The sequence below is a fragment of the Anticarsia gemmatalis genome, chromosome 22 (genome assembly GCF_050436995.1).
Source record: "Anticarsia gemmatalis isolate Benzon Research Colony breed Stoneville strain chromosome 22, ilAntGemm2 primary, whole genome shotgun sequence".
In the NCBI taxonomy this organism is placed as follows: domain Eukaryota; kingdom Metazoa; phylum Arthropoda; class Insecta; order Lepidoptera; family Erebidae; genus Anticarsia; species Anticarsia gemmatalis.
The window spans coordinates 854,235-1,286,294 of record NC_134766.1 but is presented as its reverse complement, the minus strand read 5'-3'; the positions used below and the strand labels follow the sequence as shown (position 1 = coordinate 1,286,294).

The 432,060-nt window shown below is 35.4% G+C and overlaps 15 protein-coding genes and 1 long non-coding RNA gene across 23 annotated transcripts; 8 read left to right on the top strand and 8 right to left on the bottom strand.

Annotated features, from left to right (window-relative positions):
• Nucleotides 1–14,242: 14,242 nt before the first annotated feature.
• Nucleotides 14,243–21,212, bottom strand: LOC142982771 (cathepsin S-like). The gene is made up of 12 exons (XM_076129455.1): nucleotides 21,087–21,212; nucleotides 19,934–20,030; nucleotides 19,648–19,738; nucleotides 19,458–19,569; nucleotides 18,785–18,944; nucleotides 18,204–18,316; nucleotides 17,581–17,737; nucleotides 16,896–17,125; nucleotides 16,071–16,200; nucleotides 15,671–15,776; nucleotides 15,051–15,238; nucleotides 14,243–14,482 (listed from the first exon to the last, which is right to left on the bottom strand). Exons 1-12 carry the CDS (start codon nucleotides 21,139–21,141, stop codon nucleotides 14,284–14,286), a joined length of 1,638 nt encoding a protein of 545 aa, XP_075985570.1. The 5' UTR covers nucleotides 21,142–21,212; the 3' UTR covers nucleotides 14,243–14,283.
• Nucleotides 21,213–21,847: 635 nt separating this feature from the next.
• On the bottom strand, nucleotides 21,848–28,647 carry LOC142982871 (cathepsin L-like peptidase). The gene is made up of 12 exons (XM_076129578.1): nucleotides 28,510–28,647; nucleotides 28,079–28,175; nucleotides 27,446–27,536; nucleotides 26,739–26,853; nucleotides 25,866–25,995; nucleotides 25,298–25,407; nucleotides 24,788–24,968; nucleotides 24,264–24,493; nucleotides 23,552–23,678; nucleotides 23,056–23,161; nucleotides 22,546–22,730; nucleotides 21,848–22,061 (listed from the first exon to the last, which is right to left on the bottom strand). Exons 1-12 carry the CDS (start codon nucleotides 28,577–28,579, stop codon nucleotides 21,881–21,883), a joined length of 1,623 nt encoding a protein of 540 aa, XP_075985693.1. The 5' UTR covers nucleotides 28,580–28,647; the 3' UTR covers nucleotides 21,848–21,880.
• A 4,397-nt stretch (nucleotides 28,648–33,044) lies between these two features.
• On the top strand, nucleotides 33,045–155,541 carry Hasp (Hig-anchoring scaffold protein). Its single transcript, XM_076128984.1, has 31 exons — nucleotides 33,045–33,168; nucleotides 92,924–93,087; nucleotides 93,604–93,706; nucleotides 133,954–134,026; nucleotides 134,892–134,998; nucleotides 135,456–135,647; nucleotides 136,219–136,395; nucleotides 137,558–137,740; nucleotides 138,017–138,196; nucleotides 138,508–138,630; nucleotides 138,876–138,987; nucleotides 139,367–139,536; nucleotides 139,733–139,824; nucleotides 139,917–140,029; nucleotides 140,291–141,304; nucleotides 141,877–142,100; nucleotides 142,445–142,558; nucleotides 142,857–143,028; nucleotides 143,333–143,412; nucleotides 143,493–143,675; nucleotides 144,088–144,214; nucleotides 147,667–147,845; nucleotides 148,162–148,306; nucleotides 148,565–148,683; nucleotides 149,106–149,268; nucleotides 149,665–149,825; nucleotides 150,452–150,625; nucleotides 151,083–151,277; nucleotides 151,632–151,802; nucleotides 152,220–152,364; nucleotides 153,236–155,541. The coding sequence occupies exons 1-31, from the start codon at nucleotides 33,114–33,116 to the stop codon at nucleotides 153,516–153,518; spliced, it is 5,493 nt and encodes a 1,830-aa protein (XP_075985099.1). The 5' UTR covers nucleotides 33,045–33,113; the 3' UTR covers nucleotides 153,519–155,541.
• A 953-nt stretch (nucleotides 155,542–156,494) lies between these two features.
• Nucleotides 156,495–282,505, top strand: Rhp (GTP-Rho-binding protein rhophilin). Of its 3 annotated transcripts, none has more exons than XM_076129086.1 (16): nucleotides 156,495–156,714; nucleotides 185,756–186,063; nucleotides 257,597–257,713; nucleotides 264,317–264,444; nucleotides 274,714–274,867; nucleotides 275,281–275,422; nucleotides 275,881–275,972; nucleotides 276,239–276,388; nucleotides 276,801–276,947; nucleotides 277,116–277,194; nucleotides 277,361–277,474; nucleotides 277,792–277,912; nucleotides 278,456–278,589; nucleotides 278,878–279,473; nucleotides 279,772–279,924; nucleotides 280,264–282,505. In XM_076129086.1, the coding sequence occupies exons 2-16, from the start codon at nucleotides 185,950–185,952 to the stop codon at nucleotides 280,468–280,470; spliced, it is 2,448 nt and encodes an 815-aa protein (XP_075985201.1). In that variant the 5' UTR covers nucleotides 156,495–156,714; nucleotides 185,756–185,949; the 3' UTR covers nucleotides 280,471–282,505. The 3 variants fall into 3 exon arrangements, with proteins under 3 accessions (XP_075985201.1, XP_075985200.1, XP_075985202.1); XM_076129085.1 differs by having other exon boundaries at nucleotides 274,711–274,867; XM_076129087.1 differs by lacking the exons at nucleotides 156,495–156,714; nucleotides 185,756–186,063 and adding an exon at nucleotides 206,548–206,732 and having other exon boundaries at nucleotides 274,711–274,867.
• Nucleotides 282,506–283,254: 749 nt separating this feature from the next.
• Nucleotides 283,255–291,323, bottom strand: LOC142982725 (S-adenosylmethionine mitochondrial carrier protein homolog). The gene is made up of 6 exons (XM_076129398.1): nucleotides 291,047–291,323; nucleotides 290,757–290,877; nucleotides 289,957–290,102; nucleotides 289,202–289,300; nucleotides 286,643–286,798; nucleotides 283,255–286,123 (listed from the first exon to the last, which is right to left on the bottom strand). The coding sequence occupies exons 1-6, from the start codon at nucleotides 291,101–291,103 to the stop codon at nucleotides 285,839–285,841; spliced, it is 864 nt and encodes a 287-aa protein (XP_075985513.1). The 5' UTR covers nucleotides 291,104–291,323; the 3' UTR covers nucleotides 283,255–285,838.
• A 653-nt stretch (nucleotides 291,324–291,976) lies between these two features.
• LOC142982726 (mitochondrial S-adenosylmethionine carrier protein-like) lies at nucleotides 291,977–300,487 on the top strand. The gene is made up of 6 exons (XM_076129399.1): nucleotides 291,977–292,279; nucleotides 292,555–292,675; nucleotides 293,115–293,260; nucleotides 297,186–297,284; nucleotides 298,326–298,481; nucleotides 298,859–300,487. The coding sequence occupies exons 1-6, from the start codon at nucleotides 292,226–292,228 to the stop codon at nucleotides 299,129–299,131; spliced, it is 849 nt and encodes a 282-aa protein (XP_075985514.1). The 5' UTR covers nucleotides 291,977–292,225; the 3' UTR covers nucleotides 299,132–300,487.
• On the bottom strand, nucleotides 294,006–297,968 carry LOC142982727 (uncharacterized). The gene is made up of 4 exons (XR_012960017.1): nucleotides 297,559–297,968; nucleotides 296,460–296,641; nucleotides 294,676–294,747; nucleotides 294,006–294,158 (listed from the first exon to the last, which is right to left on the bottom strand). It is a non-coding gene; the product is annotated as an uncharacterized LOC142982727 (long non-coding RNA).
• Nucleotides 300,488–301,134: 647 nt separating the features above from the next.
• On the top strand, nucleotides 301,135–310,950 carry LOC142982734 (cilia- and flagella-associated protein 45-like). Its single transcript, XM_076129408.1, has 12 exons — nucleotides 301,135–301,273; nucleotides 302,785–302,977; nucleotides 303,470–303,671; nucleotides 304,121–304,256; nucleotides 304,564–304,699; nucleotides 304,982–305,117; nucleotides 305,579–305,757; nucleotides 308,814–308,963; nucleotides 309,226–309,330; nucleotides 309,666–309,745; nucleotides 309,975–310,071; nucleotides 310,427–310,950. Exons 1-12 carry the CDS (start codon nucleotides 301,185–301,187, stop codon nucleotides 310,511–310,513), a joined length of 1,590 nt encoding a protein of 529 aa, XP_075985523.1. The 5' UTR covers nucleotides 301,135–301,184; the 3' UTR covers nucleotides 310,514–310,950.
• An 82-nt stretch (nucleotides 310,951–311,032) lies between these two features.
• On the bottom strand, nucleotides 311,033–315,058 carry LOC142982735 (uncharacterized). Of its 2 annotated transcripts, XM_076129409.1 has the most exons (7): nucleotides 314,784–315,057; nucleotides 314,442–314,566; nucleotides 314,028–314,106; nucleotides 313,176–313,235; nucleotides 312,541–312,722; nucleotides 312,030–312,130; nucleotides 311,033–311,650 (listed from the first exon to the last, which is right to left on the bottom strand). In XM_076129409.1, exons 1-7 carry the CDS (start codon nucleotides 314,863–314,865, stop codon nucleotides 311,452–311,454), a joined length of 828 nt encoding a protein of 275 aa, XP_075985524.1. In that variant the 5' UTR covers nucleotides 314,866–315,057; the 3' UTR covers nucleotides 311,033–311,451. The 2 variants fall into 2 exon arrangements, with proteins under 2 accessions (XP_075985524.1, XP_075985525.1); XM_076129410.1 differs by lacking the exon at nucleotides 313,176–313,235 and having other exon boundaries at nucleotides 314,784–315,058.
• A 243-nt stretch (nucleotides 315,059–315,301) lies between these two features.
• Nucleotides 315,302–316,686, top strand: LOC142982809 (uncharacterized). The gene is made up of 4 exons (XM_076129493.1): nucleotides 315,302–315,434; nucleotides 315,583–315,658; nucleotides 315,946–316,125; nucleotides 316,471–316,686. The coding sequence occupies exons 1-4, from the start codon at nucleotides 315,374–315,376 to the stop codon at nucleotides 316,679–316,681; spliced, it is 528 nt and encodes a 175-aa protein (XP_075985608.1). The 5' UTR covers nucleotides 315,302–315,373; the 3' UTR covers nucleotides 316,682–316,686.
• Nucleotides 316,687–317,287: 601 nt separating this feature from the next.
• Nucleotides 317,288–335,924, top strand: LOC142982608 (activin receptor type-1-like). 4 transcript variants are annotated; one of them, XM_076129188.1, is made up of 12 exons: nucleotides 317,288–317,551; nucleotides 318,207–318,324; nucleotides 318,647–318,667; nucleotides 319,364–319,546; nucleotides 320,061–320,273; nucleotides 320,555–320,655; nucleotides 321,170–321,339; nucleotides 321,754–321,939; nucleotides 322,424–322,570; nucleotides 324,173–324,354; nucleotides 331,079–331,775; nucleotides 332,179–335,924. In XM_076129188.1, the coding sequence occupies exons 1-12, from the start codon at nucleotides 317,491–317,493 to the stop codon at nucleotides 332,329–332,331; spliced, it is 2,232 nt and encodes a 743-aa protein (XP_075985303.1). In that variant the 5' UTR covers nucleotides 317,288–317,490; the 3' UTR covers nucleotides 332,332–335,924. The 4 variants fall into 4 exon arrangements, with proteins under 4 accessions (XP_075985303.1, XP_075985302.1, XP_075985306.1 ...); XM_076129187.1 differs by having other exon boundaries at nucleotides 317,289–317,551; nucleotides 318,204–318,324; XM_076129191.1 differs by lacking the exon at nucleotides 318,647–318,667 and having other exon boundaries at nucleotides 317,291–317,551.
• Nucleotides 335,925–336,527: 603 nt separating this feature from the next.
• LOC142982931 (uncharacterized) lies at nucleotides 336,528–341,187 on the top strand. The gene is made up of 7 exons (XM_076129673.1): nucleotides 336,528–336,832; nucleotides 336,968–337,077; nucleotides 337,463–337,610; nucleotides 337,937–338,060; nucleotides 338,415–338,484; nucleotides 340,087–340,282; nucleotides 341,060–341,187. The coding sequence occupies exons 1-6, from the start codon at nucleotides 336,773–336,775 to the stop codon at nucleotides 340,259–340,261; spliced, it is 687 nt and encodes a 228-aa protein (XP_075985788.1). The 5' UTR covers nucleotides 336,528–336,772; the 3' UTR covers nucleotides 340,262–340,282; nucleotides 341,060–341,187.
• A 142-nt stretch (nucleotides 341,188–341,329) lies between these two features.
• On the bottom strand, nucleotides 341,330–373,079 carry LOC142982930 (tubulin beta-1 chain-like). Its single transcript, XM_076129672.1, has 3 exons — nucleotides 372,900–373,079; nucleotides 347,033–347,141; nucleotides 341,330–343,045 (listed from the first exon to the last, which is right to left on the bottom strand). The coding sequence occupies exons 1-3, from the start codon at nucleotides 372,954–372,956 to the stop codon at nucleotides 341,838–341,840; spliced, it is 1,374 nt and encodes a 457-aa protein (XP_075985787.1). The 5' UTR covers nucleotides 372,957–373,079; the 3' UTR covers nucleotides 341,330–341,837.
• A 19,942-nt stretch (nucleotides 373,080–393,021) lies between these two features.
• On the top strand, nucleotides 393,022–400,226 carry LOC142982508 (uridine 5'-monophosphate synthase-like). Of its 2 annotated transcripts, none has more exons than XM_076128986.1 (3): nucleotides 393,022–393,247; nucleotides 398,645–398,785; nucleotides 399,346–400,226. In XM_076128986.1, the coding sequence occupies exons 1-3, from the start codon at nucleotides 393,233–393,235 to the stop codon at nucleotides 399,841–399,843; spliced, it is 654 nt and encodes a 217-aa protein (XP_075985101.1). In that variant the 5' UTR covers nucleotides 393,022–393,232; the 3' UTR covers nucleotides 399,844–400,226. The 2 variants fall into 2 exon arrangements, with proteins under 2 accessions (XP_075985101.1, XP_075985102.1); XM_076128987.1 differs by lacking the exon at nucleotides 393,022–393,247 and adding an exon at nucleotides 393,356–393,513.
• Nucleotides 400,227–404,074: 3,848 nt separating this feature from the next.
• LOC142982507 (tubulin beta-1 chain) lies at nucleotides 404,075–411,413 on the bottom strand. Its single transcript, XM_076128985.1, has 2 exons — nucleotides 411,253–411,413; nucleotides 404,075–405,878 (listed from the first exon to the last, which is right to left on the bottom strand). Exons 1-2 carry the CDS (start codon nucleotides 411,307–411,309, stop codon nucleotides 404,592–404,594), a joined length of 1,344 nt encoding a protein of 447 aa, XP_075985100.1. The 5' UTR covers nucleotides 411,310–411,413; the 3' UTR covers nucleotides 404,075–404,591.
• A 13,554-nt stretch (nucleotides 411,414–424,967) lies between these two features.
• On the bottom strand, nucleotides 424,968–431,547 carry LOC142982845 (tubulin beta-1 chain-like). Its single transcript, XM_076129539.1, has 2 exons — nucleotides 431,387–431,547; nucleotides 424,968–426,689 (listed from the first exon to the last, which is right to left on the bottom strand). Exons 1-2 carry the CDS (start codon nucleotides 431,441–431,443, stop codon nucleotides 425,403–425,405), a joined length of 1,344 nt encoding a protein of 447 aa, XP_075985654.1. The 5' UTR covers nucleotides 431,444–431,547; the 3' UTR covers nucleotides 424,968–425,402.
• Nucleotides 431,548–432,060: the final 513 nt, after the last annotated feature.

The window sequence follows — 432,060 nt, the reverse complement described above, 5'->3', positions numbered from 1 at the left end:
TTAATCTACATCAAAGTATTAATAAATATTTTTAGATTTTTAACGCAATTATTCACACACAAATCATATTATACTTACGAGTAAATGAAAATTGGAAACAGCAGAGGAAGTATAGAAGTAAATAATCTGTATATCTATACTAATATTATAAAGTTGAAGAGTTTGTTTGTTTGTTTGTTTGAACGCGCTCAGGAACGACTGGTCCGATTTGAAAAATTCTTTCAGTGTTAGATAGTCCATTTATCGAGGAAGGCTATAGGCTAAATATCATCGCGCTACGACCAATAGCATTAGAGTAGCAATAAAAAATGTAACAAAAACGGGGAAAATCTTGACCCATTCTCTCTTATGTGATGCAAGCGAAGTTGCGCGGGTCAGCTAGTAAATAATATGTTTAGTGTCTAATCTAAATCACGGCAATATTGCCCGTTGTCAACAACACATTGATCGATTGACTACTATCTACAGAATATATAAATGAAAGAATACAACATTGTTCTTGTTCTAAAATACGTGCTTTGCATGTTTTCTATTTCCATTCTTTGTATTATAGTTTCCTTATGTACTAAAGCAGTGTCACAGCTTTTATTGTGCCTATACTTGTATTAATAGAAAAGGTAATAGAATAAAGTTTAATGGTAGAAAATATGATAGGTATATTTCCGTGCCCTCGATATTTCCGGTGAGTTTTATTTCAAGATCAATTATATCTATTTGTTAGACTAACGGATAGATATTCAGAAGTTTTAAATTTGGTATAATACTTACCCAATTAGTTTAAATAGTTTCAAAAGTTGTTTGCATTCATTTGTATTTAAGAAATGGGTTGGCTTAGGTACAGTCAGCTCCAAAAGTAGCTGATCATACTCAATCTTTTAAAACCCTATATACTGAAGTGTGCACATTATTCCATGGAAAAAACATTTGTCATTGAATGAAATGTTTAATTTTAACTCATTCTACCTGATTTTGATCAGTTATTTATTAAAGTTATGAAACACGAGGTTTTGAAAATATGAAGTTGTTCAGCTACTTCTGGAGCTGACTTTAGAAAGTGCCATTTTGACAATCATATGCATACCTCTCCTATCATTTTCTCTATCAGATAGGCTATTCGACACTTGTCCTTAAGCTGTGAAAGCCTTACAAATATTAGGTCGGGGAAAAAGTCTTTTCGCATTATAGTATGTATGAACTAGTAAGTAATAAAATCTCTTTGGCTTCAAGAATGACAAATGAGTACACGGTTCATTAGGTTTATTTCAGTGGGCTCGTGAGGTACCCAAATATCGAGCTTTTTTTGTATAGAGAAAAGATTTTATTACAAGTTCGTACATACTATAATGCGAAAAGATTTTTCCCCGACCTAATATAAAAAAAAATTGAAACCTGAAAAACCTAGTTATGAGTTATCATTCCATAAAGTTCATAAGTTAACCTCCTTTGTTCAATAAATAGACCGTTCATTAAACCAACAAAGAAATAATAAAAAATGTTAATAATATATAATTACAATAGTTTGTGAAATAAATAGCACATTAAACATAATAAGATGGCGTGTCATAAATAACGGTGGAACGTTACACTTATCACGCGAACATCTCGTTTGTTTTACTTTGTGTTTCGACAATCTATATACATACATACAAACATATATAATATCAAGCCTGCTATACCCGAAGATGTAGGCAGAGGTGTATGGAATTTTTGCGAATGGAACATTTCGCCACTATAAATTTTAGCCCTAGGTAATAGAGGTCTATATTACCGTCTTTGGCCACAAACTGGGCATGTTATCAATCTTCCGAAAAAGACAATATTAATTAGAAAAACTAACAGCATTTTGCCCGATCTGGAAATTGAACCTGAAACTTCGTGGTCAGTAGTTGATTACACTACCAACCGCGCCACCACGTACAGAGGCAGTTACAATACTTATATATGTATAATACTGTGAGTATATAAATCTATAATGAATAAAGTAAAGATAGAACTTTGTACTTATTAGACAGTGAATGAATCAAATAAGGCCTAATCCCTCCTTCACTCTAGGAGGAGAGGGCAGTAGACTCTTGTAAAGCAGTGGGATAGTTATCAATAAATAAAAAAGATACAAATCCAATAAATAGTTTAATTAAGTATAGTCAGATATCATTACAATCAGCCGAGTAAGCTTGGGACCACGGCCAGCGTCACTTGTGACGAAATACCAACTAAAATAAGGCTCTTGTTAAAAGTGTTCGGTTGTTCCTTCCTTTCTTTCATAATGAGTAAACCGATTTAGGTAGAATTTATTAAGGTGATAGACGATATACACATACTAGGGACATGTATCTCAGTTGACAACTATTCGAAAGCCACTAAGTCGTAGAATTTATCTAGGTGATAGAAGATATACCAGGAGAACTATCACTTATTTCAGTTGACAACAATTTGAAAGTCACTATGCAGTACATTGCTTTCTCACTTAGATTATAGTGATTAACACGTTACGTCAAAGCAGCAATGTACTGTCAATTTGACGTAGACTAATTGTCAACTGAGATACGTGATACGCATACTGTGCTTTATAAACTTGCTTCTTTTTACATAGGTATAAATAGACTCTATCCTAGGAGAATACAATCAAATCCTTTTTTCGCGTATAATTTAATAAATAAATAATCATTGATCTTAGTTTAACTCTATCAGAATTTCAAAGGTTTTGGATACTGGCAATCTTCGCAACCAACAGGCGGTGATTTACAAATCTGTCCGTTACATAGATACTCTCCTTTACGAGGGTACTTGGAAGGTTTCTCGGGAGTAAACCAGGGTTTGTGGAGCTTGTTCAACATGGCCAGTTCTAAGTGGTGGTAGTCTGTCGGCGCTGGTGACGACTGGTGGATAGCCAGCGTGATGATTAAGAAAACAATCTGGAAAGAGAGAAAAAGAGAAATTAAATAAGCCTCCAACCTGCTCTTGGCCAGCGTGGTGGTCTTGAGGTCTAACCCCCCTTTTGTAGGGAAGAGATCTATTCTTAACAGTGGGTTGGTAATGGGTTAAACAAAATTAAAGGTGCTTCTTATAAATAAATATCTTTGGATATTTCAAACTAAGCTAAGCTTGTACACGTATCATAATTGCAGTAGGCATATATATTCCTCAAAAATACTGAAAATTTGTTATTAACTTATTTTAACATAGACGTAATGTAATAAAAACTTAATTTGCCACCAGGAGATAATATAGGCACTATCACTTAAATATTGTTTTGACCTAAGTGGGAATCAAACCCACGACACTTTTGGTGTGGAGTCGATACTGAACACCTCACCTCACTTATCCCAGTTGATAAATCGCTTGACGCGACCTGGGTTAACCCATACTACAAACAGTTTTGAAACAACTTTTTATCAACATGGATAAATAAATGCAGGGGCGTTATTGGATTTACCCACAAATATTTTATCAGTAAATTATCATAAATTGCACGGTAATTTTGATCATATGGCACATCTGCAGTTAGGTACAAACAATGATAAATGATGAGATATTCTCACTAAACCATGATTGTACTATTTTTTAAGCATTGTCTGTAATTAATGAATGATTGGTAAAAACTATGACAATGTGAAGACTTAATTATTCTTCTTAGTAAGGCTAGTGTTTATTGGTTTTTTAGGCGCATGTAATTTTTGGCGGCGTTCGTAGCGCAGTGGTGAAAGTACAAGGGACGTTTGGAATCGTTCGATTCTCATATAGAAGTTGTATACGTTTGACTACCTCTGTGAAGCGGTCGGTAATGTATGCGACTGCTGCGCACAGGTTCGAATCCCAGTCGGGCCAAAAATTTTTTTTTTTTTTAGAATTTCTTTAAGGGGTTTCCCAGGGATTGACACTCGCTCAGTTGTTTTCAATGAGGCAGCCATAGCCTAATATCGGCTAGGAAATCTAGGAATACATTTTTTTTTGTTAGGGATAATTTAGAAACTTTTTTCGTTTGAAAGTTACAGTAAGATATAGACTGTTGGTAGTATTTTTGCTGAAGAAGACGTATAGCAGGTTTTAAAATCAAATAACGGCGATTTTAAGCTATCATTGTCCGTGGGAGTTCTTTCTAGACTACTGCAATAGGTCATTACCGCAAGACTTGCACACTACAGAGTGATAATGACCCAATCTCATCAGAGCACTTACTAGTTGAGTCATGTTGTTACATGTTGAAGACTTAATACACAAATAATTGGGGTATTTCAAGAACATGAGGTAAAGGTGTGACATTGACTGAACGCAGGTTAACAAACTGACTTTGACGCAGTTGTAGAGAGTGCTGTGTAAAGTCCCGGGTTCGAACTCCGACCGGGAAAGGAGTTTCGGGGATTTTTCTTAATTTACTTTTAAAGTCATTAAGTGAAGGTAAAGGTGTTAAAAATACCAGTTACACCCTTTAAAATGTAAATCCTTTTATTTGGAAGGCGAGATTATTGTCCTATATCGGGCACGAGATCCAACACTATATTAATATATTAAGAATTAATACAATAAAATAATTCTTAATATATATTAATATATTAAGAATTAATATATTAATATAGAAAGAATAAGAACCAACAGAATCGGAAACATACGGAAATCATACACAAGATTAATAGACCAGCTGTCGCATACCAGTCAGACCACTGGAGAAATTTGCCAAGAAAAATATAGACTGAGAGTATTAAGCATTGTAAATTACTTGAAAGCACTTAATTTAGTTCAAGAGCACTAAATACGTCATCTCAAGCGAATGTTATACCACTCGGCTATCATTGCTTTAAGAATAAACAAGAATAAACACTGCTTTAAAATACACAGGTGCCTTATCATTACTACATAGAATAAAGCAATGTCTGTATGTATGATTAGATCTTTAAAACTACGCAACAGATTTTTATGCGGTTTTTTATAGATGGGTTGATTCAAGAATAAGGTGTATGTATAAAAGTTATAAAAGCTATTTTCTTCATTTAGTTATTTAAAAATTCTATTTAAATCGGCCGAAGATGGGGCTCTAGGAAGTATTTGTTAGACTAAACAAAGGCAAGGCTGGGTTGTCAATTAAAAAAATACAATAATATGGGTTAATGTATAAATTAATAAATCAACGAAAATAAATAATTAAAGGTAAAAGATCATGCACTTAATAAGACGAAAGTCATGGCCACCTAGTTTAAATATAAACATTTTATGTAAAAAAAGGTTCAGAATTTACAAAAAATTGAGGCGAATCAGTTAATTAAATATCTAAAAATAGTTTATAATTAACGATCTGATAAGTACGTAAATACATAACATTGTTAATGTAAATAGTATCCACACTTATACGAAATGAAATAGTCTGTCTGCCTGTTTGTTAAATTTTTGTGACTGAACTGCTAAACCAATTTTAGATAATATTTGGCATTAACACAGTTAAAGACCCCGAATCATACGGTTATACTTTTACAACTTACTCCTTTATTAGCACAATAAAGAGCGTATTAGATTGCACGCGAGCAAAAGAAAGATAAATAAATAATAAATAATAAATTGAACCCATTACTGTCCCACTGCTGGGCAAGGGTCTCCTCCCGTAATGAGGGAGGAGTTAGGCTTTAAGTCCACCACGCTGGCTAAGTGCGGGTTGGGGACTTTGCATGCCCTCAATAAATGTTTTAAACAAATTTTTAGGCATGCAAGGTTTCTTCACGATGTTTTCCTTCACCGTTGGAGCATGTGATAATTATTTATAATACACACATAACTTCGAAAAGTCATTGGTGTGTTGCCTCGGGTTCGAACCTGCGACCACTTGTGTGGGTGTGTGGAGTGTCAACTTATACCACTCGGCTATCACTGCTTTTTATAGCTAATATGCTTTTTAAATAAAGATAGCAACAATTTAATTCACTATAATAGCGAGATGCCGTTCTTAAAGAATAAAACGAAAAATCATAATTAATTTAACAAATTATAATGTAAACTTACCAAAATATTCATGGCTGGTGTCACTGTATAGTTTAATCACTAGAACAATGTTATTTGTGCTTAAATACCGGTAGAGTACCGCACACTGGCCCAGATAATACGTTTATACGATGATGATGCGGCTGCCGTTATGTGCTTCGTATCAACTGATTAGTAAAGCTACGATATACAAACGTTAGTAAAGATACTATTTTATATATAGAGCCTTTAAGTGCACAATTTTTATAGATTATAATTATCTATGTGTATAAAACTCTTCCGTTACTGAGTGACTGACTAATGGACAACGCATAGCCGAAACTTCTGAGAGTAGAAATTTGAAATTTTCATATGAAAATTCCTTAGGAAGTGTAAAGAAGTACTAAAAGTTTAAATTAAAAGAACATAAAGTTTCAGCGCTGGCCAAGCGGGGTTTTGGGAATTTTAGAGCACCGTTAGAGCAACATACAATTATTTCTAACACACACAGAACTTCGAAAAGCCATTGCTTAATATTCAAGATAATATATTATCTTAATTTGATAAAAAGTCGTAAGATTTTTTCTTTCATTATGTACTAACCTTTATTAGAACGTAAACACATAAATGATTCACGTACAAAGTATAAACAAAGAGTGGTCGGAAGTCAATGCCTTCATCATATTTGGTGTTAACATACATAATAAAATATGTAGATGCATACATCTACTATATAAAAATAAGTCGGGTTTTCCTTCCTGACGCTATAACTCCAGAACGCACGAACCGATTTCCACGGTTTTGGATTCGTTGGAAAGGTCTCGAGCTCCGCGAGGTTTATAGCAAAGAAAATTCAGGAAAAAATTCAACAGAAAGGCGAAAAAACAGAGAAAATCATTTTTCTCATACAGCGCCATCTCTGATACATAGCATGTACTACATACCAATATTTGTATCGTATTTCTTTTAATATTTTTATTTGACAGCTACTCATTGTAGATGGTGCCGGTGCGTGATATATTGTTTGACAGAGAATTTCATGTGAAAAAACGGTATTGTGTTCAAAAAAGTAAAAAATATAAGTTATTCGTTTCCTAACATTTTAATTGGAAACCAACAAATCAATTACGTGTATTGTGCAGATTTTTATTCGATTTCAACAGCAGGCATTTTGTCTTTAAGGTGGTAAGTTAAACTGTGTAAATTATGTGGATCGTGCATTTGAGGTTAAATTCACTACTCTGTCCATAGTCCAAAATGCCTAGAGGACGACGTGCGAACATCGGCCGCCGCACAAGACATGCAAGCCAGCAACAAGTGTATTCACAGAACTTAAGCGAAGTAAGACAAAATATAATAAGAGAAAATGCCCGATTAAGACAGCGCGTGAGCACACGAAGATCATTGGCATCATACAATCGCTTGGCATTCCAATATGATCCCACTGCGAACTACAGTAATGATGAAAATTTAGATATTGGACCAATGACGACTGTATGCCGATATTGTAATGCGTTAAAGTTTAAAAGAGAAACGGCTGGATTGTGTTGCGCAAGTGGAAAAGTCAAACTGGATCCATTACTTACACCACCACAGCCACTGAAACAATTGTTCGATGGAAGTGATCACGATTCCTACCATTTTCTTCAACACATCCTTGAATACAATAACTGCTTTCGCATGACTTCCTTTGGAGCTAATATCATTCGAGAAGGCGGCTTTATGCCGACTTGCAAGGTAAAAGATACAACACACAGAACCAATCACTCACACTAACAAAATGAATTGCAACAATAAAAACTACATATACACCAAACACTACACCATCACACGATCAGAAGTTACACCGTATTCTTCAACAAATGATTGTTTGCAATTACAGATACAAGGACAAATATATCATTTGCATGGTTCAATGGTGCCATCACCGGATGAGCCGCATCAATTTCTGCAAATATATTTTATTTCGTCGATGGTGGATCAGCTGAATGTGCGTTGCAATATACAGGGAACACAACAGTTAAAGAGACGAATTATAGAACAGTTGCAAGCATTTTTTCACGCTAATAACGCTGTGGTTAATATGTTCAAAACAGCATTGGAACAAATGCCATCGGATACGCACAAATTTGTCATAAGAGCGGATTGTACCCCAACAGGTGAACACGTGCGAAGATTCAATGCACCCACCGTTAATGATGTTGCTGCAATTATTGTTGGCGATCCAACTAAATCGCGAGACATTGTCGTTCAGCGAAGAAGCAATATCATGCATCGTGTAAACGAGACACATCGTTTGTACGATGCGTTACAATATCCAATCATTTCAACAGCAGGCATTTTGTCTTTAAGGTGGTAAGTTAAACTGTGTAAATTATGTGGATCGTGCATTTGAGGTTAAATTCACTACTCTGTCCATAGTCCAAAATGCCTAGAGGACGACGTGCGAACATCGGCCGCCGCACAAGACATGCAAGCCAGCAACAAGTGTATTCACAGAACTTAAGCGAAGTAAGACAAAATATAATAAGAGAAAATGCCCGATTAAGACAGCGCGTGAGCACACGAAGATCATTGGCATCATACAATCGCTTGGCATTCCAATATGATCCCACTGCGAACTACAGTAATGATGAAAATTTAGATATTGGACCAATGACGACTGTATGCCGATATTGTAATGCGTTAAAGTTTAAAAGAGAAACGGCTGGATTGTGTTGCGCAAGTGGAAAAGTCAAACTGGATCCATTACTTACACCACCACAGCCACTGAAACAATTGTTCGATGGAAGTGATCACGATTCCTACCATTTTCTTCAACACATCCTTGAATACAATAACTGCTTTCGCATGACTTCCTTTGGAGCTAATATCATTCGAGAAGGCGGCTTTATGCCGACTTGCAAGGTAAAAGATACAACACACAGAACCAATCACTCACACTAACAAAATGAATTGCAACAATAAAAACTACATATACACCAAACACTACACCATCACACGATCAGAAGTTACACCGTATTCTTCAACAAATGATTGTTTGCAATTACAGATACAAGGACAAATATATCATTTGCATGGTTCAATGGTGCCATCACCGGATGAGCCGCATCAATTTCTGCAAATATATTTTATTTCGTCGATGGTGGATCAGCTGAATGTGCGTTGCAATATACAGGGAACACAACAGTTAAAGAGACGAATTATAGAACAGTTGCAAGCATTTTTTCACGCTAATAACGCTGTGGTTAATATGTTCAAAACAGCATTGGAACAAATGCCATCGGATACGCACAAATTTGTCATAAGAGCGGATTGTACCCCAACAGGTGAACACGTGCGAAGATTCAATGCACCCACCGTTAATGATGTTGCTGCAATTATTGTTGGCGATCCAACTAAATCGCGAGACATTGTCGTTCAGCGAAGAAGCAATATCATGCATCGTGTAAACGAGACACATCGTTTGTACGATGCGTTACAATATCCAATCATTTATTGGCAAGGGCAAGACGGATACGACATCACGTTGAAGATGGTCGATCCAATTACAGGTAAAATATTCACACACTAATTATATTGCTATTATTGGTTTCTATTAACAATTCATTTAATTTTGCATTTTCAGGTGTATCAACGAATAAAAATCTAAGCGCAATGAATTACTATGCGTATCGTTTGATGATTCGTACACATGAGGAGAATGTCATTCTGAAGTGCCGTCGGCTATTCCAGCAATTCGCTGTCGACATGTATGTCAAAGTCGAGACCGAACGTTTAGCGTTCATCCGATACAATCAGGCAAAGCTACGATCTGAGGACTATATACACTTGCGTGATGCTATTCATTCAGATGGCGATGTTCAGAATGTTGGACGTCTGACGATTCTTCCATCATCATATATCGGAAGCCCACGCCACATGCACGAATACGCTCAAGACGCTATGACGTACGTGCGAAATTATGGAACTCCGGATTTGTTTATTACGTTCACTTGCAATCCGAAGTGGATGGAAATTGAACGTGAGATGGAACCGGGACAAAAACCGCAAGATCGCCATGACATAATCGCCAGAGTATTTCAGCAAAAACTCAAGGTTATGATGGATGTGCTTACTAAGTATCGAGTTTTTGGTGACACACGTTGTTATATGTACTCGGTGGAATGGCAGAAGCGTGGACTACCGCATGCTCATATCCTAATTTGGTTGCTGAACAAATTACATTCAAATGAAGTGGATGACATCATATCAGCTGAAATTCCTGATCCAGTCACTGATCCCCATCTACACGACATTGTGACGACGCAGATGGTGCATGGACCGTGCGGTGCTTTGAATCCATTATCGCCTTGCATGGCTGATGGAAAGTGCACAAAACGATATCCGCGACCGTTAGTTGCTGAAACAGTCACAGGGCACGATGGATATCCAGTTTATCGTCGGCGTTCAAAAGAAGATAATGGTCGAACTATTAAAGTCAAAGTTCAAAATCAAGAGATTGAGATCGGAAATGAATTCATTGTACCATATTGCCCGCTGCTATCACGAATTTTCGAAACACATGCAAACGTTGAGAGTTGTCATTCGGCCAAATCAATCAAATATTTGTGCAAGTACGTCACAAAAGGCAGCGACATGGCTGTGTTTGGTATTGCGTCGGAAAATGCGAATGACGAAATCAGCAACTTCCAAATGGGCAGATACGTCAGTACTAATGAAGCACTGTGGCGATTATTGTCATTTCAAATTCATGAAAGATATCCCACAGTTGTACATTTAGCAGTGCATTTGGAAAATGGCCAAAGAGTTTACTTCACTGAGGCTAATGCCGCACAACGAGCTGAGAGACCACCATCGACAACATTGACTAGCTTCTTTTCAATGTGTGAAACAGATCCATTCGCAGCGACGCTGATGTACGTTGAAATGCCCAAGTATTACACTTGGAATCAATCAACAAAGAAATTCCAACGTCGCAAACAAGGCACCCCAGTTCCAGATTGGCCACAGGTGTTTTCCTCTGATGCACTAGGTCGTATGTATACTGTTCATCCTAGAAATGATGAATGTTTTTATTTGCGACTGCTGTTGGTAAATGTACGTGGACCAAAATCATTTGCGCATTTGAAAACTGTGAATGGCCACCAATGCCAAACATATCGAGAAGCATGTCAACTATTGGGTTTGCTGGAGAACGATTCTCATTGGGATTTAACACTTGCCGATTCAGTTGTTTCATCAAATGCGTACCAAATACGAACGCTGTTCGCAATTATCATCACCACATGTTTTCCTTCACAACCAATGCAGTTATGGAACAAATACAAAGACGACATATGTGAAGATATCTTGCATCGTTTGCGCATTCAAACGAATAATCCTGACATGCAAATAACCGATGAAATCTACAATGAAGGATTGATTCTGATTGAGGATCAATGCTTGACTATTGCAAACAAGCTACTGATTGAAGTAGGAATGATTGCGCCAAATCGATCGATGCACGATGCATTCAACCAAGAATTAAATCGAGAGCTGCAATACAATGTTGATACATTTCAGGAATTTGTTCAAAATAATGTGCCGTTACTGAATGAACAGCAAAAACAAGTATACGAAACATTAATACAAGCGGTGGACAATAATACTGGTGGTCTATTCTTCCTGGACGCACCTGGAGGGACAGGGAAAACATTTGTCATTTCATTGATTTTGGCCACTATTCGATCAAGATGTGACATAGCTTTGGCGTTAGCATCATCTGGAATTGCGGCGACTCTTCTAGATGGCGGTCGTACTGCACATTCTGCGCTTAAGTTGCCACTCAATTTAAACACAATTGATACTCCAACATGCAATATTTCCCGATCCAGTGCAATGGCAAAATTGTTGATGCAATGCAAGCTCATTGTTTGGGATGAGTGCACAATGGCACATAAGAAATCACTTGAAGCACTTAACTTGACACTGAAGGATCTTCGGCGAAATAACAACATCTTTGGCGGCTTGATGATATTGTTGGCAGGCGATTTCAGGCAGACTTTGCCAGTAATTCCCCGTGGAACGCCTGCAGATGAATTGAATGCTTGCCTGAAGGCATCACCTTTATGGAATAACGTAAAAACATTATCGCTAACCATTAATATGAGAGTTCAACTTCAAAATGATCAAAGTGCTGCACAATTTTCCAAACAATTGTTAGCTGTTGGAAATGGAAAAGTCCCAGTTGATGCGACATCTGGATTAATTACTCTTACCAACGACTTTTGTCGATTTGTAGACTCTCAATTAGCTCTTATTGAAAATGTTTTTCCAAACATTAGTGAGAATTATCAGAATTATGCTTGGTTAAGTGAACGAGCAATTCTTGCCGCAAAGAATAATGATGTACACGCACTGAATTTCACCATTCAATCAAAAATAGCAGGCGATTTGGTGACATACAAATCCGTTGATTCTATAACAAATCTCGATGAAGTAGTAAATTATCCGACGGAGTTTTTGAACTCTCTGGAGTTACCAGGATTTCCACCACATAACTTGCAACTCAAAGTTGGTACAGTTATTATGATATTGCGTAATTTGAATCCACCGCGACTTTGCAACGGTACTCGACTTGCGGTAAAAAGACTTATGTCGAATTTGATTGAGGCAACCATCATTAACGGAAAGTACGCAGGTGAAAATGTATGTATTCCTCGAATACCAATGATTCCGACCGATCTTCCGTTTGACTTCAAACGATTACAATTTCCAGTTCGCCTTGCGTTCGCAATGACAATTAACAAGTCGCAAGGCCAATCGCTTAGTGTTTGCGGGATAAATTTAGAGAATCATTGTTTTTCACATGGACAGTTATACGTTGCGTGTTCACGAGTTGGTAAACCATCCGCTTTGTTTGTGTTAACGTCAGACCAAAAAACAAAAAATGTGGTTTACCAAAGAGCACTTCAATGAATCTTCGAATAATTTGCGGACACGTATAACGCTTCGATTCAGTATTTACTTTGGATTCACTTTCATATACTTAGAGAAGTTCAACTAAATGACACTTCATTTTTGTATTCAAAATGAATTCATTACTGTTGTGAAATGCAATATTTTTTTCCTTTTCAAATATAAAACATAAAAAAATGTTTCTTCATCTCTTAATCACAAAACGAAATGTTACATAAAACGAAGCCATTTGGTGGCGAAACGGAGTTCGCCGGGTTTGCTAGTACATACATAAAAATATTACTCATTTTAACGGATGTGTGTCAGCACTCTTACAAGTGAATTAAATATTTGAGACTAGTTGATTCACATGGCTTCACTCGCCAAGTTTCATCCCCTATTTCAGCAGCTAAAAACTTGTTTTGTTAAGTGGGTTGTATAAACAGACTTTCGCAATAATATTAATTTGTGAGATATTCTTGTATTGATCACACTTGGATATATGTACATGTTTATATTAGGTCGGGGAAAAAGTATTTTCGCATAATAATCTAAATCTTTTCTCTACACAAAAAAGCTCGATATTTGGGTACCTCACGAACTCACTGAAAGAAACCTAATGGACCGTGTACTCATTTGTGATTCTTGAAGCCAAAGAGATTTTATTACAAATCCATACATACTATAATGCGAAAACACTTTTTCCCCGACCTAATATTATTTATACTCTTTTTTAATCTATCTAAAGTTATAACAGTTTACAAGATCTTGAGCGATCAAAAAATGCGTCATATTTTACGACTACTATACAACCATCACGTTTAGATGATTGTCAGTCGCACGACAGTTGGGCAACAGTTGCGATACGATCGGGCGATATTTAGTGGCGCAACACTCTTATTATATACAAGGTTACATTTAATCTGCTTGTAATTTTTTCTAGTTATACTAGAGGGGTTTTGTTAGTTTATGTATTAAGTAAATAGTTTCTAGTTATGGGTTCCCCGTTTTTTTTTACTTTTTACATGCATTCATACTTATATTATTATTAGATATAAATGCGAAGTATGGATGGATGGATGTATGTATGTATTTATACATATACGCATGTATGTTTGTATATGTGTATATGTATGTATGCTTGTTACTCTTTCACGAAAAAACTACTGGACGGATACATTTTGAATACTGATAGCTTATAAATTGGATTATCACATAAGATTTTTATTTTCTTTTGACACCACACGAATTACCTGTACTATAAACAACAAAGTCATGGACACTAAGTTTGTTACAATAAAACACCGCTATGATCGATTTATTGTCGGTTTGACAAACATCCTAAAAAATAAATAGTTACTTTGCCACAATGTCATTCATTTATTTCATTATATGTTATCAATCATGGCGAGCAATAGGATAAAAAGCTTTATTCAGTAAAAAGCAGTTGTTATTCTTAGCTGAGATGAAGTAGAAGCCGTCCTGCCCCCACTTGGACCCCCAGGAGTTCTTCGCAAGCCAGTAGAACTCTCCTTTCAAGAAGCCATAGCCGATCAGCGCCACCGCGTGGTTTAGTTCAAATGAAATCTTTTGATCACTGTAAACATAAGAATGGTATTAAATCTATTACGTCTTAACTTATTATTTTTTTATACGTTTATAACTCACGGGTTTGTATGGGCCAATCCGCTAGTTTAATAATATTTGCCTGTGTAGACGGCAGGTTTACGATTGCTGGTCTTAGATTCGACTCCCGGATTGAGCCAAGTGCTAATGAGCTTTGTTAATTAATTGTAGCCCGAAGTACGGCAACATGTTCGACATAATAATATGATAATAGGCTTATTCCTTACATACGTAACACTACTACGCGTCATGTACCCGAAGGTGAAGGCAGATGTGTATGAAATACACCCACGTTATGCCACTTACAATGTTAGTACCATGTAATAGAGGGCGAACCTATTGCCCTAAACTAGGCACGTAACCCAACTCCGGGCTACTATTGAAAAATAGAATATTTTTAGCGGCTGCTAGTTGGACATATAAGTGAGAAAAGACAACATTTCGCCCGACTTCAAACCGAACCCCAGACTTCATTATCAACAGTCAGATAAACTACCGACTGCGCCACAGAGGCTTAAAAATAGCGTCAAAACACTCACCAAGTAGGATCATAATAAATGCCGCTCTTATACTGCATAGCGAAGGTCACGTTGGTGTACAGCGTGGCTGCAACGGAACCATACTTGAATATGGCTATCTTCATCGCGTTGATGTTGTTGGGGATGACCTGGCCGAAGTCCTTGATTTTGTAGAGGATTAGTACTTCTGGGAAACGACAGTCATTGTCCTGAAGAAAGAGGAACATTAAAATTTTGGGTTGTAATGGAGCTGTATCGGATGTGAATCGGAGTATTAGGCATTATTTTGATATATAAAAAACTATTAAAACTGTAATTGACAAGCTGACCCGCGCAACTTCGCTTGCGTCACATAGGAGAGAATGGGTCATATTTTTCTCCTGTTGGTCGCAGCGTGTTATATAGCCTATAGCCTTCCTTAATAAATAGGCTATCCAACTGTAATATTTCAATTCGCAATTCGCAGTTCCACCGTGTTAAGTTTTGTGGATACAGAGGCTTAAACAAAGTCTTTTAATTCGAATGTTTTATCGGAAGCGTATGTGAACTTTTTTGACATTTAAGGAGACTGTTACAGTTCCCATAAGTCCCTGGCTTTCATTTAATTTAGAACTAACTGTTAGAGAATCTAAAGATCTTACCAATTCATTATACAGGCCGTATTCCGATTCAGCAGGTAGTCCGTACTCCATAGCAAATCTCATAGCATCATCTATGTTGCCGCCCTCACATGCTCTTAGACCGTAACTAAAACAAAAACAATTTGTATTTATGACTGATATTTATTAATTCATTCTAATCTAAAATTATAATATTATTTGAATCTTATGGTAAGTGGTCTACCGAGTGTTAAAATTATTCAATTGATGTCTTAATTGACAGCAATCAATACCGATTTTTTATTGCCATCAGAAGCACGAAGACGCCGTGCCATCTGTGGAATGTTCGCCCTAAACATTGTTTAAGCTACAGATCGATTACCGACCGGTGAGTGTAACTAGCTAAGAATACTTCTTATTACAATAGTAACTTTAATCTTACTTCCATCCACAATCAATTAGAACCTGTTCACTGAGGCTGATGGCCGGTTCCTTATACGCGTATGAGAGAGCACCCTCAAGCGCTCCGATCGCAGCAAACGCGTAACATGCGTGACAAATGAAACCTTGGTCTGTGAAACAAACAATAATAATAAAATAGTTGACTTTAATATTTATTTTTGTTTATGTTAATGTTTTTCCTAAAAATCTCATAATAATATTTAAAAAAAAATATTAATATTATTATTGAAAAATTAAAGCAGTAAAAAGGGCCTCTACGTGTTGGCTTCGGCCCCACGCACGCCTTCCAAATATCCGGGACTCTGTAATCCCGTGATATGATACAGACGAACATAATAATATGACCATAATTATTCAAGACAGGAATCGGTGATGTTGGTAAAAAAGCTACCTTACTAAAATGGGCTATGTTGTTTCGATTTCTGCCAATAAAGTGGGCAAGTATCGTCACACAATGGATGCCTGAAGGTCGATGACGACGTCGAGGCGAGGAAATGTTGGCGTGACGATCTGGACAGTTACTTGTAAGGGTGCAGGACATGGCTGAGGACTGAGGATAGACACCGGTGGAGGAGTTTGGGGGAGACCTTGCCCGATAATGGGACAGTATAAGTTGAAAAAAAAAGAGGACAATCTACAAAGACATATACAGATATTGGTGATGTCGTCAAAAAGGACAGCTGCGCAGTACTCGTAAGTAAGTTTTGAAGGGTCATACCAAGTGGTAGTGTGGTCTCTGTCTATATCTATTAGAAAAAAGCGTAATTTTATATATGTAAATGTGGATTCAAATATTCATACATACGTCTAATCCGTGTAACACCATGTTTTTCTCTTAAATCGAAACGTCGTGGTAATTCATTCGCCACTTTGTCGATCTCGTCCCTCGAATAAGGGAAGTCCGCTTTCCTGGTCGTATGGTTGGAGTAGACCATGTTGCTGGTTAAGTACTTCAGCTCTTCGGGAGTCATGTCTGAGAAGTCGTTCACTTGCATCTTAAAGCTGAGTTTCTTCTGATTGTGCTCGTGAGCCATTCTGGTGAAATAATGGGTCTTTAAATAAGCAGACTAGTTTAGGCCCTATATTTGTCTGTCCCAGAAAAATTGTGTGTTACTCCGGAAAAAATTGTGAAAAAAATTCCAAGGGATTATTTGTTTGATTTTCAGAAAAAGAATAGTCATCTTCATAATCATTCTTAAACCTTATTTTACGTTATCTCACCACTGTATAACTGAGACACAATTGGAACAAATGATTATTTAAAAAAATGATTCAGAGTGGAATTTATGATTCACCTAAGGAGCTTTGCAACATCAAGTTTGGTCAGTTTGGTGCAATTTGGGTTATTTAGGTTGAGGTGTATGCGTGATTTCAAGAATTGTTGTACAGCTTGCAATAATTTATTTTATTTAGTATAAAATACTGTCCTCTTGCTGATTTTCTGTCAGAGCTTGCAATAGCAACAGTTTAAACAAAATCGTTCAACTTACTTCTTATTCTTTTCAAAGATAAGTTTTCTGATGTGCCACTCATCTTCATGGTATTCTTTGCCGTGAGTTTTGGCGTAGTCTTCAAACTCAAGGTCCAGCTCTGGGGTTTCATCTGCTCGTGGCTGCGATTTCGTTTCACGAGTAGTGCATTTGTGTTCTGAAATAGAAGAAATTGGCAAACGTGGCTATTACAGTAGCGTGATTGTTTACAGTCGGTAGGTACTAACGAGTATCGAGAGCTTGATATTTTAAATGTTCTGTAAAAATAATCTTACGACGCCCGCTAAAGGCGCTAATAAATCATCCAAAATTTTCCGATAGCTAGCCGGTTTTTTGATAGTCGACGTGTTTTTTCGGTTTTCGTAGTCATTTTTTTATGAAAACTGATCCGCAGGACTATTTTTTTAAAGTTGATGAAATCAAGTATAAATTACAAATTGGATAATATGGATTTAATAATGTATGTAATCTCTTAATAACTCATTTATTGAGGGCACGCAAAGTCCCCAACCCGCTCTTGGTCAGCGTGGACTCAAGGCTTAACCTCTCCCTCGTTCGGAAGGAGAACCTTGCCCAGCAGTGAGACAATAATGGGTTAAAAATGTAAATAATCTTTTACTTACTGTTTGTAATTATCAAGTCTTTCTCCAGCACTTTATCTTTGAAGTTATAATAGTTCGTGACGTTGTGCGACAACAACTTGCTTGTGCTTTTGTCAAAGATCTTTATTATATAACTAAAAATAAAAGCTTGACTTAAAAAAAATACACATAATTTTACAAGAGCGAGGCTATTCGCCTATCCTTAATGAATTATTAACTTTTTGATAAAGCTTAGGACATACTTAATAAAATAAATGTCATTATACACCCTCTGGTTAATTCGTTGTCTTGACGTCATTACACTCTTAAGCGAGGTAAAAGATATGTCTTACTCCCCATAGAATGACTAAGGACGTATTTAAGAATAACTAATTCGAAAAGGCCGCTGATAGAGCGATTTGCAAAGAAAAGAAAGTCTTTTATTTGGTTACCATAGTACAAGCTCTGCTTAGATTAGAACTAAATTACCAAGTGTGAGTTGTCCCAACAAATTTAAAATATATATTTTGCCACCCAGTGGGACAACTAAAAAGGCCAACAAAAAGGTTCTACATGTTATACATCCTTGTTTTAAAAATTTTCTGCATTTACTTGAAACTTACCGTACAGGAATATCCACACTATAGTCAGTTTTGAACGTATACAAAGTGATCTCCTTGATCAGCTGTTTTGCCATGGGTGATGGTTTAATATGAGAAACCTGCTGGCCCGTCCATATGTCTACTACCACACTGCTATCGAACAAAGTCGTGGTTTTTTGACCTGAAAAGAACTTTTTATATTTGGTAACCCATTTTAATTAACTATTTTTTTATGATGTACGGCGTTTCGACAACTAAACGGCGAATAGATATATAAATGAAGTTTTATGCCAGCACTTGTAAACGTCTCAATTATTATAATGTCTAAGCTCTGACACTGACTGCTTCTGACTTGTTTTGTTAAAACAAGTCAGAAGCAGTCACGGTAAAGTGAATTTACGTTATAAAAATAGTTTTGGAAATGGATATATGATACTTTATTTACTGTCTATTATAAGAATACAATAAAATGAAAATTCCTCTTGAGGTCGCCATCACCAGTGACCCCATGGCTTTAAACATGTTAACATTTTAAACGTCAAAGCATTTTGCCATGAGAATCGAATTGGATACAAGTTTGAAGATAATAATAACAAACTTGTATCCAATTCGATTACTTACAGTTCTACAGTCATAATAATTTAATATTTTGTGTAACAAAACCTAGCAGTCCTACAGAAAAATATTTATGAACCTGTAAAACCGAGAGCTGTCGCGTTAGGCATGAAGTCTTTAGCTGCACTGTTCCAGCGAAACTTCCTGCATTTGATCTGACTTGAGAACGCCTCACTGGTAGCCGGGGATACCTGTACCAATCAATTTGAATTATTATTACTTCCTGAATTACATAGTGGAATTGAATTGAAAAATGGAGGCATTTTTACCGTGTACAAACGCTTCGCGTCTCCGTAATAGAACTTCTTGATGAGGCCACCGTTGTAATTGATCCGGGAACGTTTAAGTTCTGCTTTGTACCTGATAAAAATAGTAATTAACACGGAATAATTAAGTTATTATAAAGAAATGCAGAAAAATCTGACATTTTGGTCAAGTTAAAGCATGAAGCGAAGCTTCAATAGTTGTTTTATAAGTAGTGTTTTATTAACATAATTTTCTGAAAAGTCTCTGAGAAGATGTGAGGAGGAACACGTAAGGAGACTAAGGACTTACCATATTTCAAAACGTTCCTTTATATTTGTATTATAGTTGATATTCTCACCAATGATGTGGTATTCCGTCGGCCATTTAATTTTGTGTTCGGTTCTATCTGAAAGTCAATTTTATTTATTGCCTAATTCTAGAAAGTATTATTTATGTGTGTTTTGAGTTAACCATGTTACGTGTGGTAAATCTTTTCTCAAAGGGAATTTATACATGTGTGTATATTTCTAGTGTAATATCTACCCATCTTTATTTACCAAATATTTTAAACAGAGCGCCTACTATCATTGGATTCCTTTATGATCTTTCAGTATTCTATTTGAATGTGGAGTACTTATAAGAGACAAAGTTAAGTTGGCACTTCCCACGCAAGTGGTCGCAGTTTTGAATCCGAGGCAACATACCAATGACTTTTGAAGTTGTGTGTGTATTAGAAATAATTATCTCTTGCTATAATGGTGAAGGAAAACATCGTGAGGGTATGCAAAGTCCCCAACCTGCACTTGGCCAGCGTGGTGGACTCGAGGCCTAACCCCTCTCCTTCGTTTGGGAGGAGACCCTTGCCCTGCAGTGGGACAGTAATGGGTTAAAAAAAAGAGACAAACGAAATTATAATGAATATTCGTTTTTTGTTGATTAATAGTTAGGCCTCAGGCTTAAAAACATCGTTGGTAATCAACATTTTCATCTGAGTGTGTCGAAGTGGATAAATTCTACCATGAAATCCATTTCACACTTGTCTATAGAACAGATAGAAGTAATAATCTTGGTTATCTGACAAACAACTTAAGAATGTCTTAAAAATTAATAATAAATGGTGAAATGTGTACATACGTTTGTGTAATAAATTGTTTTTAATATCTTTGCCACATTTCTGGCAAATAAACGATTATGATTATAAAAACTTTTACAAAATTTGGCGTGCCAGAGTTTCTTTGAGTTAGTTTTTCATATAATAGTTGGTTAGCGTGGTGTATGAAACCGATTCCCTGAGATCTATTATTTTGAAAGGCACACTTGACCATCAGTGACTTAGAAAAGAGTTTTCTTACTGACAGCAATGCATTTACTATCTATATTTATGGTCTTAAGTGTGAAAAAGATAGTTTATAGAATCGGAAAAAAGTTAAAAAATAATTATTTATTTAATTATTCTACTTACTAGTAGCTAAAGTAATGGAGATTATGGTAGCAAAAATTACATTTAATCCAATCATATTTGCGACATTAGAGGAACAGCCTCATAGTATCATGACTTCTTTGCTTGGCGTTCTGATATCGACTGAATACCTTTTAACGTCGTGAAACATAATTTGTCGCGCTTTTGAAACGCTAGGAAATGAGAGTTAGGTTGGCTACACACATATTCGATTCAGCAATATTTGTCAAATAACAAAACCGACTCGACTCACTTGTTCGGCTATTGACGATCGGGTTCATCTGTCTACACATATTCCTCATAATTAATGCCGAATAAGTATGTAACAACAATAACAATGCATAAATATAAGTCAGATATTAGAAACTTTGTCAGGAGGTTGGTACTTTTGAGCAGCTAAAAATATCTCTAGCATGAATTGAATAGAAAAAAGCTACTTTAAAACGGCTTTTCTTGTGTGTCAGTAATTTGTCTGGAAACAAGTTATGTAGGGAGAGCCTAACACACCAGTCACTGACCATGTGACTATGTGGGGGTTGACTGGCCAATCAAAACTTTTCAGTAAAGCTGGATTTGATAGAGTTTTCAAAGTTACGTATTGTATGTATTCTTGTACTTTACTGACCAAGTGAGCATGTGCGAGTTGACTAGTCAATTAAGAATTTACAGTAAAACTGTATTTGACAGTTTCTCTGAGTATTGGCAGTCTTATGGTCATATAGCCAAGACATTATACAAGGAGCATAAAATAAAACACCAAGATTATTCTAAAGCACGTGGAATTTACTACAAACTATTTACACGATGGGGTAGTAGGGGGAGTCGAGGACATAGCAGTTGTTGTTCCTGGAGGACATGAGGATGTAGCCGTCTTCGCCCCACGCCTCGCCCCAGGAGTTCTTCACGATCCAGTAGTCCTCACCGTCGCGGACGCCGTAGCCGACTACTGTCACTCCGTGGTTGGGGTACGTACTGTCACTAAAATGGAGAAATAATAAAGTTTAATAAGCCATTAGATGCTGAAACCTTTGCTTCTGTAAACAAGTTTTCGCGCTATTAACCTACCAGGAGGCTCTAAAGCTCGTAGATCTACCATTTTATTTAAGAGCCTTTTAAAACAATTTTCGCGTACAACGTATTTATTAAATGCTAAGCAAAATAAGCTTTACATTTCTGGTATTATACTTATGTTTCACGTTAAAATTTGACTGTTAGCCAATTTCCATTACCAATTGGCCGAGCCTAATCTGCCCGAACTGGGGGCTAACCTAGCGGCGTAGAACCCAGGGGCGTCGGGTTTCCATTGAACCCACTAGTGTGACTATCCGCTGGGTCTACTAGTACTTAATAGTTATATATGCCCCCAGCACGACACTGTCCCCGCAAGTCGAGCAAAAAAAAGCGGCACGGCCGTACCATAACAGGTTACGTGTAAAACGAGGGTAAGGTGAAAAGAACTTACCAAGAGAAGTCATAGAAGAGCCCACTGGAGTAGTGCACCATCTGATCGCTCGCGTGTATCGCGATGGTGACGGGTCCGTACTTGTACAGAGCCACCTTCAGCGCGTTGGGGTTGCGCGGGGTGACTTGAGCGAAGCCCTTGATGTCGTACTTGGATGTCATGTTGTTGATCTCACAGAAACCGTCCTAATGGAAAAAAAATATGTTGATGGCTTCCGTTGCACAGTGGTTAAGATGGTCGCCACGCCACTACCACTGTGTCGGGTCGTGGGTTCGATATATAAAAAAAATGCATAATCCATAGTATGGTTATATTTGAGAAAGAAAAGAAAGAAAGAAAAAGTAAACTAAACTGTGGTAAAGTAAGTAATAGTTTATTTCTTGTCTATTGTTTGTATGATTTAAAATTTGTCGTGAACACTCTGAAACGTAAGAGATATTTTTTTTACCCATGATTTTAGTTTTTAAGAAAATACTGTATAAAGCTTTCATGTAGTGACAGTGAACTCACATGTTCGGTGTAGATGCCATAGTCACGTTCAGTTGGGATGCCATGTTCGTAAACATACTTCAGTGCGCCATCTAGTGTGCCACCGTGACAACCCATACTGCCGTAACTAAAACAAAGTACTTAAGTTTAGTTTTAAAATAAAATATTTTTTCCCTTTACTTTTGGGGGTTTTTAATTTTCAGTTCATTAACAACAAATAAACAACGTACAAAAGATATCTGAAAAGCGGTGTATTATTGTTGTTTCCTACTCAATTATAAAAAATGTCTCCTCACAAAAAAATTCTATGATTTCTAAAATCGTCATTTAAGTAAAGTGATTAGTTCGCCTTTGAAAAGAGTGGCCGTGAGTTTCTTGCTAGCTCTTCTCATAATATACCCTCTTTCCGTGTTAGTAAAGATTCAGTAATTGTAACGACTATCGTAAGTGTCAATAATTGACCTCAATGAATAAATAAAGTCGAGTTAAACACCAAACAAAATGAATCAGCTCTTACTCCCAAGCACAATCAACGAGTGACTGTTCGCTGAGGTCCAGAAGCCTGTCTCCATTGACCCTGGCGACGGCACCTTCAACTGCAGCAGTGGTGCAGAACGCCCAGCAAGATCCACACCCACCCTGGTCTGAGAAGAACAACGAAACATAACTTAAGTCATCGGAATATTATATTATTATTAGGTCGGAGAAAAAGTCTTATCGCATTATAGTATCTATGAACTTGTAATAAAATCTCTTTGGCTTTAAGAATCACAAATGAGTACACGGTTCATTAGGTTTCTTTCAGTCAGCTCGTGAGGTACCCAAATATCGAGCTTTTTTGTGTAGAGAAAATATTTTATTACAAGTTCATACATAGTATAATGCGAAAATACTTTTTCCCCGACGTAATAATACATTTGAATATTTTACTGGTTTACTGACAACTTTTTGAATGTTACTGCTGATGAACCTTTTATAAACAAATAATCCTTACTCAATTGGTACTACCAAATAGTATCAAAATCGGTTCAGAAGTCTGGTTACAATCGCGTGAAAACATCAGTTTGTGGGAGTTATAGTCTTTTCTTAATTTCTTTTGCAAGGTTTTCAAAGAAAAAAATGAAAATTATACGATAGCACTTTTGAAAACATGCTTTAAAAAGAGAGTTAAAATATCTAGTATGAATATGGAAGCAATTGCAATGCTGTAGTTGTATTCTAAAACTTACTTTTGATAGGAGTGACCGCGCCTTCCAGTCTCAGGTCAAAACTCTCAGGCAGTTCGGCCACAATATCTTCAATTTCACTCACAGTGTGAGGGAATGGCTGGACTCCTGCCACCGGCTGCTTCGACACTATGGTACCAGCCAGGACCTTCAGTTCTTCGGCCGTTTTGTCTGAGAAGCCGTTTATTTCTAGCCTGTAGCCCAGGTTCTGACGATTGTGTTCGTGGACCATCCTGAGAGTAAAATATAAATGTTTAAAGAATTTATATTTGTTTTCCTATAAAAACTTGGGAAGGGTTTCAAGGACAACAAAGTCGCTGACACATGCAGGACTTGAAGTCGGCGACTCTTGGGGATAAATCATCATGACTTTGGCTTGTAGACAGTCTTTGAAAGAATTCCGTTAAAATTAAGCCATCGGCATGACTCGGCAAGCCAGTGATTATACAATAGTATGTAGACTTGCCATTAAATAAACATAACCCCTAAAAACCTATTTCCACGAACATTATATCGACTTTATATACCTCCAGTTCTTTTCAAAGATGTTCTTCCTCATCTTAATTTCCTTCTCCCGGTAGACCTTGTCGTGATGGTTCAGGAAGCTCTCGAACGCGATGTCCACCTCCTGAGGGATGTCTGGGTGGAGCATGGCCAGGTCTTTCTTGAAGTTCTCTCCTAACCTCCCTTCGTCGAAGCACGTGTCCTCTATAAATGAGAAAAGTGTTTTCGGAATTTCTTTACGTTCTTTGGAGAGAGCCAGTAGGAAAATAGGTGTTTTATTTTTTTATAAACTGACTATTAAAGTGCCGAATTGACCCACGCTAGGTGGGGTCAGCACAACATGTTTTCCTCTTCCACTCATCCCTTTCAGCCGTCAACTCTGTATTCACCCCTTGCTTGTTCATATCCTCTTTCACACAATCCATCCATCTCTTTTTTGGACTTCCTCTACTCACATGTCCGCTTACATTTATATTCATCACTCGCCTCGTAACATAGTAGTAGGTACGCTACAAATAATGTTGCTCTCTCACCATCAACAGTTAACTCCTCCTCCGTGACGGCGTCTCTGAAGTTGTAGTAGTTGACCACAACGTGGCCGGTCAGGTCGCCTAACTCCATGTTAAAAGTCTTCATAGTTTGTCTGCAACATTTATTTATTACTTAGAGAAAGCTTCGGTTAGAAACTGGTTTGATCTAGATATAATTACGTTTACTGGCACCTTTTAATTAATAATTAATAAAAAAAAATTTAACACTCGAGTCGCCTAGTCTTCTATAATGAATCGCCATATTATTATGTGTTACTAAATGCAAAATCCAAGAACGTCTCAACCAGTCCAATCTATTGTTTTTGTAAAATTGTTTTTAAGACACGGGAAAGGTTTTAGTTGGGAGAAGAAAAAAAAAAAGAAAAGAAAATGCGCAATTCTGCGCGGGTCAGCTAGTATAAAAGGCTATCTGTTTTATATATTCTGGCGACTTAGCAGCATACAGTAAAAGGTCCGGGAAGGTTTACTAGCTAGCTACTATTATAGTCATCATTCCTCCGTCGCGTTTGAACCATTTTGACATAAACACGAATAAAAAAAATATACTTACTGAATAGGAATGTCGTAGCCATGGTCAGTTTTGTACACATATAAGGTCTTTTCCCTGATCATGTTTTCTTCGTACTCCTCCTGGCCGGTCCAGATGTCCACTATCTTGTCGAATAGGGTCATTGTTTGACCTGTAATCAGAATATAAAGCTTCGGGTATAACAGGCGTGATATTATTTATGTATGTATGTTTGTATGGATGGATGGATGGATGAATTGAAGTATTTATAGATGTATGTACATATGTCTGTATATGCAACACAATGCTGTAATAACGATTCTTATAAAAGTGCGACCGCAAATCACAAAGCCTTGAGAGTTCTGATTCCGGAGTCCAGAGCATGCTCGATTAGGTTTTTGTCAATAGCCCCCTTTACACTAACATTCTATCGCGCATGAAACAACAATCGCGCGTGTAAGGGGAAAGAAAAGACCACGCGCCACGCTCATCTGTCAAGCCCGTTAAGAAAATCGCGAGCGAAGAGCGCGCTGCTTTCCCGCGCGTAATCCTGTACGCTCCTAAGAACGTGCGATAGAGTGTGTGTGTAAAGGCGGCTTATATTGTTAAAATGTTCTCAATTTTCCGGGTGTTAATAGACATGTCTAACGATTTAGGTCAGGGAAAAAGTCTTTTCGCATTATAGTATGTATGAACTTCTAATAAAATCTTTTCTCTACACAAAAACACTTGATATTTGAGCACCTCACGAGCTCACTGAACGGAACCTAGTGAGCCCTGTACTCATTTGTGATTCTCGAAGCCAAAAGGATTTTATTACAAGTTCATGCATACTATCATGCGAAAAGACTTTTTCCCCGACCAAATATTTATCGGTGGGAGAGTTATCATAATCGTCATAATTTCGGTACATACCAGTGAATGTGAGGTCAGACACGTCAGGCAAGAAGTCCACCTGTTCATCTTGGAAGGACATGCTCATGCAGACCTGTTCACTTGTCATGTTACTAGACATCACCACTGGGAACAGCTGTAAAGAAAGAAAATAAATAATGAAATACCATGTACCTACTATACGAAAAAATTAGTTTATTGATACAATGATCTGCAGCTTCCAGTATGATAGACGTGATGTAGTAATATATATAGAGGCGCTCATAGCCAGTTGCGCTCACCGGTCGGTAAAATATCTGTGGGTTAAGCAACCGTGTTGGCGCGATCATTGTACAGATGGGTGACCGCATAGTGGTATTTGAACTGAGCGTCTCCGTGCGTCGGAGGGCACGTAAAATGTCGCTCCCGGCTGTTGTCAATTAATATAACAGTTGTTAAGCCATGTCAAAGGTCTTAGGGCGGCTTTAACAACTCTGACACTAGGTTAACAACTAACCATACGATGAGAGAATGAGAGAAGTATACACATATATCACTCTAGCCTTTCTTCCAAACTATATTGGAGGCGGCTTCCAGTCTCACCAGATGCAGCTGAATACCAGTATTTTGCATGGAACGATTGCCGACAGAGGTTAAACCTTTTGTCTTAACTTAGATTCGTTAAGGAAGTGTAAGAGAGTATTGATACAGAGTTTTTTTATATGTAAGTAAATAGAAGCAATTCATACCGTGTACATGGTTCCCTCGTCTCCATAGAAGTACTTCTTGTTGGTGCCTCCATAGAAGTCAACGCGGGACCGGTTCAGCTCAGCACTGTACCTGTTGACACATACAATTATATTTAACAAAGTAATTATTGTATTTGAAGTGGTAAGTACCTTAGTGTCAAACTGTAAGGTTATATTGTTTTCAATAAATAAGTAAATAAATTAAGTTTTTCCACTGCTGGGAAAAGATTTTGATTGATATTTTTGTTATAATGATTTTGCTATTTTTATGGTAATTTTGAATGGATGCCCGCAAAACAAGCCTAGATGATCATGTAAATTTTCTTTACTATATATTTAACTGGCTAACGTTGTTTTGCCACATAAATAGTTGCCATATAATAGTGTCGCTTAGGGAAAAAATAGATGGTGGCCGATTTTCAGACCTACTCAATATGCTCACAAAATTTCATGAGAATCGGTCAAGCCGTTTCGGAGGAGTACGGTAACTATCATTGTGACATGGAAATTTTATATTAGGTCGGGGAAAAAGTCTTTTCGCATTATAGTGTGTATGAACTGAATATAATAAAAGATAGTTTTTGTTTTACCTTTACCTTTGGTCATAAACTTCATACAACAAAGAAAACTTACCACATTTCGATGGGAGTCTTCAAAGTAGTTTCGAAATTCAGTTTTTCAGCGTCGAAGTGATATTCAGTGGGCCAGACTATTTCATTGTCATCATCACCTGAGAAAATAACGAAATGTTAGATTTAAAACGATTTCTTTAAAATCGATTCAACTTTTTTGTAAATGCGTATTTTATTAAATGTAAAATAGATTGCAGAGTACCAAACTCTTTATCTCATGGAAAGGATTTTATGGAAAGAAAATAACAAAAAAATGCAGGGAAAATTCGTGAGCCAGTTTCGTCCGCTATTTATAAAAAGAAGATGGATTAATATAAAAAATTAAAAGCAAAAAAGTATTATTAATTATTAAATATGATTGATAAAGTACCTAAAAAACAATAACGCCGCTTTTAAATAAAATTATCTTTAAATATTGTTAAATCAACTTACCAACTAACACATATCCGGATATAAAAGTGGCTGATAGTAATAAAAGTAAACTGGCGGGAAACGCCGCCATGTTGCTGGACTAGGTACACGGGATTGACAGGCATGTACAGCCGTACTGCCTTATATACTGAGGCTTATCTGATAAGGGACCGTTTATAGTGAAATATTGTTTTTAGTGATGTAGAGCTTTATATATTATTGTATCAATTATTTAGGTTTATTAAATCAATTATCAGTGATAGCCTAGTGGTTTAAGCAGGCACCTCTGACAAAAGTGGTCGAGGGTTTGAACCTGAGGCAACACGGCGACTTTTCGAAGTTATGTGTGTATTAGAAATAATTATCACATGCTCCAACGGTGAAGGAAAACATCGTGAGGAAACCTTGCATGCCTAAAAAATTGTTTAAAGCATTTATTGAGGGCATGCAAAGTTCCAACCCGCACTTGGCCAGCGTGGTGCTCATTACGGGAGGAGACCCTTGCCCAGCAGTGCCATATAGATAGTACCATATTTTGAATTTGCCGACTGACCGCTGCCGGGCCAAACCACTAGTCTTTAATAAAAATTGATTTTGGAAAATATCCAAATACGTAGTTATATAGTTTAATGCAACGTAGAAATTATTTTTTTCTATACATGCAAAAATCGAGAGTCAAAAACTATAAATTTACAAGGCTATCCATGAAAACATATCTATATCGTATATTTTTTATATTAATAAAGTTAATTAGATAAAAGTTATAATTAACAAAACGCCATCTAAATTAGTTTGTGCCATTTTCAGACGTAATCAGTTTTCAGTGATTATTTTAATGAGAGCCCTGTAACTATGTGTTTAACTGATAAGCTTGTTTTACAGGATTATCATGTTTTACATACATGTAGCCTGAAAGTGGGAGATTTTTAAAACTTTGAGATGCAAACCATATAATATGTAGTTTGAACTCGTTATATTTTTATTGTCATGTCGACCTCTATGGCGCAGCGGTTAAAGTGGTCGCCACGCCACTACCAGTTACGGGAAGTCGTTTGATTCCCACACGGCATAAATATCTATGTGATCCACAAATAGTTGTTTCGGCTCTAGTTGTTCTTTGTGTCTGTTGTTTGTATGTTTGTCAAAGTTCCCGCGATGCAAGTGCAATTCTGAGTGAAAAGTAGTCTTACAAAAAAAAATGTCTTGCGGTTATCAGAATTTTAATTTATTTGTAATGATCGTTCGACATTTCACATAAATAATTATGCCTATTTCTCTGTTTATACAGCAAAACTTTTGTAAACGAACAAATATAATCTCCCGAATCTTTTTATGTAGTTACAGACATAATTATTATAAATAACATTATATTATCACTTATTATACACACATATGATAATATGTAAATGCATATCACGCCTTCTACCCATAAGGGTAGGCAAAGACCATAGAATGCTACTTGGTACGATCCTTACAAACTTCCTTTGCTTCATTCACATGCATACATCGTGTCAGACAGGACCGCTGGACATCACCGATATGATCCTTGTATGGTTTTCTATGATAATAAAACCAAAATCCTTTGATAATATTGAATAAAGTTTTTGTTGTCATCCTGTTGAAATTCTATTATTTGAGAAAGTAAAACCATAAAGAACAATGAGAAAAATTTTTGCTTCTATAATTTTTACCATTAACAGTCATAGTAGCGACATCTATTAGAATTTTCATGAACTAACTAACTATGCAGAACACAACTCTGATGTAATTAACGTGTAAGTTTGTGTTTTATAACATTTTTTGTTACTAATATTGAAGACAATTTTATTTACATAAAAATGTTTCCATCATCGTTAAAACTCATAATATAAAATGTATTGCAATTTTCTAATGTCGACGTCAATTTGTAGTTCAGCGCCATCTATTGGCATTTTCCTGAACTACGGTGCTCGATACAGTTGTAAGCGACGAAGATCAGATACAAACTTAAAAATAAAATTTTAAAACACGATATTTCATACTATAATATTAAATGCTATCACGCTTTAGCTATACTTTAAATTGAGTAAGATATTATTGCGAAGAGTTAGATGGTTCATTTAATGATCGTAATATGGTTAGTGGTCAACATAATGTCCAAGTTGTCAAACCGCCCGAAGGCTTTTGACATGGCTTAATGACTGTTATCTGAATCAAATTACAATAACCGGGACCGACTTTTTACGTGCCCTTTCAAAGCTCAAACATGCTCAGTGCTCAGACCTCCTGTGGAATATAATTATGCGCTAAGGATTTTTAACCCGTTGAAGAGCAAAAATTGATATTTTAAACGGTAAATACCTACAAGACACAAAAAAACGGCTTTATGAATATTTATAAAAAAACTAGCGGACTTGCTTGTATAGTGCCATTATATCCCGTTGATTACATTCCCGTGGGAATTCTGATCCCATAGATCCTATACAAACCTTGGCCCGTTACAATCATATTACAAAAATAATTATTCAATTTAGTATTGTTCTTCAAAAGTTATACGCGTGAATACAATTTGGTGATACATTTTTATTTATACAGATTTATTTGTTTAAATAAAAAAGAGAGATACCACCCGCATTAAAAATTGCTCTTGTGTCATATATACAAACAACGGTCAAAAAGTACTTCCAGACCGGAAATAACTATTTGTGGAGCGCACAGATCGCTCAAATAATTGCTTCGTGTGGAAATCGAACCCAAGACCATAAATATACAGACTTGATTTGAGTGAAAAAAAAAGAGTGGCCAGGAGTTTCTTGCCAGCTCTTCTCATTGGCCCTACTTTCCGTACTGGCGGTAAATTCACTCTCTGTATCATTGACTATCATAAGCGTCAGCATTTGACCTAAATGAATAAGTGATTTGATTTTGATTTTGAGTGAAAAAAACTCAAGTCAATGCAGACGAAGTCGCGGGCGGCCACTAGTTAAAAAATCGTTTCCAATTTATTGCGGACTCAACTCAAACCAAAACAGTTAAGATCAACAAAAAACCTGTTGTTGACGTTCAAACAAATGTTTTTGAAAGAAAATGTTTGAATGTAAACCGTCTTTATTGGAAAGTTCTCGAACATCTGTAGCGGTAGATAAAGGGAGGTTTACTGAAAAAAGGTTTTTAATCTTTAATCACTGCGCCAAACATTTATCCCCTATTTTAACACTTTTTTGCGGTAAAAAGCGTAGAGAAGCCTATGTTCTTTCACAAGGTTAGCTTTACCTCTGTACCTACCAACTTTCATTGAAATTCAGTAATGGCTTGTGGTAAAGTAACAACAGACGCGCGGATAGATCTCTGAAGTTAAGCTACGCTTGCCAAGGTGTTTCTGTGGATGGGTGACCTTATTATATGTAACGATTTCCTCCGTGTTTTGTACAGCAGGTTTAAATGGAGTCTTTTTCAAAGATCTTTAACTGTCGTTATCAGGAGCCAGAAGCTTGAAAGTTTTATTACCAGTTGTACCGGATGGTATCGTGCTATAACCCAGGTAACTGGGTTGTGGAGGTCCGATAGCCAGTCGCTCCATGTAAAATAGTGGTATCCAGCTGCACCCGATGAGCTACCGGTATGCAACTTTCCTTCCAATTTCGTTGGAGTTGGCTTCCAATCTCATCGGATGACAGTTGTCCCGGCAATTCAACATGCCTTCCGAAACACAAACGAACTCGGAATGTATTAAATGGTCACCCATCCACAGAATAAAATTACCAAACGTAGCTTAACCTCCGAGATCGGTCTGTATGTCTGTTACAAAACGAGCTCCTTCCAAATGTAATCAAAGTTAGAACAAAGATTTGTGAAAGTTACGTCTTAATCTTAGCTGTATTACATGGGACTCAATTAATACGAAGCCCCGAACATCTTGCACGTACACCTCTGCTTACTACGTGATGGGTTAGCGAGATGATACACACGGGTGTGAAGGAATGGCCAGCGAAGTAGACAATTGAGGAGTTTACTTTCTCTAGTTTTGGTTGTGTCAAGGCATCGCGGTTTCAGATTAAGTACCGATTAGCTTATCAATAGGCCTTTTTCTTTCACTTGATCTATCAAATAGTTTATCAATATAAAAAATCGTAAATATAAAAATATTATGAGTTTAAAAATTTGCATGAGAAGAAAGGTAAATTGATGAAGTAAAAAAAGTTTGTAGAGTTCACAATAATTTTGCTAAAAATCATGGAATCAATCACGCTTTTAAAACAGCCAAAAATGTTTTACATATCAATCTTAAAAAGCAATCGGCCGAGGGATCGAAAACAAAGAGTGTTTATGAAATAACCAAGAATCACCCGTAAAAGGTGAAAGAAAACATCGAGAGAAAGCTAAATTCTACATCTACACATTGCATTTCTTGCATTCCACGCAAAAAAAAACAATATTTTTCACATTGCTTAACAGTGCACCAAAATAGTTTCAAACAATATATCAGACACAAACATAGACATGTCCAGCAAGTTGTCCAACTTGCATGCCAGTGTGTCCGTCAGTCCCGGGGCTGTAGTCAACCCCTCACTCCGCAGATCGCGAGAGACCGCCGCGCGGGTCGGTCGTCATGTCCCGAGTGTAACGTGAACAACAGTGCCGAAACGATGGTCAAATACAACGTCCTTTTTGCCGTCACTGTCGCCATTTCTTTGGCCGTCGGTAAGTCTATATTTTTATCTATAAATCTATAGTAAAATATAAAAATTTGACGTTTGTTTACTCTGGTTTAAGCTGTCAAAAAGATTCGACTCGTAGAGGCTTTGTGGTCGTAATAGAGATGTTTTCAGAGACAATTATTATCTGTGTTGTCATTTTTTTGGAGTGGGTAGTTATTTAAAAAATACCTTTTATAAATGTATTTTCTTTTGTGATTAATATAATTAAAAAAATCTTTTCGGTGGGTTAGTCGAGAGAATCGTGTTTTGAAAAAGGTATGCAAGTGATTTTCGTTATTCAAATTTCACAAAATACGTCTACGAATATAGTGAATTTATTTACTGTGTATATTTTTTAAAGTGACACAAAAGATCGAAAATGTACTACTGATAAAGTCGGTAGGATATTTTCAGTAAAAAAAACCTCTAAAGTAAATGTTGTTATTTTCTTCATTGCAAAGCATTTATGTTGGGTAGAACTGTTTTTTATGACATAAATAACAGTAAAATTTATTGTAGAACACTAGGTTTTTTTAGAAACTTCAAACTTTTTTTACGATTACTCTTTAATTACACATTTTTACTTAAGAACAACCAGGCTTTGGCATTTAATCTTTATGCTGTTTTTAAAAAGAACCTATGGAGACTGTTAAAGTAAATTAGAAAACAATGACAGCTATTAAAATATCGTTACGTATATTTATGCCTTTTGAATATAAATGTACGAAGACTGTTTCAGTTTTCACAAATTTATATAATAATGTAAATAAAAATGTATCACTGATATGTACATAATATGTACACGCACTTTTGAACTACAAAATTAAATTTGATATTTCTTTTTTAATGTTTGTCGAGATAAATTTGTATGGGATCGATGGGATCAAAATTCCCATGAGAATGGAATCAACAGGATAAAATTGTAGTATATCCGGATGAAGTCGGGCCAATCCGCTAGTTGTACAATAAATAGGAACTTATGAAATCAAAAGTATTAGGAATGAAAGAATTATAAAGAAATATGATCGATATACAATATTATGTACTTATGTGTGAAAAGAAAATTTTATATGAATTTTCGTGTTTATAAATTATTAATTATTATTATGTTCGAATAGCGTGTTATTACGTACCTATTTTGTGTTATTACGTTCAAAATATTATAACATTTACAATAGTTCCCGTTTTATTCACACGCTAAAAAGGAAAGTGTTTTCTGGCTGTTCTTATTTAACACAAGTATAAGATTGAAACTGTCTCCATGGAAATTGGTTTAGCGTTTTTCCGAGAAAGCGCAACAGACGGGCAGATTTCTGCACAAGTTGACCAGTGCGACTCCGCTTAAAAAATTAGCCTATTTGGTATTCTGATGTTGAATTTAGATATTGTTACTTTACAGTTATATAAGTTACTACTCGGTTCAGTTGTTTCGTTCAGCGTTAAAGAGTTACAAACATACTTATAAACTTCAACTTTTTCTTATAAAAGTCGGATGCATTTTGTACCACCGGTCGGCAGATTAACCCGAGGTAGCGTTTTTTTACAGGTAATCTTAACGAACTACCAAAACTTTCCTCGGGAATGTATCTATTTATGGGTGAAAACTGTAAGAAAATCTGCCCAGTAGGTTTTGAGCTTATTGTGGACAGATAGACAGAACTTGCGAGAGGACTATACTTTATAATTAGGTTGATTTATGGATGATATTCTTTTGGTACATAAAGTTAGATAAAAAACAGAATATTTATACACCATTTTCTAAAAAGGAAAGTAGTAAATACAAGTTCAAAGTTATTTTTATTTATACATAGATTTTCCGTGTTCCACTTTGGTGAGTGTTTCAAAAATAGTGAACCGTGAAATATTGATAAAACAATACGAAACAGAGATTTAACAAGCACTACGTGTGTTTCAAATATTTTTATTGTTATTCTTTTTCGAAGTTACGGTCTAGTGGGTACAGTATGCAGTTGAAATAAAATATGTTTTATGTTCATATTTGGGTAGGAAATAATGGTTTAGATACATAATATCCAGCTTATATACGTGAGATATATGTGAAACACACACGATTCGCTATTTTAAAAAATCCTATATGTTAAACAATAGTGCAACCACTTAGTAAAGAGAACATATTTTCTGAGTTTTTCTAACATTGCCCGGAGTTAGGAAGTTGAGATCGTAGAACTCCCTGCCTTGCAGAGCACATAAAGCCGTCGGTCCTGCGCCTGATCTCTCACTGGTCGTGTTTAGCCGTTCCACCGGGATTTGAGAGTAAAGGAATAGAGAGTGTACCTGTGTATCGTGCACACACTTGAAAAGTTGTCTGGTTTTAATGAAACTGGCCGTCGTAACCGAATGTCGACCAGGAAGACATTATTATTGAACCTAAGACTTCGTGATTGGCCACATCCCACTACAACAAGTCACAATGTTTTCCAATCTTGTATACAACTTATTAGTTTTATAGAAGTAAACATATAATATATTTAGTTCAGTGTATTGCCTTCGTCGATGTATCGAGTACTCTCGAGGGAAATGAACCGAGACTTTGCGTGATCGAGTCTTGAGTCTCGAGTTATTTGCTATTGGTACTATTGGGACTTTGATGATGTTTGTGGTATATACATGAAACTTTACTTAGAAAAATATACTTGGTACTTTGTGGCGCGGTCGATCGTGGAGCCGACTGTTGACTAATACTGACCTCGAGGTACCGGGTTCGATTACCAGGCCAAGTAGAGTGCTATTGGTATTTTTCTCAAATATGTTAGATTAGATTTTATGTTCACGTATGTATATGTAGGTATGTATAATACCTACTCCGAAACATAAAATCTTCTCCCCATAGGGGTATATGTATGTCTACCCTACTATATAGATTATTCTCAATATTAATCCGGAGTTTGGTAACGTGCCCGGTAAATTGAAATAGGCTTGCCTTTAATTACATGGGACTAACATTGTTAACTACATAACAAAGAGTTAAATATTTCACCGCTGATTACACTTTCGGGAATAATAGTTGCAAGAACAGAAATAAGAACAAGATAACAATATCTTATTGCTACTTATTTATCCAATTTAATCACTACAATTTTCATAATGAAAAGGAAATTCAAAGTAAGTTCTACGAAACTCAATCCATTTAAAACATCTGTCATTTATTTCTTAATAAATCATGTCAAAATGAAGCACAAAGAAATAAGTAACAATAGATACAATGGTAAAGAACGACATTACTTAGTTATATAAGTTACTTAGGTAAGCATACTGCCGTTTTCAATATTCTATCTTTTGTAATCTTTAGTATGAGATAGGCTTATCTTGGTTATACTTAGTTTAGTTTATATAATACGACTAGTTCATGTTATTGGTCCGAAAATAATGTTATGTTTTAATAGAGGATAATAATCTTATTACTTAATGGCTATTGGTCTTTATTTGATTTAGGTATATTTATATAGATTAATCTTAATAGTAGTCCGGAGTTAGGTAACGTGTCCGATGTATGGCAAAACGTGGGTGTATTTTAACAGCTCTGCCTACTCCTGCGTATAACAGGCGTGATGGTGATGAGGATATCAACCTCCTAAGTTTGACTGAAATTGATTTGATCGAATTTATGTTAACTTTGTATATTATTATAATGCTTCTTCATGTATATTATATTTTTTCTGTATTTTACTTTATTCTCTCTCTTTAAGCTTGATCTTAAAAAAATTTCGTTTTCATTTCGCAATATTATTCTTATTCAAAAATAAACATGAGCAAAAACCGTGCTGGAAATAAAAAGCAACGACATCCTAACCTAAATAAAAAAAACACCTTTTAAAAAAGAAACGAGAGTTGAACAAAGGAAAAAAAACAATTCTATGCTTCATTAAAATTCATTTATGATAGAAAATGAAATCAAAAAGTTGAATTAACGAACGACGAAAAGCTAAATATAATATGCGCAGTTGTAAAATGAGAACTCAAAAGGTAAGTATACATAGGAACACTTGTAACAAAACGTTCTGGCGAATGCTCGGATCATGTTCGGGAAAATGTTCGCGAGATGTGAATTATTTTTGTTACTTTATCTTAGCTTCTTATACATATTATTATAATGTAAAAACATAGCCTATGTTCGTCTGGTAAAATGTAACTATCAAATGCTGAAGTTTTTTTGGAATACTGTTAGTGGTTTCAATAAAAATCCCCTACTTACTAGGATGATAGAGATAGTTGCTATGCATTGCCAGATTTCAGAAATCGTCTTTTCGTTTAGTACCTCCCGCAAGACAAGGGCTTTCTCATTTAAATATTCCTTATTAATCTGGTTACTAGTTTAATGTTTTAAAAATAATTTTTACCTCAATATTTATTCAGCAATTCGCTCGTTTATGAAACAAAATACACCCCACAAAAGATCGTTGCTTTATTACAAGCAAAAGTTCTAATGTATCTTCACCCTAACATGCACACTCCGTACGAAATGATATTTTAATCTGGTTATTAGTGGGGCAAAGATAATATTTTAAAAAAAGTTTTTAGCTCAATATTTTTTCAGCAATTTGCTCGTTTATTAAAACAAAACAAGACCACAAATGCTCGTTGCTCTGTTACAAGCAAAAGTTCAAATGTATCTTCACCCTAACATGCACAGACCGTACGAAATGAAAACTCATATATCTGTGTAACAAAACCTCATTAGAATAAAACCTCCTCGCGCGGGATTTCAAAATTAAATTCAGTATAACATACGTCATATTTGTATGTTTGTATGAATTCCACACTTGTGTGTTGCACTTGAGATATTTGTTTGTTGAAAGCTCTTGTTTGTTCGTGTAAATTAAAGAGCTTCTTTGTTAAAGACTAGTGTTTTCTGCCGTATTATAAATATTATTTAACCGTTTTGTACAAAAGGGAGTGTGTCTTATATCGTAGTAGTTATAAATAGATAGAAATAGATTTTGGATTGTGAAGTTTGAAATGTAAGCAATTATAATTGCTGGTTAGATAATTATAATGTCCCATTGCAGGGCAACGGTCTCCTCCCGGAATTAAAGAGGAATTGAGACAACCACGTTAGACAAGTACTTTAAAAAATATTAAACTATAAAACAAACCTTAAATTACTGAAAAATTACACAATAATATTCATGCGACATTTAAGCCAATGTTTTCAGTGAAATGTAGAGTAATGTAGAGCAAGCTCTACGTAGAGCAGCTGAAAGCTTTCAGTGAGTAACAATGGTTTTGACCTTGCGCGCTCGGATGCATCTAAATGGCTCTATCAAACGACGTAACGTTACGACTCTACTACAAACACCTACGCTTTTGTGTAGACTATTTATGACACGAATTTTAAATAGAAACTGTTTTAAAACCGCTCGAATAAACTTTTTGTCCTAGTTTATTTTTCATATATAGAATATATACATAAACGCCGGTTTTACCAAAAGGTGTAGGCAAAATTATATGATTTACAGCTGTGTTTTGATGTTAACATTGTCCCATGTAATAGAGGGTGAACCTATAATATTGCCATTTCACGGGAAAGTTACCAAACTCCGTGCTGTTGAGAAATATTCTAATGCAATTTAGAAGAGACTAAGCACGACCCGAGACCAAATAATCAGGAGTCGATTACTATCGACTTCTCCACAGAGCCAGTATAAATAAATAAATAAATACATACAAATAAATAAATATCATTGGACAACTCACACACGTATTAATAAAACTTTTAAAATAACGACCCGGCCCGGAAATCGAACCAGATAAACTATCGACCACGCCACAGAAATAGTATATAGCAAATATTTAAAAATTACAACAAAAAATCTTACCATTTGTGTGTTTCAGGTTTCAGAATTGTACACGTGTACAATATTTTTTATTGATCCACACTCTGCAGTTGAGGTCATATTCGATGATATTTCGTAGCTTTACACGTTCAAAGAGACAAAAATGCTTTGACCTGTCTATTTCAAACGGATTTGCTCGGTTCTTATCAAATAGTTTTAGACTAGGCTTATGAAGAAGGGTTTTTTGATGGATTCAGCAATATCTTGTTTGTATATAGGATGAAAGCTGTTTCGAAATTGCTGCTTTGTGGCTTATTTTATTAGTTAAATATAAAATGGTTAAAAAAGGTGGGGTTTAAAATAAGGCATTTATATTTTTATATAAGTTTTAGCTATTTAATTTTTAAAGACCTTAACAACAGTTTCACTAGTGCTGAATAATCATTTCATTTTTTTATGAAATATCTAATTTGTTACATGAAAATATTTTGAAAAACTTATCCTCGGTTTCAAAGACTAATAAAATTTTGGTATACTATTTGCTGTTAAAATATGATAACTCATCATCTCTATAAACTATATTAATTGGAGGCTGTATACTAATTACATCCCTAATTAAAGTTTAAGGGCACGTAAAGAGCACCTTTGTCAAACTCAACGACGATATACGAGCCTTACATAAAGTTATTTTAATATAAATAGTAATTATAGTGTCTCGTTATATAAATAAACTTTACTTTTGAATAACTTCTATTTTCATTTACTAAAATGAATTTTTAAATTTATTTTTTTTCACTTATTTGGAGTCACAAAAAATTTTACGTTTTTTTACATATAGAGTTAAGGAGGGATTTTTTTTTAAAACGAATATCATTGTAAATAACATTAACCGATTTAATTTAACATACTAAGGAGGTTTTAGTATTATGCAGCATGAATTAAAAATATCTTTAATCATATTGTACTATCATGTAATCATATCATTATCAGCTCATTATATGAAATTTAACCCCAATTTACACCAACCATCCCCACTCTACACCACAATCAATCAACAATCCCTAAAAAACACCTCTCAATAGCCTTCAATACATTAAAATCCTCTAAATATTACCACTTATTCCATATAACTACAACCACACTGGTATCCAGTCAGTAAGCCAATACGTATAATTTATAGTCGTATTCCGATACTGACTGATATTGACAGTGTTCGACTACAAGCTACGTATTGCCATCGATAGAACCGAATATTTGTTCGTATTTTGAAGAAAATTTTCTGGGTTTTCGTATTGCTTCTGGTTTTGGTTTGTTACTTAGCCTTATTCTTGGGAATTCTCTCGCGAAGGGGATAAAAGGAGGAAAAACCACAAAACAGCAAATTCGATATATATTAAATAGTAGTACTAAGTAAAAAAAAAAAATTAATGTGAAAGAGGGAAAACTAAAGTCCAAGACGAAGTCGCGGGCGGCCACTAGCACAGATTATAAATGTCTAATCATATTCTAATGGACTCAAGGCGTAACTTCTCCCTCGTTCGACCCTTGCCCAGCAGTAGGACAGAAAAGGGTTAAAAAGAACACTTTACATCACCTGATATGAACAAGAAACCACGTGATCACCAGTCCTGTACTTTACCGCCCGGACCACAAGAACAATCAATAGGTATAATTTATAGTATTCCGAGCGAATGACGGACATCGACAGTGTTCCGCTACAACCTGGCTATTTCTATCTCTTGTGTATTTGGCGATACTATACCGAAATATTGGCTGGTATTGCGACGAAATATTGTTGGCGTTTCTAATTTATTGTCGGAGTCATGTCTGTGTCACTTTTATTTAACGCAAACGTACTTAAAAGCAAAAGAAACTATTCTAAACCAGCGAACTGATTTTCGTAAAATTCAACATTAAAATAGTTGGACACACGCGGACGAACATTGAATACTATTCTTCAAATTAATCCGTATTTTTCTCGCCCTAAATCATATACGGATGGGTTCAACCTAAACCTAGAATCATCTAATCAATAAAGATCGGAACTCCAAGGTCTAGTTTACAGCAAAAGCATAAAGTCCACGCCTGGAAAATAACTTCAAAAACAATAAAATAGAACATCAGAAACCGCACATCGACGAACCCAACATTCTCTATCAAACCGTCCTAAATCACAGACAATACTTACACCACAGATAACATAGACAAACCCTCTATAGACCGGCAGACGTGTCTATGGCACTAACCGCAGAATTTTCGGTCCACTCTTTACTACCACATTTAGGGGGATGGTCGTTTATTTTACGACTACTTTGCACCCCTATTAAAGGGTGTTAGAGTTATGGACGCTGCTTATAGGCCGATTTTAGACCAGGCCAGAATATTTTTGGTAGATATGATTTTTAGTGGAATTGAAGAGGAGAAATAGGACTGCTTTAATTTGTGAATATTAAATGACTCTTAAAATTATATTGGTTATATTCTAGTTTAGTGTTTTTGTAAAATTTAGTTTTGAAGTTTATATTGTAGCACCGATTGTAATCAAAAGAGTACTTTTATAAAATATAAAAAAAACACAACCAATAAAATATATTACTAATGAAAAGATACCTACTAACCCATTGCAGTCTCAATTTTCCGATTCACACTTCTCAATTTCTCTTAATGGGTAAAATCTGTCATATCTGAATAATCGAAATAAAAAAGAACTTAAATATTATTTACAGCACGAGTTTTATCGTGTTCTCAATACATAATTATATCGTAACGATTTTGCACCAATTAATCATTATAATAAGACCATTAAAATCCATTCAACCCCGAAATGTCAATAATGAACCCATTTACCTATCAACCAAAACGATAATCAACATCATTCAACAAATAACCCGGTTATAATTACCCGGGTAAGCTGTAAATTCGTCGAAATATCAAAAAAATCAGTAACGCGTATTAATTGAAAGTAATTAATAACCCGGGACACGTCCAGTGGGGCGCACACGTTTACCCGGGTGGGCACGTATGCCCGGGTCGCGGTGTGTCCGGTTATCCGCATGCACAGTGACACGGTGAATATAATTGATGTGTTTGCCAGAATTGTGTTGTGGTTTTTTTGTTGATAGATTTTTATTCGTTTTGACGAATGATAGTGTTATATTTCTGATTGTGAGGTGTCAATTTGATACCCGGTTTGAGCAGAACATATTTGGTTTTAACCGGTTTGGAAAAAGAGTTGACAAAATGTGTATGACTTAAAACTTATTGTTACCCATCCGCAGGTAGTGATTCTAGTGATGCGCTAGATATAACAGTCAGAAGCTGTGCTGCCATTTTTCGAAAAGTTTTGGTAAACGAATGAAATTGTTTGACTACGATCTTGCTCTGTTTTATTTTTGCACGTGTATACGGGCGATAAAGGCAGGTGGTATCGGATGAGCATACTTTTTACTCTTGTACTATGGTTTGAACTAAACTCCGGGTTGCGTTGCGTTGCTTGTAGCAAAGGTACATAGCGTCGAGTATAATTGTACATATGTATGTTGTTTGATTGCGTCTATGGTCTAGGCGCTAAGGTACACAACTGCCGACCACAACCCCTCGAGTTCAATTCCCAGGCCGAGTGTTTTTAATCTTTTCTAATCTATACTTCCATACTTAATATTATAAATGCGAAAGTAACTCTGTCTGTCTGTTACTCAATCACGCCTAAACTACTGATCCAATTTGCATGAAATTTGGTAAGGAGATATTATGATACCCGAGAAAGGACATAGGCTACTTTTTACCTCGGGAAAATGACGCTTATTAGGAAAATTAAGGTGGCAGACGAAGTAGCGGGTAAAAGCTAGTTTATATATAAGAAAATGAATACTGCTCAATCAATAGTATTCCAAAGATTGGTAACGTACCCGGTTTATAGGATTAGGCATACCCTGATTCTTTTTATACATTACTGCTTATTTTACAGGCTTGAATGTATTCTTTTTCTTCACATTAGTGTTTCCTAATTTTAGATAATGTATTTTCAATGCCAAATACAACACGACAACATTAAATTATTGATCTAGTCTGCACGTTAGAATCTCCATTGAATCGCAACTGAAACGTAATTGAATTGTAATTGTATGTAAATGCAATTACGCCTTCTACGTATACATGTTCATCCACCTGGGTTTACACGTCTTCGCCTATTAATTGAGTTAATTACATTGTGGTAATTAATCGTGTAGACTGACAGGCCTTCTGTTAATACCCATGGGAAGGGGTTTAGTTGTTCCTGAAGATTATTTCACATATGTCAAAATATAGATTAGTAATGTTTCCTAATACAGGCATTACTTGCTTAAAAGAAGATTTCAATGACAAACATTGTTATTTTGAACTTGTTTTGCCAATAAAAGTACTTTACGTAAAAAAATTGATTAGTTGAATGTTTTATACATAGATGCAGGATGTCGCAGCTGTAGTTATATTATATTTGAATAATAAATACATTTAACCCACTAATGTCCCGCTGCTGGGCAATGGTCACCTCTTAGAATGAGAAAAGAGTTCGGCTTTGAGTCCACCACGCTGACTTAGTGCGGGTTAGGGACTTTGCATACCTTTAAGAACTGTTCTAAATAACTCTCAGGCAAGCAAAGTTGCATCACAATGTTTTCCTTCACCTTTTTTTCTTAGAAAAAATGATATGAACACATAACTTCGAAAAGTCATAGTGTTTTGTCTCGGATATGAACCCTGGACCACTTGAGTGAAAGGCGCCACTTAAACCATTCAGCTTTCAATGCTCTAACAATTATTTACTGTAAATTATAACACAGTCCATGTATCTATAATTTTTAAACCTGCCCCATCTTCGAACATAGTCACATGACCCTCTTAGGTAGATAGTTACTATCAGAATATAACTGAAAAAACAGGGATATAATAAAAAAAAGCTTTTTACTACAAACTTGTAACAATATACCGAAGAAAAAACAGCTAAAAAACATGGCCGCCCATATTCTGATGGTCTTGTAAACGTTTTGCTTCATTTTCTTATAGCGTTTATTAATATTGATGACTCTCAAGTTTTAGGCATACATTTTTCATGGCGGCTGAATATTTTATTTCTGAAACGTTGACTTGTTATTACAGTGAAATTCTGATGAGGCGATTTGAAAATACCTAAAATGTTTATAGTAGAACCAGTTTTCTGGATAGATTTTTACATCTAATACTAAATAACTAAACGCGTCTTTAACGCGATAACAATTCAAATTACGTTACCTAATTTGTTCTCCAATCACCGTATTTTAAAACACTTTATATTCCAGTTGGAGGTCTTTTAAGTGACTCTCTCGTAAAAATTTTAGAACCATTTGGTTCTGAGATTTTTATTAAGTAAGGTAAGATGCTTATAAATACTTCGAAAACCGAAATCCCGGGATGCTTAATTAAACTTATTTATAGGAATATGAACCCAAGGCATCGTGATCAAATATCACCTATACAACTGCTGGAATCTCCTATTATATGAGACTAACATTGTTAGTGACAAAACATGACCATTTACCAGATAATATATGAAAAGACCTATCAAAAACACCACAACAATTCATCAAACAAACTTATCTGACGGTAAAATAATCTCTTAAACGAATAAAGTATAAAGTAGTGGGCACTTTGGTGCAATAAATAAGCGTTATTCATCACATGCCGGCATTATCGCGAGCAATACGCTTCAGGTTCACGAAGAACGATAACGTAATGAGCGGTGAGAGAGTTGGAGGCTCAACGAAATTATCATACGATATTTTTATTACTGAATTCAATAATAGTAAAGGTTATGAGAAAAACTTTTAATGACAAATCTAATTTAAAGTATATAGCTTATGTTATTCTAGTTAAATATGTAGTTTTCGAAGTGGACTGCCTCTGTGGCGCTGCCGTTAGTGTATTCGACTGTAGACCATGAGGTTCCAGATTCGTAGTGGAGAAAGGACTATTAGTCTTTTTCTGATTTATACAAAAATTATCTCAGTAGACGTTTGAAGTTTAGAATCATGCCTGGTATAAGGTAAGAAATTCGTCCTCTGACTTAAATACTTATCTGCCGGTTAAATAATCTCTTAAACGAATAAAGGATAAAGTAGTGGGCACTTTTGTGCAATAAATAAGCGTTATTTATCACCGGCATTATCGCGAGCAATACGCTTCAGCTTAACGAAGAACGATAACGTAATGAGCGATGAGAGAGTTGGAGGCTCAACGAAATAATCATACGATATTTTTATTACTGAATACAATAATAGTTAAGGTAATGAGAAAGACAATTAATTTACAAATCCAATTTAAAGTATGTAGCTTATGTTATTCCAGTTAAAAAGTAGTTTTCGAAGTGGACTGCCTCTCTGGCGCTGTCGTTAGTGTATTCGACTGCAGATCATGAGGTTCCAGATTCGTAGTGAAGTAAAGTGCTATTGGTCTTTATCTGACTTATACAAAAATTATCTCAGTAGACGTTTGAAGTTTAGAAACGTGCCAGGTATAAGGTAAGAAATTCGTCCTCTATTAAATGGGACTAATATAAATTACGCATTATAGGCGATTGTGAATACACCTCTGCCTACACTTTCGAGTAAAACAAGTGTAATATTATGTATGTAAAAGGTTATTTATGAAAAGACCTATCAAAAAACACCACAACAATTCATCAAACAAACTTATCTGACGGTGAAATAATCTCTTAAACGAATAAAGGATAAAGTAGTGGGCACTCTTGTGCAATAAATAAGCGTTATTTATTACATGCCGGCATTATCGCGAGCAATACGCTTCAGGTTCACGAAGAACGATAACGTAATGAGCGATGAGACAGTTGGAGGCTCGACGAAATTATAATACGATATTTTTATTACTCAATACAATAATCTATACTAATATTATAAAGCTGAAGAGTTTGTTTGTTTGTTTGAACGCGCTAATCTCAGGAACTACTGGTCTGATTTGAAAAAATATTTCAGTGTTACATAGCCCATTTATCGAGAAAGGCTATAGGCTATATGTCATCACGCTACGACCAATAAGAGCAGAGTACCAGTAAAAAATGTTACAAAAACGGGGCAAATTTTGACCCATTCTCTCTTATGTGACGCAGGCGAAGTTGCGCGGGTCAGCTAATAGTTAAGATAATCAGAAAGAATATATGATATCTAATGAAAGATAGCTGTTTAAAAGCTTTTTTAGTTGATTGCCACTTTGGCGCGGTTGTTAGTGTATCCAACTGCTGATTTCAAAGACTGGTCGGTCCCGAGTGGTGCAAAGTACTATTGTTCTTTTCTAGTTTTAAACTAGGATATTTTCAATAGTAACTCAGATTGTGGTTCATGGCGTGAAACAGGGGGTGAGCCTAATGCCATTAACGTTACCAAACCACGGGCTACTATTGAGAAAAACTCTAATATAAATTAGAAAAGACTGCTATAACATTGACCGACCCAAGAATCAAACCCACAATTGTCGTGATCACCACATAGACCACAAAGGCGGTCTGCTTATTTAGTTATGTTATTTTTATTTTAAAATTTCCTTTTTCTCCGTCATATAAAAATAGTATGAAATAATACAGAATAATTAAGTTTTATATAAACACTGGGCAATTAAACTCCGACATCATTTATGTGAACTCTCAAACGGTTAACTAACTGCCGATATTGGTGACCAAAGTTTGTTCAAATGTTTTTCTTTTAGATTGGCCAATATTGGTCAAAGTTTCACATTAAACTGTTTGTATTGAAACTGAGTTATGAAGTAAATGACTGGAAAGCTTTTCAATCATATTTTTTTTGCAATGTGATTTTTGTCATACTTATATTATAATTAATGCCAAAGTTTTAAGTAATTATGTATGTATCGTTGTTACTATTTCATGTAAAAACGATGTATTAAATATTGCAGAATGGCAATAAAATTAAATGAGGTTTTATAATAATAATCAGGCCAAAAAGACAGAATTTCAAAAAGTAGGGTTAGTAATTATTCCAGACTTATTATGTTTGCAAAAATCCATACGAGCAGAGTGTGTATTTAATAGCGGTTTATTGTATAAATCTAGCAAGGTAACACACAATTAATTTTCAAATACGTTTTATTAATCCACGCCATCCATCTTACCTTGACCAAACAAAATCCGTACTAACCACAAAATATTTCATCCGAAAAATGTCACCTTCGTAATTAAAGGCAATTAATAAACCGGACACACACCCAATATCCGTGCATAGCCGGATGTGCGCGGATATGCGCGGATATAACCGTCCGGTTATCCGCGTCGGCTAGTGATCGATGTTGTTGGATTACAGCCAACGCCGTATTTATGCGGTGCCAATATCCGAGACAGATTGCCGGATAAACGGCGGCATACCGGGCCGGCATACCCGGGTAGGCATAACCGTATTTCACTTGAAAGACTTTTTTATTTTAATTGGACTGTGCAATTGAAGTGTTTTAATTTTAATGTCAATCAATTTGAAGTCGGTATCGTAAAACGCAGTACGCTCGGATTTCAATGCAGATAAAATGCCGACTGTTTATTAATTAAAATAAATCTGTTGAATTATTTTTTGGCGTTTATACGTTTAGTTATTTGTTTATAAAATACAAAATGGGATTATGCATTAATAATAATATATATTATAGACTGAAAATTTAGAAAAAACTCACGCGGTTTAACACGTTAAGCCTATGATTGACTCTCGGCATTCAACTATATCCATACTTAAATTTTATGTAAACTATTTTAATATAAGTAAATATTAATAGGCTCGCCCCCTTTTACATGGGACTACCAATGTAAATAGTGAAACGAAACTTCTGCCCACATATTCAGGTTTAATAGGCGTCAGGTGTATTTCATACGCTTCTGCCTACACTTTACGGTATAACAAGCGGGATATTATGTACGTTTATGTACTCTTCAATGTAAACCATAGAAGCGTGACAAACAGTCCGATTTTCGGATATATATAATACTAGCTGACCCGCGCAACTTCGCTTGCGTCACATAAGAGAGAATGGGTCAGAATTTTCCATGTTATTGTAACACTTTTTACTGTTACCTACTCTGCTCCTATTGGTCGTAGCGTGATGATATAAAATATGCTTTTTTTCATGAAAAATATTCTCAAAATTATTTATATCTCTTAGTATAACGAAGTCGCGCTAAGGCATATCCGCCATTAAAACAGTTGCCATGGCAACGGAATTTTGTTGATTCAATGTCATTATAATGTTGATTTTTCGCGACTTCGTTGAATTTTCTGAATTTTCCCGGGAAATGCGTCATTTTCCCGGGGTAAAAAGTAGCCTATGTCCTTTCTCGGGTATCAAAATATCTCCATACCAAATTTCATGCAAATTGGTTCAGTAGTTTAGACGTGATTGAGTAGCAGACAGACAGACAGACAGACAGACAGAGTTACTTTCGCATTTATAATATTAGTATGGATTAGTATTTACACTGCGAACCTTTTTATCTATACATTTGTATGGGATTCAACAGTATATTTACTTAGGTCTCGAGGCAACTTCCCGCGGGATCCGCATACGGCCTTTTAGTTGGAAAATGTAGCTAAACGAGTTTTATATTAAGAGTTTGTTTGATCATTTATACGTGTGACTAAATAAGGGTTTTATAGGGTTATCGTGGGTGGAGAGTGGGGTTTGGAAGGTTTTTTGTTTTGAGACAAACTATAAACTATTTTATTATGTGTTTTATAGACTGTAAGTTCCGTGGTTATCTCGCTGTTACGTTTTACTGAAACTGTTCAATAGTGCTAGAATTTTTTGTGTTTATTTGTGTGCACATTACACATATGCAATACAAATAAATTTTGGCTTTCAATCCCAGCGAAAGGTAGAAGAAGACAATCAAGACTTAGGCAGTACTCAGGAAATTACTGTCCAGATTTGTGTCAATGAAATGAAGAATAATATTTTCGCACGACCCGAGACTTGAACCTTTGCGCAGTGTCAATCACAACCACTGTCCCACAGCAGTATTTAAAAGACAATACAAAATAATAGGGGGCAAGCCTAGAACTCTACAACCAAGCACATAACCGGAGTCTTGGCTGTTACTTTAAATATGCTAATATACCTAATTTACAGAAGACCAATAGCACTTTGCCCAATTCGAGAATCGAACTCAAGACCTTATGATCTACAGTCGGATACACTATCGATCGTACCACAGAGAAATCAAGCACTAATCAAATAAAACAGCTGTAATATGAAAGCCTACGTCCAATCAGTGTGTTAATCTGAAACACCGGCCGACTGTTCAAACATTCATAGCGCATTGCCGTAACAAAACGATTATTCGATACCTGATGAATATCACACAGCCGATAACGGAGGGAAACCCTCAAATGGTTAAGGCTAAGTTGAGATGAGCAAGTTATATTTTTACTAGCTGACCCGCGCAACTTCGCTTGCGTCACTTAAGACAGAATGGTTCAATTTTTTCCCCGTTTTTGTAATATTTTTGATTGCTGCTCTGCTCCTATTGGTCGTAGCGTGATGATATATAGTCTATAGCCTTCCTCGATAAATGGACTATCTAACATCAAAAGAATTTTTCAGATCGGACCCGTAGTTTCTGAGATTAGCGCGTTCAAACAAACAAACAAACAAACAAACTCTTCAGCTTTATAATATTAGTATAGATAGTTTTTTTGGATTAGTGCTTTTTGACCTGACGAATGAGATTATTTTTCTAAATAAGATATAAATTGGATACTTATGTCTGGGTACTTCTATGGTCTCTGCCTACCCTTATGGAAAGAAAGCGTAATTTTTAGTAAGTATGTATGTATAATTGGGTTCTTCTGAACATAATATCAAAAATTGATATCTCATACTAATTAAAGAAGAATGCAAATGTAAGAACGTATCAAGTATAACGGAATTGACTGAGATCGGTTTCATTCAATTCTTGCAATTTCACAATGGCAAAACTTATTGCCATAATGGCTTTCAAAGTTTGTGCTATTTAAAAAGATTTTCAGAAAATCTGTTACTAACTACAATGTGATGGATTTAAATGCTGAATTTTGCCTTACTGCTAGTTTCCAATCAAGATTATCTCACGTCACTTATTAAACTGGAAATACTTTTCACATGCTGGAAATCACTGCAAAAAACTAATACCTACCCAATACTAAGCAACGAATCTTATTATACAACGGCCAAATAACTATTCTTAAAGAAAAACGCTAAGCAAACAGCTTTATCTTTCGTAAAAAACCTTTTACTGAACAAAAAGCACTCAATATTTGCCCCAAGCCAACGGACGTGTTCGCACAAAACTATTCAATTAACAATTTCTTTCTTCAAAAGGAAAATTGTACAATTTTATAGAAAAATAGTTGAAGTAATTGATTCTGTAGTCCAATGACTTGGTAGAGAGAATTTTATGCAAGATTTGAGGCTGACAAAGTTGTAGATACAGAGTTATGACGGTGTTTTGTTTGATACAACTACTTTGTTTTATAAATACACAACTTTAAAAAAATGTTATTATCAATAGAAATATCTGGAGATTAAAAAGAGTGTCCAGGAGTTTCTTGCCAGCTCTTCTAATGAGAAGAACCTCCGGCCTGGATTATTAAAATATAAATATAAAATTTACCGCCATTTTGGAAGGTTCGTTAGGAATGGGCCCTACCTTCCAAAATGGTAAATTCGCTCTCTGTATCATTATGCTATCATACGTGTCAGCATTTCAGATAAATTAATAAACGATTTGATTTTTTTATTACTAATATTGTACTGAACATTTCATAGAAGTTATTTAAAGAAATAAATATTAGGTTAAGACCAGAGAATGCTATTAAATAAACTTTTTAAAAAAACAATTACTTATAATCAAGAAAAACCGCCCACGCAACTACTCTCGACGAAGTGGTCGGACTATTACCGTGGTTTGAATACAAATCCGCCAGAGGGCAGCTCGTTACAAGCAGTAGCAGTGAATTATTGTGAATAACTTTGCTTTTTGTTGATTCAGTATTGAAAACTTCAAGAAAGGTTCCGTTCAATTTTAATTTGTAAATAGTTTGTATTGATTTTGGGATTATTTTGTTAAAGCTGGGTTCTTGAATAAGTTATTCAGATAAAATGAGTGCTTGTGTTTAAATAAGTATTCTTACTTTTTCGTTTAATGTTTATTCTATTAGTTTTAAAGCCAAATTGTATTGTGATGAATGTGATGATGTAATGAATAATTAAAAATTGCACTTAAAAGTATTAACTAGTATCTACCGCGATTTTGTCCACGTGAAAATATAAAGAATCTTATGTAGGTTTTATTCCAGGTTATAGACCAACTGTGTACTAATACTGTATCGAAATTATTTTCTTGTAACTAACTTTCAGCTTAACATCCAAACTTTTGCATTGTATGAAAAATATGAAGCCTGTACAGTGCCCACAGCCAGTGTACCACGAGCCAAAACGTCAAGTAAACTAAATAGGAATACGACAGCATTAATTCCATTACATAGCAAAATTTCAAACTTAATATTACGTACGAAATCCTGAAGAAAATACAAAAAACTCCCTAAACAAAGAATATTCCAAAAGACACATTTAATTCTATTCCCACTCCGTAAATCTGCGACCATTATTACACGAGCACAATCCATTGCCCCACGGGCCTCTAAAACCGTGCAATTTGTCCAAAGTATTCGCGAATTGAATGCAAAACTCCGCTGCACGGTCATTACAGTCGAACTTGCAAATTATTGTTGAAACTTTGGAGCCGTGCGGCCTCAGTGGACGCGGGAACATTTGTTAAACCAAGGAAACTATTAGAGTTGAAAAACTTTATTGTAAAAGTTGTGTTTAATTGATTTTGTTAAGTACGTAGGTATTACTTCTTACGCTGGCGTCGGTGGGGAATGTCGGTAAAGCGTTTCATCGACCTGCGGCTTCCGCTGTGTATACCTAAGTTTCCCCAATTTCTTTTATTGCTACTCAACTCTAGTTCTGTAACACTAATATGATTTAACGCTGTGAGCTACACATTTGTTAAAACCTATTGTTATTTCTAGTATATAAGGATATTGTGTAACTGTTTGTTTTACCTAAATAAATAAATAAATAAACTCCTATTTGTCATAAAGCGATGTTGCCAATAAATTGTCTTGCTGAATAAATGGACTATTTAACACATAACAGCATTTTCTACAATTTGAATTCTCAGTTTCTGATATTAGCCCTTCAAACAAATAAACTCTTCAGCTTTATTTTATTATGAAGATGGGATTTCTAGCTTATAAGTTACGAATAAATATATCTAGGTTCGTTTTGATTATTTTAAATAATCATCATGGCAGTTAGTTCTAATTAGATAACATCTAAAACAAAAGAAAACAAAATAAGTTATAATGATAGTACATAGAAACTAAAAAAAATGTTTACACAATTTTCTTATATACAGTCAATCAAAAGTATATACAAAGTTGTCCCTCGCGACTAAGCCGAACTTAACTCAGAATTTTGTGACAACCACTTAAATATAAACATGGAATTTGTGCTCTAACATTAACTTACAAAATAGAAATAATAAAGTAAATTGTAACATCGTTCTTAACAAAATGACTTTTTATTTTTCCATTTGGCTTATCTCTGAAGTAGGACACAATATGATATAACGTGGCTCCGAGCGTACAGTTACCAGCCAAAATATAAAGTATATTTGATTGAATACAATATAATATGTATTTGTATTTTTAAAAAATCAAATTTTACGGCAGAATATTTTTATAATTTCTTACCGAGGGGTATCGTGTTTTAACTCACGTTATATGGTTGTAGAGGTCCGATAGTCGCTCCATGTAAAATACTGGTATTCAGATGCATCTGTTGAGACTGGAATCCGACTCCAATACAGTTGCACGAAAGCCTAGCACGAGTTTTCTGAAAGAAATTTTAGATTTTCTGAGAGATGTTTACCATTCGAGTTTGGGAGAAACCATATCGACTGTTTGTTTATTTGTTCCTAAATAAATGATTCACAAAGGCAAACAAACCATCTAGGAGATGAGGGTTTATAATACAATTCATCATGGCCCTTAAAAGTATTAGTATGGTCAATATTATTATTAAAGTTTTACATTGGTCTGCTGAAAAGCTTAAGTTACAGCTTTATATAATTTGATAGTAAACAAACCACTTTAACAGACGACTGTTTCATCAGTAAAAATAGAAGATGTGACAAGAACCGTAGTAATTTTGTCTCGTTGACAAAAATAAAACAGAAAATATAAAATTGTGTACATATTCTTGCTCATGTGTATACTCTAAATCAAATTACGAGTTAGTCTGAAACTGCGACGTACACAAGTTTCTGACGACTCAACTATGAAATAGACTTATGTTATATTGCTAACAACTTGAAATATTTTTGTGACGACTTGCTATCGAAATGATGCTTGAAATTAGTTATTTTATTACAATTTCTTATACCTGGAATTATCGTGCGGCACGTTAAAGATCTATCGAAATAATTTTGCTCGAATTGGTATACAATTTTTTTTGACAACTAATCGTTGGGATTTTATTGAAACGACTACTGATTGTTTGCTATAAAGAGAATAGAAAATATATTAATTGTTCCCATTGACCAATGCTATTCCAGAGTCTTATACGTCAAACAGTCACAACACAACCAGGCTGTAAATGTATTATTTTGTAAGGGTAGCAAAGTAATCTTCAAGTGCTTTATTCAATCTGAATTATAGAAATGTAAGTTCACAAATTAATTTTATAGTGTCAGTAATAATTAAAGTTGTTGTCGCATCGTTATTTATCACACAATATCGAGACTTATTACTAGACTGTCTGTACAATTGAATTCTAGAATTTTGTTCTACGAACTCTAAATATTAATTTATTGTTTTCAATTTATAAGTTTGTTTAATTTAACAAAATTTGTTTAATACATTTATTGAGGGCATGCAAAGTCCCCAATCCGCACTTGGCCAGCGTGGTGGACTCAAGGCCTAACCCCTCCCCCTCGTTTGGGAGGAGACCCTTGCCCTGCAGTGGGACAGATATGGGTTATTAAAAAAAAAAAAAAAAAAAAAAAATTATAAGTTTAGGACTTGAAAACAACACCATCTTGCGCTGTCTGACTGGTAAAGATTTTGTTTACATAACAGCAAATAATAACTATTGTACTAGATTTAATTATAGTCTAACCATGTAAAATACTGGTATTCAGCTGCATCTGGTGAGAGTGGAAGCCGACTCCAACATATTTAAAAGAAAGACTAAACTGATGATGATGATTGTAACATTTATGTATAAGTGTACCAGTATATATGTGAGAGAAAACATTTTGGCAATACTTTGCCCTGTTTTCCTGCTTACGAAATAATGTTAGGAGAAGGAAAAGCTTTTTTTTGGCAGAAAATATAGCTATATCTATCTATGAGATATCGCGTTTTCCACGTGACAACACTCAATAGAATTCGATTCAGCTATTTAGACATAAAAAAGAAACAAACAAACGCAAATTCATCTTAATAATGATAAATATTAAGTATTAGTACGGAAACCATTGCTTTGCTTTACCCCGTAATAAATAAAAAGGACGAAGCAATATAAAAAATGTTCTCAACTATATCAAAATTCATAACTTTAAACCTTCACATGTTCATTATGTAACAAAATTCAGGAATTAACGCAAAAATTGCATTTCAGCGCAGGTTACACTAGCCAAAAAGTCACTATACAAAAAAGTACCAATCGTCCTTAAGAAAAGCTTTTGAAAGTCGCAAATCAATTGCTTGTAAACCCCGCTATCACTACAGCCCCGCATCATTAAGGTCCGTCGCAGTTCACTCCCAATATCCAACCACTCCACTGATCGCCAACATCCAATCTGTTTGAAGCGTCTCCGTTTAATTCTGTATAACTTTCAGATTGCACGATAAATGGACAACTTGCAGATTGGGCTCGATGGAGATTGCACTCAATTTGCTTGTCTTGGCTAATTTCTGATGAGGTCCAAGTTCTATTCCCTTGCTGGCCGAAATATTTTCGATGCTGAGATTTTTGGAAGATTATTCGATTTGGTTTGATTTTTTTTGTCGTCATGATAGAGTTCTGGCCTCAATATGGTTACCAACCAATATTATTGTTAGCTAAGTCAGTTTAAATATATTTATTAAATAAATCTATTTTTTTTATCCTAGTTTTTCTTCCAACTAGGCTTCCAGTCTCAACGGAAGCAGCTGAATAACAGTACTTTACGTAGAGTGTTCGCCTATCGGACCTCCACAACCCAGTTACCTGGGTAATAACATGTCCTATTACTTATTCTACTCATGAAATAAGAAAGGGGCTAGGCTAGCGACTTCAAAATTGCATCTTGCAAAAATAAGTTGCGATCATTCTAGCTAATTTTTGAAGCAAAAGATCAAAAATTTGCCCAACATCACTGCCACTGCTACATATCACTGGCAAGAACAGTCAAATATTCACCATGTAATTACGTTAAGCTTAAAGTTTAGAGCATAAGTACTTACAAGAGATTTGGGTCAGGCAATAATCAGATTGCAAGCCAGATCTTGTTGGTTTTGTGCCAGTATGTTACTTGTCAAGTTTGGCGAGTTAGTACTAATAGTTTGTTTTGTTATTTGATTTTGTGAATCTGTTGTGTAAAACGTCTGGCGAGAGTCTTGCGCAGTTACTTATTAGGATCGAGAAGCTGTCTAGTTAGCTGTCGAGTAGCTATCGAGTAGCAATTGAGAAGCTATCGGCTAGCTGTTGAGCAAACTATCGAGTACGCAATTTAAAATAAATATATTTTATTTTAAAATGATTTAAAATGTTGTTTATTAGAATTGTTTTATTCGATTTATGGTAAAAGGCGACTTTGTAAGGTTCACTTTACCATCAATCGAAATTGAACAATTTTCTTCTCTTAAATCTATACTAATATTATAAAGCTGAAGAGTTTGTTTGTTTGTTTGTTTGAACGCGCTAATCTCGGGAACTACTGGTCCGATTTGAAAAATTCTTTCAGTGTTAGATAGCCCATTTATCGAGGAAGGCTATAGGCTATATATCATCACGCTACGACCAATAGGAGCAGAGTAACAGTGAAATATGTTACAAAAACGGGGAAAATTATGATTATCTTTAGTGACGCAAGCGAAGTTGCGCGGGTCAGCTAGTTATTTATATATATATAATCCTTTTCAAAGTTCCTATGATGGAACGACGTATATTCCTTTAATACCCCTTCATATTTATTTATCTGTAGCAGTAAACCTAAAACGCTTTCGTTATCCACTAACCCTATGAAATAGTAATCAATTTCATGATAAGTCACCGTAAATAAGAGAGCGAAACACCCAAAATAATTCTTATTTTGTACACATTGAAGATTTGTCTAGGTCGACTTATCTAACCGGATATCCGGGCGCACTGGCCCGGATAATAAGCAACGAAGTGCATTGGATTATCCGGAATACCCGGCTGGCGATAGTCCAAAACTCTGTATTTGTAGTTACATTTATTTAATTTCGGAAAATTGTCTTGAAATTGTTTTTCGGTCCGGTTAACTATATTCTGCCAGCGGTTACAGCCAGTTGGTAAATTTGTAATTTTGATGATGTAAAATGTTTCTAATATAATAGTATACTAATGTAAGAAATATAATAAGGTACAAGTTTTTTTTGTCTCGAAAGGAGTAAAACGGAACTTGTGGATAGCGAAACATTCATAGATATTTTTTGTAACCCATAATTGAAACTGTTTTATAACAACTTGTTCAGTAAGATACGCTGTTCGAACTGTGTGACATTCATGGCTTAAGTTAAATGTAATATTTGAATAAACACACATGTAACCCATTACCGTCCCACTGCTGGGCAAAGATCGCATTAGATAATAAGGAAGATTTGAAGCCTTTCAGATCTGAATACTGTACTAAAAGCGGATATTACATTTTTGTCTATATCAACAATGAAGGCACCGGATAAATCTCGGCAATTTCAAACTGCACTCAGCCTTCCAATTTTTAATTTTTCAGTCTATAATTCTTCCTTGTACGCCTAAAACTAAAGAAGTGAAGCCTGAAAAGTTTACGAAGAGCGAATATTAATTTTTTGTCTTAGATATCAACAATGAAGGTATTTGGATTAATGCAGCAATTTTTAACTGCACTAAAACTTGAAAAATTGATAGACTCACCCCGGGTTTCTGAGGTACATTTAGCGGTAGTTTATCTATTACTCATATATCATATATCATAAAGCTCATATATCAAAAACGCTATTGAAAAGATAAACCACCACAAAATGTACCTCAGGAACCGGGGGTTAATCAACCAATTTTTCAATTTTCAGTCTACAATTCTTGTACACCTAACACTAAAAAGCCATTTACTTTAGTCTATAAATCACAGCACTGCAGCACACCCGGGTGATAGATGCACCCGTCAAACGGTTATAACAGGGTATATTTACTAGCACATCCGGTCGTGTGTCTTTGTCACCCGGATATTAGGGTTGTACAATATTGTCTATTACTGCATTGTGATAAATTGGTTAGTTTAATTGTTTACTTAGAGGAAATGAGATTTAGTTAGAAGGGGTGTTGACAACTTTAGTACAAGTTGCTGAAGTTGGAAGCAAATAGAACAAAGTCGAGATGCAGGGTACTTATACAACTGATCTAGGCAATTGTATATGTCTTTGTCGTCGTGTCTGACCCTTTTTTCTGAACATTTTCTGAAAATCTTTATAGCGTTCTAGCGTCATTGTGTCAAGCAGTTTGGCGATACCAATAATTAAGGTAATGTACACTATTGAATTACGAGTAATTGAAAAGAGTGTTTAGTTTCCGATATAAGCTTTCTCTTTCTTCTTTTGATAGTTCTTAGACATACCAAGATAAACATACAAGGCCTGTTATACCCAAAGGTAAAAGCAGGTAGTAATTTAAATACGCGTACGTTTCCCCATTTAGTGTGTTAGTCCCATGTAATATAGTGAGAACCTTTTGTCATATACCGGGCTCATAATCAAACTTCGAACTACTATCGAAAATAGTCTAATATTAATTAGAAAATAACACATTTTACGATTCGGGAATCGAACCCAAAACCTCTTGACTAACAATCTATACATTACCAACCGCGCCTTAGAGGCAGTCAAGTAAACTTTATCCTCCAATCAATATTATCGTACCTTTTTCTATCTCGGTCAGCCAACCTAAAGGACAATGAAAAGATATAGCCATAATATTGTGGCCACATGTGGACCAAATGGCCGGTTCACTCTTATACGACTTTGAGTTTTAGTGGCCATAAACTGACCGACGTAACACATTTAAATCAGTTTCGCTTTCGTGTATGTATTTATGTACATTTATAGTCTTTGGTAACAATTATTATTATTAGAAAATTGTGTTAGTATGAAAAGGCAAATAAATGTACTAATTATTAGATACTTTCAAAATACGCCAGTTTCAGTTATAATTTTAGTACCTATCTACCGCGGAAGGGAGGCCCATGTCCAACAGTGGGACAGTTGTGATTTTTATTTAATTCATTACATCGTGTTTAGTGAAAAATTTTGCCTTTTCTAGCATGGTTCCCGGCCGACCGGGCCTTAAAGTAATGAGTGCCATCCATAGGCTTTTAGCTCAAGTTAGGAGTGACTTTCAATAATACAGAAATACATAGTATAACGCATAGTAGGACGTACATAAAACACTATATGTAGTTTAAGTGTGTTGTAAAATCAAGCATAACTTTTCGAAAAATGTAACCAAAAACATACTCTGTAAAAAATACATCCTCCAATCACAAAAGTTATTTCAGTAAAATTTACCGCTGAAGCGTGCATCTGACAATGAAAACAGCGGCAAACATGAACGAAACGATTTCACCTCAAAATCTGCATATTAATATAATCTCTCCATTATTCGCCACAACATTATATTTCGTTGTCACGTGAAACCATTTGCAGTTGTAGCGGTTTAACAAAATGGCCTGTTGTTTCAATTAAATTTAAATGGCTGTATTACAATGGACTCATGAACACGCATTCATCGGTAAATCAGCGATGGTAAAATTGCGGTAGTAAAACAGCGCGGTAAAACAGCGTGGTAAAACTGCATTTAGTGTGGTCGTTTGTGGTACGAATTTGGCTAATGTGTGCAAAAAATATTGTTCAATATTGTCTAATTAATTAATTGAATATCGGAGTCCGAAAAAAATATTTCAGAGAGCGTTTTGAGGTCTTTAAAGACTACTTGTGAAAATCATATAATAGTAGAGACCACCGCTTTGTTTGCAGAAATAGGTAAATTAGGTATATTTTTCAAACCGTTTGAAAAATTTATGTGTAAAGAAAATTGCAACAAAATAATAGAGTCGCGACGCGTCAAGCCTTATTACTCTCTCTTTAAAAAGTAGGCCCATGTTGAACTATGAGACATTGTTCAGAAATCTGTAAAATTACCAGTAAATAAACTATCTACCTATGATATGCACGTAGCTAGCTTTAACAAAAAATAAATTATAAAGTTAATAAGTCCCAAATAAAGAATCTAAACGTTTTTCAGAATTCAAACATTTTCAAGTCAAAACCACATGAAAAGCAAGCAAATCCTCCCATTAGGAGATTAAAGGGGCAATCCTTTGAAGAAGTGCTCTCATGGCGCACGGCGTGACGTCATAAGCACTTGGTCGACTTTTCATCTAGGACACCATGTAAATTCACCCTGCTACGTAATACTGCCAATTTCATTTTACTGGCTCTGTAGGGTTGGCAGACTAGTTGAAAATAATTTTAATGTATAGACAAAATATGTGTGAAAGTTAGCAGGATTCTTGAATCTACAAATATTGTCAAATATTGAAAGCCCTTTTTCAAATTGCGTGGCTGTAATTAGTTTTTGAGTGACCTAACGATAAATCTAGGTAAAACTAAGTCTGTATTTAGAATACGTTAGAGTAGACAATACCTATTTAATTAGCTTAGTATTTTCCAAAATTACAAGGGATAAGAATTCTTCCTGCTATTTTTTATATCTTTCTTTTCTTTAGGACTGTTATTACTTTTATATCCGAAATTCTTAGGACAAATGAGCGTAGCAACACACTTACGTAAAGTTTCGCGGCTAAACTTTCAATCACTTTTTATTTGTTATCACTCACCAAACACGCCGAACAGACAGAACTCTACAAAAATTTGATCAAACAAATAAAACAAAACATCAATATCACGTGAACGCAAAAGTAAAAAGAAATCATAAATACCTCACACTTTGAAACCTCTATTCGTTGCAACACCCCTAAACCTCGTCTTATTTCGTCCCGTGAATTGGACGTGCCGGGGCGAATACCGGACGACTCAGGGACGAGTCCGGGACGGGGACGGGACGGGAGAGGACGGGAGATTCACTCGTCCGGCAAACGAATCGGTCAGTGAATAAAATCCTATTTCACTGAGTTTTATCGTTTCATTTCGTAGGAAAGTCAGGTGTAACGGGCAGGGGAGACAAAGTTAAATAAAGGTTTTTATTGGGGATGAACAGTTATGTTCTATTTGTTCCTGGTTTGTTGTTTAAGTAAATAAATATGGGGTATATTGTCTTATATGTAGCTGATTCCAGTTTGGGTTTCAGTGTCTTTAAGATGAGGATCAATATAGCAAACTGCACTTGCTTAACAAACAAAATCTGAAACGATAAATGCGATCTGAAATTGAGAGGTACAAATTTTTTATCTGTTACTAATACGAGTATATATAGGTAAAGTGATAAACTTCAGTAATGTTACATCAACGGATATTTTCCTTACTAATTATAATACGGTATCACTTGCATACAAACCTTTAACGCCATTTTATCCCCCTTTTTTTAGAAAAGTAAACTCTATTTATTTAATACAAAAAAGTACCACATTGCCTACGCTTTACTGTTGCAGTATACTTTACATTCAGTATAATAATATAAGTCGAGTACCCCAGTCTATTCACATAACATTGAAAATGATACACGTTTATATATCCGGCCTAAATTTTACTAAAGTGCACTAGAAACTCGGCCACCATGAATTTTTATGAAATACGCTCCAAGCTTCGAGCCGGTTTCAATCATGAATATTATATTACTCAAATATCCTCACAAAAAATACTCAGCGATATTTCAATCTCAATATTGCAGGTTTTAATTTATGTATTTTTATATGGGAAAGCTTTTTCTTAATTAAAAATGGTTTTGAGATTTGAGATTGTATTATTGGAGCGCAGCAATTGTAAAATATTGGAGTGAAATGAGAGAGAATTTTAAAATAATTTGACTCTATGTTTCTGATGCTTTCGAATATTATTTTGAACTTTACTATGCTGCAATGTTAAGCAAAGCAACGTACAATGTATAGTAGTTTTATTGCAATACATAGCTGTTGTAATTGAAAAAGACATTTTTGTTGCGCTTTTATTTTTGATTAAAATGTGCTTAGTTCTTGGCATATGATATATTATGGACGGATATAATATGTTTTCCCAAAAAAAAATTGAGGTTTAACAGTGAAAGCGTAACAGATTTTCATATTCATTACACCTATTAATTTACAATAAACAATACCATATCAATTAACAACATATCTCAAGGACCACTACACTAAAAATCAATTTTACTATAGTCCTACAACTTAGTAGAGAGCCTTGGCATGCACTATTTATCAAGATTATACATGTCACAATTTATATGTATGTCTAAAATAAAGTAGATATATCAAACCGCCGATCATCAGCTGTACAAGACTGCGGGTCGAAAATCAAATTCTTAATTTGGTACCAGCCATATAAGCCTCTCCACTAAGTTGTCGGGCTATAATATTAATTATGAATAGCTAAAAATCCAATTAAAATTATAATCTACTACAACACTGAACACGTACAACGTTGAACAATCAAATTATCTGTTGAAAAACCATTTGCACAGCGTTATAAATATTCATAGAACACGAGCGGTGACGCGAGGCGAGCGCTCGGCTATCTGTCATTACGACGTACAATCATCGTCATAGTGTTCTACATAAATGTACAAGGGACGCTAATATTTGCTTTTTATGAAAAGCTAAATATCAGGGGTGGAATTAAGGTTTTTGCGTCTGCAGGTAAAATCTGGGGTTTTGTTTTGGAATGGAGTAATATTCTATTGAAATTTTAAATTCTTCTTTGAAATGTTCTCGATCGTTACCTGGAGATCGGTTAGGTGCCATTAAGCTCGCCTCCTACTGCGCTAGGCAAAATATAATGGTCAAAAGAGGGTGTACTTAAGGCACCTCTATCTGTAGATACTCGTCTTACAAGACGGTGTACCGTCTTGTAAGAAAGTCATGTTGTTATAAGAAACAAATATTCATAGAACACGAGCGGCGACGCGAGGCGAGCGCTCGGCTATCTGTCATTACGACGTACAATCATCGTCATAGTGTTCAACATAAATGTACAAGGGACGCTAATATTTGCTTTTTATGAAAAGCTAAAGTTAGGAGTTGGGTTTTTGTAATAAATTTTCTTTATGCATCTGCAGATGAGGACTGGGGTTTAGTTTTCTAGTCTGTTAAGATTCTATTGGGGTTTTCAAATTTCTTTTTTTTGGTTGGCTAGAGTTTGGTTTAGTAACCAATGTTTAGCTATAGGCCGACATATTTTGGTTCCTATCAGGAGTTGGGACAAGCCTGGGCATGAATTTTCTGATATAACAGTCATAATAATCCTGAAATTTAAATCTTAACACAAGACTAACTTGATTTTACATACAGTACAAGCAGCGTGCAGCTTTGCTCGCTTACAAACTTTCGTTCCCAATTTAACCCTTTAAGTTTAGAAAAAGTAACCTATATTCCAGCCCCTGTACACAACTTAACAAAATTTCACTTAGGTTTCACTATTGGTTTTTAAAAGGATATGCTTATATTCATGATATTACTAATGCATTAATCCGTTCTTATCTTCCAAAGTACAAGCGTAGTACAATCAATATTAATAGAATAGTTCAAGAAACAATAGCCACCGATATCGAACAATATCGTAACGGTAGACAATATGCATTGATCGCAGTTCTCTAAGAGGATTACGAGTACAATTGCTATTAGCAAAGGTCCTTTGTAACGACAGTCTTATGGAAACTAATACATTATTAATATTTCAGGGCAAGAATATAGCTTTTACATAGTTTTAACATTGTTTGAGGAATATTCTGCTAAGGTTTTGTCATGGAGAAACTGACGTATATTTTTAAATGTCGGGATAAAAATACTATTTCGAAATCAGTAAAAAACTATTTTATAATTTCAAGGTGTTTTAGAGATTATGATACGATACATTTCTGTTAAAATTGATTTTTTTAATATACTACGATACCTTTATTAATCAAATATTCTTAGTTTAATTTTAATCGCATTTTAATAGTGTACAAAAAATAGCAGTACTAAAAAGAGATATTTATTCAATCAACCCCTCGAGTGTAAAAAAGACTACAGAACTAAGCAAAATATAATCTTGAAAACTTAATGAAGGTCTAATAACTTAACTTTCAAATAAAAAATACCTATCTTCAATCCCAGATTCAACCCTTTGGGTAACTAGTCCATAGCAGAGCAAAAGTCAACATTAATTAATACCACTCAATTCCTACGCAAAAACGATTCAAAATCAGCATATTACACCGGACCCTTATAATACCGATAGTTTTGAACGTCAGCGGTAATCCCACGCCCAACGTTGGGCACGAATACTCGTTATATATGGGGAAACGGACACTATTACTATGGAAATTTCTGGAAGGGTGCTAGTTACATGGACTGGGGAGGCGATTAACCTGTGTCGAAACACTGATCAGTGGGTATCGTGTGTTTTGTGTTTGGTATGACAGCATATAGGGGTTGAAAGGGTTGAAAATCAGCAATTGAATGGCTAGTTCATTTTTATATTAAAAATTATTAAACGAATTTAGAAATATTATATTTTGGCATGTAATTATATATGTATATTATTATAGATCGGTGTCACAATAGAAGATCGGAGGTTCCAATAAAAAACATTGTAAAAACCATCGTGTTGCATTCCTTTTAGTGTGTGTGCATGCAGCTTATTGAAGCTCTGTTCTGTTATTTCAAGGTTTTAATGTTTTATGTTTACTGGCTAACATTATGTCAATTGCATTAAGAAACTATCAGTTTCTTAATAAATTTAGTGAGAATAATCTTCTGTTTTACTATTCTAGCCTTTTTGTAAATAACTATTCTAAGATAGACTTTATTGTAAATAAATGTGATTTATTATTCAAAGAGAGCAGATCATTTACACAGTGTCAATGTTCTGGAACGTGAAAGGGTTTATAAACAGTTCACGCGTCACATTTGTCTTATTTCGATCAATATTCTTGTGATATAGCGCAATTATAAATCTTCTTCGTCTCCTTCATACGGACTGACATTTTTAAATACTCTTTATTAATATGCATTGTGTTCAGTTAATGTGGTACTATTTTATTTTCCCTAAGCTGCCTCTGTAGTCCAAATTATCGGATATCTGTGCTGATAAGGAGTTTCCACGATAAAACGGGAGTATATATTATATTGATCTAGGGTCTCAAGTTCGATTCTCAAGTCGGTCAAATCGTATTGAGATTTTCATTTAGGATAATCGATAAACATACTTTTATAGTTAAATTGATAGTAGAATTTAGTTATTTTAATAGAAAAGACAGAACCCAAGATCGCGAAAAAATATTTTCTATAAATAACCTGGATTATGGTTATTATGATAGAAGTCTGTTACAAAGAAGAAAAGCCAGAAGACCACGGAATACCACGCCATCAAAATTTTCAATCAAATAAAATTGCAAGTTATAAAACACTACAAAATTCTAGCCAATAAAATAGCAACTTCAATTCTCAATATTGTCTCTTCTCTTTGTCTAAATAACGCGACCCCTAGTTTGATCTACAACCTTAATATTAAGGCTCTCCATCACTTTAATGGTTTTGTAATGGAACAGAGAGGTTATATAATAAAGATTGAAAATATAGCTTACGACGAACGTTTAAGAATTGATAGGTGGCTTTTTCCACGCTATTGAACTATTTTATAACTTGTTTGTTTGTCGTATGGTTAGTGGTCAACCTAGTGTCAAAGTTGTTCAAGCCGCCCGAAGGCCTTTGAAAAGGCTTAACGACTGTTATGTTAGCAGACAACAACCGGGACCGACTTTTTGCGTGCCCTCCGAAGCAGGGAGACGCCCAGCTCTACCTACCATACCACTATGCGGTCACCCATCTATGGAATGACCGCACCAAGGGTTGCTTAACCCACTGATCGTTTACCGACCAGTGAGCGCTTCTGACTATGAGCTATGACTATTTTATAACTGTGCAGTACTTTTATACGTTTCTTTTTGACTTGATGAAATAGCTTTCCCACCCACCGGGATATGAGAGTGAGAAAATATAGAGTGTACCTGTGTATTGTGTATTTAATTGGACACTATTAACTATCTCCAACACCGTTGGCTGGTTTACGTCGGGAGGTTGTGGGTTTGATTCCCGTGCGGAACAATTATTATTTGTGCGATCCACAAATAATTATTTCGGGTGCGGTGTACTTTGTGTCCATTGTCTATATGTTTGTCACCACGACACAAGAGCAATTCTTAGTGCGGGAGTTGGCTTGAACAAAAAAAGTTTTTTTTTCTGTTAAAGCAAACTCCCGCAAATTCAAACTAGATTTAGTTTGAATTTGCGCTATCAATCAGTAATTTCTTTCTCTAGCTAACGCGTAAAGATAGTTTAGAACCTTTGATAACACATAGGATACTTTTTACTACAGGAAATATTTTCACGTGTACAAAATCGCGGGTGAAAGCTAGTTAAAACAAATAATCACAAATTGGTTGCAATCCCGTTGAATTAATGAACAGGGCTACATTAATCGCAATCAGCTGAATCAGCTCATATCAGCTTATAGTCAATGATCTGAACCAACACGTAATAGTCGATACAAAAGATGATTAACGATTGTTGTGATTAATGCTGTTAGTTCGTGTATTACTTTTTCTCGTTTTTCGCTTTGAGGGTTTTTGCTGTTTCAGTTTCAGGCTGTGTTTGGTTGAACTTATTAAATATTAATTTGTAAAAAAATAGTGTAGTAATTAATTATGTAATGTAAATGTGTACAATTAATGAAATGACTAGGGTGCCACGTATTCGATATAGAGGTGGATGAAAAATGAAAAACTTTGTTCTTGATAGATATGTTTTGTGTTTTTCAATATTACGCTTTTTGGTTAATGTAGACAGAAGAGTGTTTACAATTCTTGGTTGAGGGCGAGCCTACTTTTTATACCGGACTTGTTAATCTCTGCGCCAGTATTCAGGGTCTCAGCTATTAAGAATCCCAATAAAACTTTGATCTGGCTTGAAATTCACACCTTATACCTACAACTACACCACGAAGGCAACCATATAATATACATTTCTATATACCTAATTAGATAAAATCTAGTACTATGTAGCCCGTATTATTTGGGGACATTGTCAAACATCGTAAATCGATTAGCCACACTAGAGATATAAGAGGCTCTTAGCTAAATGTATCGTGGGACCTAACTGTACGGCTTATATAGACGAGAGTGGCTGGGAATTTGATTAGAATGAATATAACCTTGGATCTTTTTGTATGGGTTCATTGTTTGTAAGACTAGTTAGATTGTGAGGGTATTACATATACATTATGTGTTTTAAATAATATGGTAGGTAGTAGTGAGAGGCGCTCGTAGCTTAGTTAACTACAGCCGCGCGGATCGATCTCTGAGGTTCAGGTACGCTTACCGAGGTTATTCTGTGGATGGGTCTGATACATATTGAGTTCCTCCGTGTTTTGGAAGGTACGTTAAATTGTGGGTCCCGGCTGTCATTTTCAAAGATCTTGGGCTGTCGTTAACAGTGCTCAGAAGCTTGAAAGTCTGACAATCAGTCTTACCGAAGGGTATCGTATTATAACCTAGGTAACTGGGTTGTGGAGGTACTGATATTCAGTTGTATCTTGTGAGGCTGGAAGCCGACTTCAACATAGTTTGAAAGAAAGGCTAAGGTGATATACTAGGTAGTAGTAACAGCCCAGTGTCGATAGATGTCTCGAACCAAGAAAGGGCACAAACGACTTTTCCTATCAAAAGTCTTCGTACTCAAGGCATCGTCATACAAATCCATATTTTTTGGAAAAATACAAAGATTTTATTGTGTACAAAGCGGTCACCCACAATTTTTTCCATCAAATTTTCTCGTTAAATAATTCAAATCTCCTACCCACTATAAAAATTTAATCCCCTTAAATATTATACTACCAACACGTCAGTACAATGTTGTCAAACAATATGTCAAACAAATCGGCCATCATCTCCCCTACGCTGGTGACGTCACACAAAGTGTTACAGCGTTATTCATGATCGTTACACATTACGAACTGATGACTTGCAATCTTACTTGACAAGAATTATACTCTTGGCAAGGAAAAATTCTGCTTGAAGGTAAAGGGTAATTTTTGAAGATTTGAAATAGATTTTTAAACGAAAAATATTGTTAAATTCATAAGTAAATTTTCTTATATACAACTATATGCTTAGCTACATAGTGGTTAACTTTCAAGACTTTAATTCTTGTTCAAATTATGTAACACTTTCAAAAGACCGTTATTTTTAGAAAGTTTTCCCTAGTATCTCGATTATAATATATAATTATTCTGTATATGTCCAAAATTTATTTCTTCCTTTTTTCTTTCTTTCTTTTAAAAATACATCACCCGTACTAAGAATTGTTCTTGTGTCGCGAGGACAAACATACAAACAAACGGACACAAAGTACAACCAGATCCGAAACAACTATTTGTGGATCGCACAAATAATTGTTCCGTTGGGAATCGAACCCACGAGCTCCCGACACAGGTCGTGTAGTAGTGTCGTGGCGACCACCTTAACCACTGCGCCTCGGATGCCGTCTAAATAAAGCAGCTGTAGCAAATAGGCAATTGTCTGTTGTATAAGCCTGATAGTCACTCATGTTCAAATCCTTTATGCAGATCTCCGCCAGACGAACCTTGTACATAAGGCTATCTACTAAGTTGTTCGACTTTAGATAGTCATCAGTTAATTATCTCATAAGAATATCCTATAAATCAAATAACTTCGGTTACATACGTTTTGCTAGTATAAAGAGATTGTTAATTCGATTAACAAGTCTGTATTATCACCAATAAAAAGTTTATATCACAACTAAATATGTTACAATGGCTTTTGGTTTACACGAATAAATTGTCGTTCATTTTCGAAAGGATTTATAGGCATTTATCAATTCATTTGCAAGTATAATTGAGTTAGGCAGATAGCAGATTATTCTAAAAACGACTGATATCAGACTAGCATATTGTTATCACGGATTGAGATAAATTCGAAACAGATATATAGACTATCTCTGTGGCACAGTCGGTAGTGTCCTACTGCTAATCATGAAGCCTTGGGTTCGATTTCCGAGTCGGGCAAAGGACTATTAGTCTGTTTTCTTTTACACTCGAATATTTTTCTAGAGTAGCCTGGAGTTTTATAACGTGCCCGGTGAATGGCAATAGGCTCGCTATTACATGGGATTAATATTGTTAATAGCGAAACGTGGGTGTTACCTCTGCCTAAACCATCGGGTATAACAGAAGCGATATAATGTATGCATGTATAACATACAATCACTCTTTTTTCTTTTTTGGGAGCAGTAGGCAGATATCGAAAAACATCACTGGATACGAGCCCTACAAACTTTTTTAACTCTTTTTACATAAATCTTGTCATTCATACTTATGTATTTCTAAATAGCTTTTTGCTAAAGATGCTGATTTCAAACCCGAGACTTGCCAGTTAAATCTCCGTGCACCTTTTACATATAAATTGCATTTTGCTCGGGTTTCAGTCAAAATTCTATTACCAACGAGAATTTATCCCGCGTTTTAGCTTCCAACGAAATTTACAAATGGTTTTAGAAAAAACGCTTTGAGCATTAAAATTGTGTGTGTTAGAATATTTCTATGTGGCAATACTAACTGCAGTTATTTTGTTAGGAAGATTTACAGCGAATTTTAACGGGAATACCGAAAGAGCTTTGCATTGGTATATTTTTCGTATTTTTCAGTTAATTCACTGACTTTTCAGTTCGTGTATTAAATTTGAACTTTAGTTGTGGTTCAGATTTCTTTGAATCTACTACACTAGCTACAATGTCGGTATATTTTTGACATTTTTAAATTGAAAATTAGTTATTGATGTACCGCAGAACGCCTGCTCTTTTAGCGCACGAAACAGGTCATCAAACACTGTTCTACCCTTGCATTCCTTCAAGAACTGTCGACATTTCTTCACGATTACTATTAAGTTTGCCGTTGTAGCAGAGCGATGGTGATTTCAAATACACACATAACTTTGAGAATGCAGAGGTATAACGAACGAAATTAACCTCAACCTTCCACCTTTAAAGATAAACGACGCATTAATACAAGAAAATGGTAGTCGAAACCAGTCTAACCTTTCTTCAAACTACGTTAGAGTCGGCTTCCAGACTCACCGGATGCAGCTGGATACCAGTATTTAACATGGAGCGACTGACTATGTGTTAACAATTCTACTTATTCTTCTGTAACAATAAAACCATAGTTTTTTCTTTACAGATCGTCTAACGGTCAGTGTCTGTTCTCGATGCAAATAGCCTAACATTTTAAACTTAACTTTAAAAAATCCTCGTAGAATCCTAGTTAAGGGAAGTTTTAAAGCCTTTCGAAGCACGCTACTTTTACAAACAGGTTGTTCTGTCGTTTGAATATAAAAGTTTACTAGTGATTGCTAGAAGTTATTATTTTTGAGAAAATCTAGGGTATGAACTGATAGGTTATTAGTATCACAAAATCTGCATTTCCTTTTATTAAAAGTGATAGATTTGGTTGGTGTTATTTTTTTTTTATCGTATAGTGCAGTGGCGAAGGCTCCATACAACTCGATTCCTATCGGCTTCCCTTTCAGGACAGACTTATATTAGTGTTAAATTAATTGTTTACTATTGCCAAATAAAACACAATTAATTAATAATCACCAATATTTAAACCGAAATCTTTAACTAAAATCATTAATCTAATCGAAACAGTACGAAAACGCCTACCCTTCAAAAATTACGCTCCGCTAAAAACGCAACGTGAAGTAATAATAATGAAATAAGCCGGAGACGCTGATCGAGAATCGCGTACAATAAAAACTATGGCGGCGATGTCGCTTACGTCCTTTTGGATCGCGCTTCGCACCGCGCTGCATAGTGGCGAGCAAGCCGGAGGAAGAGCGGGTTGCCTCGCGCTACAGCGCTCGCGCCGCGGCGGACACATAATCTTACGCATGTTTCTGTCGCGGCGCGAGCCGCGTGCAAGAGCGAGATGGAAAATATAAGCTAAGCATCCTGCATTTTGTCCAGTTTGACATTAGGTCATATTTGTTTATTGTTTACATCTTTCGCGCGCTCTATATAACAAATTAGAATATTTGTGTTTATTACAACAATATTCCTTAATAATTGTGTTTGTGCATAATCGTGAATGTATCAGTATATTAAACAGTAATTGTTTTGCATGTTTCTATTAGAGTAAATTATAATTTTGTCAGATTTATAGGTTAAACTCATTACAATAAAAGTGTTCTGCGTTTATCCATAATGTGTTTGATATTTTATTGTTGATGAATACATTCTAAATTGCTTGTTTAATAAGTTATTAAACAACCAGTGCGAGACAATCATCAATCGTTCGATATACGTTATCTTAAATATGTGCTGTTGTGTTACCTACGTGTTACTACTGAAGTTATAGTAGTTAACTTAATACAAAACAGGCATGATTAGGTAGCACATGGTAAGTACCTATGTATTATTAGTCTGTAGAGAGAGAAATAAGATACTGTAGTCGAATGTAGATAATACTCTCATATTGTTATTATGCAGTAATACGCTACTTTTACGTCAGCATTCTTACGATGTAGGTACATAATATGTAGGTACCTACTATACCTAGACAATGACTTATAGCTCCGGCTTACCTTTTGTAAAAAATTACCCTTCGCCACTGGTATAGTGATTAACCTAATGTCAAATTTGTTTAAGCCACCCCAAAGACCTTGGATATGGCTTAACAACTGTTGTCAAACTGACAATCGGGTCTGACTTTATACGTACCCTTCGAAGCACGAAGGGTACGTAAAATGTCGGTGTCGTGTCCTTGTACAATTCTGTATTTGTGTCTTCGTCATGATGCCATTTACTCGTTAAACCAATTACAGAGATTTAAAAAAATATTCTAATACCAATCTAGGAGCTCTTGGATTAGTTAAAAACAGCCGCGCGGTTCGATCTCTGAGGTTAAGCAACGCTTGCCGAGGGTGATCTGAGGATGGGTGACCATCTTACACATATCAAGATCTTTATTTAAAAATACTCTACCAGTTAGTACACCGCTTTGCAATTTTTATTGCAATTTATGTAACTGAAAACGCAGTACCAAATACAAACAAAATCAAATCTAACGGCCGTATATTTCAATTTTTATAAAAAAACACTATTCGTAGAATTTCACACTTTTTTGCGAATTTGTTTCACTTTTTCCGACGCATCAAATATTTTTGATGAATATCTGATGCAAGTCAATGTGGCTATAGTTTTTCAAACGCAAATTCTATGTAAAGTTTTAAAAGCTTTCCGGATCAGTGGTGTGTGACCGATATTTTCTATAGTAACATTTAAATTGCCTCTAAAACCTAGAAATTCCACAAAAAAATACATTATGCACTAAATTTTTAGCCAACAGTGTAGTGTGTAGTATGTCCGTACTTTTATTCTACATTGTTATCAATGATAAAAGTTGATCTAGAATTACCAATAGTTTACCTTTTGATTTATTTATCTCTACCGTGCGTTTTAAAAACGACCCATCCGCCGCCATACCTAAACTGTCTTGCTTACTTTTTTACAAACTACAAAGGAGGTCACTGCCCTTAAATTGTTGCATTATAGAAACACATTTTGCCCACCCATCTCTTTCCCAACCTCGCCTACGTTGCTTTCCAAACATAACGGTCTTACATCACAGCACTACATGTACAATGCACAGTCCCACGGTACGCGTGCGGTTCGTAACGCGGGTATTGTTCGTTTACACTCACTTCCTTTACATTACGACACTATGGACTTTACTGTACATATACATTATATGTTGATAAAAACATAGAACAAATGCAGGTAAATGATCGATTCAGTTCATTTTTGTGGCTTTTAGACTTGAATTATATATGTTACTGTAAAAGCCCGAACTGTGGTAAATCCTAAGATTTTCCGGTAAAACCTAAGATTTACCAACTCTCAATGGTAAAAGTCCGAACAAGCCGGAGTTTAAAAACTATGTTACGGCATATAAAAAAAATCTCCTTCATAACTATGTTTATAACTATTTCACGGTATAATTATATACTGTGACATAGTTATAAAGAAAGAGTTTTGGGCACAGCGACATGGGTAGGTTAGGTTAGAAGGCTAAGGTGGGAGCGAGCGAAGCGAAGCTCCCACCTTAGCCTTCGTGGTTATTTTTTTTTAACCACCCAGAAGGAGGAGCCCCGCGAAGCGGGGCTCCGGCGACATCTCGATATCATCAAGTGAATATAGGTAAAAGTTCGAAATAAAAGAATTGTTCGGACTTTTACCATTGCGAGTTGGTAAATCTTAGGTTATACCGGAAAATCTCAGGATTTACCACCGTTCGGGCTTTTACAGTAACATATATATGACAAACGTTAAAGTGAGTTTGTATATGCTCCGCCATAATTGCTGCACCGATTTCGATGACAGATTCTTTAAAGAAAAAGGAAAAAGCTGCTTTACAAAATATATAATGCGGACGGAGCCGCGGGCTATAAGCTAGAAATACATATTATAAATGGGCAATTTATGCGTCCGCTGATTTTGAACTTCAGGGTTTTTTTGCCAGATCGGGCAAAATCGCGATCGGCTTGTCCTTTAATTTCTTTTACAATATTTTCAATATCGGTTAAATGGAACTACCATTACAGGGAACCGATATCATGGATCATGAAACTCTCATGGATCATGAAAGGCTCTGGTTCCCCTACTTCTGCATACTTCTTTACATATATAACAGACGTAACGTTATTACATAACTACAATAATATTCTTTCTAAATAAAAGCATATTTATCCCTACCAACTAAACCCAAAAAGTGGTCCAAACACGAACAATTAGTACAAATTAAGCACAAAAGAAATAATCCCACAAAAACGGAACTATATAGGACAAAACGTCCAAAGTATCAAAACCACTGAGTCCGAAAAACGTCAAGGATCAAAAAAATAACACTTGAAGCCATTAACATTACACCGACAATTTCTGCCCCAATAATCAATATTTAATACTACTATAATGAAAATACAACCTTATTTCATTACCTTAAGGTCCATTTTCGTATAAAAAGTTATTAATAAAACCAATTTATCATTTGGAGCACATAATTCAGGGGTGTGATATCTAAAGGGAGATAAGGGGGGTAAAGTGGGGGAGGGGGGTTAATTTTATAACGCATCTTAAAGGTTTATGGGACGAATCCGTAATTTGTGACTTTTAGAGGTATAGAGGTTTATGAAGGACATAATAGGCTGTGTTTAAATTATTGTAGAGAATTTAAACTGGGGTGATATTTTACATTATGACATTTTTGGTGTAGATAGATATTTGCGGTTGAAGTTATGTGACTGCTGAATACAGGGTTTGGTTTCTAGGTCGAGTATAATTATAGATTTTACCGTAATGATCTATTTACCATTATATATTATGTGTATGTGTTTATTGTAAAGATACATAGCAACTTTTTATGTATGTGTGCTAAAACTTATTTTTTTAGCTTTTTTATTATTAAAAAAGGACAACAAACCCTAATGGGACCATATTCGACCCAGGTACCTTAAATGATAAAAAAATATTAAGATTCCACAGTCAGAATGTGTTTATTTATTAAAACTAAAGATTCCAGTTAACTACGACCACAGGGGCATACAAAGTAAAAATCTTCACGCTAGTCGTAACAACGTCTGATTCACGTTCAGGATTCGAACCCTAGTCTTCCCACTCACAACTTACATACAAACATTAAACATTATTGATTTACATAACCGGTAATCAAACCCATTACCGCAGACAAAGCCGGCAAACGTCTTTGATAAGTTAGTTTAATTAAAGTTAGTGTGAGCAGCGATTGTTACTGTAACTAGGTTTCACAACTTACGTGGCCGGTAACGTGTGGAGAGTGTGCTGAACTAGGGTACAAACTGATTAATATAATGTAAGGTTTAATAGGTATTGAGAAAGTAGGAGAATTATTGTTCACTAGCTGACTCGCTCAACTTCGCTTGCGTCACATAAGAGGGATTGGGTCAAAATTTCCCCCGTTTTTGTAACATTTTTTACTAGTACTCTGCTCCTATTGGTCGTAGCGTGATAATAGCCTATAGCCTTCAAAATGTTATGATGATATGAATATGATGAAAATGTTCTACATATTGTACACAAAACAATAACATACCCAATAAAAATAAAATCAAAACCGTTTTCATTTTCACCCACACAAATTTCAAAATGCCTACAATAAATCTATTTTTATCATCAACTTTGGCAAAAATCCTTAAATTCTTGTGCCAATATCTTTGAAATAGCAACATCATTTAGATACCGTGATACACCCTTTTACGATAAAACCCTTATATTTCCACATTTTACAAATATGTTTGGAAAGGTACTGTGTGGTGCTTCTTTGTGGTAAAGAGATTGGTATGCTACGATGTGTGTAGGTATCGTTTTGTGGGCTTAGAATTTTTATGAGGATATTTAAATATTGCAAGAAATTAAAAATTATGTTTTATTAAATAAATTTAACCTATTAAATTCCCACTGCTGGGAAAGGGTCTCCTCCCGGAATGAGAGAAGGGTTGAGCCTTGAGTCCACCACGTTGGCTGGCTGGTTGGGGACTATTATCACAGTTTTATATATTTTGTTGAAGAAGCAATTTGTTTAATGCCAAAAATATTGAGTTTTCTTTTTTTTGCTGTCAAGAAATTGTGCATGGATAATGGAATTTGCGTAGTATAATTTGTGATTCAGAACTCGTAATAGAAATATTGTAATTATTTGCAATTAATGGTGGCAGTACCAATAAAATTTGGATTCAATCATTTTCATTTATTCACGGTTAACTTACGACGAACGCTAGTTCATTATCGAAAAGCGTATATCATTATATTAATGAACGAAAATAAGCATCCCCGATATAATAAAAACGGAACACTATAAGTACTATAGTATTAGTTTCCTAAAACAATAGAAAGACATTCGAGGACCAATCGAAATCTCAGAATTATTATATTACCCACCACATCGAATAAAAAATAACATAATACATAGGAATAGCACTCAAGTGTCAATAAATAGAAGACAATATAATAATATGTACTTATAAAGGAGAGATTCTCAATAGGATGACGTTTTCTGCAAACGGCAACGGTCGCTGTAGTTTATGAAGGTATTTATAGTCACTGTGTATAGGAAAAATATAGTTCTGCCCATTGTTACTTACACTCATGGCGCTCTTCTTTCTATGGGCTATTTTCCCATGGATTTATGACAGTATAGGTGAGGGCATCATTAAGTCAAACGTTTTATTACTCGCAAAAAATATTATACATAGGTACTAATATCGCTCCTTGAATACAAAAGGGCCACAAATCGAAATCTATAAATTTTACAGGAGAGCCAAAACAAATTTTTGAAACTGTTTTTTTATAACATTTCATATATTTATTTATTAAATATAAGATGTTAATATATCATTAGATGCGTATTTTTTAGCTCTATCTTTCTACAAAATAAACTTTGTAATAGCTGTTACCTATTAAGAGAAAAAAGCATATAAGTCCCTTTTGCATTCAAAATTTGAACCAATATTATGAGAAAAATGTCAAAAATTAAACACAGTTTTACAAATAAAAATGGTTAATTGTACTTTTTTGGTAAAAAAACCGTATCAAAAAGTTTAATAATAATTACTAAGTAAAACCATAACTGAATAGACCAGGAAAACATTGTATTAAACAATCTAAATAAAAAAATCTTAACTTTTTATTAAGTAAGTAAAATTATTGAGATCAACTTTGTGCGTAACTTTCATTATTTAGTAAAATTAAACATCAACCATCATCATCAATCAATGGGTAACGTGACGAGTAGACTGAGTGCAGCAGGAGTATTAAAGAAATAAGATAATAGAAAAGGTTTTTGAGTTTTATAAGCCTTTATATTGAGCATTCGTGGATTATTCCAAAGCTTTTGACAGCATTACTCATTCCGCCATAGAATCATCACTCCATCCAATTCCTACTTAAAGATACTATGTAGAATCGAACCTTCATACATCAAACTCATCAAAACAATAGACAACAATATCATTCCAAATCCAAAGAAGCGTGAAACAGGGAGACCCGCTATCTCCCAAATTATTTACCAGCACCCTCAGAGAAATTTTCAGGAGCCTGGCGGTGTTATGGCAATCAAAAGCATAGTTGTAAGTGGTAAACAGTTAACAAACCATTGTTTTGTAGATGACATAGTCCTCTTCTCTTTTTCGGCATCGGAACTCGAATCAATGCTCAAAGATCTGAGCACGGCAAACCTTCAGATTGGACTGAGTAAGAACCGTACAAAAACACAGGTTATGACCAACAACACAAAACGTAGGGTCGAAGTAGACAGGCACGTCATAGACTATGTCGACGAGTACACTTGCTAGGGCCAGATAACCTCTTTTAACAACCGACGGGACAAAGAGTTGGACAAACGTGTCACAAGTGCCTGAAAGAGATCCTGGTCCAGGAAAGAGCTAATGAAGGGTAACCTTCCACTGTCACTGAAGTGAAAGCTCGTCGACATGTTTATACCTACTAGCCGTCCTTACCTACGCTGCCCAAACATGGTCCCTTACGGAAAACCAGAAAGAGCCAGAGAGCGATGGAGCATAGTATATTATGCATCAAAAGAACAGATCACGTCCGAAATTCTATACTGCGCTCCCAAACTCGCATAGCCGATGTAAGGGAGAAGACCGCCTGCCTGAAATGGAACTGAGCCGGCCACATTATCCGTATGCATTCGGAAAGGTGGACCCGCATATCTACCAACTGGATGCCAGAAGATGGTCATAGCAGACGCGGGAGACTTAAATGGAGATGGCGGGATGATTTAGACGCATTTGAAAAGGACTGGTCGGATCTAGCCCCTGAAAGAGGAATTTGAAAGGAAAGGGTGCCTCTTTACTTTGCCTGCATCAAAATGTATTATTTTATTTTTAAAATTGTAACGAAAACTAAAATTATTTCTATATAATTATTTAAAACCAAACGGTCATATTTCTGGCCTTCCCATTCTAGCACGCTAAAAATGATTATTTATTCCACAATAATTTAATGCAAAAGGGACGTATTTCAAAATATGCTACTGTTATATTACAAAATATAATAACAAATACTAGTGTTTGAATGCAAAACGGTCGTTTTCAGAAATATGGCACTGTTGTATTACGAAATATGGTAACAAATACTATAGTTAGAATGCAAAAAGGACGTTTTCCAAAATATGGCAGTTTTGTATTGTAAAATATAATCACATTAACTTGAAATTTTGCACCCAACACAGACATATTTTGGATTGTGGCACTTTTTCATGCAACTGACGAGCATTTGCGTTGAATCTCCGGGCGCAACTCACAAAGTGGCTGTTTTGCACTGACATTACCTGTCAAAGTGAGCTAATGCAAAAAGGGCAGTAAGTCAGTGCAGCCATAATATAAGCAAAAATGATGGGGTTTTTTTTTTTACTATAAAATATAGTCGGTTCAGGTGTCATTTTTGCAATAAAACGATTTTAATTTTTTTTTGAGTTGTGGCCCTTTTGCATTGAAGGAGCGATATGCCGCCTGTTGTACCCAAGGGTGCAGGCAGAGTTATATGCACAAACGCGTTTCGCCATTAACGGTCCCACATTATAGTGGGCAAGCTAATTGCTAGATACCAGGCACGTTACCAAACTCCGGACTTCTATTGTGAATAATATAATAAAAAATAGAAAAATACCAATAGCACTTTGTCCTATCTGAAAAGCGAACCTAGGAATTCGTCGTTAGCAGTCGGATATACTACCGATCGCGCCACAGAGGCAATTTTTAAATAAAAAATCAGATAAATCCTGCATGCCAAGGCCCTCTACTAAGTTGTTGTACTATAGTCTAATAAACCATTTCCTAAACAAATATTGGCTAACAATTTATCCTAATAAACACGACAGTAAATGATTGCAGCGCTACATCAATTTTGGCGACAGCCGACAATAGAGGCGATCGTAAAAACCGAACATTACCGAATATAACCGAATATTACCGACTAATACCGGATAAATTATCTGCTATTCCCGCCGAGATACGGTAGTGTTACGGTTCGTGTTATACCGGTTTTACGGTTATCGTCGGGAGAAAATGTCATTTTTTTTTGTGCCTGAAATTATTGTCGTAACGAGGTTGTTAATTAGAGTCTTTATTATTTGTTTCCATTGAGGTTTTTCTGAATCCGTGTTAGTCGGAGTTTTGATATAGATATTAAAATGGCTGTAGGTAGATAAAGTTTTTTTAATGGATAAAATCATTGCGTATATACTTAATGACGTGATTATTAAAAACAGTTTTTCAGGAAAAAAGTGACTCCAAATAGTTCGTGTAAATAGACACACGGTGCTACGAGCTAGTTCTCTTCCTTATCTCTGTTTTTGACCTCGGCTGATTTGACAACAAGGAAGACCAAGTGGGAAAGGTTATGTCAAACACCTATAAACGCCTACCCAGCTATCAAACTACCGCGCCAAAGGTTGCTTAACCTGCTAATGGTTTACAGACTGCTGGACGCAATTGGCAAGGAGTACTCTACTTTTATATAAATCCATATTTTAGAGAAACGTTAAACGTTTATTTTTTTGTAATGCAAAAATGTGTGATGATAACAATTCAAAAATATTGTTATGTAAAATAACCTATAACTTGTTATAGGATTTCACTGAAAAAACTTGTAATATCACACTGAAGCAAGTTTTCTCCATTTCACTCCCCATTCAACAAATTACTTTGACAAACATTACTTTTGTACTATATAAAAAGAGGCTGAAGAATTTTTGTTTGTTTGTTTGAACTAGTATCTAACATTATCTTTAAAATTACTAGATATATTAAGAAATTTACTGTATTTGAAAAAAGCTCACCTTCACAGCTTCGCTTGTACACAATGTTTCTCCCCTTAAGTCGTTCTTCATATTTTTTTAAAAAGAACACAGATTTGATGTACAGATTCGCATTTATAGTATTAGTACTGATTTATAAAAAAAATGATAATTTTGGCGCCTTTGTTTGAAAAACAACTATTTTCAACCCTTGCCTCTCCGGCTGCTGGAGAAGGACCTCCGCCAAACAAAAAATAATATTGGGATAAAATAACTTGTCTGTGCATGTAAGGAAAACTATTGGCTATCAAAAGTCTCACTATGACACAAGAGAGCCGAAAATTCAGTGTAAACACGAGTGAAGCTGTGGGACGAACTAGTTATGTAATAACTATCAAAAGGTCGGAAAGGTCACAGACGGAACCTTGAGACCGTAGACAGTTGAAAGAGAATTTTATATTAGAAAATATTTGTGAAAAACATTGTGATGTTCATGAAACTAGCTTTTATGACGCTGTAATGATATTTATTAAGATTAATGAATTAAGATTAATGAATTAAAATAGGAGGTTGTATTTGGGGTTTAATTGGGGTTATTGGTCATTTCAGTCTGAGTCGATCGAGAATAAAGTCCTTTGTCTGGGCATAACTATTTTATATTAAGTTAGACTTTTTTCTGTATTTAAATAAATCTGTGAATCTCTTATTTTAAACACAAACAAAACATACTTACCAAGGTTCTATCAAGACTGTCATTCGATTTAAAAACCAGTTTTTTCCTCATATTAAAAAAACTAAATTGCTATTTTATACAAAAAATGTACTATAAAATAACTGCACAAAAAAAAATACAATTATATCGCACAAACCAACAGTCATACTCAATTAAAATAAAAACTAATTACCCAGAAATCAAACTCGCAACTCCAACCCCACTTACCACATTGTCATACAAAACTTCAAAGTCACACACAATCTAATCACACACAACTGCGAACTCCAAACTCCGAACTCGGAACTTTCCCAACGGCTGGGCAATCCCGGGGGTGAACACATGTATACGGGTATTTGGGCCAAGGCTCTCAATCTAGGTTAAGGGTCGTTCGTGATAATACAAGTGAAATATGGGGGTGTATTTTGTCGCCAAAATGGGGGAAGTCGGGTGATAAAGTTGTATGTGCAGTTGGTTACTATGAATTATGTTTGATGAAATGGTTGTTGTTTATTTCTTAACACTTGACGCCTGCTGGCTTTTGTACTTTTCTTTGCTTACATACAAATATTTTGACGGCTTCCGTGGCGCAGTGGTTAAAGTCGCCACGCTTCTAACATTGGGTTGGGTGGGCGTGGGTTCGGTTCACATATGGATCATCAAATGTTTGCGCGATCCACAGATAGTTGGTACGGGTGTGCTTGTACGTTGTGTCCGTTGTTTGTATGTTTGTAAAAGTCTCCGCGACACAAAAGCAAAACTTAGTGCGGGAATAAATTGTCCTTTAAAAAAGAAATCGGCAAATTAGTGTAATTAATTTTCTTTGATATATTTAATTATAGTCATATTGTAAAGGAACTATCACCTAATTGAACTCTACTTTAGCTATCACAAGGGGCCTTCCAAACTTACAAAAAAAACACTTCTTTACAAAAACTCTTTCACGAATTATCAAAGTACAAAAAAAACACTTCTCAATTTAATTAAATTCTTAATATCTTTTTTCTACAATCCCTGCCAGTAATAAAAGCCTTATTACGTCTCTATATCTCGGGTCTTAAGTCAAATATAATGTGAAAAACCCCTCATATATCACTTAAGACCTTTTGAACATAAATTGGTTAAAAGCTAAGGGTTGTTCAATAAAGTAAGGTAACGATTTTATTCATTTCGTTGATAGAAAGTGCCATTTAGGGGTTGAAAACACTTATAAATTAGACCAGTCTTTATAGCATGTATGTGACTCTAAGTTATGGGCTTTGATTTGACTTCTGGATAAGCTAAAATTATGATTCGAAGTTTAGTTATACCCGTTTCTTATATATAATCATGCTATTATACTGCTCTAGTGATGGTCTTGGTTTGATTTCCGAATCAAGTAAAATTCTTAATAAAAGTTGCTTAAGATTTTATTGTTGTAATTTAAATGGTAGTGTGTATGATTTTATTTCCAACGTTTAATTCCCAAGGCGGGGTTGTTCTTGGGGCATATGTCAAATTCAACTAAAAAAAAAATCGCTTAGCTCACTTAACACCACCCGAGAATCAAACTTGAACATCTGCTGGTCTACACTACACTACCGCTTATAACAAAAACTAAACACAAAAATCCTGGATTTACTTTACGAAACAAAAATTTTAACTTAACTTACACATTACATACGAGAATCGAACTTAAAACTTAAAAACTCACAATTCACAACATTGTCTACCAGTAAGGAACTAAATAAAAACCTTAATTTACTAACTAAGTATAATAAACTAGAATATAATTCATAATGACTAGTTTCAGTACTTTCATTGCAAGTGGTATCGCATTAAACAACCCGGTTTGTATTTCAAGCACTTTATCTACAAACTTTATTGTTTTGTACCCGTAATACTTTTATTATTTTCTTTCTGGTCTGCTCTGTTTCATAAATTATTATGAATGTTTTGTTTTTATTTGCTTGCGTTTGCTATAATGCCATTATTTAGCGCAGTGCAGTTAATTAAGTCTTCTTCTTCTCGTATGGTTAGTGGTCAACCTAGTGCCAAAATTGTTCAAGCCGCCCGAAGGCCTTTGACGTGGCTTATCGGCTGTTATCTTAATTGACAACAACCAGGACCGACGTTTTACGTGCCCTCCAAAGCACGGAGGCGCCCAAATACCACTATGCGGTCACCCATCTATGAAATGATTAGATGCTTAACCCACAGATCGTTTACCGACCGGTGAGCGTAACTCCGAACTAATACGACGAATAAATGAGTTGGACTACTGATCATAAGGTGTCAAGATTCGAATCCTGGAACAGCAAAAGTAATATAGGTCTTATCCATTCTTCTTCTTGTCTTCTTGTCGTATGGCTAGTGGTCAACCTAGTGTCAAAGTTGTTCAAGACGTCCGAAGGTAATATCCAAATTATCAAAGAATTTTTCTCGAAGGTAACCCAGAGTTTGGTAACGTGCCCGGTAGATGGCAAATTCACGCCCTATGAAAGTAAAATTATAACAAAAAGAAATAGATAGGTAATATTATAACAATAAAAACACGTTAAGACTATAAAATAGACTAGCTGACCCGCGCAACTTCGATTGCGTCACGTAAGAGAGAATGGGTCATAATTTTCCCCGTTTTTGTAACATTTTTCGTTACTACTCCGCTCCTAATGGTCGTAGCGTGATGATATATAGCCTATAACCTTCCTCGATAAATAGGCTATCTAACAATTTTTCAAATCGAACCAGTAGTTCCTGAGATTAGCGCGTTCAAACAAACAAACAAACAAACTCTTCAGCTTTATAATATTAGTATAGATACAAACAATATCCGGCAAGATTCAGAGAAACCAAGTTCGTCGCACGATTTATAGTAAAGTGATTCTATTACATAAGTGTACACGCACATCTCACTCGGTAAAAACTAGACGTTGTGTGAACTTTTTAACACAATGTGTAGGAACGAAAGTTGACAGCGTTTTGCTATAAAGTACTTAGAAAAATATAACCTTTGAAGTGCATGTTAGACTTGCGCAGGAAGAGTTCTGTGCCATAATTTATAAAAAAACGGCTAAAAAGTACTTATTCAAAATGGTTGCTTAACAAGCGAAAAGTTGCGACTTAAAAAAAAATCGGTATATTTTATTTACTACTGTGTTACTGGCGGATTAAGTCATAAAGCTAGGATTGCCACGGCGCTACACAAACTAACAACAGAAAAAAAACGGATTTTTTAACGTAGTTCTTGTATGTGAAATGTGCCCCTAAAAATATTTATTTTATGCTGCTTTTTAGTATTTGTTGTTATAGCGGCAGCAGAAATACATAATCTGTGATTTTTTTACTTTCTATCTATTACAGTTCATGAGATACAGCCTGGTGTCAGACAGACGGACAAACAGACAGACAGATTTTTTTACCCTTTGTATGGAACTGGTAAAAGTGAAATAATGTTTTTCACATCTTTAAGTAGGTTCTTATGAGGTTCATGGCGTGTTTGTGATGTTAAAAGTAAACTAACAGCGGACATGAAGTGCTCTGAGAATTTTATAAGAAATATGTACTGAATGCATTGCGTGTCTAATGCCGAATGCTAGATGGCATATGCTTGCGTGTAATCGGTTAGGTAATAAGTTCATTTTCGAAAAAAAAGTTATTGTCATTATCAGTTCACAATTTGACGGAGAAATCGAGTGACATACATAAAAATACACACAATCGAACACTACATACATTTTTTAGGTTACCACGCCGCTACCATTGCTTTGTAAGGTCGTGGATTCGATTCCTGCATGGTACAATTATTTGGGCGACTCAGTCAGTCTGGTCTTCGGGTCTATACTTTATGATCGTTGTTTGTATGTTTTTTTAAAGTCCCCGCGACACAAGAGCAATTCTTAGTGTGGGAGTTGTTTTTTCTAAAAAAAAGGCCTAAAAACCAACCTCTATTCTCAATTCTTTATTGCATTTTACATGTATTATAGATGGTATTTTAAAATAATACCACAATCCTTTTGGCTTACCCTTATATTTGTAAGCCCGATAATAAATCTACAAATATAGTTAAATATTTATTTTCCGAGTATCGAACATGCGATACATAAACAGAAATTTCAATTACCCATATTGCTTTGCATCCAACGTGCAATATTTTACTCCCAACTGAAAATTTCTTGAAGAAATATTCTACAAAACTGTTTATGGGTCAGTAACTTAAGAATTTTCATATTCTCGTAGCAATTCTCGTGGAAGTGCTGTCCAGTGAGGAAAATAACGCCAAGGTGTTAGGAATTGCGATATACGGAGATATTTTTCATGTAATCCTTGAAAATATATCACTCGCTGAAACGAGTCTGAGTTGCTGTACTTTTCTCTGAGTTTTTCGTTATTAGGATGCTTTCTATATTTTATAGTCACTCGAAAATAATGTTCATATGCTTTGCTGTCCTTAAATAATCGTTTAGATAGTCAAAGATTCTGTACCTTTGACTTTTTATGATATAATATTTCATCACGTGTAAAATGACCCGAAACCATATTTGTGGATTGGACAATTAATTGATCCGTGTGGGAATCTCCCGACGCAGTTGAAGCGGCATGGCGACCTTAACCACTATGCCGCGGAGGCAGTCAAATAATAATAATTATTTGACTTTATGTACATTCTACAGATAAATATGCCTAAAGACTTCCATCTACCTCTCAATCATCGACCCATCCATAAACCAACCTCACCATACATAACTTTACCTAACAATATTCTCTAAAAATATTCGATTACATAGATCATTCCATTGATACAACATAATCACGGCAGCTAATTCCCAGGAGTATTAGCAGAACACCTTCCGGCTACTATCGCGGCGGTGTCGGGTTTGATTCCGGTAAAAGTGCGCGCTCTAATGATGATAAAGGTTAAAAGTTATTTTTCTTTATGCAATGAATAGGAGTAATAGTTTCAGATATAAACATAATAAGCAAAGCAGACTTAAGCTGTTATTATTAAACCAATTAAAACAATAACTGTTTATTGCTGCCCACTGCTGGGCAAGAGTTTCCTCCCTTAGTGAGAGACGACACACTTTACTTGAATGTTCAACGTTACGAAGAACACATCGCAATTTTGATAAATGTATCATAAATTGTGAGCATGTTGAGAGGAACGGTCCGCAAGTATGGCACTACACTTAGCTACATGTCTAATACTATTACACTAGTACACATACACATATATCATAATAACAAACAAGACCATATTATCTTGCCTAAACTACGAAACATTAATCTACCACTCAAACACCGACCCATCCATAAACCAACCTCACTTTACTTAACTTAACTTAACAATAATCCTACAAAGATATTCGATTACATAGATCATTCCATTGATACAACATAATCACGGCAGCTAATTCCCAGGAGTATTAGCAGAACACCTTCCGGCTACTATCGCGGTGGTGTCGGGTTTGGTTCCGGTAAAAGTGCGCGCTCTAATGACTATGTAAGAGTGTGGTGACTGAGACGAGCGGAGCGGGGAGCGATTTGCATAAGCGGATTGAGTGATTTGTTGTATATGTTTTGAGTTGAATTATGTCATTTGTTGATCTAAGTCATCCACTATTCAAAAAACGTGTAAGTTAGGGGTTTTATTATTACTTATTATTTTAATATTTTTGTAAGCAGTTGTCATTGAAAATCCAATCGTTTCGTGATCATCTCAGTAACAGAAATATATCATAAATACAACCATGCCTTTTCTCCAAGAAAGTCCATGGAATAAATAACGACGCTTGTCATATTTAGTACAGCGTGTCGATTGTTCCAAATCTTACGTTATATTTTTATAGTGCATTTTAAAGGGTACTATCAAGTAATACAATTCATAATTACAAGAAACGAATATAAAATATTAAACTTATTATTCAATCTTTCAAGGGTTTAAATTTAAATTGCTATACTAAACAAAATACCTACCAATAAATTCATCACTAAAATCGCTGATCGCATAAACTCGCTCCCCTCTCCGCTACTCTCAGTCCTGTACCTAATAAACCACGAGTGTTTTCATGTGTGAACTATCGTCATGGTTATAGAAAATTAATGCATTTCGCTAAAGTCATCAATTATTATGAACATTCCTCACTGCCAACGTGGAAATTGATCATTTTCATTTTTATAGCGTTAAATAATTTATCACATAAATTACGTGAATTTTATACGATTGTCGGTTTCGTTTTGTATGGAAAATGGCGTTTTTTATTTAAGAAATAATTTTGGTTTATATGCGGTGGTTTTAATTAATCCTAATTATTCAGAATAAATGGAAGATCTGTTTGTATTGCCATAAAAAAATTAATACTCGAAAATTTATGTAGTTCTATTTTGATCCCAGATCTTCTCTTAAAATCAATTTAGGAATTTAACCGCGAAAGTTTACTAGACAGACAGTGACAACTTAATAGAGAGCCTTATATGCAGCGTTACTTTGCAGAGCTGTCGAAGGTATATACAATTCAACATTCACGTCATCAATGACCTATAGGCTTGGGCAGCTGAAGCCTATTGATTACGGCAACTTTATTTTGTATATGCATAGAATTGTAAATTATAATCTAGGCTAATCGAACCTGCATAGGCTCTCTATTAAATTGTCGGGACTGTAAAGATTGTACATGTTCTTTTAAAGACAAACATACAAACAATGGAGATACAGTACAAGTAGACCCGAAACAATTATTTGTGGATCGCACAAATAATTACTCCGCGTGGGAATCGAACGCACGACCTCCAGACGCAACGCGTAGTGTATGACGTAGCGGTGTGGTGACCTAAACCACTGCGCCACGGAGGTAGTCAAAATAAAGTTCGTGTATTATTTACATCGCCAAATCGCTTGCTCATCCCCGCTCCGCCCACCTGCACTCGCACCCTAATATTCCGTGCATACATGCGCACATCACACAAGATAATTAATGTATAGTATTCGTTTCCTTACTCCGCCCGCCATTGTATTTCCCTTGAACGCTAGCCTGTGTCGTGCATGGAAATAGTTCCATTTCCTCGATGAATGAGACCACGATATACGTGAGAAGAGGACAACAATACTGTTAGAAAGTAAACAAATAAAGAGTTTATTAAACGTGGTTTGTTTTTCCTGATTACTTTCTTTTTGCCTCTGTGGCGCGGTGGGTAGTGTGTACGACTGCTGATTGTGAGGTCGCGGGTTCGATTCCCCGGTCGAGCATTACTATTGCTCGTTTCTTATATTTCTTAATAGTAGTCCGTAGTTTGGTTACGTGTCCGGTAAATGGCAACGGATGGGTGTACTTGATCTACTTAGGTAAATTCACTCTCTATATATCATTGACTATCATAAGTGTCAGCATGTGATCTAAATAATATTTGATTTGGATTGTTTCATTATGCCTACACTTTTGGTATAACAGACGCGATACTTTAGTTTTTAATATCACGGCTGTTATACCCAAAGGTATGAGCAGAAGAGAAAAATATTGTTTATAGACTGACTGAAGTATAAATATACGTACATATTGGTACTTTTCAACGTTCACAATATTGGTCCCAAGTAGGTAATATCGGGACGGGCCCATTACGTGAGTTAGCTACATGAAAAACCAAATAACTTTAAAGCCGTCTCGGGAATTGAACCTTTCGAAAAGACCTTGCGATCAAAATGTACTATCAAAATTGCTTGGAAGAATTTATAAGGAGGATTTTGCAAACAGTATCATTACTATCAATAATTTTACATAAATAATTCTTACGAAAAATCGATTGCAAAAATGATTTTATTAGCACCATGAAATAAAATCATGGCTAAATCATTAATGTCGATAATAGTAAGCTATGTATTTTCAAGCATATTTAAAAACTACTCGTTTAATCTTATTAAAATAAAAATGGTACTACATAGAAGTCACCTTTAGATAAAATACATAAAAATCTATTCTACCAGTATAAAGTTATATTGTAACAAACATAAAAACAATATAGAGAGAGAACCTCCTATCCCTAATTATTAAGTCAGTCTAAAATTTTTCGACAGCGCAAATTTCACACACTCCATATGAAAAGCGTCACGACAACATAAAAATTTCGGCATAAAGCAACAGTACTTTCATCACCACGTTTAAATAACCTAACACAATACAACACCACACAAAATTCAGGCCTTATATCCCACATCCCTAGCCTACAATACACTCGAAATAAAGAGCATGTCTAAACAAATCCCACTTTTAACCAGTTGCCTGAATTCCAGGCAAACGGGGCCCAAGCATATCGCAGGGTCCCAACAGATTAGCCCGGCCTCGGGATTGAGTGGCTAATTATTTATTTAGTACAACAAGTTGGGATGGGAATTTCCCGGGATATCCCGCGGGACCGCTCCGGGATTGCTCTGCCGATAGTTTGTCAGTGTTTGTATTAATTTGAAGTATATTTTTGTTGTATTGGGAATTGGGTTAATAATCTGAAGAGTTATTTTAATGATATTGTTGTTCTCTTGATTCTAGGAAGTTATTTACACGTAAAAATTATTATACATACTGAAAATATTTATGAAAATTCATCTATTTTTAATTAAAGTATGAAAAATCACTGCCTCGGTCGTTTCGCCGTTAACAATCTTATTTCTATGTAATAGTAGGCAAGTCTATTAAAAATATGCTAATACAAATTAGAAAAGACCTAAAGCACTTTGACCGACCAGGGCTATCGCGTATCTCAGTTGACAACTATTTTAAATCCATTTTGCTGTACATTGCGTTCTTCCTTAGACTACAGCGATTAACACGTTACGTCAAAGCAGCAATAGACTGAATCATGACCATCAATTTAACGTAACCTAGTCAGTCAGCCTGCGACCACGGCGAGTGCAACCTGCGCCAAAACGTTAGGCATTTTAAGGTAAAATGCGTGTTCACGTTAATTCCCGTATTCTATTTTATATTAAACATGCAACGCGAGAGTTTAAAAGTTATGGGTACACTAATTGTCACCTAAGACACGTGATAGGGAATCGAACCTTAGACCTCGTATTAGCAGTCGCATAAACTACCAACCACAGAAGCAGTAAATAATAAATAATTCTCATACAACAAGCCACATTACTGTGATTACAATTAGTCCGAGCCACGTGTTCCGCATGTAATTGGTCCGAATGTGGAGCGACAAAGGACCCCTAATTACGTAAAGAACGAAGATGAAAGGGGCTGATAATTACTTTCTTAGTCAAATAGCTTCGGGACTACACCTGGTGGTGTTAAGGACAATATGTATTAGATGTAGAAAAATGTACGAGTGAATGCTCGCTGTTCGCTATTAAAATTCGCTCCATACTAGTCAGCTATTATTTTTGTAAATTGTGTTATTTCTGTTTTCGACCACAGTGATAAGCAATATTACTTACGTTCATTGTTTAGTCGGTTATACTATCTTTACTGTCCCCTTGAGCTGTCTTCAAAGTTTGAGGAATTTTGCATCCGGTGAGAATTGAAAAATAAAACCTTTTTTACGAAATAAAATTAAAACGGAATCCTATGATATGTAATATTATTTTGTTGACTGTTAACATAGCACGATAAACTGTTACGCAGTTTTCTAAAATGTTTAACTATATTTTGCGGCTTGCTCTATGCTCGATTAGTCTAAAATGTTTCATGTTATAAATCTTACCTGTACTTACCTTAAGGTCTAATTGTTAGTGAATCTTAGAGTTTATTACGCATAAAAGGGACCTCTGGACGTTCTGAAATTTTAATTATAAGTGTCACTTTAATTTAAATTGAATTATATCCTTCAAAAGGGACGAGTGGAGCCTTCAGTCAGGCATTTGACGTTATGTATGTATGAATGTGAATGAAGCAATTTACTTGCCAGCGTTTGGTAGCGTTAATGAAGGATGAAATCGAGACGGGTTTGTGATAGTAAATTAATATTTCAGTATATAAGAGCTAAGCGTAGATGTTATTTGAAAATCGGTAGATGTGTAGTTTAAATAATATCTATGAGTCACTTATTTATAACGCAAAGGAAGTTTCAGGGTTTGAAACAAGTAGCAACTGACTTTCCTTAGTTCCATTTACCTTTATGGATATTCATATTCATAATTGATAATATGGTAAATAATATAATGACCTTATTCATAAAATAATAGTGCTCAAGCTCAAATTGCTGATAAACATCGTTGACTAAAACATTTTTAATGAATGAAAAACAACAGGGAGACCATATATTTTTTATTAAGAACATTATATTCTCTCAAATTACCGTTCTTCTACATAATATTTAATACCACTCTACTCGTTTCCCAGAAAAGAAATGACCTGGAGGACTCTGCGTTTTGTCATTTCCTACCCTTGACCAAGGAGATAGTCAAATAAATTACGTTCCCATTATTTTTTCTTCCCATAACATTTCCCATTTCTTTTTCCCATAAAGTCACCATAAGGAAAACGTCCAGATAGCCACCATCTGCCGACTAATGATGGCGTTTAATTATAATAATTACTCAGTAATTAATTATCTTGGGAGGATAATTAACCGTTTTGGAAGGAATAGATCTGAGAGGAGTTGATAAGGTCAATGTCTTTTTGGTAAGTAGGGAGAAAGTTTGAATTATTGTATAAACTTAAGATAAATAAATATTTTTTCTCCAAAATTTTAATATTTAGTTCGGTAAAGCTGATGTCTTGTTTGATTGATTAAAATAAATGGTAATTGAGGATATAACTATATTTTACAGTTTCGTGGTGCAAGATTATTATGTAATTAAGTAAATTCACTCTCTGTATCATTGACTATCATAAGTGTCAGCACTTGACCTAAATGAATAAATGATTTGATTTTGATTTTGATTTTGATTTTAATAAATTAATTAACGGTATACCAAAATAAAGTGCAATATTCCGCTTTACTTTTCTAAAGCAAAGCATTATCCCGGTAGTTCCCGTGCCGTATAAGTAAAGATGTTGGTGAAATACATAAACGATTATTACGGGTCTAACTAGGCTGTATCTAGATTGCTGGACCGATTTGGCTAATTTTTGTCTTGAATTATTTGTGGAAGTCCAGAGAAGTTGTAAAAGATGAATAAATTTGAAAATGCACGGTATTAAATAAAAACAAGAAAGCGTGAGCGGAGCTGCGCGGGTCAGCAGTGTAAGATAAATCTTTGAACATATATTTTTTTTAACTACCATAGAGCACTTTTTAATAAAACATAAGTTAACTTACTTACTCAACATTTATCTAAGATCAGTACACCCAAACATCAACCACCAAAAGCCCGCATTTATAATGAGCCATGGTCTAAATATACCTCTCTTGAACACCTGTAGACGTTCGATGATCCTAAACACGGCCATTACACCGCCCTCTGGCGGCCATTTGCAAAAGTGCTCAAACGACCTGATAATGTGTGCGTAAATAAGGGTAGTCGCTTAGCTTTGGCGATAAATAATTACAAAGGAATGAAGATTATGAGAATGGGTAGGTTTCAGGTTCGATTTCTGGTTTGGGTGAATTTATGACTGATTTGTCTGGTCTATAGTGCGATGGTCTACAGTCACTGCTATCGACTAGCTTTCAAGAGCTTACTTTTTAATCTTACAGATTTTTTTCATTCTATCATATGGTTAGAGGTAAAAGTCACATTTTTTAAGCCTCCCGAAAAGGCCTTTGACACGGCTTAAAGACTGTTATCTTAGTAGACAATTTATTACCAGTACATAAGTATTTTTTGCGTTCCAAAGGAAGTAGACGCTCAATTCGAATTCCACTATGCTACCCGTCTATGGAATGACCGCACCAACGTCGCTTAACTTAACGAACATTAACAGCCCGCTGAGCGGAACTGGCTATAAACCTCAAATTTTGATGCAAATAACTAATGCCAATCTTTCTAAAATGTTTTATTAAGAGTAACCATAGCATCAAACTTACTACCTATCTAGAATATACGCTGAAAGCCAAATGAGGCGTAAAAGCATAAAACTATTATCTTACAGAGCCTCAACACAAACCCAAAAGGGGACGGAAACGTTTCTTCACATAGAGATAATATTTTTATGACAACAGAGGCGGGAAAGGTATTGAAATGTGAATAGTTAAGGACACTGACTATATTTTGAGTAATATCACGGCTGTTGGGTATTGTGTAGGCAGAAATGTACGATATGCACTCACTAATATAGCTACGGTATAGTATTTATATAATTTTATTTTTATAATGACAATACTCGTAGTAAAAAGTAGTTCTGTGGATATTTTACGAACAAACAACATTACGGCAATTGCTCTATTAATTCATTCATTTTATACCAGTCACGTTATTAAACTCCGCGCTCCAGTTAAAAAATATTCTGATATGAATTAAAAAGCCCAAAACCAAAGTTTAGACTCGGGCATCGATCCCAAGAACTCAGATCTGTCATTTGAATTTATCTATTTATCTTACTTTTTTTATTGTTAAATTTTTACTTTTTTATCAATGGTGAATATTTACAATATTTTATTTATCTTATTGTCTCGCTTTCCCCTTTTCTTTTGAAAGATAAAAAGATAAAAATAAAAGATATTTTATTTGCAAAAATATGTGTAGATAATAATGCATGGCTATGATGTTTCTTAGGTGTTCTCCGTCTTTATTCTTTCCAATAGACAAAGTTCTCCTACCAGAGCGAGGGAAGGGTTAGGTTTTGAATCAGGCTGTGTCGTGTCCATCAAATGCGGGTGTACACTATGCATTATTTCTAGAACTCTTATCTATAAATTGTTCTTTTGTTGCAGTATCATCGCTGCCGAGTCCAACCGCGTCGGACGACGATGATGACGAAGATGAGACGACGCAGCAGAGCCGCGCGGACGCCGACGACGACGGACGAGTGTACAAGAACCCGCGCAACTCACCCTCCGCCAAGTGTCCTCGCGATGAGGAGCAGGCTACGTTGCTTGTAAGAAAACTAAAAGCTATAATTACCCGACAGTCAAACTGCGAGTGATTTGCGTGCAGAGGTTCCGCTTTTTGCATTCATTGCAATGTATTACTGTCTTATTATTCTACAACAAAGGTGGTTAGACCACCGGTCAAAGTAAACACACGTTCAACTATGAACTCTAAACGCAGAACTGAACCGTAGAACGTAGATCACCCCGGGGCATGTCAGCCTAGGTTCCTAGTAAACTAAAAAGTTATATGAATATACTCCTGATCTCAGTATACCGTTGGAATAAACCCGTTTAAGATGCAGAGAAGAAAATATTGAGTATTATTAACAGTGATGCGTGGCAGAAATTGTTCATCAAAATTAGATACCAGGGTTAATAATACTATCTTCTTGATTGTGTATGCTTGAGAAAACACAAATCTTCACGATCATTGAAAATATTGTTGGTACTTGGTTGGTCCTTACTATTAAGTAAGGACTTTAATTGTTAAAATATTAATAACCGAGTAATTCTTGTTGCAGGGTCAGAAATGCCTTCGCAAGTGCTCATCGGACGAGGACTGCAAGAGTAGGAAGAAGAAGTGCCTCTGTGATGGAGCCTGCGGGATGTCCTGTATCAAACCAGGTCAGTGCTAGAATAAAGTACCACGGATAGTTAAAAAGTTATGAAAGAAAAGACCAAAATCACTTTTGTTTAATTTAACTGTAGGAATGTTTGTTAAGGACCAAAAAACTGGATCTTTTTTCTTGTTCATAAAATAGTTGGTTTTTAATAGCGGGTGGACCTATTCAATATTTGATGTCTCTAAAATGGTTTACATAAATTATTAATTTTGTGTTTCTCTACGTGGCAGATTTATGAAATGTGTTCTAGGTCGAACAATCGTTTTAAAAGAAGTATCTACTAGTAAATAAAGATTTAATTCGGCTTAAGATTTCAGATCTTTAACGCTAAATGTTTTGTATTCTTATTTATCTACCTTATTTACAATCAAAGCTTATATTTTAAGACAACTACATCGAACAATATGGGCGTAAAATAATCTCACTATTCCCCAACTCTTCTAACACAAGCATTTTATCGAACTCAAAATAAAATAAGCCAACAGACTCTTCTATACGCTATTACATAGAAGTTTCCAACGTTGTATGAACGCTAATACCTACTTATATATAGAATATACGTACTTAAGTCGATACGTAACAGTTTTATTCGCAATTTTACTTTCTACTCGCGTACTATCGCAGACAAAACTGTAGACAATTTAAAATTTAATACTAAGACTTATATTTTCTTAAAATTGGAAAATAAGGTAACATTTTAAAGTAACGTTTATTGTACACTAGCTTATGTTAGCGGCTTCGCTCTCTTCTTTCCTCTTTATCTTCTAACGTTAGTCAATGTCTAAGTCTGAAATATGATTGATTTCTCGGACAAACTTTATCGAATTCAAATTCAAGGAATCTTTTATTTCGTAAAATTAGTGCAGAGTATTTGAAATAGTCATGTTTTGTATTTTTTGATCGGTTGATTGTTATCTACGTCGGTTCTACCGGTTCGAAAGAGCATCTAAGTCAATAGCAAAAAAATAGCTCTAAATGTTTTGGTTAAAATAGGTGCACACAATATATTTTATAACATGGATTTATTTCGAAAAATCTTTCGACGAAGCTACTGACAGGAGCTAATATAATTTCCAAGAATGAAAAGCTATACGAGATAATCCATGAAAGGGGAGATTCCGAGAAGCGTGAATTCAATGCAAGTATAGTTGTGAAAAGTGTTACATAATGGCCGGTAAAATATTATTTTTCCAAGAAAAGTAAAAATATAGCTCACCTTTTCTAAAGAAGGGAAGATCTGGGGTCTTCCGTTCCCGGTTTATTTTGAAATCCCAAGGCTTTATCTGTCGAGGAATATCTTTTAAAAATCTTTGTGTATCAAAATATAAGGTGTTTTGTAAATGTCACCGGTTGATAGAAATAGAATTGGCTTAGTTGTTAAGGTATGGTGTATCATGGTAATAGGTTAAACCCTTTATTTATGTAATCGAAGGAGTAACGTCGTATTGTAGGCGTATTTAACACATATCTTCAAGCGCGTATTAGGAGAAAAGGCGTGATGCTACTTTTATTTTAATACTTATTTCTAATGTCTAATCTTATTTTGTTCTCTGGTGTCTGCCTACCCCTTTGGTAAGGCGAGGTTTTATAGAGGCACATGTATGACTATTTTTTTTCTTTTTTAAGAGCATGTCTAACATATTTATGATATGTTAGACATAAATATTTATTAAATACAGTACTCCTGTATACTCGCGGCTAGCTTGTCATTGAAAATGATAGCTTCTCTATATAGCATCAACTATCTCCGTTGTAAATGTCATCAAAATAAACAAAAACAGTTCAGCTGTATTTTATATTTACTTTTAAGTGAATGTACAACAGAGTGATGTTCTCGCTGTGAAGTCTGACGGTTGTCGAGCGCGTTCAAATTGTGTGTCTCCTTGTATCTGTTGTAGCCGTCGGGTTGCGTTTATTGCTCCTTATGTACTGTAGTATATTATGTACTTGTTGTGGAAGACAGTACTAGACAAGGAGTTGGAATTGACAGTTTAAAATGCAGTTTTTGAGTTATAGTCTCTAATATTATAATAAATTTGGTCTTCGTCTTGGAATTTTTCAAATCGGACCAGTAGTTCCTGAGATTATCGCGTTCAAACAAACAAACAAACAAACAAACAAACAAACAAACAATCAAACAAACAAACAAACAAACAAACAAACTCTTCAGCTTTATAATATTAGTAAGTATAGATTTGGTAACTTTCGAGATGAAGACGTGTTTTATGTGGTAATAACAATGCTATCATTACCGTTTAAGTACTGATAATGTGTCGCGAGTTTGTTTTATAATAATGTCTATTGCGAAAATCTAAAGATTCTGTGAATAATGCCTTCTCGCTGTGAAGTCTGACGGTTATCGAGCAAGTTCAAATTGTGTGTCTCCTTGTAGTTGTTGTAGCCGTCGAGTTGTTTATTGCTCCTTATGTACTGTAGTATATTATGTACTTGTTGTGGAAGACAGTGCTAGGCAAGGAGTTGGAATTGACACTTTAAAATGGAGTTTTTGGACTTTTCCTACGAATGCAATATAGGAGATTTGATGACATCCGAGGACTCGAGTTAATTTAGCTTATGTGGTTGTAACAACGCTGCCCCTATAATTTTTTTTTCTTAATGGGGGTCTATCCTCTTATGGATAAGTCAACGCCGTAGTAAGAACAACCGAATTAATATTGTTTCACGTGACTTATGTACAAGCACAAATACCGGACACATGACTGCGGACATAGAAACGGACCATTAAATCTAATGTAAAGATGGTATGGTGACCACCTTAATCATTTGCTCATAATAATATTTATATATAAAATTAAAGAAAAATCTTTAACATTAGTTTTGTTTTTTATAATTCTGTGGCTTATTTAAACACGCTACGCTTTACTTGGAGCCATCGTATTCTTCGTATCGGGTTATTTACATTTCACATAAAAATACGCCACATTCTAAACAATTTTCTAATCAACAATTGTCATTAGATAGAATAATATAAGTGTGTATTTAGAAGTACATAAATATATTTATGAATAGTATAATATTAAGCTCTAGGTACTTAGTTTGGAATAAATCACCGCTTGTGAGCTGTCCAATGATATTTATTTAAGGGAACAAAGCTTATCTATACTAATTTTATAAAGCTGAAGAGTTTGTTTGTTTGAACGCGCTAATCTCAGGAACTACTGGTCCGATTTGAAAAATTCTTTCAGTGTTAGATAGTCTATTTATGAAGGACGGCTATAGGCTATATATCATGACGCTACAACCAATAGGAGCAGAGTACCAGTGAAAAATGTTACAAAAACGGGGAAAATTTTGACCCATTCTCTGTTATGTGACGCAAGCGAAGTTGGGCGGGTCAGCTATTTAATAATATTTTTAGAAGTAATACAGTGACAATGTTTTTTTTCTCTCATTACCTTGGTGGTGGTAAAGTAGTAGGGCAGTGATAGGGCACGTTCTGTCCTGCCAATTGACATCCTAAATTATATACTTAAGAAGGCTACAAGCATGAAAAAATTCAATGAATACAGTAATTTAAAAGCATTTCCTAGCATAACCTCAAATAATAAACAAAACAATACATTTATTTAATTGCTATCTCTCATTAACAACAAGGGCGTAACAAAGGACAATTGAATTATATTTGTGAAGGAAATGTACTTCGTTTAAGATAATATTGTACGCAATTGTATGAAGGTAAACAATTTTGAGGGCTTTACAACAATTCTGGTAACAATTCCCTTGGGAACTTCTTTTTCAGAAGAGAAAAACGGAAAGAACGTTGTACAGCTAAATCTATACTAATATTATAAAGCTGAAGAGTTTGTTTGTTTGTTTGAACGCGCTAATCTCAGGAACGACTAATCCGATTTGAAAAATTCTTTCAGTGTTGGATAGTCCATTTATCGAGGAAGGCTTTAGGCTATATAATAATATCATCACGCTACGACCAATTGGAGCAGAGTACTAGTGAAAAATGTTACAAAAACGGGGAAAATTTTGACCCATTCTCTCTTATGTGACGCAAGCGAAGTTGCAGCGGGTCAGCTAGTCTGTAATATTATCAAACGCCCAATACAAGAATAAAAAGCTCTTTGCACTACCCAAGAATCCAACCCGAGATCTAACGCTCAGAAGTCCCAAACACTATCACACAGAACACAAAAGCAGTGATAATAAATTATTTCAATTGTAAAAGTAAGTTATTAGTTTTTTCTTGTTGAACAAATCTATACTTCTATACTAATACTAATATTATAAAGCTGAAGAGTTTGTTTGTTTGATTGTTTGTTTGTTTGTTTGTTTGTTTGAACGCGCTAATCTCAGGAACTACTGGTCCGATTTTAAAAATTCTTTCAGTGTTAGATAGCCCATTTATCGAGGAAGGCTATAGGCTATATAACATCACGCTACGGTCATTAGGAGCGGAGTAGCAACGAAAAATGTTACAAAAACGGGGAAAATTTTGACCCATTCTCTTAGGTGACGCAAGCGAAGTTGCGCGGGTCAGCTAGTATTTAAATAAAGCATTTTATGAACGTAAATCGTAAACTCTTTGTGGTATTCCTAGTACATAAATCGTAAATTCTTTGCAGTAAACTTTATTTTTCTGTACATATACAAAGCACTAATAGTCTCCACATTCATTGTCTATAATAAATCGTACACGGTACAGTCACGAGCACGAATATGTGTACACTTCCACAGTTTACACCATTCTAATGTCTTTGTGGTCAGAATAGTTGAACAACTATCCATAACGAGGTTTGAGGTTTGTCTGTAGATTCTGGTAAGAGCTGAGAATTTCCCATTTTTGGAAGAATGCTTTAAGTAATTTATTTGATTTCTCGGCATTAGGGTCACATCTATTTTATAGTATTCGATTATTAATAGCTTAATATGGACCTTGACGTCACTGATTCGATTTCCGGGTGGAGCAAATTGCTGTTGGTCTTTTTTAATTTATATTCGAACATTGCTTGACTTTGAGACATTGTGTGAACTTTAACTAGCGAGTTAAGATATTATGTTTGCATTTACCTAGCAATTAGACACAGAATTGCAATTTTTATATCGCTGCAGACGCCAATCGCGAAAAGCAGCAAATCTGCGATGTTCTTACGACAAAAATATAAGTGTACACATATTCCTACTCTTGACTGTACATTGTACCACACGAGGCAAATACAAGACTTGGTTTGTTTAATTATTTGTTTAATTACAAACGTTCGTATAATGAGAGAGACTGAACGGGTTGCCTGTTTTATTCACGTACTGTACACGTACGCGTAATTCTAATTACTTAGGTACTACGTAAATTAGAGAAATAACCAGAATATTTTCAGTTTAAATGTTGCTGCGAAGAAGAACATATAGCTAGAAAATTGGCTTGAAATAGTGGCTTAAGTTTGCTAGAGATCTTTTCCCAACAGTGGGACAATGTGTTGATTGAGGGAATATATCACAGCTGTTTCAATGCTGGGCAAGGGTTTTCTGTCGGAAAGAGGAAGTTAGATCGAGAAAAATAATTTCTACTTCTTTATTAATACAAGTAAAGGTAACTGCCTGTTTGCCTTTTACGCTTTCACTGCTAAATTTCTATGCGGGTAATAAAGTATTGCATATTTAGTTTACTTTTTTTTTCTGTAATGAGGGTCTGATAATCGATTTTGTATCGATTAGTACCAATGTATCAAGACGTGTGTTATTCGGATCCATTTCACATCACACAGGAAGTTGTAAAATTTGTACGTACTTTCTTAAAGCTCAAAAAAGCAGAACTTCCTTTAAAAAAAATATTCACCCAACAAAAATAGACCCTGAAAAATTTCGCCGCAAAATTTCGCAACTTTGCCGTAACTCTGAAAAAATCACCTTGATTTTACTAAAGTGAGTCCTCAACTGGTTCATAATGAAGTCAATACAGCCTTTAAATTAACCTAGTTACAAGTAAAGCCTGAAAAGCTAGTTAATCCAGCCTCTTTCACTTCATAACCAGGCGTTTTAACTTCAAAAGGTCGGGCTCGAGAGCTTTCGCCTCGAATTTTTCTGTTTTCAGGGTTCCGCGAAGCCTTCCAAGTTATTGCTTTTATTTTTAGTGTGTATTTTTAACATGTGAAATGTTTTTTTGTGATACGGGGTTTATTTTTACAAGGAGGCTAACGATATTAACATTGTTTGCTTTGATTTGCTTGACGTTTCAGCGTAATGTCATGTTAAAAATAGGCTTTTGTCAGTAAGCTGCCTATGTCAGCAATAACTGAAAAAACTCGTATATCGTCTTTCCATTAATTGGATAAGTACAAGAAATTTTTATCGTAAAAAATGCTATGTCACTTGTATGTAACCATCAAAAAATGAATATTCCAAAATTTTCCATGATGATCACCATTAAAATCACCATGGATTAATTTTAGGTAATAAGATTCAATCCTCATAATAAAAACTAAACATCTAACAAACTTCCTAGTTTTCAATGACACACACAGTTATCAAAATTCGTAAATCATTTCCACGGAACCCTCTACCCGACATTTCAGCTCACTTTTGCGCAGTTTTTATATATTTTTGCCGAGTACCCGCGACATAATTTTGCTGCGTAGTTCATTTGAAAGCGCTGGCTTATTAAAAGTTGTAAGATGCTTCTAATATTGACGTTCGGTAGAGCAAAAATGTAGAGAAATACTTGACGCTGTACATTTTTTGTGCTGCGAATAATTTTGTTCTGAAGTAGAAATGAATTTCTTTTTTTTTTTTTTTTTAAATAAAAGACAACTCCCGCACTAAGAATTGCTCTTGTGTCGCGGGGACTTTTACAAACATACAAACAACGGACACAAAGCACAACCAGACCCGAAACAATTATTTGTGGATCGCACAAATAATTGCTCCGTTTGGGAATCGAACCCACGACCTCCCGTTGCAGTGGTATCGGCGTGGCGACCTAAACCACTGCGCCACAGAGGCAGTCAAATTTCTGTGTTGCGATTTTTTTGCTCGTTTGTGTACATAGGTTTTTATAAATATTACACTTAGGGCAGTTGTTTGTTTGTCAGATATCTACCTAATTAATTAGAGGAATAATTCTGTTATTTTTCAGATAGTGTGAAAGTTATAAAAGCTCGTAAAAATGGGTTGAATGTTTATTATTCATTTGACATTGACGCAAAAACGAATGTATCGAATTAGGTGAAAATTGACATAATTTTAATTTTAACAGTTTAGATTAAACAATAAATACGCAACTGCAAGGGGTCCAAGTTTCGATTTCCAGGAAAACAATACTTTGAAAAGATCTTATGATCACTTTTCAGTAGGTACCTACTATAGTTTTACTGACTTCATACAGAAAGGTTCTATATTCGAAATATTGTTTTTTTATGTATGTTTATCGATTAGCCCGCCACATGTCGGATTTTTATCTATACTAATCTATACTAATATTATAAAGCTGAAGAGTTTGTTTGTTTGTTACTTTGTTTGTTTGAACGCGCTAATCTCAGGAACTACTGGTCCGATTTGAAAAATTCTTTCAGTGTTAGATAGCCCATTTATCGAGGAAGGCTATAGGCTATATAACATCACGCTACAGTCATTAGGAGCGGAGTAGCAACGAAAAATGTTACAAAAACGGGGAAAATTTTTGACTTATTCTCTTAAGTGACGCAAGCGAAGTTGCGGGGGTCAGCTAGTAAAAAATATTTTTAAGATTGTATTTTGGAATTGAATCTCTAGTTTTACACTAGTTTATTTCCATAGAATTTCCATATATTTCACGTCCAAGAATTCTCGATAAAAGCCAATCTGTAAGCCTAGGAGCCCGTTAAACCCGATACAAAGTAACACTAGCTATTGTTCGATGAAATTCTATCAAATACTGAACAAAGGCAACAGATTGACCTCTCACCTCTCAGAGGAAAGGTCCCCATCTGTTAAATGTAAGATTGTTATGTAAAATACTTGTTATGTAAAATCCGTCGATATTTACAAGGTTGTATCGATGAGATTAAATGAAAGATATTTTTTGATAAAATATGTTGAGTTCCGTGGATTCATTTTTTAAGTTGTTCGAATGTTTTCTGTTTTGTGGATAATTTTGAACACATTTTTCAGTTTGGTTATGCGTAAGATGTGTGTAACTTCAAAATATTCTTATTGTAACTTAATATGAACACTTATTATGATTATATCCGGCAGCTGTTTATTTCGATGTTTTAAATGCTACAATTTTATTCATAGCGATATTTAATACCAAGAACTGGAGTCATCGCTAGTTTTTTAAGCAAACTATTTACTTTTCTATCATCAAATTAACCCCAAATCTTCCTAAAGAAACCCCATTTTAAGATACTTTTCTTCTAACAAAATTTTCATCTTACATTGCAACGCAAGATTTCCACACTTACTCGACCAAGTTAGTTCAAGTCCTAAAGCCAAGACATATAAGTAACAAACTTGGCAACAGTGTTACCAAGATTAAAAACAACTTGTCAACTCACCAAGAGATTATTTACATTGTAAGCATTTTAATTAAAATACTCAAGTTTTGTGTTGATGGATGAATATTTCAGTGTATTTACTTGATGTAAGGACTTTTGCACAATACAGCGATATTTTAGCGTCAGTCATCAGAATATCGATAAATTTACGACCAGGCCCGAACAGATACTCGTGCTCATCACACAAATATGTTTACCAGTTGGGATTTAAACTCACCACACATTACGGTTATTACCCGAGGTGCCCACGTTAGTCATTGCGCCTAACGTGCAGTTACTAAATACTTTGTATATAATAGTATATACTCTAAAATTTTCGCTACTTGACAAACGATCAATTCCAACCAACACATAGAAAGCCTACCCTAAACCTTTTATTAAACAACTAAAAGTCGCCTACTGTATTGCAGCTTCAACAAACGATCTAGCATATTGCTCTAATAAATCAGTCAGGCGCTGCGCCAGTAATTGTGGCGTAGTTTGTCCACTAACTGAGAGTTTTACGTACATACATCACTGCCACGTGGTTTAAGTAATAGTGTGTGCAGTAACCGCGGAGACTCGAGTTCGAATCAAAGTGTTTTGCTTACGCTTAATAAATTGTACGGTTAAAAGATCAGCTTTATAGGAATGAAAACATATATAGTGTGTATTTATCTGACAAAATACAAGTATGAACTAAAATATATTTTTAACATTTCATTAATAAGAAAGGGTAATTAAACGTTTAGGAGTTTCAATGATTTTTCTAGTATTCCGAGTCCAATATTGGTTCAAAATAATCACATAAGCCAACTCCGAATCACTACCGATAATACTAGACCCTACTCAAAAATCGAACCCAAGCCTTCCCAATCAGCAGTAGAAGCCGTATACACTATAAACAGAGTGACAGTCTGAATATAACATTTTAAACTATTAGTATAAATATTCAGTGGTATAATCATATCTTTAATAGTAGCTCCTCAGACAAGCGCATGAATAATGCTAAACATATACTTTATACACAAAATTACTGAGTTTATTCTACCTCAGTCGCGTCATGATATTCACTCCTGAGCTTTTGTTTCGGCATAGAAATGGAGATTTTAAAAATCTGGATGATTTACTTAATTTACTTGTTATGTTAAAACCGCTATTTTTGTATTAAATCTTCGCTTTTCCTCGTACTACTGTTTTGGCACCTACTTTGAATTTAACTACCTATTATTTATATTATTTATCTTACAGAAGGGTATCGTGCTATAACCCAGGTAACTGGGTTGTAGAAGTTAGGTAGGCAGTCGCTCCATGTAAAATACTGATATACAGCTGCATCCGATGAGACTGGAAGCCGACTCTACATAAATAGTTGTGAAGAAAACATCACTAATGAAATGAGACACCTATATAAAAACAAGAGGCCTTGCTCTCGTTAACCCTACCTAGAGATAAGTTATTGCAACCGCATTTAAAACAAAGGCACATCAAACCGCTTTCAGAAACCCCAACTGCATTTTTAACCCCGCAAAAGTAGGTTACATCATCCGTAACCCGTCAAAAGATGTGTTTAGTTGAAAGAGCTCACTGACACGATGCGTGGCAGCCCTATTAAGAATTCAACGGGTCACGGTTAGGGTTGCCGCTTACAAACGTGTTTAATTGCGATGGGATTATCACGTTTGTAACGGAATTTTAGTAATAATGGACAGAATTTTAGTAATAATGGACAGAATTTTAGGTTATGTACGGGTGACAGTAATGAGATTATTTTGGTATTGAATTTATGAAATTCCAGTCGGATAATTAATTGAGAAACGGTTTAAAAAGGGATCGAAATGGAATTTTAATCAGGAATTTTGCGATTACTGTAAGACGCTATTAGCTGATGTCTAAGTTTGGAGTGTAAGCTGCCAGCAGAAATACACCTTTCACTACTATCGGCTCTCTTTACCTCGTTCCACCTGTTCAAATTCTGAGACTTAACAAATTTTATTTTTACCGACTACAAAAAGGAGCAGATAATATGTTCGAATGATAGTTTTTCTTTATATACTATATTCATCGACTACTTCGCCATATTATGTGGACTGTGCTTCAAAACATTTTTTTTATTCGAGAGAATATTTATCCATTCTAAATTTATTTTATAATTTACTTATTTCAAGTATAGTTTTACAGTCCTAGGCATCTTAAGCTTAAATGACATACTATTATAACAGATCAAAACAATAAAGTTCCTTGCATACTTACTCATTCGGCAGAACTAAACTACCATTTCTTTACACCGCAATTACAGGTTGAAATACCATTAACCTCTCAGTAAGCTCTTTGTACCAAACCACTGGGTGTAAAGTATTAACTCCACCTAATCAAAGCAGACGCTTCGAATGTTTCGGATGTAAGCTTAAACAGCATCGATTGTACTTTGAACTCAGCTCAAACCTTACAATAATCTATGATATCCCATTTTTTTTATTTTTTTTATTAGGATATACCTAAAAAGTCTATGTCCCACTGCCGAGCAAAGGACTCTTTTAGAACTTTGTAATTAGGTTTGCCACTAACTATGTGATAAATAAATAACTGCTAAAATAAAATAAACTAAATATATTTCAAATATATCCATGAAAGACTCATATTCCAACCAACTAGCTGCTAGATTTGCTTGCCGTAGAACTTAGATATTATGTTACCGTAACTTGTAAAATTAGTTTCCATGCATAAATGCTTAATAATGATTTATCAAATTTGACTCGCAATTGCAGTGATTAGGGCATTTACTAAATACAAAAAAAAGTCTAGTATAAATCACAATAAACGCCTACTCATCTATTTACTATTACTTTCCTTTCGATAAAAGATAGATCCATAAAACAGCTTGTAGAAATCTCAGAAATTTCACAAAACAACTCAAAAGTGACAAAGAGGGGTCCCCTTACAAAAGGGTCCACCAAGCTCTTAAAACAATTAGTAATTACACTAAATCTCTTGATATTTGACTCTAACAGAAAACTTCGACTGACAAATATTTAATACAGAAAAGGGCAATTTCGATAATTATTATTTACTAGCCAACCTACGTTGTTCCTTTTACGAATAATCTTTCATCCCTTATTTTCAACCTCTCAAGTGACAGTTGAGAAAAAAATTGCCTCTTAGTTAAGTCCGTATCTTCAACTATCTTTAGTCAAAAGTTTGTTAAAATCGGTTCAGCAGTTTAGGCGGAAATAACAAACAAACAGATTTTCATATTTATAATAGCAGTTTATATGTAGGTATAAATATTCTCCTCCCTTATTACATGGGACTAACATAGTTAATGGCGAAACATAGTTTGATTTCAAACACCTCAGATAGACTGAGGTGTACCCGAGGGCATAGGCCCTCGGGTACAACAGGCAAAATATTATTTATTAATAAATTGTACAAAGTAATACAGGAAATCTCGTACTGGCGATGAAATACAAATACAAGTATTTTCTTGTACTTGAGTTTGTTAAAGCTCTCTTATAATGAAAATGTATTTTTCTTTTATGTACAATATTGACACTTCATTTTCAAGTAGAGTTAACGAATGTCCTGTTTTTTTATTCTTTTTATAATAAAATCTGACCGTATTTTCTTTATTGTGTTAAATGCTGAAAATAGTGGTAAGCATTTTCTTTCTTGCGCTAAGAATAAATCTTACATAAGTGTTGAAATAAAATTTGCTTGCTTTCCCGATGAAAGGAAACCACAATGAAGAAATCTTGCATGCTTAAAAGTTCTTGAAAGTATGCTAGATGCTAACCTCTCATAGGCACCGGGGAGAGACACTCGCCCAGCAGTGGGACAATAATGGATTAATTTATGAGGTGTGTTAGTAAAAAAAGGACCAAAAAAGTGGATCACATTAATAATTTCAATTTTCCATGTTAGAATTGAATCTTTAAAGCATATTCTTTGAAAAGAAAAATATATTGTATGTTCTGCCGTCGTGACTTGACGTGAGTTAAGAAAATAAAAATAACTTTGGAATTAAACCTCTAACTTTCCATCGCTATGTTATCTTTAACGCGTCACGGACACCATGTAAACCGTAAACAGATTATTTCCCATCCATAGTTTCTCCACAAACAAGCTTAGAATCTAAATCATTAATCTCTGGAAGCCACACCAAAACAATGTTGCATTTCACGATACAAAGCCCGGCTGATATTCCAAGAATACGTTCAACTTGATCGGTAAGCCCCCTGTCGGCTTGTCAGCGCAACTCGCCCCAAACTCGCCCCATAAAGCCCGGTTCCCACTGCGAGAGAAGCGGACTCATTAGGCTAAGTTCATATGATCGCGCGGACGATCCAAGATCGGAGTAAACAGCTAGTATTGTCTACATCACCGCGCGGTAACAGAACCGAGAAACCGCGCGGTTGCTTGCGGTTCAAGAACTAGCGCTCGGGTCGGAGCGCGACGCGCGGTACCGCGCGGTGATGAAGACGATACTAGCCGTTTACTTCGATCTTGTACCGCTTGGTCGAAATGAACTTAGCCTTAAAGACTACTATAAACTCGCAAGCGCTCTTTCAGTGTGAGTTGACCCTTACATCTCGTCCCATTGAATACTCGGCCCGTTTGCAACATTCGATTACAGATTTCCGTGTAACTCGTTTTGTGTCCGTCGCAATTTGTAGTTGGAAGCTTGATTTGGGGAAATTCGGTTTTTTCAGGTGTGAAGGAAATTGTGCTAGGCTTTTGTTATTCAGTGAATTGAATGAAGTAATGGAAGTTTGGAGGATTCTACCAAGTGGTGTTCTTTGATCATTGCCTACCCCTTAAGGAATTATGCGTGATTTTATGTATGTAAGTATATAAAACGAAAACAAAAACAAAAGCAAAATCCATTAAAACGCGATTTTATTATTGTTTTATTTTTCGGTGGTATATAAGATGTTGTATACAAATAATAACTTAGTTACCTGGGTGTTTTTTTCTGCTCCTTTGTAGTATTTCTAACAATTGTACATACAATTTTATCAGTAATTTAGTGAGTTAATCTTATTCGTGGAACAAATCTACTTCCATTAAGCACGTCAGGCTTCTTTTCGTCCCATTACTGAAATAGACCAAGGTACACAGTACAGTTAGCAACAAAAGTCACTGAAAATTTCTTACGAATATTTTATACCCTAGAAAATCAACGTAAATGGAAATAGTTTCATCGTTTCCCAAAGCAACATTGATTAATATCTTAAGTTCTAATTTATAATAATAATATTTTAATTACTGTACATATTGTCAACTTACTTTCCCACTGCTTAGTCACACTGCTTGCAAAGGTCCTCACGGAATAAGGTCTCGAAGTCACTAGTCTTGCCAATCGCTAGTTAGTATTTAATGCCTGCCATACAATAAAAATAAAGAAGTAAATTACTTGTATCATTAAACAATATTTATGTACAAATTTTTAGCTATTAATACTTTCGAGAATGTCAAAATCCAACCAAATATTGGACATATCTTACTGGACGTTTTGCCAGTAGGAACCATTCATGTTCATTACACACCAAGTTCGATTATTAAAGGCCTAATTTCACTCAACAAGTTCGATTATTTATTAAACATTCTGATAGAGCGAAAAAAAAATCGACCTAGATGCTGAAAACATCTGAAAACATCTTAACTTCACGAGTTATGTGTTCGGTACATCTGTTGCACTGGTAGGCAAGTCACGTGCACGCTCGAGATGGCTCCGACCCGCTGAGCCGCACATAATTACCAACTACTTCTTACCACTACTGATTTAAACATCTATTTCAGACACCAATTAAATGTAAGACGTGTAACTAGTTTTTTAAGATATTTGGCGTCTTTGTAATGTTGTTTAAGTCACTATAACCTGAAAATATTAGGTCGGGGAAAAAGTCATTTCGCATTATAGTATGTATGAATTTGTAATAAAATCGTTTTCTTTACAAAAAAAAACTTGATATTTGGGTACCTCACGAGCTCACTAAAAGAAACCTAATGAACCGTGTACTCATTTGTGATTCTTGAAGCCAAAGAGATTGAATTACAAGTTCAAACATACTATGATGCGAAAAGACATTTTCCCCGACCTAATGTGTAATAATTAAGGTAGAGAATAGTTGGATAGAAAGATATACGTCTCTTTCCAACGATGGGATATGTCAGGGATATGCTAGCAGTAACTGTAATATAAATTTTAAAACTATATAATATGAATCCTCACCGCTATTTTTCTACAGAATGAGTAGAGGTACTTGTTTTTCCATTGTTCTTCGTACTTCCCTGTATTTTTTATTATAAAGCAGGAAAATGTTCAAGCTTCACACTTTGCTTTAGAAAAAAATGAAAGTACTATATCAAGTCTAAAACACCATGCACAGTTTTAGCCTTAGACAACGATAGTTTAGACGCTTTCTAATCTGATCAAGCAAACAAAAACTAACCTATTTTAACCTATAAAATGCACACAAACATAAAATTACGCCATCGAGATAGCAGAGCCCAAAGAACAGCATTTATTACCATATAAACTTTAAAAAAATAGAATACACCTAACTGCAGAAAAAAATATCACGACTAGTACAAACTATTTCAAAAATAAAATACACACCCATTTAAAAAATATCATGTCTCAACCCCATAATGCATGTAACAGACACTTAGTACAATACTGACCCGGATATTATGCATAATTATGTAAATTTCGTTCTAAATACAGTGCGGGTCAGTTCGGGTCAACCCTCGCATGTCGCGGTGACCCGCTTGCTTTACGTGCATTTTCAGGTTAAGCTGAATTATATGCGCTGTCGCCTCCATTGATGTTGTTTATTAAAGCACTTTGTATAATACATATTTTTATAAAAGGAAATTTTAATTTTGTATAACACTTTATGCCCAGATTTTCTGAAGTAAAAAGTATCCTAGCTCACTTGGCCGGTTCCTCTTGTATAAAAGTTTGATTCCCGTTTTGTTGCTGTATAACGGCTGATTTTTTAAATGAATTAGCTTATGTTTGATTCTAGATCTTTAACTATCTTTATACTTAATTTATAAAGAATCGGGTGAGTACTTGCCGTGGCCCTGCCGTAATCGTAAAAAGGTAACAGAACAAACCAATACCCCGTAAGTTGAAAGAAAAATTGTAGAAGAACATAGTAATTCTTTAAAAACAAAGCATTCTATTGGAAAAATCCATTTACATCGGACTCGAAATGACAAAATATTATTTATATAAATATCATTCCGTCAACACAACTTTTCAGTGAAAGTTAGCCATTAATCGGACATGTTACTTCCCAAAACTTAATTCGGAATGTTTCCAAAGATTTCCCGAATACCCAATAACAGTCCCCGGAAATGGAACCCGGGACTTTCTTAATCAGAAGTCGCGTACATAATCACCACAGGAACTCCTTAGAAATACCCAAATCAGACACCCAAAGCTCAAATATAATAATATTACACAAAATTATATATTTACAGAAAAAAATCTAGTTTGATATACACAAGGCATGTCAACATGATTGAAAGGTCCTGAGTTCAAATCGCTAGTGCACCAATGTGATACATTATATTATTTAACACAGGAATGGACGGATGAATATTACGAATGGTAAAGTATCCATTAGGTTGAATAGATGTAGATGAAATTTCATTCGTAAAAAAATTGTGATCGACAATTAAACGGAGAAGAAAAAATAACTAAGTTACAACAAACTATGTTAGTCTTACCCCACTTTGCCCAAATTAAATTTAAAAAGGTGATTTTAAGAAGCATAGTTCGATACTCATTTCGGTCTTGCTTAACCCGCCTTCATTTTATCACAGAAATCTTTTGCACTTAGCCAAAAAACTTAAGCTTATTTCAAACCTAAAAATCATACCAAACCTACATTTCTTCCAATATCCATTGCACCATTTAACACTGCAGTTCATACAAATGCATTTGACCTGTTCACCTGACCCAGTATATGACCAGGTCAGCTAGTCACGAAACCATTTAAATACTTGTTTAATATTTCCGACACCTTTCATGTTGTGTGCAACTTATGCGATGTTAACATGAAAGGCTTTTATTATAGTTCGAATAACTTAGTAGAGCCTTGGCATGCACGATTTATTTAGATAATCTTTACTAATCTATACTAATATTATAAAGCTGTCTATACTAATATTATAAAGCTGAAGAGTTTGTTTGTTTGTTTGAACGCGCTAATCTCGGGAACTACTGGTCCGATTTGGAAAATTCTTTTAGTGTTAGATAGCCCATTTATCGAGGAAGGCTATAGGCTATATATCAACACGCTACGACCAATAGGAGCAGAGTACCAGTGTAAAATGTTACAAAAACGGGTAAAATTATGATTCTCTTATGTGACGCAAGTGAAGTTGCGCGGGTCAGCTAGTAATTAAAAACTAATTGATTATGATTCTTTGGTGTCTGGCTAACACTTTTTGGAGAAGACGTGATCTTATGTATGGATTGTATTATTATTTCTTTGTATTTGCAAAATAAATTAGCTGTGTTAAACAGACCACCGCCAGCTGCATAAGCCGGCTCGTCACTACTGCTAGTGGTTAATTGAGAGATAATTATTCCATACCTTAATTTCAAAGGATTTCGTAATAGTGCGTGTAATTTTCTGCAACACACGCCTTTCAAAAATATCGCGAAAATCAGCTTAAACCTTAAGCATTTTATGTGGACCTAATGTTATTCTTATATAGGAAAAAAAATACAACGATAGCCTCATTCTTTGGAAGAAATATATAAATTAAAAACAAAAAGAAAACTCCTTTAGAAGGAATATAAAACTACGGTTCCAGTTGCGCTCATTAAGAATAGCAGTCGTCAGACCGGATGGCTTAAACAACTTAGACGCGACCACACAAAAGAAAATAGAAAAATCCTTGTGAAACCAACTATTTTACTCTGTATCCTTGCTAAAGGGCATCACACAAGCATTTGCGTGACGAACGCGGGTCAGAAACGGGGTTACGACGGGTGTAAATGTGAATCAAAGTTTGGTCCGTGCAAGTTATCTTAGTGAGACTGGTGTTCAGTATGGATATATATAACAACTAGCCGCGACGCTGGACATGAAAAATAGCTACATGAGACGTCATTCGTATGGCTGACGTAGCGATGACAGCGACGATAGCGTCTTTCCCCCCTGCTACGGCTTGCAGCTATATTCAGACACACAAACAAAACTTGAGCGTACTTAAGTTGTATGATTACACAGGAGCCACATCATTCAGATACCACTACAAAAAACACCCATTTTCAACAAGAGGTACTTATTTGTAGCGACCGCTGTTGAGTGAGTTAAAACCTGTGTTGGTATGAAGATGACCCGTAACCAAAAAGTGGCCTGGCCTACCTGCACTCGCGTTGCGTGTGAAAGTGACTTCACCCGCACCCACAGATAGTGTGAGGTCGACTTTGTCCGCGTCCACGGATTGTGTGAGGTCGACTTTACCCGCATCCGCGTTGTGTGTTGCGCTTAAAAGAGCTAGAAGTCTACCGGAAGTAAGGACAATAAATCTGTAAGAGAAAAGCCATAGGAAGGAGCCGCCGGATGTGACGTAGTAAATTACCAGTCAGTGTTGCGTGTTTGTTTTATTTCGTTTAGTTTCCTCTTTGTTTCGGATTATAGATTCGTACGTAATAAGGTGGGGAAAGAATGTGTTGTAGGTTTTTTGTTAGGGATTAGGATTTGGTTAAGATATGGTGTAAAGAGATTTTGAAAATTTTTGGTGATGGCAGTAAAAAGGCTGCGAAGTAATGTTTTCGGTCCATAAGGTGTTCAAATTTGACTCTCACCTTGAGGTCTTTTATTTGTAGTTTAATCTTAAGTGTTTTATTTTTTTTCGAATGTTATTTTTATGTATGTGTGTAATTATCTACATTCCAGAAGACTAATTTCGTACTACTATCGAATACCTTCAATCGAGAAGTAAACGACAAGTAAGAATATATTTTATCAGTTTATTTTAAATGTTATAGTAGAAAGTGTTATCTAGAACCTTGCGCGGCAAGACTGTAACATATTCAAAGATCTTAATATGCAGTAAATATCAAAGTCTGTAGTTATAAATATTACAACAGTGTTACATATTCACAGTTAGACATTCAGAGCTGAGTGCTCTCTCCGAGGCATGTCTTGTTAAAAAGAGCTAATACTAACGCTTGTTGCTAACATCTCGTTATGTATTGAAATTTACGCGTTTCAGTACTGAAACTGAAATGGTAATGGAAGTGATTTAACGATTTTCTGTCTTAAATGTGATAGATTTAAAAAACAAATTGTATATCTACTAAAAGCTGAAGTTAACTTTTTATCGTCCCACGGCTGGGCAAAGGTTCTCTTCTAGTTATGACAGAGGAGTTAATGTGAGTCCAACACGGAACACCATGAGCAAGAAAAAGGAAAAACTACGTCTTCCACTTGCAATCGACTCTTAGGTAAGTAAATTTGTGGGTTGATAAATTCGTTAAAACAAGAACTATTTTAAACATCTATCAGCCATGATAAGATAAGATAAGATAAGATAAGATAATAAAGATTCTTAAGGTAATTTTGCTGTTACAGCAAAAATGAAAATGTTTAGTACTCAATTAACTTCCGAAATTCAAAGTTCATCCTCGAACATATACATCGAAACAACTCGATTACGTAAATAAAGACTAACTAAATCTATCATCACCTTACACAAGTTTTAAACAAATATAAAGAAAAACCTATCATGCTTCTCTTTCTATCCATCTAAATAAGAACCAGCACACACAACTTCCCACATTAGTCCACAAAAAGGTCCACAAAACAGTGTCGGGCTAGGGTCCACAATAACATAGTTTATGGCAGATTATCGCGATCGCTTGGGGTCAGCTAATTTGTTGGGTACTACCCCCAAGCGACCCAGTGATTAACTCGAGGGTCCCAGTCTTGCGGTCTCAAATATGTACCCGGTTGATTTTGGTTACGGGTTTTTATGGGTTGGTAACCTTGGTGACCTTGGTGACCTTTTGTGCGTCTTATTTTATTATACAGTATTATTTTTTAGTGTGTTTCGGTTCAGCAAACGATATGTCGGAATATTTTTAGTCTTGGTAATTTATTCAGCTTAAATCTTAATTTTAGAATATTTGAAAAAGACTTCTGAATATGACAAAGTGTATTTTGTTTGTTTATCTTTCACGTAACATCCTCTTAACCGATTCGAATGAAATTTCGCATTTTGATAGATTGAATTTTCAAAATCAGAGCAATTACTCAGAATATTACAGCAATATTACAAAATTTAGTTTGCTTTTTCCCGTCCTGACAATCGAATTCGAGACTTCATGTTAGGTTAACATTTATCGTTAACTCGTAAACATTAAAATCATCATTTACAGCCCATTACAGTTTGGCTATTTACCAAAATTGGTGTTGAAACAGTCCTGACCACCACACCGGCTGATTAAAATGTGGTTGTTCAATGATTCGCCGTTTACCACAACACAATAGATTATAAGAGTGGTGAGCAACGGACCGAAGTGATGATGAGCGAATTATATAAAGAGGGTGGAAATAATGGGTGGTTTTATATTGTGTATACGTGATATAGTAGCTTCGGACCATGACTACGTCCGCGTGAATAGTTTCCCCAGTGTGTTAATTCGAGTTATAAGCTGTACCAAATATTAAATCCGTCCAGTAGTTTTATACATTACATTCCCGAAAACATACATACATACTTTGAACTTACAAACTTTGATGTGTGCGTGTACAGAGTAGAACAAAATCATATCAATCATAATTCAATGATATTGGTCTTTTGAGAATAATGTATTACGGTTTGTTAATTTTTTGTTCAGAATAATATATATCATAACCAACACTTTACTTAACAAAGGTATATTTATACGTACTAGACAAACGATAAAAATTTTGACCCAACCCAAGAATGATGAACAAAAATATTTATTTTAACACAGCATTTTAAACATTCACCTACATTCCACTACATTCTGAAACAAGGTACAAGCGAAATAAAAATACAAAAAATAAAATACAAAATTACCTGCGATACTCAAACTTTTTAAAAAGTTACCAAAGAATGCGCGGCATTGCCAAGTTTCTGGCGGCAAAACTTGGCAGTACTTGGCAAACTGGCCAAGTGCTGCCAAGCCAACGATTTAAAACAGGAATGGCCATAAAAGTTTTGTTTTTAAAAAAGACAGTTTTAAAGATAGATGTTGCCGGACTTTTTCTACTTTGTTCGGTTTAAAAGGAAAGTGGAAAAGTACTGTAGTGGTCAGTACTTTGGAACGAATAAAAAGATTTGTTTTGGGAATACACGAGCAACTATTAGTGGTGGATAATAGTGGCCAGAATATATGTTCCGATTGGCTCACTGCTGGTGTCACCGTTTTTCTAAAAGTACTTAAATGTTCACATTGTTTGTTCACATTTAGTTTATAGTATGTTTTATTATCATCCATTTATATAATATATTGATTTATTCGTATTTAATATTTTATCGTTGTTAATAATTATGTATGTATATACTTATCTATATTTATGTACACTCGCATGACCACATTGTTATTTATTTGTAAACCTCTTTCTCAACTTGATTTTCCTCTTTTATTATTTAAGCACCTACTTCATTTAATCTCTGCATCACCCCAAGGTAGACTGGCAGAAAATGCCTTTGGCATTAAGTCCGCCTTTATACAAATTTTGTATAAGAAGTTTAAATAAATAAATAAATAAGTAACTTCAAAACATCTAAAGCTAAAATATAAAACATGTTCATTTCTAGAATAAAGCACATGATTTTAGAGGATTAGCAGTAGGTACAAAATTAGGCTAGCTCTAATCTTAAAAAAAATATAAATTCCTTTAACGATTAAAAAAATCATCATGACCAAAACACTGTACCTACTAAACTGCTCTAGTCCCTACTTTAGTTAGTGGCAGAATAAGACATACATATGTATATTGGTACGTTATATATTCCGTATTTGTATGTTTGCAAAAGTTCTAAAAATAAGCTGAGAAAATAATCCCTTGTTTTGCTTTTCTTTTCACATACCGACTGTAGTTTTACAGTAGTATGTTTACACTGAAAATACTTACAAAAATAGTTTTATTTTCGTATAACTCAGAGACTTATAAAGAGCTTATTCCGGAGGGATTAATGGAAAAATATTTTGTTCATAAAATGTACGCGATAAAATCCGTAAGAGCAGTTTTTTAAGCTTTCGCATAAACTTTGAGAAAGCGTGCCAGCTTATTCCAATTAATGGAAATATGGTTTGTTAGTGGATTAATTTGGATAGCATAGTGGGAATTAAAAGAGGATTAGTTTGGTTACTGAAATTGCTGGATATTTGCAGCCAATATTTGTTCCAATGTTTGTAAAAAAGTAACGGATACAAATGTTTGTATATTTCGTATATTGTAAATCGGTTATAGCTAAAGTTATAAAGCTACTTTTTTATATCTATCGTTATATATCGCTATATATCGTTCGTTTTTCATGATTGTGTATCTTTTTAACCAATGTCTTAAGCCATGTCCTTTAATTAATAATTATATTCAGGTATAATTTAAGAACATGATTAATAAATAGGAGCTGAGACCTTAAAAAATAACGGATATTTCTTTAGGGAAAACATATCTTTAGTATATTATGTGTGATTTTTTTAGATAAGTCTACTTGGCAAGCAGTAAAGACTGTAATGTATTGACAAGTACAACAGTTACAACATTTATTTATCATAAAAGAGTTTCCATTCTTATATTATAACAAAGTTTTGATATCCTACTCTCTCTTAAGTAATGTAATATAAGACAGAAAGAGAACAAACACAGCATATTAAATCATTGAACAAAACTACAGAATAGAGGAATATTTTAAATAAACATCGTGAGTCCCACGGGTAACCTTTTAGAACAAGCACTTAGACAGATCCGGTGTACAAATCTATTCTGGATTTGTTTTGAGTTTAGATTTACTAAATGTTTTATATTATCTCTGTGACGGTGTTTTCAACTGCTTAACGTGTGGTCTCGGCGTCGATTCTTGTTTGGTAAAGTGCTGATATTTTCTTATTTGCATTTTTTTCCCAATAGCCCTAATTAGCAATAGCCATAATTTGGTACCAAATCATGAGTGTACGTCATACACTTCTGACTTTACCTTTGGATATATCAGGCGTGATGTTAAGTGTTTAATAATCAGATAATCATAATATGTATTTTTTACAAAGAAAGAACTACTGTTGCAATTTTATTTTTTTTTTCTTTCTGTAAGAGCCATCCCCGTATTTCAAAGAATATTATAAAAAAAACATTAGCAAAATCGGATCAACTGCTCCCGAGATTTGCGCTTAGCTACAAATTAAGCGATTCATTTAGATATAATACCTATATATAGGTATAATAATATCTTCTATGTGATAACTGACTTCTATGTGATGACTGAAAACTATTCGAGAATAGATATGTACCGTGAATCTGTATTAAGTGTTACAAGATTGTATAGTATCTTGTAACACTTAATACAGATTCACGGTACATATCTATTCTCGAATAGTTTTCAGTTAAATGTAGGCATAGTATTACAGATTGTTGCCTGTAATAGGAGGTATTAATGGGTAAAGGATACGCTAATTCCGTGGTTTCGTATGAATAATTCTGACTATTTAATAGCAGCAGTAGGGACTAACCACAGTCACAGTGTGTACATGTTATGTATATTGTATATTGTATAGTGTATATCATTACATGCTGATGAGGCAATACAAAAACTACGACACTGCAATAACCTCTAAATATATTTAAGATTAAGAAATACGTTTATAAGAATCTACTTTAAAAAGTTAAATAATAACAATAACATTAATAAATATTTATATGACGAAAATATAATTTTACTAGATACCAGAAATCGGATTGAAACTGCAAATTTCCTGGCTTGTTTTTATTTCTCGACCTGGTACTCGGCCAATTTTTTCCCGTCTCGATTTAGACCTAAAAAAAAGCATTTTTCCGTGACGATTTCACCCATTTGTCTGCAGCAACGTGTTCAGTAACGTCGTCACGGATCACGTAACTCTGACACGAGTGACGCGTGATGCGGCTGACGCGAGCAACGCGGGTGACGCGGGTGACGCGGGTCGAGGCCTACCTGCACGTGTCCACTATTTATCGGACCCGGCTCTGATAGATAGATGTCATGATTGAAGTGACGATGCGTATATTTTTCTTTAACCTTACGGCTACGTGTAAAAGTGTAAGCTATTGCTCACTCCTTTATGTACGTTCCTTTTTTGGGTTCCGCACCCAAAGGACGATTTTTTTTTAAATTGCTGTGATCTGACGCCCCTGGGACTGTCGCTATGCATTCATATGGATTTTGTAAGGGACCCCCTATTGATGGGTAAAAAGGATAAAATGCGTTGTATATCTCTTTATCACCAGGCGGTATTTTTCGATACCGGTTATAAATAAATACATTTAACCTATAAATGTCCCACTGATGGGAAAGGGTCTTCTCTCGTAATGAGGGAGGCATTTAGTCATGAGACCACCACGCTGGGCACTTTGCATACCATCAAGAACTGTTCTAAAGAACTCTCATGCATATAAGGTTGCATCAAAATGTTTTACTTTACCGTTGGAACAAGTGATAATTATTTCTAATACACACATAACTTCGAAAAGTCATTAGTGTGTTGCCTCGGGTTCGGATCTGCAACCACTTGCGTGGGAGGTAGCAAATTATACAACTCGGCTGTCACTGCTCTTATAGTAATTTGTAAAATTTATTTATTTTACCAATAATTTGCATTATGAATTCAACCACCGAAGATATAAGATCACAGTTCATTGCTTCTTCAGGGTTAATTAATCTACAAATGATTCAATAAATGTTTGTTTAAACAGTAATGAATAACGAACAGTAATTATAACTCAGTGGACCGGTACAAATGGAGGGGTTGATCAGCTAATAACAGGTCGATGGTGCCGTCATCTGCGCTAATGAGGCTTGTAATCTATGTACAGGTTCGAACATAAATTATAATACAATTACCTGTGACGTGTGGGAATATTTCCATGTTTATGACGTTAACAGGTGCGCGTTGATGGGATTTAAAATTTTATGAATCGAGCTATTGATTAAATTTTTGCATCGTGAATCAATTAAATGGTCAAAATTTTACGATAATTTTAAATTATCAGGTATTCTACATATTTGCTAAATAATGACGGTAAATGTATGAAAACAACTGTCATAATTTCATCTTATAAGCTGTTTGATAGATACTTAGGGGTGGTGAAACAGGGTCAATATAAAAAATATGATAAATGCATGTGAATAAAATAAATTGTGACATGAAATATTATTATCTATTAATTTACTTTGTGATAATTAAGTTGATAGGCAGTTGGTTTTTTTCTGAAAACGATACCTATTGATAAAATTATGCTAGTTTTAAAAGATTAAAAGGTAAAGAGAGGTATTCAAAGACCACTGGCTAATATTAAAACATTCAACTGATAGAAAATTTGAGAAGGGAATGAAATGATAGTACCTAGTATGTCAATAGACAAAACCAAATACAGTTTGATGAGAAATATACATAACATGAAATAATCAGATTAAGTTCTAAATGGTTACTCCATACAGCCTCCGGGCTATATTTAGTCAAACATTAGTTCATGAACAAGCTGAATTCAGGTCAGTACAAATTGAATTTACATCTACAATTCTACATACATAATATCACGCCTATTATAGCCGAAGATGTAGGCAGAGGTGTACGAAACACGCCCACGTTACGTCATTAACAATTATAGTTCGTCAACTTTGTAGAGAGGTAGGTGTGCGGAAGTTGGATTTAAAACGCCAATTACAGGAAGATTTATAAGGTTGGGGAAAAAGTCTTTTCGCATTATAGTATGTATGAACTTGTAATAAAATCTCTTTGGCTTCAAGAATCACAAATGAGTACACTACATAACGAGTACATTAGGTTTCTTTCAGTGAGCTCGTGAGGTACCCAAATATCGAGCTTTTGGTGTAGTGAAAGATTTTATTACAAGTTCATACATATTATAATGCGAAAAGACTTTTTCCCCGACCCAAAAGGACGGTTGCCTAAGTGCTATAACTACTTCTTTTGGACATTTACCTAAATCTCAATTTAACTTTCGGTAAATCGTGCGTTCCAAGGCTCTGTACTTTTTATTTATGAAACTCCCGCACAAGCACCTGCTCTTGTGTTGCGGGGACTTTGACAAACATACAAACAACGGACACAAATCACAACCGAACCCGAAACAATTATTTATGGATCGTACAAATAATTGTTCCGTGTGGGAATCGAACCTACGACCTCTCGACGCAAAGGTAGCAGCGTGGTTTCCTTAACCACTGTGCCACGGAGGCAGTCCCATATATCAGGCACGTAGAAATATACCTACACTAGCTGACCCGCGCAACTTCGCTTGCGTCACATAAGATAGAATGGGTCAAATTTTTTCCCGTTTTTGTAACATTTTTTATTGCTTCTCTGCTCCTGTTAGTCGTAGCGTGATGATATATAGCCTATAGCCTTCCTCGATAAATGGACTATCTAACACTGAAAGATATTTTCAAATCGGACCAGTAGTTTCTGAGATCAGCGCGTTCAAACAAACAAACAAACAAACTCTTCAGCTTTATAATATTAGTATTCAGCTTTATAATATTAGTATAGATAAGTGAAATAATCAGATAAAGTTAGATATCAAAATGGTCCATTCATACAGCCTCTAGGCTATATTTAGTCAAACATTAGTTCATGAACAAGCAGAATACAGGTCAGTACAAATTGAGTTAACATCTGTTCAGCTTTGTACTACGTTTAGTAAGTTTAGTTAGTGTAGTCAGTTCAATGTTCAGCTTTGAATTATGCAATATGCACTTGTGTTAGAGATTAGAAGTGACTTCATATTGTTATTGTAATATTACTTTGATTAAAATATTGATGTTTATTTAAATTACGTTTTTGTGCTGTCACATGTCGCTACTTTAATGTATAATAGAATACGGGAATTAACGCGAACACGCATTTTGGTGGTCGCAGTCTGACTCAGAGTCAGCCTGCGACCATGGCGAGTGCAACCTTCGCCGAAACCTTAGGCAATTCCCATATTCTATTATACATTAAACACGCAACGCGAACACACATTTTACCTGAAAATGCCGAACGTTTCGGCGCAGGTTGCACTCGCCGTGGTCGCAGGCTGAGGCTGATTGTTGAAAATTCCACCCCGAAATCCACGCGAGCATAGCCACGAGTAAAAAGCTAGTATTATTATATAACAACTTCCGATCGCCTTGTCTGTCTGTCTCTTCGCAATAAGCTCAAGTTAACCGAACAGATTTTCATGAAGCTTTATGTATGTAATACTATGAAATATTTCAACTCCATACACGACATGCGTATGACAAACTACTGCACACACTGGCAACAATGTCTCTATGCACTAAAACAACACATTTATTACAATTTAGGATGCTACTATATCTGCGTTTACCTGCATCCATTTGCAACGGTCAAGAGGTATTTTGTCTGGTTATACTATATCGCGGTAGGGATCAGCCTAGATCTAAAAAATAAGAAAACTGGCTCGCAGATCCGTGTATATATGTCCATGAACCATTTAGAATCTCCATAATCCAAAAACTATTTTAAACATTTACATCTATTCTACCCCATTCCCGATTACATTTAATTTTACAAAAGGATGACAATGAGTGTTGCAATTAAAAAGGCGGTATTTAGCTCTGTGTGTCTTTAACAACAAACTGTAGAACAAGGTGCTGATGAAGCAGACTTGCAACGACGGCATTCTTCTGTTCCGTCGCTCATAATCTTCTCCTACGTAATTTGTTTTTATCTTAGGAAAATCTAAGCAGTGGCTTATTACTATACTTATTACTTACTACCCACACACACTCTGTTAAAATAACTTATATAAGAAAATGACGTGCTATACTTGTGTGCTACTGAATTCGAAACGGTCAGTGAGTAAAAAAATAAATGACAGGGCTTAACATATTACTTAAATGCTGTTTAGTATTAACTTTGACAAACTAGAAACCCTCTAAATAATTTATGGACGATTAGTTGGATGCTTGAGCTAAGATTTTGACCTACAATGCAAGCACTAAACCATGATAATACCATAAAATATGACCCACACAGATATGTGTATACCAAATACACGTAACAAAATCCTCGCACAGCGTGGCGTATATCACCGCAGTGGGAGCTGCCGTGTCTGTCCTTGTTCCGACACGTCCCTCCAGACGGCTGATAAACGACTCTCACGGCCCGCGCGGACGTTTCCACGCCACATGTATCGTGTGCAGTCCGAAATTGGGACCAAACTTGTGTGTCTTTACAAAGAGTTGTTCTGATTTTTAGGCATTTTTGCGAAGGATTATGTTGATGTAGTTTATATACATAGCATGATAATAATATCACGCCTGTTTTACACGAAGATGTAGGTGTATGAAATATGGCGAAATGTGGGTGTTACGCTTTTTACATTAAATAATAAATTACTTCAGTAATATTGAGATTCGAAGACGCTTCGAAAATATAAGTGATTTTTTCGCCATTGTCCTTTAACAATGTTAGTCCCATGTATTAGGGGACATTATGCATACGGCGTACGTAAACAAATGCTTGGCTATAGTTGAAACAAAAAATAGCAAGTTAAAAAAATACCAGTAGCGTTTTATCCGACCCTGGACTTGAACAACAGTACTCACTATCGCTCAGACGACGGGGGCAGATAAGAATTGTTTTTTTTCCAGTTGTTAAATAACATTGAATACTTATTCCCTGTACATTCACTTAGTTGTGTCCTTAAATTATCCTATGCACATAAACTCTATTAAAATTAGCTATATCTCTCGTACAAAAGCAGAGATGTATCTTCGTTTAAACAACGTTGCCACCTAAATGCTAATATAATTATGTATGTGACTGAAAACAGGACCGAAAGGGAGCGCTTGCGTAAGGATCACTTAATAAAGCTGTATGGTATTGGGCTTGTTTTATTCATAATTCCATCAATGCGTGAACGAAAATCAACAGTGGCTAGCCCAAAATAGAGCCAAGCCAAAAAGCTGGACTAACCGAGGCAACGGACCGAGGCAACAAACCAATGACTTTTCGAAGATATGTGTGTATTAGAAATAATTATCACATGCTCCAACGGTGAAAGAGAACATGCAAAGTCCCCAACCCGCACTTGGCCGGCGTGGTGGACTCAAGGCCTAATCCCTCTCTCATTACGGAAGGAGACCCTTGCCCAGCAGTGGGACATTAATGGGTTAAATTTATATATCAGTTGCAGCCTGGCCCGATTTCGCCCAGTTTACATACATTATGGTTACCCTGAAGAAATTATATACCAGAGTATGACTCTATCTATTAGAGAACACCGTATAAAAACCCGTTCAGTAAATTTAAGATAATCGCGAACAGATAGAAGGGACTTAATCGTATAATATTAGGTCGGGGAAAAAGTCTTTTCGCATTATAGTATGTATGAACTTGTAATAAAATCTTTTCTCTACACAAAAAATCTCGATATTTGGGTACCTCACGAGCTCACTGAAAGAAACCTAATGAACCGTGTACTCATTTGTGATTCTTGAAGCCAAAGAGATTTTATTACAAGTTCATACATACTATAATGCGAAAAGACTTTTTCCCCGATCTAATATATAGTAACAGTGACGACAAAATATGCAGTTTAGTAAAGTGCCCGCTATCACATAGGATTTAAACGGTAAGTGGAGAGACGAGTGTGCGACTCCTTCACCACTGCCTAAACCTTTTGGTATAACAAGCGTGATCTTATGTAAGTACAATAATAATTGTATGATAAAATAAATGAGTGAGTGAATTCTCCTCCCCACAAACACGGTTTAAATGGCAGCAAGCAATCAATATAATGAAACATTTTAAAGCAGCTTGCTACATCCCACAAAGGCACGTAAATTAACAAAAACATTAACATACATAGAATTATTTATTGAAGTACCGCAAAGTAAATAAAAGGGGCAATTAAAGAGTGTTTTTCGAATTAACACAAAGGCTCTTTGGTATCGCTTTGTTCTTAAATAAGGGCTCGCGGTGGAAATTTAAATGTTCCTGCTATTGATCTTTTGGGACCCTGTTTGTTGTATAGAGAGTATAGGTAAATATATTTATGTGTGTAGGAATGTGAGAGGAAAGGAGAGAGTGAAGGCTTTTTGTTTTCAGTTGAAGGATGAATGGTGAAAATTATGGTGATATTTCTGTATTGGTTTGACAGTAATCACTTAACTATGCAGTGTACCTATATGCCTAGGCCTCAACGTGGGTACGCTACTTTTTGTGCTTCTAAAAATTAAACTTAATTGAAGCTTTGCGTTAGGTACCTTTCTTTACATGGTTTGGAGCTAAAATTTAATCAGGAATTGCTCTCAATTCGTAATCAACGATATAAAAGTCACTAAGAATGTTCTTCAAATATCAGTTATTTTTTGGACAAGATTCCAACAAAAAAAAATATAAATTTAACCTATTAATGTTTGATATGGGAAGGGTCTTGAGATTTCTCAAAGCGGGAATTCCCGGGAAAAACTGAAAGGTGTAGGCTAAACTTTCCTATATGGCAAGATGCGTGGATGTGAACGAATCAAAATGAGTTTGTAAGGAACGTAGCTAGTCGCTCTCCTTAGTATCTGCATGCTCATATTCAGATCAAAAATATTTGTTACTTGAAAGCATCGAGTCCATCACATTCAAACCAATAGTACCGACACTTCATCCATAGCCATAGCCAGTCGCGCTCATCGATCTGTGGGTTAAGCAAACCTTGGCGCGGTCATTCCTTAGATGGGTGACCGCAAAGTGGTATTTGAACTGGGCGTCTCAGTGCTTCGGAGGGCTCGTAAAAAGTCGGTCCCGGTTGTAGAAAATTAAGATAACAGTCGTTAAGCCACGTCAAAGGCCTTCGGGCGGCTTGAACAACTTTGACAATAGGTTGACCACTAACCATACGACAAGAAGAAAAAGAACCATATTAACCACTCACCCAGGGTCGTACTCATTATCCCTCCTACTCTATCCATACACATTCTCAGTCCCTCCCTCTATTGTGATATAAAACATGAACGTTTCTATATAAAAGTTGACTGGTTCGTTCTAAAGCTAAACATTTATTGACGTACATAAACTGCACTAGTGACCTACTGGGGTGTACGACGACAGTTTATATTGCATGGAAAAGCGATTCCCGACCTAAGGCGACATGGGGACATGAAACACGCGATTATGTATCGGTTAAAGTAATTTCTAAACATTTTTATTCTATTCGTTAACTATACATTTCAATCTTAATCTGAAAGTATATAAATCAGTTTATTACGTACGGTTTTCTTACTACATACATCCAATGGACGGCAAATGCGAAATTATTAATTACTTTAGTAATAAAAGTGTGTCATAGCTAGCTCGCTGAATGAAAGTAAATAACAAAGAAAAGCGAAAATACGAAAGTACTTATTAAAATGTAAACCACTTTTCAATGTACCATTTTCTATTGGAGCAAATTTGACCCATTCGGATATTTTGCCATGCTTATAGGTATAAATTGGAAGCCGGCTACATGAAGCGAACGTTGTTGGTCTCTATGTATTTCTATGAAATAACCTCCGTAGCTAACCACAGTAAGCTTGATAGGTCTAAGCCTTTCAAATAAAAAAATAATTCTATGACAACAGCATTTAAGCTTAAAAATTAAAGTAGAATATTAATTCAATATAAAATAATCGACTCCATATCACGCCATTTTCATGGCCCCACAAGACTGAGTTCCACGACGCGTCGCGAATACATACGGATACTTTATCCCATTCACATATTTTTATCTCAAGTTTCATTCAAAAAGTTTGCAAGCGTTTTGTCAAACGATTTATCTTTCAACTCAAAGTAGTGGAGAAGTTTCCAAGTGTAAATGGGGGATAGGGGTGGGGAATATCGTGGAAAGGGAGGAGACTGTTTAAGAAGTTTGGTATATGGCGACTTTTGATCTAGTGATATAGATATTTTATAGGAGATTTACTTGTAACAGTAAAGCGTGCAGTTAAGGAATACAAGGTTGGGACTCTAATGAATACTGTGGCCAGTGTATCATTATATTATCGTAAACTTATTTATTTACTAGCGGACTGGCCTAACTTCATCCCGGTATAGTGAATTTTGATCCTATTGATCCCATACAAATCCTGTCCCGACAGTTACAAACATATAAAAAAAGATACATTTTAGTTTGGATGTTCAATAGTTTAGCAGGTAAATATTTCGTGATTTAGTGATTAATTATTTATATCTACTTAGATCATATTAGAACGATAGAATGAATAAACGTTTCACTGTTTCTACGTACGCTTTGTATTGGGTCAATGAATAGGCAGCCTCATACGGTCTTCTCGTTTTCAAATTTAATTTTCTGAGGGGCTCTACCCATAGTTGACGGAAGACTAAAATAGGCACCTATATTTAAAGATAAGACTATTCTTATCCAAAAATCAAAATCAAATCATTTATATAGGTCAAATATTGACACTTATGATAGTCGTTACAATTACTGAATCTACCACTAGCTCGGAAAGAGGGTAGAGCCTTATGAGAAGAGCTAGCAACAAACTCACGGCCACTCTACTTCAAAACAAAATCTGCCGCCCGCTGGTCGCTAATATATCAACAGCAAAAACTCCCATCTACAAGCCCTACCTAAGTATCTACGTATCAAAAGAAAACGGGCATGAAAACACAGCCTGCCCTGAAAGAGTGCTGAGTGCTATTATGTGGCCACGAGAGCCCTCCACGGGAGCAAGGTCGAGGGGCAGGCTGAAACGCGAGCTAAGTTTAAGGGGTTTGTACTTGGCCACTTTTTATTGAGACTAGAAAGGTTTTAGGCGCAGTTGAAAGAGTTTGTGAGCAGTGTATGGGTTATGACGTCACTGGGCAGTAAAAGTTTTTTTTTTCCAGTCAAAACTTAGTTTCTTAATTATTTTATTTTGTATAATACAATTCATATTTAGACAGGCTCTAACAATAATAATTAAAACTATACATTAAATAATAATTTTATATGTACAAACGAAATATATATCATCACGCTACGACCAATAGGAGCAGAGTAGCAATAAAAAATATGACAAAAACGGGAAAAGTTTTGACCCATTCTATCTTATGTGACGCAAGCGAAGTTGCGCGGGTCAGCTAGTTAAAAATAAAAATATGAAACACTGTTGCGTAGTTCTTAAGGTGGGCTAGTCACCACTCTACAACGAGTGGGCGTCATGGGTTTGATTCTCATGCAGAACAAATATTTTTGTACTATTGCTTTCAGGTTCGATTGTATCAATATAATCTAAGTTTTAGCGCGAGAGGTGCATTTTTAACATAAATAAAATGCATCCCTATGTGTGTATCGTATGCTACTATAATAAAATTCGTCAAAGGCAGTCCTTAGGTAAATCCAAAACGCCATATAAGAAAAAGTCACTTAAACATTTCCCGGGTCCACACGCATGAGGCATATTTGCTGCAAATCAAAATCCCGAATTGAGGTAATCAATTTATCAAACATTTTATATCCCATATTATTTTGAAATCAACAAACTGTTGTATACAAACATAAAGACAAAATGATTGTTCATGAATATTGATGTTCTCTGTCGTTCGAAGTAATGTGTATTCGATTAAACAACTACAACGCAGCTGTAAAAGTTTTACATGTCTCTGTGCTACGGTCGATAGGGTATCCAACTGATCTCGGGTTTGATTTCTAGGTCGATTTTTTTTATAAACTATTGCTTATCCACTGCTGGGCAACGGTTTCCTTGCTTTGAGTCCACCACGTTGGCTAAGTGAGGAATTGGGGACTAAAAAGTTCTATTGGGCTTTATTTATTTACTAGCTGACCCGCGCAACTTCGCTTGCGTCACGTGAGAGAGAATGGGTTTTCCCGTTTTCGTAACATTTTTTACTGGTACTCTGCTCTTATTGGTCGTAGCGTAATGATATATAGCTTATAGCCTTCCTCGATAAATGGGCTATCTAACACTGAAAGAATTTTTCAAATCGGACCAGTAGTTCCTGAGATTAGCGCGTTCAAACAAACAAACAAACTCTTCAGCTTTATAATATTAGTATAGATATAACAATGATCGATCTTCGAGGTTAAGCCACACTTGCCGAGGTTGGTCTGTGGATGGGTGACCATCTTACACATATCGAGTTCCTCCGTATTTCGTAAATCATGTTAAATTGTGGGTTCCGGTCGTTAACAGTAATCAGAAGCTTGAAAGTCTTACCGCAGGATATTGTTTTATAATCCAGGTAACTGGGTTGTGTAGGTCCGATTCGCAGTCGCTCCATGTAAAACACTGATATTCAGCTGCATCCGGTGAGACTGGAAGTCGACTTTTACATAGTTTGAAGAAAGGCTAGGCTTATATACAAGATCATTTACTTTACGCAATTTTATTTACTACAGCGTACAAAGACAAGCACTTAGAATAATGACGTCACAATTCATACAACTCATCCATTCATCAGATTTAATTAAAATCAGAGCCTCTGAAACTTTTGTCTGTATATTATCTACTGAAATGTTAAGATAATGGAGGAGCGGTGAAATTAATTAATTGTTTTATGAATAACGATGAGTTATACTAGCAGAACCGCGTGGTTTCGCTCCCATTACAATTGGGTAAAATTAATTTTGAAAATCTAATATTCTATAATAAACTTCAACTTCCGGGTTTTCAACTATCTCCATGATCTTTTTTATCAAAATCGATTCAGTATTTATCCATTAAAAGCGTAACAGTTTGATTAAAGACACAGATAAATGAAATCAGACGGAAATAATACAGTCGGCAATATAAGTATCGCACGAAGGGATATTTAACACACTAGACGTTTACCGACGGCTTACGCAATTAGGCTAAAATCTTACGCATCTGATCTTAGCAATTCAGTGAAAAAAATATTTTGTGACAATATTTGATGAAACTTTGAAGAAAGTATCCCACCGGTAACACACTACCTCCATTTAAATTAAAACTTCCACCAACTCCCGGACAAACTTGCGGGAGACTTGCACAACTTAAACAAAATGACACGAATAAGTTTTAAGTTTATATTAAAATATTCTACTTTTATAATATTCAATTAGGGCAAGATTTTACAGTATTAGTTAATCAATAGAAAAAGCAGGCTACAACTGTCCCACTGCTGGACAAATGTTTCCTCTTGGAATGTGGAAGAGAATAGGCAAAAAAAAAGACAAACTAACGTTCTTTTTCTGGGCATGGGTCTCCACTAAAAATGAAACCGGCCTAGAGTGTACTGACCAATAAGATTTATATTTTTATACAATAAATCGACAAATCGAAGGAAAATCTGTTCTTTCTGGTCATGAAGATTTATACAACAACGGGTTATGCAAGTTAGGGAAATATGGATCTTGGCAAAAGTATCCATTGTAACAATAAAATAGTTGGTAAGTCTTATCAAATTAGCCAGCCGCCTAGCCGTGGCTAAATACCGTCCATAAGAATATTGTAACGTCTGTAAAGTACTGTCCTGTAGCTCGATGCTCTGCCACTATCGACTACCGACAACCGGCTAGCTATCGATAAAGTATGAAAATCTGATCAGCGCCTCTAACGGGCGTCGTAGAAACTATTTTGGCAGTACATATTAAACGTCAAATTCGCGATTCACAATGGTTCTAATTGTAGAAAATCGTGCTACTAATCCTGTTTCCAACTCGACAATGATAGGACTAAAGCTATCAAACAATTTCCACTTACAATCAAGAACACTCATAAATTCTCATCAAAATGGCGACGAAGAGACGTACTTCAGTAATAGTCTGTCAGATATTAATTATTTTGCCCTCTTAAAAAAGCTTTAGGTATTCCTTCATTAATATTTAAGAGTATTCGAGATCCAGACAGAACCATATTTTATTCGTTTGAAGACATCTAGACGTGTAATTAAGGAGAGTGGGCTAAAATTAGAATGTTTATATTATTAAAATGTTTTATCTTGGGGAGAATGGGCTGTGATGTTGTATAAACCTTCAATACAAATGGTCGATTGTTTAATTTTAAAGGTATTACGACTCTTTTCGACAAATCTTAAATGAATTTATTCGATTTATCGAAATCAATCGACTTTCGAGTGACTATGAAATAACATATATACATACATAAAATTACGCCTTTTTCCCATAGAGGCAGGCAGAGACCAAAGAACGTCTCTTGTTACAAACAGTAATTTATTACTTCATTCACATCCATACTTCTTGCCACACATTTTTGCCGGTTACTAGTACTATTTTAAAAAAGAATAAAAATTCCATTAGTGTCCCATTGCTCGCCAAGGGTCTGCCAGAATAGAGGAAAAATATAGGCTTTGAGTCCACTCCAGTGGCCATGGGCGAGTTGAATTGAACTATGGATCTAATATCTGGAAATATATATCCCAATACTTCACGATAAGCATTCGCTAGCAGGCTTCTATATAAATACTTTAGTTTTATGACAACAAACGAAACTAATTCCACAGTTTGACATTTCGTCTCTTTCTCTCAACCGTCATTAAAAGGAGACAAACATTAACTAGAACCTTGTCAAACTCATTCGACTTTGTTAATCTTTTATACCTCAAACTGTAAACACGATGCCATCAAAAACATTCTGTAAAAACCTCAAGTCTCGCCGTAAAAAGTTGTGAGATCTATATAATACCTAGTCGATTAATCTATTTAGTCTCTACTTAAAGGACCTTCTGTCTTAAGTTATTACATATGTTATTATCATGCCAATTTTAAAAAAATACCTTTAAAACAAATAGACCGACCTGGCCATCGCATGATTTGATTATTAGTATGTATCACACTACACAGCACGACAAGAAGTTAATGCTCCTGAAATGTTATTAATGGCGAATTTGTGTTTTCTTGCGATGACCAAGTCGATCTATTTGTTTTAAAGGTATTTTTTTAAAATTGGCATGATAATAACATATGTAATAACTTAAGACAGAAGGTCCTTTAAGTAGAGACTAAATAGATTAATCGACTTGGTATTATATAGATCTCACAACTTTTTACGGCGAGACTTGAGGTTTTTACAGAATGTTTTTGATGGCATCTCACTTCTTTTCGTAGAGCGAACATAAGTCCAATTTGTATGGAAAGACGTTTTCTTTTCATAATTCAACATATTTTCTTATGGGAATGTTGTTCAGTTTCATGGGCTAAACACCCTTACCCACCCTATACCACCTCCCGTTATGCCTCATATAGTAGGTACCTATTTACACCTATTTATTTTATTTTCTACAGTAATAATAATTCATTAACTGCAAATGTAACCTTGTAATCTTATACATTTATATGGGATTACAAAGTTATTGTTGCAGTTGGTGTATTTAGAAAACTGGACCGAAATTAGAAAATATTAAATTTTTCCTATGATTAAGACACTAAACCCTATTTGTATTCTAAATTTTAAGCTTCTAAGTCTGCTAGAAGTACCTTAGACTTTTGATGATCGGTGAGTCAGTGAGTCAGTGAGTCAGTGAATCAGTGAGTGACAAAATTCAAAATTTTAACAAGTTGTCATTCTTAAACTACTGGTTCAAATTGTGTTTATACAATGACTGATTAGTTGCTGAAAATCCAGGCTTCTTGTTTTATCCACAACGAAATTATAGGGGTGTCAAAAATAGCCCGAATTGCTTCGAGAAAAGGATGTTACGGCCGTGCCGCTTTTTTTTTGCTCGACTTGCGGGGGCACTTCCGTGCCCCCAGATAACATGGAAACGAACAAATTGAAACAAATTAACGCTAATTATGTTCTGTTCCTTTCTTTTTCTTTATAATAGAAAGAGACATCTATAGTTACCAGACTTACAAATTGATCACATTAATAGAATCTATAGTTAACAGACTTACAAACTGACTACATTAATAAAGTATTTTAGAAAAGGTCACATATTTTCGTATGTGAATTAAATTTTTTTCAACGGAATATCCAATCTCGAATCTTCTGTCCTTATCTTACCCATAACATTAGACAAGGAAGCCAATATAGTTTATCAGCTTTAAGCGTCGTCTTTTTCAGGGGTTAAAAAACATTTATCATTAAACAAGCTACGACGAGTATTGATGGGGTCCTCAACCTTTTAAGGCCTATAAACGCAGTGGCCGAAGATAGGCCGATAATCCGTTAAAGCCTTGGAAACGAGACGCCGTATATTTGGCTTTTGTAGCCGAATAGACGCTATTAGCGGATTGCGAGGATTCTTGTTTAATGGCTTAGATGTAGTGGTGATTAAGAATGACTTGAGCTTGTATCTGTGAAATGGATACGAGAGATGTGATCTTAGATCATTTTAATACCACGTTTTATACATATTGGGTCTATTTATATGCAGATTCTTTTCTATTAAGCCTATTGGGGCTTTTCGGTTGAAATTAGTATTTGGCAAATGACGTTCGTCGTTTCGAAATCACGGAATACAGAGCCTATCGCGCTTGGCCGGCAGTGTGGACTCAAGGCTTAAACCCTTTCCCATTTCGGTAGAGACCAATGACCAATAGCGGCGCAAGAATAGGCTTAAAAAAGTTGTGAAATATTTGTCATTTACTCCTCTAAAAAAGGCATGATCTAATCTACAAACTTAATTTACATTTAAAAAAAAATAGTTATATGAAATTTCCCAACCCGCACTTGGCTAGTGTGGTGGACTCATGGCCTGACCCCTCCCCCTCGTTTGGGAGGAGACAGTACAGTACAGTAGTGGGTTAAAAAATAAAAGATTGTAAAATTAAAGATTTTAAATATATTAAATGTGGCGCCCATAGCCAGTTGCGCTCACCGGTCGGTAAACGATCTGTGGGTTAAGCAAACCTTGGCGCGGTCATTCCATAGATGGGTGACCACATAGTGGTATTTGAACAGGGCGTCTCCGTGCTTCGGAAGGCACTTAAAATGTCGGTCCCGGTTGTTGTCAATTAAGATAACAATCGTTAAGCCACGTCAAAGGCCTTCGAGCGGCTTGAACAACTTTGACACTAGGTTGACCACTAACCATACGATAAGAAGAAGAATATATTAAATAGCTTTACGAAAAAAATAAATACATAAAATAATAAAAAAAATGTTGTCTATTTAACCCCTAGAATAGTAAAATATACAAACAAAAGAATAGCAAATAATAATATAAAATTATAGCAGTTATGTTTGATCATTTCGGTGGAAAATAAAGCAGTTATCATTCCCCTCGGGTCTCGTTCAAGACGATTAACAAATAAAATTGTGAATTTCTATTACGAAATACTTCTAGTGTTTGAGTTTAAGCTTCTTTTGTGGGTTTACTAAAGACGTTTTTCAAAGAAATTTCGCACTAGGGATTTTTATTTTGGTTTTGAAGACGATTCTGAAATATTTTTTTCTATAATATAATTAGGAAACCACGATTCGGAGCAGACTGCTTTCATTCTTGGAAGCGAAAATTTGTATGACCTTATTATATTTTATGTTCGTACTCATGTAATAAACTGAGGTAAGAGTTGTGTTACCTACCCTAACCGGTAAGAAAACGAACAGAGAGTAAGACATCCACGGGTGAGAATATTCAGACAGATGGGTAGCCGTATAGTGATGACTTAATAATATGTCTCTCTGCTTCAGAATGTACGTTTGAAATAGATCCCGATTGTACCAATACAATTAAGACAACAGACGTTAATCAATGTTAAAAGCTTTCGCCTTAAAACATCTTTGACCAGAATATTATAATGCAACGGGTCTTATACGCGATTGAAGATTTAAAGGTTAGGATACCTTATTTGCTGCCCGACGTTTCGATCGCATTACAACGACCGTGGTCACAAGCTGACTGCGATCGAAACGTCGGGCAGCAAATAAGGTATCCTAACCTTTAAATTTTCAATCGCGTATAAGACCCGTTGCATTATAATATTATGTGTACTAGTCGCGAGAGTTTAAAAACATTAATCTTTGACCAGATTTTAACATAAAACACGAATTATTTCCTTAAGTTTTTACAGCTATTATTTTATAGTAGAAAATAACACAGAGAGCTGCACTCGTTTTAATAGCTTTAAAATTATGTTAATATAAGTTTGCAAGTACAAATAATTCAGTGCTGTTAGGACAGGTGCGAGTTCCCAAGCTCGTCCCACGCAGATTATGTAAACTGACGCTAAATAAAGCCTCTTGTGGTAATAGAAATGTATACCAGATTTGTAACAATTGCTTCAGTGAAGGAGAAGGCTTAATTCTGGCCCTAGGTGTGTGCCTTGCGTGGGTGTCATTATTGATGAGTGAACTATAAAGACGAAAGAATTTTGATAGTATTTTGGTAGATTTTGTCCTCTAGCGTCTACTACTACATATCCATGCTCTACTTTTGGAATTGTGGAGGAACGAGGTGATCATGTTCCTCCAACACAAGGGGAGGATCCTCCGACCAGGCTCTACCTGATAAAGTTTATGTATTACTCCGCAAAAATTTAAAAACTTTTGCTACGAAAATAAAAAGCATGATGGTCATTTGTACGGATTTAAAATTTTGTATGTTTGTTTGTTCCAGATCGCGAGTGCCCTGAACTGACAGACCCTGAAATTGGAAAGGTCTCCGTGAGCGGAAAACTGTTTGGCGACAAGTATGTATTTACTTGTACATCTATTGCGTTTCCCAATTGCAAATTCTTTTTTTTTATACTTATCAACAATCTTGTGTGCTCCTACAACTACGCAAAAAATTTACGTTTAAAAATTCACATCAACAAGAATAGTAGATAGTATATGAACCTACGATGTCTCAGTAGTTAACTAGGTGTCGTATTATTTAAGCTGCCTAAAGAACCTTTGACATTCTACTGCTTAATTGTGTACTATTTGAAGAAAATGGCCACCACCTACACGAAATATGAGAGAAAACGAATTCAACAATCTTATATTACGTCTTATATCATTATGTTATTACAACAAACAACAAAGAATAACAAGTTATTAGGTATACTTTTGATATACTTATAAATATTCTTCAGCTAAGAGTTATTTATAACGTTTGCTATTTGACCTTTTGTTCTGTGATTGGAAGGGCACGTGGAAATATCGCACCTGGGTGTTTATATTCAGTCTGTTTTTATATAGATGACTTATTTGAGCTAGACGTTTGGCAGTGCTATACATACTTGCTTTTAAAAGATTTGTGATCACCGATAAATCTTTTTATAACTAAAATAGTGCCTAATTATTGTTTCATATGATATAAATCACTCTGGTCATAAGACGATAAGAGCATAACATGATAAGGTGACCCCTATGATGGGAAAAAAAAATTGGGGAGTTAAATAATTACCTGATTTGGGCAGCAATGAAAACCTGCCGTACAGGAAACGTTCTGCAGAAAACCCAGTTGAAGCTGCAGTAAAGCTGCTATCAAACCTTTTGAGTTAAGGATTATAGTCGACCGTAGCACCGGTTTTGATATACGAAGGTTTTAAACTTTTTATTACTTTGCAGGGCGGTGTATTCGTGTCCCCACGGCTACCACGTGGTGGGTCTGGAGAGTAGGAGCTGTCAGGCCGACGGCAAGTGGGCCGGCCAGCCTCCCGCTTGCAAGGAGAATAGTAAGTATTTATACATAGCATTTGAAAAGGTTTAAGACAATTTCTTCCATTATTATCTATTTGAGAAGCAGGTTTCACTTAAATAATAGAGCATCCGTAATAATAATCCTTTAGATAATACTTCTGCCCATGCTAATCCCGTCCGCAGTAGTGAAATTATTGCTCCAAGATATAGGTACTTCGAGGATGGTGATGATGAAACATTTTTTTACAGTTTCTTCAACTCACACACGCTTCCAAACCTAGCAAAGCATATACAAATTTATTCTTTAAACTAATAAACATGACTCTATATAAAACTTTACATCCAAACTCATGATATCTACTGGTTCTCATTACACAAATATTTGTCTTGAATGAGTTTTACGCTACGCGGCGATGTCAAAAGCAAATTCACCTTAACCATTGCTCCATATGCGGTCAAATCATATTAATCTATCTTTCCCTCTTATTGCAGTCTACTGCCTCCAGCCTCCGACGATAGAGCACGCCCGTCACTCGGCCCTCCCTGAACAAGGCACCTTCGACCTGGACGCCACGGTGCAGTACAACTGTCACACCGGCTACGTCACTAACGGATTCCCAAGGGCCAAGTGTCTGGCTATCGACGGCCAGGCTTCTTGGTATGGACCTGATATTAGTTGTGAACGTGAGTATACTTTTTAGAACTTATTATTTTCTTATAATTTTGCAAATCTAAAAATTGGTACGTCGGTTTTTTGGTATTGTGCTTTCGGTTTCTTATGAATGTTTGCCAGTGGTCGCTATGCTTTACGATGGGTAAATCTAAGTAGTAAATTATTTGCCTGCAATTTAGTTTCAAATAAAACTGCAGGTTTTTGCTTTAAACATTCCCAGCAATATTCCTGATAATTAATCTACAAGCTAGTTTTGTGAAGTGATACCTTAATCCAACCAAACTGATGGGCATAAATATTCGTAATTTGTCATTAAATCTTGGATTTTGCAATCAACGCCTGTTTAAGCAAATAAATCATTTTTCTATTTAGTTACGATGTTTTAAAAGTTAACCGTACTAGTCTACCTTACCGGGATACAGAAATGGGCCTAAAGGGCCTAAAGCCAACTTTGTACACATACATGCATCATATCACGTCTTTTTCCCATAAAGACAGATAGAGACCATAGAACGCCATGGTACAATCTAACATCCCTAACGATACTTCATATTGATAACCTAAACTTCTTTTTATCTCCAGCACGATCTTGCGGCGAACCCGGCGACGTCCCCCACGGTTGGGTAACGGCTGACTGTCACACCTTCGGCTGCCGAGCGGTGGTGCAGTGTGGCCAAGGCTTCGAGCTGGTAGGCAAGGCTGAACGGTACTGCCAGGCTGATGGAGCTTGGGCACCAAAGGAACTACCCACCTGTGTCCGTGAGTACTGATTTATGTCTTTGGAAGGTGTTTTGGTGATGAGTCGTTGAGTGCTTGCGTATTAAATAATGACGAGAAGGTGTAGAAGAGGATTCAAATAGGTCTTGAAAATTGAAGTTGTAATATAAGTAGGTATCTAGGAACTCAGGTTGAGGATGCAAAAATGAGAGATGAAGATGAATAAGATGATGGTTGATAGAAGAATCTTAATGAGGCAAATATGATTGCTACGATTGGTCTAATTTCTATAGTACGTATTTAGTATTTAGGGAAGTATCTATAAAGGTTAAGGAACAGAGAGAAAGTGTTTATAATTTGTAAATAACAAGACTCATCATCAAGATCCGTAATTTTTTATTAATTTTCAAAAGTTTTCGCGTGTGGTCTTGCTTCGTGACAATGTAGTTGCCGATTTAAGTGTTGTCCCTCATTTGGAATGTTGCATGGTCTCAAAAGTTTATACATTATCGGAATAGTTCGCATGACGCTTCAAATAATGATTATCATGGCTATCATCGGAGCAATATCATTGTCATGACGCAATATAATGGAAATCCCACTTTTAATGCATTTATTTTTTGCGGATATGTTTCTTGAACTTGGTGTTTAAGCTTTCATTTTATTATTTTTGATGTCTTTACATGATACTTGAACAAAGTGCTCGCAAAGATGTCAATGTGTTTTAGTTCCGGCGGGAATGTTCGCCGAAAGTGGGACTTCCTCTGAAATTTGCCAAAAATGGATATTTCTGATTGTTTTTTCTCCTTTTAATGCTGCTTAGAAGGAGATGCCGGGAGTGTTTGAGCATCCATTACATTACGTAGTATATTAAAGTAATGTTATATAGAAACGTTGTCTTCTTCAAATTCTATGAAGCTATCGTTTTCTGCAACTTCAAAAGTTGTTTCTTTCTGTGGCCATGATAAAAATTGTCGTAACTGCCTATCTGACTATTAGATGATATAGCAATGTTAGTAGTATTGATGTTTATTGTAAATTTCTATCTTTAACGCTGTAGTGAAATAAATGTACAAAAATAATTGGATTTGTTTTATTTTTGCATGTTTCTGCACGATCTGTAGTTGATTATTGAAAATTTTGATAACAACGCCATCTGTGTTTTGTTCGGGGTATCGTTAAAGCGACGCGTGTCGCCATCTAGTGGTAACGCAGGTGCAGTGCCCGCCGCCCGAGGCGCCGCGCCACGGGAAGGCTGTGTATACGTCGTGTGCCTACAATTCCGTGGTGTCGTATGAGTGCAAGTACGGATACCGGCTAGTGGGAGACGCGACGAGGCGCTGTGGAGCCGACAAGAAGTGGTCTGGCACTCAACCCATGTGTAAAGGTAAAGTTATTGCAGATTTTCTATGCATATACCTGTCTAGAAACAATATTAACTAAACCAAAAACATGCAATTATTTAAAGCCTTTGTTCGGTGCTTCCTTACATTACACAACACTGACAAATGGATGATGTATTTTCAACAATAATACCAGTCACATTTTTGAATAGTTTCATAGTTGAAATCATTAAAATCTACACTTAAATAGTTCAGAGCAATGCTGGTAGACACCGGAATCGTATTTTTAACCTAATCATAATATTACTGAAACATTTCAGAAATAAACTGCGGTCACCCCGGTCAGCTGTGGAACGGTTGGCTGGAGAACATATCCTCAGGCACTGGACTGGGAGCTTCCATCATCTTCCGCTGCCAGGACGGGATGAAGATGGAGGGCAATGGCTCTGCCATCTGTCAGAATGATGGGACTTGGAGTCATCCGCTACCTATGTGTTTAGGTACGTCGACACTGACGTTGAATATTACAAAAAACTAGCGAACGTGTTCAATGATTAGTTCCAAATATTAGCCTCTTTGGGGTTTGTTAAAAATTTGAATTATCCTGGTGAATCTTATGAAATCCCGAAAATGTGAATAATTGATCATTTTGATAAAATTTGTTCTGTGGTTCATCCGTGATAAAATATTTGCTCGAAGCTAATTCCTAATATCTCCTTATAGGACAGTCCCCAAAAGGCATGCTTTGTTAAAGTCTAAAGCCTAGTAAAAGATAGGATTATATATTTATATTCCCATATTTTTTCCTCAGCTCCATGCGTGGTGCCTCACGTGTCTCAAGGTCGAGTGGTGTTAGTTGAGAACAAGACTGGTGACAACAGTTCTAACGAAGGCAACACACAGATCGTCGGGAGTTCCACTATGGTGCAGCATGGTAAGACCCTTTCAAAGCCACCCTTTAAAAGCATTGAGTTTTGAAGATTTACACTTTATGTCGTGGCAATATAATATAGCGTTATAACGGACCTTTTTCACTACACCCATAGTTTGCTGGTCTTCGGTATCAAACTACAACTGGACATCTTCAAGATAATTACGGAATATTAATTCCCACATCGGCGATAATTTAGACTAAAGAATACGCAAATCAATGCTTTAGTCTTACAATTATGTTTTCAGGTGAACGCATAATCGTGGATTGTGAGAAGAATTATGAATTTCCGTCCAATAACGCAGCAGTGACTTGTAATAATGGAACCTGGACACAGATACCGAGGTGTCAGCCTGCTAGGTAAATAATTCACCTTAGTTTCTCTCTGTATAGCATTTTGCCAGTCATACTACAGATTTTCGGGAACCCCGACAATAAGTGAACCTCAGGTTTTGAAAATTTTAGTTGTACAAAATACCCCACATTCCTCTTTAACTTCGGGTTTCATTTTCTATAGAGAACGGAGGCCTGTTAATATTATGTGTGGTCGTACTTGGCTACATTATAAGTTTATTCTTATTTTTAAAACTTAACCGACCTAATTCAAACACCTCCGCATGATTAAAAGTGCAAGCTTCATCCACAGAATGTACATTATAGTTACTTTAATTACATTTAATTTTATATATCATCTATAGCTATTCATTCCATATTGAATCAAAGATCCTTTCCTTTCCAGATGTAAGAAAATGCCTAAATTCCCTCGCAACGGTATGGTGATAGCGCCTAAGACAGAACACGGCATGAAAGCGAGGTTTAGATGTAAAGATGGCTTTACACTGAAGGGCAATCCTATAGTTGTGTGTTCGTTTGGCGTTTGGAATGGAGACACACCCAAGTGCGAAGAAGGTATGGAGATTAGACATTGTCAAAGCTTTTAGGAAAGTGAAATATTGTTTAACTAACTTACTTGAGTATTTTTTGTGATTTTTTTAAATACATAAACACACAGGGCAGCCCATTAAAAATAGTTGTGTACAACAACAAAGGAAAGTAAGAAAGTGCATTTAAACTCAAACTTACATTCATATATTGATTGTTGCAGTGTTTTGTCCGTTCCCTGGATATATAGAAAATGGAAAGGTTCTACTTGTAGGAAACATGGGTCTATACGATTACCGTCCATATGTCAAGAAGGTAAGGTTCAATATTAAAATAAGTAGGTATATCATATTTTTTAGGTAGTATTTTATGGTTAACATGCTTTAACAACTTATACTCCTTTCTAGGTTGTAAATAATAAGCAAATTATGTATGAATGTGAGAAGGGGTACGTTTTATCAGAAGGACCTCCAGGAGCCACGTGTGTTGGAGGACACTGGAGTCCTAGAGAATTGCCAAAGTAAGTTCAATTACATTCATTATTATTCCTTAGAATTTTCTCTGCAGTGCATATTTTGCCACTATTAATCAACCAAATGAATCCGATTCTAATCAAATTACAGACATCGTGTACAACAGGCACGTAACAAGATATTTAACATTTTACAATCTTTTACACTTTTGTTAGTCAATGTCAAATAGACGGTAATTCATTTGTCTTTTAGGTAAATGTGCATACACCTACTGTGTTGATGAGCATTCTTTCCAATATTGGTTTTAGGTGTACCCTCTATCAACACCCACGCATCCGCTGGAGTCGACGCCGCCGTTCAATTTCAGACCCAGAGATCCGTCAACGAAGATCAGCCTACCTTCGTCAATACTACAACAACATTCGTCGTAGAACAGACCCGACCCAGCAATACTTAGACCAACTATACGACAAATACAACCACGCTACATCCAAACCTACTCTAAGACATGCTAATTTCAAAATCATGAAGAAATTCGACTTCGAAGAAGAGACTCCGCCGGACACTCCTCCCGAAAACAGTGACGAGAATTTCCCGACTGCTGTTTATACTATTTATAATGTTCATGGAGAACCGATAGGACATAGGCTTTATTCGTACCAGCCTGTGTATGAACCTGAGGAAGAAGACATCATACCACATGAAGACACTTCGGAATATGAGGACTCGGGTGAAGGAGATGATGAACTTGCTCACGTAACAGTGCTTAAAGGAGGTATGTTTTCAGACAGCAGTAGTACAGACACGAACGCAGATAATATCAACAGACTCAAACACGAATACTTCGAAAAATATGTAGATAAGCGACGGAAAAGATACTTAAATAAAAATTCTGATGAAAAGAAGGAATTTGATTTAGAACTGGAAGGAGATGAAAGTAAAATAGATGTTGTGACGACGTTACCAACAGAAATTACTACTAAAGCTAGAATAAAACGCGGGGTACATTTGGAAGAGTTTGACACTAGCCATTGGACTTTAAGACCTACGACAGAGAACACAGAATTGAATAACGAGATAAACGGAGATATGTTAAAAGTTGTACCTTTAACTGTAATCGATAAAGATGATAATATGACTGTGATCCCTCTAAAGTCTGAAACAAATGACTTCAAAGATTATAACAAAGAAGAAGCGGTAGTTCCTTTACAGTACAATAAAACGAATTCTACTGAAGTTGATAATATATTAGACAAACGTGATAAAAGAACGAGTAGAAAGACTGACAGACTAAATCAAACTACAGCTACTATACCTAAAACGTAAGTACACTTTCTGTTATTCCTTTACACAAGTACAATTTATAAAAGAGATCCACATTAAAGAAATAGTTAGTAGGAGGAATTACGCTAGCCTCTCGCGCAAATGATTAAGGTTTCAATTTCTAATCAACACATCAGTAGCTTCAATGTTATGTATATTGAAACTGTATCGCTTGCTGCTGGGCTAAAGAAACATTGCATGCCTGAGAGTTCTTTAACCACATCTCGTAGAAAATTAAAATAGCCATTCAGAACTTGCCCAGGTCGATTAGAAGCCTACTTCCTCTTTGACTCAGGAAGACCTAAACTCAGCAGTAGGCAGTAAAAAGGGACGCAGAGTATCCTATTGGAGAGACCGCGTCCTGGCCACCTTATGTTGACTGTTTAAGGAACACCGCCAGGTTTTTAGTCGATATGCCTAATTTTTTTAAAGCCGGAACGCCTAGCCTAGCCGAGCCCGTCAGACCCCCGTTTCCTCCCTGGAACGGGACATGTAGTAACGCATTTTCCTAACGAAAAAAAATTAAATGCAGTGAAACAGGTATTAAAAACATTTTTTATGATATTAACAGCGGCAGAGAAGGAAAAGGCGGGAGGACTCGTCATCAGCCTCCCGAAGGTGATGACCCCACAGACATCAAGGATATAGCTGAAGGAGGAACACCACAGAACACTACGGAGAAGGGAGGCAAAAAGGGAAGGCCCAAGAGTCCCTGTGAACCTATTGAGAGCGAGCCATATGTTAACATTGAGATTGTCAAGTATGGCCGGGATCCTAATAATACTTTTAGTTCAGGTAATTCGGAACAGCTCATTAAGAAATACACAATTATAATAGGTTTAAAAAAGAACCCTAAGAAACAATAGGTTTGACGTACATTTGGAAATCTGAAAATAGGTTATTGTTAGCGCAACTGCGTTTGCGGTCACAATAATAGTGTCCCACTACAAACAACAGAAATTTTCGGTTTGAATCGACTACTGATTAAATATTATAATTTTGGCCATAACAGGCTTAAAGTAATAAAAAAATATACCAAATGACTTCCTCGTTCATCGTTATAATTTACATTTAGAAGAATTAATCAACAGGTTAAAAGAATCGCTATAATCATCCATCAATTTACCCATTCATTCCAGGTACTATAGTCCGAGTGGCTTGTGGCAAAGGTTACGGTTTAAACCTAGACACAAACGCGACAGCCAAATGTGTTCGAGGAAGATGGAAACCCGAGAAACCAAAGTGCGAGATATGTAAGTAATAAACACAAAAAATATAAGTAATGCCAAAATAATAAAAATGACTTCGTTTCGTAAATTAAGCGTTTTTTAGAGAAAATCAACTGGATTATCTGTTATGACTTTAATTGGTAAAGTGTGCATTTTGTTTGTCTTACTGCTTGGTCAATTTCTTTTGCACTTACCCCCAGTCTTTCTCTTTTTATTCCCTTTGAACTCTCGTAAACATGCGAAACCTCGTAATAATGAGACTCGTTGCAGCAAGAAAATGGATTTGAAAGAACTGCCATCATCCAATTCTTTATCCACCCAGTGCCATGCCACGTGCCATCAACTGAGTACGGCATCTACACCATGTCTGCGGACCCTGGGCACCCGATGACAGCCAGCCAAGTCCTCGGCTCCAGCACCCCTGATGAGAAGGAACTGAATGAGACTGACCCCGTCCCTAACGGACAGGTCGTGCACTTTTCTTGTGAATATGGGTGAGTTAAATACTTTATAAAGCTTTTTTCAAAGTATTTCCTCCTAGCAAATCAAACTCGCTTTATTGCTAACGTGTGAAGTTAAAATTGTGATAGCTATCAATATTCAATTAAGTACTTAATACCTTTTTCACTTCAGTTCCTCAGACTAAAGTGGGTGAAGTGCATTATCATATTTTTTTATTCTAAGGGCATAACTGGTTAAGTGATGGCAGCAATTTATAAGAAAGAGTAATCTTAGACTCTTTCTACTGGATCTGCTAGTGCAGGATTTTGTATTTCTCGTTTACAATGTTATTTTCAGTTACAACGTACAAGGACCAACAAACCTACGGTGTTGGCTTGGAGAGTGGGCCGTCACCAGTATGCCTGAATGTGTAGCAGGTGAGTGACTTACATATAGTAGCCTCAAAACAGCATGGGACGTTACATGTGTGATATTTATCTGATTTAATATCTTCCAGCACCCTGCGAATTACCTCTCCTCCACGGCGCGACCTACGAGGCAGGGTACCGCGCCGGTCTGACTGTAGCCCATGCTTCCTCCGTGAACATAGCCTGCGAGCCCGGCAGGTCACCCCCGGCTACACTCAACTGTCACTTAGGAAGACTGCAGCCAACCGTCCATGACTTTTGCAGGCCTTTAGGTATGGTATTACAGCTAGCTTAGATTATGAAGGTATAAGCCTTATAAGGAGGTTCTATTCAAATAGACCAACTGTGTATAAAACTGATGGAATCAAGAGTGTGCAAAGTGGCGACAAATATAAACTGGCCCACTCCAAAATTTAATTTGGTAGGTATCTTCTTAGTTTGGTAGGATGTGAATCCAAACAATCAGCGACATGTCAGGCGCACAACTGATGATTCCGAGCTCTTCAAGGCTTGGATGATTTTGCAATGCGGTTTTAACAGCTAATAAACGTTCATCATTTCAAAATAACATAATTTATTACAAAAAAGCACGTGCTGTTTGGTAATAAATTACGTTATTTTATAAAACTGTCTTATGTCTGTTAGTTGTACATTTAAAAACATTTAGAATCCTTGCTCTTCCAGCTAATTTAACTCGTCCGCGGCCGACGTCAGAGTTCCAAAGCGGCTCGGACATCGTGAGGGAGGACATATCGGAGCTGGAGCCCGACATGGACGGCTCCACCAGCACCGAGTGCGGCCCGCCGGCGAGGTAACGTAGTGTTGATGTTGGATGTACACGCGGTATTGGCTGACCATGTGTTATCTGGGTCAAAATGTGGGATCTGATTTGTAGAAAAGACTGATGTTACTTTTTAACATCACTTAACTGCAGAAGAAAAATATCAGTTGCTTTGATAGCCTTGATGTTAAATATTCTAATAGTTTTATCATTCCATTTATCAGATCAGATTAGAAAAATAAAGATGAAAAAATTGTAAATAACATAGCAATTATGTACAGGCAATATAAAAAAGATGCCTCTCATATAAAACACGGTGTTAAAAATATATTTATTGAAATATCGAGGCGCCCATAGCCAGTTGCGCTCACCGGTCGGTAAACGATCTGTGAGTTAAGCGATCCTTGGCGCGGTCACTCGGTATTTGAACTGGGCGTCTCCGTGCTTCGGAGGGCACGTTAAAAGTGGGTCCCGGTTGTTATCTACAACGATAACAGTCGTTAAGCCATATCAAAGGCCTTCGGGCAGCTTAAACAACTTTGACACTAGGTTGACCACTAACCATACGACAAGAAGAAGAAGATTGAAATATCTGCAAAAATAAAGTATCTAAACGCTAAGAAATATTTCGGGAAGGTATTCTGGGGAAAATAGAATAAAAGTCATAAGATAAATGTAATTTAGATAACACATGGTTAGCTTTACAGTAAATAACACGATATGTATAACAAAGAATTAGTTTGTGAGATACGCGTTCGTTTTATTTGACCAAAAGCTTTCATTGTAGCTTCTATGTGGTTTTTTGTTTGTGTCTTGTTACGTCATATTTGTATAATGTACTCGTGTAACAAAGTTAGCAATGTTTCACTGAGAGAAGCACTCTTTAAAAAGTCGTCTTCTGATTCCCCTTACTGTACAAGACTTCTGCAAGGAGAAATTCTGGTGAATCGCGTGGAAAAATAAGAATCCAACTTATTTTCGAAGGGGCCTTAGAAACCTAAAAAATATGTCAAAAATCGCTACAAGGGCGGTTGATGCACAGTCTGGCAGTAGCCGGTTTCCTTGAACTTCCAAAGATATATTATTAGCGTATGTACTGACTGAATAATTTGTCAGTTCTTTATACTTACCTATATAGGGAAACAGGATTAAAATGACCGAAAAGAACAGATTTTACAATAAAATTGTTTCTTTTCAGGATTCATGTAAATGACAGGTAAAGTTAAATTATAAAACCTTGATACTATTACCATCAATCATGCGAAATTATTTTATTAGAAGTCATCGAAGTATCAAAATCAGTAGCTGAATTTAAAATTTCTGAATTTTCAAAATCAAATATGGCGGACAGACGTGTCATTAATTGAAGTTTATTTGTCACTCATCCAAATCACGCTGAAGGATCAAACATTCGAAATTAAACTTTAAAACGTGAGATATAAAGATGATTTTTGAAAAGCTGTGTTAGATCCTTGCGCTTTGGAATCAGTCGTTTTTGTTTTAGTTCGTTTCGTTCTTCCTTTACTTTGCTATTGTATGATGTGATAAGCAAGTTATTAGAGCTAGTTGTCTTCGAAAAACAAATTACTTTATCCTTACCGAATAAGTTTTATGCCAATCAAAACTTTGTGGTGTAAACAGAAACTTTGTGACACTGGACACCATTAACAGTCTAACAATCGTCTTAAAATTTTTAGTTTCTTGTCGCTACTTACTCCATTGTAGAAACTTCTACAAAGCTATGTTAAAATTTTTCTAAAACCAGTTTGAAGGCAGCTACCTCGTTAATCACATTCATCCAAAGGATGACACAAGCCGCGATTAAAAAAAAAGTAATGTGTTGCAAAGATATGCGTTTCTTATTTGCTCGCTGAAGACTGAAGGGAACCCAGGCGTTCAGGGATGCGAAGCCCTGGTGAGAGCCTTATAGGTTCGGACTTTTGCTTCTTTAACTCTTCACACATCATCATTGAGCCATCACCGATGATCACGCTCATTCAAAACTTTTAGACTTTCGCGTTGCGAGACTAATGTCTTATTCTGCAGCGAGATTGACTTGATCATGTATTTTTACCACAGTTTGCGTGACATTTTGGCATAGAGAAATACTGACTATGGTCGCAAGCTGACAGCTTCGACGAGGACAGGAAAAAAAGTAGGTGAACATGCGTCTACCATACTCTATGCCCTGTCATTGCCTAGCCAGTGGCGATCTAGCTTAGTGCAACCTGTGCCAAAAGGTCAAGAAACCTGATGTAAAAATGGTTGACCGAGTTATTCTCTGTGGAATGTGGGTGTTAGTCATGCTCATTAACTTGGATTTCATGTCTTGAATTTTTGGTGATGTCTGGTTTTAACAGGGATTGACTAAGACAGGGATTTGATCAATGAACAAATCATTGCTACTGCGGTTTATGGTACTGCTATATGATGCCGCAGAAAGCATTTTTGCTGCTAAAGAGAGATTATATGTTAAGCTTATTCGTGTGTTTTGATTTTCTATATGCTGTAGAAGATCAAAGACCCAAAAGCTTACACTAAATTAATCTACTTATTCCTCATAGTTTATGTTCCTTCCAGCATCAAGTAAAACTGGTGTAGTTATCTGAGTTACGCTTAAATACTTGGATTTATGTGAATTTGTGAATAATAAATAATTGATGTAAAATGAGAGGGCTATTAGATTAAAATGGGTTATTTATAAAATGATACTAGAAAAAATTAATACTTAATTGTCCTGTATCTTAGTCAATCCAACAGCATCACAACTTTTTCTTATTTTTTCAAGGGTCTAAGGTCACTATCATGGTACAAATCCTCGGACGGCAGGGCTTAGTTAACGTTAAAAAATATACTTTATGTCTATGTTAATAAGAACGCTAATTGTATGGCCGTAATCTGGCTTCTTATGTCTTGGCCAAGCTTCAGTTTTGTTGCAAATTATTTAACGTTTCGAATTCTAGTGCATGTTTTGATGTTATTATAAGGAAGATATTTTCTTTCAATATTTTTATTATTATGTCATAGTTTTTAAGGCTCTTTAGCTTTCTAAAATGGACATATTTGAAGAATGTTTTCTATTTTAATGAAACATACTTTAAAGTACTCTTACGAAATCTGTATTATCCCCAATTTAGTGTGACTCGATTCTGGTATGACTCGATTTTGGTATGACTCGTTTTCTGTCAAAATTTGCATACATCAAAAGCATTACATTGACAGCAGACATTTGAATTTCAGTGATCGAGTTGTACTAAAAATGAGATATAACGTAAATATTTTATACACGATTAAAAAAATAAGCAGAGTAAACTCTATCTTCTAAAAAGCTTATAACTCCTACCAATTTTAAGCTTTGTCTATCTAAGGCCCAAATTCTCATCCCCTTATCAGACGAAGAAAATAATTCCCATAAAAAATGCCAACTAATTACCAATATCAACTAATTTCTGCTGCTCACTTGTCGGAATTAATCCTTGAAGGGTCCAGGGCACATTGATCTACCGCGACGGAGCCGAGGTCAACGGCACGCTAGGAGTGGAAGGTTATCCTCATGGTACGGAGATCACGTTCAGGTGTATAGCTTCCATCATGGGCGAGAAGACCACGTGGAAGCTGATCTGCGAGCAAGGGAACTGGGTTGGCAAGAGTTTTAACTGCGGTAAGTCGACAAAGAGGTATGCTGAAAATTTCATTTTAAAAGACTTGTTTCTTTCTCAAAATGATTAAAAAAATTTATGTATTTTAACAAAATTCAACACAAAACCGCCAATAAAAAGTAAAAGTATGGTTCCATACCAAATAACGACCATTCAAGAAATAAAAATACCGAAAATAAAATAAGGACATTTTCAGAATCGTACTTCATTTCATTATTTTAGATGCAAGCGGAACAGGTAGTGTAAAAATTTCTAGCTAATTACTTCAAGACATATTCGTTTAAAACTTTAAACACATTATAATATCTTCAATTGCAGAAGAAATAGAAGCCCAAAATGAAGAGTTAATGAACAACAACAGCTGCACCTTCCAGAATGAGGAACCAAATGTAGTAGCTTTCTACAACGACCTGCAAATCACTGAGACTGTTGACTTTCCCGCTGGAGCTGTAATCGTATCCAGGTAAATATTACCCTAAAGTAGCTATTAAGAAGCACTTTAAAGTTGGCAAAAATGAATAAGTATAAAACAGCTCACATTACTGCTGTATTTCTAAACAAGAAATGAAGGACTTTGAGTCTACTACTTTCACCAAGTGAGGGTTAGGGTCCCGAAAAATCTTTGAAGAATTACTTGTAGTTGTCATACAAGTGGATGTTTGCTTCACTATGATAATGTTTGACTGTTTCTTAATTACCTAATAGTTCTTTTTCATTTTAGGTGTAGTGATATAGGCAAATACGCGATGTCAGGGTCCCAAACTCGGAGATGTATCGGCGGTCAATGGGATGGAGTCAAACCTACTTGCTACGGACTGAACCAACAAATGGATTATGCTAGTGAGTATTTAGATTATAAATAATGTCTTCAAGTCATTTTCACACAAGTATTCTATTTCTAAAAATATTTAAACACGAGCATTCTATGTTACTTCATAAATTCTTCATAGCTCAGGCAGGCGGTGGTTCCCAAACAATCAGTAGCTCAAATCTCTACTACTATCGACAACCGACCACCGACCTGTCATCGAGAATTTTTTTATGAAAATCTGATCAGCGCCTCTGACGGGTGTTGTAGGAAGTATTTTGGCAGTACATTCTAAATGTCAAAATTTCGATACTCGACATAACAGAACAGAAATAAAGCTTTTAGTGTACCTTTGATTCTAACCCCAGACCTTTGATCACTATTTGCAAACTCAAGATAGATATATGTAACAAAAAAACATAAATTTAAACTAATAGCATCTTTTTTCCCTCAGTGGAGAAGCCCCCAACGATCCTGTTCCGTCACTCCCAAGGACCTATTGCACAGACAAACGACGGCAAACTTCTGGTGTACCCTGGAACTAGTCTACATATGGAGTGTCTTTGGATGAGGCGCTTTGGAAACCCTAAGTGGAATGTCACACATACTAACCCCGAGTAAGTAAAGAATTAAACATTTTAAGCGTTTTTTTTATTTATGCCGATCTTGGTCCAAATACTGGGCACAGGTCTTCTCCCAAAATGAGAAGTCGTAAAGGTATTATAAATAGACAGTACTGGGATTATCATACCTTCAAATCTAAAAAATGAACTCTCGCATGCAAGGTTTTCAATTTGCTTTAACGATGAATAAAAACATTTCTGTATACTAAGTAGAGGAAGTAGAGAGTACTTTTTCAGTAAAGCAAAGTCCCCAACCCGATATTAGCTGGCGTAGTACTATCAAGGCCTTTCATTTTTCCTCTCTTATTGCAATACTCGTTCACATTGTCCCAATCGAAAAACCTTTTTTTGTCCATGCTCATCTATAATTCTTCGTATTTCCATCACCAGATCAGACCGCAAGTACCAAGAAGGTTGGACGACAGACCCTGGCAGGGACAGCGCACTAGAATTCCGCCTCAGCATCATTGACGCCGTGAAGGAAGACTCCGGGATCTACCGCTGTGAGACACCAGCTAGGCAGAGCCATCAGGTTGAGATAATTGTTGAAGGTATGAAAAAATAATTCTACCTATAATCATAGAACAATATTCTTAACGTAAAAAGAATTAATTGTTAAGTACTAAATTCAAAATTAAATATATTTTAGTTTTTCAATTTTATCTAGTTTACATACAGCGTTATACAGGAAAAACTCAGCATCGATTTTAGCCAGCGAACTGAAAAAGGTTTATTTAGACTGATTGTAAACCCTTTGTAGTGTTATGATGAGTCCTGCGTAGCGCTTAGAATGTGCTCGTATCTACCCCAAATTTGACCTAGCTAGAAGCACTAAAATTTAGCTGAGCAATAATATTCAGCTTGCAAAGTAGTCCCTTTTCATGTCACTCCTTATACCATTTGTACGTCTGTTTAGTGTGTAATCGTTGTTTTTGCTAGCAATTTCTTCTGAGTCATATTTGAAAAGATGCGGCACCTTACTCAGACTCCAAAGAAAGTGGGCAAGGACATTAAAGTATCCATAGAATCGAAAATTTTGCTTTTGGTGGGTGCACCTAATATTTCAGAAACTAGGGGTTTGTCCCGTACTGTTTTAGTGATGAACTTGGATACTTTGAGGGAGGACTTAAGCTGGATCAATAAGGACAAACTCTTCAAAAGCCTCCTCGTTTTACAGATGTCCACTGTCCTCCCTTGCCAATTCGTCGTGGTCTGGTCGCCAGTGGACTTGGCACACGTCTTGGCACGGAGATCAGGTTCCACTGCGCCAATGGCAACGCACTGCTCGGAGCTCACACCCTCGTCTGCAGGGCGTCGGGCAACTGGAGCGCTCCATTACCGGTTTGTGAGAGTAAGTTAATCACTTCTATTTTGTGACATTTTGTCAAAATCAAGCTGGTTCGTTTTAGACTGCTAGTCACAACTGGCTATGTAGCTATACTTTTTCATTTGGCAAAGGTTAACTTATTTAAGTCGTAGTAATTTTATCAAATTGAAAACAAAAGAAAAATCTGTTGACTACGATTGAAATCATACAATTTTAAAGTACGGGTTATTTCTAACGTGCGAACTAAGTCATGTCATTATATCGGAGTCTCTCGCTCACTACACATTGTCACATTCATTAGATTCTTTTGATTATGACGTAGTTCGCACGTTTGTAAAGGCTTGAGTATAGCATAATAATTTAAATCACGTTCTAAATCTTCTGAATGATGAAAAAAATACATTTTATATCTCACGACAAACCTTCAACATGTCACTTCAGCAGTCATGTATAAATCACCAAGTTGTATCTCCATATCCAGGTGTGGAATGCGGTGAAGTGATCCACGACACGCCGCTGGGTGAAGGGGAGCGTCGTCCTCGTGTCGCCGTCGTGTCGCGAGGTGTGGGCGGTCGTGCTGCGTTCTCGTGTGCCGCGGGCTGGGCGCTCCGAGGTGCGCCCGAGACTGTGTGCCTGCCCGCCGCTGATTGGGCTAAACCTTTCCCTGTTTGCAGAGGTAAATACAATTAAGGATGACTTTTAGATAGATTTCTGGCTATAAGGTAGCAATGAAATTGGGTACAACACTGTTTGATGAGACGATTTTTTTGGTTATACGAAAGAGCTTAATAGCAAAAAGAACCGATGTTCTAAGCATAGGCATAACCTATTCTAAACTCCCAAAACTGGAGTCTTACAAGATCACGCTTGTCATACTGGAATAAACAGGAAGAAAAATCATACGCATTCCGCTTTTTGATGTTTGCATAAATAGCACTTAAACAAGTACCGGACTACTAAGAAAATTGGAAAAATCCTAATGCAGCCTTTGCCCGGCCATAGTCTTACCCCCTTCATATTCCTTCCTCAGAGGTATCGTGTCCAGCACTTCCACCGCCAGCGTCAGGCTACGTGCTGGGCCGAGCGCCGTACCGCGCTGGGGACGTACTCCAGTTCCACTGTAACCCTGAGCACACGCTGCACGGCAGACCCATACTCGTGTGTCAGGACAGTGGCCGGTGGAGCGATAAACCTCCTACTTGTGAGTACACTCCTATCAACTACTCTTACCTATTTTTTTACTTTACTTAAAGAAATTTTTCGTAATAAAAAGTCAACGTTATTTTCAACCCTCCAGCTATCATCACTTCACTTCTTTTCTTCACAATCATCTATCACACGAAATTTGATATCAATAAGTCGCCCATTTTGACGAAAAAAGACAAGGACATTTACATATTTTTCGAGTCTGGTTGTAATTGTGACTTATTTGTGTTCGTTGATATAAGTCTGCAAAATTTTTGGCCACACAAAAAAAATGTTCTTAGCGCAAAAAGTCTGTTACCTAGCATGCCAAAAGAATCATCATCATCATCTCCCACCCACTACAGACCAGAAGCCTCTCTTTCCTTGATCCCTCTTATTCACTACTAAACTACCACTATTTTCTCTTTACCAGGTGCTCAAGCCTGCACATACCCGGGCACGACGATATCGGGCCGCATGTCGTCCGTGAAGTTCTACTACAAGATCGGAGAGACCATCACGTTTACTTGCGAGCCCGGCTACCGGCTCAAGGGAGCGCCCATGTTGAGGTGTTTGAAGTAAGTAGATAACTTCAAAATTAAGCATTTTAGATTTATAATAACGCTGTGTTGAGGACCTGTCCGTTGGTCACACTAGTTTCATTGGTAGTTGTCATAATAGGGGGTGAACCTATTTCAGCCTTTTACCAGAAAAGTTATAAACGCCAACCTGCGAGTTGCACTTTGCTCGCTTGTATTTAACAAGAGATCTGTGATCAATAGTCGCGTAAACTACCTTCCGAATATGCAAGTTAATTAACCGGAGCGAGCGGCTGCGCAGAGGTCTCGGATTCGATTCTCGTATCGGGCCAAAAATTGCTTCATCGCGTTTAATATTGATGAGCTGAGGTCATAATGATCTCAAGAATTAATCACCTGAAATATGAAGACCAAGATAAGAGGTTCGCGTACAACATATAGGGCATTGTACTGTTTACATAGTAGATTATGATGTTATCTCTTGAGTTGACCTTAGCAAAGCAAACTGCCATATAAGTAGATACTATATGGTACTGTACTCATGTAAACAGCGCACTTGTGCAAATCTTAGTGCTGGTTTAAGTCAATATTTTGTAGTCTATTCCTTTTGATACTTTATTTCGTAGTTAAGTGCAACTTAATAACATTTTAAACTACCTGAGTGGGCATTGAAAACCATTGTCACTTGTTGCAACGTAGAATAAAAATATGCTTAGTAAACGAGCTTGAGAGTTCCTTATAAACCATTCTTGAAGTCAGCTCAAGTTCCCAACCATTGTGACCTCAAAGTTTTAGTCTCAACCCTTGCATCAGGCGCAGTGGACTTTAGGCCTCTAGTTTTCATCTGCTGATTCCGGGGGCAGACCCGTACCGAATAATTAATTTAACTAACACACATTTTCCTCAACAGAAACAGAAAATGGTCGAACGCAATCCCCCTCTGTGCACCAACAAGTAACTACACATCATCAGACACGGTCGCCATGTTGAACGGCGACATCGACGCCATGTTGTCAGACGCGCCGGTAGACATTTTGAAAACGCGCGAAACACCCGCCATCTTGTCACCAGAGAGCTACAAGGCCGCCGTAACGAGGGCCGCGGTGTCTCGCCTTTTGAGGCGAGGGGTGGAAAGTTATAAAAATAGGGTTTATAGAGTGAACAGATTGCTCAGGAGGGATACTGAAAGATAATTTTTGCTTTTGTAATTTCCGTTTTTTTGTGTGCGGTAATGTCTGTGGTAAATTCGTGTACTTAATTTTGTTACATTAGTGTTTTTATTCTAGACCCTCTTATAATAGACTAAACGAAATAGATAACCTCCTTAGCCAGGTGAATAGTAATGAAAGGAAGACGTGTTGGTTAAGGTAATGGAATTTTATATAGGAACTCACTTCACAGATTGGCATCACTCTGAGTCCGACTGTATATTTGCCTCTACTCCTATGATATTAATTGATAGTTTCATTTGCGTAATATTCTCTAAACTCGGCTCGAAAATGTAGGTACCTATTTCTTTGATTTTGTGACTTACTACTCTATAATTCGACTTCGAATAAGGATGATTATAGAATCAACTCAATGCAAAGTAAAATAAGGCGAATATAATAAAGTATTATTTCGTGATATAATCAAATTCAGTGATGCTTTTTGTATCGTTAACTATTAACACACTACAAATATGTCTTACCACAATATTATCGCATACAAAAATATATAAAATTGTACTTATTATGTACTTTAAGTATTATATTATTATACTGTGTTACCATGACGTTCAATAATTTTGTTTTAGTTTAAAATTATAAAGAATGAACGAATGATTAATTTTATTGACCGTAGAAAGAATCGCGAAATATAAACGGATTTGAATATAAACTAACGAGACTTTTTAAAAGATATTAGAGTATTTGACGTTCCAAGTTTTTTTTACTTTAATTCTTAAATGTCATTTAGAAAATTCAACCTTATGCTCTAGGTAATAAGACATATTCTTATGAGACGTGTAAAGAAACTTGGTACGTTTTAAAAATTAGGTGTCGTAGTAAATTATTTTTAATTTATTTTTTCCTTTAAAGACTGTTTAATTGTAATCATAGATAGTGATCGCATTCCAATGGTTGCCAAATTTTTTATTCAATTTTGTTTTTTCAGAATTTTATTTTTTTAAGAATTTTTACAATTTGTAAATAGAAAAAAAAAACGCTTCGCCAAAGAAATTTAGAATACTCTTATAAATATTAGTTACAATTATGTAGATAAAATATTACTGTAATAGAATAATTGAGCGGTTTTGACAATTATGCTTATTAGTCGCGCGGATAAAAAGCGCGAGCGAGAAGTAGATACTTTTCTGCACTAAAATAGTGACAGCTTTCAAGCGTCGCTTAAAACTCGCGCGAAAAATAAGCGTAACTTAAATAAAAGCCATAGGTCTAAGCGTACTACGGGAATGTACTGACTAATCGACTAAATGTGTGTAATTTCTCAAATCGATTGTTCAATTGTCAAAATATTCGACTATAAAATAGTCGTGTTTTTAATATAGTTTTAGTCGGTACATTTGATATTTGGAAAAGTCGTAATAAATAGTGTAATGTAAGTAATTTTGAATATTGCGCTAGATTACTACCACGCACAAATGTTTGGAAACATTTTTTGATCATTATCTTCTATTTGATGAGGGTTGCAACTTGAGTTTAGTCGATTAATGCATTTTTGTTTTCCATATAACAGTTTATTTTTCAAATAAATTTTAATTATTTATCCTTCTAGTGTGTGAACAGTTAACAGCTATATATAAAAATAATTATGGATTTATTAATATAAAAATAATTATCTGTACAAAAATGTCCTAGCCGATATTCGCTACCCGTGACGGCCAGTTTCATTGAAATCAGCCAAATTTTATTTGACTCTTGACGATTTTTTAAAATACTTAAATGTCAACTTTATGCTGCGTAATTTTATGAAAAAAAAATCGAATATTTTTTTTCAGTACGACTATTCTCAAGTGAAACCCAAAAACTCAATATTTACGCATATCAAAAATAACAAAATTGCATATCTTATAATTATATAAATTAAGAGACGATTGGTCTACTTATAGATGTGTAATATTTGAAACGTAAGTACACTATGTAACTCTGTCCCATTCAAACAAAATAAAATTAATGAATAAATCGTGAACAGATCATGCTGGATTTTATTTTATTTGTAACTTGTATTGTTAAGCTGAACCTTATTGGACATATTCAACCTCATTAATATGTAATAATAATTTGTAACCTTTTTTATATTAGGTCGGGGATAAAGTCTTTTCGCATTATAGTATGTATAAACTTGTAATTAAATCTATTTGGCTTCAAGAATCACAAATGAGTAGACGGTTCATTAGGTTTCTTTCAGTGAGCTCGTGAGGTGCCCAGATATCGAGCTTTTTTGTGAAGAGAAAAGATTTTATTACAAGTTCATACATACTATAATGTGAAAAGACATTTTCCCCGACCAATTATTTTTTCAAAACTTTGGCGAGTATTCGTGTCTAAAATTAGTATTTTTTCAGAATCACTTCAGACTTCATTGAGAGCGCTTAAATAAACATCAACAACATAGGTATATTTCCAGTTATATGGGCAGAATCTCGGGTAGAAAATCGCGTTATGGCTCTGTGTAAGTACTTATTGTATAAATTAATCTCATCTGGAGTTTTTGGATGTAGTATTAATTGTTTATCCGATTAATAATTGCAAAATTACACTTGAAGTTAACAAGCAAGAATTATGAAATAAAAACTTATTCAATAAATACTCATAAATCTTGTCAACTTTTTTCTATTTTTAACTATAATTGCCTTAAAACATTACACAAGGTAATTTAATTTTATAAAAAATAAATTACATTACCCATCAACTTAAAGGAAACTCATTAATCTATCTAGAAAATGACGCAATGTACTACGCTTGTCCGTGCTTCAGTCTTGATTGATATTCTACAACTATTTTACACATTCGTTATACACGAAATACATTGCCGTTTTTGAATCGAACACTTTATCAATCGTTAGTACTCAGACAGAATTGAATATCAAACGAAGCGATAACTTCTAAAGAAAGCAAGAACAACTTAAGAACGTGGTGTGTATTCGAAATTCGAACGTTTTGAATTCAGTTAAGCGCGCGCCGCGCTGAGTGAATGACGTGAGAGAGTCGCGCGTTTTCGCGCCAAAACGCGTGTTGCCTCCCGAACGTCAGAAAAAAATATCGAAATATAGTTCTTTTTTAAAACATGGCAGTGTAAAAAAAGTTATTGGTTTAGTGTGGTGATTCAAAAGTGATTTTTTTGTTGTGAAAATGGCGCAGTTGACGGTGTTACGGCGATAACTTATAGGTAATAGTGATTGACTACTAATGTTAATATTGTACGTAATTAAGATAACGTGTGTTGTGACCTGCATACTGCGTCGGCTGTATGCTTACATTCCTTCGTCTACCCTCCGTTAAGAGAATGTTTTGGTCAGAATGTTTAGTAAATGAAGTTAGGACAGATTTCCATCGATAAATGAACTACATTTTTTGAGAAATAATTGAGACGAATTCTTTGTAGGTACATTGTTTGTGAAAATAGTTTTTCTGTGATGGAAATATCAACCCTCAACAATTAAATATATTGAAGATGTTTTAAAATTACATGGTACCTAATTTGTTAAAAATAATAGTAAAGTGTAGCAAAATAGCGGGTAGTTAGAAAATTAATTGATTAACAATAACAACTGCATCTTGATGACTAAACAGATAGTCACCGGTTCTATTTCCCAGTTTGTATTGAGGTAAAATTATTCTCAGTAACACAAATAAATTTGAGAACATTCTATTAATTGCAACACTCCATAAGAAAAACCTCTAAAGAACCCCAAGAGATACTAAAACAACGTTTAAGACGTTTTGTATGTTTGTTTAACCACGGATATCTCCAAAACTACTGGTCAGATTTGAAACATTATTTTTGTGAATGATAGCCACATTAATAAGGAAGGTTTTAAGCTATCAGACATCACGCTATCATTTGTAGGGGTGGATTAATCAATGAAAACGTGAGTGAAACCGCAAAGCATAGCTTGTACGAAATAAGACTTAAAATCTTTGACCTCATTTAAAAGAGAACCAATTTAATACCTTGTTAGGTTCATTCCCTATGCTTGTATTCTTTTGTCGTTAAGTAGGTAATGTTTATAGTTGCGTTAAAGTAAAGTAAGGTTAAGTAATGGTTGAATAGGTTTGTATAAGGATGGGTGATCGATTTGTAGTGTTAAGGTAGCGTTTACACTGTATACCTACTCATAGCAGAATGCTTATTTATTCAGTAAGCACTTATATGATGATGTAAATAATATTGATATGTGTTAGAAAATTTTCTAAGTTAATGTTTGATCGATCTGCTATGGCTAAACTGCTAAACGACTGGACCAATTTTGAGACAACTTTAATCAGCAAAAATGTATAGTTTCATTCAAAGTTCAGTTAATGTGTTCAAAGAGCAGGTAATGTGGTAGAACAGCAAGTAAAACCGCGTTTGTCTGTGGTCAAATCTTTAAAACATTACTCTTCAAGTCAAGTTAACTGCGAAGTTTAAGTCAGATAGAAATTATGATAAAACAGAAGCTTGAGCAAAATATTATTTTTGTTGGTCGAAAACATGCAGTTTTAGACCATCTAAATTAAATACTTTACTTGATTAGTATGATAACCTATCTTCGTTGCCTAATATCTGTACTTCTTGTTTATTTAAATATTAAAAACTTAGAAGGTAAATATAACTGAAAACCGGTGCTATAATGTCTTACAATCCAAAAATAAAGGTATGACCTAAATAGAAAATCTTTTTATCTAAAAAGACAAATTACAATAACTATATTATTATGGCTCTTGGCATTACGCGCAAAAAAACCCAACTACCCTACACCACAGTAGCAACCGCGTTCTTCTTTCAACCACTGCACTACCGACACACTTAGATTTCCAAGCCAAATGCTTAATAACATAGGAGCGCATGTTGTAAGTGATTTGTATTGCAAATGACTGGTTCAGGAATGTATTTACCACATCGTCTTAGCCTAAATGCTTGAATATTTAACTGCACGTGTACATAGGAAAAGTGGTTAACTAATGTGCCAAGAGTTAAGTGGGTAGTCGTGTCGGTACCTGACTGAGGTACTTTGTGAGATTTAGTTGCACTCTAGTAGTATGCGACTGTTGATCGTGAGATTTCGGGTTCTATTCCCGGTTGAGAAAAATATATTATAGGTGTTTTATAATTTCTGTTATAATAATAATGAGTTCGGAACCGTGTCCAAAATGACAATGTAGCAATATCCTGCCCCCTATTATTTGATCTGCGAAACGGGGGTGTATTTTATACACTCTGCATACAACTTAGAGTAAAACAGGCGCGTTGTTACAAAACTTATTTATTTTACCTTTTATTTTCTCACGGCTGGTCAAAGGTAGGGCTTTTTTATAAAACAAAGTCGCCTATAATTTAAATATTTTTGTTTGCAGTAAATAAAGTCGTTTTACACTTACTTATTATTGATTTATTGTACTTTATAAGCATTATTACTAAAAAATATTAGCGTTCTCCGCTCCTTCTACACATAAACTGTAAGTGTGCTTAAGTTACTTCTGCGTCCGCACGTTTTTCGTAAAAGGGATCCTAAGTTTTTACTTCAGGTATTAATATTAGGTCGGGGAAAAAGTTTTTTCGCTTTATAGTATATATGAACTTGTAATAAATACTCGATACTAGATATTTGGGTACCTCACGAGCTCACTGAAAGAAACTTAATGAACCGTGTACTCATTTGTGATTTTTGAAGCCAAAGAGATTTTATTACAAGTTCATACATACTATAATGCGAAAAGACTTTTTCCCCGACCTTATACATAGATTCTTGCGGTTAATACTCATACTCATTCCACAGGCTCAGTCACTCTGATATTTGAGTTCCTTCATCACAAACCTGTGCCAAGAATGCTCACTGGCTTATTCGGGGTCATTCGATTAACAGTATTTATACGTCAATGCCGGTTGACATCTCTGCACAACTTGTTTGACAGCCTGAGGGTCATACAGACAACTTCTTACGACCAGTTGGTTCATACATACTAAAGAATCAGCTAAAGACATTGACTTCTTGACACTAACTTTTTCCCGCGACTTAGTCGTGGTTTGTGACTTAGGACAGAAATTTTCAAACTTTTATCCCCTATTTTATCCACTTGGGGGTAGAATTGATAACAATCCTTTCTTAGCGGATGCCTACGTCATAACATCGACCTGCATTTCAAATTTCAGCCTGATCCGTCCAGTGGTTTGGGCTGTGCGATTCGATTTCGATTCTTTGATCACTATGTCAGTCAGTCGGTCACCTTTGAGTTAGGTATATATATTTAGATAGAGATCGATGAATAAGTTAAGAGGGGACGTTTGCTCAACAACAAAAAAACATAATTTAATGGGAAAATACACGTATTTTATCTTCAAAAAAGTTTCAACAATACAAAACTTGTCGATAGCATGAGTGTGATCTACGACAAGAATCTATGATACTCATACCTTTTGGAATGAGTGTAATAAATGAACCTACATTACGCTGTTCGTATTGTTGATCCCATGAAACTTTTGCCATGTACCGGGTAGGGCACCAAACTCACTTTTTCACAATTTTTCCGAGAGGAAAATGTCCATAGCTGTGCAGAATCTAGGGAAAAAATACTTCCAGATAAAAAAAATACAATCTTAAATCGAAGTCCTAATCTATATGAAGTCACGACTCTAGTAATAAAAATCAAAACCAGATTTCTATAAATTCAAAACCAAACCAGTTCAGAAAGGAAATGAACCATGAATATTACAAATTTTGTAATAACAAGAACAATTTAGTATTAAAACTATTTTTATGGGCACAATCACGCGATAAGACAATATACTGAACGATATTTATTGGCCTAGTATTGCATTTCCACCTTACAAACTTACCTACATACTGGCCTTAATCGTGAAGTGCCTGAAAACACGTGAAGGTTTCAGACTTTAAAACACATTCACTGAAAGTCTACTGCTTTTTAAATGTAAACTAAATTAATGAATTTAATTAAACTAGTGATAACCAGAAAGACACTACATTTTGTGCCTCAGAGAGCATTTAAAACTTTCGGTCCTACGCTTGACCTCTCACTCGTCGTATTAGTTACTCGTTCCAAATGCTAGAACTAGGTTAAATATACTGAAATATTGATATCCCTCAGGTAATCAATGGTTATCTTATCAGTAACTCATGGGAAGAAAGTTTACTTAACCTAAAATTCCTTTCATCGTTATCACACATTTCTAGATATCATATCATTAGATCTATTCCCTTGAATTATACCGAGCCATCTTCGTTCTGACTTACAACTTTATATATTCGTACTTTTACAAGATTTTAATATTAAAGATACATAAAATTGTATGATTATTACACAATTTCGTCAAAACAGTAAAAAGCTTTTGATACAAACATTATTTATAATCTGGATTAACACAAGCTTTCGTGGCACAGCGGTTAAGATAGCCACGCCACTATGAGTACGTCGGGAGGTCGTGATTTCGATTCCCAAAGGAAACAAATATTTGTGCGATCCACAAATAGTTGATTCGGGTTTGGTTTTACTTTGTGTTCGTTGTTTGTATGTTTGTAAAAGTCGTTGTCGTTTAAAGAGATTTATTCCGGGAAATCTTTTAACGAAGAATAACAAGTTGTGTATTAAAGTGGTCTAGACAGTGTATCTTTAGTTCTAATTAGCGAATTCCATTGTTTATCGCTTGTGACATCTGTCATTGAAATTCTTTCTCTCAATTATTTTTATACACAATTCTTTATGTACTTAAATGCTTGGTAGAGTTTCATTTTACTAGAATTATCTGCTCAGTAGTACGACTAATAGGAGCAGAGTAATATGACCAGGAAAAAAATGTTACAAAAACGGGGAAAATGATGACCCATTCACTCTTACGTAACGCAAGCAAAGTTGCGCGGGTCAGCTAGTGCCTTATATTAGTTTACCCACCAGTGTGCCCAGAATTTTACATACATGCATAAAATCACGCCTTCTTCCCATTGGTAAGCAGAAACTAGACAACACCTCTTGGTTCGATCCTTATAGACATCCCTTGCCTCATTCACATCCATACATCTTGCCTTACAGCACCTGCTGTCACGAATACTACGCACCTGACCTTTTTGCAAGACATTACTGAAATGATCTGTGTATCTTTCTGTGGATCGGCAGAAACATTAATATTAGTACCTAGGTATGTCTTTTGCGATTCCGCTTGCCTCCGCACAAGTACATTTTTCAATTTTAATACAGTAATAATGAAACTAACTACGTTTTTAAAGGCAATGTTAATTTCCAATCACGAGTCTTGTAATTACAGAAACATCTGTGGAACATTGTCAAGTAAATTCATTTGACGTTAAATGAACGTATAATTACTTCGGCTAATTCAGTCTGTCTATGCCAAGGTCGAATGCTATTGTCTTACTTACGAGCTAAGTATCCTTAGTATCACTTTGTGGTTTATGTTTTGGTACGTCTTGATGTTTATTTGAACGTTTATGTATTTGTATACTGAAACAGAACAGTTTTCGATTAATGATGCTAAGTTTTTAACGTAAGGGAGAACATTTAGCTTTGGTTTACGACATCTCACGTTTGTCTCTCGGGACTATTTACACTTTATTACAAAGTTTGTAGTAAACTATACTATAATCCTGTACACAATTTATGTTAACTGTTTAAGTAACTTTAAACCGAAATTTGCACATATCTCTATGCTACCCCTAATTATGTACAAATGTATGGCCCCTGCGATACAAGCCACGAACGTAGTACAGAGACCGCTGTAGACACTGTAATTTATATTTAAAATGACCTAAATGAGTAAACATATATTATTATAATTACCGCATTGCCTTCCTTGACGTTGCGTACACTGGCAATGGTCGCAAGCAAATTCTTTAACTCTCAGATCTATGCTACTCGTGTTAAAATTAATCTCATTATAATCTAAACCTTAAACCAAAACAACTGCACCTTAGTCATCTCTTACATAACAAATAATGTTTAATATAACAGCTCAATACTAACAGTAACAGTATGTGATATTATAATACCGTGTAACTTCACACGCTCTGCGCTCGTCACTTGTGCGGAAAGATAAGAGAATGTACTTCGTTTTATCAAATGGTTTTTTCTCGAACACTTAACTACTCAGCAGTGATAGCTGAGTGGTTTAAATTGGCACCTCCCACGCAAGTGGTGTAAGGTTCGATCCCGAGGCAACACACCAATGGCTTTTCGCAGTTACGTGTGTATTAGAAATAATTATCACTTGCTCTAACGGTGAAGGAAAACATCGTGAGGAAACCTTGCGTGCCTAAAATTTGTTTAATACATTTATTGGGGGCGTGCAAAGCTACCAACCCGCACTTGGCCAGCGTGGAGGACTTAAGGCCTTACCCCTCCCCGTCGTTTGGGAGGAGACCTTTGCCCTGCAGTGATGCAACGGTCTACTCCCAAACGAGGGAGCCCTTGAGTCCACCACGCTGGCCAAGTGCGGGTTGGGGACTTAACCACTATTATCATTATTATTCCATATTGTATTCGTTCTAGTCCAAGGGCTTTTCGTAACAAACATTCTACTTCCATACATCACAGCATCGATAATTGACACAAATAAGAACAGCCGCCATCTTGTTTAAAGGACAACTTAGCATACACGTGCCATACACGTAAATGTATGTAATTGTGCATAACTACTGTGATTAAGTCTGTTTACGTATTAAAACTTGTTCTACATACATACTGAGTGATTAACTTTGAAGTCTTTAGGATGCAAAGGTCTAAGTGCAAATACGTAAGTGTAGATCAAAGGATCTATATTTACATTGTAGTATGTTTCCGATAGAGCAGACAAAAAAAAACTATTATGATATTTTTTTCGACCACAGCCAATTTCCGCCCCTTAGTAAGCACTCGAACTATTTGGAAGGGTTTTCCTGCAAAAGGGACGATAATCCATAAAGCAACTATGGCGCAGACACTCCTTAGATGGGTGACCGCATAGTGGTATTTGAACTGAACGTCACCGTGTTCAGGAGGGCACGTAAAAAGTTGATCCCGGTTGTTGCCAAATTAAAATAACAGTCGTTAACTTATGTCAAAGGCCTATCAGGTGGCTTGAACGTTTCTGACTGTAGATCGACTGTAGATGGATAGATGTAGTGAATTTCAACTAAAAACTATTTCTGTTCGAGCTAAGCTTGGAGCACATCATAGTTTCTTCGCCACAAAAACAAGTAAGGCTATGTAACCACAATAGATAAGTCTCGAACTAGGTTTACGAGTAACTGCGCACTACATAAGAAACAATACGCTAGATACAAAATGGTTACGCGTTGTAATCTAACAATGATATGAAATATTATACTTTTTAAACCCCAATTAGTGACTAATTTGGGTTTAAAATCAATTGTTACTATTGCTTGCCCGTTTCTTAGTCTGACTAAATTGAGTGGCATTTTTAATTATATTGTTATATCTCAGTCAATTTACATAACATCTTAATTAGCTTCCTTCATAAATCACTAAGTTTATTTGTGAAAACTGCATGAAAGTCTATTCTCTTGTTTTTCACTTTACCGCTTATAGACAGGTAATATTTTATTCAAACGTTTATTATTGTTCTGATAGGTACATAATCAGCATTTCTTCTAACTATGTTGGAGTCGGCTTCCAGTCTCATCGAATGAAGCTGAATACTAGTATTTTATGAAATGAAATTTATTTCACACAAAATAGGATACATAGTAGTCTCATATCTTAAAAGTTCGTCCCATCTTGCCTGCAATTGGCATGTGAAATTTTACATGTTAAAAATAGCATTTATGAGAGCGCATTTTTACATGGAGCGACTGCCTATCGGACCTCCACAACCCAGTTACCTGGATTATAACATGATACCCTGGATTTTCAAATGGTAAATTTTATACAATTCTTTACATCTGATTTACGTACGTACGTAAATAATATAGGGGTAGGCAGTGACCAATAACACCAGATTTTTCCGTAGTAATAAACATTTAATGTTTTATTATCGTGTTAAGTCCCCATCTGCATCGAAAGATGATGGAACAATGGAAATTCTAATTACATCAAATGATATTCTCTTGCCAAAACAATGTGGATTATATAACGATACATAATTATAGTTTATACGACAGACAATAGGCAGAAACCGGGTGAACTTATACAGCTTACGGAAGGTGTGGTTAAATGTCTTTTCATCTGGGTAGCTAAGCAAAAGTTCGCAAAATTTTGAATTTGATTTTAAATATCCCTGTATCATCCAAAGGTTGACTGTATATTATGTATTAATAAAATACAAGCATTACGTGTTTGATATATATATTGACAGAGAATGCCAAATCGTTATATGATTAATATATGGCATCTACCATAGAGTAGAAGGAGTTTAGGTGGAGTTTAGGTTCACCACATTTCTCCCCTCCTAACCTCTTAGCTGTTCTGCTGAATATAAGATGCAGCCAACACCTGGTTGAGGTGTCGGCGCCAGACATCGCCGTTGTCGGTGCGGATCTCATAATGAAGTCGGCCTAGACGTCTTGTGATAGTACCAAACTGCCAATGGTGCTTAGCACTCGTGTAGTCACGGGCCTGTACTCGTTCGCCGACTTCCAACTGTCTGACCTTGATCTCTTGATGTTTTGATGTCGTTTCCTTATGGGTGTTTAGAAACATGCAGTGTAATGCTGTTCGAACTTCTCTTCCAAACATTAACTGATAAGGTGTCTGACCATTCAAGTTTGGTGTCCGTCTGAGGCGAGTTTTTACCATGACAAGTTTCTCTTGAAGATTACCCCTTTTAAATCTGCGGCGTATTGCGCTACTGTTTCATCCGATTTTTGAGTTCTCGATATAAATTTATGTTGTAGAACCCATTTGCTAGGTTTTGGGTCTAAGTAGTCGTCAAGTGTTTCAGTAATTTCGTTAAATGTCTTATTCAATGGTTCGTCTGGTGCTATTAAATCACATAATTTTTCATGGAGTTCTGGTGATAATGTAGACAGAAGAATATTTGTCTTCATGTGGGGCTCAGTAATTTCATTAAGTCTAAAGTACACTTCCAGACGTTTTTTAAAGTTATTGAACGTTTCTGATTCATGTAAAGGATTAAATTGTATTTTTGGTATAATCTTATGGTATTGGTATATTCTATGTTGGTCTTCCTGTCGCTGACCTTGAATAATGTTTTTTTTTGTTAAAAGTTTTGATACTAAAATAGTGTGAAGTTCTTCGAATTCGTAGCCGTAATTTTGTTCGTGTAAATACGCTGTTTCATCGTTATCATCTATGGTTTTGTTTTCTATCTTCTCTTGTAACTCTCGCAGTGCTGTTATGGTGTCCTTCAAGGCTGCGGAGCGAGCGGTGATGTCCTCGTCAGACATCGTCGCCCTCTGCTCGATGTAGGTATCGAGTCTGGTGAGCATCCCACGTAGGGTGCTCCGTTTTTTACGTAATTTTTCCATTTAGGTTCAGTTTTTTTTTTTTCTCGTCGCCAATATTATGTATTAATAAAATACAAGCATTACGTGTTTGATATATATATTGACAGAGAATGCCAAATCGTTATATGATTAATATATGGCATCTACCATAGAGTAGAAGGAGTTTAGGTGGAGTTTAGGTTCACCACACTGTAGAAAATGCCTCTTACATTAAGTCCGACTTTATCGGTGGAATTGTACGAAGGTAAGAAAATAAATAGAATAAAAACAATTTTCTGTCAGTTGGATAATATTTTTTTCGAAATGTTAGACCAGAGTATTCGGTATACGTTTCAGTAATTTCCTACAAAATGTGATTAAAGTAAGACTCCCCAAACCTTCAACCAACTTGTTAATCCTGAATCTGGAAAGCTTAAGAAGTTATGTCCGGACAAAATCTATATACAATTTTACAAAAAATCTAAATCTCGACATATACTTTATGCAAATTCTACAAAAAAAGTGTTTCCCTCTTCAACTTCCGAGTACAATCTTCTAAATCTTGTAAGATAATCAGTTGATAGTCGTCAGTGAGCAAGCGGACCGTGGCTTGAGACTTGAGCGCGGCTGCCTGTGATGTTATCTAACGCAGAAAGCAACGCGTGCGGTTCACACATTTAGTTCACTCTTAATAGTGACCTACGAAATTGTAGTGCCGGCACCCCATTTGTTAAAAATATGTAGTAAATTGAGATTATAGTTTGCGTGGCGTTCTTTGGTTTCTGCTTAATCAATGGGGAAAAGGAGTCATATTTAGTATGTATTCTCGCATGCGCGAATAATCTAGCTTATAATGACCAAGTTTTATATATTTCCAAAATCATAGTAGCGGGATCAAACAGCAACTACCGCAAAACTCTCACGTTGCTTGCTTCCAGGCCCATTCTAACTTAACCCTGTAAGCGCTGAAACGTCACAAAATCCAACATGAATTTGCTCTATAGTAGATAGCCTTTCTCATGAATGCGTTTATATACATACATATTGTTTTTAAATCTGATTGATAGTATATATAGTTATCTTTGACATGTTGAAATAAGTCAGAAATATATAAAACGAACTAAGAAATCACTACAAATACGAGTGAAACTGGGCATTATTCTCAATAACAATTAAATATTTTCGATCGGCGCAGTGTCCGCGAGTATATGTGTACTGCATAGTGAAACATAGGCTAGGAATGCGGAAGGAATCGCATGGCAGTTATAATCGGTTAATCTTCTAGCGCAGACGGAACCGGTGCTCTAATGTTACTCGTTTTGTATGTTTGTTACAGTAGATAGTACCTCCCTTAGTTTTGTGAACCTTAAGTGAAAATATCTTTACTCAATAATTATTGCCACAGAAGCTAGTGCAATTAAATTAGAATAGATTACAACAAAACACCGAACCCCAACTTTCATACCGCTGTTTTTCAAAGATGATTTTCTAAACCGAAATATTGACACAATTTTTTAGTAGAATCGCAGTGATTTTGCACGACGATCAGAATCCCTTCTTCGCAGACGCAGTAAAACTCAATTTATTTATTCAAACCCGAGACTCGAGCTCGAAACTATGAAAGTCACAACCGGTGCATTTAAGGGCTAGGCATAATAAACTCTATTACAATAATGAGTTAACAAGTGTCCCCTGCGTGCACCTTGACACGACGTCAATAACACGGCGACGCCTGACTGCACCGCCATGCGCATGCGCATGCGCACGACACCGCCGCGCTTTGTACAAAATGGGGTTGAATGCATTTAAATGAATCTGGAATATGGAAGGCTGATTATAGTTATTTGAAGATCCTATGGTCGCCGTGGTATCACTTAGTTTGCTTATGTGACTGGTGTAAGCTCACCTCCTTCCCTACTAACGGACATAGATGTCAACGGCTCTTTTGCCTGCAGCTTCGAGTGTGAACGTGATATTTCAAAGACATATAAATTTAATCATTGCCATAGACTTCGATTTTGTAGGAAGTAAGCCCACAGGCCTTCCTTCCAGACCATTTTTACAAAAAGTTTATAGACTCACGAGTGTGCTATCCCTTTAACCGCTTTAGGAATCGATTCCAAAACCTCGTGATCTACATTCGCATACTACTGAGATACATACAGAGATCTCCATATACATATTTCAAATCTCTACAACACAAAAATTACCTGCCTTAAAACAGAATATTACTTCAAAAACAATCCAAAGATATAATTGAATATAACGAAGAGTCATGACGTCACTCATCCTTGAACCATTGAAAAAGCGAGACAAAAAATATGTAAAATAAAAGGCTTGTTTATATGAATGGTACTCACCCGGATGCCTTCAGTTTTTGCCACATATTTATGCTCATTTGCGAAGTATAATGGCTGGTAAACACGTTTGAAGAATCGCATTTAAATTAACGGATTCCAAGATGGCTGTCTTTGTTTTTTTTAATGTGCGAATTTTAATTAGTTATTTTGCTTAATTTATATTACTGTGAGTTAAAGAATAAAGTTTTTAAAAATATCGCGGTTTGTAAACTAAAATGACTACTATTAAATAGCTAAATAGATCTTAAATACGATGAGAATTTTAATGTATGCGTATTTTTGACATTGACCATGAAATAGTAATAAATGTCGTTGATCTGATATTCCAAGTTAATTAAATAATTTACATTTGTATAGAACTACATAAAATTGTTCTTTGTCCTAATAATGGTACATATTTATACAATTAAATGATAGAAGATGATGAAATACGCAAAAATACTTGGAAAACGTTTTGTAGATTAAATTTACAAGTAAGTTGTTCTATATGGGAATCGAACCCACGACTCCCACACAAAACGGCTCGTTAACAACCTTAACCATCGTGAATTTTATCAAACGTGTCTTGTTTCACAAAAGGCTCGTAAAACCTTAAGGTACCTATTATAAACCAAACCTTCCTTACGAATCACTAGTAATTTTTTGCACAGTTCAGCCGTTCTTGAGTTTATTGCGTTCAAACACACAAACACGAGGGACGTTCATAATAATAAAGTACGCAAGTTTTCCAAGCGTTACGTAAAATCCAATTACGATGCAACTGCAGTGACCTTTGCCACCTAATGGCTTATAGAATTATAGCTGCGTTATAAGCTATAGATAAATGGACAACTACGTGCAATTCTTCATAATGATCCACGTTTGATGCAATACGAAGGCAAACGTGAGCTAGAAAGGCAGGTAGGCAGAATTATCCTCATACAGTTTTCAATTTTGAACTTCTATTCATATATTATAATCTTTTTTTTTAAAGGCTACTCCCGCTCCAACACTTGCTCTTGTGCCGCGGGGACTTATACAAACATACAAACAATAGACACAAGGTACAACCAGACCCGAAACAATTATTTGTAGATCGCACAAATAATTATTCCGTGTAGGAATCAAACCCACGGTTTAGATGGCCAAGAAGGCATAAAAAAAGGAGCCAGGCCCTAGGAGCTATGGAGTCTAACAACGATTATAAAATTTAAAACTGAATAGTTTGTTAGTTTGATCGCAGTCTCATACTCATCTCAGGAACTACTGGTTCGAGTTGCTTTTTTAAATAGTACCTTTATTGAGGTATAGATCATAGGCTATGTAATATTACGCTATGACTTGTAGGAGGGAAACTGAAATCTCGTTACCACGCAGACTAAGTCGTGTGTGGTCGATGATCATAATAGGTGGCCCAACGATGTATATTTACGTTCGAAGACCATCAATAAAAAACAACCATTTATCGTCACTATACCGACATTTTCCTAGCACATCATAGTCCCATAATTTAATAGAATAATTTCGTTCATTATCGTCACGCTCGGCCGCCATGACAGTAATATGGCGGCCTCCACGGCACGATACGACGTCAACCGCTATGGCGTTTTTGTTGGCAAAACGGTTAAGTTTTTACCAACTGTTTGAAATAAAAAGAAGATGAAAATATGGGTTAAGGAGTATTATTTTATAAGTGTTATTTGTTCTCATGGATTTGGATGCTCAGAATAGTGGTTATCAATTTGACGTATCCACACTAGTTGTCAACTAAGATACACAAATGAATGCAACGTGTGAGCAAAAGTAGCTGTTCTGAACTTGGTTGTAAATTTATCAATAATAATATGTATGTATTTTGAAGCATATCAGCTGTGCTTAGTTCATTCAAGATGTAGTCATTTTCTTATGAGTGGAGTCTAGGTTGACAACTCAGTCAGAAAAACAAAACACGCAAAGATATTTTATGAGCTATAGAGCATTGAGGTAATGACCAATTTACACAACAAAAACCATGGGAAAAAGACCATACTACAGAATTTTATCGTGTTGACTTTAATTGAATACCTCAATAGGTTAAGCCGTAGTGTATTGCTGATCACGAGGTCTCGTGTTCGATTCCATGATCTGACAAATTGGCAATACCATTGATATTTTCTTATTTATATTTAAGAATATTTCTTATTACTAGCCTAGAGTTAGGTAACGTGCCCGGTAAATCGCAATATTCTACCTATTACATGGGGCTTACATTGTTAATGGCGAAACATGGATACATTTCCCTACACCTTTGGTTATACCCGAGCCTTATACATATGTATATTATGTATGTATGTATGTATGTACATATGTATGTATGTGAATACATATTAGCGTACATAATTACATACGTACGTACATACATATGTACGTACGTATGTAAGTATGTACGCTTGTATGTATATCAGCCCGGGGCAAATACCTACACCTTCGGTGTCTAACAGGGCTGAACCTTAGCTTAGCAGACTGAAGTAGTGAACTTGACAAAGACAAGCAAGTATATCAAAGTCATGTGCACGAGCGAGGAGTCACGCTCGGCTGGCGACCTCAGCGTGACCTTGACGCCGGCACCACCGCAACACAACGATACACTTTCCCGGACATCTTTGTTGCACTACTGAACTAGACTACTGTTTACAAGTGCAACTGAAGGACTTACCCGGTTTCTGAGGTGCATTTAGCGGTAGTTTATCTATTCAATAGCGTTTAAGCTGATATAAACATGACAGTTTGAATTCATGTGACGGTAACTACGTTAAGGGTATAGTATCTAAACCAAAAGAAGGTATCTGGTGGGTCTTTTTTAATCTGTACTCATATTTAAATATGCAAGTCTGTCTGCCTATTACACATTTACGGCTAATAATTTAGTTTAAAAGGTGTAGTCTAATAAAGACTATTTCCCATTTCTAAGAATCAAATCTGTTTTCTCGAATTATACGTGACGAAGTCAGCTAGTTTTTTAGTAATATGACTTATCATATTACTAAAAAACTAGCTGACTTCGTCACTTACATCTTAATGTATGGATATGAAGGAAGCAAAGGAAATTTGCAAGGATCGTACCAAGTGGCGTTTTCTAGTCTTTGCCTACTCCTACGGGAAGAAGGCGTGATTTTATGTATGTATGCTTATTATGAGAAGATAGAGATCAACTCTTGACGCGGTTCAAGCCGTGACGACCTACTACCTACCTCACAAAATATCCTTTTCGTTTCGTTAAAACAGCTTGTCATAATTTCAATCTTCAGACAACAGCAAGTGATATTGTAGCAACTTCTCGCGACACATGAAGGATGTATCAGTTTACAAAACACAAACAACTTGATTCACTAAACTGTGAGACGGTGACACTAACGAGACTTACGAGAAGGAGTCGCAGCACACATATTCATTCCATTATACATCATCATAGTATCGCAGTCTCCATAACTTGAAGTCGACTTGATGTAACATTAATCGAATACCTGCAGTTAAACTAACTAAGGTTATGTGGGACTTTAGCTTTAGCATCTATGCTAATATTACAAAAGCTGAAGAGTTTGTTTATTTGTGCGCTAATCTCAGGAACAACTGAGTCCGATTTGAAAAATTCTGTCAGTGTTAGATAGCCCATTTATCGAGGAAGGTTGTAGGCTATATATCATCACGCTACGACCAATAGGAGCAGAGTACGAGTAAAGAATGTTACAAAAATGCGGAAAAATTTCACCTATTCTCTCTTAAGTCTTATGTGACGCAAGCGAAGTTGCGCGGGTCAGCTAGTGTGGAATATGTGGATTGATATGTGTGCTACGACTCATAACCACATGAACACCGTCGACACAATGAAAGTCATCGTCAACGCGACTTTCCACAGAACAATACTGATTACTTCCCATAACATCGATTGGTATTTTATCTACAACAGTTTCTACACGCTTTGAAACTAACGGACTATATTCTGTACATACAGCCTTTATGTTGCAGTGGTAGTGTTTGTTGCTGAAATAGAATAAGGAGTAGTTACTATAGGTTTAGCATATTTTGAAAAAAAGTAAATACTATAAATTGTTAATATACTTTTGAACATAATAAATAATTTCACGATATAAATAAGCACAGAACGGAGTTAGTTGCAACAAAAATTCATGCCAAATCGGTTTAGATCAAGTTTCGGTTAAAAATAATTAATACTAAATTGACATTTACATTAAATCATGTAATTTTACCATTAAAATATGCATTGCCCGCTTGGTACAATTTTTGCAAACTTCCCTTGAAATTAAATATTTCTTAAATGTTAAAGCGCATCTTCCAACAATCAGTACCCAATCGGTATCAGTTAACACCAGTGTATCGTGTTTTAAAAATTACGAAAAAATGTAGGAACGCTGATTAATTTTCGATTTAACATTATTCGATAGCTATGTAGATGGTGATTCGCCGGGCTTAAAAATACTTAAGTCTCAAGTCGAATGCTATAGCATATATCGCTCCTTGAATACAAAAGGGCCACAAATCGAAATCTATAAATTTTACAGGAGAGCCAAAACAAATTTTTGAAACTGTTTTTTTATAACATTTCATATATTTATTTATTAAATATAAGATGTTAATATATCATTAGATGCGTATTTTTTAGCTCTATCTTTCTACAAAATAAACTTTGTAATAGCTGTTACCTATTAAGAGAAAAAAGCATATAAGTCCCTTTTGCATTCAAAATTTGAACCAATATTATGAGAAATATATCAAAAATTAAACACAGTTTTACAAATAAAAATGGTTAATTGTACTTTTTTGGTAAAAAAACCGTATCAAAAAGTTTAATAATAATTACTAAGTAAAACCATAACTGAATAGACCGAGAAAACATTGTATTAAACAATCTAAATGAAAAAATCTTAACTTTTTATTAAGTAAGTATAATTATTGAGATCAACTTTGTGCGTAACTTTCATTATTTAGTAAAATTAAACATCAATCATCATCATCAATCAATGGGTAACGTGACGAGTAGACTGAGTGCAGCAGGAGTATTAAAGAAATAAGATAATAGAAAAGGTTTTTGAGGTTTATAATTATAAGCCTTTATATTTAGCATTCGTGGATTATTCCAAAGCTTTTGACAGCATTACTCATTCCGCCATAGAATCATCACTCCATCCAAGTCCTACTTAAAGATACTATGTAGAATTGAACCTTCATACATCAAACTCATCAAAGCAATAGACAACAATATCATTCCAAGCGTGAAACAGGGAGACCCGCTATCTCCCAAATTATTTACCAGCACCCTCAGAGAAATTTTCAGGAGCCTGGCGGTGTTATGGCAATCAAAAGCATAGTTGTAAGTGGTAAACAGTTAACAAACCATTGTTTTGTAGATGACATAGTCCTCTTCTCTTTTTCGGCATCGGAACTCGAATCAATGCTCAAAGATCTGAGCACGGCAAACCTTCAGATTGGACTGAGTAAGAACCGTACAAAAACCCAGGTTATGACCAACAACACAAAACGTAGGGTCGAGGTAGACGGGCACGTCATAGACTATGTCGAGGAGTACACTTGCTAGGGCCAGATAACCTCTTTTAACAACCGACGGGACAAAGAGTTGGACAAACGTGTCACAAGTGCCTGAAAGAGATCCTGGTCCAGGAAAGAGCTAATGAAGGGTAACCTTCCACTGTCACTGAAGTGAAAGCTCGTCGACATGTTTATACCCGTCCTTACCTACGCTGCCCAAACATGGTCCCTTACTAAAAACCAGAAAGAGCCAGAGAGCGATGGAGCATAGTATATTATGCATCAAAAGAACAGATCACGTCCGAAATTCTATACTGCGCTCCCAAACTCGCATAGCCGATGTAAGGGAGAAGACCGCCTGGCTGAAATGGAACTGAGCCGGCCACATCCATACTAATATTATAAAGCTGAACAGTTTGTTTGTTTGAACGCGCTAATCTCAGAAACTACTGGTCCGATTTGAAAAATTCTTTCAGTGTTAGATAGCCCATTTATCGAGGAAGGCTATAGGCTATATATCATCACGCTACGACCAATAGGAGCAGAGTACCAGTAAAAAATGTTACAAGAACGGGGAAAATATGACTCTTACGTGACGTAAGCGAAGTTGCGCGGGTCAGCTAGTTATCCATATGCATTCGGAAAGGTGGACCCGCATATCTACCAACTGGATGCCAGAAGATGGTCATAGCAGACGCGGGAGACTTAAATGGAGATGGCGGGATGACCTAGACGCATTTGAAAAGGACTGGTCGGATCTTGCCCCTGAAAGAGGAATTTGAAAGGAAAGGGTGCCTCTTTACTTTGCCTGCATCGAAATGTATTATTTTATTTTTAAAATTGTAACGAAAACTAAAATTATTATCATACCAAACGGTCATATTTCTGGCCTTCCCACTCTAGCACGCTAAAAATGATTATTTATTCCACACTAATTTAATGCAAAAGGGACGTATTTCAAAATATGCTACTGTTATATTACAAAATATAATAACAAATACTAGTGTTTGAATGCAAAACGATCGTTTTCAGAAATATGGCACTTTTGTATTACAAAATATGGTAACTAATACTATAGTTAGAATGCAAAAAGGACGTTTTCCAAAATATGGCAGTTTTGTATTGTAAAATATAATCACATTAACTTGAAATTTTGCACCCAACACAGACATAACTTGGATTGTGGCACTTTTTCATGCAACTGACGAGCATTTGCGTTGAATCTCCGGGCGCAACTCACAAAGTGGCTGTTTTGCACTGACATTACCTGTCAAAGTGAGCTAATGCAAAAAGGACAGTAAGTCAGTGCAGCCATAATATAAGCAAAAATGATGGGGGTTTTTTTTTTACTATAAAATATAGTCGGTTCAGGTGTCATTTTTGCAATAAAACGATTTTCATTTTTTTTTGAGTTGTGGCCCTTTTGCATTGAAGGAGCGATATATGTATATTACTAGCTGACCCGCGCAACTTCGCTTGCGTCACATAAGAGAATCATAATTTTCCCCGTTTTTGTAACATTTTTCACTGGTACTCTGCTCCTATTGGTCGTAGCGTGATGATATATAGCCTATAGCCTTCCTCGATAAATGGGCTATCTAACACTTAAAGAATTTTTCAAATCGGACCAGTAGTTCCCGAGATTAGCGCGTTCAAACAAACAAGCAAACAAACTCTTCAGCTTTATAATATTAGTATAGATTCGATACTTTACTTGTAACCTACACCAGTCACCACCTACCACGATAATTTATTCGCAAGTTTATTTATAAAATACATTCTCATGATTGATACAATGTACCCAAAACCAGCCTTCCGCGATGTATTTTTATCTCTTTTATAAAAACCGATACATGCAGGTTTCCTTCACATAACGGTATTTGAGTTTACCCTAACTGTAAATTGACCAGGTGAAATTATTATAAGAGATTTTCGGGGATCCTTTTGGTAAAAATATTCACGAATAAGCAGTTATGTGTATGACAGTGACTGCCGATCACATAATGACACGGGTCAGGTAAGACGTTTTCATATCTCTCTTGGAATGCTTTGGATGGTAAGGTGAAGTGCCCTGTTTATATAGCAATATGTTCGCTCTCGTATCTATAAAACTATAAATGAGCGAGAAGTTACATCTTCGAAAACGCTTCCAAGTAAAATAGGCGTTCTCCAACGGTGAAGGAAAACACCGTGGTGAAACCTTGCATGAATAAAATTTGTGAGAGCATGCAAAGTTTTGTGGTGGATTCAAGGCCTAACCCCTCCTTCGTTCGGGCAGTGACTCTTGTCCAGCAGTGGGACAGGAATGGGATAAAAAAAACTACAAATATTTGGTAATGTAACTGAAATTGCGATATCGTCTCGGGTATAAGAAGTACATAATATTATGTATTCCGTCCGTTCCCATGCTCTGAGTACACACTTCATTGGCACTTGAGAGAGACGTTCAAACTAAGTACTTCACTCATTATTCATTCACGTTTTCACTCCAAACTCATATTTCTTAACTGAAGGACGGACACTCGAACCATGCTTGTACTATAAGAGTGCATTGAAAACATGCCGACTTTTTAAAATATTGCTAACATAAAAAACTCTTTTTTTATAATCAAAAGTGTTATTAAAAACTTGGTCAAGCATGATCCCATCTTAAAATCGAATATTATATTCAGAATTTGATCAACCACGAATCTTTTTTTTTAATAAAAATGTAACATCAATTGAGAGTCCCGAAGTTGACCGATAAAAAAAAACTAATGTATCGTTTTACTAGATAAAAAAAAATGGAAAACAAGATTTCTAAATGGATCAACGATCCAATCACATTTTGTATCATAACAATCACTTCTTGATCACAATAGTCACCAGAACCAAACTATAAAATGTAATATTTCTTCAACCGAAGAGTTCAAAAATCCATAAAACCACATTATAAATCCCACAAGTTTCCCATGGATGGACAGAGAAGCCATGTACCGTCAAACATGAACACGTCCCATAAGGGGACTCCATAAATGTACAGGAAGTAGCGCGCACTTGTGTGTGTGCTGCGTGTGTGTGTGCGATGCGTCATGCACGATCAAGTTCACACAGGGGTGGCAGTTGTGTGCAGGTAGCAAATGTGTGTGATGATTTTAAAGGACCATTTTAAATCTTGATATTTCAAGCAGTTTATATTAAAACTGGTGCTATCACCTATCTTGCAAGTGACATTTTCTGTTTGTAACTTGAAGCAATATTATATTTATTTAAATTATGAAAATAATTATGGAAAAATGCCTATTGAATGGTCAATTAATTGAATTACAAAATTCTTAAATTCTAAGATCATATTTTAATCATTTGTCCTGCTGGTTTTTGTTAATTACCCTTTGTGTTTTTAAATACATTATTAAAATATAATGTCCATAAGGTTATAGTATTGATTTAACAATTTCAATAGCTTGACTATGTTTAAATATCAAATATGTTAAAATCAGAAGATATGAATACACTTATTATAAAAATAGACTCACTCCTCTTTCTGACAGAATTTATCAAAAACATCATCACAAACTGACACTCGCCAGCCCTACCGCAACTTCACACTCCACTTGCGCATGCGCAAATTGATCGCTCATCTCCTCTCCCTTTCACTCTCACCACTTTCTTCTACAGCCGTCCCTCTCGCACCTAACTGTTACTCCACAGTTAGCCGGCGTGATCGACGTTCGTGAGCCACGGTTTAAATACCTTTTGGGGTGATTAAAAACAATAGTTGGTATTAACGACGTGTTGTGGGTTCGATTTCCATGTGTTATGATTTTGAAGAGGTTTGGTTATGTACCAGTATATGGCAATAGGCTTGCACATTACATGGGACTAATATTGTTCATGGCGAAACGTGGTTGCTTTACATACATCTCTGCCTATACCTTAAGCTAAAACAGGCGGGATATTACGCATGTATGTATTTTTGAGGAATCAGAAATTGAAGACGGTTGTCTCATTTTTGTTAAAAATGCAACTGTAATATTTACGACGATAATTTTGTGGTTTTCAATCATTTTGATTCCGTTTCTGTCTGCTGCTTCGGTATTTTGTACTAAATGTATTGAAGTTTATAACATTTAGCAGCTTAAGAAAAATAACAAAAATAATGTTTATTTTATCGTTCTTTTTATCACATAAATATCATATGATTATATTTTTTTAGGCTAAGGTGTGATATTAGGTATATTTTTATTGTATACCAATTTCCACCCACCGCTGGGCAAAAGGTCTCCTCCCGAAAAAAAAAGACACCTTTGTTTCACACACATAAACAATATTAAATATCTTACTAGAAATCTTATCCACCTGTGTCATCATCTTCACGAACTCCTTAAAATATCAAACCAATATCTTTAAATCCTCTATTCAGTAGTTAAAGTATCAAAACGATTTATACTGCACCCGTCAAAGGATCAAGACAGTGCATCCTTACATAGACTTAGCACGTTAGCGCTTCACCCTTTACGTTGTATGGCTTCTAAGTTATTTTAAAACCATCTATTTTAAATCCTGTGTAATTGAATAAAAAATAAAGGTGCGTACACATTAACCCGCCGTTAACCCGCATTTGGCCAGCGCAGATACTGAAGACTAGGCTTAACATCTCTCATTCTAGAAAGAAACACATACATATTTATTTTTTACATGCAACTCGCTAGTTGAACTGAATGTTTTTAACTAGACTAAAAGGGTTTAAATTATAAGGCCGTGGCTAGATTAATCCGAAAAAAAAATACTAGCTGTTAATTTTCATAACTTTTCGACTTTCTAAACATTTTTGAGAATAGATATTCGTGTTTAATGTAACATGAATACCAATTATAAAAAATGTTCGGATCAAGTCCACGAAACATAGTTGAAAATCTACTTATATTTTATTAATTTTATTTTGCAATTTTATAATGGATCTTTAAATTTTATCTATGTCCCGTATGAGAGACCGTAGTGAATAAAGCAAGGGAAATTTGTAACGATCGTACCAAGGACATTCTCTGATCTCTGTCTAAGCCATATAAGAAGAAAGAGTGATTTTATATGTCTTAAACTTATAAAACAGCAGGACGCTAATATATATCAGCCCTAAGAAGCCTTGTAAACACGACATTGAACTAAATACAAACAGTCGTTTAGTAATTAGTAATTGCTAGTAATTGCTACTAATAGTCCGATAATGTCTATTATTGAGCTCGTAATTGCTAAATTCGTTCACTACTAAGTAGGACGTAACTTTGTCATCGATATTGCAATTAGGTCTAGGATTTAGGATGTCTTATTGTGATTAAGTGTTTAAAATGTTTCTTAATTGAAAACTTACTGTGTCCTGCAGTTTTACTCGATTCTATGCTAAAGTCTTGACTGATGTAGATCGAAGCTTGATACTAGACGGTATTCAATCTTTCTCATACATGTATGTACTACGTATGATTTTTAATATACGCATAGTGAAACAAAAAAAATAAGATAAGCGGTAGTTTATAAGATCAAAAAAAATATGTTTATTTCGTTATCTCGTACAACTTTTATAATAAATCTTACATAGAGACCTTTTAAATAAAAAGTATACCTGTGCTAGGAGGAGATGGACGATCACAATGTTCAATTTCCAGTTAGTGAGTTTCTAATTTCTGTTAAAATATTGTCAATAATTACCCGAATAATTTGACCACTATAGGGCACTAATCACACCCCATGACTACTATAAGGCTCTAACCGCACCCCCTGCTACGCGACTCCAAAAGACTTATACATCTCTGCCTTCACCTTAATAATTTACAAGCTTAATAGCCCCATCAACACCCACTAACCTTGCAAACACAATCAAGATTCTCTATCAACTACTGCTCATCCGAAAACGGTCCTGGAAAATACCGAAACGACGCGCATGTCCTAATACAACGAGCATCTGAATGTCAAGCCCATAAGCATTAGAGGAAGGAAAAACTCGAGAAAAACAGACCTTGAAGGCTCTTCAAGACGTTTTCCTTTTAAAACTAGTACCTAGGACGTATATAAAAAGTATTTGATTGTTAAATGAATGAGTCTTTTATTTGACTCGGTGGAAATTGCATCTTAATTTCCTGGGCTTTCGAGACTTCTTTTTCCGTTTATAAAAAACATGGAGTCTTTCCTGCTCTTTTCTTTCAGTCGTCTCTTAGCCTGTACAGTGTGTTTGTTACGCCAGTTCCTCTATATAAAGAAACTTTATGATACGAACCGAAAAGTCCAGAAATGCTAATATTTCTTTGGTCATATTATGACTATTTTGATAACAGTAATTTAGTAATAAAATATTCCCATACCTTTTTGTTAAAAATTTAGGTATATTCCGAAAAAAGGCGTTAAAAGAAGAGCAGGCAATTGATCAAAATAATAATTATCAAAATCTAAACAGTAATTGTAAAAACCCCTACATCGAAACTTACAAACTAAAAGAACGTTTTAGCTCTACAACGAACACAATAATTGTGTCTATAAACGAATACGTCAAAAAAATCTATTTTAAACTTCAAAAAACATTCATTTTACCATAACTCACAATCAGAACAATACCATAAAAGACCATTGCGAACAAGCGTTGTAAATGGTACTGTTATCAGCTGGTGACGTCACAGATAAGGCTGTGCAAGGCCGAGGTTGTAACCTTGCTATTTAGTGCGTTAAGAATTCAGTTGAATAGAGCCTGCTGTTATGGATCTTCAGAATTATAGAGTCATAAGTCGTTTAGTGATGATATAAAGTTACGCCTTTTTTCCTCTAAATGGAAAGGTGTTGATTTTCATCTTAACTCTTTAGCCTTTTTCCTTTCAGGTCCGATCGAGCACAATGATGTTCTTAAGAGGTTATTATGTTCGTGTATTATTCTTTCAATAAAGATGCAGTACAATATTTTGACAAGACTACATCTATAAAATATTTTTAATTGCCATTCCAAAATTATATTAGTTCAAAGCAAACAGGTCAAGTGGTTTATTCTTCATTCTTCGTCTATTGAATCGTATTTTGACACCAAGTTACAAACCTTTGACCCTTGTCCAGCTGCGGATTTGAAGAACCCAACATTCAATGGGTTCCGTAGAAGGGTCGTCGTTAGGTTGGCAGCAGCTTGTAAAAACATTAGCCAAATTCCTTGACAGTATGTTTTTAAGAAAGAAAGAAAGGACACTGTACTGACTTTCCATCCACGTAGGATAAGGACTAAACAGAAGAAGACCCATTAGTGGATTGCATGTGGCCAAAGACATCACCAACAGTAATTCCTACAATACAATTTCTCTCAACAAAGATTGTTGTAAAGAATCCACTCTATGTCCATATAAGTTACGATTTCTACCATGCAGTTACTTTCGTCGAGTTACGGTGAGTTACGGTGCGTTCAATTGGCAGAGTTTATTAGTAATTACAGCCTTGAACCGCCAGTGGCGACCTCGCGTAGAAATGGGAGGAAACAGAGCGGAATGCTGCTGACGAACAATAATGTAGAGTTTTTGAAAATATCTAGTATAATTTTTACTATAGATATTTACTGTCTCTGCGGTTCTTGGTTGTCATTTAGTCATTCTCTCTTAAATGCGACAGTAAATAGGCAAGATATTCTGGGTAATCATGTCTCTGTAAAGTCTAGATTACCAGGAGTGGAAGACAAGAGCTTGGCAACGTAGAATGACGAACCATAACCAAGTCTTAGGTTCTAAATCTGAATTGTCGAGCCTAAGCAATTCAATTTTCGCCTTAAAAAGAAAATTCTCGCAATGTTCAAGGAGTCTACAGTTCCAAAATCATTATTAACTAGCAATTAGTTGTAATCTGCACTGCAGCTTTATACTTGAATTATATTAAAGTAATAACATCATAAAAAAACTAACTTTTTTGCTTCATTTACATCTACTTATCTTGTCATGCAGGACCGTCAGTTACAAGTATGAAACTATGATCGTATTATATATCACGATTTCTTTGAAATAAGATCACAAATGCTAGACCTATGGTAAAAATATCCAGTCGTTCTATAAAACGTCGTATTCCCGTCTCACCCGCAACATAATGAACATCTTTCTCCAACACTACACACCGTAACTAAACACATGCTACATACTGTCATTACACTCACTTGTTAATATGTATGAATGTGTATGAACGTGTATGAAACGTGTATGAATGTATGAACATGTATGTATCGAACAATTAATTGACCACAACGGTGGATACTGTTATGTAGCTGTTATGGCTATGTTGCAGTTTTTCATGGAATATCTAACTTCTTATAGAACTGTATAAGTCACGTCTTCCACGCAAATTTTCAAGATTTCAAAACGTAGAGTGTAAAAGTTATGTGTGAAAAACTAACGGCCAGTTTCTTCATACAAATCTAAAGCAACCCCTAACGCCGATGACGGTTGATGGTGAGACAATATCTCAGTCGCTTTTCTTTAAATTCGAAATGAGCGAGACCGAGATATTGCCTCGCGAGGCTGCTCGCTTAGTGTGAACGCGGCTATTGGTTTGTTGCCTCGGGTTCGAACCTGCGACCACTAGCGTGGGCGGTGCCAACTTATACAACTCATCACTGCTCTGACTTTCAAAGAATCTAAAATCCCATATAACACACGCTAGCTTGCTGACGGAAGTGAATAACATGTCCAATCATTTAAATGTGTACGGCGTTGATAATGAAATGATTGCTTGATTGAAACTGATGGTTGTTTAATGGCAGCGGCGCCAAGATGGCCGCACTTTTATTACAATTACTGATTGATCTCGTGTGTAATTGATATGTTTCCGTGTTGCTACCGATGATAATCGACTACCGACCTTGTTGAAGGTACTAGAATGGAGAAACCTTTTTGGATGAATCTGGACGTTTTAATTTGCTAAGACACGGAAGATGAAAGTACATTTTTTATTTGTTATTCTAGTAACAAATTTACTAATTGTGTTAGTGCAAATCTTGATTAAGTGTTGCATATTGAACTGTACTAGTTGTGTTGTTGGTAATTTTGAACCATAAACGCTAAAAAGAAAAAGCAAGAGGCTGAAATTTCCTTATTTCTTAAAGAAAATACATGTACTGTAGTTGCAGAATACGCGCTATTTCGTATAGTTCTTTTCAGCAAGGATTTTTTCACCATTACATAACTTTTTTGAAAGACGCGTTTAACAAACGTAAACATAGATTTATCGGAAAAAATATTTAATTAACTTTCCTAAAACTTTCGCAGGATAAAATTTTCGAAAAGTTAATTGTAACCCATGAAAATTTGTATTGTATCCTGTCAATTTATTTTGTTTGCATCTATTTCAATTTTAATACGTAAAACTCCACGCTACTGATAACAAAACAACAAACTAATTATAAATCACGTATTAACCTAATTAATTACAACTCACTGATAATACTCACAAGGGCATAGCTGTATGAATCAAAAGGGTTTTATCTAACTACCTGCGTTTTGATGCACAATGATTCAGTCAATGACGTATCACTAAAACGAATGCATATTTTAAACGTGAGTTGTTGGTTTGATGCTTGGGTTACTTAGAATTTGTGATGCAGGGGTTAAAAACATTTTTGTATAATAATTAAATCTACGTCATAAAGATTTAATAGTACTATTTGGGAAATAGGGAGTGATTTTCTACCCCCCTTTTCCCACTATCATGGAATCAGCTGTCAAGAAATTTTGTACATTTTATATCGATTTTTACTTTTTTATGATATAAAAACTTGTCGCTAGAGAAGTTTGTATCTACTAGTCGTTGTACTTACCGAGCAAAATTACAAATCCAAAAAAATATTTAAAAAAATTGATTAATTGAAAAAAACCTTAGTGAAGACTTATTGCAAGCATCGCAGAAAAACTTACTAAATCGATTCCGGGAGAAAATAAAACTTACAACTTTAATATTTAATGTAATCTTTTAATCAGTTATAAATTAGATTTTTGTGTTTTTCTCTATCTTGTACTTTGACAAACAAGATAACTCATAAAAACTTGTAATTAAGTACCAGGTCAAAGATTTACAGCCTCTCCAATATTTTCCTCAAATGTATCATGACTAACTTACAAGAATCAAGATTGTAACGACTGGTAATATTAAAAACAATAATTATTGTGTGATTCAACCTCCCACGCATATACCAATCATCCTGGGTTCAATACCCGGGTCATTTAAAGTGTAATTTTATTGTCTCGCAATTTTTTTAAATTCTCAGTATCAAATTTGAAAAATAGGTATCACTAGCTTCCGCCCGCGACTTCGTCCACGTGAAAAGTTTATCTGTTGTAAAAAATATAATAGGTTATATATAATACTAGCTGACCCGCGCAACTTCGCTTGCGTCACATAAGAGAGAATGGGTCAAATTTTACCCCGTTTTGGTTACATTGTCTATTGCTACTCTGCTCCTATTGGTCGTAGCGTGATGATTTATAGCCTATAGCCTTCCTCGATAAATGTGCTATCTAACACTTAAAGATTTTTTCAAATTGGACCAGTAGTTCCTGAGATTAGCGCGTTCAAACAAACAAACAAACAAACTCTTCAGCTTTATAATATTATTCAGCTTTATAATATTAGTATAGATGTGTATCAAATTTTCAAAAAAAAATCCCAGTAGTTTTTACGTGAAAGAGCAACAAGCATAGGTACATATCTATACATCTATCCTCACAAACTTTGGCATCTATAATAGGTACATATTAGTAAATGGCCAGTGGTTTCATAGTTTGTTACCTCTTAGCTTAATGATACTACTATAAATACATATTTTTGTACATATTTCCGTAACCTAGCAACGAGAAGTATAATTTTCTACATAACTCGACATGACAAGTTAAAAATTAGTTACGTCCAACTAAAACACAATTCAATTACGTCAATCAAATTGTTTTTGACACCCATTGTTACCGAGACGAGCGTCTCTCAAACCGGCAGAGCAGTTTACGAGATAATTACACACACATTAACATACAACGAAAATATGTATGTGACTGAGATTTTAATTAGTTTTTATTAGTTTTAAATTGTTGGAATTTTCCTTTAAGTTTTAAAAACAAGACGTAGAAGGCACTTTGAGACACGTGACCGACACGTGCCGCCATTTTGTTGTGAGGTTTATATTTAATTGTTAATTAATTTGCGGTTACTTCACGTGTTTATAAAACAAAATGTAATTAAGAAAAATATTAAATTGAGCATTTTTTGGTTTAGTCTAATGTTTATGAAGTATATGATATTAATTTACTTAATATTACGCCTGTTAAACCCGAAGGTGTAGACAGAAGTGTATCAAATATATCCATGTTTCTCCATTAACAATGTTAGGCCCCATGTAATAAGCCTATTGCCATATATCGGACACGTTACTAAACTCCAAAATATAAATAATATTTAAGTTGTTAATCATCATCACGTTTCTAAGGATCAGTTATTAAGATACCAAAGCTGATGTAATCTGGCCGAAACGTCGGGAAATTCAAAAGTATCGTAACCAGTGTAAAAGACTTTAAGCCACACTGCGCTCTCGCAGGAATAAATTGCAAACATTAATAAATAAAAATTTATTTTTCTTTTTATATTATTGAAAAGTAAAATAAATAATACTTTATAATTGTCCGTAAAACGACCTTTCGTTCTCTGTACGTAATCCGGACATAATAAAAAAAAACAATTTGAATCGTAAATAAAATCATTTTTTTATGATTCAATTTACGAACAACTTTATTTACGAAAACTCGCTAATCGCGGCACGCAGTCAACAATGTCGCAATTTCAACACAAATTACTTTTCAAGTACTTATTACTACATCTGATAAGCTTATCAGCGCAAACAAACCCATGGGCGCTGACAATATGACAAACAACTCATTATCATTTCATAATTAAAACTCTATTTCACTCTTTCCAGGTACGCAGTGAAGTCAACACACTAAAGTGGAATAGTGTAAAGTGAATTCCAATTCCAAAGTGGTAAAATTCCATTCGTTTTAAAATTTCGAACATCGACATTCTGGATTTCCAGATTCGAAGTGTAAAGTGATTGTTGGTCAGTGCAAAGTGTATTGTGTATTAGTGATACCGAGTGTATGATGAGTGGAAAGTATGGGTGAGCCCCACACCATACATAAGACCTGCGTGAGGGTCAACTCCGGCGAAGATGATGAGTCCAGAGATGAGGTGGACCATGAGTTACCAAAGAAGAATCCTTTTGTGCGGGTGAGTGAGTTTTACTACTACTACTACTAATACTACTAATCGTATGGTTAGTGGTCAACCTAGTGTCAAAGTTGTTCGAGCCGCCCGAAAGGCCTTTGACGGGGCTTAACGACTGCTATCTTAGTAGACAACAACCGTCTTTCTACGTGCCCTCCGAAGCATGAAGACGCACAGCTGAAATACTACTATGCGGTCACCCATCTATGGAATGATCGCGCTAAGGTTTGCTTAACCCACAGATCGGTGAGTGCAACTGGCTATGGGCGCTTCATTTCTTTTTACTATTTTAAATTTATTTTTATCATAACTATACTACTATTACTTTTATTAATAAAGGTTATCAGCTACTTTTATTAGTTACTTGTGTTAGCTGTTTAATCTTTAAGGCGTGTTATCGTAAACCGCTCTTAATTCTGTGTGTTGTTGCTATCTAAAATTTTATTCCAATTTAAGACTAGACTTTATATCATCATGGTATTTCTTAATCATTTTTCAAGAGGACATTTCAAATTAAGTTCATCTTAAACACAAAATTAACTACGAACTACTAATTTAAAAATGCAAAGATACTTACATATAATTCGATTTTTCTCAAAGGGTTTTTCTATATTTACCTTATAAATTCTTGCTAAAATCTTTTGATGTTTAATTATAATGGTCCTGTATGACAAGATGTATGGAAGTGCACAAAGCGACGTAAGTAAGTAAGGATCGTACTAAGTCGCGTTCTCTGGTCTCTGCCTAACCTTATGAAAAAAAGGCGTGATTTTATGTATGTATGTATGTATTATGACGTTTAAGCGTCTATTATCTGAAATCTTAGTTATCACTTGGCTCCTTGTAATGAGGACTTAGCTCTATTTGATCTCGTGGAGTCATGACACACTTTAAGTTCTTACTAATCTAATGACTAAGAAGACTGTGACGTCATCATTAATTAACTAGATTGGTTTTAAGACTGAATATATGTTGTGAAAGATTACTTCAGTGTAGATCTTATTTTCCTGTTTAATCATTTTTAACGATGACGCACATACTTGGTGCACTGAATTTGAATCTGGGCAAATAAATTATATTCAAATGGTATGCTATATTTTGAATTCGATTATAATAATAACGCCAAATACAAGTAAAAAATACATTACTTAAAAAATTGTAAGATGTTTCTTTTTTTAAATTGTACATGTTTTTCGAAACTATACTCGTTTTTACTACTGTATTTTCTAAGAAATCAAATTTAAATCAAATCCGTGGCTGTCTCTCTGCTGGGCAAGGTTCTTGCCCACTTGAGTTCATTGAGTCCACTTGGAGACTTTTCGTGCCCTCAAAATATCTATCTTAAACAATTTTTAGGTAAACAAGTTTTCATCACTATGTTTTCTTTTATTTATCAATACTTCAGTCTAATTTACTAAATTCTGCGAGTGATTGTAGACCCAAAGCCCTAGTCCATTGTCCCACGTGCAGTCAGTGTTGTCACGGTGAAGAGAAACTTAACTGTCATTCGTGCACGACCGCCTGTACTTAGGGACACCTAAATACCAATAAACCAGAGCCGTCAAGGTTAAGATATTATGGCAAATATTGGAAGATTTTTTAAGATTTCTTCCCACACACAAAAAAGTTAAGATTTTTGAATGTTTCTAGAAAAATTGCGGGATTCTTACTACAAAAATGATACCTACAAAAATCTATGGCCAAAGCCTAAAAAATTTAACAGGACATTGTATTTTGGACTAAACAAAAACATTTTTTTTATGTTTTCTTGGTAAAAAACTATACACTGGTCTGTTAGCCTAGATAAAGTTTCATTAAAATCCCTTCAGTAGATTTTTCGTAATAGAGCAACAAACATGTATAACTGCATTCATACATCCTCACAATGTACATAATATTATTAGTAGGACTAATCTTTAGTCTCTACCTACCCCTGTGGGAAAAATCTACCTAATTTTATATACGTATAAATATAATCGTAATACGCACTAGTAATAACATATTATTATAACTACCTACCTACATAGTTATGAGAACCAGTCGAAATAGACAATTGTAATAACAACGTGATATTATGTAAATAAACACGTGCGTGTGATAGTTCGGCAAGTTTTGAAAGCAGAAATAAGTAATATATTCATATAATTCATAAAAATTATACGAATTACACTAACGCACTTGTAGAGAGCCTCTGGAACTGGGCATAACGTGAATACTCTGAAGAAAAAATTAAATTTTTATATGAGTATGTTTAGCAAAACTATTATAATATTAGGAATCTTCTTCTTCAAAAGTTTTATAAGTCCGCCTTTATAAAACTTTTGTATATGAAGTAAATAAATCAATAATAGAAGTAGTAGATAGTTCCTCTTACTTAGCTTTCAGCTAAATATATTTATCACCAAGTGCTGGCCTAAATTACCTTTTACTACTTAAGGCACACAAACCATCAACTTGTAATGCCACCTATAAATGCTAGTTACTGGACCCTTTTATAGAAAATTCCAGATAACTTTGCGGTTCCGAATTTTCGTTGTCTCGTCTCTATCAAGTGATAGAGACCGGTGTAACTGATATCTTACGTCTATAGTTTTTATGTTATGGCTTTTTTTTGTTGGGGCTTTTACAAACATACGAACAACGGACGCAAAGCACAACCAGACCCAAAACAATTATTTGTGGATCGCACAAATAATTGCTCCGTGTGGGAATCGAACCCACGACCTCCCGTTGCAGTGGTATCGGCGTGGTGACCTAAACCACTACGCCATGGAGGCAGTCAAAAAGTCTTTACTTTAAAAGATGATTTGGAGTTAGGTAATTAAAATCACACGTGCTATAATCTACGTTTACCCCAGAGGGGTAAAGCGTCATATTCATATCCATAACGACATAATCTTATCACATCTTAATTACAATATTAAATTTATTATTCAATACTATTTGCCTATCTGCCGTTAATAGGCAGATTTGTATATTACGTTGTACCGACGATAATGGATTTAACTCGTGAATATAAAGATTGATTTAGCAGTGATAAGACGAAATTTGTAAAAATAATAATTATGACGTAGCGCCACTGTGTTATGTTATATTTAAGAACGATTGATGCAGATACAGTTTGTCTGTCTTACTAAATTGTGTACATTATTGAATAACACACATATAAACAGTGCAAGGGTTTTAAAGGCAAAAAAGTTTTTAAAGGATATAGTTTAATAGTGGACAGTTAAAGAAAATATAGAGACTAAACGGTCATGTTTTAAGAAGTGAAAAACAATATTTTTGAAACCAACAGTCTTGAACTTGAAAAACATCTTTCAAAGTGACTTTGACACTTCGACCTATGTGTGACGTGTTTACATGCGTGCCTGTCTTTTTTTATTGTTGCTTATACACGAATGGACCTATTTTGATGTTTTTCATCAAAAGGACTGTGACTTGATTCTCTACTACTATCAACTATCATAACCTATTAATGTCCCACTACGGGGCAAGAGTCTCCTCCCAAACGAGGGAGGGGTTAGGCCTTGAGTCTACCACACTAGCCATGTGCGGGTTGGAGGCTTTGCATACCGTAAGGAAATGTATTAAACAACTTTCAGGCATGCAAGGTTTCATCACGATGTTACCTCACGATCCTTTTCTCCATCTATACTTAATATTATAAAGCTGAGGAGTTTGTTTGTTTGATTGTTTGTTTGTTTGTTTGAACGCGCTAATCTCGAGAACTACTGGTCCGATTAGAAAAATTCTTTCAGTGTTAGATAGCCCATTCATCGAGGAAGGCTATAGGCTATATATCATCACGCTACGACCAATAGGAGCAGAGTACCAGTGAAAAATGTTACAAAAATGGAGAAAATTATGATTCTCTTATGTGACGCAAGCGAAGTTGCGCGGGTCAGCTAGTCGACTATAAATTTGACTGATAGACTTAACTACAAATTTATTTTCGCGATATAAACTACTTACAGAATTTACAATATGATAGTGATAATGTTCACAGACACCATCAGGCACACGTTGAGTCTTACAAGAGTGATTGTGATAGGTGATCGCGAGGTCGTTGACCCACTTCGATCAGTTTTTGTCGACAGACGACCGACACACTTATTGTACTGAGAACTCAATGTGGATGAAAGGAAAAATATATTTTAACACTGAATATAAACAACTGCTTGTGAAGTAGTAGTGTTTACGACTATTGGTCGCGAGGCCTCGGGTTCTCGAGTCGGGCAAAACTGAAAATTTATTTTAGTATTTGTAGATTTGCTAAATTAATTTTCTCACTACGGGGATCACGTGGTCCCAAGTTCAATTCCCAATTTAGACAAAGTTTTCTTGGTGTTTCAAATTTTTATTAGATTATTCCGATTTTTTTTCGGAATTTGTTACAATGACCTTTATGGCAACAGGCTTGTCGCCTATCACATAGGAGTAACACTTGTGTACGGCGAAAAGCGATTTTTTTCCCGTTTACACCTTATCTCTGCAATTGTAATAAAGTTTTACGGTTTGACCGCTGTGCCAATTGTCACGAAATTTAGAAAATTTGTAGACATTCTCCCTTTTTTGGTAGCCGTAGCGGAAAATCTATAATTTTTCATTCAAAGACCTCATCATGTAACTATCATTACCCGTTAATACGCACTTACCGGTGAGGAAACCAGTAAACTTTCCATCAAGATAGGTCTAAATATAAAGTGTAATTAGCCTTACGCGATGACCGTGTTCGTCAGGAAGCCAGGAAATCCTGCCAGGAAAGTGAACGTGCTGTGAATTTACTTGATTATTTATTGACAGTTTTCAAGTGTTTAATCCAGTGATTAATATTACAGAACTACGGTTTGTTAGTGTTCATACTTAACGCAACATACCAATGTTTTTTTAGAAGTTATGTGTGTTAGGAATAGTAAAGCTAGTTTCACGAAAAATTAATCGATGAATTAAGTAACTGCAAATATATATAAGCCACCATCAAAATTCCATGGCAAGATAACCGATACTAATTCAGAAATTGTGATAACAAGGAAAAAACGCTTGTTTTAACAGTGGATAAAAAAATCGTGATAAATTTTACTTGCTTAAGAATTCTTCAACATAATTCTTGAATAAATGCTAAGTCAACTCATGTCTAGCGTAGACTCGAGACTTACGAGTGACTTCTTCATCACTCCGGGCGGAGACCTTTGCTCTGCAATGAGACAGCAATGGGTTAATGGGTTAAATTTATTATATAATCGTCGTGTATTATCACTGTGTTATTAATTTATCTTTGCATCGTTGTATGATGGTAAAAGTCACTGCAACACAAGACTTGTCCTTTGCGTGGTACCTAGTGGCTTTTAAAAAACATAAACCTAGTTAACAGAAATCCTCATCTATTAAATAGACAAATAACAAACAATTACATGTATTTAAACAGTATTATGTTCAACATGCCGACAAACAAGATGATTATAGTTCTAAGAGTTACCTGATTCACTTGCGTGTGTGTTCTCATGCAACGAAGTGACCTTCGAGACTTCCAAATTGTTAAGATGGGTTCAAATTAGGGATTTCCCTAAAGGCAGATTGTAGGAAGAATATAATAATGACAGACTAAATCCATATACTTATTATTATAAATGCGAAAGTAACTCTGTCTGTCTGTCTGTCTGTTACTCAATCACGCCTAAACTACTTAACCAATTTGCATGAAATTTAGAATGGAGATATTTTGACACCCGACAAAGGACAAAAGCTATTTTTACCCCGGGAAAATGACGCATTCCCATGGGAAAATTAAGGCGGCGGACGAAGTCGCGGGTAAAAGATAAGATATATGGACAGAAATACTCATTATACTACACATTTTTAATGTACGGCCTATTATGTCCTAGTTCCTATTTCATAGCTGGACAAAGACTTCAGACATGCCACTAGCCGTCTCTTGCCTTCTGTCTATAACAGCATAATATTAATCTGACTCTGTTGCGTGATAGTTTATCTATCTATACCTACCTTAATAAAAATGAATAGCCAAATGTAAGTAATAAGTACCTACATAACTCTGAAACCATTAAACCGAGATTTTTCGGTAAATTACCAGTTGTCCCCTTTAACAAGTCCCCCGGGGGGACAACTCGGAATTATCTTACTACTTATATTCAAGTTGACACAGTCGGACTAAAATTGGTACGCCGTTGTTATCAGAAGGCGGGAACGGCATGTCTGAAGCTACCCAAAATATATGCAATTTATACGTTAATGCGGAATGGTCTTATGGTGAGATAAATAATCCGTATCCTACAACACGAAACTTCGCCAAACTTAAGCAAACTCATACAACACTGGCATAATATTTACTTGTCAAACAAAAGTTTACATAAAACGACATTTTTCATACTCGTTATACGGAAATTCTCAAGCCCTACCGCCGTGAGATACCGGTGTGATTATGTATGAACGTGTGAATATCTCAACACACGGGATACAGGAAATCCTGTACTGGAATGAAGTGTGAAACCTTATCATTTACTTTTTAATATGAAATTCATTCTGTGTGTGTGACCGCATAGTATCTATACTAATATTATAAAGCTGAAAAGTTTGTTTGTTTGTTTGAACTCGCTAATCTCAAAATTCTTACAGTGTTAGATAGCCCATTTATCGAGGAAGGCTATATATCATCACGCTGCGAACAATAAGAGTAGAGTACCAGAAAAAAATGTTACAAAAACGGGGAAAATTATGATGTCCGTGTTTCTGGGGGCGCGTAAAATGTCGGTCCCGGTTGTTGTCTACAAAGATCTAACAGTCGTTAAGTCATGTCAAAGGAATTTCGGGTGGTTTGTGAACAACTTTGACATTAAGTTGACCACTAACCATACGATAAAATAAAAATATGTATGTATGATTGCAACGTCAGTGCATTACACACAACGCCGCACCTTCAGATACAACAAGCTTAAAAGCAAATATTACAGCCATCTCCAAGAAACTTACTGACAAAAATAACATTACATCACATTGAGCACCTCGTCTTATGTTCTGAGAAGGCAGAGTGCTTGTAAAGCAGGTTGTAATGTTGATTATTGATGCTTTTTAAATGCTTATTGGCAGTGCCTATTTTCATATAAAAATTGGAATGTCGGATCCGATTGTAGTGAGCGAAAGATAGGAAAATCATGGGGAAAGTTTTGCGCAGTATAAAGATGACGCAGGCATATTGAATGTAATATTTCAAGAAGTAGGTATACTTTGGGAAAAACAATCTAAAGATCGTTTAGTTACAAGTCATAAGGTCATTTATTTCGTAACAAATAATATAATTCGTGTAGAAAATAAAAAATCTTAATGTCATTAAAAAGTCCCTCAAAATTAACAATGAGATAAAAAATAAAAATTCTGTTCAAGTAAGATATAGAAGTAATTTATTAGCGATAAATCAATGGGTAACACCTATTGAATATACACAAATAAGTCTAATAGTAAATTAATGGCCGGTTTAAGACACCAAACGTTCATAAATTTTAACTTAACATTATAGACACGATTAAATTTAAGGATAGGATAACTAGCCCACAATTTTAATCAATAAATTCTATTCTATTATTTATTAACTAACCATCAAACAAACTGAGTAATTAACTCAAAAAGCCACAAACTAATAAGAAAATGTATTCACAATAAGTAGTAACACGTAGAAAGCTATGCGTGTTCCCATGGCGTCGCCCGACACAATGCTTTACTAAATAACCTATTATTTTCACCAAAAATGCGACCTTTTGTTTGAAAGCTTTCACTCTGGTTAATATTTGTGAAGAAAGAAAGAAAAAATGCCCTTTTTATGTGTTTGAGGCACTTAGTAGAGATGCACCGAATACATGTTTCTGAGAAATTTGTTAAGAAACGCTATAATATTGGGTCGTAATATGAAAACAAACTAACCTACGAAAAATGCTTTCTTATAAATCAATTGCATATCTACAGATACCTGGTTAGGACTTTTCTTTCTTATTTAATTTGAATTTTAGCTTAGATTAAGTAACATACTATTTAAAACAATGATTTACTCAGGTTCCGTACGTTTTAAAATCCTATTATTCAATAGATTTCAAAATCCAGATCCTTTATAATCCTAAGATATCCTATAAATAACAAATTGGTAAAAAGATTATACCTCATAACTAAAAGAACCTAATACTGAAATACTCTACGAAAAAGTTTGGTACATCTCTAGTAATTAAAATTCCAAGTGGAATCGTTTAGTGTCCGTCAATATTTAGAAATGGTTTAAGAATTTAACTCAATATTTAACCGTCATTAGCATTTCGTGACTACAACATCATTAAGGTTAAACCTATTAAGAACATTTAAATTTTTAACCTATTACTGTCCCACTGCTGGGCATTTATAGTAGAAGGACTTAAAACCATAATTTATTTTGGGTGTCCGAAGTCTGAAACCCACATTTGGCCAGCGCGGTAGCCTTAAGGCTTAACCCCTCCCTCATTCTGGGAGAAGACCCTTGAACAGCAATGGGACATTAACGGGTTAAACTTTTTGTTTTTTAATTTAAAAAAATGTATGTGTGTATGTATGTATGCAACGTCAGTGAATTACATACAACGCCGCACCTTCCCTCAATGGGTTATTTAAATTATCGTTTAAACCCTTCTATTTTTCACCACGTAAAATATTGTTTTGGTAAATAAATGGCCAACTAGATGGTCGGACGACATCATAAAATGTGTAGGGCTGCGATTGATGAGACTGGGGCAAGACATCTATACTATACTATTATTATAAAGCTGAAGAGTTTGTTTGTTTGTTTGAACGCGCTAATCTCAGGAACTAATGGACCGATTTAAAAAAATCTTTCAGTGTTAAATAGTCCATTTACCGAGGAAGGCTATAGGCTATATATCACGCTACGACCAATAGGAACGAAAAATGTTACCAAAACGGGGAAAATTATGACCCATTCTCTCTTACCTACATGACGCAAGCGAAGTTGCGCGGGTCAGCTAGTAGAAGTATAAAGTGGCGAACTGAGGGGGAGGTATACTCAACAGTGGGTGGAAACGGGCTGATTAAATAGATAGATAGAAATAAATGGCCAAATATCATTCAGTTACTCAATAATTTACTTCGTGCTTTACTAACGCCCCCTGCTGTTTACCAAACTAGAAAATGTTCGACACTGTAGTCAAGCACTTCATTTCTTAGTTTTTTGAATGCAAGGTAAGCCTTAACCAAATCTCGTTTCTTATGCGTCAGAATTTTCTGGCAGTTTAGAATACTTGATTAGTTGTAAACAATTAATCTTGTAACAAAGACTTGACTTATTATGGGAAATCAGGTTCAAATCACTTCGAGAACACTTATCTGTACAAGTAGTCTACTTATTAAATAGTTACTTCCCATAGCTGACTATGCAAGCGGCAATTGCTTTTGTAAAAACCAAGAAATTTGATGTAGCCAAATTCCAGTACGCCTTTTCTTTTTCACTAGGTTATGAGAAAGGCCGTAAAACGACCTTAACAACACCCTCAAACCTACTTACCCCCAACAGTCGTGAAGTTACAAATTTGTTTACGACTTAGGTCGTACAAGCTTTACCCACCTTACATACTATGACCTGAATTCACGCCAAGCCTACATCACACTTGACAAACTGAAATAAACCCTATACTGTAAAAATAAGGTCGAATTTCCAATGTTTTGAAAAGCTAGACTGTTATAAATTATGTTAGACCAAAATTAAAGCTCTAAGTTACTGCATAGTACTTTAGAATTGAAACTAAACCTAATATCATATGAAATAAGGTGCATTTTTCAACGGTTGTAGGGGAAGGCTGTTGACAATTTTCGTTTAAGCGATAATGAACTTTAAAGTGATATATTTAGGGTGGAATTTTTAATGAGTTATGTGTACGTATCATTAAATTTTAGCTAAGTTGCACATCTAACACTAAATAGTTGGAATTTCCTCTGGTTTACATTTTAGGTCACCTAACAGGTATTTAACGAGACCTAAAATATTATCTAGCAGGTGCCTTTTTTTTATAACTATGTATCAGTATATAAGTGATTAGGTTAGATATAAATCTTGACAGTATCTAAATATTTTATACTAGCTGACCCGCGCAACTTTGCTTGCGTCACATAAGAGAGAATGGGTCAAAATTTTCCCCGTTTTTGTAACATTTTTCGCTGGTACTCTCAAATTGGTAGTAGCGTGATGATATATAGCCTATAACCTTCCTCGGAAAATGGACTATCTAACACTGAAAGAATTTTTCAAATCGGACCAGTAGTTCCTGAGATTAGCGCGTTCAAACAAACAAACAAACAAACAAACCCTTCAGCTTTATAATATTAGTATAGATTAGGTCGGGGAAAATATCTTTTCGCATTATAGTATGTATGAACTTGTAATAAAATCTTTTCTACACAAAAAAGCTCCATATTTGGGTACCTCACGAGCTCACTGATAGAAACCAAATGAACCGTGTACTCATTTGTGATTCTTGAAGCCAAAGAGATTTTATTACAAGTACGACCTAATATAACTCAAAGGTGCCTGACTGACATAGTAATCTATCAATGCACAGCCCAAACCACTGGACGGATCGGGCTGAAATTTTTCATGCAGGTAGATGTTATGACGTAGGTATCCGCTATTTCGACTTGCGGGAAAGCGGGTTACCCGCAGTGGGATGGTTAAATATCTTCATTTTGTGCAGAAGATAAGTAAATCCATCCATTAATAATATATCAACAGCCTAGGTACCTTAGTTTGTCCTGTCTGCCACCCTGGCGCAGTGGTTTAAGTCGCCACGCCGCTTCCATTGCGTCGGAAGTTAGTGGGTTCAATTCTGTTCTACTTGTACTGTGTGTCCGTTGTTTGTATGTTTGTAAAAGTCGTGACACAAAAGCAATTCTTAGTGCGTTAAATGTCTCAAAAAATTAAGCATGGACGGGAAGTATTTTAATAATAATACATAACTTAGCACGAGCGGACCAGTTTTCCATAAGATACCAATCAAATTAAAATGCCATCCCGTACCGTAACGCGTCAATATAATTTATACTAAATATTCATGGAACCTGTTCAGTAGTTATATACGGAGGAATCTCAGCGAGTCCGTTATAAGACACGGTTGTTTTGATAGCCTTACAAGTTGCGTGTTTTAAAGGTCGAAAATTCAGACAGAGATTTTACCATGTTGAAATGGTTTCTCAGATTTCCTGGTTATTTTTCGCTGAAAAGTAATCTATAATAATTCTACGAATAGTTAATAATCAAGTAATCAATGTAGTTTGATATTAACAGTCCTTAGAAAAGGGGTACTTAATTGACCGGTTTTTTTTTGGCAGTCAATATTATGTTCTAATTTACAAGACTTAAATATTTTAGTATAGAATCAGGAATTATGTTTAAACGTTAGGAATGATGTAGTATATAACATCATCGGCTAAAGTGGGACTGAAATCATCTAAAAAAAATATTGTTTTAAGTAACACTGTTTGCAGTTGACGACTTGTCGTCTGAAGACGTAAAAGGCGTTCGTGATGTTGGCATCTACAGTCCTTTGCTAACCTTACATTAATTACTAGACTCATCTGACTTAATTCCACAACCCATATTTCGCATTAGTCTCACAATTGACGTGGGAAACAGGGCGATACTCTGTCGCCACTCCACACAGCACGATCTACATGTGGTACAAAAACAAGGATTATGTAGACATGAGCCTACTGTGTTAGCATGATAAGAATACTGCTTACGTAATAAGATTTGCTATAACATTTATTTTGCTTCCTAACCAAATAAAATGGTCACTTTTAAACTTGCGTTGTATGTTTTATATATTATAGGAAACGAATGTTGTGTGTTCGCGTTAATTTCCGAATAGAATGGGTTTGTATTTTATCAAAACATGTATCCAAAGCCTTTACCATCCCTCTTATGATGGGTTTCCAGAATAAAGGAGAAATTAAGCCAATAGATACAATACGATACGGATTTCTGTTCGAAATCACTGTCAAACATTAAAGAACTCGTCTACTCGGGGCAAAAGCAGTGGCTTATCACTAAATTTTTAATGATATTTACGGTCTGACAATTTAGTAGAGATTTTTGGCATGAACGATTTCCAAATAAGTAAGTATTTACCAAAAAGGTCGCTATATCAAATAACAACGTTCAGATGCAGATACCCGCGGATCAATGATGTTCTAAATTCTTAATATTTTTATCCCTCCGCCAGCCACAAACCCCAAGGATCTCTATTAAGTGGTTGGTCTACAGCAGGATCTCATCGAAACTTTAGTATATACTCAACAATAAAACTCAAGTAATCTCTGTCTGGCTCAAGAATCAAAGCTAAAACACACATTAGTAATTACCACTCACAAACCTACCTTTACAAATTCAAACAAGTAATAAAACAATACAATTCGAACCCGGAACTGTACGGAAGCTTACAGAATGAGATCAGCACTGAATCGTGAATGTGTGTTCAACAATGGCGGCCTCAATGTAACCATTCAGATGTCAGTGATCGATCATTGTAACGCGTATTGTGTATTTAATACTGCACTCGTATGAAGAAAGTCTGGTATGAAGAGCTTTTACTTGCAGTCATTATGATAGTTCATATGGTTAGATGTTACTGTAGTACAATTAGTTTCCTGTTAGACTATATAACTAGACATATTAAAATCAGTTTTCTGTTAGACTGGGAACAATTTAGGCAATTAGTCTCCTGTTAGACTATATAGCTAGACAAATTAAAATCAGTTTCCTGTTAGATGGGGCACCAATTTAGAATTTACTTATTTTTTATTTGTATCGTATGGTTAGTGGTCAACCGAATGTCAAAGTTATTCAATCGGCCTCATAAGTCTTTGACATGGCTTATTAGCTTATTTGCCCTGAAATCACGAAATCGTTAAGCTGAAATATCAAAAAAAGTATTCAATTCTTTAAAAAGTGCTTTTGGATAGAGTGTCTCTAACAAAAAAGGTTTTTCTGTTTGAAACTCGAGAGGGTCTCGTTTGAATCCAGGACTATGTGTTTTCTACTACACTTCCATTAAAAGTAAGTTCTTGAGCATAAAAAGTAAGATTCGCCATTAAAACATAACGGGTTAAAAATAGATCACTTAAAACTTATCCAATCTTAAACTAAACCCACGGAAGTAAATTCGCTATAAATAGAAACACAACATCCGAAATCAAACTTCCTCTATTTCTGATAACATCTCGTCACCATACATAAAATTCTCTTCAATAACAAGACTTGGAACAGAAGAAGATAGTAGGTTAACGACTCGTCGGACAACCAGTTGGAAGACAAGTCGGACGACCAGTCTTCACAGTTATTGTAACGACTTGTACCGGGACTGTTCGTGTATCACTTTCGTTATGACTTCTTTGACAGTTCAAACGTAAATTAGGAGAATAAATAGCAATTATTTACTACAATACAAAAAAGGGAATGCCTATTTGAAAAGTAAAGGCTTTCTCCCCTTAACCCTTTTCAAAAGCTACTCTACGTGTGTATAATATTCATAGTAATTGTTATCAAAACGGCACCTTGAAAAAACCGATTTACGAAGATATCTGCTAAAGCTATTGTTAACGATGTTAGTTGATATTTTATTAACAATTGAATAATAACAATCTAAGCTGTTATTCTGCTTTGTCAATTATTAAAGTAAAGCCTTAAAAAAATATCATCCTAGTTTTTTTCAAGAAGTCTTTTGGCTAGAAGTGCCCTCTTATCAGATTAAAAAGTTAGTCGTAGCAATAGCATCCTGTTACTTAATAAATACAACTACGAAGCTTCACATACATCTACGGTACTTCCAAAACTTATCAATAATACATTTAAAACTATAATCATAATAATATCTATAGATTTTTCTTTTAAAATTAAGCTATGCTATATTCCATTTACTTCCACTCAAAGTTTTCAATGTCGTCTATCCAAAAATCTGCATTACCAAAGCAGGTCAAATACCGGTCAACGACCTTTAAATCTCGGTCATCTGATCATCATGATAAGCATCCACGTGGGCCTATCACCCATCTTCCGAACTTCGTCGTTTTAAACCAGACGTCGACCATCTGATAAAAAACCGGGTACACCTCAATTTGTCCCGGTCACGCAAATCATCGTCATAACACACCATTCAGACTGTCTTTGCCACAAAATAACAAAGAATTTTAAACCTTATGTTCAAGATAATAAACTCTAAAATCGTAGTTGTTTTATACATCATTGAAGGTAAGACAACTTGGTTCGTGTCAAGGGATTTTTAACTATAAGTCTTTGACATTAAGGCTGGATTTGATTTGAAGTGTGGTGTTCTGTGGGTGGCATAGTTTGCATACAATAAGATTGATAATTGTTTTCTGTACCTACGTTCAGTTTGGAGGTGCTTGTTGATCGATTGTTGAAGACAATCGATTCTAAAGAGCCTGTGGTTGACAGATAATCTTATACATCAAAATGAATACCCAAATGCGTTGCTATGCGCAAAACTTTAAAAAGCTCCACTCCAATTCGACTTACCTATTGTTTATGTAAAATTGTCTTTAAGACACGGGAATAGCTTCTATCGAAAGAAAAAAAAAAGATAATTTGTGAGCTTAGCTGGTAACGAATAATACTTTGAGTTTCTAGATAAATTGTTTAGATCCTATGTTGATAATTAATCTACTACATAGGGAGCAATTCAACTAGAAACTATAACATTATGTGCCTACTTCCAAAATCGGCACTTTTAAAATGTTGTTTACAACAAACAAACTTGTAAAATAGAAATAATAGATGCAATTAAGTACATTGTACCTAAGCATATCTATAAACATCGAGCATGGAATATTTAAGTTACCCTAACTTTAATAAAAAAAATAATTGCACAGCATACCATAGGAACAGATGAATTAATTAAATGAATCAGGACATTATGTCACGCAATTGGCATCAACACGATATATCAATTTATGTGACAATATTTTCCAATTAAAAGCTTCACAAGAGCCTGCCCAAAACTTTATTTTATTTGTATTCAGAAATTAATAGCAGTGCGCGTCAAAACTGGCTTTAGCGTATGTTATTTACCGTTCCCTGCCCATGACATCTATAAAACATAAAGCACTCATCTGTCGCAACAAATACCTTCGCATAATATAACACCGTCAGATGCAATACCAACAGGCTAGTACGCGCCATTCTGGTTTGTTCGTCTGAATATAGCCACAAGGGATTACGAGAAACGCTAAAATAACAAATAGAGACGAGACGTAACAAAAAAGTGTGGGTGATTGAAACGTAACAACGATGGTTTACTTCGCGTTACGTATTGTCACTACTAGTGCGGCCAGTGGTCGTGGGCTCAATTTCAGTTTTGGGTCTGGTTGTACTTAGTGTTTGATTATTTTGTAAAAGTCACCGCGACATAGGGGCCATTATAGGGCAGTCTTGCCTTTTTTTAAATAATCGAATTGGTCAGCCTGTCTGTGACCACGGTCAATGTAATTCAGTCGGAACGTCGGGAAAACAAATAAGTATCCTAAGTTTTAATTTCCAATCGCATTTAAGACCCATTACATCATATCATTTGGAATGTACGTTTAACGAAAAATTACAGAGACGTGAAAAGGGCGAAATCCCTACAATCCGTCACCATTCCACATCTCTTTCATGATTCGCCTTTCCCAGCCTGTAGCTACACTCAAACGTAAACTAAAATGTCACGTACCCATCAGCAAATAAACCTGTATGTTCATCGAGTGCCGATCCCACATTCTTCATCCGAAATGCCTCGCTCTCAGACACGAGGTCGGCGCGAGGTCGGACGCTCCATGATAATTGTTATTTACTTATGTTGTTTCATATGTTTTGTAATAACTGTTTATTTGTTATAAGAATGTTTTTTTTAATAATGCAGTTGTCATCGATCACGGAAAAGTTTGAGATGCAAATTGCAATTAAAAGTCCTGGTCTAGATGCATCATGCAGAATGCATGTAATTACAAAATTAACCTAACTCAGACACTTCTGACCTCATTTAAAGGCAAAGTAAAAGTTCTCTGCTTTACTCAAAAAAAGTTTACTAAGTGACTTCTTCTTTTGCTTGTCTGTATCCTTAATTGCGTAGAGACGGACAATATATTTTCTCTCAAAAACCTACTGTAAAGAGAATTACGATGTTTCTTCTTCAAATCTTTACGGGAATCTTACGTTTCCTTACCACTTTTCAGCAAAACGTGACCCTTGAGTATGCGGTTAATGGTATTAAAATCTGGGATATAGGCGGGGTCGGGACTGGGAACCATTACAGCTGAGGAGAAGAAGTTGATATAGGCTACAATAAAGTGCCTCGGGTAAGCCTGGATCGCATGCCCAAATGTCACTATTCTATGATAAGACAGATCCATATATAGAGACATCGCTTAGCAATTTTTGCAAAGTTATTTTATAATATTTAGAGAAACGACATTGAATAACAATATAAATCATTTTTCAGTACGCTACTGTATACTACCCAAAGAAAGTACACTACACTCGAAAGAACCGAACAAAACTATTTAATCTATGTTAAAATTAAATTCTAGTAAGATTCTAGGTCTGTTGAACAAACATGACTAACCAAACTACCGGAAGAATTGCATTCTGTACAAAACAAACATACTTAAACTAGTACACTTTACACTCACATTTTCACTTATTCACGGCGAATTACTACGAAATATCAGAATTAAATAGTAAACCGTAAAGTTAACTAAAAATAAACATCTCGTTTATTTCGACAAAGTACCGGTTTTAACTATTTTTATTTTGTACCGGTTTTTGTGTTTGAAATTGTTTATAATCTTTTTAAGATAAATGTAAAATGTATGAATGATGAATCTAGAATAATAAATTAAATTTACTGTGTGTGGAAGTAAATGGAATCGCCGGGAGGTGACTCCTTAGAAAGGCATACACTAATTGTATCGGAGATGTCTTATAGAATGGTCAGGTGAGTCGTTCTCGTAACATTACCGGCGGTCCTGTGTGACAAAATGTTTCGATGTGAATAAAACAAGGGAAGCCTACTCTTTAGTAAAAAGGCGTAATTTTATGTACATAAATATTTATGTTCTTAAACACAAATCTGCTGTGTGCTTATAATTATTTTCTCCGACATAAAAGCAATCTATCGCAACACAACTTCATTTAAATCGGTTCAGCGGTAATCGTAAAAGCGTGACAGACAGACAGTTACTTTCGCTTTTATAATAATTATAAATTATCTCTCTTCGGTATGGGAAGGACTGCTGAGGTCTCAGTTCGAACCCCGGATTGGGTAAATGTTGTTCGACGTTGACGTCTATCTTATAAGATCAAATATTTAGAACTAGCTTTTACCCGCGACTTCCCATGGGAATGCGTCATTTTCCCGGGTATCAAAATATCTCTATACCAGATTTCATGCAAATTGGTTCAGAAGTTTAGGCGTGATTGAGTAACAGACAGACAGACAGACAGAGTTACTTTCGCATTTATAATATTAGTATGGAAGTATGGATGGTGAATCGCGTGTGTCATACACCTCTGCCTACACTTGAAGTATAAAAGGCGTAATGTTAGAAGCATTGTGTATGAATTTAATAAGCAGTTATTATTCTAAGTCATTGATTACTGCACGTAACAAATATTTGTACGGTGACCTACAAAATAGATAGTTGTTTTGACTCTGGTCGTACTTTGTTAGTTTAGTCTTTAATTATGACGGTTCGTGCAGGGCAATGATAGATAAGTAGAGGTCATCAAGTGCAACAAATGTTAAGAATTTAGTTCCCACGCTAACCAAAATATGTTTTTTTTTATTTTAATTGATGGGATAGCCGAATGGCTAGTGAGACTAATGAATAGTATGGAGAAGATCTTTGTCCAGAAATCTATACTCTATACTAATATAATACTTATAATACTTAATATAATAAAGCTGAAGAGTTTGTTTGTTTGTTTGTTTGTTTGTTTGTTTGTTTGTTTGAACGCGCTAATCTCAGGAACTACTGGTCCGATTTGAAAAATTCTTTCAGTGTTAGATAGCCCATTTATCGAGGAAGGTTATAGGCTATATATCATCACGCTACTACCAATAGGAGCAGAGTACGGGTGAAAAATGTTACAAAAACGGGGACAATTTTGACCCATTCTCTCTTATGTGACGCAAGCGAAGTTGCGCGGGTCAGCTAGTCAAAAATATGGAGATCTTTGCCCAGAAGTATATACAGGACTATAAAGTTAAAGAAAAAAAAAATCTGGTGATTTTTTCCCGTTTGTCTGGTCGTAAGCATTCAAGATACCAAAAAAATTGGCATTGAAAAAAAGCAACCTTAAAATATTTTTTTATTTATTTATTTCATTTGATGCTGTGTTATTGGCGAAATTAGGCGAAAGAAAAAAGATAACAAAACCGTATTTGTAACTGACTCTTTTAATACCTACCTTACTTAGTAATGATTGCCCATCTATGTATTGACATCACCAAACATTGGTTCACTTTGCAATTCGTTTAACCGCCTGGTTAATGCAACTGTCTGTGTAAACCCCAGTGATTAAACTCAAGAAAAAGTCAAAAAGAAATTATAAAGATCTATTTACAAGACTAATGACCTAGAATCAATTTCATTCGATTGTCACCATTTAAAATGAAGTCTATAACAAAGTTAGTTTTTCGAAAACTCAATTAATCTGTTTCATTTCTTTCCTACATATTTAATAGAGCATATCGCTGTTGCAAAAAGCGTAACATAAAATATTTGAAAGTAATCATAACGCCTGACACAATTGTCGATGCAATATGTGACAATATGCCGACGTAATATGATTGCTATTATGTATTGCGCAGGCGTTATGAAAAGTTACGTTTGTTTTTTCATTACAATGTTCATTTCAATACTAATAAATGAATAAATGACTAATGTAATAAATGCATTGTGAGATGAATTAGTTTTTAGATAATTGTATTTATTTATATTAATTAGGTAAGAATGAGTAACTTGTAACAACATAAATGCGCGTGCGAGAATATGATAAATTGCTATGCGTGTAAAAAAGTATTTTATAAGCGCATCTCACGAACGAAATACTTATGATTTAACTTACCTGTATAATTAGTTATATGATCAGCAGCGTAATTATTACCAGTATATCTATAATCTAGCTTTCTTGTCTGTATTTTTTGTTTTCTAATGAGTTTACGATACACTCGCAAACTTGTACAGATAGCGCCTACAAAAATTAATTAGCAAAGTGTGTAACCAAATTGTTTAAGTTTTATCAGGCACTAGTGTGTAAGTACTTTGTTTACTTTAGGCGCTTTTAGCAATTCCTGCCGAATCAATATGCAAACTATGCATTATGCAGTAATTTTGGGTCAGATGTTGCTTAGTAGTGTCGTAAAAGGACAGTCTTATGTTATTTTCAAGTACAGCAGCGATTAAGTATTAGTCCTAAAGATGATTCTTTCCTAAAAACCTTTCTAAAACATTTATAGTAACTTTTGCAAGGGACCAAAATTGCCTTTAATCAAGTGTTGCTGAAGATTCTTATCCACAACTGCGTGCTACAAATCATGCGAATCATAATAGCTCTAGCATCTATAAGCACACAATAGCAATATCTGGCGGCACCTCGATCGACAAGGTGCATGGTGTACCGTTACGCGCCACTCGGCCCGAAGTCTGCGGTGTTTGCCAACCACTCGCCGATCACTTCCGTATACACGCGCATCCTCTTAAGGCAAAGACTCTAAAGTTTCGTACCAAGACGTGTTCAATTCTCGATGAGATTAGGTCTTAGAAGAAAAGCTGATGATTTTGTTGAAAAATGTAAAGTCAAAATATATCATCATCATCATTGGCCTGAATACATCTATTGCAGATGATTAAGGTGGCGTCAGGTAGAATTAGTGCACAAAATGTATCAGACTAGCCTTCTTTCTGCCTTTTTTCTGGCTGGTGGCTTCCAGTCTCACAGCATGTTACTGGTTACCAGTATTTTACATGGACCTATCGGACCTCCACAAGTTCTACAACCCAGTAACCTGGGTTATATAACACGATACCCTTCGGTAAGACTTTCAAGCTTCTGACTACTGTTAACGACTGCCAAAGATCTCAAAGATCTTTGGCAGTCGTTACAACTTTAATGATTTTTCTGGAGCCCCTATACTCACGAAAATAGGAAACCACTTAACCGATTAGAACAATGCTTGTTTGAACAGATTTTCAAAAAAACAACACATGCCGCAACACGCACGCCTCAAAAATCATTTCTTAATAATTTCCAAACAAATAATTGCATATCCCGATATATTTCACCAAAAACAATTTAATAATTAATCCATATTTGTCTTCAAATTGCACAAGACTTGAAGCTTTGCCTTAATGTTCGGCGCATGTCGTGGCCAAGCGCATGCCGTGCTGCGCGCGCGCATTCTCTCTCTAACCGCGGCACAGTGCACACGTGCGGATCAAAATATATAAAAAATAATATCGAAAACAGTGAAGTGAAGTGAGTGATAAGTGAAAGAAAATGTGGTTTTCTCTCTTGTTATTTATTTAGTGAATTTTAACGTGACACTGAAATGAAGACCGTGGACATTTTAGAGGTAATTTTTATAGAACATTTCAATTTTAATTTGCTATGTGAATTGGGCAGTAGTGGATACAACTGATCAATTTCTATGTGCACAACAGAGTATACGACTGACTGGAAAGCTCTAGGTTCGATTACCAGGTCGGATCTAAAGGACGGACTATAAGTTTTTTTGATAGGGCGGTCGTGTATAAAACCTACTGACTACGAGAAACTAGGTTTGGTACCCAGGTCGGACAATACGTTTTTTTGGATAGGTCGTGTATAATTCTGACTACAAGGTTCTGGATTCGATTACCGAGTCAGACTAAGTGCTATAAGTTTTTTTCTAATTTATATTCTCAATAATATTCCGGAGTTTGGTAACGTGCCCGGTTAATGGCAATAGGCTCGCTCCCTATAACATGGGACTAATATAGTAAACAGCGAAACTTGACTGTATTGCAACGCTTCTAGGCATAACAGCGTAGAAATATTTTACGCACGGTTTCACGGCTATTTGTTCAGTGAAATATTTAAATGATATCGCATATTTGTGTTGATATAAGACGTTGCCAATTAACTTGGTTGATTAAACGGTTCGGCGGCGAGTAGGAATTCTTTACTGTTTTATGATATGTCACTTTCAAAATTGCAAACAAAAAACTAATGATGTGTTGTAAATCTTTTATACTTATTGAGTGGAAAAACTTGAGTAAGATTAACTTTACTTTTACACATTATAAACATCATCTATAAAATAAATAACATAATATTATTGGACAACTCACACACGGTCATTTGATTCCAAACTAAGCAGAGCTTATACTATGGTAACCATACTTATATACTTCTAAATATATACTTATACAGGGTGTCCCAAAACTCAACGATAATCCGAGACAGGATGAAAGGCCAAGTCATACCGGTTCTAGGAAAAATAAAAAAAAAATTCCATATCACTTAGTTCAGCAATAATAGACACTTTTCAAAAAAGTTGAAATTCCACACCATTGGTCGCATTTTCAAGTCCTGTGATCACCAATGTCACAATTTCGCTGTGTTTTTTTGAATTTCGTGATCTTAATTAAATATGCTATTAATCGTATAACAAATTAATGCACAAAACATTGTTAATTTAATAAAAAAAGTTAAGTTTTAGTGAGTCATCTTTCACAAAAATATCGTTAGTCAACTTTGACGCTTCATACTGAAAAAAAAATGTACTACACTACCCTTGGCAAGTTATTTCAAAAGTTGGCGCATTTAATCAAGATTTCAAAATAGTATAACACTTGCCACTTTTCTTGCCATTAACAAATGTTAGTTTTATTTGAACGAAGAGTATCCTCGCAAATGGATCGGCCGTGTGGTACAATTTTATGGCATCCTCGTTCCCGCGATCTAAATCCAGTAAATATTTTTTACTGGGAATGCATAAAAGAAAAAGTTTATTCGAAATCAATACAAAATTTATCAGAACTTTGCCAGAAAATTGACACAGCGTCAGAAGAAATAAATGCAAGGAATTTTGCTTGACTGGTGAAAAAATCTTTTGTACGCCGTTGCAGAGACTGTATTTAATTTATTATTGTATTCAAAAAAACACAGCGAAATTGTGACATTGGTGATCACAGGACTTGAAAATGCGACCAAGGGTGTGGAATTTCAACTTTTTTGAAAAGTGTCTATTATTGCTGAACTAAGTGATATGGATTTTTTTTTTCTATTTTTCCTAGAACCGGTATGACTTGGCCTTTCATCCTGTCTCGGATTATCGTTGAGTTTTGGAACACCCTGTATAGATAAATTGACAACCAGGCTCAGAACAAATACAAATAGAATGTTATTTATGTACAATACACACTTTATTTTGAAGCTGTGTCAAATTTTGCTGATTAGTGTAACTTCTAACAATTTTATTTAAAGCTTTAGGGATTAATGAAAATGTACATTTATGAGAATACTTGTTGAAATCCTTTTAATATAATATTGTACACATAGCACAATAAAATTAAACACATTTTGCTGAAGTTTCGCTAAACCTAAGTTGTTTGTCATAAACTCATAAAGCTTGGGTACATATCTAACTACATTATCATACGTAGCAACTCGTTTTGCTTTTATTCCCATTACTGTCCCGCTGCTGGGCAAGGATCTCCTCCCAAACTAGGGGAGGGGTTAGGCCTAGAGTCTACCACGCTGGCCAGGTGCAGGTTGGGAACTTTACATGCCCTTAATAATAATTTGACTCTGACGGAAATATCGTAATAGTATTATTTAATCTAAATTACTTTAAACTAAATTTCTTCTAACAAATATTTCTTCACTCTCTTTTTCCTCAATACGCTACAACAAGTCTTATAAATCAAAGTTCAACTGAAACATTCAAAATAACACAAAACTCATCAGAAAGCCTAGCACTTTCATCCGGATCGACTCGTTTATTTATGAAACAAGTGCCATTCATTGATGTTAACTTTCACGACGCGAACAAATAAAATGTTACTTTACTGCACTTAGTGCTTATACTTTCAAACATATGTATTTTATGTGTTTTGTCTCGCCGAAGAAGGTATTGTGCAGTGGTTAAAGTGATCGCTTGGAGGTCGTGAGTTCGATTTGTCTTGTAAAGGCGAACGGCAGGTTTATATGAAGAATACGTACAGCTTATAAAATGTCATGTTTAGGTTTACTTTTTGTTTTAATTGGTAGCTAATATGATAGACAAGCTTATTTTAAAATTCTTATATTTTTAAAAGTTGGGAGGTAAAAGTTATGTCCATTTTTAGAAGCCCCGATAGTTCGCTAAATTGCTCAGATGCTGTCAAAACCACAATCCAAAACAACAGCAAATTAGCGGATGCGCAGACGTCAGACGAAAAGTGTCGTCTCATGAGATTTTCTTTTTCTTTAGTTGTCAACAAATATAAGCCATAGAGCAAAAATATTATTTAAATAAACAAATACTTTCTAATTAATCCGGACTTCTAAAAATAATACTCCCAAATAAAAAAAGTGACTTAGTCCCCTTAATAAGTGGTACAAATTCTGTTACGAAACAACACAAATTTTAAGCTGTACGAAATCTGCCGATCTCCTTTCATTTAGACAATTTTTTATGTATTTTGAGTTACTGAAGAATGGGGTGTGCAGTGGTGAGGGTAGTAAGTAGTAGGTGGGAAAGTCTCGGGTTTGATGTCTCGGTAAAAATAGGACGTTATTAGTCTTGAGCTGATTTTTATATATTTTATGCTACTGAATAATCGATTGTGCTGTGATTACAGTGGTCGGTAGGAGGTCCCGGGTTTGATTCTAATACACGAGGTAATTAGCTTGTTGTTATATTTATTAGCTTATTATATTTTCATTTGTAAACATGCTCTGCGTTATTTAAGTGTACGGTGAAGTTGGTAGTCGTTAGTTAATTTTTTATTCCTCCAAGAAGTTACGAAAAGACTCAAAAGTTTTTGGTTTTCTAACGATATTTTCCCTCACAGTCAGAACATTATCTCTATAATTACATATTTCAGAATCACGTATGGTTCTATGACCTCGCTTAACATTAATCACAGTTTCACAAACAATTTCCCAACATAGAAATCCAATCAATAATTAGGGCTAACGGGCTAATAAGTGATATCCTTTATAATTCCTAGAACGAAAATAAGGTAACTCACTCGTAATTCCGTAATTATTTTAATAGTTAACACAACTTACGATCGATGTTCCTTTAAAACATCACTTTATTGAACAACTAATGTAAACGCCTAGGGTATGAAGAGAAACTACGAAAAAAATACTTTCAGATACACTAACTACTGTAAAGAAAATATTTAGATTTTTACTAAAAACAAACAAAAAGTTACTTTATCTTTTCAAAAATAGGGAAGAATATTGTTGTTTTTTTATTTACTAACTAGAAAGGACTTTAATACATAAATAACACGGAAATGTATACATAGAACCAATTTTGTGTGAAATGAATGGCCTATTATGGACATCGCGTTAACTTCCAAGTATCATACTTCAGTTGATATCGATACATTCATGCGTTACCAGGAAAGAAAGGTTACAATGTATTTATAACTCTTTTTAAATTGGCTTTAGCACTTATTTTGACTTTTTTAAAATAGGGTCTTCCATCGTTTCTCTTACCACATAGCCGGTTGCACTCACCGATCGGTAATCTATCTGTGGGTTAAGCAAACCTTGGCACGGTCATTCTAAAGATGGGTGACCGCATAGTGGTATTTGAACTGGGTGTCTCCGTGCTTCGGAGGGCTCGTAAAAAGTCGGTCCCGGTTGTTGTCAATAAAGATAACAGTCGTTAAGCCACGTCAAAGGCCATCGGCTTGAACAACTTTGACTCTAGGTTGACCATTAACTATACGATAAAAAGAAGAAGACCATATTATTGACATTTTGTCTACATCGCTGATTGTTGGCAGATCCTCGCATTATCAATTATTGTATCAACGACATTTTAAATCTTTTGACAGTTAAAAGAGTGGCGTGAGTTTGATGCTAGCTCTTTTCATAAGGCTCTATCCTCTTTCCCAGCTAGTGGTAGATTCAGTAATTGTAACCACTATCATAAGTGTCAACATTTAACTAAAACTAATAGAGTAGCCTTTGATTTTGGGATAAAGGAGGGGTTTGGATATAAATCGGTAGTTTATTTAAAAGTATTAAAGAGAACACGAACCAAGTATTTTTTATAAACACGAGAGAAACAGCAAGACACAGCTAGTTAAAATAGATAGTTATAATCCTAATAGACGCAGAAATGTCAAGCATTTAGCACCAGTTTACCAATAGTCGTGAGTTATGTTGCCGAACTAAGCAATATCCGTTCAAATGAACCGGCAGAATATGAGCGGATGCTTAGAATATTGACAAATATGCCCACAACTTGGTTCTTAGGACATTCTAGTTGGTAAATGTGGGCGCGGTTGCCACTCCTGTGTAGGCCTTTTGAGGAATTAACGATAATACACTAATTCTACCTGACGCCACCTTGATTATCTGTAATCAAATTAAAATCATTTATTTCAGACTTCTGCCCATAGATAAATACCTAAACCAGTGCCTCGATTCTCTACTACTATCGACTACCGACAACCGAACTGTCATCGAGAAATTTTGTATGAAAATCTGATCAGCGCCTTTGACGGGTGTCGTAGGAAACATTTTGGCAGTACATTCTAAATGTCAAAATTTCGATAGCCAGCCGGTTGTCGGTACTCGATAGTTGTACAGAATCGAGGTAATATATAATACATATCAATATAAACTAATAGTAATAGAGGTTGCTCGCGACTTCATTCGCGTAGACTTTAGTTATCCCGTTTCACAACATTTTTAATTGCTGCTCCACTCTTACTAGAAATAGTGTGATGTTATAGCCATTATTCAATAACTATAAGTCCTATATAGTATTTATAGCCTTCGTCAATAAATTGACTAATTAGCACAAAAATATTATTTTAATTCTAAGTTTCTGAGATTAGCTGAAAACGTAAAAGAACATTTTGTACTAAAAAAAAACAGTTTAACATATTATTCTGTAAAGGCATTACAGTCCCGATCATCCAATATTTATCATATTTCTTTCCGATCTAATACATTATTTTAACTGCCAGTCGACCGCAACGGAGAATACATTTTTATCCAAAACTCAAAAACTACAACCTAGCCTTCTACTACAAAACACATGTAGCCACACAGATCATAAATCCACCGCTCTAGTTCCACATCCTCGTCCACTGAGCTGTCAGTATGACATCGTATCAGATGACCATATCGTTTATTGAAGCGTTTTTATCAGAGACGGTTTACGACCACTGCGTCCGGACTACATGCAACAATTTAGATGTGGTTGGGAAAAAATGTGTTTTATGTGAAGTTTAAGGAGACTGCCTCTTGCGCAGTCGGTAGGGTATACGACTGCGGATGGTGAAGTCTTGCGTTTGATTCCCGGTTCACGCAGAGTACTATTGGTGTTTGCGAATTTATATTGGAATATTTCTCAATAGCAGTCCGGTGTTATGACTAACGTGCCCCGAATATAGTAATAGACTTAGCCCTTACATGGGACAAATTTTTTTATTTATTTTATTTCAACTTCTTTTACAAAGTTGTATAAAGGCGGACTTAATGCCAAAGGCATTTTCTGCCAATCTACCTTGGGGTGAACAAAGATAGGAGATACATCCACCTTCATACGTGGATGTTCTTTTACGAGGATAAACCTCAGCCTACACGGTTTAACATTCGTGATATTATGTTATATGTATGTATAATTGAATACATATATGTTCAGTATTTAGTAACATACGGACTAGTTCAAAAATAATATAACTAATAAATATTTTAAATCGTTTGTATATTAAATTAAACGACTTCTCCCGTCTATAACTACGCAAAAAGTAGTTGATTGCTTTTACCAGTCAGTAAATTATAAAAAGCGAGTGTTTGATATACGCTCATTGGCTCCCACTCTTGCATTCTTGACCCCCTGCCGTTTCTTATATACACTGTACATTTTACGACTGATACAGCCTTTAAAAAACTTCCTTGCAATTTACTATCAATATAATTATAACAGTCATATTTTCTATAACTTATTTAAGGCATTTCGTGCTAAAATCCAAGCTTCGCCTAACTTAGAGTCAAATGACTGAATGTCAAACTCTCTCCACAAACTAAAATTTTTAAGTGCTTCTAAATAATCTTATCTAATATTAAAATTGCTTACTTCACCAATTACTACTTTATTTATTTATCGCATGGTCAGCTTAATGCCAAAGTACTTTAAGCCGCTTGACATGGCTTTACCACAGTTTACTTATAACACAATAACTACCGTTACCTTTACCGTGCCCTCCGAAGTACTAAAACGCTAAACAACATAAGCGGCCATCTTTTAAAACAGCTTGCTATATAACACACTAGCTGACCCGCGCAACTTCGCTTTCGTCACATAAGAGAGACATAATTTTTAACATTTTTCACTGGTACTCTGCTCTTATTGGTCGTAGCGTGATGATATATAGCCTATAGCCTTCCTCAATAAATGGGCTATCAAACACTGAAATATTTTTCAAATCGGACCAGTAGTTCCTGAGATTAGCGCGTTCAAACAAACAAACAAACAAACAAAGAAACAAACAAACTCTTCAGCTTTATAATATTAGTATAGATAAATACAAATAAAACTAAACGGGAGCATTAAAAAGTAATTCTCCACAAATCTGTCCGCGATAGAGCTATAAACGTTTTATATTACTGTATAGTGTATATAGACAGTTGTTATGTATAGTTATAGTATGTAACATTGTAGACAGGACAGCGTATGTTTCCTGTCTATATAAATAACGACGACTCGCCACTCAGGTGTAGTAGAGTCGATGTTAGGCTAAATAACTTATTCAAAAAAATATTAGTTCGGAGAAAAAGTATTTTCGCATTATAGTATGTATGAACTTGTAATAAAATATTTTCTCTGCACAAAAAAGCTCGATATTTGGGTACCTCACGAGCTCACTAAAAGATACATAATGAACCGAGTACTCCTTTGTGATTCTTGAAGCCAAAGAGATTTTATTACAAGTTCATACATACTATAATGCGAAAAGACTTTTTCCCCGACCTAATACATGAAGTTATGAAAGGCTTATGAAGTGTTTTGTTTATTTCACTCTTTAGCGAAACGAAAAAGAGAAAACATATTATAGTAGCTTTTTAACTAAAATAAGTTTATAGTATGTTAATGAATAAGAGGGTAAGTGTTCAAATATGTATGTGCACAATATATATTATGTATATAGAAGTGTTCAGAACAAAACATAATGTATGAACAAGTAATAATAATAAACAAGTCATTTCATTGTAACGATGTTACAAGATGGATCGCTTACAAAGTTCCGTGTAATATTGTATAGACAATATAGACTTGTAAGACATGACAGTTTCTTCTACCGGTATATAAACACGTAACTACTTCACTTATACATAACTTAATTATGTATCATAAATAACTAGCGACCGCTCGCGACTATGTCCGCATGGACTTTAGTTTTCACAATATTTTTTCATAGCGTTCTGTCCACTCATATAAATCATAGCGTGACATATAGGCTTTATATGTAGCCTATAGTTTTCCACAATAAATAAACTATTCAACACAAAAAAAAATTGTTCGAATTACCTGAAATTACACAGTTCAAAGAAACTTAATTTAAAATTGAAGATACGATTTCAAATCCGTGTAAATTACTTTTTTTTGACGTTAAAAATCTACGTGTGATTTTTACACTTATACTCAAGTTTTTGTAATACATATAGCTCAATATTTTAAAGGGTATGAACTGAAGAAGATTTTCGTCAAGTTAAAAAATTGCCTGGACTAATTACCAATGAGAGAATTTCTAAAAACATCAGCCAAAACCAGACAGCATTTTTTTTAAAAAAAATAAAGACAATCTTATGACGCCGAGAATTTTCGTGGGATAAAGACTTGCAAATAAAATGACACAGGACAAAATCCTTTTTTATCCCGAGCAATCTTTTCACGCGGACACAGTCACAAACAGAAGCAAGTAGTACCAGACATGTCAGTGTTTTCTACCGGTATATAGCAACGTAACAACTTTAATACATAACTTTATTATGTATTATAACTAATTATGTGTAGTTCGTGACTACACACAATGTAGACGCGCTGTCACATAGTACTGGTGTAACAAGTCACTGTTTTTATCTAGGAACTGAAAATATGTTACTTTGTGTGATTTAGGGATCTTTAATAAATGTACGATGAATATGGTTCCTATTTATTAATTATATTGGGTTTTTTATATACTAATATAGTAGAATAAGGAGACAGGATTAAGTAATAATAATAATTTTGCACAAAATATTTGGTATGGGAATAAGAGGAAACCTCTTCAGGTGGTTCACGTCTTACGTGGAAAATAGGTGTCAGACTGTGGTGTTGAGTGGATACACATCAAGGTCGTTTCACGTTACTTCTGGTGTTCCCCAGGGATCATTACTCGGCCCTCTTTTGTTTAATATATTTATTAATGACATTGGCTCATGTTTTGTGCATTCAAAAATACTCCTTTACGCCGATGACATGAAGATAATTAAACAAATCAGAGGTGCTGAGGACGCTGCTCTTTTACAAGAGGATCTGGAACGTTTTGAAACGTACTGCCATCTCAATAGCCTTGACTTAAATATATCTAAGTGTTATATTTGTTCATTTACTCGAAAACCTAATCCTATCACATATAACTACACTCTTAAAAAAACACCGATATGTAGAGTAAGCCAAATAAAAGATCTAGGCGTTACATTTGACTCGAAACTTATATTTGACGTTCATATAGAGAATATAGTTAAAAGGGCTGCGAAAGCGCTTGGATTTATTTGCCGAATCTCGTCCGAATTCAAAAGCCTTAAGACCATCAAAATTCTGTACTGCTCCTTGGTTCGCAGTCACCTCGAGTATGCTTCCCAAGTATGGAATCCCCAATACGATATTCGGTAGATATACGATATAATCTATATCAACCGAATGGAGAGCATTCAAAGAAAATTTGCAAGATACATACAATATCGTTCAAATTGCTATCTGCCTAATTATATAACTCGCTGTAAGAAATTTCATTTACTACCTCTTCATGAACGGCGTAAAATAGCTGATCTATCATTTCTGTTAAATATCACAAATGGTACTGTCGACGTAGCAGAATTTGTGAGCAAAATTGGCCTGCGCATTCCATCTGCATTCTTACGCAGGTCCCATCTGTTACACATACCTGCGGCGAGTACTAACTACAGGCAGAACTCATACCTAGTAAGAGCGAGCCGAATGTACAACGAGATGTGCCAGGATGTAGATATCGATCTATTTACCACAAATGTATCCAAATTGAAAAATATTTGTTGTCAACGATTTTTCAGTTAATACTTATTTTATTTATATATACCTACATATTATTACATATATACATATTTAATTCAACATACCTAATACTAATTGTCTCATTACATTTTTATTTTATATATCTTTGTGTGTCAAACGTTGATTAGTTAGTAAGTACATTATATTGTGTTGTGTGTTACTAGTGAAAACTTGTAATTGGCCTTATTTAATGTTTTAAATTGGTGTACTCTTACTGTCTAGCTGTGAGTTTTCCTTTGAATAATAAAATAAAATAAAATAAAAATAAAATAATGTCCTTGTCGACATCCGGCTGCGGCGGTCAGTTTCATTACAACTGGCCAGCGATGCAGGACTCTTTTTATAGTGTCCAAGTGTGTGCACATCACACAGGTACACTCCCTATTCCTTCACTCTCATAAATAAATAAATATAATTGGACAACTCACACAAGGTCATTTGATACCAAACTAAGCATAGTCCCGTGAGACGGATGACCGACACGACCAATGAAAGATCAGGCGCACGACCGACGGCTTTACGTGCTCTCCAAGGCACGGAGGTCTACAACCTCAACTTCCTGACTCCGGGCAATCTCGTAAAAATTCTTAACAGAAAATCTCAGAATATACTTTTTGGCTCCAAAATTCGAACCCGAGACCTCTTGCGCGGCAGTCGTATATACTACCGACTGCGTCACAGAGATCTATGTAATGGCCTCGCTAAAGATTGCTTAACCCACAAATCTTTTATGAGTGAGCGCGATATAGACTGGCTATGAGTGTCTCGTCAACTGCCACTTAAAGTCCATCTTGCCTAAGTATTACTTAATACAGTGGAAGTCTCCATACGTTTCCTTATTCCACAGGTCGACGCTCCCCGATCTGTTGCATAATAATGTCCCTCTAACCTAGGGCTAGCAACAGTGGAGATGTCGTTTGATATTGAAATAGGATAAACTATGTAGTTAGTTATCAAGTTGTTATTGGCGTTTATGATTTATACTTTTAATATTTATAAAATATTTTATACTAGCTGACAACGCAACTTCGCTTGCGTCCAATAAGAGAGAATTGGTGAAATTTTCCCCCGTTTTTGTAACATTAATTACAGGTATTCTGCTCTTTTTGGTCGCAGCGTGATGATATATAGCCTATGTCCTTTCTCGGGTATCAAAATATCTCCATACCAAATTTCATGCAAATTGGTTCAGTAGTTTAGGCGTGATTGAGTAGCAGACAGACAGACAGAGTTACTTTCGCATTTATAATATTCGTATGGATTAATGTTAAACATTCTTGTTTGCTTTAATGGACTATCTGTCATTGCTTTGCTGCTGAACTGTTGAAAAAATTGTGATATAATGTTGTATGCAGATAGTCAAAAATTTATTTTTCTCAGTATTTGAAATAAGGGGTAAGTGTTTGTATGTAAAAATAAGTCTGTGTTTCCGTCAGCTAGAGTTTGATGTTAGACCACTGGATTCCTTTCGATAAAATTTGCATGAAGGTTTTTAAAAACTATTGCTTTCTTTAAAAACAAGTGGCTGAACCTATTTCAACAACTTGATTTTTTGATTAGATGGATTTATGTATGAGAACGAATCCGCACGAATAAAACTATATCATATATAATACGGTTGCTTAGAAATGCAGGTGTCACATAATATTTATTTCTTGGAATAAATATTTATCTCTCAAAGGAAACTATATCGTTTTATTTAATGTATTGAAGATGGGAAATATAATCTATAAGATTAACTGTCTGCCATTTAGAAATCAATTGAACAGGTTTCAAATGTTATAATACTTCTACAGCAAATGAAAAATGGTTCTTTGAGAGAGCAGTTCTCACGAGTTTTAACCGTGCTGTAGGAAGGTTCATTATTTATAACAGATGCGTAAGAGTGTCTGTCCAGAAACTGCCGACCCAATTGTAATGAAATTTGTAAAGTTGGAGTCAAAAATGGGCAATAATATTTTTCAAAAAAGGTGTTGCCTATATACAAAACACGTAAACAGACCAGCACTATTCAACATGTTTTTTAGTAGTAAAAAGACTGCAGATTCCCGCCATAAGAAAAATGGTCGCATAATAAACATTACAAAAGTGCATAAATAGACAAAGTAACATTTTAGTCTTCAAAGGAAAAATACTCGCAAAATTTTCTTCACCAAACTGCATAAATCATCCAGTCACAGTAATACTTAAAATTTCCATCCAAATGCAAAAAATTACATAATATATTTTACAAAAAAAACGTAGGTATTTCATTTCCCAAAAAATACTTAAATGACACGCGAGCCACGATCATCTGATGTTAGATAATAATAAAAATACACATCTACAATACCAAATGGAAAAATACTCGCAAAAATTTTCCTTCAAAAGTAGGTGACCCTAAGAACCGGTCAGTGGTGAGTAGTCGCAAGTCTGGGATCGATTTACGAGCGCCGCGTAACGTGCACGATGTTATGACATTCCTATACGACAACATGGCGCTGATGAACGATCGTGGTAATCGATGTAGTTCTCTAGGTGACAACGTTTTGATAGGAATTTGTGAAATTTCTACCCTTTTTAACACTCACGACTTCTACTCATAATATCAGGTCGGGGAAAAGTCTTTTCGCATTATAGTTTGTATGAACTTGTAATAAAATCTCTTTGGCTTCAAGAATCACAAATGAGTACACGGTTCATTAGGTTTCTTTTAGTGAGCTCGTGAGGTACCCAAATATCGAGTTTTTTTGTGTAGAGAAAAGATTTTGTTTTAGAAGTTCATCCATATTATAATACGCAAAAAGACTTTTTCCCCGACCTAATATTATAATGCAACGGATCTTAAACGCGACTGAAAATTAAAGGTACCTTACATAATAGGATACCTTTGTTTACCTGAAAAAGAAAAACATTAATAAGATTTTGTCTTATCAAGAGGCTTACCTCAAAGAAATCATATTTACATGACATTTGTGGATTCAAAAGATCTTAAATAACATTCGACCTGCATAGTATGAATGAATAATGTAATAATATGTCTGCTGTTGGTGATCCAATAAATAAATAGTATGAAGAAATAGTCGTTCCGTTATTCTGAGTCAAAAATCAAACAAAACAAAACTCGCAACAAGACAACCTACATATATAGTCCAAAATATGAATACCAAAAGCCTACACCTAATTTTCCATTTAGCAAATACTCTTAACGCATTGAACGGACATCGAACCCGCGGCTCATTGACCAAATAACTGGTGCCCTACATAGTGGTAACTGTTAGATCATTACTTCAGATTATTGACTTCGTTTCGAAACGTCAAGTGTTAACTGAGATTGGTGTTATTTTAAACGATGTTATACTTATGACGGTAAAGTTGATGTACTTTTAAGCATTTTTTATCACAGTTATTAGGTCGGGGAAAAAGTCTATTCGCATTATAGTATGTATGAACTTGTAATAAAATCTCTTTGGCTTCAAGAATCACAAATGAGTACACAGTTCATTAGGTTTCTTTCAGTGAGCTCGTGAGGTACCCAAATGTCGAGCTTTTTTGTGTAGAGATAAGATTTTGTTACAAGTTCATACATACTATAGTGCGAAAAGACTTTTTCCCTGACCTAATATTAATCTGTGCCCATCCCACACTTGAGTAGCGTGGTGGTCTCAAGGCCTTACCCTCCTTAGTTCGGAATGAGACCCTTGCTCAGCAGTAGGACAAACATCAGTTTAAAATTATACAAATTTTGTGGGAAAAGGTCAAGTGAAAGAATCAAAACAACATTTAACATATGGCTGTGAAACATTGCGCCATACGTGCTGTCCAAAGGTTACTTGTACCATAATAAACTACTGACAAACATTTTTATGGCAATAACAAAACTTTCTTATATTGAGCTGTAGCTCTTGTTACATATAAAATAATGCACTGACTAGATCAGGGGTTCCCAACCTTTTCTTAGTCCGGGACCACTTTTATATTGTTCTTGTTAGCAGGGACCACTATGTAAGTATATTAAAATTAAAGTGTAATAATCATCCTGAAGCCCTGCCTCATTACGGGAGGAGACCCTTGCCCAGCAGTGGGACAGTAATGGGTTAAATTTATTTTATATAATCATCCTGAAAATAATAATTTGAAAACATTCGCGGACCATATTTGACCACTATTTCGGACCACTACAGTCAGATACTAAGTTAAGTTAAATTTTATTTAAAAAATAAATGGTTTAAATGATTTTCATTTGAACGGGGACATAACACTAAGTTAAACAATGTAATTAGTTAATTTCTCTCACAGATGTAACGATAACATCGTGTCAAATTAATTATTACATTATCTTGATCTTTACGCCTTTTTAACTGCTAATAGCAACGTGGTTTACTTGTGGATATAAGTAGAAAAGTAGATCATTTTATTCCACAGTTCTTTACGTATTTAAAGTATGAAAACTAATGACTTTTATGTACTGTACTGTGTTTCTGACTGCTGATTTTGAGGTCTTTAGTAAGAGTCCCAATTCTTTCAAAGTACTTATTTGTCTTTTGTTATTTACATTTGAAAATTTCTCTAAAGTAGCCTGAAGCAGCGTGCCCGTTATATGGCAGTATGCCCTCTATTACATGGGACTAACATTGTTGACAACAGAACATGGACACTTTTGTCTGGACTTTCGGGTACAACAGGCCTGATAATACATATGTGCATGTGTATGTATGACCTATGTGTAACTAGAAGATAAATACATAGGTCCAAATCTCCAAGTCTCAAATCCAAATCTATTTATGTGGCATTTTTATAAAGTTTTCTGGTTTATTCTTAATTGATTAATATTTATTTTATATCACCAACATCAAGTCACAATTGTTTAGTTTATCACCAATCTATATCAAAATGTCACTTGACAGATAATCCACGTGCAACATAATCTGGGGTTATATTTAAACAACCATACTATACCATGAGACACCTCAGATTCTCGAAGACGTGGCCTGAAAGAGAAAGGTAGTGAGTAAGAGAGCGTGACGCGCGCGCCACATTCATGGGATAAGATGACTTCAACTTGCCCTACTGGGTAATAATGTTAGTAGGCCTTAAGCTTGAGAATTATTGATTTATTGTTAATGCAGCGATTAACTTTGTAATTACGATCGAGTCTAATGAAAGTTAAAATTTGAAAAATATTATAGATATAGATGAGAATATTATGAGTTCGATCATTTGACATAAAAGTAAATTTTATTTTGGCTTACAAATGCAAGGTGTTAGTAATAGATTTGTAATTTTGTGCATATGTAGTAAGACACATAAAAAGGCATAAAACTCCTGAAAACACAGATTTTTTTACAAAACAAACAGGAATGGTATAAAAAAAATCCTTTTCGTTAAAAAACTAAGTTCATATACTTGTTTAGAGCCCTTTTTAACGTACAGAGTTCTCACAAAAATCATGAATTGTTGGACTATTTTATATAACCTTGAAAAGCAACCAATGACCCCATAACTCATAAACTTTTTACACACTAATGAATCACTTAACATGTCAATACTTCTCCACTGTCCTAAACTTGACATGGGAATCGAACTGACAACCCACTGCGTGTTCAACACTTTTTATTTCGCCGTCAATTGGTAACGAAGTAATAATACTTCACAATACTGAGTTATCACGCGAACACTTTCTCGCACTGATCCAGTGAGAGCTAACCTTTACTCGTAATCATAGTCATCGTCACGTAACAGTGTATTAGCACCTTTAAATAGTTAACACTTTGTTATGTTATGTATTGTTCCGTACTTGTACAAAGGGAGATTTTCTTTCTATTAATGATTACTTCGCTTATCTACGTTATAGCGTGATGTTAGATTGTCCAAAGCTTTTCTTATAACTATGGCCGTGTAATAATTTTTTTTTTTCAAATCGGTTTGAAAATACTAGAGATATTCGTCATTCAAAAAAAAACCATTTAAAAACTCTTCCATTAAGTACAATAGAATTTCCAGAATGATAAAATGGTTGAACACAGTGTAGTCCAGGCGGTAATATATATTGCAAATTATTACAACAAAATCGTACAAAAATAACACGGAGATAAATGAACCCGCACAACATCAATTTGCTTTATTAAAATAACAAAATAAATCTTCCTGCCTATTTCGAACCATGTTGTCACCCATAACGCGAGCGCGTTGATGTCTTTAGTATAGCAATAGTTCAATGCGACGTTAAGTTTTAAAACATTTTTTTTTATTTACTTTTAAAAATATAAGTTATTTTAGAAAACAACTGTAATTTGATAAAAGCTATACAGTTGATTATTGTACTTTTTTTGTGCAAGAAATTTGCTCATCTCGAATTAATTATTTTGATTCGTTACTTTACTATTATTGTATTATTTATTCATATTTTCCACCCATTTGATAATTTTTTTTTTTAAATAAGAAAATGCATTATTCCTAACTACTTTAAATCATAATCAACAGTTCCTTTGACCAATAATTTACTGGTCATCACTGACTTGACAATGTCAAACATCAATAGCTAAATGTCCAGTATTGTCCTAACGGTACGTCCCGTTGTCATTTACCTCCAGCACTAAACTGTACAAAGATGAATGGTATTGCGAGAAAGTAAGGAAACTGCGCATGCGCACATAAACGCGTTTTACGATGCTCGTGAATTATTGATCGTAGACTTGCTGAATACCTCGATATTGGAAGACCTCGTTAAGCAGGTATTACAGACTGTTTCTGTAGTAATATTAGTAAATATTAATAATCTTATGTTAGCTATTGTGTTACTCATAGCGCTATCTATTATTTCATAGACGCAAACTTGTGACGCAAAATTGTATTTTATCTATGCTCGATATAGTTTAACCATTCAAGATGTCACCTGCACTTGTTCCTTCCATGTGTAATAAGTTGGCGAAGTAAAGTACTCAGTTTTTTCAGCAATTTATGTTTTTTATTTCAACAGTTTCAATAGAATGTTTAAATCTATTTAGGAAGTAGATCTTGCTCGCGACTTCGTCTGCATGGTCTTTATAGCTGTATGGCGTATGAAAACTATTTCTTTTGGATATAAACTATCTTTGTACAAAATGTCGTCCAAATCGGTTTAATAGTTAAGGTATGTAAGAAAATAGAAAAACAATTACTTTCTAATTTATAATATTACTGGGTCTCCTCCTGAACGAGGGATTGGTTAGGCTTTACGTCCACCACGCTGGCCAAGTGCGGATTGGGGAAAGTCCCCAATAAATGTATTTAACAAATTTTTAGACATGAAAGGTTTCATCACATTGTTTTCCTTCAACTATCAGAACAAGTAATAATTATTCCTAATACAAACATAACTTTGAAAAGTCATTAGTGTGTTACATCGGTTTCGAACCGTGGACCACTAGCTTGGGAGATGTCAACTTATACCACTCGGCTATCACTACTTACAAAAATATGGAACTTATATTAATTACCTATTTAAAATTAAGCGTTAAAATCTAATAATCGTTTAGTTCACTAACGTAACGTCAAGTGTTACAATAACCGCGCTAGAAACAAAACGAAAAGCAATATGATCGATTACAGCATTCCTATACAAAATTACTTCAACCACGTTTCATAACTGAACGATTTCTACCCATATCTACTAACAACAAAACAAGCCAAAATCACCTTTATTTACAAGTCTATAAAGTCCATATCTATGTTAAGAAATTAATACTATATAACATGTTAAACGAAATTGAACCTTATGTCTTTAGTGATACAGTCGTTTCGTGTTATTATAGTTTGTTAGTAAGAGTCATCGTGATGCGAATTTCGACTTTATTGTTTGAGAAATAAAGGTGGTTTAATAAAGTAGTTTAAATTGGATGAAAACACGCGATTGTTTGAAATGACTGCAGTTTTTGTGTATTGTCGAAATATTAATGTCTCAATGATGTGTTAGAACGTACGAGTGTGTTATATTGTGAAGATTACCAGTAAATTATCTGGGAGGTAGCTCGGGTTAAGCAACTTTAGCACGAACATTATATGGATGGGTGGCCACTTAGTGGGATTTTGACAACGATTTGCTCGATGTTTTATTCCCAGTCCGGGCAAAATGTTTAAAACAAGTATATATTTAGTTACTGAAGTAGAAAGAATTAAAAATTTCAATACTTGTGTTATTAATTTTGTCACAAAATTTTGCTGAAAAATTACTGATTGTTTTTTTTCTTTGTTCACAGGTATGTATGCTGAATAATTGTTACGGGTTTCATATTGGCAAAATGACAGATTTACTAAAAGACAGCAGGTAAGTAATTATGAAAAAAATTAACTAAATTAAGAACAACCTGTTAACGAAGATGTTTTCTTAACACTGAGTTAATTGACATCTATAATACACATGTTAATTAACCGACTTCATATAGAATGAGGCTATCAAATAGAATTTTTTTTTTGTTTCAGGACGACATCAAAACATTCAAACAGAATTTATATTTATTTCGTTTTTTTTCTTTTTTCGTTTCTACATATAAAATTATTATTTAATGTTTTTATTCAAAGTAAAATGTTAAGAAACTATGACTAATTCGTATATTAAGTTATTTATTATATTAAGCACCGTAGATATTGTGGTATGATATTGCTAAAACCCAATATAACTTTAACATAATTTAAGATTATCTGTCTCACTATAGTATTTCCATTCTACTACACAGAAACTAATTACGCCAGAGTACTCGAGATAAACAAAATTATACCACATATGAATAATACGAGTGAATTATAAATAATTACTATATACTATGATAACGTGGAACTTTCTAGAGCTCATTCATATTTCTCTCGTTTGTTTTTAATGCAATTTGTTTAATGTGGGTTAAAGTGTGGAGCGTTTCTTTGAAGATGAATGGACTGATTTTAGACTTTAGTTAGGCATATTGGTATGACTAATTTACAATTATTCTCTTTACTGGAGGAAGAAATTAATATGTTCATTTTCATATTTCTTGGGGAAAATATGGATTTTTATCACAGCAATTTCTTTTTATATTTCGTATAAACCGGGATCGCTTTCTTTTGCCTTTGCCTAACCTCATAAAATCATGAAATTAGTACATGGAGTGCATTGTAATTACCTCATTTTTAGATTATTCCCCATCTAAGGTAAATCTTGTATCAACATTTTCTGTAAGTCGAATCGTACTTATAAAGAACAGTTGGACCCGAATCGATCTATGAATTCACAACTTTATTTTTTTTTAAATTAGAACAGAGTAAGAACCTTTTACAGTTACTTCACCAACAAAAGCGGCAATGACTTTAATCAAAAACGCTGCACTATCGAAATTATCAATCTTCAAGTTGAAAGTTTATTGAAGAAATTATGAAATTCAGGCAAAAAACTTCGTGACTCAAAAGTGTATGATTAAAACCAGACAAACATTAAAACGGTTATAATAAATGTCTACAATAAAAATAATATATAATACGTAATCGTAGCTGTTTCAATGCCAAGTTGTCTTTGAACTCAGGCGCTAATTAAGATGCTCGTATAAATCTATATCTTTTCATACTAATTGGTACGTAGTTTAAAATAAATTGTTATTAAGCATATGTGACATAAATAATTTACACTTTTATGGTAAATAATAAATGTAACCTATTAATGTCCCACTGCTGGGTAAGGGTCTCCTCCCGTAATGAGGGAGGGGTTAGGCCATCACGCTGGCCAAGTGCGGGTTGGGGATTTTGCATGCCCTCAATAAATGTATTAAGTACATTTTAGGCATGCAAGGTTTCCTCACGATGTTTTCCTTCACCGTTGGAGCATGTGATAATTATTTCTAATACACACATAACTTCGAAAAGTCATTGGAGTGTTGTCTCGGGTTCGAACCTGCGACCACTTGCGTGGGAGGTGTCAACTTATACCACTCGGCTATCACTTTTATAGTACTTATATTTATTTATTTTTCGGAACTTAGCATTTTACAAAGCTTTTCTATGTTTTTATCTCTAATTTCACAAACTATTCAATACTTGTATGTGTCATATATATTCGATTAGAATATATTTTTTAGTAAAGTACATTATTACCTTTTATATTTATTGCGGTTCTTGTACTTCAACTTAAACGAATTACGAGTACATGCAATTTAAATATATTAAACAAGAGTCACAGATTATTTTATATTGGCTATTATATTTTTAAATCATAAGCTTTAAATGAAGCAAGGGATGTTTTTAAGAAACGTTCCTAATGACGTTCTATGTTCTTTGCCTACCTCTAAGGAAGGAGGCGTGATTTTATGGAAACCTTCTCTTTATTAGATCAGTCTCGATAACACAACAAGTTTAAAATGAAACTATACTAACAAGCTAATTTCTACCATCCTTCTTCACCTCGCACAAGGTGTTAGAAAGTAGTAATAATTGCTTATCACAAGTACTGCGGCCCATTACTTTCACTCTGATCATTCTAATTAGATTATTTATCATACGAGCTGTAGGGAAAGGTTTCATTTTAATTATGTTTTTAACCGACTTCAAAAAAGGAGGGTGATTCTCAATTCGTCAGCATTTTTTAAATATAACTCATGTTCCCGTGTCGTGAAAAGTGATATCGACTTTTTCTAACTTATATTAGATTATTCACTATGGTAGCCCAACGTTTTGTAACGTGCTCGTTATATGTCAATAGGCTCACCTACCGTAATGCAGGTGTATTTCTAAACCTCAGGTATACAAGTCAAACACGCTTTTTTAACCCATGACTTTCCCACTGCTGGACAAGGGTGTCCTCCCAAACGAGTTAAGGGTTAGGCCACAATAAGGTTATTGGGGGCTTTGCATGCCCTTAAGAAATATATAGAGCAACTTTTGCAAGGTTTGATCAGGATTTTTTCTTTCAACGTTACAGCAAGTGATAATTATTTCTTAAGCACCAAAGTTATGTGTGTTTAAGAAATAATTATCACTTGTTCTAACGATGGTGTGTTGCCTCGGGTACGAACCCTCGACCACTGGGCACACAGTCAAACAGTCTTAAAATTCTTAAATACTGCGCACCTACTCATCAATCTCATCAAATAGACCATCAAAGCATTAGACCGTGTAATTCTTTGTAATAGTTTAATCGTTAACCTTCAACTACATATAGTTAACAATAGCGCGGTTAAAAGGTTTAGATAAACGTGTACCGTATCGAGGGATCTGATTGTACCATCAGCATGCGTGGAGCTTTGTGTTCAGAAATAATGGGAAGGAGAGAATGTATGTTGATTGAAATTCAAACTTAATAGGTTTCAGTAAGGTTTAATAATGTTTTATTTGATTAAAGAGAAACACCCTTTTTAAATAAACGTAAAAAGCTTTATTATGCAGTAATTCTCCTATGATTTTCTTTGGGGTTCAATGACTATACAATACTGTATTCTTTTTATTGGGTTTTGTAGTTCATTTTCGCTTTCGAAGTGTCGAAATCCATGTGCAATCCATGTGTATACCTGTGAGTATTTTCCTCTTTCAAGTGAAAACAGTAAAACTAATTTGAATAAAACTAGACAGTCTAATAGAAAATATCCTAAGAAAGCTAAACTTTTACATGGGCGAAGCATTTATACTAATAATACAAAGCTGAAGAGTATCTTCGAACATGCAAATCTCATGAACTACTGATTCCAATTAAATAATCATTTATGTGTTGATAAACTATTTATTGAAGAAAGGTATATAGGAGTTAAGCCTAATAGGAGTAGAGCTGTAGCTCAATTCTCTACTACTATCGACTACCGACAACCGAACTGTCATCGATAAATTTTGTATGAAAATCGGATCAGCGGCTCTGACGGGTGTCGTAGGAAACATTTTGGCAGTACATTCTAAATGTCAAAATTTCGATAGCTAGCCGGTTGTCGGTAGTCGATAGTGGTACAGAATCGAGGTACTGGAAACTTACGTCAATTTCCGAGAGCTATATGGGGATGAATACTACCAGTTCTTACTTTTCCTTTCCTAAACGTTACCACACACCGCGTTACCTCACCATCTCAAATAACTAACCTGCCGACCATACGCGTATAGTACAAGATACATAGTTACCATTGTGCAAACAACGCTATTGTTCTTGACAAATTACTCGTTTCGGGTGTAGCAGTTAGTTTAGCGCTAGTTGAGTAATGCAGGCTGTGTTGAATTGGTTTAATTGTACCTTTGGATTGGAAAAAGGTTTGTAATTAATTGGGCAATATGGATCTGAGATAGTCCGTTTCCGATGGCCCATTACTACAATCTCATTCGCTGATCCCTTTGTTTAATTATAGTAAAAGTCATGAAATCTATCCAATTTAGCTAATTTTATAATTCCGATTAGTTAAATGTAGGATTAAGCTTAATAAAAAATATTTGTACTACATTAACAAAGTTTAAAACATTGTAGTTTACCAGATTTTTTTCTGCATTAAAACTTTAACACTTTAGGTGATTCTTAGGAAACTCCTGTGATCCTAGTGATCCTCAGCCTCTTAAAGAGTCCCCTAGAAACTCTCTGAAATTAACGTCTTCATGCTTCAATCAATTTTAAAATATCGGCAGCTATACACCCCACAAAAAGGGTTTTAATATGTTTAAACTGTATTTCTAAATGGAGACATCTTCAACTAAATATTCCACTAACTACACAAAAAACAACCCAACACACCACGGTTGACTGCACACCCCATCATTGTGACGAATAGATCAGACCGTACAAATATCAGCTACGTGCGAGGTGACAAGTGCGAACTGTCACAGCGGGCGACCTATCAACGAACATCGTTAGGATAGTCGCCTGACTTCATAGACCAATGGTAGTGGCCTGTAGTTCCTATATATTATTATCTCGTTTTGCAAATAAATTTGACAATTGCAGATGATTTGCGCTATTCGTGTTAACTCTTACAGCATCAAATGCACTTCAGAAAACTGCATAAAGCATGCACCTTCCACACAAATGATTTAAATGATCAACTGTTGGAAGTCGAGACAACACCAATAATTTTTCGAAAGTTATGTATTGGAATCAAGTATCACTTGTTCTAACGGTAAGGAAAAACATAGTGTTTATTTATTTATTTATTTATTGTACTTTTACAATTTACCTTATTCTATTAACTAATTTATACTCGCCAAACTTATTAGTTTAACGGCGAGAATTCGCTCTTACTGACTAACATGACATACTTAAATAACTAAACAAACAATAATCAGTGACTTAAAACAAAATAATAAATATCAACAACAAAACTAAAAATTAAATTAACATTTCAACCAACAAAATTAGATAAACATAAAATAATGCTTCTTATATAATACGTATTATGTATGTATCTACTTATTATATGTAAGTTTATAATTACATTAACATTCAGTCTTTCAGTAGTGTAGCTTTAAGTTTTCTTTTAATGGTGTAATTACTCAGTTTGGGAGTTTGTCTTAACACATCAATCTTATTAAATACTTTTGGTACTATATATTTATTTGTACGCTCTCCATAATAATTTTTTATTTTAGGTTTAATCAGTCTTTTTTCTCTAGCTCTTCTTGTATTATATTTATTTTCTACAACATTTTTGTAATCATCACTAAAATAATTCTCTAAACCTATTAAGTATTCAACCTTTTTATCAATTGGTAGTATTTTACATAGTGGAAATAACTTTTCATATTCTTTATTGCACATGTCTTTTTCTTTCTTACTGACTAGGTATTTTATTACTCTTAATTGTAAGTTCTTCACATCTTTTAAATACGTAATAAAAGTTCTCCCGTACACAATAAGGCCGTAAGAAATTAACGAGTCAGCCAGTGCATAATAGACAATCCTTAATGTGGTCTTATTAAGTATTCTATCCAATTGATAAAACTTAGCTAATACAGATCTCAATCTACTACAAACATCTGAAACATGTGTTGCAAAGTTAAAGTTTTTATCTATTGTTAGGCCTAAGTATTTGAAGCTATCGACATACTCAATCTTTTCACAATTACATTGATCCTTATTTCTATGCAAACAGTCATATGTGTGTCCAATTATGTTTATACTGTCTCTGTTAACGTGTTTTGCTTCCTGATTATATGGAGAATGTATATGCATGCATTTAGTTTTGTTGATATTAAGAATGATGCCATTATCGTGTGCCCAGTTGAAGCCTTCATGCATAGGAATATTTGAAAACGGTTCTTAAACAAATATCCAGATAGCCCTTGACATCGTGGTGGACTTAAGACTGAACCTCTACATCATTCCAGGAAGCGATTGTTACCTAGCACTGAGGCAGTATTTATAATTTTTTTTTTTCAGTGGCCAGTGGAGTTTCTTGCTAGCTCTTTTCATTGGCCCTACCTTCCAAACTGGCGGTAAATTCACTGTCATAAGTGTCAGCATTTGACCTAAATAAATAAATGAATAGATTATTTCATTTTGAAATTACAGGAAATCTTCATACCATAAGACCTCTAACTGCTTCGCCGGTAATAAATAATATGCTTGACTAAACAAACCACACATTGCAGCACATCCGAGCATCGACCTTGTGATACCAATCATCATTTAACTGTAATCTATGTAATTACACACACGAAGGGCTTCGTAACGATGTGGTGTATCGAAACTTATGAGAGTTAGAGAAGGGTTGCCAAGGTTGTGATGATGGTACTGTGGGTCGCAAGTCAGAGATTACAGCATGTGTAAATTGCTGAATTGTTAAGAAAACTGATGTTAAACGTTATAATGTTTTTCGTCTGTGTCAAAAAACGTTCTTCAGAGTTCAATGTAGCCCATATGCCCAAGATGCAGTAGTTTTTAAATATTTTTGAATAACTAAATATTCATTATATAAATACATAAAATTAATAACTCTCAATGAAAAAGTTTGAATAAACTCAATAATCAGGAACACAAATGCTACAGCACAACTAGACTGAACTTAACAAATTACAACATAATTGGATATAAACATTTTCCAGGTCAATCCCAATGAATACATTCTTATTCAAAATAAATTAACTCGGGTGTAAAGTTTAACTCCCATAATAGCAACAAGTTCCTAAGTTATTATACCACAAATAAGCATCCGCAAATAGCAATACCAACTCAAAGCCAACCTAATTACATAAAATCGGATCCGAGAATCGGTAATCTAGTACCGATTCTCGATCATTATGTAAACGATAATCGTAGTTGCGTAACGATACTGAATCATTCGGCTGCAGTGGCCCGTGACCGCTTCCGATTGGATTTACTTTACTGACCTTTGTATCGATTATTCGATTACAATCGTAATGGATTCGGTTCTTTGGAGTGGGATTAATTTGAGGTAATTGAGCTTGGATGGACTGGCTATAGACCTATTGGTAGAACTGGAATTTAGTTAGGTTTTGAGAATAGAAATTCTGGGAAACTTTATCATTTGTATAGCATATGCTGCTGCGCCACTCGTAGTATATACTATCAAAGATTTTAATTTGAAAAGGCTTTGATTTTAGTTCAGAGAGTAATATAATGATCTCTATCTAAAGCATAGGCAGACTGAAAAAAATGTGGAGGAACGTATTTTCGCGTGCTAAATGCAACACACAAACGTAAAATCCTTTAGGCCTAATAATAGCTAAAATGTATTAAACAGCACTAATTAAATGGTATATGTGTTAATCCATTTATTTTGCAAAAAATACTATCTATTTTTACAAAATAAATACAAAGTATGCTTAAGTGCGGAACCAAACCTGCGACAGCCCAATAAGTAAATAAATATTAGGTACTCCCTATAGTAAAAACTATAAAATAATAGTTTCTTCTTACGACAAACAATTTATAAAGCTATATTAAATCACATATTATTATATTAAAAGTGACATCTTAAGATAACCTCCTGACACATTCACACAAAAACACAGCCGAATAATATATTCATATGTCATACTTTTTAAAATTCCGCGCATATGTTTAGATAATAAATGAATGCTATCAATAACTGTGTTAACTAAAAACTTGTGTTCATTTCAATGATTTATATCTTGATGAATGATATAATATTTATGATAATCCGATACTGTTTCGTATAACTACTACTGTGAATATGTAACTCGAGTTTTTATTATGGGTTTTTTTAAACATACGATAATCTTATGGAAATAATTATGTCCTCCTGGCCGATATTTAGCTATGGCGGACAGTTTCATTTAAACCAGCCAACTGTGCAGGATTTTGTTTATAGTGTCCAAGTGTGTGCACAATACACAGGTACACTCTCTATTCCTTTACTCTCATAGTCTGGTGGGACGGATAACTGACACGACCAGAGAGAGGTCAGGCGCAGGACCGACGGCTTTACGTGCTCTTCGAGGCACGGAGGTTTACGCCCTCAACTTCTTTACTCTGGACAATTTCTGAGAAATTCTTAACAGAAAATTCAAAGAAGACTTTTTGAGAACTGAACAATTATACTACTAATGTTATGAATGCGAAAGTTTGTGAGTATATATGGATGTTTGTTACTCTTTCACGCAAATATTACTGAATCGATTACGATAAAATTTGGTATGTAGGTAGCTGAAAACCAAGAATAACACATAGGCTTTTTATCCCTTAGTTCCCGAGGGATCGGGATTTAAACGGGAAGGGTTTCCACGCGGATGAAATCGCGGGCGGCCTCTAGTCGTTTCTGAATCTCTCATAGCCCACCATCTATATAAAGCCGGTATATAATACAATTACCACGGCACTCAACGTTTAATACAACACTCGCTCCCACGGTACACTTGCAACAATTAACATTCTTAATAATATGTTATTATTTCCGCTTGCACCTCACAATAAGCCTAGATTGGTTAAGAGAAAAAGTACTAAATATTCGAAAGTTCGATCTTCAATGCCAACATTGATTGAAGGAATAAAATTTCGTTAATATTTTCGCCTTTGGGAATATAAAAAGAAATACCTATTAGTAACTGACCTATATTTTGAACCCAATCAGAGTAAAATTTAATCGAAATCGGTTTAGCGATTAACTAGTTAGAAGTGTACCTAAATCTTTCGCGCTTATAATATTACTAGCGGCCCGCCCCAGTTTGGCTCGGTTTCAATAAGTATTTAAAAAAAACTTTACAACTTTTACACATAAAATCTGTAGCGAAGATTTAAAGATGTAAGAGTACATACATACAGATATAGGAACAAATATCGACATTGCTTTGTACTATGTAGTGACTAAGGTTATATATTACGTAATAAATGAAGTTATCATCCTGCAAAGTTTTACCTTTACTGGTTTAGCCGTTAAAGCGTAACATGCAGTACTACAAAGTGATTAGGTAAATGTATGGTACCTTCTCCAGGACTCAAATCTCTCTATATAAATAACGGCTATGTTTTTCTTAAAGAACTGAACCTAAATATCAATTGCGAAAGAAAAATATCAAAATGACTATACTCTTACTTCTTCCATTTATTTACAAAAGCCTAAAAACGGTCCTACTCCAAGTCATTGAACGTAACAGGTCACGAAACACTTATCTAATAAAACGCTGTTCATCAAATGTTTCAGCTTGGTTGCATCTACAGGCTTCATGCAAAGCGATCAGTGTACCTATGTACACAACGCTGCAACGGTTCGTGATCGAATGACCGAGCACGTTGATTGATGCGTAAGACACGAGATGTATGCATATGCTTAAGTGTGTGATAGGTAGTTGCACTGGGAAATGATCAGTGAATAAAAAATTGTTTTCCAGTCCTTTAATATGCCTCAATGATTTTCTGGCCTAATAAACCGATGCCAAAGCCTTTAAAAACGGTCAAAGTACAAGAAAATAGCAACAGGATAAAACCTCTATAATTAGAGGTATACTTGTATGAATAGTCTAATGTTATCCCGATTTTTTCAATTTATTGACTAAGTTATTTGCTAAAAGTTAATATTTGACTACGGTGGCAAATTTTATTCAAACCAGCCTAAGATGCGGGACTTTATTGATAGTGTCCGACAGTAAATATAGTACACAGAAACACTTTCATAGCCCGGTGGGACGTATGACCAACACGAACAGTAAAAAGTCAGGGGCAGGACTGAAAGCTTTACATATAGGTACTCCTAGGCACGGAAATTTACCAACCTCAACTAACTCCGGATATTACATTTTTAAAACCTTTCATACTATTACCTACATTATTGCCATTTAACTTTTTTGTAGGACTCATGATTTGTCTTGAAAATGCGATAAACCGATTTTTACCCTTAAATGCTCACCCCACCTTCCCGTCAAATGCCCGTAAATTATTTTTCTTATATTTTTTGTGATATTTTCTTCCTTTTCCAAAAGGTTTCATCCAAAGGACTTTGGCACCAGGGCTTTTGGCTTGAGCAACAAAGAAGCCCACACTTGACCACATAAACTTGCACAACCGGTTGTACATTACAGTGTATTTACGAAATCCCGCTAGCCGGTAATAAATTCACTATAAATCATAGCATGAACTAGGAAGCAGTAAGTCGTGGTCATAACACTTAATTGCTCTGCGATCAGACTGTGAAGTAGTGATGAGCTCGGTGGACTGTTAGAAAATAATATTTTTGAGGCATTAACGAAAAATGTATTCTACGTTTTGTGAAATAGACTAGCGGCCGCCCGCGACTTCGTTCATCAATTTTATGACTTCAACCAAAAATCCTTTGTTTGTGCTCTTCTACACTTCCTAAGGAATCTTATAAAATAAATAAAATAAAAATGTTTATTTGACGCAAATTAAATACATTCACATGTGACACCTTTATAAGTTACAATTAATGTAATGTATTACACCAATGGTACAGTACCTCGATTCTCTACCACTATCGACTACCGACAACCGGCTAGCTATCGAATTTTGACATTTAGAATGTACTGCCAAAATGTTTCCTACGACACCCGTCAGAGGCGCTGATCAGATTTTCATACAAATTTTCTCGATGACAGGTCGGTTGTCGGTGGTCGATAGTAGTAGAGAATTGAGCTACTGAATCATACATAATCTTCATACCAAATTTCAACTTTCTAAGTTCAGTAGTTTCGGCTGTGCGTTGTCCATCAGTCAGTCACTCAGTGACGGAATAGTTTTGTACTTTTTGGTGAAAAAAACTGAAATTGACCTTTAGCTTTTATTTCTTTGGTAGGAAGTTCAAAAAATCTAGGTTTATTGACTTAATTAGTCTTTGACTAAAAAACTTAAAGGTCTAACTTTTTTCTTAATCTGGGCGAAAGAAATCTTTCTACCTTTAAGCCACTGCCGGTGGCAAATAACGATTAAATTTCCGCGCAGGCTTTTATTATTGACGCAACTTGGAAAATGATTATTCTAAATAAAATATGAATGCAGTGAGAATTACATAACAGTTCCGTATGGAAATCGAACCCACACCCACTTTAACCACTACACCACAGTTTATTACCAATTTTAACTTCTCAACATATAATATTTTCAAATCTAACAATCAACAAAATGACCAATACCGTGCAACTATCGACTCTTGCGCATCACTGGTATACATTAGCCGGTACAAGTGTATGCGCTGGCGCGCGGCGCGGCCTGCGCTAGGGCAACATAACGGTGCATCGCTTCCCGGTACACTACATACCGATTATACGTAATATAAACGGATTGTACGATGTTTTTACCTGTTTTATACTGTAATTGGTATATTGATGTAGGTGTTTGTGGTCTATGTACTGAAGGTCGTTGATCTTTTCCTGAGTATAATATCCCGCCCCGTCCCGGATCTCATCCCGGATTTTAAAGCTATTTTTATCCGGAGAAATTACAAAGATACTGTATTTTCTGCTACTAACTGACCCGTGCCGTTTCGCTAGCATATAAAGTCTCATCCTCTTTTTCACTCAGAAGATGAATTCTGAAAAATAAGGAGCGTATATTAAAATTTGATTCCGGGTTTCGAATTACATTCAACCAAAATTTGAACAAATTTAGCAGTTGAATCGTGTAAATGAAACAAACAATCCCCATTAAAACAGTGTCCAGTTATCTCCGTACCAACTTTTATCAAAATAGGTTTAGTAATTTGACCATACAATCGTAACTGGCAAGCAGACTATGGCATTTTTTAAATAGCACTAATAACTTCAATTTTAAATCCTGACACATGATTCAAACGCCTTTTCTAATACAATAATCATATATAATAATGACTTAACGTTTTTGAACTCTCGCGACTAGTACACATAATATTATAATGCAACGGGTCTTATACGCGATTGAAAATTTAAAGGTTAGGATACCTTATTTGCTGCCCGACGTTTAATACGCAAATAAGGTATCCTAACCTTTAAATTTTCAATCGCGTATAAGACCCGTATTATGTATGTGACTTGTCTATTCGTACTCTTCACAAGTACTTGAATAATTAAGGCTTCGTTTGTCTAAGATATTAATGATGTAATTTAAACAAATATACAGTCGACTTTCTTCTCTCAATGTTGAGATATTGGTCAAGCAAATAGGATTTCCGTGTGAGCATTGTTGAGCTTTGAACAGACAAAATATTGTATAGAGATTACCTAACTATACTGAGGACTGAGTGCTTAAGTTTTCTGAATTAATTACTTCTAATCGTATATGAACAAAAATAAATCACCGAAATGTATTTAAGTATACGCGGATAATCTTTAAACATATTTTACACTCGCTGACCCGCGCAACTTCGCTTGCGTCATATAAGAGAGAATGGGTCAAAATTTTCCCCGTTTTTGTAACATTTTTCATTGTTACTCTGCTCCTAATGGTCGTAGCGTGATGATATATAGCCTATAGCCTTCCTCGATAAATGGACTATGTAACACTGAAAGAATTTTTTAAATCGGACCAGTAGTTCCTGAGATTCTAACACCAGAGGCCTTAACGACCTCATAAATAATTAAAACATGACTTTACGCCCTGTATTGAAAATTAGTCTTACGATACATCCGAAATTGTTAAAAAAAAAAGAGCTAGAGCTGTTGAAAATCCAGGTCGTAAGGGACTTTTTTTAAAAGATAGGATTATGTTAAATATACCAATCGATAGAGCTCGCAACGCTGATTCCGAATATATATATATAACTCATTTTCGTCAAAATGTCCTTTACGACAATTGAAATTTCCGGTATCGATATCATCACGCTACGACCAATAGGAGCAGAGTAACAGTGAAAATTGTTACAAAAACGGGGAAAATTATGATTATCTTGTGACGCAAGCGAAGTTGCGCGGGTCAGCTAGTATTAGTATAAATGGAGCGACTGCCTATCGGACCTCCACAACCCAGTTACCTGGGTTAAAACACGATAGATATCCTTCGGTAAGACTGGTTGTCAGACTTTCAAGCTTCTGACTACTGTAAATGACTGTAAATTTTTTTAAAATGACAGCCGGACTTCGAAAAAGATTTTGACTCCTTTCATCCCATCCCAATAACAGAACAACCTCGGCAAGCACATTATATTATATCGGACTGCTAATATTGTATTATGTAGAAATAATCACTAAAATTTAACTCACATTTGTAAGAATAAAATATGATTTTCTTTAATAAACACTCCATTAAAGACACTCTAAAAGGAGAAGAAAGAAATGATTATAATGGTTTCTATAATTATTTAAAAATATAAACAGTTTAATATAATTACAGCGGCCATCTTTGTCGATCAGCTGTCATTCTGCATGATAATATAATATTCATGGCACACAATTACTTCTATATAAAGAATATTTAATCGTCTTATAATGTTAAATATAATAATTATGTAACAGCACGCCTTCTTGACGTGGGAAGTAAGAGAGCTATTTATTACGATTACCATGTATTTTACTTCTGGCTAAGTATTCACCTGTATCGTTTTATAAGAAAGGGTTTAAGTAAAGTTTTCTAGAAAAGAAGAATATTAACCATTTTTTATTGCATTTCCTTCAAAAAACAGTGTGAATCCCGGCAAGAAAAAACATCAATAAGTCAGACCACGGAACCAAAATTACTATCGATATTTGTATAATTAATAATTTATTTTTTCCACTTTTTGACTACCCCTGTGGTGCGATCGTTAGTATATCTGACTGCTGATCACGAGGTCTCGAGTTTGATTCCTAAGTCGGGCATCGTGTTATCGGATTTTTTTTTTATATTGTTCAATAGTAGTTTTGTCTTTAATAAAATAAAGTAAAGTGCCTGTTACATGGTAATAGCCTGCTTAAACCTTCGTGTATAACATGCGAGATAGCAAGTTTATAAGTAAATCTAATATATAAAATTCTCGCGTCACAGTTTTCGTTGCCATACTCCTCCGAAACGGCTTCACCGATTCTCATGAAATTTTGTGAGCATATTGAGTAGGACTGAGAATCGGCCAACATCTATTTTTCATGCCCCTAAGTGACCCTTTTTTTTAATTTTTATGGCATAACAACGTTTGCCGAGTCAGCTAGTATAATTCTAAAATGTATATAAAGTCTTATGTCTCACGTCTGGCCAATAGCTTTAGAATAGCTTTAAAAGACTAATTTCTCATCAATTTGCTACATCATGTCTCAATTTCAACACTTAAATAATTCATGTACGTTACAACACTTCCTTTAAGTACTAAACGTCGCCATTTTCCCGACTTTCGTTGGAAAGTCGCACACGACATGTTTTAACCTATGCTTAACTTACTGTTTAATGCATGGTTAGTGTCTGTACTTAGGTAAAAGTATGACTGGAATGTGTTTAGCTTTAAGTGATTTAATTGGTAGATTTCCAATGTTAAACGACTGTTAAAAGAAACGTGTGTTGATTTATTTTATGACGATTCGTTCTTTAACTTGTTATTCTCTGCGATTTGAAGTCCGTTTTCTGTAAAGTACGTAAAAGAATTAACCTTAGGACTTTTAACCGGTCATTCTATAGATGGGTGACCGCATTGTGGTATTTGAGCTGGGCGTCTCCGTGCTTCGAAGGGCACGTAAAAAGTCGGTCCCGGCTGTTGTCTACCAAGATAAAAGTCGTTAAGCCATGTCAAAGGCCTCTCGGGCGGCTTGAACAACTATGACACTAGGTTGGCCACTAACCATAACACAAACAAACAACAAACCTTGTGCAATTAAAACACTAGAAAAAGTTTAACCGTAGTACTTTTAATCTGGCGCATGGCGCAGTAGCGAAAGTGGCCGCAATGTCATCGAGCGGTTACTAATTCAATCCTACTTAGTTTTTTTTTATAAAATGCGTTTTTTAATGCCATGAAAATAATAAGACTCAGAGAAATAGTCTTTAAAAATTAAAATTAATCTATCAGTGTTTGTTCTAAGAAAGATGCAGAACAAAAAGATAATGACTGTTCTGATTGATTCGACAGGCAACAAGTAATTAATCAAACTTAGTTTTTAACTTGCTGACAGATACCGGCTCAGTGGAGCGTTGAAATTAAAATACATTGTTAAGTGGAAGTTGTGCTTGAAGAGTTTGGGTTCCGTACATATAAAAAACATTCGCCCTGTTTGAATTTAAACCACTTTGTGTAAATGAAGAAATTGAATCCGCGCTTACCCTAATATTAATAAAAAAGATAAGATGTAATATTTTTCATAATAAAGGAAATCTGTAAATTGACATTATAAGTAATGTTTGGCACATTATTTTACCTATACCTATAACTTTTAAACATAGGTCCGCTCGCATAGAAGGGCAAGTTGACCAAACCTTTGGAAGCATATAGTATACTCATGGTTTCCGACTTATGGTCAGTATTGATCATAGAAACCTACAATTCTTTAGTTTATCCAATAGTAATCTACAACTCCAATAACGATGAATGCAAAGAGAAACAATCGTACATGTAAAAAGAGTTAATGCATGATTTGTGCCGAGATATACGTAATGGAGCGGATACATACATACATACATTGGTACAGTGCTGTTTCGGTTCTGGATGATCCACAATCGTAATATGGTTTTTATGATGGAAAGAAGATCGCTTGGATCATGGAAACTTATTTTACATTAGAGATCACGGATCATTACGGAGACTCTTGCCTAGCAATTAAATAATATTTATATCAAGAAAAATATGATACATTTTCGACAGACGAGAAATCAGGCAAAACTAAAATAATAAAAATTAGACAATTTATGCAAGGATTAATTAATATAAATTTTCCAAGTAGCAAGAGTTGAAGGATGTAAAATACATTTGTATATTTTTTTATTTCTTTTTTCTAGCCGCTTTCTGTGTCCCACTGCTGAGCAAAGGCTTCTCCCTTACAATTCCATTCCCCTCGATCGCCCAAAAATCCGGTAAAAAATAAAATCTTTTGATTCTGATTGACTGCTAGGGATTAACGCTGTCTTTAAACATGAGGTTTTTTATGGATGTTTTTTTATGATATCGACTTTTTATGAACATAAAAATTAGCCAGCACGTATCAAAAAACTACTTTTTACGATTGCTTTCCTACCAACAATTTACACTTAAACTATAACAACTGAACGGCTGCTACATAAATAAAATAGTTATTTCTTAAGAGGTTAAACTTATAATTAGTTCTCAAAGGAGCGGAACTACATACCTCATTAAACAGAAGCTAGTTGCCGAGTTAATTTTGCCGAGTAATTACTTACACTAAACTTTTTGTTATCCATACTAATATTATAAATGCGAAAGTAACTCTGTCTGTCTGTCTGTCTGTCTGCTACTCAATCACGCCTAAACTACTTAACCAATTTGTATGAAATTTGGTATGAAGATATTTTGATACTCGAGAAAGGACATAGGCTACTTTTTACCCCGGGAAAATAACGCATTTCCCGGGAAAATTCAAGAACGAAGTCGCGAATAATCAATATTATAATGACATCGAATAAACAAAATTCCGTTGTCATGGCAACTGTTTTAATGACGGATATGCCTTAGTGCAACTTCGTTACATATAATAATATTAAGAGATATAAATAATTTTGAGAATATTTTTCGTGAAAAAAAAAGCATATTTTGTATCATCACGCTACGACCAATAGGAGCAGAGTAACAGTAAAAAGTGTTACAAAACCTTGGAAAATTCTGACCCATTCTCTCTTATGTGACGCAAGCGAAGTTGCGCGGGTCAGCTAGTAATAAATAAAGGAGTAATAGTGTCTGGTAAGGAAGGAAGGGTTCTTTAAATAATGAGTTTTAGAGAAGCTAAAATAAATTGTAAGGCTTAATTTTAAACCTATTTTGTTTCTACATAGGGTTATATTTTATTTGTCATATTTTACAGTCTTGTCTTTTTGAGGGAGAATATATTGACGCCGAGTTTTAAACTTCAGGTTTCTACAGAGAATACTAGAAACAAAACTTCAGTGTTTTCCCATACAAATATGCTTTTTTTTAGTTTTTTTGATTTGGAATCAAAAAAATTTAAACGTAATATTATTCATTTTCCGCCCGCAACACCATCTGCGTATATTTCAAATAAAAAATCATATTTCGAAGATATCATCTTCATCTGTCGCTCTGATAATTTTCATCTTATTCGACTCAGCAGTTTAAGCGCTATCGCACTTTCGCATTTAGACATTTTGTATGGAACATTAGATTATTGTACCGACAATTTTCTTTGCCAATTTATTTGGCATAGAATCTAGCAAACACATCCATCAAACGAACATTACAAAAAGTATTGTAGACTTAACAAGAAACCAATAGCGCATGCGTGGAATACTGTAACGGGATTGGTCGACACGCGCCACTGGCATTCTCAAGAAAATAACTATAATAATATGGCCAGACGATGTTTGACTCTCGTATGGTTCGGTACATGTAGAGTTTTTTGATGATAACTCGTTCATCATACTTTTTTATACTGCATTTTTTTGTAATTATTTTTATTTTTTGTTTGTTGACTGAGCAAAGGGTGTTGTAAACATTTTTATTTTTGATAGCTTGATTCCCGGATCAAGCAACATGTATTAAAATTAACCCATTAATATATTACTGCTGGGCAAGGGTCTCCTCCCGTAATCAGGAAAGTTTAGAGTTCAGAGTCTACCACGCTGGCCAAGTAGAAAAAAATACCTATTTCATGCAACTCTGCCAACACGTGATACTGTACATATCACGCCTACTATAGGTGTAATATGTACGTATGTATAAGATATAACCATATAACCGTACAAGTAATTAACGTATCTTCAATATTAAAAATATCTTCCCTATGTAAACTTTTTCACCTCACCTACAAAAAAAAACTACAGAAAAGACTATGACATTTAAACCACCCCTTAACACGTACCATTCTTGAGCACATTGCCCTTTAACATGAACTAAAAAGACGAGTCCTTCTAATAACAGTCATCAAGCTCTGCTGACCTTATTTTAGACAGCTGCGGGATGAAGGCTTACTAACCTACTGCAATACTGGCGTAATTACAGGGCAGGGTATTTTTCTTTTATTGTTAAGTTAAGAATAAACTTGGAAGCGAGAGTAGTACAAATTGGATTGCGTTTCTTCTTGTTTTAAGTTTGTTGTAGTTATTTAGTTGTTATTTTTAAGCGGATTCAAAAAGGAGTAAACTCTTACTTTAACCGTATCAGAAGGTAGCTTATACCAATAATGTTATAGTATAAATTAAAGGTAATTCGTTAAAATAAAGATATGTGTTTTTAATTAAATCTTCATGAATTATTTGCTGCTTTATAAGTTGGATTTAAACTTTAAGTGGCCTGTCATACAAATCTTCGTATGGTTTCGCATCTTAATTATCGATTAGGTAATGTCGATTAAAAATAGTGGACAGGAATTTCTTGACAGCTCTGCTCATTGGCCCTATCTTCTGAACTGTCGGTAAATTCACTTTCTGTATCATTGACAAGGGTCATTTGACCTAAATGAATAAATGATTTGATAATAATTTGGATTTTCGTACTGAAGAAAAAGAACATTCAAGCAGGAGACCTTTGCCAGCAGCGATAGTAATTTTTACGAGGTAGAGAAAGGTTCTAAAATTGACATTATCGTGCAAAATCATTGAGTATTGATGAATGAAATCTATAATACAATCAGTCGTGGGAAGCTTCAACACACGAATGAATGGCGGTGATACTGTAGCCATCACTAATTTCATAATTTGAGGTCAGACATGATAGCATAACACTTAGTAGCAATCGGTAAACGATCGATATGGTTAGTTATGGTCATTTTGTAGATAGGCTGTATTTTTACAATATTTACTGCGGGATATTTACATACATATGATTACACCCTGCTATACCCGAAGATGTGACGTTACCAAAATTTGGGATTGAGAAAAACTCTAATATAAATTAGCAATGGCGAATAGCACTTTGCTCGGCCCGGGAATCGAACCCAAAACTTCCTAATCAGTAGTCAAAACAAAGAAGGTGCTATTCGCCATTTCTAATATAAATTAGAAATGGCGAATAGCACTTTGCTCGGCCCGGGAATCGAACCCAAAACTTCCTAATCAGTAGTCAAAATTTTTTGTCAGTTAGGTATTTCGTAAAGCCAGGATGCTTGCAATACTACAGACTGGCAACTAAGTTGACTAAAAGCATGACGTCAGTCATCACATAAAAATTAGTCACTAGAAATTATATTCTGTTACGTATAACCACACAGTAAACTAACGAAATACAAGATGACGTATTTTGTTGCAAACAAAAACAAAACAATTAAATATTCTTACCAAAAATATAACCAAATAAGTTTCTTAACATCATTTAAAATTCAAATAATTTCATATTGGCGTTAATTTATTCATAAACTTGCACACAGTTTGTAAAAGTAACATAATAATTAAAAAAATACATTTATAGTATTACGCCTGTTATATACTCGCAGGTTAATCAGAGGTGTATAAAATGCACCTACATTTCGAAGTTATGTAACAATGTTAGTCCTATATTAAGGAAGGCGCTTTTTTTTAAACATTGTCTATCCATCTACTTGGCTTTTGGTCTCTATGGTCTGCTATTGGTCTCTTCTAGGCATGCAAGATTTCTTTACGATGTTTTCCTTCGCCGTTAGTGCAAGTGATAATTAATTATAAAACACACATAACTTCGAAAAGTCATTGGTGTGTCGCCTCGGGATCGTACGGTTGATCTCTTGCGTGGAAGGTACCAACTTATGCCACTCGGTAAAGTCTGTAAGAGTAAAATATTGTAAAAAAAATGTCGGGCGTTATTTTAAAAAGTTAGTCTAAAGAATCTCACGGTCATTGTCGTGGAGAATTTCCACGGAGGTTCATTTATAAATAAGTTCTTTAACCTCTATTATAGAATTAGAAAAGTAACGGTGGTTCTTTCATTGTTATTTGGAAGCCAGTAGATAATGTACGAGTATGTTTGGTTCATTGAGGTTTACTGTTAGAGCCCTTAGCCAGTTGCGCTCACCGGTCGGTAAACGATCTGTGGGTTAAGCAACCCTTGGCGCGGTCACTTTATAGATGGGTGACCGCTTAGTGGTATTTGTACTGGGCGTCTCCGTGCTTCGGAGGGCACGTAAAACGTCGGGCCCGGTTGTTATCTACTACGATAACAGTCGTTAAGCCACGTCAAAGGCCTTCGGGCGGCTTGAATAGCTTTGACGCTAGGTTGACCACTAACCATACGATTAGTAGTAATATTTGGAAGCTAGTAGATAGTGTACGAGTATGTTTGGTTCATGGATGTTTACTGTTAGAGCCCTGCCGCACTAGGACGCCATGACAGCGTCGCTGGCTATGTATCCAAGCAGTTAGTATTGAAATGGCACAAATAATATGAAGCCAAAGGACAATGCTGCATCCGTGGCGCAGTTGTTTAGATCGCCACGCCAATACCATTGCATCGGGAGGTCGTGGATTCGATTTCCACTAGGAGCAAATATTTGTGCGATGCACTAATAATTGTTTCGTGTCTGGTCGTTCTCTGCGTCCGTTGTTTGTATGTTTGTAAAAGTCCCCGCGAAACAAGGACAATTCTTAATGCGGAATTTGTTTTTTTAAGGAGAAAAAGGAGAAGGGGAGAAATGCGTAAAAACATTTTGCCGGAAATTATAGAAAATAGTTAGACAGTCTACTAACCGGCCTTCTTCAACGAAATTCCATATTCATTTAAAAATAAACGCTGTTTTTCTTATCTAAGTCTATCGATTTTATAAGTAGCTACTTACTGACACGGATCCACGTAGTGTCTATTCTCATGATCGACCTGCTTCAAAACATCAGTTTGTTTTTACTTCCTCATTTCTCAACAAACAAACATCCTCTATAACGTCTCAACTGTCGCAGCATCTTGAATATATTTCTCGTATTTATTATAATTTGTCCGACTTTTATACATTTTGCTGTGATTTTTACATTTCTTCCTTCATTTGGCAATATGGCGACGAATGACGATTTGTTGGTCAAGGTCGGAATTTTATTAAAAATGTTTTTTTGTTTCTTTTTTGCCTCTGGTGTTACCTTTTTATATCAGAAAGCACTGTTTAATAAGTAATAAGAATAGTGTTAACAAACTGGGTGTCATATCTTAAACTATTATGGTTTAAAATAATTGGTATAAACAAGCTTTTTTGCTCGAGATTTCGTCACACTGAATTTTTTTTCGGGTCAAACACGATACATAATATCTCGCCTGGTATCCCCGAAAGTATAGGCAGAGGTGCATGAAATGCTCCCGCGTTCCGACATAACCAATGTTAGTCCCATGTTATATTGGACGAGCCTTTTGCCATATACCGGGTAAAACATATAACATGAGATAATCTGGATTACAAACTGTTCATAGGCGAAATTACAGCAAAAAAAATGTACATCGAAAATAGCTTATAACTAAAACATAGACGGCAAAATATTATACTTTTTTTCAGATTTTAATAAACGTTTTCAACGTTATTCCCGCATTATATTTAGAACATAACTGATTACTGATTACTATTCATTGTGTATACATATCAATGTTGTTCAACCCATGTTTAATACTGCAAGATGACTCTAACACGATGACGTTCTTTATTTGTGGTACAGAGCAGAGATTACAAACAATTATGTTTATTTTCAACACTCGATAATTTATTAGATCAATGACTGGACACTCAGTCTTAGAAAGTCGGTCGGTTTGTCATGTCACCTTTTAAACCATGTGGAAGGTGTCCCGAGTGTATTATGACGGGCATTTGGGCGTATTTTACGGTAAATAGAACCTTATTTTGTGTTTATTTGTGTGTTACAAATTATTTTATCTTTTGCTGTGTTTTAAAATAATTAAATCTTGTTATAAATGTGACAGTAAATATGAAGAAATATTACATACTTAGTTCTTTAGACTGTTCTTAAAGGCAAAGGTAGTGTCTTCGTTTTTGAGCACTAAGCTGGTTAAATTACTTAATTTACCCCTTCTAATACTTTATTGGTAGTTGTATTCTTCTATATTCTTTTCTTTAGCAGCTTAATATAAATGTTCTTTTTATGGAGCACTTTATACTAAAAAGTAATGAGTAATAGCCGTCCACTTGGCCAAGAGATGGCTCTTTATTGCCTTAATCCTAATACCATGAAGTGCCCAGTGCCCACCTATCTATAACTCCGACCATGGTACTGGTTGCTTACTTCGTAAATTAAACTATTACTGAAATTTCGCTATCCAATGTATAATGTATTACAATTTTGTATAAAAAAATGCACATATTACATTATAGATCTCAAGCAATTTAATCAACTTGAATAATGTTTGCACATTGCATTCTCAGATCAATGACCTTTATTAATTTCTCACGGATATCTTCATAAATGGCCACTATTAGACCATTTGACCACTTGTTGCCAATTAACAAATCTATTGAATTACAATAATTTTATCATTTTTCAACGATTCTCGCAATAACTAAACTAATATTGTTTTTAAATATTAGTGAATACATTTATATTCATATTCTTATTTCATCGTTTGTTATGCCAGTATTATTTATTTATTTTTCTTTATATACTCGCGTCAATAATAATAATATAATTAATCATGTTTAAATGAAGTAAAAGATAGCTTTCCGTTTTATTCTGTGTGTTATTTTTCATTAAATTAATTGTAGCCATGACTAGAAATTACTAGCAAACTTGAAACGATAAACTATTATCTATTGAAAAATCTAATTCAGTTTTATCATAATCAGTAAGATAAATCGATAGTTAAAGAGGCTGCAATCTTCGATCCCTATATTATAAGTTCGCAAAGATTATATATCTAGTTTATTTCATATAAACCGCGATAGAAATGTCAGCCCCCTTACACACTAGCGGTTAACCGCGCGGTTACAGTTTATTATGCAACCGCCTGTAGCGCGATTCTCTATGACTGTCGACAGTTGACAACCGACTAGCTATAAATACATTTTGTACGAATTCAAAAAATCTAATCCACGCCTCTAGCGGTCGCCACAGAATGAAGGGATTTGCTACTGTGAACTGCCAGTAATTGCTGTCAATGGGTTGCCAAGTAAACTCGCGGCTAAACGCTAGTGTGTAAAGGAGCTTATTGTTGAATTAAGAAAATAAATAAAATTTTAAGTTTAAAAAATGTAAAAGGCCTAAAGCTATCATAAAATAAATTGCATTCTATTCAAAATTCATAATTTAAAATTCAAAGTCTAGGTGGCCTAAAGTTTTTAAATGTTAATATATTTATTGCATAAATATTTTTGTACAAATATGTCTGCTATGTAGAAATTTACTGCAATATGCATTAATTAGTCCAAATCGGATGTGTTCGAGACCTTTCAAGAGAATGTTTGATTCAAGGATATTTCTAGACGCAATTAAATCATTATTTTCAAAACTAATTAGTAGATATTTCATATATTTGCAATGAATTTTGAAAAATAATTTCGTAATGTGTAAATGAAAAATGAATTTCATATAAGATAGAAAGGGAATGGGATGATCTTGACGCATTTGAGAAGGACTGGTCAGATTTTGTCGCCGGAAGGGTGATTTGAAAAAAGGGAGAAGAACTTTGCGCAGCAGTGGGACTGCCAACCATGTTAATGGAAAAAGTTGTTATTTTTTCCTAGGTAAATAAACAAGTAAGAAGTGTGTAACGGTCAAAAGAATCGCTACTACCATTATTCTAGCGATGAAAATTCGATCCCCAAACGTAATATCAATAGTATTATTTTAAACTAGAAAACATTCCTATACATTTTTCATCCGTCTCTATAAAATTATCAATATAAAAAAACCATAAACAAGTTTAACATAAATATCAAGTGATTTAGTCAATTAAAAGTCTATTTATAAATCAAATTATGGTACATCATTGCAGCCGGTCTTTATCGATAAAATCTAAGATGGCCGCAACTGTCAAGTATTTTTTTTTAATGTCGTTCCTATTACGTAACGATCGGAAGTTGAACAGCCTGATTGATATCAATTATAGGCTGTTAGGCTGTGTGTATACAGACTTGAGAAGAGATTTTCAAAGGCATCTCGTTTTTGTTTTAAGTAAAATTATATATTAATTTAATTGACACTTGATTACTTTGATACCTACTCCTTAAATTTTGTCATTAATTAATCTTATGTTTAACGCAAAAATACAATTTTACGACAAATGTTCTCTAATATAGCCGTCTCAAGATATTCCGTATAAAAAATCTTAAAAACCGTCCTAATTTTGCTCGATTAATTTATGAGCTCACCCCAACACAGCATTTGCTACAACAAAAACAATAATTAACTATCTATTTAACTTATTACAACTTTGTTATCATCCATTATATTATAACAAGTAACTTTTTTTATTAAAAAAAACCAAGATAATATGCCCATAATAACTGACTTTGGGGTTAGTGACCCCTTCAGTGGAAAAGTATAAAAAGCAGTGACTAAACATTTTCTAACTCGGCCATGTCTGTCCTATGCGTAGTATATTCCCGTCTAATAGTTATTAGGCGGCTACTTAGCATTTATTGAACAAGCTACACAGGTTATTTATATCATTTTATTACCTAAGGTTTTTAACCTAAGACTAAAATAGATCTAGACTTAGAATAGCTTAGAAATTTCCATAGAGTTCTAATAAAAAAAGGAATTCTTTGCTCCCTATGAAAGTTAGCGAGAATATCTGTCCGGAACGATATTAAGTAGCATATGCTATCATAATAGAACAAGCTCTTATTAAAAGAAAAATTGATGAAATTTTGCTTTAACTAGTTTTTCTATGTTCGCTACAAGTGTTACCTTTTTCGATAATAACTATCCCGTGTGTGTCCAAAAATATAACCACGCTTACTAGAATTTAATTACTTCGATACCGTCTGTCCCGAGAGCTAAGGTTAAACGAAGCAATGCCATTATCTTATAATTCGATCGTTTACAAACATACATACAATGACATAAATACATAATATCACGCCTTTTTCCCATAGGGGTAGGCAGAGCCCAAAGAACAACTCTCTCGGGAAACCAATCTAGTACATAACATTAATAAATAAATAAAATAAATTTAACCCATTACTGTCCCACTGCTGGGCAAAGGTCCCTCCTGTAATGAGGGAGGGGTTAGGCCTTGAGTCCACCACGCTAGCCATGTGCGGGTTGGGGACTTTGCATGCCCTCAATAAATGTATTAAACTTTTAAAAATTTTAGGCATGCAATAATTTAAACATTTTAGGCGTGCAAGGTTTCCTGACGATGTTTTCCTTCACCGTTGAAGCATGTGACAATTATTTCTTTCACCACTTTCAATACTTGTGCGATAACCACAATCGCCATCTCCGTTCTTCAAACAATCTTCTTCTTCTTTGCCCCTCCCACACCTCTGGTTTTGTTAACTCCTCCTTCCCTGTTCAGTCTATTCTATTATGGAATGCACTCCCCTTCGAAATCAGGGCGTCCACTAACCGTCTGGCATTCAAGGCCAAAGTTCGGGACTATTTCTATTTGTTTCTACGGGTTTCTTAACTATTTGTTTATTTTGCTCAACTCACTCCTTCACTTCTATTATACACCTACTTCTTCTTATCTCTGCATCACCCGTAGGTTGACTGGTAGAGAATGCCATTGGCATTAAGTCCGCCATTATACATTTTGTATATGAAGTTAATAAATAAATAAAATAAATAAATTTCTAATGCACACATAACTTCGAAAAGTCATTGGTGTGTTACCTTGGGTTCGAACCTGCGACCACTTGCGTGGGAGGTGTCAACTTATACCACATTGCATTTATATTTTTAAAAATGACTTTTACTCAACACAGCACGCGTACGCGAACTATCGTCTCAAAAATGTATATTTTATCGATCAATATAGCTATTTTAATTAAAATAACACATAAAACAATAAAAACATACGTTTAAATAATAAAATAGCAGTTTTTACAACGAAATAGAGCAATAACTTGTGTGTAACAGTTGTAAATGTTACGCCTTACATCATTGTGCGGTTAAATGCAATTCTATAAAACAGTAGCTTTACTTAATATATGACGTAAATATGCAATAGTTTGTAAAATATTGTTTTTCATGAGCATTGGCGAAATATCTTACTATGTTAATATGAAAAATTGTGAAAGTAGCGTCTGTCTCTGCGGTTTCGGGTTTGATTTCCGAGTCGAACAAAGTGTTTTGGTCTTTTTCTAATTTATATTACTTCTAATAGTAGTCTGTATATAGTAACGTGCCCAGTAACTGGCAATAGGCTCGCCCCTTTTTACATGGGACTTGTTAATGGCGAAATGAGTATGTATTAGGTCGGGGAAAAAGTCTTTTCGCATTATAGTATGTATGAACTTGTAATAAAATCTCTTTGGCTTCAATAATCACAAATGAGTACACGGTTCATTAGATTTCTTTCAGTGAGCTCGTGAGGTACCCAAATATCGAGCTGTTTTGTGTTGAGGAAAGATTTTTAGAAGTTCATACATACTATAATGCGAAAAGATTTTTTCCCGACCTAATATTTCTTACTTCTCTGTCTACACCTTCGGATATAACAGGCGTCATATAATGTATGTACGTATTAATTTGTGATAGGCAAGGTTATAATATAAATGCAAGTACAGCCGCGAGAGAAAACTAGTTCAAAAATAAATCCTAGGCCTAACCTTGAAATAAACACACGCAATCAATAAAACATTAAGATCATTAAACATGCTAATTATCACATTTAAATGTTAATACTTTCTCATACAAATTACTTAAATTATTTATGCCATTAGAAGTAATTAATTTATTAATGTTTTTTATACAATTTATGATTTTAATTAGCATTCATTGGAGTAATCATTTTGTCAGTTAATGTCAAATGTGACAGGATATGTCAATGTCAAAATTGAAATTTAGGTCAAAATCTAGAGTATGTCACTGCTAACCTACATCAAATTTGCAGATTCTAAAGTTTATATTTTTTTGCGTTTAGGTTGCCACGCGGCAGCCATTACGTCGGGAGGTCGCGGATTCGATTCCCACACGAAGCTATTATTTGTGCGATCCACAAATAATTGTTTCGGGTCTGGTTGTACTTTTTGTCCGTTGTTTTTATGTTTGTAAAAGTTCCCGCGACACAAAAGCAATTCTTAATGCGAGAGTTGCCTTATTTAAAAGAAAAAATAATAATATACCAATATTTTATATGCGATTGTATAAAACCAACACTGAATCCTCAAAATTTTACATAAGTGGTCAATATTTTTAACCATTATTTATTTATTTAGGGAAAACAAACAGATAACAAATAAATATATAAATATTTTTAACCAATAATCTGTGTAATTTGTCATTACGTCAGATTACAATAATATAAACAAAACGAATGTAAAACGTTTAATTATGTTATGTAGGTTAATCTAAGATTAACACTTAATCTTAAGTTATACATACTTGAACACATTACTAGTTAGCAGTCATACGGGTTTTGTTTTCGTACAATATATTAAATTCGTAATTTTTAATTGCATACGTATTTCAGAATAAAAAATGACTGCAATAAGCAAGTTATTTTTTAAATTAAAAATAATTTGTAAGACTTGTAATTTTTGACGTAATTTACTTTTTTTGGTTTGCAATTATTTCAGTATTTAACAATGGCATGTCTCACGTTCTTTTTTTCAAAATTTAAAACCAAATTATAACTCTCTACATAAGTTAAAGTCATTTAAGTTAGACATGAATTTATTACTCCGGAAAAGTATTTAAATCTTGATTTATCTCAGCCATCCGAAACCATTTAACAAAAATAACATAAAAAATAAAAACTACTGGTCTGTTTGTATTAAGTAAACTATGTATTTACATACATAAAAACACGGCATTCTCCCATTTAGGCAGAGACCGAAGAACGCTACTTCTTACGATCCTTACAAACTTCCCTTGCCTCATTCACATCCATACATCTTGTCATACAGGACCGCCGGTTACGAGTACTACGCACCTTTTTTCAAGACATCACCGATATGATCCGTGTATGTCTTTCTAGGGCGTCCCCTCCCGGCGTTTCCATTTACGCCCGCACGTAAATTTTATATTTATAAATAACTGTATATTTTTCTTGCATATTATTTTATTATGCAAGAAAGTAAGCGAGAGATATTTAAATACCTCATAATGTCACGGCTGACAAATAACTCAGAATAAAGATAGCTGGATTACCTTGGCTCTTTATTGCACCAATAAAAAAGTAAAAGTTAACACATTTTAGGCCTACATGCCTTAAATTGTTAAAATATGAATGAGACTGTCATTATGTACCTAATTATAAAATAACAAATTTCAGTGCTTTCTGCATCCATGAAAAATAATTTGATGGTGTACAAATTATATTAATCTATTCGGTCCATTTAAAAACCGTGTCGCTATTCTAAATTGTGGTGTAGCACTCCCATAAAAAAAATGTTTAAAAATTAAGGCCTAACAAATACAGCAATATATTTTTTTGAATGTTTCTGCATTGTCCTGGAGTCGAAAGTAGTTTTTTGATGCTTTTATTAACAGTAAACAAACTTTAACTGACAGCAGATGCTTTGTCAGATACTTTCTCTTGAATTCCTCTGACACACTGCAACTTGTCAAGATGCACGTCTTATATCATAACTTACATTATTTATCAATAAAAATATATGTATATTCTTTACATTACATTGGCTTCACGATGTAACGAAAGCCTTAAGGACCCAACTCTTAACGAATATTAATATAAAAATTTATATAAAATAAATATTGTTCTACAATTCTATAGTTGACTGGATTAACGCAAAATTATTCAACTTGTATTCGTAAAAGGTTCATATAAAATGCCCTGGCTATGTAATTTTTCTGGTAAATAGTGTTTAAATTGTAACTACTACAGACTGAAACATTTTATTAGGCACACATACCAACGAAAATACGAAACTGTGACGTCATTATTTCGTATTCGTATTATTTCGATACTAAAATGTTTTTTTGACATTTCATAAAGATAAGTCGATTTGACTGGTAGTCATCTACCATGCATCAAAGCTATTTCTATCAAACTATCTAAAGCATTGGTTCCCAACCAGAGGTCCGTCAAAAGTCATAACATGGTGCGCGAATGATTTTAAAATCTAAAATTTTCAGGATGATTATTACACTATATTTTTTATATACTTACATAACCCTGCTAACAAGAATAATATAAAAACGGTCTCGGACTAAGAAAAGGTTAGGAACCCCTGATCTAAAGCAATAAGTATAGAATGCAGGCAAGTATGTAGAAACCTCAGCAGGTTGTGGTACGGTTCTCGCGATTGCGTCGTGTTCCGTGCCACGGCACCACGTTGCACCAGGAAATGCAAATATATACATACATAAACGTTATTTATTTATACTTTATATACGCTAGGTGAGGTTTTTGAGGAGCTCGTGGCTTAGTTAACAACAGCCGCGCGGGTCGATCTTTGAGGTTAAGCTACGCTTGCCGAGGTTGATCCGTGGATGGGTGACCATCTTATACATATCGAGTTCCTCCGTGTTTCGGAAGGCACGTTAAATTGTGGGTCCCGGCTGTCAATTTCGAAGATCTTTGACAGTCGTTAACAGTAGTCAGAAGCTTGAAAGTCTGACAACCAGTCTTACCGAAGGGTATCGTGTATATCCCAGGTAACTGGGTTGTGGAGGTCAGATAGGCAGTCGCTCCATGTTAAACACTGGTATTCAGCTGCATCCGGTGAGACTGGAAGCCGACTCCAACATAGTTTGGAAAAAAGGCTAAGCCATGATACGCTAGGTGAGGTTTTGTAGAATTGTTTTACTGTTTATGAGTTTATTAGCATTGCAATTATTATAAGCAGAAGTAGCTGTATATCATGTGTATTTTTTATCATTTAATTGAATCAAAATCACACAAAAAATATGACAGTGGGAGTCCTTAGTTTAGATTTTTAGCTCCGAAGTCGTCAATTTTTAAATTGTCGACTTCGTAGCAGTAAAATCTACATTATATTCCATTTTGAAAGCTAGGTCAGTCAATTGCATTATGCTAAGACGGTGGAGCGCCGAGCATTGCATGTTACAAGATCGAAATTCCCGGGAACAATTTAATTTAACTAATGAAGGATTTCTTGGCACTCTATATTTAGTAGTTGGTACATGAGTCACAAGCAAATCAAATCAAAACATTTATTGTTTGCTAAGTCTTATATAAAACAAATTAATTCAATTCCTCGTTTCGGGAGAAGACCTTTTCACGGCAGTGGGACAGAAATGAGCTTAAAAAAAATAATTTCATATACAAACATCATCACATTGACCAACGCTCACGTATTCATTATATTAGTAGGATAGGATGGTCTTTTTATAAAGTCCTTGGATAATCTAAAAGGTATTTAAAAGAGAAAAGTCTTAAGTACACAATCAACTTCCCATCACGTCGATCGCTGCAGTCACATCAACATGCGTACATCGTGCTCTTCATTTGTATTCACTCACAGTTCGTGGGACGTGTGACTCTTGACTTTTGATATTTATTTATTGGTGTTTAGTTAAAAATACAGAATTGTTTTTATTTTTTGATGAATTAGCTTTGGTGTCTTATTGTGCCTTCGACTGCTAACATTGGCATTAGCTTAAAATGATAAACTTCTGACTAAATAGTTTTTCAATTTGTAGGAACGTTAAGAATATCTGTTAATTCGTTTTTGAGTCTGTCCTCAACAGACGCGGCGGGGTTGTATGGAATATAATATGGAATCATAGATCTATATGCTTTGTGTCTCGCAATATCACTGATCCTTGTATTACATCTTTATCTTGTCCTTATCCCAAGGTAAATGGCGTCGACTTGATATGTTTTTTTAAACATGCTGTCAAGAAATTTAGCTAATTTAAACACCAACGCTCCTTGGCAAAGATGCTTGAATACAAAATGAAAATCACGCCTTTTTCCATAGAGGTCGACAGTGAAAAGTATTAAATAGATACCATTGCATTAGAAAGCTTTAAACATTTGCCTTGACACCACATAACAAACACATTACAATAATATTACAATAACTGACCTAACGATAAATGACGTAAGAGCCCAAGATGGCGCCGGCCACCGTATGGCATAGCTAATTATTTGCGTAACTCTAATTAACGTGGTCCGTCGCGTGCAGTGTAATGACCCTGGAAAATATGCGCTTATCATTATAATTAAGTAGTCCAGTTTATTAGTGACGAAACTAGCAAGCATTCTTCGGTACCGCTCCTAGAATTCTTGAAAACTGTTTAACGTATTGTACATTTGAGGTATTTTTTCAATACTAATCCACTGCTGGGCCAAGGTCCCTACCGAATCGAAGGAGGTGGTGCACCATCTTGGTCAAGTGCGGGTTGGGGACTGATTTGATTTCATGTATATTAAAAGCTTATACCTTTTATCGTACAAGATCATTTTCTAGCAGTTTTTCATGTTTTTAATGTCAATATCTAAGAATTTCTTAATAAAAACTCATAGATTTAAGAAAAAAGATTATGTTAGATCCCAAATACGAAACTAAGTCATTTTTAGTCAGAAGTTTGCATTTGCTAGTACTTACTCTTTATTTAACATGAATGAAAACACATGAATGGAAACAATCAACATTTTAAAATTTCTTTTGACGTTTAATTAACTCGTAAAGAAAACAGCAGCAGCTTCTGGCAAATTAAAAGCCTTAAAACATAAAATTTACGAAATAACCTTCAACAAAAATACTATTCTTACACAAAAATCTCTACCACTTAATGACATAACTTAACAAGTAGATATTCAATAGAAGTACAATACATTATAATGTATAAATAGTGAAAGCTCACCTCCATCATAGCATAGTGCACCGTGGTAGTGCGTGCGTCGCATTATAATATACCTGACGATACCTGTCTCATTTGTTGTGACTTGTTTATAACCGTGAGAATTTAAGTTCAAAACGTTTGTTTATACAATAAAATAAATATGAGGAACTTTTTATAATCTACCACTCTCTTTGTTGGTCAATTTAGTCTTCATTAGAATGAGGGAAGATGTAAAGGGTGCAATAGAGTTCTTTAGGGCCCAAGACCTTTTAATAGTCCTTCTATGGCGTGTCTTGTAAAAACAACTATAGGATATCTTATAGTTGTTTTTACAAGACACGCCATTTAGTTTGAAATATCTCCCTAGGGAAAATAAGTTTTATGAGTTTCAGATGTTTCGGTCCGAAAAATAGCTCCAGATTTCACAGAATTTCCCGCAATTTTCGACAAAAACTACTATCAAGCTATCGACTAGGTAGCTTGTTGACGCGTTAGTCGTTAAGCTTGATGTTCTTAAGACAATGTTCTGTATTTTAAACTTTGTTAGTACTATTTTGTAAACTATGTTGGTACTTGTTTTTAAACTATGTTGAGGAAGCTCTATATGAAGGTATAATAATTAAATTCTAACGTATGCTGTTCTCTTGTCCCGCAGGGTTCAGACCCTCGCGTGGCGACGTGCCGCGGGCGGCTGCAGACGCGACGTTGCCAGCTCAACCAGGAGATCAACAAGGAACTGCGACTCCGGGCCGGCGCTGAGAACCTGTTCAAGGTAACTGTTGCTTCTTCTAAAACGCCCCTTTCGTGAAAACATGCGGAAGCACAAAAATCTTAGGTTTGTTCAAAAACTTTCATACCATTTTCAACTTCATAAAGGTAAGTTTAAAAAAAAGTTGCTTATTATTGGATCTTCGGCTGTATCCATTTAAGTATCAACAAAATTGATATTGTCGTTTAGCAATGAAAGCATAAGAAGCAGACAGACAAATGGACTTTGATATTAGACATTTGTATGGGAGATTTTATTAATTACGAGTAGGGCGATCCGTGAGTCAGTTAAATACACTAACACTTTGACAACTTTGCCCCACACGAATAGAAAAATAGCACCATAATCTAGGAAAAATAAAACCAAGGTGTGGTGAACCTAAACTCCACCTAAACTCCTTCTACTCTATGGTAGATGCCATATATTAATCATATAACGATTTGGCATTCTCTGTCAATAAATATATCAAACACGTAATGCTCGTATAATATTAATACATAATATTGGCGACGAGGAAAAACTGAACCTAAATGGAAAAGCTACGTAAAAAACGGAGCACCCTACGTGGGATGCTCACCAGACTCGATACCTACATCGAGCAGAGGGCGACGATGTCTGACGAGGACATCACCGCTCGCTCCGCAGCCTTGAAGGACACCATAACAGCACTGCGAGAGTTACAAGAGAAGATAGAAAACAAAACCATAGATGATAACGATGAAACAGCGTATTTACACGAACAAAATTACGGCTACGAATTCGAAGAACTTCACACTATTTTAGTATCAAAACTGTTAACAAAAAAAACCATTATTCAAGGTCAGCGACAGGAAGACCAACATAGAATATACCAATACCATAAGATTATACCAAAAATACAATTTAATCCTTTACATGAATCAGAAACGTTCAATAACTTTAAAAAACGTCTGGAAGTGTACTTTAGACTTAATGAAATTACTGAGACCCACATGAAGACAAATATTCTTCTGTCTACATTATCACCAGAACTCCATGAAAAATTATGTGATTTAATAGCACCAGACGAACCATTGAATAAGACATTTAACGAAATTACTGAAACACTTGACGACTACTTAGACCCAAAACCTAGCAAATGGGTTCTACAACATAAATTTATATCGAGAACTCAAAAAATCGGATGAAACAGTAGCGCAATACGCCGCAGATTTAAAAAAGCTCACTACCAACTGCGAATTTAAATGTCAACACTGCCAGAAAAACATTTCAGAAAGCTTTTTATCTCTTCAACTCATAAGAGGATTGAAAGATAGCGACGCACGTACAAAAATTTTACAAGACCGAACAGTATGTACATTTAAACACCTGACACAGATTGCAACATCTATTGAAATGAGTAAAGCAGAAAATACATCAATGCTTCCGAATGAACAACCAAGTAGTGACAATATCAATAAAATTTCCACTGATTCCTACAATAATTCAAAAAAATCTCCTTTTAGAGGAATCACACCAAGAGATTTAAAAGGGAAATGTTTCCGCTGTGGTTTAAATCACGAAACCAAGAAATGTAGCGCTATAAACATAACATGCTATAAATGCAAGAAGGTCGGACACTTAGCTAGTGTGTGTCTACAACGGCGCTCAGATGCGAAGCCCAGTAAGACTACACCGGATATAAATCAATTAAACGACTCAGCGATAAGCGATGATGATGAATGGAATGATATTAATGTTATATCTGGTGAAACATCCGAAAAATACATGATAACGGTACACATTGAACATGCTAAGATGAAAATGGAATTTGACACTGGAGCCACACTTACTTCTATGTCATTACGAGACTACAGAAAATTGAAAATCGGCAAAAGAATCTTTAAAACTAATATAAAACTCAAAACATATACCGGCGAAGTAATCGAACCTGCAGGTGTTGCATACGTTCAATGCAGATGCCAAGGAAAAGAATTCCACGGTAAATTATACCTCATCAACAACAACGTTGACCCCGTTTTTGGCCGGAGTTGGATGAAAGAACTCGAAACTCTAAATTTAGCAGATATAAAAACTTTACAGCAATCAGAAAATCTAGAATTAGACCAGCTTTTGGAACTTTACAAGACATCAGTATTTCGATCCGACTTAGGCGAAATACCCAATTACAGAGGACACCTAAATCTACAAGAAAACACAAGACCAATTTTTATCAAACCACGTAGAATACCGTACGCTTTAAAAACCAAAGTGGATGAAGAGATCGAGCGACTATGCAAACAGGGTGTCATCACGAAAGTCGACCACTCTGATTGGGGTACTCCAGTGGTACCAGTTGTCAAACCGAATGGGAGTATCCGATTGTGCGCTGATTATAAAGTTACACTAAATAAAGTCATACAAGATGAACAATATCCAATACCTATGATAGAAGATATATTTGCAGAGATGAACGGAGGTAAACTATTCTGTACACTCGACATCACCCAGGCATATCTCAACATGACAATGGATGAAGAAAGCGCAATGCTACAAACACTAAGTACGCATCGAGGCACTTTTAAGGTGAACCGCCTAATGTTCGGCGTTAAGGTCGCGCCGAGCCTTTGGCAGAAATTTATGGATAAACTCCTTCAAGATCTCGAAGGTGTAAAATGTTTCTTTGATGACATCATCATTCAAGGCATCAACAAAGAACAATTACTACAGAGACTTAAGCTCGTGTTAGACAAACTAAAAGAAAGTAACCTACGAGTAAACAAAAATAAGTGCCACTTTTTCAAAACAAGCATCGACTATTTGGGACACACTATCGACAAAGAAGGTCTACACAAAAACAGAGAAAAGATTAACGCAATAATTAAAACAGAACGCCCAGTCAACACCGCAGAATTGAGGACATTTCTTGGAATGGCAAATTTTTACAACAAATTTATACCCAACCTATCATCGATCACGAATCCACTGAACAACTTACTCAAGAAAGAATCTAGTTTTCGATGGTCTACAGAATGCGAACAGAGCTTTATACACATTAAAAAAGAAATTCTAAGCGAAAGAGTACTTATACATTTTGATCCCAAGAGGCCCTTGGTTCTTGCAACAGACGCATCTCCACTGGGAATCGGAGCAGTACTATCACATAGACTCCCAGATGGATCAGAAAGACCGATAGCATTCGCTTCCAGAACACTATCGGATAGCGAGAAGAAGTACAGCCAAATTGACAAAGAAGCTACTGCCATATACTGGGGATTGAAGAAGTTCTTTTATTATTGTTACGGTAGAAAATTTATCCTAGTGACAGACCATAAACCACTGACAATAATTTTCCACCCACATCAAACGTTACCAGCAATGAGTACAATGCGATTATTCCACTACGCTCATTTCTTATCTGGATTTGACTACAACATTGAATACAGAACTTCGCCTAACAACTCAAATGCAGATTACCTATCCAGGTTCCCAGTAGAAAACACAAAGGCAAACAAAATGGACCAGAATTACAGCTTTCAACTTCAACAAATACATACCATTGATGTCAACCCAAATATCATAGCGAAAGAGACAAGTATTGATTCCGATTATACACCATTAGTACTCGCATTACAAACTGGCCGATCACTTAAAACGCTCGGTTACAATGATAATGAATTTACTTTACAAGATGGATGTATACTAAGAGGAACGCGAGTCTTAATCCCAAAAACATTACGCGAACGAGTGCTGGACGAACTACACCTCGGTCACCCGGGCATTGTGAAAATGAAGCTACTGGCCCGCAGTTTTGTATACTGGAAAGGAATTGACAATGATATCGAAACAAAAGTTAAGTCCTGTAGAACATGTAGATTACAACAAAATGAACCAGAGAAAGCACCACTACACCACTGGGAACACCCAAAGGGCCCCTGGCAAAGGCTTCATATTGATTTTGCCGGACCTGTTTACGGATACTATCTTTTAATAGTTGTAGACGCATTTTCGAAATGGACAGAGATTATACCTACTAAATCAACGACAAGCTCTTGGTGCATCCAAAAATTGAAAGAACTATTTTGCACCTATGGAACACCTCTACTCCTTGTCTCAGACAATGGCCGACAATTCGTATCGGGAGAGTTCGAAAAATTTCTAAAAGACTGTATGATTTCGCACAAAACCTCTGCTCCATACCACCCTGCAACCAATGGACAAGCTGAACGATACGTACAAACAGTCAAGAGAATCTTACGAAGCTTAGAGGGAGAAAGGGGTAATCTTCAAGAGAAACTTGTCATGGTAAAAACTCGCCTCAGACGGACACCAAACTTGAATGGTCAGACACCTTATCAGTTAATGTTTGGAAGAGAAGTTCGAACAGCATTACACTGCATGTTTAGAAACACCCATAAAAAAACTACATCAAAACATCAAGAGATCAAGGTCAGACAGTTGGAAGTCGGCGAACGAGTACAGGCCCGTGACTACACGAGTGCTAAGCACCATTGGCAGTTTGGTACTATCACAAGACGTCTAGGCCGACTTCATTATGAGATCCGCACCGACAACGGCGATGTCTGGCGCCGACACCTCAACCAGGTGTTGGCTGCATCTTATATTCAGCAGAACAGCTAAGAGGTTAGGAGGGGAGAAATGTGGTGAACCTAAACTCCACCTAAACTCCTTCTACTCTATGGTAGATGCCATATATTAATCATATAACGATTTGGCATTCTCTGTCAATAAATATATCAAACACGTAATGCTCGTATAATATTAATACATAATACAAGGAAATGAAGCAAAACCAATCATAAAACTCAGCCATTGACATTCAGGCAGTTTCCTCGTGCAAATAGCTAGAGGCTATGGCAATCATTCTAATAGCACTCGCAGTGTCACGTCGTTGGCACTTTCCCTTACATTATACTGAATAATTTGACTCTGTTTTGTTAATACAAGCACGACTATTTGTTGATTGTGTACCTATATTGAATTGTGTATTGATGATTGGACTTTCTTAAGGTTGGTTACAAATGTGCAAAATTGTTAAAATAGTTTTTCTGGAAAACTTCAACAGTATGTATTCTTACAATAGCTTTACTCGTAAAGAGTTGTTTCTTCAAAACCATGCAATGCTTTTTAAACTCGAAATTTCATTTATTTATCTGTTGTTAAGACTTTGGCCTAACTCGTCCCTATTTCGGGAGAAGTTTACATTATTCAAAAATATCACATACTTAGACCCTTCTCATAATCATAAGACATAAGCATGACTGTAAATGAAGCTAGAGATTTTTGATCTCAGCCTACTCTCATGCGGTAAGACGTGTGGGTATCTATCTACGTTTGTTACCTATGAAATTAGAACCGCAGTTCAGTGAAATAGTATCAAAAAAGCAAACGGCGACGTAATCGTCTTCAAATAAATCATTTCCTTGAAGTATTTTGTTGTCAGCGTCCTGTGAACCCCTCATAACAAAGGAGGGACATCGACCCTCATTGTGCAAGACGCATGCGACCGTAACCTCCTTGGGTCTGTGACCTCTCACCTTGACAAGCACTTGTATGGACGAAACACTTTAATTGTTCAGACATGAGTTTGTTTACTCCATGACTGCGCTTTATTGCGTACTACGGTTATCGTCTTTTCGTGATATTGTACATGGTTGATGTTTCTAAACTATGCACACATAATAGTACAGCGCAAAGGGGTCTTAAAAAAGATAATGGTTATGCGTGGATTATGCACAATACATTTTCATCTTATCTTCCTTTAAGCAATAGAATGCCTGTATTCCAAAAGCATAGGCTTTTAAACCAAATGAATAAATGAAAATTAAAATTAGTAGTCCTGTTATGGAACTCGGTAGCTAGCTCAATTATATAGTTATAGAAAAGAAGACTATAGTATAGTAAATAGACTTTCATTCGCTTAGAAGTTTTTCTCCCGAAAATTCGATCAAAATTTACCTCAAATATAATACGTTAGCATAAAATCTTCCGTTGCCAAGACACCTTACGAATCAAATCATAGTATACCAGCAGTAACAATATCGTACATGTCACCGTTACTTCTGATAACCTATCGCAATTCTCGACACATTGTTCACAATAGTCAGGTGGAGCTTTTTACTGCGATGACGTGTGATCGATGTGGTTCGATGTCCTGTAAGTGAACATTTCTGTTCAAGTGTTGGTTATTACTTGTTACATAAGTGGCATTAATTATGGCCTTCAGATGTACTTAATTTAATACGTTTTTAGTAGTATATTATAGTTTCCTGGCTAAGGTAGATATCATAAATACGTATAAGTTCCAAATCATATTTTTTGTTAAAGTAATATAATAAATATTTTGTAAAAGCAACATCCACAGTGATTTTGGTCAAAATAGGATGTTAATATTTCAATGTTTTACACAACTTAGCGAGCCATTGCAGTCGCTAAATAATCAAACTATAAAGACAATCAAGATTTCTTTGATTGAAGATTTTTTTTTTCTTAGCCAAGAACTCAATTGTTCCTTCCTCTTATCCCTTTAAGTATAAGTACTTATTAATGAATAAATCATCACTCTGTAAAGATCCACTTTCGAACAAATATTCGAGCACACTCACTAATATAAATGGTTATCTCCAGGCGACGACGAACAGGAAGCTCCGTGAGACGGTGGCGCTGGAGCTGAGCTTCGTGAACTCCAACCTGCAGCTGCTGAAGGAACAGCTCGCCGAGCTCAACTCCTCGGTGGAACTGTACCAGAGCGACAAGTACGTATACTCAGTGTAAATCTCTGCTAACAATTTTGTTATTTCTTATTTACCGATCGCTTTGCGGTCAATTTGGTGTCAAATTTGTTGAAGCTGCCCGAAGTTCTTCATGGTTTAAGGACTGCTGTCATAATCGGCAACAATGAGAATCTACTTTTAACATGCCCTTTGCACGTCAATCGTCCACCGAGAAGATTAGTTAGTCTACAAATAAGTTCCCGTTCTGTAGCGCAATTCTCTACCACTAACGACTACCGACAACTAGCTAGCTATAAAAAAATTTCAATGAAAAATCGATCAGCGCCTCTAGCGGACGCCGCAGGAACTATTTTGTAGTTCATTTTAAATGTCAAACTCTAAAAAATTACACAAATCACGCCACTGTAAGCTCACCTCGCTATGAGCTCCTCACAATTTTTTTAAGCGTCAATGTCGGTTAGTAACCGATAAAGACACACTATTTTTATCAAAATACAGTGCGACAGTTAGTAGGTAGGTGTTTAAACGAGACCAAATTAGCAGGTGCAGCAAATCAATAAATTGCAAGTATGTAGAGAAAACCTTGAACAAACCCGTTCTATCATTTCCGCTCCTAATTCTATGAGAAAATGCTCTCAAAGTCTCTAACTAGTTGTGTAATCGACTTTATATAATTTATAGCCATTAATAAATTGATGTCTACACGATCAATAAGTCATTTTTTGCCAATTGGAACGATCTTTTTTTAGTTATCTCAGACATCAAGTAGTGCAGTAAAACGTCACGAGATCATGCATCAGCGCCATGCTGACTTAACCCATTAATGTCCCACTGCTGTGCAAGGGTCTCCTTCCATAATGAGGGAGGGGATAGACCTTGAGTCCACCACGTTGCCCAATTGCGGGTTGGGGACTTTGGGATGCGGAATCAAATGAGTGATTTTAATCGATGATCCCGCCAAACTTGTAGTGAAAACCATTTTTCTTTTTTTAAAGATCGTACCTGTTATAATATTTATCGATGCCTGAGAGTTTTCTAACGAAAACAATATCTCAAATCTGCATTGACCAACAGGGTAGACTAAATTCTCATTTCGGGTGACCTTTACCTAGCAATATTTTTTTGTTATACGATCCCCGTTCCATTTTCTTACCCAGATAATGTTATACCTACCTCAACAGTTAGTCATACTACGATCACAGCGGAGCGTAACGATGTAATGCTTGTAACGAGAAAGTTAAATGACAAGTCGCCGCACCTTACAGAAAGTGAAGCCGCCATATCACGCCTATAACTACATGTATCATGTAGGTAGGGCTTTAATACAACTCGGAATTCAACATACATACATACTTATATCAGTTAGATTTTTTATTTCTTGCTCTATTTCTTAAGCAACCAGAATATATTTTTGTTGAGAATATATTCAATATACAGACACACTGTTTTATGTGTGTTACTTACATAAAATCACGCTTTCTTCTTATAGGGGTAGGCAAGGCAGAGAGCAAAGAACGCCACTTGGTACTGTTTACCTGTTTTATTATTATGTGTAGATCGAATTTGACGGGAGACCCGTGTCCGACAATCGGACACTTTAGAATAGGAAAAATATAAATAGTTGTCTTGTGCTGGCAAACAGGCAAAAACCGGGACTTTGCTTGTACTTAGTAAGGGTCGGATTTTATGGCAAGTCTCCTGCAATCTGCTTCAACAAGCTATGTCTTAAAACAGTAATCTTTATAATGGGCCAACAATCTCATATGTCGTCGACCCTTTCCCTTTCCATTTATTAGAAAACCAGTTTTAGTACTCTTCGTGACCTTCATAAACTGACTCCAAAAATTATCAATTTTGATACGTTTTCAATGTTTATTTTTTTGCATGGCTGACCCATTATACCTTTAGTGGAAAACAATACATTGCGATCGGGAAAATTGTATCGCACTTGGGACAAATCACATCCCTAATATGAGTAAGAGAGACAACAACCCAACACTTACAACCAAATCTCTTAAGAATACAACATCATTAAGAACTTGTCAATCATTATGATTATGTAACGTCCAAATATGTGTGTAATAGAAATTATCGAGCATTTGCATAATGATATTCAATAGTCAATACTACTCAAAAGTAATGATGGTTTGGCTGAATCATTCTAATATGTAACATTGTACTTGCTTTTCGTTAAGAGAGTAGACAGAAGTACCTTCGATAAAAAGACTTACGCAGTCGTAAACTGGATAAGAATAGATTATGTAATTAATTACAATTTCTAAACTCCGGGATGTAGTTTTCCTTGTACATGAAATAAAGCTCTATGTCCTACGCAAGAATCAAACTGGTACAGTATCGATGCGTGTTTGCTAGTTAAAACTATATTTTTTTCACAAAGCCTTTGAAACCTAGGCTCAGTCAGCTCTCAAAATCATAATCCTACATATATCTGGGGGCACGGAAGTGCCCCCGCAAGTCGAGCAAAAAAAAAAGCGGCACGGCCGTAACATCCTTTTCTCGAAGCAATTCGGGCTATTTTTGACACCCCTATAATTTCGTTGTGGATAAAACAAGAAGCCTGGATTTTCAGCAACTAATCAGTCATTGTATAAACACGGTATATTTAAAATTTCAGTCAATTTGAACCAGTAGTTTAAGAATGACAACTTGTTAAAATTTTGAATTTTGTCACTCACTGATTCACTGACTCACTGACTCACCGATCATCAAAAGTCTAAGGTACTTCTGGCAGACTTAGAAGCTTAAAATTTAGAATACAAATAGGGTTTAGTGTTTTTATCATGGGAAAAATTTAATATTTTCTAATTTCGGTCCAGTTTTCTAAATACACCGACTGCAACAATAACTTTTTTTTTTTTTAATATATATAATTTTATTTATTTGAAAGTAGCTTAAAACTAAATACATATTAAACTCGCCAAACATATGTTTAACGGCGAGATACGCTCTTATCATATATGCTACATCTATTACAAAACAATTTGAAATTACAGTCTAAAACTACATATACTCAAATACAAATATAATATCCAAAGCATCAACAAACAGATAATTTACCTTACATCCATAACAATAATATTTTATATGTATATATTTTTACTCTAAAAGGACATCTTTTAGTTTCTTCTTAAGACTATTATAACTAACTTTAGGAACTTCTCTCAATAAATCTATATTATTAAAAACTGAAGGTATTATATACTTATTTGTTCTTTGGCCGTAATAATTAGTTACCTTTGGTTTCACAAGTTTCTGTTCCCTGACTCTTCTCGTATTGTATTTATTTTCAACAACATGTTTGTACTTATCACTAAAGTAATATTCTAGGCCAATTAAGTATTCTACTTTTTTTTCTATTGGTAGGATTTTACAGATAGGGAACAATCTGCTGTATTCGTTATTGCACATATTTTTATCCTGCTTACTAACTAAATACTTTATCAGTCTTATTTGAAGATCTTTAATATCTTTTAAGTACGTTATAAAAGTTCGTCCGTATACAATCAGTCCGTAGTTTATAAGTGAGTCTGCTAGAGCATAGTATACAATTTTAATTGTCTCTGTATTTAATACTGTTTTAAGCTGATAGAACTTGCCTAGTACAGATCTCAACCTAGCGCAGACATCAGATATGTGCATAGCCCAATTAAAGTTCTTATCAATCCTTAATCCTAAATATTTAAAATTGTCAACATATTGCAACGTATCACACTTACAATCTACTTTGTTTCTATGAAGGCATTCGTATGTGTGTCCTATTATGTTAAGGTTCTCAATATTTACATTTTTCGCGATTTGGTTGTATGGAGAGTGAAGGTGCATGCATTTTGTTTTGGTGAGATTAAGTATGATACCATTATCGTGAGCCCATTTCGTTATATTTTCAAAATCTGTCTGTACATTTATTTGCACCTGCGAGATATCTTTAGAGGCATATAGGACACACATATCGTCTGCGTACATAAACACCTCACAGTTGGCCACTACATTCGATACACTGTTAACGTGCATAATTTGTAATCCCATATAAATGTATAAGATTACAAGGTTACATTTGCAGTTAATGAATTATTATTACTGTACAAAATAAAATAAATAGGTGTAAATAGGTACCTACTATATGAGGCATAACGGGAGGGGGTATAGGGTGGGTAAGGGGGTTTAGCCCATGAAACTGAACAACATTCCCATTAGAAAATATGTTGAATTATGAAAAAAAAACGTCTTTCCATACAAATTGGACTTATGTTCGCTCTGCAAAAAGAAGTGAGATGCCATCAAAAACATTCTGTAAAAACCTCAAGTCTCGCCGTAAAAAGTTGTGAGATCTATATAATACCAAGTCGATTAATCTATTTAGTCTCTACTTAAAGGACTTTCTGTCTTAAGTTATTACGTATGTTATTATCATGCCAATTTAAAAAAAATACCTTTAAAACAAATAGATCGACTTGGTCATCGCAAGAAAACACAAATTCGCCATTATTAACATTTCAGGAGCATTAACTTCTTGTCGTGCTGTGTAGTGTGATACATACTAATAATCAAATCTGGCGATGGCCAGGTCGGTCTATTTGTTTTAGAGGTATTTTTTTTTTAAATTGGCATGATAATAACATACGTAATAACTTAAGACAGAAGGTCCTATAAGTAGAGACTAAATAGATTAATCGACTTGGTATTATATAGATCTCACAACTTTTTACGGCGAGACTTGAGGTTTTTACAGAATGTTTTTGATGGCATACACTTTTCTAAATAAACATATAATAGAAACAAAATTAAATATGCAACCTCACATTTCGGAACAGCTTTCCAAATTATTTTTTGTATAAGATGACCTGAAAAGCTGTTTTAAATTTAAGAGAGCACTTATATTTGAAACAGCTTTTCAGGCACTTAAAAGTCTTTCAGCCTCAGTAGCATTAAAACGCCATAAAATCCAAGAACTGTGTGTTTTTTTAAAACAAAGTTTGATCCTCCATCAATTCTAATACTACTTTGAAATCTAAACCAAAGAAAGCTCTCATTCAAGAGCACTTTAGAACTTAGCACCGATTTACAAATACCAGTTTCAGTCTAATGTTACGTTATAGTCAGCTTTCAACGCTCTAGGACAGCGATAATATAATGTTATTACATATAATTGTATAGCTCGGTAATGATATCCGTGTTGGTAGGTAAGGAACGCGGGTTTGTCTGCTTTAGCCTATAGCCTTAAAGAAGGAAAGCCATCGGGTTACCTAGCTATATGACATGGTTGTTATTTAATACGTTTTTCAATTTAACTATGTGGTCAAATATTGCTTGCCCCAGTTATTTTTATGTTTTGATTAAAACTCGTCCGGTTACGATTTAATTTGTCGTAAGATTATAGTTTACTTCTTACGTAGCTTAGTCGATTTATATATTATTATATTTGATATTTTTTAGCCTGTATCGTTCCACTGCTGGGCAAAGGCCTTCCATAAAGAGCAGTGATAGCCTAGTGGTAGGTATTAGATGGTATCCCACGCAAATGGTTGCAGGTTCGAACCCGAGGCAACATACCGATGACTTTCCGAAATTATGTGTGTATTACAAATAATTCACTTGTTCCAACAGTGATCGAAAACATCGTGAGGACACCTTGCATGGCTAAATTTTGTTTAATACATTCATTGAGGTATGCAAAATCCCCAACCCGCACTTAGCCAACGTGGTGGGCTCAAAGCCTAACCTCCCTCATTAGGAGAGGAGACTTTTGCCCCGCAGTGGGACATTAACGGGTTAAATTAATAAGACTAAACAAAATAAGAATGAGAGATAGTACTCCTCCACATCTGAGGCCACTGTAGAACAATTTCCAGAATGCTAGTAGTACTGCCAACTTGTATGACTCTCAAAGACTGCCTTTGGAAAAAGTTACCGAGATCACGTCGCCTACATTTGTCGGCGATTTCAGAATGTAGAGTACATTACCCAATATAATTTCATTGCAATTTTTAATAATCCAAAATAATACGGTTTAATAATTGTATCAAATATAATTATGTGCTAAGATAATAGTTTATAAGTGAAGCTATAGTAAAAGTAGTTGTACGTTGTATAATCGAGTTATACGTGATTTGCATTGAGTACAGGTGTGAGTGGAGGCGGGGAGCGGGGATTATGAAGGAGCGATTTAATCAGCCATCGTTTTATTGAAAAATCTAAGCATTTACGGGTTTTAATGGTTTCCACTATGGAGAGAAGGCGTCAATTTGTGTATGTATTATTGTTAAAAAAAATTGATAGTAATTTTAAGTAGTATTAAGGATGATCAAAAAAAGGCCACTATGATTAGAGTCCCCATTGATATTAATCCATATTTATTGTACTGGTTATAAGACTGAATACTCATCAAAGTTTCATCTCAACGACAATAGTTACCATTGAAATAAAAATCATCGCATAAATTAATCTGTCACTCAAATATTACCTGAAAACTAGATTTAACGGACTGAAATATGGAATACTATTTTGATTAATGCTAGAATGAAACATTGGAACTTGTAATCAGCACTTACACATTACCTTGGACCACCAAGTCATTAAACTCGTTGCAAATATAATATCAATTAACAAAACAAACACGTCCGCCATTACAAAACTCTGCCATCTATGGTTCGAAGGCCCGCAGGATACCATAGACAATTCATTAAGCAACTGTCAGCCATGACACTAATAAATGATACAAACTTTATGATCTGTTATAACGCATTAACCTTTATTTTATTACTGGTTTATATTAGGTAATTTTATTGTTAGTAAAATAAATGTCGGTTTAATGTTTATGGTTAACGAGACAAGAATTATGAGCGGAAAAATGGATAGAGGCAACATTAATGGTGGCATATTTTAAACGTTGCAACTTGGTTAGACATTTTTATTCGCGCTTTCGGTTAATTCTTGATCTATTTTACCTTCTTAAGGAATGAATCTATGTTGATGTTGGAGTAAATACGCATTTCTTTAATCATTTTAGTAAACTAAATGTAAAATAATACAACCTAAGGATTAGGTAACAATCAAGCTTACTTTAGAAATACCTAAACCGATTTGTGTAGCTTTAACCCTAAAGTCCGTATATTATATATAAGTCCGTATATGTCGCCTAAATAGATTAGTCGTTTTCGTCATCTTTCCAAGATCGCCATCAGAAGTATATTTTTGGTTTTAGTTTGGAAGATTTTGTGATTTAAATACAAACATCACGCTTGTTATACCCAAAGGTGTAGGCAGAGGTGTATGAAATGCATTCATCTTTCCTTTTCATCAATTTTAACCACAAGTTTTAACCTTTACTCTAAACATCCGCTAATCCGCTGGCAATGAAACCCAACCTCATTCAAATTAATGATGACAAACAGGAAAATGATGTGTCGTAACAACTCCAATTAGTTTTCTGTCCAGTTTTTTTGTCTTAGATTTATCCGTCATAATCACAGTACCGAACTAATTTTAATAGATTAGGTTAGACCTGTCTCAAAAGACCGGATGACAGGTATTTGCATATTAAAAAGTAAGGTGGATAGTTTATGGCAAGGACGTTCGAAGAAATAGATTTGAATTATGAATAGGTATTTTATGGTAAGGTTTTTTTCAACTCTCAATGAGCGTTAGAGTCTGCCGAACTCCGAAAAACAATGCGTTATATTAATAAAAAATATTTTTTTCAAAGTTTCATTTGGCAAATCAAAAATAACCAAAAGATTTATCAATGCTTGTAAAATATCATCTTAACTCCTAGGTAACCGCAAAAGCTTAAATAAACCGTGGAGCTACTATAAGTAAGTGGTTTCAAAAATCGTTCAGTCTCTCCCCTAACTCGTCGTGAAGAAACTAATTTTTCAAGTTTATTTTAAAAGCCTCTTACTTACTTGCTGTACAATGAAATCGAATGTCGAAAATTGCGCTACTGAACAAGAATGGCCTACGCTATGACTGATTGGTAAAACAAGGATGACTTGCATGAAAATACCACGTACTAATCTGCCTGTCTTACCAAAGGTTGCCCACCTCACCGATCGTTTACCGGCCACTTACTGAGCGTTCGTCTTTCTTTTATAAAAATGTAATATATCCAAATTGTCATTTTCTTGCCCCACGTCCAGTATGCACATGTAACCGCGACGTACCATTACAAACCATCGAGTTTTTACGCTGGCCCTTAAACGATTAAACTTTTTTCCCGTAATAACTGCTATTATCTCCTCTATTATACTTTTACACTTCGAATTACCGAGTTATTTTGTTCCGAGCTAGTTTTTAAATTATTTTTCGTGCAGATAATTTGTAAAAAGGTAATATTATGTAAATTATATGTGTGGGAAGGTATGGTAATTTGTATCATACAGTTTTAATGTAATGCAGTGGTTCATTTTGGTCCGCAATTTGTGCACTGAACTTCATAGTTTCGATTTCCAGTTGTTTCGCACTTGTGACATTTTCGTTAAATTGCAATTTCATAAATTCTTGCCAATTTTTATTGGGGTTCCTTACCAGAAGGGTAAAAACAGTACCCTCTTACTGAGACTTCGCTGTCTATCGACAGGCTGTAGGTATCTCATGAACCGTGACAGTTTGTCAGTTAAATCTTCCAAAGATAAGGTAATTCCATTGCCGTTATAATTACTAAAAATATAACATTTAATTAGAGTGACGCTCCTATACAACCAACGTGATGTTTTTGCCCTTTTTATGTGTATTTATGTAGGTAGGCAAAAAGAAGCTTAAAAAAAATTCTATCATACAATAATTATTCCATAATAATATGAGTATCAAACACGCGACCTGCAAGCGAAGTGGTTACAGTAAGACGTCTGCCTCAAACCACTGCACCAGCAACTAAACTTTTTACTTCCCCTTATTTCACAATTGTTCGCAATCACCTTTCTATAATCGATTACACTGATCTTGTGTGAAACACGAGACCAGTAATAACTAAGTAACAGCTTAGTAACATAAGAAATAATTGATATTGCCACACCTAGTGTTTACTGTCATTATCTGATTGAGAAATTAATTACACAATGTAATCGTGGATTTAAGTATTTTTTTTATTATCTTTTTTTTATTTGTTCGCTGACTTGTACGGATTTTCGCGTGTACCAAGTGTCATGGCGTATTTTAGGATTTGTTTGCAATAAAAGTTGCTTTTGTTGTATCCCAGGTCTACAACTATCTCCGACCTACATTTTATTATGGTCAATTTAGCAGTTAAGTTGTAAACATGTAACACAGCATTGCCTTTATTATATTAGTACGGATTCAGTATTGTGTTATGTCTAAGATATGAACGACGTTCTCCACAAAACATGGCTTTAATTCCGGTGTGTGAAAAATCATATTTTAAATGTGAAACAATCAACTCTTTCTAAAACTATGTCTCACAATATATAATTAATTACAGCTTTTCCCAATTAATTATAATTTCTTTATACCGACACATAATATATCTTTACAATTCAATTAACGCTCGCACGAATTAAAAACAAGATAAACTAAAAAGTAGTTTCCGCCATTGTTGTGTTCTCCCGCGCTCCGCCATATTGTGACCATAGACTAATAGAGTGGAATGTGCACAGATAATCAACGTTCTTGGGCGCGGAATGTAAACTTTTTTGTAATTATCTAGTTTAATGCTGTTACAAATGTGAGTTATTTTAAAGTTGCTTTGTGCTCGCCGAGGAAATTAGTTTCATGCTCTGTTTATATACTAAGTGTAGTAGTTAATGATGTATTAATATTTAAAATATGTTAAGAATTGGGACAGAACGGTTTACTTTTAAAATCTACGATAATAACCCATTTACTAATTTGTTCATAATTTCAACCGGTAAATTTTATAAGCTTGTGACTTTCAACGAAAAAATCTCTTTGTATACATAATATACAAAGGAATGCGTAACAAACTTTATCAAACTTTCTCAGTGACATAGAAGTGTTTAAAAAAACACCTTTTACTGTCGCACTGTAAGACAAGGGTTACTGCTGCACATTCACTGATAAGCTTTAAGTTAACCATGGTACGTGCGGTTTGAGGATTTTGTATACCTTTAAAAAAATCCTTTACCGATAGAAGAAGTAATAATTATTTCTTTTTTTTTACCGTTACTGCCCCACTGCTAAGCAAGGATCTCCTCCCTAACGAGGAAGGGTTAAGGCCTTGAGTCTACCAATAGAACAGGGGATAATTTTATCTAAAAAGCCTTTTGAAGTCTAACAGTGTTTTATTGTCGACAGCAGCAAAGAATGCGTGATGCCGATGATCCCGCTAGGGCTGAAGGAGACCAAGGAGGTGGACTTCCGGGAGCCGTTCAAAGACTTCATCCTGGAACACTACAGCGAAGACGCCGCCGCCTACGAGGACGCCATCTCAGACTTTATGGATATGAGACAGGTGATACATTATTGTATTTCTTCATATGTTTTTATAACTCTCCTGTATTGCGGCTCCTGTGCATGACAAGCTCAAATACGAAAATGTCTTGCAAAATAATTATATGTATACTTAACGCTCTCACCAGGTACAAGGCCTGCAATTAAATATACAACATTCACAGCTGTAGGTCTATATTTTTTCTTGAAAGACCAGAAAACACATTTTGTTTTAAGTAAGGGTTTTAATAATACTCCTGTTATAAAGTGAACTTCTTTTTCCTTGGATTGGAGGTAATGTTGTCTTTTATAGCACGACTTGACATTAAAGAACTATCTGCCTAAGCTTTGGTGCCTAAAATTGAGAGAGAGAAGGCCAAAAAATTACAGAAGTAATAATAAATGAAACTAAAGCGGTACCTTGTGTTTGTGCAGGCGATGCGCACGCCAGTGAGGTCGAGCGCGGGCGTGGCGCTGCTGTTCAAGTACTACAACCAGCTGTACTTCATCGAGCGTCGCTTCTTCCCGCCCGACAGGAGCCTCGGGGTCTACTTCGAGTGGTTCGACTCGCTTACAGGTAACACATACTCACAGCAGAAGAACTTTTTTCTTTTACTATTGACTATAGACAAGCTCGTAGCTATTGACAAATTTTGTATGAAAAATCTAGTGTCCGACGGAAACCGAAACCGAATTTCGGCAATATTTCAGATTCGGCCGAAACCGAAACCGGAACTCCCTTACAAAGATAATTTCTTGGGGGAAAATAAAAAAAAACCGCTTTTATAATCAATCAATTGAAGACAAGCTCGAAATCTCCCGAATGCACTTTCGGTTTCGGCCGTAGTTTCGGCAGGTTTGTCGTCGAAAACGAAACTAAACCGAAATTTGCGTTTCGGCCGTTAAAAAACCGAACATTCGGTCAGCAAGAAAAATCGCTCAGCAAACGACCATAACATGTCTGTCAAGAACTATTTTCTGTACCAATTGAAACTTCTCTTGCTTTATTTTGTGATAACAATGATTCTTTTTCAGGAGTCCCGTCATGCCAGCGAACAGTGGCTTTCGAGAAAGCTTGTGTCTTGTTCAACATAGCTGGCATCTACACACAAATTGGTGCAAAACAGGTAAGAGCACAATATGATGTCTAAATAATCTAATAGAACATGAGCCGAGCATTCGCCACTCTTTAAAACTAATCTTGAAATCCATTGCTATAACGATAAAGGAACACGTCTTCTTCTAGTTCTTAGAGGATAGTCTTTATTCAATACTTCGGCGAATAGAACTCAGGACCTCACCCATGCAGCATTTCGCGAAGAAACCCCTGCCCTATACTATGGCAGTAATGTGTTTATTTAATAGAGCATTAACCATGTGTTGTTTCGTTCAGGACCGCTCAACGTGCTCGGGTCTCGACCACGGCGTGGAGGCGTGGCTGCGCGCGGCGGGCGCGCTGCGCTACGTGCTCGACAACTTCACCAACGCGCCCTCCGTCGACCTCGCCGCCGACACGCTGCTCGTGCTGGCGGCGCTCATGACTGTACGTATAAGGCATTCTTTAGATATCAGTTTCGAGGCTGTATGAAAATTTTGCAGGAACCTAGACACTAACAGCATTGCGTCGCCAAATAATCTTCTTGAAATGCGTACATACAAACTGAAATTCAGTTTTTTTTTTCAATTACTCAAAATGAACGGATGTTGGGTTCTGGAATAACCCTGTTTTCTAATGTCATTGACCTGAATAATTAAAATTCTTTTCCACTAAATCTTGAAATTAAGTTCCTTGTCGATGGAAAATCGGCACAGATACTAAACTTCTTTTCTAGAGACCCTCTAGGCAACTTTACCCGATAATCTGCAAATAAAATCTTCTAACTAAAGTACCAGGTGCATGCTTACGTGTACCTGTGGTAATAACGTCATCTAAATAGCCTATGTTGTATGCGCAGGCGCAAGCTCGCGAGTGCCTGTTCGAGAAGCTGCAGCTGCAGGCGCTGGAGGCGCGCGGCGAGCTGCGGCGCGCGCCCGAGCTGTGCCTCGACCTCGCGCACGAGAGCGCGCACCTCGCGCACACCTACCGACAACTCTATGACAAGGTATGCACCGAGACAACCACGACTTTCTCACGGACGAATTGCATTCTTTCAAGTTATGGATTCCAAATATTCACTAATTTCAGTTTAACACCCCATTGATAAAAAAAAGTAAGAAAATCAAACCTCCAATAAAAATTTTATTCCTCAAATACTTGAATAATATTACAGATGCAATCGGAAGGTGTGTTCAACTACGTGCCATACTCGTGGGTCTCCCTGGTCCACGTCAAGACTGAGTTTTATAAAGGTAAAAGACCATCAACAAACCCCATTTCAAACAAAGCTAAAATAAATATAGCAATTTAAAATCCTCAAGAATTAAAATCGGTTTTATTGCAATCTTTCTAATCAGTTGAACCACATAACCAACCAATCTACATAATTTGGTACTAAAACATTCGTTCTTCTTGCAGCGCTAGCGCATCAGTACTGCGCCACCGGTCTACTGAACATGCCGCCGGCGCAGCGCTCACGCGAACGACTAGCGGCACTGTACGCGCCAGACACCGATAGAAACCTTGAGAATGGTGAGTAATTAAAGATTAAGGATGTAAATTAAATTTGAAAGGTAAGTATGGCGTCACAGGTTCACTGTAGATCCTAGCCATGTTATGACGGTTAGGTGTAACTTCTTACTTCTTTCATAAAAGAAACACATTTTAAAGCTTATTCTTGAAATTATAAACAGAACAGATATGACTCCATTGGACTACGATCACAACAAAACAGAATACTCGAGATAATGTGGAAAGGCAAAAGTCTCTTTAGCGTCAACCTATTTCTAGTTGATACAGGCAATCTACAGGGTGGCAGAAATAAGCGGGAATTATATAAATATTTCCAGGGTCATCACTAGCTCAAACGCTGAAAGAACAAGACCCGGACTACACGGCGCTAGGACGCGCACACCTCGCGGAGGCTCTCACACAGTATGAAGAAGCTCTCCGGCTACAGAGGATGTGTCGGTGAGTACCAATTCTGCTTCATTTTGTTTGTATGTTTATTGATTTCCAAAGATATCTATGAGGCAGGAAGTCTGATAAGCCAAAGTAATGGCATCAAAGTTGCCACATTAATCTGAATCAAATTTTTAGCACCATTTTTATGACCCTACAAATAAAAGTAAAGGAACTCACCAAAAAAATCTGAGACAAGGTCCAATCAATTGAAATTTCTGAGATCCAAAACAACATAAGATCTTGGATCTGCCGAGTTGGATGGTAACATAAGATTAACTGTTGGTGCATATTATAGAACCATCCTTTCTGGGAGAGAAGCAGCATCTATATACATACAGTTATATAGTGAACAATCTATCTATATACATAAAACTCAAAGGTGACTGACATAGTGATCTATCAACGCACAGCCTAAACCACTAGATGGATCGAGCTGAAATTTGTCACGCAGGTAGATGTTATAACGTAGGCATCCGCTAAGAAAGGACTTTGCAAAATTCCAACCCTAAAGGGACAAAATCTTAACATAATTATCTGTTGTTTGGTCAGCGAGCTCCGCAGCAAGGAGGCGATATCGCTGGTGGTCCGCGCGCAGCTGGAGCGCGCCGCCCGCGAGCGCACGCTGCATCACGACAACGACGCGCAAGACTTCGCTGACCTCATCGATGCTCCTAATATACAACGTGAGTACTTTCACTTCTTTGAAAAAGGTTTTTAATTGAGTATTTTGATTGACGAAAAGCTTCACGATGAGATGATTGTCTGATGACAAATCTTGTTTATATTTTAAGTAGACAGTTGACCTGCAAACCGCTTTGCTACGCTAGTACACTGTGTATTAAGTATTTTGCCGAAAAAACAGGCTTTCTTTTTAAAAATTAGGGACTTACACCATATAGTTTATATATATCATAAAGTTACCAGCTTCCAGTAAAAAACAGAAAACTGTACGCCCAATTTTTTTTCTTCAGCTTCATCAAAATTCCAACTGGCATTAACCCAGCCAGACTTCGCTCAGCACAGAGTTGAAGACCTTTTCAAGTCACTAGGACCCATCGCCATATTCTCTGCCAAGCGACACTGGAGCGCGCCGCGGCTCGTCCAGTTGCAGAAGTACAGGGACGGCTCCCGCAAAGAACGACCAAGAAAAGAAGAATACGACGAACTAAGAAGTAGCAAGAAGAGAGACCGCTCAGAAGACAACACAACCTACTACAACCAAATTATCAGAAGCGATGAAAAATACACAAACGAATATGAAAAAAAGAAACTTCATCGAGTGACGAAACAAAATGGCGTCTACATAAACAGTTATAATAACAATAATTATGATTATCATCCAAAAGTTTTAGATTACGATGAATCAAATGAGTATAAAAGTAAAGATAAAATCGATGGGGTCAAAGAGAACGGGGTCAAGAAGAATGGAAGAAGAAAGGACCCCCTAAGAAGAGCGGCGAGTGAATATAATGTGTCTAATTCTAAGGATGAGGAAGGCTTCGGGTTTTCTGTGAGAGGAGACGCGCCTGTTATTATTGCTGGAGTTGAACCTAATTCTTTAGCTGAGGTATGTCTTCATTATTTTTTGCTATTTAAAACTTAAAACTCTACTTAAAACTCGCAAAACATGTTATCATCAGTTAATCATCAAAAACACAGGACGATTCTTTCGTCTTAGAAGCCTGGATTGTCTACGTCGCGTTGTAAACGCTTGTTTAGCATGCCAGCCAGCTGCCTAAAGAAATTGAATAAAGATGATCAATGTTCCTTATCTGACAGTTGCTATAATTCTTTACTAGCACCTACCTAGTTCTTGGTTCTCAGGATTGAGTTAGATTATAACTGTTTGTTTGTTCTGTGGTTAGATCGGCGGCATGCGGTCGGGCGACTTCATCATGAGCATCGGCGACGCGGACGTGAAGTGGAGCGCGCACGACGACGTGGTGCGCCTCATCCAGCGCGCCGGCGACACGCTCACGCTCAAGCTCGCCACGCCCATGGACGCCAACGAGCTCAAGGTACATCCATACTAGCCAACTACCCCTTTCATCTTTTATACAGCTGCAGCTCTTTACAAAAGGCCTAACCATACAAAGATTTTTTACGACGTCTCCTTTTCTGCCAAGTGAATTTCAAATGCCGTTCGGCAAGATGTAACCTCCCTCCTCTACCATAAGACTTTACCCAAACGCGACATAGTAGATAATGGGTTTTAACTTCTTAATTTTACACAATAACTTCGAAATGTCAAAAACTAATTCATCATGAACTTTCATCTAATTATTGAAATTTTAATAATGTTGTTAATTTCTTTCCAATTTATACATACGTATTGACAATACAACATGATCTTCCAGGCTTCTCCTGAAACCCCTCGACAATCAAACTCCAACGGCGGCTCAGTATCAGCAGCATCAACGGCATCATCCGGCTCAACAGCCGTGACAGCTCGCTCGTCCGCGCGCCGGGCGCCATCTTGGAACCCGTTCCGTCGCCACACGCCCACCGCGCGCGACAACAGCTCGCACCGCGGCTCACACACTAGTAATATCATATTTAGATAGATGGCGCTTTTCTAAATCTTTTGAGAAATTTTGTTTGATTGGTGTGTGCTAAATAAACCAGCTATTATTATTTTTTCTGCGAAATCTCGTTTGATGTTATTCTGAACTTGATTATAAATCTTAATTAACGTATTGTAATCTGGTCTTCGCCTAATGAGATAAAAGGATGGTTTTGGTGAAATTGCGGGAAATTTACATTTAATACCTGAACTTTTTTTCTACTTGGCACACACCAAATAAAAATATCACTGGTCATTAGATCATTATAACTTAAACTAGATTGTTTCTTTTCATACAAATTGTCACAAATTATCAAAATCTTACTATTAGGAGTGAAGTCACAAACTACCTAAGGCGAAACATTCCATGTAACTTGGCCATTAAAAAACCCTCATTCTTCGAACTCCTGGCGCAAAAATCTTTCATTATACATTTGTTATCATCTCTAAAGATACGTTTTTATCTAACAAAACGATCGTTGGACGCAAAAAGGTACATCTTGTATAAGACGAGACTTAACTACCATGCGTCCAGTGGCATAACAAAATGTTATACCTGATTGCTAAAACAATTTCAAATGCGATGCAGGACAGTTGTTACGTCATAACACTACTTGTAGTTCTGGTGAAAACCGCTAGATGGCATTGCTTGTTGCTTCTTCTTATAGAAGTGTTCTTTTTCAATCTACTGACAGTATTCTAAAGTTCTACATTTTATGGTTTTTATGGCTGAGTAATAATGATGTTAAGTTATATAATAACAACGCTATCTATCGTTAATATCTAAGTTTGTACATTGGTCGTTCTTCGAGAGTATTCTATTCAATAACGGACTAAGCGACATTCGCTACTATTATATATTTAGGTTCCTAAATATATAGTTAGATGGGACCTTTTATATCGGCTATGATGTTCCAAAGTTTCTTTTACTATAAGTTGTGAAGGTGGGATAGATAAAGTGCCTTTTTGTCACAAATTATCTTGGTTGTAGACATTGTTTATGGGTAATGTAAGTTTAAAAACAGTACTCTATGGCTGTTGAATTGTTGGTAACCCTGTCTTAGTTTATTCTTTCTGTCTATGGTTTTTACTTTTTAATTTCACTGGGAGTCAGTATAATAAGGTGAATTTTTCACAATGATCACCTAATTCTATAATTTCAATAGCCGGACTAGCTTTTAAGATATTTGGATTATCGAAAAAATAATTCTTAGAAAAAAACAGAATTTATACAAAATGTGATTTTGAAAATTGTGTTATTTATACGTCTATTTATGTTTAATAATAAATAACTTAAACTCTAACACTACTAATGTACTGTCACATCTTTATTTTGCAAAAGACGTGAGCAGTAGCAAAGAACGTCGAAACTGTTGAAAGAAATACAAGTTTTTCGAATTATTGTTCTTGTAAATTAAACAGCAATACTTATATTTAAAAATTATATTATATTTGTTTATTTTTGTATAAAAACTACTTCAAAAGAAATAGTTCTGTAAAATATTAAATGTGTTTTGCCTTTGAATGTAATTGTGCTGATCAAATCGTTAATCAAAAACGAATGATAATGATTATATTTGATTAACAATTTGATCAGAGAGTTCGTTCTCACATACAGAAAACAGACTGATTGAAAGTACTTAAAATAAACATAATTATGTACTTATTTGATTAACTTAATGTAGCTAACTTTATGTATGTATGTAGTAAATAAAGAAATACATAAATGTCACAATTATGTTAGTTAATTATGTAATTAACAGTATTTTAGTGAAATATATTAACGTTATATTATTATTTTGGATGTGATCGAGTTCAAGGTTTTGATCAAAAAAACTTTTATCACATTGATCGCGTCCAAAAATATTAAATTTTAGATTGATTGTAACAATTTAAAATTTTATCATTCGATTAATGTAGTATGTGTATATTATTATAGAGTAAAATGTATATCATTGTATAAAACTTGTATAAGATGAAAATGTATAGATTGTTGTGGTTACTTTTGAACAATAAAGGTTATTTAAAGGCTAGAAGGATTTTTACTTTACCCAATTCCAATCTAACAATACCTATCTAATTCAGTTTAAACAAGTAAACACACCTAACCTTTAGTTTTAAATCTCCAATCGGATCATGCAGTTTTAAACTATAGCGGTCTTCGTAAACGCTAAGTATAATGTCAACTTTGCATACTATTAATAATTAAAAAAACTAAGATAAACGCCATCTAGTAATGGGCAGTAGAACTACTTAGCCTCATAAATTATTCATGTTGCATTTCGCTATTAGTACACAAAATGTTCAACAGATATCTTTCTTGTCATTATCAAATCGTCTATGTATGTTAAAATTTGCAAAGCTCAAATATGTCTGGGAATACCACGTATAATAAATATTTGATAAGGATCATAATTATGTCTAATTGTATGCTTTAAAATAAGTAAATAGTGACGAAGCAGACATCAGAAATGATTATAGTACGAACGGGTCGAAACAAGTACAAGTTGGTTATATGTCGCTTGTCAATCTAATCTTGACAAGAGAGATTAAATAATTAAATAGTCATCGTGACTCTTACAATTGTCATTATCACTAAATTCATAAGTAATGATGGTATTAAATTACAGTAATATACCGAATAAATAATAGAACATCAGAATCTCACGGACTACCTTTTTTGCCGATATTTGTTATTTTTCCAAAAAGATGCACTAAAATGAATCCTTTACCATTTGAAAGAAAATGCATAGGTCTAATGTAGTGTGTTAATGAAACTATTAAGTAATATAAATAATTTATTGATAACATCTTATATCACAGGTGATTGCTTAACTAAACATATAACAACAAAAATTACAAATATGTGCAAAATATATACATAATCTATAATATACATAATTCAATAAGTACAACACAAGTGCCTTTTAAACATTGGGGCGATTTTTAATTCAAATTCGAAGCTCAAGGACTTTCATCCCCTAGGTTTTAAACACAAAGCACTCTATTCACTTGACTAACTCATTCAAAACTACCCTTTTTAACTATAAAGAAATGCCACAATTATTATTTTATGAGTGGTAAGAATGTAAAAGCTACTATTTTATATATTGTTTTAAAAAATATTCACTTTAACTTAAAATTAAATAACATAAGCTTTAGTTGAAAAAGGAAATCTAAGTTGGAGAAAGCTGCGCTAAGCACACACATACTTTTGATACCGATTTTTGAAAATTCGCCTAAATGATCTAGACCGTATTTGTGACACATTAACAAACATACAGATAATTTAACTTTATTGATTCATTTCAAATGGAATTCGTAAACCAAACTGAAAATGTAAAGCACCTAACTAAATGCACCTTTAGATTAATTATTTAATTAAAAATATACTGAGGTATCATCATTTCACCATTAAAGCATGATATATTCTAAATAATTATCATTAATAAATAACACCATTGCAATATCTGAAAATTTAAAATATATCCTTTGTTATAAACAAAACAAGACCCGTTTATAAACGAATAAAACTAACATACCCAGTTTTAAAACAGCCAGATACATCAACTTGTATGCACCAAAATACACAAAAATATTGCACACACCCTGTATATTACGTATAATATATTAAATTGTTCGGAAAGTCATTTAATTTTTTGCAGAAATGAAAGACAGTTTCAGGCCTTTCAGATGGTCTTAAAATTTTAAATTTATCAAGTTTAATACTTTTTAACCACTTTAAAGGCTTGTATTATCCTCGAAGCTCGAAACTGTCTTTCATTTCCACAAAACTAAATGACTTTCCGTACCTAAAGACATACAATTTAAAACGTGATACCTAAATGCAAAATACGCGAAAATATAACAAAGGAAATCGCGCTAGTCTCGAAGCTACCCTTAACCAGACCGATCGATATTGAATGCCGACATATCCCTTATTACGAGATGAAAATTTCTGTTCATAAGTCTACTATTTCATGTGGATTTATGAACTAATCTGTTCGTATGCCTACTATACTAGATATTTAGTATAGGTGCAGTATATATATACCTATATGTTAAGTATTATAGGTACTTATATACCTACTGTACTATACAGTATAGGTGCTGTACATAGATACCAATATATCAATATAATAATATAATATAGTAGGTAGGATAGTACCATAAAGGTACATATATACCTACTATACTTGATATATTGTAGGAGTAATATAGTGTTTATTATCACAGCTTAATATAACAGCTGTGATGTCAAAAATATGTGGCATTTTTTTTTTACCTTGCGTGCCTGTAACCGAAGAGTCCAAGGCGATCTGGGAGTATTTATACCCCCGGCGGTAACGAAACCATAGCGCGATTCAGGAATAACGCACAACGCCATCTATCGAGGGGTGGTGTAGTTATTTTTGTACTAGAATGACTGAGAATTTGCAATTCGGAAATCAAAATTGTTATAAATGCTTTATAAAATGTGGGTAGTTGATGAAAATTTGCAGAAAAATGTGCAAAAGTGCTGTGTTAATTTGTTTTTCATTTTTTTCTGCTTTAACAACTATGAACACGATTGAATTAAAAGCTACTTGTGACTAAAACTTTCCTATTCTAAATACACACTTATTTACGTAAATGGTAACATGGTTTTGATAAAAATATGTTTCATAAATCTATAGAACACGGAATTTAAGAATATAATGTTGAAACTCGGTCTAGAACACATTAATTATCCGTCATAAAGGAATGCTGACTGAATATTTATGGAAAAAGACTATTACATTAAATTACGTTAATAAAATCTACGTAATTACATTTTCTTTAAATGTAGGTAGATACTATAAATGCTATTGAACACGATTTCTTTATAAAATCTACCAGAATTGCTTCATAAATTGGACAATGCAGCTGTCATTAGCATAAAATTAATATCTCTCAATTTGAGAGTACTCTGACCAGCAGAGAAACGGATTAAAATTAAATAGAGCATTTATTTGTAATGAAATATGTCTCATCTGTCTAGTATTATAGTCAACAGTATGAAATAATTAACTGTGCTAGCTTGATTTTTTCTCTAACTAGCACTTCAATGGACAACTGGAACTTCAATGAATTTCTAGTATAGAAAGAAGAAAGAACTATATGATTGTTTCTTGGTTGATTTATTGTTGTTGGTGAAGGTTTATAGAGTGCACGAGTGTTCCAAATTTTACGAAATACATGTTTCATTACAACTAAATGCTCTGAGATTGGTCATAAACATAAGATCAATTGACACACGACCTCAGTTCAAAAGGAACTTACCCGTAGTTTCACTGATACGTGATCTTACTCGCTCTACTCAACTCTTACTTACAAAATTATCAAAAAAGCTACCTTTCCCCAACGTACTCTTCAAACACCCTCTTCGTCTCCTCATACATGCCGAAGAAGAAGAATCCTCCGATCATGACCATGCTGATCCTCGGCGTGATGCCAGCGAACAGGCCCCTGACCCCCGCGCTCACGTAGATGTCGGCCAGCACGGAGCTGATGCGCAGCTTGTGCAGCTTGTTGTCGGACAACGTGTCGGCCAACATGATGCGAGTCTTTGCTAGGTCGAGGGGTGTTGTTACGCCGGCTGCGAAACCACCTGCGATTGAGCCGCATATGCCACTCTGTTGATAGAAAATAGCATTTAGTATTATACTAAATGGTGCAAAGAAAAAGATAACAAGGTAATGGACCAGTAATTTAAAATCTTCTAAATAAAAGCTAGTAATTCGTAATGTAACAACATAGTTTAGTGAATAAGGGTTAGCGAATGCGTGCACTTGTGTATACGTATACGCAAATGCGTGTACGTGCACCTTTGTATCATTTAATTGCTAAAGTGTGTTCGATGCAATTTTATTTGTGTTTTACTTGATGATTAATCGTACTGACGAGTATTCTTTTTTATACCACACAATTAAACAGATGTTTATCCTTGGGTTAGTTTTAGCTTATATTTTTGTTGATTCTGTCTATTTTAAATAATCTTACAAACAAACATCGTATAAGCTCTGATTAGTTATACAATTTTATTGCTTTCCATCAATTTTGAAACTGTCTATGAGTGAACAAGACAAAACACTGTATAACAAAGCAGAGTTTATACGACGTTCATAAGCAAAATAGTAAAATCCCCAACATACCTGAAAGCTGGTAATCTCTCCGTTATTATGTTCCCTGACCATAGTCTTGAGCAGCTCCCAGGTGGGCAGCTCGATGAAGCTGAACGGCAAGTCTCTCAGCACCGTGGACGAGAACCCTCGGTACACGCCGCGACGGATACCTTCTGTTTTGTATGCCTGGAGAGAAAAATAGGATTGTATATAAGACAAGATTTTCAGAACAATTCAGGGTACGGCTTTACTTGCTCTCCGAGGCGCAGAGGTACACAACCTCACCTTTTTAATTCCGGACAGACAGTGAGAAATTCTTAACACGGAGGGGGTCTTCGGAATTCGAACCCGAGACCTCTACGTGGCAGTGGCATACACTACCGAATCAGAGGCTTAAAAGCGAACATAGGGCCCATTATTATAGGCAAATTAGTTAAAGGTGACCCGGCTGGAGCCGATGTGTAACGCTTTTAAGCATTTTTACATTTCACGCTTAAACAAAACATTTAACCAGTATGTTCATAGAGAGTACAATAGCAACGACCGAAATTCTTCCAGACCCATTTTATCTTTATAAATAATACAAGCACATGACAGTAATAATTTCACGTCCATTATTCTAAAAACCCGTATAATCTCCATTTCATTCACAATACGCGTGTAACTTCCGCGATAGATTGTGAGACATGATGCGTCAAGGTCACTACAAGGCCGGAGTTTATTGCAGTTGCTACGAATATAAGATAACAGTCTCCTAATCTGGTACAAATGTACTGTGATAAGAAATATTCTAAACTGTTTTATAGTGTAGTGAATCTGTCTATTTCCTTATTTAGGTTTTGTTTCAAAATAATATGACTCTTTACAAATAAGTAACACCAGTACAGAAAATCTACGAAGAACAAGCAGTAAGATATCATACGAATAGCACGATTTTGTAGCTTTATAATGGGAAAACGATATATAAATCCTTGGTATAATAATGGAGTATGTAAAAGAAACTTAAGTAGTTGATTTTATCTCCCCAAAACGGTAGCTAGTAAAAAAAATACCAATAAAAACATTATTTGTATTAGGTATTTGTACCCAAGAATCTAAGTTTGATCTGTCATTTCATTAACACTGGTTTGACCAATCAACGAGTGAACGAAACCTTTCAAGAACACGCTAGTGACAATCAGAAACCCTATTACTATAGAAACGGGGAAGACAATGTCATTGACCTGATAAAGACTGCCTCCGTGGCGCAGTGGATTAGGTCGCCACGCCGATACCACTGCAACGGGAGGTCGTGGGTTCGATTCCCACACGGGACAATTGTTTGTGCGATCCACAAATAATTGTTTCGGGTCTGGTTGTGCTTTGTGTCCGTTGTTTGTATGTTTGTAAAAGTCCCCGCGACACAAGAGCAATTCTTAGTGCGGGAGTTGTCTTTTAAAAATTGAAATAAATAAAATAAATAAACCTACATTATGACGTCACAATACATGAAAATACGTCACAGTTCACGACGTCACGACTTATAATTGATCACTCTCTAACTAAGGCTGTTATTTATACAAGACATTAGCTAATTCAAAAAGGTTTTCAGTTTCAGATGCATGTATGTAGTTTGTCTCTCGTTATATCTATTGCTTTTGCCTAAACCGATTTTCATGTGAAGAAAGTTTTGGCTTTTTAACCGATCGGTCACTCAGGAACCTACTTTTTTACAAAGTAGGTTTACCAGTGGTAAATCTATTTTGTAAAAAAGTAGGTTTACCACTGAGTGACCTTTAGATATATTATATGTACATATGAAGTTAGTTCCCGATTATCACAAGACGAATGAATCACTTTTATCAGTAGGTAATCTACAGACATACATAATAATAATAATATTATGTAACGAATAAAGCAAAGTCGTGTGACTTGCTCTTTACAATATTTGATAACAGGATTAGTGTATTTCCGTGATAATGTACTTTTCATTCATTGATTGCGAGATGACAAAAATGTAACACTCATGTACTTATTACATAATTAGCCATAATTACTCATATCTCTATCATTCAAAACAGTACTTTTAGCCACAAATACTTAATATAAATATATTATAATCAATAGTAGGCCTTGTTAGGTAACTGCCATATGGCAATAGCAAAACATATATTATATTTCATACACCTATGCTATCACTTTCGAGTATAACAGGCGTGATGATATAAATCGACTATTTCTTTCTCACGGTCGGAATAGGGTCTCCTTTCGTATGGGCTCCACTATATTAGTCAAATGTGGGACAGTGGCATTGCATTCCAACAAGAACTATGTTATATGAATGCCTAGATCATATTATGAATGCGAAAGTTTGTGAGTATGTATGGATGTTTGTTCCTCTTTCACGCAAATTCTACTGAACTGATCACGATTAACTTTGGTATGTTGGTAGCTGAAGACCCAGAATAACACATAGGATACTTTTTATCCCGGAGTTCCCGAGGGATCGGGATTTACACGGGAAGGATTTCTACGCGGACGAAGTCGCGGGCGGCGTCGTGAATGTATAATTAAATAAAATAATTAATCAATAATGTATGCAATACTTACATTAGCAAGAATAGACAAAGCGCTTTTACTTTTCGTCCCAACATAAGTCTGTTTCCGTTGTTTCACTATCTCCGTAGGTACTCTAATCAGACAGGCCAACTGGAAAACATAATTATCATTTAATTAATTAATTGTAATACTCTACCTACTAACTAAGGAGATAAAACCAGCAACTTTGTATAAATATTGCATCAGTAGTGAGTTGAGTGAAAATTGATAACGGTTTATTTATGTATTCAAATTTGTATAACGAAATTGTGTTACAATTGGCAACGGATCTTTGTTGCTAAAAAGATATATTAGAAGTCTATACTACTATGTCATAGAGAAAACCAGAATTTTGTGAGTTTGTGTATATGATGGGAGTACCTAATCTATGCAACTGCTGAGTGTATTTAGTCTCATTATTTCAAAGACAATTAAGAAGGGAAGGGAAGAATTACTAATCTTGAACATATGAAGGGTTGTTAGTATTTTAATATGTTAAAGAGTTTACAGCCCAACATCATGCTGAGATGTCAAACATACAGTTGACAAGTTGTATAGATGTCAGTAATCTATATTTTTGTGCTGTTACAGTATTAACAAACATGTAAAATGCTTGCTGTTGTTATTGCCTTTTTTTTATAAGGTGTACTTTACCACCCCAAAATAACAATTTTGTATATAATTTTTTCTATAATGTAAAACAGTTCATGAAAACATACAATGCATTCAACATTACCTTAAGGTAATCATGATGAAATAATACTCACAACTTCACAGAAGCTGGCCGCAAACATATGTACCACGGGCACATACTGAGGTGCTACTAACGGCTCACAGAATGACTTAGTCGCCTCATACGATACAAAGAACAGACTGTTCATGGGAGCTGACCCTGTTGCTAGGGTTAGTAAACCTGGAATAAAAGAAGGTGGGGATTAGGAAAGTCTTACAACAGTAGTCAGGAATCAGCCTAACTGTGACTAATTTACAGTAGTGGTATTCATATCCCTATTGTCACTCATCATTGGCCTGTATTCATCTATTGCAGATGATTAAGGTGGGGTCAGGTAGAATCAGAACACTTTCGATCGTGGCTCAAAAGGCTTAGTCCCGCTTAGTGAGATAGTATCAATATTATATTACGATCATTGTCACTAGGCAGATGTGAAATAAAAAAATTGAGTTATTATAACACTGATGTGTGTTACTTTCTACTTGTCACTTTACTAGCATCTCTTTTTTATTGAGATAAAGAGCATTCATATTACAGTATATTTCAGGGCTTCCCCTTAAAATTTGGCTAACTGCCAAAATTTATTTGAACCTGTTGAGTAATCCGAAATTATTTAACTTACCAACAGGTAGCTCCCATGATTGTTTGACAAATGTTGTAAACTAAGTTCTTTATAGAATTACCAATTCTATAAAGCTCATTGTTGTGCTATAGTGTTACTATGAATATACTTTCAATTCGGCTAACTTCAGCTAATCTCTCTGGATAATTATGCAATAGCCAAAATTCTGATGTAACACTGGTAGCTATTACATGTATAGGAATGAGGCTTACCTTTATATACTCCTCTGAAGCCTCCAGCTTTCTTGAAGCCCTGAGCCGCTTGCAGGCGAGTCTTCAACGTATCCAGGGGATAAATCGCCGTGACCACCGTGACCCCGGCCACACCCCCTGCCTCAAATAATTTAATTTATTAATAAAATATATACCAAACAAAATAAAAATACAAAAAAAAATATTGATGACATTCACAGGCTGTAAGCGATATTTCTTTGCCTCGTACACAGGCATGAAAACTTTTATAGTTTCGTCGCAATTCTAACTGAAAAAGTTTAACTACTTACAATTATCGGTGATAAGTACAAAGACTTATAAGTCTGCGTCTTTTCCGCTGCATCCATTATCACTAACAATATTTAATTGCACAAATAGTTGTTATGTAAATATAACCTCAAATTATCAGCTGTTCACCACTGTAATACTGTCCACTAGTTACGTAATCTTATACGCGAGTTGTTTATAACAGTTCATATTATTTACAACAATATTATACGTATTTCGATGATTATTTTTATACAAATTTTCAAATATTCTTAATTCCCGCTGCACTGATCAACATCAACACAGAACTCGTGAAACTGACACATGAAACTTCGGTCTGACATTATATTGACAGTAAAACAATGACGTTACATATTTCGCGTAGAAACCACAAAGGCGTTATCTTAACCATGTGACGTAAAATAAATAGGGAAAACCGAAAGCGACTTCATATCATTGTGTGACGTAGGAATTACTTGTCTGGATCATGTCTTACTCATTATTAAGTATGATAACTAAGAAAGTAATTTTGCTATGGGCAGTTGAAACTACTGTAGCCTGACTCAAAGTTTTTTATTTGGAATTAGGCCCTATATTTCTTTTTACGGTACCTACGTCACAATATGAGGTTTTCAGTAGCGCTTCATTTTATTTACTGTTATCTATTACATTTTACGTATTCTTTTGGTTTATTTTAACTTAAATAAGTATTACTTTTTTGAAGAATAATATATCTTAATTCTCCTTTACTAAAATGATCTGACGTATTACATATTTCTGAACGGACTAGTAGATGTCGATTTGTTATGTCAAAGATATAGTTCCAGTTACCACTGCAGTAAAACGTTCAAGTTGAGCATTTAGCTTCAAATAAGTCAGGTAATTTGACAGCCTTGATGCTCAATATTATGCAATATCCCTTCTGAAAACGCGGAATTATTTGAAAATAAATCTTATTCGAACATTTCATTACTACTTGTCATTATACCTGTATAATAATGTCTTGTTTACACCTCATTTGTAGCCTAACTACTTTGCATTTAATTGTTTATATTATATATAATATGGGCAAATGATGATTAATCGCTACATAAGTATGCTAATCTTAACAGTTGAATTTCTCAGTTGGCCTTAAGTTTTTGAGGTTAATTCACGTTTATTTACATAACTATTAAAATAAGTTATTTTATTCGTTATTGGAAATGGAGGCGGACGCGCGAAAGAGTTTAAGATCTGTGTACTTGACTCCGCTATTTGTAAGTATTATTTTAAATAGTTTTTTCAGTACAATTCATAATTAGGCAAAATAGTATCTTATCAGTTTGCGCTCTAGTTTTCTTATAATATTTTAATTGATATGGACCGTTTTGACATCGAAAAAAGTTCGGGAAATAATTATACATACTATGTCTCATAAAAAGTCTTTAAGAAAAATATTTAGTTAAAAAACCTTGAATTACTTTTCCCTGTCATCACCCATAAAAAAATTTAATAATTTAATTTTTCCAATGTGTATGTAATCTATTTTCAGTCCGGAGCAATAGCAGGTCTATCAGTAGATGTGGCATTATATCCGTTAGACACACTTAAGACTAGACTACAAAGTGCTCAGGGCTTCCAAAAAGCAGGAGGCTTTAAAGGAGTGTATAGAGGTTAGTAGTTGATCATTTTGTACCTTAACAAAAAACAGACATTGAGCAGTATCTTATTTGTCAAGAAAAGTAAGTCAAGACTGAAGCTCATATGGCACCTATATAGTAATTTAATAATGTCCTAGCCAATATTCGTAGTATATGTAGTATAGCATAGTTTCCATAGGAGTAGGAAGAGGTTAACAAATGCTAGTTGCTTTGAACACAACATATATCCTTGATATTCAGTATAGATAATGTTATTGCTGTCCTAAAATAATTAAGCTTCAACAAAACTGTCTACAACCATTGGGAACCATGGGATAGTTCCAGTGACCATTATCCTCAGGCATAAGGACCCAAAACAAGAAGAGATTAGCTGGGAAACATAATCTAAAACAGTCCTTGTAATTCAGCTAAATTTTAAAATCATTTACTCATATTTCCTTGACAATTACAGGACTACTGACAGTAGCAACAACATCAGTGCCGACAGCCAGTCTGTTCTTTGCATCATATGAAGCCACCAAGTCCCTCTGCCAGCCACTAGTGGCTCCACAGTATGCTCCTGCTGTGCATATGTTTGCAGCCTGCATGGGAGAAATAGTGAGTACATATTAACAAATAATTTATCACAATCTATCTGGCTTATGCACAAGTTTAATGACTTAAAATTCCTACACAATTTACACAATTTCTTTATTTGACTTAGAGATAAGTGTTGGATAGACTACCTGATATATAAAATTTAGTGAATGTGTAAAACTCTGTCAATATGTTGCATGCTAAACTGTGCAATACTTATTTTGAAGTTGGGAATTTGATCATCATTCTGTGAATATTAGTTTACTCTGCTCTTGTATAGGACATACTGTATATGTTAGGCTAATCTAAATAAATAGACAGGGATGTCTATGGGCACCTCTTCAAACCCAAAACTTTTGGCTTTCTTCTCATCAAAAACCCAGGACAAAATATTTAAATATGTAATTTGAAGATTTTTGTTATTTTTATGCTGGTAAACTTTAAAATAAACTGTCGTAATTAACTTGATGTTCTTACTGAGATTAAATCTTGATTTATTGTTATAATCTTGTAAAGTCATTTACGTAAGCAGTGGTTAACCTTGTGTGAATATCATTAAAAACACAATTGTTAAGCCAAATGAATTTTGGCTTAACAATTGTCAAAATGTTAATTAAAATACAAATTATCTTCAAAATTATATTCCAACAACTACTACATTTATTTTGGAATTAATGCTAAGATTACCTGAATAATCCTTTTTAATTACGATATTTTGTTTACTTCAAATACAATTTTCTGCCAGCTAGCAAGTAAACGCCAATATTTTACTTTATAGAAACAAATAATTGAAATTTAAACATCTAAATGCTGTCTAAAAATGTTAGATACAAATAACAGAGTGATGAGGACTCGAAAGGGTACTAGCCCTTTAAGTATCTAACTGTACATAGCTGGTCCAACCCATCGGCTCAATTAACTGAAAAAAATAATATCAAACCATATATCAGCCTAGCCTTTCTTCCAAGTTATGTTGGAGTCAGCTTCCAGTCTCATCGGATGCAGCTGAATATCACTATTTTACATGGAGTGACAATATATTTATAAACTACTAGCTGACCCGCGCAACTTCGCTTGCGACACATTAGAGAGAATGGGTGAAATTTTCCCCCGTTTTTGTAACATTTGTTACTGGTACTCTGCTCCTATTAGTCGTAGCGTGATGATATATAGCCAATAGCCTTCCTCGATACATGGGCTATCTAACACTGAAAGAATTTTTCAAATGGGCCAGTAGTTCCTGAGATTAGCGCGTTCAAACAATCAAACAAACAAACTCTTCAGCTTTATAATATTAGTATAGATTAACAACCAGGCTCAGAACAGATACTCGTGCTCATCACACAAATATTAGTCCCGGGTCGTATTGGAAGCCACCACACGCGGCGCTACGGTTGTTATATAGGGGTAGGGGTAGGCAGATACCAAATACTTACAATATTTCCTCTTTAACTTGTATATTGTGTTCATGTACCGTCGTTTCATCACTAATGGACTCATCGAGTGACCTGTAATTAAAATACAACCCATTAATGTACCACTGCTGGGCAAGGGTCTCCTCTCCTCCAATGAAGGAGGGGTTAGGCCGCAAGTCCACCATGCTGACTTAGACTAAGACTGTCGATTAGGAACTGAATATAAGGCCGGGGAAAAAGCATTTTCGCATTATAGTATAATATCACGTGAGGAAAAACTACCATGAGACCGTCTTCGAGTGAGGAAAAACTACCATGAGACCGTCTTCGAGTGAGGAAAAACTACCAAGAGACCGTCTTCGAGTGAGGAAAAACTACCATGAGACCGTCTTCGAGTGAGGAAAAACTACCAAGAGACCGTCTTCGAGTGAGGAAAAACTACCATGAGACGACTTCAAGTGCGGAAAAACTACCAAGATTCGTCTTCGTGTGAGGAAAAACTACCATGAGACCGTCTTCAAGTGAGGAAAAACTACCATGAGACTGTCTTCGAGTGAGGAAAAACTACCATGAGACCGTCTTCGAGTGAGGAAAAACTACCATGAGACCGTCTTCTGGTGAGGAAAAACTACAATGAGATGACTTCAAGTGCGGAAAAACTACCAAGAGTCGTCTTCGAGTGAGGAAAAACTACCAAGAGACCGTCTTCGAGTGAGGAAAAACTACCATGAGACCGTCTTCGAGTGAGGAAAAACTACCATGAGACCGTCTTCTAGTGAGGAAAAACTACCATGAGACGACTTCAAGTGCGGAAAAACTACCAAGAGTCGTCTTCGAGTGAGGAAAAACTACCAAGAGTCGTCTTCGAGTGAGGAAAAACCACCAAGAGTCGTTTTCAAGTGAGGAAAAACTACCAAGAGTCGTCTTCGAGTGAGGAAAAACTACCAAGAGTCGTCTTCGAGTGAAGAAAAACTACCAAGAGTCGTCTTCAAGTGAGGAAAAACTACCAAGAGACGTCTTCGAGTGAGGAAAAACTACCAAGAGTCGTCTTCGAGTGAGGAAAAACTACCAAGACACGTCTTCGAGTGAGGAAAAACTACCAAGAAACGTCTTCAAGTGAGGAAAAACTACCATGAGTCGTCTTCGAGTGAGGAAAAACTACGAAGAGACGTCTTCAAGTGAGGAAAAACTACCAAGAGTCGTCTTCGAGTGAGGAAAAACTACCAAGAAACGTCTTCGAGTGAGGAAAACTACCAAGAGTCGTCTTCGTGTGAGGAAAAACTACCATGAGACCGTCTTCGAGTGAAGAAAAACTACGAAGAGACGTCTTCAAGTGAGGAAAAACTACCATGAGACGACTTCAAGTGAGGAAAAACTACCAAGAGTCGTCTTCGAGTGAGGAAAAACTACCATGAGACCGTCTTCAAGTGAGGAAAAACTACCATGAGACCGTCTTCGAGTGAGGAAAAACTACCAAGGGACGTCTTCAAGTGAGGAAAAACTACGTCTTCATGTCGTCTTCATACCAAGAGACGTCTTCGTCTCGTCTTCATGTGAGGAAAAACTACCAGGAGACGACTTCGAGTGAGGAAAAACTACCAAGACGCGTCATAATGTGAGGAAAAACTACCAAGAGACGTCTGCATGTGAGGAAAAACTACCAAGAGACGTCTTCATCTCTTTTACATAAAATCTACTTTTACTTATATTTATTTAATTATTGTGTTGAAATTTTTTAATTATATGATCTACGCGACGACTACAGATTTTTTTTGTTATGTAACATAGGAAACATGCATACATACCTGTGTTGTATATTAAGTTCAGTGAGTATATGTGCGAGCATTCGTTCAGTTACGCTGGTCGCGCTTGCCGTCCGTCGTGTGACGTCACACAGCGTGATCAGCACCTCGTCGTGGAGGACTCTCCTCAAGCGCTCGTACTCCTCACACAGGCAGCGGTACACGTTGCCTATTATTGTTTTATTCTGAAAATAAATATAAAATATGATTATATACCACCTATAGGCTATATATCATCATGCTACGACCAATAGGAGCAGAATACCAGTAAAAAATGTTACAAAAACGAAAAAAAGTTTGACCCACTCTCTTATGTGACGCAAGCGAAGTTGCTCGGGTCAGGTTTTCGGCTGAATGAACTGAAATTAACCTATATTCATTCACACATAGGATACTTTTAATTTGTATTCAACTTTTACACCCTCTCTGGACTTAGACAAATAATTCAGGACCAAAATTAGCCAAATCGGTCCAGCCGTTCTCGAGTTTTAGCGAGACTAACGAACAGCAATTCATTTTTATATATATAGATATTATATTACTCTACCCCTTAATTATGTACATAGATTTAAGAATTAGTTTTAAGATAAAATATTGTATGCCTTGAACAGGCTGATTGGTACTAGAACGTATAATGTATAACACCTGTACCTATACTCAGTCAATGCAATAAAGATTTACTTACTTACTATAACAACATGAAAAATAATCATATGTGTTATTTTACAGTTAGCCTGCGTGATCCGCGTCCCTACCGAGGTAGCTAAGCAGAGGAAACAAACATATGTTGGCACGGTCAAGAGAAGTAGCGTCACCATACTATTAGATGTAAGTCTATATTACACATTATATCTTTTTGTAAGACTACCCTCGCAATATGTTTTGTTGTGTCGCAGGGACTTTTACAAACATAATACAATATTTATTATTGAAGGTAACTTTTGCATTTAGTATAAATTTTGTCCCTACATATTTTTGAAATCTTAGTATGACTTTTGTACTTTGTAGTTTGTTTGTAAACATACCTGTGACACAGAATTTCTTAGTATGGAAGTATAGATTAATTTCCAAAGTAACTTCAAAGAAGATACGATACACTTACCTTATATTATTATATTCTGTTCACCGATTAATCGTCACTCAAACATACCGTCACGTAAATTATCCTGTCTTAAAAATATAGAAAAAACTGCAAGTCATTCTCAATTAATACATAAACATTAATACAAAGTTAATTGTTTCTTCAGGTGGTAACATAGAGTCATAAGTAATTCATAAATGCAAACATCTGTTGAGCAGGAAAACGTTGTGTGTGTCAAATGACGCGACAGACCTGTGTCACACACTTTCCTTACACGTCATAATATCCTTCACAAGGTTCCCTAACGCACTTTAATTTCCTTGTACGTAAATCTCGACAGACTTTGACTGTCTTCGTGATCTGAGTTGGGTGTGATTCCCGGGTGGGGCAAAGTCCTATTCTAGACGAGTTTCTCTGAGCTCGGCAACGTCCTCGCAGTATATACTTAACAATAAGCTCCCAAAACAGGTTATCACTGTAAATGGCGAAACCGGAAAAGTTATTTTAAGTCGCCACTCCGGTACCATTGCGTCGGAAGGTCGTGGGTTCGATTCTCACACGGAAAATTTATTTGTGCGATCCACAAATAATTGTTTCGGGTCTGGTTGTACTTTTTGTCCGTTGTCTGTAGGTTTATAAAAGTTCCCGCGACACAAGAGCAATTCTTAGTGCGAGAGTTGTCTGTACAAAAACGAAACGATACACAGACACTTTAGGGCGTAATTATGACTGTATAGTATTTATGTTTATTGTATTTATTAAAATAACATATGTTTCTTCTGTTATAGGCATATAAAACAGAAGGAGTATACCGCGGCGTGTACCGAGGGTTCCTATCTACCGTCCTAAGAGACTTGCCGTTCAGCTTCATAGAGCTGCCCATATGGGAGATGTTAAAGACTACTATTAAGGAAAGGAATAATGGAGAAATTACTAGTTTTCAAGTAAGTAGTCAATAATTTGAAAAAAAAATGAATTGCAATTGCTGATGTTCATTAATTAAATATAATTATGTACTTTTTGTTATTAAGATGCGAAAGATTTTTTTGTTAGATATAGTAGGTATATGAAGAATTATGTAACAATTTATGGAAAATTGGTTTTTACTGCTTATTTTGTGTTGAAATACGTATCATATGAGCGTATACGTGCACGCACATGTACGTTAAAAACACGAATGTAATCGTTAATCCAATAGGTGGTATAACAATAACTTCCTTGATAGTCTGTTCTAGTTATAGGAGTGGTCTAAATAATTTACAAATTGTGAATCTCCATTCATCATGGTTACAATTTTAATACGATATTTATTTCTTTACAGAGTGCTCTATGTGGTTCAATAGCGGGTGGCTTTGCGGCCTGCGTGACAACACCCCTCGACCTAGCAAAGACTCGCATCATGTTGGCCGACACGTTGTCCGACAACAGACACAAGCTGCGCATCAGCTCCGTGCTGGCTGAGATATACGCCACGGCGGGAGTGCGGGGACTCTTCGCCGGAGTCACTCCCAGGACTACGTCGTTCATGATCGGCGGTTTTGTGTTCTTTGGGGTCTATGACCATTCGAAAAGCTGGATGGAGAAGTGCTTATGATTTGAAGAATAGATTTCATAACCTAAAGTTAACGGGTTGACTTAATGGGAAGGTTTTGATAGATGTTTTTATCTATACTAATATTATGAAGCTGAAGAGTTTGTTTGTTGGAACGCGCTTATCTCAGGAACTACTGGTGCGAATTGAAGAATTATTTTACTGTTGGATAGTCTATTTATTGAGGAAGGCTATAGGCTATATATCATCAAGCTACAACCAATAGGAGCAGGGTACCAATAAAAAATGTTACAAAAACAGGGAAAATTATAACCTATTCTCTCTTGCGTGACGCAAGCAAAACAGCGCGAGTTAGCTAGTTGTCAATATATTTGTTAAATAGACTTTTCGATGCCTATCCAACAGTCGTGAAACTAAAGTGGACATCTTTCTTAGTTTTGTATACATAAGAACTTATAAAAAGGTTGCCATCCTCAATTTCGCAAGATTCTTTGAAATGCTACTACAATTAATTAATAATATGTTGCTTTATTTGCGAGAATGGAATTATTAGGGTATTATGTTAGAACAAAATATAATTTGTTACGTATTTTATTTGTTTTGGTATTTTTTTGTTTTTGTTTTACAAGTTTTTAATATAAATATTACATTTTTGTATCGACTTGCTCACGTTATTTCGTTTCACTATTATAAGGGGCTTTATTCTGTTGTAATATAATATATTATTTACTATACGAAAAGACGTAATGTTAAGCCGATAATATTGAGAAATAAGATTTCAAAGTAAATTGAAAGTATTGTATCGAAACTGTCAAGAATAAATATGAAAATATTGCACAATATTAATTTAAGGGTTCCATATTATTTTGCAATATTATAAATGATGTCAATATTATAATTTTGACTGCCTCCGTGGCGCAGTGGTTTAGGTCACCACGCCTACACCACTGCAGCGGGAGGTCGTGGGTTCGATTCCCACACGGAACAATTATTTGTGCGATCCACAAATAATTGTTTCGGGTCTGGTTGTGCTTTGTGTCCGTTGCTTGTATGTTTGTAAAAGTCCCCGCGACACAAGAGCAATCCTTAGTGCGGGAGTTGTCTTTAAAAAACAAAAAACAAAAACAAAATACGCACGAGTCTAGTTTTTATGTTACGCTTTCTGAGCAACAACTCCAATTTTTCGAATTCAAGTTATCCATGTTTCGTAAACTTTGTACAAAGTTTGAAATAGTATTTTTTTACCGTTTCGGGAAAGCTGGTTGTTGTAAGAATAAACAGCAAGAAACTTACAACTTGCTCTTTCTTTTGGCTTGTTGCTATACTCAGGGACACAAAATTTAATTGAGCTGTAAACGTATCTATGTGAAATACACTTTTATATTTTTACAATTTTAATGATTATGGTTATTTATTAAATTTTAATTTTGTTGACCGACATGCTGTTTCGAGGCCAAGCTAATAAAGTTGGTATTTGGTTATTCTCGAATATTGGTTCCTATGAAACTGTTGTTGTTTTTAAGTAGATAGCTGTGATTTGTTAAATAAATTGTTGACCAACAGAAAATCTTTATTTTTATTTATCACTCATTTGATAAATCCTTCCATTTGACATTGAGAATGAACCTTGTACCGCGAGAAACTGTCCCGCTCGGTTTAACTCACGTAAAAGTTTGAAAGAAAAATCTTTCCGGGTAAAACTTTCCGTTGGAGAAATTCGTGTTAAAATTGGTTCAACTAATTCGAAGAAGCTGTATTGCAGACGGAAATACTTAAAGTTACAACTAAAATTTGACTTTCAAACCAAAACTTCAACAATAAATAAATCAATTAGTAGAATAACTCACGACACCCTCGCGTGGGAATCGAACCCACGACCTCCCGACGCACTGATAATGGCGTGGCGACCAGTTTAACCACTGCGCCACGGAGGCCGTTCGACTTATCTCTACCTACCTAGTTATCGATAAAACACCATTTTTTTATGAAACTGGCAACATGTCCCATTTCAGTAACAAATAAACAAAATCAGTTGCTAAGCAACGCCAAACGAGTTGTGTTCATCGTTTTTGTATTAATTTTCTATTATTTTACAATGCCTAAAGTGTACAAGACAGCTCACGAAGGTATTCCTTACCATTCCGTGAAGACCGGAGACGATCCTGGCTGCTACCAGCTACATAGGTAATGGAGACAATTGTTTAAAATTTCGCACAAGTCGACAAAATAAAATTTTTTTTTTGAGCCTGTGTTTTAATGAATATTTTCTGATAATATAAATCAAAAAGAAAACAGGAACAACATTAATAATAAATTAAGTTTGCTTTTGTACTATATATAACGAAACCTAAATATATGGGGTTTTGGCAGATTTTTTGAAGGGCCGTTGCATTTATGATGCAAAACCAGGGGTAACGGGGCTGGGGGTATGAAGTGAGTGGTAGCAGAGTATCATGGCAGTATGCACGTGCGCGTTCTTAAGGAAAAACGTATTTTTTTGCGTCTCGGGGTCTAAAAATGGCATCGAAAAAGTGTAAAATCGACGTGGACTCTTTTTGCTACATTTGTGATGAATTTATTAAAGTGAGAGCCAATAAAATTTGTTTATCATCAAATAAGGCATTTTGTGAAGCCTATGAAGCTTACTTTAACGTGTCAGTGCGAAATCAGGATAAAATATGGGCACCTCACTTCTTGTGTAATAACTGCAAAAACACTTTAGAAGGTAAGAAAATACTCCTTATATTAAATGAACATTTATATGCCTATATACATATTTTTTTAAATATAAATTACATGTGTACATCGTTAATTAATGTTATTAATATTTTTTTCAGCCTGGTACTGAGGAGAGAAAAAAAAAGATGAAGTTTGGAGTACCATAAATATGGAGAGAGCCTACTGATACATTAAGTTACTATTTTCACACAAGAAAAACCAAAAGTATACATTTCTAAAAAAAAATTGTATCCTTTTTGTATTTTGTGTTTCTTAATGCCTTATTTCATCATTTTAATTAATAAAAATACATAAATCATAGCTTTTTTACTTTTATATATTTATAATTGAATGTGAATAAAGAGCTTTTCCATTAAAATTTAAAATTCGTTCTAAAAGCTACAAAAGCAAACTTTATTAGATAAAAATATTATTTCTTTATTTAGTTAGGTATACGTAATCAAAATCAACGGTACAGAACTCAGACTCAAAATTCGTGTTGACCAATGTTATTGCCAGCTGTGGGGTGTGTAAAATCTGAGGAAGTACCTATTGACATGGCAAATTACAGATGCCACAGTTGACGGTACTTGAACTGTGAAATAAACCCAGTTATCCTAACACATTAATTACTGCATACACATACACAATTTACTTCCATAAGTCTTAAGTGGTTGACTCAAGCCCTAATCCCTTACTTGTTCGGCAAGAGACTCTTGCCCAGCCGGAGGTGTCTTTGTTTAGAATTCTACTAAAAAGAGATAAATACCTAAGTACACACTCGGCTCCAGCCAGACAGACTCCAGCTCAACTTGAAAAAGAATTTATGGCTAGGATTTAGCTATAATAATCACACCAACACAAACTGTTTTTATATGAGTTTAAACGCTATCGTATAGTTAAACTTCTCAGAAACCGGGGTTAATAATCTAAGTATAATATGCTCCAACTACTTACTTTCAAGTGCTTCTCTCCAGGCCATCACAATGTCGCCTCAAGTTCCCCATCTCGCAGAAGCCCATCCACAAATGCGAGTCTCCCAAGAAGCAGTACAGCATGGTGCCGCAGGGCGTCGGCTGGCGCAAGCTGCTTATACCTGACAAGAAGACCAACTACTACCCCGCGCTCATGCATATCAACGAGTTTGAGAGACTCAAGAAACAGGCTACGGTAAGAATAGACTACTTACGTTTTCCAGGTATTTTTGTATTAAGATCCACTACCACTCGTGGAACAATGAAGACTTCAGGTTTAAATTATTATCAAACAGTTTTCCCTGCTATTATATGTGTACCCATATTTTCTTGACGTTTAAGTATAAGACTCTGCCACTTGAACACGACAGCATAAAACAATATAAATACAAGTAGCCGTTTTAGAAAGCAAACGGAACGTAGATCCAGTGCAGAGGATTCTCGGGTAACTGTCATCGTCACACAAAACAATTTGAATAAAAGTAGCTGTTTTAGAACATAGACCCAGTGCAAAGGATTCTTAGGTTGTTCTAAGAATCAGGCGATCGAAGCGCAATAGCTCTCGTTATCGTACCCTGCAATTGTTTTCGAGTGGACCTAAAATCGTTAATTATGTTCTAGCTAGATTGTTCAAGTTCTTTGGAGTAACCTGTACCTATCAATTAACAAATCCTCTTTAAATTACCAGATAGTCTCTCAAGAAGAACAGCTAGCGGCCATGCATGCTCAAGAGCAGGCCGTGCAGAAGGCAGCCAAGGACTCTGAGAAGAGGAAGAAAGCGCTGAAAGACTCGCTACTGCCGCAGCCGGGAGCTGAAACTGCTTCAGGCACCGCTGACCCTGAGCTCGAAGGACCGGACCAAGCTGCTCATACCATGTCCAGAGCTGAGTGTAAGTTGGTCTAGTGCTGGTACGCAAGGCGAGTAATGGGAGTTGGGACTGCTTCTGCGGCTCTGGCCGGCAGTAGTGTAGGCAGTATGCTAAAGAAAATTAAGGGGTTTAAGGTACGATTCCGAAGTCGGGCTAAGTGCAACTGGATTTTCTAAGTGTTAAATTATTCTTAATTACCAGCCTGGAGGCTGTTAACGTTTCCGGCATTTGGCAATAAGTCAGCCTTTATTGTATGGGACTAACCATGGAAATGGTGAAACGTGTGTAGGTAGGTAATGTCATGCCCCTTTGGCTACCATTCTGTTACACCTAACAGTCGTGGTAATAAAAACAAAAATAAAGAGGACGTAGAATTAAAACTCATAACATTTAAACAAATACTTAGGTATTTCATTTTTGAAAATGTTTATTTTGTTGACGAAGACAATAATAAATAAATATTGTTCCAGTACTCCGCGCAGACAACATGCCAGGTCCCCGGCTCTGCAACCGCATCATCCTCGCGTCCAAGTGTCACGCGATACGAGACGCACAGATCACTGAGAAAGAACTCATCAAGAAGGAACTGGATGAAGAGGAACGAAGGTAAGTATACCACCAGATACCATTTAGGAAAACCATGGAAAAACGGTACAAAATAAAATTCAGAGGCTGTAGTTTTAGCTTATCGTGCCTAGGGACCTAATTGTTTTTAGAAAATATAGTTTAGTAAGCCAAGAGAAATATGCCTGGATAGCCTGGTGAGCCTGCTATCATATTTTTTTTTATATGAACCTATTATTATTAACTTTGTGAACGAGATTTAGAACTTGTCAAATACTTGCTAGTTCAGCTGTGTGCCGATAGATGGCATTACGAGTTTAAGCTGCAAACTTGTTCTAACTTTGTGCAGATTGGATGCAATAATGGAGGAGAACCGTAAGAGTGCTGTGAACCGCTCTGAGGAAGAGGAGGAACGTCGTCATCAACTGCGGCTGCAGAACCTCGCCGCGTTGAAGGAACAGATACAAGCTCATGAACTAGCCAAGGTAATAAGATGTTGTACAAAACTACCTATACCTACACGTTAATAGCGACATTGATACCAGAGTACGATCGAAGGAAACTTTCCTCTCCTTCAAAGCTGCCTTACTCCCAACTACGATGCGACATTAACTCGACCTGCCTAAATTGAATAGCCACCGGCCATTCTATACCGTCATGTAAAAGGTAGCAATTTATTCCTTTCTCTCATGTTTAAGGTATACTTACAAGTAAGTAGCAGATTTGTGCTAATTATAATATAATCCTCTAATTATTTCTCTTGTCAGATAATGGAAGCAGAACGCATAGAAGAGGAGAGTATCCGTGTGAATCAAGCAAATATCGCGACACAGATCGACGAAGCGCAGAAACTCAAGGAGAAACATCACAGACAACTTAAACTAAAGGAGATGCTAGATCAAGGTTAGCAAAGAAACAATTTACCACTCAACTCATACCTGCTCTTGATATAGGATGAAGTGTTTATTTTTCTTGTGGTTTTTAGAAGTGTTTATTTTTCTTGTGGTTTTTATTTTTCTTGTGGTTTTTAGAAAGTTACAGAACTTTGTTAACTTTAGCCAAAAGCCAGGGTCATTGTTAAAGTGATGGCCTTAGGCTGTAGGTGGTTTTGGTGACGGTCTTAGCCCACAAGTGAGTGATCTATTGTAAGACAAAGCCATAACTATACCTACACAGTTCAGCCGATAAAAAACGAGTTTTACATATTTGTCGTATGAAAACTATATAGAACAAAGATAAAACCAATTTCATCAAATGTGTTCACGGAACAAATATATACCTATATATTTTGGTGTCAAAGCTGTATTTATATTTTCACCATACTTCTACGATTATCTAATCTTATCACCATTATTTCCCGGCAGGCAACGCGGAACTGCTGTACTTCAAGCAGCTGCAGAACGAGGAGGAGCGCATCATGGACCTGCGCATCACCAACTTTATCAAAAAGAAGATGGAGCGCGAGTCCAAGAACAGAGCCGAGGCCGAGGCGGTGAAGGCGGCCAAGCAGAAGGGCATCGATCATATCGCTAAGGCGCAGAAGGTAAACTTGCTAATGACATGCTAGATTTTGTAGCAATTTAAATTATAGCTTGTATTTCTGTGCCTGAAAAATCGAATCTATTCAAGTACCCACAGTTGGGAACGTCTGCATATTGGTACTTAGAGGCGATAAGAGTGAACATTTTAACTGATATGTGAAATGGTTCCAGCCGTTTTCTTCCATGGGTCTCTATCTCATGAAGGTACGACTCTCTAATGGGTTTAATAATTGTGTATACAGGGTGTAAATGACAGCCTACCGAAAACGAAAAAAAATGACTTTAGACACGATTCTGGTGCTTATGGCGTTGAAAATTTTCATCGGTTTACTTGATTTTTCCGATTTTTTATGCGTTTTTTTAATTTTTTTTGGTATTATTTCGTTAATACTACACAATGCAACATGAATATGAAAAAAAATCCGTCATATTACTGTTTTTCACAAAAAACAGCAATGGATTAAAAAACAACGTTTAAATTCGCTATCAGCTGTGCGCGGCTAACGACACCGCGCCGGCGGCGGCCGGCCGCGACGGTCGACGTCACGCCGCGTACCTACGCGCGCCACACAGACACACGATTACGCACACAGCTGTCAGCCTCACACTCACTAGTATGCAGCGTTACTTAGTATTTGTTCTATGTTAAAAATGAAAATTACATAATTATCCCGCTCTCCGATAAAAGGTAAATTCATAAGATTTAAAATGTGTGATATCTTATTATTACACGTACAAATACATACAGAACGACAAAAAATCCTATTGATATTCTTTAGCGCTATAAAAATCTCTAATAAACAATTTAACATGTATTGTCGCTTTGTTCCATTTGTTCTTGCAAATTTCTATTCGATATTTACACGCTCATTCATACTTTCATACAAGCCCGGTGCGACTCGAAAAGAAGATGGCCGTAGTGACGCGTGACGCCGCGACCGCGCGTGGATGTTACATAGATGGGATGCGACAAAATGGATGCTAAGTAATTCTCCGGGGATTATGAATTATGATAAGATAGTTTCTCTGATAAGAATATTAATGGATATTGATTGTTATCATTGTTATGTACCTACATTTTTATGGTTTAATTAAATAAACGTTTCGTGTTTATTTTATTTACTTTAAGCTGATTTTATGTTATAAATATCAAAGTATTTTAAACTTACATCAATAATGTTTGTAATGTTATTTGGTATTTGAATAAAACTACAATGCAACCTGTAACAACTGTGACAAGTAAAAATAGTAATGCCACATCAATATTTTATTGAATCTAATCTCTCGCTGGGATCCTAACTCGTCGCTCGTCACCAAATCGGCGGCGCGCGCGCGGACGGCGCGGAGGGAGCGGGTGGCGCGGGCGAGGGGCGGCGCGAGTGAGCGGAGAGGCGCCGGCGGCTCTCTTTGAATTTAATGATAGTTCAAGCAATTCGCTCGCGGAAGACGGAAGCTCTTCATCGGTGTCGTTCGTTATGTCCTATTCGTCGTGTCGTGTGTGAACTGTTGTTTATTATTACTTGTTATTGTTTCGGTTTTGAGTTGTTAGTGTTTTTATTGTTATTATTTTTGTTGTTATTGTTTTCGAAGTGCAGTTGTGTTCGTAAATAGGAAGAAATGTTGATGTGTTATGTATGGTGAAGCACGTGAAAGTGCACGGCGCGCTCTGCACCTGTACGTCCGGATCCAAAGGTACTCAAACTCTCGCCATACACCAGGTATTTGCGTGTTGATAGACATTGATAACAATTTGTTTTAGCACTTTCTTATTATTGGTTACATTTTGCTATTATTGTTTGATTTCACGTAAGCCAAGTAGGTACCTACCTACCTACTTACAATTTTACTATGAGCTATTGTAACATACTTACGATACCATAAACGATACATAAGATTGTTATCTAATGATAGGGTTGCATACTAGTGAGCGCATAGACAGTGTTGCCAACTTGGATTTTGAAAAAGGCGTAGGCCAGATTAGAAAATTACGTAGAAATAGTAAAATTTCCATATGAGAAATACGTAGATCTACGTACTTTTTTTTTTAATTGAAATTAAGACAGTAGGGTAGGTAAAAGTGAATAAAACGACAATTTATAAGACCCTAAAAGTTGCAGACAGACAGCAGATAGATAAAACTGGTTAGAGAGATATCTCCGTGAACAAAAATAATAATAAATAAATAAATATTCCAGTAGCCGGTTAGTTTTTACAATATCTACATTCTACATGTGAAACCACCACTTACAGATAATTTAAAAAAGTTCGCTACTTTCAGGGTCATCGATTTATTTAAATTATTCAATTTTTATTATCATTTTCAGACGACAGAAGACGCCAAGACGTTTCGTTTTACACAGTCACATGAGTCTCAGTTCTTTTGAATTGACTGATGACTGACACTGTTTTTAAAATGAATGGCGTAATAATAAGTTGAGTGGCGAGGCGAGGCGAGTATGCGCTAGTATAAAACGGAACGTTTATTAACTTTTTTTTACGAAAGTAACAAAAATAATGCCCATTCAGTCTAATAACGGGATATGTTATTTTGCAATTGAATAATTTTGATAGAAAATACGTAGATTCTGGGACTAAAGTTCGTAGGTTTGCGTGGAAGGCTCAAAATACGTAGATCTACGTAAAAAGACGTAGAGTTGGCAACACTGCGCATAGACGTGGTGGTACGCGTACGTAACTACGACGCGTCGCGACATGTCGTCGCTCAGCGCGCCGCCGCCGCCAGAAGTCTCGTAGGCATGCGCGGAGATACATCGCGTTGTTCACTATACATTGAACGCTCAAAAATGACTAACTCGGGAACCAATCATTTCCGAGAAATATCGTTGGAGTAAATTTCGCGCATACAGTGTCACAAACTTACCAGTAAAGTTTTCGGTTAGCTGTCATTTACACCATGTATATTATATGCGATTCAGAATCATCCAAATACTTGATAATTTATCTACAAACCTTAAGATGGCGTTGTTTACTTTCTAGCAGCTTCTTGATACTTTTAGCTCCCATATACTTTCTGACATGAAATTAATTTGTTTTCCAGGCTGAACAAGAGTTGAAGGAAGAGCTAGAGCGTATTCGCAACCTGAAGATCCAGGAGGACGTGGAGCGCGAGTACCGGCGCCGGGAGCGCGACGCCGCCATCAAGAGGAACAAGGAGATGAAGCAACTGCACGAGGCGCGCGTGCAACAGGTACACACTATATTCATACTTATTAGAAATAAACACCTTTAACCTTCTATTAAAATGTCTCTTAGACATAGATTTGAATCAGGCTTATCCTACTAATATTATAAATGCGATTGTGAAGACGTGTTTAAAAAAAAAGTTTTAATAATATGCTTTGAAAATGTGTTTGCAAAGCGTTAACGTATCTAAAACTGCCGTGCATATTCTTGTTTATTTCTCTAATAACAGCATTTCTTTCTTGTTTAAATGTTACCGTTTGTTACAGATCAAAGACATTCACCGTCTGATAGCTCGCGAGATAGCTAAGGATGAACAGAGCTTCAACAACGCGGCCAGACAGAACGAGGAGTTCATCCGTAAAGAGAAGGAGGTTTGTAGATATCAATAAATATAATAATACATTCCTATTACTACTCTTATAAACTATTTTATTTAGCCGGCATAATAGACCTGACATCAGGACATAACTAAATAGTGCATACATACATTACATACTTACATACATAATATCACGCATGTTATACCCAAAGGTAGGCCGAGGTGTATTTCATACACCCACGTTTCTCCATTAACAATGTTAGTCCCATGTGATAGGGGGTGAGCCTTTTACCTCCGGACTACTATTGAGAACAATCTCATATTATAAATTAGAAAAATACATAAATCACTAAATAGTAATGAATAATTAACTAACCTCTTGTACAGCGCGAGGACAAGCACAAGGCTCGCGTGGAACAACATCGTCAAGAGATTATGAAACAAATCAACGACAAGGAACGAGCCAGGTAATGTGTCTTTTACCCTACTAACTTAAACTTAACACTTATTTAAATGAAAGAAAAGTAAAAAGTATTTTTTTAAAGAAATTTAAAAAAAGAACCTAGAACCTACCTACCTGAGGCATGTAAAAATCCAACCACTTAATTTCACATCAAATCACATAACTAACAACACATAATTTCGTTTAACATGATAATTTTGCACTTTTCTGTAAGATATTATTGTATTTCTCAGGGCTGAGCTCCGTGAGAAGATCCACAACGAGGGCGTAGCGCTGCGTATGGAGCAAGAACAACAAGAGAAATATGAGAGGAGAATCATCAAACAAAAGGTAAGAGCTATCTAGATATTAAATAGATTTCACCACTTATCTACGAGACGCCCATAGCCAGTTGCACTTACCGGTCGGTAAACGATCTGTAGATTGAACAACCCTTGGTACGGTGATTATTTAGATGAGAGACCGCATAGTAGTATATAAGCAGCGCAACTTTTGTCGCTAACCATACGATAAAATAAAATAAATATAGTTTTAACTGGTATTTTTGAAACTAAATAATCATTTTAAACAATCTTAATTAAAAAGGGATGTCCTTGTTTTGTAGCTCACGGAATAAAGAACTTTTACTTGGGTATATTTTGACCCGATTTCAGTTCAATTAAACTAATACTGATGTTATATACAGGTGGCTGCGATGAGACAACAGAAGGTATCAGAGAAGTATGTCAAGGAAGTGGAACAGACCCTCACCAAGCACGGATACAGGCAGTGAAGTTCAAACATATTGTAATCTGCCCAATTGAATGAATTGTATTCAATAAATAGTGATTGTAACTAATGTCCCAATGTTCTAAAGATTTTGATAATAAATTATGTCCGACCAAATGATATAAACCTCGGAGCTGCGTAATGTGAATCATGGTAATTTTGACAATGTCTCATAAGAGAGTTAAATGAACCAGCGAGCGTCGTGAACACTAATTCCGGCGCCTAACGTTGCGCAGGTGTGTCGTTAGGCTAACCGCAAGTCATTTCTAAACGAATTCATTATAAAGCAATCGGTTTAGATCAAATTTAGCAGACCGATATCTTGAAGTGAGAATACTGTAGTTTTTTGCTATTATAATTAATAATACAGAAAATGAATTTCATATTATTGGTGAGAAAGTAGTGATATTATTGTCTATCAATAAATTTTTAATACTTTAATTTTCTTTTCGTATTCTTTACTCCGAAATCATAACCCCAATTGTGTTAAAAATACAGGCACTATCAATAACAAGACATTAAATTCAGAAGTCAAGATTTTAATACTATAATAATTATAGATAAAAAGTTACACAACTATACACAAGTCAGCCATAACATCAAGAATTAATTCATAAAACAATAAAACATTCACACTTTAAAAAACCTTATATTAATATTACCTAGTGTTTCCCAACAGTGGAAAACAATTAAAACAGTCACCTTTGCATTAAAATAGGATTCGGCAGGCGACATTTGCCCTACCGTGTAATATTTTTTTTTAAGACAGTTGCAGTTGTCACTTGTTAGAATCCAAATTAGAGGCTGTCGTCGCAACACTTGCCAATGCTGCCTTCTGTGATCTGCAATCATCATACAGTAACTCCCAACGTCGGGAAACTTTTAACTAAAATAATATACCCAGCGGTGGTAATTCCCAGTCACTGGTACTACAACTAACAATCATTTCATGGCCTTCTCTCCAAGCTTGACCACTTTGTCCAGGTTATCTTTAAGGGTCTTCAGTTGTGTGAGCACGTTGGAGTCCATGAGTGAGAAGGGAATGTATGCTTGGGACTGACGGAGCTGCTTCGGTTGGAGTGACAGCATGGTACCGTCTTGTAGGAGTATGTTGCAGTTCGCCATTTCGTCGGGTTTCATTCTGAAACATTATATTAATATTTAATTTGCAATTCTGCCACAGTTAAGTTTTCTTTGATCTCAGACTATCCATAGAAAAAAATATTGTTCATAAAATCACGCTATTTTACCATATGGATAGGCAGAGAGAGAGCAAAGAAAAAAATATGGTGAAAGTTAATATTATGTAAGTTAAAAGTTATAATTTTAAGTTAAGCACACAGTCCGCCCGATGGTAAGCGATTACCAAAGCTTATGGACTACAGCACCAACATGGGCATCACATGCGTGCCGGCCCGTTAAATACCGGCTTACTAACTTTTCGAAGAACTTTTTTCAACACACATTGTTATTGATATGCTCCCTGTTGAAAGAAAACAAGGGTAGAATGTAATACTAACGTGTAGCATGAAGGCACCATGACAGGTGATCCAGACATGGAGACCACCATCTCACCCTGCCGCGGCTGACGTAACACTGTCAACGGAGTTTGTGGCGTCACCTGGAAGAAGACGAGATTATTTTTAGTTTACCAGACGAAATTATGTATGAAAACAACTGCCAAACATTCACCCAATAAGCTATCTGATATTCATGCTTCTGGATAAACTGGATCTTATCAACTGGATGGTGGTAAAACTGGATCTTACTATTGGAACCAGGTATTCATAATTGACTAATAATAGGGTGTTTAAAAATTTATTTTTGGAAATGTTCTGCCTATTGACTATTTTAAGAAATATATTAGGACAAAAAACATTCAACCTGGTTTCCCTTTTCTATTAGAAAAAGGAAACAGAACTTAGTCCAAAAGCTTTCAAACAACATAATTACTCCAACACTATACAGTAGGTAACCTTTAACCCACTTAAAACTCAAGGCTTAAAGACCAACAGTCTCAATTAATCATACCTTAGGAGTAATAGCCGGATAGTTCACAGGAGCATTCTTGTTATAAGCGGGAGTGCGGTACACGGAGCGCGAGCGGCGCCGCTGCACGGTCTTGGAGGCCGTGGGCGGCGGCGCCTTGCGGCACGACGCGTCCGCCGAGCGCGAGCGACGACTCGCCGCCGTCGAGCGACTGGACGGAGGCACTGAGGAGATAGGGAACATTATAAGGGTGCTTTTATATAACACTATAGTTGTCTGTCTTGTGCAACTATTTTGTATGGCTGTATCACTGACAAAGTGGTGTTCTTTGCGTGTCAGTCTAGGCTTTTAATTTTCAGAATGTTCAAATGGATTTTGAATAAATATCATACACGTTTCAAAGCATTCTAATGATAAAAAACAAATTGTAAAAGGCATAAGCTAAATGACTATTAATTACAAAACTAAAACAAAGCTCTATTACTACCTAATTGCAACTAAGCAGAAGACAAGTTTTACAAACAAACATAAAATAACAACACATACAATATATTACACAGATTTATACAAAACCCAATGAAATGATAATGACACACTTACCCTTCTAAAACATAATGTAATGAACAGTAAGAGTGAAAGATTGCAAGGCTGTATCAAGCATAGAACATGTTACTCACTGAGGCGACTCTTCTTGGTGTGGCCTCCGGAGCCCTGCGACGAGTTCTCCGTCAGATAGCCTGCCCAGGAAGCACCCCGTTAGTGGAAGACAGTGAAATTGTTAGTTGATGGCTGTACACCAGTGACAATATGAGTAGTAGGTACTGAGATGTGACAAGATTTTGAGTGTCTATGTACATGAATCATGAAGATATTGTGTATTTATCAGCCTAGCCTTTCTTCCAACTATGTTGGAGTCGGCTTCCAGTCTCACCGGATGCAGCTGAATACCAGTATTTTACATGAAGATAGCATCTTTTCTTTATGGATGTAATTGTAAGATGTAATAATGTATGTCTTAGCTTGTAGTAGTAGTCTTTACAGTGTAGTGTTGGAATATATACCAAATGCTATTACAATGCACTAACTAGTTTTCTAAATAGTTTACAAGCTTATCTACTTTCTAAAAAATAGTATGATGAGACTCTTTATAGAGAGATCAGCTCTTTGCATTGATTTTTACAAACATCAGCAGAATAAAGAGTTATAATGAGAAGACTAGAAGGTTGGAAATTACTGCTTACGCAATACACAAACTAAACTACTATTTGTGGACTACATTAAAATGAACTTTGTGTGGAAGTATCACTGGGATTACAATGAACACTTATTGTGTTAAGCCAAAAATGCTTACCACACTTTTGAAACTATGATAACTAGTTCTTTGTAAGAATTGATTTTAAAACTACTTTTTTTATATATTTACAATTCATCATATTTATTTACATAATAGTGAATTGAATTGTTTTATAATGCAAGATATATGAAACTGTAATACCTATGACATAAGAATATAATGATTATAATGTTACCGTCATCATGTGATGCTGAACGGCTAGAGTGCCTGGTCCTCCTGGAGTTAGTCACTTCTTTGAGATGCAGCTCTGATTTCTGAAACATTGTTCAAGTGTTGAAATTAAACTGATTTAATTTAACAAATACACTGAAACAGGATTTTTTAGGTGTGAAACAAGCAACATTCATTCTAATCATAAGTCATTTTTTCTTTAAAAGACAACTCCTCCAAATTGCTTGTGGCGATGGTTTAAAGTTTAAAAATTGGAGACTCTAAGACTTCTGGGCTCTATTCAACTTCATAAAATATATTGGTTCAGTCAGGAATGTATACTTAGATAAATTTAATTGATAATTATTGCTCAAATTAAAATTTTCCACATGGGTGGACAATTATTATGGTAGTAACTTAACAGGCAATATTATCTTACCAGTTGTCCCACAGTTTTAGTCAAATAAACGTTACTGATAGATCCAAGCAATATCTTGAAGGCAAGCTCGACATTCCGCAGTTCCATGTGAGCGCGAGTGTCTATTTTATTCTTCTGATCTGACACTGAAAACAATATTGTATATTATCAATATTCGGGCTAACAGATAAATAGACCAGTTAAATTCTATTCATTCAAGAGGAAGTTACAGTTGATAAAACGTAAAAACGAACTCTACCAAAACTTTTATGAAGTATGGTAGTTATCAGTTTTGAAATTCAAGTATCTTTGTAAATATTAATAATATTTTGTTTTTATTACATAGATATATTGTTTATTTACCAAGTTTAGTGAATTTCTTCGAAGCCTCATCATCTTCAGCCGTTTTTTCCTGCTTTCGAACCGGCCGTTTTGTTCGTGGCATTTTCACACAACACTTAAACTGTTTACACAAACTAATAAATCTGTATAAATGTTCTTGCACCAAATACACGATTGCCGGCACTTGCTATTCTAACATAATCATTAAAATAAGCTAAAACTAAAATAAAGAAAAACTAAGCGAGAACCTAACAAAACAAAATAGAAACGGCCATTTTTTAAATTTTATGTTCGGATACGCTTACAACTTTGATTCAATTTGGTTGGTTTGGAAAAGAAAACAAAATTAAAATTTACTGATTGTTTGTTATTTGGTTGATATTTAGCAACCAATTTATATTTTCTCGATGAGAAAATTTTATATTTTTTACTAAATATTATAGTTTGTTCATCGCTTGTAGAACCCGAATGCAACTTTTCGTTCGAAAACTGTAGCTAACGTGACGTAGTCCTAGGAGGTAGGTAGTGCAGGTATAAATCAACCTGTAAAAGCTTGTGCTTTATTATTTGTGTTTGCATTTTGTTTGAACACGGAGTTCGAAAATCTGAAAATGTGGGCTAGTGTCGTATTGCGATATTTGTTCGCATTTATTTTAGTAAATGCTTGCTGCGGTGAGTTTTTTTCCGTTAGTAGTAGTAGTTCATTTTTATTTAAAAAATACGTTAAAAATTATTGTATATGTGGTGTACTTCTCGGAATTTTTTAAAATATAATGTTCCAACTTACAGCTTTAATATTTTAAATAATCTTGACTTGCAGGTATTCCCAGCTTCTACTCTCCGAGCATGGACAAACAGATTAATAACATGCTTGACAAGATAATGGAAGGGGCCAGGTAATAGAAGTTAATGCCTATAATATATTATTATTCCTATAGACCGATATTTTTTTATTATTATTATATGATATTACTGAATATTTGTGTGAATTGCACGTTTTGCCGTTTATAATCTTATGTTTATCCCTTGTAAATCGCCCGCTGCTGGGCTACTCATGAAAAATATTCTCAATTAAATAAAAGATCAAAAATATGTTTCCTACGATTATTCCTGACCCGGAAATGGAATCCAAGACCTCGTGATCCGCAGACGTTTGGTTATTTTTTATTTGATTTTTTCACAGATACAATTGCCAAGTATGCGAACATTCTGAATGTTACGAGTCACCAGTTGAAGAATGTACGGGCGCTCTTTACTGCTTTAAGGCTGCAAGGTTGACCAGAAATGGAACCCTGCTTCATTCGCGTGGCTGCATCACCCAGCTTGACCAATATCAATACACTTGTAAAAGACTCTTTAGAAGGTAATTTAAAAACTACCTACATTATCTTAGCGTTATTCGCTCATTTATTTTGCTACATATTAAAATATTCTCCCTACATTTAATTAAATTATTTTTGCAATATATGGCCTGATATCAAATATGTATGCAAGGAAAATCCTTAGACACATGCACAATCAGTCATCAGTTTTTCCTGCTATAGAATTTAGTTTCATTAATGAGCAACGAATGTTATTATTAGATTATTTAAGAACTTATCAGTTTCCTTATTTGTTTCATTATTTATTGGGTCTCCCCGTTTATTGTATTCCCATTGATAATAAAATATTGTGACTGTAAAAAAATAACACGGGCTCTCCATTCCAGTGTCAGAAAACGTCAGCCAGGGAAATTCAACGTGACATGCTGTTCAGGTGACCTGTGTAATGGTGGCAGTTTCCCCGAGATTTATTTCGAACCATCAACCAAATCACCACCCACTACCAGCAATGATTTTACTTTTTCAGTGTTCAACGGGACTATGGTCCAACCAATGGAACCATCCATTAAAATACCCATTATAGATGATAATGCATAGAGAAACGTGTTTTATTTTACACACTCCAATTTTCAAATAACGCGCAAGGTAACCTTTACTTAAATGGCGAAAATAACACATAATGCTACAGTAGCAAGTTTGTAGTTTGTTAACAGTATTTTTCAAATTATCTATTATAATTTAATTGATTTTTTTATGAAGACATAGTTTGGTAATTTCGGTCAAACGGGAGTTTAAGTCACCATAAGTAAACAAAATAAATAAAAAAAAAGGTAAATTTGATAGGTATATAGAAAAAATAAAAACTTAAGTACAAGGTTTAATGTGTTCCCATAGGGTTAGGCAGAGACCTGTGAAAGTCACTTTCTACGATACTTACCTACCTTTGCTTAATTCATACCCATGAAATGTTATGAACATGTCCAATAACTGAGACTATGCGTAATTTTAGATCCAGTCTTTATATATTTACTAGTCTACACGTCATAACACTGCGAAGAAATTATAGCTTAAAAGCCAAAATGCAATGTGCAACAAAAATATATCCGAACGCAAAGTTTCGTCTCAAAACTACGTTTTTATAGAGTAAGAACATTCGTTCAAGAACGTGCAATATTGTCACGGAAACAGGAAACTTATCATATTTGAGGAAACAAATCAACCATTTATATTATTTAATTCTATTTTTATCAACTTTTAAGTAGTTAAAACAGATTATTTTGAAAATAAAAGAGATTTTTACATTTATTTGAAAAAAATACGATCCTTAATATGGTGTACCTGCTGGCTTCAACTTTTAATGAGTACGCCGTTTGATCACTGTAGTGCATTGTTATGATGAACGAAGAATGGCGGACGTTGTCATATTACGATATTTGTTCACATTTTTACTGATAAATGCTTGCTGTGGTGAGTTTTTACATCAAAATCATCTGTGAATTATTCTCTAGAGTGTAATGCTTCGTTTGTGAAAGTTTGGGTCGTGTTGGGTGCCGCGAAAGTGTTATTTTAGAAGTGGCTTCCGTATTCTTGTGTTCTATTATTGTTTTTCCGTAGAATACGCAATTGTGACATTAGAGTTTAATGTTTTTAGTGGAGTATTCATGTGTAAACATTGTAGCATGTATAGAGAAAGAGGAATTGTCTATATTTGCGATGTTAGAAAAGTATCAATAAAGGCGAAGACCTAACTGGTACGCTCGAGACAAACGCATTTGGTGTGAAACAATGTGTTAAGAGTATGACGAATTTACATTTAATTAATGTACATATTAAATACCAACTTGTCTGACGGCTGAGTCAGTAAAAAATGCTCGATTATTTTGTATGTTTGAGTCAGTGATGATGTTCCACAAAGAATGGCTTGCAGTTGTATTAAGTTACTTATATCTAGATAAATATATAACGCAGAGTTTCTAAAATGTATATTATTTTACAAATAGTCAATACAGTGAGAAATATCAAATAACTTCAGGTTAATTCACAACACCCTATCTCTTTAGTTTTTAAAGACATGTTATTTATCAGCCAGAGGGTGTTAAAAATTGTTACAAATATTCAGCAGGTCTCCCCGGTTTGGACTCAATTGATGAAGATGGCTTGTCAGGCAGCACACAGGGGCCTGATGCTCCGAGACTGGACAACTCCATTCCTATGGATAAGATGATGGTACAACAACCTAGGTAAATATCATTTAATTTTTAAAGTTCTATTTTTAAAGAAGCTTATTTCAGTCTATCTAAGGCACCCTCAGGTAGTTGCACTCACTGGTCGTTAAACTATCTGTGAGTTCAGCAACCTGTTTAATTGATGGGTGATTGCACAGTGGTATTTTAACTGGGTGTCTCCATGCTTCAGAGAGCATGTATAAAGTCGGTCCCAGTTGTTGTCTATTACAATCAAAAACAATTATTAATACACTTCAAAGGCCTTCAGGTGGCTTGAACAACTTTGAACATTGACTAACTTACTAATATTTTCAAATTATTTCCCTTGCTTACAAAGGAGAAGGAAGTTTCAAAAGAGGTAATAAAACATGCTTTATTAAGAATTTGTGCAAATATAGTTAATATTAGTCATAGTCATTATCATCAGTATAACTCCAATTATGTAGGTATGTGTCATGTTAATTATTACTGACTAAATATGGTCACCTACAAACCCAGTTTTATTCTTACATTATTATAAAGCCATACAAGTTACTGACGTCAATAGAAAATGTAAAATTATGCATTCAATAAATTATCAATGGTTTAAAGACATACCTTCATACATAACATTTCAGGGATATTGTAAGATTTACTGAGGATAACAGGCTGAGGCCAAAATAGTAGAGACTATCGGCCAGTTTCTACATACATATCTATAATAACTGTAAATTCGCAAATCTGTTTCTTCATAAAACTCTAGCCCTATACTTTAGCTGTCACTTTTGATAAAGAAACTGGCTATAAATATATTACAAAGTTATAAGTGGTATTGTCCATAATATGTTTTTTTTAATACAAATATGACCCTCTTGTTCATAAATACACTAAAAACTTATTTTAGTTAAAAGACTACTATAATATGTTTTCTCTTTTTCATTTAGCTAAGGAGTGAAAAAAACAAAACTCTTTATAAGCCATTCATAACTTCATATATTTTTATGAATAAGAGGGTTAGTATCTAACAATGATATGCTTGTTTAAAACAAGAAAGATAACAGATTTTCTTTCCTAGGTACAAATGCCATCAATGTGAGCCGTCGGAATGCGGCAAGTCAACAGCAGAGGAGTGCAAAGACGCTCTCGCGTGCTTCAAGTCGTCAGTGCGAGCAAACGACGGCACGCTGCGACATTCACGCGGGTGCACTATACGCAGAGACCATTATCAGTTCACTTGTAGAACCACACAACAGACTGGGTGAGATTTTTTCTGAAACTATTAAAAACATTAAAGCTATGAAACTATTAAAAATAATTAAAAACTTTTTTTTTATAGTATCTTTTAGTATAGAGAAAATTAGGGCATTGAAAGTGGTTATAGGTCTATTCTATTAATTAACTTCCCATGTTAGTGAAAAGATCCCTGCATATGTACTGGGAGCTTTTATTGGCTATATGTTTAGGGGAATAAGTGCACATTCTGTTATTAAGTGACAAGATCACCAATCTTTTGCCTACTGTTTTGAACCTTCTAGCATAAAAATATTGAATCATTCACTCAAAGTCAACCATCATAGTCGAATACAATTTAGTATAGTTGTTATGGAAAGTTTCAGGGTCTAAATAACGCTTGTTTAGGGACTTTTAAAACACCCTAGGCTTCTTTAGAGACACTACGATACAAAACCGTGACTCTTAGAACACCCTAGGCTTCTTTAGAGGCCCTAGGATACCATAAAACTTTCAAACTAATGTTTCTTCATACATTCCAGTGTCCGCAAGCGTCACGCGGGCCTGCACAACGTGACGTGTTGCTCGGGCGACCTGTGCAACGGCGGCAACTTCCCCGAGCTGCCGCCGCTGGACACGGCCATCGAGCCCGTGCCCAACAGCGCCTGGAAGCTGTGGGCCAGCGTGGCCGCCGCCGTCGTCGTCGTCAGCGGGATCGGCGCCTGCGCCATCTTTGTACTGCGCAGGAGTCACAGGTAAGAAACTAACTATAACTATACATTCATAGGTTTACCACTTGTTTGAGACAATCAGTGTTCTGTTTGAAAAATATCCTTAAACATATTTGCATGTAAGATTTGTCCAAAAAGAATTGAAAACGAATAAGTGAAATAATAGTAACTTAACATTTATAATCCTGCAAACCACTTCTTTAATTTAATTTCGGATTCTTAATAATTTTCTTTCTGGTCCAGTATTTTGAAAGATTTTGTTCAGATTATATTATGATAATGTTTTGAATTTGTCTTATTTCCAGACTACGTGTATCAAGGGCAGCTCTACACAAGCTCGGTGCAGACTCCAACTACTTCTCGTCCAATCTTTACAGTCCGAACATGACCAGTGCTTATTATGAAGGTATGTTTTAAACACAATGTCCATTGCTTGGTTTACAACAGTGTGAGAGAGGGCAACTCAAGAAGTTCCTCGCTTAATTTCTGTGTGTACTGCTTTTTCGTTAGTTTGTTTGCCACAATCAGAGACTTTGATAATATGCACACTTAGGGAAGGTTCATATCTAACGGAAGATGCGTCGGGCTTAACTTAATTTGTATGGGCTTCGCACCGACGCATTATCGGTTGAGTGTGAACGGTCAAGTGTTTTTCTATACATTTATTTGTTCTGGCGTTACGCGACCGATAATACGCGACGTATGTTCCGTCAGATACGAACCTTCCCTTACTGGCAATACTCTTTACCGTTATACAGAAATCATCCTGCTTACACTTCGTGAAAAAATATAAATTCTATGATTGTTGTACATGAATGTTTGTTGATGTATTTACCATGTAGAGAAGCCTATTTCAGAAATATTAGCTTTTTCTTATTGACCACTAAAATAATAATATAACTAACGTCTCGTTCTTTTAGGTGTGGAAGGTTCACAAAACGGCAACTGCCTGCGAGCAGTAGCAGCAGGAGACTCGACCCTGCGCGAGTACCTGGAGTGCTCGGTGACGAGCGGCTCGGGGTCGGGTCTGCCGCTCATGGTGCAGAGGACACTCGCCAAGCAGGTCACGCTCATTGACTGCGTTGGGAAGGTAAGAGCAATAGCACTGTGATTTATACTTAGCCTAGAATATTATTATGATGTATAATCCTGCACACTCAAACAGGCTTAGAAAGCTCGGTTTAGCTGTTTAGAGTCTGCATCACTATTTTGAAAAGAAACTGGTAGACGTATTCAATGTACAGATTTTAACCAGCCTCTAACCTAACCATAGGCTAGGTCTAAGGCTCTAAATTCTTTACGCAAACTTAGTCCAATGGCCGATGCATACGTCTTGCGATAGCAAAATCGTAATTCAAATCATTCACTCGAAAAACAAGCACTCGATCTAAACTGGAGTGATTAATAGAATTAAAAGTATTGAACACCTAACAATGCTAGTAATTTTTTAAAATAGTCTAGATGATATCATTATGTGTGGTTTTAATACTATTTGTTCTCCCAGGGTCGTTACGGCGAGGTGTGGCGCGGCTCGTGGTACGCGGACAGCGTGGCCGTCAAGATCTTCTTCAGCCGCGACGAGGCCAGCTGGCGCCGCGAGACCGAGATATACTCCACCGTGCTGCTGCGACATGAGAACATACTCGCATATATCGGCAGTGACATGACTAGTAGGGGCAGTTGTACACAGGTAATAAGATAGTTCATCTCATTTGTAATTGAATACCTGGTATATTGAAGGTGTAAACTCAGGTGTATCGAAATAAATCGATTTTATGCACTTTATAATGTTTTTCGCGTGTATTTGATGGCAAGGCTGTCAATGATGAACAAATTACACAATTATTGAGAATATAAGCTACATATTAATATATTGAACAGAAATTGAAATAAAGGCTTATTGCAAAAGCAGTACCTATTTGCTGTTATATCACCGCCAAATGGTAATCTATTTCAAAAGCACAGAGTAACTTAAGGTTTTACACCACTAATCAATTAGTTCTATCACTCATGCGATACGATATAGCCCATGTGTGTTCGTAAATAAAATATAAAGAGACTTCAAACAAACAGATTTTTTTATTTACAAAATATTGTTTTAAAGAATGAAAAAAGAGTTACAGTTCATATTCTTATTATTTTTCATATTAACTTAACATCATTGTTGTCCTCAGCTCTGGTTAATTACACACTTCCACCCGCTGGGCTCGCTGTACGAGCACTTGGCGCGGACCACGCTCACCCGGCACCAGATGATGGCCATCTGTCTGTCCGTCGTCAACGGACTGCTGCATCTACACACTGAGATACATGGCACACAGGTACGTAACACATCCATGCTATACATATTATTATTAATATTATGAAAACGAATGCAAATCTGTCTGCTACATTGTATGGCTAAATGGAAAAAAACAACATGTATATGCCAGGGGACATTTTTATAAAAGTGAGCACAGGTGAATCTATTTTTGTTTTATTGTGAGGCATACAAAATAGAATTCTATTTTAAAGTTTTATTTACTAGCTGATCAACGTGGCTCCACTCGCATGCTGACTTACACCACCTACTCCAGCCCCATAAGGGTTGTATATTCAAGAAAATATAGCCTGTTATTTATCCCATGTCTTGAACATCACAGGCTACTATACATCTTGAACTACCAAACGCCAAGAAACCACTCTTATCGAGCAAAAAGAACACAAACATTCAAACAAACAAAAAAATGGACAAAAATTGTTCCGTTTGGCGTGGCGACCTAAACCACTGCGCCACGGAGGCAGTCAACTTGCTTGAGAAGTTATTTAGTTGATAGAGTACATACAATGTAGCTAACATGATATACACATGGTACATTGCTATTCTAAGCTAACATTAGATAAGAGATCAAAGTTGTGCCCGCAATAAACAGGCTATCTACAGATCACTAAACATCATGCACATAACCGGATCTGATTGGTATTCACCAGAGATTGTGGCTTATCATAGCACTTTATGTGTGAACCACAGGCGATGTTTTCAAAATAAGGGCAAGTTTAATTGCTGGCAGACTATGATGAAATACTGGAAAATATCGGTTAAACTGGTTGGAACTGAAAATTTGTTGTGATGTTGTGTATATTTTGAAATCGAAACTTGATAGTTTTCTTAACCCATTGACGGCAACAAGACTATTGGGTTTTGAAATAAATATGTGCTGGATTTCACTATGTAATTCAAAATCCTAGTCAAAATATCTATATGTTTAACTTCATAGTATACTACGACTTAATTATTATCAAAGTAACTGCGTACCCAGCAGCGGATTGTTTAAAGATGGGTGTATTTTACTGAAATTTTGAACTGTTGATATTGAGGTACAATGTGAAATTGATGAACCCATATTCTTTTTGGCTTGATCTGATAAACTGTCCTCTTAGATTCACAAAGGAAAATATTTTACTAGGCAACTAACTTTATGACCTTAAATTTTTACCTATAAACCATCATCCACTGTATTATCATAATGTGTTAAACACTTGCATAGAAATCACCTATATACCATTAAGCGAAGGCCTAACCCTCCCACATTACGGGAGGAGACCCTTACCCAGCACTGGGAGATTAATGGGTTAATTTTTTTTTACCACTACTCTGACGAACTTTATTTACTACTAGCTGACCCGCGCAACTTCGCTTGCATAAGAGAGAATGGGTCAAATTTTTCACCGTTTTTGTAGCATTTTTTACTGGTACTCTGCTCCTTTTGGTCGTAGCGTGATATATATCCTTCCTCGATAAATGGACTATCTAACACTGAAAGATTTTTTTAATTCAGACCAGTGGTTCCTGAGATTAGCGCGTTCAAACAAACAAACTCTTCAGCTTTATAATATTAGTATAGATTAGTATAGATTTACTATATTTACTATTTGTTGTGCAGGGTAAACCAGCGATAGCCCACCGGGACATAAAAACAAAGAACATCCTGGTCAAAGTAAACGGCGAGTGTTGTATCGCGGACCTGGGGCTGGCGGTGACGCGGCACCACGTGGCGGCCGGCCTGCAGCACAACCCCAGGCAGGGCACCAAGCGGTACATGAGCCCCGAGATGCTGGACCAGAGGTGAGTGAGATGAACACTTGTATTGCAACTAGCTTATTTTATTTATTTAAACTTCTTATACAAATTTGTATAAAAGCGGACTTTATGCCAAAGGCATTTTCTGCCAGTCTACCTTGGGGTGATGCTTATATCGGCGTCTGTCCTGATTTGTGACTTACGGCAGAATTTTCATACAAATTTGCATTCCCTTGGGGGTAGAATTGATTAAAATCCTTTCTTAGATTCCTACATCATAACATCTACCTGCATGTATAGTTGCCAGATGGCCGGGATTTCCGAGATTGTTCCGGAATTTTGCGGGCTGTCCCGTGTTCCGTAATTTGACTTTGTTGACCCGGAATGAAAAAAAATTGTTTATACAAAGCTAAAATACTTCCAGGTTTTTTTTGATCATTCCTACTAGTGTAGTCTCGGACCGGAGACCCAAAACTGATTCCGTTCGTGGCCCCAGAAATATCCCGGATCTGGCAACCTTACCTGCATGTCAAAGGACATCTACCATTTTGGTTGATATTTGAAAATGCCGGCCATGACAAAAAAAAAATGATAATCTTTTATATTTTTTTATTATGGCACCAAAACTGTGGGACCATTAACCTCAGTTTTATTCAAGTTTAAAATTAACCGTTTTGCGTACAATTTCGGTAACATGAATTGTAAAAACGAAGGGTTATAGATTGAACAGAAACATTCAGATAACTCAGGTTCAGGAGGTTTAGTTAACAACAACCGCGCGGATCGATCTCCGAGGTTAAGCTACGCTTGCCATGGTTTTTCTGTGGACGGGTGACCATCTTAAACATATCGAGATCCTCCGTGTTTCGGAAGCGATGTTACATTGTGGCTCCCGGCTGTCGTCGTCTGTTAACAGTAGCAGGCCCCCGTCACTCGGCCGTACCTACAGCGATAAGTGCCTACAAATTCGCGTGGCGTCGGCGTCACTCCGGGAGTCGAGTGTCGACGCTCACGCGTAGAGCTCGTGCGTGCGTTTATTAGAAGTTTTATGAGTAATATTATTATAGAAACGTTTAAAATAGAATGGCAGGTTTAAAGCTTTGCTCATTTGATGGATGTTTGTCGAAAAAGAAGGACGAGGGATTGTCATTTTTTTCATTACCTACAGATGAGGAAAGCTAAGTTCAAATTCATTTAAAAACTATAAAACTTTACAGTACCTACCTACATACCACAAAATAATAGTACTAACTATGTATTATGCGTTCCGTTTGACGTCCGAAGTCCCTTATGAGAGTACATCGATTCTTTCGCCTCGCCTGGTCGCTAGATGTCGCTACTTCCGCTTCCTAAATGCGCCAACAGCGCCACCTACTACTTCCGGTCCGCTAAGCTACCTAACAACTACAAGCCGCCATCTTCGTCATTGTTGCGTCGTTTTTCGAACCGAGCACACGGTCGCTTCAAAAAATCTATTAGTTTATTGGATTAATTTTGTCGCAAATTTTATATAATTTTAATTGGCTTTCGAGATTTAAGTAGAAAGTTAATTTTAAATATAATTAGTTTGTCTTCCGTTACCATAACCTCTTCGGTGAGAAAATGAGTGAAAAAGAGGTTTCCGCGCCAAATTCAAATGATAGTGATAGTTCTTCGGATTGTTCGTCGGAAGAAGAGCCACCAAGGAAACGCCAAAGGCGTTGCAGTTCACGGGACCTGGAGGAAAGGTTTGACATGTTGTCACAACAATTAGTGAGCCATGTGAATAATATTTTAACGGCCGCATTCGCAACATCTACAGAGACCCCGCCGTTGAATATATCTAAAAGCAACAGCGTGCCACACACTTCGGTATCGATGGAACCAATACCCAATGATCCGTTTTTAAATCCACCCAAATTAGATGCGGGTAGTATTATCAACTTGGGCGTTTCTGTCAAAGAACCGGCGGTACCAAAGGCAATACGTGCACGTGTCGAAAAAATTAAGGTTATGCAAAGATTCGACTCACCCGATTGGAACGCGGTTCGATATACAGACGCTCAGAAAAAGTATGCGGCTTTTCCGGCCTTTACCGAATTAAGAGTTAATGAAGAGCTGCGACGTTTTGAAGACAATTTTGCGCCCTTACGTTGGTTCCAAATGGAACGTAGTTTCGCGGCATTATCCAATGCATTTTTGGCTCAAAATGAAGCTGTAAACTCGGCATTACAGAACCTAGTCGATTGGTCGGCATCTAAAGACGTTCAGCTGAATGCAACTACCATTTACGAAAAATTAAACCAACTGTTTGGAAATGAGTCCGAATATAAGGCAGTATCCCACGATATACTACAGGTGATATGCGGGAAACGAGCCGAAGTGTTAGAATTGCGCCGTAGGGATATCGTTAAAAAATTAAAAGATAAATATATGAGAGAGGATCTGAGTCAAATTCCGCCGTCTTGCGAGTACATGTTTGACCCCGGTCAGTTGTCAACATATTTACAAAAAATTGGTGGAGTAGATAAATTACAAAAACAGACCCCATCTTCTTCCCGCACCCGGGCAAAATCTCCAGAGCCCTCGACCTCCTCTGCTAACGTAAAGTCGTTTCGCGGTCAGTCGAATTACAATAATAAACCCAAACGGGCCGAAAACAAAGATTCCGAACGATTCATGCATAATAACTCGTCAGCCAAAAAGAGGGGGGGAGGGAGAAATTATAAAGCAGGGGGTAGAAAATCAGGATATAAAAATAAATGACTCAACAGGGTTTTCAGGCGGCTGTCTGAGACGTTTTCAAAGCAATTGGGCTCTTTTCAATCCGCCAAAATCAATATGGAAATTAATAACCGGTCTCAGAATACCATTCAACAAGACACCGCCGTTAGTTCTCCCTACCTTAGATGTTTTAACAAAGTATCAAACTCCAACATCACAGTTAATGTCAACAGAAATTCAAAATTTAATTCAGTTAAAAGTCTTAGAACCGGCCCTTCTGACACCGTCTTTTATCTCACCTCTATTCATAATTCCGAAATCCAACGGGAAAAGTCGAACAATTTTCAATCTCAAGGCATTAAATCAGTATATGAAACCAAGGCATTTCCGTCTGTTCCACCATCACCAAGTGCCAAATTTTCTACAACACGGAGATTGGATGGTGAAATTGGACTTAAGTCAAGCTTATTACCATCTACCTGTAAAGGAAGCACACAGAAGGTTTCTCCGGATCAGTTATCAAGGTCAACTGTTACAAATGACGTGTCTACCGTTCGGCCTTGCAGCAGCGCCTCGGATTTTCGCGTCGGTAACGAACTGGACCGCAGAAATACTTCGCAAAAAGGGACTGAGGTTAGTGGTATATTTGGACGATTATCTGATAATACATCAGGACAGAACTACGCTTGCAGCACAGATAGAAATTGCAATTCAGTTTTTGACCAGTCTGGGTTGGTGGATCAATGTGGAGAAATCGGTAACAACGCCAACCAGGGTAATCGATTTTCTGGGAATTACATGGGACACCAAATTCAACACGAAGTTCCTACCCTCAGAGAAAATACAACGAATTCGGCAGATGTTACGAGTACGACTCGAAGCCGGCAGCTGGAACCTAAAACAGGCGCAACGCCTACTAGGTCACCTCAACTTTGCAACCTTCATCACCCACCGGGGAAGGTTGCATTGCCGCTTATTGCAGCGACACAGCAACAAACTCAGAAAGTATCCACGATCGCAGATTCAGTTCCCAGAAGAGGTACATACAGAACTAAAATGGTGGATGGAGAATATCAGTCAGAAGTCAGCGATTCATCCCCAAAGAATGCCGACGAACCACGTCATCACCGACGCGTCGGACATTCAATGGGGAGCTCTGGTGAACAACGACATGGTAAAAGGCCTCTGGGAACAACATCAGGTAAGATGGCATTGCAATCTGAAGGAGATGTATGCTGTGATAGCCGCTATATCAACCAAAGCAATGGAGCTCCAGAATTCTACAGTAATCCTTCAGAGCGACAACAAAACAGTCGTGTCCTATATAAAAAACGAAGGAGGAACACGATCACGTCAATTGGTAGATCTGACCCATCAGCTGCTGGAATTAGTAGATCACCTCAACATTGTGCTTCGGCCTCACCACCTACCAGGCCTGTGCAACATCGAAGCAGATCACCTCTCACGAAATCGCGCAGCTGCCGAGTGGCACCTCACAAGAGAAGAGACATCGAGACTGTTCAGCATGTGGGGCACGCCAGACCTAGACCTCTTTGCGTCACAGACAGCACATGTCGTAGAAAACTATGTTTCGCTAGACTTGTCAGACTCGAACGCCTACTTTCACGACGCGTTCAGCAGATCCTGGCATTACCGACTTGCATGGCTGTTCCCGCCGCCCAGCCTAATACCCAGGGTGCTCGATCACCTCAACTCAGCCTCAGGTCAGTACATTCTAGTAGCACCCAAGTGGACGAAGCCTTTTTGGAGGCCAGACCTGAAAAATCGTGCTCTGAAGCGTCCTGTAAAACTCAGAAATCTGGAGAAGACTCTGGTGGACACAGCGACAATGCTACCGCCGGCACAAGTCCGCAAGTTACACCTGGAAGCTTGGCTCATTTCGGGTGGGATACCTTGACGGATAATTGGACGCTGCAAGAGAAACAGTTATTGTCATCGTGCTGGAGACAGTCTACAATAAAAACTTATGCCCCCATTTGGAGTAGATGGGTGAGATTTTGTCAAGAAAATAGCATTAATTTTCGTTTACCGGAACCAGTAAACGTAGCTAGGTATCTAGGTTATCTATTTTTGACGGACGGTCTCTCTTACAGAACGATACTGGTTCATAAATCAGTTATTGCATCCGTTGGCGAAACAATATCTGATATTAAAATTACTGCAAACCCAATAGTAAAACACATACTGAAAGCTATTTCCATGGCAAGACCGGCGCCTTCTCAATTACCGATTTGGGATGCTAGGGTTTTGATAAGGTTCTTAAAGAGTTACAATATTAATTTAAATAGTTTATATCAAGTATCTAGACACACAGCTGCTATTTTACTATTGTGTTCTGGTCGTAGAGTGCACGATTTAACTCTTTTACATACTGATAGTCAACATTTTGTAGATAACACTGATTCGATTACGTTGCACCCTGTTTTCGGGTCCAAAACTGACTCATCTTCATACCAACAATCTAGCTGGACATTCTTGGCCGCACCGGATAAAAGAGTCGATGCATTATATTGGTTACGTACTTTAGTAAATATGACACAAGGGACCCGGGAAAATATTACTAATTTATTCTTAGCAACTAGACGTCCTACAAGGCCAGCTACTGCAGCTATGATTGGTGGTTGGATAAAGAGGCTTCTAGCTGATGCTGGTATTCAGGCGTCAGCTGGAAGCTGTAGATCAGCAGTCTCATCTTTAAATTGGGTAGAAAATTACCATATTAATGATATCTTAGCTAAGGCTAATTGGCAGCATGAATGTACTTTTAAAAAGTTTTATCTGAAACAGATCAATACTTCAAATAGGGATATTAGATCAGAAAAATCTCTATCGCAATATTTTCAACCTGATTCATAATACTTATAAGGAAATATTTTGATTTATACCTAGCATCTTAATCAATGTGCATTTAAATTTACAATATAATATGTTCAATCACATTGTTGCGTTTTAATTTAATATTGTTACCAACATACAAGCCACCAGGAGATAACAAACACTCTCTCATAAGGGACTTCGGACGTCAAACGGAACGCATAATATAAAAATTTTACCTTCAAATAAAATTTGTATTATGCTTCCAATGACGTCCGAAGTCCCAGTAATGTCTTCCTGGTATTAAACCATTATGAGCCGTACAATGACGAAGATGGCGGCTTGTAGTTGTTAGGTAGCTTAGCGGACCGGAAGTAGTAGGTGGCGCTGTTGGCGCATTTAGGAAGCGGAAGTAGCGACATCTAGCGACCAGGCGAGGCGAAAGAATCGATGTACTCTCATAAGGGACTTCGGACGTCATTGGAAGCATAATACAAATTTTATTTGAAGGTAAAATTTTTATATAATTAGTTACTTTGTTGATACTAACAATAATATGGACTCATGTCTGAATTATTAAGGAATTTGATACTTTATAATTACGAGAGCAACTTGCAATTGTGACTTTTTGTTTATGGAGATATTTCAACGATTTTGGTATCAAAAGAAAGGTCTAAGACTAAAACTATTTTATCCGTTTGAATGATATAAATCGGTTCACAGGTTTAGGACATATGAAGAATATAAAATAGTAAAAATGTAAACAAACCAAAACAGGTAGCAACGATGCGGCGAGCCGACGACCCTAGCGTCATAGGTAACGCGTTACTCTACGCCAGACAGTGACAGAGTTACGCGTTAAAAGAGAGCGGGAATACTTAGGTGAATATGTCGTTAGGTACGGGGCGCTTATACGACCTGAATTAGACTTTGTTGCTTAGTAGCAAGAGTCGTTATTTCTATAAATTGTTACGGGAAGTGCGTGTTCTGTACTTTAGTACCTACTTATTATTCTGTGACAGTAGTCAGAAGCTTGAAAGTCTGACAAGCAGTCTTACTGAAGGGTTTGGTGTTATAACCTAGGCTGGGTTATAACACCAAACCTCAGGTTACTGGATTCTGGATAGGCAGTCGCTTCATGTAAAATACTGGTATTCAGCTGCACCGGTCGACTCTGATACAGTTGGAAGAAAGGGTAGACTGATTAGCGAGTTGTTATTTCCTTGTGCAGCATAAATACATCGTGCTTCGAGTCGTTCCTGTCGTGCGACGTGTACGCGCTGGGCCTGGTGCTGTGGGAGGTGTGCCGGCGCGCGGCCGGCGCCGGGCTGCGGGACGCGCGCCCGCCCTTCTACGAGCTGGCGCCCACCGACCCCAGCTTCGACGACATGCGCAAGATCGTCTGCGTCGACGCCTACAGGCCCGAGCCGCCCGACGACCCGCACCCCGTGAGTACACTACTACTGATCTTCTACGAGCTGGCGCCCACCGACCCCAGCTTCGACGACATGCGCAAGATCGTCTGCGTCGACGCCTACAGGCCCGAGCCGCCCGACGACCCGCACCCCGTGAGTACACTACTACTGATCTTCTACGAGCTGGCGCCCACCGACCCCAGCTTCGACGACATGCGCAAGATCGTCTGCGTCGACGCCTACAGGCCCGAGCCGCCCGACGACCCGCACCCCGTGAGTACACTACTACTGATCTTCTACGAGCTGGCGCCCACCGACCCCAGCTTCGACGACATGCGCAAGATCGTCTGCGTCGACGCCTACAGGCCCGAGCCGCCCGACGACCCGCACCCCGTGAGTACACTACTACTGATCTTCTACGAGCTGGCGCCCACCGACCCCAGCTTCGACGACATGCGCAAGATCGTCTGCGTCGACGCCTACAGGCCCGAGCCGCCCGACGACCCGCACCCCGTGAGTACACTACTGATCGAATCTTGCCGCCGATAGGGTAATTTGGAAGAAAAGAGGGAACCTCTTCCCAGCTGTTTGTGCCCTACGGCATCAAACCAGAGACTTTCCAGTGTTATGTACTACCATCTAAATCAGAAGAAGAAGTTATCCTAATCAGCACTCTCTTTATGAAATGTCAAACATACATTTTAGTATAGAATACGGTGTAGGGACGTCACTAGTGTCGTATTTTCGTTAGTATCAAATGATTGCCTAATAAAATATTACAGCCTAATAATAACAATTTCAACATTATTTACGAAAAAAAAATGCGGAACCTAAAAACTTTTGAGACGAAACTTTTCGCATACAAGTTTAATAATTCTTCGCTACTATCCAATTGTAACAATTTTTTCCTCAACAGACAATGGTAGGTCTATCATCACTAATGCGGGAGTGCTGGCACCAGAACCCATCAGTCCGTCTCCCGGCGCTGCGCATCAAGAAGACTCTCCTCAAACTAGCCGCCAACGACAACACCATCCGGCTGAACGACGACAACGAGGTGTCGGTGTGAACAAGCCTTTATAACGGTTAGATTGTGACGTCATTGATTGTGTGAACACACCTTTATATCTATAGTGACGTCATTGATATTGACAAGAAGTCCGTCTGAACATGCCTTTATAACGTGACGTCATTGATTGTGTGAACACACCTTAATTGTGACGTCAATAAGTTACAACTATAGTGACTTCACTGATTTTGACAAGATGTCCGTCTGAACAACCTTTAATAGTAAAACGGTTTAAACTATATCAAATATAAGTTGTTTTCTGATATTCTCTGTCGAAGGTGTGTGAATGATTTTACAGTGATTTCCTTTATGAATGAGTATAATATTTTCTAAACATAGGGTAGTAAAAGTTAAAATTTATTTGTTTAACTAGTTCTGCACTCGTATGTTTCATCCCTTATTTTATCCATTTAGGGGTAGATTAAAACAAAATAAAGCCTTCCCATTGTCACAAACTGTCACTCTACAAAATGACATCGAAATGGGTTCAGCTGTTTTAGTCGAAAGAACAGACAAACGCTTCCACATTTATGATTTATTTTTTTCATAATTAAAATCACTGTAAAAAGGCAATTATGAACAAATGGCAGCGTAAATTGAGAATCGATAGCTTTATTATAAATATATACGTATATTTGCTTATTATTTATAGCGCGTATCTGTTTACGGCTAGACGACGGCTTATTATTAATGTTTATATAGGTTTTATGTATGTACTTGGAATGATATAGTGATCTTTTATAACTCATAAGTCTTATTTGATTGCTCGCCGGGGTTTTAACACGATACAATTGCCATAGTAATTTAGATAATATTTTAAAAAGGTTTACTTTTTATTATATTCGTTTTGTGGTTCCTATAAACCAGATTAGGGGCATTTCAAATAGCCTAAAATTGACCATCCTATTCCTATAAAGGCCTGCCCCAAATTCGCCTGTGTTAGGCTCAATAATTGGTCTTACTAAAATAATTTGAGTAAAAAGCTTGTATCTTTTGTGTAAAATATGCCACCCAAATCACGCCCAGTAATAGTTTTGGAGATTTTCTTAAAATTCTCAATTTATCTTTATAATAATGCAAAAAATATAATGTAGTTTGACTTGAGTTGTAAAAGAAACTGTATTGTCTCAAGTAAACTTAGTGACTTAAAAAAGAAGTGCCGAATAGTATTTGTAATTAGATGTAACAATGTAAAATATATCTTATAATGTACATATTATATTACAATAAGTCGTTTAATGCTCTTAAAGTGTTGCTGAATTATATTTCATTTCTATAGTGAAAACAAATAGCTATGTACGGTCAAGGAAAGATTGTAAACATACTGGTTATAATTATACAATTGTGAACTGCTAAGTATGTTTACAGTCTTTATCTCGACATTTTGGCCTTATTGAATTTTAAATACTTTTGTTATTTTCTTAAAATTTTGCAACAATTTTACGAGAATTATACGATTTAGATATCAACTTTTGTATGTAATTAATTTTTAAGTTAAAAGTTGTGGGTTTTGATATTTATTATGGGATGAATCTCGAATTTTCTGTGACTAAGAACTGCTTATTATAAAACGAAAAATAAATAAATTATAGACGAAATAACTCAATATTTCGTGATAGTTATCGATTGAATAAAACTATGAACCCAGTTAAAAATATATTTTCAAAAATATCAAAACTCACAGCTTATATTTTTTTACAGCTAAGTTTATAAAAATCTTAGTCTGCCTAACCTCTATGGTTTAGTTAACAAAATCAATTAAGTTGCCATATATTTTGTACGTAACAGATTTATAGCATTTTTTTTTTGTTTATAATTTCATTAAAATTAAATGACAATCTAATATTGTTATATTCTGCTATAGTTTAGTGACGAAATTTAGTGCCTCTAGTAAATGTTGTTCAAAGTTTCGGTGTTATACACCTATGCCTTACCTTCTAAGGATTTAAACGCGTGATGATATGAGGAGGAAACTGTAGGATATGTTGTCCTTTTTGCTCATACCCAAAATCCATGAAGTCAATTATTGACAATAATGATTGTCTAAGATACAGTAAGTGAATTTACCGCCAGTTTGATAGGTGGAAGAGAAAGTTGAGAAGAACAGAGTACAAAATATTGAGTACTCTTTTAAATCTGCAATTTATAATTTGTATGAGCGAAAGAGATAGCATGTAATTTAGAAAAGAAAAATGTTATGTTTTTATGGTATCTTTGAACAACATTTACGTTAAAAATATAAGCTTTATTAAAATTATAATGAATCTCTGTTTTAAATATAAAGAATAAACCTCACTTGTTGAAGCCACACTGTTGTAAAATTAATGACAAAAAATGTAGTATATAAGATAATATAATAAGTGTTACTGAATTTTAACATGCATTTATCTTGGTTCCTTTGATAAATACTCTAAAAGACAATAAAATGCTGGGTCGTTTTGGAGCTATTTCTAAATGATTATAGCTCCCAAACTTCGTGGCATGTCATCAGCATTATGTTGTGACGACTGCTGAATATTTTTAAAAGTATTTATTTTGATTATTTCCGAATACCTAAAAGATTGGGTAAATCCTCTAGGACGAGTTGATACTTAAATATTGAACCTTGCTTCATCGACAAATCTGCATTGGATCTAAAATAACTATTCTACTTTATATATTTTTGAAGCAAATCAGGCCAAATGTGCAAATTAGTTATTTCCATCTTAACATCTGATTTTCAGTACAAAAAGCCTTTACTAAACTCAAAATATAATTAACCAATCCTTAAACCATGAGATAATAGGCTACTACTTACTTATGTAATTGGCCCATTTCATTTTATTACCATCAAATATTCAGCAGTTGTTACATCCCCTCGATTGCTCTGTTCGCAGTCAAAACTTACCCCACAGATGTACCCTGATACCAGTGTTGGGCAAAATTTAGTTTGATTGATGATTGATGATTAAGATTAAATTATTTAGTCATGACTAATGAATAATGACTAAAAAAATTCAATCATGAGTCGTGATTGATGATTAATTAGTGTTAGTGTTAGTTATTCAATCATGACTAAAATTTTAATGACTAAAAATAATAGTTAAATAAAACTAAGCTTTTCAAGTCTACGTTCCATGACTGTTGATTTGTTAATCACAGGTTTTTAATTAAAGCTAGTTTTACAACAGAATCAGTTAATTTTTTTTTTAATTTACACAGGTACACATTTGCAAAAATAAGTTCAGGCTAATTTAGTTTAAAATAATTTAAATTGCTTTTTAAAACTACGCGTTTTGAAAATCAAATTTTATAAATAATGGAATTATCTTCTTTCAGTCCACTTAATGTGGTGATCAGTTATAGTTTTATAGATGTGTTCAATTAAACTAAAATTATGTAACCTGAATTATTTTTTTTAGTTTAATCATCATACAAAAATACAATAAATTAGTCATCAGTCATTTAATCATTAAATGATTGATGACTAATTTATTTAATCATGATTATGATTATTATTTTTACTCATGATTAATTCAATCATGACTAAATAATTCATGACTAAATTAGTCATGACTAATCAATTGATTGAAAAAATTAGTTGATTGACCCAACACTGCCTGATACCATACACGTACGACTTTACTATTGTGTTCAAAATATTGTAAATATTATGTTAAGTCTTATGATCGGCGATAAAACGCCAACAGAAATAAATATTTGTCTATTACTTTGTTGTTTTATTTTCGCGCCATTTTTTTGATTGACGTTTAGGCATTATTAGGCAATGATGCAGAAGACGATGCTGTCTGGCTTGAAGATCGTCGTGTCATGGGTAAGTTTTTTTTTCAAGCAGGTAGTAATAAACTTTCTATGAATGAGAGAAGGTTGCAATAAATACAAAAACCTGTTTGAAGACTTCAAAGAATCAATTTGAATTTTTTTATATCGATTCAAACACATCACTTATTGCAAAACAATGCAAACATCCAGAACAATCGAAATCGATTCGAAATCTAAAATTTAAAAAAATCGTAAATTATTTAATTTATAAAAAAAATACCAGTAATTACTGAATGTATTCTGTAATTTGCAAATTTGGATTACTATCACGCTCATTTTCTTTCAGATTGATTCTTTATTCGCAGATATCGATAACATCGACATCGTCTGAATACCGACACATCGTTGCCATCCCTATGAAACGTCATCTGACTTACGAGAAAAACAATCTACTACCGGTTGCCGGTGTCACTTGTATAAACCTTGGTTTAGAATTAAGCCTGGGTTAATTACTCGTTTATAAGATTACGATTATAATAACATTATCAGTTTCCGAATTAGGAGACGCAAATCAATAGTGGCCAAGTGTAAAACAAAGACTGACACTGACAAAATGTTTGGAAATTGAAACTGTATTTCAAGTCAATCAATAATAATATTTACGATTTAATATACGAAAATGAACCTTCCACATTCAAAAAGGAAGCGAAGGAGCGAAAACTGGAGTGCCAGAGAAAAAGTAAGACGACAATAGAAATTGTCTTTACTTTCTTTTATTGTTCAACTATTTACGCAGAATTTCATTACGTTTAAACTTGGATTAACAGTATTATGGCTATTTTACATTACAATGTCTCGAAATATGTTATTTCAGGAGTTACTAGGTCGTATGATCGCTCAGTCAGCACATATCATAGAAAATAAGAGCAATAAAGCTTCAGTAAATATAATGAAAGCTAAAGAATGGGGAAATATTATGCACAGGTAAGTTTTACTATATCTACCCACTTACTAGATCAGTAAATAATTTGTCACATACCTGCATGATAAGTTTGACAGTGCTTATGAGAATTAATAGTCCTGCTAATCATTTGTTTGTCTGTGTAGTAGACTATAGCCCTTACTTTATTTCATAGAAAGATAATTACAGTAAAAGTCTAAGTATGAATATGTATATGAATCAAATTAAGTAAAAGAAGTTTGAAGGTATTGTAGCGAGTTCTTTGGTCCCTGCCTACCTCCATAGCAAAAAAAGGTATTTTATATTTTACATGAACCCAAGTATATATATGATAAGTGAAATAAACTAACAAAGCTTACAGTTGCAACAATTCACACTATTTAAATAAGTTAATGGCTCTTTTTGTAGATTTAATGCAATAACAGGCAAAGATAGACGGGACTGGGAGCTAAAGATGGCTTGGAAGAGGATAAAGGTGATGGCCAAATCAAAACCAGCACAAGATGAGCCATACAACTTGGATGGAGATGAAGACCCTATCGAAATGATTGAAAATGTAAGCTGTCCAATCTTCAGCTTGCATAAATATCAAATTAATAAATCATTTCTTGGCCTTATTTTATGTTTTGTCTTGATTGTGTCTTGTCATGATCATTCTATTTGTTTTATGAAGATAGAGACCAACCATAGTTGATTGAGTTAAATTAATTCTAAATTCAAATACTAAGACTTGATGTTTTTTTCTTTTCGTTTATGATTGATGATGATATATCAGCAGTTAAATAATAAAAAAATAAGATTTGAACAAATATACACAATAAGAAAAATATCATGAATAAATAGAAATTAGCTTTGTCTAACTATATTTTTGCTTTTTTTTAGGTAGAAGACAACACAGACAATAATAGTGATGTAGAGGATGTGAAACCAAGCACAAGTACTGTAATTATAAATAATAATACCCCTATTGTTACAGAGGTACAAATTACTGAAATAACTAATCAAGGTAAATATAAAAATATTTTTAAAGATCCTATTATTTAATAACATTTTAATGCTTAATTCTTTTATAAAAATACATCATAATGTCTGGCACTCATCAAAGTTTAGAGTGTACCTTTGTAGGAGTAGTATTTCAGCATTCTGTTGACTAGAAGGTAGGCAAAGATACATAAGCCTTAGGTAGAGATACATAAGTTTGAATTTGTTTGCCTATCTTCTATTTATTTCCTTCTATTAATATTTTTAGCTTTTTTAGATTCAGTTACCTATATCCTGTCTGTACTTAATCCTAAATGTTTTTTTTTAAAACGATGTGCTAGGTTTCTGGTATAGAACATTACTTTTACTTTTTTTTAAGGTACTCAATATGAAGAAGTGAGACCTCCGAGATGCGAAACAAAGAAATCAAGACGATTTCCACGTAAAGCGTAAGTACAAGCTTATCTGAAGTTGCGTTTGCGGGAAAAAAATCGGTTTATTCGGTTCTTTAGCGTGTGACGCCACGGTACGCGTGCCTTTGTTTTATTCCATTAAGTTCATCGGTGGGGTTTGGGGTTCATCAACAACAACAACAAATTTAACCCATTTACTGTCCCACCGCTGGCCAAGGGTCTCCTCCCGTAATGAGGGAGGGTTTAGGCCTTGAGTCTTCCACCAATAGATTCGTAGACGAAAACCGACAAAACAATGTGACAAAATTATCGCGTGTGCACGTTAGGCAGGCAAAAACATAATATTTACAAAACTCATCGGCGACGGCGGCGGGCAAAAGATTTTGTAAAGTTTGTAAACCCCACTATAGCATATAGGTTTACCTTAGTATAACTCAAAAAAAAATTGTCTGATGAGCACGAGTATTTGTTCTGAGTCTGGATGTCAATTTATCTATATCAGTATGTATTTAGAAGTACCTATATAAGTATGTTTATCAGTTATTTGGTTACCATAGTACAAGCTCAGCTTGAAATCAAATGACCGTGTGTGAGTTGTCCAATGATAATTTTTTTTTTTTTTTTTATTTATTTAAAAGTAGCTTAAAACTAAATACATATTAAACTCGCCAAACATATGTTTAACGGCGAGATACGCTCTTATCATACATATATGCTACATCTATTACAAAACAATTTGAAATTACAGTCTAAAACTACGTATACTCAACTTAAATACAAATATAATATCCAAAGCATCAACAAACAGATAATTTACCTTACATCCATAACAATAATATTTTATATATATTTTTACTCTAAAAGGACATCTTTTAGTTTCTTCTTAAGACTATTATAACTAACTTTAGGAACTTCTCTCAATAAATCTATATTATTAAAAACTGAAGGTATTATATACTTATTTGTTCTTTGGCCGTAATAATTAGTTACCTTTGGTTTCACAAGTTTCTGTTCCCTGACTCTTCTCGTATTGTATTTATTTTCAACAACATGTTTGTACTTATCACTAAAGTAATATTCTAGGCCAATTAAGTATTCTACTTTTTTTCTATTGGTAGGATTTTACAGATAGGGAACAATCTGCTGTATTCGTTATTGCACATATTTTTATCCTGCTTACTAACTAAATACTTTATCAGTCTTATTTGAAGATCTTTAATATCTTTTAAGTACGTTATAAAAGTTCGTCCGTATACAATCAGTCCGTAGTTTATAAGTGAGTCTGCTAGAGCATAGTATACAATTTTAATTGTCTCTGTATTTAATACTGTTTTAAGCTGATAGAACTTGCCTAGTACAGATCTCAACCTAGCGCAGACATCAGATATGTGCATAGCCCAATTAAAGTTCTTATCAATCCTTAATCCTAAATATTTAAAATTGTCAACATATTGCAACGTATCACATTTACAATCTACTTTGTTTCTATGAAGGCATTCGTATGTGTGTCCTATTATGTTAATTATTTATTATTATTATAAAAGTAGTTATATTCAAGAGGCTATAGTTATATTAGCTGCACCATTCGTTTCAAAGACTGACAGCTGATGATTTTTTACCTCATAATATTATTTTCAGAAATAATTCAGTCAAGGAGGCAATAGCGCGGCACTATGTTCATTTCAAAAGACGACAGATGCAAATGATGGAAGTGGAACATGCATATAACGTGAAAATTGCTAAAATGAAAATGAAAAAACTCGAAATGGAGATAGCTATATTGAAATCTCACAAGGACAGTGCAGTTAATTAGTTCATTCTGTGTTATATTCAGGTAAACTACATGTTTTCTCAGTAAGAATAAATAAATATTGGCAAATAGTGATGCATATAAGTGTTATTGTGCATGTTTAACTGCCTCTGTGGCGCGGTCGGTAGTATATGCGGCTGCCGTGCGAGAGGTCTCGGGTTCGAATCCTGGGTCGGGCCAAAAAGTCTTTTCTGAGATTTTCTGTTAAGAATTTCTTAGAAATTGCCCGGAGTTGGGAAGTTGAGGTCGAAGACCTCCGTGCCTCTGAGAGCACGTAAAGCCGTCGGTCCTGCGCCTGACCTCTCACTGGTCGTGTCGGTTATCCGTCCCACCAAACTATGAGAGTGATGGAATAGAGAGTGTACCTGTGTATTGTGCACACACTTGGACACTATAAAGAAAGTCCTGCACAGATGGCCAGTGTCAATGAAACTGACCGCCGTAGCCGTATCGGCTAGGAGGACATTATTATTGTGCATAACTTGTTAATAATAATTTAATCTGTTATTTTTTTAATGGCCGCGACCAATGTGCTCACTTGCAGCCTATATTTTTCTTGCTAGCTCTTCTCATAAGACTACCCGCTTTCCGAGCTACTATGGTGTGTCAATATTCCACCTAAATAAATAAATAATTTGATTTTTATTTTGAAAAGTTATAGTGAGTATATCTTATATGTTTAAAAAGTTGAATAGGAAAAAAAAAATTTTTTTGGTTCTTAGTGATTCGTTGATAGACGTATAGATGGCGCTAGTGTTTCGTAAATTTAAATTGTCAAAGTTAACTTTTCTTTTGTTTCAGATGTTTCCAATGAGTCTTGCCAATGAGTGATTATATTTAGAAAGTATGTTTAAGTTATTTATAGACTGAATCATGTATGTATTAATCTTATAATTTAGCTCGATGAATATTAAATAGGTAACTTATTATAAATGGGTTTTACAATACTGCTTTCCAAAATTATAAATAATGTAGGTATCTATTTCTCGTTTCTTTCTTCTATTTTTAGTTCTGTGTGTAGGTATATACGGGTAAGTAGAAGTTCGAAGTAAGTAGTAATAAAAAACAAGGTTTGTTTAAAACATTTATTATAAATTAATATAATAAAAAGCATACAAGACAATAACTAAAGCTAAGAAATGCACGAGTTGGTACGTTTCTTATAAAGTTCCCTCTTAAACTAATTAGTATTCAATTAAAACAGACTTTTGATAATACTATCCATTCAATAAAATTATAATTTATTTGCACCGGAGTCGTCAATAGCGTTGACGGGTCTGTGCTATATCGATGAAGATTCGAAATGATTCGTCGGTCTCTGGGACGCTTTGGTAATAAATGCACGCGACTTAGCCTCTAACATTCACTTGGAAATATATAAAATTGTATAAAACTGGTCCAGCGAGGATTAGGTTTGGGCCCTTACATAGTAGCACGCGGAGTGCCGCGGCACAGCCACCGACACATTAACACCGGCTTGTTAGTACAATCTAATGCGGAAATGTTCAGTGCGTGTGTCGCGGCAGAGTGCAGCACATTTATACTATAAGAGTGAGTAGTGAGCGTGGGGCAGCCACGTCTAGTCGTGGTGCTCGTCCTGCTGCAGCTCCTCCATGTCCTCCTGGTCGAACTCCGTGTCGTCCTCCGCCGTCGCCTCCTGGTACTGCTGGTACTCCGACACCAGGTCGTTCACGTTACTCTCCGCTTCATTGAACTCCATCTCGTCCATACCCTCACCAGTATACCAATGCAAGAAAGCCTTGCGCCTGAACATAGCGGTGAACTGCTCTGATATTCTCTTGAACAGCTCCTGGATGGCGGTCGTGTTACCGATGAACGTAGACGACATCTTCAGACCCTTGGGTGGGATGTCGCACACGGCAGTCTTCACGTTGTTGGGGATCCATTCGACGAAGAAGCTGCTGTTCTTGTTCTGAATAGAGAGCATCTGCTCGTCCACCTCCTTCATGGACATGCGTCCACGGAAGATGGCGGCCACGGTGAGGTAGCGGCCGTGGCGCGGGTCGCACGCCGCCATCATGTTCTTGGCGTCGAACATCTGTTGCGTGAGCTCGGGCACGGTGAGCGCGCGGTACTGTTGGCTGCCGCGGGACGTAAGCGGAGCGAAGCCGGGCATGAAGAAGTGGAGACGTGGGAACGGCACCATGTTGACGGCCAGCTTGCGGAGATCCGCATTCAGCTGGCCAGGGAACCGCAGACACGTCGTCACGCCGGACATGGTGAGCGACACCAGGTGGTTGAGGTCGCCGTACGTCGGGTTGGGTACTTTGAGGGTTCTGTAGCAAATGTCGTAGAGAGCTTCGTTGTCTATGCAGTAGGTTTCATCTGTGTTTTCGACTAGTTGATGAATAGAGAGCACTGCGTTGTAGGGTTCCACCACTGTGTCCGACACTTTGGGCGAGGGCACCACGGAGTATGTGTTCATGATTCTGTCGGGGTATTCCTCTCTGATTTTGGAGATGAGGAGGGTGCCCATGCCGGAGCCGGTACCGCCGCCGAGCGAGTGTGTCAGTTGGAAGCCCTGGAGGCAGTCGCAGTTCTCGCACTCCTTGCGGACTACATCGAGCACTGCGTCGACGAGCTCGGCGCCCTCGGTGTAGTGTCCCTTGGCCCAGTTGTTGCCGGCGCCGGACTGTCCGAACACGAAGTTGTCCGGGCGGAAGAGCTGGCCGTACGCGCCGGAGCGCACGGCGTCCATGGTGCCGGGCTCGAGGTCGAGGAGGATGGCGCGGGGTACGTACTTCCCCCCGCTCTCCGCCGTCGCAACTGTACGTAACAAACAAACATGCTTTAGTATGATGCCGATAATCGTAATGTAGTCATTGGTGGATTCGAAAATGGTTTTAAAGGTCAGAAATCTGAAAACTATCTGTGTTTATGTCCTCATACACTTAGGGTAGACACTGAATAATAATTTATTCAATCATCAATGCAGGCAGTCAAGTGGAAACCTATCAAACATTTTTATTATCATCAAAATCATTCAAAACTTCAGCATTTAAATCAAGGCTGCCAATAAAATCAGCTAAACATCACATCTAGTGCCGCTAAACGTATCATAGACAATGAAATTACATTCGGTCACAGTCGACGGGTCCGAGCGGTCAACGACCTCACTTATCGCGCCAACTCCGACTTAACTTTTATTTTACAAAAGAGTGCTTCGTTACTGTATTCTTTACTTATTTATTTCTTAGAACAGATGCTGGTTTATTTTTGTGGTTTCTTGATAGATTTGTAGGAATTCTAGTTATTTAGATCGCTTTACATTCAAGTTTGCTAAGAGGCGACATTTTCATCAATAGAAAACTTCAGTAAAAAGGTCAAAAAAAAGGTCAAAGGCTTCAAAAAAAGGTTTTTCGTAGATTATTTGTCAGAAAGTCTGCAATATATTGCAAATAATAAATTTGACGATGAAAAATTGGTCCTAAATGCCTAAAACTTAGCCTAACAACAGATCAAGAACTTTTTTACATTAACCTCTAAGGTACCGTAACAGCTCAAATATCGGCAAGCTCGTAAACTGACCGTGTCGAAAATATACAACCTGCCATCATCTAGCGACGCTGATAAAATTGGACACAAGCGGTAAAGAAACGAAGTATTGTTTTTTGATCATCGGTAGGTAGTTATGTATATATTTATATTATCATGTGTTAATAAACGTTATTTTATAAACAACGGTCGATTAGACACAGGAACTTAGTCAGCAGCCATGTGGCTATCACTCATCCGCAGAATTTGATAAACATTTTATGTTCAACTAGTCTAATAACTGCCTCTGTGGCGCGGTCGGTAGTTTATCCGACTGCTGATTAGGTCTCATGTGCGATTCCCGGGTCTGGCAAGTGGTATCGGTATTTTATAATTTATATAAATTTTTTCTCAATAGTAACCCGGAGATTTGTAAATGGCATTAGTCTCTATTACGTGGTAGAGTAGTTCTTACACCCTCGCCTGAACGTTCGTTTATAACAGGCGTGGTTTAATGTACCTATGTATGAATGTACATTTATTTTCCTTACTTATAATCGGGGTTTCGGGATACCCAATTGCTAACTTGGTAAGCGTGCATAATTCGTATTATGATAAGCTAGCTTAAAGTTATAAGAAATATCTCTAACATATATAATCTTTCTTAAAAGAATGAATTCATACTACAACTGTATTATAAGTTATAAACATCGAAACCTTATCTGACAATGGAATGATTCTCCGATCATATAATCTGTGTATTTTGATACTTTGGTATCGAGTCTGTGGTTCGCCGCACGCTCTACCGCGCCCTAACAGTCTTGATACTGTTAATATTATTCATGCATTTACGACTATACGTACTCTCAGCCAAATGCACTCTGTTTTAATGATAAATTTTATATGAAACTCACAATTAGATGTCGTTTGATGCATGTTAATTGGAAATAAAAGCTAATTGAATTGTTGAGTGCACTTTTTTAATGATTGACGTAAAAATAATCTAAAAAATTGTTTGAAAATCGTTTTAATGGATTTAGATGAAATACATCATAAAATTTTTAAAAAGTAAGGTGCGTCATCATCATCATCAGCCTAGCTTTTCTTCCGACTATGTTGGAGTTGCCCCCAGTCGCACCAGATGCAGCTGAATAGGTACCAGTATTTAAAATTGAGCGACTGCCTTATAGCACCTCCACAAAAAATAAGGTGAGTATCCTTTAGCTATTTATTTAATTAAGCAGGAAGGTGACGACATGGAGTCTGTCTAGTTCGTATGTATTGGTTATTGAGATCAAGTGAGTTAAATCAAAGGACAATGGTCTAGTATTCTAGCACACAGTCCCTCGTATATGTCACTTATAATCTGCGTTATTGCTTGTGAAGCTTCCGCATTCAGTTATAGGTCCTTCAATCTACGATACGATGGTTTATCTTTCAAGAGATCTATATTATGTAGACAAGTACAGGGCCTAGTTAATATAACTGAATGATTGACGAGGAATATTGTGCAATTTATGCATTTATAGAAGAATTTTTGTAACCTGTATCAGTCTTCACCATGTCAGACTTCCAGTCTCCGTGGATGCAGCTGAATACCAGTATTTCACATGGAGCGACTGCCTATGGACCTCCATAGCCCAGTTAGGGCTAGGCTAGGGTAATACTACAATACCCCTAGGTAAGACTCACGCTTCTAACTACTGGTAACGACTGACAAATAATTTTGAAAATGACAGCCGCATTTTTTAAAATTCAGTATCACATAAATTGTCCATTAAGAGTCAACATAGTTATAGTCGTTTCGACTTTTTATTTTTATCCTGGGACTTAATATCAACTAAGCATGAGACATAAAAGCCTGAAATACTAGGCCGGCTACATAAATCCTTAACTTTATCCACAGTCCGCATCGAAGCGTAAAACTAGTACCAAAATTAAGCGCCATTTGTAATCCGACATTGAAATGTGAGATTATCATTGCATAAGGGGTCATTGTGCTAGCTGTATAAGCCACTTGTACAGAGCACAGAGCATTTAATTGATGTGAATCACTCGTAATTGGCGGGAACGTAGCTGTCATCACAAATGTCATAACTCGGTTAATATGAGGAAAGAATGCGGGCAGTCTTCTAGAGTTAGTAAGATTAAGGGATGGTGCTATTTGCGGCGAAAGGTCGTGTATATATGGTAATGAAGTCCTAGCGTATGTGTTAAAACTTAAGTTTTATATTGGTAATGTGATGGTGGTAGAACCAGACTATCAGATAGTTTGAAGACTTAAAAAACTGTAGCAGGGAACAAATTTAATGAGGATAGCGGTTCTAATAAATCTAGACCTAAAAATTAGAATGCTTATCTTTTTAGAGCAAAATATTTTCAATAACACTCGGGTACAAGTTCCAAACATGGTTTACCTAAAATTACAAAAATACACCTATGTCCATTCGACAATAAAATCAAATTACTATTTATTAATATTTTAACAGCATAACTTATTTAACGACTATTCTCTATTACTCAAAACAATGAAATCGTGAAACATGACTAATTAAAAGGAAAAATAAACAACATTGTTTAACTACAATATAATTTCTCTTTACCGAGACAAAGCCACTTAATAATTACACGCTTATTAAAAAAAATATCGCCATTTTGTCATTTTCACTTGACGTCTACTTTCTATTCCATTATTTTTTTAATTGAGCGAATGGAATAATCTGACATTTTTAATCTGTAATGAATGTCTAGTGTTGTAGATAACTTATTAAGATCAAAGATAATCGAGATTTTTGTTTTAAAGATTGATAGAATTTAAAATAATGCCGTGTCATTTTTTAGAATGGCAATCATAAATCTCGCGGTGAGATTATTTGATACGCGGTTAAGCAACGGTGTCGCGGTCACATCTTGATACATTAAGTGCTATTTACTTTTAGTATTTTCATTTCCTGTTGTGGAAGATAATGCAGCAGTAGCATTCAACAGCAGGTAACACTGCCATCTAAAAAGTTAGAAATTAATTTGTAGTTTGATCTAAAAACCAAGAATGACGTCTGATAAACTAGAATTGGCACAAAACTGTGTCTAAAACACACACATATTTGTGTCGCATGACGGGGCGATGTATTTTTTGTAACTCAGCCTGCTGCCTTAGATCAGTCCCCTCTCGCCAAGAAGAGTGCACTTTTAGTACCCACCAGATGTACTAGACTAAAAGTGCACCCCTACATTACCTTTTCAAGAGTTTACACAATAGATAGAAGGAATAATACTAACCAGAGGCCTCATTGTAGTATACGGAGATTCTCTCGAGCTGTAGGTCGCTGGTGCCTCGGTACACGCCCGTGGGGTCGATGCCGTGCTCCTCAGATATGATCTCCCAGAACTACGGACAAACAAACAAAACATTAGTCTTGATGAATGAAGGAAGATGTTGACAGCTGCTGTCAGGCGTGGCGGCCATATTGACCGTGTATCCGCTATACGAAGAGTTATAGAGTTTGGTTGTGTAATGCTGGGTAAGTAGGACTTATGACTGATTTCCATTTCCAGATAACTTTTATGTTTTTGAGAAGAGGTTCTGTCAAAATTATTTGTCGATTAAAGTTATTTGAGGGTGGAAAGGATGATTAGTATGAATTAGTATATGTACTTTACGATATTACTACGATCTTGCGATAGCTTCCGCATTTTGACCTAAGAAACCAAGATTTTCTTTTTAGGTTAAGAGTGAGATTGCTGTGGAATTCTATTGCTTTCAAAAGAAATGGTAAAGTAAACTTTTGATCAGTAAAACCAGCTTATATGACGCTCTGCTAATTATCGTTTTAAACTTTAACCGTTAGCCATTAAGACAAGTGAAATCAATATTATCTCAGCAAACATTTTAAGAGCATTAAAATTTCTAATCCAATAACCTCAAAACGAATAAACATCGCACGTCAAATATAAAAAAAAAACTATTCAAATTCAGAACCGGGTGTTCTATATCGGAACAATATGGCCGTCCCCTTCGTCTTCTTTGTCAAATACAATTCTTTATTTCTCTTACAGACATCTGTTAAAAATCACGTCGCGACATGTCTCAAGATGTTTTATTTTGTTCTAAATTACCGTTATTTGATAAAGACTAATGTTATCAATATTTAGTCATTTTCTACAAATAGAATGGAAGTTGGGTCAAAGGGCGTTAGATGATAATTTGATTTATCTATGGTCGTAACGGAACTGTTTTGACCGTTAAATCTTTGTTTTAATCTTGAACTTGTTTGACGAAGTATCTAATGATTTAAGATATTTTTTTAACCCATTACAATTCCACTGCTAAGCAAGGGTCTCCTCCCGAGCGAGAGAAGGTTTAGGCCTTGAGTCACGCTGGCCAAAGTGCGGGTTGGGGATTTTTTCACGAAAAAATTAATGGTCAGATTTACAGTCTATGGATGAGTTTCAGATGACCTATCGAGTAGACAGTGTCAGAAAATGTATTAAAACTACTGGAGATTCCAGATTTATAAGCTATACTGAAGTAATGGATCCTGGGTTAAGAATAAAAACTTGCCTTGATTTTATTTTTCTGTAGAGCATTAGACAAGCTAAAATCATGTTTTGATCGGGCTTCGTTGCGTTTAAATTCCGTGTCGGTTAAACGGTTTTTTATTGAGGAAATTCTTTGCAAGTTAAATTAACTAATTAATTTTGGTTAAAAGCATCGGTTATTTAGTTTGTAAATCAGACAAGGCAGGAATATCTATGTTTTAAACTAACTAACCTTCCTTGTTAAACGATTTTGAGACGAAATAATGCACTCTGAATTCACTTTTCAATGAAATTAAAACACTCCTATGAAAGCATAACTTTTGATATAACTGTTATTTTATCTATTAATAAAGATTTATCGAAGCATTTCAAAGAAAGTAAGTTACTTAAACATAGATAATCTCTTGTCGAACACCATAAAGGTTATGTCATTAGGAAATGTATTTCCGACAATCTGTTGGTAAATAAATATTGTAAGTTTATGATGTTCATGTTAGTTTGGTGATAACGAAATAGGTTTGTTTTATAATATAACTAATAGAAGGGTTAGATATAACTTAATGTTGCTTATATAGATAAATGATTAAGTTTCCTACCTAAGGAGTTAAATAGCCTAATATATGCGACTATATATCGTCTACGAGATTGACAGCATTGCTTAGTTTTATAAAATGCTATTTATTCCATGTGGGAAAAAAACTCCGGTTTTCCAATGCATAGGTACCGGTAAAGTAGTAGTAAATCGCAACCTTTTCCTCTGCGCTGTCTAAAACATGTCATCTTTATTCTACACTCCCTCATTTTTGGTCCATGATCATAAATCCATAATATCCAAGTGTTTGCACCCGTATGCATCAATTGCCACCAATCTTATTCTATTGAGTGTTCAGCATTGACAGTTGACACGCATTGTACGATTGTTAGTAATTGTAACAGGTTTAACTTGCTTGTAAATAGCTGAGGTTTGTCTTGTGATTTACTTATTTAGTGTGATAAAGATGAAAGTTGCAGAAGAAGAAAGAAAAAAATAATTATAATTGATAGTTAAATTGACTAATAATATAGTCGATATTTGTAACTGTTCGAATGAAAAATGTATAAAAATCCTAGAAAAATTTACCACTAGTATTAAAATCTTTGTTTTTGAACGTTACAGTCACTTGAAATAAGTTCGGTGTTCGGTGTGCGGATTCATTTTGTCGTTTTTTTATATGGAATTTAGACCAAAACTATATTTTTAACTGTTTAATAGCAATATAAATGATCTTACAGGTTAGCCAAGAATTCTGAACTTTGTACAGTAAAACAGACTGTATATTCTCCTTCGATAGTAAGAAACAAGTCAGTAACCTCAATAGACGGTACACTGCAATTACCCCAAAATACGGTTCAAACACGAAACCCCCGTGAGGTCTACGACCAGTAATTACCTTCAACATGACTCTACCCTCCATCTACATGTAATGTCAACGGACATAATGTCTTCGAGCTAGTCGATCGATTGACAGACTGACCGTCGCGTGTACACATCACTATTCCTTATGTATAGCCACGGATATGTATACAATACTATTTATTTAAACTTGCTGTTAATAAATACATATCGTCGTTTAAATTCTATAACCAGGTAAGTCATTTTTGTGCAGTTTGCACTTTGATGTTATTGGCTAGAGAATCGAAAGACGAAATTTAAATTTGTCTCTCCTGAAAAGTTGCTAAAAATGACTTACTTGGTGATAGAATTTAAACGACGATATGTAAAATCACGCTTTCCTCCCATTCTTCATTTATCGTATGGTTAGTGACCAACCTAGTGTCAAAGTTGTTCAAGCCACTTGCAGGCCTTTGACGTGGCTTAACAACTGTTATCCTAATTGACAACAGCCGAGACCGACTTTTTACGTGCCCTCCGAACGGAGATGCCCAGTTCCAATACTGTGCGGTCAACCATCTATGGAATGACCGCGCCAAGGTTTGCTTAACCCACAGATCGTTTACCGACCGGTGAGTGGTCATTAATGGAATAAAAATAATACGTTCTTAGCGAACATTAAGTGAATGCTGTAAACAGTTGACAACTCTATTTATCGGTAAGTAAATATTATTTATTTTTATCTAGTTTTAGTGGTAAAACCCAATATTAAATTGTTTCCTTGTTATGCTCATGACTGTACAACGTTATCGAGTTACATTGACCCGTAGTTTTAATAAAAGATGAAGTTTTTCGTCAACGTAATGCTTTTAGTCACAAATGTGTGTATTAAATGATTTCCTATCTATGTAGGTCGTATCAGGACGTTATGTTTGATGAATTACCATTATTAAGTTTTCCTTGCTGTAATAACAGTTAAGTTTATGTTATTGATAATTTGAAAAAAAGAAACCATTTACAGAAAGATACCTCATACATCTAGCTTAGGTCTTTGAATAACCGATAAAGCTTCGATACACTGCAATATTTGATACGTTTCCAAAAAGTAAATCTTATTATTAACCCATCTATAAGGTCTTAAAGTAGCCTATGACATTACTTGAGATATTTCCAGACCAATTCCTTAACAAGTCTAGCCCTAAATTCGTAACAGACATGAACTAGTAAGACATTAAAAATTATAAAGGTTCTTATTTCATTTAAAAAATAAACCTAAATTCATATTGTGAAAGTCTAAGTCACTTGTACGAATAATCTCTTACAGTTGTCAACTTCACACCTAAAAACCTTAAATCATATCATTTTTACCGATCAGTACCGCTCAGTATTTCGTGACTAACATTGTTATACAAACAGTTAACCTATTCAACTCGTAACATCATAAATCAAGTACATAAATACAGTACAAGTGTCAACAAACTCATTATCAAAACGATCTTTGTAGTTTTGTGACAACTCATAGAGTAAAGGAGTTTGGAATACGAGATGACATGCAATGTTTGGTGCAGTCGGGAATAAGACGCTAAGTAATCAAATTGACAACATTTCAAAATTTTAAAGTACCTAAAATAAAAATACCATTTCTTCATTTTCTCATCCTGAATACAAAACATATTTTTTTATATTTTTTGGCTCAATATTTCGGGAGAAATAAAATAAAAACCAAAAATTACGCTGTGACGTCACATATACGGAAGAATAACGTCTTACCTTTGCCTTTGCAATTTGAATAAAAGTTATGTAGATTGACATTTGAAATGTCATTAATGTTTTAAAGTAAACAAACACGAAAATACCACAATAAATAGGTTACTGAAGTATTTAGCATCATTTATGAACTTTAAACATTATAGATTTCCCGAAATGAATCCTAGTTAACAGTATAGGGTTATGAAGGATCTCAAATATTGTTTTGTGCCATCATACGAAAACAGTTCTGGAGACGATCGAAAACAATTTTTTGCTGCGCCTAACTCAAACAAGCAAGAATAGTGTAATACTGTGGGTGTTGTGTGTCCGTGTTTAAGATACTCAAGCCACACTGTTATATATAATAAACTAATTCAGATGAAAAAGTCATAGTAGCATGTGGGTCAATAAATCTCCATAGGCCTATAATAAAAAATGAATAAAAAGACGTAAACTAATTTCAATTTGTTTTATTTAACACTTTCTAAAATAGTCTTAACAATATATTGCTTCCAGAATGGTTCAGCGTCTTCTAAAATCTTTGTAGTGTAATTTGCATCATACTCAATTTGTGTATTAATTTTGTCTGTTCAAAAGTTGGATCAGCAATACAAAACAGATCTTTCAGCATGCATCGGAACCATTATTTGGGCCTTACATTATCCTTGGATTTTGCCATTTTTAACATAATTCTTGATTGTTTTTCCAACTATTGGGCATTTTATCTACAGAACAAATTTCGCAAAAATCCCATCTGGTGGAACACCAATAACAGGGGAAATTAGAATTAGGTCTGAACTTAGAATAACTCCAAAATCATTTTCTAATATTTAAATTAATTGTTTTTATAATGTTTTACTTCGTCATATGGCTTTAAATTCAGGCACCTTATAGCCACCTAAGATACTTTGCACCAAAACACCATTTCCTGTTTGACAATGTACTGCTTCATAGATCCTAGAACCAGTGACTCTTCCCTGACACATGGAATGCCACAGCTTTGAATCTGCTTGATCTTTTGTAGCTTCAGCCACACTGTCAATCACCTTTTCACTTTGAGCATCTTAACAGAACTGATTAAAATCCCTATAGCTATGGTCTTGCTGCTGGTGTATATACTGGAGCATTAAATTAAATATGCTGTAGTCATTTAAAGTAGGCTGATGTTTACCACAATAATTCAGGATTAGTCCTGAGTCTATATTACGCTTCTCTCATTCTTCAGAAAATATGGACAAAGTAATGCATAAGTAAGTATGTTTTCGTGCATATATTCCAAAAGCATTAAGTAATTTACTATGGGCAGGTTCCCACTATCAGCAACTTGGAGTTCTTCAGATACTTTCATGATTTATAAATAACGGAGAACGGAAAATAATAACTTATAAAACAATTAATGTATTTGTAAGCAAACAATAATACGATAGACGTGCCAGGTTGACAAGACACTGACATTTATAATTTTTTTTCTAAATGATGTGACTTGTGAGGCAGCAAAGGCATTAAGCTATTCCGCCGTATATGTGACGTCATTTGGCACTTACGCCTGTTTAGAATGAAACAATTTTCAAAGTGAAAATCATGAATGAAAATAACTAAATATCACAAAAATAAAAAATATGGGTCCCTTTATTTCACATCTAGTTTAGAATAAAATGATAATATATGTTACTTAAAAAAATGAAATGTTGTCAATTGATGTACTATACTACATTCAGTATTTTAGACATAATAATATTACGTTAACTACAGCGTAATTTACTTTTTAGGTTTAATCAGCATCTGAACAAAAGCATTGCAAGGCTGTCATTGCATTTTCAATAATTTCATCATTATTTTCCGACTATTAAGTACATTTTTTACAACTCCCGCACTAAGAATTGCTCTTGAGTCGGGGGGACTTTTACAAACATGCAAACAACGGATACAAAATCCAATATACAAATCTATGTGTCTCTTTCCGAGCTAGTTTTGATAATGTTATAGGTATTTAGTAACGACTATTATCAGTGTCAATATTTGACTTGAATAAGCAAATGAATTAATTATGATTTTTCTCCAAAAGCTTTGAAGATTGAAGTTTTTTAGCTTGTTGTTATTTGACTGTACATTATACTTGTGTAGTAAGTTAACTGTTCACTATACAAGTGTAGTGAGTTTTGTTGCCATATACTTGTGTAGTTGACGGTACAGTGTACAAGTGTACATATGTATGTATATATTGAGGGTGGTGGTCGGTGTCCGTCAGTCTAGTATCGATCTGTCTACTTGGATAAACCCATCACGTCATACCGTGGCTGTACCGTTACTTTACATTTACACCTAGGGATGAGGGACGTTATTCTGTGGTTGTTTTCTTGTAGAAGTAAGAATGTTGTATTATTTGTTAAACTTTATGATTATGTATTGTTTTCTATTTGTTTATTTGAGAGATTTTTGTGGTTGACTGTAATAAATAAATTTAATCAATTTATGTCCCACTGTTGGGCAAGGGTTTCCTGCCGTAGAGAACTTTATGTTTAAAAAAATATTTTTAGTTTTGAGTTTTGTTTCATTCATAACTTAGTTTTGCAAATAGAGTTTTTTTTTGTTTCTAGCAAGATATTTAACACTACAAAAAAAATGATTTTACCTACTAGTTGTACGATAAACAATAAACCTCTTTTAAATTAATCAGAGCGAAAAACACTACACACTTACACGCGATTCCCTCAACACTTAATTAGACATAATCGATTCCCCCTCTAAGTCCCCCTACAGTTCGCAGGTAACTCGATACCCACAGTTCCCGGAACACGGTCACAACACTAGCAGTGCACGGGCTTCCCTAATTACAGCCGGTATTGACCGCTATGGCGCCACACTACTCGGACATTTGAACCTGTTTGAACCAGATATCCGTAAGTTTATATTAAAAGGGGGAAATTGACATTTGAGAAGTGTCAGGATGTTTTGACAGGTGTAGTAATGGGCAATATTACGTGTTGGACTTAAGACTTAAATGTTTTTTTTTATAGATAACTCCCGCACTTAGAATTGCTCTTGTGTTGCGGGGACTTTTGCGAACATACAAACAACGAACACAAAGTACAACCCGAAACAATTATTTGTGGATCGCACAAATAATTGTTCCGTATGGGAATCGAACCCAAGACCTCCAAACGCAATGGTTGCGTTGTGGAGACCTTCACCACTGCGCCATGGTGGTAGATTATAAAAAAAATAAGGTTTTTATACAAATATTCATTAAATCATGTCTAGGCACAAGGTACAGAACAAATAACGTCACTTGGTACGATTCTTACAAACTTCCTTCGCTTTATAATTAATCAAATTTATACCGGGTTATTTATAACACCATTTTATGAAAGGTATAGTCCCACAACATAGTAGAAAGCCCTGGCATACACAATTTACATTAAAACTTATAATTTTCTTCCCAAAATAGAGTAATATAAAATTTACCGTTTGGTATGTAACTAAAACAATATTAATTGTACATAGAAATGTCAGGCAGCAAGACAACAGATGGTTGTGTTATGTCAAATATTTGAAAACTATTTCAATCAAGTTAGATACTGTTTCAATTATAACCATAAAAAGTGACAGGTGTCATTCCGATACTAGTTGTTTCTCCGAAGTATCAGTCGACCGACATAGCGAAGTAATAACAATTTATAACTAAATAACGGTGCTAGTTTCCATGAAAACATCGTGATGGCAAAAAACTTAAATCTGTAAAGTGAAAGTTAGTTCAACAGCTAACAGGTAGATAAATATTTTAAATGTAACTGATAGTGTTTGTTAGATAAATGTCTTAAATAAGCTTACTTTGACTTCATATGCGAAGTCTTATACCCTATTTCAGCCCCTTAGGATTTTTAAATAGAAAGTTAGCCTTTATTTAAATCCAGGACCTCAATTATCTCCCCGTAAATGGTGTACGAGGTCTCGTAAAGTGAGGGTTGGACCTGGCCAGCGTGGTGAACTCAAGACGTAACCTCTTCGTCAATTCGGGAGACCCTTGTCCAGCAGTGGGACAGTAATAAGTTAAGAATAAAACAATATCGGTACAATTGTTTAATAGTGAAAGCGTAACAAATAAATTAACGCATTAATAATTTTAGTATCGATATAAAAGTCCCATAAAATGTGAGAGTGAACTGGCAACATTAAACGCGATTCAGATTCCTAACTGTAGTTTGTCAGTTAAAGTAAGAAGTTTTGTTTCGTGATGGACTGATCGATCGTTGCATTAAGATGGCTATCTGAGATATAAAGTAGTCTTTGTTATTTATTATATACCTACTTTCCGAATTCTAATAGGTATACGGAACAAAAGATACATACAAACTACGAAATAACCCGCCTTTTTATCAAAGGCAATAAAGGGATATTTAAAAAATACGTAAGTAACTAGTTAGGCACTTCAATTTTCGGTAAATCTACGCAATTCCTTTTAATTTCTACCTAGAATCGAGTAAAACCGTAGCTATAGTCTATTTTATAGGAAAAAGTATGCTGAAAGAATTTATTTTCAATTAACAGCAGTTCGTGTAATAAAAACAACGTGAGTTTTATACGATCGCAAGTTTCTCACGAAGCTTCAAAGTAATCCCATTTTATATGCATCGCATCGACACATACACTGCCTAGAATAATTTAATCCATTTCCTAGATCTATTTGTGATGACATGAGCTTAGTGCTAATAGCCAACATCTCAGAATTTTAAGCACTCGCTTTGACAGTTTATAAGCTCAATTTTCGTGTTCTCAGCGTTCTAAATACCGACAAAAACAAAACTGTAACCTTTTTTGTTGTCCGCCATCTTGGAGACGCTCTCCACTGCAATTTGAAAATAGAACGTATTATTTTTTCTCTTATTGCATCGCGCGTTGGCCGTTGACATCAGACTGCATTTTATTTTCGGCCAGTCTCCGGGAGTGTTGCCATAAATGGTATACTAAATTTACCTTGTAAGATGACACTGGCTTGGTTAAAAGTGCATGTGCATATTTATCCTGTCTGATCCCATACTGGGTATGAAAAAGTACACAAAAGTGCAAACACATGTCGACATTTTTAAACACAGGTGCTTAAAAACAAGTTTCATCGAAAAAAATATTTTACTACCGGGAAATTCAAAGAGTTTTACACTTAACTCAAAGTTTTAACACTACTTGGTCGTCATAAATAACTTTTTAATCCTTTAAAAATCGAACGAGAGTTTATGGTCTATAAAAGGCAAAGACTACAGAGTAAGAGAGCATAGGTATAAAATTAAACAGCCAAGAAACAGATGTCGATGACAGAGCAGTAACGCGTGTTACTTTAAAATAACAACTTATTTTATTGATGTGAAAGTTTTTAAAGGAAATATAAAACAGAATGGAGTGCTACTAAATATAAGTGTCAGGATGTGGAGGATTGTGGTTTAATTACAAGTTACGGCGGTACTTGAGGGGTGTCGTGTAAAGCTACCTTTTCCTGTGAAATGTTTTTTTTTATGTTATTACAGTTTTAGTGCAGTTTCCTGTGTAAATTAGTTTGCGGTGTGAAATAGGGGAAGCATGAATCGAGTTTATGGGTTTTTGAGAGCTGTTGTTTGGCTTGGGTTTTGATAAATAAGATATTAAAAGCCTGTCTATATTTCATATTAAAAAACGTATTCGATTTTAACTTTAAAAAAATAATTACTTTGTAAATCGATTATTTATATGCACGCAACTGCCTTATTTACCTACGAAAGACAGTTTTCTATAAGTTAATTTTAAATAATGGCGATGGATTAAAAAATATTTTATCCATTACCTAAAATGAAAACAGTCCCACGTGTAAAGTTCTTATTTTAAAATGTTTCAACGTAAACAAATGTACGAGTGGTGTTGAAACTGGCTGAATGTAAACATTCCACAGCCACTTGCTGTGAGTGCTGAAAAAAAAAGGGACGGCCATGTTTGAAATATGAGATGACGCATTGTTTAAAAAATTAACTTGGTGGAATGCATTAATTTTGTCCTATTACTTAAATAATTATTTAAGGCTGTGCGCGACTTCGTTTGAAATCGCTTGTATACGACCTCCAAAAATCTAACCACGGAGCCTTCCTAGGTTTTGGAATAGGTATGTCTTGCTGAAATAGGTTTCTTAAGGGAATATAAAGTTCCCAACCTGCACTTGGCCTGCGTGATGAACTTAAGGTCTAACCCCTCCCTCAAATTCGGGAGGAGACCCGGCTTGCCCAGCAGTGGGACAATAATAGGTAAAAAAATGTGTTAAGCTTTTTAAGAGAATAACAAATATCGTTACGACTTACAAATTTTCTCTTATTCGTTATGTATCTATTGTTATTTAAACTACTTGCGCTCAAAATTTTTTCATCTATTTACGTATTTATTTATGGTTTACCTGTATTGTATATTTTCCAGTAAATAATTAAAATCATAATTATTTCCAACTGTGGTTAGACAATAAGGAAAATTAATTAAACGACATTATTTTCAGTGCCTATTTAATGTACTTAGCGTTAATTATAAATAATAATTAGTTGCTTATACAAGACGTAGGTACCTTAATTAATTTTAAGTATATGTTTATGCAATATAATAAGACCACTGAGTAATTATGGTATAGGTAATCAGGAAATATTTTCTGAATATTAATTATTTTATTGATAGCTTTGAACTAAAACAATTTGATATTTAGACACGATTTTGAAGTAACCATGTTATAAATTTCCCTGGAGCCATTTTTTTTCCTGACATTTTTTCAGATAACTTTGAAAGATATTTAAATTTGTCATTTTAGCAGCGAACATCGTGAGCAATAAAACACAGTCATCAGTCTATACTCGGTACAGTACAGGCAGGCATTAGCGATTAGTCAGCGCCGTGAGGTCGACGACCTCTGCCACCACTTACCTAACACGTCATCTACGTACTAGACAGTGAAAATGCAGGCGACGGATAGACTTTGAAAATGGAGATTTGTTTAAAATAGACAGTATTTGTATAAAATCTATGTACATTTAACTAAATAAGAAATCGTTTAGTTGTTCGTAATCGTCGTTTTTTTACTTTTTAAACTATTACGGTTTGCAGACTGCAGAATAATACTAAATTGGGGTCTTAAACGCGATAACTTTAGTACTATAAATAAAAAATCGTACAATAATATAATTACTATGTTCTGAAATTGGTATAATACCATTTTTTTTACAAATTTTCTATACTTAACATGGTATAGAATATCTGTTAATTTGTTTAGTTTGGTTAGACTGCATATATGCACCGTTAGTTTGCAATACTGTGCGATGTTAAACACTTCAAACGCCCTTATAATTTCTTTATTTCTTTAATTGTAGAAATCGTGACTTTATAAATCTCTCTTCGTTTAACAAAACATACGAGTACAATATTGATTGAAGTATCAAAGTTATTTTGATGGAACAGTGATTAGAAATTAAAAATCGATGTCGGCCGCCATTGGCCAAAGCATGAATAATTCTACGGTAGTGTCCGTGAACGTAACTAATGTATTACTAGCCAGCCTTGTAGACAACTGTGATAGAATCTTATCCTTGACTATTCACTATATTGTAGAGATTTATCAATTTGGGGTCAGGCTGTGGAGAGCGGAGTATTCTTTGGAAAATGCTATTTATTTTTGATGTGTGAAGTTTTTCGTAGAGTTTTATCCGAGTTTAAAATCTTCAAATTGCCTTACGAGCTGATGCTGAAACTTTCTTCGGTAACAGTATAAAACTGTTAGTTAAGCTGACATTTAAAGACAATAAAGCATGGTATTCAAATCGCCAGCTGTTTTGTTAGGTGATAATTTAATCTTGATCATTTAGTTGGGAGAAAATTAAGACGGTATAATTAGGTCTAGTGCCTTGTTGTGGCTTTTAACTAGTTGGTAACGTACTCAATCTACCTTTCTTAGATCAGTGCACAGGTGGGAGTATTTGTTATAAATGGCCAGCCATCAAGACCTTGACCCTACATACAAGGCCCGGCTTGCATAACTAAGCAAAAATGTTTAGGCCACGTCCTTGAAATAGCCCTCATAAAAATCCATACTTGAAACTCAAGGTAACATCAAATCACTTATTTATTAAGGTCAAATGCTGATACTCAGCTTTGAAACTTAACACCAAATGAATTTACAGCCAGCTTGAAAGCAGAGCTAATAAGAAGAGATGGCAAGAAAGTTTCGGCCAGTCTTTTTAATCGCCAAGGAGATCTAATCACTTTTTTTTGTAACACATTACTGTCCCACTGCTGGGCAAGGGTCTCAAACATAAAACGAGGGAAGAGTTAGGCCTTTAGTCCACCACGCTGGCTAGGTGCGTGACTTAGCACCCTCAATTAATATATATAATCAAATTTTGGGCATGCAAGGTTTCATCACGATGTTTTCATTACCGTCAGAGCAAGTGAAAATGATTTTTAAAACACTAGTAGATTACAATCTGAGAAGCTACATTACAGCTTAAATTGTATTCCTTCACGTCCAAAATCCTGTCAATGAGTAAAGAATGTCTGATCTATCGCTCGGTCAGAGTTGAATTACTTCGAATCATTCAATTACTGAATTAATGTGTAAGATCAGTTTGACTTTGGACATTGTTGAACGACTTTCAACGGATTAATGCAGTGGGAAGACTGTTTGTAACTTGGATGTTTGTGGGAAATAAAACTGGCTGAAGAGGATTTAATAAGTATTATAAAAAGATGATTAAGTTATATTTAATCTATAAAGTATTTTAGTACAATGTTTTAGTAATATAAAATTTAATAAAAAGGGCAGTAGATTTATGTATATTGTCTCCCGAATCATTAATGGGATTCTTTTCTTTGCTATTTATTTATTCAGTTTATTAAGTTTACTTGTTATAACATGGTTTTATTCTGGTAGCATTTTAACTTGGCTTAAAGTGGTCAGCTGTCGAATTATCAACTTTTAATTAATATAATGGTCAAGTTAAAATTGTAAGCAACACCTGACAATTTTGACAGATGTTAAAACTGGTTCATTTCACCACCTTGAGCAAAAAGCACAAGAAGATATTTATTTGTGAGTACATTCCTTCTTTTGTTATTTTCAGTCAAAGATTTCGCGGAAACTAAACGAATTAAAGTGACTAATCTATGAAAAAGTATAGTTAAATTCGTGGAAGTAACCAAACTGTATTATTGTATGAATCAGGTATTTGATTTTGGCAATGAGTAATATTGTGATTGTATTGTTAATTTGAGATTTAAGATACAAAAGGCGAATAATACGACGCGTTCTATTATTAAGAACATCATACAATAACGAGGAAAAACCTAATTGAGGAACCGAGCAAAGTAAATTACATATTTAACAAAATTAAATGTCAAAGTCAGTTTGACAGCTGTGGGTCAAATTAAGAACACTAAATTAGGCACAGACATTACACACATACAGCCAAATTTGACGTTTCCAAAATAGGCAGATAAAAAATGACAGTTCTTTCAAACGGCCTTGGTATGAAATATATCTTTGTGTATACTGCATCGGTGTTTAACATTGAGAATGGCCAGTAAAGAAAAATAAAAGAATGCACAATGTAGGAGGGGACAGAGTATGCAAGACTGCACAGGGTAATGACAGGAAAATAAAAAAAGTTCGCCAGACTCTGTGGTCTTATAAATAAAAGAGCAGTGATACGATCCTTGGACGGTTTTGTTCAAGTAAATAGAATTTGTGCCGAAAATAAACTGGATTGTTCTGTAGATAGTGGTCGATGAGATCGCAATATTATTTATTAAAGCTTTGAAAGCTGGCAAGCCTTTGAAGTAGTTAAAAATGTAGTAAAGAGAACAAAATTCTATCTAAGCTACACGTGCTGAAATGAAACTGCCTGACAAAGGTTTCTAAAAATAGGTTTGTCAGTTTCTTTTGCTTTGGACATCTTATATAGATTGTCATCTGGTTCCAAACTCAGCAAAACTTATACCATAGTAACTAGACAACTGAGAAGCATTCTTAGGTATAAGCTAAATTTACAACTATTTAAATTTTCTAAACAGAGACTAGTGGTCATCATACAATTGTCCTAGGTGAGATTCAAACACGTTATAACGGCGAGGTGATCACGTTAACCGCTGCACTTGAAAATCAAATCTATTTTAGATTAGAATAGTCGACGTAATTGAACAAGTACCCACATAATGTGTACCTACGCAGTTAATGGTCACCTGATGGACATTCCCTAAGTGACTGGGTAATCACGTCCTTCTGCGGCAAGTGACAATGAGTCACTAGGAAGGGTGGAGAATAGTCCAGGTATTATGGACAAAGGGAATGTTTAGAACTGCAGCCAAATTTTTTTTTTATGTATGTATCGAAAGCGGGTCTTATAAGGCTTTATGTTTTTTTTACAAGACAATCTCGCACTTATAAGTGCAACTTAAAAGTTTAAATTAATTTCCTTTAACAAAGTTATACATAGAACACTGAACAAGAACATTCTTTTATCAGAACATAATAATATTAGAAATTGTGTTTTGACTTGACCGATCCTATACACATTATCTGTCCAAAATGTACAAATGTAGTTCATGTTTTTGACGTTGTTTCTGAACATAATAAGTAGATAAGACATCGTGTGGTATAATTTTATAGACTCTAGACAGTTTTTATTAGGGGGAAGTACGTCTTGACTATTTACACGTTATGGTCTAGTAGTTATTGATTGTGAGGTCCTAGGTTTTATACAACTTATAACATTTCTAGGTCACATTGCACTTTTTGACAATAAAAATTGGACTAAATTCTTCAAACGCTATGCAACTTTAAAGGTTACGATACATTATTTATTGGTTTAAACGTTTCTAGTTGCTGATCGAATTGCGGTTCTATTTTCCGAGTAACAAGGCAAGGCAAGAAAACTAACTTATATGACTAAGAATTATAGGGCTTATAGGAAAATGACGGAGGTTTTTCCATAGTGCATCATACGTACAGAATATCTATTCTTAAGTCGAGGCGATCCTTGATGTATTGCATGATTCGCATGCAATGAATACGTACTGACCACGATCTTAAATATTTTACATTCATACATTTATCTTACAACACAAACAATGTGACAGAAATGCAAAGAATCCGCATTGTTTTAACACAAAGAACTGTTTAAAATTATTCACAATATATGTTTAAATACATAATATCGTATTGTATTTCAAAATGGCGACCAAATTGAATGAATCGTCATTCTTTTCGCCGTCTGTGGACTATATTTCCGTTGCTCTTTTAGGCTTGACCCTATATGAAGCTAAATTGTAAGGATAACACACATTAGCGTAACTATGGCGTCGTTATAACTGTCCCACATACACCTCTATTAAACTCGCGTTAGTTACCGCTCTAATTTCCGACATGAGTTAGGAAAATGGAACGAATAAACATTTTTAGTACATTACAAACGATGCATTATGAATACAGTTAAAATTGCGCGCCAAAAATAGAAAAAAAAGTAAACAATGATAGCATAAACTTTAAAATAAAGTTTGTTTATGGTTTGGCTGTAACACTTGTCTCTTTTGCGACTTGAGGTTCAAAAAAGGAACATCTAATAAATTGCTTTGGCATTTACAATTCCAGCCATTACTGGCTGTGCGATGACTCATCGGACATGTTGCATTTTGTGTTAAATCCACTATATCTCGTTATCACAACATAATGATTTATATACCATTTTACTCGTCATTAAATAAGCTATTTAAAGATATAAATTTAGAAAAATTGGTCCAGTAATTATTGAGTAAATCGCAATAGAAAATCGTACATAAATAGCAGTGGTAAGATAAATTGTACTCACAATTCTCGGGCAAGGATGTTTGTGTTACACAGCACGTCTGACTCAATAGCAGGTAAAATTATAACTAAACGTATGTAAACATCAATACAGACACATACATCGTAGAATTAATTCGCGCATCTCAAGGGCGAGCGAGTGCGATATGAACATTTTCTTTACATTTAGGAAGTGTGGCGAAAAGACCTCGACTTTGAGATGTCTTAGAAAATTTAGCTATTATTGATAACGTAAAGGCAGAATAACGTTTAGAAATATAATAATTCTCTAAATCGTATTCTACTCTGAGAATTCGAAAAAGGGAGGCCATTGTGACCTATTTAGTTCCTATACCTTTATAAGGTAAATTAGGCAAGTCTCAGGACTTTTAATTAAGGTCCGTTTTCACAACTTCTGGATAGCTATCAGATAGCTTAGGTATAATATGAAATTTTAACATTTGCTTTTATAACCGTCACATTATCTACCAGATAGCTTATCGAACACTTATTTCTGAACTGTGAAACTGTCCCTGGAGTTGGAAAATCAAATTGCTGTATAATTTCTCATCAGCCAGTATAAGATGTGAAATTAAAATAGGGTGGCTTCATAATGCGTAGTAGAAAAAAAAACAAAATGATGTGTGTATTGTTGTGCATCTGTTAGCGGGACTATACAAGTGACGTTTAAATCGTTATTGACACAAATCAGCTGTTTATCACTACGTTTGTTTCGTGAGTCAACGGTTGTAACTGATAATACGCAAGTTTGTTTTTAATTCTCATTAGTTCATTATTTAACGTAGAGGTGATACTATCAAACGGCATTGGACTTATACTTTAGGATACACATTTTTAGTGCAAAGTAGTCTCGTACCATGGTTTGGAGAAATCTGTGAGACGAGGAATCTGGAGAAGTCTTTAAGTCTCAGAATCAAATATGGTGTGTCGACAATATTTTGAGATATTTTGAGGCAGATCCTAGTAGAATAGCAGTAGTAGACTATAAAGAAAATAGCTGAAAATAAAGTACTAAAAATGTACTTGATTTATGTCCTTAAGTTTCCCTTTAGCAGGAAAGCCGTAAGCTGTAATGTTGATACGCGTAACGTTGTCTCACTGGCTGTCAACCACAAGACGCAGTCACTCGGGTGACAAACGTCAAACGATACAAGTTATTGTGATCGTACACGCACATGATGTGTGACGTATATTTAATTATTAGACGGGTATTTAACGGATATGTTTGATTACTTGTTAATAAGTATTGGATATGTATCGGTTAGTCTAACGGGTGGATTATGACAGCTTCTTTTTTAAAGATAATCCCGCAGTAAAATTTTTCTTGTGTCGAGGACAACGGACAGAAAGAACAAATGTTTGTTAAGAATGAGAATTGAACCCACGACGTCCCAACGAAATCGTAGTGGCATTGCGACCAACTTAACCACTACGCTACTGAGCTTTGGTTGACGGGGCTGTTTTTATACATTATTTTTATTGAGTCGTAAATAAGGCAAGCTACTTTTATTCTTAAACTAATTTGGAAGGATTGCCTAGTTGTTTAGTGATATAAGAGTTAAGCATATAGCATTTAGTTGCGTTTCTGATTTACAGTGAAATGCAATAGAAATAAAAAAAAATACACTCTTTTCTGTTGCACAATCGGGTGACTACGGACTTTAAGTTACATGTTAAAATATAGTTATGGAATATAGGGTAGTATATTAATTAAAAAATACAATTTTAATAGAGTTTGTATACTCTAGAAAAAGTATTAAATACAATTTAAATTAATCTGAATTACTTACCAACAAAATAAAGGGGAAAAATCCTCACGTATTTATAACACAATAAACAACAATAAAATGATCCTTTAACCACAGAATGAAACTCACTACAGTGTCGTTATAACACTGACAACTGTCAACGTGACAACTGGGTTATGTACTCCTTGAAGATCATGCTTTACGTAAATGGTTACTCATCTATACTAATAATTAAATAATAATATATATACAAATTAATATTATAAAATTGTAGTTTGTTTGTTTGAACGCGAAGGAACTTTTGTTTGTTATCGAAAAGACAACTCCCGCACTAATAATTGCTCTTGTGTCGCGGGGACTTTTACGAACATACAAACAACGTACACAAAATACAACCAGAGTCCAGACACGAAACAATTGTTTGTGGATCGCACAAATATTTTTACCGTTCGGGATTCGAACCCACGACAGTAGCTTGGCGACCAATGCCATAGAGGTGCGAATTGAAAAAAATATTTTTGTTTTTATAACATCACACTAGGACCGCTAGGAGCGTACCAGTATAAAATATTATAAAAACGGGGAAAATTCTGACACATTCTCTCTCATGTGCCCCAAGCGAAGTTGCACGGGTCAGCTAGTATTATATAATGCGTTTTCGTGACGTGCTTATTGCAATTTAAATGCCAATAAAAATATTATTAAAAGTATTTTTTCTCAAATTCGTTATTTGTATTAAAATAGTTTTATTTATTTAGCTGTAATAGTGTGGGATGCCCCGTAAGCTCAAAATCATGTCAATGAATATGATGAAATGTTAAATTCAGTTACAAAATTGTAATAAGGTTTAGCTGACTACAGTTATATTGAAAGGAAAGACATTATATACCTACATACAAAAATATATTAAATCACGCCTCTGTCCTAGCACTAGAACGCCACTTAGTACGATCCTTACAAACTGCTCATTAAATATTTTTTATTAAAATGATCCAACCGGTATGTTCATTATTATTCTAAGTGTTGCAACGTGCTTGTGAATTAACAACTCGTAATAAAATAATTATTATATTTCTCATTTAATTTTATGACATTTGAAGTTTGAAAACAAAGTTTTTAGACGAAATTTAAACTTTTTTATACGAGTACAACACACGTTGTCAGGAATTCGAGGATAATTCATATTGGCACGTTTTAACTCACCGTATTTACAGAAATAAATTCTCAAAATTATAAAAAATAATTGTAAAAGGTAGCGTAGGCAACAATGTCTGCAAAAGGAAAAATACCTATTACTAGAAATTCATTTGAACCCCGAGGTTGCCTGGTGACGTCAAACCTAGTCAAGCGTAGTTCAACCAAACTTGTTAGGAATTCTATGCATAGTAACGTAATAAAAATGAAACGAAAGCCATTTTATTAAATATTTAGTTGACGTCAAATACTTAATTAGTGTGACGTAAGGACTTATTGCGACATAAACAGTAGCTATTTTGACTTAAATTTAATTTTACTTAACGTCCTTAAGATAGCCCAAAATGTATCAACATTGTACCTTAAATAGCCAACAAAATCCCTTATTTCGCAAATGAAGTCGTCAAACCTCCAAATAAGATTACGGTCCATAAACGTAAGACAAATACGGGCCGGATATTCGTCAGCTGTGGGCAATGGGACAATGCACGCCAATATGGCGCCGACCATTATTAGCAACTAATGTCATATTCAGTGCATGCGCGCCACTTCCCAGCCTTATCGTGATTCACGGCCGGACTGTTCGATTTTTGAATTTCGAATGATCTTTGATTTATTGTTTTTTTTTTCATAGATATTTATTTATTTGACAGGCATTTGTTTTTCACGTCCGTGGTTTATTATGCCTTTAGGAATTATGATTGATTGTCCATTGTCATTCGAAGTTTAAAAGACCGGAAGATATTTCTATCTGAATGGTAAATTGATAAAGAATACAAGTGTATGAATCAATTTAAACTCATTTGGGATAGTACTTCGAGGAAAGACTGATAAACTGAAAGAAAATTCGTGACCAATCTACTCTGAATCAAAGCGATGAATTAATCACGATTTTTTCGAACTGAATGAGTAAATGCTTTTCGTACGAAAGATGTCCACACGACTGATATCAGATTACTGATTATTATTTCACAAACCTAACTGTAACTATTTATCAAAATAAACACGTATTATCTTTAAACGATGACTTATACATTTGTAATTGGATATAGTGGAATCAAACGTAATTGTAGGAAACAGGCGGCCATATTTGAAATAGATATTTTATAAACGATCATAACATGAATGGACAGTTTTCTTTTACGTTCATAAACTAATTTAAAAAAGCTTTTGTGTTAATTATTATAATGCTAGAATATTCCATTTGAATAGTATTCTGTACGTTAATTAGTTTGCACTAAGACATGAATGAAAAAACAATTAAGTAGTTAGTTTTTTGTCGCTACAGATGTTGATCTTAAAATGTTGAAAGTTAATCAGTTTTAACAATAAGTAACTTCCTTATTGATTGAGATATGAGTGGTAAAATATTTTAGTAAATTCTCCTTATACATACTTCAAGTAACCTACGGTACGAATTATTTTCAAAACTATTGCGAGCAATTTGGCCCTGCAAAGAATTTCGTGAAAATCTCTCTTCTAAAGCAGAATAGACAAACTGGCGCTGTGGTTAAGGTCGCCACACCGCTACCATTGCGTCGGGAGGTCGTGGATTCGATATCCGAAACAATAATTTGTACGATCCACAAACAGTTGTTTCGTGTCTGGTTGTACTTGTATCCGTGGTTTGTATGTTTGTAAAAGTCCCCGCGACACAATAGCTATTCTTATGCCCGGTTTCTGAAGTACATTTAGCGGTAGTTTATCTATTCAATAGAGTTTTTTTATGAGTTTAAACGCTATTGAATAGATAAACTACCGCTAAATGTACTTTAGAAACCGGAGGTTAGTTCGGCAGTTGTCTTCAAAAAAGTGCTCGGACCTCGTGGCTAATACATTAACACAGTGGTTCAGTCAGTAATTACGTTCGTGATTAAGCACAGTTCAGAGTGGTTCAGTCAGACGTACAATTTGAGTGTAGTCTTGATCTTGTTTCTATTGTGAGAGGGCAACGAACCTTCGCTTGTAACCTCGCTTTATAATTGTGATGCCATTTGCTATTATTTCGAAAATAACAAAAGCCTTAGTTAAATGGGGTCTAGATTCATATGCTTTAGATCCATCTCAAGCCCGTAGAAAGGTCTTCTTTATTTAGACGGGTTTGAATTCTAAGAGCAATAATTAAGAAATATTGACTCTAGGAGGCAAGTTGACAATAGCAGCCGTGGTACGTAATGAAGAGCAGCTTAGACTTTTTTCTCTTTCTCTCAACTCTTTTCATTAGTCATCCACACTTCAAATTTATAAATAAAATAGTTAACCCATTACTGTCCCACTCAAAATAAACTCTACACTACGTAAAAGGGGAGAGGTTAGGCCCAGAGTCCGACAGTCCGAACTTGTAAAAAAATATATTTATTGCAACTGTCAATATTCTAGCTAGATGATTTAATTTTAGGCCTTATTATGAATGCAAAAGACTTCTCAGTCTTCAGTGGGTACCTCAAGTAACGACTTAGCTAAGTGTTAAATGTTGGCACGATAAATTCTAATGGGCACGAGTAAATTCAATATATTTAAATAAATCCTAGCGTTTCATTGGGTATTCCAGCCATGTTGTTGATTTTCCTTCCTTGAAAACGTTGTTTATATACCTCAGTGGTACACAGTAAGTTAATTGTGTAATGTACATTTTATAATAATTATATTATATTTAAAACTATTTTAATATAAATAATGAGTGACTATCTCTATATAAGTATGTATTGTATTCAGAAGTGTATAAGTATGTTTATCAGTTATCTGGTTACCATAGTACAAGCTCTGCTTAGTTTTGAATCGGTTGACCGTGTGTGAGTTGTCCCGAAATATTTATCTATTTATACTATCGTGATAAATGGACATGATTTCGTAATATAAAATCAAAATCAATTTATTCAATTGCATTACCAGATATGTAAAATACATCTTAGAAATTGTGAGAAGTTGTGACATGTACTTTCATATTCAAATAAGAACATGTCAAATTTCGATTTGACATGATATGACAGGTGTCATTCTATAACCTATTCATATTTACTATTCGTTTTTTTGACATTCAATGCAAGCGTATATCTGAATCGAATGACTATGAAATATTGACGGTACAATAACAATCCTTTCAGAATCAATTGGGACACCAGACATTTTATTTATTTTCAAAAATATTTACCTAACTGTGAACAACTGTTACTTGGATATTTTTCCATAATAATAGTTATAACTACAATATGAATGATTGTACGCTAACCTCAAGTGAGAGGCAATTATCTACGAAATTACTGACGTTTCGTGTCACCGGGCCAGACGCCATTTTGTATAAAAAATGCTTTTTAAATTCAACGGAGATTACGCCCAGTATCCGCACTTATACACTAATGTAGGATATAATTATCCCTTAACGGTAAAAGCTATAAAAATGCAAAAGAATTATCAGTTTTCTTATTCTTTATGACCCGATATATTTTTAAATTGCCTTTGAGAAGCGAGGAGAGTTCATTATTGAAACTGACAAATAAAAAGTAGAAATCATGAGTGAAATATCGTTGACATATGATTCATGTTCACATGTGGTGTCAAGATGCTTGTATCGCGATTTACATCACAAAATATAAACAGATAATTATGATTAAGGGTCATGGAGATTTAAAAAGAGTGTTGCTTAAAACTTGCCAAAAAGAGACCCATATAAAATCGAAATTAGTATAGTATTACAGTGGTTACAGGTAGCGAAAATATGCCGAGAATATCTTTAAATCGAATGCAAAAATAATATCGCACCAATTATACTTAAATATGTTAGCAGAGGAGTATGAAGACACCCACGTTTCACCATTAACAATGTTAGTCCTATGTAATAGGGCCTATTGGCATATAGCGGGCACCTAAACAATTATTATTCTGCAAGTAACAGTTTTTTGTCTGTCTTATAACCTAGTTATTTGTCACTACAAACCATAGTCTACATCAACACTAGCTGTCCTCCACTACTCCAATTTAAAGTTGCTCTAAAAGGAACAAAACGTGAAACGCATAAATATTTTTAATTGCGTTTCGTAAGTCAATGTACCGTTCCGTTTGACGCAGTAAACTTTTGTGTTTATTACAGTTCATGTGAAGTTATGATTACGACCTCTTTCGGTGTTTGTTCCTGTTCACGCGTTTTGTAGTTCAACTGCTAATGGACTAGTTAAATTGGTGGTTGAGAAATGTAGGTCTGTTAATGAAAGGGCGATAGTTCCCGAAAGAACCGATGTACTGCGCGTTAAGATACACAACTGTACAATAAATTTGGAAAATGAATAGGTATATTTTTGACGAAATTAATACGGTTCATGTGAAGATACGACCTGTTTCGGTATAACTAGAACTTTGCTTTTAAAAGTAGCAATAGCCAACTTACATATCAAAATAAATTATTATACTTAAAAAATCGTACTCGAAATAATTTAAAACGTAACTGAGACCTAAAAATGGTTCCAACTAACAATTTTACGTTAGAAAGCATATCGTTTTGCTTTGCTCCAATAAAAAGTTGTAAAAGCGTAGCACAGACACCGTTACACGACGAATGAAAGGCATAATAATAGATCTTTGCCACTTGAAAGGAAAAAACTGTGCTTTTTGTATGCATTTATCGATGAAAGTAAATTCGGATGATGTTCGAACGTGTCCGGTCGACGGATCATGGCGAATAAAAAAACTTATATGGAACGAAATTGGCGCTATTTTATTTGACTTATTATGCCGTTATAATTTGTTCTGAAACATATTCTATACTTATCAAATAGATCTTTTCGCACAGTTGTATGTAATATAAAAAAGAACTTAAATCTATTTCTAACTATACATATTTTTTCGTTGAGATAGTTAAGAAATAATCTCAAAAAGTAAACCATTTTTCAGTAGTATTTCATAAGACAGACTTCTTATATACTCATTCATAATTATGCCTTTAGATAAATGATTTTACAAGAGATTATCTTCTTTATTACTAAAAAAAATGTTTAGAGAAATCGCGATATGACACGTACACGAAAGTTTTGGACAAAGCTATTCTTTTGAACTCTCAGATAAAATTATCGCCATTTATAATATAAAAAGTAATTAGTAGTACGCATATAAAATATAATGACCAATGGTTCGATCACGCGATGGCAATAACACGCATCGTCAGTTAATAGTAGCTGTCAAAAAGGTTTAACCGTGGATGAGGAAAACTGCGCGAATATCTTACAACAGATTAGTCTCGTATTTATTCTTAAAATATACATATTATCTCTTGGTTCATTTAAAGCTAACTGTCAATCATTCCTTTATTGTGTATCAATTTACTATTTAAAGTGTCAAAAAAACTTCTTTTCGAAATTTAAGTCATCCAATATTTTTTTTTATTTGGAATATTTTTTTTTTTATTTGCGGTCGGTTTCATGCAGATTTTTATATTAAACTGTATTTTGATGTTTTCTTATGTTAGTTACAATGATCGTAAAAAGGCATTAATATCATTTTTAGATTAGTAAAATGTACTACAATGGTGGTTCAAGACAATGAACAGTATCTTGCCAGTATCAGTCAATTTAAGTCTCTCAATAAAGTTTTCAGTCTCATAACCTTAGAAGGCAATGGGAAACGTATTTTTGAAACAACAATACCTATGAGTACATAACGTATAGTGTCGATTTTCCACAGCGATAAGGATAAAACTAACCCATTTAAATAACAGTAACTATTACATTTTATAATAAAACGTATTTTAAGATCCATTTTCCGTGCAATCAATAGGTATTCCGCCATAAGTATTAACAATAAGGTAAAATATTTATATGTATTTCAATTGTCATGTCTGAAACAATGCAGAATAATAAAGCTAGCTATTTATAACAATATAATTTAGTTATCCTTCTAATTATTATTATCTGATGTCAATAGTAATTTTCGTATTTGATATTTTTTTCTCTGATTATGTCGGCCATATTAAAATTTCATTGTTCACTATATCTCAGTGCTTCTAAATTCAAATAAATGTCAATCAAAGTTACAGTACCTACGTAGTTTTTTTTTCTGTGCGCGTGTAACACAATTATTTAGGCCAGTCCGTTATACAAAGTACAAAATAATTATGATATTTTTTATTCAGCGCACTCAGCGGTATTATATTTCCGCATAACTCATCGTTCCAATTGTTATTTCTCGCTATCGCATTATAATTTTTATCATGATCGGCACTTTAATTATACTCTAGATACTAGGTACCTACCTGCTCTTTATAATTTTATACACCTCTGTAGAATATTATTATAATGCTAATAAATTCAGAAAACTTCAATTGAGTGAATTTAATTACCCACACTAATTAAAACGCCGGTTTAGTTTCTTGATTGCACATTTGATAATTAGTACCCACATCGGACTTAATTAATGACAACAAAAGTAAAATTATAATAATTCTACGTTTATAGCGCAAACCGTAGCTGAAGTAAACTGACAAGTAATAATGTTAACTTAAAGTTGATGTAACTTCTGTTTCCACAGCATTCTCACAGAAACTTTAATTAATATTACATTAAAACTATATTTCTAACTTTAAATAAAAATATTTAATTCACAAACGTCACTAAATCTCACACGAAAAAAAAACAAATCTATTATTCTGCAACCCGGCAGCTGTCAAAAAGAACGTTGCGAATTCAAATAATAAAAAAATAAAGTACTCACTTTGGCTCCGATCTGGTTACCGCACTGTCCGGCCTGCAGGTGCACAATTTCCCTCATATTTACTGTATTTTGTTACTACTTTATTTAAATAAATACTAAATATTATTTTGCTGTTTGCACGATCCCGTCACACGCACGGACGGGCTGCCCGAATGAAATGAAATGAAAAAGGAACGGTGAACGGCGAACGAATCGGTTCAACTCGGGGTGTGTGTGTGGCGGCGTTGTGGAGATCTCCCCGAATTCGGGGTACTTGATGCCAGCGTGAGTGAAAATAAGTAAGTCGTGTTGTGTAGTATGTTTTTACCGAAATGTGTGTCACAATAGATAACATCTATTGTGACACACATTTCGGTAAAAGATGATTATACCAGTGAGTCCGCCTTATGATTCAGAGATGATTATATCGTTTGTAAACTTTTTGACACGTCATCTATTCTAGTTACATGGTCTAACTTTTAGATTTGATAAAAATAATTATGACCATTTTCTTCCCAGTTTCCATTGTCATAAAGAAAAAATACACTAAGAATTCTGATATCTAGACATTTTTTCTGGCAATGTTACAATTGTAATGCAAAATAAGTCCAGTTAAATAAAAAAAAAACGAATTACTTCTTTTTTCGACACGTGCAGTTCAAATCTAAGCTATTCTCCACTACGTACGGCAACACCGGCGCATGATTCACGCGGCGCAGCGTCGGCTCGACGCAGCTCCGACAATGAAACCATAAATTAATTCAAGCACTAATTACATTCTCTATGCCGACGACCGATGACGACCGCTAACACGCCGCCTCGCCGACCGCCGCAGTTCCGCTAGCAAACACTTTTTAAAATAATCTTTCTTTACTTACACGTAAGTCCATCTAGTAAGTATCGGTTAAGTTATCTGCAAGATTAGACAGACCTTTTTGTGGTTTATTCATCACTTGTTATGTAGATAGTGAATTATTTGTAAGAAAGTGATGAAATATGTCTTAAAAATTGCACTACGTGTTAGCTTAATCAATTTTCAACGCATATGTTTGCTGTATTATGAAGTTAAACTGTTAGTTTATTATTATTTTATGTAATTTGTTTATTGAAAAGACGCTCTCTAATTACTTAAACTACGAAAAAGAAGAACTAAAAAGTCAATACAGTCTTCCGGTTATAATCAATTGAGATAGCAGTTAAGTCAAGTCAAAGGTCTTCAGACAGTATAAGAAGTCTGTCTCTGGGCTGACCAAATGAACAATTTATTACTAGCATCACAAAAGAAAGTAATTTATCCTTTATACTATTTTTTGAGAAGGAAACCGAGAAACTATTATATTATTTCATTAGAACTAACCATACATATACCTTTTTTTAAATAAGAATTAATTGGGCAATTCTCAGAACGGTGAGTTTGAGAGGTTTTTCATCAGAGAACGTATATAAATGAACTAGCTGACCCGCGCAACTTCGCTTGTGTCACATAAGAGAGAATGGGTCAAAATTTTCCCCGTTTTTGTAACATTTTTCACTGGTACTCTGTTCCTATTGGTAGTAGCGTGATGATATATAGCCTACTAGCTGACCCGCGCAACTTCGCTTGCGTAACATGAGAGAGAATGGGTCATAATTTTCCCCGTTTTTCTAACAATTTTCGTTGCTAATCCGCTCCTAATGGCCAAAGCGTGATGTTATATAGCTTATAGCCTTCCTCGGTAAATGGTCAACACAAAAATATTTTTTCAATTCGAGCCAGTAGTTCCTGAAATTAGCGCGTTCAAACAAACTCAGCTTTATAATATTTGTATAGATAAGAGAACCTCGTAGCTAAGTAACAACCGCGTGCATCCATCTCTAAGATTAAGCTACGCTTGCCGAGGTAGTTCCGTGGATGGGTGACCATATACTATAATATAATACTCATAACTACTTAAAAGAATATACAATTAAACTAACACGAAATTCTACCAAATACCACTAAATGGGTTTAATATTAACATTAAATACGAAAATAATGTAATTAAAACTACTTAAAAGAATATACAAACAAATTTATTATAACTAACACGAAATATTTAGTGGAAACTATTTCAAAGTAATATCAATTCGAAAGAGTATAACCTCAACTGATTAGAATAACGTAAGTAGCATAATAATCAAATTTCGGTTAAAAATTTCCAAAGCGTAGGCTTACCCAGCTAAGACATAAAACGTAATGATAGTGCGATTTAATATTACCAGTAGCGCCATCTAGTGAAAGCGCCTGTACAACCGCAAAGCGGTGGAGCGGTTTTTTCCGATGGTCGCTGTTTTCCGTGGGAATGAGATATTTTCCTGGAGTAAAAAGTAGCCTATGTCCTTTCTCGGATATCAAAGTATCTCCATACCAAATTTCACGCAAATTGGTTCAGTAGTTTAGGCGTGATTGAGTAGCAGACAGACAGACAGACAGACAGACAGACAGACAGACAGAGTTACTTTCGCATTTATAATATTAGTATGGATAACCTTCCTCGATAAATGGACTATCTAACACTGAAAGAATTTTTCAAATCGGACCAGTAGTTCCTGAGATTAGCGCGTTCAAACAAACAAACAAACAAACAAACAAACAAACTCTTCAGCTTTATAATATTAGTATAGATAGATTTTACTATCGATAATTTTTATTTCTACGTAAACGTTAATTATCTATCGAGGCCTACGTTTAATGTATCATTTGATATTGTTATAAAAATAATAAAAAATAGAATACAGTCGAAATCTAATTTACATGGCGCGTCCTAACGTGAAATTGATCTAATTATGCTTTAAAAAAATATTGAGTTCCTAAAAAAATACTAAATTTATTTATGTACATCGGTATCTCAAACATTTAGCTATAATTTCCAGTATAATATTTTTGGTTTTATAATGTACAATATTTATGGAAGTTTTAAGAATGTCCGAACGCATAAGCATAATTAATCTGGCCCATCTTTGCGTTAACTTCCCACAAAAACCGTCGCTTGCACAGCCGGTGAAGGCTCCTGGCCCGCTCGCTGCTAGTCTCCTCCGTGTTTTAATACCATGACCACGTTTCTTTGCTGCTCCTCGCCAAAATTATACATGATATTGACTTCGAAATAGGATTTTGTAAGGTAAGTAAACTAATTTTTATGGTCGTATTTTTTTTACCAATATTGACAGAATATTATTCACAAAACACATCAGATTGTTTCATTGGGGTTTTACAACATTATTTTCTTTTTTTTATTCAATAACTGTATTAAAATAACAAGATAAATGGATTTTTATGAGAAAAACTAATAAATCTGGCTCTAATTTACCTGGGTTTCTCTGGCGAATTTGCACCAGATAAATGAGATATGTCCCAGGTAAATTATGATTTTAGCAAATTTTCCCTTATCAATGACTAAATTATTGTTTATTTAAGTTCTAGATCAAAGAATAGGGGAAAATAAAGAAACAGACTACAGAAGAAAGACTTGTTAAAACGGTGAGCAGAGAGAAGACAGTATGAATATGTTAAAAGTAACCAACAGCTGTTGAAAGATAAAGAAGAGAAGAATAGACAGATATCTCAGGTACAAAGGCGAAAAAACTATTGAGTATTGAAGAAATATCATCAAGACAACAGATAGTGTGAGGAAAAAGATGTAGAAAAAAATTTAAGGCTTATTATTTAAGGAAAAAAGAACAAAAGAGAATCGCTCTTTTTCTGAAATATTATACTCATCCCGAAAATAAATTATAGATACTGCTGGTTACTCCGTTGTCTTCATCAATTTTCTAGAATTGTCTAATAAGAAAATACCCATAAGATTTACAAAAACGATAAAATCTATACTAATATTATAAAAGTCGAAATTTTGTTTCTTTGTTTGTTTGTTTGAACACACTAATCTCAGGAACTACTGGTACGAATTGAAGATTTCTTTTACTGTTGGATAGCCTATTTATTGAGGAATGCTATAGTCTATATACGATCACGCTACGACTAATAGGAGTCGAGTAATTCCTAAATTAAATCCAATCTGAAAAAACATTACGACAAGTGTAAAAAAAACCTGAAAGTAATTAAAATAGTAATTGTTTGTGTCAAAGAAAAGTAAATAGTACTGAAAGAAAGATAATAGTTAAAACCCCTGTACACAAACATAATATAAAAAAAATGAAAGTAGAGTCGAACTGATTTTGTTATATCGACCACTGATAATTATTATGGCATAGATAATACAGGTTCAAAAACCTTCCAAATCTCTTATAAAATATTATAAATAAGTAAATTATATGATCCTGATCATGTACTTGTCTTATTCAAGTGTATCTTGATCATATTTGTACGAGCTTTATAACAGTTTTGAAGATGTGAACTATTTTTACATTTCTCAACACTTTTTTCCGATTTACTAAGGTTCTTAAGAATTTACCTGGAAGTGTTCCTAATTGTGACTGTGATTTATTTATTATAAGCCAAATAAACGGCCGCTTGCGTTTTTTTATTTCACATTTTTCTAATTTACCTGTGCCTTATTTCTCATCCACCTGGTCACATCTCATTACGCTGGTAATCAAAAATTTTAAAACATTGTATTTCATTAACTAATGCGACTACAGGAGGGCCTCCGCTATTTTCGAGTATCTTTTTGAAAACGCTATGATATTACTGCGATATCTTCGCCAAAATAAGAACCTAAAATTTTGCCAGATAAATTATGCAAAAACACTTCATTTCTGAGAAATGCCCAATTACAGTTTTACTTATTGTTCTAAAAGCTATTTATTTCAGTTAGTTTACCCAAATATTACAATTAAATAACTGACATACCTGTTACCTATTAACTTACATTCCTTTCCTCGTTTTTTTAAATAAATAATTGTTGATTTTTATTTTAAATGTCAACTAGGTGTACCGTTTAGTTAAGTATCGTGACCTTTGGAACCAGTACGGCGTGATATTGGACCATATGGAATTATCGACCCTACCACAACCGTGCCCAGTAACGGGACTAGCGTTTAAATGATGGCAACACTGTCTTGTTACACCCCTGAAGGTGGCAAAAGTCTCGGATAAGTAGATTCATAAAATCTGAAAAACCTTTAAATGACTTTTAGTGATATAAATAATTACAATTAATTATATTTATATCACTAAAAGTAAAGACTTCCAGTGCGGTATTTTACTGCATATGTAAGTTATTTAGTAGTTTAATACAGGTAAGGATACTGTGAAAATTAAATTGCCGAAATTCCTCTAGATTAAAATGTTTAATTTTTTTTAATTATTTTACAAACAGATTTGTATTTCGGGGGTTTCCTATTTATTAGGTTATAATAAATATACACACACGGTACACTTTGGTACCCATTATCACAAGGAATTAAGATAATGTGGTAGAAATCCATTCCTATCATTCATGATAAAATAATAGTTACTGTACAAACGATAATAATCGTCCTTGTCCTATGATAGGACTGAAAATGAAGTAAATAAAAGATGACATAAGAGGGTTTAGTGCAAGACAAACTGTCACATATGTGGTCATGTACCATACGGAAACTGAACTCGGGACTCCTGGTTCACGATAACAATGTGGCACACAATTTTAGATCCAAAAGTAACTTTTTCCCATAAGGTTAGGCAGAGACCAGAGAACGCCACTTGGTACGATCCTTACAAACTTCCCTTCCTTCATTCACATCCATACATCTTGTCATATGGGCCAAAGTTATTGAAATAACTTTAAAGTAAGACATACGTAATAAATGACTTTCTTTCTTTCGACAGTAAATAATCAATTCGCGCCAAAAAAAATCAAATGTCACTTTTGACGTTTAATTTTTTTTTAACAAAACTGTCTGTTGTCTGCTACAGTTTGTGTTATTTTATTTTATTGTCTGTGGTGTGAGTCATGTTGGGCATTCCGTCTGAATTTAACTTTCACACAAGTAGCGTTTGTGTAGTGTATTGATCTTTACTTTATGTCTCGTAAATCATTACTGTCTTATTTTATATTCTCATTTGGTGATAAAGAATTGCTTTTAGAGACAGTAGTGTTGCCATAATGTAAACTTCTTTTTTCCCATGTAATCTCGTGTAAAATGACGACCTCCGTGGCGCAGTGGTTAAGGTGGTCGCCATGTAACTACGATTGCGTCGGGAGATCGTGGGTTCGATTACCACACGGACTAATTATATGTGTTATCTACAAATAATTCAGACTTTGTTTATAGTATTGAAATGTGTGCATAATACACAGGTACACTCTATATTTAATCACCATTTTACTTTTTACTGACACTGACTTTGCTGTAACTACTGCGTTACAGTGACCAAGCATTTTAAACAGTAAATTAGCTAAAAAGTTCCAAAGCAAAATCACATTAACAAACCTCATAACTCAGTCATTAACCACATTTAGGGCCTATTACCATGAAACTAGCGGAAAAAAGAAAGTTTCTTTAAATAGGTCACATCACCAATTAGACCTCCATAGCTATCGTGAAATAACCTTTTATAACACTATTAAAACTGTTTTATTGTGATTCTAATCGTTTGCCTAACTTTGTGTTAAAAATAAGCAGGTTTGATTGTGTTGTATGTATTTATTTCGGATTTTATGATTAACTTTATTAAATAGGACAACTAAGGTAATGTCTTGTATAGCTAAGTTAGAAAGTAAACTTCGAAATATCCTTTATTTCGTAAACTACGAACAAAGTAAGTAATTTATTTCTGACTAATAATAATTAAGAACAATTGATTTACTTTTTATTGATAAAGTAATTTTACGTAGGTACACTAACAGATATAATATGTAAGCTCTCTAAGTACTTTTAAATGCTCATATTGAAAAGCCAGTCGAACAATGAACAGGAGATACCCGCCATTTTTACTGTCAATTTGACAGATAATACAGGGCTGCCAATTTATAATTGTTGTTACCCAACTTTATATAAAACACTAGCTGACCCGCGCAACTTCGCTTGCGTCACCTAAGAGAATGGGTCAAAATTTTCCCCGTTTTTGTAACATTTTTCGTTGCTACTCCGCTCCTAATGACCGTAGCGTGACGTTATATAGCCTATAGCCTTCCTCGATAAATGGGCTATCTAACACTGAAAGAATTTTTCAAATCGGACCAGTAGTTCCTGAGATTAGCGCGTTCAAACAAACAAACAATCAAACAAACAAACAAACTCTTCAGCTTTATTATATTAGTATAGATAAAGATCTGAATACCGTATTATTTTCAATAGTATCTATTATATTTAAGAAAGGAGAATATAAGTACGACGTTTCTTTATATGGCGTATGTTGAATATAAATAAAGAAGTACCTACCCAAAACCTCAATAAAGTAACGAAATGTATGTATCACATTTTGTTATTTATTGTGGATATTGCTATTAATGTTTATTGAACGTCAAAGAAAGTGGGACAAGCATCAATAAAATCAATCGAATTCTCATCTGACATGAAGAAGAGCTCTAATTTTATAAGTTTTTGTAAAATGGCTTTGCATTGTATTAAATGTCACGTCAAGCTTTTATTTCTCTTATAGGTTAGACGGCTTATTAAATCTAATGAAATAGTATGTAATAAGATTATATGTAATGTGTTTGTTACAAAATACGATAATAATTAAGTAATTAAGGTAGATAGGTAATCGTAGCCACCGTAAGTTAGTCTAAACAATAATACCTGTTTACTGAAAATCTCTGCTAAACTCCTGAAACAAGTATTTCATATGAAAACCTTAGGACACTGAATAATATATAAACAAGTTTTTATAATGATACCTAAAAATATGTAATATCATTGGACAAAGTTCGCCAAGTGCTGGTCTCAACTCACAGACAACCTTATCTCAGATATTTAATTCAAAAAGGATTTACACATTTATTAATTACATTCAGGAAACATAGCAAACTCTATGAAAGTTAATAAAGACATGATTCACCCCTCAGTCTAGCCCCGGGTTTATTAGTTCAGGCGTTAGTCATCCTATGTTTATAGACAATAAGCGTCTCTCGGGGCGTCGCGGGATACGACGGCTATTAACTCTGACTAAGCCACCTTTTTGTGATAATTTACATAAATATATACGTTTAAATGATAATTCAGCTATTGTGTTTCTTTGTAGAGTTAGTCAGATATGTATTGCATGTATATTTTGACAGAAAAGTTCTCGAACATACATAAAATCATGCTTTATTGCCATAGGTGTAGACGAGAGCAAATAACGCCACTTGTTACGATCCTTACAAACTACCTTTGCTTCATTCACATCCATACATCTTGTCATACTCGTTTGATGGTTCTTGTAAAACTGTTAACAATGATATACGGCTGTTGATCATTGAATTTTCGGATCTGTATTTAGACTACATATAAATAGTATTTTGTATTTCTTTCGTATAGCTCTATCTATCCAAGAAATTGGAGATTTATGTAGTTCTTGTGAATATCAAAGTCCTAACTGTAATCGTTAGTAGGCAGCTTTACGGCTGTATTTCAAATTGTACTTTTTCTGTACATTGATTTCTAAAGAGAACAATTAAAAAATAAACCCTTAGATGAAAATAAAGATAGCCTTTCTCAAAAAATAACTATACAAAATACCAAAGCTCATTCATATCATACAGGAAGACAGATACACCATGTTAAGATCATCACTTTGCGAGTAACTGACACCAAGGAGTTCCAACAGCTGTTACTTGCGTAATGTTGGTAACACTGGAATCTTTGTGGCGCCAAAATAACGAACCATTGTGGAGTTTCATCCGGTAATATAATCAGTTGTAATCTGTGGTAAGAAGGAAACTCGACGAGGTTTGTTTGGCAATAGAAATGAAGACAAAATGATACATATATAAGTACGTTATATCACACCTTTTCTCACATGGGTAAGCAGAGACCAAAGGCTGAATGATGAACCAATTTCATACAAGGTTCCTACTATCTTAATTATACCTGTACCTAGATTGTTTTAATGTACACCTGCCTACGTTATATTTTACTGATATATTGTCGTTAGGTAAAGAGTTCATTCAAACAAGATTTTACAAACATTAAACCAAAGGGGAAATTATGTCTGAACATGTAAAATCAAGTTGTACTTATTTTCTAAGAAATTATTAGTTTAGTATTATGGGGCTTACACTAACAAAGAAACAAAGTACAAACAGACCGAATAGAGCCTATTACACACACGACAATAATAACCAGAAAATCAATAAACCTCATCTTGACGCTACAAAAAAATATGTAACCTTCGCAAAATAAAATGCTATCTAAACCGACAGCCCTACAACCCCTAGGCTGAATTAAAAAGCTCTAAAAGTCATCCCCTACCGAGGGAGCTAATGCAATAGTCTGGAGTTAATCTCGTTTGGTCCTACATGCGTATAACGTGCTCACCCCCGTGAGGGGAGAGCGTCATGATACGAGAGGACTAGTAGCTTGACTATAAAGCTAGGGGCTTATGAATAATCTATGGTTTGTTATGACTGGACACTATTTATTTTTAATAGCCGAAAGAAAGTCTGTCTGTCTGTCACTCTGTCTTCTTCATGCCTAAAACACTGAACCAATTTGGATGAAATTTTGTACTAAGATAGTTTGAGAAAGGAGGAGGAGGACATCTTACTTTTTATCTCGGATATCCCATGAACTTTAAATTAAGTGCTTAATTAGCCGTATAACTACAGTCTAGACGAATGATGTTGCAGACAAAGCTAATGCAAATGCGAGGCTCTGCTGTGTCGTTTTCACGGCTGAAACGATTTTGATGAATTTTAGCACGGAGATAGTCGAAGACCGGGGACCAAACCAATGACACTTTTCTTGCAAATATCCGCCCCCTTATACATTTTATTTAACCAAACGAGCCACGCAAGTCTGCTACTTAATAATCATTGAATATTTTACATGTTTAAAGTAAGTGTAGATAAATAGGTGCTAGATAATCTAGCTAACTAGTAACTAGTAACGTTTGAAAACCAGACCGGAACACAATTACCATGAACAATGTATGCATGAACTTGCATAAAAGAAAGTCGCTCTTAAATAGCGTTACACACAGATTTATGCACTTTTTATATTATTAATCCATTTTCATGAACATTACAGAATAATGAAACTTTGGAAATTATAAGAAACTGACATTTTATTTTTTATTGGTCTAGTCTATTTTTAGGAAATTATGATAAGTATTGCTTGCTGACAAAAGAGGTCGTAATAAAAAAAAAAAAAAAATACTGGCCTTTATTGATCGAAAAAATGCAAAGGAAGCCGTATAGTCAAAAAAATATAACAATTAAAAGGAAAACTCTAATGGCTTTCCATTGTTTTTTTTTTTGACTAATGCTACAAAAATAAAAAATATGTAATGAATATTAACAATTTTTTGTTTCAGGAAATACTATTTTATATAGATTTTGTTCTACTTAATCTTAGTAACGCATTTGTAGATCTAATAGAAGTTCAGATTTGCATTTCGCATTCTCGACACTAGATTTACATACGTCCATAGAGACTTAAAGCTGATACTTTTTCCAATGTGCAACGAATGTATAAACGTGAATCCCTGGCGACTATAGTTTCTTTTCTATCAATTTCTCCTGTACGTACTAAATTCAATATATATTTAAATTGTTTGACAAAATTAAGATTTAACTGTGCCCGGTTTCTGAGTACGTTTAGCGGTAGTTTTTTTATATGAGTTTAAACGCTATTGAATAGATAAACTACCGCTTAATGTTGTCAGAACGAAACCAGGGGTTAGAGGATTGTATCAGGGTTCGTTATTTGTTATCACTTGATTGCAAACCATTTTTGATAAAAATTCAAACATCTTTAAAAAGATCAATAAATGTTATGTTCTGCATCATATTTGTTGTCTTTTCTCATATAAATTGCAATACCTATCTATCTAGCATCAGCTACGACAACAGCATAGCAATCGTGCACCGTTACACTGAGACATCGTGGTGAATCGTGCAAAAACTACTTCGACATGCCACTCAACCAGACGATGTTAAAGTAAGATATTGTAAGTAGGTACCTATATCTATGTTAAATTATACAGATTCTTGTTGATTTTATACTAATATTATAAAGCTGAAGAGTTTCTTTGTTTGTTTGAACGCGCGAATCTCAGGAACTACTGATCCGATTTGAAACATTCTATAAGGAAGGCTATAGGGTAGGTATATATCATCACGCTACCACCAATAGGAGCAGAGTACCAGTAAAAAATGTTACAAAAACGGGGAAAAAATCACCCATTCTCTGTTATTTGCAAGCGAAGTGGCGAGGGTCAACTAGTCAGTTATAATATACAAGAAACTGTTAATGGTGCATCCATGGCTCCAGCATGCAAGGTCACCGAAATCAGACCTTGACGAATAAGACTCAAGGGTCATATCTACGTCATCTATGATGAAGATGAAAATATTCTTCAGAGGCAAACAAAGTAACAAATACTTGGCAAACAAAGAGTTGCAACTCTAAGACAAAATCTGGAATTCAGACAAAAATAAACATCAATAATGGACGTTAATTGTTTTCCACGTCACATCTTATATTCTCATATTCAGCCCTGATATTGTAAGCCATTTAGAACTATAAAATACATAGAAATCCAGTTTGTTAATGAAACCCTTCTTTCATGATATTGGTTGTATTATTCTGTCACAAGAAAATAACATCACAAAAAGGAACTGTATCATAAAACCTAATGAAACAGTCTTCAGATCTGACGTAAAACTTAGCTTAATAAAATCTAGATATTTATTGTACCTAGTATTATTTGGTACCGACGCCAACATGTCTGCGAAATAATGTATTTACCTAATAATTTAATCTAGGCTTTTACTTGTAATCTTGGATTAATAAGATTGTATGTAATTATCTAAATTTGAGTTAAGCTGTAGGTACCATACTCATCTGTCATTGTTAACGATGAATTAATTATGATAAATATATTGTAATATGTAAATCTATATTTCTCTGAATTTTAATATAAGTCGTAATGACGTATGTATATTATGTATACTATGTAGATACATCATACATGGATACATACATTACCTTTAACCCAGTGGCGCTTAACAGAATTTTGAAAAAGACGTATGGCAACATTTCAATAAAATACGGATAATCTTCTTAATTTTCTATTTTCTGCATAACATGAAGAGGAGAGAATTTACTTTGGTGGGTGTAAAATTTTGAATGAAACATTGAAACAACAATGTCCGAATTACAAAGACACGTTTTAAGTAGGAACTTAAACGCAAGTAACTAAATCAAATTCTTTATAATTGTCTACAATCTAAGCTATGATTTCACACGGATTCCCCACGTTGGTTGTTACAAGTCATCACAACACGTAATGTCGGAACTAAACGCATCAGCTTCTTTGAATTCCACACAAAGCTGTCTAAGCACGGCTGTAACTCTTCGCTTTATCTTTAACAGTGTTTACGATGTTTGTTTTAAGTGAACTAGTGGTATTTTGCTGCAAGTTTTAAAATGCCAATAAGTTTTTACGAATTTTAAAGGTGGCTATGAGTTTCAAGTCCCCAACCCGCACTTGGCCAGCATGGTGGACTTAAGGCCTAGCCCCTCCCTCATTACCGGAGGAGACCCTTGCCCAGCAGTGGGACAGTAATGGGTAATATTTATTTTTAATGGCTAAGAGTTGACTTAGTGGATGGTAAGAGCTAAAACTAGGTGTCGTGTAAGGTTATTTTGTGATTACCTGTAAGATAGTCGTAATATGGCTATCGCTAAATGTATCTTAAAATAGGGATAGTCCTATCTTTAATTAAACTTGAATTTTTCCTTATTCCTATTCGAAGGTGTTTCAATGGCAGCAGCTTTTGAATATTTTTTTTTAATTAAAAAAGTTATCTACTCTTTTCAGCATGCATCGTCTTATAATGAATTATACATAGGCTCTTAGCAGCCAAAACTTTCATTAAATGATGTTCAAATCAGACTCAAAGTACACATTTGATTGCAACACGGAAGACTAAACTTTCCTCACACAAATTAGGTTATTTCAGAGCTGTAAACGTTCCTTTAGATTTACATCTATTGATACATTGAACGTGAACTGTTTATTTTATCTGTCCTGACTGATCTAATCACACCGGCTGACTGTCTTTTTATTCTTTTGAACTCTTAATACTATTGTATAATTGCTACTTTCAACAATGCAAGCTAGATGATTTTAAATAAGTACCTAAATAGTTCTTTTATATATATAAGTTTGTATGCTTAGCTAGAAAATGGCAGGTAGGGATCGCAAAGGAACAAGAACAAGGAAGTGAAAAGTTTTCCGTTTTTTACCTAGCTAGATTAAAAATCTTGATTTACAAATAGCTGAATTTTCTAAGTAGTTATTTACATAACAACAAAACTATACCCCTTGAATAGGCACAGAACTGTACCCGTTACTTAAAAAGCAATTTATTTTACAATATTTTCTTGAAGAAAACTTATAATTTAGAAATAGGAAACCATTTTGGCACATTGCCATCAAGTGTCATTAGCACTGGCGCCCACTGGCGGCGGGCGCAGGAAACTATTTACATTTTTAAGTTTTGCTTTTTTATTTTGTCTTCTATGGCGGTGAGTCAAGCTATTTATATTGTAAACTGTTTTAAACTTACTTGGTGGAGCTAATTTGTGTTTCAGCGCGAATATTATTGGAGTTTCTGATGGTGAAACATTTTACTTTGATGTGCGTGGGTGGCTGAAAAGTTAGAAGTGCATTTTCAATTTTTCTGTAGTTTAGGCTATGTAGATGGATGTACATACTACATCGATCAACTTTCGAAATTAGTAGGTACCTAAAAGAAAAAGGGATTCGGCTATGAGTCAATTGAGCTCCAACTGTTTACTTATCCTAGGTCAGTCGTCATTCTAAGCAAATCTTTTAAGTCGAAATCTATACTTAATATTATAAAGCTGAAGAGTTTGTTTGTTCGATTGTTTGTTTGTTTGTTTGTTTGAACGCGCTAATCTCAGGAACTACTGGTCTGATTTGAAAAATTCTTTCAGTGTTAGATAGTCCATTTATCGAGGAAGGTTATAGGCTATATATCATCACGCTACTACCAATAGGAGCAGAGTGCCAGTGAAAAATGTTACAAAAACGGGGAAAATTTTGACCCAATCTCTCTTATGTGACGCAAGCGAAGTTGCGCGGGTCGGCTAGTTCAATATAAAACCTTATTTCCTGCATTGCAAGTATATTCGTCATTAGGTTGTTTTATAGACTGATCAGCTTTTCTTGCTTTTGCTAGCCTTCTACAAAATGGTAAAGCGATTGAAAACCTCAAAGTATTCACACATTAAAAACAAGCTCGTCATTAATTAGATGTGTTCATTGACTTTATTGCCTTCGACATTAAACCATTGGCGAAAACACATAAAATAGTCGAAAATATACCAAGTTACAAATAGCAAGGCGGAACTGGATGCAGGGTAACGGCCTTTTTGACGTAAACAACCACGGATCGCGGAGATAGTGCCGGATAAATAAACACACGGCAATAGATACAGAGCACTGTATACAATTTCCAATATGGCGTAATATTACGATTTAGCTTTATATGTTTATTTTTGTAGTTATGTATAGTATTTTTGTCCCTTTATTAGTCAGGATTGTCCTATACAATACACAAATTGCTCTAACCTAGCCATAAACCACTATCTATCATTATAGAGGTTCTAAAATCCTCCTTCTATATGGAAATCAAACCAAAATGATATCCTAGTGGCGATTACCTCAATCATTGCGCCAAGCGCTCTATGAAATCATATTTAGAGATCATTTCTTTGTAAAAAAAAAACAATAGAATTTATTTGTATGATTTTTAAGAGTAACCATCTGATAGGTAACGTTGGAAACTGTCGTACAGCTAAATTTCCGATTATATTAAGCTATAAGCAGGAAATCCTTTACTCATCGTTTCCTCTCCACAGACATGACATTTTCGCAATAGATGCATTACATCGCTGTAACAGTCCGGTGTCGGAAATCTAATCAGGATATCCAGACCGGAATCTACATACATTAAGAATAAACTATCTACTTGAAAGTGCGAGTGCTTAAGAAGTTACAATACTTACAGATAGATGGCGCTAAAAAACAAAAAAAGTTGTCAATTATTTATTTTGTTAAAAATTTAAATTAGGTACTTAGGTAGTAGGTACCATAACTTTGATGATATTTGAATGATTCTTTTCAGTTTCTATTTTTATTTATGATTATTGTATTTAATTATTTAATAAGTTATAGGAGAGTAACGTTTTAAGGAGGTATATGATTTTCTCTATGGTAGTTTTATGAAATAAACTAAACTACAACAAGCTTAGAAACAACTCGAATCATTTTCCGTAAATAGCAGCAAAACTCCGTCGTCTCAGACAAAATAAATAAAACAAAAAAACATCCTACACTAGCTTGCATTTAGTCAACCGCTTAACATGACATTATAACCTTTATACCATTAAAAATTAAGTTCAAAATAAAATTACGGTATATTTATTTAACGTTTTGTTAAATTGGTTGTATATTTCCTAAGATAGGAATGCGTTTATTCTAGTAGCAGTAGGTAGTAGCGGATGACAAAACAAGGAGTGCTTAGATTCCAACTATTTCCACGCACGGCCACACGTGAGGACATATTTCTATTTTATACCACTAACTCGTTTCTTTGACATTAAAAATATGTCTAGATTTGTTCATGAATGGGAATGGAGTATTCGAATTGCTTACACAATAGAGGATTGGACAATAGAATAAGCACCTATTTATACGGTTAATATATTGATAACGTACATGAGTGGCAGCACTGACTGTTCAAGTGTCTAAAGGCTGCAAGTCCGAAGGGCAAAGGGTTTTCTTCCTTGTTATTGTCAATGTGAAACTGAAACCGACCGGATATAATAAAAAAAAGTCAATCTAGGAATTTAATACAGCAAACAAAATCCCCAGAAGGATAGTCAGGCAAGCGGTAGGTCCACGTTAAAAAAATTGAGCTTTGTGCCCTTACACCTTACCTTACCCTTACCATTTGATATTTAAATCATGCTGTACGGACCCTACATAACGTGGGATAAGGTGAAGATAATGATGAAACCTTACGCCATACAAAAAAAAAATCAGGCAGCTCTTGGTTACATTAAAGAAAAGGAAAATAGAAACACATACTCACCTGGGAACCGGGTCCGGAAATAATAAAACAAAAGTACTAGTATCTAATGGCTACTAGGCTTGTTATCGGTAAACAAACTGTTCTAATTTCCCATTTACTTTATGTTACTTACCTACTGTTAAAGGAATCAAGAAAGAACTACTTTTTACAACTAGTCTGAGACCTTCAAACAACTCACAAAATGAATCTAGAAGACTTTTTATTGCGGCAAAAAGTAGTAATAAAAACTTAGTTCCGGAAACATCCGCTAGGGAGATTACTTGCTCAATTACTCTATGAGTATTCTAGTTTAGTTAACTGACTTACCGTGGTTTTAAGCTGAAACCGATAGCAGAGACTTAATGAAACTTAAACTCTAACTCTTATTCATAAAAATATATGTCTTATAAAGAGTTTTGTTTCTTTCACTTCTTAGCGAAATGAAAAAGAGAGAGAGAGAGAGATTTTTTAACTAAAATAGGTTTATAGTGTGTTTATGAATAAGAGTGTTAGAGTATTGTAGTTTAGTTAACCGACTTACAGTAGTTTTAAAAACTGATACTGATTGCTTAATAAAGCTTAACGCCAGTCCATTTTGGTCCTTTTTGGATAAAAAAGACAATTCCCGCCCTAAGAATTGCAATTGTGTCGCCGGGACTTTTACAAACATACAAAGACCAGACAAAACGTACAACCAACCCGAGACAACTACTCGTGCATCGCAGATGTGTCGCAGAAATATTTGTACCGCGTGGAAATCGAACCTGCGACTCTCGGCTGCAATGGTAGTGGCGTGGCGAACACCTTAACCTCCATGCCGCTTTATAATAGACTATACTTAAATATCTTTAACTGCTAGCAAAATAATAAATTTCGACGTATATATTTTAACAAATTTTATGCAAAATAAGTTTATTGCATCACCTAGCAACTAGTGAGCGGATATAAAATGTCATTTCATAGTGTTTTGACTACTAAATAACATCGAGATATACTTTGTAATCTGATCTTGAAATCATATTTTGGAGATAACGGAATGAACGGTGCAGAGGTTACAAAAGGACACTATTGACCAGTTTAACGGCTTGCGTATAAGTGTCAGATAAACCACCGAACTGATAGATAAAGTGACAACCACATTGCGCTTGATAAAATACCCGATGCTTATCCAGAACCGTGACAGGAGTGTGGAGAGTGACACCACGGCTTTTCATTTCTGTCCCACTGCTGGGCAAGTGCGGGTTGTGGACTTTGCATGCCCTCAATAAATGTTTTAAACCAATTTTAGGCGGCAAGGTTTCATCACGATGTTTTCCTTCACCGTTGGAACATGTGATAATTATTTCTAATACACACATAACTTCGAAAAGTCATTGGTGTGTTGCCTCGGGTTTGAACCGTCGACCACTTGCGTGGGAGATGCCAACTTATACCACTCGGATATAATGTTTTATCCCTTTTTATATTGATTGTCGTATAATTGAGGTTAATAAGGCAATAAATCTTACTAATGAATGTTATTGATATAAAAATCAATGTACCTTTATCACTGCTTGTACTCCGGACTCTCGCAACTACGTCACATCTCTGAGAATTACTCCTTGTTGATATTTATTATATTGTTACCTAGTAACATATAAGTACCTAGTCTTTCTTCCATACTATGTTGGAGTCGGCTTCCAGTCTCACCGGATGCAGCTGAATACCAGTGTTTTACATACAGCGAAACACGATAGATATATCGGTAAGACTGGTTGTCAGACTTTCAAACTTCTGACTACTGTTAACGACTGTCAAATATCTTCGAAAATGACAGCCGGGACCCACAATTTAACGTGCCTTCCGAAATACGGAGGAACTCGATACGTATAAGATGGTCACCCATCCACAGAACAACCTCGGCCAGCGTGGCTTAACATCACAGATCGTTCCGTGCGCCTTACATACATACAAAATATAATATCTCAATTTTTTTCCGTAGAGGAAGGCAGAGATCAAAGAACGCCATTTGGTATGGTCCTTACACAACTTCTCTTGCTTCATTCACATACATAATATTATTATATCTTTATGTCACTTACATTATTTATTCTGTTTAGATACCCAGCAGGACAAAAACAGCACCAATGTAGACTTGAAACTATATGAAATGTCATGTAGTATTAAATTAGATAGTAATTAATATTCAGTCTATATTTGATTATTTTCAACAACAGTGTAGTATGTAGTTCTTAAATGACACGACTGGGCGACGATTGCTCAATACGCAGACGATATTTAAATTCCACGTAATACTAAAAAAGCGTTATATTTAACTGCATTTTGACGAACTTGTTTCATTGATAATTTGTCGTGTAATGTGTTATCTCTCTCTCTCTCTCTTGTTACATCTTTTCCACTTCCCTTTCAGAAATTGTTTTAACATTTCTGACAGTTATTATAGCCACACTGGAATCTGTCAAACCTTCAAAAATAATTCTCGAATATCTCTCAATAACAAAATCGGCCCTCAACTTAAGTACTTCATGAAAAGTCCAAAATTGGAATACTTCTGAAGATACCTAACACCATGGGTCTATTACTTTCGCTACTAGCTGACCCGCGCAACTTCGCTTGCGTCACATAAGAGAGAATGGGTCAAAATTTTCTCCGTTTTTATAACATTTTTTACTGGTACTCTGCTTCTATTGGTCGTAGCGTGATGATATATAGCCTATAACCTTCCTCGATAAATGGGCTATCTAGCACTGAAAAAAATTTTCAAATCGGACCAGTAGTTCCTGAGATTAGCGCGTTCAAACAAACAAACAAACTCTTCAGATTTATAATATTAGTATAGATTTAGTTAATGTTTAACCTTCAAGTTTATTTCCAACATTATATAAATACTAGTTAATGATTCATTTGCTTATCGATACATATAAATTTTATTGCATTCACACTGCACTTCTCAGCTTAACATATAATATTGAAATATATTTAAATCTGTCTGTGTTTATTAAGATAACATCTGTAATCAGACACTAAGATCTTACTTTACTGTTATAGTTTAACTTTAAATAAATATTTCGGATTTGTATGTTTGTTCAACGATGAGAAAAATATTTGCAATTGCCATAACTAAATCATGTCTTAATCAAAATGAGAAATAAAATGCGTCCATCTATTAAGGTAATAAAATACACAATTTTAAAAGTTATTTTATTTTCTTTCTTTATTTTTAAAAAGACAACACCCGCACTAAGAATTGCTCTCGCGGGGACTTTTTAAACAACGGACACAAAGTACCTACCTACAAACAGACCTGAAACAATTATTTTTAGACATAAATAATTAATTGTTCCGTGTGGGAATCGAGCCTACGACCTCTCGACACAGTGGAAGTTGCGTGGTGACCACCTTAACCAGTGCGCTACGAAGGCCATTTTCATTGGAATAATCCTAGATATTAATTTATGCCTTAACGAATAGATAAGTCTCAAGATCATCAGTAAATTATGAACCTATACCACAGAATAATAAGTACTAAAGTACCTATACTAACACATTTAACTGTGTCACACTTTGAAATCTGTTCCTGCAAAGAAAGTTGTCAGCACATTTTTTTTTCTATATATTCCGATGCTTGCTAGGTATACAATGGCGGCACCGAATTGATAAAAATAAATTCATTAATTTTAAAACACTTCTCGTAACTCTACATGTTTAGAGGGAGGTGACGTAATGTTACATTTTTCTTATTCATCAAACATACGGATATGTTTGAACCAACAACAAATTTTCCGCTTGACTTGAACTTGACGAATAACGACTTAATTACAGTCACAAAAAAATATACTCAAGTAACACCGCAAGCAAAAACTAGTTAAATAATATGCTTATAACTACAATTTCTTAGCAGACTTGTTTACAATTCATTATGTTTCTCCATTAGGTATCGAATACTTGTGTGCAACTACATAATTATCAATTAAAGTCCAAATTATTTTCGCGGTAATTCGCCATTTTATTTTCCGCACAATAGTGATGTGAGTTAGTCACTAAGTCGAGGTGATTACTTGTGTGTAACGAAACTAATCGATTTAAATTATTGTGCAATGTGATTTGCGAAATTCGTATTTATTGTTTTTACTGTGGATGGTACTCGAAAAAGTAAGTTTAGTGCATGTTATATTTATTTTCACGTATTTTTATAATGCGTTTAAGGATTAAGTGGTTAGATTGTCGCTGCATTTCGTAATGGCGCGGAAGTCGTTACATATAACAGTGGGATATGGGTCGTTGATATCTTGGGCCTTGTGAAGCAACCGGTCGCTGTGATAGACCACAATAGCGAAATTTGAACCTATCCGTTACTAATCCGTGTACCATCGACTGAAGCTGACGTACCTCTAGTCACCAGTTATTTTATAAATATTGTGAGTAATATTATTTTTATATAAAATATTTAATTTGTTTACATGTATGTCTGTCTGTAAGCTATCAGACAATTAGTCACGAGTGTAAAGAGAGAAAAGAATCATTAGCAGTGCTCTCAGACGGCAATTTATCAATTTTACAAGTTTATCTCACTTGCACATGGCCATAAGTGCAATAAAAGTGCGTCTTGGAAGTATATTATGCTTATTAAATATACGATTTATAATAAACATCGATTTATGGGTTTTTAAAAACTATTTAACTCACTAATTAATGTGTATTGTATACATTATTATTATTAATCGATATACTGGATGCGACCCTGCTCGGTATAAAAAAATGTTATTCTTTAAATGCAGATTTATTGTAGAACAATATCTTTTCTAATTAGAGCCTACGTAGGAATAGTTTTTGTAAATTTCGGAAGTTACGAAGGCTTTCTAGGGATCACGTTAATTACAGGACTTTCATGAAATGTTTAAATAAATTATATAACTATTTTTCATTATATTCCTAGTCCCAAGGCATTTTTAAATATTGAACTATTATATTTTTGTGTTTATAATATAATTACTTAAAAACAGCAGCTTTTTTATTACAAGGGGTCAACGGGTTGCGAATACAGTTTTAAAAGTGTAATACAAAAAAAGCTATATTTCCAAGATTATCTTAAAAGCTATCTCTTTCCCATCTATCTATAATCATGATAAAGTAGCGTGATCTAATGTTGAAATCTGATATGTCTGGCTCTTAGCGGACCCAGTCAGATTCTTCTGGAACCGGTCACCAGGCACAAAACAGTCATAAAATAAAACTTCACGAATAGAAAAATCAAAGCATTTCTACAAACCCCGGAACATCTTTATAATATACATATAATATCTTTCGCCAAAGCTATATTAGGAGAGCCAAAGCTAGATCTTTGCCCAACAGTGGGACAGAACAGAGTAACAAAAAGGGCCTTATTTAAAATACTGGACAACTTTGGAGACATTGGTAAAATCCAGGCATTTATTTAGAAATCGTAAGCCAAGACCATGATTTTTGTCGTCACTTAGAGAAAAAATTTAAAATTAGGGGACATTGATAAAAACCAAGGCAAATATTTTTGTTGTCGCGTAAAGAAAATGTACATAGTGGTGAGCAAAATTAGTGCAATTTCATGCTGTAATAGATATCTTTCAATCATTAGTTATCGTGTAACTATAAACATGTAACATTAAGAGTGCGTATTAGCAATATGTTTGATTACATACTAATTACCGGCCGGGAGTTTCTCGACCTTTCTCCACTGAACTTTAACATTATATTCCTTTTGATTAAAGCAATATAACGTTCATATTCTAGTATAAAACTTGTTCGAAAGATTTTGCGATAAGATTTTTATGTTATTACTGGTCAAAGCGTTCTGTATTTTATGCAACAGCAAAACAAATATAAGGGTGAACTTATTTTTGCTATAAATAGGGGTGAATCCTATTTTTGCATGTTTCTTGCCATTTATTGTGTAACAAACTGGAAGTAAATGTCAAATAGTATCACGTTGATTGCACGCATATAACGCCGACTGCCTGAACACGTGACCAAAGAAATACCGACTGTTTTCATTTATGTAATTATAGGTAGCTGAAATTTCGCATTAAATAAATCGTGAAAAATTCGCCTATGTATAAAATATATTCAGTTGAATGGTGATTTTCGCAAATTATTTATGCTTAGTAAATAATGTGAATGACAGTTAAAACATAAAATAGATTTTTATCTCAGGTTATTGAACGGGTTAATCACATTTTTATTTTATTTTATTGAATAGTTCGTTAACATTTTACAATAAAAATGATTATTTTCTTTTTTCATATTTAATTCGACAGAAATAATGCAATATCATTACATGTTACAAAAACACAACCAAATCAACCTTAAACGATTTTAAAAGAAAGTCGATTATAAGGGCATGGCTCTTCCCTATTGTGAAAACTTTTTTTTTTCACTTATAATTATTGCACAATGATTTTGCATAGCTTGGAATGTATTTGACGTACAAATGACGGCGAAATAATCTAATTTTAGATGATGATTTATTAAACAGTATTTAACCCGACATATTTATGTAAATAAACATGTTTGTTTATGTTCCTCCATGGCTTGTATCAGCTGTGTGGCCGTTTTAATTTTAATGTCACGAGCGTCTACCGTGATGCCGGTCATAGGAAAATAACTAATTAATTTTATTAATTAAGTATGCTGTCATTTTAGGACACAACTTGTTTTTATTAAACTAGTGCCTTGGTCAATATTATAACAGTTTCTGAACGCAACGGGTCGGTTCTCCATATTTGATTTTGACGAATGATTTCGGATTTCCGGAAACGTTTTTCATTTTTCGTAATTGTTATATTTTATTATTATAGTTTTTTAGGTAGATATTAAAGTAAAATCAAGCAGTCGTCAGTCGACAAATTCGTTTAATTTACAAGGAAGTTGCGTTTCTACTAATATTTAAAGTTCAAATTAAATAGCCTTTTTTTTCTCGGTCTAGTTTTTTTGTAAAACGACTAGAATTTATCTTAAATGCCAAACTATATAATAAAGTGTGCATATGAATAAATTGAAACAATTATTAAATTCTTTTAAATCTCAAATTTGAATAAAAATATTTAAAATTATACATGAAATGCATATTCTAATATTAGTAGGAGATTAAATAAGTATAATTTATTAAAATGAGTAGACATTCTGATTTCTAGATTGATAAGAATGGAAAACTTGATTTAGTTAAATAAATATTTAATTTAACTTTCAACCAGTTGTGCGTCCAGAATTTTCAAAACTAGTTTTTAAATATGTGAACCTCCCTGAGATAATAGTCAAAGCCAAGGCTATAGTTTGATAAAGTTTCCTAGGTAATGACTAAAACGTTTTTAATTTTAGTGGACCATAATCTCTACACGACTCTCTAATTTCCCTGATAAAACACAACAGTAAACAGTTCTCATGATTCTGTATTCAGGAAAGTGTTGGTAAGGCAAGGTTTGCTTCTAACGTTCTTTCTCTCAGTATACCTTTTTAATAACTATCGGATTACGCCTGGTTTCATATGTTATTTTACGATAAACCTTCACAATTTTACCACATAAACCGTCCACTTGAATCATTATATTTATTAAAAAAACAGTATCAAAATCCGTAGAGTAGTTTTTCAGAATCAGATATAAGAATACGTAGGGAAAGTCAAAGAGATTTTATTCTATACTAGCTTTAACCCGCGACTTCGTCCGCCACCTGAATTTTCCCATAGGAATGCGACCCGATTTTCGCGGGGTAAAAAGTAGCCTATGTCCTTTCTCGGGTATCAAAATATCTCCATACCAAATTTCATGCAAATTGGTTCAGTAGTTTAGGCGTGATTGAGTAGCAGACAGACAAACAGAGTTACTTTCGCATTTATAATATTAGTATGGAATATGGATTCAGAAAAATTGGCAAAGCATGGTTTATTGCTACAAACGTTCTTTCTGCCTTGATCTTCCGCGTATTCAACGACGCGACGACTCGTTCTATGGTTGACCGTTAGACTGTCAAAGCTACCACGATTCAATCGTGTGATTATTTCAAAGTTTGACTTGACTCCTGCTGGCAGGTGCTAAGCCACGTGTTGTCTCCAGCTAACCGGTTCATAGCCATAAAGAGCACTCTGAGCGACGCCGTCGACGACGCTCACGCGAGCAGTAACACCATGTTGCGCAATATTAGGACATACGCGGCTCCTTGCGTCATTATTAAGTTAAAAAAGTGGACAGCCATTTTGGTTTACGGCACAGAATAAATAATAGGTCACAGGCAGCATTTTTAATGCAGACATTGATGCCATTAGGTGTTAAACATAGGTTTACAATCCATACTAATATTATGAATGCGAAAGTAACTCCGTCTGTCTGTTACTCAATCACGCTTAACTACTGAACCAATTTGCATGAAATTTAGTATGGAGATATTTTCATACCCGGGAAAGAACATAGGCTACTTATTTCCCCGCGAAAATGGGAAATTTCCCACGGGAAAATTCAGGTGGCGGACAAAATCGCGGGCAAAAGCTAGTATTTTAATAATTAAATTCGAATTATTTAAAACAAAGCATCAATATTCATATAAAAAATTACATCCGTTGGCACGTACCTACACTAATTATTAGGTTTCCTACAATTCGTACACGAAATTACGTTGAAAAATAATTTGAATGTACGTCGAATACCTATTTGGAAAAAAGAAACTGTGAAACAGTTTTGAAGAATAAAATATAATTGTTGTGAAATGGGACATAGTTTTTCGATTATTATTTAAACTCGACAGCATGATTTGATGTACAAACTTACATTTACCTGCCCTTGAGGTAAATACTAATATTTACCAAGTGAATAGTGGTAAAAGTTTGAAATGAAAGAATTGTTCGGACTTTTACCATTGAGAGTTGGTAAATCTTAGATTTTACCGAAAAATCTTAGGATTTTGGTACCACAGTTCGGGCTTTTACAGTAACATACATAAAGGTTAAAATTGTAAGAGGAGCACGCAATGAACGTATATAATTACTCGGATCAATGAATGTATTGTGTTACCGTGTCTTGTGGATTTGTGGTCACGTATCACTTGCAATATCGCAAACATTTGTCTCCTTTTAACATATTGAAATATTATACTTACGCTGGCGATCATATTTTCGTTTTTGGTAAGAATTTTCCGTTTTCGGGTGAGGTATAGTTTTCGTTCTGCTTTTGATATTGAAATAGAAATTACCACTGAATTTATTTTCTTTCAAAAGCAACAATATCGCGCAAGCAAAGTTAAATATCCTTTTGGTGGATCACAATAAAATAATAAAAAATATTAGTTAATTATTCGATATTAGATGAAACAAGAATGTCCAGAAAACAAAGGTTCTGGAAATTGTTGCTGTTCGAATTTCAAAATTACAGGCTTTATAGTGCTCGTAAGTTACGCTAGATGGCGCTGATTGACACACTTATTTTTGCCCTGAAATGTATGGTTACTATAGTACTTATTATTCTGTGGTATGGTTTTTAAATAACCAATATTTGGACAAGTAATTAAGTATTGTTTTTGTTGTTTCAGAGTATGTTATCACTGGAAGAGCTAGCGGTGCGCCTGTTCGACGCGGGCGCAGTGAGGCTCGGAGACATTGAAGCCAAGATCGGCAGACGCACACCCATCTACTTCGACCTCCGGGTAGTCGTCTCACACCCACAGATCATGGTGAGAATCCCTTCATAGATAACAGCTTCTTTTTTCTTTTTTTAACCACAAACAGTATTGTGTGTTGCCATTTTTATGATAACCATTTTAGGAAACAAAACAAACATTTCTTAAGATTTTCGTGAAGTAGGTGCTTATAACGTCTCTTACTTACTTAAGAGAAAATATACCTCGAATAAAAGATGACATCTGCCTAGTTATTTGTCACTTACAGTTAATTGAAACTATCAAGAATCTAAGAACATTAAAATAACATTAAATATAAGATGACCGCTTTAGATTTTCCACAATAGACCAGTAGTGTGACGCATACCACAATGATAAGTGTGATATATAACTGCGAAATATATTTAACTGGAAAACTTAATTAGGAGTTTCTTGAATAAATCATTCTAAGTAAAACTGTTGCTGACGTTGTTAATCGTTGCCAAACATAATAAATACGTCTCCACTCCCTCAAATATTTATTCAGACACGACTGCAAACATATTTATTTAAAATGTTCCTTCAAAAAAGGACAAATCAGAAACCAAAATGTAATTTATGTCTTAATTTTACAGATAGCGGTGGCTCAGCGGCTACAGAAGTTGGCGCGAGAGATAAATCATGACTTGCTGTGTGGCGTGCCGTACGCCGCCCTGCCGTTAGCGGCCGTCATGTCTGTCAACACCAACACACCCATGATCATGAAGAGGAAGGAAACTAAACTATATGCAACTAAAAAAATGCTCGAAGGCGTCTACGAGAAGAATCAAAACTGCTTAGTTGTAGAGGACGTAGTGACATCTGGTGGTAGCTTACTGGAAACTGTTGATACTTTACGCTCCGAAGGTTTGATTGTCTCGCATGCCGTAGTAGTTCTCGATCGCGACCAAGGTGGCGCTGCCGTACTCAAAGAAAATGGAATCGTTCTAAAACCATTGTACACGATGACCGGTCTATTGAAAATGTTAAATGATGCCGGTAAGATTAATGATGAAACTGTAGAAATTATATTAGAGCATATAAAAGAAAGCCAGTTTTGTAGCGGTATGAAGGATAATTTGGAAGTAATGTAGCGTGTTTCCCAATGTTATGTGCCTAACCTTAAGTATTTACCTACACTCATCTTGCCACATAGACGTTAAGTTCACCACCCATGTTACATGTATCAATTAAAGCATTATATTATATTGTTTACTTATTAAAATACAAAACTACTTGTGTAGTTTATACAATTAAGTTCTTGCTAGGTAAGTCATGATTGTCATGACATATTATAGTGTAAGGTTATCCGTTATTGATCTGTTTACTATTGACAATTAGTAATTTCTATTCTTAGTTAATAAGTAATAAATAATTGGCAAAATATGCATATTGCACAAGTTTATACATCTCGCTAAAAATCCAGCCCAGGATGAACACCTACTTATTGCCTACAATAAAGAACTAGAAAGCTGAATCGATAAGATTTTATTTAACCTCAATATAGATACCTACCTAGCTTTACCTCGTCTTCTAGTTATTTATGAACTGGACCTATAGTGTGTAGCTATCTACCTATACTTAGTTAATGCATTGTTTTATCCTTTACATTCAACACGCAGTTCCCTCATTTTCCTTAATTTGAAGTAATCTAAATAACCTAGTAAAGTTGTAACGTTTCTCGTCCCAGTTCTAGTCTTTAGATTCTAAGTTAAACTTCTTCTCGTAGGTCTGTGCACCAATCATAAGAAGGAAGGTACGTCACTCATCAGTTGAATATATCGTAATGAGCTTACTAATGACAATGCCTATGAGAGTCAAAATGGCGGGTGTACCATAGCGAATTAAATTATACCAATTACCAAACAAATGTACCTATAACGTACTAATTTGTACCTAGCTCTAAAAAATCTGTACCTCTTTCAGAACGAAATTATTTCGAAATTAAGGTACACCCGCCATATTGACATCAAGATGGCGGGTGTTCTATAGTTTTTTATTATTTAAACATTACTCATAAAATCTGATTACACCAAAAAATTGTACCTAAGAAGTACCTCAAGTAAATAGTAACACAAACTTGATCAGTGGGATAGTTCCTGAGAAATGAAACAACCGTTTCTCGTTTACTTAAGTTTATTATTATTATGAATGATTGATCTAGGTACATATTTTTATATATTTTAGGGATAGTTATGAAATTATAAATCATGAATTTTAATAACGCGTCAAAGTTACGAAGTAGGTACCTCTTTATTTTCGTCCATACATAATGCAATTAGCGATAAGTGAATTCGGAGTTTTGGTTATAAAATTATTGAGATCATCAAAACATTTCCATTGAGCATTACGACGACAATGAGCCCGATAGTGACCAATATTGTGGATGTTACATTAACTGATGATGTGATTCATGGTTCTACCGAATATTTTTAACCTTGTTTTAGCTTCATCCCATGGAGATCCAATACTATCGTATTTATTGAGAGCTACGGCTCCGCTCGCGTGGTAGGTTAATAAAAAGTAGCCTATGTGTTATTCTGATATATGTATAAGCTACATTACTGTAAAGTTTCATCCAAATCCGTTTTGTAGTTTTTGCGTGAAAGTGGAACAAACATACACACTCACACGCATCCTCACAAACTTTCGCATTTATAATATTAGTAGGAAGTAGAATTAGTAGGATTGTTTGTTTTGCAGTTCCATAGTCATTTACGTTTTTAAGATACAAAATACACTTACAAAAAAACGCTTTAGTTCTTTGGTCCACATTCCGAAAACAGTTAAGGTTGTATATCGTTTTTACAAAGTGGCTTGTGTCGATGCGAACATATAAGGCGTCGGGTGATGTCTCATTAGCGTCAAGTTTCCTGAACGATTCTACAAGATAATCATTAGTAGACTTATGTTCAGTAAAAGCTTTGATCGTGGCTCCTATTAGTATTGCTATTCGCTTTATGGGTGACAGTTTGATTTTTTTTCTTATATTATGTTTAACATTTTTATCAAAATCTGTAATTAAACTATTGCAAGAAGCAATATTTTCTGTGGGATATGTAATCACTATTTTTATTTTAGCATTGCATTCTTTACATGCACCGAGGAAAGTCACACTCTTGCGAATGCAATATAGCATATATTTTTGAGAATATTATAATCGACGCAATGTAGATACAGTGCCTCTGTACGAGAATCATGTACGAATACTGAATGTAGCATTAACAATCTACAAAGGAAAAATGCTTTTTTGCCACTTAATTTTAACATGCCAAATATATCAATGCTCAATCAATCGGCAGAGTCCATGTTATGTGAAGAAAGTAATATTGTACAATGTAGACGTAATGACTGCATCGGCATACGAACATTAAAATCGTCCCCGTAGAGCGAAAAGTCATAAACTCGAAAAACCTTGTTTTGAGATATGGCTGTTCAAAGTTTTTAAAAATATAAAAATTCATAACTTACGATTGCAGTAACCTATCTCTACGTTTATAGTCTTAAATGAAGGAAATTATAACAAAGTTTATTTAATATAGACTACATTAAGAAAATATTGTCTGAACGCTTGGAAATATCAAAATATATAAAATTAGTTACTTTTATTTTTTAAATATGTAACATAATTTCGAGTTAGTTAATTTTTGATCAGAGTTAGTGATTTTTAACGCAGTATGAAATGCGTGTACCGATGTGAAAAATAACTAAATCCATTTAGTGATTTTACAATTGCTAATAATAATATTAATATGCAGAGATAATTCAAGGGAAAAGTAATTAAGTCGTTTTAGGTATTTTTTTAAGTATGGGTTAGATACAATCCTAAGAAATGAATATTAATTAACTAAAATTAGTTTATTTGCTCATTTGATTTTCAGCTCAAAAGAGTTGACCTGGTTAATTTTCACATTCTATAAAACAAAAACTATAATAGCTACAGGTATGTGGATTAGACAGAAAATTAGAGAAAAATATGGCGATTTCAATGGTGTCATAAAAAAAGAAATCATTAACTCGAGTTAATGACTTTTCGCTCTACGGGGACGAAATACGAACTAAGTAATACAATAGCTTTTGAGCTGAATCAAACAGATTTAATTTGTCTTAAAGACATACCTATGGAAATAACATTAAATAATACAAAATACGAAGTTCTTGGATTAATTGAGTTTTTACCGTCCGGCGGCGATGTTACAGACATCCACAATATTGGTCACTATAGGGCTCATTGTCGTCGTAATGCTCAATGGAAATGTTTTCATGATCTCAATAATTTTATAACCAAAACTCCGAATTCACTTATCGCTAATTGCATTATGTATGGACGAAAATAAAGAGGTACCTACTTCGTAACTTTGACGCGTTATTAAAATTCATGATTTATAATTTCATAACTATCCCTAAAATATATAAAAATATGTACCTAGATCAATCATTCATAATAATAATAAACTTAAGTAAACGAGAAACGGTTGTTTCATTTCTCAGGAACTATCCCACTGATCAAGTTTGTGTTACTATTTACTTGAGGTACTTCTTAGGTACAATTTTTTGGTGTAATCAGATTTTATGAGTAATGTTTAAATAATAAAAAACTATAGAACACCCGCCATCTTGATGTCAATATGGCGGGTGTACCTTAATTTCGAAATAATTTCGTTCTGAAAGAGGTACAGATTTTTTAGAGCTAGGTACAAATTAGTACGTTATAGGTACATTTGTTTGGTAATTGGTATAATTTAATTCGCTATGGTACACCCGCCATTTTGACTCTCATCAATGCCTGCCCCGTTAGCCCGTTGATGAGGAAGCGAGCACGTCCGGCGCATGCAAATAATGCATTTAATCGTCGCGTAGTTTTATCGCCTGGTGAACCCGCACATCTGGTCCAGTTCTACGACAGGCTTAGAACTACACCATATCCAAATCGATGTAATAAACGGTGTCGCAGCTATCACTTATCAAATTTTTTTATAGAGCTGTTTACAATGTACCTAGGTGTAATTTTCTAGCTGTAGCAGTTACAAACTCAGATTACCTACCTAAACCCATTCAAGATCCTCTTACTCCATAGGGTGCTAAACCCAACTAATTATGCCTATCAATTTGACAGTGCTTACATTAGCTACGGAATGTGCCTATCGGGTCTTCTGTTGAAGACATGTAGGTAGGTATCTTTAGAACAGCAAGCACGACATCGTTCAGTTGACGTTATTCTGAGATATGATCATGGTCAGAGTTCAGCAATGTGTCTGCTGTTGTATGTAGACTGTAGAAACTGTAGAAGGTATGATTGGCGATGAAAAATAAAACGATTGGAAGTAAAATCATTGTAGTTTTATTACTCACTGGAATATAATATTTAAAAACCTTTGATCGATTTCGAAATGTTGTACTAGCTTTTTATTAAAAAAAAGCCAATTAATAACACATTATCTGAACAGTATCAAACGAAGTATTAAAATTAAACTTAGGCATTAAAAAATAGTTCAGCCTTATCAAAAAAAAAGATCTTTTCCTTTGTGTCATCAGTGTGTCGACAGCACTGCGCAGGTGGTCAAAGGGGCGAAGGGCCCACGTCGCTGGGGGTACCTGTTTACAGCCATAAACATCCGAGAGCCGCCCTTCGCTCAAGGAAAACACACACGGGAATGTAGACGCAACGTCACCAACGCGTAGGTACGTCCTACGAACATAAACAAGTCAACGACGGTACACTTACACGGAAATACTAATGCAAATCAAAAGACGTCCCGTGCGACGCGCCGGACGCTCGGATCGGGAGCGGGAGGGGTTGGTAAGGGGAGCGGGAGGGGGGTGTGGCGGGGGTTGCGGGTGCTTAGTTGTCCTCGATCTCCTGCTCCTGCTCTTCGTCGAACTCGGCGTCCTCGTCGGCGGTGGCCTCCTGGTACTGCTGGTACTCGGACACCAGGTCGTTCATGTTGCTCTCCGCCTCGGTGAACTCCATCTCGTCCATGCCCTCGCCGGTGTACCAATGCAAGAAAGCCTTGCGCCTGAACATAGCGGTGAACTGCTCCGAGATGCGCTTGAACAGCTCCTGGATGGCGGTCGAGTTGCCGATGAAGGTGGCGGCCATCTTGAGCCCGCGGGGCGGGATGTCGCACACGGCGGTCTTCACGTTGTTGGGGATCCATTCGACGAAGTACGACGAGTTCTTGTTCTGGATGTTGAGCATTTGCTCGTCCACCTCCTTCATGGACATGCGTCCACGGAAGATGGCGGCCACGGTGAGGTAGCGGCCGTGGCGCGGGTCGCACGCCGCCATCATGTTCTTGGCGTCGAACATCTGTTGCGTCAGCTCGGGCACGGTGAGCGCGCGGTACTGCTGGCTGCCGCGGGACGTAAGCGGAGCGAAACCGGGCATGAAGAAGTGGAGACGTGGGAACGGCACCATGTTGACGGCCAGCTTGCGGAGATCCGCATTCAGCTGACCAGGGAACCGCAGACACGTCGTCACGCCGGACATGGTGAGCGACACCAGGTGGTTGAGGTCGCCGTACGTGGGTGTGGACAGTTTCAGCGTGCGGAAGCAGATGTCATAGAGAGCCTCGTTGTCGATACAGTAGGTTTCGTCTGTGTTTTCTACTAACTGGTGGACTGATAGTGTGGCATTGTAAGGTTCAACTACTGTGTCAGACACTTTCGGCGAAGGTACAACTGAATAAGTGTTCATAATTCTGTCGGGATATTCCTCTCTGATTTTGGAGATAAGAAGTGTGCCCATTCCGGAACCGGTGCCGCCGCCGAGCGAGTGTGTGAGTTGGAATCCTTGGAGGCAATCACATGACTCTGCTTCCTTGCGAACGACATCTAATACTGAATCTACGAGCTCAGCGCCCTCGGTGTAGTGACCCTTGGCCCAGTTGTTACCGGCTCCAGACTGTCCGAACACGAAGTTGTCGGGTCTGAAGATCTGTCCGAAGGGTCCTGAGCGCACTGAGTCCATGGTGCCGGGCTCAAGGTCGACGAGGATGGCGCGCGGCACGTACTTGCCACCGGACGCTTCATTGTAGTACACGTTGATGCGTTCCAGCTGCAAGTCAGAGTCGCCATGGTAGGCGCCGGTGGGGTCGATACCATGCTCGTCGGAGATGATCTCCCAGAACTGGAACAATGAAAATTTGATTATGAATAACTAGTTTGAAAATCTGTGGTGCGTGACCTTAATCGCAATAAAGTAGTATTACAACTCGGCTACGAGTAGGAAGGAGTTACACAAGTACTAGTACGGGCGGTGAGGTGGCGTGTGTAGGATGAGTCACGGTCGCCCCGACGACGGGGTTCGCAACAAACGTCGACTCCCGAGGCGTCGCCATCGCATTAACATATTTACGAGGTCGACATTATCGATCCAACCTACTACCATAAAGGTACATCTATTTGAATCACGTCTTGAATCGATGAATAAGCATAATTGCAGCAAAAACATTACGGCCGCCCACTTTCGTGTTTATGTCACGTTGCCTTAAAAGAGGAGAGCGCCGTGCAAGTTTCTCGATTCGTCCAACGAGCAAGCAACGGTATGTCGAACGATAAATCACTCTGGTCGGGGTTACTCAGTGCGCGAGAAGTTGGCGTGACATTTTTAGGCCGAATCCAGCATATTTCTTTGTATAAAACACAAGTCATCCATTAACTTGCGGAGAGATTTTATCTTGAATCAATTGACGGGCTTTCTAGGTAAATGAAACTCGGCGAAACAGAGTATCGCCGATAACATCGGTTGTTGACTCATTCGTAGCGAGATTATGAGTGTAAAGAAATATTTTTTAAACATTGCAGTCACGTCACATATTTTAATCGTGACGTTATATTTCAGAGGTTAGCAACAAGAACAATAGGTAGTATTTTAATCTGAAAAGGACAAGCTTCGCTCCATCTAAGATAGACAAGCGAGCTACTGCCATCTTTGAATTGGCTTTGATACACGAGACTGGAGACATGATATTTTATTACAAATTTAACGTTTCTCAAAAATAATCTGGCAGAATATTAATACAACTAGTTACCTACCTTGTTTATCGTGGCTATTGTAAATGTTGTGACTCGGATTACATTTATCAGTACTAATATATTTTTATCTTTATCAATAAACAGGGAACTTGACTGAGTAACTTCGTGGAAAATATTATTATAATGTATCGTGTTATTGGTGGCCACGGTGCGATATAGTGCACACCTCGACTTCATCTTAACGACATTCATCTAGCGCCTTGTTGGTGGGTACATCTGTAGGACACATGATGTACCTTCATTGAAGCGCAAAAACGTGAGGCTGCAAGTCGAACTTGCTCAAATCTTCAGATCGTATGACCAGAACTGGCGTAACAGTTAACCTGTCTTCATATTTTTCGGCTTTACGAGCAATTTGAGAGATTTTATCACGGGAAAGTCGATCGATTTTTTTAATCACGCAACAAGAAGGGGGTCAACACGGAAGAAGCAGCGGGTTTAGCGTAGTCGTAAAGTCGCGGACTGGCACGGAGACAATCGCGTGTCTCAGCCAATTATATACATTGACATGCAAATAGCTATGAAAGTTTCGTGAAAATTCAACCTGGCTGTCTTTGAGGTAAAACATTATTTAACGTTCAGTCAAAGTCAATGTTAAATTGTTACTTGGCTGAATACACGCTAATCTGTTTACCCGTAGCTACCTAGTAACTATAAATAATGTTAATTAATAACTTTATCCTGTTAACGTAATGTTTAATTCTGAAGTGTGTTATTGTAAAGCACACATTAGAAACATGACTAAACGCATACTTTAACGGGAAATCATCGAGATTACTCGCTACTAAGGAATCCTACCGCAGAACGTATCGCGACGATTCACGATGCGTTTCTGAAAAGTGCTTCACATTTCTTTTAAAATGAATGAAATAAGCTCTTAATGCACGGTATCTATTCGAAGAGTCTGGGCACGCGGCCAAACGCTGGAAAAACTCGCTTCCGACATTCTCGAGCACGTTCAATAAACCGGGATGTTGTTTTACGTCGCCGAGAGATTTTTATGACCGAACTTTGTTGTTTTAACGTGCGAATATTTAATTAACACGGTTTGTGAACAAGCCCATATACCTAGATATGAATCGAGTTTCTTAATGATTGATTAACGTAGTAAGCAAAGTGCCTTTAGTATGAATTACAAAGGTGTAGGCAGGCAGGTAGGTATATTTGATATCCTTGCGTGTAACAAGACACTTCGCTAAGGAGTTTACTAACTTGATTGATTGATTTAATCTTTCGTACCTATCAATTACATTTAAACTTAAATGAAAATTGACTCTCCGACTAAATAAGAAAATTGGCCAGACAATGGATAACAAACTAACAATTTAATTAAAAGTAAAATTGTGTTTATTAATCGAATCTAGGTAATCTTTCAATTAAGTTTATTTTAGTAAATAATTGGCTATGTCACGTTTACCCAGTTAAGCCTATTAACAGATACTGTTACTGGTATTTGGCTAAGGATTAAAGGTATTAGCAATGCCAGTTTTAAGAATTCAGAACGAGGTAGGTACCTACATGGTTTAGGTATGTAAGGAAGCTATACAGATGACACTAGCAGGGGCCGAAACAAGTTCCGAGGTCGAAAATACTGATTTTACTGACCAAAAATTCAAAAATACTGACCAAATACAGACCATTTCTAAACCGTTTTTCAGGTGAATGGTGTGAAATAACAAAAAATACAGTCGAATTGAGAAGTCAAAATCCTTTTTTTAAGACTGTTAAAAAGCTTATTTTCGGTTATTGGTCTCCACCATCCCCGTAGTCAACAAGCATTGCCTTTTTAGTGTGTTAAAAAGCTTTGTTAATAAAGTTTTCAATCAGGTCTTACGAATTTTCAATCAGGTCTTACGAGTTTTCAATCAGGTCTTACGAATTTTCAATCAGGTCTTACGAGTTTTCAATCAGCTCTTACGAGTTTTCAATCAGCTCTTACGAGTTTTCAATCAGGTCTTAAGAATTTTTAATCAGGTCTTACGAATTTTCAATCAGGTCTTACGAAGTTTCGCAAAAGTGCGAAACGGCGCTAAAGAATTTTCACTTCAAAAATATTGATTTCAAAAAATAGTAAATTTTAATTTGCTGTTCTATTGAAGTCATGTGATGCTTTAATACATGTATATGTTACTGTAAAAGCCCGAACTGTGGTAAATCCTAAGATTTTCCAGTATAACCTAAGATTTGCCAACTCTCAATGGTAAAAGTCCGAACAATTCTTTTATTTCGAACTTTTACCTCTATTCACTTGATGATGTCGAGATGTCGCCGGAGCCCCGCTTCGTGGGGTGCTTTCCTACATTGCATTGCATTCCTGCTGGGTGGATTAAAAAAAAAATAACGACAAAGGTTAACTTTCCCACCTCAGCCTTCTAACCTAACTTACCCATGTCGCTTTGCCCAAAACTCCTTCTTTATGACTATGTTACGGTATATAATTATACGGTTACATAGTTATGAAGAAGGAGTTTTGTAATATACAGTATATGTTACAGTTTTTAAACTCCGGCTTGTTCGGACTTTTACCATTGAGAGTTGGTAAATCTTAGGTTTTACCACTGTTCGGGCTTTTACAGTAACATATATATTACGCAGATCATCAACATAATATCGAGCATCCAAAGCAGCCCTCTGATATGATTACTGGGCAAATCGAGAATGTAAGATTGGCCAACAGCAAAGGAAAACCAAAAAAAAACGTGTGTGAGTTTGGAAAAATACTGACAATACTGACCGATTTTCTAAAATACTGACTTTTACTGACCAGGTCCAAAAATACTGACTTTTACTGACTTTACTGACCTGTTTCGGCCCCTGCACTAGGCATGCCTATTGACTGATGAGAGAACATACAAAAATATGACAATTGACTGGATAGACTAATTCAACCTGATCTTTGAACCTCGCTGAGCTAGAGGCCTATTTTTTGCCACTTGTGTCAGTGGTGATTCATATTTCTATAGAAAATAGTTACGAAACTAACTTGCTATAACCTTACTTATCGCCTACGTTTGAATGAAATTGACAAAAAATCGTGAGTCACAAGTTGTAACTAAGTAGAAACTTACAAGGCCTAAACCCACGCTCTCTCCTGCAGTTTCGTCCAAATTTGGACATCAAACGGATCAATTTTGGAACAAACGTCACGGGATAGTGTCTCGATCGTAAACAAGCGGTTTCTTACGAACATGTGCTAAGCCGTGCTATTTCGGCTACTGCGGAAGAGTAGCGGTCAACGAACCAACACTACGCGCTAACTGTTCCTTCCTATTTAAATTTCATAATTAACTTTTTGCAGGTTAGTACGCGCATGAAATTAATCTACAATTATTACGGGCAAGTTGTTCATAAGAATCTTTTTAAGTGATTCAAATCGAAAGAAATCTAAGATACGAATAAGTTTAAACAACTAAAATGATCATTTTTGTCATTGGACTTAATTAATTATTTCAAGCTATCAACTGTATAGACATGCTAGCAATCTGCGCGAGAAAGTTGTCTATACTATTCATTATTCAATAATAATACGAGAATATTATGTTGAACAATCAACACACACATGTCATGACGCGGTCGAGCATATTTTTTTTTACAACAAGTTACGCGGCAGCTGCCTATAACATTTGGCGGATCAAACAAATCGACTCGAATTTCGAACGTTACAAACCGAGGCCTACGATTGGCCGTCCCTTATCATCATAGGACGCGGGCAACGGCAACGGCAACCTTGAACGGGGATTCAAAACATGCGTCCCTTTTTATAACGGTTTTTGTATGGCGGGAGCATTCAGCGTGGTAGTAATGAGTCGTTGGATTTCTATTGTTCAGTCATCAATGGCATTTATAAAGAGAGAATAAGCTGTAAAAAAATGAGAAAGAGTAGGCCGAATTCCTTTGTCCCAAACCGGATTGGAAGGCACGACCCTTTCGCACACATCGACTCAATACTACTCAAGAACCTGTTTAACGGCGTAAGTTTCTTCAGAATGACAAATGAAGAACGAATTCGATAATCCAATCGTTAATACGTCCGCCAAATGGCGACAAAACACGTGGAAGAAGTCGAACGATGACTTCAGAGACTCCTGCCTACGTATCGATCGATAGCCGCCCGAATACGTGTTGGGTGCGGCTTTCACTAAACTTTGCAGATTTACATAATATTCACACGTCAGCCCGCAGACAGATGAATAAACATGAGAATCTAGATATAAATGACACGACTGATAGTGAAATAAGGTCGAAAAATGGCAAGTACTTCGACCACACCCACCCCTCTAAAGTACGACAATCACAAAGTTAGTATTAATTGAGTACAATTTAGACTGTATTAGAGTGAATTAATAAAGGAAACCGTCGTCAATTGTTTCATTTTTCGAGTCGTGGCGTGAGGCCGGCGTCACAAAATGCCGGCCGCTATGCCCACGTTCGAAATTAGAAGCGTGTAAAACAAAAGAATAGCTTACCTTGGCTCCAATCTGGTTTCCGCACTGTCCGGCCTGGATATGCACGATTTCCCTCATTTTGTTTTATGTGAACTTATATTACTTATTACAACTATAAAAATGTTTAGTCTGCTCCGCACGCACCACGTACTCTCGTGGTCGCTTGAAGAATAATTTTGTTCCGTTTCGTCCGATCGACCTAAGCTACGGATACGATAAGGATGTAGCTGTTTCGGTTGAAAATGTATCGATAAAAATTTGACGCATTGCGACATAGGTATAAATTTAAATAACTTGAATATGATTTCATGCAACTTTTGGTTAGATTTACAAATGAAAATGTTTTTTTTTGTTTAAATATTTAATTTAAAATATGATTTCGCTATTACTATCACAACAAAAGTATAAAATATTAAATACATCCTACAATATACAAATAAATATTGTTCCTTTTAGTAAACATATTTTTTTTTAAATATGTTATTATTATGTGATGAGAAAAACCTACAAAACCAGTGTCTCTGAATTACACCAAAAGCAGGAATTTCCAAATAATAATATGCAATATTTATCAAGAATAAGTATTACTTGTATGACATAACATTGAACTACTTTTTAGTATTACGAAATTGCAGAAGGAATGTAAACCTTTTTCTATAAATTACTTGATTCATCATATACGATCTTAAACAAGCAGTTCAGGAACAAACTTCGAGGCGTAACAATTATCGTATACCTACTACTATATAATACTAAATTCAAGTGTAAAAAGATTATGAATAACGCACTTCAACTCATGTTCATCTGTTAAGTTCAAATACAATACAATAGCTAATTGTGATATTTATAATTTATTTTTAGATCAAAACAATTTTTTTTAACGAAAATTTTGACGATAAATATCTTAACAAATAATAATTCAAAAATTAAGAGAATATAAGAAAGAATAATTGAACCTGGTTATATTATTATACTTTAAAAGAAACAAAGAATTTGTTGTATATAATGTTAGAATATTATGGCAACACAAATAATATTGTTATGTTGGCTAATTTATAGTTCATAAGTTTTCTGTTGTTACGGTTGGCTGCAATGAATGTGTGTGTTCATTCTAATACATTCCTGCCATGTGCAAATACCATTCTGAATAAAACAAAGTTATAAAACAGTTAAAAGGTTTCATTAATTATTAGTTTTCTACATATAAACTACGCTGTACTTAATCCGTATCATTGCATATTAAATAAAGCTTGAAAATAATATTTTAAGTTGCGACGGTGATACTTAAGATCACATTGTGTATATGAAATTCGGTTAACAGTATCGACTGCTCTTATCGATACGAGCACAACACCATTTTCGCTGCTGCTTTCTCATTGGTCGACTGCCGCCATGTCGCGATCATGGCTGCCAACCTAACAGAAATAATCTTCGCGTCCTATTTTCGTAATAATGTTCATTTTTTCTGTAAAATGTATAACAAATGAAGTATTGGAATGTAGAGGCGAATACATTATGAGTAGGTATAATTATTTTTTTCAACGATTAAGTGTTTAAAATATTACAAATGCTATATTTTTAACTCTGAGTCACAGATGTATCGATTCCGTATGTTGGTACTGGTGATGTATGCCGAGCACGTCATGGCGCCGGCCGGCGAAATAAAGACCAACAAAAAAACGTAATTAGATTAACAATATTTATTGTACCTAGGTATAACATTTATCGGAATTCAAAGATTATAATACACGCAATGAATACACTGGATTATTAAGCAACTAAAAGATGCTTTCACAAAAAATAAAAAAAGATGAAATAATAATTTATTTTCCACAAATCTTATTTTATTGTCCGAATACCGATCTTAGTGTAACCTACCTAGGCACCTACCTACCTACCCAATTATTTTCCTTCCCGTTATTAACGATGGTTTACTTACAAATACCTACTGGACTGTGGGTGCAACATTAATTAGGTGCCTATATTTTTCTCGTTCGAAGTTTTTAAGTGGTTCACACGAAATACATAATATAGATACGATGCTTGTGATTAAATAGCAATCCTTTTTATAGTAATATAAGATTCCTAATTTTGAGCATTGATTTAAACCTTTAAATTGCATTAATCGCAAAATTTTCATAATTATTCATTTAACGATTTTATTCAGGAACAATAACGCCATCTATATTTAGATTGAGCCAAGTCATAGTGTACGCCGTGTGTTATTTTTTTGATATATTATATATATTATTTCAAATATCCTTATTTTTTATACACATGTATAGTATACAATTAAGTTCGTAACAAAAACCAGTTTCTGGAAATTATATATTATTTTAAATCGTTAATTAGTTTATATACCTAGTATGTATAAAACAAAACATAGGTACCTAGGTATATTTTATTTTTTCCTAACGATAAATTGTAAACCGTTGACCTACATGTAACCGCTGTTGATCAGCTGTTTGAACAATATACAATATGCAGAATATTGCTGACTGTATGTCTACTGATTATTCGCTATGTTAACATTTATATCATAATGCCTAGGTATATAAAATATTGTTATTTTGATATAGGTAGGTAATGTAGGAAATTGGACACAGACTTTTTATATAACATGACACGGTTATTTTTTTTGAAAATTGAGACATATTTTTTCGTTACATTGGCTAGGTTGAAAACCTATGTTGACTTAATAAAACACATTTGTACAATATTTTATATTTTAGTACATCTTGTGAATATCCAAACATAATAAAATTATATTATAAATCAACATTTTAAGCCGTGGGCTTATTTAACCCGAGAATAGGATGTGCACAATCGTGTGATTTTGAAAAACAAAATGTCTTACATTCTGTATTTAAAAAATATGCCCGTAAGATGAATGACAATCCAACATTTTTTTTCAATTTTATAAAACAGGCATAGGTGCTTTCGCATTGATCTAGTATACAGCAATTAAGTAGAATTTCAGCTTCATCTTGCTATAAGTCCCACATTACCGCAACATGTTTGACGACAGGGACAGGGAGTGGCCGGTGCAAGCTTCTGCAAAGAAAGCAGAGAAAGCACGTTAACAATGCACACACACTGGCCGTTGGGTATTTTATTATATTATTTTCGAATCGAGTGTTCAACAAATACAAATATGGCCACCAAGAAACTTTTAGAAGCACAGATCATACGCATTGCGGGTTTATTTACTGCATATGAAAACTATGTTCGTGCGACTAGAAGTTAACTTATTTTCATATAGGTATCTCATATTCCTTATATTTATTAGTATCTAAATACGACTTTTCGGTACGAATATAATGTTAAATATTTCTTTAAAAAAAAGTATTAAAAAAGTAAGCAAAGGAATCACACTCTCATTCCAATAAAATTGTCGATGTCTGCATTAAATATGTCCGCAATTTGTCGGGTGTGTCGTATGGGCCGATACCCGGGTGGCGCAGTGACGCAACACCCGGGCGCGCCGGTCATTGCACCGGACATTTTAAATCTACCTTGTTTCTAAAGCTGTTATGTGTTTTCAGAAACCGGCACTACGTTGAAAGTCTTTTACCGAATATAATTGGTTGAATTTTTTTCCTGTTTGTACCAACAAAAAACGTGTCATTTTTAATAATTTTATATTTAGTAAAATAGCACATTCTTTCTTGAAAACATATCTAGGCAGCTAGATAGGTGCCACACTAGTAGGTATTCAAAAGTAAACTTTTTATAAAACAAAACAAAAAATATTTTCGGAAAGGTTGAATGCCGAGTGGGATCATGATAAGGTAGATAAGGCCAAATATATTGAAAATAACTTTTGTAATGCCAATAAAAAACAAAAGTAAATAATAAAAAATAAAAATCTAATGGCATTTAATACTTTTTTGGCTGCCTGTGATCAGCATTAACTCTAAAAATCTGAATTTGAATCTATACTAATATTATAAAGCTGAAGAGTTTGATTGTTTGTTTGTTTGTTTGTTTGAACGCGCTAATATCAGGAACTACTGGTCCGATTTGAAAAATTCTTTCAGTGTTAGATAGCCCATTAATTAAGGAAGGCTATAGGCTATATATCATCACGCTACGACCAATAGGAGCAGAGAACCAGTAAAAAATGTTACAAAAACGGGGAAAATGTTGACGCATTCTCTCTTATGTTGCAAGCGAAGTTGCGCGGGTCAGCTAGTAACAAATAAAAATATTTCACCTCTTTTTTTAAACGCCAAAATAAAGATTAAAAGTCATCTGTTCTTGCGATCAATTAAAATTATACTATCTCAAAATTCTAATAGGTAAGTAATGATTCCAACTCGTATTTTTATACCAATAAGAATATGCCAAAACAACTTAAACTCATTCAAATAAATCATATTTGATTCCAAATGTCGTGGATTCCGGTTTGAAGTTACATCGACCTACAAGATTCTAGTTAGAACATACTCATAAAAATGAATTAACTTGACGACTAAACCTTGTCTATCATTTTTACATCTGGTACCTATACTTGCTATTTTATTTATTCGTCGTCAACTATTAGGAACCCCAATAGTAATCAGTAACGAGAATCATTAAGAGTCAAAATATTATGCAACAATTTTACTCATTAATTTAAATTTGTTATCCCAATGAATTACATCTATCTGGTACCTACAACATAGAAGTATAAGAAATAATACGATAAAAATTGGAGACTTAGCTCTTAAAACATATTGATGTGTAGATTATGCACAGCCAAATTCAATAATTTTATTTTTCAGTCTAGCAACTCTACTTGCGTATCACATAGTTTTATTTGGTCCTTTTTTAATATAGGGTCTTCAATGTTTACAACAAATATACTAATAGAAATAAAAACATATTATACCTAGCCCTATGGGAAAAAGGCGTGATATTACGCCGGTATGTATGTACTAATAGCCACGTTGTTCCTGATCGGTATGTCTCACAAGTATTTCTATAATGACGTAAGTTACAAGTGCTTCATGGTTTAATGTCGTAATGACGTTTGCGGTCTCACTGCAAGGAAGGAGGCTTCCGCGACTTCTAAGAATTCTTTTTATCCGACATTTCTTATCTACAGGTTATTAGTTATTTGAGTTTCTATTTAAAGTTAAAATATAATTAAATAATAGGTTATTAATTAGGTATGGTTGTGAATGAGGCAAGGAAAGTTTATAAGGATCGTACCAAGTGGCGTTATTTGGTTCCTGCCTATGGAAAAAGGCATGATTTTATGTATCTTTGTATTATATTATTATTTATGTAAGCTCATAGTTAAATTATGTTTGTAACGGTAATATCATTATGTTATAGAAAATTAATCAACCGATCCCGGTTTTTTTGCAATGTGTCAGCCATTTTTCGACCCCGTTTTTTTTAATATGGCGGCTCCTATTTCCAAATTTAATACAATCCAGACATGAAATAAAAGAGTTAATTAAACATTATCACGAACGTGTTAATTACGAATGTGTCTGTCTCTATTGTAGTTATTACACGCAACTGGGATGTTTCACATTCTTTTTATTAAATACACAAATATTTTTTTCACATATTTTATCATATAAAGACTTCTTAGATTAGATTTCCTGTCGACTTTCTACTATATAAAGACTCAAAGTATGAAAAACAAATCAGCGCCCTTAGCGTTTTCCGTGGGAACTATTTTCTTCAAGTCATTTTAAATGTCAAATGCTTGCATGTCTATATTAGCGTAGGAAACCGCGATGCAGGTACATTTTATAAGGACAATGGCGATAATAAAAAGCACCGTATTTATTTTTGCTTTATTCATACATACTTATATAATCTCCCATTTCCCTTGCCTTATTCACATCCATACTTTTTGTTATACATGACCGCCGGCTTCCAGGTGGTGTATCACCGGGTGCAGTTGGATATCAGTATTTTACATGGAGCGACTGCCTATCGAACCTCCACAACGCAGTTACCTGGGTTATAACACGATTATTTCGGTAAGACTGGTTGTCAGACTTTTAGGCTTCTGACTACTGTTAACGACTGTTAAAGATCTTTTCCGGGACCCACTAATTTATCGTGCCTTAAATCAAATGTATAACATGGTCAGTGGTCACCCATCTACAGAACAACCTCGGCAAGCGTAGCTGACTTACGCTTTATTCATACCATCTGAATACAACATTACTACAATATTGTATATTTTTCAGCCGATAGGTAGCAAATTAGCACAATCGCAGTGTTAATACAATGGCTGACCATCTGTTCGTCTGTCGGTGTACGAATTTCTCTGCGTTGTGGCGCCGGCATCGTCTGGCGATATTTACGTGGGACACGATGTACATTGACTGTTGTCTGCAATGAAAATTTAGCGAACATCACTCTCACGACCTCGCTCAGATTTCCATGACATTTTGTACAGATGCCTATCTAAGTACTACCTTCAGCTTATTTAGTACATAATATTACGTTATGACTTAAGTAAGATGATGTTGATTTTATTTTATGGCCAGTCATATTCCTTCATGCCTTACCATATTCGCCCTTAAATTTTGCAACAGTGTACAATATCCATTAAATATCTACTATTACTAATGGATAAATAGCGAGATTTTCTAATTATTCGTTCGATTGATAAACATACTTACGTTATAAGCCAGCAATGTAATAAAAACTTTCGTTTCTCTCATCACCACATCTCCATACTACCAACTTCACAATACGTAATTTCGTAAGTACATCCATAGACTATGAGTCACACACTTTCTCGTCGTCATTGATCAGCCTAAAATGGCACTGACTTGTTTTGTAATCTGCCAAGTAAGGCGCAGGATATTTTGTATAAAGCGTTAATACTCTTTCCAATAAATTAAGATTTATTCTTCAGCTGTTATTTAAAAGGGAATGGATATTCTTTATATGGAAAGTAATGTTGAAAATATACAGTCTCGATTTGGGGTGTAACTGTATGTGTGCTGAAAAAGTTAAGCCTTATTTCGTGTCTGGGTTAATGGTTATTTTGCATTGGTTTTCCATACTTATTTTTTTTTGTATCTCGTAGCTATATTATGCATACAGTTATATCTGTATTACTATATGTCCCACTAATATTTACTATATCTATAACAAATTGAAATGTTTTAGTTGCTTGTAATTGATGTTTGATTTCTAAATATCTATTAAGCATAGGTACCGCCTTCATGTACTACACTCTTAATAATTGGAGACTTTGGAAGTCAGACGTGTAGTAGATTATGAAACAATCAAGTCCACAGTGATTGAACCGTAAGGTCAGCTTGTAGTTTGTTTGTTCAGTGATGTCATGTTGGTAACCCTGCTATTTTTGGCGGCAACATCATTGTTGTGACTTGCCTGGCTTGTTTGTGGTTTAAATATGAATAAACTACATCCGTGGGATATGAATAATGGCAGTAAAGTACAGCATTTGAAGAGATACGATGTTTTTCATAAACAATTGAATGATACACCCAGCCGTTAAGTAAGTGAACTACAGTTATTTTGCCTGATTTTGACACAGTTTTTGAAGGTATGCAAAGTCCTCAGACTGCAATTGGCATGCGTGGTGGACTCAAGGCCTAATACCTCCCTCATTACGGGAGGAGACCCCTGCCCAGCAGTGACATCAATGGGTTTATTTATTTTATTTTAATAGCCTGATTCTTCCACCATTATATTCGAAAATAATATAATATTTTATGATCAAGTAGTAGTCTTTCGATTAGTTGAGCTTTGTGTCCAATGTCCATCTATGTTAAATAAGTATATTAGGTATAATATTTAAATTGAATATTTCGGAAGTTGTCACTAAAGTAACATTTAAATTAAAATCAGTCGAATAATAATCTTTTCACTTTCCCTAACTAATAAAAACATTTGCGACTCCCACTCGCAATTTACTGTATATAATTATTTCTACAACAGGAAGTTTTAAAGTGATTAACATATGATAATGCATAATAATAATGACATCACATGCAATCGGAAATCGATTAATATATAACGTGTAGGTATAGAGACATGCGTAGTGAATAAGTGATCAATCATGTAGCCGTGAATATAAAACCTTCATAGAGTATTAGAGGTCTAAACTCTAAAGTCTATTACGTAAGAAAAAAAACACTGCTCAAGTTATAGAAATGAGGGTAATACGTTGTGTATATTTATATGCCTATCTATACTAATATTATCTATACTATATATATATTAATATTATAAAGCTGAAGAGTTTGTTTGTTTGTTTGTTTGTTTGTTTGTTTGAACGCGCTAATCTCAGGAACTACTGGTCCGATTTGAAAAATTCTTTCAGTGTTAGATAGCCCGTTTATCGAGGAAGGTTATAGGCTATATAACATCACGCTATGGTCATTAGGAGCGGAGTAGCAACGAAAAATGTTACAAAAACGGGGAAAATTTTGACCCATTCTCTTAGGTGACGCAAGCGAAGTTGCGCGGGTCAGCTAGTGTGAAATAAGCATGATAAGTAATGATTTGACTTGCTTAATTAATAATAAAACTTAGGACATATTATCAATGTGTCAGAAAGAACTTGTAGTGTTTACTATACTTAATCATATGTCATTGTATGATAACGATTTGGCTTGTTAGTAGGTATTTATGCGAAGATCAGATTCTGAATTTTCAAGGCACTTGAACAGTGTTAACTAAAGATACAGTTCATAGCAATATACCTGTGTAGATAAACTCTCTTTTTCTCATTCGTAGTTTAGCAGAAAATGCTTGATAGTGATAACTAAAGTCATCTAGATTTAAATGTAGAGTCAAATTATACCATCCTGTTTTAGGGTTGAGAGGTTTACAACATGAAAAAAGGATCCATATCATGTCTCCCTATTACATTTCATATTTACAAACATTACAAAATTAACTTTCAAAGTTTTTAATCGTTGTAGTTTTTTCACCCACCTACAAACGAACCCAGCTCAATTACTAGACGGTGAATGAATGCAAGGAAGTCCAGCTAAGGCCACTAGGCACCTGTAGTGGCTGTAGTGACAATCTCAACAGGATCGTGTGGGAGACTGAATGATGGTTGCCTTGACGACGCCTTCGCTTGACAGTTTCGCGCCATTGTACACGTCATCTGTCAAATGTCATGCGCGGACGATTTAGGCCAAAGACGTATTTTAGTTGCTAGGAGTTTCAAAGTGTGAAATAGTGACTTCCTGACACGTGAAAACGGTAAGATTGCTTTAGTAACAAAGTATTTTGTGAGTGAAATCATATTATTGAGTATCGATGTGCAGAATTTCAATCAAAATCTAGGTATTTAGTCTCGCGTGGAAAAGTAACAAACATACTCACCCATACTCAGAAACTGTCGTATTTATAATTATTTGTAGGATATAGTTACAGGCTGTCTTGAAATAAGCTACATTGGCACTTTGATTCCCACACGGAAACAACATTTTGTCATAAATATTATGTTCATAGATTGGCAGTCGTCCGAATATTAATTCTTGCTTCCTTGCAAGTCCCTGTCGATCTCTCAGCAAGAGAGATTTTAGTGCACGAAGCATTTTTGTCATAAGAGAAGGAATAAAACAAATCTTTTAATATTTTGAAGTGTTTTTGTCATATATTATAGAATTTTGCGTTCATAAGAGTTGTTATAGTGTTGGCTAACTTTAGTGTTAAAGTATTTGCACAGGTGTGGCTCTGTGTGTTGATAGCAAACACTCGGAGGTGGAGCACCGTGGCGGATTTCTAGATTAGTAAGACAACCTACATTTTAAAGAGAAAATATTTTTAGACTTAGTACCATTGTGAGATAAGCTGATAGGTGTTTGACAAAGCAATTTCATTATATTATATAAACACAACTCAAAACCGCTCTTGTCTCGCGGGGACTCTTACAGACATACAAACAACGGACACAATGACCCGAAACCATTATTGTGGATCACATAAACAATTGTTTCGTGTAGAAACTAAACCACTAATTCCATTTTGTAGAAAAATAATAAAAAACGATAAACCTAATCAGTAATTACAACGCTGTACGCAATTCTCAGTTAGTTCACCATATTTCAAATCAAAGAAACAGAAACGGCTTCCTCGACTTCAGTACCACTTTGTCTGTTTCGCGAATTATCTCAGTAATCGATTAAATCGATTTAATCTCACTCTGTAATAAAAAAACATTCGTATAACAGTAAACACTTGATTGGCTGTGGTTAAGCCTACCTACGCATGATAAAAAAAACTAAATGCTTATGGTGTTGTCAATTTTGCGCGCGAAAATTTTAGAAACTTCACCGTTGATTCTTTTCGATTATTTATTTTGATACCATGACTAATATTAGTAATTACCTGCTTGGAAATGCTAATTAGTCACAAAGTTCATTAGTAGACAAATAATATAATTAATGGGAAACATACATGCAACAGGTCAGTCTATTCATATTGATCATGACTATTTTGCGTAATACCTGGGTCTCTACCATATCTATACTAATATTATAAAGCTGAAGAGTTTGTTTGTTTGTTTGTTTGAACGCGCTAATCTTAGGAACTACTGGTCCGATTTGAAAAATTCTTTCAGTGTTAGATAGCCCATTTATCGAGGAAGGCTATAGGCTATATAACATCACGCTACAGTCATTAGGAGCGGAGTAGCAACGAAAAATGTTACAAAAACGGGGAAAATTTTTGACTTATTCTCTTAAGTGACGCAAGCGAAGTTGCGCGGGTCAGCTAGTTGCCTATAAAATTAATTTGGTTAAACAAATATCAACTCTAATTCTGTACCTTCTGAAAATTATAAGATGTAAACATTACTTATATTAACATCAATCTCCTTTTACTTTTACAGTTATATTAATTGACGTTCAATATCAATATTTTATCAAAATATTTTTTCCAAAACTTACGTCAATCGCCATATTGGATTCAAAATCGTTATCCAACGTCGTTACCATCCCGCGAAAGTTTTATACTTATTACTTGTAGATAAAACTTTTATTTACGCGCAATGCAAGCTCAAGTGAAAGTAAATTTAAAATAACATGTAATTTCAACGTTTTGATTGGGCACGAAGCAGTAATATCAATTGAGGAATAAATCTATACTAATATTATAAAGCTGAAGAGTTTGTTTGTTTGTTTGAACGCGCTAATCTCGGGAACTACTGGTCCTATTTGAAAAATTCTTTCATTGTTAGATACCCCATTTATCGAGGAAGGCTATAGTCTATATATCATCACGCTACGACCAATAGGAACAGAGTACCAGTGAAAAATGTTACAAAAACGGGGAAAATTATGATTCTCTTATGTGAAGTTGTGAAGTGTAAAGTGAAGTTGCGCGGGTCAGCTATAAGGAATAATGGCGGTTCTCGGTGCAAGATGTTGATAAAAAATATCTAGAACGTTATGGTTTATTGGCTGGGAGAAAACTGAACCTTTGTGGCGTAAACTATTGTTACTGGTTTGCTAATCAATGATCTTCAATATTAAAGTTAAATAAAGGGCAATGCATAATACATAATTACATTTGCGGGAAATGGTTAAACATCTCAATTAAATTAAGTGTTAATTACAATTGATTTGAGATTAAATAATTAATTATTTGTTTAATAAACATCTCAATTCACACATAGATACACAAAACACGCTTTTTTCCCCATAGAGTTAGGCAGAGTAGGGTAGAGCAGAGACACCACTTGGTACCATCCTTACAAACTTCCTTCGCTTCATTCACATCCATACATTTTGTCATACAGGACAATAATATGATCATAGACCACAAAGTTTTTACTTTATGATGATTCCACAGCAAAGGAATCTGCGTGTAATCCAGAATAGCAATCTTTATGAGCCTATGTAGTATTTTAGCTCAGCAAGATACTATTGCGGGCGTGGACCCCTGCTGCGAGCTCTCGAACTGAGCAACGACCATAATAATCCTAACACTGCCTTCAAATAGGCTTAACAGGCTTAACTTCTGTGTATACTTCGCAAGATGTCTATAAGTACTTATTCTCTAAAAACTAAACTTTAGAAAAGATACAGAATCTTATTTTTAATGTATAATATCGATGCCTAAAGTTGAAATGAAGACAAGTTTTCTCACTTGCCAGTAGGTATTCAAAAAAAATTAATCGTCACACATTCTTAAATTGTTTATTATTGATTTTTACATGAACACCTATACGGTATAACCAGAAAGTACCTATATCGTCCCTTTAGAAAGGTATCTAAAGGTATCTATGTAATAAATGATTAAGGTTTGTCGATAAAGTTCCCTTCATCTAGCCTTTTTGTACATCAATCATCCATTGATGTAGTTGCCATCTTACACGTGTCGATTTCTTATCGTCTGCTAAATAAAAAAACAACTCACAACTCACTCGTTCAGACTAGAAACCATGATTAGTGGGCCATACGATTATTTACCTCGTGCGGAAATTGAACTCGTGACCCAGCGCGAAACGTGCGGGCATTCTTCCAACTGTGCCATTAAGGTCAGCTAACTCGCGCCGTAAAGAAATAACTACCTTGCATTTAATTTGCTGCATATATTATTTTATTAGATATATGCCTACCTACTTATTTGAGATATGCGTGAAATAATCTCATTTACGCATAAACGTGTTAAAACTACTTTTTAATTTCAAAACATTGATAATTTGTGAATATCATCGATATATAATTACGTGTTGAACATTCATTTCAAGAACTATGACCTAATTGTAACAGAATGTCAGCCATTATAGATAATAAAGTCATTTTACAATAACATTGATGCATTCATTTTTATTTATAGAAACAAAATCTATGTTCTACCTTAGCTTGGAGTAAAAAACCTTTCAGTCAGTCAACTGAAATAACGTAGGTATAATAAAACCATCTGTAATTATTTTAAATTTATTGCAGCTGTTATTCACTCGTATGAATTCGGCGAAACAACATTCAGATCTCCGTTTATAGAATTAGTTGCATATTTAATTGCGTCATCGTATCACCTTGATACAAAAGTCGCGATGTAAAAAGTTGTCCTTTGAAAACAATTGTATTCTCGACATGCAAGTAGGTAGGTATATGTACAACAATATAATAGAAAGATAAATCACATTTATGTAAATGCATAGCTTCTTATCTGTATAATTCGAATGTCACACAAACCTACATGACATAAGTTGTTTGTCTGACGAATGCGATGACATCACTGCGTTATCACCTGACCAATTTAAATTGAATCCACTCGGCCCCCTCCAATTTGTTTATTACTACAAATACAGTCTATAACGGGAATTGTCAGAGGTCTACACAAAATGGCCGTCGTATAAGTGCATTTCTAAATTTAAACCAAGGCGATGATGTCAGGTGCGTGTACTGAATATGGATTTTTTTGTTGCTATGCTAACATACATGGCTAAATGTCTTTATTTACGAATTAAAGATAATTTGTTATAATAATAGCTATCTAAGTACTTAAAGCGATTAGTTTTTTGTGCATACGTGCAGCGCTGCCACCATGTCTATAAGTGTTTTGGTATTGGGTCATAGATAAAGAATATCTTATCTGTGGATTATACAACGGCTTCCATTGCTGTTTGTTTGCGTTCTATTAAAATATTTTATAGATAACATCATTGGATTACAGCTGTTACCTTCGAGGAACTCGTTCATTACCAGGAATCATGTTAAACGATGATGTAAACTTGTCAACCTTCGAGTCAATATGGGTCTCGTAAAAAAACAAAGTGATTAAATAAAAATCTTTATTATATACATTAAATTATTGTTGAAAACAATATAATTTTAATCGTAATAAAACTTCGGTTATTGAAGCACTCAAAATCTTTAGGTATGCCCATGTTTAGAGACATTCTAACTTTATAATAAATACATAAAGAGTGTCTATCAGCCTTAGAAAATGTTCAGATCTTGCTCTCAACGAGGCCTGGCATGGATCACAGGAATGTATAATAATATTATGATGCCCTCGAGTCACGTTAATGTCTTATCCGGGATTTTAGTCGTGCATTCTGTTAAAAGTTAGAAAGCATGTCTTTTCATTCAATACTCATCGTAGGAATCATTAATGTCACTTAAATAAAAAGTAACGAGTAGATACAATGGCAATGTACTATATTACGTCGCTATGTCGCTCTGTGAGCTGGTGAGCCGCTGCGGCAGCACCTAGTGCTCGTCCACCTCCTGCTCCTGCTCTTCGTCGAACTCGGCGTCCTCGTCGGCGGTGGCCTCCTGGTACTGCTGGTACTCGGACACCAGGTCGTTCATGTTGCTCTCCGCCTCGGTGAACTCCATCTCGTCCATGCCCTCGCCGGTGTACCAATGCAAGAAAGCCTTGCGCCTGAACATAGCGGTGAACTGCTCCGAGATGCGCTTGAATAGCTCCTGGATGGCGGTCGAGTTGCCGATGAAGGTGGCGGCCATCTTGAGCCCGCGGGGCGGGATGTCGCACACGGCGGTCTTCACGTTGTTGGGGATCCATTCGACGAAGTACGACGAGTTCTTGTTCTGGATGTTGAGCATCTGCTCGTCCACCTCCTTCATGGACATGCGTCCACGGAAGATGGCGGCCACGGTGAGGTAGCGGCCGTGGCGCGGGTCGCACGCCGCCATCATGTTCTTGGCGTCGAACATCTGTTGCGTCAGCTCGGGCACGGTGAGGGCGCGGTATTGTCTGCTTCCGCGGGAGGTGAGGGGAGCGAAACCGGGCATGAAGAAGTGGAGACGGGGGAAGGGCACCATGTTGACGGCCAGTTTGCGGAGATCAGCGTTGAGCTGACCGGGGAACCTGAGGCAGGTGGTGACGCCGGACATGGTAAGGGAGACTAAGTGGTTGAGATCACCGTAGGTGGGTGTGGACAGTTTGAGTGTGCGGAAGCAGATGTCATAGAGGGCCTCGTTGTCGATACAGTAAGTTTCGTCTGTGTTTTCTACGAGCTGATGGACTGAGAGAGTCGCATTGTAGGGTTCGACCACGGTGTCTGATACTTTGGGCGAGGGGACGACTGAGTATGTGTTCATGATTCTGTCGGGGTACTCTTCGCGGATCTTTGAGATGAGCAGTGTTCCCATACCGGAGCCGGTACCGCCACCGAGGGAGTGTGTGAGCTGGAAGCCCTGCAGGCAGTCGCAGGACTCGGATTCTTTGCGAACGACATCTAATACTGAATCTACGAGCTCAGCGCCCTCGGTGTAGTGACCCTTGGCCCAGTTGTTACCGGCTCCAGACTGTCCGAACACGAAGTTGTCGGGTCTGAAGATCTGTCCGAAGGGTCCTGAGCGCACTGAGTCCATGGTGCCGGGCTCAAGGTCGACGAGGATGGCGCGCGGCACGTACTTGCCACCGGACGCTTCATTGTAGTACACGTTGATGCGTTCCAGCTGCAAGTCAGAGTCGCCATGGTAGGCGCCGGTGGGGTCGATACCATGCTCGTCGGAGATGATCTCCCAGAACTGGAACAAAAGTGTAACCGTTAGCGGAACGAAAGCAGCGTGTAGTGAGCGCGGTATAGAATGTGCTCAATTAAGATGCCTACACGAAAGCTCTTAGCGAACTATTTGTAAGTGCGTCGACGCTACTTTCCAACCGGTTCCACGTCGCGTTGAATTATCACGGGAGAGCCGAGCCCTTGCAAGTTCCATTCTAGTTTCAATGGACGTTTTCGTGATTCTATTCAAATGAAGTTTTCTAAAGGTTATAAAGCTCAATGAGCCGTCTTAAAGGTAGACAGGATACATAATACATCATTAATGAACGCTCAACGTTCGGGAAGGGTTACGCAAGACAATGGCATGAGTTATGACGACGGCTACAATAGCTCGCCTCGGCGACGCCGGTCGACGCCCACACGTCCTCCCGTATTTGGTTTATCTCTCGCCGTATAAGCGGAGAATGTCTCGAACCACTACACTTATTACTATTCAATTTTTCGATGCCCCTTGAAATCTGCGACCCGATTTCAGGGTTGGCGGCCATATGGTCGCTGTTATTTCGCAATGCAGTAATTAACAGATGTTTATTTTCTTAAAAGAAGGTACGTAATGTGCCCCTCATCGCGGACACGTTCAATTACCTGACGTAATCGCCACGCCCACAGATTTGGTGTTCAGTAGTCGGAACTAGCTTTCGGGTAACTTGTCTCAAATCTTTTGATCTTTACTGCCTTCACTGAGAGCTTGCGGCGTCATAAATCAATTTGTGGACGCTTACGTAATTGGTAAAAATGGTGAAAACATCATAGTTAGCAACACAAGGCTGTATGTGACTGTGCCGTGCTGTTTGTACATTAAAATTCAGCTGTGCGCTCGCGCCGAGCCGCGGTGTAGTGATGTCATCCGAGTGTGTGGGCACAACACAACATGTACATATATGGTAATATGACTAAGATGGCTGCCTTTTTGGTTCAGGGTTTAGCTTTAACTCTTATTTATTTAGTGTAGATGTTTAAATTAACTCGCGTCCATATGTGGAGTTAAATATTTTTATAACGAATCGATTTAAATTCTGGTACCGGCGAAATGCCTTATAGAGTTGTTGCTATCGCCAAAACATTGTAAATTTATCAGTTCATGCGCCTTTTACTGCTCTCCTAGCTTAGAAAAGCAATTTAGTCGAACATTTATGGAGCTACCGGGAAATATAAAACATTTTATTGTTTAAGTTATAACTTCTACGAATAGTGCTGATCATTTCTTTGAAAATGTAATATTTTAAAGCAATTAGAAAGAGCGCCATTCTTGACGTTTGAATCGCTGCAGATATTAAGACGCTAATACAGTTAATTACAATAAAAACTGTTATAAAAAATCCAATCCACAATACACGTCAATTCATCAAGACTTTCAAAGATGACATTGTAATGATTTTTAATAACAGCGAAAAGTGAAAGGTAGACGGTTGGAAAGGCTGCTTTCTTAGTAACTAGATAGAGCAGGCGAGTTGAAAGTATCGTGTGAACAGACGAAGGGAAACTATGGTGGCTGAGTAATGGTTGCATGCTCGTAATACTATTACTATTGTGTGCGATTTCACCTACACCGTTGCTTTTATGTTTCTGACAGTTTTGCTTTCCAAGTTCCAAATTAGAACAGTGAACTTTTGTCTACGGACGCGGAAGTGAAAAAAAAAACTCTAAAGAAAGAATTTACATAGATTATGTTCGTATGATTTTCAAAGAAGGTTGCGTTTGGTTAAGTTTTTCAAAGTTACGGCTATCGGGTGAAGGTATTTCCTGCAGTTAATCCATGCTAGATATGCATGCTTTATATTTATATGTTAACGGTAGTTCGCATGCAGCTATGGCAGACTATGGCGCTATTTTTAACTGGGCATCGACCGGCAGCCGTCGGGCCGTTGACCTCTATAATCTATAGCCTCTATTGCCAAACGTTGATAAGACACAAGACTCTTATGAGTTCAATTAATGTTGAGAAGGAACAGATCTCTTGCTTCAGATTGAAAGCCCTTAATATTTGATTGGGCAATCGTCTTAGCTTTATTTAACTCGTGTGATTGTAAGATGAAATTGATACGTTGTCTATAACTAATTGGATCACTTGTCATTCATTTAGCGACTAGTTTTGTTTTTTTGAGATTATGATAAATCGTACTTTTTTGACTTTCATTTGAACTCTAGATATAGATTTTTGTGTTCAATATTTTAATATAAAACCTGTATTTTGCTCTTTATGCAAGTGTTGTCTATTTTTATATTCTAACTTGATTTATTACATCGTCTATTTAAAAGATTGCTTTGACAGTAAAGACATTTTTCAAAGATTTGTATTTTAAATAATGCAAATGCTTTCAAAAGTATACGACAATCTAAATCAATAAATATTATTAAAATAATGGCCTGTAATAAAGACGAAAAAAGAGGTCGTCATAGTTTTTTACTGTGATTACCTCGGTCGGTGAACATGCTAAATTGTTGGTCTGATTTTAAACAAAGCCGGTAGTTATGGCCTTTTCGGATGAGTAATGCATTGTGTTCTATTCAATAGTAAATAATATGTTACGATTATTCCTTTTAACGTACTACAATGATGGAATTCCAATGCAAATAGTATAGAAATACGTTTTTACTATTTAAATTGTACATTTTTTTAGCGGGAAAATGAGTGAGTATTTTTTTTTCAAAATGGCGTCTTTTTCCTTCATCGCAATCTTAACACAGCTGTTATATCAAAAGTAGGTGTTTGCATATCTCGTATTTAAATACCACAAGACGGCATGATTCATATTCTGACTAACAAATGAGTTACAGACACATAATGCGAGACTTGATCAATAACAATTTATATAAGGATCTCCAAGTACTTTGACGTTATTGCGTACGTTCTGAAACTGTTTGAAAGGGTTTCGTCAATAAACACTCTTGTATCGATGTTCTTGATCTGTCAGGAATGTTCTTTCAAGTTATTTTAAGGTTTGTTTTTGGAGTTGCGCATGCGTATGCATATGTTATTCTCGATGTAATTCTGGCGCCCTTTCGCGCAAAACTTTGTTTGTGATACCTAAATCCATGTTAAATCTAAATTTAATCAATGTATGTATGTGAAATTTGTTTTTATACGGCCATAAATCTTTATTGCAAATAAAATGTCAGAAAATAGGAAAATACATTTCTGAATATTTTATTTACAGTTATATTGAAATCCAATCTGTATCGTTTTACATTTCATTACACGACTGAATCAAAAAGATTGATATTTGTAATTGGCCCCAATAAAACAATCGGACTGTTCGCCGAAGCGTATTGATGACACAGCTGAAATATTCTCTCAAATCTAGAACAAAACGAATCAGAAAAAAAATGCATCGAGCATAGATAAATATGGAGGCGCTAGACCATCGTATGCACGTTATTCATGCACCAACGAAGTGCGGCGACTGTGTTGTTAGTTTCACTCGTTTATTTTAATAGGAAAGCATTTAATTGCAGGTAATTTGCAAGCGATTAACAAGGTATTTAGGTCGTTCCTTATCTTGTTATCTGGCTTAAAATTTCTTTTGGCGTAAGAAAAGGCGGGAGTGGCCATCTTGCTTTGTTTTTTTTTCGATATAATGCCAATGTTATCGAGTGCAGTCGTCAAGAAATAAATACACTGCACTGATATCGTATAAGTAGGTATTGAACAGTTGCTTAGTCCTGAGTGGCATGTCTTTTAATGGTTTTGTAATGCTAATAGCGACGTCAATGGCTTACTTAGATTTACATAAGTAGTCTCAGACTAGATACTTATGTTACTGTCTAGAAAGACAAGAAATAATGGTCGTAAAATATTAAAAAGAAATGCAGACGACTTTTTTTATTGACAAACAGCTTTTTGATTACAGAGGAGTTTTAAAATGAGTTTCTTTTTGCAATTTAAAAAGATAAAGATTTATTTACGACTTTGAAACTAATAGTATAATATTTGGAGTAATCTGATGATTTTGAACCGGTTTGTATTGATAGTCTCGTGACTATCGACCAATGAGGTTGTACCACATATGTGACGTATGTGCTTAGTGCTTAGTCTGCCGGTGAGCTACTGTCATTGTCCATTTTATTGCCGAGTTACAGGTAGCTGAATAACTAATTATGTAAATGACCTCTACGTATATTACCTCATAACCAGTTTCAGCATTCTGAAAACTCTCTAAAACTGAAAGTCTTAGTAGTAACGTTAGTAATACTGTTCATAGCAACAACGTAATTGAATATTAGATAAAAACTGTCTGATCTTAAGTCGCAGACGAGTTTTTGTGCATTTATCTCATGACATTGTCTTTTGTGACCTTAAGATAAAAACTTTTACTGATTGTTGTTGACTCAAACATGGTCATAATGTTGATAGTAGGTACATGCGTGTGAAGGGTGACAGTTGTGCCCTCCTTCCCTACGCGTTCAGCCGTACAAATAACTTATTGTCTATTTCCGAATAATGAATGGAACTATGCAAGAACACGTCATTCAACAGCTGACCTCGATTTTGTATGAAAAATTACAAAACATAATTCTTAGAAATAACTTAACTCGGTAACAACACACGGCTAAGTACAAATCCAATTGGATTTTCTAGCGAATTCCACGGTAGAGATAAACCGTTAGCGACCGTTAGTGGCCGGCAAACCTAAAACGAAAACAATACGCGCTAATACATACCTTAGCTCCAATCTGGTTACCGCACTGGCCGGCTTGGATGTGCACGATTTCCCTCATTTTGATTTAATAAAAAATATTTGTAATAAATAACTTATACACTATACGCGACTCTCGCACAACACAACTCGCAGATTTGATCAGCCGGCCGGCCCGGTGGGGATTTTTGAGGCACGCTTCGCCTCCGCGCTGCGGTGTGATCGTGCGCTGTGATTGGTCGAGAGCGCCGCCGGTCCGCACTGCTGCCAACTTCATAGCGTACGAGACGCTTATCAATTCCAAAATGGAATCATCCCACATTTCTATACATGGATATTGTCGCGATTGTATTGATGGGTGACTTAAAACATTTTAATGCTCTCTTTTGTGCGATAACCATTTGACATGCAAAAATTGGGGTTGTTTCTTTTTTCTATTATTTTTGGTTCCGTTTGACATGATTATTTGTTGGTGTGTGATCGTGCGTGTATTTATAACTGGTTATTTTTGCCGGCTGGCCATTAGTTGTCGTGTCGACACCCTGTTTAACCACCCTTAAACACGTAAACAATAAAATAAATTAACTGCGGTCTGACATGTAATATACAAACACAATACATTACATGCTTATAATAATATTTGTAGAGTTAGTCATTTCACGGCAATGCCATAGATAATCATCTATTATTTATTTGTTT

Coding starts and splice junctions, on each gene's coding strand:
- LOC142982725 (XM_076129398.1), bottom strand. CDS start 291,103: ATGGATGCAGCGGAAAAGACGCAGACTTATAAGTCTTTGTACTTATCA. Junction 290,103..290,756: donor CTTCAGAGGAGTATATAAAG/GTAAGCCTCATT, acceptor CTTTTATTCCAG/GTTTACTAACCCTAGCAACA. Junction 289,301..289,956: donor CGGCCAGCTTCTGTGAAGTT/GTGAGTATTATT, acceptor TATGTTTTCCAG/TTGGCCTGTCTGATTAGAGT.
- LOC142982931 (XM_076129673.1), top strand. CDS start 336,773: ATGAACCTTCCACATTCAAAAAGGAAGCGAAGGAGCGAAAACTGGAGT. Junction 337,078..337,462: donor TGGGGAAATATTATGCACAG/GTAAGTTTTACT, acceptor CTCTTTTTGTAG/ATTTAATGCAATAACAGGCA. Junction 338,485..340,086: donor AGACGATTTCCACGTAAAGC/GTAAGTACAAGC, acceptor TATTATTTTCAG/AAATAATTCAGTCAAGGAGG.
- LOC142982871 (XM_076129578.1), bottom strand. CDS start 28,579: ATGGCGGCGTTTCCCGCCAGTTTACTTTTATTACTATCAGCCACTTTT. Junction 28,176..28,509: donor ATCCGGATATGTGTTAGTTG/GTAAGTTGATTT, acceptor TTATTTTCTCAG/GTGATGATGACAATGAAATA. Junction 25,408..25,865: donor GGCTACGACATTCCTATTCA/GTAAGTATATTT, acceptor TAAATGTTGCAG/ACAAACTATGAAGACTTTTA.
- LOC142982734 (XM_076129408.1), top strand. CDS start 301,185: ATGCCTAAAGTGTACAAGACAGCTCACGAAGGTATTCCTTACCATTCC. Junction 302,978..303,469: donor GACTCAAGAAACAGGCTACG/GTAAGAATAGAC, acceptor TTAAATTACCAG/ATAGTCTCTCAAGAAGAACA. Junction 303,672..304,120: donor TACCATGTCCAGAGCTGAGT/GTAAGTTGGTCT, acceptor ATATTGTTCCAG/TACTCCGCGCAGACAACATG.
- LOC142982735 (XM_076129409.1), bottom strand. CDS start 314,865: ATGCCACGAACAAAACGGCCGGTTCGAAAGCAGGAAAAAACGGCTGAA. Junction 314,567..314,783: donor GAAGAAATTCACTAAACTTG/GTAAATAAACAA, acceptor TATTGTTTTCAG/TGTCAGATCAGAAGAATAAA. Junction 312,131..312,540: donor ATCCGGCTATTACTCCTAAG/GTATGATTAATT, acceptor GTCTTCTTCCAG/GTGACGCCACAAACTCCGTT.
- LOC142982930 (XM_076129672.1), bottom strand. CDS start 372,956: ATGAGGGAAATTGTGCACCTGCAGGCCGGACAGTGCGGTAACCAGATC. Junction 347,142..372,899: donor GTAACCAGATCGGAGCCAAA/GTGAGTACTTTA, acceptor GTTTGTCCGTAG/TTCTGGGAGATCATATCTGA. Junction 343,046..347,032: donor ATACTACAATGAGGCCTCTG/GTTAGTATTATT, acceptor TGTTACGTACAG/TTGCGACGGCGGAGAGCGGG.
- LOC142982507 (XM_076128985.1), bottom strand. CDS start 411,309: ATGAGGGAAATCGTGCATATCCAGGCCGGACAGTGCGGAAACCAGATT. Junction 405,879..411,252: donor GAAACCAGATTGGAGCCAAG/GTAAGCTATTCT, acceptor TCATTGTTCCAG/TTCTGGGAGATCATCTCCGA.
- LOC142982508 (XM_076128986.1), top strand. Junction 398,786..399,345: donor TCTCACACCCACAGATCATG/GTGAGAATCCCT, acceptor TTAATTTTACAG/ATAGCGGTGGCTCAGCGGCT.
- LOC142982845 (XM_076129539.1), bottom strand. CDS start 431,443: ATGAGGGAAATCGTGCACATCCAAGCCGGCCAGTGCGGTAACCAGATT. Junction 426,690..431,386: donor GTAACCAGATTGGAGCTAAG/GTATGTATTAGC, acceptor CTTTTGTTCCAG/TTCTGGGAGATCATCTCCGA.
- Hasp (XM_076128984.1), top strand. CDS start 33,114: ATGGTCAAATACAACGTCCTTTTTGCCGTCACTGTCGCCATTTCTTTG. Junction 138,197..138,507: donor TCCGCTACCTATGTGTTTAG/GTACGTCGACAC, acceptor TTTTTTCCTCAG/CTCCATGCGTGGTGCCTCAC. Junction 151,803..152,219: donor GAGCGATAAACCTCCTACTT/GTGAGTACACTC, acceptor TCTCTTTACCAG/GTGCTCAAGCCTGCACATAC.
- Rhp (XM_076129085.1), top strand. CDS start 185,950: ATGGGTGAGCCCCACACCATACATAAGACCTGCGTGAGGGTCAACTCC. Junction 275,423..275,880: donor GTGGTTCGACTCGCTTACAG/GTAACACATACT, acceptor ATTCTTTTTCAG/GAGTCCCGTCATGCCAGCGA. Junction 278,590..278,877: donor CGATGCTCCTAATATACAAC/GTGAGTACTTTC, acceptor TTTTTTCTTCAG/CTTCATCAAAATTCCAACTG.
- LOC142982608 (XM_076129187.1), top strand. CDS start 317,491: ATGGCGGACGTTGTCATATTACGATATTTGTTCACATTTTTACTGATA. Junction 324,355..331,078: donor CCCGAGATGCTGGACCAGAG/GTGAGTGAGATG, acceptor TTCCTTGTGCAG/CATAAATACATCGTGCTTCG. Junction 331,776..332,178: donor CGCCCGACGACCCGCACCCC/GTGAGTACACTA, acceptor TTTCCTCAACAG/ACAATGGTAGGTCTATCATC.
- LOC142982771 (XM_076129455.1), bottom strand. CDS start 21,141: ATGATTGGATTAAATGTAATTTTTGCTACCATAATCTCCATTACTTTA. Junction 19,570..19,647: donor ACGCGAAGCGTTTGTACACG/GTAAAAATGCCT, acceptor TGATTGGTACAG/GTATCCCCGGCTACCAGTGA. Junction 18,945..19,457: donor GACAGCTCTCGGTTTTACAG/GTTCATAAATAT, acceptor AGTTCTTTTCAG/GTCAAAAAACCACGACTTTG.
- LOC142982809 (XM_076129493.1), top strand. CDS start 315,374: ATGTGGGCTAGTGTCGTATTGCGATATTTGTTCGCATTTATTTTAGTA. Junction 315,435..315,582: donor TTTAGTAAATGCTTGCTGCG/GTGAGTTTTTTT, acceptor CTTGACTTGCAG/GTATTCCCAGCTTCTACTCT. Junction 315,659..315,945: donor AAGATAATGGAAGGGGCCAG/GTAATAGAAGTT, acceptor ATTTTTTCACAG/ATACAATTGCCAAGTATGCG.
- LOC142982726 (XM_076129399.1), top strand. CDS start 292,226: ATGGAGGCGGACGCGCGAAAGAGTTTAAGATCTGTGTACTTGACTCCG. Junction 292,676..293,114: donor CTTTAAAGGAGTGTATAGAG/GTTAGTAGTTGA, acceptor TGACAATTACAG/GACTACTGACAGTAGCAACA. Junction 297,285..298,325: donor GCGTCACCATACTATTAGAT/GTAAGTCTATAT, acceptor CTTCTGTTATAG/GCATATAAAACAGAAGGAGT.